Genomic DNA, 567,081 nt, shown 5'->3' on the forward strand with positions numbered 1-567,081 from the left:
ATTATAAACCTATGAATAGGTCACTCTATTTAAAATTTCAAATTTACAGGAGCATATTTCAGGAGTTTCTCATAAAACAGTTGCAGAGCAAAAGAGATACAGGCTCCGACTCTACCAAATATTGAAGGTCTCAGATATGTTCAATGTGACAATGCCTCCCACAGCAAAAAGGGGTTACCTCCCATGCTAAGGATCAGGTGCACAGACACTAAGAGAGGAATTTCAAACTGGAAGGGATGGTATTCTTGTCATGAGTTCCTAAATGCCAGCCCATGCCAACATATCCTCAGTTCAATCACACACAAGATATTTTGCCATGAAATTATTCTTTACATTTGAATTAATATTCTTAAAATCATAATGTGGCTAGGATAAAAAAGAAATTTACAAAGACTCATGGAGCCAAATCAGATGTCCCGGAGCACAGGAATGGATTTCTGCTTCAACCAAGCCCCATTTGTGTGGATTTTTAAAAAATTCAACTTAATTGCCTATTCCAAATTTTTTTCATTTTTAACAATTGACACACACATATAACACTATGAAATTACATTTTGCATTTTTTGGTATAAGAAACAAAGCCTCAGAACTTGAGGGACAGTGGAATGATCTCTTTGGAAGGATTCACCACAAGTAGGCAATAAACTTCAGATGAGAAGGGGAAGGAGCTATTTAAAATATTAAGTCAGTAAGTCACTTCTCCATGAAATGAAAATAAAATTGCAGTTGAAAAAATAAGTAGGTTTCTAATTGGCTATTGCCATTTTTCTTTGAAAAAAATAAACATTTTGTCTTCAATACTAAAAAAAAATAATCAATCAATCAACAAACAATTAAGTATTTGTTAGATATACAATCAGCTCTCAGAAGAATTCCAAAGGGTAAATTCTTCCTATTTGGGGATGTCAAAATGACTTCTATCCTGTGAAATAAAAGTGATAGCATAAGTTAATGGTGGTATTTATTATCTTTTTTACAAAATTTTAAAGTTAGTAAACATTTTATTGTGCCCCTGTTTTGTTTGCTTTAATTACTTTATCCCTTGGATTCCAAGCATTGAAACCACTCCAACAGTTGATAACTCTATGAATCCAACACTAAGAATGACTGGGCAAAAGCAATACAATACGAATTAGGTCACCCAACTGTTCAAGTAATGTTGAACTATTCAAGTAGCTTGGGAGGGAAGAACCAAGAAGGACCTAATAAACTGGTTAATCATCCTAGTGCTAAATCTAGTAACTAGTTTATCACACATAAAACTCATGTATACATTCATTGATTCATTCATTGCCCCATTCAACAAATTTTTATGAGTGATTGCTCCATTCAACAAGTTTTTATGAGTGTTTGCCTATGGGGCTGAGCGCTAGATTTTAAGGAGGACACAATAAACGAGAGAAGTCCCCCCACCACCACCAACCACAAAAAACTATCATATAAAATAGAAACCAGGTTATATGACAAGTCCAGAGAAGATCCTATAAAAAGAATGTAAAGGATGACTTGATTTATCTCTTAATATCATGTAATGATATTATAAACTATTTTAAGCATTATTTGGTATATCTGCCTACAATGGAGAGCATGCATTATGAACTTTCCAGAAAAATATACCCTTTAATTTCTTTAAAATATTTCTGGAGAAATAAATATTTTATCCCATAGAAAAATAGATTCTTATTATCTGCTCTCCCTAGAAACAGAAGTTCTCATTACTTCCAGCAAATCCCTGCTCTCAAAGCTGCTTTGACCAATGAACTCTGTCCTCAAATGTACTCAAGCACACCTCGTCATCCTAGAACTTCTCACTCCCTAGGGTAGTGGAGGGAAATACGACTACAAGAAAGAATTCCTTCCAGTCTGTTTTAGGGTCAGGGTGTCAAAGAACCTTACAAATAATTGTATGAATCCATTATCAATTTAATAATTTAACTCAAAAACTTAAAAATTCACAACATCTGTTGTGAATATAAAATCAATAAAAAATTTTCGGGAAAGCAACTTCAAAATATGCTTCAAGAATCTTAAAAAGTTTTTTTCAGAAGCTATTCTGTAATTTTTTTAACTTTTAAGTTCAGGGGTACATGTGCAGGTTTATTATATAGGTAAACTTGTGTCATGAGGTTTTGTTGTACAGATTATTTCATCACCCACATATTAAGCCTAGTTGTTTTTCCTGATCCTCTCCCTCCTGCCACCCTCCACCCACCAATAAACCCCAGTGTGTGTTGTTCCCCTCTATGAGTCCACGTGTTCTAATAATTTATCTCCCACTTATATGTGAGAACATGCGGTACTTCGTTTTCCGAAGAACCTTAAAAATTAAGACACCCTGTAACCCAATAACTTATTTTGCTTATAGCAAAAAAATACTTTAAGCGATTTATCAGATTTACATATTCACCACATTTTTGTAAACAAGAGCAAATATGTAGACATCCAATACTGAGTATTGGTTAAACAAATTGTAGTGGACTCATAATGTGTAATCACAAAATGTAATTAACTGCATTTTTAAAGGAAAGAAGTGATGTAGGTAAATTTATATGATGGAATGTTAAGTGAACAAAGCGAGATGGAGAATTAATGTGCTGAAGGATTCCAATTTTGTGAAAACAAATGATACTCTATCTTGGAAAGATGAGGACATGGCTGATTTTTTTTATTTGTAACTTCTACAGTTTTAAAATTGTGTACAACAAGCACATAATTTAACTTATTCAATGCTAGAGGAATTCTCTTTTTCTGCGTATTTGCTTATGCAAGCCACGCACTTATATAGCCAATTTCATAAGGAGAGAAAGGTACCTTTTACTTCTCTAAGGTCAAAGCCTGGTCATAGTTTCCAAGAGGCAAGTGGCATCACGTTTCCCCACGATACTCTTTATTTGAAGTGTCAGTTTGATGTAAATCTCTGCCCAGTGCGCCTTCTTAGCCAATATGCTTGCTTTAAAATCCACGTTAGGATAAAATTGCTTCCTATTTTTTGCAAAAATGGCTTCCAAGTATCCAAGTATAGTACAAGTGCTAATAATTTGCACAGTTTTCAAACAACTGACAAATCGGCAAGCACCAAGTTTGCAGCTGCTCCAGCTCCTATTTGCTTTAGAAAAGTATACATTTCATACAGAAAAGACTATCAGGCATAAAACGAACTCTGATTTATATTTACAAGTGTGTGTTATTTGAATTATCTGCTTGATGTTCAAGTTTGCTTGTTATTGACAGATTATGGTTATATCATAATTTATCCTAAAGCCTTGTAAGAATAGTTTCCACCTATCAAAAATTGCGAAGTAGTTACATTCATGAAGTGAAGGATTAGACTATTATCTTTCAAATTAGAAAAACAAAAGATGTCATTGTTATTCTTTGAGTCAAATTGTAGAGTTGCAACTATGTTGGCCCATAGTTAGATGTCCTTGTTCTATGCGTTGTAAAGCACTATCTGGTGTGCAAATGAGGAAGCCAATCTATAAAGAAACTATATGATTTTCCGACAATTTTACATTGTATTAAAGAGAGATCTAGCACTTAAATCCTCCTGTCACTAATTCGGGGTCTTCAACATGCTACATCTATTTTGAGAAGTCTGTAAGGGAAAAGTAAATCAAAAAAGTAATGACATTTTGATAAATGGCAATAATATTAGTACAGACCATTTATTAAGGGCATGAGTATTAAAAATTCTAAAATATATTCACACATAAAAATGCAGAAATAAGCAAATCCTATTGTCACAAATAGCCTTCATTTAAATAAAATTATGAAATACATATTTTTATGTCTGCTTCTTTCAGTCAATATTATGTATGTGAGGTTGATCCATGTTCTTCTCTAAGTGTAACTCTTTTATATCTAGCACTTTATGGTTTTTCATTATATAAATACATCACAGTTTCTTTATCCATTTTGTTGAAAACAATATGCTTCTTAATTACATATAATATTTTGCAGTTGTCACAGGAATTGATCAGTTATATTATTAGGCAATCCTAGAGGTTCATTTATTTGTTTATTTCTGGATATTTTCTCCCAGTTTACCTTGCATAATGTGTTCTCATTTATTTCCTCTCTTTCCATCAACAGTTACTTTCTTTCCTAGATTAAGTTACTTTATACTATTTTTTATTTCATTATATTTTCTATAATTGCTTTGATTCACTGTTTCTTAATTTTATCTTAAATATCACAGATTATCTTTCCTGCAAGCTTAATTCTACTCTTTGTTTCCAAATCTAATTTATTTAGTTCGTTAAGGTCTTCTTTTCAATGCATTATCTTTCTGTCTCTATTTGTTTGATGCATGAAATACTCTCTAATCAAATTGAGAATAAATACCAATCACTCTATTATTTTATTTTATGAAGCAAATATTTTCAAGGGGAGGATTTTCTTTGTGTCTCTAAACATTATTCACTTGATCATTTCAAATGAATGCCAAATACAACAAATGTATTTGTTGTTACATTTTGTATTTTATTGTTATAATAACAGATGATTTTCAAAGAGTTGCCTTAAAATCTATCCAGAGGCACCTTTTCTAATAGAAAAATTGTTTCCCTCCAGGGACAAATAGAGGGTAAATCATTCTCATACCCTAATGCCAATCAAGAATCTTAACAGGATTCGAGACAATGTTATTGGATATTACCAAACACACCTTCATAGAATTCAGTAAATATAGAGAAATCAAATAGGTTCAAAATTATGAGATAAACATATGGGGGAATATATTATAGACTGTATTTCCAAAATTATTCAGTGTAGAAAGCCCTATTGTCTTATTGAGAAAAGACCATATTCTGTTCATTGTTGTTGATGCTGCTCTTGCTGCTACAAATTCTCTTCCCTTTGGATATTTTTGAAGGAATAATTAGCATTGCTTCTTACTCTATCAGGGTCTCAGAAGGACCTTTTCACTAGGCTTTTTTGTAGCTCGTCATATTCTAGATTTCATTTAGTTAGTAATCAATCAACACTCTCAGATTATGGGTAATGGATCTGTGTGCAATGTTTTTACACACTCTGAAGGAGAAGGTTTACTGAGGTTGCCCAGCCTCTGCTATCCCACATGTATTGCATGTGGGAGACTTGCACTGCAAACTAATGTCACCAGGCCATGAAGGGCCACATCTGCAGCAGAAAGTGAATGGTGTTGCATATCATCTATATTATTTTGAAATTTGAGTTGGTGTGGTACTTAAATGGAACCTGAAGTGCCTTCCTTGGATTTTAAGAGCAAGTGAATTTTCACTGAATTTTGCTATCAAATCGGGTGCCATATGGCTCATAGAAACTATTAAACAAGCACATTGTGAGCTTTAAAATGTGGAAACACCATTGAATTAGCAACATCAGCCAAGTAAGACTAGTGTTACAACACAACAAAAGCAACCAGCAAACCAGGTATTTTACACAATAGAACATTATTTCTCGCTGAGGTTAGGGTCAATATTAACATACCTGATTGCAAGACAACCCTTTCACGTGGTCAGTGTTCAATGGCCCCAATGGACTTCATGAAAGGCTGGGAAATTGTCATATAGTGCCTATAGCATTAATGATAGCCATAGATCCACCCAAGCATCTCCCAGGGCCAATACAACACATCACTTAACAGTAAGCTACAAGCTGGTCTGGGAATTTTTAACCCTGGCCTGGGGATTTCCAGAAGATAAGGCCAATTCAGCCAGATTCAACTCTCATAAGTCTTAAAACAAAGGTTATTCGTGCAAGAATAGTCTAACTCTCTTTAGGAAATACTTGGTAACTGACCGAGACTGAATACAGTTATAAGAAAGGGGGAAGAATCCTCCAAACTCTGAGAATGGTGTCAAGATGGAGGTCCTCTCAGCCAGGCCATCACCTGACCCCAGTCTGAGACTGGCCCAGGACTCAGCCTGCTCCCACTATCTGACTCTTAAGAACACTGCCAGAATAAACCACTTGAGCGTCTGGTGATGTCTAAGACTCATATTTGATGTGAATCAGACAGAAGTGGAGAAGTCACCCCTGGCAGGCGGGTTAACTGGAACCACCTGACAGCCCTGAATATGATGGAAATGTAGCACCACTGTCTGCAGGGGAGAGGAAACAAAATGGGAGGAGCACATTGCTGTCTCTGCCATAGTCCACTCTTCTTGTGCCCTAGCATCCATTTCATTTTTTCTCTTAACGGAAAATCACTTGCTCTTATCCAAGGAAGGCACTTCAGGTTCCATCTAAGTACCACACCAGCTCAAATTTCAAAATAATATAGATGATATGAAACATCATTCACTTTCTGCTGCAGATGTGGCTCTTCATGGGCTGGTGACATTAGTTTGCAGTGCAAGTCATGTGGTCATCACATACATGTGCAATATATGTGGGAGAGCAGAGGCTGGGCAACCTCAGTAAACCTTCTCCTTCAGAGTGTGTAAAAACATTGCACACAGGTCCATTCACCCAGAAGCCTTGATGGGCAGCTATCCTCTCCTGGGTTGGGAGTGTTTCGCTGATTAGCTCCTGGTTTTGTTTTGGAGAAGAATCTCCATAGTCCATTACTATCTGTAACTTCACTCCACCTATTCACAGATACTCCCTTTGCATTCATCTTTGAGGGCCAATCTGACTTGAACATTATGTTTTCTGCTTTCTTTGATGGCTTCCCAGTTTTTACAATTGATCTAAAGTTTGCGAAAATGTAAGTGCCTCAAGTTTTTTTTTTTTTAATTATACTTTAAGTTTTAGGGTACATGTGCAAAATGTGCAGGTTAGTTACATATGCATACATGTGCCATGCTGGTGTGCTGCACCCATTAACTCATCATTTAGCATTAGGTATATCTCCTAATGCTATCCCTCCCCCCTCCCCCCACCCCACAACAGTTCCTAGAGTGTGATGTTCCCCTTCCTGTGTCCATGTGTTCTCATTGTTCAATTCCCACCTATGAGTGAGAACATGCAGTGTTTGGTTTTTTTGTCCTTGCGATAGTTTACTGAGAATGATGATTTCCAATTTCATCCATGTCCCTACAAAGGACATGAACTCATCATTTTTTATGGCTGCATAGTATTCCATGGCATATATATGCCATTTTCTTTTTTTTTTTTTTTTTTTTTTTTTTTTTTTATTATACTCTTTAAGTTTTAGGGTACATGTGCACATTGTGCAGGTTAGTTACATATGTATACATGTGCCATGCTGGTGCACTGCACCCACTAATGTGTCATCTAGCATTAGGTATATCTCCCAATGCTATCCCTCCCCCCTCCCCCGACCCCACCACAGTCCCCAGAGTGTGATATTCCCCTTCCTGTGTCCATGTGATCTCATTGTTCAATTCCCACCTATGAGTGAGAATATGCGGTGTTTGGTTTTTTGTTCTTGCGATAGTTTACTGAGAATGATGGTTTCCAATTTCATCCATGTCCCTACAAAGGATATGAACTCATCATTTTTTATGGCTGCATAGTATTCCATGGTGTATATGTGCCACATTTTCTTAATCCAGTCTATCATTGTTGGGCATTTGGGTTGGTTCCAAGTATTTGCTATTGTGAATAGTGCCGCAATAAACATACGTGTGCATGTGTCTTTATAGCAGCATGATTTATACTCATTTGGGTATATACCCAGTAATGGGATGGCTGGGTCAAATGGTATTTCTAGTTCTAGATCCCTGAGGAATCGCCACACTGACTTCCACAATGGTTGAACTAGTTTACAGTCCCACCAACAGTGTAAAAGTGTTCCTATTTCTCCGCATCCTCTCCAGCACCTGTTGTTTCCTGACTTTTTAATGATTGCCATTCTAACTGGTGTGAGATGATATCTCATAGTGGTTTTGATTTGCATTTCTCTGATGGCCAGTGATGATGAGCATTTCTTCATGTGTTTTTTGGCTGCATAAATGTCTTCTTTTGAGAAGTGTCTGTTCATGTCCTTCGCCCACTTTTTGATGGGGTTGTTTGTTTTTTTCTTGTAAATTTGTTTGAGTTCATTGTAGATTCTGGATATTAGCCCTTTGTCAGATGAGTAGGTTGCAAAAATTTTCTCCCATGTTGTAGGTTGCCTGTTCACTCTGATGGTAGTTTCTTTTGCTGTGCAGAAGCTCTTTAGTTTAATTAGATCCCATTTGTCAATTTTGTCTTTTGTTGCCATTGCTTTTGGTGTTTTGGACATGAAGTCCTTGCCCACGCCTATGTCCTGAATGGTAATGCCTAGGTTTTCTTCTAGGGTTTTTATGGTTTTAGGTTTAACGTTTAAATCTTTAATCCATCTTGAATTGATTTTTGTATAAGGTGTAAGGAAGGGATCCAGTTTCAGCTTTCTACATATGGCTAGCCAGTTTTCCCAGCACCATTTATTAAATAGGGAATCCTTTCCCCATTGCTTGTTTTTCTCAGGTTTGTCAAAGATCAGATAGTTGTAGATATGCGGCATTATTTCTGAGGGCTCTGTTCTGTTCCATTGATCTATATCTCTGTTTTGGTACCAGTACCATGCTGTTTTGGTTACTGTAGCCTTGTAGTATAGTTTGAAGTCAGGTAGCGTGATGCCTCCAGCTTTGTTCTTTTGGCTTAGAGTTGACTTAGCAATGCAGGCTCTTTTTTGGTTCCATATGAACTTTAAAGTAGTTTTTTCCAATTCTGTGAAGAAAGTCATTGGTAGCTTGATGGGGATGGCATTGAATCTGTAAATTACCTTGGGCAGTATGGCCATTTTCACGATATTGATTCTTCCTACCCATGAGCATGGAATGTTCTTCCATTTGTTTGTCTCCTCTTTTATTTCCTTGAGCAGTGGTTTGTAGTTCTCCTTGAAGAGGTCCTTCACATCCCTTGTAAGTTGGATTCCTAGGTATTTTATTCTCTTTGAAGCAATTGTGAATGGGAGTTCACCCATGATTTGGCTCTCTGTTTGTCTGTTGTTGGTGTATAAGAATGCTTGTGATTTTTGTACATTGATTTTGTATCCTGAGACTTTGCTGAAGTTGCTTATCAGCTTAAGGAGATTTTGGGCTGAGACGATGGGGTTTTCTAGATAAACAATCATGTCGTCTGCAAACAGGGACAATTTGACTTCCTCTTTTCCTAATTGAATACCCTTTATTTCCTTCTCCTGCCTGATTGCCCTGGCCAGAACTTCCAACACTATGTTGAATAGGAGCGGTGAGAGAGGGCATCCCTGTCTTGTGCCGGTTTTCAAAGGGAATGCTTCCAGTTTTTGCCCATTCAGTATGATATTGGCTGTGGGTTTGTCATAGATAGCTCTTATTATTTTGAAATACGTCCCATCAATACCTAATTTATTGAGAGTTTTTAGCATGAAGGGTTGTTGAATTTTGTCAAAGGCTTTTTCTGCATCTATTGAGATAATCATGTGGTTTTTGTCTTTGGCTCTGTTTATATGCTGGATTACATTTATTGATTTGCGTATATTGAACCAGCCTTGCATCCCAGGGATGAAGCCCACTTGATCATGGTGGATAAGCTTTTTGATGTGCTGCTGGATTCGGTTTGCCAGTATTTTATTGAGGATTTTTGCATCAATGTTCATCAAGGATATTGGTCTAAAATTCTCTTTTTTGGTTGTGTCTCTGCCCGGCTTTGGTATCAGTATGATGCTGGCCTCATAAAATGAGTTAGGGAGGATTCCCTCTTTTTCTATTGATTGGAATAGTTTCAGAAGGAATGGTACCAGTTCCTCCTTGTACCTCTGGTAGAATTCGGCTGTGAATCCATCTGGTCCTGGACTCTTTTTGGTTGGTAAACTATTGATTATTGCCACAATTTCAGAGCCTGTTATTGGTCGATTCAGAGATTCAACTTCTTCCTGGTTTAGTCTTGGGAGAGTGTATGTGTCGAGGAATGTATCCATTTCTTCTAGATTTTCTAGTTTATTTGCATAGAGGTGTTTGTAGTATTCTCTGATGGTAGTTTGTATTTCTGTGGGATCGGTGGTGATATCCCCTTTATCATTTTTTATTGTGTCTATTTGATTCTTCTCTCTTTTTTTCTTTATTAGTCTTGCTAGCGGTCTATCAATTTTGTTGATCCTTTCAAAAAACCAGCTCCTGGATTCATTGATTTTTTGAAGGGTTTTTTGTGTCTCTATTTCCTTCAGTTCTGCTCTGATTTTAGTTATTTCTTGCCTTCTGCTAGCTTTTGAATGTGTTTGCTCTTGCTTTTCTAGTTCTTTTAATTGTGATGTTAGGGTGTCAATTTTGGATCTTTCCTGCTTTCTCTTGTAGGCATTTAGTGCTATAAATTTCCCTCTACACACTGCTTTGAGTGCGTCCCAGAGATTCTGGTATGTGGTGTCTTTGTTCTCGTTGGTTTCAAAGAACATCTTTATTTCTGCCTTCATTTCGTTATGTACCCAGTAGTCATTCAGGAGCAGGTTGTTCAGTTTCCATGTAGTTGAGCGGCTTTGAGTGAGATTCTTAATCCTGAGTTCTAGTTTGATTGCACTGTGGTCTGAGAGATAGTTTGTTATAATTTCTGTTCTTTTACATTTGCTGAGGAGAGCTTTACTTCCAACTATGTGGTCAATTTTGGAATAGGTGTGGTGTGGTGCTGAAAAAAATGTATATTCTGTTGATTTGGGGTGGAGAGTTCTGTAGATGTCTATTAGGTCTGCTTGGTGCAGAGCTGAGTTCAATTCCTGGGTATCCTTGTTGACTTTCTGTCTCGTTGATCTGTCTAATGTTGACAGTGGGGTGTTAAAGTCTCCCATTATTAATGTGTGGGAGTCTAAGTCTCTTTGTAGGTCACTGAGGACTTGCTTTATGAATCTGGGTGCTCCTGTATTGGGTGCATAAATATTTAGGATAGTTAGCTCCTCTTGTTGAATTGATCCCTTTACCATTATGTAATGGCCTTCTTTGTCTCTTTTGATCTTTGTTGGTTTAAAGTCTGTTTTATCCGAGACTAGGATTGCAACCCCTGCCTTTTTTTGTTTTCCATTGGCTTGGTAGATCTTCCTCCATCCTTTTATTTTGAGCCTATGTGTGTCTCTGCACGTGAGATGGGTTTCCTGAATACAGCACACTGATGGGTCTTGACTCTTTATCCAACTTGCCAGTCTGTGTCTTTTAATTGCAGAATTTAGTCCATTTATATTTAAAGTTAATATTGTTATGTGTGAATTTGATCCTGTCATTATGATGTTAGCTGGTGATTTTGCTCATTAGTTGATGCAGTTTCTTCCTAGTCTCGATGGTCTTTACATTTTGGCATGATTTTGCAGCGGCTGGTACCGGTTGTTCCTTTCCATGTTTAGCGCTTCCTTCAGGAGCTCTTTTAGGGCAGGCCTGGTGGTGACAAAATCTCTCAACATTTGCTTGTCTATAAAGTATTTTATTTCTCCTTCACTTATGAAGCTTAGTTTGGCTGGATATGAAATTCTGGGTTGAAAATTCTTTTCTTTAAGAATGTTGAATATTGGCCCCCACTCTCTTCTGGCTTGTAGGGTTTCTGCCGAGAGATCCGCTGTTAGTCTGATGGGCTTTCCTTTGAGGGTAACCCGACCTTTCTCTCTGGCTGCCCTTAACATTTTTTCCTTCATTTCAACTTTGGTGAATCTGACAATTATGTGTCTTGGAGTTGCTCTTCTCGAGGAGTATCTTTGTGGCGTTCTCTGTATTTCCTGAATCTGAACGTTGGCCTGCCTTGCTAGATTGGGGAAGTTCTCCTGGATAATATCCTGCAGAGTGTTTTCCAACTTGGTTCCATTCTCCACATCACTTTCAGGTACACCAATCAGACGTAGATTTGGTCTTTTCACATAGTCCCATATTTCTTGGAGGCTTTGCTCATTTCTTTTTATTCTTTTTTCTCTAAACTTCCCTTCTCGCTTCATTTCATTCATTTCATCTTCCATTGCTGATACCCTTTCTTCCAGTTGATCGCATCGGCTCCTGAGGCTTCTGCATTCTTCACGTAGTTCTCGAGCCTTGGTTTTCAGCTCCATCAGCTCCTTTAAGCACTTCTCTGTATTGGTTATTCTAGTTATACATTCTTCTAAATTTTTTTCAAAGTTTTCAACTTCTTTGCCTTTGGTTTGAATGTCCTCCCGTAGCTCAGAGTAATTTGATCGTCTGAAGCCTTCTTCTCTCAGCTCGTCAAAATCATTCTCCATCCAGCTTTGTTCTGTTGCTGGTGAGGAACTGCGTTCCTTTGGAGGAGGAGAGGCGCTCTGCGTTTTAGAGTTTCCAGTTTTTCTGTTCTGTTTTTTCCCCATCTTTGTGGTTTTATCTACTTTTGGTCTTTGATGATGGTGATGTACAGATGGGTTTTCGGTGTAGATGTCCTTTCTGGTTGTTAGTTTTCCTTCTAACAGACAGGACCCTCAGCTGCAGGTCTGTTGGAATACCCTGCCGTGTGAGGTGTCAGTGTGCCCCTGCTGGGGGGTGCCTCCCAGTTAGGCTGCTCGGGGGTCAGGAGTCAGGGACCCACTTGAGGAGGCAGTCTGCCCGTTCTCAGATCTCCAGCTGCGTGCTGGGAGAACCACTGCTCTCTTCAAAGCTGTCAGACAGGGACACTTAAGTCTGCAGAGGTTACTGCTGTCTTTTTGTTTGTCTGTGCCCTGCCCCCAGAGGTGGAGCCTACAGAGGCAGGCAGGCCTCCTTGAGCTGTGGTGGGCTCCACCCAGTTCGAGCTTCCCGGCTGCTTTGTTTACCTAAGCAAGCCTGGGCAATGGCGGGCGCCCCTCCCCCAGCCTCGTTGCCGCCTTGCAGTTTGATCTCAGACTGCTGTGCTAGCAATCAGCGAGATTCCGTGGGCGTAGGACCCTCCGAGCCAGGTGTGGGATATAGTCTCGTGGTGCGCCGTTTCTTAAGCCGGTCTGAAAAGCGCAATATTCGGGTGGGAGTGACCCGATTTTCCAGGTGCGTCCGTCACCCCTTTCTTTGACTCGGAAAGGGAACTCCCTGACCCCTTGCGCTTCCCAGGTGAGGCAATGCCTCGCCCTGCTTCGGCTCGCGCACGGTGCGCACACACACTGGCCTGCGCCCACTGTCTGGCACTCCCTAGTGAGATGAACCCGGTACCTCAGATGGAAATGCAGAAATCACCGTCTTCTGCGTCGCTCACGCTGGGAGCTGTAGACCGGAGCTGTTCCTATTCGGCCATCTTGGCTCCTCCCCTCCATTTTCTTAATCCAGTCTATCATTGTTGGACATTTGGGTTGGTTCCAAGTCTTTGCTATTGTGAAGAGTGCTGCAATAAACATACGTGTGCATGTGTCTTTATAGCAGCATGATTTTTTCAGACAGAGTCTCACTCTGTCACCCAGGCTGGAGTGCAGTGGCATGATCTCGGCTCACTGCAACCTCCACCTACCAGGTTCAAGTAATTCTACTGCCTCAGCCTCCCAAGTAGCTGGGATTATAGGCACCTGCCACCATGCCCAGCTAATTTTTTGTATTTTTAGTAGAGACAGGTTTTCACCCTGTCAGGCTGGTCTTGAACTCCTGACCTCAAGCGATCCACCCTCCTCGGCCTCCCAAATGCTGGGATTACAGGCAAGAGCCACCGCACACGGCCAAGCTTTTACATTTCTAACAGTTAAAGGAAGACTTGCATAAGCCGGTGAATCAATATTTTCCAAATGACCAAATCATTACGTAACAACAATCATGCGTGGATAAAAGATATATTCAAATGCAAGATAGATCAATGGACTTTAATGCCACCATGTATATAAAGTTCATTGCAACTAACCTTTAAGAACTGTCTCTTCTCCAGTTTTGATCTAGAATCCAAGAAAAAAATGCCTATAATTGTAGCTCCAATTAATATCTACAATGAGAATACTTTTGAAATCCTACTCTACTTTCCAACTACATATCTGTGTGAGGACACATTTACTTTCATATATTTCAACCAAAACCACTAATTGAAACAGATTGGCTATATTAATAGAAACAGGTACATAAATCCAGCTATCTTCTGTTAATTCAGGCAGTAAAGAAATCTGCAAACATATAATGTCACTTTTCTCATATTTTTCTGTTTTGGTAAATATATTCATTTTTCATGAAAAAATAAGTTAACATTGTAGATTTATTATTTTTAAATTAATTAATAAATATTTTCAAATTTACTTGTTTAATTTCTATTACAATTGATTTCAACACTCAGAAAACACATAAACAATAACATTTTGGGGATCATCAATAATTTTTTAAGTGTAGAGACTCTAGACCAAGAGGTAGAGGACAATTGGTGTAGAAATAAGACCAGAAAGAAACAGACATGAGTTTTTGGTAAATACATAATGTCCCCCATTTACATTACAGAATTCCTACTTACAAGTAGAATTCTGTCTTGTAAAAATCACAAGTACACAAAAATCACAAAATCACAAAAATACACACACATCACAAAAACACACGCGAATCATAAAAAGTCATAAAAAATGTAACAAACCTGCACATTCTGCACATGTATCTCAGAACTTAAAATATAATAAAAGAACACAAATACCAGAGAACAAACAGTAACAAGCATCTGTGATATGATAATACATCAACCAAAAGTAGCTGTCCTGAGTTGTTTAATACAGAAAAGACTTGTGGATGGGGAAAAAAGCAGCAGAACATGTGAAGCTATGGCTCTCCTCATTATTTAACCTGTAATGGGAATGGACTGCACCTGTGACCATCCATCCAACAGCTATGGCAGAACAGACAGATTTCCAGATGTTCCTAAATTTAGGTGCTGTGATTTCCACTTTATGCCTTATTTTCAGAGCCTTGATATATTTACTTTGGTCTTTTAAATTGGTTCATAATAGGATATAGTCCATGTACATAGTTACTTATTTTTAAAATATTTTTGAATTGCTATATTCTTTGTTGTCGTTATTTTTGAGACATATACATAGAAATAAGGTCACAAATTTAGTTCAATGTCTGTAATAGAACAGTTGCTTAATAATACTTGTTATTGCTTTCTAATATTAGGTAGAATAGCTAGGCAGAAATTAGTAAGAAAATAGTTGATTTGAACAACATTATAAACAATGTAAACCTAACAGACATCTAGAGAACCCTCCACCCCACAGCGAGTGCAGATTCCTCTCAAGCGCGCATGGAACAGTCTCCAGCATAGACCACACATGAATTCTTACAAGCATCAGTCAATGTAAAAGGGCTGAAGCCATACAAAGTGTATTCTCCAGCCACAGTTGAATAGAAATCAATGACAGAAGAAAGTTTGAGAAATTCATAAAAACGTGCAAATTAAATAACATGCTCTTAAATAACATGGTCTTAATAATTATTCATATTTAATAATTAAAATTAAATAACATGCTGTTAAAAAACATGCTCTTAAATAATCAATGCATCAAAAAGAAATCACAAGGAAAATTAGAAAACATTACCTAAACTTAGCTGGCAATTCTACATAGGTTGCTGGTGATCAATCTGCCACACCTGTGTCTCCATCTGACACCCGGAGTTGGCCAACCAGGCAACTGTGTGTGTGCGTCTTTCCTTTCTCATTTCTTCAGGTGCTTCTCCAAAACCTCAGTTCAATCTTAAGAAGAACTTCTCCAGTTCTTGGGTCTCTTTAGCAGTATAAGCAGAAAATAAATTCGCCTGTCTCAGATTTCACATGTCCACAGTTTACCTATAACTGTGTTGATTACATCCATTTAATATGTTATAGTCATAGCACCTAAAAGAGCAATTTTATTACCATTTAAGCTATTAAAACAATTGATATCAAGTTGTCGAACACAATTATTGGAGAAGCAATTAATGCACAGAGAAAAAACTCATATCTCAGAAATAATTGACATTTTAGGTGAAATTTGTCAAAAATACTTATGGGAAAAAGTAATCATTTCCATTAAATGAAAGTTTAGAATGAGGCAGTAGGAAACTCCATAGCAAAAACGTTAAGTGTCAAAAGATTTAGTATGTGTTTCAGAGTTGTCACTGAATCTCACTCAGATCCATTAAGAATTGTCCCCCTCCTCCTGAAACATAAAGAAATGTGGTAACATTTGTATTCACAGCAGTTACTTAATTCTTGAAAAATATATTACAATTATATGGTTAAGAGTCAAACAGTAAAATAATAGAGTAAGAAATCTGTCCCATCTATCAAATTACCATCCATCTCATCTTCAACCAAGCAACTACTATTATTACTTTCTTGCGTATCCTTCTAGACATATGTTACACACACAAGCAAAAATTACAACTCATTTTTCAGCTTTTTTTTTTTTTTTGAGATAGGATCTTGCTCTGTTGCCCAGGCTAGAGTGCAGTAGTGTGATTATATCTCCTTGCAGCCTCGAACTCCTGGGCTCAAGTGATCCTCCCACCTCAGCCTCCCAAGTAGGTAAGACTACAGGGGGAGTGCCACCACACCTAGCTAATTTTTAGTTATTTTGTAGAGACCAAGGTCTCACTATGTTGTCCAGGCTGGTCTGGAACTCCTGGCCTCAAGCAATTCTCTCACCTCAGCCTCCCAAAGTGCTGAGAATTTAAGAGTGAGCCACCACAGCCAGCCCAGCAAGCTTCTTAATACAAATGGCAGCATGTGATACACAGTATGCTGCATCTTATTAACTTAACCATGTATCCTGAAGATATTTCCATTTTACTGCATAGGGAGCTCCCTTTTTTATAGTTTCATATGAGCGTCAGAAAAAAAGTACAGAATTTATTTTACCATCCCATACAGATGAAAATTTAGGATTTTTTCCACTGTTTTGCTGTCAAAAACAATGTTGCAATGAATAATACTGTACATCCACTATTTTTTAAAAGTGTGAATATGTCCATAACATAAATTCCTAAAAGTAGAATTGATGGGCCAAAAGGCATATATATTGATAATTTTGATGAATGTTGATCGATTACACTCCCTCTCCCATAGGTGTTTAACCAATTTACTTTTCCACCAACAGTATATGTGATCCCCTATTTCCCACAGCCTTACTGATAGAGAATAGTAACAAAATTTAAACTTTTGTCAATTGATAACGAGCTTGAGGGAGCTTGATCACACTATCTGATGTTTTAAGCCACTTATCTTTATGATAATTTCAGGGATGGGGGGCAATAGATTTTTAAAAGTTGTATTGGCTTATAGGATCGATTGATATATAATGAAATCATCCCCTTACTTGTGATCTAAAGTGGAACATTTCTCCAGTAGTTTGAATTTTACTATGCTTAGATTACATTTGTTTGTTGTTTGTTTTTACCAAGCATATGTTTTGTGGTTGTGCTTACTAACTTCTCTGTAATAGAATATTTCATCTTGTTCCTTTGTGTCTTTTGAATTCTGAATTATGATTGGAAAGTCCTTTTCCACTGTAATGTCATAAATAGATTCTAATTTTCATTAATTATATTTAAATCTTTGGCTCATATAGAATTTTTTCAAGCTGTTCAGTGTGAAGTGTACATATTAATTTCTTTCCAGATGGATAGCTTCATTTTCTCAATAATATATATTATATAGTCCATATATTCCCCCACTGATTTGAGATGCCAAATTTAATTTAAGCTAAATTTTCATATGCATGTATGTGTCTTTTTGAATTATCTTACATCAGTGCCATGATATTTTAATTATTAAGTTTCTATAATAGTAAACTTGTTTTCACTTAAATTTTAATCACATGGAGACTTTTAAATTATTTTTCCAAATACTTTTTCAGAATGTGTAGGTAGTAATATGATTATCATTTCAAACATAGTTCCAAAAGTATTTGCATGGAATTGAGCGAAGTACATGCACCACTCTTCTAATTCCTCTTTTCTTGTGGTTATTACGTCCTTACTGTTCATTCTGAGCATTTTTCTTGCAATCATCAGCTAATGGTTTATCTTTTTACTGTTTTTATAACAGACCACATTTAGAATTTACTTCCTAATTCAGAATTATCTGTTCTGTGTCAGTTTCTCCTTTCATCCCTATTAATTCCTCCTTTGCTTTCCTTTAGTTTATTTCATTCTTCTTTGTCTAACCTTTTGAGTCAGATATATGATCACTTACTTTCATGCTTTGTTTTATTGATGTAAGTAAGTCTATAACTAATTTTCTTTTAATGTTCATTAAGCTATATTCTGGAGGTTTTTACTTGTATTTTCATTGTTTTCTTTCCCAGCTGTTCTTCCATTTTTTGTTGGTGTTTGTTTCCTCCTTGAACAAGGAGATAAGTAAGAATATTTAAGGTTTTAGGACAAAAAAGTTCATTTCTTATTTTAAAATTTAATTTCTAGTTATATTACATTTATGTATGGTCAATTTTTGTGAATATAGAGCACTTAAATGTATATATATATTCTTTTCAGAGCACATATTTTAATAAATATTAATCAGATGTAACTTGTTCATTATATCACATTGGCTACGCTATTTTTCAGTCTTTTAATTTGTTTTTGTACTGAGAGAAGTGAATAAAATTATCCTATTTCCAGTGTGTTTCTATTCCACATTTTATTTCCTGGAATATTCATTTTTAAAAACTTCATAATCTGCTCTTTCTTCAAAAGTATTTATGTTCTATATCTACTCATAATTGTATTAGTTAGCATGATTACATATTTTTCTTTTTCTCATTTAATAATGTTAATTGGATTTCATTTTGTCTGACATTACCATTATGAATTTTTTTTGCTTTTTCTTTTCCCACTTTATCTTTGAATATCATTTTTTATTTTATTATTATTATTATTATTATTTTGAGACAGAGTGTCGCTCTGTTGCCCAGGCTGGAGCACAATGATGTGATCTCGGCTCACTGCAACCTCTGCCACCCAGGTTCAGGCGATTCTCCTGCCTCAGCCTCCTGAGTAGCTGGGATTACAGGCACATGCCACCATGCCCAGGTAATTTTTGTACTTTTAGTAGGGACGGGGTTTCACCAGGTTGGCCAGGCAGGTCTCAAACTGACCTCCAGTGATCTGCCCACTTCGGTCTCCCAAAGTGCTGGGACTACAGGCATGAACCACCGCACTTGGCCTTCATATCATTTTAGTTTTAACCATTTGAATCACACGGTATCCTCAGCAGAGGGTTGGGTTTTGTTTTATGAGCAAATATGAAAATATTATTTGTTTTACTTTTGTGAATTAAGCCCATTTATGACAGATATGTTAAGTCTGCATTTTTTATATCTTGTAATGTTATTCTCTGTTTTTTCCTTAAGTCTTTTATTATGTGCCTTGGGTATGTTGTGTGTGCACATGTTTACACATGGCGTGTGTGTGTGCATGTGTGTGTGTATGTTGTGTGTAGTTCTGCTATTTACAAGTTTTATATTTCTTTATAATTATAAGTGATATGTTAGCTTTATTTCTAATGATTTGGACAGTATCTGTGAATTCTAACTATGAGCCATGGTGAAATTGGCTTATGCCCTCTTCTAGCCCTTCTAAACTCTCTTCTCAACCACCCAATTAAATCTTAAGTTTATCTTGCTTGGTGTATTGTTAGTTATGCTAAAATTTCCATTAGAGGATTTGTAAACTTTGTATGTTGTCCTTTGACTGCTGGCTCTTATTGGTGAGGCAACTACTGAGTTTGCTTCCCACCCTCTTCACTACTTTCTGTTTCAGTTTCCTATATCATTATATGACGTTTCCATTCTCCTGTCACCCTAAAATCCATCTTTTGTCATATTAATTTAGTTAAATGTATTCCAAGTTTACAGCCAGTGTTTTTATCACCATTTTTTAGGAATATTTTAGTTGGCTAGAAGCGTGTCTTCTAGAAATTTTGTCAAGAAAAAATATTTCCTGACTTCTTGCATGTTGAAACCCCTTGTTTTGCAACCTTTATTCTAGCAGAACATTTAGCTGAATTTAAAATACTAGACTCACAGTTTATTTTCTCACAAATATTTAATGCAGTTTTACTGTCTTTTCACTATGAATGTGTTGACTGTTGCTATAGAGAAGTGAGAGACTAATTTTTTTCCATTATAAATGACTTGATCTTTTTTGTAAGAGTGCCCAAGTAATTATTTATGCATGAGTTCCATTCTATGCTTCAATATCAACCACTTTAGGAAATGTTTCACCTGGTATAATCTTTCAGAGTGTAAGTTCAAATCATTTTTATTCATTGAATTGTGTCTTTAAGTGTTTTTTTGACGTCACTGTTTCAGTTTTGTTCCTTGGAAATTCAATTTGTGCATATTTTGGTTCTCCTTTTCCTGCGTTTTATGGTTTTTAAAAATTTTTCTCTTTGTTCTTTTTATTTGAAAATGTTTTATTTTGCTTACTCTTCTCATTTCTGTCCTCTCCATCACCTGCTAGGATTTTAGTAAGTTCTATCCTCTCCTTTACTGTTTTATTTCTATGATGACTTAATTTTTTTATTTTACTTCTCTCCTAATTTCCCCCACTTAATGTTGTATTTCCTCCTTTGCCATGTCATCTCTTTCTTGATTTTTAAAATTTTTCTTATTTTGTGGTCTCTCTTTATAAAGTCTATTGTCTACCAAGTTTCTGATTTTGTTTTTTTAATTTAAGCCAAATTTTTTGTCCTAATTTTTATCTCTTCGGGGCAATATTTCCATAGTGAATGTTCTCTATTAGTTATTTTTACTGATCTTTTCTTCATTTTTTTCACACAGTATCCTTCTTCCAATATTATACTGAATCTTTTATATGTCTTGTCATTTAATATGTAGGCTTTCCTCAAACCAAATTCCTATTGGCTGAGGAAAGCCAAAGTAGTTTCTAAAGCTTTCTAGTTTTCACAACACAAATATGCTCTTTTTCTTGCTGCCTTCTCTGCTCCTGCGAACTGAAGTCAATTTACAATGTTTCTGCTGTAAGATGTTTACACTTAAAAGTGTGTGCTTCTCACCTGGAGACAGTGCTTCTGTGTGACAGATCTCATGCCACTGAGGCCTCTGTACTTTCTTCATTCCTTCTCACTTCTTTCTTTTCTCCCCTCATTTTGTTTGTCTCATGTATGTCATTACAGACTAGGAATTATACGTATCTTCACTTTACTGAAAGTTGAGCTTTCTGGGTTCTTTTAAATTTTACTTTTAAATAAATTCCATGAGGAAAAAGAAAATGCAGGCTTTTGCAATCATGATCCCAATAAAAGTCCTGCTTAGTGATTTTAAAATCACCTTTGAAGATTGATATTTTAACCAGAACAAGAGGACACAAAAATTCTCCTCAATGAAATGTTTCTTAGAAAACATATTTCAGCTGTCAACTCGAAACTAAATTAGAAGAGATACTATAAAATGTAAATTTTACTTCAAGACAAAATATACACACAGCCAAACAGGTTTTAGACAAGGTCTAGAAGAGAAAATTTTAGCCATTCATGTAATCCCAATATCGTACCCAAGATGAAACAGAAATGTTTTTCATTATTTACTACATTTAAGCTAGGAATTGGCATCATAGCAAATCACTTGGATGATTGTATCCCACAGATAAAACGTGCTAATACTAGATTTATATTTACTTAAAATGTAACAGTGACTACCAGACTCCTGAAAGAGCTGACAAATCACCTTTCCCATTTCTTCCATCTGTTCACTTCTCAGACTTTTCAGCCTCTTTTGAGATAGTTGGTGATGGAGATGTAGATTCCATCTTCTCAGGTACTCTCGACCACGTGCAATGCTCATGCATCACTACACATACACTCTCCTTCCTCCAGAAAAATTAATATCACACAGATCTCTATCCACCTTCAGTAGAAACCCTTGCCTATTTTCAGAAATGTGTAGAAAATGACTGGATGAAATCTCACTAGAGTTAATATTGGCAAACTGCTCAGTCAGACAATTTTTGTGTTGAGTGGGAGAGGGCAGGGTTATCTTCTCTTACCTCTCTCTCCCTCTTGCTCTTGACAGATGATACATAGTTAGTTAGCTAGCTAGGTAGATATCCACACTATGCCTGTAGAATATTTTGTGATGAAAATATCCATTTGGTGAAATATCTCTGATGTCACATGGACAGTTGACCTTTGTCTTCCATTGTTACTATCTTGTTTCTTATTTTATCTCAATAAATTTTACTTTTCTACTCAAAGTTTCACACTTCAAGTCTTCTCTTCCCGTATTTCCTGCACTACTCTTACATAGTGGAATATTGTGAAAAAAGAATAGACCATATAAAAAAGTCTAACAGTTACTTACCTGTGGTGCTGGCCTGGCTCATGTCCTCTTCTCTGGGCCTAGCTTGTCATCATAGTTGCTCCTACCTGCCCATTAAGGAGTGGAACTCATGGCCTACGAGTCGACAGCATCATCCCTCCAGGCCTGCTGAGCCAGGCTAGAGATGGCTGAAACCAGAGTGGACTGTGGGTGCAAGCCAGAGAACTTTGTTTGTTCCTTCAATAATTTGGAATAGGGACTCAAAAACTACAGCTAGTCCATTAGTCATTTAAACTGAGAGGCTCCACAAATCTGAGTTTGGGGCAACAAGATTTATGAAAAGAATAAAAAGTTAAGAAAAAAGAGAGAGAGAGAACGCAGAAGTGAATAATGAAACCCAGGTGAGAGATCAGGTTTCTGAGAGAAACAGGGCAAGAAGGAACAAGTGCCTCACTATCAGATTTCATGAGTCCAAGCCCACTTTTTGATGCTGGGATCTGTAAGTTTGCCAATTAATTATTCTTTCAAGTTTCCCATTTTTGCTTAAACTAATTTCACTAAACCTGTGTTTTGTAAAGCAACAGTTCTATAATTAAATACACACATTCTTTAAATTAGGGCAACATGAAAATACTTGTCAAAAAAGCAATGATAAAAGCAACAGGAATATTTGAATTAATGAAATTACAACAGAGATTCAAGTTAAAGGTTGGGAAAAAATGTAACATATTCTATTGTTTGCATCATTAACCTATGTGAAATAACTTATTTGTGCAGGTTCATTAGACTTTGAGGAATACTCAGTGGAGCATATTAGGTAGAATAAAATTAGAACAAAATATCGCAACCTCCTACGTTTTCAACACAGCTATGAATATTGGAAGGCTATGTTTTTGTAACTGCTGACACATCGAAAATTGTAATCAGATCCTTGAGACCACACCAGACCAACTAATCCAGATTCACAGACATGTGACTAAGATAATTTCTTCTCGGCCAACTGGGGACCCTCTCTAGGATATAGAAACCAGATGATTAGGAGCTATATTTTATTTAAAATTAAAACAGGAGGCAGCATACATAATGGTAACGGCAAGAATGGCTTTAGTGAACTTAATAGTAGGTCTGTTGATCAGATCTGAGGCATGAAGTAAGGGTTAATCCTCAGTCATTTTATCTAAATAAGGAAGTATAAGGATTGGCTGAGGACCAGAGGATGATATTAAATTCCGGTCATGAAAGGAATAAACTTGGCCTTGTAATGTTTCTGCACCACAGCTCATGCCCGAATGTTTGCAATGAACGTCTATGGTTGTTGAATCAGGGAACCCAAGTTTGTATACGTGCATGCATACATAAAGGCATGCATGTGCACACTTCTTAGACGTCTGCCCTGCATTCTCCTTCAAACACTTAGTGTCACTAAACCCTTCAAGGTTTGCGTGGAGGCTTCAGTCCTTGCCTTCTTTCCCAATTGTGGCCCATATGCAAATTTAGAAAAGTTGAGGTACTACAAGAAGAAATCGGATCATTTAACTTTAAAAAAAATAGGTAATTGGCAAAGAAAAAAAAGTATATATTCAAGATGTACCATATGATAATTTATAATACGTATGCATGTTATGCAGATTAAAACAAATTAAAATATTCATCACTACCCATAGTTACCATTTGTCTGGAAGGGGGTGAAGACACTTAAAATCTGCTTTCTCATCTATTTTAAAGTAAGCAATAAAATATTATAAATTGTAGTCACCACGCTGTACACTAGGTCCACGGAATCTCTTCATCTAACAACTGAAAGTCTGTACCCTCGGACCAACGTCTTTCCTCACTTTACTCTCCATTCAAACAGTGCTGCTCATTTCTTAATCAAATCATTTGTTTCCCTGCTACTGAGCTGTTTAGCTCCTTTTATATTTTGGATATTGACCCCTCATCGGTTGTATGGCTTATAAATATTTTCTCCCAATCTGTAGAATATCTCTTCACTATGTTAATTGTTTTCTTTGCTGCATGGAAGCTATTTTAATTTGATGTAACCCCATTCATCATTTTTTGCATTTGTTGCCTGAGCTTTTGGGATCAGGTCCAAAAAAATCATTGCCCAGACCAACTTCATAGTTTTTCCTGTAATTTTTTTTTGTACTTTTATAGTTTTAGGTCTTACACTTAAGTCTTCTATCCACTTTGAGTTGATTAATGTATATAGTGTGAGATAAGGGTCCGCTTTCATTCTTCTGCATACAGATATCAAGTTTTTCCAATACACTTGATTAAAAAAACTGTCTTTTCTCCCATTGTTTATTCTTGGCACCTCTGTTGAAATCCATTGACTGTAAATGCATAGTTCATTTCTGGGCTTTCTATCTGCACCATTGGTCAATATGTTTATTTTTATGCCAGTAGCATGTGCTGTTCTAATTATGATAGCTTTGTGATATAGCTTGAAGTGAGATTGTGTGATGTCTCCAGCTTTGTTCTTTTTGTTCAAGATTTCCTTGAATATTTGAGAGGTTTGTGAATTTTAGGAATTTTTTTCTATTTCTATTAGATATGATATTGGAATTTCGATAGGGGTTACATTGAATCTGTAGATTGTTTTGGGTCATACAAACATTTAACAGTATTAATTCTTCCAATTATGAACACAAAATATCTTTCAATTAATTTTGGTCTTCCTCAGTTTCTTTCATCAATGTTTTATCGTTATCACTTACAGGATCTTTCACCTCCTTGGTTAAATGTATTCCTAAGTATTTTTATACCTATCAAAGATGAAATTATTTTCTTAATTTCTTTCTTGGATAGTTTGTTGTTAGTGCAAAGGACTGAATAGACATTTCTCCAAAGAAGACATACAAATACCAAAAGAAACATGAAAAAAATGCCCAACACCACTAATCTTCAGGGAAATACAAATTAAAATCACAATGAGATATCATCTTACACCTATCAGAATGGTTACTATCAAAGAGATGAAAGATAACAAGTGTTGATGAGGATGTGGAGAAAAGGAAACTCTTGTACATCGTTGGTGAAAATGTAAGTTAGTATAGCCAATATGGAAAACTGTATGGAGGCTCCTCAAATAACTAAAAATAAATTGCCATACGATCAGCAATCCCACATCTGAGTGTATATATGAAGGATTTAAAATCAGTTATGTCAAAGAGATATCTGTGTTTCCATGTTCATTGCAGAAGTATCAACAATAGCCATGTTATGGAATCAACCTAAGGGATGAATGCATCAAGAAAATGTGGTGTATATATACACAATGGAATTGTATTCAGCCTTAAAAAGAAGAAAATGCTGCCATTTGTGACAACATACATGAACCTGGAGGACATTATGTTAAGTGAAATAAGCCAGGCACAGAAAGACAAATACTGTATGTTCTAACTTATGCATAAAATCGAAAACAATCAAACTCATAGAAGCAGAGTAGAATAGTGGTTACCAGAGGGTGAGACGTGGGAGAAATAGCAAGATTTTGGCCACAGGATACAAAATTTCTGTTAGACAAGGGAAATAAATGATAAGTATTTGAGATGATGGATATGTTAGTTTGATGTAATCATTCCACACTGGGTACATACATCATAACATCACTTTGTACCCCATAAATAAATACAATTATAATTTGTCACTATAAAAATAATATGCAAAAAACAGCTGCAAACATCTGTCTTTAATTGTATACATAAACAAGTTCATTTGACTTGCATGACCTTCTGTGGATGTGAGGGGCTCACACTTGCATTTCAATTATTTTAGCTATATGATGTGAACTAACATGCTTACATTAACACTTTCCTCTATTATTTTGGTGCCTAGATGATTAGCATACTAAACAATGTTTGAATGTGGATTCAATATGAGTCATAAAAATATGTTGTTGTGCAGCAGGAAGCCTACTAGGCTAGAAAGAACTACATAGGTTGAAGGTTTTTCTTTGGTGGGGGGCATCACCCAACTTGTTTGGCCCTTGAAGTCCTGCACTCAGGGTGGGGCTCCCACAGCCTATTCTCGTGTCTAGAGCAATAACCATGGCAGTTCATGTCCCTTGTAATTTGGTACAAGGTGACAAGTAAAGGATTTGTTTTCAATCATTGGACCCACTCTGGAATAGGAGTAATATATATTTACCCTTAAGCTAGTGGCTTCCCAGCTGCTTTTTTAAAGCACCAGACACATTTTTCCCTAAACAAACAAACAAACAAAAAATCTGATTCAAAACCCTCATATGTGGAATAATGAAAAGCAGAGTTGCTCTGGCTGAGAAAGGAATGGCTTATAGCAGGGAGAAGTACTTGTCATTAGACCCAAGAGTTCCAAAGAACATAACTAGGGTCAGGGAACAATGAAAAAGCCTTTCATCCTGGATGGATTTGGGGGTAAAACTCGGGTTTCCCTCTTAGCCTCCATTATTGCCCCAGTCTGAATTCTTGAATTTTCCTCTTTTCAAAGCTTCTGTGTCAACAGTGATTTTGCTCTGTGTTAGTCCATACTGCTTTGAGCCTCACTTACATCAGGGATCTGTTCTTTGGCTTAAATATTCGACATAAATCCTGTTCCGTCTTATCTATAGAATTGTGAAGGAGGTTTTGATTTCTGCTGCTGTGCAACTTAAATATCTTCTACTAATTAAGTACAGTCCCAGGAAGGGTGTTATTTAACAAATGTCATGGTCAGCGATTATCCTCTGCTGCTCCCATAATAGGCATGTTTTGTCCTCATTGTGGTTGAGTCTGTTTCTGACTCAAGTTAGAAGTAAAGGTCTTTCCCCAAAGGGCAGCAGGAGGGGCCTTGTAGGCTGGTTAGTGGAAGGCCCTGAAAATCACTGCCAGCCACCATGGAGGGTCATTGCTTCTCCGTGCTCCTATCCAATGCTTGTTGCCTTCGTGGGGGCCACATGATTTTGCGTGATTTTTTGTAGACTTTAAATAGATAAAATTGGTATAATTTTGAAGGTCCTTTTGGATTTTTTCAACCTTAGCCACACATTGGAATCACCTGGGGAGAATTGTTCAAACAGCTAAAATATCACTGATGTCCGACATAAATTCAATCAGAACATCTGGAGGGGAGCCCAGTCATCCATTGTTTCCAACACGACTCAGGTCACTCCAGTAGGCAGCCGAGCCCTGGGAGCTGCTGCAGTCAAGAGAGCCGAGCACTTTCCACCTGGCAAGCCTTCCGCGGGTTTTCATGATGACTTGTGGGGCCTTTTCTACTGCTTTTTAAAAGCAGCGCTACACTACCTTTCTCTCGAAGCAGCACTATGCTAAATTAAAATTTCAGTGCCCGCTGTCGAATGTCTTTACTTACAGGATGCTGAGGGTGTGCACGGCCCTCCTTTTCTCCTGTATAGCAACAGCAGTGCTCTTCTCCTCACTCCTGGCTCCACGTTAAGCAGGAGAGGAAGCTGGGCAGGCCCAGAGGGCATGGTGTGTTAGCAGGGCTCGTGGTTCTCAACTTGGGCTGCCTGTGATTTCATCAAAGAAAGTCCAGTCGTTCGGCCAAACCTCCTCATCATCACTACCCTTTGACTAGTAATTTTGATGTTTTCATTCCTGCCTAGCTCCCAAGCCTGTTTCTCAACTGTGGTTCAGAATCTAAGAGGCACGGAATTGAGTGATTTCCCCTTCAAATATAAATCCATACAACACGGGTCCCTGGGGGGCGGAGCGCGGTGATGAGGACCCCAGCCTGACACCCTCCATGCTCAGCTCTGTCTGAGGAGCTAAGGAAGGAGCTGGCAGCGCTGCGGCGACGCATCCCCAGAGGAGCAGCAGCCTCTGACAGCAACACCAAGTGCAGGAGCGGAGGGCGGGGGAAGTCACCTGCTGCCAGGGTTCCACCGTGGGGATGATAAGAGGGAACAGCATGCACCACTAAGTGTGGGAGTCAACGATAGGTAGGTTTCCATAAATATTATCACTAAAATCATTCATATGTTTTGTTATTGTTAAGAGCTCTGACTATTGGTGATTTTCATTTTAGAGATTTTCTTACCTGAATTTTCTAAACTTTAGTCAGAAGACATAGTACTTACAAAAGAAGAAGAAAGAAGAAGAAGAGGAAGAAGTAGAGGAAGAAGAGGAAGAAGTAGAGGAGGAAGAAGAAGAAGAAGGAGGAGGAGGACGAGGAGGAGGAGGAGGAGAAGGAGAAGGAGAAGGAGAAGGGAGAAAAGAATTAAAAAGCATTGCTAAAATGATTGTTTTGTGTTTCCTTTTAATACTAGCACAACTTTAGTTTGTGTGACCCATCTCCAACTTTTTGTTTTAGCTTAATATCTTGCAATTAAACCAAATCACCATTTAGATGTTAAAAATGTTCAATATACTTGAAAACCTACTACCAGTCAGTAATATCCAAGGTAATATACTAGGTCTTTAAGTCATTTCAAATGTAGGTAAATTTCCTCTGTTTTACAAATGGACAATTAAATACTGAAAGACTTTTATACTAGTTATAATTCTCAGCTTCATTCTAATTTTTTGTAATTAATTTGTAATTATGTTTTGTACTCAAAACTATGGTCTAATTTATTCATGCTAAATTGGGATGGATTTTTTAAATGTTAAGGGTTTAGTATTACGAATATTTTAACAATAATATAAACTCCACTTAACCAAAGTGCAGTATCATATTAGTGCATCATTCTCTTCTATTGTATATTTTTATTTCAATTTCTTAACCAAAGAGTACAGGTTTTGGAATCTCAGGAACCAGACATAAACCTTAGATTTCTCTAACATAAGAGGGATAAGCAGTAGCTTTGAAACCAGAAACATGGGATTAAATCCAACATGTCGTTTCTTCAGCTGTGTTATTTGTCCTCTCAAAAGCCCGTTTTCCTTGTCTAGAAAATGGCAGCGACATTGCTTTCTTCATGAGATTATTGTGAGGACAAAATGAGGTAATGGTTATAAATCCTCTTGCACTGTGACTGGCACACTAAAAATGCTAAATTACTCTTGGTTCCTTTTCCTTCCCTTTAATCATACATACAAATAACTCAAGTTTATGTAGCTGAACCCCTACAGAATTCAGTCACCATCCATATGTCTCTGTGATCCTTGACTCATGAATAACCCACCAACTGAAATTTCTCAATCCTCCATAATGAGTCCATCTAAATCAAGGATTGTATGTCAAAAATGATAGTACAACAGAAACATGCAATAAAGTTCTTTTTTCCTGGAAAAATGCATTTGACTTTTAGTCCCTAGAGTGAACCCCGCTACAGGTGGAAGTCAGCAGAGTGAATGATTTTCTCACAAGAATTCCCTTGTGTCTTCACTTGGCAAGCACTTTACAGAACACCTGCTGCCCAGATGCTGGGGCTGCAGATGACATGCTATCATCTATTTCCAGAATTAAATCAATATCCAAAATATTCTGTCCCACTGAATGGTTGATGTAAAGGAGTCCACCCAGCTCTAGAATATTCAATGATAGAAGAATACAAAATCCTGGGACTTCTTCCCCCACTGAAGTATTTATCAACTCTGTGCTGCCTTAGGTCTAATGCTTGTGCCTTACAGTCATCCTTAGGAAGGTGTTTATACACCCATGTTTGCACACATGTACAAAGTTCCCAATGCCCACCTGAACCAGTCCCCTAAACAGCTGAATTTCAACTTTCTTTGTTTCTGGTTACGCACATTGAATGTTGGCTGTGAAAGAGCGTGTCCTTCCAGAATATCTAATTTGTAAACCCACCTATTGCAGAAGTAGCATCTACATCTTCCCTTACAGCTGGGCACTGGGCTGTCTGTGAATGGTAACGAGGCAAATGTTTAGTAGAAAAAGCATGGAATTGGCCAGATCTGGGCTCAGTTCCTGCCTTCATCACTTAATCAATGCTTTACATTGGATTCAAAAATTAACTGGTCTGAACTTCAGTTATTTACAAGGGACAGCAAAACCAGCCCCACAGAGTATTCTCACCATTTTCGCTTCCCTTTCACATATAGATCCCGTCTGTTTTTCTGTGACTTCTGCTCGCTGGTCTTTTCCATCCTGGTGACTCTCTCTCCTTACCATTATTTTTCTTCAGATAATCTCTCCTCCTTAGGCCAGCATGACCTAGCATTTCTGTATCACTACAATCTTTTCAATCGGAAGAAACAAAAAAGTAACAACTATCTTAGATCAGAAGGGAGCTTTATCGGCTGAGTGATTGAGCAGTCTGGAGGTCTGCAGGCTTCCTGCCCTGTCTGCTGGAGGCCATAAGAGCTCCAGCTGTTTCCCTGCAATTCCTCCTGCCACCCACATGTGCTGCCTTTGTCCCAAGACAGAGGCTATCAGTAGTAACAGGGCTTCAAGCTTCACATCTGGGGGAAACTATATGTCTCTTCTCATAGCTATTATAAAAACATGTTCAACTTCACTGTGCGTGGATCATCTCAAGACACGAACCCTTCTCCTGACCCATCACTAAGGCTGGGGCCCATATTACCTGATTGGTCTAGGTTAGGTGGCGTCTCTCCTAAATGGCTGGTGGGTCTTCCCACCTAAGAACACGTGACTGGCATACACAGTGACGGGAATGGCATCAATTTGATGAAGGAAAATACAACTTCCTCTATATTCCCTCACCGGTCAAGTCTCCTCTTTCAACATTTCCTGGTTCTATCACTTTTATTCTGATGCTACATCCTTCTCACTCAGTGTCATCCCAGTGGACACCTGGAGAAAGTTCCACGGCAGGTCTGCTGCTAGATGACCAGTGACTGTGCTTCCAGAGAAGGCCACCCATCTGACTGCCCTGTAATGTTTAAAGAATTTGCTTAAGTTGTGGGGGGAAAAAAACCACAAGCCTCTTTATATGCCAGATATGAGTACGAACGACTTCTGACTGGTTCCAAAGTAAACCCATCTACAAAACTAGACTTGCCACTGGTGAGATGACACTGCATTGTAAAAGAGAATACTTAAGGGGAAAAGTCCCATAACAGAGGAAACCTTAATTACACTATGTTTTATTACTCACTTCATTACTTCCTACCAAAAAGGCATTCCAAATGCATAGTATTATGGAATTTACTAATGATTTAATTTAAATGGGTATGTTTTGATATAAAAGGCTCTTTACAGTATGATTATACTTATACAAAATGAATGGCTCACATCTGTAATTCCAGCACTTTGGGAGGCCCAAGGTGGGTGGATTGCTTGAGACCAGAAGTTCAGACTAGCCTGGCTCACATGGTGAAACCCTGTCTACTAAAACTACAAAATTTAGCCAGGCATGGTGGCACACATCTCTAGTTCCAGCTACTTGGGAGGCTGAGGCACAAAAATCGCTTGAGCCTGGGAGGTGGAGGTTGCAATGAGCCAAGGTTGCGCCACCGCACTCCAGCCTGGATGATATATATATAAATAAATAAATAAAATGCCATGTGTGGGTGGTGTAGACAAAGGAACACATAAACAAATTAGAGGTGTTCATCTTTGGAATGGTGGATACATTATTATTAGTGAAGAGGAGAATAAACATGAGCTTTTAGATTATAGCATATCCTGTCAACACATTCCATAGAGAGATTGTCACCTTATAATGAATATTCAGTCTATCAATGTGACTGTTTTATATGAGTAATACCTGTTCTCTTTAGTTGTTTTCTTAAAATAAAATAAAAAATAAAACACCAATACCTAATCCCTCAAATATAGAAGATGGTACCTGTAATATTAGTCCTGACTGTGATTGGTCAATACAGTGTTAGTTATCATCTCACACACTTTTAGAATGTTTTATTTAGCCCTATCAAGCCTGCACTATGTAAATAGTCCCGCAAAAAACTAGCAAACATGCTACATGTACACACAAGATAATGAATTTTAAAACTTCACAAATAAATACAAATACATCTCTATTTGAAAAACTACCATTCTCATCAATGAATAGGGCCCTACCTAACAGAAACACCTACTACAGGATACCCGATAATTGTATTTTCTCCTCAGGAAAAACTGAAGCTAGGAGCATCTTCCTGGCTAAATTCCCAGACATCTGATATTTTAGTTTTATTACAAACCTTGCCCATTTTAATCTGATTCTCTCTTCATGATACATGAGTCTCTTCTTGCAGGGTAAGTTCATCTGAGAGCAGTTCTCTCATTTTAAATTAATCGGCTGCCTTCAATGTTATCCAGATTGAAGTGTTGATTGTGTACTATTTATCTTCTTAATAACAAAAAATTAATCTGCAAAGGAAATATCAAAGGAGATGATCTGCTCTCCACTGTGAGAGATGAAGTGGTCTGATGTTCTCACTGAGAGTCATATTTAACTCCTTATATTTATTTCTGGGTGGTCATAATTTTATTTAAATTTGATTGCTTTCTAGACTTTATGTTTTTGACTTTATTCCCAGAACACCCATCAGATTCACTCCAGGTCTCACTAAGACCAGAACAGCCCACAGTCAGGAGTACTGAAAAGCCCCTCCCAGTCTCCACTTTTAATCCAACCCCCAGCATCCTTTTTAGAGCCACAGATGTGACCTCCACACCAAAAGCAAATGTTGCAAAGAGATGCTCAGAGCTACAAAACACTCCTTCCTTCCCCACTGGTCAGTGCAACCCCTTCTTAACAGCCGCTTATTCTCTCATTTCTCACACCAACCACCTGCCCTCCTCCTTTTCTACAGTGTAATATGGGAAGGCATTCTCATTCACAGATGCCAGATAGAGCAAGGGAGCATAGAGCTACCCACATATGGCTAAGAAATTAGATCAGATGTTCAGGATTCTACTTACCAAGAGGTCATGCCTGCATTTCATTGGAGAACAGCAATCTAGGGTTTCTCCTATGTTAGGATAAGAGACATAAAAAAAAAAACTATAAAATTCTGCTCAAAGGAATAAACAAAGATGACAATGGGGTCATGGTAGAAATGTTAACAGAGCCCTAGCACGAAGCCCTGGTCTACATATCATTCCTTAAAAAAATGATTCAGCCATTCAACTAGTGCCTGCCAAGTACTGACACCATGCCAAGTCCTAGGAGCCCGGCAGTGAACCACAATGTCCCAATCCTGCCCTCAGGTGACTTAGAGAACATGATCCATGAGCCCAGCACTAATTCAGACTGTTAGAGAGGGCTTGTTAGACGCCAGACATTGCTCTGACTGATTTGTTAGTTCTTTTAATTCCCACAGAAATATTTTACGGAAGTTATTATTGCTGTCCTTATGTTACAAATGAAAAAAGATATGCGCAGAAAGTCTAAACAATTTGCTTCACAATGCACGGCCAGGAAGTTCTGGAGGCAGGATCTGTGCACAGGCATGAGTGGCCCCAGAATCCATGTTCTTGACCCTGCTATATCAGGGGTCTTTGCCATCCTCCACATTCCTGTTACAGTGCATCCTCACTAAACAAGACACGATCACGTTAGGGCTGAAAGTCAGGGAAGAAATTATCTTATCCAAAACTGTAGGTTTTGTGGAGACTGAAGCCCAGAGAGGGCTGATCACAGAATAGGCACTATGCGTCATGTCCCTATATTTCACACCACTGTCTGCATTAAAAACCAGCTACAGCAAAGGTGGTGTTTCATGCTGATTGAACCCCACAGCCTCTAGATAGTAGAATGAATATGTCTGAAGAGACTTTCTGTATTTTAGAGTTTCTCTGTTTTTCTTTTTCTTTACCTTCTATGTCTCCTAATGCCTTGTCTATGCTCTTGTAGCCTTGGGTCTTGACAAGCGGCCACGACATAGCAGAAAGTATTTTACCAACAAACAATGTCCAAATCTCCTAAATGCAGGGTAATTTCTTCCCCTGTGTCCATCATGGATAAGTAAGTAGCTGGCTTTCTGGAGAACTCAAGAAGATTAGAATGTGCCCCAAGCCTTAGTTACCTCCTGAGTGCAGCTGGGAGCCTCCAACAGTGTGGAGCAGTGGAAGAGGAAAGTGAAGGTAGCATGTGACCCCAGCTCAGACCAAGCCAGAGGTGCACACACAAGGCTCTACTGCAGCAAATGTTGGCTTTGTCATTTCCTTGGCCTGTATGTCCTCACTTTCACTTTACAACTGTGAGTAAAAGTGTGTGATCTCTAGAAGAGTGGACTATCTCCTAACAAGTGCCTGAAACTATAACTTTCATTGTTAGGAAGATTTAATCTGATGTTGGTTACTTAAGTGTTTTCAGTCGGTGAAAATGTATCACTTTTGATCTGTGCACTTTCCTGTATTCCTGATATACCTTATAATATATATGAGATCTGAAATCACACAAACCTAAGCCTAAATTTTCAAGAATTCATTTCTACCTTTGATTCTGGGCAGATGTGCTTATCTGTTCTGGACTCTATTTATAAATAAGAAAAGTAGCAACCCCCAGAGCTCTCCTAGGAAAATAAGAGATTTTCACACATGCAAAAACACCTGGAACACAGCAGCACTTTTTGATAATTCTCATAAGGAAGGAACCTGAGTCTTCTTTACCTTTTTCCCAAATGCCCACAAAGGAAGATCTTAAAAAATGTTTTATTTGAATTACCAATTACATGATGAATTTGCTTATTTTTCTCAAAGAGATAAATCATTTGGTATAAAAATGACAAGAGAAGTTCACTAAGGACAATACTGAATTTGAGAGCACAGATATTCCTCACGCAACGCAGTGGTAGACAAGAGTCACTAACTTAATAGTCTATTCTCCTATTGATGTTGAGCCACAAAGTCCTGCTGAGTTTGTTAACATAGTCCTTCAAGACCTGGCTCTAAATGGGCCTTCTCAGGCCAGCAGACATGGCATGAGACAATGAGTATTTATGTCTGTAATTACCTGATTTGAATAACTAATTGCCCCCTGTTGCTTGTGTGGCTTGGGCTGTGCCAGTTGTCTAGATATGGGGCTGAGAGCCAACAACAGACTAATGCAAACTCCCTCTCTGCAGTTCATTTGCTGAATGGCTTAAATAAATCACTTAGTGCCTCCACATCTCAATTTCCTACTCTCTATAACCGTGGCAATGGTTTATACTTGTTTACCAATTAGCTGACTTAGTTAATAAATTTAAATTGCCTTGTAGATAGGTAATATCGAGTGCAAGTAAGTATTAATTATTGTGATTTGTGAACACTTCTCAAGTAGTGAGTCTTATATGCAAATGAGGCAATAAGTAGCCTAATTTGGTAAAAAGAGAAATAAATGCTAAGTAGAAGTTGTGTCAGCAACTGCAAATGTTTACATGAAAGCAGAAAGGAAGAATTAGAAGACTCATTGGTGGGAAATTGTCTTTGGGCTGCCAAATTAATCTGTTGCTTATGGAGTCTAAAATGGATTGTGAGAGTGAACAAGTTGGTGAGAGACCTCGGGACAGCTTCCATCCCTGGGGAGAACAAGTAGAAGTCTACACAATTGGACCTGGGCGGCCCCAGGGTTTCTAAGGCCTTCCTTGACAGTAATGAAATACCGTGTTCGGTATTCCCGGATTGAATATGTGTTGTGAATCACATCCTCTGCTGGATGATTGGTGGCAGGAGTGAGACTAAGAGCAAGTGCTGATGAGTTATTTTCAGCCTTTGTGGAATTTGTAATCTAAGAGAAGAGAATCTACACACACAAGCAATTAAGTAGCTATAATAGACACATGGATAAGCAACTAGAGTTAGGAGAAAGCAGGAGGTGATGTCTGAGCTGGGTCCTGGATAATTAAGTTGACATTAGCCAGGGAGAAGTGGGGAAAGGGATGGTGGGGGCAGAGCCCATAGCGTGGCCTTTGGAGCAATGGGCTGGCAGGTCATTCTGGCCACTCTATTGAAGACAGAAAGCACAGGATGAGAGACAGGCAGCCAGGCAGGAGATGATGGCAGGAGAGGTGGGGATGTAGCCTGGGGAAGGCTCTGATACCAACCTGTTAGTGCACTATCTCCTGGAAAACCAGAACCTACACAAATGAGGGAATTGGAAGTCGCTTCTCTTAGTCACTGAAATTTCTCTTTTCAGTGGACCCTAAGAAAAGAAAAGCCATGACAAAGTAAAAAGAATATAAACATGTCAGGTGTATGCTATTAGATGTACAAGTCTAAGGAAGCCAAATACCTTGATTGCCTTACATAGCGAATATTCACTTTTGCAAGTATCTGTAGGGGGATATAATCATTCACTCATTTCTTCACCTGCCCACCTGACAAACAGACCAAAAACCTAGGATCCTTCACTAGTTATTTGTCATTAGGGGACTCCTAGGAAATGAACCCTTTTCTTGTCTGAGGAGCCTCTCATTGTTTGCCCTTGGCAGAGGCAGTTCCCCACCTTTTCCTAAGGAAGCCATCAGAGAGCAGATCATCCCTCCCACATTAAGCAGCCAGGAGATGGGAGGTAACCTGGGCCCAGTCACCATCTCACTCCAGACATAGCCAAGACTATGAACACAGGGGTAGGGGAGTGAGGCAGAGGCCCAGGGCAGGTGGAGATTCTAGGGAGTGGCTGCAGAGCATAAATGGTGTGGTCATGCCAGTGGTGCCATCCCAGCCAGGCACTACCTCAGCTGCCTGACTTCCCGGGTTCTAGTCCTGGCCATTCTCCCAGCCTGGACCACAACACCTCAAGAGGACCCTGAAAACTCCCAATACCTACTGAATACATGTATTTTCTGTTTCAATTTACAACCAAGAACACTGACTACACTACACACCTTTCCATCCTGAACCTGGAGGTGTCTGGGATAGATCTGCCCTGTCGCTCCATTGTGTTCTCTTGATTCCAGCCCTACAATTAATGTCCCGCACTGTCCTGGAGTTTACCCAGTGCCAGACTGGTGGGGTGCTATGAAGCACTCCTAAGTTTCAACAGAACAGAAGGGAAACTGAAAGTTGCCCAATAATTGTTATGATTTTTTTTTTCTATATTTATACCCCATGGCCCAAGTAAGAAAGAGAAAGAAAAATGAACAACCATTTATTTATCTCCTTCTATGTTCAGGGCCTTGTGCATATGTGTGTGTGGGTGTGTGTGTGTGTGTGTGTGTGTGTGTGTATCCCCTTTACATACATTATCTCATCTAATCATTCTCTTTGTAAGAAAAGTATTATTATTTATGTTTACAGAAAAAGAAACTGAGGCTCAGAAAATGTCAGGTGATTTGCAAACAACATAGAATCAAGAATATATGTGCCTAACTTCCAAACCCTACTCTATTTCACCAAGCCACAGTTAAACTAGAGTCAGGGAATTTTAGTAACCTGTGATAAATGCCATTTAACAGCGTATGAAAAAGGCAGGGCAGGATGACAAATGTTGAATTAAGAAGACAAGTGTTTGAATAGACATTTCTCCAAAAGATATACAAATGGCCAATAAGCACCTAAAAAGATATTCATCCTCATTAGACATTGAGATGATGCAAATCAAAGCCTCAATGAGATCGCACCTCATCCCTACTAGAATGACTAAAGTAGATAAACAGAAAAACAAGGGTTAGCAAGGATGTGGACAAACTGGTATTCAATGCTTTGCTAGAAGAAAAATAAAATACTTTTACCGAGTAATGAAAATGTTCTAAAATTAGATTATGGTGATGATTTCACAATTTTGTATCAATAGTATCATACACTTTACACAGGTGAACTTTACAGTGTATAAATTGTATCTAAATAAAGCTGTGCAAAAAAAGGAATGCTATTAATTTAATTGATAATTATACCATCTGACGTATTTCCTACTCAACTCTTTAAAGTTTGTTTTATAACTGACTTTCTTTATAGCTGACCAACCTGAGGTTACAAAGTTAAGTGACTTCCTCAAGGTAACATAGTGAATGAAAAATATTTAATTTTGAGAGGTGACAGCGTGCTGGCAGCCCTCACAGCCCTCGCTCGCTCTAGGTGCCTCCTCTGCCTGGGCTCCCACTTTGATGGCACTTGAGGAGCCCTTCAGCCTGCCGCTGCACTGTGGGAGCCCCTTCCTGGGCTGGCCGCGGCCAGAGCTGGCTCCCTCAGCTTGTGGGTAGGTGTGGAGGGAGAGGTGCTGGCGGGAACCGGGGCTGCGGGTGGGGCTTGCGGGCCAGCATGAGTTCTGGGTGGCTGTGGGCTCCACGGGCCCGCACTTGGAGCGGCCGGCCAGCTCTGCCGGCCCCAGGCAATGAGGGGCTTAGCAACCGGGCCAGTGGCTGCAGAGGGTGTGCTGGGTCCCCCAGCAGTGCTGGCCGACCAGCACTGCGCTAGATGTCTCGCTGGGCCTTAGCTGCCTTCCCGCGGGGCAGGGCTCAGGACCTGCAGCCCACCATGCCTGAGCCTCCCCCACCCTCCGTGGGCTCCTGTGCTGCCCCAGCCTCCCCAATGAGTGCCGCCCCCTGCTCCACGGTGCCCAGTCCCATCGACCACCCACCCAAGGGCTGAGGAGTGCGGGTGCACAGCGCGGGACTGGCAGGCAGCTCCACCTGCAGCCCCAGTGTGGGATCCACTGGGTGAAGCCAGCTGGGCTCCTGAGTCTGGTGGGGACTTGGAGAACCTTTATGTCTAGCTAAGGGATTGTAAATACACCAATGGGCACTATGTATCTAGCTCAAGGTTTGTGAACACACCAATCAGCACCCTGTGTCTAGCTCAGGGTTTGTGAATGCACAAATCCACACTGTATCTAGCTACTCTGGTGGGGACTTGGAGAACCTTTGTGTGGACACTCTGTATCTAGCTACTCTGGTGGGGACTTGGAGAACCTTTGTGTGGACACTCTGTATCTAGCTACTGTAGTGGGGATGTGGAGAACCTTTGTGTCCAGCTCAGGGATTGTAAACGCACCAATCAGTGCCCTGTCAAAACAGACCACTCGGCTCTCTGTAAAATGGACCAATCAGCAGGATGAGGGTGGGGCCAGATAAGAGAATAAAAGCAGGCTGCCCGAGCTAGCAGTGGCAACCCCCTCGGATCCCCTTCCGCACTGTGGAAGCTTTGTTCTTTCGCTCTTTGCAAAAAGTCTTGCCGCTGTCACTCTTTGGGTCCACACTGCCTTTATGAGCTGTAACACTCACCGTGAAGGTCTGCAGCTTCACTCCTGAGCCAGCCAGACCACAAACCCACCAGAAGGAAGAAACTCGGAACACATCCGAACATCAGAAGGAACAAACTCCGGACACGCCACCTTTAAGAACTGTAACACTCACCGCGAGGGTTGGCGGCTTCATTCTTGAAGTCAGTGAGACCAAGAACCCAGCACTTGAGACCAAGAACCCACCAATTCCGGACACAATTTGACCTAAGCTGAAGGCAGCAATCCCAGGTGCATCTGTCCCTCCAGTCACAGATAAGTAAGTTCTATCATGTTTCTCAACAAACAAATATTCAAATGAAGGAACCCGATATGTTTAGAAAATTTTATATTTAGTCCCACAATCAGTTTGTGACGAGCATATTATTATTTCCATCTTGTGGTTGAGAAAAGGCTCAGAGGAGATGTTTTTACATTTTTCTCACACAATTAATGAGCAAATTCCCCAGGTGCACTTTTCTTTGGCTTTTAAATGGGGACTCTTTCCTACTGTATACACCATGCTTCCTTCCGCAGAAATTTAAATCCCTAAAACCTATTCGCTTCTGAGATGTCAAAAAGCTATAAAAAATTCAATTGTTTCTTCATAATTTGTACAGAGAAACAGGTACCAAAAGATTGCAAAAATTGTCAGAAGTACTATGTGTATCAATGATGATGCTCATTCAGTTCTCAATCCAGTATTCATGAAAGTGTTTAAATGATACAGCACTACCTAGAACTTACATTTAATTTGGTTTTGTTTAATTCTTGTGAAAGATATTTAATCTTATCTTTTCTTCAGTAGAAATGCAATAAGACAAATGCACTGATGGTATAAAAGCAAAAAAAAAAAAAAAAAAAAAACAGCATTTAAAAATAAATTCAAAGACCTGTCCATACAAGAACAGGTGTTAAATTAGCCACAAGAAAACTCTCATGTTACTTCCCGAATGTAATACTATAGAATTACAGGGAATGCATCATTAAAAAGGGAAAAGCTTTTTAAACTCCTGTTCTCCAGTCTAAATTAATAGCTTCTATGTTTATTGGTTCCCAGAAGGAAACAAGCTGGGTTTGTTTACTCCTGCATATGAATAATCATGTCCATCATGTCCCATTGGAGGAAAACATACAAAAATGATTAATGTTCCTGGTTATAAGAAGTAAACAGAATGCACAGTCAGAGGTAAGGAGGGAGGGAGGCTTGAAATGGAACACAAGTAATGGAATTTGCTCTAGGAAATTTCGATCTGCTGGTAGGGCCCCCCAGGAGACAATAATCCAAGTGCAAAGTTCAATTCAATACAAGAAAGACATAACCCCTACTCTGTGCCAACCAGCATAGAATAAGAAATATATTCCTGCCTTACGGTGTTTAAGGTCTCACACCAATCCCAATGCAGTACAAAGATTTCTACATTTGGAGAGAAAGGATACAGGAAAGTGGAAAACGGAAGAAGTAATTGTCAAGATAAGATGACCTTTACATGGATCTTACGTAAAAACACTTAACATTCGCAAATCTTATTAAGCACGTTAAACTAGAGCAACCAGTGATTTAAATACACATAATCTTCATAAAAACCCTATGAGATATTATTGCCCATATTTTCCAGATAAGAGCACTGAGGTTGGAGCAGTTATGTGCCCGAAGCTTAGGTCTGTGTCTACCGTGAAGGGCCATTTGACACGCAAAGCCAATCCCCTAAGCCCTGTGGTTATCATCTTCTCTGAAAGGAGTAGGGGGACTCAAGGCTCAGGAAAATCACAGCAGGAATGCAGGCTGGCAGGGAAACAACATGAGCTGATGAGGCATGCTCAGGAGCCACCAGCCTGTGGGAGTCACTGCGGAAAAATCACCAGTGGGGAGAGGGGAAGCAAAGGATCAGAAGAGACAAGACCCTGGAAAGTGCTGCAAAGAATTTCTAACAGTCTAAGGTCACTGCATAGCAAACAATCTCAAATGTCACTGGCACACAAAACTCAGTAATTATGTCTTGTTTGCATATTAGTGGATAAGCCAGGATGACTCTCCTCCATGTGTCCTTCAACCTTCATGCAGGACCAGCTGCTACTGCAGAATGTCCTTCCCATGGCAGTGGCAGAAGGATGAGGGAGCTCTCCCAACTGCACAAGCACAAGGGAAGCCCCTGCTTGTGCCAAGTCAGCTGTTAACCCAACGGCCAAATCAAGTCACAAGGCACAGCCCAGTGTCAAGGGGTGAGTGAGTACACTTTGCTTTTGTGGTAGGAATACCGCAGCAAAGAGGCAGAGGGTATGATACAGTGAGGGGTGAAGAACAGGGGCCAATCATCCAACTTACCACAGCATTAAAAGAATTTAACAACAGGTAGCTTCTGGGGAACCACTGACAGCTTTTACTCAGGGGATCAAAACCGTCAGATTAGTTTTGATGGGAGGATAGATTTAGAAGAAGTAAGCTTTTGGGATGCATAGTTAGGGAATAACTTTTTTCCTTTCCTAAAAAAATTTATGAAATAGAAAGTTTCCATTCTGGCTGAGAAGAATAAATAGAATCCATATACTTGACTCAAGCAGATGACTTCTGTGATTTGGTACTGAAGATTTGTCAAACTCCGGGAAATTTGTGAGTCTATAAATGTTCCTGTAGTTTTTACACATGTGTGTTCAAAGAAAAAGAAACCAAAAAGGCACTAGGATCAGATTTCAAACTTGCTCAAAGTTAATCAATATGATTATATCTTTGTAAATGTTTTTTCACTGTAATCAAATGAACAACTGTTTAAATAACCACCTGCCTAATTTTTATTTAATATACACATTTTCATTCAATAAAAATGTGAAATCCTATTGTTGTTTTTAAACTGACACAAGTATTTTTACAGCTCTGTACCAAGCTTGTCTCACACTGTAGCATGCTTCATTACCAAACTATGTTTGAGTTTGCCTGTTGGAAAATGGGCTGTTATCATTGTATAACGGGACTTTGTAGTTATGTAGATTGGAACATGTATCTCTTCTGAGCTTCCTTTTTTTTATTTTTTATTTTTTTGCTTTTAAGAGAAAAATACTAATACCTACATAATAAGGAAGTTGTGGGTTCTAAAGAAAGAGTATAGTAGGCATCATGCCTTTCAATATGTGGGAACCATGAATATTACTATTGTGTGGCACCACCTTGTTAAAGTGGGCACACAGTTGCGACACATCGAAGGCTTCTCCACATAGGCATGAGCCACTATCAATCCTTTTGAAAACACAACAATCAGGAAGAAAATTGGATTGTTTCTTAAGAATCAGTGACTCAAGGAATAGGTTTTTAAAAAGCTACAGCGTTTTCTCCTTGTTCAGTTTGTATATAGCTCTGCACTGTGAAGACTGAAAGTTATTACTACCTCATGACCTGCAATAAAGAAGCTGGGAGCCCTGATCAGTGCTGTGGAGACATGTTTCTAGCCCAGTCAGATGAATGTTCTTAATTGCCATCCATCTTCACATACCCTGAGACAGGTTAAGAAGCCGCTGACTGTATGATGTGAGATCCCTGGCTTCTTCTTGCAGGGCATTGAGGAAGAAGGAGGGGAGAAAGAAGGGAGAGGCCACACATCTACTTTTCTGCTTCACCCCCTTCTTGTAATAGAGTAGATTAAGCATCTCCATCCAGAACATCATCAGTTTAGGTAAACATAAACTTGGCATTAGATTCGTATTATGCTTAAGAAGAGTCCATGCTAATAAATGCAGCTCACATCTGGCAAAGATTTTGTCACATACATTTTCATGCTGTGTATGCTATAACCTTTTATATTCCTTCCAAAATTAAAGCCTAAAACACCTAATCATCCATTAAGCATAAAGAAGCAGAATCAGTGTATTTGGATGTAATTTGGATGTAATTTCTTAAGCACAAGAGTCTTATATTTCTCCCAAGCTCTTGCATTAAATGTTAAGGCAAATCTTCTAGTTGTATATGCTTTAAAACTATGTGGGAAAAATATGTCAAATTTTTAAACTACATTGGAGAAAAACACAATATGTTGTTCAGATTTGTCCTAAAAAAGTATTATGGATGTGAATATTTGGGCAATATGTTTATCATTTTTTCAAGTGGACAAAAGCCAGGATGATTAGCAAATTTATTGAATGCCAGCATCTCAACCGACCTAAGAAGCAGTGACAAAGATAGCAGAATGAAAACTAACAAGGATAAAATTTCCTCCACTAGTTTGGTAGGTGCGGAGAACTAGTTGTTTTTTTTTTTTTTCTTCCTTGTACCTATTTGAAAAAACTATTTTTAAGTTTCTCACACCTAGACCTACAATAAAGGACACAAGAAAGGGATTAGATACAGGCAACCCTGGGCCAGGACCACTGGAGGCTGCCCATGTGGCACATTGCTAGAGGGCTTTAGGGTAGCAGGCCAAGGGGATCTAACGCATGCATAGTGTGTCCAAGATATGTTCAACAGGAAGTCAAGGAATGTGCCAGGAGCCTGCAGGTAGAGCAGTAAGATAGTCACAAAACTTTAGGAGGCTGAGGCAGGTGGATCACTTGAGGTCAGGAGTTCGAGACCAGCCTGACCAACATAGTGAAACCCCGTCTCTACTAAAAATACAAAAAACTAGCCAGGTGTGGTGGTGGGTGCCTGTAATCCCAGCTACTTGGGAGGCTGAGGCAGGAGAATCACTTGAACCTGGGAGGTGGGGGTTGCAGTGAGCTGAGATTGCACCATTGTACTCCAGCCTGGGCAACAAGAACGAAACTCGTCTCAAAAAACAACAACAAAAAAGATAGCCACAAAAGCCTCAATAAACTGTGGTGCCAAAGCTGGAGACAGGAGGAAACTAATGAGAGGGCATCACAGTGAAGCTGTGGCTCAGGGCAGGTGGCAGGTGCAGGTAGGCCTGTAGGAAGGCATGGCAGGCCCAAGGCCACACTTGCAAACACAGCCTCCATAGTACAGTGCCTGTGTATGTGGGCCTTGCACCAAACCAAGGACAAATTCAAAAGATGCTCTGTTCTCCTGAGTGATTACAAGCAAGCCAATTAGTTTGGGAACCATCATCTAATAGAACCATAAAGTCTTCTAGAAAGACACACATTACAAGTGTACCAACTTCAGTCATGGAGATAACATCTCTTTTGGCCTTATTCTATTGGATAAAAGTCCATGCTCAAGAGGAAAATCTAACCAAAGTATGTGAGCCCCAAGAGGCAGGGATCCTTGCGTACTATCTCAGACTTTGACAGCCACACTGGTCTTTCTTAGAAAGAAGTAGGAAAGGAAATGTTAAAACAGTCAAACAAAAACCAAAATTCTAGCTACGTTCTTCTTAACCATTAACTTGTTTCACAGCTATAACTTGTGCTTCATGATTTATGAGGCTAATTTAATCTCTTGCCTGTTTCAAACTTTATTACAAAACTCTCAGGCATAAGAGAGTTTATAATCTTTCCTTTTTCAGGGATGGTGGGTGACGTAAACAGAAACATCAAGACTTTACCCTGGGCCATCAGGGTATGAAAACAGGAGGCTGAGGCACATGCCTGCAATCTCTGGCCAATGCTACTCTGTCTATTCAGTTCATGCTAAAAAAGATCTCTCTACTATTATGACTTAGACCCAGCAATCCCATTACTGGGTATATACCCAAAGGATTATAAATCATGCTACTATAAAGACACATGCACACATATGTTTATTGTGGCACTATTCACAATAGCAAACACTTGGAACGAACCCATATGTCCCTCAATGATAGACTGGATTAAGAATATGTGGCACATATACACCATGGAATACTATGCAGCCATAAAAAGATGAGTTCATGTCCTTTGCAGGGACATGGATCCAGCTGGAAACCATCATTCTGAGCAAACTGTCACAAGGACAGAAAACCAAACACCACATGTTCTTACTCATAGGTGGGAATTGAACAATGAGATCACTTGGACACAGGGCGGGGAACATCACACACTGGTGCCTGTCAGGAGGTGGGGAGCTGGGGGAGGGATAGCATTAGAAGAAATATGTAAATGATGAGTTGATGGCTGCAGCAAACCAACATGGCACAGGTATACATATGTATCAAATCTGCATGTTGTGCAGATTTATTATAACTTAAAGTATAATAAAATAAACAAATAAATAAAAAAGAATAGCACATACAATTATGTACAGTACATAATACTTGACAATAATAAGCGATTATGTTATAGGTTTATGAAAAAAAAAAGAATAGACTGCCATGGGGGACAGAGGGTTACTCATTACTGGAAGTTTCAAGCAAAGGCAGAACAGCTAGCTGTTTAGGATACTGGAAAAGGATGAAGTGCTTATACTATGTGAATTTTTGATGTCTCATTTCTAATGTAGACAACTGGCAAGCACATTAGCACGGCTGGAACACCTAGTATTTGCTAGACACTATTAGAGATACTTTACCCAGGCGAACGGTGGTGGTGGAGGTTTTAATTAAATAATGACACAATTCAATAGTGCCTCCATTTTACAGGAAAAAGAAAGAAGATTCAGAAAGAAAAAGAAACTTTTCTGAGATTCCATATCTAAAGAATGTCCTGGGATTTAACCAGAGCCGGTCAGGATTTTTATTATATTTCATAGGAGGGTTTGTTTGTTTTGCTTCATTACACAATACTACCTTACAGCCCTCGTACATGAGAAATGATTCCACATGATCAGAATACGAATTTGATTTAGTTTGGCCTTTTTCACGAGTGACTAATCACATCACCCTATGATTCAGAAGGCACAGCAAATGAGGAAACAGTTTCTGTGGAATCATCTCATCCCAGGAGCTGGGCTGGAGGGGAATGAGAAAAAGCAAAAACTATAAAAACAGCTTTGAAGGTGGAAATAAAAAATACACTCCTAAACAGGAATGGTATTTTTTCCTGGCTCCCAAATCTTTTTCAGTCAAGAAAATGGTAACTTGACAGGGGTTGAGATGAGAAATGTGAGAAATAAAGGGAAGCAGGGGTGGGGAGTATGGAAGATTGCCAAAAATCTAGATTCCCCAGAATCAACGAAGTATCTCTACTCAACTCTTCAAATTCCCTGGCTTACCTGAAGACAGAACTTAACTTTCTTAGAAGTATGCTGTTACTATGTTGCTTGGAAAGGCTTTAAAGATTCCCTAAATCTTCCCTATGATGTTTTTGATTTCTGGAGGAATCAAGAATGAAGAGAAAAAATAAAGTAACAAAGGAAAAAAAAAGATCTAAGCTAGACAATAATCTCCTTTTAGCTACTGTCATTAAAAAAATGCCAACCATTAGGAATGAGGAGACTGCAAAGAGGGTGGTCAACAGTTGTGAAGACAGAGGGCACAGAAGGTGAGGCTGGCAGAAGTCAAACTTCAGGAGAGCAGTGGGACAGAACCTCATTTTTGATCTCCAAATTCCAGTCTAGAATTATACATAGTCTTTCAGCCACCTTTTCAGTTGATGTGTGTGACGTGATTTTATGTGTTAGACATTGTTCTAAAGGCTGGTATCAGATTTACAACACTGTTGTCTTCAAGAGACCCAGGACTGAAGAAGAGGGCAGGCTGATTAGCAGACGGACAAACCCAGTGTTCTAAGCAATGCAACAGTGGGGTACTACCTAGGGTGATACAGGAGTAAGGAGAAGGGTCTGAGCTCCTCATGTGGTGGGTCAGGGGTTAAAATAAAGAGTTTGTATTAACCAAGCAATTAATCCCATAATGTTAACCTTCTTAGCCATATTCAGTAAAAACAATTATGTTAATTGGGCCAGAATTACATTTTACATCGAACAAGGGACTAAGTCCCTTAGCTAAGGAAATTGTTTCTGCAGGCATACTGCCTGGGTGGGAATCTCAACTCCAACATTTACTGTCTATGGAACCTTGCACAAACTATTTAAATTCTCTGATCCTCAGTTTTCTCAACAGTGAAAGGGGCATATCAATAGTCTTACCTCATGAAATTTTTATGAAGACAACAAAAGGAACATGTTTATCATGGTACCTGAAATATATCATGCCTTATATGAATGTTGGCAATTATTTTCATTATAAATTAGTGTCTTAGTCTGATTGTGTTTTATAAAGGAATATCTAAGGCTGGGTAATTTATGGAGAAAAGATGTTTCTTTGGCTCACAGTTCTGCAGGCTGTACAAGAAGCATGGTGCCAGCATCTGTGTCAGTGAGGGCCTCAGGCTGCTTCCACTCATGGTAGAAGGTGAAGGGGAGCTGGCATGCTGAGAGATCACATGTCAAGAGAGGAAGCAAGAGAGAGGGAGTGGGGTGAAAGGCCCTATTTAACAACCAGCTCTCACAAGAGCTAACGGACCTGATAGTTGATAACTCATTTTGTGAAGATGGCACCAAGCCATTCATGACAAATCTGTCCCTAAGTCTCCAACACCTACCCTGGAGATCAAATTTCAACATGAGATTTGGAGGGGACAAACATCTGTGCCATAGCTATTAGACACTAAGACTTGAATTTCTTCTCTCCATTGAAGGTTTGTAAGCCTCATAATGTTCTGGATAGAAATCTCCTTCATAGAGTGAATGGATCAAGATGATGGAGGCAGGAGCTCTAGGTTCAGAATATGTTGTCTTTGGAGACGACAGCAGTGCTGGACTTCTTCTGGCTCAATTGCAGAAGATTGATTTTTTTTAAGGACTCATTCCTGGTATAGGTACAAACATTATTTTGGAACTTCTTGGCCTGCTGGGCTACAGATTGAAGAAACTGTACATATTTCTCAGACGAGCCAATAACAGCATTAATATATGTGTGAAAAAACCCAAGTCTTTCATACTATAGTGTCTCTAGAAAAGAAAATAGGCTGAGCAAAAAATGTGTGAATTTTAAGACGTTCAACACCATGAACACTGGATCTGCAGTATCCTTGCATTGCTCATGGTCTAGCAATATTCTTGCATTGCTCATGGTCTAGCAAAACCACTGACACCCATAGCAAGCAATTGCCCATTCTTCCAGCTTCTCACTCTGTTATTTACAATCTTGTTTATAATCTGACCTCACCACCTCAGTCATTATGCTCTATGACACTTTCCTGGTCACTTTCATTGCTTCTGTCCTTAACAGAAGCTTTAGGTGACCCTTCTGTCTACATGTCAGAGTGAACAACCCATCCCATGTCTAGAGGCCTTGGCAAGTGACCTGTCAAGAACAAACCCCTTCTAGACGTGTTCTATTACAGCAAGCAATTCTAAGATTTTCCAAGTGTGTTCATCAGCAAGAATAGCTGCACAATCTATGAGGCCTAGTGCAAAATGAAATTGAAGGTTCTTTTTTCAATACTGCAATAGCTGAGCAGTAAAGCAAGCACGAGCCCTTCCTAGGCCAGGTCCCTGAGCAATTGCCTAGGTTACACACCCATGAACCCAGCCCTGTCAGTTAGGGCCCAACCAGGAAACCAGAAGCCACCTTAAGTACTCGAAATGAAGAGAACTGAATTCAGGGAGTTGGTTACTCAGGTTATGAAAATGCTAAGAAGACTAAGAAACACAGTGAAGCATGCCAGAAATGGGCAATATCAGGAAGCCATCGTTTTCAACCCTTAGACCAGAAGGACACAAGCAGTAGGCTTTTCTGAAGCCCAGCAGCTAGAGTCATCCCACAAAAACCGGAATTCCAATGTGTCTGTCTGCCGGAAGCTGCAAACATAGACAAGATATTGCTATTGCCTATGATACTGCTCTCTCTTCCTTCCTCCTGTCCTCTAGTATCCCCCAATGCCTCCTAACTGACTGACTCAGACAGGAGGCAGTTGACACAGAATCCTTCACACTCAGCCTGTAGGAATCAGCCCTTCTGCAAGACCAAGCAGAGGAGGAGAAAGATGAAGAGTGGTCTGAACGAGGCAAGCTCAGCACAGCCCATATACTTTGCTACCCACTTCTTGCTCTCGCCAATTTGCCTGTACTTAAAATTGTTCTTCTCTGTGTCACAAGCGAACAGTTGCATAAATGAAGACACGTTCACACCTTCCCCAAACAAGACAAGCCCCCTTGCTCATCGTATCCACTTCACACCCAGTGTCCCACGGATCTACAATTCCCCGCTTGAGGTGTGGATATGACTCTATGTGGTCTGATAATCTTTGAACTAAATAGCAGCAACACTCCTCATATGCAGGAGTGCAAAGGAAATGTTTGGCTATTGCATATACAACAGAAATATGTAATTGTCTCAGTCCCCTTTTCTGTAACTAGTAAAGAGGGAGCGATTAATATTTATTACTTCTGTCACCCACACCCATTCCAGGTTACTCTTGCCCTCAATTAGCACTTCCCTGATTTGTGTTCTTCACCTGGTAGGGTCCCTTAATGGTCCTCACTTTACTGAGTCATGAAGTCTTCCATTGATTTTTACCATTGAACCTGGAATTACTGAGAGGCACTCTAGAGAATTCCCTAGTTTCCAGATCTAATCACTACTGTCATTGTGAATAGCAATCCAATTTACCCTATTTAATATAATAACCGGGATTGATCATTCCAAATAGCACAGTAATTTCCTCATGTGCCAAATGATTTACAATCAAGAGGAGACGAAATTAGCCAGGCAGCAGTATCAACTTTCGGCCGAAAGGGGCCAGTGTTGTATCCACAGGGGGAAGCATTCCTCTCTTGGAAACTAGGATCTCTAGACCAGCAGATTTCAGGATTTTAGGCACATAAAGCAAAACCCCTGCAAAAGTTATTTATATCCAGGCCCTAGCTCATTATACGCTCCATCTGATAGAATAGCAATCCATTCTTAAAGGTGGTTCTCTTCCAGTCATAAGCAAGTTATCTGTTGACATAACATGGCTTGATCAGACTACTTGCTCCTAGATGATGGGTACATGTCGAGACCAGCATTCGGGGCATATACATGAAATTTGTACCCATTTATAGTCACTTGGCGCTTCATGGCAAGTGGCAGTCTCTGCCAGGACTCAATGGCAAGCAAGAAGCTGTCTATTAAAAGGGGTATCATCATCAACAAGAAAGCATGGCTTTGTTCTAAACCCCCCAGGGTCTGCCTCATGATTTTTATTTCAGGGACGGCCAGGGCCATCCTTATTTACTAGAGACCTCTCCTTGAGCATCATTAAGTCTACTGGATCTTAGGGCTCAAGTGGAAGGAAGGTTCATATCACAGCCTGGAACTGCTAGAGCTTATTTCAGTCTGGGCCCCACACAAAACTAGCAGGCTTGTGGATTTTTCTATGGCTTGGTTGGAGAAGTACATTTCCAAAGAGCCCAGGACTGGGATCTGATTAGAGTATATATGCCTCCTGAACAATCTCTTTAGAGTTTTAAAGGTTTCCAATTTCTTTTGTCTTAGCCCCCACTCACTACAGATACACTTGCATTAAGGCTTACCAAAAAAAAAAAAAATTTGCTGGACATGGTGGCACATGCCTGTAGTTCCAAATATTCAGGAGGCTGAGGCAAGAGAATTGCTTGAACCTGGGAGGCGGAGGTTGCAGTGAGCCAAGATCGCGCCACAGTACTGAAAAAAAAAAAAAAAAAAAAAAAGAATTTACGCTATTGTCTCTAACCTTAATCCATTACCACTTGAATCACTCTAGCCTCCTCCTCCCCTTGTTGATCTGTAATTCCAGCTCCAACAATGAAAAACCTGGATCCAACCATCTATCACCCATTTACTTAGGTATCTGACTCCAGCATACATGCATAACAATACAGATGCTCCTCAACTTACCATGGTATTACATCCTGATAAACCCATCATAAATTGGAAATATCACGTTAAAAATGCATTTAATACACCTAACTTACCAAACATCATAGCTTACTTTTGCCTACCTTAAACATGCTCAGAACATTTACATTAGCCTATAGTTAAGCAAAATCATCTAACACAAAGCCTATTCTATAATAGTAAAAATAAACATAAGAGACCAAAATTCAAAGCATGCTTTGTACTCAATGTGTACTGCTTTCACACACTATAAAGTCCAAAAATCATTAGCCAAACCATCATAAGTCAGGGTCCATCTGTATGAGAATGATTAACTCATATCCCAGTAGCAAACACCTTAACAACTAGAGTGCAATGCTTATATAAAATTACTTTTGCCTTTAGTCTTACAGACTGCATTCATTTTTGGCTTAGCATCTTATTCATCTATCATCTTCAGTGGGATGTTTTCATGCATTTGTAATCAAGTTAGATGATTTTTTCACATTCTGCATTCCATCCTGGAATCCTCTGATCTCTTCAGTGATTTTCTTTTTTTTTTTTTTTTTTGTAATTTTCATTCATTAAGGTTAACTCATTGTGCCGTAAATTTCTACAGGTTTTCACAAAGTCAATGTCATGTATCCACCATTACAGTAGAATATAGAATAGTTTCACAACCTCAAAAGTCTCCTGGGCTTCACTTACTCAACATCCCCCTCCATCCCTGCTTTCCCCAAACCTCTGAAAATGACTGATCTGTTTACTCTGTATATAATTTTGCACTCCATAATGTCATATAATTGAGATCATTTAGTATGAAGTTTTTCTTTTACTTAGCAATGTGAATTTACAATTCATTTATGTCTTTTTATAACTTAAGAGCTCATTTTTTCTCTCCTTTTATGCCAAATAATATTCTATTGCATGGATGTAAAGAAGTATTTTATCCCTTCACCTATTGAAGGACACCTAGATTGCTTCCAGTTTGGGGTGATTATAAAGTTGTTATAAGCATTCTCAAGCAAGTTTTTATATGAACATGTGTTCAGAATAATTGGGAAGCTACCTAGGTGTGTAACTGCTGAATTGTTATGGTTTAAATGTCCCCTCCAAAATTCATGTTGAAACTTAATTTTCAATGTGGCAACATTGAAAGTTTGGGACTTTAAGAGGTGATTGTATTATGAGGGCTCTGCCCTCACGAATGGATTAATCCATGAATGTGTTAATGAATGAATGATTTATAATGGGATGAAACTGGTGGCTTTATAAGAAGAGGAAGAGAGACCTGACTTACATGTTAATTCACTCAGCCTGTCACCATGGGATTCCCTCCACTACCTTAGTACTCTGCAGAGTCCCCACCAGCAAGAAGGCGCTCACCAGATGCAGCCCCTCAACCTTGGACTTCTCAGCCTCTGTAACTGTAAGAAATAAATTTCTCTTCTTTATAAATTACCCAGTTTCAGGCATTCTCTTATAAGCAACAGAATATAGACTAATATAGTATGTATGGCAAGGCTATGTTTAGCTTTGTAAGAAACTGCCAAACTGTCTTCCAAAGTAACTGTATTCTCTGCATTTTCACCAGAAATGAATGAGTGTTTCTATTGCCCTATATCTTAAATAACATTTGGTATTGCCAGGTTTTTTTTTTAATTGTAGCTATTCAAATAGGTGTGCAACGGTATCAGATTTTTATTTTAAGTTGATTTTTCTAATGACAAATGATGTTGAACATCTTTTCTTATGCCTATCTGCCATTGTATTTTTCTTTGGTGAGGTGTTTGATCAGATCTTTTGCTTATTATTTAATCATGATGCTTGATTTGCTGCTTTGTTTTTCTTGATTTTCATACAGGTTGGATATAAGACATTTGGAAATATTTTCTCCCGAACTGTGGCTTGTATTTTTATTCTATTAATGGTCTTCCACAAAGCTGAATTTTGTAATTGTAATAATATTTAAATAAACAATATTTTCTTAAAGGATTGTACTTTTCACAATATATTTTTAAAATCACAAAAACTCAAGCTCATTTAGATTTTTGTTTTCTATTTTCTTGAAGATAGTTTACGGTTCTGCATTTTGCATTTATGTCTATGACGCATTTTAAGTTAATTTTTTGAAAGATGTGAGGTCTATGCCTAGATTCATTTGTATTTGCATGTGGCTGTTTAGTTGTTCCAACATTATTTGTTTGAAAGACTATCTTTTCTCCATGGTATTGTCTTTGCTCCTTTTTCAAAGATCAGTTGACTATATTTATTTGGGTCTGTTTCTGGGCTCTCTATTCCTATTGTCTATTTGTCTATTCTCTCATCAATATCACACTGTCTTAATTATTGTAGCTTTATGGTAAGTCTTTAAGTCAATGAGTATCAGTCCTCTTTGTTTTTACTCAATATTGTGTTGGCTGTTAGAGACCACTTACATCTACAAACATTAGAATCAGTTTGCGAATGTCTACACAACTGCTTGCTGGGATTTTAATTGGGATTGCATTGCATCTATAGATCAATTTAGGGATGACTGGCATGTTAACATCCAGTTCATAAGCCTGGAATATCTATCCACTTATTTAGATTTTGTTTGATTTCTTTCATCAGGATTTAGATTTTGTTTGATTTCTTTCATCAGGGTTTTGTAATATTCTCCATAAAGATCCTGTACATATTTTGCCAGACGTAGGCCTAAATATTTTATTTTTTGATACTATTGTATTTTCTATTTCAAATTATAATTCTTCATTGCTGATATATAGAAAATTACTTGATTTTTATGTATTAGCACTGAATCCTTAAATCTTGCTATAATCATTTATATTCCAGGAATTTTCTCGTCGATTCTACATAGAAAATCATATAATCTAAGAATAAAGACAGTTCTTTCTTCCTTTCCAATTTCTGTATATTTTCTTTCCTATTCTTGTCTTATTGCACTAGGTAGGACTAGTATGATGTTGAATATGAGCGATGATACTCTTTTAGATTTTTCATACTCTGTATTTCATCACCCTCATTCTGGGAGGCCAAAGTAAAAAAAATGACATCCACAAGGTAATCTAAGAAGCACACTTTTAAAGCTCACCTTTTCAGATCCTGCATTGGCCAATCATCTTTGTATCTTTCCTATGAAATCCTAGATTGAATATAGCTAATGTGATCAACCTGAACTCATCGTACATTATCATGACCAAATGGACTTTGTTTTCTAATTCTCACTTAAGAAAATAAAAGATTTCAATGGTGGTGATTGATATCAAGAAAGACGGGAACAACTTCAGACACTGGGCATGTAAGGGATAGCCAGGGTAACTGGAATTAAAGAGAGCTGATTTGAACAGGATGGATTTAGGGACTAGGAAGTGAGGCACAATATAGAAGGAAAATGAAATAACAGCAAATGCATGATGCATATACTTTAAATTTTGTTTGGGTTGAAGGGCTGTGTAACCCACGTTTGCATCTTTCTTTTCCCCTCCTGAGGAAGGTGTTCTCTAATCTGAGGCAGCAATAAATCTTCTCCCTGCCATCACCCTAACTCTGTGACCTTGAACTTATACTAAGGCTGTCTTTTGAGAATTACTACAGACAAAAATATAAGAAATGAGGATAGCAAGATATACATTCATATAATGAGACTGAACGTGAAGAAAACAATTGACTGAGATGTTATTGAATTCAGAGGGGGAAAGTTTCCTGCAAGAAGTTTGGTCAGCAATGAAAGCATTAGAAATGAAGAACCAGGGAAGCAGACTTTGTAGGACTCATGTATCCTCCCCATAGAAGGAGGTGTCCGGCCATGGAGTTGAGCGCACTCTGCTAATGGAAAAAGATAAACCCCTTCTGTGAACGTGGAGGCATGAAGATAGCCTAGCCAATAAAATCATCTCAGTTCTGAGCTCAAGAAGTAACCTTCTGACTTACAAGGCTTCCCATGCCACTTATTGATCTCAGGGAGTAGAGGCTCCAGCAATGTATGCCACAGGGAAATCCGGTCCTTGGGCATTATTTTATTCCAAATTCCAGATGAATAACTGGTATCTATTGTATAAAATTCTTTCTCTCTGGAGTTTGGTTAACATGATTCTGCATTCCTCAAGCTTGCTTAGTTTTAGGATTCTGACAACGTTGAGTGCCCAGGGGCTAAGGGGCAAGCCCTGGACTCAGTGAGCACTCCAAGTCATATATCATTTCGTTTACAATATGACTGTTTTCAGCTAGCCTTCCTTGTTGAGAACCAACCACAACACTTTCCTTAAAATATCACTAATCCCAATAACAATAATTCTGTTCCAAAAACCTTAATATGACAAAGTAAGAGATAAGAAAAGTTACCCTGGACCAGTTTCTAGTGAAGAATGAGCCTTCTCCTAAAGCAACTACCAGGTTTTCCAGGTACCATCCTTCTCCATCTTTTTGTTTTGTTTTGGTTTTTGTTTTTGTTTTTAAGACAGAGTCTTGCTCTGTCACCCAGGCTGGAGTGCAGTGGTGCGATCTGGGCTCACTGCAACCTCCACCTCCCAGTTCAAGCAATTCTCATGCCTCAGCCTCCCAAGTAGCTGGGATTGTAGATATGTGCCACCAAGCCTGGCTAATTTTTGTATTTTTAGTAGAAATGGGGTTTTGCCATGTTGTGTAGGCAGGTCTTGAACTCCTGGCCTCAAGCAATTCAGTCACCTCGGCCTCCCAAAGTGCTGGGATTACAAGTGTAAGCCACTGCACCCAGACTTCTCCATCTTTTTCATCTTATGCTAAGTAGACCACTCAACACCTCCTGGCCTGAGTCTCAGGGAAGGTCTCATGGTTAGCTACTCATTGCAATAGAAGTGAGTGCTGAGCAGGCTGTTGGATAGTTCAGTCAAAAGAAATCCTCCAGTCTCTTCCTAAAGAAGACAATGCCTACAGAGGCATAAACAGAAAACAGACTGAGTGAGTGACCGGTATGGTAAAAACATTACCTCAACTCAGTGCTAGAGAAGAAAGTGTAGTTTAATTCACACCCATTGCAGGGGCAGCAAACATCAGGACATCTGGTGTTCTCCTGACTTCAGCTAAATGACACCTCCATCTTGCATTTGTTTCTGAATGTGATGTCCATAATCAGATATATGAAGGGCAACTTTAAATAATGGATGCAGGCATGACATCACTTCTTGCGAAAAAATATCACATAAGGATGATTAATGGCTTAAGAGCGTAGGTGAGTGAATTGCAGTCAATCTGGGAAAATAAAAGGAAAGTCAAGAAATAAAATAAAATAAAATACATATTCAGCAATGTTGCCATTCTCCTTCTCAAGAGAGAATTGTGATAAACTTGTGTGTGGTTTGGGTGCTTAAAAAGTCTACTATTGTTGGAAAAGGTATCTTTTCTGATACATAAAAGATGGTGTGGAAGGAGCAGCTACCAAAAGAGAGTCTACAAGGCTCAGCAGTTATTATAACTCAGCATAGACCTTACTTGAGCATGGGGGATTTCAGGGAGGCTGAATGCTGAGGTAATATTGAGCTTCTCTGAACATTTTCTATTTTCCTGTGTATTTTCTTCTAATGACATTGACAAAGCTCAAAATGTTTCTGAATTCCATTTTATTTCTTGACTCATAATGATAATGCAATGTGTTATAGAATTTTGAGTACATATGCAAAATTCAAATCAAATTGTGGATTGGTGGGAGGAGCTCATTCTTAGAGAGTAAAGAAAACCTTGAGAACTGATGGATGCAAGAGAAAACTAAGGCCACATCAATGACCTTTCTTCCCAGGGCATATGGAAATGGGTGGTAAGGACACAATATTCCAAAACCAAATCTGAAGGAGAGCGACAATTCCATCAGATACTAATCAATGAGTCAATATACATTGATTATTATTATGGATTTATATCCATAAATCCCTATTATTTGGTTGTCCTGACACCACATGGTGTCATAAATTTTTCTTCATAAATTATCCAGCCTCAGGTATTCCTTTATAGACACCATATGATGTCAGGACAACCAAATAATAGGGACTTGTGAATATAAAAAACACAGAAAGCTTTATGCAAAATGAAAGAAGAGCTTCCATGTGTTTGATATTTTAGATACCTCATGTAAGTAGGATCACGCAGTATTTGTGACAGACTTATTTCACTGAGGATGTGTCTTCCAGGTCTATCCATGTTGTCACAAATGGAAGGATTTCCTTCTTTTTTAAGGCTGAAAAATATTTCATTAAGGAATACACCACATTTTATTTACCATTTATCTGTTGATGGACAGTTGAGTTGAAGGGTATTCCACTATTGTGAATAATGCTGTTATAAATTAAAGAGTGCAGATATTTCTTTAAGAAAAACAGAATGATAATTGCCAGGAGATGGGGGTTTGGGGAAAATGGGAAGTTGCACAATGGGTATAAAGTCCCAGATAAACAAATGAATAAGGTCTAGTGTCTGCCATACAACTTGGTGCCTATAGTTAACAATGCAGTGTTGCACACTCAAAATTTTAAGAGGGTTTCAACAGTTTGGATGTTTGTCCCTGCACACCTCATGCTAAAATTTGATCCTAATGTTAGAGGTGGGGCCTAATGGAAGTTGTTTGGGTCATGAGAACAGATCCCTCATGAACTGACAAATGCCCTTTTTTCATGGGAGGGGATAAGTGAGTTCTCACTCTTATTAGTTTCCTTGTGAATTGGTTGTTAAAGAGTCTGGCATCTTCTTCCCCTCTCTCTTTTGCTTCTTCTCTTGTCATGTGATCTCTGCACATGGCAGCTCCCCTTCCCTTTCCACCATGAGTGGAAACAACCTGAGGCCCTCACCAGATGCAGATGCTGGCACCGTGCTTCTTGTACAGCTTGCTGTACCATGAGCCAAATAAACCTCTTTTCTTCATAAATTACCCAGCCTCAGGTATTCCTTTATAGCAAGACAAACAGAATAAAACAAGGCTAGATCTCACATTAAGTGTACTTACCACACACAAAAAAAGCAAAGGAACATAAGGAAACTTCTGAAGGTCATGGACGTATTTATTACTTTGGTTGTGGTGATAGTATCACAGGTGTATGCACGTGTGCAAACTCATTAAATTGTATACATTAAATATGTGCAGATTTTTATACATCAATTATACCTTAATAAAGCTGTGAAAAAACGAAATGAGAGACACTAGAAACAATACAAAATACCTTCCATAAATCAGATGAGAAAGATTCCTAGTCATTAAAGACTAAGCTGGATTCACATAGCCTAAAAATCCTAACTCCACAGACCGAGAAAGATGGTCCTATTAGCAAGAAAATGTCCAGAGAGGATCTCTAAAGGAAGGCCACAACCCAAAAGCTCATTTGTGTAAGACCTGACATCAGTCAGCATAGCGAGTTCTTAAATTCATGGCATTAACATTCAGAGGTTTGATTTATCACCAGGAAATCCATAAAATATCATAATAGATCATAATACTCAGAGTGCTTAGGAGAATTAAAAGGAAAAATGTATAGAAAGTACCTGGAGCATATTTGAATTATGTAGGTGAGTGAGTCAAGCAGAAACACAATATTTCCTTTTTAGTGTGTTACCTTACTGTTTTGTTTTGTTTTTGTTTTTAAATTAAATAGTGAATACCCATGTACATTCCTTGTGAATAGGAAAATCAATTTTTCCCCCACTGCCAATGAGTCCATAGTGCCTAATGTACTTCCAGGATTCTTTTTCATTGCTCTAGTGCCTGGGTACAGGTTATCCTGTAGCAAAACCCTCACTGAGGATAACAGAGGGCAGCCAAGAAAAATGGGGTTGTCTCAAGGTAGACAGACTAGGCTCCAAAAAGAGTGAGTAAACATTTGAAGAGAAATGAAGAGGTTGATACAACTCAGCAGGACACAGAGAAGTCCATGCAGTGGCTGCATCCAGGTAACCCAGGAAAGGTAAGTGGGTCTGCACCAGCTTCCATAACAGCAGAAGCCTGGACAAGAATTCCAGGCACAGCATCAACCACAAAGAGCCTGAATGTGAGTCCTCAGATGATAGCAATGGCTACAAGCAGAGCGCAATTGGTGAACAGGCTCTCAGAGGCTCTTGGAAGTGGCTGACTGAGCAGGAGTGGACTCTAAGATCGCAAAAGTTACAGTGAGTGTCTGCATGGAGAAGAACCTGTCTTAAATAAGCAAGCATTTAGGGAGGAGCAACATTGGCTGAGGGCTTCTCAGATATGGCAATAGGAATTGCTGGATGAGATTAGTGGCAAGGTGATATTGTAGAATTAGGATCAGAAAATTTTTTGTGTAAAAATCAAGATAGTAAATATTTTAGGCTTTGTGGGCCACACAGTCTCCATTGCAGCTACTCAACTCTACAACTGTGGTCCAAAGGCAGCCACAGACAATACAGAAACAAATTGGAGTGGCTGTGTTCCAATCAAATTTTATTTAGAAATTCAAGTGGCCAGCTGGATTTGCCTATAATTAGCTGATGTCCATCTCAGAAGAGATCCTTTACATTTTGTAATGAAATTTTATTCTTTTGTCTTGATAATAAAAACAGTAGGTGATCATTGTTGAAAATATAGAAAAAAATAGAAAAGTATAAAAAATATTTTAAATCACCTACATATCACCCCTCAGAGACCCATTGAAACATTTTATGTATATTCCATTCAGCATTCTTGCCAATCTTTTATACAAAATTGAAATTCTAATGTACAAATGATCCTGGCTACTACTTTTTCAATGAAAATGATGTCATGCATATAATCTCTTTAAAATCCCTCCTAAATATTTGGATCACTACATAATATTCTAACATATGGATATATCAACTTTTATTTAATCCATATAAACTGACAAAGAGGTTGTTTACAATATTCTGCTACTATAAATAGTTTGGTGTTAAACATTTAATACACTAATCTTGATGTGTCTTTTCATATCCTCATAATCAATTACGTGATGTTGAGTCTGAGTACAGAACCCAGGCTGTGGCCTTGGAGTGTACAAGGAGAAACGAGAGGAAGTGCTGCTTCTAACATTAATCTATAGGCTGACTTTCCTTAGGATAGAGCAGAGAATAAAACAATTTTCTGCAGTTGAAAATAACTATTATTGCAATAAGTGATAATTCTATTATCATGAACATTTCAATCAAGAAATTGAGATGCAGTCATTGATCAGAAAGTATAACAAGGTTAAACCATTCAATTCTGATAGTTGAATTTTAAATTTGGATATCAAGAAAAATAATTGCAGATAGAATTCAGGAACCAAAAGATATTTTGATGGAAATATTTATAATAATAATTTATATTCATATAATGACTGGTTTTTAAATAACGTTCACATACATTATACCATTTGCCTCAGAAATTAACTATTTCTCCTGATAGGTTTTTTTAAGACAATAGACACATGACCCCAATTAAGCAAATTGGCTCCTGAACTAGGTACAAACGATTCAAAGCAGATCCATTCAATATACTGTACCATCACAAACTGAATTCTAACATTGTCTTTTTAAGAGAGAAGCTGGTGGCTAGGCATCATCCAGTACTTTTTGTTTTCTGCACCTGCTATGCTTACACAAGGCCTGATTGCTTATATTTTCTTTTTGATGACAGGCATTTGGTTCTTCTAAAGCAATTAACAACAGGCTTGAAAAAAAGGCCAAATTAGTGTCTGAATTAAATAAAATCTAGCATTTCTGTAACACTTTACAACTTACAAAGATCCAAACAAATGTTAGAACATGAGATGTTTGTCACTGGATTATATGAACTATTTGTCAATAGATTATAATTCCTATGGTAATGTTTTCATTCATAAAAGTAATTATTTCCTTTAGTTATTCTGTACTGTAGGAATTATAATCCATTATATGCTCACGTTTAAAAAATTATTTTGAAATGTGATTATACTAAATTGTGTAAAGAGATCTTCCTCATTCAAATTCACAGAAGAAAGAAAGATAATTTATATAACTAAACTCAATTGCAATCAATCCAACAATAACTCCCAGGGTTTTTTATTTGTTGATCATTATCACCAATTTTGATAGCCACTGGATAAACAAAAACAAGGGGTTAAAGAAAAATGGTGTCTTCCAAACTGATGCAGCTGGTTTTAATACACAAGTAGTTTAGAACAGAATATAACATTTGCAATAGATTATTAGATTGAGGCAAAAAAATTTTTAAAAACAGCAAAAACTACAATCCATATTGGGAAATGATTTTTTATTAAAGTTCAATGGGTTCCCTACACCTTAAAATAGTTTAAAATAAAATAAAACATTTTATACTACATAGTTTACAGCCTATAGCAATCAAAGCTCTCCATAACATTTTTGAAAATTTCTCAAAGGCCTGACATTGTTAAGGTTATCTCTGGCTCTGAACTCCTGTTTTCACTGACATAATTAATTAATAGTTGATGTCTGGAAATCCTACAAATGTCCTCTCCATCTGTCTTACATGCATAGAGTCTCAGCTTATACATATGAACAGAATGCCACACACAAAAAAACTAGAATAGCTACTAAACCAACTTGACTGAAGACTTCTTAGGAAAGGCAGAGAGGCTCACATCTTAGCAACATGAAGAATTTCTATTTAAACAGTATTGTCCTTAAAATATTTCTGCAAGAAACAGGTGGTGAAAGCTAGGGTGGGAGCAAGGTTGGGAGTCTAAAAGGTGACCTATGTTTACAGGTGGGACATGAACATCACGCCAGCAGGTTAAATGTTGATTCACCAAAAAACAAAGCAACCCTGAAACACAGAATAAGATAACAGGAAACATGTCTGTTTTAAGCTGAAGGCTGCATGGAGAACCTTTTTTAAATGTCCCATCAAACCTAACCAGAGTACATAGACAGAATTCGTGCTACCTGAGTGCCTGAAAACCCTTAGATGAAGAATTTAGCTGGACGTAGTCTTGGGTTGGTGGTGTTAGAGGTAATTGACAGAAGTAAATGTCCTTAAGGTGTATGTATTTCAACCCACAGATAAATTTCCGAACTGTTCTAAAAAAATTCAATCACTCAAAGAAAAAAATTACAAAACATGCCAGAAAACAATGTATTGTGCATAAAAGCAAAGACTTATAATGCAGTTATTAAAAGGAATGGAGATAGAAACTAAATACTTATAACTTGTGTCCCAAAACAAAAGTGGTGTTTTGAAATATAACTAAGGGGCAAGGGAACTGGTAGATTTGGAAAAAATTCATACATTTCATTCTCAAAGTTTAAATTTTTTTTAAATTATTGAAATTGGACATAAATATAGTAAATTAGTAAAAAAAAGAATATAGATCATCAAAAATTATTCAGAACACAGCACAAGAAGAAGAATATTGTATTAGTCTGTTTTCACATTGCTGATAAAGACATACCCGAGACTGGGCAATTTAAAAAAGAAAGAGGTTTAATTGGACTCACAGTTCCACATGGCTGGGAAGGCCTCACAATCATGGCAGAAGGCAAAGAGGAGAAGTTATATCTTACATGGATGGCAGCAGGCAAAAAGAGAGCTTGTGCAGGGCAACTCCCATTTTTAAAACCATCAGATCTCATGAGACCTATTCACTATCATGAGAACAGCACAGAAAAGACCTGCCCCCATAATTCAATCATCTCCCACTGAGTCCCTCCCACAACCTGTGAGAATTATCAGAGCTACAAGATGAGATTTGGGGAGGGACACAAAGCCAAAGCATATCAAATATAAAGTATTAAAACAATATAAAAAAAGAGGTTAATCTATTTGGAGAGTTATTAATAACAGTTCTAGAAAGGTCATAGAAGAATTAGGTGAGGCAATATATGTTATAATAATAATAGAGGATGTTTTAGAGTGGTTGAAAAAAATGGTTCTCAGAATCAGGATCACAGTGAATCCTAAAATCAAAAACAGAAATAAAAATATTTTACTGAAAAAAAGAGAGATTTTTCCACCAACAAATAAGTAACTTCTGAAGATTATATTTTCATTAGGGATTAATGATCCAAACTGAAAAGTCAGAAAAGCAAGAAAATACGATTAAAAATTATGTTAGAAATGAATTAGTAACCTAATTTATTACATAAAGCAATAATATTTCTATCCAGTTTGTGGGGTTTAAAAAAAAAGATAAAACCAAAATATTCAGCAAAAATAGCATAAAAAGTTGAAAAGGAAATAACCCAAGTTAAAGAATTCACAGGTCATATTTTGTTCATGAAGATCATAAGATACTGATTAGTATCAAATAATTTAAAAGTGAAATCCAACAAGACTAATAAAATAATAAATTGTGAAGTCACCTAATAATATAACCTCAAATTATATAAATCAAATGTTAATCTAACAAATCAATAACAGGAAACAATGAACTTCACCAAAATTTCAAAATTCTATTGATAAGGGGATATAATTTTTAAAAAGAATGAGCAGAAAATATTAGCTAAGAGAAAATATTAGCAAACAATATATTTCACAAAGGACTAGTATACAGCCTATATAAATAAATCTTACAGCTCACTAATAAAAGGAAGACTTCCAAGAAAAGACAGGCAAAAGGTTTGAGCAGACATTTCATAAAGGAAGATACATGCATGGCCCATAAACACATGAAACTTTGCTCACCATCATTAGTCATCAAAGACATAATAATTAAAACTAAAATTACTCATCACTGCATACCCACTACAATGGCTGAAATTTAAAAGACTGAAAATACCTAATGCTGGCAATGACATGGAACCCTAGAATTCTCACCTATTGCTGATGCATCTACTCTGGGAAAAGAACTGGCTATTTTTAAAACACCAAACATTCATCCAACAATTCTACCCCCAGATGTGTCTACAAAAGAAAAAGATTATACTAGAATGAAGCAGATTTATTCACATTAGCCCAAAGCTAGAAACATCCATTAATGGAGAAATGAACAAAACAATAGTGGTACATCCACATATACAATGAAATCCTATTCAACAATTAAAATGAAGAAACACACAAAATCTCAAAATAATTATACTGTGTGAAAGAAGCCTTTGAAAAAAGAGTACGTACAGTGTAATTCCATTTATATGAAGTTCGGAAATAGGAAAAACTAACCTATAGTAGAAAAAAAAATCAGAAAAGTTGTTGCCTGGGGTTAGCAGGGATTTACTAGGAAGAGGCATTACAGCCATGGTCATGTTCTGTATATTGACAGAGATTTTTGTTGCCACAGGTTCATACCATTGTTGGAACTTACCAGGCCCAACATTTCCTGATCCCCAGCCCAGCAACTGAAGGTGGCCCAAGTAAGCTCATTCCTCCCAGAGACTGAGTAATAATTCATTTACAGTATCACCAAGGCTAGCAAAACCAGCAAGAAGAATCAGTGGGAAGACCTGTCAACAGTAACTGGCCAGGAGAAGAGCTCTCCTAACCAGGAAATTAAGTAAACACTTTCATTTACAATGGCATTCAAAATTAAAAAAAAAAAAAAACTAGGAATAAATTTAACCAAAGATATAAAATCTTATACAATGAAAACTACAAATCATCGTTGAAAACAATGAGGAAGACCTAAATAAATGGAAAGACATCCTGTGCTCATGAACTGGAAGACTTAACATTGTGAAGAGGATAATACTACCAAAGCAATCTACAAATTCATTGCAATTCCTATCAAGATTTAATTGGCCTTTTTTATTTTTTGGCAGAAATGGAAAAGCTGATTCTTACATTCATATGGAATTGCAAGGGACTCAGAATCGGCAAAACAATCTTAAAAAGATTTTTTTAAAAAGCTGAAAGTCTCACAGTCTCTATGATGGTTAATATTAAGTGTCAACTTAATTGGATTGAAGAATGCAAAGTATTGTTCCTGGGTGTGTCTGTGAGGCTGTTGCCAAAGGAGATTAACATTTGAGTCAGTGGACTGGGAGAGGCAGACCCACCCTCAACCCGGGTGGGCGCTGTCTAATCAACTGCCGGCGCAGCTAGAATAAAGCAGGCAGAAGAAGGTGGAAGGACTTGACTTGCTGAGTCTTCCCCCATTCATCTCTCTCTCGTGTGGGATGCTTCCTACCCTCGAACACTAGACTCCAAGTTTTTCAGCTTTTGGACTCTTGGACTTACACCAATGGTTAGCCAGGGGCTCTATGGCCTTTGGCCATGGACTGAAGGCTACACTGTCGGCTTCCCTACTTATGAGGTTTTGGGACTTGGACTGGCTTCCTTGCTTCTCAGCTTGCAGATGGATTATTGTGGGACTACACCTTGTGATCATGTAAATCAATATTCTTTAATAAACTCCCCTTTCATAGATAGATAGATAGATAGATAGATAGATAGATAGATAGATAGATAGAACCTATTAGCTCTGTCCCACTAGAGAACCCTGACTAATGCACTTTCCAACATTACAGAGCTTAGTAATCAAAACAATATGGTATTAGCATAATGATAGACATAAAGACCAAGAGAATGGAATTGAGTCCAGAAATAAACCCATACATCTATAGCCAAATGATGTTCAATGAAAGTGCCAAGTCCATTCAATGGAGAGAAAGAACAGTCTCTTCAGCAAATGGTGCTAGGACAATCAGACATCTATATGCAAAAGAAGTAAAGTTCAATTCTTACCTCACATAATATTCAAATTTTAACTTAAAATGGATCAATGACATAAATAAAAGAGTTAAAACCATAAAAATCTTTGAAGAAAACATAAGGCTAAATGTTCACGATATGGCCTTAGATAATTAGACAGGATGCCAAGAGCACAAACAACACAGAAAACATTAGATAAACCAGAATTCACCAAAATTAAATTTTTTGTGCATCAAAAGGTATCATTAAGAAAGTGAAAATACAACCTATAGGATAGAAGAAAATATTTGCAAAGCATATATCTAATAAGGGCTTAATGTCCAGAATACATAACAACTCAACAACAAAAATACAAACAGCCCCATCTTAAAATATGCAAAGAATTTGAATAGACACTTCTCCAAAGGAGATACACAAGTGGACGACAAGCATATGAAAGAAAAATCCTTTGTCATTAGGCAAACACAAATTAAAGCAATATTGCAATACTACTTAATACCGCCTGGGAAGCCTATAATTGTTTTAAAAAATGAAAAATAAATGATGATAAGGATTTAAGGAAATTAGACTCGCTACATTGCTGATGGGAATGTAAAATGGTTCAGTCGCTGAACTAAGCAATTTGTTCCTAACAAAGTTAAGCAGTAATTACCATGTGATCCTGCAATTCTGCTCTTATATATCCAAAATAATTAAAAACTGGTATTCAAACAAATACATGTGCACATATTCTCGTAGCAGCACTCCTCACAATAGCCAGAAGGCAGAAACAGTCCAAATATCCATCAATGGAAAAATGACTAAACAGATTGTGGTATATAGATACTATGGAATATTATACTACCATAAAAAGAACAAAGTATTGATACATACTATAATGTGGATGACCCTCAAAAACCTTATGCTAGGCCCGGCGTGGTGGCTCACGCCTGTAATCCCAACACTTTGGGAGGCCGAGGCAGGCAGATCACAGAGTCAGGAGTTCAAGACCAGCCTGGCCAACATGGTGAAACCCCATCTCTACTAAAAATACAAAATGAGCTGACTATGGTGGCACACACCTGTAGTCCCAGCTACTCGGGAGGCTGAGGCAGGAGAATCGCTTATACTCGGGAGGTGGAGGTTGCAGTGAGCCAAGATCGTGCCACTGTACTCCAGCCTGGGTGATGGAGCGAGACTCTGTCTCAAAAAAACAAACAAACAAACCAAAAAAAACCACAAACAAACAACAACAAAACTTTATGCTAAGTGAGGAAAAGCCAGACATAAAAGTTCACAATCATGTGATTCCATTTATATAATATAGAGTAGGTGAACCCTAGAGACAGATGGCAGGTTAGGGGTTCAGAGAAACTGGGGAGAGGAGAGAATGGGGAGCAACTGCTTATGGGGTACAGGCTTTCCTTTGAGGGTGATGAGAAGGTTTTGGAACTACATAGAGATGGTGGTTGTACAACAGTGAATACACTAAATGCCACAGAATTATACACTTTCAAATGGCTAAATTTATGTTATTTGAATTTCAACTCAATAAAAAATACCAAATACACCTACACACGCATGCGCACACACAAAGGGAAAAAAGACTAGTAGCTGCCAAGGGTTGAGATTAGTTGAGGGGTATGACAATAAAGGGGCAGCAGGAGTGCTATCTGTGTGCTCATGGAATTGTTCTGTATCTTGATTGTGGTAGTGGTTACACGCATGGGCTTACACAATAAAATGCCAGAGAACTGTGCGCGTGCATTACACCAAAGTCATCTTCCTGGTTTTGATATTTTACTACAGTTGAGTAAAATGTAACCACTGGGGCCAGGTGTGGTGGCTCACCTCTGTAATCCCAGCACTTTAGGAGGCTGAGGTGCAAGGATTGCTTGAACCCAGGAATTTGAGACCAGCCTAGGCAAAATAGTGAAATTCTGGCTCTACAAAAAAAAAGAAAATTAAAAAACAAATTAGCCAGACATGGTGGCATGCACCTGTAGTCTCAGCTACTTGGTAAGCTGAGATGGGAGGATCACATGAGCCCGATTCTATAATTATTTCAAATTTTTAAAAAGTAAAATGATGGAGACATTGACTACATTAAAATTAATAGCTTCTTTATTGACTACATTAAAATTAAGAGCTTCTGTTCATCAGAATAAAGTTCATGAAGAGTGAAAAGGCAAACTAAAACTTTGGTAAAGATATGAAATAGATATTATCCTCAATAACAATAAGAAAAACAATCTAAAAAAATGGGCAAGCAAATTAAACAAATAATGAAGATGAATCATGAATGACAAATAAATAGATAAACATTTCTCAGCTTCATTAGCAATTAAGTATTAACTAAGCCATGTTAAATTATTTACAACCCCTAGTGTTGAGGGCAGACATGAAGCAAAGGGAACTTCTACCTGCTGCTCAATTCAGGCTAAGTAGAAGCAAGCAGCAAATCACTTAAGTAGTAAACGAGTTCAGCCTGACAACCAGACTTCCTAGCTATGTGCTTGCTGTGTGCAGTGGTTGCAGTGGAGTGATGTCAAGGAGAACATCATATGCTGTAATGAATATGTACAAATCTGGCTGTTCTCAAGCCATGCCCTAAGCACTCCCCATCCCCCCACCCACTCCCACTCCATCTCCATCCACGTGAGACCACAGATTTGACACCATACTAAGTCAAACCATTCACCATATCACCTAACACAATTACCTTCTTCTTGTGGTCCCACCCCCATTCAGTATGTACATCATCCCAGAGCAAGGACTGTGTGGTATTTTTGTCTTTATTCCTAGCATCAATCATAGTGCCTAGAATAAATGCGACATACTAATAAACTTTGGTATTACACTGTTAAAAATGAGAATAACCTTTTATTCCCCACAAGCACTTAAGGTATTTAAGGATGATCTGTGCTTGATGTCTTTCTTTTACCTTTTCTTTGACAGGGAAACAATTAAGAGAGAACCGACATTTTATAGTGCGGCTAAAGTGGCAATTGTGTAGACATTTCTCATCTTAGCTGCAGAAGGAAAACAATTTACAGTTCCTGTTAGTCCATCTAGAAAAATGGTGCTTGTCAGATAACTTTGGTGGACGTAAGATACTCTTACAGGGAAAAAAATTATGGTATCGATTAAGTAACTTAAGTTTTGAAATTGTAAACCCTTTTTTTTTTTTTTCGATACAGAGTATCGCTCTGTCGCCCAGGCTGGAGTGCGGTGGCGTGATCTCTGCTCACTGCCAGCTCCACCTCCCGGGTTCACGCCATTCTCTTGCTTCAGCATCCCGAGTAGCTGGGATTACAGGTACCCACCATTACACCTGGCTAATTTTTTTTTTTTTTTGTATTTTTAGTAGAGACGGGGTTTCACCGTGTTAGCCAGGATGGTCTCGATCTCCTGACCTTGTGATCCGCCCGCCTCGGCCTCCCAAAGTGCTGGGATGACAGGTGTGAGCCACCGCGCCCAGCCTGCATTCACATTGTTCTTAAAGGTTCATGTAATTGAAGTCTCTAAGCTATCTAAATTAATATGCAAAATTTTACTATTATATAATTCATGCTTATGTAACATATTTTGAAATTACAGAAAAATATAAATTTTTAAAAATCAAGCATACTGAGAATACCTGCAAATACAGAAGGTATACAATGTTTTTGAAAACAATTATATATTTTTCATAAATTTATCTACTGCTTTTATTCTGAAAAGTTATTCTCATCATATCATTCACTTACTTTTTCTAATTTATAATTATTTTATTTTAAATATATAACTTTAATTAATATGATTTTATTTCTAAGATTTTATTCTCTCCTGCTTTGCTGATAATAAATTAAGTTTCAGTTCAGAAAATCCAAAAGCCAAATAATAGGATTTCCAAAAAGAGATAACTAAGAGAAAGTCAAGAAAATCATCAGTGAAATAATTCAAGAAACCTTCCAAGAACTGAAAAATATGAAGGATTAATTGAATGATCTTTTTTCTGACTTTCAATTAAGATGTAAGAAGTTGAAAAATGTTATTCCAAATCTTATAACAATAAGAAAAAAAGGATAATCTACAAAATCAAACTTTTTCTTCAATCCATTAGAGAGCTGAGATAGCAGGGCAACCAAAGAGCTGAAACCAAAGGTTAGCGTATGACCACTTGCTAAATGCTGAGCGTAGGCTAGCACGAGAACATAGAATCCCGGAACCTGCAGAAAAAGAGAAACTTTTTACCCACTCACAGGCTCTTCTCTGGAAATTTCACTAGAAACTCACAGAAAATGAGGGGTAGAGCAAGAAACAGAAGAAAGCCTGCCTCATGCTGCAGGCCTGCGGGGAAGAGCAGTAGCTGCTGCACGAAAGACACAGAGTTCCACCTAAAGCCTTGTCCCCACCTTCTCTGCAGAACAAAAGTCTTAAGCTGCTGGGGGAAGGGCAGCAAACTCTGTCATCCTCAGAACATAGATGAAGACCCACTGCAGCTATGAAAAGGGAACAAGAAGAAAAAACCTAGAGTAGAGGCTGAAAAAATCTTGGGCCCAGACTAGTAGAAACCCCCCTAACACAGTGGAAGAAAAATCACAGAGAAACCAGGGACTAAGCATTGCCTAATATGAAGGCTAGGCCAGGATAGAAGAAAGCACCTCTGTCCATGTCCCACCAGGCTAGCAAGCAACAAGTCACAAATAAGAGGATTCCAAAGCCAGGAGAGTGAAGTACAAAACACATAACAAAAACTGGTCCTCTCTAAGATGTAGGCATACATTGAAAGATGAAAGCTGGTGGTAGATCAGGATTATGAAGAAAAATCCCCTGGCAACCTAGCCCCCACCCTAAACTCAAAGTAATATAGAGAAATCAAACAGTCCGGGGTGAACTGAGGGTAATCATAGTAACAATAAACCCCAAACCCAGCTCAATTCCTGACTACATAGACTAAATGCCTCATACTAAAAGCCTAGCAAAACAGAAGGCATGCTCAGTTTGTGCCACAAATACTATTTACTTCCATCTCTTCTGTCCCACATAGGATGCCTAGCTTTCAACCAAAAATTAAGAGACACATAGAGAAGCAAAAAAATAAGATAAATTCCTAAAAAGAGAAAATAAAGGGAAACATATATGACCCAGAAGTAGAAATGATCAAAGAAATAAAGTAACTACTATAATAGGTCAAAAGATTGCATGGAAAGGGTAGACACATGCGTGGACGGATGGGGAATTTTAGAAGACACATGGAAACTACCAAAAAGAATTAACCAGAAATGCCAGAAATAAACCTTAACATTGAAGCAAAAATGAAAAATACATGGATTCAACAGGCACATCTGTAAAATTGACAGGGTAAAGACTCAGTAAAACTGAAGATACTTCAAAAGAAATTATCCAAACTGAAATACAAAGAGAATAAAACAGGGGGAAAAAATAATACAGACTAGAGTATTCAAGAGGTAAGGAACAATATCAAGCTATCATGTATGTGTATATGATTGGAGTCATAAAAGAGAGAGAAAGAGAATGGGGCAAAAGACATATTTAAAGGGATAATAATTGAGAATTGTCAAAAAGCATAAGAGACACAAAATCACATATGACAGAAGCTCAGAAAATATTAAACAAGATAAACACAAATAAGTAAACAAACAAAACACTCCTAAATAAGTGATATACAAACTGGCATAAACTAAAGATAACGAGAATATCTTGACGGCAGACTTATCATCAGAACGTTTAAAGTGAGAGAACATGAAATGATATTATTAAAGTGCTAATTGCAAAAACAATGAACCTAGAATTCTACACCTAGTGAAAATCTTTCTAAAAAAATATGAAAGAGTTTTTCAGACAACCAAAAGCTTAGGAAATCCATTAACAGCTGACTTGCACTCCAAGAAATGGTAAAATAAATTATTCAGAACAAAAGAATAGAATATCATATAGAAACTTGGATCTAAACAAAGAAATAAAGAGTGCAAGAAGTGATATAAATGGTGGTAAATACTCAATCTTTTTTTAAATTTTTAATTGTTCTAAAATGTAATTACTTGTGTAAAACCGCTAGAGTAAAAATGCATTGTGTGTTATAGTATATGTAAATATAGAGTATACAGAAAGATATCAGAAAAACTGGGAGAAAGAAATGGGGAATTCAGTTGGGAGCTCTTTACACTATAGGAAATTATATAATATTTGATGATTGGATATAGTTAATTCAAAATGTATATCCTAAACCCTGGAGAAATAACTAAAAATCATTTTTTAAAAGCACTAAATGATAACCCAGTAGTAGAAGCAAAAGAGCATCATTGAAAATATACTGAATTAAGGCAAAGAGTAAAAGTACAAAATGATAAAGTGAAGAGATGTAACAAATTTTAAAATAATTAGCAAAATAAATCATAATTCAACTATATCAAAACTATATAGAATATAAGTGGTCTAAATATTCCATTTAAAAGACAGAGACCATAAAAGCAGATGAAATAATAAAACCTAAATATATTATATATAAAAAACACTCACTTTTAAATCTAAATATATAAATGAATTAAAAGTTTAAAGATATAAAAAGATTACTATATAAATCAAAAGAAAGCTAAAGCACCTATACAAATTATCAGAGAAAATAGACATTGAAACAAGTAGCATTGCCAGAGATCAGGAGGGTCATTGCATAATTTTCCTCCTAACAGTGGTGCTTCAATGTACATGAACTGAAAAAATAGATAAAGAAATCCACAGTTGCAGTTACAGACTTTAATACTCCTTTCTTAGTAACTAGTAAAACAAATAGACAGAAAATACATGAATATATAGATGACTTGAACAACAGTATCAACCAATTTTATCTACTTGATGAATTAGAAGCACAGAACACTTCCAACAACAGCAAATACATATTTTTTAAGTGCACATGAAATGATCACCAGAATAGAATTTATTCTTGGCCAAAAAACAACCTTTAACAAATACAAAATATTAAAATTATACTAACAATGTTCTTGGACCATAGTAAGAAAAAAGTAGAAATGAACAGAAAAATATATACATAGGAATATCCAAATATTTGAAAAATACTTTTACATAACCCATAGCACAAAGAAGCAGTTACACAAGATAATAGGAAATACCTTAAGTTTAATGAAAACAAAATCACAACGCATTGAAATTTGTGGGATACAAAACCAGTGCTTAAAGAAAAATTGATAGCATCAAATGTTTATATCACAAAAGAAGAAAAGTAAATCAGTTCTCTAACTTTTCACTTTGAAAAACTGGAAAATGAATAACAAATCAAATCCAAAGCAGACAGGAGGAAGAAAAATAAAGATAAGCACAGAAATCAATTACACTGAAATAGAAAAGCAATGGAGAAAAATCAATAAAACAAAAAACTGATTCTTTAATAAACTAAAATTGTAAAACCTCTAATCAGAGTGCCCACCTAAAAAGTAGGGAAGAAAAAAATTATAAACATCAGGAACAGGTAGTGACATCACTACAGACTACACACATTAGACTAATAATAAAACTATAAATGCCACACTCATGAATTCAACTGTTTAAATGAAATTAAATATTTTTAAAGGAACCGACTGCCATACTCTGTCAAGAACAAATAGATAACCTGAATTTCTTTATATCTATTTAAATTAATTAATTAATAATTAACAGACTTCCAGCAAAGGAACTCCAGAAACAAATGCCTTTACTGTCCCATTCTAACACATATTTAAGAACAAAATACAGTCATGTGTTGCTTAATGATGGGGGACACTGTTCTGAAAAATGTGTCAGTAGACAATTTCATCATTTCGTGAACATCATAGAATGCACATATAAATCTAGAAGGTATAGCTTACTACACAGTTAGGCTATAGGATATGGCCTATTGCTTCTAGGTTATAAACCTGTACAGCATTTTACTGTATGGAATACTATAGGCAAGTGTAACACAATGGTAAGTATTTATGTTTCCAAACATACCTAAACATAGAGAAGGAACAGTAAAGATAATGTTTAAAATATAAAATATATAAATATTTAAATATTTAAATATAAAATATAAAAAATATATTAAAAATATATAAAATTTATATATATCATATATATAAATATATACAAAATTTTATATATATTTATATATTATATATGTATATATAATATATATAAAATAACTTATATATATTATATATAAATGTATAGAATTTTATATATATTTTATAAAAATATATATATAATTTATAAAAATTTATATCAAATATAAAAATATATAAATATAAAATATAAAAAATGGTACACCTATATAGGGCACTTACTATGAATGGATTTTACAGGACTGAAGGTTGCTCTGGGTGAGCCAGTGACTGAGTGGTGAATGAATGTGAAGGCCTGGGACATTACAGTTTATTGCTGTAGACCTCACAGACAATGTACACCTAGGCTATTCTGAATGTATAACATATTTTTCTTTCTTCAATAATAAATTAATTTTAGCTTACCTTAACTTTTTTACTTTATAAACTTTTTAACTTTAAACTTTGTGCCTCTTTTATAATAACAGCTCAAAACACATTGCACAGCTATATAAAAATATCTTCTTCTTTCTTTATATCCTTATTCTGCAAGCTTTTTCTATTTTTTAATTTTTTCTAACTTTTTTGTTAACTAAGACACTGTGTTAGGCCATTCTTGCATTGTTATAAAGAAATATCTGAGGCTGGGTAATTTATAAGAAAAGAGGTTTAATTGGCTTATGGTTCTGCAGGCTGTACAGGAAGCATAGTGGCATCTACCTCCAAGGAGGCCTCAGGAAGCTTTTACTCATGGCTGAAGCAGGCACATTACATAAGGAGAATGGGAGCAAGTGTAAGGTGGGAGTAGGCACCATGCACTTGTAAACAGCCAGATCTCAGAAGTCACTCACTATTACCAGGACAGCACCAAGAGGATGGCACTAAACCATTCATAAGAAACCCGCCTCCATGATCCAAGCACCTCCCACCAGGCCCCACCTCCAGCACTGAAGATGACAATTCAACATGACATTTACATGAGATTTAGGCGGGGGCAAATATACAAACTCTATCAGAAACAAACACACTCATTAGTCTAGGCCTACACAGAGTCAGGAGCATCAGTATCACATCTTCCACCTCCACATCTTGTCTCACTGGAAGCCCTTCAGGGGCAATGACAGGCAGGGAGCTGTCATCTATGAAAACAATGCCTACTTCTGGATGCCTCCTGAAGGACCTGATTAGGCTGTTTTTTTATAAGTAGAAGGAGTAAACTGTAAAATAATGATTAAAAGTGTTGTATAGTAAATGCATAAACCAGTTAACATAGTCATTTATTATGATTATCAAGTATTAGGTAATTTACTTAATGGTATTTGGTATACTTTTATACAACTGGCAGTGCAGTAGGTTTGCTTACATCAGTATCACTACAAACACATGAGTAATGCTACATTATGAGGGCTATGATGCCACTAGACGATAGGAATTTGTCAGCTCCATTATAATCTTATGGGGACACCATAGTGTATACGACAGTCCATCATTGACCAGTATGTCCTTATGTGGTGGATGACTATCATACCGAATCTATGCAAACTCATTCAAAGTATGAAAGACAATGGATACTATAAGAAAACCACAGAACAATAGCATTTGTGCACATAGATGCATAAATCCTCAAAAATTCTTACAAATAAAATCCAGCAATATGTAAAAATGCTAATATGTCATGATCAAGTATGTTTGGCTGGCTCGAAATCTGAAAGTCAGTCAATGTAATTCATCTTATTAATAGACTAAAGAAGAGAAAATGGATCATCTCATGGATACAGATAGAACACCCGATTAAATTAAACATATATTCATGATAAAAATGCAAAGCAAATTAAAAATTGAAGAGAACTTCTCCAGTCTGAAAAGGGACTCTAGGCCAGGCGCGGTGGCTCACGCCTGTAATCCCAGCACTTTGGGAGGCTGAGGCAGGCGGATCACGAGGTCAGAAGATCGAGACTATCCTAGCTAACATGGTGAAACCCCGTCTCTACTAAAAATAGAAAAAATTAGCCGGGCATGGTGGCGGACACCTGCAGTCCCAGCTACTTGGGAGGCTGAGGCAGGAGAATGGCATGCACCTGGGAGGTGGAGCTTGCAGTGAGCTGAGATGGTGCCACTGCACTCCAGCCTGGGTGACAGAGCAAGACCCTGTCTCAAAAAAAAAAAAAAAGAAAGAAAGAAAGAAAGAAAGAAAGAAAGAAAGAAAGAAAGAAAGAAAGAAAGAAAGAAAAGAAAAGGGACTCTAAAAAACAAACCGCTACAACAGAATACTTATGGAGGAAAGGCTGCCCAGTTTTGCCCTTAGTTCAGTCAAAAGGCAAGATGTTCATTCTAACAACTTTTGCATTCCAGGTCTTAAAGTAACTTGAAATTAGAGAGGTTCCCCAAATGCCCTCTTCTTCACCACCTCCCTCTTTCATCTACCATCCTCCATCAAGGGCATATAAGCAAAGAAGGACACCAGAAGGACCTGTGGCCTCCAGCGGGTGACAGGAGGATTATGGGACAGAGGAGCAGGTGAATCACCCCATCAGGCTGCAATTTTGCATCTTGGGCCCACTGAGAGGGTTGTGGCTTTGATTCTGTCAACTGGAGTATTACTGTAATGGGTAAAACATGTTGATTACTATAGTGCACTGGATGGAATGTGATTCTTTAAGAGTGTTGAGTCTGGAAATTCGGGAAGGCCTATTACTAGTGTTGTTGGAAGAGAAAGTGGGAAAAGCCACTGCAAGGTGAAAGGCTTTCACGGACAACTCAGTAACGAATAGCTGTCTGATCATGATGCCTGTGGGACCGGGGATAAGTCACCGCAATCTCCTGTGTTAATGTCCTCATCTGTGCAATCGGCATTTAAACCAAGGGAGGCACTGTTGCTTTAATATGCCACATCAATAGGCTGAATAAGAATAATTACAGGAATTTAAAAGTATGAGAAGAAACAGGTGAGCATTTAGCTCCTAATTTAAAATTTAAAAGGGCATCACAAATAGCATGGCATTTTATAATATATAACAGGATATGCTAAGATGTTTCTGCATGCACACATTCTTTTCCAGGAAAATCAATGACCAGGAGCACAGACCTCCCAAAATTGTGTCTTAACGAGGCTTCCAAAGCTTCTACTTATATTTTGGTAAGAACTAAGAAAGCCCAGCATACGGTTTTTAATTAAAACCAAGTGTTTATATGTGGCTGCAAAATAGTGGTTTTCCCCCCTGGTTACACAAATTATAGAGGATAAAAATGGTACAAACATCTCTTGATTTCTGACCTGAATAGCAAAGGTTGTTCCACTCTGCACAAAGCCCCCATAGGAGGAAGTGTTATAGGTGGCAGTAAGAGATGGCAATAAAATGGTCAAGAATTCGCAAAACGGCATTCAGGTAAGCAACAGTCTAGTAGTTCTTGGGTATTTTCTGCTTGGAAAATGTAACTCTACTTTATGTCTCATGCCAACTTTGTTCTATATTGATAAACGTGTCCAGCTCATAAATTGTAGACTTCTATGAGTTTTCAAAGATCAGGGTTTTCCTTGCTTGTGCTATTAAATATAGTATAGATAGCTATTGGTATTGTTTCTGTATATATGGGTGCAGCATTAGGCAGACATCAGACCCCCTCTGTAGAGCTTTACTCCAATTTGGAAAAGCCGGCTGGGCGCAGTGCTTCACATCTGTAATCCTAGCACTTTGGGAGGCTGGGGCAAGTGGATCACTTGAAGTTAGGAGTTCGAGATCATCCTGGACAACATGGTGAAACCCCATCTCTACTAAAAATACAAAAATTAGCTGTGTGTGATGGCACATGCCTGTAATCCCAGCTACTAGGAAGGCTGAGGCAGGAGAATCGCTTGAACCCGAGAGGCAGAGGTCACAGTGGGCTGGGATTGTGCCACTGCACTCCAGTCTGAGCAACAGAGCAAGACTCCATCTCAAAAAGAAAAAAAAATTTAGAAAAGCCTTGCAGGGTTGAAGCTGTCATGGAGAAGGTACAGCTTTGAAAACTCATGGCCCCTGCTCTAGGAGGGAATCCCTACTGGTCACCCGGGACTGCAAAGCAGCAGCTCCTTACACCTTGAAAAAATATGAATGTCCCCAAATTATACTATTTCTATTTTCTTATTCATATTAGCAGTGGCATTTCATTTTATTCCTTTCCTTTTTTTTCCGTAACCTCAAGTAATATAGCCATTGTAAGAGAACAGGAAACAGATAAACAAACGTGAAGAAAGTCACATAAAATTCCATTTACCAGAAAGAACCACTATTCATATATTAGTTTGTAGCCTTCCAGGCTTATACACATATGCATATGTAACAATTCTATACCTTTAATATTCTACTTTTTCTTTTAGAATGCAAGGCCTTCTGTGTAATAAATAAAATAGCATTATTATTTTTAATAGCTGCTGCTTTGAGTATGCCGTAACTTATTTGAACATTTTTAGCTAGAGGCTAGAGAAAGACCTTTATCAATAAAAACAGACTTTTAGGGATATAAGATGGCAAAAGATCCTGGGAGACTGGGAGGGCAAGTACATTATATTTTAATAAATGAATCAATTTACTTAAAACCATTTACAGTGTATCTTCTGCATGTATGACAATTTTCTAAGCTCTGCGAAAAAATAAAGATGGATCAGATGAAGATTCTGATCTCACAGGTTTACTATGCAATGGGGAAAGAGACCAACTCCTCAAATACACAGTTATTTAACAGCTATATAAAATGTGAGAAAGAATTTTATGCATGGAAGAAGATGGTGTAGGAAAAGTGTCATATTTATATTGAGATGGTGCTTTCTCCAACTGGGTGATTTGGAAAAGGTTTTGTGGAAAAGATGGCATTTAACTGAGGGCTTCTAATGGATGACTCTCAGGTCACAATCCGTAGAAAGGGCCAAGAAAAGGAAAGAACAGTCCATGCAGAATACAGCCCAGGACAGACCATGGTAGAGTCTGAGAATTCCCAGGACAAGTGCCAGCTCCAGCCTCATAGAGGCAGGAACGGTTTGGACCCTGAGTCAAAGGACTGAGTCTTGCTTCTCAAAACTCAAGGTGGAAGAAAACATTGCAACTAGATCAGAGCTGGTAGTAAATTAATCAGATGTTCCACACACCAAAATCCCAACTGCTTACAAAAGATTAACTGGAGAAAATAGAGGAAGAGTAGGAATATAAATCCTCTGCAGATTCCTTCCTTGCATGAAAAAATATATGCATTAAATCACATAATCTTCACACCTATCTGTTTGAAGTGGACATGACTGACTCCATTTTGTAAATGCTGAAAACTAAAGCACCAAATTTGTCCCCTAATAACACAGGTAATAAATGATGGAATCGGGTGGAAATTCAGGCAAATTTGTTTTCAAAGACTATCCCCTTCAATCATGTCATTGCCACTCTGAAAGTGATTAAATGCAGGCAGGAACTGTAAATGAACTTTTTAGTGAAATGAAGGCCCTGAATTTGTGCAAGAAAATAAAAGCAAAGGTGAGGGAAAGAGAGGTAAAATAGGAGGGTGGAGATGAGAGCTTGACAGGCATGGAACATTAAATGATGCTGCTTCTCAACTCTACTGTCTGGAAAAGAGGCCTCTTAGGAGACACAGGGTATTAGTACAATATCTTATCTTAGAATGCTTGCCACCCTTCCTACACAATAGAGCTCCCACCCCTGATTGGGAAAGACCTGGGATATCCAGGGGTGAAAGGTGGAGCACTTCCCACTTCACAGCTCATGCCAGGGCTGATCTAAGGGAAGCCAGGCCTGGGGAAAATTATGAGTTCCAAGACCCAACAAATGAATGAGGAAGGGGAGCCAGCCTCTGCAGCAGAACCCCAATTGCTCCAGCAGGGAGATTCCAGGCCACACGTGTGGCTCCTGAATACCGTTGGCCTAACTTCCTCTGGAGCTCTGTGGGGTCTTTTGGTTCTGGGAAAGAAAAGGTACAACTAAAGACCCTGCATCATTGTAGCCCAAAGAGTTCTGCTATGAACTGCTTCCCTCAAGAAGCTGGACATGTAGAGGGAAGAGCCATTTCTGAAGGCTGGAAAAGAGCCACAACAGGAGAGAAGAAGGAGGATGGCTCAATCTCAGAGCCTTGTTAGGTGGATAAATTTTACCCAGTGAATTTGAAATCAACTGTAGTAATGACTTTGCCAGTTCCCATGGCAGTTGGATCTGTGAGACGTGCAAGCATCCCTGAAAATTTTGAAATTATTTTGGTAGAAAATGTTTGGAACATAAGAAGGGACTTCCTGCTAATCAAGACTTTAAAATATAAACTCTATTTTTGCCTATGGAAGTAACTCTGTCTTTAAGAGCATAGGTCTCCTTAATTTTTGTCCTGTGGTTCTCTAACCTATGTAATCTGTAGATTGATTTCTTTTCTTTTGATGGGTTTTTCCAAAGCAAAGAAATATGTCCAGTCACCTGTCACCTAACAATATTGATTAGTAAAACAGAAAATCTTCATGCATCAGTCAAAGATAAGGCTACAGATACTAACTGCACGTATCACCAGATTGTCTCTAACAGTCCCTATTTGTCACTGTGGCAAATTGTTGTAGAAGAGAATTAACCTTCCAATAAATCAATAAATCAAAGGCTGTTTCTGAACTACTACGATGGCCTATCCTTAGCTCTAAGGATTCGAGTGTCTTCCTTGCTAGGTCAGTTTTATATATTCTTCAGTGATGGATGGCTGACACTCAAGATGGCCTTAACAGCTCTTCCAAGTGACAGCAAATGACTGTGGACACTAAAGCCAGTTATTGGCTTGGCTCAAAGCTGCAAAAACGCAAGCAATTAACTGCTGTTACTGTAACAGATGGGCATTCTGTAGGGGGATACTAGGGAGATTATATCCTGGAGGTTTGCAATTGCATATATCATTCCAAGAAACAAGGATTCTAGTGTAACAATTACTAAGACAGAGCAGAGTGACATCTTAGGCTTTGCATCTTTAGGCAAATGTGAGTGTAAACATATGTACGGAGTCAGTATTTAAAAGTTGCTTTGCAGGATATTACAAATAGCTGTTTCTTTAAATATGACTATATGTGGTCATAGGCTGGCTGCTTGAGTCTGAGACATAGTGATTCTACAAATATTTTACATACACGTGCACACACACACACACACAGATGCCCTTCTTATATCAAAATGTAGAATGAAAGGAATACATTAAAATGTGAAGGAGTTTCTCTTAGGTAGTCAGATTATTATTGATTATTTTCTTATACATTTTTATAATTACTCAAATGTCCTTAAATGAGCATATTTTATTTTTATTAAATGTCCTTCATGTAAATTTTAATATCAGTAAGAATAGTGCATTTCTTTTCTCAATGAGATTACAGTTCAATAAGAGAAATTTTAGTTCCATAAATCATTACATTTGCTTATGGCCTTTCCCTAGAACCCAGGAACATAAAGTGATTCCACTAATTCCACTATAAAACAAAACTCTACCAGCAAAGCTCTGGTCACATGTAAGAGCAGAAAGTTAAAATACACATTTTTTACCTTTTGATTCAGGAAAAAAAGGAAAACCCATCATTTTAATGTCTTGTTATAGAAATCCTTAGCATAAAACAGTCAGCATTATGCAATGGAAATAGGGTTATCAGATTTTTCAAGGAAAAGTACAGGATGTCCTGTTAAATTTGAATTTCCAATAAACAACAAACAATATTTTTAGTATAATTATGCCTCATGCAGTATTTTACATATTTTATCTGGCAATCTCAAATGGAGAGAGTCCAAGATAAGAAACCTGGCCACTTACTTATTGTCTCAGACTCCAGCCCTGGCCCTAAGGATCTAGCTGCACTAACCAGGAGGGCTGGCTACTGTCTGTCCTGATATTCTATTTAAAGTCTTGGAGGGTGAGGAAGTATTCCTATGAACTTCATCTCCTAGAGGGTCATGATTAGCTATTTTTTCCAAAACTGGGACCTGAGGACCCTGAGAATTTGGGGGTACAGATTTTGATGTCTTATTTGTTTCATTGATTATAAGTGTCTTAATTTCATTTTTCTAATAATTTTAAAATCATATAATCAAGTTCCACTTCCAGTTAGTATTTTGAAGGATGTAAAAAAAAAAATCACTCTCATCTTAACCAAAAAGCACAGGAAATGTTTTTAAAAATTTTTTGTAAAGTCATCGTGGAGCTTTGGAAGCAAAGAAACCAGCAAGAGCTAAAACTTCTGAAGGCAAGCATGGACCAGGTGAGCAAGGGGCACAGTGCACTTTCTCATCATGACTGAGGGTGGCTGCAGGCATGGGAGAGGCATGGGCTGGCCAGGGAAAGACAGCTGCTAGGGTGAGGCAAAACCATCCAAATTACTGACACCCCTGTGGACAGGCAGGTCAGCTCCGACTCTGGAGAAAACACAGAGGCAAGGATAATCCCTTCCACCCAGTAATTCTGTAACCCAAGGATTTAACAGAGGGTGGAGGAGGGCTGGAGAACAGAAAGAAATCATGAGTTCTCACTGTCCGAGTCTCACAGTCCTGCAGCTTCCAGATCTCAGCCTTAAGGTTTCCCAGTTTCCATAGCTGGACATCTCTGAGTCATCAGATTTGCAACCCAGTGGTCTCTGGGTCTCCCACCTTTGAGGTGTAGCAATCTCCTTCTGTTTGACTCTGGAGTCCTTCATGAGGAAGAGCCTGAGCTCACCCTCAAAGCATTTGAAGTGCCAGGTGAGCTGAGTTTAAGCAAAGATGCAACCAAACCCCAACCCAATTAAACTTCTGTGAAAACTGAAGATAAACAAAGAAAGCAATTTTTGGTGCTTGAATTTCAAGGCCCTGCTATATATATTAAAGCCATAAAACTTTATTTAAGCAGCTCAACTCCAGATCAGCTCAAACTGGTCAGTCCTAACTTATAGATGCCAAACAGAGGAAAGGGTATTTCCTGAAATAAGGAGGATATATATATATTACATCCAGTCAATCAATAGAAACAAGCCAACAGATGGCTCAGATTTTAGAATCAGCAGATAAGTTATTTAAAATAGCAATGAGATTGATTTTTTAAAAAACTATAAAGAAAGGTGGATAAACAGACAAATAATTTAGGAGACATGGAAACTATACAGAATAGCATATTAAAACTAAAACATACAATATCTGAAATAAAATTTTACTGTATGGGATTAGTAGCAGATTGGACGCAGAGAAATGAGGATTAAGTAAATCTGAAGATAAGTCAATAGAAATCATTGAAATTGAACTACTGGCTGAAAAAAAATTTGTTTTTTTAAAAATGAATAAAGCCTCAGTGACATGGGGACAGTGTCGAGCATTCTGAAATACGTGTAGTTGGAGCCCAAGTAGAAGGAAAGATTGCAAAACAAAATGTTGGCCAAAACTTTTAAAAATTGGATCAAAAACAGCAATCTAGACACACTGTAAGCTCAGCAAACTTTAAAAAAGATAAATAAAAATGGGCCAGGCTCAGTGGCTCACACCTGTAATCCCAGCACTTCGGGAGGCCGAGGCCAGTGGATCCCGTCAGGAGTTTCAGACCAGCCTGCCCAACATGGCGAAACCCCATCTCTACTAAAAATATAAAAATTAGCTGGGCATGGTGGTGGATGGCTGTAATCCCAGCTACTTGGGAGGCTGAGGCAGGAGAATCGCTTGAACCCAGGAGGCAGAGGTTGCAGTGAACTGAGATGGTGCCACTGCACTCCAGCCTGGGTGACAAGAGCAAACTCCATGGCAAAAATAAAATAATAAAATAAAATAAAATAAAATAAAAACGAATAGGCCAGGTACAGTTGCTCACGCCTGTAATCCCAGCACTTTGGGAGGCCGACACAGTGGATCACTTGAGGCCAGGAGTTCCAGACCAGCCTGGCCAACATGGCAAAACCCCGTTTCTACTAAAAATACAAAAAATAGCTGGGCATAGTGGTGGGTGCCTGTAATCCCAGCTATTCGGGAGGCAAGATGGTGCCGCTGTACTCCAGCCTAAACTACAGAGTGAGACTCTGTCTCAAAATAAATAAATACATAAGAAATGACTCTTAGGAGCAGCATAGTTAAGTGGTTAACTTAACAATAATGATATAAAGAAAATCTTAAAACAGGCCAAAGACGGAGGCAGAGTAGACACAGGGAACCAATATTTAGGAAACTGCTGAACTTCTCGTTCAAAGCAATGAAAGATAAAAACACTGAAACAACATCTTCAGAGTTCTAAGGAAAATAAAAACCTGTCAACCTAGAATTTAATTTCCAGTGATAGATATTTTCAGCAATGAAAGTAAAATGTTCAGATAAATAAAAGCTGAGAGATTTTGTTTCTAGAGGACTTATAGTATAAGACATGCTAAAGGAAGTTTTTCAAGTTGAAAATGGACTAAAATGGGATTCTAGATGGAGACTTGGTTCTACAGAAAAAAAATGAAGAATACTGGAAAGAGAAAATATGTGAGTAAATAGACATGTTATTTTTCTTTTTTTCCCATTCAAGAAAAATTTAATTGACTGTTCAAAGAAAAAATAATATTAACTATGTGTTGTGGTGCTTATAACATGTCGATGTAAGATATCGCACAGTGCAGTAATAGCCTGAACAATGGGATAGGGTATGTATTAAGTTACATTATTGTGAAGTCCCTACATTATTCACAAAGTGCAATAACATTAATCAAGGTGTAGTGTGATAAGGATAATACTGTAATTCATATGGCAACCATAAAAAAAGTAGAACAAGCACATATAGCTAAAAAGCCAATAGAAGAGATACAGTAAAACACTCTTAAAAAATTAACTCACAAGAACACAAAAAGGGAAGAACAAAGGAACAAATAATATGAGGACAAAGAGAAAACAAGTAGCAAGGTATAGACATAAAACCAATTATACTGATAATTACAGTGGACTAAACACTTTAAATAAAGGCCAGAGATTTTTATTTAAACACAAGGAAGAAGAGGCACAGATGTTTAGGCCACAGGATGGCCTAGTTGGCCTTTCTCACTTTATGCTGTTTACCAGATGAATTTTAAATACAAAGGTATATAAAATACAAAGATATACAGAAAGATTGAAGGAATGGAAAAAGATATGTAATACAAAGAGGAAGCACAAGAAAAATGGTGTGAGTGTGTTAGTAACAAACAAAATAGGGTTTTATAAAAGGAGTATAAGCAGATATAAAAAGAACCGTTTTATAACAACTAGAACTCAAATAATTGAAAGTATTAACAATCCTACATGTGTACAAGTAGTTTCAAAATGCATGAAGCAAAATGGACAGAACTAAAGGTATTAAAAGCAACCCCACAGTCATAGTTTGAGATTTCAATGGCTAGCTTGTATAAGTGATAAAAAATATAAACAAAAAATCAGTAGGAATATAAAAGATGGGAATAATATCATCAACCAACCAGCTCTGATTGCCACTTGCAGAACACCACACCTAACATGTACAGAGTGCACAATCCTTCCCAGGGCTCAGGGAATACAGACCAAGATGAAACATGTGATGGACCCTGAAACCAGTCTTAACACATTTGGAAGGACGAAAATAGTAAATATTATATTCTCTAGCCACATTTAAATTAAATTAAAAATAAATGTCAGTAATTATAAAATTATCTAGAAATTATGTAGAAACTCTCCAAATATTTGGAGATTATGCAGCAGACATTAAATGAGAAATAGGTTGAAGAAAAAACTCCTCCAGAATAATTTAAAAATATTTTCAACTGAGTGTTGGGAAGACAAATATTGACATTTATGGGATGCAGATATGGTGGTCCTTAAATAAAACCAATAGCTTTAAATGGTTACATTTCAATAGAAGAAGAGAGTACAAAACCAGTTACCTAAGCTTCCAATACAAAAATCTACAAAAAAGACAGCAAGATTTACCCCCAAAATATCAATGAAATAAAAAACAAACTACAGAACACATCAACAGAGCCCAACTAAGAGTTTTTAAAAATAATAATGAAATTTTAAGAAAAGTGAGAGAAAATAATTAAAAACAAGGGGATGAAATTAGAAAGATAGCTACAGATTTTTCAGATATTGAAAGGATAACAAAGGTTTATTTTGAATATTATGCCAAAACAACTTGACAACTTAGATAAACTGACTGAATTTCTTTAAAAAGCAATTTACCAAAATATTAGAAATTCTGAATAGTTATATGTCATTTCAAAAATGGAATTTATAATTAAACATCTACTTATAAGGAGACCTCTAGGCTCAGATGCCTTGACTGGTGAATTCTATCAAACATTTAAAGAATAAATAGTATCAGTCATATACAAACTCTTTCAGAAAAGACAGGATAAGAAAATGCTTCCCAATTTCCATTGTGAAGCCAGAATTACCTTAAAAGCAAAAGCTAACTGAAATCTTACAAGAAATTATAGACCAATATTTCTTATGAACATAAACATGAAAATCATTAAATATTAGCAAACTGAATGCAGCATTATGACCAAGTGGGGTTTATCTCAGGAATGCAACATGTGTTCAACATTCAAAAATCAATATAATTTATACATTAAGAAAAAAATTCCTATGATAAGTTTATTAGATACAAAAAAATGCACTGGACAAAATTCAACACTTAGTTATTATAAAAACAATCGCAAAGGAAAAAAGAAAGAAATTTCCTCAACCTAAAAAGGACATCCACAAATAAAACCTACAGCCATTATTATATTTAATCATCCATTTTGAATATTTTCCATGTATGAATGTGAGGCTCCGAGTCCTTTTATTCCACATTGTGTTACAGGTCCCTAAAGAATGAAATGAAGTATTTAAAAATAAAAAGAAATAAAGATTGAAAGAAAGAATTAAACTTGTCTTTATCTGATGCCAATACAGTTTCTTTCTTAAAAAAATACAAAGCATATGCAAAGCAATTACTAGAATTAATAAATGAATTAACCCAGGTGATAGGACATAAGGTCAATATGCTAAAACCAATTTCATTACTATACACTAGCAAGAAACAATTGGAAAATAAAACTTTAAGGTATGTATAATAACATCTAAAAACAGAAAATACTTTGTAATAAATTTTTAAAATTGTGTGTTAGAACTTTGTGTTAAAAAATTCACAGAGAAAATCAAGTTAACATGTAGAGACATGTACTATGTTCATAGATTAGAGATTCAATGTTATTAAGATGTCAGGTCTCTCCCAATGGATCTGTGGACTCAATAACCCCCTGCAAGTATGTCTCTAGAGGCTGACACATTGCTTCAGCTACTCATAAGGAAATTCAAAGCAATATACTTAATAAATTCAAAGCTAATACTTTTTTTTAATCAAAAGGACTGACACTACCTGATTCCGAGGCTTATTATAAAGGTATTTAATTAAGGAACTAATGGCATTGGCATACAAATCTATCTTTAAAGCTGTGGAACAGAACAGGTATCTGACAAATTCACTTGATAGTTAATGGAATTTTGAAAAATATTGAAAAGAAAGTTATCTTTTCTAGGATATTTTTGTCTACTCTGAGGATGAGGACAGTCCTCAACAAATGATAATGGAAAGGGTAGGTATCTGTATGGAAGAAAGAAACCTTGACTTCTAACTCTGGATACATCACAAAATTACCTTGAACTAGATCATAGACCTAAATACAAAATCTAAAACAATACAGCATCCAGAAGAAAACATGGAGAGAATTGTTCTCGACCTCAGAGCAGGCAAAAATATCCTAGAAAAGACAAAAAGAAACGAGGAATAATGAAGAAAACAAAATTTTTAAGTTGGAATTTGTTAAATAAATTATTGCTTTTTAAGAGGCTTTAAAAATGCAGGTGTTTTTAAACTTTGTTTTCACTTCATTGTTAAAAAATGAAAGAACAAGATTTTAAAACTTTTTAAAAACAATGAAGTTCCGGGCACGGTGGCCCAGCACTTGGGGAGGCCGAGGTGGGTGGATCACGAGGTCAGGAGTTTGAGACCAGCCTTGCCAACATGGTGAAACCCCATCTCTACTAAAAATACAAAAATTAGCTAGGCGTGGTGGTGCAGACGTGTAATCCCAGCTACTCGGGAGGCTGAGGCAGGAGAATCACTTGAGCCTGGGAAATGGAGTTGCAATGAGCCGAGATTGTACCACTGTACTTCAGACTGTATGACAGAGCGAGACTCTGTCTCAAACTAAATAAATAAATAATTAAAGAAATAAGCAAAATAAAAATTAAAAACAATGAAAATGGGGGAAAATATTTATAATTTTTATATCTAAGGATGTCTCTCCAAAAAATGCATAAACTCCAGAAACTCAAGAAAAAAGACAAATAATCAATTTGTTTTTATTCAAAAACAGGCAATTATAAATAGACTCCTTACAACATAATATATACAAAAGGCCAAAAGCACATGAAAAAGTGTCTGACATTGGCTAGTTAGAAGGCAAAGGCAAATTAAAAGTAAGCTGAGATGCTACTTCACATGTACTAGGTTGGCTAAAATTCAAAAAGATTAATAACATCAATATTGGCAAGGAAGTAGAACAATGGGAATTCTCAAATACTGCTGGTAGAAGTACAGCACATGGCCAGACATTTTGGAAAGTAATTCAGTAATTTCTTATAGGGTTATATATATATACCATACATACAGCAATTACACTTCTCAGAGAGCATAAACCCACAGGAAGACATATCAGTTTATTCCCAATAACCAAAGCCCAAAAACAACCCAAATGTCATTAACAGGTGAATGGAGAAACAAACTTTTGAAGAGCCATACAATGTGACACTACTTAGCAAGAAAAATGAACAGTTTCCTAATGTACATAATCACATGAATAGATCTCAAAAACATAGTATTGAGTGAAAGACGACACAAAAGAGACTATATGATGCTATGTGATTCCATGTATAGGAAGTCCTTGAGCAAAATGGAAGTGATTTTCTGATATTGGGTGTGTGAAGGGTTGGTTTGGCAGTATCAACCTAAAAAACAAGCAGAGTCAGGCTCTCTAAAAGAAAAGATATTTATCCAGGAATAGGGCATTGCAGTGGGAGTAGACATGTCATACTAAACTATGTGTGTATTCAGGGAGGTAAGGGAAAACTAAGGATTTTAAAGGGAAAATGAGAAGAATTTCATAATTGCTTTTAAATAATTATCTTTGACTACAAAGATCAATAGCAAGGGTGACACCAGCCAGAGGCTGGACAGGCAGTTGCTGGACAGATGTCCTGGAAGATTTTTTGTGTAGGGTTGTGATAGCCTTTGTGCAAAGTTTTGGTTTTTGTAGCCTTTTTTGTTATCAGGCATACAAGCATGAGAAGTCTCTATTCATAGCCTTTCCCAGCTCTATTTGTCAGTGGTTTCTTAACATTAGTGACTCCATTTTGATTCTGACAACTTTCATGGCAGTCAGATAGGATATTGACTGAAATCGACAACAGGAAAGTTACTGAGGGGTAACAATGTATATTTTGATTGGTGTGTTTGTTACAAATGTATATATTTGTCAAAATTCATCCAAGCATATAAAGTCTGTACATTTTATTGTATGTAAACTATTCCTCAATAAAGTTGGTTTAAAATTACATAAGCATCTTTTAGATCTTTAGATGATCACCTTGCTGAGGGCCATCATGTGATTTTGTTTCTCACAGTTCAAATGTTTATTATTATGCTGATACTGCTTTTGGTACAATTTTAATAGTCACAGATTCAATAAGACACAGCAGAGAGTCTTCATAAATAACAGCTACAGTTATGTTAAGTAGAGGCCAGTGACTTTATGGGAAGCCATGCTAATGAAGCATTGAAATAATCTAAATACAGAAAAATGTTGGAGAATCCTGGCCCCGCTAGGCAGGAATCCTCTGACAATGCTGAGCTCAGAACTCAAGAGTAATTAGAAACATTGGCCTCCCAAGCTGAGCAGGCATGGAGCTTCGGGAATACTCTCTGCTCTGTCCTGGTAAGCTAATGTAGCTCGTTTCCATTTCATTGGTTTTGTAGTTTATATTATATCTGTTCTGTAAGTTTATTTTTATAGTTGTCTAAAAGCTATAAGCCTAACAGTTTGTAGTGTTTTATGTTTGCATATATATTTAAGTAAAATTACAATAAAAAGAATTGAAGTCAACATTGGGGGTCTGTGAGAATATTTTCTACTTTAAAGAGATCAATACATTATTCAAGGCTGGAAAATGCTGAGTATTTCCAAATGGTGTTATAATTGGAAAAGATCCAGAAATCTTGATTGGACGCTGGGGCTGCCAGAAAAAAAATGGAGCAGAGCTGGCAATAGTGGCTCTTTGCACAATTCAGAACCAGTTCTGCATCTGAGCGCATAGAGGCAGATTTGCTGGGATGGCATGAAAGGAATTCTTGTGCAGAAAAAGCGGTGGCTTAATTTCTAAGACAGCACTTTTGAGAATACTGAAAATAGGACTAAACACCATTTATAGTCTAATTATTATGGTAGAATTTTGATATCTGCAGATATGTTGTCAGGCCACCATTTGAATTGTGATATAGCCGATTCAATTAATGAACCATTTTATTTGTCAGGGCTTCTGAAATTCCAAGTGACAGAAGACTTCAATTCAAATAAGCTTGGGGGAAAAAAAAAGATGTGAATTGGCTCTGGTGATTACAAAGAGAACCAGTTAGAAACTTCTTTGAGCCTGCAAGGACCTCACACCTCACATCACATTATCGGGAGTTGATTTGTCTTCTTTTCTTGCTTCAGTTTTCTTCTGTGGTGTCTCCCTTTCAGGTAGAACATACCTACAACTTACAGTGACCCTAGCAGGCAAAGCCTTAATTTTTACAAGATTCAAGTCTAGTAGGAAAAATAAAAGGCATATTTTATTTTCATATGGTTCAAGATGGACCCAGCCTTTGCAGTCTCAACGGGATTGATCACAGGAGCATCCTTGAACATCCAGCATGACCAAAGGATGACAATGCTGGCCAGGTGGGGTCCCCTGCTGCAGCCGGCAGCTCCAACTGAGAATCAGGTGTGTTGAGACTGGGGCAGGAGTTGGTTCTCTAGAGGAAAACAGGTCAGTGTGTGTTATCAGAAGAAAGAGAATGGATATCGGGTGGCAAACATTTATATATCTGTTGTCAAATAGATATCAATATCTGTCTTTCAGTGCACAATCTCCAACAAAATAGGTATTAGCATAAAAAAAATCTATGCTGAATTAACAGCAACAATATCTTTGAGGCACATGGCAGAAATATGATTTAAATACAAGTATAGAAGGTGGCTTTGAAACTATTTGAAAAATTTTACTCAAAGGATACTGGTGAACTTCTGGTTTCTGGTCCAGCACATAAGGAGCGAAGAAGTCTTTGCAACACTCTTACAAGTCAAAAGCTGAGTGAACTGAAAAAGCAACAAACAGCTCTTCTTAGATCTGTCAGGGAAGTGAGATCACAGGCCAAACCACTGCCTCTAAATTAGACAGACAAGTGAATAACAATTTACCAGAGCAGTAATCCATGGAGGAGCAATCCCCATGGAACCAGTGCCAGGGTAGAAACATCTGAACTGTAACTGACGAAGTGCCGGGGGTTCATTGTGGACAAGTCTGGAGGTAAAAACTCTGGCTAGACCCAGTCACCAGGCACGGGGGGAAAAGGGCACACTTTTGTGAGTTTTGCCTCCTAGAGATCAAACAGGATCCTGCTTCCAGCAAGGGGAGGGGAAAAGGAACTATTTTGAATACACCAGAGCATTCTCTTCTTAACAGGAAGAAGAAGGCCTGCCTTCAGAAGAAACTAGTTAACCAGAGCCTAGCCTGCCAGGGTTTTCTTGGAGTCTAACTACCTTGAGTGAGGGGAATATCCAACTCTAGCCCACTCCAGCCATCCTGTGCCACCTAAAGGGGGATAAAAAATTGAGAAGTACTTGATGAAGTTTACAGTCCAGAAGCACAGGCTTGCCACATACTGAGACCTACTCACAGGACTATACCTTGTTTCCCCTCCCCACACCTTACCACCACAGCACTAAAGCCCAATTGACACAGTTCCTTTCATGCATTAAATCATGCCCTGCTATCAAGAAAAAATTACAAGGCACACTGAAAGGCAAACAAAACAAAACAAAACAAAACAAAAACAGTTTGAAGAGACAGAACAGACATCAGAACCAGATATGGAAGGGATGTTGGAATTTCAATACCAGAAATTTAAAACAACTATAATTAATATGCAAAGGGGACTAATGGGTAAAGTAAATACCATGCAAGAACAATTGAACAATGTAAGCAGAGAAATAGAAATTCTAAGAAATTTTGGTTAACCAAAAAGAAACACTAGTGAAGAAAACCACTGTTAGAGAAATGCAGAATGCCTTTGATGAGCTTATTATTATTAAATAGTAGACTGGACATAGCTGAAAAAAGAATCCCTGAGTTTGAGGATATCAGAAGAAACTTCCAAAATTAAAAAGCGAAGAGAAAAATGACTGAAAACAATAGAATGGAATTGAGACAATTATCTGAGACAACTACAAAAGAAACAATATATGTGCAATGGAATTCCCGACGGAGAACAAAGAGAAAAAGGAATGGAAGAAATATGTGAAACAATAATGACTGAGAATTTCCTCAAGTTAATGTCAGATATCAAACCACAGATCCAGGAAACTCAGAGAACCCCAAGCAGGGACTGGTTATTTAATTTGCTGGAAGACAGAATATCAATTATTAGAATAATAGACCAAATTGAATAATGTGATGTAAAGAATGAAGTTAAAGGCCAATGACTAAGTACATAATACCAACTCCAGAGGAATAAAATAGAGAAGATCTCTCCATTCTCAAATTCCATGGATTCCTGAGCATCTCTTCACTGGCCAGTGGTGGAAACCAGGTGCTGAATTCCTCAATAGCCCTCCAAAGGATTGTTTTCTTGAATATCACTAGGGAGTATGGAATAATTAGGATGCATAAGGTATGAGAAAAGTGATATAACAAGAATTCTTGGCCCAGAACCACAGAGAAATTTCAGGCTTATTTATGCCTGGTGCTGAAAGGAAGGAGTTTCTTTCAATAGCTGGAGATAAAACTTAGCTAGCATGTTCCTGAGTGAGGGCGTGAAGTGGTGCCTGGAAAAGCCTGGAAAATGGCAGAGAAGTACGGAGGCCTGTGCTCCCTCAGTGTCCTAGGGCTCAGTGTATTTGCAGAACTGTTTTGCATGATTAAGTACAGTCCTAGTGGGTTGGTGTTGAGGAGGTGGGGAGCTTAGGGAGAGGGGTGAGGGAGTGGAGGGGGTTGGTAACCGGAGATGTAGGAAAAAGCACTTTGTGTCATGTCGTTTTGTGATTCTTTGTTAATTCATCCGGTAAACATTTATTGTGCCCCTGCTGCATGCTATAGATGCTACATGCTCTAGATGCTAGAAATACAGAAGTGAGATAGAGTAGGGGTGGTCACTGTCATTGTCCTTGTCCCGTAAGTCCTAGATATCTATATGTTCTCATGTTTAGATCCCATGAAGAAGTCGTTTGGAACAAGGACTTACCTCCTTGTGACAATGAGACCAGGATTCTTCTGAAGCACACACCCACTGTCTCAGCCCAAGTATGAGGCCCAGTGTCAGAGCTTCAAGCAGCGTCAGGGAGAAGTCAGGTTCCTGACCATCTGTTTACAGAGGGAATCCCTTGTACCTCCCATCCTCAGGTTCTGCCATTATCCCATATAGCTAGTGATACTTGGGAAAGAATTGAGGTGCCCCAGAGAATTTCAAAGTCCCCTTGGCACACCAGGGAATATTCTAGAGCTCAACAAGCTTGGGACCAAGGAGATAAGCCATCCTGGGAGACCCACTTTCCTGACTCTCCACCAAAGATGCATGTGCCCCTGTGATATTATGAAATACATATTTGGTCTTCAACTCTGCTTCCTAGCATATATCTGCTAAAATCTTTAGAGTCCCCAGAGTAATGTCTTTTTGTATTTTAATGAGTCTGTCATGATTTAACCTACATGCCTGCCTAACGAAGCCTCCATAAAAACCCAAAAGGATAGCATTTGAAGAGCTTCAGGATAGCTGAATGTGCAGTGGTTCCTATGAGGGTGGGGACCTGGAGAGGGCATGGAAGTTCCATGCCTTTTCCCCCACACCTTGCCCTATGCATCTCTTCATCTGTATCCTTTGTGATATCCTTTATAATAAACTGGTAAACAAAGTCTTTCCCTGAGTTCTGTGAGCCACTCTAGTAAATTAATCAAACCAAAGAAGGGGGCTTATGGGATCCCCAATTTATAGCCAGTCATTCAGAAGCACAGGTAAAACAACCTGGGCCTTGAGATTGGCATCAGAAGTGGGAGCAGTCTTGGGGACTGATTTCCCAACCTGTGGGATCTGAGGCTATCTCCAGATAGACGGAGTCAGAATTGAACTGAAGGACACCCAGCTGGTGTCTACTGCAAAACTGATTGCTTGCTTTATGGTTGGGGGTAATCCCCAAACATTTGGCCACAGAAGTTTTCTGTGTTGATTGTCATGGTGTGAAAGCAAATTAAAAATAGAGTTTGTTTTTTTTTCTCTTAGCCACTGACTCATTATGAGCCCACCTGGAAACACCCTCCCCTTCCTGCACTGCTTTCTGCTGTGCTCAGCCAAGCAAAGCATCCCCTACATAGACCACAGGGTATAAATAATACTCCATCTCTTGTGGTATCACAGCCAGGTCCAGTGTCTGGCTCCTGGGAAGACCATGGGCCAGAGAAGTCAGGAGAAAACACATCCCAACTCAGAAGGGCTCCAGAGTGGATTTCAGGTTCCCTTTATTGACTCCAAAGAAAAATCCTGTCCAAATAGGGCCACATGGCATGCAGCACTAGCCACAGATTTCCTCCTTTGGAACTCTCCAAAGGTAAGAGGAGGAAACAGCTTTAAAAATGCAACCCGAAGCTTCTTACCTCTGCCTTATGGATCTAGATCCTTTCCCACTATTGCACAGTGCTATGCCATCTGCAATTCCAACCATTCTAAACCAACTGCTTATTGTACTTCTTAGAGTAGTAAACTTTGATAGGCCTTTGTTTCACAACAATTGTTTCTGAAACTTCTTTTTAGTCCACATCTATGGGGTCTGTGATACCAGTACAGTGGATGACTTTATAGTCTACGAAAAATGGATCCCTGGAAACCTCTTTTCAAGGAGTAAGATTTTGCCACTGATTTCAGAAGAATATCTGTGAGTCATCCATTTGATTATCTGAACAGATGCTGCTGACTTTTGGCATCGTAGCAGAAGGCATGAGTCCCCAAGGTGTGCTGTAATCAGGCAGCATGTGCGGCAGGTCAGCCCAGGGAACAGTAATTCTCAACCACAGACATGTATCAAAAGGGGAAGCAGTAATGGAGCTGTTGCCCTGCCGACTGGTAGCTCGTTCCAGGGCAGAACTTTAATTAGTGGCTCCCTTAACAGCCAGGCCTGCTCTGTGTATATCCATAAAAAGCCATCTGAGCACCAAAGTGGCCTCTCCCACTCATTAATGGTCACCTTTCTGCCTGAACCACAACGATCCTGCTGACCCTTGATTTCAGGTGGAAGTGGCTTTTATTCCCTCTAACCCTCAAAGATGGTTTCAAAGCATTTCCTTCACTGGCCCAAGCCCAGAATTCAAGTTAAATGGCTTTGCCAAAGGTGTGAACTAAATGAAGGAAAGTTCTTCTCCTTGGGCTCAGGCAATCTGCAGTCAGCGGGAGGAGTGAGTGCATGAGCAGGAGTGGGGAGCCCTTTGTGTTTTCTGCAGACACTGCTGCAGCTGCTGTGCCTGGAACACACAGTCCCCAGGAGGCCCTCCTTCCCCAGGGCAGCCACACTGTCTCCTCACCTGTAAAGGTGAGGTGTGGCAGCAGTCTGCCAGTTCTCTCCACTGCCACCTGTAAAGCTGGCTCACCTTGGCATCCCAAGCAGTTCTCCCCATAGAGCAAATATGCAAGGTTCCCTTGCTGGATCTGCGTTCCATTAAGGCCTTCTTGGTTTCCTGGTCAGGTCTGCAGTCATCCTAACTTCGTTTATGTTTTATTCCACACAGTCTCTTTTCCACTTTCAAACCATAAGCAGCTGGCACCCTCAGTTGCAGCAGATGACCTTGTCTCATCCTTCTGTGAGCACACCTGAGCTCCTTACCTCTCTTCTATTTCATTTGCAAATGGGTGCCCTGAGGTGCCTCTCCTCCCGGGGCATGGTCCCTTGTGTTTTCCTCCCAGGCAAACCTGCTCCTTGACTCTTCTTCCTCAGGGTCTGGTATAATATCCATCAAGGGATCCTTTCTCAGCCATGCATGTGTTAATGTGTTCTCTCATTCGTGGGCAAACATGAGTCCCTGTTAGAGGGGGTCCTGGCCTGAGGACATGAAGATGGAGTGACATCTCAGGACTGCCCCCGAGGCCCCTACAACCCACTCTGGTCCTTGCATGACCTGTTGCTTCTCTGCTGTGATGAATATAAGGCCTAGTGCATGAGGTCGTGCAGTTCTGGCTGGATAGAGAAGCTGGGGAGAGCCAGTTAATCCAGAATAGTAAGTCATAGAGCCACAGCCCACTTGGAGGAGACAGCAGTGGAGCTGTACTGGGACAGGACACTGGGAGTGCAGTCACAGGTGTCACTGTCAACCAGGCACTTGCCTTATTAGCTGGGTAACCTTAGTCAAGTCTCAACCTCTTTCAGGCATGGTTTCCCATGGGCAAAATGAAAAACAGTAATGGTTGCTAAGACTAGTAGTATTGTAAGAAACTGAATGAGATGGTTGTGAACTTGCCCAATATTGTATAAATAATAAGTGAATTTCTCCTAATTCTGGCTTTCCTTCCTTCCCTCCCTCCCTCTTCCATCCTTCTTCTTTCCCTCCTTCCTTCCTTCTTCCCTTTCTTCAATCCTTCTTCTTCTCATCTTTCTTTTCTTCCTTTTCCCTATCTTCTTTGTTCCTTCCCTCTTTCCCTTCCTCCCTTCCTTTCCTTCTTCCCTCTCTTCTTACTTTCTCTCTTCCTTCCTCTTTTCCTCAATTCTTCTCTTCCTCCTGCCCTCTCTTCATTCCTTCCTTCTTTCCCTTTCCTTTCTTCTCTTCCCTCATTCTTTCTTTCCTTCCTTCCTACATTTTTTCCCTCTCTTTCATCCTTCTTCTTTCCCTCCCCCATTCCCTCTCTACCTCTTTCCATCCCTCACTACCTTCTTCTCTTTCTTTACTTCCTTTCTTCCTCCCTCCCTTCCCTCTTTCCTTCCTTCCTCTCTCCCTTCTTCCCTCCCTTGCTCTTCTTCTCTCCCTCCCTCGCATTTCTTCTCTCCCTCCCTCTGAATTGCCTTCCCTTTCTTTCTCCCCTCCCTCCCTCCCTCCTTCTTTCCTTCCCTCCTTCTATTGCTGCTTCCTTCCCTCCTTTTCCCTTTCCCTCCTCAATTGGTCCTATTGGCTCTAAGAATAGAAGGATGAATAAAGCATAGCCATTGCCCTTAAATAAGCAACCATTTCAGAGGTGAGTACAGATAATGCAGAGCTATGAAAAAGTTGACTGTTATAAGGGACATTAAAAAAACAGTTGACATAAAAAAAGTTGACATTAAAAAAAAGTTTAAGGGACATAAAAAAAGTTGACATAAAAAGTTAACTGTTACAAGAGACATAAACCACTCTCTGGGGAGAAAATAAAGGTAAGATTAATTCTGCCAAAAGGGACAGGAAAGGTGACTGGCCTAGAATCCTGCCTGGAACCCACTTGCTCTGCATTGCTCAGGGTTGGCCCTGTGGCCAAGCTCAGACTCTCACACCGGCTACTAAATATGACTGTACCTCAGCAGATGGATTTAACTCTTGCACACAGGAAGAAAATGGAAGCAACAAACTCAGTTAAAACGGGGCATGAAAGCAGAAATGTGCTATATTCCTAGAGTGCTTTGGGCTTCCTATTCATTCAGAGATCCTCTCTCTTCCCTTTTAAAGGTGAGAAAACAAAGAGCCTGTAACACTGAGTGACTTGTTCAAAGTTGCAAAACTGGCCCCTGGTGGAACTTGGATTACACTCATGTCACTTCAGTCCCTGACCAGAGATCTTTCTGCTCCTGCCTTGCACTCTAGCCTGGAAAAAAGGAAAGGATGGAAAAGTAAAGAGGAAGGGAAAAGCAAAAGGGAAGGGGAAGAACAAGGGGAAGTGGAGAGAAAGAGAAGGGAAAGGGAAGGGAAGGAGAGAGGAAGGGAGGGGAGGGGAGGGGAAGGGAGGGGAGGGGAGGGGAAGGGAGGGGAGGGGGAGGGGAGGGAAGTGAAGGGAAGGGAAGGGAAAAAGGGGGGATGGGAAGAGAAGGGAAAGGAAAGCAAGGAAAAGGAAAATAAGTGGAAAGGAAGAAAGGAAAGAGGGAGGGAGGGAATAAAGGAAAGAAGGAAAGAAATGAGGGAGAGAAAGAGGAAAAGGAGAGAGACGGAGGAGGGAGGGAGAAAGGGGAGAAGGAGGGCAAAGGGAAGGAAGGAAGGAAAGAAAGGAACAAAGAAGGAAGGAAAGAAGAAAAGTTAATCGCAACAATTCATTGCACTGGCAATAAATAAATTGTATATTCCTTCAACGCCTGCAAAGTCCCCTATATTTTCTCGAATTACTCAGCTCATCAAGCTGCATGGGTATTGCTCTTCTTCACAAAGGACAGCAATCCCTTGGAAACTGCTTTCCTCCCTCATTCTATCAGGCCTGTAACACTATCTCTGAGAATATCTAACAGAACAAAGCCATTTGGACACTTGGTCACTTAATTCATCCTCAGTTTTGTCAGGCCTCTTCTTGAAAACTTGGCTATCTCATATTCATGGCTCTCTACTGGAAGCAGCTGGCTGGGACAAGAAGTTTCTGATTCAGAGAGACCGGTGATTGAGGTGGGATTAATAAAGGGACATCATTATTTCCTCAGCTGAGCCCCCAATCAATTTTTCAGTTAGAATCCTGGACACATAATGTTACTGTTTCGTTCTTATTAGTCACATGTGTTTGGGGCTACCCCATCGTAACCACATGAGAGTACTGTTGGCAAAACAAAACAAACAGGATGTTTAATGACAAGAACAGAATTAGCTAATAAGTCAAATAACAAAATTTGTAGCCTAACCAATGCTATAAAAGCACTTGATTTTATAGAACCGAGGGCCCATTTTGCACATTACATATGATCACACCTCGAGCCGTGTTTTTATTTTGGTGGTGTTGTGAAAGGTGTGATATTTGGATTAGAGCATCATAAAGACACAGAAGCCATAACTGATTAGAGCATGTGATGAGAGGCAGGTGGGTGGGTAGGCAGCTGCAGCCACAGCAAATGTGGCCTGTCTCTTTTCTGAGGGTAACAAGAAACGAAAGGGCCGAGTGTGGTGGCTCACACCTGTAATCCCAGCACTTTGAGAGGCCGGGTGGATCATTTGAGGCCAGGAGTTCAAGACAAGCCTGGGCAACAAAGCAAGATCCCATCTCTACCAAAAAAAAAAAACAAAAAAAAAACAAAAGAAAAAACCTAAACGAAACAAAACAAAACAAACAAACAAAAAATTAGCCCTGTGTGGTGACCTGTACACCCAGCTCCTCCGGAGTCTGAGGCAGGAGTTTGAGGCTGCAGTGGGCCGTGATCATGCCACTGCACTGAAGCCTGGGTGACAAAGTGAGATCGTGTCTCTAAAACATTAAAAAAAAAAAAAAAAGGAAAAATGAGAGTGAGAACTGAAACAGCAGAAGGGCTCAAATCATCCTGTACATAGAAATCCTCCATCCAGGCCAGGCGCGGTGGCTCACCAGCATTTTGGGAGACCGAGGCAGGAGGATCACGAGGTCCGGAGATCGAGACCATCATGTCCAACATGGTGAAACCCCGTCTCACTAAAAATACAAAAACAAAATTAGCTGGGGGTGATGGCGGACGACTGTAGTCCCAGCTACTCAGGAGGCTGAGGCGGCAGAAAGGCATGAACCCGGGAATCGAGCTTGCAGTAAGTGGAGATCGCGCCACTGCGCTCCAGGCTAGGCCACAGAGCGAGACTCCGTCTGAAAAAAAAAAAAAAGAGAGAGAGAGAGAGAAAGAAATCCTCCATCCAGCCCTGTTGGTTGTGTATGTGTTGGAGGGGGTGGAGGGGCAGCCTTCTCAGGCTTTCAAGGAGGGCTCCCTAGCACCTCAGCTAAGATTTGTTTGTCTATACTATTAAAAGATAGACATAACTGTGTCCCAAACCAGCCTCCCCAGTTCCCACCAGCCAGAGCGCCTGACCTTGCAGGGAAGCTTATCTGTTTACCGTCCGAGCACTTTCAGGGATTCTAAAATGCCGTGAGTGGGAACCACTGCCATGGGCCATTTCCATGAAAATTCAATTTCGGGGATTAATTTGAACAGGTACTATTGACGTTTTCTCGTTTACACAAGATCAAAGAGTAAAAACAACCGGGCCTCTGCTTAACAGTTGAGGATTCTAGCAAAGTTAGGAAACAGGTTTCTATTTGTAGTAGAAGAGAGAGCAGGCAGAAAGAGGAAGATGGGAGCGGGGAGAGATTGGCAGAGATTCAGAAAGTTCGCGCTTGAGATTTTTACGTTTCTTACTCGTAAACGTCTATTTCTCTGGGTTTCTGAATGCAAAGACGAGAAAGTCTCAACAGTCTGCTAAACTAACACGGCCTTCGAATCCCAATCTGAACACAGTAGCTGAAACAAGCTGTCCACAAAGAGGAAAGCCAGAGGGGGCCAATTAGGAAGGAAGAAATTAAAGAAAAGAGAAAAGCCAAGATGAAAGGTCCAGCGCAAAGTGAATGACTCGACTGGAGAATGGCAGCCCTGGCAGGGTCTGCGGCCGGCTGCGGAGGTGGGGACGCGGCCGCGCGGACGAGTGACAGGTTGGTCCGGCGCAGCAAAGGGAGCGGGTGCGGCGGTAGGGCCTCTCCGGGGGCAGCGCGAGGGCCTCCCCCGGGGCAGCGCGGGCCAAGGCGGGGCCTCCAGAGCGGGGGCAGCAGAGGAGGGAGCGGAACGGGAGCCGGGCGGAGGCGGCTGCGGCAGGGGGAGGCGGGAGGCGGGCGCGCTAGCTCCCATGCTGGCCTCGGTGCCACTCGCGCGCCGGCCGCGCTCCGGGCTTCTCTTTTCCCTCCGACGCGCCACGGCTGCCCAGACATTCCGGCTGCCGGGTCTGGAGAGCTCCCCGAACCCCTCCGCGGAGAGGAGCGAGGCGGCGCCAGGGTGGCCCCCGGGGCGCGCTTGGTCTCGGAGAAGCGGGGACGAGGCCGGAGGATGAGCGACTGAGGGCGACGCGGGCACTGACGCGAGTTGGGGCCGCGACTACCGGCAGCTGACAGCGCGATGAGCGACTCCCCAGAGACGCCCTAGCCCGGTGTGCGCGCCAGGCGGAGCGCGCAGGTGGGGCTGGGCTGTTAGTGGTCCGCCCCACGCGGGTCGCCGGCCGGCCCAGGATGGGCGCTGGCAACCCGGGCCCGCGCCCGCCGCTGCTACCCCTGCGCCCGCTGCGAGCCCGGCGTCCGGCCCGCGCCCTGCGCTCATGTATGTAGGTTTGGCGCCGGTCTTCAGGGCTGAGGGTGCATGCTGGGTGTCCCCGCGCGGCCGGACGCGCTCCAGCTGGGTTCAGCCGCTCAGCTGCTCCGGAGGAACCCCCTCCCCCGCCCAAGTTTGTGAATATGGGCGCTTCGCCCAGTGTTGAGGTCGGCAGGGACCGGGCAGGGGGTCAGCAGGGCCGGGCACGTCCGGAGCCCTCAGGGAGGAGGGCTGAGGGGGAGGGGACAGACGCACCGGAGTGCGCAGAGTGGGGGCGTTCGGGGAGTGAGGCGGAGAGAGGCTGGATTGCCGGTGTCCTGCGGCGTCTCGGGCTCTCCCAGCCCCTTTGGGCGGCAGAAACTTTGGAATCCAGAAAGGCTGGCCGGGATCCAGCGAGTAGGAGGGTCTCGCGCCCACTCTGCGCCCTGGGGCCCCAGCCTCCCGCACTGCACACCTTGGTGCTGCCCGGGCGCTTCTGCTCCGCAGCCAGGACACTACAAGACTGAGCGCTGCGGCCGGCGACCTGGCTCCCAAGGCTCGGAGGGGCGGGCCGGCAGAGGAGCTGAAGCCCCGGGAATCCCCGACCCGGCCCTCTGGCAAGGGGCCGAGGGCATCCTTTCATGCAGCGGGGCTTAGAGAGCGGGGAGGGGGCGTCTGCTCCCGAGACGGGAGTCTTTTAAGAAGTTGTTAGAAATGAATCGTGGAGTCCTAGGAGAAGCTTTGTTTAACCTCCCCGCATTTTCCCAGCACAACCCCCTAAAGCAAATGAGGAAGAGTTTCCCTCTTATCTTCCTGTACATTCGTCCGTCTCTAACTCCACTGCTGAATTCTCCATTTAATAACCTTCGGGAAATGTGGCCAGGACCTAGGGAGGGACACCCTGGGTGCCTGAATTACGTGGTTCAAGGCAGAGCTTTGCAGGGGGGCGCGGGCCTGGCTCGCTGCGTTCCCTGGGCTCCGCAAGCCGCCCTTGGCCATCTCCAACACTAATCACGACTACATCAGAAACACGCCGGCCGGTGTCGTTCTTGGATTTCGCTTCCAATGTATCGCTCCACAGTTTGTGATGTCTAAGAACCCCGGCCGTGCACCGACGCTGGGCATGCTGCCCCCGCCCCCGTCGCCCAGCTCGTTAATCTAGAGCTATGCCGGAGCCCGGGTGGGGGCCGCGGCGGGCCGGGGCGCGCGCGGGCCGCGGGGCTCAGTTGTGCTGCTGTTCTCTCCGCAGGGACGGCGGCTCCCGGCTGGCGGCGGCGCGCCCCCGGGCTGTGAATGCGACTCGCCCCTCGGCCGCGCTCCCCGCCCGCCCGCCCGCCGGGACGTGGTAGGGGATGCCCAGCTCCACTGCGATGGCAGTTGGCGCGCTCTCCAGTTCCCTCCTGGTCACCTGCTGCCTGATGGTGGCTCTGTGCAGTCCGAGCATCCCGCTGGAGAAGCTGGCCCAGGCACCAGAGCAGCCGGGCCAGGAGAAGCGTGAGCACGCCTCTCGGGACGGCCCGGGGCGGGTGAACGAGCTCGGGCGCCCGGCGAGGGACGAGGGCGGCAGCGGCCGGGACTGGAAGAGCAAGAGCGGCCGTGGGCTCGCCGGCCGTGAGCCGTGGAGCAAGCTGAAGCAGGCCTGGGTCTCCCAGGGCGGGGGCGCCAAGGCCGGGGATCTGCAGGTCCGGCCCCGCGGGGACACCCCGCAGGCGGAAGCCCTGGCCGCAGCCGCCCAGGACGCGATTGGCCCGGAACTCGCGCCCACGCCCGAGCCACCCGAGGAGTACGTGTACCCGGACTACCGTGGCAAGGGCTGCGTGGACGAGAGCGGCTTCGTGTACGCGATCGGGGAGAAGTTCGCGCCGGGCCCCTCGGCCTGCCCGTGCCTGTGCACCGAGGAGGGGCCGCTGTGCGCGCAGCCCGAGTGCCCGAGGCTGCACCCGCGCTGCATCCACGTCGACACGAGCCAGTGCTGCCCGCAGTGCAAGGAGAGGAAGAACTACTGCGAGTTCCGGGGCAAGACCTATCAGACTTTGGAGGAGTTCGTGGTAAGATGCGAACGCCCGCCGGGCGACTTTGCACCTTCCAGGAAGGGGTGGAACAGCTTTGGTTCTGTGGTCCCCCACTTTGAAGAAGAGGTGCTCTCTGGTTCTGAGAGGTGGAGAGCACTGTGCTCACGTCCCTTTGACATGACCTCTCTTTTTCAGGGCAGAGGTAATCCTTCCCAGAGCACTGTGGCCAATCCATAGGGATTCCTTCGGTGTTCACTTTAAAAGGGCTTCATGAGGATGAAGCCTATGGCACTGAAGGGAAGGATCCCAACAGGTATCGGAGGGACTTTCAACATTAATGTACTGCTCCTAATTTGGGAATGTTGTCGGTGAAATTCTTAACCTGCTTTCAAACACAGGGTAATTTACGGTACCATTTGGGATATATTCTTCAACTAATAGCTAATTAAGGGAGACTATTCATATAAAAAGCCATTTCCCTAGATTATGTGTTTAGGGTATCATGCAAATGTTCTAAAAATTAAAAGAAAAAGAAAATATTTGCTCACTGGGTGCCAAATCATAGTGGATGGTGAAACCAACAAGTGCAGTTAATGGTTAAAAATTGTTTTGTTTCAGATGAGTAGTAGTAATGTTAATAATACCGGCCATCTCTCTAATGCCTACTGTGCGTCAGGATCCCGCTGGTTTTCATGTACGTTAGTTAAATCTCATCCCATGCTAGGAGGTGGATTATTATCCATTGTCTCCATGTTATGGAGAAGAGGAAACAGACACAGAATATTTAAATAATGTGTTGAAGGCAGAACAGCTATTAAGAAACAGATTCATATGTCAAACTAAGCAGTTCTACTCCATAGCTTAGGTTTTTAACCCTTATACTCTACTTGAACCAAAAGCCCAGCTCCACTGGGGCTTTAGTTTGGGTGAAGGTGCTGCACAGCATGCATGCACAGGCTCTAGGTAAAATCTCTGCCAGTGGGCTAGGGGCCTGAGAGAGACCTGCACAGGTGTTCAGTTATTCCAAACACCTCAAGGTAGGTTCAACCTATGGCCTGCCTGGACTTAGCCCATTGACTTACCAGGCCATAGCTGTCCTTTTCCCACCTGCAGAGGGCGTTATGGAACGTGCAGCTACTAAAGCAAAGGTTTAGGGAGGAATTCTGCTGGAATACCCCTCCTGGAATTAGCCTGTGAGATCTGCTAATTCCCAGGATGTGAAGCCCATGTAATTACTGACTTGTGGCAATGAATTATCAAGTGTTATATAAGTACAAAGCCAGGAAGGACAGATCTATATATAGTGTACAAAGTATGGAAAGAGTGCTGGAATTTAGAGTCAGGAAACATGGTTATTCATTCTGGCTTTACCACTAACCAGCTGCAGGACTGGAACAAAAGACATATGCCCTCTGGGTTTCTTTTCTCTTATCTGTAAGATAAGGGGCCAGCTTTCCCTAGGCTCATGTAGCAAAATATAACTCCAGGCATACATTGCTTAAGTACTCACATTTGACTGCAGCCCTTTGGAGAAAGACAACTGGGATGAGCAACTCATATGAACCACGCCCAGGCCATGCAAAATTAACTAAATCAGAAACCCTGCCCTCAAAATGCTTCCTGCCTACGGGAGGGTCTGGTAGATATCTCTCCAGGTGTTTTGGGTGCAGAACAAAAGTTCACAGGCAAATGTGTCCAGGTAAAGGAACCTGTGGGTGCTAGAAGAGCTCAGAGGAGGGGCCTTCCATTTTGGCCTGGAGCAGGGTCATAGAACACTAGAACAATTCTCTTAAGTTTTGAATTGGTAACATCATCGGCTCTTCTAAAGTCAAAGATAAGCAGTTGGTTTTTAATTAATTCCTTTTGTTGTTTGCACTATTTATAGTTTCATAGTAATTTTCTGGAATTGTCCTTAGAAGTAAACTGAGGAATTAGTAGCACTTTGATCTAGTAAGCCCAAATACTTCAGTGTCCACTTACCTACCTGAGATCACAGGTAAAGGAAATAATTCAAACTTCTGTCTTAACAATTCATGCTAAATGCTAGCAGCCATGAAGCTGCTTTTGTCTATGGAGGAGAGGGATCTCTCATTTAATTTCCTCTTTGCTACCTGTTTGGTAGTCCATAGGTAGAATGTGTTTTCAAACTCTGAGGATGGGAGATGATATTGACAAAAGGGAAATTGGAAAGATTACAATCTTAGGAAGAATTAAAATACCAGTAAAGCTATTTTTGGAATATTAAGTGCATCTTCCATCTTCAAATGACGTTTCATTCTAAACTTTCATCATTTATTACCAGATGCTGGGATGCACACATGCTTGAACGTTGCAAAGTTGTTACATATTTTTAATTATATGCTTGTTCTTACAATATGTCAACTACATAAAGATTTTATAGTGTTAGAGCATGTTTGCTCATTTTTGTTAGTATCGGGAACATTTCTAGGCATTCTGCTAATTTATCGTGGCCTTGTGCAAGCCATTTATTGTCTCCATTTTTGTTTCCTTCAATGTACAAAAGAGAAAGCAATGCTTTTTTTGAAGAATGTTGAAAATATGAATGTAGAATGGTATAGGGTTAGTTGTGAGTCCACGGGCTTTGTGGGTTGCAGTAATGGAGATTTGTCATGATGCTGAGTACCAGGGCACAGAAATTGTTAACATGCCTGCTCTGGGTATTCTGGGTTTCAGAGAGAGATTGTAGTCTGTAATGTGCATAGCACAAAGTACATGGAAAATGAAAAAGGAAAGCATTCTGTCTGAAGTGCTTTGCACTTCTCTGAAGAAAATGTGATTCAAATGGAGATTGTGGTACAGTCGGGTCATGCCTGGAACACTGTTTACTTTAGCAAGGAAGGAAGTGAAAGTGAGATTATTTGGGCCTCAGTCCCTGCAAGATGCATAGATCCTTTAACAGTCTGTTCTCTGCTTCCAGAGAGGGAGAGAGAGAGAGAGAGAGAGACAGAGACAGAGAGAGAGGGGAAATTACTAGTTATTGATGGAGGCTTGACCCTCTTTGAGCAGTAGATTAACTCCAGAGCCTGGCTGTGCTTGTGATGTGCAGGGTATTTGGCTCCGGCAGGAGTGCGGTTTCTCCCTGTCTTCATAGGCTTCTCTTTCTTTGGGCATGTTTTGTTGCTGCTTTCTCTACTCAGTTTTCTGCATATTCTAAACTTGTTTTTTCCCTTCTTTCTGTACTCTTTTACCCCATTAAAACTTCCTCTCTTTACAGCCTGTTTGATCTCAGTTAGATACTTGTGAAAGATCTCACTGACTCCACAAAATACCATTAAGCTGCTAATAATAATGAGAGTAATGTGTTCATTCCTCCAGGGATGGTTGTAATTTAATTTGTACATCCAAATAAAAACATAGTTAATAGTAGAATTTTCTCCACTGCCTCTCAAATGATACCAAGTGTCTTTTTTTCTTTAACTTATACCAGCAGGCATCCAACTTTGAATAAGGAAACTTGTCTATTGGCTTATTTTTTTTTTTCAGTAAAGGAATGATATTTTTAACTGTTTTCTGCTTCCTACAGTACATTAGTCTGCTAGGGCTGCCAGAGCAAAGTAACACAGACTGGGTAATTTAAACAGAAATTTGTTGTCTTGGAATAAATCTGGAAATCCAAGATTTTCAGACTTCCACATTTCCAAGTAATCTGGAAGTCCAAGATCAAGGTGTCAGCAGGGCTGGTTTCTTCCGAGGCCTCTCTCCTTGGCTTGCAGATGTCCATCTTCTTCCTGTGTTTTCTCATGGTGTTCCCTCTGCATCTGTCTGTGTCCACATCTCCTCTTCTTATAAGGACACACTCATATTGGATTGGGGCCTGACTTCATTTTAACTTAATTACCTCGTTAAAGACCTGTCTCCAGACAGTCATATTCTTAGCTACTGGCGTGAGGACTTCAAAATTTGAATTGTAGAAGCACACAGGTTAGCCCAAAACATAGTGTCAATGACCAAAATTGACTTCCTAAAACAGACCTAACGAGGTAGTAACAGTGGGGTGTGTGAGGATGCATCAGCACACATGATGGGAAAACAGTGCTTATGACGAAGGCACGGAGTGAGTGGTGATGAAGTGTATGCCAATGAACATTAACTGAGGGGCTCAACTTGACCATTCTGATTCTGTGTCTATTGCATTCTGAGAGCTACTTTAGGAGTTCCTGTATTACTTATGTGAATGGATCCTTGTGTCACAGAAAACTAAAAGGTGACTAAGGGTAGGGAGAGGGGCTGTATTGAGCAGTTGTAAATTTTGCCTCAGTGGCCACATGATTTGTTCAGAAGCAAATCACATTTGAAATGTGTTAATTGAAAAAAAATCATTCTATTTTGCTCAACAAAACAAGTTGTTTTCATCATGGGAATCTTGGTCTCCTGGAGGACTGTGATGGTGGAAAGGGGAGTTTGCAAGCTTATTTCATGTTTTATAAAACCTAATGGAATTTTTGTGACTCTGAAATAGGGCCATACAGGATAACTAAATCTTCACATTTCTTTGCTTTTGGTAGGATTGATATCAGCAAAGTGTGTCAACACTGGTTATCGTAGCCGATCAGGAGCTCTGATTGGCAATTGTATAAGTCTTTGAAGAAAAAGGGAAGATGAATTATTAATAAGTGAAGCTTACTAGACTGTCTTTCAAAGCATAAGAACTGTTGAGAGAGAGATAACAGGAAGGGGTACTTGGAGGTGAAATGATTTGGGACCACTGAGTTAAACCAAATTCTCTCTGACTGCCTCCGTATCTGACTTGCCATTAACCCCACTGCAAAATCTTATTTCTAGGTTTTTATCAATTAAAAAAATTTGAACATGAAATTTGGAATCAAAACCTTCATCTAAATAGATCTCTATATCAATTATGAGAAAGTGCCAGCAAAGAGAAAGCTACGGTTATTCACACTTTTCAGTCTAATGGTATTTATATTCTTTTGGCTGATGTTACTTAACTGAAAACAATGCTATTATTATCCACCTTCACTAAGTAAAATGAGTCAATCTGTGTTCTTTTCTGCAAGTCAGGCTAATGCATGTACTGTTGCTGTCTCTGAGTTTGTTTTGGTTCTGAGTAAGATTTTGTAAATTCTCTACTTCTCATTTTCTACCCTTGTGTCTAAAGCCATTTAAACAGTGACTTTTTTTTTTAAAGAGGGAGTCATATGCCATATCTAGACTCTTTAGATGTGTTCCTAACTCAGGTGGGGGAAACACAGCTTTAAAAACTGCTTATTTGCATGTTCCATACAATATCTGATGTGAAGTATGATAGAATTAACACCATAATCTTTTACAGTGGGCAGAAGGGAATCAATATTTATCTAGTGCCAATATTTTTTATATATTGGCTTTTCTGGAGTAATTTACACAACAGACTGAGTTGGTGGTATTTTCTTTATTTTTAAAGGAGAGAAAACTAAGGTCCGAAAAAGTTAAATAGCTTGATCAAGGTCATAGAGCTAGTAAATGGTGAAGACAGGATTTGAATCCTAGCGTGTTGGACTCTGAAGATCGTGCATAGTGTCTTCGTGACCATATGGTGATGAAGTGGCATTTTGCGTGTGGTGGAGAACATTTCAGGTACCCGGAAAAAGGAAAAGTTATACAAGCCCAGAGTGCCTTGCTTATATGTATGTCCAATAAATGCTTGATCCACTTGGCTAAGCATTTATTTACATGGATTTGTCATATTTGACTTGGCCATCTGATGAACAAAATAATGTCTGTGTCCTTCAAAGGATGAAGTCTTGAGTCGTAATGGGACTAAAAGCACTTAGTCCCAGGATTTCCCTGAGAGCAAGGGGGAATGAGTCCAGGGGGCAGTGAAAAGAAGACTAGATCCCAAGAGGCAGGTAGGACTCCAGGGATTATCAGACCCATGTGGGGCAACAGGTGGCCCAAGAGGAAGATCTGGTTCTAGGAGGTATTCTATTTGGCTCATGGCATATAAAACATTTGTTTACTAGTGCCTGTATTTGACAAGCGGGAGGTTCATATAAATTCCCAGATTGCCTAATTCTTACAAAAATGAAATGATTCCCAGATGGCAGCCATCTGTCAGAGCTGGGCAGGGCTGCCCCTTTGGGAGGGCATTTGTTTTCCAGCTGACCACACCCCCCTTGCAGATGTGTGATTCACCCATGCTCCTGTAAATAAATACATGACTTTGAAAAGCCTCTTGTTCATAGGCAGTGAAAATTCACCTTAGAAAATTAGTGCCCCCTCCAAAATCATACAGGCAGTTGATATCATGAGGAGGTTTAGGAAAGCAGGTCCCATGCTCTCCAGTCCTTTCCTCTTCAGTTTTGGTGGAGAATCAGCTTCTGGGACTTTGAGGACAGGGTACTTATCATCTGAACGGTGGGGTGAATGGGGTTCTGTTTTATCCAGTGCTTCCCTGGACAACTTTCAGAGCCTTGTTTTCTAGTGGTTAAAAAAAAAAAAGATAATGGGGCCTGGTGTGGTGACTCATCCCTGTAATCCCAGCACTTTGGGAGACTGAGGTGGGAAGATGACTTGAGTCCAGGAGTTCAAGCCCAGTCTAGACAACATAGTGAGGCCACATCTCTACAACAAATTGAAAAAAAAAAAAAAGGCCAGGCATGTTGGTGTGCTCACCTGTAGACCCAGCTACTTGAGAGGCAGAGGCAGGAGAATGGCTTGAGCCCAAGAATTTGAGGTTGCAGTGAGTCATGATTGGGCCACTGCATTCCAGCCTGGACAACAGCATAAGACCCCATCTTAAAAAACAGAAAAGAAAAGAAAAAAAAGTGGATAGTATTCTGCATTCCTCTCCCATTATAAGAAGTAAATAAGATGTATGTGAAAGCAATTTGAACCTGTAAAGCTCTGAACAAAGTTCATGTGGATATTTAGACAAGTTCTGCAGAGTGTGCAGCTCAGGGGGAGGTAGCCACGCCCTGGTCCAGATTTTGGTCTCTAGAAGGACTCTTGTAGAACCTCTAATCATTAGGGACTGGCTCCATGGAGCTGCTTTTCCATAAAACATTACCTCCTCAGATGATATCTCTAAATCTGATAAGTCCCAACGGAAACATTATTCTTACATTTATTTGAAAATATTTAGGACACCATGTGTGTGAGGCCCTGGGCTGCATCCTAGAGATGTGACGGGAAGTAAATGGCCCCCTCCAGGAGACAGGCAGCAGTAGTGTGGTGTGTGAGGCACTGTGAGAGCTTGGGTCAGGGGGTCAAGGGGGCACACAGTAGAAGCCACTCTATTATTATTAATAGACTCCACTGTTGTTGATGGCTTGTTTTTAAATGACAGAGGAATCCTGGGCCAGATGTTCTAGGGAAAAGAAAAGAGTGTATCAAATGTAACAACTGTGAGTTTGCATGAAGGATATGGCTTCCCACCCAGGCCTACCTACCCTGTGACCATCCTTCATGGTACTTTTCTGACCACGTAGCTGGAAATCCTTCTTACTGCTTGTCTGTTCCAAGGCTGAGATCCTGCCAGCTGGATCATACTTCTCATTCTATTTCTGTCGGGCACTGGGGTGCGGCCAGGACATAGACTGCCTTTCAAATCTGTGGAAAAGGATGATGTCAGGCCTCTGCCGAGGGCCCTGTGAGTTCTCTCAGAAGCCTTAGGCCTGTGGAAAAGCATAGAGCTTGAAAATTAAAACTCCATGGCCAGGCACAGTGGCTCATGCCTATAATCCCGGCAGTTCGGGAGGCCGAGCTGGGAGGATCACTTGAGCCCAGGAGTTTAAGACCAGCCTGTGCAACATAGTGAGACCCTGTCTCTAAAAAAAATAATAATAATAAAATAAAATAAAGAAAAAAAAGAAAAGAAATTAAAATGCCAGGTGGCTCTGCACATTTCCAAGTATCCAAGAATAGCAAAAGTGATGATGCTTTAAACATGAGACCTCTCCTTCCTTTCCTGGGAATATGGAGGATAGCCTGACAACTCACCTTCAACAAAATGCCTGAAATCCTGAATATCATATAAAACACATATTTTTAAAAGAAAAATGTTATTTGTATAAATTGATGGGGTACTGTGTAATTTTATTACATGGATACACTGCGTAGTGGTGAAGGAAGAGCTTCTAGTGTAGTCATCACCAGAATAATGTACACTGCATCCAAATAATGTACACTGCATCCATTACATAATCTCTCATTATTTACTCCCTCCCCATCCCTGACACCTTTCTGAGTCTCCATTGTCTGTCATTTCACATTCTATATTCATTTTTAAAAGCACAGCTGAAGTGGCAAGAAAATAAGAGAAATTAATTTCTAGAGGTGGAGTTGGAATCCATAGAGCAAAGTCTGCCTTGAAGTTGTGGCTGTCTGGGAGCATCTCTTGATCTTGGGGCCTGGGCCCTTGGCACTCATGGCCAATCATTACCGGGTTGTGGCACGTGAAGAGTTCAGGTCCCCAAGTAGAAAGAATCAGATCAGGATCTATCTTATAAAGCCAGGGCACCCAAGAGCCTGTACTGCAATGGGACAGTGTAGGCAAACATCTTTCAATGGGCCTTGGCTCTGTCCAGAGGAGAAAGAAATGTTTGTGTTTTCCCCAAGTCATTGCCATCTGTAGCAGGCTTACCCTCTTATGGATGTGGAGCCCAATTCATGCTTCCCTGTGTGGTCTGCAAAGTCCAAATGGAATATGTGTTTTTAAATGGATCAACAGGTATCTGATCTAAACAAACACACACGGGGTGAATGCACCCTTCACCCAGGCTGCAAAAAATTCCCACAAGTAGTGTTCCAAGTAATGTGACCTCAAAAGAAAAAGTACTCACAAGAAGAAAGGGCAATGTGAGCAAGAATCAGCTGAGGCAAAAGCAGTTGAATCAGACCCAGATATTGGGATGTAAAATGAGTATATTTGATATATACTTATTTACATATATACATATAAAGAAAATGCTGGAATAAAGTGCATGGGTAAAGAACAGAAATATATCCCCAATCCTAGTCAGCTTTGAATAAGAATCAGATAAAGCTTGTTTAAGTGAATGATACATTTAATGAATGATATCAATCCCATGGAATTAATATTCAATGGGAGGGATTAACAGTTGTAGACTAGATGCAGTTTAAGATATAATTAGCAAACCAGCACACAGATCTGAAGAAGTTAACTAGTATGAAACATAGACATATAGATGGAACACAGGAAAGAGATGTTTCGATACATGGAGGATAGAGTGAAAAGATCTACCACACATCTGCTTAGAATTCTGAGATTGTAGAGAATGGGAGAAATTTAGATAGTTCCAAGAGACGGCAGTTCCAAGACTTTCTAGTTGAAAGTCTGCTTAGAATTCTGCTTAGAATTCTGAGATTGTAGAGTATGGGAGAAATTAAGATAGTTCCAAGAGATGGCAGTTCCAAGACTTTCTAGTTGAAAGACATCTATTTTCTCATTCAGGAAACCCAATGAATCTAAAGAAAGATAAATAAAAATATATTCACATCCAGCCATATTATAGAGACTGCAGAACAACAAAGGCAAAATAAAGATGTTCAGAGCAACCAGAGAAGACATTACATCCAGAATAACAGTGAGTAGGCTTACAGCAGACATCTGATCAACAGAAAACACAGCACAGTAGGAGAATATTTTTAAATAAGAGAGAAACAAGTGTTAATCCGATTGATGTATCCAACAAAATTGTCCTTCAGGAATGAGCCTAAAGAAAGATACTTTATACAATAGAGAGCTGACCACCAAAAAATATTTACTAAAAGAACTTTAAAATAAGAGTCTAAAGGATGAAATTTAGGAAGAAGGAAAATGATCCCAGAAGCAAAGTCACAGAATCAAGAAGGAGTGGATAAAACTTAACTGTTTACTAAGCTGTACACCAGTGGAGCTCAGCTGGGGGCAACATTGTTTGCCTTCCCCCAGAAGACTTTTGCAAGGTATTTGTTACCTGGGTATATAGTGTGATGCTGAGGTTTGGGATAAGAATGATCACATCACTCAGGTACTGAACATAGTATGCAACAGTTAGTTTTTCAACCCTTGCCCACCTCCCTCGCCCCTCTCATAGTCTCCAGTGTCTATTGTTCCCATCTTTGTGTACATAAGTGCCCAATGTTTAGCTTCCACTTATAAATGAAAACATGTGGTATTTGGTTTTCTGTTCCTGCATTAATTCACTTAGGGTAGTGGTACCCAACTGCATCCATGTTGCTGCAAAGGACATCATTCCATTCTTTTTTATGACTATGTAGTATTCCATGGTGTATATGTACCACATTTTATTTATCCAATCCACCGTTGATGGGCACCTAGGTTGATTCCATGTCTTTGCTATTGTGAGTAGTGCTGCAATGAACATAGGAGTGCATGTGTCATTTTGGTAGAAGGATTTATTTTCCTTTGGGTATATACCCAGGAATAGTATTGCTGGGTAATAGGTAGCTCTGATTTAAGTTCTTTGAGAAATCTCCAACTACTTTCTGCAGTGGCTGAACTAATTTACATTCCCTCCAACAGTGTATTAGTGCTCCCTTTTCTCTGCAGCCTCACAAGCATCTGTTATTTTGTGACCTTTTAATAATAGCCATTCTGACTGGTGTGAGATAGTATCTCATTGTGATTATGATTTGTGTTTGTCTGATGATCAGTGATGTTGAGCATGTTATCATATGCTTGTTGGCTGCTTGTTTGTCTAATTTTGAGAAGTGTCTGTTCATGTCTCTTGCCCATTTTTTAATGGAGTTATTTGTTATTTGTTTGCTGATTTGTTTAAATTTCTTATAGATGGTGGACCTTTGTTGGATGCATAGTTTGCAAATATTTTCTCCCATTCTGTAGACTGTCTGTTTACTCTGTGGATAGATTCTTTCACTGTGCAGAAGCTCTTTAGTTTAAATATTCTTAGAAAACAGGTACTGGGAGCCAGCTCAGCCTTAGGCCAAATCATCAAGTAGGTGAACACTTCAGAGGCATCCCCAGCTGGTCAGAACTGCCCACCACCAAGTTCTCAGCCACTCACCAAGTTCTCACTACTCAGCCATGGGCAATTTTTCCTACCCTTCCTGTAATGAAGGTCAGAATGCTTGGAAATCAGATTCCTTTCCTACTGCTCTGTGTACCCTTAGGGCAATAGGCCAATCAGAAATAAATAGTACCTTCAACCATACCAAACAGATTGGCCCTTCTGTATGTATCTTTGCTTTCCTCATATCTAGCTTTAAAAACAATTCTTATTTATATTTTACTTCCAAATTCTGTATGCTTTTAAAAAAGAGAGCTCAATATTTTTGTTTTAGAAAGCTTGAAACAAATGAAATATAATAAAATTAATTTCAAGTAAGTCACTATTCTTATTAATTCCTCTTGATATGCCAGGAGCTAAACCTCCCCACCTGGTGACACTGTGGCATTGTTGACAACTATGCTCTGGGGACATGGAGGGAAACAAGCCCCACCCGTGGGGAGCCTGGGATGTGCAGGGAGCCAGCAGGTGGCCAGATGCTCACCTTTCTTTCTCACGTGGGGCAGAACTGCCCCGAGCGCCTCTACCTCCACTCGCTGTGCTTTTGCTGCGTCACACACACAAATGTCATGAGTGGGTAGGTTGAAAAAGAATATGGCTTTTGACAAGGCTGCTGCTGTGGCCTGGGCAGGAGAAGCAGGAGAGAGACAGGCAGCTGAGGGGTACACTGTGCTCTAATGTCAGCCTCCCAGCTCAGGGTAACCTCCCACTGGTAGCAGAGTTCATGTCTGGGCTCCCAGTCCTCTCCAGGAAGCTAAGAAAATCAGCTTATCTTGCTTCTAGGTAACAGCAAGGGATGACAGATATAATTTAATGGTCAGATCTCAGGGACCATTGCGCCGTATGTCTGGGTGCAAAGAGTCCCTTTCTGTGTGAGTGAGCACTGCTGTGTCTTCTCCACCAGAGCTTAAAACTCCATGGAAAGGGACTTCATCAAACGGAGAAACCACAGTGGGTGTCCTGTTCTAATTTCAGCCTACTTTTGAATAGGCTTAGCTTCAAGAAGAGATTCAGGGCCAGTGATGGGAACCCACAGTGCCTGTCCACTCCTGGCTCGGGCTGTGGTCCAGCACTTCCTGGGTAATTGGCAGCTGATGTGTTGAAGGAGCTTTAACAAGACAAGCAAACCCTGACTTCAGGCAGTGTCCAGACGGGCATCCATTTGGGTCACTCTACAGTTGGGGGTGCGAGCAGGGCTGTTGGAGCCCGGCCAGCTTTGGGCAAAGGCAGACTGATGGGTGCCTTTGGTCATCTTCACTTCCTGCTTGTAGTGGGCATTGTCACTGCCATCTCAAAGAATGCCAAACGGGAGCACTGTAGTTCTGTTTTCCCCTGGCCTGTGTGTGTGTGTGTGTGTGTGTGAGAGAGAGTGTGTGGGTGTGTAAGACAGTGTGTATGAGTGTGTGTGAGTGTGGGTGTGAGACAGTGTGAGTGTATGTGTAAGTGTGAGAGTGTGTGAGTGTGGGCATGTGCGACACCCACACCTACTTATCCACACTCTTATGAGTGGTGGGTGTGTGAGTGAGTGTGTGGGTGTGAGTGTGGATGTGTGGGTATGAGAGTCTGTGAGTGTGGGTGTGTGAGGGTGTGTGTGTGTGAGAGGATGTATGGGTGTGGGGTGTGTGTGGATGTGTGTGTGGATGTGGGTGTGGGGGTGTGAGAGAGGGTGTGTATGAGTGTGGGTGAGTGTGACTGTGTGGGTGCGTGTGAGAGTGGATATGTGGGTATGAGTGTGTGTGAGCATGTGTGTGAGCGTGTGTGTGGGGGGTGTGAGGGTGTGTGTGGAGTGAGTGTGGGTGTGAGAGTGTGTGTGGCCTGCATGTGTGAGAATATGAGTGTGGGTGCATGTGTGTGCATGAGTGTGTGTGAGCATGTGTGTGTGAGGTGTGGGTGCATGCTTGAAAGTGTGTCAGTGTGAGCGTGTGGGTGCATGTGTGAGTGTGGGTGTATGTGTGGGTGCGTGAGTGTGTGAGAGTGTAGGTTTGGGTGTGAGAGAGAGATTGAGAGAGTGTAGTGTGTGTGTGAATGGATGTATGAGAATGTGAGTGTGGCTGTATGTGTGTGTTAGCATGTGTGTGGGTGCATGTGTGAGTGTGGGTGTGTGTGTGTGAGTGTGGGAGAGTGTGTGAAAGAGTGTAGGTGTGGGAGTGGGTGTGTGTGAGCGGGTGTGTGTGAGAGTGTGAGTGTGAGCGGGTGTGTGAGTGTGGGTGTAGGTGTGTGTGGGTGCGTGTGAGTGTATATGTGGCTGTGTGTGTGTGTGAGTGTGAGTGTGTGTATGAAGTAGGCATAGTGGTTTCATTGCATTAACATTTCCCCCCATTGGCCACAGTCCCCACCACTCCTTATTACACACTTAGTTCATGGCCTCATTTTCTTACTTGACTGGTCCCTGAAGAAATTTGAATTTGTCATCCCTGAGAGAACTAATCCCCATGTCACACCTGTCTTTTAAAAGTCTATTCTTAGGAAGACATTATTTTAGTCATTTATATATGAAGTAAAAATTAAGCTCTCTTTTTTCTCCCAAGGATTACTTAGCTGTAATTCTTTAAAACAAAAGGGTTTTGATCTTCCAATGTTTTTAAAGAAGAGAATATCTTTCAAAATTTGTCAGGGAACCTTCTTCTCTCCCCAAACAGGTGGTCAGATGCAGTTGACATTACTTTCTTTCTCTTACGGGCTTAATTTAGGAATCTATAAATGAGCCAATTATCTACAAAATAATTCTACAAAGATTTCAGCGTCACCCATGCTTCCCAGGTGGGAAGTGAGAAGCCGCTCCCTGCACTGGCCCTGGTGCTCCGGGGGGCCCTACGGCCCCTTGGCTCCTTGCAGAGGCGGGGGTGCAGGCCGCCAGCACGTTTGGCTGCATCCTTTCTGACTGTGTATCTGTTAGGCAAGCTGGCAGATTCCAGACTGCCCATCAGGTCTGAACCATCAGCAAAGAAGGAGGTCTTCCTCATTCTCCTCCTAGCTGTTCTGCTGTTTGCAACCAAGTAAATATGAAGTGTAAACCCTGCCACTAGTTTTTCCCCCGCATAATTGACCTAGCAAGTTCCTGTTGATCTGTATTAATGTGAGGGAATTATTCAGGAGAGGATTTAAAAGATGTTAGTAGACAAGGGTCTTGCCTGAAGCTAAAGCCATAAAGAAGGAAAAGTTGTCTGTGGTGCCCGAGAAGAAAGCTGTATTGCCTCAGATTGTCAGGCTGCAGTATTCTTAATCTATTGTGTTGTATGTGGAGTTGTCTTCTTACTGAGACTCAGAAACTGACAGCCTCTGGGGACAGTTCTTAATTAAATCCCTTTGTGTGCAAATCTGTTCTCTGACAGACAGTGGAAAGACAGAACAGAAAAAAAAATTCTTTTCTGAATGGCACAGGCAGCAGCGTCTCTCTGTCCTTAGTTTCTGTTGCTATAATCCTTGTGGTGGAGGCTGGAAGGTAGCTTGTGGATCAACTTCACTTCACATTAGAATTAGCTCTCTTTTTGAGGGAGAAAGTAGAGAGGGGCAGGGAGCTAGGTGGGGAGCCTTTCTGTGCCTTCCTGGATTGATGAAGGGACATCACATGGCAGGGCACCTCCCAGCCCTCAGGGGGTCGGGGACTCAGGCTGCAGGGCCAGAGTCCCCAGGTGGCAAGGGCCCTTCTGCTTGTCAAGTTTGGAGGGAGAATTTGGCCATGTCCTGTGCTAGTTTGATAAGACAGTTTCAGGGAAGAAACCTGAACAAGGACGGGGGAGAGGTTTAGTTCCAGGTGACTGCTGAAAGGAAGACATCATTTTCCAGGTTTCTTATAGGTGGTGAGGAGGGCTGACAGGTGCAGGCAGAGCCATTTGCGCTCCAGGATGCCTGTGGATTCTGAGTACTTATTAATGAACATTTTCTATCACTGGCCCTGTGGTATGACCAGACTTCAGTTCAGGCAGAGACCTGCCTCAAGAAGTCACCAGACCTGTGGGTGTGTTTTCACTCCATAAAAAGCAGAGTTGAAAGGAATCACTTCAGCATTTTCCTCCAGCTCTGAAATCACACAGTTACAGGTTATCAGAAGCTAGTAAGACTACACTGTATAAATGGAAGGGACTTCGTGACTTGCCTCTACGTGCACCCTAAGGGTGTGAGCTGGAAACAGGTTTTCATAAATTGGGCAGCTAGAAAAGGCACTTTCGCCATCTGGTGACAGAACTGTGACAATGATTTGGGGAGGCTGCTTGTCCTGGGCTACGCGGAGAGACTGCTTTGTCATTCATGCCTTTCACTAACTTCTTAATCTGAGGTCATCCAAATAATCATGTAACAGGGTCAAAATGAATACAACAAAAGTGGTATGTGCAGACAGGGAGGTCCTCTTAGTTTAGAACATTGCTTTTCCTTCCATGGCTCCCAATATTTGCTGATGGCTGAAAACAGTTGTTCTTGTTAAAGTTTCTGTCTCTGTTGGGATATCCCAGCCTTTTGGGCAGTCAGGAATCTGATCACTTCTGGGAAGTGACTCAGCTTTTCAGGAGTTATCTCCCAAACCTACGGCCATTTTTCTGAGTGCCCCCTCCACCAGCTCCAGGCTGACTCAAGCCAGGGTGGTGGCATCTGACCCCTTGGCTTTGCCCTCATTCCATCCTCCTCCCTCGGGTCCTTCTTTCCAGACAAGAAGATGCTTCGCCTTCCTTTGTTATACATTCTTTAATTCTTCCCACTCTATGATTGAACCTCCAGACTTTGGCTCTCAGTCTGTAAAAATCAAGCTCAAGAAGTACTGATAATGGCCACTGTCTTCCTGGAAAGCCTGGCCCTCATGATTCTTAAAAGCACAGCAATTATGTAGTTACTTGTTCTACTTACTTGTGTCTGCTCTCTAGAAAACCAAGGCTTAGCCTCTTTGTGTAGGTGCAGTGGTGGAAGGGCCAAAGGGAAACACTGGTGAGAAAGAAATATACAGGCGTTACTTCAAAATACTGTCCTTCTCTCTGCCATGACTACTAGCACATTTGGCCCTCCACATCCACAGATGCCACATATGCAGGGCCACCTGGAAGGGACCTGAGCATCCTTGAATTTTAGTATCCGAGTTGTTTCCCGGAATCAGTCCCCCATGGATACCAGCGGACGACTGTAATTCATCCTTGTGGAGTGTCCATCATGAGCCACTCACCGCTGTAAGCACTTTGCCAACAGCAATTTAACCATCCTCATTTTACAGATAAAAAGACTGAGGCACAAGTTTCAGATAACTTGCTCAGGGTCCCACAGTTAATCAGGGGCAGAATTGGGCTTGATTATCCTCTCCCGCTGTGTGCATTTACGCTGCACTAGACACCTTTGATTCTGCACTCCTGTGACCAGGCAGTGACTGCGAGGATTGGTACCCCAGTGGGTTCAACAGGTAACTTCCTCCTTCCCCTTTTTAACATGAGGACATGGAAGCTCAGGAAGGAAAAAGGACTGGCTGGGGATGGCGCAGTCCAGTTCTAGAGCTGCTTCTCTTCCTGAGAATTGCTGTACTGTTGCCACATACACTGTCTTTCCTCCTGTTTCCTTGGCCACCCTTCCTACCCTTGCTCTGGAAGCCTCCTGTCCTGGCGGCCAGAGGTCTCCCCATCTGCGCTGTGTCCAGCTTTGCATTTTCCCTCGGGCTTGGCTGGAGGAGGCCAGATGTTGGAGTCACTGCACAGCCTCCTCCCTGGGGAAGCCTCATGGGGTTTCAGTGGGAGAAGGGAACGTGGGATTCCTCCTGTGCATCTCATCTTGGTACTGTGATGTCGGGCAGTCAGGGGCTTGCCTGAGGCTACAGGGCACGCTGAGGTATGAGGTCCAGGACCAAGTTTCCCACGTCTCATGGCCTACCTGGGTCTCTAGATCTGGGACAACGCTCGTGCTTATTCCTTTACAGTTAAGATGCCTGGCAGCTGCTCCCAGAGGCCCTGACAGAACTTTAAATTGGCTAATTATCCCACTCTCTGTCTTTGCTTTCTTATGGAAGAGCTGCAGCCCAGTAAAGCATCACTAAAATCCTCCATCAGATGGCTACTGGTTGGAGGTGATCAGTGGGATTTGGAATATTTCCTGGCATTTTTCAGGTACTTCATAAATGACCTTTGATATGGAACAAATTCATATGTGAGATTTTTTAAAATGTGTGTTTAAAATGTATCAAATATGCCTAAATAATATTCAGACTCTGTCCAGGCATCACTGGATGCCACTTTTTTGTCACATTTGTTTCTAACCCTCTTTTTTTTTTTAATGAAATTGAAGTGTACAGATAGAAACAAACCTGCCCTCTCATTCATCCCATCCTGTCCCCTTTCCTTTCTGTTCAGAAGTAGCTGGTGCAGTGAAGTTGCTACATATATTCCTGCACTGATTTTCTTATTTTATTCATGAGCCTGTATCTGTAAGCAACACCTGTGTGTACATGTGTTTTCAAAGACTGACATTGATAGAAGCAACATAATACCATATATATTCTTTTGCAACTTTTTTTTCCTGTTTATGTTTTTGAGATTCATCTGTATTGTCACAGGCATATTTGTTCATTAATTTATAACTGCTGTCTATTATTCCATCTGATTAACACCACAATGTGTTTATCCACTCTCTTAATGGTCAATTGTTTCTAACTTTTTTCTATTGCAAACTCTTAGGGCTTTAGGTCTTTGATAGATAGCATATAAATGGCATGCATTTTTTCACTTCAAAGTTAATAACCAACTGAGAAGGGACACAGAGTCCAAGATCAGCATCCTGGACTGGGAAGTGCAGCTAGATGGACAACACATTGCTGGTAGACCAGGGGCATTTCTGAACCTCAGCAGTCTGAGCAACTCAGAGCCCACCTGTAGGGGTACCTGCAAGGTTTCTGAAAGGAGGGCACAAATGCGCTCATTCTGTGGACTAGCCAACACCAAAGAGCTAATCAGAGGGGCTAAGCAGAGCTGGCTGTAGAGTTTCTTTGAATGCCTCCTCCCAGAGAGACATAACTGAAGACTGGAAGAGAAGCAAGAATTTCTGTCACTCCTGACCCTCCCATTCTAACCTCCTGTATATCCCAAACCAAAGCCCTTTTGCCCATTTGCATGCTAGCAAATGTAAGAACTCTGGTTCCCCTTCTCTTGGCCAAGACCTGATGCTATCAGACATTCTTTTCATGCAGCTCGAATGTGCATGAAATACTATCATTTGGTTTGCATTTTTCTGATTTTTAATGAGATGGAACGTTCTTTTATACATTAATTGACCATTCAGATTTTCTTCTTTTGCCACTTAATAGAGCATTCACAGTTGAGGACATTGAGACGTAGCAATATTAAGTGCTTGCCCAAGCTTACACCAATAAATACGTTGGAATTTGCATCCATGCCTGTTAGCTGCACTGTCTTTGGCCCTTGTAATAGACAGGGTGTATGCTCAGCAGGCAGGTATGTATGGGTGCTGGGCCCAGAAGCTTGAGAAAGAAATATTGCATGTGGTTTGAAGAGGTTATTGTTGGTTATTGTAGATCCAAGTTGGTCTTGTCTTATGGTGCAAGGACCCTGAGCACAGGATATTCATCACCTCATTCCACATTCCCTGGGGTATACAGGCTGTATTCCTAGTACCTTCCCTCTCTACCTGCCCAGTCTGATCCATTGTTGCACTTCTTCGTTGTAGTTCAGTTCGGCCAGTCTAGAATGTGGAGCATCCTTTGGACACCTCTCCATCCTCATCCTCTTGTCTATGTGGTCCTCTTCTCTTTTCTACCTGTCCCAATCCTTCCCACCTGACTTATCATATTCCAAGTTCTCTGTCAGATACTTCCAGCCAGAAGTGACATCACTGCCTTTAAAACTCTCAATATGCACGTAGCTCAGTTAGCGCTCAACATTTTCAGCCATTTTGTTAGTTTCTCTTCCATATATTTATGTCTCATCTCCCTAACCAGACTGAGCATTTGAGGTGAGTGACTCGTGTATTTCTTTATATCTCTCCTTGAGAACACAAGGAGAGATAATGTAGTAAGCCTATGCAATTGATCAAGAGTAGGATGGCTGGGTTGTTGATACAATTTGTGGGGCCTGTTCTTAGTATTGTTGCCCCTGGTCCCATGTGTATGTAATCTCTAATCAGCAAGATGGATGTGTATCTTTCATATGTGAATTTGAAAATTTTTGTCAGTTGTGTAAGTATGAATCATCAATTATTCATTACACATTTTTAGCTGTTTAAAGAAGACATTGACAGAGGGAGTAGAGCAGAGAGTTAGACGTCTGGAATGGGTGGAGTGTGGTGTGCAGCTGTATGTGCCCTAGGTTCTGAACTGGAATCAGGACCTTGAAGGTCGCTTTCTGATCTCAGGCTTTGCATTTATTCACTTTCCACACAGCCTTCACACACCATCGGTCCCTTCTTTAAAGTCATTGCTTTAGTATCTATGCCTTCTATTCCCTTTGTGGATTACATGTGTAATTCAAATAATGATCCCTCTCAATAGAAAGGTTTACCTTTATTCCCCATTCTTAAGGGTTGGGTGCCTAATCCTTGAGCAGCTCTTTGTGAAGTGTTGAGCAATTGTTACTATAGCAAAGTTGTAGATACTATTTCTGTTTTCATAATATGTTGTGTAAGTTTGTTTTAGATCTTGTGTCTTTCCAACCATTTCTTTCTTGACTCAGTCAGTATTTCTTGAGCTTGTTCAACATTTTGCACTGGCCCAGTTACTGTAGCCATCATAGATGTGACTGAGAGATGGCTCTGGCCCTTTAGTTGCACTGAGTCTAGGTCACCACACTGTCTGCACACATAGGGGTTAAGAACCTCAGTGATAGATCATCTGTGTCCAAAAGGCTTGGCAGGCTCCAGGGGGTCCAGAGACTTAAAGAATTTCAAGGAAGGGAGGGATTGGTAGAGGCAGATAGGGGGTAGGGGCCCCTATCTGGGAAGGGGGCAGACGATATTTCAGTGTTTCCTTGGTTTCATGTTAGTCTTATTTTGTATCATTGCAGAATCCAATAATCTGAGAGTTAGAAAATATCAATGCAATATCTGTACTAATGGAAGAAATAGCAAAATGGGAAGAAGAATATACTTTATGCTGAATAGTTGTAGTTGAGAAAGTTCTATGCTGAAGTTTCTTAGCTCATACTTTCTTTCTTCTCTATGTTTAAATTAACTCCATCTATGAAACCATTACAATTACTTGGAAAATTGTTCTGGGGTTTTCATGCCTCCCATTTGTCTGCTCATGAGTGGGCATGTGCATTCAGCCTGGAATTACTCTCTAGCTGCCGAAAGCCAGTGCACTTTGCAGCAGTGGGATTTCCTGGCACCTATTCCAGCAGCTCACAATCACAAGCTCCAGATTAGACATGTCATGGTGGTCCTTATTCAGGTAACAGGATTGTGAACATAGGCATCTCTTGTTTCTCACAGAAAGATGTGTTTGAGCTGGATTTGAGAAAAATATGTTTGCATTCCCAGGTAGGTAGGCATCCCGGTAGATGGTGAGGGTTGCTGCTGTTGCAGACAGGATAGAGTAGGAGGTAGTGTCTGAAAAATACTTCCTACCTTCTATAGTGGAAAGACATTCAAGACATTAAAATCAAGCTGCTTTCTGTAACATTTCAGAGCCTGGTCCTTCTCATGGTTATGAAGATTATAATCACAGTTATGAAATTAAACAAGGCAAAGCTTCTTACAGATGGATGCCTAATTGGACTTAAGTTTACTAACATAAAATATATGTAGTGCAATATAAAGCTCCTTAAATGCTACTCATATAGGAGTGTGAATCCCAACTCTCTACCACTTACCATCATATAGAGCTTTAGTTTATGTATGCCACTTGATTTAAGCAGTATCATTTTATAGGTCTCATTTTTCATTTAAGAAGTGTTTTGTGTGTAAACTCTATTACCCACTCCTACTTAATTATTCAGAAATAGATTCAATATTTATTTTACAGTCCTTGCTGTCTATGTACATATGATATAAACATGTCTATAAGTATTGAGCATTATAAAGGTCTAACTATGAATAATTTTACTTTGCCATCAAGTTAATATCTTTATAAAGCCTCTGCTATGCATGTAGTTATGACTAGCCTCTGCTAGTCATAACTCTGAGTAGTTGTAGTTGAGAAAGTTCTATGCTGATGTTCCTTAGCTCGTACTTTCTTTCTTCTCTATGTTTAAATTAACTCCATCTATGAAACCATTACAATTACTTGGAAAATTGTTCTGGGGTTTTCATGCCTCCCATTTGTCTGCTCATGAGTGGGCAGTGCATTCAGCCTGGAATTACTCTCTAGCCTCTGCTAGTCATAGTGGAAAAAAATATTCACAAACATAATTATTCTTCATTGTTTTGCTTCAGGTTTGAGGGTGTATCTCTCAGATCCTGTTTAACTGCTGTCTTTAAGACAGAGGCACTGTGGTAACTGTGAAAGCAATGTGGATGAGTGAGAATGATTAGTGCATCAGCTTGGAGACCCTGTTTGTGGGGGTCAGGTCAGACGTGCACACCGTTGCTAATTTTCCTTACCAACCCCTGCTGTTATCTGTATTCTCACCTTCCTGAAAAATGGTATAAGTAGTATTCATCTCTCTAGCCTCAGGACTGGAATGAATAAATGAACACATAGAGAATGTCTTCATTCTCACTCCCAATCCCAAGAAACCATGTTCTTTGGATCCAACAAATTTTTCCCTACTCCTGGCACACAATAGGGGCCTTGAGAATGAATTCTTTTCTCAAATGCCCAACTGTTTCTCCAGGCTACACATCTAAATTCTATCCATGCAAAACTTGGAAGATTGTGAAGAATGACATTTCTGCCATAAGGTATTCTATGTAAAATGTAGGTGGTGATTTGCTAATAAGAAGTACTAATGCTTTAAACTTAGGTTGTCCCTAGTTAAGTTTCTTCTGGGAAAATGATAACTTTAGAAGAGGAGAAAAGTTTGTGTCATCTGATCGGAAAAAATGTGCATGGAAGTTCCTGCTGCTGGTTGCAGAGTAAATGATGTGCTCGGCATCTTACCTTTAGTTTCCATGTGGGACAAAGAGCACAGCCTGGCAAAAGGCCCATGGTGCTTGAGTTGGCACGTGGGGAACCATCAGCTTGGTGGGTGCTTACAGTCAGAGCAGCAGCTTGGTATCTGACCAGGTCAAGGGACAGGCAAATCTTTCACCTCACTCCTAGACATTTGGGTCAGCTGCCTGGGCCTGCTGACCACGCCAGTGGGGATCCAGCTATGGGTTGGTGAAATGAGCCTAAAAGAGGGTCACTGTGACCCAGAATGCCAGATTGGCCCTGATGACTGGGGATTAAAGCCTCATGTCAAAGCTAGAACCCACGGCTGGAGCCACGGCTGCAGCTTCCATCTGCTCCTTGGCAGCCTCTCTGTATCTCAGGAGGTGGAAGGCACTAGCACATTGTCCTGGAGGACTCTGAGCAGGAAGCTGCTTTTATGAGTGTACAGTGGCCATCCTGGGGCACCAAACAGAGCCCTGTGTTGGAATGAGGGTCCTTAGGCAGTGTAGGGACTGGAGCCAGTGTAGGGAAGAGCTGGCCTGAATCCAGCTGGGTCTCTGTCAGATGTCCCTGGAGGACTCGTGTGGAGTTCAGTGGTGGCTTTTCCTCCCTGATGTAGTGAGGCTGCATCTTCCTCAGCTGGCTGCTGAGTTCACGTGGGCATTGGGGTTTGTGTTTGTTTTATTTTGCTACTTTAACAACATTCCCTTCCTTACATGAGGGCTGTGCAAGGCCTAGGTTTGAGCTCAAGTGATGTCTTAATGGAGGGAAAGTGCCCATTTTCATCCAGGTTGGTATCAAAGATGGCTCTGCAGAGGAGGCCACGTTTGAGCTGGATCCATGACAGGTAGGAGCTTATCAAATGTGAGCCAGCGAGACAGGACAGCATTGAGGGGGCATAGGCCACTGCTTCACCAAACGAGGAGCATGGCGGAGTGGGCTCAGGGGGTTGGCATGGCTGAAAAGGGCAGGGCATTATTTTCATCTGTTGAGTCTGGGCACACCTGCTTAGTTGGGTGAAGTCTGATCAGTGATCAGGGCCCAACACTGGCAAGTGGCCCAGTGGCCCAGCAGGTGGTCTGAGATGGTGAGGCAAGAAGGTTTTACTGGAAGGTGGGTTCATGGGTTAGGATTGGAACTGCCTCAGGCCTAGGACAGCCCGCCTGCAGGAGATGGGAACATAAACCAAGTGAAGGCAGGGTTCTTTTATGTGACCTGGATCCTGGGTAGGGGTCCCGGAATGTCCCTATCAGATGAGAAACTCTGACTTCAGGGCCGGTGACCAGCTTGAGGGCTTCTGCCCAGGCAGAACTAGCAGGGCACCTGGCTGGCATCTGAGGGACTCACACAGCTTTGCCACTTGCTGTCACCAGCCTCACTTCCTCTGGGAATTGAGGCAGGCCCAAACCTGGGATGGGAGTACATAGGAGCCCAGCATGGGTGCTGGTGAAGGCAGATGTAGGTGGTAGGAGGTGAGGCCTGATTGGCGATCCTAATTCTAAGCATCAACTCTGATTTTTTAGAAGTGAACAAATCTCCAAATACAATCATGCATCACTAAATGACAGGGAAGCATTCTGAGAAATGCATCCTTAGGTGATTTTATCATTGTGTGAACATCATAAAGTGAACTTACACAAATCTAGATGGTGTAGCCTATTTATTACACACCTAGGTTATATGGTATATCCTATTACACACCTAGGTTATATGGTATAGCCTATTGCTCCCAAGCTGCAAACCTGCACAGCACGTTACTGTCCTGAAAACTGTAAGCAGTTATAACACATGGTATTTTTGTATCTAAACATAGAAAAGATATGTAAAAATAAGACATTGTAATCCATGGGACCACGTCGTATATGCAGTTCCTTTTTGACCCAGTTATGGGGCACATGAGTGCGGCTGAATCAGGATTTCTAAATATTTAATGACAATATAACTGACAATCAAATTTTTTACAAAGCTACAAAACCTTTGAGAAAATAGCATGCTGGCCTGTGTGCATGCCTTTAAGCAGTATTCTGTGGCATGGATTCAATGAAATTTCAGCTCCAGTGGCAGTAAGAAGTGTTTTTTTTCCAGGCCAGTGATCTCTGCTCCATTTGCCAAGGTGTGCACCTTCATGCAGAAAGCTGCTGGACGAGGCTGATTCAGCGCCTGCTGCCTAAGGACCTGGAGCCTTTTTGACGTTGCAGTTGGACCTTTATCTCTGGTCCTGCTGTATTCCAGGGCCCTCCCCGGCGATATGACATAGGGTGTGCTCTGGCCTTCTTTTAAATTCCCAAATGGAAATGGTGCTTTTTATTCCCTCCCTGGTGTATGCCTAGGTGAGGAGTAGATGCCACGTTGTGCTGCTTCGTGAGGACAGACCTCACTATCTGACCCGCTTGCTCCTTGCTGACTATCCTGATCTCTATAGGGGGATGGTGCTCCCCTCCCCTGGGGCAGGGTGTTCTGGCTCTCCATCATGTAATCCACACCACCTGGGCTTGAGGGCTTATGCTCTGAGTCCTTCCAGCTGAAGGCTTCTGACATGCAATAAACCATGTCTCTTGCAACTCAAGGTCTTGGCTTTTAAAACTCAGAATTCTGTTCTCATTCTGCTTGCTATGTATATATCCCCCTTGAGACAAAAATGCTACAGACTGAATGAGGGAATTGGTAGGAGACAAGGAAATGAGACCCACAATGATGACAGCAACAATAAAGAGCACCACTGGTTATGGTAGCAAAAAAAAAAAAAAAAAAAAAAACCTAATTGTGCCAACAACAACAAAAGAAACTCATCTCAAAAACAGGCCTTTATATTACTTCAAGATTGATTTTAACTTCTAAGGCTACATTGCCAACCAGGTCAGTGTTTTGTCTCAGGCTACACTAAAGTTTTTCAAAGTTTCCTTTCTTTTTTACATTTTTTTGGCCAAGTACACATACACACACTCCTTAGCCCTCACTCCCAGGCAGGTTGACTGTGGTCTAGTGCCTCAGAAAGAGACATGGTTAAACTCCAGTTGAGCTTTTGCTTCTCGTAATAGCCAGTCCACTCAGTGGAGATTTCAGTTTTTAGTGTTTGCATTGTATAGACAAAGGGAGCATCTGTGAGAGTTACTCATGTTCTTTACCTTACAAGCGGTATTTGTATCATGGACGTGGGGCACACAACTCAACTGGGGTCTCCCTGCCCCTGGCAAAGCAGGAACTCAGCTTGATACGACCCATTTCCATGTCCCCCATTTCCATGGTCTTTCTAGTGAGTATCCCCACTTCCCAGTTTTGCTTCTGATGGCTGGGTCTGCATATGCTCTTCCTGCTTTGTCCTGGGTCAGCCAGATCAAAAATCACTCCATTGGTGGTAACCAGGAGATAAATCACCATGCCCTGTGTGAGTGACCATGGAGGGTCCCGTTAGCCACGTACAGCTTTCTTGGGAATGGCTGGTATGCTTGATTTGGATAGCTCAAGAAGGCAGAGTATGAGCCCATGGCTGGAAAGTAGAGAGAGGCAAATGGAAGCTTGGTTTCTAACAGAGCATCGTGATGCTGGATAGTGGGCAGAATGACCTGGAGGAAATTGGAATCACCATGGACTCGCAGTCAGGAGCCCTCAGTGGAAGAGGACCTTGTGCTCACAGGACAGACATGCCCATGGCATGTTGCCTAACACCTCTGAGTCTCAGTTTCCTGTTAGTACAAAGGGTCAGTAATTTGAGTACGTGTATTTTAGCGCTGCTGTAAAAGTTCAGTGAGGGAATATTCATAGAGCTCCCGGCCCTTGGCCCCGCTTGGATGCCACCCTGTTTCTCCTCCTTCACCCCTTTCCCCTTTCCTATTCCAGTGTCTTCGTAACTGGAAACACTGGGAGTGTTCCATGTGAGTCTGGGTGGTGACTTGACAGGGTTATAGACAAGGGATTCACCTACGTGGTGAGGGGATGGGCAAGAACTCAGCAGCAAGTTTTTATTTGTTTAATTTTTAAAGAGATGAAAAACATTTCTTCAAAAAAAAGTTTAATAAGAAACCCAATATGCAGACCACAAATTAAACAGTGGCTCTGGCTGGACAGGAGAGGGAACATCATAGCCCTGTGGCCCGTCCTGTGCGTTTGCACCTAAGACAACTCACCAAACACCCAGCATGCCTGTGTCCACACTCTGAAAACCACTGGGCTGGATCATTTTTTAAACATTCCTAAAACACTTAGGTGTCTTCGCAGAAAGTTTAGGGAAAGAAAAGTATGACCCTGTAGGGCCAGGCTCACTCCTGTAATCCCAGCACTTTGGGAGGCTGAGGCGGGCAGATCACTTGAGGTCAGGAGTTCAAGACCAGCCTGGCCAACATGGTTAAACCCCATCTCTATAAAAAACACATAAATTAGCCAGGCATAGTGGTGGGTGCCTGTAATCCCAGCTACTCAGGAGGCTGAGGCAGCAGAATCGCTTGAACTCGGGAAACAGAGGTTGCGGTGAGCCGAGATCGCACCACTGCACTCCAGTGTGAGCGACAGAGCGAGACTCCATTTCAAAAAAATATATATGACCCTGTAGGATAAACATGACAGCAGGCTAAAGTGCTGATTGTGGGCTTGTGTTTCAGGTGTCTCCATGCGAGAGGTGTCGCTGTGAAGCCAACGGTGAGGTGCTATGCACAGTGTCAGCGTGTCCCCAGACGGAGTGTGTGGACCCTGTGTACGAGCCTGATCAGTGCTGTCCCATCTGCAAAAATGGTATGTGAGATCCCCGTTGGTGACGGGGTGCACCTCCCACCCTGATGCACAACCCATGTGCTGCTTCATGGTAGACGGGACACATACGGATACGTGAGTTTCATCCTATGTATCAATACACATGCGTACACACGTGTGTAATCTTTCAGCCACAGTGGTTCTGTAGCAAGGCCTTCTCTCTCTTACTGGCATCAGCACCATGTTTTATGGATGTTAAGAAGTTCTTTGGGGAGAAATTCAATTTCCACCTTTGAGGAGAGTCACTTATTTTAATTTAACTTTGTTTGTTCTTGCAAAGCTGTTTCTATCTTTCCAAGACACATTAAACACACTGGTTGGGCTCATTTACTTTTCATTACTAAGTGAATGAAACTTGGAACATAATTGAATATTTTTCATAAGCAAATTAGGCAGGAAGAGAGTCCCTTCCTATTCCCAGTGAGAGCCCCTGGTAGATCAGAAGCCTTGCTTACTTTATGAAAATGAAGTGGCAGGATGTCCTTGATCCTAATTTGTCATGGGAGAGTGTTTCCTCATCCTGACAAACGATGATTACTCTGTACCTGAGGTACTGAGGGCATTACACTATAAGACGGTTTTTGACAAGAGTGCATACCCAGGCTGGCTGGGCCTGAGAATTATGGCCCGGAGGGCAGTTTGACAAGAGGCTGAGCAGAGCTTGGGAAACAGCGGACAGAGGGGACACAGCCGGAGTCTACAAGGATCTGAGTGGCCTCGCTGACAGGAGCGACTGGGCTTTCTGGATGTTGCCCAGGGTATGCTGTGGGGACCCCTGGTTGAGAGCATTCAGAGCTAACTTGTGATGCTGTCGGCCGTTCATGTGGGTTGCTGGACCGAGGCTTGATAGCTGTGTGGCATGGGTTTGGTATGTGGCAGGCATGTGTTGGTGGATGGTGACACAGGGGTGGTCATGGTGCTCAGACAATTCCCAGAGTCTGTCATGACAGTCGAAATTGTGCGGGCCATGAGGTTCCATGGGTACCTTCGACCACGTACCTGTACATATCCAGATTTTACTACAACACATTGTAAAACTCTTGAGGTAAATAATTGGAAGAGGGAATGATGTTGCTGTTGAAGGATAGACCTGAAAGAACAAGATGACTGTGTTAGGAATGTCATAATCATTGTAGCATAGTACATCCAGTCCTCCAAAGGCAAGTGGACAGTGTTAAAACAAAGATGTCACAGAGTGTACTTTATATAGGGTTGGCTGGTCTCTTGTGCATGTTAATTATGAAGAAATCCTGAGGTAGGATTCCATTAGACAAGAACGAGGGGGACTTTGAGCATGGAGTGTGTTTTTTTTTTAAAAAAAAAAATGATGTTGAGACACCAGCTGTGAGATGGAGGGAAATCAATACAGTTTACTCTACTAGTGTTAATTACCACTAATTAACACTAATAAAGGGGGAAGAAGACTCTGGGATTGGGGAAGGAGAGGCAGATGGAGAATCTGGCAGAGTCTCGGTGTGGCTTTCAGCACACCCGCTGAGGAGCCCGAGTGAGCGCCTCTGGTCTGCTGGGAGAGCTGAGGGCTGGCGCTCAGGCCATGTGCCCTGCATGTCGGGGGTACTGGACGACAACAACTCTCACTGCGTCAAGGGGTTTAGTGAATGGCTTAAATATGGGTTGCTTAAATATTTGGCGTCTTAACTACCCAAGATATTCCATGTTTTTCCTGTAAATTTTGATTATAGACTAAGTCTTGGCATTAGATAGCCGGGAATCCTAGCTTGAGTGTTAACAATAGGTGAGAAGACAGGATTTCAACCCCTGGATTTTTTTTTCTTGCTTTTAGAGAAATTTCAAACCTACAGAAAAGTTGAAATAACTGTCCAGTGAACAATTGTATACCTTTAGCTACACCTGTTGCTAACACGTTGCCGTATTTGCTTTGTCTCTTTCTTTGGCCCTCTGTCTTTGGTTCTCTCCTGCCCCATCTCTCTATATACATAACCCAACACCATCAATATATTTACTTATTTTTTCTTTCCCATAAGACACATGGCACAAATTCTATTGAGACTACCACCAACCTGAAACCTACTGAATAGTGTTCAAGATTTTTTTAGAGTTTTTCTTTTGCCCTTAGGATTTATCCTTCTTAGAGCATACAGTCAGAGAACTACATTGAGCAGTTACTTGAATTAATACTTAAAAGTGTGCAGAAATGTTAAATTTACAAAGAAGTAATTTATTTCTGTGTTCAATTTTTTCATTTAAGATATAGTTATATTTTTGAGTAAAAAAATGTACAAAAACTAAACACTTTATAAATATTATATACCCAGAGATTCACAGTTTGTTTTAATATTGCATTGATGGTTTTGGGAGATGGTTGTTGTCCTGATGGTAAACTTCTAAATGTTGACCCTTTAACTCTATATTTTGAGAGGCAGTATGGGATGGAATAAGGCAAGATTTTGTGGTGGCCCATTAGAGATTTTTAGAAGGGAGATGAATATGTTTTTTAAAGCTAGATTTATATTACAGAAAGACTTCTATTATAAGGCTTGATGCAGTTATATCAAAACATCAACAACTTATTTTGGGGAGTATAACTGGAAATAAATTTAAATGTATCTAATCATGCACATACAATTACATTTCTTTTATTCACCAGATAGAGCTTGGCTTTCAGCTGTCTCTAGTTATAGGGTATTCTGACCTTGACAGGGAAAATGGGGTTTGAAATTCTTAGTAAAAGAGAGCTGCTTGAAAAATGAAAACAGTTTCTATGAAAAACAAATGCTCTATAATAACTGACTGAGATTAATGAATAATTTACAGTAGTCCAACCCTGCCTCCCCACATAAACAATGTTCTTGTAAAAAAATTATATGTTTGATATATCACAGATTAGAGGACATCAGAAATGAATGCTTTATATGAAATTAAAAGCTTGGATAGACTTATCTTGGATGAAATATGAAGGTTTTAACTCTTGATCTCCGTAGACCAGCCTTTACTCCTCACTCTGGCATGTCTTGACCTGTAGCATTAAATAGCTCTTTCTCCGACAGAAGGAAAATTACAGTTCAGTTGCTAGCTGCCAAAGTCACTTGCATCAAAGGAGCAGAAGTTGGAAACCAAGAATGCCTTGAATATAAATAAATGATCACAAATCAAATGTACTTTAATATATTCACTTTGTTGACTTGTGCAGATCAATCTCCCAGTGTTTTTCTTTTGATAAAATGGATGTTGCATGGCATTATTTGTTTTTAAATTCCACCCCCCCACAATGATACAAACAGTGAGTGTTATTTGACTTTCAACTATTCAGCTTTTCTCTGGTGATAGGTGCACAGCACCCATTCCGATCAAACCCCTTAGTTTTAGACATGCTTGTCTGCATTAAGTAGGCACTAGGCTCCCATTAGCGATCAGAAGACCTCCATTCTGCAAGTATACATGTCATCTTACTTTATGGATCCAAAGAAGAAAAATGATAAAAGTAGGACATTGGTGTTGAAATATGAGGACTTTGTCAGAATTAGCTGTGCTTCTCAAAGGTGGAATATGGTATCCAAGGGAGGATACGACATATGCCAAAAGCACAAAGCCACTGGATATAAAGGTTGTATATCTCCCTGAAGTATTACTGCCACCTGATGATTATTATTTGCAGCTTTATTTTTACAGGAAAACATTTTTTGGAGGAAAGTGAAAAACATTTATGACACTTTAAAGATAAACACTGAGACGTCAAATTATTAAACATACGTTCATGGGAAAATATGTAAGAAGCACTGACTGAGAATTAGGCAGAGTTTTGTTTGTTTTCCTATGTATTTCATAGAGTAGGATAAGATGGTAGTAAATGTCATGCAGTGGGTTAGACAAAACGGAATGGTGTGTGTGTGTGTGTTTGTGTGTGTGTGTGCGTGTGTGTGTGGTCATATCAAGATCCTCTCACAAAGAAAAGCCTGCTCCTATGTGGTCTCACCATTGAATCCTTCCAAAATTCTTACCAAGGAAATAATACAAATTTTATGAAAATTCTCTGTGATTATTTACAGATTACGTGATTGTGCCCATAAAAAATAAAGGAATTTACAAATATCAAAATGAACAGTTGATTTTAACAAGGATGTTTAGCAAGATCAGTGTTTGAAAATCAGCTGTATTTCTGTATACCAGAAAGAAATAGAAGTGAATTAAAAACTAGAGTTTCAAATAACATCATACAAATCAAATACTTTTGGAAGTAAATCTAACAAAATTGTGAAAAGTCTCCATACTTAAAAAACATGAATCTTTATTGAGAGAAATTAAAGAAGACCTAAGTAAAAGGAGGGATATATCATGTTCATGATTGAAAGACTCAATAACACAAAGATGTGAGTCTGCTTCAAAGTAATCTATTGATTCAGTACAAAATTCTAGCCAAAAATCCAATGGTTTTCTGTAGCAATTATCAAACTGATTCTAAAATCCAAATGGTATACAAAAGCTAAAGACTGGCTTGAGAAATATCCAAGAGGAACAACAAAGCTGGAAAATGTACAAATATTTAGACTCACTCCAAGAGATAGTAATTAGCCCGTTGTGGTTTGGTCCCAAAGAAAGACTGACAAATGGAACAGGACAAAGTCAGAAAAGGCCTGTGCATGTAAGACCACCAGCTGTGTGACTAACCTGACATCACAGGACAGTGGGAAAGGAGTAATCTTTCCAGTGAATTGTGCTAGACCAACTGAATAGCAGTATGGAGATAAAAGAGATCATGATTGCTACCTCACATTTGACAAAAAATCATTTCCAAACAGATTGCTGATTTAAATATGAAGGCTAAAACAATAATGCTTTTAGAGGAAAACATAGAACAGCTTTATCACTTTGAGTATGCAAAGGTTAAAAGAACATTAAAAGCACTAAACATAAGGAAATAATTTACAAATTGAACTTTTTAAAATTCAGAATCTTTGTTCACCAAACACTATTAAACAAGCACAATATAGCCCACATGTTTTGAGAAAATATTTGCAATATGTATAATTAACTAATATCTATTTAAATAATACCAACACATCCAAATAAAGCAGAGAGATACAAAAGAGAGAAAAGTATAAGGAGAGATTCCCAACTTTCTGTGTACATCAATTACCATTTTCCCAATTCCTCTGGTCAGCAAGATGAGTTTTCTTACTGAGTTTTAGGTAGTGGGCTGCCTTCATTATTTCTGTAACATTGCGTTTCCATGACAGGTCCTGTTCTTGGTGCATATATGAGAGAAAAAATAAAAAAATAGAAAAAAAGAACTTCCTGTTCTGCTGGAATTAAATTAGTATTAACCTGACATAGATTGTGATCACTTAAGATGCATTTTGTTATTCCTAGAACAATCACTAAGAAAATTAATAAAGGAATTAAACATGGCACATGAAAGAATTGTATATCTAATTTTAAAAGGCAGTCAAGGAGGAACAGAGGAACAACTGTCAGGATACTGATAGAAGGCAAGTAAAATTATATACATACATGTACTTAACAACAGAGCCCCAAAATACATGAAGTAAAAATTGATAGAATTCAAAGGAGAAATAGAGGCTTAAGTAATTGTAGTTGCAAATTCTGATAAACCATTAAATAATTCCTAGAAAATCTAGACAGAAAATGAACAATAATATAGAAGACTTGAATGGCACTAGTGAACTTGATCTGACATATATGTACAATATACCACCCATCCACTGAAGAATACTCATTTTTGCCAAGTGCAGGTGGACACTGTCTACAGTTGACCCTATGCTAAGACATAAAACAAGTCTCAATAAATTTAAAGGACTTAATCATATAAAGTTTCTTTTTTGAACACAACAGAATTTGAAAGGATTAAATTAGAATCAACAACAGAAGGAAATCTGGGAAATTGGAGATTATTTGGAAATTAAACAGCACATTTTAAATAACCCAAGGGCCAATGAAGAAATCTGAGAGATTTTAGAAAATGCTTTGAACTGATTTAATAATGAAAACAGAATGCACTATAGATTATTGGATGATGCTAAAGCAGTATTTAGAAGGAAATGTATAGATTTAAAGACCTATCTCTGAAAAGTAGAAAGGCCTCAAATCAGCAATGTAACCCTCTACCTTAAGGAACTAATAACTGATCAGCTAATTTTACTAAAAGCATGCAGAAGGAACTCAAAAATAGGAGCATAAATCCATTAGATAGAAACTAGTAAAGCTTAGGAAAAAGTAAATAAAACCAAGTTAGTTTTTGAAAGCTGGTTCTTAACAGTATTGATAAAATTGACAAAACTTTCACTAAACTAACCAAGAAAAAATTAGAGAAGACACAAGTCAGGAATGAAAGAGGGGCATCATTACTAACCCTACAAAAATGAAAATGATTACAAGGCAATACTATGAACAACTCTTTGCCAACAAATTAGAATAGTTGTAAGAAATGGACAGATTCCTAGGAAAACACAAATTACCAAAACTGACTCAGTTCATTTCTGAATTGTCCTAAAACAAATAAAATACAAATTAATAATTAAGAGCTTCCCACAAATAAAAGCTCAAGCCTACATATCTTTACTGGTGAATTCTTTCAAATATTCAAAGAAAGAAATAATACCAATCTTTTACAAACTCACCCAGGAAATAGAAGCAAAGGAAACACTTCCCTGTTTAGTTTCTGCATTTGTTGTGACCACAATGCTGAAGGTAGACAAAAACACCCCACAAAAAAGAAAGGTAGAAACAAATTTATTTCATGAACATAAATGGAAATCTCCTTAACAATGAGTTAATATCAGCAATCTGAATACAGCACCATATAAAGAATTATACACTTTAACCAAATGCAGTTGATTTCAGTCATGCAAGGTTTGGTTTACTGTCTCAAAAATCAATTAACATAATACATTAATAATGTAAATGATAACAAAAACCACATATGATCTCAACAGATGCAAAGAAGGAATTTGAAAAATCCAACACTCATTTATGATTGAAGCTTTCAACAAACTAGGCATAAAAGGGAACTTTCTCAATTTGATAAAGAGTAACTATGAATAATTCACAGCTAAAGCTATTATGAATACTCTCTCAATACTCCTAAAATCTAGGAGAAGGTAAGGATATCCATATTGACCACTTTCATCCATCAATGTAGTGGAGGTCTTATATACAGAGAGAAAGAGAAGGCAGGAGAAAAAGAGGAAGGAAAAGGAAATTAAGAAGTATAACTGCCTTTATTAGAAGATGTTATGCTCCTGTATGTGAAAATACCAAGAATTACACATACACGTGCATACACACACATACACATGCACACACATACACATGCATACACATTCACACACACAACTATGGAGGCTAATAAAGATTAATACCAGATACATATACAAAAATATACATTTTTGTAGTATACAATGGATAATACAAATGAAATTAAGAAAATAATTTCATTTAGAATAGCTTCAAAAAGAATAGATACTTAGAAACACATGTCACAATGCAAAATTTGTATACTAAAAGCTGCAAAATATTGCTGAAAGAAATCAAAGGACATATAAATAAATGGAGAGACATTTCATGAGTAGAAGACTCAATGTTGTCAAGATGTTAGTTCTTCCCAAATTAAAATATAAATTCAGTACAATTCCTACACAAATCCCAGCATACGTTTTTTGTAGAAATTGACAGTCTGATCCTATAATTCATGCAGAATGTAAAGGATAGCCAAAAGAAATTTTTAAAAGAACAAAGTTGGAAAATTTGTACTATCCCACTTTGTAACCTATTAGAAAATCACAATAATCAAGATACCATGGTATTGGTGCAAAGATAGACGATGGAAAAGAATTGACAGTCCCGAAAGAAATCCAGTATGCAAATCTTTACATATTTATTTTCAACCAATGTTGTAAGATACCTCAATCGGGAAAGAATAGTCTTTTCAACAAATGGTGCAGGGACAATTATATATTCACATGCAAAATAAAACTTAGACCCTTACTTTACACCGTATACACATTAACTCAAAATGAACCTTAGACCTAAATGTGAGTGTTTAAACTATGTAACTTTTAGATTAAAAAGATAGGAGAACATCTTTATGACTATAGGTTGTGTAAATATTTCTTAAAATTAATATCAAAATCATAATCCACAAAAGAAAAAACTAATAAATTGTCATCAAAATGAAAAATTTTTGCATCTCAAAACACACAACAAATAAAATGAAAATACAAGCCACAAACTTTGAGAAAACATTTGTAAATCATGTGTCTGATAAAAGACTTGTATCCAGGGTATATAAACAACTCACACAACTTGAAAAGAAGACAACCTATTTAAAAATGGGCAAAGGATTGAAAGACAGTTCAGCAAAAGAGACAAACAAATGACAAATAACCAATTAAGATGATGCTCAACCTCAACCTGGCTGTGTCCACACCCAAATCTCATCTTGAATTGTATTTCCTATAATCTCCACATGTTGTGGGAGGGAAATAGTGGAGGTGATTGAATCCTAGGGGTTGATGCTGTTCTTGTGATAGTGAGTTCCCATGAGAGCTGATGGTTTTATAAGAGGCTTTCTCCCCACTTCACTCTGCACTTTTCCTTGCTGCCATCATGTGAAGAAGGACATGTTTGTTTCCTCTTCTGCCATGATTGTAAGTTTCCTGAGGCCTCCCCAGCCACACAGAACTGTGAGTCAATTAAACCTCTTTCCTTTATAAATAACCCAGTCTTAGGATATTTAGCAGTATGAGAACAGTCTAATGCAATACTACTGTACCCCATTAGAATGTTTGTAATAAAAAGGACAGAAAGTACAGATGTTGGCAAAGATGTGGAGAAAATGGAAAAATATTGTTGGCAGAAATGTCAAGTGGTGCGCCTACTTTGGAAAACAGTTTGGCAGTTGCTTAAAAAGTTAAAGAAAACTTACCGTATATCCCAGTTATTCCTTCCTGAGATTATATCCCAGCAAAATGAGAACATATTTCCACACAAAGATATGTATGCAAATGTTCCTAGCAGATTATTATTATTCCTAGAATTATTATTAATGGCCAAAGAGTGGAAATAATGCAAATGTTCATTAACCAGTGAATGGATACACAAATGTAGTATATCCATGTACTGAATACTGTTTATCAGTAAAAAGGAATGAACTAATGATACTACAACATGGGTGAACCTCAAATACAGAAGCTGTTGCAAAAGATTACATATTTTATGCTTCTATTTCTTTGAAATATTTTGTGAAGGCAAATTTATATAGGAAGAAAATTGATCAGTGGTAGCCAAGAGCTATAATCAGAGTGGAGATTAGTCGCAAATCATCATGAGGGAATTTATTGAGGTGATGGTATGTTTATTAATTGAGTTGTTAGGTGGATACACAATTAATTAAATTCACTAAAATTCATTAAATTGTACACTTACACTGGGTGAGTTTTATGGTATGTAAAATATTCCTGAATAAACCTTCTAAAAATCTTGACCCTCTTAACAAAGATAGGCAAAGTGAAATTTTTGTAATTTCCTTTGACTCACTCCCAAGGCTAATCTTGATACACATCCTTTATCTTTCCCCAGAGACTGACTTTTCTAATCCTGGTCTGATGTCTTTAATAGCTTTATGAAATCTTCCTTCTTAAGCCTACTGAAGCTGAGACCCTTATAAGTATATATTATTTGCCAGTGTTAAAATAGAAACTTTAGACAAATTAAACTTAAGAGTTTATTTGAACAAAGGATTCATGAGTCAGGCAACACTCAGAAGCAGAAGAGGTTCAGAAAGTTCCACCCAGCAGTGTGAGCAGTGAGCTTCTATAGCCTGAACACAGAAGCAAAGTGGAGAAGTCACCTGGTTTGCTACAGCCTGACATCTGCCATATTTGGGTGTGGTGTGATGAGGCATTTCCCTTATTTGGGCATAGTCTGATCAGTTGGCTGCCTGTAATTGCTTGAAGCTCAGCTGTTTGTGATTGGCTGAAGCCCAGATATTGTTATGAAAAGATACTCCTAAATTATATTTTGGTTTGTTAGGTAGAAAGTCAAAATAAGAAGGTTGCCAATAGCCTCCTACTTATTTAATACCTGTTAGAGATAAGAAGTTGTACAGAAAAATAGGCAAAGAAACACAAGTCTATAGCTGGTTATAGATTTTTTGTACTCTCAGTTCCTTGTGCATAACGTGGAAGTCCAACTCCCCACATGTCCCGCTCTCCTGTTACTATTTTCTTGCCATGCAAATACCCTCTTTCTCCTTCAAGCAGTGTTCTTCTCCGTGTCATTCTAGGCTCTTCCTCTTTATGGATTCAGCTTCCCAGAAGATGGGGCTGAAAACTGAAAATGCAGGGAGAATGAAAGCCAGTGCCTGCCTCCTGCTCTCCTGCAGGCACTGCATACTGCTAAAACTGCAGAGCCCGCAACACAACACTCACCTGCTTTTTAGGACCAGTGATTCCCAAAGCCCCGTGTGTAGCAGAACCACTTCGAAGGCCTGGTGAAACACACTTTGGGGACCCATCCCTAGAGTGCCTGATCCAGAGGCTTGGCTGGGGCCTGAGAATTTGCATTTTAACAAACACTGTGTGCTTCTGTTGCTGCTGGTCTTCTGTTGCTGTGTGCTTCTGCTGCTGCTTTGAGAGCCACTGCTTTCGGGCACTCACTTGTTCATATTATTCTTGGATATTTCCTGCCAGTCAAATTTACTGAGAGAACACAGTGCTTATAAGGCTTTAAACATGAAATGAGATAAATTTGAGACTTCAAATGGATTCCAAATGCCTTAATTAATTTATGTTTGGTGTATTCTACGGATTTTAGGGTTTATGGAAATATATTAACGTGCAATAATACTTTAAAATTGGAAAATATCAGGGCAGAGAAAACATGGCTGTTGAATGGCAAATTAAGTCAGAAAGGTTTTATACAAAAATACACTCTCTATCATCATATACAGCTAGTTAGTACAGGTTGGCATAAAATTAGACTGTAGGCTTGCTAGCAGCCAAAGCAAAAAAGAGAACCATAGGAAGCATTAGCTACAATATTTAGCAGAAACACACAATTCTGTTTTTCTTGGTGCTGAAGCCTGGAGGAAATGACTCGCTGGTGAATTGTTTCCCTACAAATAAATACATAAATAAATGTTTAAATATTTAAAAGCTTTATTCAGTTCCTCCTGTTGGCATTTCCCAACATAAGTCAAGAACTCTACTCTGAAGTGCTAATGTACTTATTTTACACGTGTCTTCTGTTTTACTTGCATTTTGATTTTGTGGGAATGTTGATTCAGATGACATCCCATTAATCTGCATAAAGCCCAATGGGTATTAATTATTTATTCTTATTAGAGAAGAACCTCAGTATCCCAGCCTCTGCAATAAGTATTTTCACGCTGTTCTTCATCACTTCCTTTACTAATACTAACTCTGTGTTTGCTGTTGCTATTTCAGGCTTTAGTGTTCAGTATCAGCAGAAAAGAGTTCAGATAGTACTCCGATCTTTTCATTTCTGACAAACTAGATAAGGAGGATGAATAGGTAGCATCTGATCTCTTACATATAGGAATTTAATTTGTTTTTTATCTCTTCCTGAGATCTTTGAATTAGCACCTCTTCTTTGTAAATTTGAGAACAATTTAAAATGGCCCTTTTGCTTGCAAGCACTGGGGCAGAATCTTATTTTTAAGATAAATAAATAAAGTTACAGACAGACTGCCGCAAAGTATTGCTACCAGTTTATTGGGCTGAAGTACTTTTCAGAATTAAGTGTACTTCTAAACTGCTGGTCAGAAGGTGTGTGCTGGTGGTTTTATTTGTATGCTTCCTCAAGACAAACTTCCCATGCCTTTGGGAATGGATTTCAGACAAAGCCAGGGACTCAGATCAAAGACTGGTGTCCACTAGGCATGGCCATTACCAGTTACACTGTGCCTCTTGAACTTGTTGTTGAGGACCAGCCCTGGCGTCACTTCCCCATCTCTGCTTCTCTTTAACTCTCACTGAGTCTGTATAAATGTGTGTCCAGAGGTCCTTGTGGGAACTTTCTCCGGTTGCTTCCTAATGGAGGTTGATTTCACTCGTGGCTATTCTCAGAAGCCACAGTCCTAATCCCATTGTATTCTTATGCCATTGATACTGAGTGTAGGAATTGTATAGACACCATGTTTTGTTGGACCCTTTGTTTTTCAGATTGTTGGAGAAAAGTGTGTTGTATGTATGTGCATGCATTTTTATATATATTGTAGCATATATATGGCACTCTTATAAAACACTGAGGCACTTATTGTTTATTTCACTGCATGTATAAAGATGAGTCAAGCAATGGTGCCTGCCTTTAATGATCTCACAGTCTAGAGGTGAGGTAGCCTTGTAAATAACTTGTGTTTGCTGTTTTACTTCAATTATGATAAAAGTAGTGAGGGAGAGAGGGGGAAGAAGTGAGTAATACTGCAGTAAGCATCACAATGTATATGGCCTTTTTTGCCTTTGAATTCTTACATTAGGAGAAACTCTCAGGAGTGAGATTATTAGGTTGACATCTTAGGATATTTTATGACTCTGATACATATCACCATGTTGTTTTAAAAAAGGTTGTGTAAATGTATAAAGCCTCTGATTTTATTATAACATTGCCAACCTTTTGTTAAACTATAGAAAAATGATGCCTCATTATTTCAATATTAAGCACATAAACCTTACAATATTTTAGATGGTAATTTTTCCACAATGTATTATACTTCTCTACCTTATTGGCAAAATAATTTTGAACATAATTTAAATGGTTCTTAATAACTGAAGACCCTTGATGTGAAAACCAATGATCAGACTGCCCTGTAATACAATGGAGTATTATACAGTAAAACTTTGGTCAAGTAACTTGATTTCTCTGTATCCTTTTGGGTACCTGTAACTTGGAAATATTTAACATAGTGACATCAGTGGCTGCTTTGTGTCAATTAAATACCAGGATGAATTTCAAAGTCCTTCATTAATTCATTCAACAGATAATGACTCATCCTTTGCTGTACGCCACAAAAGAAAAAATGGCTAATAGGAAAACTTCCAAAACCATAGATTATGGGAAGAAAACAGGCAATTTCCATTGAATTTATGAAGGACACAGCATTGAGCAAGGAGAATGCCTGCTGCAGAGTGGGAGTGGGTCATGGAATGGGAGAAGAAGAGAAGGAGTGTGTGGGTTGTGGGCACAGCATATGTCCAGAGGGTGGGAGCGGACCATATTTATGCACTAGATTTGTTACTTAAGCCTGTAGTTGGAGGGAGAGTTGGAAAGTGTGAGGCAGGGATGTAAGAATGGATGCCGACTAGATTAGGAAGGACCTTGATACTTAATTAGGGAAGTTATTAGTAGATTTAATTCTGAGTCAATGACAAGCCAAAGAAGGGATTATAGGATGGAAATGGTGCAAATACATTTGACCTCCTGAAAGTCATTCTGGTTAAGGGTGTCTGAAAAGAGGCTATTGCAGTGATCCAGAGAAGGGCAATAGTTTGGACATGGGCAGTGAACACAGGGAGATGTGGTGCACTAAGGAGATACATCAAAGGTCAAGTCAACTGCACTTCATGGTTGACCATACAAGGTAGGGGGAGATCAAAAGTTTAAGAATGGGGCTCCACTTCTGATTTGGGTAATGACAAAGACCATGGGTTGGTCCCAGAGGCAGGAAGAATGGGAGGAAGAGCACATTGTAGCACCTTCTCTCAAGGGTCTTCAAGGAATAAAGGATGAATGTTTTAAGTGCTTATCTCATTCACTTACCAGATGATTTACTGGCATAAGAAGGGGAAAAACAGGAAAATCTGTGAGTTAACTGGAGAAAAAAACAACTGATGGATGCTTTTTTGTTCAGTGTTCTGAACTGTCAAGTTAGACTGAATTCCTTGAAGAAATAGTACAAAAAGCCTTGGCTTTGGAGCTAGACTGGCACATTCTAGCTTTATCCCTATCACCTTGTCTAATTTGCTTCCCCTCTTCAGTTTCTTCACTTACAAAATTGGGACAATCTTCCATTCATTCCCTGTGGGCTTAATATGAGGATTAAGGAAGTCAAGAGCCCACTGTTGAATCCAGACACTCAAGACTGCTTTCTCCCTGCCATTGGCCCCCTGGGACTCCACCCCAAATTGAGTTTCTTAAAGGTAATATCCACCTCCAAATTTTCTTTCAATCAACCTCTAAGACTTGTTGCCTGAACACTATGGCAGTTTGCCCAGTCTCAGGCAGTGGCCCCAAGCTGCAGAAGAGGTTAAATTTCCGGCTGTATTTCACAGGCAAGGCCCTCTGTTCTTTAGAAGATTATCCATTCATACTCTTTCACCATTATTCATCTGTTAAAAGCTGCTTGGTCATTAATACAGTGCTCTAAAATATCTCCAGCCTGTGTCTTCAGCAAAAGAAAAATCAATTGTCACAATATACAATAAAACTGTTCATCCTCAGGCAGATATCTTTACCACATCCACAGCATGATCAATGGCACCATTACCAGAGGTAACTTGAATTGCATCCAAAACACTTACATGGAACACATTCTGGTAGAAATGATCTGTCAGTGGTAGACAGTGTGAAGACAAATAACCCTGTAGATGACTTGCCCAATCTGTCTCCGTCTCCAGGAGAATAAGCCAATGAATATTCTTAGCAAGGATTTTCAGTGGGTGCTTCCAGGGAATGTAAAATACCCTCTTTGTTGATCAGAAGACACATTCTGCTCTTACACTAACAGCAAAACCCAAACCTTTTATTTGTCTTTCAGGAAGATAAACTTCAGGTATAAAAGAGTCCATTACCCCAGGAGGTATCCATAAACCTCCAATTCTGAAAATTGCATCTCATCTTTTCTAAAACAAATGCCTTCACTTAAGAGCAGTTACAATTTGCCAATCCTGACAGCTGCAAACTGAATTTATCTTTAATCACACATTCACTGAGTGTCTTTTGAAAGCACATCAGCCATCATGGAGTAAAGCATTATCATATAGGGGGAAAAACATTGCCAATTCATTAATTAGGAAAACAGAAATTTTTCAGATAATAAGAATTAAATGCCTCTGAAGAGTGTCTGAATTTTAGCCTATGCTATAACTTGATTCTTATAATACTGGTTACAAATAGCAGTTATTTGAACCTATTTTGTCACCTGATGAGCAGGCTAAGGTAGGTACAAAAGTATACATTAGACTTTACCCCAAAGACAGCCACCAAATGCTGAGCATGTCCACATCTAGGTAATCTTAGGAGGGAATGGCTAAAAATGGATGGCAATTGAAAGAAGGCAGATTGGGAAGTGATACAAAGAAAAATTTTCTAGTCATTAGAATTCCTATTACTTAAGTATTCAGAGGATGGGGAGCCAAATTCACAGAGAAATATTTCCCAAATTGGACTAGATTATTTGAAGAGCCCTTCAACACTAAAAATCTATTATTCTTTGACACTAATGCATAAATGTCTCAGACATCGTTACTCAGTGATCCATTTTGGGTGCACAGAAAGAACAGTTGTTTTTTTCTCCAGTTAACTCACAAATTTTCTTGTTTTTCCCCATCTTATGCCAGTCTGATGTCTTTAAGCACTTATGTCTTATGCCAGTCTGATGTTTTAAGCACTGAAAACATTCATCCTTTATTCCTTGAAGACCCTTGAGAGAAGGTGCTGATCGCCTTTCCCCAAAGTGGAACAGAGCAACATCCAATCTGCATAGAGGCTCTGCAGGACCCCGAGAGAGAGTAGACCCTGAAGCAAGGGAGCTGGATCTGGCTAGACCTGCTGCCGGGGCCATCTGTGTTGCATGCACTTCACTTTCCTCATCTGGGAAAGGAGATTGAAAGTAAAATTGAAGATAAAAATATATATATATGTATATCTTCATATAAATATAAATTCATATATATATGAATTTGCCTTTAAAATAAAATATTATGTAAAGGAAGGCAACAGCCTCCTTTATATATATATTCAATATATATCATATATATTCAATAAAAATATATATATCTTCATATAAATATAAATTCATATATATATGAATTTGCCTTTAAAATAAAATATTATGTAAAGGAAGGCAACAGCCTCAGCAAATAAATTAAATGTGATTAATGTTTACGAAAAGTGTCACACATGTCCCAAAACCCAAACTTCGCTTATCTCCTAATAACTCAATTTTTGAAGCCCTCTCACTAGCCCCTTGGGAAGACAGACACCTTGGCATCCAACAGCTTCCTCGCTGGTCTGCAGTTCCCTCTGCCATGGCTGCATCCAGCCCTTCCTTCTGTATCGAACCTACACAAAACTGCCAATACATCTGTTCACCTGTTTTCGCTCTGTTGCTTACTCCATCCAGAATGCCTTAAACCCCTTCTCGAACAAATGGAACTCTACAGGAGTTCAAGGGTGGAGACAAATACCTGCCTCCTGCTTCACAAGGTCTCAGCTTTGTGTTCACAGAAAGCGTTGTGTGTGCCCCTGCTGTGACGCTCACAGTCTTGGGTGACATGACTCCTAGGCCACCTTTATGAACTTGCTCATTTCACACTGCATTCTCCATGACCAAGTCCTCTGAAACATGAGGGACATGCAGCCAAAACACGGGCCATGCTGTGCAGCCTAAAATGTAAAATACTGCATGCTGTTTCTTTATATTGTAGGGGAAAAATAACATAGGTTTGTAGTGGGGAGACCTGTTACAAAAGGCAAGTTAAGAGAAACCAACAAGTTTATTCACATGTATATTTCATACATACATGGGAGATACCCAGAGAATGAGTAGTTCTCAAAGAGGTGGCTTTGAATTCCAGCTGATAACAAGGAACAGTAAATTTTTAGAGAAGTAAGGAGACAAAAGAAAAGGACTTTGATTCTCTAAGGGGGGCCCGTGGGGGAGGGCAAATAACTGGCAGATAGAGACTAGTTTGTGATGCTTGTTAGTGTGGGCTCCTCTGGTACCATCTCAGGTCCAGGAGGGTCTCTGTTCTCCCTGGTAGAGGGGGACAAGTAGGGTACCTTTAGTCTTTGTAACACCATGTCCTATAAATAGAGGGAGGGCATTGAGCTTTCCTGTATCTGCTTCTTCTTAATTGTCTTCAGCTCAACAATCCTCCCTATTTTGGGAGGTGTATTTTGGTCTCTCACAATATATTTCTAAGATTTTAATCCTTTCTAAATAAAGTGAGATTAGAAACACCAACCTTCCTGTCATTACTTCATTACTTTGAGAGAGATTGACCCTCACAACCTCCCTGAAGCTCTTGAAGAGATTGATGATGATTTCTTACCTCTTGTAAACATTAGGTAGGTGCCATTACTTTTAATACCTCAGGAACGCCCTACCCCACAGCCGCTCTGTAGCTCTGAGCCCATTTGGAGTGCTGGAAACATCTCACAGGCAACTTCTCCACACTCCAGGCACCATGAACGATGATTACCGTGGCAGCCCGCAGTCATTATTGAAAATACACCATCAGAATAATGAAGATGCTAAGACTCTCCCCTCTGGCTCCCATGAGTAATGAAAGCCTGAAGGAAGGGCTCATTCATTAAGATTTTATAAGCAGAGGAGAATAAATGGATATTTGTTTTAAAGAAATTCATTTCTGTCCAATATTCTAATTTTGAGGAACTTTGTAGGGAATACAAATTTATTTTTAAAAAGGATTAAAATGAAGTTCAGTTACTGCAAGTGAGTCTTTGAACTAAGTACTCTTGAAATGTTTCATTAGTAACATTTTGTTCAAAAATTCTAATGGAACTGACAAGAATTTGACTTTTGTTTCATTGTCTAAAGAATGTAAATATGGTCATTGCACATACCAGGAATGCAGAGAGTAAAGTGTACCTCACTTACATTGACTCTTCCCCATCATTTATCCTTGCAATGCCTTGCGATCCCTGATTAAACACAGAAATCTAGCACCTGAAACTTATCAAAAAGATGAACATTGACAGTCATCCCTCATAGGTGCAGCCCAGGTGCAGGCTGAGGAAGGCTGGCAGGCATAGGTGCAGCCCAGGTACAGGCTGAGGAAGGCTGGCGGGACAAGAGTTCTATGCAGTGATGAGCGTGGTCAGGTAAGAGCTGTCCTTCAGCCTGCACCACCTATGGAACTACAGTCTGGAGATGAGCTGCCCAGCCCTCCCCGCCCAGGATGCTGAATGAAGGGCTTGTTTTCATGTTAGCCAATATTATCACAACAAAAGTAACTAACTCATTCTATGAACTTTTCCATTTTGCAACTAATCCTTTCATTAGCAATGAGGAAGGAAGCAGGGAGGGAAAGAGGACATTTAGCCAACTTTTAATATTGATTTTTGCTTTTGCAAGGATATTGATGAGTGTTTAATATGCACAGTTTGCCCAGTCATTGTTGGAGGCTGCAGTAAACTCACTGGCCAGATACAAACAAAATGGAAAACATAAATTTGCTGAAGAAACATCAGCTTCTAGTTCAAAAGTTAATAGTTACAGTAAGAAGAGGATCTCAAGACAATGATGTAACACACTTGGCAGTAGAAGGAATATTTACTTGTCACTCTCTGAACCATGAATGCTCATTGATAGCAGATGAGAATTTTACCCTAGATTAACATGACTCATTTTCAACTGCAATTTTCTAATAGTTGTGCAAAAAGTAAAACAAATCCTGCTACTACATTGACTCCAATAGCACAAGAAAAAAGCAGCAAAACATTAAATAATGTCAGTTTTATATCAGTGTCTTACATGCTTCAAGTAGAAAAACAATTCCGTAATTTTCAAAGTTAGTAATTAAAAACAAATCTATTCTTGGATGAAAAAAAAAAAAGCTTTTGGAAGTTGATTCTGTGAGTTAAAACATCTAATGCTATTGCAAATTGTATTTTAAATTCATTTAAAGAATTCAGTGTTAAAAGTACAATTATTTTTTGACTCATACTTTGGATAAATTTTGGCAGGAGCAGAGTGTCATAAAAACCATGATTTAACTTAAGAAACCAACAGAGTACAAGTCCCCTTGAATTTGATTGTGTTGCAATATTCATAATTGCATCTAAACAAGCTGTGACATTCTAGAAATAAATATAGAAGCTATAATTGTCAAAATTTAAAAATATTCTTATAAACCCATCTTTTTATGAATATAAAAAAATTCTCAGCATGGCAGTAGTGCTTTCTCTTTCATCAGTTGGAATTTCTTTAGAAATGGTTGAACTTTGGAAGACCTACTTTAAAGTCAATCTAAATTCCTAACAAAGTTTTTGACATTAAAAAAATTGAATTCTCTTTATTTTGGCTGCATATTTCTTTCCAACTAGAAATCTTTCATTACAGTATTCAACGAAGTAAAAAAAAAACTCTAGCTTTTGAAGTTTTAGAAAGTTGCCATTGTTAATGCAGTTATGCCCTGTCATATATCAATCACGTAGTGTTTTTAGTTTCTTCTTTTATAAATCATGCTTACTGAGGTAGACCTCACATATAATTAAAAGCCTGCCTTTTAAAGGTGCAGTTTATTTCTCACCTTTCTCCCCAGCCCTGGCCCCAAGCAGCTGGTGCTCGGCTTTGTCTCACTGTGGGTTTTTGTTTTTTGTTTTTTGTTTGAGACGGAGTCTTACTCTGTTGCCCAGGCTGGAGTGCAGGGCCAGGATCTCAGCTCACTGCAACCTCTGCCTCCAGGATTCAAGCGATTTGATTCTCCTGCCTCAGCCTCCTGAGTAGCTGGGATTACGGTCACCCACCACCACACCCAGCTAGTTTTTGTATTTTTAGTAGAGACAGGATTTCACCATGTTGGCCAGGCTGGTCTCGAACTCCTGGCTTCAAGTGATCTGCCTGCCTTGTCCTCCCAAAGTGCTCGGATTATCACTGTGGTTATTTTTAACCTGTGCTTTACAGAATTTCAGTTGAGAATCATGGAGTGTGAGTCTTTGTGTCTGGCTTCTTTCACTTGGTGATGTTTTTGAGGCTCACCTATGTTGTTGCCTGTATCAGTCCCTTCCTTTTTACTGTTGAGCAGTGCTCGCTTGTATAGACACAGCACACTTCATTCATTTACTACTTGGTGGAGATTTGAGATTTTAAGCTTCTGATTAGTATGAATAATGCTCCTGTGAGCTTTCATGGATAAGCCCTTGTGTAGAAATATGTTTATATTTGTCTTGGGTAGCTTCCCGGGAATGGAACTGTGGGAGTGAGTGGATGTGTTTTACTTCGTAAGAAACTGTCAAACAGTTTTCCAAAGTGGCTGTTCTGTTGAGCATTCCCTTCAGGAGTGCATGAGTGCTCCAGTGTGTTTTATAATTACATGATAATAGTTACGAGTATGGGTTCTCTGAATGGTAGGATATCACACAAGGACGCTTGGACAGATGAAAGACAGAACTCTTGGTTACAGCTTTGAATGAGAAGAGGCTGCCACTTGGGCTACACAGTGGGCTGCATCCAGGGACAGGGTAAAAGCAAGCTGGAATTATACAACCACGAAATGTACTCCCCATACGGAAGGAAAAAAGACTAAAGAGACTGACTCTAAGAGAGTCTAGATGTTGGACTCTGCAGAGAAAGGCTTCAAAGTAGCTATTAGGGTATGTTTAAAGATTTAAAGGAAAATATAATCTTCTGTATGGCAAGCGGGGTGGGGTGAGCTTGGTGGAGCTAGCTGGGATCCCTGGACATTGGGCATTTTGAATAATTCCAAATAAGAAGGTCCATTCCTGGGCCGTAAATATCCTGGGGCCCCCGGCAGTTGGGTATGTGTTTATTATAATTCAGCAGCGTTAGTGCCTAGTAAGGGAAGTAGATGTGGTGGTGGCTTAGCAAACTGCCTGCATAAAGGAATTGAAAGTTTTCAGCCATGACATCAAATGTAGGTCAAAACAGCACTTGTGAAATGTGATATTACACTGGTATTGCCTTGGTTGCCTTGGTACTGACAGAGATTAATTTTAGAAGGTCTAAGAGGTCTAGTGCACCTTAATATGCATTTCCATAACCACCAGTGATGAGCATCTTTTCATGTTGTTGATAGCCATTTTTATGTCCTATTTTTTGAAGTGCCTGTTCAAATCTTTGGCTCATTCTTTATTGTTATTCTTTTTATTGTTATTGTTATTCTGTCATATTTCTTGTTATTGACTTGAAAAAGTTAATACAAATCCTTCATCTAGTATATGTGTATATGGCATTTTCCCTCAGTCTGTGGCTTGCCTTTTCATTTTTAATGATATCTTTTAAGAAGAGCAGAATTTTTTAATTTTGATAAAGTTCAGTTTCTCAATTTTTCTTTTATGGCTTACTTTTTGGTCCTGTCTATGAAATATTTGCCTAATCCAAGGTCACAAGTTTCTCTTACATTGTCTTCCAGAAGTTTGTAATTTTAGCTCTCAGATTTATTTTCTGGGTACATGGAGGGAGATAAGAGTTGATGTTTGCTTTTGCCCATGTTGATATCTAGTTGTTTCAGTACCATTTTTTGAAAAGATTACCTTTTTCCTATTGAATTATCTTGACTTCTTTTGGTCAAAAATCAATTCACCATATGTGGGGACCTTTTTCCAAACCATTTATTCTTTTCCATTCATCTATAAGTTAATCCTTATGCCAATGTCAGACTCTTCTCTAGAATTATTGTAAACCTTGAAATTAAGTACTATAAGGTGTCCAACTTTATTTTTTAAAATTCCCTTAACCTTTGCATTTTCAGCATATTTTAAATTTAGCTTGTCAAGTTCTACAAAAACCCTGTTTTGATTTTGGTTGAGTTTGCATTTAATTTACAGATTAATTTTGGAAAAACAGACATCTTAACCAGATTGAGTTTTTCAGTCTACAAACATGGCATATCTCTTCATTTATTTAGATATTTTAAAATTTCTCTCAGTAATATTTATGGTTTTTATTATACAGGTTTTGCATATCTTTTGTTATTCTTAATATTGAATGGAAATGTTTAAATTTAATTTCAATTTCCAGTTGTTTGTTCCTTCAGTATAGAAATATATTTGATTTTTATTAATCTTGTATTTCCTACCTTGCAAAATTCTCCAAACCTGTGAAATTTTCATTTATTATTTACTGAGTTATTTTTCTGTTTCTTTTTCTCTTTCCTACTCTTCCTAAGCCCAAATTATACATATGAAAACTTCTTATTTTATCCCACAGGTCTTTAAGGATTTGTTTATTTTCCCTGTATCTTTTTTTCTTTCTGTTCTTTACATTGGATAATTTATACTGGCTTATCTTCAAGTTGATTAATTCTGTCTTCTGCCCTCTATAATCATCTGTTGAGTTAATTTAATGAGTTTTTCATTTCAGTTATTGTACTTTTCAATTCTAGAAATTCCATAAAATCATTTTTATAGTTTTCATTTCTTCATGTTGATTATCTCTCACTCATTAAGACTCATTAAGATCACATTTTCCTTAAAATCTTTAAACATCCCTTAATAGCTACTTTGAAGTCTTTGTCTACAGAGCACAACATCTAGGCTCTCTTGGAGTCCATTTCTTTAGTTTTTTCTCCTTCAGTATGGGGCATACATTTGGTTGATACATTGCAGCAACTCTGGGTTCTGTTGTTGTTTCTTCTGAGGATTGATGGTTTTCTGCTCCTGCCTGGAATCACAGTGTGGATATAGATCTCCTTTATTATTTGCCTAGTTCTTTTTGCTTACAGCTGCTTCTAAATTGGCCTGGACCTCTTCAGAATTCACTGTGCCTGTGAAGGTTAGTGGTCAAGCAAAGTACTTGTGCAGTTTATGCTGGCATTTTGGGCCCAGCCATTTTCTGTTTCCTTGCTTCCATGTGCTCCTCCTCACTTCCCAGCTGCTCTGCTAATCCCAGCTGTAAGGCTTTGCTTTCTATTACCTGAACTGCAGGTGAGTTGGGAAAGTTGTACAATCAAAACAGCAACAAGAAACTGATGTTTCTTAATGCACTTTTGTCCTTTAATGATAGACTCTTCTCACATTTACACCTACTTTCTGGCCACCTCCTCAGACTCCTCACTGTACATGCTTATTCCTCGGTTGGCCAGAGTTACAGGCAGTTTGTACTGATTTGGAGTCTTACCCTTTCTTTGGCTTTCTTACTTCAGTGATCCCCACCACCCCCATATTTGCAACTGTTCTGCCAAATCTGACTCTGTCCTTGAGGCAGTAAGACTGTGATTTCCTGTGACTCCAGTAGAAAGAAAGGGTTGACAAAAACCCACCACAGGCAAAAAAGCCACAAACTCATGATTCTTACCCTTTGTTGTAATCGTCTGTTTAGAGTAAACTCTGCTAGGTTTTCTGCCTGCTTTTGGTGGCTTTCTACCTTCCAATAATTATTCCTTCTGTCTGGTTTTCATCACTGCTATCTGGGGGACAGTTTTTCAGTGACGCCATCACCATTACCAGAAGTCTTCCATTTTTAGTCTCCAAGAAAATGAAGACACAAGAAATCTTTAACAAGTGAGTTATTTTCACATATAAAATTTTGTATCCAAAAAAGAATAATCTCCTTTAAAACATCTTAGAGCATTTTTTAAAAAAGGATCATGCATTAGGTCCCTCAAAAAAACTAGTGGACTGAAAAAGGTGAGACTCACAGACAGTCATTCAATAATTTTCAGTCAAGAACCTGTTATATACAGGTGTGGTTCTAACTATAGCATTGCAGATGAACAAGCCAGAGTCTTTAGAAGTGCACAAATGTATGTCCTAAAAAATTTCAGTAGAAAAAAATATTGTCTTAATCATTTTTGCTTAAAGAAGAAATCATACTAAAATTATGTGCTGTTTAGAAACAAAGTAAATACTACATGTCAAAACCAGTAATACTTTTAAATATTAATGTCTTGTTGTATACTACAAATCTGGTAGGAAATTTTTGGTGGTTTCATTTAAAAGGTTTTTAATAGATTTCTTATATGTTTAACTGATGTTTCAAATGTTTGAAAATATTATCACAAAAGATAACTAAGTCGTTTAACAGACTCTGGCCCCTGATGGGTGGACTATATAAATATACTTTTTTTTCCTAGCAAGTACCATGTATCATTTATGCCTTATGATAAATTTATGATTATATGAATTCGGTGTATTTTCTTAGGCAAAATTTTTATCTTTAGCATGTTCAGTATTCCAAGTCAGGAAAAAATAGTTTATTCATAATTGTTTTATTAATTGCTTATATACACTTATACATAAGAATACACATTTCATTTTCATAATATTCCCAAGTTTTTACATATGCTTATTACAATTTTGAAGTTTTAAAATTATTTCTTGCTTTGTATGATTTTGTATATTCTGTTAATACAGTTATGTCATATTGCAGTTGTGCTTATGAATAGGACTCATATTTGTATGTTTAGATTTTAAGTACTTTTCTGTATTCTCTAGTTTTTATTGTCAATTCTGACATTTTATACTCATGCTAGTAGAGTGAAGCTTTGCCCATTTTTTAGTATTTATATAATGCATTTTGACTTTAAGTGTTATTGTATAGTGACATACTTTCAAATTTTTTTTAATTCATATTAATTCCAGGAAGTGCCTTCTTTTTTATAGAAAAGTCCAGCCCATTTTGGTATTTTATACCAAATATAAAATGGTCCTATTGGAGAATAGGACCCCATTCTCCAATATGTTCAATATTGTAACTAGCCTTTGTTGTCTCTTTTTATTTTATGTTGTATAAAACAATAACTTTTTATTTTTCTTTGTATTGGATGGGAGGTAATTGCATGTTATTAAATTCATTTTCTAGGATTTATTATGCCATTATTTTCTACCATTCTTACAGTTATACTGTATTAATAATAATCACCATTTAAAAGGTCCACCATGTACAAGAGCAATTCTAAGGCTCCTCTTAATAATGGCCTGTTTATTTCATGTCTCACCTCTTTTTTAGGGGACTTCTCTAAATTGGGCATTGGTATAGCCTTCTCTGGACACCCCATTATATCTTACCATTTAGTATTTTACTGTAAAATGCAATACTTACTGGTCTTTGTTTTTTCAGAATGCATTTTGCTTTCTTATATATTCTGATCAAGTCTTTTATTGAGACACGGTTTACATACAATAAAATGCACAAATCTTGATCATTCAATTAAGTATTGATAGTTACATACTTCCACCAGCCATCATCCCAGAATGTGCCCTCATGCACATTACCATGTAATTCCCATCCCACCCTACCTGCCAGAAATACCTACTTCCAGTTTCTTTCTCTAGATTATTTCCGCTTGTTCAGAGACATCATGTAAGTAGAATCTTACATGAGATGTTTTATATCTGGCTTTTTTCACTCAGCATAATATTTTTGAGTTTCATCCGTGCTGTGCCTATTTGTATTTTGGTTCCTTTTTTGGCTGAGTAGTATTCCGTTGTACAAATAAACCACAATTTGTAAGTGCATTCTTTTGCTTATGGATCTTTGGTTCCTTTTCAGTTTGGAACTATAATGAATAAAGTGCTATGAATATTTTGCACCAGGATTTTTGTGGACATACACTTCTATGGCTTACAAGTAAACACTAAGGTTTTTGCAAGTAAACACTAAGGTCATGGGGTAGGTCAATGTGAAAAGTTACAAGAAATTACTAATTTTCAAAGGGTTTGTACTATTTTACACTCCTACCAGCAATATGTGAGTGTTCTAGTTGCTAAACATCCTCACCAACACTCAGTATTGTCAGTCTTTCTAAAATTGTCCATTCTAGTGGGGTGTGGTGGTATCCTGTGTGTGTTGAGCTGGGTCTGGGCTGTGCTACTGCGTAGTTAGACTTAGTTCTGTATTTACCATGTCTTTTATTTTTTGTATTCTGATACTTTGACATCTGGAGCCTCACTGCTGCTAGACGGACGGCCTCTCCCACGGTTAATCAGTTCTGAGAGGTAGTAAACAACTTGACAGAGAGCAGGCTTTTCAAATATAAGCAACCAATCCAGAGCCCACTCCCTCCACCACCTCCTGGTTGTCCTGTAAGCAGGCTCTTACACTCTGGGCCACTGTACCCTGCCCTAATACTCACCTAGGGCCAGGTCCCAGGGATAGCCCGGGTGCCCCACAGCCCACTGAAATGATTCAGACTAGTCAATGCTAAGCCTGCTTGCTCTGCTCTACCAATTCCTTCCCACGGAACCCACACCAAGGCTCTTGCCCACAGCTCCTCTCTCTCTCTCTGCCTCATGGCTAACCCTGCCGCTTCCCAGTGGTCCCCTGAGGGTGGTGTCCCTCTTCTATTGGGACCTATGAGTAATGAACTATCTTGCAATGAGAGTTGTCTCCTGATCTGTTGGCCTTATTGTACCTCAACTTTCTGTTAATACACTATATTTTAAAACAATTCTTCACTGGCTTAAAATGTTGCAAGGCTGTATCAGGATTTCTCTTTAGCAGTGCTTAGAATCTGAACACCAATGTGACTTGAGGTTTTTTAGAAAATCATATCCCAGTGACCAGCTTTCTGAACTCTTAGAGTCTCTCCCCATTTACAACCTGCCAGAGTTTTGGGTTTCTAGGGAGTTCCTTGTTCTCCAGCTTTGCTCATGAGTCCCAGTTCTTCAGTGGCCTCTCTCTCCTCTGTGTCCCATGGAGTCATCCATAGCACCCCCGGTTAAGATTCTGGCAGCCTGGCAGGGTATCTGGGCATTCATGCCCTTCCCCTAATATCCCCGTTCATTTGTTGAAGCTCATGGGAAAGGGCTGATGTTTGGCTGCAGACTCATTCCATGGCTGGTGCTCTTCTGGAGTCCAACGCATCACGCCAGCCTACACACACCCTTTGAAGTTTGTGATCCCATTGTCTCCTTTCTCCTTAGCCCTGCCTAAACAGCCTTCTTCCTCTCCCTTCACATTGCCAGTGAGGAGGGCAAGCTGTGTTATGCCTTTCTGCATTTAGTCCACCTGGATCTCTTTGCATCTTCAGCTCTCTAATGAGTAAATACATTAAACAAACAACAATTACAACAAGAGTCTGTGGTTTCACAGTTTATCCAGCTCTTTCTGTTAGGATGGGAATGGCCATCTCTGGAGACTCTTTATCTGCTACCTGGAAGCAGAACTTCACGTTGATTGATTTATGTGTCATTAACTATCTTTTGGGTTATTGTAATTTTTTCAGTCGTACTCAGATCTCTATTGCTGCTTAGGAAGATTTTTTACAGTCATGGGACTGTGTTTACAGATTTTCTTTTTCATGTCTTCCAACTACTCTATATTTTTCTTCCTTCAAAAGAAAAGTCAACATAACTGAATGTAGTACTTGTAGTGGAAACTTGCTTTTTTCTTTTGACTGTTCAGCTCTTCCCTGTGGTTCTCTTCCTTTTCAAAGTCTCCAGGAAGAAATCTTAGGCATTATCCTTTTTGTCCTTGGCAAGTTGTAGAATCTTTTATTAATCTTTAAAATTTGAAAAAAAAAATTTAACAAGTAGGAGTCCTGGAACAGAAGTTGTTTCCTTAAGAATTTGCTCTTCACTGGGGGGTGATGAGGGCTCTCTGTTGTCAGAAGTCTCTGGTTTCTCTGGTATCTAGACTTTATCACATGTTGTACTGCTGGGATTTGATTTCAAAATTCGTTAATTCACCTTGTATTATTATTGTTATTCCTGTCCACAGTCTGATGGTAATTTTCCTGGGCTAGTTTTATTTAACGCTACTCTTTCAGGTTTTCTCTTTTTTATTATTATTATACTTTAAGTTCTAGGGTACATGTGCACAATGTGCAAGTTTGTTACATATGTATACTTGTGCCATGTTGGTGTGCTGCACCCATTAACTGGTCATTTACATTAGGTATATCTCCTAATGCTATCCCTCCCCCACCCCCTCACCCCACGACAGGCCTCGGTGTGTGATGCTCCCCTTCCTGTGTCCAAGTGTTCTCATTGTTCAATTCCCACCTATGAGTGAGAACATGTGGTGTTTGGTTTTTTGTCCTTGCGATAGTTTGCTGAGAATGATGATTTCCAGCTTCATCCATGTCCCTACAAAGGACATGAACTCATCCTTTTTTATGGCTGCATAGTATTCCATGGTGTATATGTGCCACATTTTCTTAATCCAGTCTATCATTGATGGACATTTGGGTTGGTTCCAAGTCTTTGCTATTGTGAATAGTGCCGCACTATTTCTTTCTATTCAGTTGTTCATACCTTCTGGAAAGTTTGTTAATTACCCAGCCTCCACCCAGACATGACTGTTTTAGCAAGCCCAATACAGTGCCACGTGCTTGTCTGCATCTAAGGTGGTAATCACTCTTCTTTGGCTTTGGCTGAAGAAGTGACAAAACACCTCCAGAAGCTCCCTGTGGCTCCAAGTTGAGGGCGCCCATCTCCAGCCACTTGCTCTTCTCCTAAGGGCTTATGGTGGTGGCTATCTTCTTTTGTAAATTTCTCATTTTTGAAGTCATTCTCATTATTTTGATGCGGATTTTGTTTTTTGAAATGTTAAACCCTGTGTTTTAGACTGTCAGTAATTTGAATTTTTTATTTTTTCTCAAGCAACTGTAAAAAGGACTATTCCATGCTCTCTGAACACTAGAATTCAGGAATGCTGTAACAAACGTATTTACTAACCTGGAGAACATGTAGGGACTTCAGGGGAGAAATATTATGATACTTGAGTGCTTATTTTGTGGAAAAGGAAGTAGATTTATTCTGCATAGCATGATAGGGCGCACATGGGTAGAATATACAGGTGGCAGATTTTTGCTCAGTGTAAGGAGACACTCCTCATACCGAGGGCTACCCCCAGTGAAACAGACACTAAGGAAGCAACAATTTCCAGGTACTGGAGGTGGGAGGGCAAAGGCTCATTGGCCATGTTTTAGCTACAATGAGAAGAGTTCCTGACTCTGGCAGTGATAAGAAGCATTCAGTTCTGTCAACAAGGTGATCAACCGCAAAATAAAAACATAAACCCAAACTTAGCAAGAAGAGACTTTTATTCAGAAGGATTTTTACAATAATAAAAGACTATTGCAAGTGGAAGAACAGAAGATCTTTAAGCAACTCCAGAACTTAGGCAAAAAGAGTTTCTTTCTTTCACAGACAGGAGTCAACAAGGCTAGAAAGAACCAGGCATGGGGAATTGAGATGAAAAAGTAGCATCATCAGATAGTAGACAGATAATATTTTCCCTGAGGCCAGCCTGTTCTCAGGAGGGGCATCGGCTGCTCAGGCTGAGGGGTCCCTGGAGGAAGGTTAACAAGCATTTTGTTCAGTTGATCAGTGGGGACAAAGCAGTTCAGCTAATTATTTATGAGGCAGAAAAATGGGAATTTGCAAGGTCTTTGTCTTTTTCACAGGGAACAAGGGGGCATCCACACATCTAAGTCATATGAGAGGGGTGAGTCTTTGCTGTAAGCTGTTTTTAGGGATACAAAAGAGTGGGATATTCCTTTACCACATCAAAAGACAAAATTATAAGAAATTTTGTTTAAAGATCTAATTAGCTTTTATTTGCTATTCTAGAATTGAGCATCACCTCATTCTATTTTCTGAGAAACAGAATTTGCTGAGAAATAGAACCTCATTCTATTTTCTGAGAAATAGAGAATTCTATTCTCTATTTTCTGAGAAATAGAATGAGGTTCCTATGAGCTGATCAGAGGAGGTTGGCTTTATAGGCAGAAAGGACTTAAGGAAGCAGAAACAGGGAACAAAAAGTGTATTGGTCATTTGAAAGTTACTTTCCTTACAGGGTTAAAACAGAGGGAACTTCCTTATTGTGCTGAACCAGGTTGACTGAAATCTCCTGTTTTTTAGGAAAACTGACCTATTTCAAACTTCTGTTTGGTTCCATGGCACTTAGCACAAGTCTGTCTATTCTGGTCTGGTCTGGTCTGCTGGGGCCTAGTGCAGGAGGCTGGTCCAAGCCAACAGCCTCTCATCAACTGTGTTTAACAACATTCAGGTAAAATTCTACATTGCCAAGACTTTGTCAAGCTATATTAACTTCTTGGCAATGTGCTCTGTCCAGTTGTCATTTAGCTTTCTTTGGTCATTTGCCAAGTACCTCCAGGCACTTCACTAGGCTCTAAGGTTAAAAGTATGGATCAGAAATCAACCCTGCTCCAAGGAGATCACAGTCTAAAAGTCTTCTCTGGAGAAGTACACTTCCAGAATTGCAGCTATAAGCCCTGTACATCCTGAGTTGGAAATGTGAAAAGTCCAGAAGTCAAAATGACCAGAGTAAGGGCTAAAGATCAAAGGATACTATGAAGGTTAGGCTAATAAGACGTGCTGATGCATTGCATTTGGGCATGAGAGAAAGGAAGGTTTCCAGGTTAACTGCAGGGCGTTTAGTGTCAGCAACTAAATGAATGGGATTGATGTTTATTGACACAGAGAAGAATGTGGGTGTAACAGGAGGTAGTGGAGGGAGATGCAGAGTTCAGTTTTGTCTGTGGTAAGTTGATAAGTCTATTAGAAGTCTGAGTAACTTCTTCAAGTAGAGATTTGGAGTTTGGAATTCAGAGATGGGATCCAGGCCAGAAAGATGAATGTGGAAGTGATAATGAGCCAGCATGTTCTGCCCCTTGCACAATAAGCCAATCACTGAGATAACAAGTTTTGCAGTAGAGAAAAGATTTTATTCACAAAGCAGCCAAACAAGGAAGTGGGAGAACACCTCTCAAATCCACCTCCCTGAAGATGGGGTCTTACAGATATTTATGAGATAAAGGAGCAAGGTGGTCCAACGCATTAGGAAAGGTGATTGGGAGTGAGGAAAAATGAGGTAATCAGTGGTCCATGCAAATGTAGTCAAGCTTCATGGCTCTTTATGGAATACATCTTCACAAAATGGCATCATTAACATCATCTGAGAGTGATATTTTTGTCCCTCTAATGTTAGAAGATCACTCATTGAACATTGCTGCAGGGAATCAACCCTGTCCAGTTGGAGGGTCAGTGGTCTCAGATGGCTTGAACCAGACAAGAGTTGACCCCAAGTTCCTGAAAAACAATGTAAGCAACTTACCATCGTAACTTATAGATTCTATCTATAAGTCAGGCAGTGGGAATTTAGTTATATATTGTTTAGCTCATGACTTTTAGCTATATAGGTTTCAAGATCAACTAGAAAAAAGGAACTAAAAGCAACCAAAGCAGATAAAGTTTTGCAGGATCATCAGCTTAGCTGTTAATTTCAGAGGTGGCTTGTGGATCATCACATCCAGAAGTCATAAAGTTGATTTCATACCATGGGAAGCGTATTGGCTGAGCAAAACCAGCAGTGATAATGATTCTACTGGTTTCTAGGCTGATGGGTAGACTTGGGAGTAAAGGAGCCCTTCTATTTTCCACCACAATACTCTCTGATCTGTGCGCAGGGCTGTTCTGGTTAGCTGAATATCACCGTGTGGGTTATGTGGGCCTTGAGGCAAACTTCAAGGTTGACCTGATGCAGTTCATTGGCATGTTCTCTTGTCCTCTATTCATTATCCCCAGTGGCTAATTCATTTCCAGGGGACTCTGTGGGAATCAAATAGTTCAATTATATGGAAAATGAATCTAGGCAGAGAGCTTTCATCATACATTAAGAAGTCCATGCTGGAAACAAGATACAAAACTATCAAAGTAGGACTCCAATTATGTAAATATATATTCATGCAACAAGTGAATGAGCAAGTGGGGATTATTCCACAGATCTGTTAGTCCTACTGAGTGTCAGTCTGTATTATATGCTGAATTATCAGTAGAAAATAGGGTTTCTGGTCACGTGGCAGATGGAGCTGAGGTTCATGAATCCTTCCTACTGCAAACACGAAATGCCGAGTAAATGCTGAATATATTTGCCTTTAAAATATCTAGCTTAGTTTGGAAAAAATAAAATTCCCCAGGTGCTAGAAATCAAGTAAGAAGCAAATCCCAGAGTAATATCAGACAGGCAATGCCATGTGATTCTGGGGGTTTGGGACTGGCTGGAGGCCCCAAGGATTGGAGTCGTGATCTCACATGGGGACAGGAAATTTGGCTGTAAATGCTTGTGAGTCAGAAGACCTGGAGCCACCCTCTGCATACAGTTGTTAATCTAAACTGTGTGTGGTGGTGGTGGAGGCCAGGATGGGGGAGATATTGTCAACCTAAAGATAGAAGCTGAGGAAAAATTAATATAGAAAGTGTATTTGGGTCAAGGTTGAACACAGCAGCCTAGGACACAATTCCAAGTTGCCTTGGGGAGTGCTCCTTTGTTACAGACAGGTTCTTAAAGGCAAATGGGGACAAAGAGTGCCCTGATACAAAGTTGTTTGCCTAGAATTCTCACTGGTTTATAGCGGTAACATTGGTCAGTGATTGGCTATTCATTGTTGAACTATAGGGTAGAGGACATAGTGTCCAGCATATGGCATTTTATGGCTACTGGACATCAGTTAGTCCAGAGCCCACCTAGCAAGTGGCTTCAAGCAGTAATTATTTAGTTCAAGGAGGAATGAGAGGTGACTGATGTAATTAGTCCTGATAATTAAAGGGGGCTCACATTCCTCAGATGAAGTTTCTTTTCTTTCTCAGTATTTAAGCTAGTGACACATGTGGGCTTGGGTGCAAATTTTCTTAAATGCATGGTGGGGGCTGGGATGACCAGGGTCAGTAATTTTTAAAGAGAATCAGGACTGAACACTTGTTAAAGAGGGCAAGACAGATTGTATTCAGACAGCTGCAGTAAGGGAGACAATCCAGTATAAACTGAGCTCAACTTCAACTAAGACCAAGGTGGCTGAGGTTTTTAAAAGGAGGACGGAGAGGGAACAAAAAGGAAGAACAAAAAAGAAACTTGGAGCCTATGAAGAAATGGAAAATTACAGAAGGGGCTCAGTGGAGAATTACTGAAAAAGTGGTGTGGCAATTTGTGTTGCGTCCACGTGCACTTTAGGGTTTGGCAGCATTGTGTTAAAGCAATGTAATTTATAAGTAAAATGTATGATTGATGGATTGACTGATACTGGAAGGAAATTATAAACTATTGGCATTAGCTATCTCTCTTTGAACCTTTTGCTTCTTCTTTATATATTTTTCGAATTTGTTATAATGACCATTTTTTTAATTGTATGAAACAAAAAGTCATGGTATCACGACTAAATTTCTTATAAAAACAAACAATGATAAATTAAATTGCTTTAGAAGAAAATACAATTTTCTGGTTATTGATTCCTAGGCATTAAATCATAATTTGCAAATGATAATGAATAGAAGCCAGAGAAAGGGAGTTTGCTAGTTAATTTGTTTTCATTCTGAGTTCAGATAGAAGTCTGTGTTGCTGTTCTCAGATTATTCCATATGGCATCACATCATCAAATTTAATTTGGATAGAATATTTTAGGCAGATACATTCAATCAATAATTGTATTCATATTTGTAAAACCAAACTGAATTTTTTTCTACTAACATGAACTAAGAGATAAATGTGTAGGCTGATGGTTTGCATTAATATTTTTACACTTAAATTTTTGGTCTGTGACTTATAGTGAAATGATATTTAAAATCTATACTTAAGTGTGGACTGGGCATGGTGACTCAGGCCTGTAATCCCAGTACTTTGGGAGGCAGAAGTGGGCAGATCACTTGAGGTAGCGAGTTCAAAACCAGTCTGGCCAACATGGTGAAACTCTGTCTCTGAAAAAAAAAAAAAAAAACTATGAAAATTAGTGAGGCATGTGGCAGTTGCCTGTAATCCCAGCTACTCCAGAGGCTGAGGCAGGAGAATTGCTTGAACTCCAGAGGCGGAGGTTTCAATGAGCTGAGATCTCCCCACTGCACTCCAGCCTGGGCAACAGAGCAAGACTCCATCTCAATAAATAAATAAATAAATAAATAAATAAATAAATAAATAAATACAAAAAATCTATACCTAGGTGTGCATGGATTTATAAAAAATCTTTCTTGAGGCCTAGAAAAAATCTTTTAGGTTTTTTGTATGCAAATAATATAGATACATTACAAAAGAAACCAAACCACTGTTTAGTTGTAGATATATGTAGATTGGTTTGGTTTCTTTAGTAAGTTGTATCATATATTCTTCTCAGAGAGCATCCTCACTTGATATGTCACAATTAGATCAGAGTTTGACACCACCTTTTTCCTACCCTTGAACAAAATGTCAAAAATCATGAGAATGTGTGCACAACTAATTACTGAAGTATATAGTCACTAAATGCTTGAAATTTAGTCTTTGAAGTTTAACTTATTTGATTTGTGTGACATTAAAAATTGACTTTACAGATGATCATATGTGGCAACTATTGAAGTGAGTTGAGAACCTTAACCAAAATGACCCAGTTCTTTTCAAACATTTTTATTAAACATATTCCATAGAGATGTGCAGACTTTAAATTAAGAATTGCAACTGTGATATTCAATGAGGGAATATTTAAATAACCAGAGCACTGTGAGACTCAATGAACCATGCAAACATTTTGGATATTGGCTTGAGGAATAGAACTTAATTAAATTTAGACATTCTTAGAGTAATTGCTGAAAATTGTGTCTATCTTTTGCAAAACCTGGTATTAAATGCAAGGAAACCAATAACAAGTCACCTCGATGATGTGCCTACTGTGTCAGGCAATAGTATAAGTGCCCCAGAACATGTGAAGGACTTTTGGGTCCCCCCTTATTAGCTTAAAACAGAAGAGGTATCTTTCACTTTGAGTTTTGCCTTGGAATCCCTGAAGGCCGGGGGAGGTCATGGGGAGAGTTCTGGACATGGACTCAGGACGTCTGATCAGTCATGGCACTTGCTGGATTTACAGTCTCCAGGGAATCACTTGCATTTTTGTGAGGGAAAAATTTTAAAGTTATGAGATTTGAGAGGAAGAAGGAAAAAAGATAAATTGAATGGCAAGGTTATGCCTCCAAATGCTTTCCAAATACTTACTTACCAGAGATGGAATACAAATTTCATTTTGAATTTTCCAGTAGCCGAGGGGGTGGAAATCTAATCGATCGCACAATCCATGATGCTGATAATAAAAATAAAGATGTGTTGCCTAGGAGGAGCATATTTATTTCTTATTTTGAGACCTGAGAGAAATCTTCCCATTAGTCCTTATGATATAATGAAAAATTTTTTCAAATCCTTACAGAAAATACAAACATAAAGTTCAAAAATCTGCCTATAACTTTCTTCCCTGTACATTGATGGGATAGTGTCACATGCAGCTCACTGGAAGCAATTCAAAGGGAAGTCAATGCTATCCAGTCCAGATGTGCAAGTCCCAAATGGACTGGTCTGGCCCAAGTATTGAGTTCACTCTAGCTAGGGGGACAGAGGACTGAAGATCCTGAAGGCTGTCTTCCCTATCCCCCCATCTAATGCCAGCCTGTGTGAATTAGGAGGCAGAGGCAGGGCTTATAACCTCAGTAACGTAAGTACATGCTGGGAGCACACAACCGTAAAAGGCAAAATGCTCTATGGATGTGAGACATTTCTCACTTGAGATTCTTGAACAATATTCTGTTAAACACATAATGAGACTTATCTATTATCTCTTACTTTTTTTCCAGCAGATTGGTGCACTTTTTCATTTCCTTAGGAATAACTAATTGGACTTTTAGGGGAGTACAGATGTTGACAGAGTGGGGTCAGGAGACAGTAGGATTGAAGCAGACTCCGGTCTTTTGGGATCTTGTCAGTGGAGGATGGGAGCCGGGAGGCTGCCGTGCTGAGGATGTGAGTGCTCACAGCTAGAGTTCTCCCAGGGCTAGCACAGGAGGGCCTGTGTCTCTGGGACAGGCTGCAGAGCATCCTACAGCGCTTGAGTAGACGATGCCCTTGGAGTAGAACGTGGCTCCGTACAAGCAGTGTTTTGAGGGAAGGATTAACCAACATCTCCATAAGGTTACAAGGGACATAGTAATAGCTACAATTTATTTTTTAGGACCTAAAAGTTTCCAGGATTTTCCAGGAGCTTTTTAACTTATATTAAATCATTTAAGCCTTACAGTAACACTATGAAATCAATATAATGTACATTTTACAAATCAGAAAACAAGGCTGAGAGGTGATATATAAGTTGCCCAAAGTCACACAACTGTTAAGATGTGCTAGGAACTGAATTGTGTCCTCCTAAAATTTGTATATTGAAGCTTTAATCCCCAGTGTGACAGAATTTAGAAATAGGGCCTGTGAGGGAGGTGATAAAGTGTAAATGATTTCCCGATGGTAGGGCCCTTCTCTGATAGGAGTGGGGCCTTTATGTAAGAAGATAAAGAGACCCCAGAGCCCTCCCTGTCTTTTTTGTGATGTGAGGACACAGTGAGAAGGCAGCTGTCTGTAAGCCAGGACAAGAGCCCGCACCAGACAAGAACCCACCTGTATCTGCATCTGGAAATTTCCAGCCCCCAGAACTGTGAGAAATACATTTCTGTTATTTAAGCTACCCAGTCTGTGATATTTTATTATGGCAGCACCAATATAAGAATGAAAGGCAGAATTTAAATTTGGCCTGTGTGTCCCCTGAGGTCTAATTGATACCATGGTACTTCTGCAGCAATGGGGATAACTTACAATATGTGATGTCATTTAATTTATATGCTCGTTTAAAACATGCTCTAATGCCATCAAATTTGAGGACAACCAAAGCTTCACTTGTTAAGAAATGTCTTTTATCCCTCCAAAATTTCTTGTTTGAACTGAATGATGTTTCACATTCTCATGATTAAAGCAGAGAGAAACCAATATAATAATTGTTGAGAAACCTAGGGGAGGTTTCACCTGGACAAGATCTGGCTGGAGGATTACCACCTTCAAACAAGAGCCAAAAAAAAAAAAGAGGTTTTCTTTGTCTGTTGCCAGAGATCTCTCATGTGGTACCCATGGTTAGAAGGCTGAGGACTATGTATGTTGGATCCATGCAAGTGGGAATTTGTAATATTTGAAAATGGCCAGAGAGGAAAGAGCTGCGTGCAGAAATAAAGCCACTTCACAAACGGGGCCTTTGACATGAACTCAAGTTAGGAGTGAGAACCACATGTTTCAAATCGTGACGTCCCATGTCTCTAGAGCCTAAAGTTAGAAGCATTCAAAGAAGATCTGGTGGTTCCAAGCTAAGTTTTTGTTGTAGCTGTTTTCCCAAATGAATGATTTCTAGGATCAGATCATGTTTTCCTAAAGTCAAAGCTGTGGCGAGGGCCCAGGCAGTAAGGTCTGTTTCCAGGAAATGGGTGCTGGGACGTGTCTATCTCGCCTCATGGACAACCCTGGCCCACGGGCTGACCAGGCTTCCGGAGCAGGAGCGCCTTTACTTGGCTCTCACTTTGCACCTCACTTTCCACCCGAGGAGAGCCTGTCTGAGAAGAGTGACTGTTCTTCCGTCAGTGGTAGAGAAAACCTAGGAAGCTATTTTCGAGAGAGTTGTAGATGAACAAATATGTTTCTTTGGATGCTAAATGTAAACTATGAAAATGACTATGGTGTTCTAGAGCTGTGGGGAATGTCTGGTGGTATGGTGGAGGGGCACGGAGTATAGGAAATTCTAGCAGTCATGCAGCAGATCATCAGCAGTGCTGAGGTTTTAATTGCATGTACTGTCTGCCTCGCAGGGGCCCATCACATCTGATTAGTGACTGATTCCAGATCCATCATTTGTTTATCAGGATGTGCCAGCTGCTGCTTGGTAGCCCCCAGCATGGTGGAAAGCCGTTTTATAAACCTCAAGTGCTGTGTAATAATGTTTAGCGGTGGGAGGGGGTGACTATGGATCACTGAGCACAAATCAGTCAGTTAGGTTCTCAAATAAATAAGTCTTTGTTAACTCCTCTGATTCTATTTTGTGAGCATAAGGAGTATTGGTTTGATTATTTTTTCTTCCCATATTACTAAGAAAATTGCTTCAGTGCAGCTTCAAAAGCTGTTTGCATAAAAAGCCGATTATTCACTCTTTTATTGTTCATTTTTGTGGATCCGGCATTCAAGAAAACTCTCCAAAATCTCTAGTTAGTTTCCCCGTATTTCAGGTTCGCAGTGAGTCAAGCCACTCATAGTTTGTCCCTCTCCATCCTTTCTCTGACCCCCGAGTCAGAGCTGTTGCCCTGTCTCAAGTTTTCTGCCTCTTGGTGAAAGCTGGTCAACACTATAGTGGGTTAACATGAGTGACTTGATGGGATGCAAAGAACAGACTCAGATGGTGTCAGGAGAAGAGCTAGAAGGAATACCTTTTTCAAGATTGGATGCCACTGCAAGGACAGAAAATTGAAATATTTGGTCTTATTTGGATTCCAGAGGAATGTGGACTGGAATTTTTTTCTGTCTGAATTATGAGACATAATGCATACAAGCGAAGCTGTCTGTTCTGGCCCAGGAGGGATTCCAGAGCAAGTGGCCTTTGTGCTCCAGACTCAAGTAACCAAAGCAAGAAAGAGGCCTGACTATTCCCTGTTTGCAGAGATGAATTCCACTTAGGCTTGTGGCCATGTTTTGAGAGCTAGTATTTGCTGAAACAGCCTAAGATGTTTACACATTACTTTTTTTTTTTTTTTTAAAGTAAGAGAATCAGGAAAAAGCAGTAAACAGAACAGTCAGCTCAAAGTACTGTAGGCAAGCAAAAAGAAACAATTTCATAGTGGAGGAATTAAATGAATTGGTGGAATTTAAGGTAGGGATTCAGTGTTTTAAGTATGGATATAAAATTTTCACTTAAACAGTACTGAGCAAGTCTTTCTTTTGGAAGTTTCATGACTCAGAGCTTAACTGTTATAGTGCATATAACAAATCGCCAGATATAGCAGATTTCCTAAAATGCTTTGGACGTGGAGCTTTTTCCCTCAGACCTTCCGGGAGGACAGAGGTTCTGTGGGACACACTCAGGGAGGCCCTGCAGTAGAAATGTACTTAGCATGGTTTGCATTTCTTCTAATCATTCATCCTACTTGATGCCCTTGTCCACACATTTCTTATAATGTGTAATAATTTTTGCAGACATTTTTCATGGAGTACCATTTTTGTGGGAAATCATGACCAAAGCAATTGTTTATATTATGCTTGATAGAAAATAACTCCTAGGAGGAGAATGTTGTAAATTCAACTCTTTTTTTTTTTAAGATGGAGTTTTGCTCTTATTGCCCAGACTGCAGTGCAATGGCGTGATCTCAGCTCACTGCATCCTCCACCTCCTGGGTTCAAGCGATTCTCCTGTCTCAGCCTCCTGAGTAGCTGGGATTACAGGTGCTCGCCACCACGCCCAGCTAACTTTTTGTATTTTTAGTAGAAACGAGGTTTCACCATGTTGCCCAGGCTGGTCTTGAACTCCTGACCTCAGGTGATCCACCCTCCTCAACCTCCCAAAATGCTGGGATTAGATGTGTGAGCCACCGCGCCTGGCCAATTCAACTCTTTTAAGTGATGTCATTAGTGTTATATAAATACTTGATAAATACATGTTAAATCTTAGTGGATATGCATGAACTAGTAAATGGCTATTGCAGTGCCATAGCTCATGAGAGATGTTATCATTCAGGAAATAAAAAGAAACCTAAAACTATATTATCTGTATACTTTAACTTACTTAAAAGTTACTAAAACGTCATGACATTTTAATTTTATTTTATTTTTAATTGGATGCCTTTAGGTATGATAGTTTACTGAAGTCAGTATAGGGGAGAACCTAAAACCTTAGAGATAATACAGGAGAGTAAATGAGATTAAGAAACTTGTGTTGAGAGTTTCACCATCCAGTGTAACTCAGTGACACAACAGTGAATCCACACCCTTACCTGTAGGATGCTTCCAGAAATCACCCTATAATCATGTGTCAGTGAACTTAGGAATGTTCTTATCAGGAATTGTCTGTATACTTGCAGAATAATTGTCTTTAAAGTTATTGGGAATAAATATGGGAGATAATGCAATAATTTGTGCAAGTCCAATATTAGTGATTTCCCTGGAGATGCTGAAATAGAGGGAAATTTCATAGTATGAATTTGGCCATGTAGCTTTAATACATGTCATCTAGAAGGTGGCCAGATTCTGTAGAAAAGAAGTGTGTTTACTCATGCTTTCACTGCATAGTAAAAGATATCTCATAATATTATTCATCTCCCGTTTCTGTTTTTTTTCCAACTTTTATTTTTAGATTCAGAAGAATACATGTGCAGGTTTGATACCTGGGTGTACTGTGTGATGCTGAGGTTTGGGGTACAAGTGATCTCATAGTGAGCTCATGAACTCTGAGCATAGTACCCAACAGTTTGTTTTTCCCCTTCCCTTTCCCCGAGTCGCTGCATTGCCCTCCTGCTCCAGCAGTCCCCAGTGTCTACTGGTACCATCTTTATGTCTCTAAGTACCCAATGTTTAGCTCCCACTTACAAGTGAGAACATGCAGTTTTCTGTGAACTTCTTGCTTACTGTAACCAATAAGAAGTGGAAAATATGGGAATTCCAATATTCTGCCATACTCATAAAAATCCAAATTCAAATTCTGGTTTAAACTTCATTTTCTCATGGGTGAGCCCCTTTCCTGATGGCTCCAGGAACATAAAGCTCTCAGAAACATCAGATGTGAAAAATCTCCCAAGCGAAGAGGAGACACAGCTCAGTGAGGCCCATGGACGTATTAAGCAAATGTTTTCAGAGATTGTTTATATGTGCCAATTTCTTATTCAAGAAATGAAAGGGTCTACCATTAATGAGTTTGGACAGCAGAGGTCCAGCTTACAAGCACTAATTCACGATAATTTGACTATTTTACTCAAGTAAAAAACAAACACCAAACAAAAAACTAATCATTCAATGAATGATTTTAGTTTTGTATGTACAGAAAGGTTTCCAGTTTGTAATGTCCACAACGTAGGTAAAGATGTCAAAAATGTCCCAGAGGGCTAGAGTCCTGCATGTTGGTTGGGGAGCAGCAACAGCTGAGGTCTATTAGAGACAAGGTCATAGAAGCACTGGGATGAGAAGCGAAGATTTGAAATGTTGCCCCCAGCGCTACAGGGCATTGTGCAAGGACTTAACCTGGGCACTGATGTGATGACAGTTCATCTTAGAAAACGCAATCTGTCAGTTGTGCAGAGGATGAATGGAAAAAAGAAGACCAATGGTAATAATCCCTGATAGATGGAGAGATAGCAGAGCTTTAAAAGATGAAGAAAAGGTGACAGTTAGGACTCATTCTATTACAGGGGCCTATGTGTAAGGGAAGGGAAAAAGTCAATGAAGATTTCTGGGTTTGGCCATGGAATTGGCTGGGTGATGATTCATGAAGGTTGGCAGCACAGGAGGAGACTGAGGGCAGGTTTTGCTGCAGGAGAGGATGGCAACAGGTGGATGAATGTGTGATGTTTCACCTAAGGTGTGTTTGGACCGCAACGTGGAAAGGTCTGCTCAGACGGGAATCGCACACTCAGAGTGGACGTCATGCATGCTAGTAGAGAATATCTCTACATCAATCCTTATGATGACTGGCTGAGTCCCTGAAGGGCGTCGATTCTATCCTCTCAACCTTTAAAGCAATTTAAAACACTGCAGTATTTACATTTGGAAATGTCATTAAGTTACTAAACTTTCCATTTTCACAGTTCTAGGTAAGCCAAGCCAGGTCTGTCAGAACGATCGGCTTTGCCCTGGCAGAGTTAGATAACTATAGATATGAAAGCTTCTAAAATATTGTCCTATAAATACTTCCCTGGGCAATATTTATACTATGTTACTCAATTAATTGTATATCCATTGCTGAATATAAATTTCTGCTTATTAATGGGCCATAAAATTGTAGCAAACAGAAGCCCTAGAAAGGTAATGCAGCATGGAAGATTGTGAGAGCCCTGGTCTTTGATTCAGACTCTGGTTTAGGGTCAATGGATCTGACACGTAGCAGCCACATTACCTTGGGCAAGTCACTTTTTTATTTTTATTTTTATTTTTTTTGAGACGGAGTTTGGCTCTTCTTGCCCAGGCTGGAGTGCAATGGCACGATCTCAGTTCACTGCAACCTCTGCCTCCTGGGTTCAAGCGATTCTCCTGTCTCAGCTTCCTGAGTAGCTGAGATTACAGGTGCCCGCCACTACGTCCAACTAAATTTTTGTATTTTTAGTTTCACCATGTTGGCCAGGCTAGTCTTGAACTCCTGACCCCAGGTGATCTGCCCACCTTGGCCTCCCAAAGTGCTGGAATTACAGGCAGCAGCCACCGCACCCGGCCGGCAATTCACTTTCGTCCTCATTTTTGGGCTTCACTTTTCCTTTTTCAAAAGGAAGTTATTTCCGAATGTTCTCACTTATAAATGGGAGCTGAACGATGAGAACACATGAACACATGGGCGGGAACAACACACACGGGGCCTGTCAGTGGGGGTGGGGGAAGGGAGAGCATCAGGAAGAAGAGCTAATGGAGCCTGGGTTTAATACCTAGGTGATGGGTTGATTGGAGCAGCAAACCACCATGGCACACGTTTACCTATGTAACAAACCTGCATACACTGCACATGTACCCTGGAACTTAAAAGTCGAAGGAAAAAAAAAAGGTGATAGATGATTTAAATATACAATCTCTAGGACTCTATCCATCTGTTAAGCATCTATGGTTTCTATAGAAACTTAGATTTTCACACACAATCTATAATTTCAACAACAATGCTTGTGATTATTACTATCAATATATTAGTGAGATAGCAAACCCTTGACATTTACTAGTTCAACTGTAAAAAACACTGAAATGTAGAATGGTGAAGGAATATATCTGAGAGAGAGAGGCAGGCAAGTTGTCTGTGTGAAATTGGTCAGATGCTAACACAATACAGAATATTTGTGGCCAAGAGGACTTCCTACCCAAAGTCAGTCTTCAAATACAGAAATTCCTAACTTTAAAATACCAACCTTCGGTGATACTTCAGAAGCAAATTATAATTCCTAATAAAAGACCTTGACATTGTAACAAAATTAAACCCAAGAGCACTTCCCAGTACAAAACAGACATCAGAATGACAGGGTAAGTTTCCCCTGTCTCTATGGCCACAGATATAGAACCTTGTGATGTGGGAGTGGCAAACAAACAGCAATGCAGGAAGGAAGAGCGAGTGAGTTAGTGTGAGTGCGTGTGCACACCCACACGTTTCTCATCTTACATATTCATCACTGGAGAGTTTTCACTAATGAGTCTTTGACACCTGCCCCTGTGGATATTTTGTTCTAAATGCTTCCTTGGTACAGTCATGATAAAAGACGGCTCCAGTCCATGGAAGTTATCCATGTTGTCCTGCTTTCCAAAAAGTATTTCAGGCAGCTTCAAAAATAAACATTGCTTTTTTTGGATGATATCACATTGCTTCTTTAGAGATAACTATCCCAAGGATCTAAGCAAGTCAATAGAGCCAACCAGACTTACTAAGATATGAATCCACCCCATTTCCAATACCTTTCCATCACTCCATTTGGTGCAAAGAGTCGCCCCCAAGACTGTTGCTCCAACCTGCATGTCGCCACTTCCTCTGTGGTAAATATGGAAAGAAATTTGATGGACTAAAACAATAACAACAACAAACATAGGTCTTTACCTGCACTTCTGTGATCTGGTCTCTTAACAGCTGTCCACTGTTGCTGCTCCCAGAACTACATGCAGGGCTCCAGCCCTGTGGGACATTTTTGACATCTGCAGAACAACATAAAGTTCTCCCTCACTTCCACGTCTTTGCATATGCCTTTTTCTGTGCTTGGAGTGTCATTTCCAAGCTTCCAAATTTGGCCATGGCCTGACAGTGATGAGCTCAAGGCTTATCACTGTAGAAAGCCTTGTGGGCTAAGACAGATGGCTCTCTCCTTTTCTCCTTATTACACTGTTATTATTATTGCCATACTTATTTCCTGCATGAAACTGTGAGTACCACAGAGACGTTTTCATCACAGTATCCACTGTGCCTAAAGAGCAAAGAGCAGATAATGCTTAACTCCCTGAGCTCCACATTGGTTGAATTAACTCATAATTTCCTGATATAGGAATGCATACATTTTCCCTCCTTTATACATATGTAAATTTCCCCAGCCTCATTTGACAGCCAGAGAAGTAGGTTCCTAATCACTCTGACACCTTGGCAGTTTAGCCTAAATGAGGTAAAATATTATGATACAAATATCTGATTGTTTTTCTTTGAAGGAATAATTAGCAGTTTGACAGATTGCATATGTGAATTATTCAGTGTGAGGCTGTAAATTTCCTACCTGCAGAATTTAACTCTAACTTGCAGTGAGCAGAAGGTCTGTGTCAAATTGGGATGTCTTTGAAAATGTTGGCTTGTTATTTGCAAAGTTTTTAAAAGAATAGCAAGCTGTAGAGAGGGACTTGTGACACGAATAGGTGTATTTTAAAAGGGTCACTGCCAGGATATAAGAATCCCCTGTGGGATGTAATATTAAGACACAAAAATGTGTGAACCTATTATAATATAATATAATATAATATATATAATATAATATAATTAGGTTGTAAATTCCACATCTGACTAGTATCATTTGCGACTATTGACAAGTTACTTATCCTCTTTAATCCTCTATTTCTGAATACTGAAATTGGCATAATAGTGTTATCTGTGCTGTAGAATTGTTGCTGAGAGGGTCAAATAGTGAATGTGTGTGTGTGGCTTGAGCACAGAGCCTTGCAGGGATCCCTGACCATTATTAGTTTAGTGCTATTACTTGTGACCCTCCCAAGGGCAAGGGTTTGAAAATGTGGGTTTTATTATTGGGTATGGTAAGGTCAACAGATCATGAGATGATCATCATTGTTCAAAGAGAGTTGGTTATACTCAGATATCCCAAGAGAAGAGGGTGTTCTATTGAGGAACACACAGGGGCACGCTGGCCTGGGTCAGGAGGCAGAAGAAGCTGAAGTAAAATATGAGCAAAAGCCCTCATGGTGGCTTCCACGGGAAGAAGGGGTGAGGCGGGCTTAGGATTGGCTACTTGGAGTGATTTCAGCAGACTGTGAGCACAGGAACTGCCCCTGTGTCTGGAACCTGGCCCTGATGATCAGAAGAGGTGGACAGTGGCTCTCAGTGTGAAAGCCCGCAGAGGAGGTCATGGGGATGTGAGCTCTGATTGGGTAATCAACAAGAAAAGTGCACTCACAGGTGAGTGGTTTACTATCTCCTGGAATGGGTTAGCACTGGGAGGGGCAGTCCCTCCAACGTCAGCAAGGCTCAATGTCAAAGCATTAGAATGCAGAAAATGAGATAGGGCTAGCACAGCATGTTGCTTCCACAGCAACATGGGTGGGAAGTCGGAAGCTTCTACAGGTCTCAGTCGCTAATTAGATCTGTCTCTGGGAGAAATGTAACAGGAGTCAGCTTTGTGAGTGGGATGCCCTGTCTAACCAGTGGGGGCTGGGGAGGCTGCAAGATAGGGGCCCAACTTTGAGTGACGTATGAGTTTTGCACTTATGCTGCAAGTGTCTTTGGGAGCAGTCTGTGGTGCAGCACTAGCTGTCCAGAGAGTGTCACCCTCCCACCTCCACTCAGAGCCTCCCACGGCAGGGTCTTTCCAGGATCTTCTCTCTCCTGTGGGGTAGCTCCAAATGTCCTGCTCCCCACTGACAAGAGGAAGCAGGCGACGCCCTGCAGTGTGTGAGAGCCGGGCATGGCCCCGGACCAGCTGTGCATCCCAGGACACATGGGATCCTCTGTTTCCAGCCCACCTGCCCAGGGTCGGCTGTGGGCCATAGGAACTGTTGCTCAGTGAGCCCAGAAATGGTGTGTCTCCTGTAGCTGTGGTCTGCTCTCTCGTTTCCTGGTTTATCACCCAGCTCCTCTCTAGCTGCTCTCAGGAGCCATCTTTTCCCTTTCTCCACTTGTAAAATCATGTCAAAAATATGTGCATCTATAAATCATTGACTGTCGTTTCTCACCTCCTCAGACCTTATATGTTCAAAGGCAAACACATTTTTGTGTTTTGTATGAATCATTTCTCTCACAGGTTAATAATATAAGTGGATATTTTGGTAACTGTTCTTTGGCCCTTAAATTATTTTTTATGCCACAATTCAAATACACTTTTATAGTATAGTCAATAAAATGATTACATTGTGTCTAATTCAGTAGACCAGAAAGGAATCTAGACAGAACACACCTCTAATAATATTTTCAGAATTTCCTAGTCTCTGTATCTCTTATATGATAGCACAAAAAGTTATCTAAACTGTGGAAAATGTGTGTTGATTATATCTGCTCAATACAGTAGCCAATTGTCTCTATTTCTCTTTAGGTCCTGCTTGCTTCATGTATGACAAATGTGTTGGTGCGCTTCCCTCGCATTTCTTGTCCTACTGTACTGTATTTCTTATTTCTCAGAGTTTGACTTACATATCCCAGCAGTTCATACCCTACAGTCCCAGGGAAACCCCACTGGATCCCGTGAAGCCTCGGCTGTGGGGGGAAACCAATACAGTCACCATCTCTTTATCACAAAATGCTTTTGTCTTTTATGAATGAATTTCCCCGAGGAGAGAGAGAGAAAGTGCTAGTTTTATTAAATCTGCTCAAAAGTAATTCCTTTGATGAACTGGCTGGGGGCAGCACTGGAAATTAGATGGCTAAGAAGGGAGTTTAGATTTGCTGTGTGTCCTGCCACTGCTCCTGAGGGCTCCAAAAGCAATCAGCTCTGCTGGGAGCAGACTGTCAGGAAGGGTCCTCGCGGGTCTCTGGATGGGGTTTGGATCTCCCTTCTGAAGTGCATCTTTCTGCAGCTAACTGGCATATGCACCCCTACTCCATGCCACATTTCAGCCCTTCTACACACACACACGCTGCCTCTTTTTGTTTCACAAATGTAAATGTTCTAACCAAGACTCAGTGTGAGAACATGCACCATTAGATAGAGTCTAACGCTGGGTGCTTGTTTCACCATTTGGTAGTGCCCTATTTATTTCAGGGAGATTGTGGATGTCAGCAGAAGCCTGAAGAATGGGCAACCAGCCTGTCACTTATTCTGCTCTCTGAGAGTCTGACTTAATAAAAGTGGCTCCTGCTCTAACCAAGTCTTGGGGTAGAATCACTTCTCAGATTCTAACCTGCGAGGCCAGTGAAGCCTCATATAGTGGGACTGAGAGGACCCTGGAGAGACTGAGCACAGTACCATAGCACAGGTACAAAAAAATTCAGTGCAATAGTACAGCATGGTGCACAGGAAGACTAAGCACAGTACCACAGCAGGGTGTGGAGGAAGACTGAGCACAGTGCCACTGCACAGTGCACAGGAAGACTGAGCACAGTATCCTAGCACAGGTGCAGGAAGACTAAGCACAGTACCACAACATGTTGCTGTAGAAAAACCAAGCCTAGCACATAGCATGGTGCTGCAGGAAAACAGAGCACAGTGCTGTAACGCAGTATTCAGGAAGACTGAGCATAGTACCACAACACAGTGGTCAGATAGGGTCTGTCATCAATGAAGGTTTGACTGTAGTAACCTGTCCACTTCATGCCACACACCAGGGACCTAGAATTACATCATCACCTAGGAATTTGCCCTTTATTTTAAGTCACATTGTTTAACACACCTGCCATCTGCCAGTTCCATTGGTGAGTCCAAGATGAACAAAACTGGCCAGTGCCATGACATAGCTTCACATCCAGTGTAAGAGGCCTCCTGTCTTCCTGTGGCATCCTTATAAGCCAAGTATTCCTGGAACTATGGAAGGAGTGGTAGCTTAGGCACAAGGAGATGGACAGGGGCTCTGCAGGAGGTCCTGAAAGAGGAGAGGAGCATTAGCTCACAGGTGCATGCATGAACTCACAAGATGTCCACACACAGCAGCCTCATCAGTTTTTAGTAGGCCAGACCATGTCTAATTTCATATTACCTAAAGGATCAACTGTTTGTGATTAGGAGATGTAATGCCATCTTCTGGAAAAAAGCCAGTGTCAGACAACTTGTGTTCATGTATTGGTCTCCAATATCTCACCTGTGTGACTTTCCCCAAATTACTTCACCCTGCATAACTCTCAGTTACATCATGGGTACAGTGAGCTCCGTGTATTTACTCAGCAAGCATGTACTGCCATTACATTTGGTCAGGCACTGTGCTGGCCATAGTGGACACCGCACCTCAGGATGACTCCCTGTGGAGAAGGCTGTGTGAAGTGATTGTGGCACCAGGCTCCATTAGCTCCCTGGGGCTGCCACAGCAAATCCCACAACCTGAGAACCTGAGTGGCTTTAAGGAATGTCAGTTTACTCGTCCGCAATTCTGCAGGCCAGAAGTCTAAAGTAGATCAAGGTCCCACAGAGTCAGTTTCTTCTGGAGGTTCCGACGGCTGCTCCCTTACATGCCTCTCTCCTGGCTCCTAGTGGCTGCCCGCCACCCTGGGCTTCCTGGGTTTTAGAGGCTTCACTGCAGGCTCTGCCTCCGTCTTGATGTGGTCTTCTTCTCTGTGCCCGTGTCTTCTCCTTTTCTTATAATGACACTTGTCATTGGATTTAGGGCCACTTGGGTAATCCAGGATGATCTCATCTCCAGACCCTTCTTAATTACATTTGCAAAAACCCTTTTCCAAATAAGGCCTCATTCATGGGTTCTCAGTGGACAGACATTCTGGGAGCCACCATTCAACTCACTCTGGTGCTAAACACCAGAGCCTGGCTCATAGCAGACGGGCACTTAAGGATGTCTGCCCACAGGAAAGGGGACACTTGCTTAGCGCAATGTTATATTGAAAGTGCTCCAGCAGATCTGACAGTGCCACATCACAGTGTGTGAGTGAACAGAGTCCAGGCTCTGGGACCAACTCTGAAATAAAAAGTCTGCTACAGGCCAGGCGTGGTGGCTCATGCCTATAATCCCAGCACTTCGGGAGGCCGAGGCGGGTGGATCATGAGGTCAGGAGATCGAGACCACCCTGGCCAACATGGTGAAACCCTGTCTCTACTAAAAATACAAAACTTAGCTGGGCGTGCTGGCACACGCCTATAATCCCAGCTACTTGGGAGGCTGAGTAAGGAGAATCGCTTGAACCCAGGAGGCAGAGTTTGCAGAGCCGAGCTTGCGCCATTGCACTCCAGCCTGGGAGACAGAGCAAGACTCTGTCTAAAAAAAAAAAAAAGTCCACTACAAAATGGCCAGACCCCACAGAGCATTCACACCCACAACACTGGATCTCTAAAGTTCAGTGGGCTCTTTCCCACTCCCGTTCTAAGGACTGCTAGGCAGTGAAGATGGCATCCTCATCCCCTGTAGATCACTGCTGTCAGCCTAGGGTCCGGATTTAATCCGGATTAAACCAATAACTGTATTGAGCAGTCAGGATGCTGGGAGCCCGACAGAGGCCAGCAGGCACCAGTACCACCTGTGTCTGCTTTCTGGAGAGTCGGTCATCAGGCCAGAGCTGGTCTCTCTGCCCTGTGGCCACTGCCTTATCTCAGACCCTTACTAACATGGCCTGCATCAAAAGTCCAGCCTCAAAAGCTCTTCCTTTTCCAGGTGAGTGACCCTGGAGCATCAGGGGGTCATGGTGGCTCTGTGGCTGTGCTCTTCAAGGACCAAGGACATGCATGCAGATGACATTGCAGGCTCTGGTTCAAAGAAGAGGCCTGGCAGGCATGAGCTGGTGGTTGTCCTGGCCTGTTCACTCATCTCCTTAACAAGGTGACCGGTGCTGTTTTGCACTTGCTAGAAATCTGATTTGTGCATGGCCTAGCCCTTTAGGGAGATAATTTCTTTCCATCTTTAAACTAACCTTTATACTTCTTAAAATTGGGGGGGCAGAAGGGCCGAAGATCATACCTGGGGATAATGCTATTTAGTGGTTTTTCCTGTTTCTGTGGCTTTTTGAGAAGTGATGTTTGTGAGGAGTGAGGGGTGGGTGCAAGGTGATGTCTCACCTCCCCTCTTCAGAAAGAGCCCTACCACCTTGGTGTGACGGATGGGGGACGGGCCTTGCTCCTACAGATCAAAATCTGCGGGATTTAAGTGATCGTCTTAATCAACTTCTTCCAAACCCTGGTTCCTCCCTCTGCTCTCAAACTCCCAGATGTGAGGAACATTTGGCCATGACTTGGACTCCGTCTCCATCTAGTGACTGGCTCCTTGAACTACAGTTGCAGATGGAAACTGGCTTCTGTAAAGCCAGGGCACTCTGTGGACTTGGGTAACTACAAGAATGAGTGTGGAGAAGTTAGGCCTCCAAACAAATCCAGTCCTTTATCACCACAGTTCTACTCCAGTCCAGAGCCCTTTCCTCTTCCTCACCCCACACATTAAAAACAACAGCTGCACCAAGGACAGAAGCGGAGGCCACAGGAAGGCAGCATGCCCAGCTCTTGCTGCAGGCTGAAGGCAGGCTCCCAGGCTATGGGGCAGGGCTGCGGGCTCTGAACAGGAGCAGTCACTGGGGTGGACTTGGTTTTGTTCTGGATCCCAGTTTGAAGGTGAGGCCTCTCGTGGTCAGGCTCTTGCTGCCGTGTGGAGTGGGCATGTTCTGCATGGCAGACCCTATCAGGTATGACTGTAGTCTCCCTTAGGAACCTGTGGCCGGCCCCCAGCACTTGCCCATGGGGGCACACCCCTGTCCCTCCCCAGGCCCAGGAAGTCATGCCTGAAGTCTGGACTGGTCTTTGGCCTCAGGAGATGCTGGCAGCCAGCCTATCTGTTCTGTGCCAGGAGCTCTGCTGGGCATCGGGGCATATTAGGGACCCAAACCCCATCTCTGCCCTCCAGTGTCTTACAGTTCAAAAGACAGAGTGGAATAAGATAGGTCCTAAGTTTTTGGTTTTTTTTTTCTTTATCACGGTAGACTATAAACCCTATAATGAGATTAAATGAAAGAATTTACATAAAGTATGTTTACGAACATACTTTACGTAACATAAAGTATGTTTATGAACGTTTGTTTTTCTTCTTGTCATTTATTATTGCATCCTTTTTCTTTAGGAGCATTAAAAACATTTAATTTTTTATTTTTTTATTATACTTTAAGTTCTAGGGTACATGTGCACAACGTGCAGGTTTGTTACATATGTATACGTGTGCCATGTTGGTGTGCTGCACCCATTAACTGGTCATTTACATTAGGTATATCTCCTAATGCTATCCCTCCCCCCTCCCCCCACCCCACAACAGGCCCCGGTGTGTGATGTTCCCCTTCCTGTGTCCAAATGTTTTCATTGTTCAATTCCCACCTATGAGTGAGAACATGCGGTGTTTGGTTTTCTGTCCCTGCGATAGTTTGCTGAGAATGATGGTTTCCAGCTTCATCCATGTCCCTGCAAAGGACATGAACTCATCCTTTTTTATGGCTGCATAGTATTCCATGGTGTATATGTGCCACATTTTCTTAATCCAGTCTATCATTGATGGACATTTGGGTTGGTTCCAAGTCTTTGCTATTGTGAATAGTGCCGCAATAAGCATACATGTGCACGTGTCTTTATAGCAGCATGATTTATAATCCTTTGGATATATACCCAGTAATGGGATGGCTGGGTCAAATGGTATTTCTAGTTTGAGATCCTTGAGGAATTGCCACACTCTTCCACAATGGTTGAACTAGTTTACAGTCCCACCAACAATGTAAACGTGTTCCTATTTCCCCACATCCTCTCCAGCACCTGTTGTTTCCTGACTTTTTAATGATCGCTATTCTAACTGGTGTGAGATGGTATCTCATTGTGGTTTTGATTTGCATTTCTCTGATGGCCAGTGATGATGAGCATTTTTTCATGTGTCTGTTGGCTGCATAAATGTCTTCTTTTGAGAAGTGTCTGTTCATATCCTTTGCCCACTTTTTGATGGGGTTGTTAGTTTTTGTCTTGTAAATTTGTTTGAGTTCTTTGCAGATTCTGGATATTAGCCCTTTGTCAGATAAGTAGATTGCAAAATTTTTCTCCCATTCTGTAGGTTGCCTGTTCACTCTGATGGTAGTTTCTTTTGCTGTGCAGAAGCTCTTTAGTTTAATTAGATCCCATTTGTCAATTTTAGCTTTTGTTGCTGTTGCTTTTGGTGTTTTAGACATGAAGTCCTCAACATGAGCCACACATTTTACTAAATGCTCTAGATAAATTGGTGCACTTGTCACAACACCTGGAAGGGATGGCTGTTATCAACCATATTTTTAGATTAGAACTATGAAGCTCAAAAAGGTTAAGTAACTTGCCCAATGCCATGCACCCTGGTCCAGGGTAGAGGGGCTGACAAATATGGCTTTTGTCATAAGAGTAGTGCCAAGCTTCCTGAAAATGCAAACTGAAGCATTAGCCTGCCTCTTTGAGAGGGATGAGGAGTTCTCGGCTTCTATATTTGAAAATCGAAAAATAAATATTTTCCTTGGTACAGCTGTGAAGATAGAAATAAATGAGATTGTGTATGTGAAAGGCCTGCTCACATTAGTCTTAATAGTTAATGCAATTATCATATTTCTTAGTTCCCAAAAGGCAAATCTTTCTTTTTCTCATGTCTCTGAAAATGGGATATGTTTTACAATAAATGGTTGAGGAAAACACTGGGTCATAGTTTATGGACGGTGTAGTCTCTTTCTTAGTGAAGTTTCATGATCTTCCTTATGATCACTGACAGCTTTGATTCAGTTCAGTACCAGGTTGCCTGGCATTAGGTGGTATATTTACATGACAGGGACCTTGTCAGCATCTCTGGGTGGGAGTTTAACATCCAGAGAGCAGGCTTTCAGGACTCTCAGCAGGGAGGAGGAAGGTTTGGGTATTTCCCAGGTGAAAGAGGACAGATGTTGTGGAGAGAGGTAAGGAAGGCTCAGCGAGGACAGGTTCCAGGGACAGAGAGGAGGAAGAGACCTGCCAAGCATTAGGTAGGTAGCGTCCCTTTAAGTCAGGACAGGTTTCTTGATCTGTGCTGCAGGAGAATGTGGCAGTTCTCCAAAATAATTTCTGGGGGCCTTGTGGTGGCAGATGGTGAATAGTGTGAATCAGGCAAAAACGAGTCCCCTGAGGGGCCAGTTCAGTGCTTGGCCTCCAGGGTCCCTGCCTCCCCAGAAGCCAGCCCAGCCCTCCCAGCTGCCCTCACCAGCCAGGGGCCGGTGGCTGACGGTGCACGTTAATTCCCAGAGCACCTGGCTCCCCTGCTGATTCCCAGGGATTTGGTGAGAGGGACAGAGTGAAGTGGGGAAGAGAAGGAAGAAAACTGATGTTTCTTTCAGATCCACTGAGAGACACTAAGCCCCACAGTTTGCTGCTGTGAGAAAGGGTTTCCTTCAGTTATTTCTGCAACCTGATTGAGAAATGCTTAACCCTGCTTAGTTCAGGTATATAAGGCTGCCTTTCAGGGCTGATGTTCCCTTCTGTCCCCGGAAACACCACCCTACTGGGAGGCAATGCATAAGACCATACACGTAAAGACAGGTGATAAGGTTAGGATGTGTGTCCAAACTGGGAATCTCATGTTGAAATGTGATCCCTAATGTTGGAGATGGGGCCTAGTGGGAGGTGTTTGAGTCATGAGGGTGGATTCTGCATGAATGGCTTGGTGCTCTCCCCTTGGTAATGAGTGGGTTCTCAATCTATTATCTCAAGTGAAATCTGGTTGTTTAGAGAGTCTGGCACCTCCCTTTTCTCTCTTGCTCCCTCTTTCAACGTGATATACTGGCTCCCTCTTCTCCTTCTGCCATGATTATGAGTTCCTGAGGTTCACCAGAAAAAGATGTTGGCCCCATGCTTCTTGTACAGGCTGCAGATCATGAGCCAAATATACTTCTTTTCTTTAAAAATTACCCTTTATAACAACACAAAATGGACGAATACAGCAGGATTTCCTTTTCCCCCACCAGCTTTATTGAAGTATAATTGGTATATAAAAAACTTCACACAATTAGTGTTTACAATTTGGTGAGTTTGGACATAAGTATACCCTCATGTTACCATCACCACAGTCCAGGTAATTAATATATCCATCACCTCCAAAAGTTCTCTGATGTCCTTTTGGTTTTGTTTTGTTCTGTTTGTTTTGTGCTGTTATGGTAAGAACACGTAACATGATTGGGAGGCCGAGGTGGGCGGATCACGAGGTCAGGAGATCGAGACCATCCTGGCTAACACGGTGAAACCCCATCTCTACTAAAAATACAAAAAATTAGCTGGGCGTGGTGGCGGGCGCCTGTAGTCCCAGCTACTCGGGAGGCTGAGGCAGGAGAATGGTGTGAACCTGGGGAGGTGGAGCTTTCAGTGAGCTGAGATCGGGCCACTGCACTCCAACCTGGGTGACAGAGCCAGATACTGTCTCAAAAAAAAAAAAAAAAAAAAAAAAAAAAAAAAGACGTAACATGATATCTACCTTCTTAACAAATTTTTAGGTGCACAATATCATATTGTTAACTATGGGCATGATATCGTGCAGCAGATCTCTAGAACTTATCTTGCATAACTGAAACTTTATACCCATTCAACAACTTTCTACTTACCCCTACCCCCAACCCCTGGCAACCACCATTCTGGTTCAGCTCTGGTTCTACGAGTTTAGCTCCTCTAGCGACTTTATATAAATGGAATCATGCAGTATTTCTTCTTCTGTGACTGGCTTTTTCCACTAAGCATAATGTCCTCAAGGTTCCTCTGTGTTGTCACAAATGGCAGGATTTCCTTCTTTTTTAAGCCTGAATATTCCAATGTAGGCATATAGCACATTTTCTTCATTCATCCATCTGTCCAGGGGCACTTGAGTTGTTTCCATATCTTAGGTATTGTGAATAGTGCTGCAATTAACATGGGAGTGTAGATATCTTCAAAGAAGACATACAGATGGCCGACAGGTAGAAGAAAAAGTGCTCAACATTGCTAATCATCAGGGAAATGCAAATTAAAACCTCCGTGAGACATTACCTCACAACTGTCAAAATGGCTATTAACAAAAATCAAAAGAGAACAAGTATTGGTGAGGATATGGGGAAATTAGAACCCTTGTGACTCTTGGTGGGAATGCAAAATGGTGTAGTCCTTGTCAAAAACAGTATGGAGATTTCTCAACAAGTTAAAAACAGAGCCATCATACAATTCTACAGTCTCACTTCTGGGTATAAATCCATAAAAAGTGAATCAGAGCTTCAATTTCTTTACCTTCTTTGCCTATGATTTTCAATCCTGGGTCTGAAAGTGGTGGTGAGGGCATCTGAGCTAAGTTTGGTGTTTCCACAGGTCTACTGATGCTGATACATCAGAGATGAGACCACACAGGCTTTCCCAGAACATCAGATTTCTTTTTCTTAGGCTTATAGAGTTCCCCTGTAACCTCGTGTCAATGAAAGCTATACATGGTATTTCTAGTTCTAGATCCCTGAGGAATCACCACACTGACTTCCACAATGGTTGAACTAGTTTACAGTCCCACCAACAGTGTAAAAGTGTTCCTATTTCTCCACATCCTCTCCAGCACCTGTTGCTTCCTGGCTTTTTAATGATTGCCATTCTAACTGGTTTACTGGGTATATACCCAAAGGATTATAAAACATGCTGCTATAATGACACATGCACACGTATGTTTATTGTGGCACTATTCACAATAGCAAAGACTTGGAACCAACCCAAATGTCCAACAATGATAGACTGGATTAAGAAAATGTGGCACATATACACCATGGAATACTATGCAGCCATAAAAAAGGATGAGTTCATGTCCTTTGTAGGGACATGGATGAAGCTGAAAACGATCATTCTCAGCAAACTATCGCAAGGACAAAAAACCAAACACCGCATGTTCTCACTCATAGGTGGGAATTGAACAATGACAACACACGGACACAGGAAGGGGAACATCACACACTGGGGCCTGTTGTGGGGTGGGGGAGGGGGGAGGGATAGCATTAGGAGATATACCTAATGTTAAATGACGAGTTAATGGGTGCAGCACACCAACACGGCACATGTATATATATGTAACAAACCTGCGTTGTGCACATGTACCCTAAAACTTAAAGTATAATAATAATAAAAAAAAGAAAGCTATACATAAGAAAGAGAACACAATGCAAGATTATGCATTTACCTTCAGTTTTGTTACTTATGTAGATAGTATTAAAAATGTTACTTATTTTTTATGTTTATAAAATTCATACAGATGGAATCCCATTGTGTAAATTATTTAAAAACTTACCTTGTTTCCTTAGTATTCTCTTCCAGAGATTCATCCACATTGACAAAGGTTGAAGGTATATTTATTTCATGGCCCCACAGAGTTTATCAGAATATGTCAGGATATATTCACCCATTGTGCTTGCTAGACATTACTGTTGCTATCTGATGGTTTTTAGCGACTGCAGGTGCTACTAGTGACACATTTTGTTTTACATTGTGGCCCATATGGGCACATACTTATTTAGGAAGCATACCTTAGAGGAGAATTTCACTGATGGGGCATGTGTGTCTTCAACGTTACTCAGCAATACCAAAATTATAATACCTTTAGGAGTTTTTAAAGTCTTCTTTAAGGGTTTTATATATTGCAGATATCTTGAGTTACCATTTGGGGGGTTCTTCTTTTCAGTTCTTTTGTGGTATCTTTTGAAGGAATTAAAGTCTTTAAGTTATCTTTTATGTTTTTTTATTTTAAGTCTGGTTTTTAAAATCTTATCCTCCTTAGGTAACAAGGCTGTTCTCATATATATCCTCCTTAAAGTTTTAAATTCTTTAAATTTTGCTTATTGCATTTAAACTTTAATGGAGATGATACTGATTTTTGTGTGTGTTGTGAGGTGGGAAATCTGATTTTTTTTCTTGTTGTTCTTCACGTGGATAACCACTTGTCTCAGCCCCAACAATGGGACCCTCAGTACATCCTCTGTCATGTGGCTACTTTTACATATGTGTGCATTGACGTCTGGGCTTTCCATTCTGTTACACAGGTGTATTTGCCTATTGCATGCGAATACTGTGCTCTCTAAAGTGCTATAGATTTATACTATGTGTTGCCAATCGGTGGGCAAGTCAGTTTTCCTCAGAATGATCTTGATTATTTTCTCCATCTATTTCTCCCTACAGATGTACTTGATGTGTCTTACAGTGCGCGTGCGTGCACACACACACACACACACACACACACACACACACTCACTCTGCTGAGGTTTTAATCACAATTGCATTGATGTTTAGATCAACACAGGGAAAACTAAGAACTTTACCTAAAGGAGTTTTTCTATCTAGATATAAATAAATAAACATTATTTATATATAAATGTGTTTACTTATGTATAAATATATACTTATATTTATATACATATATGTCCATTTAATTAGGTACTCTTTAAGGGCTTCTTTAAAGTTTCATAATTTTATCCATAGTTGTATGCCACTTTTGTTATTTTTTTAAGCTTTTTTAATTGTGGCAAAAAAATGACAAAAAATTGCCATTTTAATCTTTTTAAGTGTTCAATCCAGTGGCATTGTACATTCACAAGGTTGTGCAATCATCACCACTATTTCCAAAATTTTTCATCATTCCAAACTGAAACCCTCCGCCTGTTAAGTGGTATCTCCTCATTCCTGTCTACGTCAGGCTCATGGTAAATTTGAATCTAATTTATGTCTCTAAAAATTTACCTGTTCTAGCTATTTCACATGAGTAGACTCATTCAATATTTGTCCTTTTGTGTCTGGCTTATTTCACTTACCATAATGTTTTCAAGGTTCATCCAACTTGTAGCATGGATTAGTGCTTCATTCCTTTCTGTGGCTGAGTAATACTCTATTGTATGTATATGCCGTGATTTGTTGCTCCATTCATCTCTTGATAGACACTTGGGTTGCTCCTATCTGTGTGGCCACTGTGAATAATGCTGCAGTGAACATTGGCATACAAGTATCTGTTTCAGCCCTTGCTTTCAATTCCTTTGGCTATTGTAATACCTAGGAGTGGAATTGCTAGGGCATATGGTAACTGTTAAGGACTGAATTATTTCCCCCAAAATTTATATGTTGGAGCCCTAACTTTCAATGTTTCTATATTTGTAGATAGAGTCATTAAAGATGTAATTAAGTTAAATGAGATCATAAGGGTGAGGCCTTAATCTAATAGGGTTGGTCTCCCTATAAGAAGAAGAGACACCAAGGATGTGTGCACAGAGAAAAGGCCATGTGAGGCCACAGAAGGAAGGTGGCCATCTGCGAGCCAAGGGGAGAGGCCTCAGCAGAAACCAAACCTCCCAATACCTTGACCTTGGACTTTCTGCCTTTAGAACCATGAGAAAATACATTTCTATTATTTAAGCAAACCAGTCTGTGGTATTTTAAATGGTAGCTCTAGGGAACTAAGAAAGTAACTCTGTTTTAATGTTTTTAAGACTCACCGCCCTTTATCATGGTGTCTGCACAGTTTTACATTCCCACCAGCAATGGACAAGGGTTTCAATTTACAAGCATTACAATTTCTCCACATCCTCACCAACAGTTGTTATTTTTCTTTTATTCTTCGTTATTGCTATAACCATCTTAGTACATGTAAAATGGAATCCTATTGTGGTTTGTATTTGCATTTTCCTAATGATTAATGACATTGGGCATTTTTTCATGTGCTTATTGGCCATTATTTTTGGAGAAATGACTGTTCAACTCATTTTATTGAGTTGCTTGCCTTTTTGTTGTTGAGGTTTAAGACTTTTTTATATTTTGAATATTAAGCCCTTATCAAATATATGATTTGCAAATATTTTCTCCCATTCTGTTTGCTGTCTTTTCACTGTCTTGATAAAATATCCCATTATGCAGGTGAGTTTTTAATTTTAATGAAATCCAGTTCATCTATTTTTTTCTTCTGTTGTTCATGTTTTGGTGTCATTTCTAAGAATCTGCTGCCAAATTCTGGGTAAGAAAGATTTAAACCTTTATTTTCTTTTAAGAGTTTTATGATTTTTAGATATTGCCTTTAGGCCACAGGCCAATTTTGAGTTAATTTTTGTATATGGTATGAGGTAGGGGACCAACTTCATTCTTTTGCACATGGCTTTCTAGTTGTCCCAGCACCATTTCTTGCAAAGGCTAATCTTTTCTTCACTGAATAGACTTGGCACTCTTGTCAAAAATCAGTTGGATGCAGAAGTCTGGGTTTACTTTTGGACTCTGAATTTTATTCTATTGTTTATATGTCTGTCCTTATGCCAGTACCACACTGTTTTGATTACTGTAACTTGGTGGTAAATTGGGAATTGTGTGTATTTTGACTTTTTTAAAGATTATTATGGTTATCCAGGGACCTGTGCAATTCCATATGAATTTTAGGATAGGCTTTTCCATTTCCATAAAAAATGGTTGTTGGAATTTTGAAAGGGATTGTATTGACTCTGTAGATTTCTTTGGGAAGTACTGCCATCCTGACAATATTAAGTCTTCCAAGCCATGAACATCAGATATCTTTTCATTTATTTGTGTTTTCTTTAATTTCTTTAAGCAATGTTTTATAGTTTTTAATGCACAAGTCTTTTACCTCAAATTTATTCCTAGATATTTTATTATTTTAGATGCTATTGAAATAGAATTGCTCTCTTAAATTTCTTTTCAAATTATTCATTGCCACTATATAGAAAAACAGCCTTTTTTTGTGTGTCAATCTTGTAACCAGCAAGTTTTCTGAGTTCAATTATTAGCCCTAGTATCTTCTCATGAATTATTTGAGGTTTTCTATAGACAGGATCATACTAACCGTGAATAGAGATAGTTTTATTTCTTCCTTTCCAATTTGGATGCTTTTATTTTCTTTGCCTAGTTGTTCTGGCTAGAACTTCCAATAAATGTTGAATAGCAGTGGTGAAATTGGAAATCCTTGTCTTGTTCCTATTTTAGGGGGAAAGCTTTCATTATTTCACCATTGAGTAAAATGTTAGCTGTAGGTTTTTCATAAAAGACTTTATGATGAGGAAGTTCCCTTCTCTTCCTACTTTGATGTGTTTTTTTTTTCATTATAATAGATCATTGGATTTTGTTAAATGCTTTATCTGCATCAATTGAGATGACCATGAGTTTTTTTTTTTCATTCTTCATTCTGTTAATGTGTTGTATTATGTCCATTAATTTTTGTAGGTTGAATCACCCTTACATTCAAGGAATAAATCCCATTTGGTCATGATGTATAATCCTTTTAATATGCTGTTGTATTCACTTTGCTACTGTTTCACTGAGGATGTTTTTTATCTGTCTCATTAGAGATATTTACCTATACTTTTCTTGTGATGTCTCAATCTGGCTTTGGTATCAAGGTAATGCTGGCCTCTTACAGTGAGGTAGGATGTATTCCTCCCTCTTCTATTATATGGAAGAGTTTGAGAAGGATTTGTGCTAATTGTTTGTTATATGTCTGAAATAATTCACCAGTGAAACCATCTGGTCCTGAACTTTTATTTGTTGGGAGGTTTTGGATTACTGATTCAATATCTTCACTTGTTATAGGTGTTTTGTTATTTTTCTTCTTTGTGAGTCAGCTTAGGTAGTTTGTGTGTTTCTAGGAATTTGTCCATTTCACGTAGTTTATCTAATTTGTTGGAGTACATTTGTTCATAGCAATCCTTTACAATCCTTTCTATTTCTGTGAGCTCCCACTTTCATTCCTGATTTTAGTAATTTGTATCTTCTCTCTTTTTATCTTCGCCACTCCAGCTAAAGATTTGTCAGTTTTGTTGATCTTTACAAAGCACCAAATTTGGCTTTGTTGATTCTCTCTCCCTTTTTTTCTTTTCTTTTCTTTTTTGAGACAAGATCTCACTCTGTCACACAGGCTGGAGTGCATGGCATGATCTCAGCTCACTGCAACCTCCACCTCCTGGGCTCAAGCGATCCTCCTGCCTCAGCCTCCCAAGTAGCTGGGACTACAGGTGTGCACCACCATGCCCAGATAAATTTTGTATTTTGTGTAGAGAAGGGGTCTTGCCATGTTGCCTAGTCTAGTCTTTAACTCCTGAGTCAAGCCATCCGCCCACCTCAGCCTCCGAAAGTGCTGGGATTAGAGACGTGAGCCACTGCACCTGGTCTGCTTTTCTATTCTCTATTTTGTTTATCCTGTGCTAATCTGTATTATTTCCTTCCTCCTGCTAACCTTGGGTTTAGTGTGCTCTCTTTTTACTCATTCTTTTAGGTGTAAAGTTAGATTATCGATTTGAGATCCTTTTCTGTTTTATAATATAAGCATTTATAGCCATAAATTTCCCTTTTAGCATAGTTTTTTCTGTAAGTTTTCGTATGTTGTTTTAAAATATTTTTTCTTTATTTTGTTTTAAAATATTTTCCCTTTAGTTTTGCAAAAATCATATATTGTTTATTATAGTGTGGTAAAATTGGAAATCAGACTGCCCTTCTTCCAGAGGTCTCCTGTTTTTGTTGTTGTTGTTGTTGTTGCGGGCTGTGATTGTTTGTCTGTTTTGTGACTTTTCTTAACTATTTTTCAGACTGTACTCCTTGCCATTGGTGTCACTGAAGTCTGTTCCTTAGATATTGTTCAGTTAGCTTTTTCCAAAGGTTTCCTTGAATATCAAGGGAAAGAGAGGAAGACAGAGAAAGAAGACAAAGAAGGAGGGAGGAGAAGATAGGAGAACCTCTTGTAGTCTCTGCAGAATTGTTCTGTGCTTGGACCTTCCTTCACCCCTTAACTGGATTTCCCAGGAGCCTCAGAATCCACCTGGGATGAAAGCTTAAGGTCTTCTCAGTTTTTTTCTGATCATGCATCTTACCTTGGGCAAGTGCATGGTGTTCTAGATTCCTCCAAATACATGGGTGCTTTAGAATGCCCGAATATCCCAAGGAAGCTCTTTCTGGGCTCTTTCTCCCTCACTCTAGTAGGCCTCTGCATGTCTCAACAGTTGTCTTTTGGCCTGGGTAGTTGGCTGCAGGTTGTTGTCAGCCTTACGGTGTTTTCGAGCATCATCTACTGCTCTTCCATCCCGAATGGCTTCTGAGTTAGGCAAAACAGAGGCCTGCATCTTCTGTTGGTCTTTCAAGTAGCTCCAGACAGTTTCAAACAGACATGCACAATAATTTATGAATGCTGTCTGCTCCCTTCTGAACCCGGGACCAAGTTCCCAGCATGGGAATGGAGACTGCTGCTGAGCAGGGGAGGGTGAAGCAAGGACAATCAAGACTGCCTCAAAGCTTTCCTGCCATTTTTAAGTTGCCTTGTTCGTGATTCAGTGCTTGCTTTGTTGCTGTAAACCTTTGACTGTTTTCCACGTTTCTAATGAAGCTGGTTCTGACAGTTCCTGTTTGTTTTTCAGTGCTCCTGTGGGAAGAATGGGAGGGGTAGAGCTGCCTACTCTCAATTTTTTCTGATATCCCTCTATATTTATTCTTAAAGATCTTATTTTTTGTAAAGAATTGTAAATGGAATACTTTTCTGTCATGTTTTCTTGCTGAAATTTGCCATGTAAAGATGTAATTGATTTTGTATATTGCTTTTATAAGAATATGCCAGTTCAGGAAGAGGAGGAAGAGAATGTGCAGTTCAGTTGTTTGTGTGGTCCGTGGGGTAGGAGAGAAAGGCAAAAGCTTCTTGAGGAACAGTGATGAAAGAGTTGATCTCTGAAATCTGAGTACCTTGGATCAAGTAATAGATTCTCTCCTATCCATTTTGATATCTTTGATAATTTACTGAAGTGTGTAACCCTCAGTTTTCCCAGCTGAAAAATGGGAGTAACATGAGCACTGAATCAATTAGCTTTGGCTGTATAACCAACCGCAAAACGTAGTGGCTTCAAGTAACAATTGTTTTATTTAGTTCTTGCTTTTGTAAGTGGCTGATATGTCTGGGCTGGTGTGGTCTCTGGCAATGTGGTTCCTCACCTTCCCATAAGCTAACTCATAATCCTCCACATAGTGGGCTTAGGACTCCAAAAAGCATCAAGAGAGGGCAAACTCCAATATGCAAGTATTTTTGAGACTCTGTTTGTATATCACTTGCTGTAGTCCCATTGTCCAAAGCAAGTCACATGTCAAGTGAAAGTCACACCTAAGGGTGTGCCTTCAGAAGGGCAGACCCAAACACAGAGGTCTATTATGGTAACAAGCCAGCCTCCTGATCCACCCACCTCCAACTTGCAAGATATATCAACCTTATCCCAGCACCCAGAATGCTCATTCCATGCAACCTCAGTCTCAAAGTCCGGATGTCTCTCTACTTTGGGCAACATTTCATGGTTCAGTGGAACAATGTCCTTAAGATTCTTACAAGCCCATTTGTCCAGTTGAGAAAGTCTACTCGGCACCATCTTAAATTGCTTAGGTTTTAATAAAAGACTTTTACAGCCATACCTTGCTTTTATCATTTTTTCTTTTTTTAAATTTTCTTCCTTCCTTTGAGAATCTTTTGCCAGTGGAGAGATTAGAAATGTGAAACGGTTTCATTCTTCCATCCAGCAAGTCCTGGCTCCTTCATATCGCCTCTAAATTCTGCTTCTAAGCCAAACAATTCCTTCTTTGGATTGTTTCTCACTTGCTTATCTTATCAGACCCAGCTGGGAGAACCAATAGACCCTTCGCCAGATGTGTTCACTGGGTATGCTTTTTTCAAGATCCTCTAGCTGTCAGCTGTGCCAGGTGTCTTGCTATGGCCTAACACTGGTTGCCACTTTTCCTGTCCTGACTGGCGTTCTTCCCTCATTGCTTTTCTAACCCCTGCCTTACACTCTGTCCTGAAACTAATGCTGCAGGCTCACTTAGGGCTCTCCTGTGGTGGTCTCAGGCTTGCGAGTGCAGTAGTGAGCCAAACCCTGCAGGCAAGCCCTTTGCAAGCCTCTGCTTGCATTACATTTGCTAAGGGTTCGTTAGTCAAAGCAGGTCACACGGGCAAGCCCTGAATCTTTCGAGTTCGGGCTTGCCCATGTGACTCAGAAAAGACGGAAAACAGCCTCCTTCTTGATGGGATGAAATGCAACATCCTGTCACAAAAGATGGTCAGTTTTGACATCTATCACAGGTGCCTCATTTGCAGGATTGTGGTGCATTACTAGAAAGAGGCAGTAACATACAAGCATCTGCTTCAGAGGATGATGGTCCACAGCTGGGTAGGCTGGAATTCTACACAAAGCGCAGCTTCCCTTTATGGCATTTAGGTTCCTGTATTTGCTGAATTGGATCTACATTTGCTTCCTTTCAACTCAGACAACCCGAGGCATGCCTGAGGCGGGAACATGCCTGAAATGGCTCCATTGGAGCAGCAGCACAGCAAAGCCACCTTCTTCTGAGGACACACAGACCCAGAAGCCCACCTGTGTCCTCTTCTCGATAGAAGCAAAATCATAAGTGAAACTTTAAACTACAGCCGGGATAATTCAGGACTGATCTCATTATCTTTGTAACCATCTCGTTAGAGAGACAGATGGCTCAAGAAATGTAAATAGCCAAATGTCTCCCTGGGGGTCCTGCAGCTATGTGGGGAGCCTCTCGAGAGAACAACACACACAGACTAGCCTGCAAGGAAGGCCTTTCCCTTTCAGTCAACTTCATCTAAAGAGATCGAAACTTTGTCCATATCCCTTAACAATGCCATAGGAATATGATATTGACCAAACTATCACTAAAAATATACTTAAAGATTTTTTCATTCCTGAAGATTGCCAGAAAAGAAGAAGCATGAGAAACTCAGAAAGGCCGTCCTTACATTTACATATTCAGTGTCAGCAGCTGCTCCCTAGCACAGAGAGGACAGATCTGGAGGACGAAGTAAGGGAAGGAGTACAGGTCAACTGAGAGGCGGAGGTGGGCCTCCCAAGCGAAGGAAAATGTTAAGAAAGGGTGCACCATACCAAACACAGTATGTCTCATGTGCTGACATAGTCTTCTTGTTCTGTTAAAAATAAAAGACTGAACAGGTAACTAAAGGCTACACAGAGGACACAGGTGCTGTGTGGTGCTGGAGGCACAGGAGACATCTGAGGCATTCACCCTCCTGAACTCTAGCACCTGCGAGGCCCTGGCTGAAGAGAGAGGAGAATTCTGGACCCAAGGCTCACCTGTCAGTCAGCCACGATCCCATTACATGGCTACAAAAGTACAAACAGCAGAAGACCTGCTGGTATCTCTCAGGGCTGCCTACAGCAGCCTTTTATTTAAGGAAAGTTACATTATTTTCTATTTTTTATTTTATTATTTTATTTTATTTTTTGAGGTGGAGTCTTGCCCTGTTGCCCATGCTGGAGTGCAATGGTGCAATCTCGGCTCACTGCAATCTCCGCCTCCCAAGTTCAAGCAATTCTCCTGTCTCAGCCTACCAAGTAGCTGGGATTACAGGTGCATACCACTATACCTGACTAATTTTTGTATTTTTAGTAGAGATGGGGTTTCACCATATTGACCAGGCTGGTCTCAAACTCCCGACCTCAAATGATCCACCCACCTCGGCCTCCCAAAGTGCTGGGATTACAGGCATAAGCCACTGTGCCTGTCCAAGGAAAATTACATTATAAGTGAGGAAAACCCAAGTGAATGATTCATTCACCCTACAGTGACTGTATTTTGGTGTTTTTGTGTAACATTAATAGATGCTGTTTCCTAAGAACTTGGAATAATTTAGGTTTCATTAATAGGAAATATACGCTGTTTCTTTTAAAGCCGAGACTTGTTTTAAACCTCTTTAGCCAAGTCAATTTTGTAGATATTTCAAAGTATTGATGGTTCATTTCCTTGATCATAAATCAGTGATGATACATTTGTTTAGTATTTGTGAGATGAAGCACATCTAATTCAGAGCCACCATGTCTACCTGGGGAGTATATGTACTGTATTTTATAAAAATACCTAAATCACATAGAATTAGAAAAAGTACCTCAAAATGTTCCCATATGTGGATTTTCATCATATGGTTCTACATGTATGTTTAACTTTTCTAAGCATTAATTTGCAACATTTAAATGTAATGATCTCATGTAGGGAGTTTTTTGTTTTGTTTTTAGATGAAGTCTTGCTCTGTCACCTAGGCTGAAGTGCAATGGCACGATCTTGGCTCACTGCAACCTCTGCCTCCTGGGTTCAAGTGATTCTCCTGCCTCAGCCTCCCAAGTAGATGGGATTACAGGCGTGTGCCACCATGCCTGGCTAATTTTTTTGTATTTTTGTAGAGACAAGGTTTCACCATGTTGGCCAGGCTGGTCTTGAACTCCTAACCTCAAGTGATCCACCTGCCTCGGCCTCCCAAAGTGCTGGGATTACGGGCATGAGCCACTGCACCTGGCCTGGGAGATCTTTAAAAATAGTTATATGGAAAGAAGTTTTCTTGTGTCAAATATATGTACAATTTTCCAGAGTACGGTTTCTGAAGGGATAAGCTATGAATTAAGAAAATATTAGTTGTTTATCTTTCTGAGTTGTAGGGAATTTTTGAAACCCGTACAAGTGAGGAAACATTTACACTTCCTTTTTTTTTTCCATAAATATTCATGGAACACTAGTTATGTGCTTAAACACTACAGTAAGGTTGAGGGCACAAATATGAATAAAACATGGTATCCTACAGCTTGGGAGAAGAGGCAGACATTGACTATAATTCCATGAGATAATTGTTATAAATTAAGCCTTTGCAAAATACACAGTGAATGAATGGAGGAAATAATTCCTCCACCCAGGAATCTGGGGGAGAATATTAGAGGAAGTAATACTGAACAAGGTCTGAAAGGGTGGGTTCATCTGGCCAGGAGGAGAAGGGGAGGAAGGACTATTTCAAACAAAGCAACGATTTTAACAAATCAAAGCCTACACTAGGGTAGCAAATCGGATATAGGGAAAAAATTATCTTGTATATTACAAAAGTAGGTGCTATGGTTGCTGTATCATGATATTTCTAAGCTTTATATGTTTTATATTTTTATACTGATCCTTTTGCAAAGATTGAAATCCTTATTTTAACCTTTTGGCTAAGGAATTAAAAAATAGTCCTAAAAAAGGATCTGTTTGTCACCAGAATAGTTAAAATTAAGAAACCTGCCAATAGCAAGGAATGGCAAGGATGTAAAGCCACTGGACTGCTTGTAAGTTGATGTGACAAACTTAAATCTATGTCTACACTATGACCAGCAAACATCCAAGAGAATTGGATGTGCACGGCCACAAACTACATTTATAAAATGTACATATATGTTTTTTCATAGTAATCCAAAACGGGAAGCTTACTAGGTACCCATTCAGAAAAGAATGGATTAACAAACTGTGGCCTATTCATACAGCAGATGTCAAAAGGAATGACTACTTGATATATAGAAGATGTGGTTGTCTCAAAATATTATGCTGAATAAAAGAAACTTGGAACAAAATAGTGCATACTATATGATTCTGTTTAGTTGAAATTCAAGAACAGGAAAACCGATCTATGGTGGTAGAAGACAGAAGTGTAGTACTGATTGGGAAGGGACACAAGGAAACCTGGAGTGAAAACATTTTCGCTGGGTGCGGTGGCTCATACCTGTAATCCCAGCACTTTGGGAGACCGAGGTGGGCGGATCACGAGGTCAGGAGATCAAGACCATCCTGGCTAAGACAGTGAAACTCCGTCTCTACTAAAAATACAAAAAATTAGCTGGGCATGGTGGCGGGCGCCTGTAGTCCCAGCTACTCGGGAGGCTGAGGCAGGAGAATGGCGTGAACCCAGGAGGTGGAGCTTGCAGTGAGCGAAGATTGCGCCACTGCACTCCACCCTGGGTGACGCAGTGAGACTCCGTCTCAAAAAAATAAAAAAATAAAAATTGTCTATATTATGATTGGGGTGGTAGATGCATTAGTGTATAGATAAGTAAATTTTACCAACCTGTAAGATTTCTATCTTTTTCTGAATATAAAACTAAACATTTTAAGAGGTGAGTAAGTGGGAGTGGTGACTGGCACTTACACAGCTGAATACAGGGCATGTCTTACGAGTAGGATTTTCACACCTGCACAGGGAAGCTGAGGCTATAGCTCACATGTGCATCAGGAAGGCCGAAAAGGGCTCCCCTTCTGAAAGAAGAGTTGGGAAACCATGACGTTATCATGAGTAGACAACAAAGTTTCTCCTCACTAATCCACACTGCTGAAAATGCAACCTGCATGATAATGCATGATTGGAAAAGAGTCATCCACAAAAAAGGAATATAGACTGTGTACCTCATTTATACTGATGCTTGTGGGAGAATCCCAGTTCAAGAAACCATCAACAAAACATATTAATAACAGGTGAACTCCATAGAACCTAGGCAAAATGACTACGGAACTGCTCCAGGAAATATGATAAACTCTCTTAGAAGAAGACCCCTTTGCACAATGAGTTGATAATCAAAATGGTAAAACATGCTAAAAAATGCAAAACCATGAAAAGTATTCCACAGAACCAATAAATTGGAGAATTCAACCCTAAGAATGGAGAGCTAATGGAGCCATCCAAGAAGGACTTCAAAGTAGTATTTCATAAATACAAAAGGTGATAAAGGAATAAGATATCAATTTATAGCAAAATTCAAGTGGTAAAAATAAAAACGAATAATAATATCTATTGTTGGTATCTTAATGAGGCTTCTTACAGCCTTCCATGTAAAAAATTGGGCATTTTTGCCTAAAACTGAAATTTCATGGACCTTTTGATCCAAGTCGGATTCCCTGAAGCACTGTGCAATTAAAACCCCTGCGCATTAAGGTATATCCCATGGTTTTCTTTATTATAACATTGCTTTTAATAAGAAAATATGAAATTATGGTGAAAACTCATCAGTAATGAAATGGCAGAATAAAATATACTGTATACATTCATGAGCTAATACACAGTGACTAAATCAGTGACTTTGTTACAGATGAGTTGGCTTGGTGGGGTTTCCATTATGTGTCTTTAAGCAGAAAAACGAATGACAGAAAAATTGATTAGTATCTCATTTTTCCTACAAGAAGCATTGAGAAAAACAAAAACCTCTATGGTTTTTATTCATTGTGATATGAGAATGGAATGTCATGGAAAGAAACATACTAGGATGATACTGTTGTTCTGTGCAAATGTTGGGCAGGGGATTTAGATCAGGTAAGGAAAAAAATCAAAACAAATAAATGGTTTGTTTTAAAAATATTGTCCTTGGAAAACAGCATGCATTTTGTAATTACATTTAAGGGAAATTATACACCCAATCAAAGACATACATACATGTACATGTATGCATATACATACATATGTGCATATATAATGTTTTTTGTATGTATATGTGTGTATATAAACACACACACACACACACACACACACACACACACACACACACACACACACCGAGAAAGAGAGGGAGGGAGGGAGGGTAGGAAGAATAAGGGGAGACAAGAAAGAATGATGAAGTAATATATAGAAAAAAATTAATAAACTAAACAAAACTAAGTAGATGAATAATATATATTTAAAGAACAGTATACTATGAAACAGAAACCTGTAGTTAACATATGGAAAGCAATTAAAAATATCCCAGTGAAAAATATTTGATCATTGAAACTAAAAATCCAGTTGATTGGTCACATTTAAGGAGAGAATTAGTGACATCGCTGGGGGTGGAGGTGGAGAGACAGAGGGGCTACTGTTGAAGAGACAGTGACTGAGGATTTTTGAGAAAAAAGTTAAAACATGAAAGGTCTTGGATTTAATGTGTCCACCAAGTGTCAAGTTAGATGTGCCGGGAACAATGACAGAAATGGTGTCAAGAAAATTGGGTTTACACAGAAAAAATTAGATTAGATCACTACCTCATAGTATATGCAAAAATAAATCCTAGGTGGTTTAAAACTCTAAGTGTAGGGAAAAAAAGTAAGATTCAATATCTGTGAGTAAGAATCTATGGCTTACGGGGAATGAAAATTTTAAGATACACAAAAAAATACAAAACAGGAAAAAACTACCATATATTTCCACAATAAGATACAATAAAAGCCATGAAGATCAGAATTTGGGGCTGGGCGCAGTGGCTCACACCTGTAATCCCAGCTCTTTGGGAGGTCAAGGTGGGCGGATCACCTGAGGTCAGGAGTTCCAGACCAGCCTGGCCAACATAGTGAAACCCCGTCTCTACAAAAAATACAAAAAAAAAAAAAAATTAGTCCGGTGTGGTGGCACACACCTGTAATCCCAGCAACTTGGGATGTTGAAACAGGAGAATCGCTTGAAACCAGGAGGCAGAGGTTGCAGTGACCCGAGATCATGCCATTGCACTCCAGCCTGGGAGACAGAGCAAGACTTTGTCTCAAAAAAAAAAAAAAAAAAAAAAGAAAGAAAAAAATAAGAATTTGGTATCCAAATAAATAATTCTCTAAATAATTAATAAAAAAATCTGAGAAATGAGAAGGAACAGAACCAGAAGTACTGATGACAAGAATGATATGAAGAAAAAATGTTCAACCTTAGTAGTTTTCAGGGAACTGCAAAACAATACAAACGAAAGCAAATTCTTACCCAGTAATTTGAAGAGAAAAAAGAAATTTGAGAGTAACAATTTGTCTTGGTCTGTTCGGGCTGCTATAACAAAATACATGAACTGGATGAAATGTAGACAACAGACATTTATTTTTTACAGTTTTGGTGGCTGGAAGTCCAATATCAAGAGGCCTGCAGATTCAGTGCCTGGTGAGGGCCTGCTTCCTGGTTCATGGATGGCCCCTTCTCCCTATGTCCACCTTGTAATGGAGGGAGAGCAGGAGCTCTCTTGGGCCTCTTTCATAATGGCACTAATCCCACCATGAGTGCTCCACCCTCATGAACTAATCACCTGCCCAAGTCACCACCTCCTGATACCATCACCTAGGGGGTTAACATTTCAACATATGAAATCTGGGGGGCACAAACATTCAGACCATTGCACAGCGGTTGGCTAGAGTGTAAAGAAATGATGGTGCACACAGCTGGTGTGAGCATGAGTTGGAAGGACTTCTTTGGAAAAAAGTTTGCCAGTATATTTTAGAATTGTAAATGTGCATAGCCAGGCATTATGCAGTAATCATGAATTTTTGCTTGTGGGTTGATAAAGAGATGCTCTCATGCATTTTATACAGGGAAACTTCAACATGTATATTTGTTAAATCATTGTTATTAATGACCAAAAATACAAAATAGAAACAGGCTGAATGTGGCCATCAAGAGAAAAATGGATTAATTAATTATGGAATATTCATATAATGTACTACTACACAGCATTTATATTTATGCCAACATGGAGAAATGTCAAAACATATAATTAAGTAAAAAAAAAAAACAACAAAAAAAAGATGAAACAGTATTAGTATGATACATTTATTTATTGCAAATTCAAAGAAAACCAATGCATTATATTGTTTGGAGTGTGTGTGTGTGTGTTTAGCATATGCACACACTATAGCATACATGGCATATTTTGCTAGTGGCTTTCCCTGAGGAAGGAGTAAGGACGGGACTGGAGTTGGTGGGCAAAGGATGCCCTTGCTCTATGTGTTGTAGCCAAGGTTTTGAAAAAGTGAAACTATATACATGCACACACCCACACACACACACACACAGTCATGTGCCTCATAACCACATTTCGGTCAACTATAGACTGCACATAGGATGGTGGTCCCATAGAATTACAATACTGCATTTTTACTCTACCTTTTCTATGGTTAGATATGTTTAGATACACAAATCTTTACCATTGTGTAACAGCTGCCTACAGTATTCAGTACAGGAACATGCCGTGCAGGTTTGTAGCCTAGGAGCAATAGGCTATATCGTACAGCCTAGGTGTGTAGAAGGCTGTACTATCTAGGTCTGTGCAAGTGCACCCTCTGATGTTCACATAACAACAAGATCACAAAACATCACATTTCTCACAATGTATCCTCGTTGTTACATGACGCATGACTATATATGTGTGTGTGTGTGTGTGTGTGTATGTATATATATACATGGAGAGAAAGAGAGAAATATAGCTGTTAGGTTTAGGTGACAGGATTGGGGGTATTTATGTTCTTCCTTTTTCTTTTCTGGAATTTATAAAATTGCTGTAACCTTTACTTATAAAATTATTATAGAAAGACTCCACTAGCAGGCCTTGAGTTGGGGCACCTTTGCTATAGGACTGTGAGGTGATGAGAGACCAGGAGCCTCACGTCTCACTTGTCTATCCTTTTCCTACTTCAGTAAAGATTCCTGCCCCTCTTCCCTAATTCAGAATTCAGAGAGTATGGCCAGAACCTGCCTGTTGGTTCTTCCTATTTGTATGAGAGAGTGAGATTCTTGGAATTGTAATTACCCACATAAGTCAGTTTTAAATTGTGCAGAGGTGTCTTTGAAATAGTTTCATCGTTTCCAATGGATAAAAGAAATTTTGCAGAAAGAACTGGAAACAGTTTATGAACTTGTTTCTGTGAAAAAAAAAAGAGCTTCCAACATAAATAATAGTAAAAATTGGCCGGGCACGGTGGCTCATGCCTGTAATCCCAGCACTTTGGGAGGCCGAGGCAGGCAGATCACAAGGTCAGGAGTTCGAGACTAGCCTGGCCAATATGGTGAAACCTCGTCTCTAATAAAAATACAAAAATTAGCTGGGCATGGTGGCATGCGCCTTTAGTCCCAGCTACTCAGGAGGCTGAGGCAGGAGAATCGCCTGAACCCAGGAGATGGAGGTTGCAGTGAGCCAAGATCACACCACTGCTCTCCAGCCTGGGTAACAGAGTGAGATTCTGACTCAAAAAAAAAAAAAAAAAAAAAAAAAAAACAGGAATAAATGTCATGTTACATATATTTTTTAAAAATAGGAAAAAAAAAAGTATTTGAAGGTCAGTTCACTCACAATGTGGAGTCTCTGTGCTGAGCTGGGGAAGCTGGAGGAGAGCCAGTGTCCTTGGTGTGTGGCTGGAGTCCTTTTGCATGATTGATAAGTGAAAGGTGGTCAGGGGTGCAGCTGCTGTGCTTTGCTAGGTGGAAACCCACCGCCTTCCAGTATCAGCTCTGTGGCCTTGGCTGGTCACTTTGCCCCACTGACTCTCACTTTCCTCCTCTTTGCAATGAGGGTAATAACAGTGTCTGATGGAGTGGCATGAGAATTACTTTGTTTAACAGGCTGTATATTTAGCCCTTAAAACAATGCCATAGTAGTGCAACCAAAAAGTAACCATTTATTGTTAGTATTGGTATTATTATTCCTTTTTGCTACTGGCTGCAGGCTCCATGAGCAAGAGAATCCTGCTTGGTTTCTCACCACTTTGTCCCTGGCATCGACTATGATATCTAATAAATAGTGGTGTTTAATACATAGTGGCTGGAAGAATGAGTCGAAGAAATTGGTGTTGCATTGTGCTGGCACACTTATTCTGTACTGTGAATATGGACCCAGGCAATATTCTCAAAAATCACTTGACCTGTGTATCAAGTATCAAAATTGTTCAGAGTTTGTGGTTTGAAGTTTGTACTTCTGGAAGCTAATCCTAAAGAAAGGATCCAAAATACAGACCAGGAATTATATGGAAGGCTGTCTTGGCTGTATAAGAACTTGGTAACCTTTAAGAGACACAGGTTGGGTAAATCACGTCCAGATAGTAAGATACCGAAATGTTTTGTCCAAGATAATTTGAAAATATAGGTAAATTTTCATTATAGGGAGAAGTTGTAGTTAGTTTGGTGAAAAATGCTTTTCATTTAAAAGACCCAATTTTTATTTTTCTGCCTTCCACTTTGTGGTTGACAAGACTGGCCAAGTCAATATCTATGAGCCTTCGTTTCCACATCTATAGTGTGGGAAAACAGCACCTGTCTCCTAGAGTTTTGAAAATAATTAACTGTATGTAAAAGCTCTTTTAAGACCACAAACTCATCTATAATTATAATTCTCAAGTTGTATTCAGGGATATGCTGCTGACATGATTCATATTTAATTTAGTACTTCAATTAAATACCTACTTGGAGAAACTCTGTGAGCATTAACGAAGAGCAGCTCCAGGAAAGAGATCAAGGGAAGAATTGCCTTGTTGTTTTTTAGAAGACTTGACATTTTACCCTATTTTAAGATCCCCCTTCCTCCTCCTTTTTCCTGACAGCCTGTATCTGTATTCAATCATTACCTGTCAACACAGTTTTATTTGGTATGAATAAATATGGCATAATTAGCTTGAAAATGATTCTCTTAATTACAGTCGTGGAGTTGCTTTATTTGCTCAGCCTTCATATCTAAAGAATATGACACAACGCACCGAGATGACTTAAAACAAAGTCTAAATTTATCAGTGGGATCCTTTTGATGCACTCCTGTCAGTGTCTTTGCCCAATTTCTTTTGACAGGTCTTCAAGATTCAAATATATTCAGCCACATTTATTCCTTAGGACAGTCTTGGGGTGCAGGGCACTCTACTTGACCGTCAGTCTCCTCCAGATTACAGCTGATGCCCAAAGAGACTGCAAGGAAAGATGCTGTAGTGGTGTGAGAATCAAGTGAGAAAATACATTGGAAGACACGTATCTCTTTCCTGACACATAGTCTCAGTGCTCAAAAATATTTATTTGGGGCCGGGCGTAATGGCTCATGCCTGTAATCCCAGCACTTTGGGAGGCCGAAGCAGGTCGATCACCTGAGGTCAGGAGTTCAAGACCAGCCTGGCCAACATGGGGGAGCCCCGTGTCTACTAAAAATACAAAAATTAGCTGGGCGTGGTGGCAGACGCCTGTAATCCCAGCTACTTGGGAGGCTGAGACAAGAGAATCACTTGAACCTGGGAGGCAGAGGTTGCAGTGAGCTGAGATCACACCATTGCATTCCAGCCTGGGCAACAAGTAAGAAACTCTGTCTCAAAAAAAAAAAAAAAAAAAATATATATATATATATATATATATATATATATATATAGTTATTTGGTCACTTGCTTACCTATTTCATCCTTTGTCTTCCTTTTTTTTATGATTGTTTCCATGACTGAAGTCCAGACTCATGGATGGACCAAATTTGGTCTGTAAATGCTGTGATTTATCTGATGATGATTTACCTGTTGTGGTACCCCGAGAGTCATGAACTGGGTGTCAGGAGCCCTCCCATCTAGTCCTAACTTTTACACTCTGGAGAGCCACTCACTTTTCAGGTGTCAGCTGCTTTTATCTAAGCCATATTATTATTGTTGTCATTATTATTATTTGAAATAAGGAGTAGTCTCCAAGGCTACTGCTACCATTTCCCCACCACACTGTTAAGCAACTGCCACTTTGTCATCATCTTCCTGACCTTGCATCTGGGCAAAATGTTTTGGGTCTAGTTGAAAAACATAGGTTCTGTCATTTTGGGGTTTAGTGCCATATCATTTGGGTTAAATAATCTTCTCCTTTCTTGATATCTTTGGATGACTGATGGTCTTTTATTCAGCTTTCCTCATCTGTGAGCTCAGAAGTTTTCTGGCTTTTTTCAGTGACCGCTCCAGCTGTTGCAGTCTGTCCCCTTGACGTAAATGTTAATGTTAATTGGTGCTTCTACCCACAGCCTGGGCCACACTCAGGCTTCAGATCACCTTACCTCCAAACACTCCCTCTCACACTCCTTCTCTTTCACATATATTCGTTCCTTGTATTTTAAACACAGCACACTGCAATATGTTAATATTGTGGTTTTCTGCAGACAGCAGTCACTGAGATCTGCTCACATATTTATGATTGTGTGGCTCTGCCTCTCCAAGCTCCTTCTGGGAAACTTTTCTTTCTGCCTGAAGATTACCCTGTAGTATTTCCTTTAGTAAAGACCTGAGAGTGGTGAATTTTCTCAGTACTTGTTTATTTGAAACTGTCTGTATTTTCCTTTAATTCTTAAATAATGTATTTGCTCAATACCTACCTCTGCTTTGACTATTTTCTTTCAAAACTCTGAAGGTATTTTTTCACTGTCTCCTGACTCCCAGCTCTCAACGCTCGGTCTACTTTTTGCTCCTTTGTTTTTGTTCCAGCAGTTTTATTATATAATGACATTCCAAGTTGTATATTATTATTAGTTTTTATTTTTCCTCCTGGTTTCTCTTATCTGTGGTTCAATGTCTTTGATAAGTTCTCTGCCATAATCTTTTAAAAAATTGCTCATGCACGATTTTCTCCTGTACTGCTGATATTTTAATTTCACATGGGTTAGACCAGGTGTGGGCAACCATGCCTGCTTTTGTGAATAAAGACATGTTGGAACACAGCTACAGTTGTTTATGTACCAGGCGTGGCTTTTTCCTGCTGCAACAGAAGAGCTCAGTTTGCTCCAAAAACTGGATAGTCTAATATGTCTGGAATATTTACTGTTTGTCCCTTTACAGAAAAGTTTGCCAAGCCCTGGGTTAGGTCTTCCCACGATATTCTTTATGTCACTGTGTATTCTCCATATTCTTAAATTTTTGTCTCTTTGTGCTCCACTCCACTGGATGTTTTCTTAATATCCGGCAGTTCATTCCCTCAATCCTCAAAGGTCTCTGCTTTTTCTTATTTATCTCCACTGCCTTCTTAATGTCAACGACTATATTTCTGGTTTTAGAACTTCCACTTGATTCTCTATAGTTTTCAGTTCTCTGCCTAAATTCCTAATTTTGTCTTTTATCTTATTGAATATAGTGAGCAAATCTAATTGAAATTCTGTCAGATAATTTCAATCTCTAGAGCAATTATGCTTTAGTCTGCTGTTTTTATTCTTGTCTGATCTCATGTGTTTATTAATTTTTATTATTTGCTGGATATTCTTTTAGCAAATGTTTGTAGGAATGATTTGAGACTAAAGATGCCATTATCTTATCCGGAGAGGGTTTATATGTGCAGGTACCAGACAGCATGCCATGTAATACAACCTGGAACCACCAAGCATGGCATATAATAGAATGCAGAATCACCAAATCAAGTTGAGCGTTAGTCCATGGTAGGGCCTGTCCACTTCTGTTTCACTCCTAGTTCCAGAACGCAGCACTTCTGGGTCCTGACCCAAAGCTCGTGGCATTCACAGGCAACTCTGTCCCAACCCCAACTGGAAGGCCTTGTACTGCAGTTTTTGTGATATTTAATCTCTCCATCCTAGTACATAGTAATTCTTTCTCTTTGGTTCTTGTTTTATTTCTTTCCATGGTTATTTTTTTAAATAGGCCCTTTGCTATCTTGGCTAATTTTATTCTTATAATTTTAGGTGTGATCACAATTGTCAGTGGATATTTTTCTCATTTCCCTTTTTATGTACTTATTTTAAAACCTCAGAAAGTTATTTGGTTTTCTGGGTATGCAGTCTTACCAGCAGCATCACAGATGAGATTCATCACAGGTTTTCCAGTGTTTATTGAAGCAATTTCATTCTTCTCTCTGTTTTATTGTTTTACAGGCTTCAAGTTTCAAGAAAATAGTAATGACCAGAGGGAGCATCATTTTCTCCCAACTAAAATTTTAATTGAAATAATTTTAGTACATCATGATTTGGAATAATAACTCCCGTTAGATTTTGACAAAGTGTTTTTGTTTCATTTAAAAACTTTTTCTGCTTTTGCAATATTTTACTAAGAGTATCTGCTAAATTTTATCAGTGTCTTTTTTACTTCTTCATATGATAATGGTTTTTCTCTTATATGTGTGGCTATAAAACATGTTGACACATTTCCATATATAGAACCACACTTGCATTTCTTAATATATCATTTTGTATTTTTAACGCATGATGCTGAATTCTATGTATTTTCCTTTAAAATTTTTATCTGAATTTATAGATAACTTTGGGTTTCTTTCATGTTACCATGTTTGTTAGGCATTTGTAGCATTTTGTTTTCTTTTGTTTTGTTTTTGACCTGGAGTTTTCCTTGTGGGAAGATTTTTTATTATGGATTCAAATTCAGCTTCTTTATTAGATATCGGGCTATTCAGATTTTTATATTTTTCATCAATTTTTATAAATTGTGATTTTTTATCATTTCTATTTTTTATTTTTATTTATTTATTTATTTTTTAATTATACTTTAAGTTCTAGGGTACATGTGAGAACACTTGGACACAGGGTGGGGAACATCACACACCGGGGCCTGTTGTGGGATGGGGGAAGGGGGAAGGGATAGCATTAGGAGATACACCTAATGTAAATGACGAGTTAACGGATGCAGCACACCAACATGGCACATGTATACATAGGCATTTGTGGCATTGGTATTGAAGTTTACATGGCTTCATTATGCCACGGGAAGCTCTTCATTTTTGCCTATGACATGGAATACTGTAAATACTACTAGGATTAAAGGTTCTCTTACAGAAAAGATTGGGCACGTTCAGGGTGGCATGATGTAATCATCAGTTTATCTGGCTTTGGTGTGCTTTTTTAAAGAGTAAGCTTTCAATCCATCCTTTGTACAATAAGTGATTTATTCAAATGTTTCATCCTTTCTTGGGTCCCTTGGTCCATTCTCTGTTGGCCAATATCTTGCCCTATCTTGTCCTCCATTCCTGGCCTCAGTTCTCTCAGCCTGAGAGGCCAGGTTTGCGTTTGACTTGTATTCAGTTGTCCTGAGCCTTCGGGGCTACTAGGCTCAGGAGGTGAAGCTGACTGAGCTTGAGCCGAGAGGAGGAGAGTCCTGTTCAGGTTGCCTCAGTCCCAGCTTTCCAGTTCTTTTGTTCCATTTGTTTCATCAACCAGCTAAATCTTTAGAGTGCTGCTGGCCTATAAGAGACTCCACCCATCTAACAATACAGCTTGTGGAACTTGAGAAATTCAAAAAAACAGCACTGAAATTATATTTGTGGTCATAGGGGAGTCTGGAATGAATGATTTAATAGAAAGTTTAAAAAATAGAGAGAGAGCACTAATTGTGCCTAACCCTACCTCACCTCTACCCATGCACAAAACGTCCTGTCTCTTTTGACTGTGGCCTTACTTATTTGGGTTGAAACTAATCAGGAGGAAGCTCAAGATATGTGTTATTAGCCCCACAAAATGTGTGCTGTATCGTTTCTTTGAAATAGTCTTGTTCCCATCTATCTGTGCCTTGCTTGTCTCAAACCACTACAATATTATTTCAGAATATATTAGTTTTCCCTAAAAGTCTTTGGTTTGGTTAGATTTCTAGTAGAATAACTCTAAATAGGCTTTTGATAGGCAATTCATCTCTTTAATTCATCTCTTTTAAAATATAGATTGAAATCACTTTGTATATAATAATAATTAAAATAATTCATAACTTATGTTTGTACTACTAAACAGATATTTTTCTGAAGTTGAATTCATAGATTTTTTAATAAAAGAGACAAATATTAGGTATACTCAATTTCCAATTAATTAAAATTTTCCTTTCCTTTTTTTAAATTTGTCTTGAAAATAAATTACATTTTCGTATTATTTTATAAGCCTAAGAAAAAATGAAAACAGCTTTTAGAGAAGCACCCAAGCGCCATCTGCCAGCTTAACAGTTGCTCATAAATTTTTGTTTTAAAAATTATTTAAAACAAAAAATGATGTATAAACATAGATTTATATGTGCCATAATACTTGAGAAAAAAACTGGTGATATAATCAATATTTGTTCTCTTCTTTTATTAATTTAAAAGAGAACAAAACTAGTGGAAGTAACACTTTTTTGTTTACATGGAAGTTGTCCAGAGTTTTCAATTAGGAGGAGGAAGAGAGATTCTTGGCTATTTCTCTTTGTTCTGCTAAGCCTTCCTCACTTTATAATGTTAGCACATGGCAATAAAAAGCAAATTAGAAAAAGAAAAACATATCAGTATTTCACGTCAATAAACCATCCACTGTCTTTATTTTGTCTTCTCTTTTAGTCTTTTTCCATATACATCCTATATGGAATTTAGATTTTCACTGTAAAGAGAAAGAGAGGAAGGAAGAGAGACTGAGACAGATAAGGAGAGACAGAGAAAAAGAGAGACAGAGGGACACACAGAGAGAGAGACAGAGAGAGACACACAGGGAGTAACAAAGAGAGATAAGGAGAGAGACAGAGATAGTGAGTACAGAAAGGAGGCAGGGAGAGAGACAGGGAGAGAGGTAAACACTACGTCTCATCCCTGGTGAGCTTTTGGCTTCTGCACCTCTGGGTGTCAATTGAAGAGATCAATGTGTAACCTTCCTAAGGCCACACAAGAAGCACAGACAAAATTGTATTTAAAAGAATCTGATTCCCAACTTTTTTTTCTAAAAGGAAATTCAAGTCATTTATAAGTTTCAACTACATCTTCTATTTTTTGTGTTTTTGGGTTTTTTTTGTTTTTGTTGTTGTTGTTGTTGTTGTTTTGATCTGAATTTTCCTCTATCTTAAACTCTTCTGGAGAATAAATCCACAGAAAGCCTCAAAGCTCCCTGTCAATCGCCTCCGTGTTGTCTCCATTTCATCTCTGCCCTGGCCCCGCCTGCTTGCTACCTGGATTAACATTCCCTCTTCCTCCCTGAGCTTGTCTGGGTCCTTTGAGACAGAGAAGCCAAGACCAGATGAAATGGGCCAGAGATTTCCCAAAAGAAACAACTTTGAGGGGAAATGAGGAGGAAGGCGCAGGGAGCTGTCAGACCTTTATGCAGGTTTGAGCTTGAGGAGAAGCAGGCAATGAAGTCGACTGACCCGAACCTGCCAAGCGGAACCTAACCCAGGGAGGCGTCTTTCCAGAGCAGGGGCCAGAATAGGCGAATCCAGGGCACTGCCATGGAGAACAAACCAGGCCGAGTTAGCAAGCTGCAATATTGACTCAAGAAATAAGCTTAAATATAAAAATGGCTTCGTCTGAAATAAATGTACTAAAAAAATAGGAAAAACAATTTGGAAAAAAGGTGAATTATGTTCTCAAAATAAACATTAAAAATAATGATATATCCATGGCATTAGATTTAAACTAACTCAGGGAGATTAGGAAAGCTCAAGAAAAAATTAAAATCATATTGGCCAATGTTCAAAAATCACAGTGTAAAACATTAGCTGCACACATAGGATTGATGAGGACATTAGCTCAGGCATGTTCTTCCAAAGTTGTGGAAATGATAAAACAATGTAAAAATAAAATGGGAAAAATTGACAGAAAAAGAGGAAATTTCACCTTCCGATAGCTGCACTTCCTCAAACAGACATCAGAACAGATCAAAGACAATGAACACAAATTTTGGCTTTAAAGTTTCTAATTGAACACAAATTTGAAATGATCCACCAAGTATCAGTTAAAATCAATGAACAGAGCCTAATTCATAGACATACCCTAGTGAATGTTTGAATTTCTAGAATAAAGAAAACAAGTATTCAACAAAGATGTAAAAGTCATGCTGGCTTCGGATTGTCTTCTGCTAAGAACAGAAAGCAGTGGAGAGCAATCCCCCTTAGGTGTGATGGTGGAGAAAGCATTTCTTCCTGCAGAGGGTTAGCACGACTGTGGGTGTGGGGCCAGCCAAGGTAGGAGGCAACTCCCAGGACCTTGGGGCATCACACACTTCAAGAACCCTGAGCACAGAACCAGCTGCAAACCTGTCAGGCTGGTAGAGGAAGGGGTTCCTGCAGTGGCCCCTGAAGCCACAGTACTGGGGCCAGTCCCATGGAGTGTGGGAGGGAAGAAGGGTCCAGGCTGCTGGCTGAGGAGCCATTGCCCATGTCTGGGCTGGAGGAAGGATGAAGATAGCAAATGGGTGCCAGTGCTATGGAAACACAGGGGTTCCCCCTAGGTCCTCCTGGCCATAGCATGGAGAGCCAATCACTGAGTTGAGTATTGCCAGGGAAGAAGGCTTTAACCGGGTGCTACAGCCGAGGAGAACAGGAGATAAAGTCTCAAATCTGTCTCCTTGACTAAAATTGGGGGATTCACATAGCTGGGAAGGTGGAGAACAGCAATTCGGGGTGGGGTAAGAAAGTCATCCTGATGGATGAGGGGTGTGGCATCTCATTCTCTGGATCCTGGGATCCACTGAAGTTCAGGAAGGAACTCAGTTCTAAGACAAATATAAATTTCAAGTTTTAAGACAGTGGGTCAATTTCTATGTCTATTTAAAAACCAGTAAATATGATTTATATAGGACAGTTGAGCTGGTTTCCTCAGGAGAGCAGGACCTGCTGCCTGACTGTGTCAACACCTGTGAGATTTACAGCCCAAACTCAAGTCAAGTTTTAATTCATTGTCTTAAATATTTTCACTCATAAACGGGGAAAAAAATAAATAAACCTAGGATTCCAAAGGAGAGAAAAACAAAAGTCCAAAAATGATATAGACGTCAATAGTTAATCAAAACAAATAGAAAAATAATACATGAGAAAATAGAAAAATTATAGAGGAAATTCAGAAACCTAAAAACTAATTCCTTGACCAATGAAATAATAGTTTCTAACAAGTCAAATAAAAAGATGAAAAGTATCAAATTTTTGAAATTAGGAAATAGGATATAAGTGTTGTATGGCTAAATTTAAAATTATAGAATTCCTTGTACTATTGCAACTTTTTAAATATTTGGTAAAATATCAAAATCTCAATTATATGGATTATAATCTGGGTTCACTAAAAGTATCTCTAAAGGAGAAACAGAAAAATAGAATCCTTCAAAAAGCACATAAGAAATTGAAATAATTGTTAAATAATTTAGTTCCAGAGAAGTTTTAATGTAACTTCCACAAGGCTTTTGAAAAGCGAGTAATATGTCTCTAGTTAAAATTGGCACATAAAATGAGAGGTAATTTCTCAACAAATTTCATAACGTTAGGATAATTCTAAACCACAACCTAATTTTTAAAAAATATCTCTGAAAGTAAAACTATATAAATATATACAATTATGTTCATAAAAATTAAGAATAAAAATTTACAAGAAAATATGGGAAAATTGCACTTATTGATACAGATGTAAGATAGCAGATTAACTTCATCAAATTACATTCTGAAAAGGTAAAACTCGTTATATAATTAGGATTTTTTCTAATAACGTTTTTCAGTTACAAGAATTATCTATTTCAATTCAGTCTCCTAAACAGGGACAAAAGAGTGAAGCACAAGATATGTTTTTAAGAAAATACCTCCTCTCATTTTATTCTGAAAGTTCTACCTAGTCCATTAATACAGAGGTGTTAACATAGTGATCAGGAATAGATACAAGAGTCTACGAGGGTGTAAGAAATTGGGGCTAATTTTAGATGCGGTTAAAGTATTGATTTATGAGTGCAGGTGCTTGCGGCCTGGACCACTAGCACCGGGGACGCAGCCCTGGAGCTGAGAAGCAGCAGCTGGCCGCTGCAGCATTCAGGGTACACCTGGTAGGGCTACAGGCCCTTGGCATGGCAGAGGAGGAGAGGAATCAAGACCTCCGTGATTCTGGGGCTGTGCAGAGGAGTCTCCCCTCCCTGCAAGGGGAAGTTTGGAGAAAATCAGTTACATTTTTGACGTGATGCATTTTGAAATCGCTGTTGGACATCGGAGTGGAGAGGTCAGGAAAGCAGTGTGTGCAAGAGCCTGGAGATAGGGGAGAGGTCCAGACTGGAGGCGTCACCAGGTGCTGGGCAGTGTCTGAAGCCCCTGGGCTGGGCAAGTACAGATAAGGAAGCATCCCACACTGAATTTGGGGCACCACAGTGTGGGGTGAGGGAAGTGAGGGGACCTTGGTAAGCTGTGCTTCTACTGTACTGAAATTATCAGTGTGGCTTTGAATCACTTTTAGTAAAAGTCCTTGAATATGCAGACAATAGAGTACATTCCTATTTGGAAGCGCAAAATTCACCACATTAGCCTGACCTCTACAATATTAAGCTTCCTGTAGCTTCTAAATCATCATCTAATATGCTTTATGCTAATATAGGTAATTAAAAATGATATGATTACTTTTTAATTTTGATTTCAAATGGATTTTTCTTTAACTATTTCATTGGTATGCTCTTTTCCATTTTAAGATTTAAAATGTTATTTCTTCTTTTGATTTTAATTTCACTTGTTCTTATCAAATGTCCCTATTCAGTTCTTTTAGAATATGGTATCACATTATTATGTAGTGTAGTATTTTTTTTACTTTTACTTTAGGTTCAGGGGTACATGGGCAGGTTTGTTATATAGGTAAACTAGTGTCAGAGGGGTTTGTTGTACAGATTATTTTGTCACCTATTATGTAGTTTTTTAAAAGAAGTGATGCATTGTTTAAAATTAATCTTTCGATTCAGCCTTTCTGAATTTTTATTTGTATTTATGTTCTTTGACACACAACACTTTGGTGCTCCTCTGCTTTTAATCAAAAATATTTAGCCTTTATTGCATAGAAAAATGTGTATGTTTCAATTGTTGGACCTCGTAAGACTTCTTCTACCCTAATTTCTACTTTATGGGTCCTTTTTAGTTATTTTTTTTTCTTTTTCTTTTGACTTGTCTTGTTTGCCTTTACCTTCATTTTTACTTTTACCTATATTCAAGGCAAATTTTAAGTACTTTTTTGCAGAAGATTTATTTTAAACCATCGCAATTCCTCTGTGATGTCTTTGCACATGAACATTAAACTACTTGAATTATAAAATCCTTTATCGACAAGGGTTTGTATATTTTAACTTCAGGGATGCTTTATCCTGATCGATGATGATTTGGATTTCCCCCCCAATCTCAATACTACTGAACAGATGCTAGATTTGTGGTCTAGCTCTGACACACACTTATTTATTAGTGGCTCTGTGTGTGATTCTTAGCAATTTCTCAGCAGCAATTTTGACTTCAGGATATTCTGCATCATTTGAAAGATTTGCAATTGATTTGTTTTATGTTTGCCTCCTTGGATGATGACACCATTTGCTAGTCATCAAGAATGACAGACAAAGATATTGACATCACTTTGGACTGATTTTAAATGTGGTTATATAATTGATTTATTAGTGTATGTGCTTGGATTACAATGTTTTTGTTTTCATAATAAAACTTGTAATTGTGGGGTATTAGATAACACCATGCTGTATTCTTAAATGGTCTTTCAGAGTATCATTTCATTTGTGTCTGTATGATAATCAGATGTCAATGGCAGATGTCAATGGTTTCCATTTGTACAGGATTCAACACAACTTATGGCAGTAAAATAAGCCCTTCTAAAATTTCGGTGAATTATCAGAGAGGTTCATCCCGGGGCCCAGCTCAAATGCAAGTGTCTCCATTTGTTGAATTAGGAAGTCTATACAACACCACACCAACCCATGGCACTTCCACTGTCTGGAATGCACTTTCTAGATATGGAACTTCTCTCCCATCCCCCAGAAATATCTATTCACAAATGTTCTAGCCTACTGCACTTAACCACCAGACTAGCTGCTGGTTTCTTCCTTGCGTTGTATTTATTCACAGTTCTCCAATCTATGTTTATTCATTCGCTTATTTACATTTGTGTATCTGTAGCCTGTTTCACAATGCATTGCCCTTCACAACCACTTGGTATCATGTATTTGTCCTTGTTGCTAGAGGCAGGCTCATACTGGCTTTGATAATTGATCATGTACATCTCTGTCCAACTCAGAGACTCTTCTCAGCCTCTTCAGTGAGGTCACATTAGTAGCTCAAAATTGGCCTTGGTGGAAGTAGTCAATGGCAATTATTTTTTTCTGGACCTTTTAAAAAATTTTCTGACAGCCAGTTAAATACTAATCAAGACACCACTAAGTTTCCTTTTTCCTTATCTTCTTAGGTTTAATCCTGCTCCTAATTCTACTTTTCCTTATTTGTTCACAGTAACTTGGTATTTGTCGATTTTGTTAACTCTGTAGCTATTATTTAGATGATCACTGATTTTCCTAAATTTAGTTCTTGTTCAGATTATCAATTTAGGTATGGTATAGAGCTACAAAACTGATTTCACTACATTTTATTCTATTAGTAATATTGATTTTTTTCTAATTCATAACATTCCATTCATCCTTTGTACCATGTCACTATGAAGGGGTTAAGACCAGTTCAGAAGGACTGGCTTCAGTATCTGAGATCATAGCAGGCCTCCCTGAAGCCTCAGGCAGCCTGCATCCCAGCACACTCCCTGGCCCAAGGGTGTTTATGAAGTGCACCTTTTGCCAGGCGCGGTGGCTCACCGCTGTAATCCCAGCACTTTGGGAGGCCTAGGTGGGTGGATCACCTGCGGTCAGGAGTTCTAGATTAGCCTGGCCAACATGGTAAAACCCCGTTTCTACTAAAAATACAAAAATTAGCCAGGCGTGGTGGCAGGCGCCTGTAATCTCAGCTACTTTGGGGGCCGAGGCAGGAGAATCGCTTGAACTCGGGAGGCGGAGGTTGCAGTGAGCTGAGATCGCACCATCACAGTCTAGCCTGGGGGACAAGAGCGAGACTTCATCTCAAAAAAAACAAAAACAAAAACAAAAAAAAACAAAAGAAGTGTACCTCAGCAGACATATGGAGGATGGAGCTGGGGATGACCCATTGGGCTGACGCAAGTAGGGGCCACCTGGACCACACTGACAGGCTGTAGGCTGAGTGCTGCTTTCTGAATTGGAGTTGCAAGTGAGACCAGATATACAGGGAATGCTCATCTTTTGTTTCTTCTGGGTACATTACAAATGATTATTCCCTCATTTCTGAGTCACATCACATTCACTTCATAGTCACATCACAAACAAGCTGATGTTTGTGACTTTTAAAATATATTAATGGAATTTGGAGAAGGGGCATTTCCTGGTGTTGCCATTTTTCTGTTTTTCAAGATGCTACTTAGGCTTCTATTGTGAAGGTTAAACTTGACGGCATGTCATAGTAACCAGTGAATTGAGGTCTAACTATAAAAATAAGACAGTATAATTTAAACATATCATGGCAACATTAGTGCTTTCCCACATACTTGAAATTGTTATGCCTCAAATGTGGGGAAGTAGAGGGAAGAAATGCATGAGAGGCAGAAGATGATGACAAAATCAGGGCAGCTAAGACATTGAAATGGGTCCAGTGAAAGAAGGAGTCCCGGGAGCTAGACACCAAGGCTGGTCAAAGGCGAGGATGAAAAGAGGAGCGGCTACAGGGTGATGACCTAGTCAGAATTCTGGGGACACACAATGGCCATCCATGCAGACCCTTTTTGCTCCTTAAGTTTGCCCTAGGAGCTCCTCAAGGCTTTCACGTTGCTTTTGCCAGTGACCACTGAAATTGTACTGGAAGAAAAAAGAACTTATTGGAAATAAACAACAAACCTGATTAACATATTTTGAATATATTCTATTTGAATTCAAATAGTCCAAGTTGGTCTTTAACGATAACAAATAGGTGCCCCAGTATGCCGTCATTCACGCTTGCAATTCTGAAATAGGGAGACCATCTGGCATGTTAGATCCCACTGAAAAAGTTTGAGAGACAAATATATGTTTTGCAAAAGAGTCAAATAACTAATCTCAATTTTAATCTTGTGATTAGAATTGGGATCTAATTCTAGGTTTCAGTTTTCCCATCTGAGTGTTGAAGTATCAGAACAAAGAACACCAAGGCCTAATATTTTGTAGTTTGAGCATTTCAAAGCCTCAATTTCCCACCTCACATTTAACACCCATACATCTCCTTTAGGAACAGAGGGAATATTAACACAGATGAAGCAGAGCTCTGTGGTCTTAACAATGAACAACTGCATAAGTAGCAAAAAGACAAGGTGATGTACTATCCTAATAATTTTCCCAGGTCAAGCGTATTTGATAAAAACTTTGAAATTCTATTATATAAATTATATTCTGACATAAATGGATCAGGGACACATGCAAAATTGTATTTAATTTCTAATGGTAGGACCATCAGGAAGACAAAAGAACTTGTTCAAAAACAGGGATTTACAACAGTCAGTATGGAAAGGAATGCATATATAAGATTGCTAAATTACATAATATGCTGTTTGACTTTTTACAGACCAATAAATCCATAACATCTCTAGGTTAGCATCCCTACTGAACTATAGAATCATAACACCTTATCAATTTCTGCAGGCTAACTTCTCATTTTATAGGGATACTTAGGATCTGCTCCTTTCTTATTTGGGAATTGTTAGTCAAATATACTGTGACAGTGAAATCATCCCAAAGCTACTTTTAGCCATGATGGAACAGGGTGCATGAGAGTAACTCCCACTACTGAGAACAAATCTAAGGGATAGAATGCACACACATTAAAACACAAAGCAAAACAAAAAAAAAAAAAACTGATTTGAAAGCATGAGAGAACAAAGGACTTGAAGGTCTAGCTCTCACAGGAAAGGAAGGCTCACTGAGATAAACCCCAGGTTCACCTCCTTACTTTAAGATTCTTTTAAGATTTGTATTTAAGGATTTGTATCAGGCAATAGGAAACTCACAAGCCAGGAGACGGGTAAACAGGCATAAAAAAAAGGTCCTTTAGAAGACAACAAATGAGATAAAAGGAACAAAAAAAGATGGGCTAAATAGGAAAGAACTACTAAGGCCATAGATTTAAGCCAAATATATTCATTACTATATTGAATAAAAATCAATTAAATATATTTTTAAGACAAAGATTTTCAAACACAGTTTCTTAAACTCCATATTCTGCTTTCAAGGGACACTTTAACTGCAGGATGGCAAAAATGTTGAATGTAAAAAGATACAAATATGGACCCTATAAATTATAACCAAAAAAATGCAGTTAGCAGAACAGACAAAGTAGATTTTAAGGCAAGAAGCATCTCTTGAGACAAGCGATAAAAGCCTCAATTTAGCCAGATGACATTACTCTGCTAATTATATATGTAACTAATAGCATAGCTTTAAAGTAAAGCAAAATTGGAAAGAACTAAAAAGAGAGATGACAATTCCATAATTATAATTGGAAGTTTTATTTGTCATCACACATCAGACAAAGGACTTTTGCAGAGTACATGAAAATTCTGACAAATAAATAAGGACTTGACAACCAGTAGAAAATAATGACAAGATACTTCAAAAGACACATATTAGCAGAGAATATCCAAACAATCAGTCATCAAGGAAATGCAAGTTAAAGCCACCATTCGATACTATTGCACATCCGCCAGGGTCGATAAAATATAACAATAAAAAAAAACAGCAATAATACCAACATCAAGCTCTGGATCAACTGGAGTTCTTATATACTGATTCTGATGTAATCACTTTGGGAAAACATTTATTGCTTTCTGCTACAGCTGAAAGTACACATGCCCTGTGACCCAACTCTTCCATTCCTGTGATAGTTGCACAGCAAGGACACTTCTAAAAATGCTTATGGAAGAATGTTTTACTTCATAATAGGTCCTTTTAATAGCTACCACTATAGTACTCTAACTTTCTGCTATTGATAGATACTTTAAAGTAAATATCTATCAAGAGTAGAAAGTAAATGTCTATCAAGAGTAGTAAATAAATTTTGATATATTCATAAAATGAAAAGATACAAATACGGACCCTATAAATTATAACCAAAAGAATGCAGTTGGCAGAACAGACAAAGTAGATTTTTTTTTTTTTTTTTTTTTTTTTTTTTTTGAGACGGAGTCTCGCTCTGTGGCCCAGGCGGGAGTGCAGTGGCGCAATCTCGGCTCACTGCAAGCTCCGCCTCCCGGGTTCACGCCATTCTCCTGCCTCAGCCTCCCGAGTAGCTGGGACTACAGGCGCCCACCATCACGCCCGGCTAATTTTTTTTGTATTTTTAGTAGAGACGGGGTTTCACCGTGTTAGCCAGGATGGTCTCGATCTCCTGACCTCGTGATCTGCCCGCCTCGGCCTCCCAAAGTGCTGGGATTACAAGCGTGAGCCACCGCGCCCGGCCAGACAAAGTAGATTTTAAGGCAAGAAACATGCAACAATGAGAATGAAATAAGTAAAGCTACTTCGACAATGTGAATAAATCTTATGAACATAATATTGAGGAAAAGAAGTCCTGCTATACAGGGGTATATACATTATGATTATCTAAGGAGTGCAGAGATAGGCAAACCTATTTTATTCTGTTAGAAATCAGCAAAGGCACATGAGGGGGCTTCCCAGGCCCTGGTCATGTTCTGTTTCTTGATTTGTGTTGCAGTTTCATGCTGTGTTGGCATTTTTGTGTGTGCTCTCTCAGCTGGGTGGGAAGGCCTATGTAATAATACTTGCCCAGTGAGTTAGCTTGTGCAAGCCCCAGGGATCTGCCTCTCAGTTCTGCATATTGTGTGCAAAGGAGACAGTGACATTTTTTTACTTACATTTTATTCGTTCATTTTTCAAACACTGCTCCGTGGAATGAATATAAATGTTCATCAGATCCTAATAACTGTGAGAAAAGACTTCTATGGTCAAGTGAATTTAGAAAATGCTGCCCACTCTGCCCCTTTCGCTGAGGTTCTCAGTATATGTTAGCATAATTAAGGTTCTGAAAAGATCTTCAATGAAGAATCCTCACTTAAGTTGTTTAATGAAGCCTGTCCCCAATTTATTTGACAGCGGGGACACTTTTTTAAACAGGTTACCTTTTGCTATATTGGAATATGAACTTTGGGAAATATTTTTCCTTTTTTATTCCTTTGAGGAGGACATATTATTTCTGTTTCCTGAGAATGTTGAGCATGAGAATACTTTAGCCTTTAAAAATGGAGATATATTTTATATCTTGAATTTTGGTGGAGACTGGGTGGCATATGATAAATCAACTTGAAAGGATTGGAACAGGGTAATCAAGGAGTTATGCACTAGGTTCCACGAATCTAGAATACGGCATGTTCCCAGAGGGCTGGAAGGAAGAGTATAAACTACAAGAAGGGCTCCTATTCCTGCATAGCACTCCCTGGGAGTCACTGAGAAAGACAGGATATTAATTTGGCAGGATAGTTTTCAAGCTGGCAGGCGTTTTCTTTTGATGAAGATTATTTCTTCCATAGAGACAAAATTTGATTTTTTTCGTGCTTGTTTTAGTCCCTCTTTAAAAACTTTTGCTCATTTGAACTCTTAGTTAAAAATGATTTTGTACTAGGTCCTTACTAGGAAAACACACATGTCCACATGAACAAATAAATGTGCACAAACACATCAACATATTTTTAGTTTACTCTTAGTGAAATGAAAATGTATCTTAGGAAACCAGTTTTTTTTTTTTTTATCCTTTTGAGACCAGTACCCTGTGAAACTAAAATATGTCAGGTATATAAAAGGGAAATCGAAATACAATAGATGTTGATTCCTCTGTATAAATAACAGTTGGGAAATTTTACATTTGGCAGTCAGAGCTGGTGCTAAGGAACATAATTTACAATAAGTTACAGAAAAAGCAGCTGTTTCAAAAGAGGTTTGGGATGTAAAGTTTGGAATACTTGGGAATTATCTGTTGTTTAATTTCAGAAAATGGAAAAAAATTACCAATAGTCTAGTGCCTAAAATAAAATGCGTTGCCACAAGCAGATGCTGGACCCTGCTGGGCTCTCACTGCTTGGAGTTCTGCTCCATGGGGGCTGTGTCATTCTGGTGTGACGAACCATTCCTCAACACCTAGTCCTGGATGGAAGGGGAGGAGATATGACATAGACACCTATGTGTGTCGTTTCTAGGCTTTTTCTGGAAGGGGAGGAGATATGACATAGACACCTATGTGTGTCGTTTCTAGGCTTTTTCTTTTCTTTCTTTCTTTTGACAGGTTCTCACTCTGTCATCCAGGCTGGTGTGCAGTAGCACAATCACAGCTCACCTCAGCCTCGACCACCCAGGCTCAGGTGACCCTCCCACCTCAGCCTCCTGAATAGCTGGGATTATAGATAGCACCGCCATGCCCGGCTAATTTTTGTATTTTTTGTAGAGACGGGGTTTTGAACACCTGGGCTCAAGCAGTCCACCTGCCTCGGCCTCCCAAAGTGTTATGATTACAGGCATGAGCCACTGCACCTGATCCTTGTTCATCAACACAGTCTTCCTATGGCTTACCATCCCTTGTTATAAAAATCCAAAACATAGTGGCAATTTATCCACCAACTCAGCTGTGATACTTTTATTTCAGTATGCCAATTCATTATTTAATTTGAAGACTTAACTCAACTGTACATATACTGAGCTCTAGCTCTGTGCTGCATGCAGCACTAGACCCTAGGGTGAGGCTGCAGTGCTGTGTTGGCTCCTGTCCTGAGGGACTTCCAATCAGGGAAAAGCGTGGGTGGGGGCCTAGGGCTGTCACTGAGAAGGCTGTTTTGCTGGAGACACAGGAGCAGCCAGGAGGGGAGGCTCAACTAAAAATAGCCCAAGAGGTTCTAGCCAGATTTGGAATTTGTAAGCTACAGCCTTATCATCTGTTCAGCGCTAAGTGCAAGCACCTATCCTGGGCTAGAGTGTGCTGGCAACTAGGGCAGCAGTAGGCGCCGAACACAGCCTCTGCATTGCAGGAGACATGTTGTGAAAGACTTTTTTTAAGGGATGGAAGATGGCTCTTCCCCAGTCAAGAGTGAGTTTTTGTTAAATGTGCTAGGCCATTCTGATACTATATGTCTAAGTCCATTCATGCTACTATAACAAAATACCACAGGCTGGGTAATTTATAAACATCAGAAATGTATTTTCTCACAGTTCTAGTGGCTGGGAAGTCCAACATAAAGGCACTTGCAGATTTGGTGTTTGGAGAGGGCCTGTTCAATTGATGGTGTCTTGCCATGGTAGCGTCCTCACACAGTGGGCAGGGGAGGGATGGAAAGGATGAACAGTTCCCTCACATTTGTTTCCTAAGATCACCAAATCCCACTCATGAGGGCTCTGCCCTCATGACTTAATCACCTCCTGAAGGCTTCACCTCTTAATACTATCACATTGTTGATTAAGTTTCAATGTACGAATTCCAGGGGGACACCAATATTCAGATCACAGCATTGTGCATCAGCACCAGTGAGCAGGGTGGACATACTCATGGAGTCCAGATGGTATAAACAACAAAAAAACCCTTCACAATGTGAACCCTCTGCTCTGACATCAAATGATCACAGAAAAAATCAGTTAAGCCAGGTTTATCAGCTGTCCATGAGGCAAGAAAAGCATTATATCCTATAGCAATTTCAAAATTAATCATTTTTAACCAGAGCATCCTTTAACTGAAACCATGCAAAATCAACACAATGTAACATATCAGTAATTAATTATCAGCCATAGGACTTGGACTAATAGTCTCTCTGAGTCTCATTTTTCATATTTATATAATTTTTCTGCCTGCATATTTCTTGTAATATATAGCATATAAATATAAAAATTAAGTAGCATATAAATATGAAAATTAAGTATAATCAATGTTAATTAATTAAGATTAACCCATTCTCCCACTTAATAATGAAGTTAAATGTATGGGAGGTTACTTGCATTGAGTAATTATAATAGTAGAATCCATTTGTATATATGTATAAATTTTATACATTCTCTTAAGTAATTCATATTTTCATTCACCAGGTAGTCATGAGTGATATATTTTCCCAAGATTCTTAGTAGTTATTGTGCTTCAAGTCTATAAAATTAAAGTAAACGTTTAATGAAAAAGAAAGTACAGGTCCGGTGTGGTGGCTCACACCTGTAATACCAGCACTTTGGGAGGCCAAAGTGGGTGGATCACTTGAGGTTAGGAGTTTGAGACTAGCCTGGTCAATGTGGTAAAACCCTGTCTCTGCTAAAAATACAAAAATTAGTCAGGTTTGGTGGTGCATGCCTGTAGTCCCAGCTACTCAGGAGGCTGAGGCACAAGAATCGCTTGAACCCAGAAGGTGGAGGTTGCAGTGAGCTGAGATTGCACCACTGCACTCTACCCTGAGTGAAAGAGCAAGACTCTACTTCAAAAAAAGGAAAGTATAACACATCACAACTTGTGAGAGACAGATAAAGCAGTGCTAAAAGGAAAACATATGGAATGAAATGCTCACATTAGAAAAGAGAAAAAAATTCCTAAATCAATAATTAAGTTCCTACTTGAAGAAACTTGAAAAAGCAAAGCAAAATAAACCAAAAGCAATGGAAAGAAAAAATAGTAAAGATGAGAACAAAAATCAGTAAAATTGAAAACAAAAAATCATGTAAGAAAATCAATGAAACCAAAAACTGGTTGGTTCTTTGAAAAGATCAACAATTAAACACATAGCAAGACAAAGGAAGAAAAGAAAGAAGACATGAATTACTAAAATAAGTCATAAAATAGGAGGTATGATTACAGGTCCAACAGACATTAAAAAGAAAATGAAGGAATATTATCAGCGACTCTATGCACATAAATTTAACAAGTAAGAAGATGTAGACAAAGTCCTCAAAAAATGCAAACTACCTCAATTCATTCAATATGAAATAATTCGCTTGAGAACTATTAAGAAAATTGGATTGATAATTTTTTTTTTTTTTTTTTTTTTTTTGAGACGGAGTCTCGCTCTGTCGCCCAGGCCGGACTGCAGACTGCAGTGGCGCAATCTCGGCTCACTGCAAGCTCCGCTTCCCGGGTTCACGCCATTCTCCTGCCTCAGCCTCCCGAGTAGCTGGGACTACAGGCGCCCGCCACCTCGCCCGGCTAATTTTTTGTATTTTTAGTAGAGACGGGGTTTCACCTTGTTAGCCAGGATGGTCTCGATCTCCTGACCTCATGATCCACCCGCCTCGGCCTCCCAAAGTGCTGGGATTACAGGCGTGAGCCACCGCGCCCGGCCGGATTGATAATTTTTTAAAAACTCAAACTCAATAGTAATACCAAACATTGAAAGAAGAATTAATTAGTATCCTTAAATCTCATCCAATAATTTCCCAACTCATTCCATGAAGTTATTATTATCCTGATACCAAAACCAAAGACAGTGAAAAAAATACAGGTCAATATTTTGCATGAATACTGCCACAAAATTTCTTTTAAAATATTGATAAAAAGAATACATCAATACAGAAGAAGAATTGCATGCCAAGAACAAGGGGAGTTTATTCCAGATATGCCAAAGTTGGCTTAGTACTCAAACACTGATCAATAGAGTTTCCAGTCTGGCATGTAGAAGCTTGGAAGTTGCAACTCTATCCTAAAAACAGGTAAAACTCTGAACAAACTAAAAAATCAACAACTCTTCTTGGATCCCTCAGAGGTCACAGGACAAACTGTTACTCTCCAAATTGAAGAGACCTGTAGGCAAATACAGAAAATCACAACTTACCTGAGCAGAAAGCTCCATGGGAACCAGTATTGGGTTAGGAAAATGTAAACTGTAATTGAGGAAAACCTAACCGGTAACTGATGAATTGCTGGAAGTTTGCTGGACAAGCTTGAAAGTAAAAAACTCCACAGGGATTCAGTCATAGGGTCACAGTTCCCACACTTTGAGTTTTACTGCCAGGAGCTCAACAAGGTTCTCACAGTGAATATTAGAGAAAAATTCGCTCACACTTCTTGCAGGGGGAGGGGAAAAATAGCCATTTGAAACACTCCAGAGCATTGTGTTCTTCTCAGTTCTCAGGAGAAACTGTTTAACAAGAACTTAACCTGCTAGGGTTTTATCAGAGCCTAACTGATCTGGGTGAAGAGAAATACTCAACTTTAGCCCACTATAGCCTTCCTGTACAACCATTATGTATGCTTTACATATATGTGTGTGTGTGTGTGTATGTATGTGTGTGTGTATATATATGTGTATGCTTTATATGTGTGTGTGTATATATGTGTGTGTATATATGTATGCTTTATATATGTATATACACACACACAAACACACAGATATAAGCATAAATACATTGTTGCTGTTATTATGAACTGTTATCTTTTAAATCAAGGTAAGAAAACATCGAAGTTTTTTTTTTTAAAAAAACCTTCACTTATTCTTTCTATGATGTTACTTCTTTCTTTATTTAGATATGGGTTTCTTACCCATACAATTTTCTTTCTCGCTAAAGAACTTTGAACATTTCTTGTAAGGGTGGTCTACTAACCACAAATCCCTCAATATTTGTTTGTCTGACAAAGTTTTTATTACTCCTTCACTTTTGAAAGTTAATTCTGCAGGCTACAAAATTCTAGAGTGGTGATTTTTTCTTACAACACATTACATATGTATATACACACACACATATCATAAGCATACACACACACATACCCATATATGTAAAATATATGTAAAATATACATAACCTACATAAGCTTATGTATAACAGAAATGAATGACAGCAGTAGGACAATGGATAAAAAGAAGAATTAGGTTTATTTTGTTATTATAAGATACTCTCATTACCCACAAAGTGGTTTAGTGTTATTTGAAAGCTGACTTATGTTAGCTGTATACTGCAAAGTCTAGGGCAACCCCTATAAAAAGTAAAAAAGGAAATATACCATGTATGCTAAGAAAGAAGAAAAATAGAATCATAAAGTGCTAAATTAAAGCCACAAAAAGCATAAAAAAGTTGAAGACAAAAACAGGAACAAAGAGCAAGTGCAACAAATAGAAAATAGTGAGAAATATGGCAGATATTAATTCAACTATATTAACAGTCACTTTGAACATAAATGGGCTATATACACCAAGAAACAGATTTTCAAAGGGGATCAAAAACAACACACCACTATTTGTTGTCTGCAAGAAATCAGACACATAGACTATCCCCCCTTATCCACAAAGGATATGTTCTACAACCCCCAGTGGATGCCTGAAACCTTAGATAGTATTGAACCCTATACATACTATGTTTTTCCCTTATAATAATGGGTGAGTAGCATACACACCAAGAATATGCTAGACAAGGGGATGATTTATGTACCAGGAAAGATGGCATGGGATGGCATGAATGTTCATCATGCTATTTAGAGCAGTGCAAAAAAATTAAAGTTTAGGAGTTTTTTATTTCTGGAATTTTCCATTTAATGTTTTTGGATTGCAGTTGACCATGGGTAACTGAAACCATGGAAAGCAAAACTGTGGATAAAAAGGGACTACTATATAGCTTCAAAGTAAATGGATGGATAAAGTTACACCATGTTAAGACTAATCAAAATAAAGGATAAGTAGCTATATTAATTTCTGACAGAGCAGACTTTAGAACAAGGAAAGTTATCAGCCAGAGGGAGGTATTATATAATGATAAATGAGTCAATTATTCAAGAAGACACACAGGTCTTCAATATGCATTTGCCTGAAAACAGTATCAAAACACATGAGGCAAAATCTGATAGAACTGCAAGAAGAAACAGGTGAATCCACTTTTATACTTGCATATTTCCACACCCCTCTACCAGAAATGTATAGATTCGGGAAGCTGAAAAATCAGTAAGGACATAGTTGACCTGAAGAGTACCATGAGTCAAGTGGATATAATTGACATCTATTGACTACTTCATCAACAATAGCATAATACACATTATTCTCAAGATGATATGGAACCCTTACTAAGATAGACCACATTCTGGGTCATAAAATACCTTAATAAATTTTGAAAAATGGAAATCATACAATAGCTGCTCTCAGACTACAAGGGAATTAAATTAGATATCAGTAATAGAAAGATACCTGGAAAGTCCCCAAATACTTGAATGTTAAACAATAAACTTATAAATAACACATGGAGCCTAGAAGTCTCAAGAGAAGTTTAAAAATATTTTAAACTAAATAAAAATTTAGTTTATTTTAAACTAAATAAAAATATATGTGTGGGATATAGTGAAAGCAGGACTTTAGGGACATTTGTAGCATTGAATGCATAAATTAGAAAAGAAGAAATCTAAAACCAATAATCTAAGCTTCCACCTTTAGAAACTAGAAAAAGAAGAGCAAATTAATTTCAAAGTAGGCCAAAGAAAATAAATGGAGCAGTAATCTATTAATTTAAAACAGGAAAACAATAGAGAAAGCTGATTAAAACAAAAGCTTGTTTATTGAAAAGATTAATAAAAGTTCTAAGTATCTCACCAAGCTAAGAACAAAAAAGAGGATGCAAATTGCTATAAGAAACAAAAGAGAGGACATCATTACAGATCCCATGGACATTAAAGGGATAATAAAAAAATACTACAAACAATCCTATTCCTGCAAGTTTAATAATCAAGATGAAATGAACCAATTCCTTGAAAGACACAATCTGACAAAGCTCACACAAAATGAAATAGATACTCCAAATAGGTCTATATATATAAAAGAGATATAATCAATAATTAACATCCTTCCAAAACAGGAAGCACCGTGGACCCAGATAGGATCACTGGTGAATTATACCAAACATTTAAGGAAGAACTGATATCAATATTTTACAATTTCTTTCAGCGTTACCCTATTACCAAACCAGACATAGACACTACAAGAAAGGAAAACTAAAGACTAATATTTCTTAAGAATATAGATGCAAAAATCCTCAACAAACTATTAGCAAATTGAACCCAACCATGTGTAAGAATAATTATACATCACAACTACATGGGATTTATCCCAGGTATGCCTTAATTCATCACATCAGCAGGCTAAAGAAGAAAAATCACGATGATATCAGTAGATACAGAAAAAAGACCTGACAAAATCTAACACCCTTTTATGATAAGGTAAACTAGGAACAGAGGAGAACTTCATCAACTTGATAAAGACTATTTACAAAAAACCTACAACATCGTACTTACTGTTGAGAAACTTGAAGCTTTCCCACCAGGATTAGGAACAAAATAAGGCTGTCTCCTTTCTTCATTTCCTTTCAACATCATAGTGGAAGTCCCAACTACTGCAATAAGACAAGAAAAAGAAATAAAATGTATACTGATAGGGAAAGAAGAAATAAAACTGTCTTTGTTTGCAGATGACATGATGGTCTGTGTAGAAAATTCAAAACAATCAAGAAAAAAAACTTCAGGAACTAATAAGCAAGATTGCAGTGTACAAGGTTAATAGACAAAATTCAATCACTTTCCTATATACTAGCAAATGACAACTGTAATTTAAAATTAAATACATAATACATTTATATTACTATCACCAAAAAGAAATACTTAGGTATAAAATTAGCAAAATATACATAAGATCTATATGAGGAAAAATATAAAATTATGATAGAAAAAATCATAGAATATATAAATAGAGAGATGTTTCAAGTTCATGGATAGAAAGACTCAACATTATCAAGATCTATTGTTGAGCAATAGATTCAACACAATCCCAAACAAAATCCCAGGAAGCAATTTTATAGTTATCAAAACGGATCCTGTTTTATCTGGAGGGGCAAAAGACCTAGAATAGCCAACACGATATTGAAAGAGAAAAACGTAGCTGAACTTAATATAAAGCAATGGTAATCAAGACAGTGTGGTATTGGCAAAAGAATAGACACATTGATCAATGGAACAGAATAGAGAGCCCAGAAATAGACTCAGATAAATATGAACACTGTTTGCTAACACTGTTAGCTAACACTGTTTGCTAACAGAGTAAACATAGTACAATGGAACAATGATAGTTTTTTCAACGAATGGTACTGGAACAACTGAGCATCCACATGTGAAAAAATAAATCAAGAGACAGACTTTACACCCTTCATAAAAATTAACTTAAAATAGATTATATACCTACATGTAAATCATAGAACCATAAAAGTCGTAGAAGATCACATAGGAGAAAGTCTAGATAGCTTTGGGTTTGGTGATGAATTTTTAGATACAACATCAGTAACATGAATAATAAAGAAAGAATTGATGGGCTGGCCTCCATTAAAATTAAAAATTTTTGCTCTCTGAAAGATGTTCTCAAAAGAATGAAAGGCAAACCACAGACTGGAAGAAAACATTTGCAAAAGACATAAAAAAAACTGTTGTCCTAAATATACAAACAATTTTGGAATAGAATAAAGAGGGAAGAATCATTCCACCCCATTTAAAATCTATTGTATTGTGAAGAGGACAGACACATAGATCAGTGGAACAGCAGAACACAGAAACAGACCCACAACAGTACAGCAAATTTATTTTTGACAAAGGTGCAAAGGTAACTCAATGAAAGGGTAGTTTTTTGTTTGTTTGTTTGCTTGTTTTTTTAACAAATGACACTGTAACAATTGGATATCCGTAGCCAAAAAAAAAAAAAAAGAATCTCAAACCCAAACCTCACACCCTATGAAAAATTTATCTCAGAATGGATCATAGATTTAAATGTAAACCATAAAAGTATAACATTCTTATGAAATAACAAGAAAAAAACTTTAGGACGTAGGGCTTCTTGATGAGTTGTTAGGACATCAAAAGCAGGATCCATAAGATAGAAAATTGATGCATTTGATCGCATTGAAATATAAAATTTTTTTGAAATATAAATTTTTTCTTTTATCAAAGACCCCTTTAAGATGATAGAAAGCTACAAGCTCAGATAAAATATTTGTAAACCACATGTCTGATAAAGGAACAGTACGTGGAACATATAAATAACACAACATTAAACAATAAAAACACCAAACAATTCAGTTAGAAAATAGGCAAAATACATGAAGAGTCCTTTCACAGATGAAGATATAAAATGGCAAATAAACACATGAAAAGATGAACATCACCCGCCACTAGGGAAATACAAATTAAAACTTGAGATATCACTATACATCAATATAATGGCTAAAACAAAAACTTGTGACAAGATCAAATGCTGGTAAAGATGTGAGTAAACTGGATTCGTGGTTGGACTGTAAATTTTATAGACATTCTGGAAAACAGTTTGTCAGTTTCTTATAAAACTAAATACTCAGCTACCACACAATCCAGCAATTGTGGTAGTTGTATTTCTCCTGTGCTTTCATTTAGGAGAAAGACTATGTTCACAGAAAATATTCAGCTTTATTTATAATAGCTCAAAACTGGAAAAAAACAAAATGCCACTCAGTTGTTAAATTATTAAACTGTGGTACAGCCATACCATGGAATACAACTTACCTGTTAAAAGGAATGAACTATTGATACTCACCACAACTTGGATAGATCTCAAAGGCTTTATGCTGAGTTTTAAAAGCCAATCCCAAAGCCCACTTTTGATACTATATGATTCCACTTACGTAGTATTCTTTTAATAATAAAACAATAGATATGGAGAATATTATCAGCCCTGAGGGGTTAAAGATGGTGGGGCCAGAGAAGGTGCAGTGTGACTATATAGGGTGGCAGAGGGAGGTCTTGATTGGGTGGTGATTACACAAAGTTGTATATGCAATCAAATAACATAGACGTATATGCACATATTATTGAAGTGGCTACGTTGTCTGGGGTATATACCCAGGGTTTGTGGTCTTGCTCCAGGAAAATTTAGGACAGGGACACACACAAAGAGTTTGGGAGCGGAGGTTTAATAGGCAGAAGAAAGAGAAAGAACAGCTCTCTCTCTAGTGAGAGAGAAGGGACTTCCAAGAGGAAAGACTGGCTGGTGGCAGATGCGCTGGATTTTATATTCCGCCTTGAGGAGGCAATGTCTGGTTTACATAGGGCTCACAGATTGGTTGGATCAGATGTGACATTTACATAGCATGGGGGAAGGCTGGTCACCCCACCCTAATCTTATTTTGTAAATGAACTCTCCCCTTGGTGGTTGCCATCTTATCTGCTCCTTACTATACACATGGCTGGCAGAGAAGGGAAGATGGAGCCACCATCTTGAACATGTCTAGTCAGTAGTTCCTGCTGGCATTGACTCTTGTAAGCTCCCAGCTTGTCTATGTCTGCAGCTCAACTTTACAGGCTGCTCTTTGTTAGAAAATGATTTGAGGCTGCTTTTCATTAAAAGAAAAGCTTTACCGAGGACTCCCATACCCTCACTATCTGCCTAAGTGATTTCTTCTTCACTCCTGTATTATTCTATAATCATGTAAGCTGTAACTTTGGGAAAAAAACTGAGTGAAGGCTGCATAGGACCTCCTACTCCCTTTGCAACTTCCAGGTTTGATTTCAAAATAAAACAAATTTTTAAAAAGTAGTATGTTTTTAAAAAGAAAATAAATGCACATGCATGTAGATACACATGTTTAGAGGGACTTGGTTGAAACAATCTCACAACTTGATTGATTTATTAGGAATGCTGCTTATAGGAGGAAGGCTTTAAAAAATTTCAGTAATTAAAATCTGTTGTAAAAATCCAAATTTACATTTTAGTTAAATTTTTATAACTTACCACTTTTACATGGTTTTTATTCAAAAAGAACTTACCTATTACAAGAGCAGTAACTTTACATCATAACTAAATATTTGAAGCAGGAAAAAATAGCAACATAGCATATATTAATTTTTTTTTTTTTTTTTGAGATGGAGTATCACTCTGTCGCCCAGGTTGGAGTGCAGTGGCGCGATCTCGGCTCACTGCAACCTCCTCTCCCCAGGATCAAGCAATTCTCCTGCCTCAGCCTCCCAAGTAGCTTGGATTATAGGCACCTGCCACTGCACCTGGCTAATTTTTGTATTTTTAGTAGAGATGGGGTTTCACCATCTTGGCCAGGCTGGTCTTGAACTCCTGACCTCATAATCTACCCACCTCAGCCTCCCAAAGTGCTGGGATTAGAGGTGTGAGCCATCGTGCCAGGCCATCATGTATTAATTCTAATTGTTATCTGAATAATCCCCTCCTTAAGCTAAAAATCACTTAAGATGAAGAAAGCTTACTTTAGGAATTTTTAAGGGTCCACATTTATACAGCTTATTTGAAACATAAATTGACCTTCCATCACCTCAACTGTACTGTGTTAAGACAGAAGCAGCATATTCAACATGGGCAGTTCTATGATGTATTAGGAAAAGGGGTAAAAGACAGTACTTATCATGAGAGTACATGATAGCTATGGAAAGTGACCATTCATCACTCAGCCATCTCCACCACAGCAGCCACTGCTACAGCAGTGCCACTGCTTTTACTCACGCTGTGAAAGAACCAGTACAATAGTTCCTCAGAGTCATCAGGGACTAAATAAACAAAAAGGAAGCAAATTTTGGTAAATATTCGTTTTTCACATTCTAAGCAAGTTTACATTCCCTCTTGGAATTAATTTCATTGGTAATATATTTTAATGTGAGGTAAACCTTGATTTCTATCATTTAAAAAAGAGTTTTATTTATTTGTGTGCATTGTACTTTGTGTGTTTGTAAACTACAATACAATAGAAAACTCTACAATGAGAAAATTACTGTCTAATGGAGATGTCAGAGGTGTTTGAACCAGAGCCACTCCATCTTGAATAGGGGCTGGGTAAAATGAGGCTGAGACCTACTGGGCTGCATTCCCAGATGGTTAAGGCATTCTAAGTCACGAGATAGGATGTTGGCGCAAGAAAGAGGTCGGCTCAAGAAACAGGTCATAAAGCCCTTGCTGATAAAACAGGCTGCAGTAAAGAAGCCGGCTAAAACCCACCAAAACCAAGATGGCCATGAGAGTGACCTCTAGTCATCCTCACTGCTACACTCCCACCAGCACCATGACAGTTTACAAATGCCATGGCAACATCAGGAAGTTACCTTATATGGTCTAAAAAGGGGAGGAACCCTCAGTTCTGTGAATTGCCCACCCTTTCCCAGAAAACTCATAAATAATTGACTCCCTGTTTAGCATATAATCAAGAAATAACCATAAAAATGGGCAGCCAGTGGCCCTCAGGGCTGCTTTGTCTACGGAGTAGCCATTCTTTATTCCTTCACTTTCTTAATAAACTTGCTTTCACTTTACTCTATGGACTCACCCCAAATTCTTTCTTGCATGAAATCCAAGAACCCTCACTTGGGGTGTGGATCAGGACCCCTTTCTAGTAACAGAGTAACTAGTTAAAATAATAATAAGGACAAAAAATTCAAAAAAGAACAAAGAGCTAAAGAATATAGTAAATATTAACTGTCAAAAATTTTCTCTTTTTTTTTGAGACAGAGTCTTGCTCTGTCGCCCAGGCTGGAGTGCAGTGGCGGCGACCTCAGCTCACTGCAAGCTCTGCCTCCTGGGTTCACGCCATTTTCCTGCCTCAGCCTCCCAAGTAGCTGGGACTACAGGCACCCGCCACCACACCCAGCTAATTTTTTTGTATTTTTACTATAGATGGGGTTTCACTGTGTTAGCCAGGATGGTCTTGATCTCCTGACCTCGTGATCCACCCACCTTGGCCTCACAAAGTGCTGGGATTACAGGCGTGAGCCACCGCACCCAGCCAACTGTCAAAAATTTAATAAATCATACTATCATAAAATTCTTACCAAGAATTATTATTTTCTTTTAATCACAGCAGTGGGGGACAAACATCTGAAGTACAGATGCTGAGTTGCCTTCACCCCAACTTTCTTATGTGAAACAGCTTGTAAATTGTTGCTTTCTGCCTCTAGGATTGTGTGTTTTAAATCATTTTAACACTTGATGTTTTCGTTGGTTTTTGTTTTTCCTCATGAATACAGGCTTTACTAATCAATTCCAGCAATTTTTATATCTCTTTCTTGCCTGAAGCAGATGATAAAAAAAAATGTGCTAAGCATTTATATGTTTCCTAAATGCAGGGGGACCAGTTTCAAGTGACCCATCAATAGAGTCCATGTTGAATAAACAATGGTGAAGGCACACAGTGGAGCCATAAAGAACAAGTACTGGGTCTGTGTATGGATGTGGAGTGATAAGCTGGGACATGTTTTTAGGTGAAAAAAAGCAAAGTACACAGCATTAAGAAGTATGTTACCTTTTGTGAAAGAAAAATGAGGAAATAATTTGCTTATTCTTAAAAAAAGTTACACTCGAAGGATAAATTAGAAATCACTGAAAATGATTGACATAATGGCTGGAGGTGGGAGGTAACAGAATAGGAATGAAGTGGAGAGGATAAATGGGAACAGATGGACCTGACTCTATATGCCAGTGATAATACAACCACACAGAGAAGAGATAAGTGACTTTTGAGCAAAATATGCTGGCTCTAAGAAGTGCAAAATATATATTAATTACTAGGAATGACATTTGCATTGTAATTTTTAAATTACATAACAGTAGGATAAAAATAGGAGAGTATATTAAGGATTTTAATAAACAAGAGTCTGTCAACAAAAAGAGTCAAACTCTGTAAAATATTTAAAGAGATTTATTCTGAGCCAAATATGAGTAACCATGGTCCATGACACAGTCCCAGGAGAGTCTGAGAATGTGTGCCCAAGGTGATTGGGACACAGCTTGGCTTTATACATTTTAGGGTAACATAAGACATCAATCAATACATGTAATGTATATATTGGTTTGGTCCTGAAAGGTGGGACAACTAAAAACTGAGGGTGGAGTTGGGGGCCACTTCCTGGTCATAGGTGTATTCAAAGATGTTCTGATTGACAATTGCTTGAAAGAGCTATCATATAAAGACCTGGAATCAATAGAAAGGAATGTCTGGGTTAAGATAAGGGGTTGTGGAGACCATAGTTTTGTCATGCAGATGAAGCCTCCAGTAGCACGCTTCAGAGCTCTTATCAGACCTATAAAGGTGCCAGACTCTTCATTAATTCTCTCCTGGATGGGGGAAAAGACCTGGAAAGGGAAGGGGATTGTCTACGGAATGCAGATTTTCCCCACAAAAGACAGCCTTGCAGGGCCATTTCAAAATATGTCAAAGAAATATATTTTGGGACAAAATACATCTATTTCTTTCAGGGACCACTGTCTGTCATGTGATGCCAATACTAGAGTCAGGCTGGAATTTGGTTTCTTATTGCTACAAAAAGTCTGTTTTGTCAGTTTTAAGATCTCTATTTTAATGGTAAAGCTGGTCAGCTGTGCCTGAATTCCAAAAGGAGGAGGTTATAATGAGGCATGTCCAACGCCTACATTTCATCATGACCTGAGACAGGTTTTCAGGTTAACTTTGGAATGCCCTTGTCCACAAGGAGGGGTCCATTCAATTGGTGAGGGACTTAGAAGTTTATTTTTGGTTTACAGGTCTTAGTGTAAAATGAGACATATAATTAAAATCTAAATACAACAGGATAAGCAAAATAAGTAAATATGTTAAAATGTTTCATTGTATGAGAAAAGCCACACATAACACAAATCTAAGAGGAAAATTTTTGAATTATAATTAATATTATGAATTTATAATTTTTAAAAATGTATGTGTATGTGTGTTTTTATGTGTTCCTATCTGTGCCCACCAAGAAGGCCTAGAAGGGCCACCCCAGTCAGTATACTACACGTGATAGCCAGGTCTTTGTTCTAAATATATTCTCCACCAAAAGGAAGAGAGAAGGTTAATTACAGATATGGGCAAGATCAGCTGAAGATATCTTCTTAGTTTAGAAATGAAAGAAGCTTTTAGTGATTAAAGGAGTGTGTCAAAAAGACATGAGAGCTAGCTTGAAGTCCAGATCTCCCATTAGCCAAATTTTGGATAATTTGAACATCAAAAAGAATAAAGACTTCAATGTGTTGCAAAAGAATGAAAAATAAAGATTTTATATTCTACAGTAAAATGCAAAATGAAGAGTTAACCTTAGAATGATAAAAACTCATTACAAGTGACTGTTGCCCTGACATAGAAAGATTAATTCAGGTAAAGACTTTTGCTAGCATTTGTAGAACAACAGGATAGGTGAAATATAATTATCCAGTTTAGCCCTCATGAGGCCCTGTGAGGTCTTATTATTCCCATTAAGGCACACAATAATTAATTTAATCAGTCCAAGATCACATAACTATTAAGTACCAGATTTTTAATCCAGATTTCTCTGGAGATGAGACCTGTCAGTATCTGTATCTAAGGATACAGGTCTTCTGGGCAGTTATGGTGTGGCTTCTCTGTGCAAAGCACGATGACAGATATTAGGGTGAAATAAAAGCAGACTGTATTTTCAAATTTACCTCTGCAAAAAAAGATGATACAGAAAAGAAGGCATGCCAAAGACAGCTCGAGCCAAAATATGAGTAATTAGGGAAATTTTAAACATAGGCACCATCCGAATGGTCACTGTGGCACTGTTGGCCTTATGGACTAAGGAAAATGCACTGCAGAGCAAGGGAGGCAGCAAACTGTGGAGGCCAGTTGTGTGGGGTGTGGTGGAGTGCAGAGAGGACTAGAATATCCTTTTGGGGCCACTGGGTGGGGAGGGGTCTTGAATTTAAAGTCTTACAATTCACCAAAGCTAATGGATATGTGACACTGGGCTCAGACATCATAAATCTGGTGTTTTCAGGTAATGCAGATACTGGCCCCCTGGAAACACAAGACTGGAGCTCAAGCGAGAAAGTACAATTGGAACTAAAATTTGGGAGTCATTGCCAGATGAATGATTGTTGGGTTCTCTGAAAGAGAAAGAGTTCAAGGGCAGAACCTTAGGGCAGTGTCTGAACAGGGGACAAGAAGAAAAGAAAGTCCAGGGCTGGGTGCGGCAACTCATTCCTGTAATCCCAGCACTTTGGGAGGTCAAGGCGGGAGGATCTCTTGAGCCCAGGAGTTTGAGACCAGCCTGGGCAACATAGAAAGACCTCATATCTCCAAAGATTTTTTTTTTTAAGTTACTCAGGTGTGGTGGTGTGCTCCTCTGATCAGAGCTACTCAGGAGGCTAAGGTGGGAGGGTCCCTTGAGCCCAGGAGATTGAAGCAGCTACAGTGAGCCATGATCATGCCACTGCACTCCAGCCTGGGTGACAGAGCAATACCCTGTCTCAAACACAAAACAAACAAAAAAGAAAACAGAGTTCAGGGAGGGAGAAGGGGGCACATGCAAGCAGGCAGCCATGTGCAGAGCTGGGCATCCAGAAGCGGGGGCCCTCCACCTCCTGGGCGAACTCGAAAACCACCACCACAGAACATAAGCTATTGTACTTAGAATTATTCAAAGGCCAGTTGTTATTCTGGAGTTTGCTGGATTAATTTATTTTTTAAAATTTTGCAGATGGACCTTTTTCATCTCTTTGATGACTTCACACGCTATAATTAAACACATTTTGGTTGTGAGCACATTATCAAAGATATTAGAAGCAAAGAAGGGAGGAGAATGAGAATTTTGCAAACTGTTGAAGATAAAAGTTGAGGGCCTTTATTTAGGATGCAGTAATTACCAGTGTTTGAATTTTGGAGGGAGGTATAGAGGTAGAGCAGTTGCTCATAGCTGAATGAGATCTACAGGTATGAACCATAACACAAAGCCATTAATCTTTTAAAAAAAAATGTGTTTTAACTAACGTTGGAACTCTTTCTGATACTCATCTCTCCATGTCCTTGATCTTAACATAAAGTGCAGATGTGACACATTTGTTGGCTGATATATTATAGCTGATATAGAATTGATTGAGAATTACAGAGATCCTCAATTCTCATGGAAAACTGTGAAAGATAGACTCCTGCAACACACTAAGATGGTGCTTCTCAAAGTGTATCCCCAAACAAGCAGCATCCACATCACCTGAGAACTTATCAAAGCAAATTCTCAGGCCCCAACCCAAACCTAGTGAATCACAAACTCTGCAAACAGTGTTTTCAACAGCCCTCCAGGCCATTGTAATGTATGGGAAAGTTTGAAAAGCTGCCCTCGGAGGCCTGGAAGGTATACTGAATTTATGTCACTTCAAGCAGTTTGCTTGTTTTAAGATATCTCTGCTGAAAGTGTCCTGAAGAGGACTGGTTCTTTGAAGGTCTTAGTTATGCTTTTTCTGTGAGTATTTAGAATTAATTAAACGAAATGGCTGCAGATTTTAGCCCCAAAATGGAAAAGTTAATGAAAGTCACAGTGTTGTCTCTTATAAAAATTTTAAATGGGCTGGGAGCGGTGGCTTACACCTGTAATCCCAGCACTTTGGGAGGCCAAGGCGGGCAGATCACGAGGTCAAGAGATCGAGACCATCCTGGCCAACATGGTGAAACCCAATCTCTACTAAAAATACAAAAATTAGCTGGGTGTGGTGGCACGCCCCTATAGTCCCAGCTACTCTGGAGGCTGCGGCAGGAGAATCGCTTGAACCCCGGAGGCAGAGGTTGCAGTGAGCCGAGATCGTGCCACTGCACTCCAGCCTGGTGACAGAGCAAGACTCTGTCTCAAAAAAAAAAAAAAAAAAAAAAATTAAATGGCATTGGTTTCATTTCAGAACAAAAGTAGAGTATTTCATTATTACTGAAATTATAACTTTGCCACTGTCCTTCATAAAAGAAACTGAATAAAATATGTACCATTGGCCGGGTGCAGTGGCTCATGCCTGTAATCTGAGCACTTTGGGAAGCCAAGGTGGGTGGATCACTTGAAGTCAGGAGTTCAAGACCAGCCTGGCCAACATTGTTAAACCCCATTTCTACAAAAATTACAAAAACTAGCTGGGTATAGTGGCATGCCCCTGTAATCCTAGCTACTTGAAAGGCTGAGGCAGGAGAATTGCCTGAATCCGGGAGGCAGAAGTTGCAGTGAGCCGAGATCGTGCCACTGCACTCCAGCCTGGGTGATAGAGCAAGACTCTGTCTCAAAAACAAACAAACAAACAAATACACGCACACACACACACACACACACACATATATATACTGTAATGCTTAATACCTAATTATATATATTATATATTTATGCACACATATAGTATAAAACATTTTTCTGCATTTCAGGTCCAAACTGCTTTGCAGAAACCGCGGTGATCCCTGCTGGCAGAGAAGTGAAGACTGACGAGTGCACCATATGCCACTGTACTTATGAGGAAGGCACATGGAGAATCGAGCGGCAGGCCATGTGCACGAGACATGAATGCAGGCAAATGTAGACGCTTCCCAGAACACAAACTCTGACTTTTTCTAGAACATTTTACTGATGTGAACATTCTAGATGACTCTGGGAACTATCAGTCAAAGAAGACTTTTGATGAGGAATAATGGAAAATTGTTGGTACTTTTCCTTTTCTTGATAACAGTTACTACAACAGAAGGAAATGGATATATTTCAAAACATCAACAAGAACTTTGGGCATAAAATCCTTCTCTAAATAAATGTGCTATTTTCACAGTAAGTACACAAAAGTACACTATTATATATCAAATGTATTTCTATAATCCCTCCATTAGAGAGCTTATATAAGTGTTTTCTATAGATGCAGATTAAAAATGCTGTGTTGTCAACCGTCCTCACCGTGTACCTGCATATCTTTTTCAGTTCTGATTCCATCACCCAGGAATGTTCCCCCTGCACATTTTCACAGGGCAGAGTCACGCATGAATGGATCATAAGATATTAGGACCAATTTCCACTGAAACCCTGTTTAAATTCTATTTAATTACAGACATATCTCTAATGTTGATGTCTACTTCACATAAATATATTTCCTTTTTATAATAATATATGGCTTTTATCTGCTTCATTCTCAGTCACTTGTGAAATGCAGGTGTAAAGATCACTAACTCACACTTTCTCAGTTCTTTCCCCTAAGCTCCTGTATTGTACACCATAGGTAAGCACATACATATATTTCATTCTTATTTACATTATTTTCTCTTCTAAGGATAACTTTAATTCATTCCCTAAACTGAGGAATAAAGTAGGCTGGAAAATTTGCATTACTGTTCCATCAAGCTGAAGCAGACAACAAAATAGGGGAGGAGTCCTTCGATTCTCCTAGGATAGTTAAGGAAAATCAAACTCCTAAACAAGTTTATATACCTGAAATCTAAATGTGCTACAGATAACTCAGCTGTCAGTTCAGTGGAATCATATTTGTCATCAGACTTGAGTCATCTATCCTCCATAAACTACACAGTAAAATCTTGACTGATAACCTTGAATTAGCCACCCTTCACAAGCAGAGTGAGGAAGCAGTTATTTTGTTAAAACAAAGCTGAAGACCAAGTGCACTCCACAACTTTCCTATAGTTATAATTCCAAACCAACTTCTTTTCTCTTCATTTGAACAGAGAACATAAAAAGCCACTGCAAAGTCCTGCTAATCTAATTAATGCATAATAGAAAATAGTTCTACCTTTATCAATCATATCAGCATGCGGTGTGTTGATGAAAGAGGTAATTGGAGTCTTAATAGGTGTAGGATAAAAAAAGCAAAACTATAATCACTATTAATGTCTTTAAAGGATTAAAATATATATAATCATTATTTGAAGCCTCTAAAGGTATTTTTCATATTTTTGTTTATTCTGAAATTTTGCATTAAGAACCTATTAAGTACAAAGCATTGACAACAAGGGAATAAGGCTTGATTTCTTGCCTTCTTGGACTTTCGGTCTCTGGCATAAGAAGTATATGAAATCATAATGTATTGTATTAGGAGCCAAACTAGAGACCAGCAAATGGAGATTAGAAAGCCTTCCTAATGAGAAGATGGAGAACATGAAAAAATCATTATATAAAAAATAATTCAATCATTAAAGACTGAATAACATTCAAGAAAAATGGATACATCTATCATAATTGAAAAATTAAACTATTGTGAACCTTAGTAAGTATAAAGATGCCACTGACTGAGTCATCAAAACACTACATATAGTCATTTAATTTTTGTCTTGTTCATAAAGAACACCTTGAGCCAAAGGAACTACCAGTACATAGATTTCATGAAAATACTCAGGGGAATTATTAGCTAATTGTTCTCAGGTGTAATCAGCTTTCCAAAATTTAACCTTTGTATTAAAGACTGGTAGACATTGGCCATCCCTCCTTTATTCAAGGATGGATTGTTTGAGACACAGTTATTTAAAGTTGTCGTTTTGCTAATAAATGGCCCTAGCCCCCATGGGTAGGTGGGCCATTAGTAACCTCTTCTCTCTCCATCAGGCATGATGCAGTTAGAGACTCAGTCCATGCAGCTCAAAGTCTTCCTGTTTCCCTTAATAATAATTCCTACCAGAATGGATGATGAGCTCTGAAATAATTGCAATGGTGTTTTCAATGCTGTGAGAATTTCAGAAAACCTAGTATTTTGTTGCATATAGAGAGAATGAACCCAGTATCATCTTGGGAAGTTAACTGACTCACTTGCTCTAAACTTAGTTTGACCTGCAGGGTCACCAGCACACACTCCTAAGAGCTAAAGCTCAATGGCTGTTATTACACCAAAGTAACTCCCCTCCCCATCTCTGATTTCAACCCCCTCATTCCTCTCTCCTCATAGAAATAATGCATAAACCAAACACATGGAAGAACTTGGATTTTTGACACTGTATATACTCATTAATAATAATGGCATTATTTGCATTTTTGTCCAAGATCAACTTCTTCTTGCAGTTAGACTTTCACAAATACATAGCTATCTCAGATTGACATTCTATTTTCCTCCCCTCTGTTGTCAGAGAACTCTTTGCTGAGATTGTCAACAACAAACTGTTCTATTCAATAAATAACCTGAATAACTGCCCAATAAAAAAGGAAAGTATAAGTTACTCAATTTCAAAATAATATGGTTTGGAGATAGCACAGAAAAGGGGGCCTCAGAATTCAAGTATAGAAGTTCTGGAAAAGCCATAATCACTAAAATTCAAATAGGCCTGCTCTATAAGTACCTAATAATTGTTAAATGATTTGTTCAAGTTAATAAACTAAATCGTGCTTACAAATGTATTAATGAATTTATTTCAAATTTTCAACCCATATTTAGATCTGAAAGTATAAAGCTACTTATGTAAGCAATAGAATGGTTCTGGAAATTATCTGATGTCTTAGAGGTTTTCAAGTTAAATTCATTCTTTCAGTGATAGGATATTTACTTGTTGGGTGGATTAACAATACTTTTTATTGACATTTCCCAGAAGTCTTGAGAAAAGTCATTTCAAAAACTTGTATTTCATCCCTGCATGCAAGAAGTATTAGATGCACTCCAGTCCAGGCAAGTCCTGCTATAATGTTGCAGCTAGTGCAGATGGAGAGGCACAGTGTCCTTGACATCAAGGGGTCTGTAAGCCTTGAAACTAATTTAGGTTTGATTATAATACTTTTAATCTTTTGATACTTAGAATTTCATCACCTGCTTTGTGCAGTAAAACATGCTAAGAAGAATTATCATGCAGTTTTAAGTTCATAACATCAATAATATGTTTAATAAACTTTCTTCCCTCGTTCTCCAACATAAATGTTGCATTTATATAAGGTTAAAAGTCCTAAAAAATCATAAAATTCAGATGTTTAATTTTTGTTTTTAAGCAGTGAAATGGGTTTTTAAATGTATACATTATCTGAAACTTACAAAATATACACTGTTTCAAACAAGCATTGTTGGAAACTAAATCCATTATTTTAAATGTGGACTATTTAAACATGTAGAAAACAAAATTATAGACATAAACTATGATTTTAAAAATATTAACAATTTGCTAAATTTGCTTCAATGGGCAAGAGATCAATCCTACTTTTCATTGTTATTTTTAATATCATATTTTTCCCCAACATAATGTTATTATGAAGAGTATCAGATGTACAAATAAGCATCATTGGTAAAAACATACATGCTTCTTTGGCCAACATAATTTGTAACTGTCTTACTGAACCTACTTACCTACTATATTTTTTTTCCTCACTAGTAGCATCTGATGGTTGATACAGTCAGTAACTATTCTGAAGAATCAGATTAAGAGAGAACAATTTACTTATTCAGGAATAAGTGCATTTTTACAGTACATATTTTTCACATTTCAGCTGCAACTTCCAAAGATCAGGTTCTCATTGCTCCGTAGCACAGATTAAACAGCCTACTTATGTCATATCCTCACTTCACACCAACTTCTTCAGTCTATTATTTTAGTTTTCTAAATGTAGATCTAGTTTTCAACTGAATTCTTTGAGGATCGCAATCACACACAAAATAACATCCAAACTCCTCAACATGGAAGACTGGTGTCTTCACAATTAGATCATGGACAACACCATGACCCAGGCCCCTGTGGCTGGTGAGACTTCTGGGCCCTGGGTACCACAGACTATACTCTAAACATGGTCTTTACTATCTCAGATCCTGCCCTGAGTGTCCTTTGCAGCATGTTGAGTATTAGCCATTTTCAATGTCCAGTTCAAGTGCCATTGCTGGTAAGGCTTCTGTAGTTCTTATTGGAAGAATTGTCACTCTATGTCCCAGTAATAGTACTAATTTGGTTTCTTATTTTAACATATCATTTAGGAATCATACCATAGTTTGCATAATGGTTAATTTTATGCCTGCTTCTTCTATTATTTACAAATCCCTTTAGTTTGGGCTGTGAAATATTCAATTCCCAAAACATCACCCAATATCTATATGTTAAAGGCTTGTTGAATTGTATTCCATCTATTAGTTCAGAGTTATTTGCTATTCTTGTTTAAGGACAATGTATGTATTAAAGAGCAACTAAAAACTCCCATTACTGTTTGCCAACCCAGTTGTCTTTTGATTTCTCTGTCAACTTACAAGTATCAAATATCTAAGTCACAGAACCCAGAGACACATCAAATACCCCAAATACCCCATGGTAGTTTTCGGATGAACTCTGACAGCTATTGGCCATTTCTGGTGCAAGTCAGAAAAAAATTGCTTTTAGTGTGAAATTTTTGATGCTGAAGAAAGTTGATTGTATTGAAGAGACACTGGCCCTTTATGATAAAGGAAGTCAAGTTTACAGTTTTGATATTTGTTTACTTTCTTATTTCTAATTTTTGGAAAACAATTTTCTTAGACTTTCATTTGTGATATTGATCATTTCTGTGTGTTTTAATCTTTCTACATAACATAATTAAACACCTCAGTAGGTATCTAGTGAACTGATACAATAATGAGCTGAGTCATTTGTACAGAAATATAGTAGCTTCCATAATCTGAATGATAACCATTTAAAAGTGATGGTTGTTGAAATTTTACTGTAGTGTCAAATTTCACTTTAAATTTTGCAAAGCACCTGCTATTCTAGCCTTAACACAAAGATTTGGCTAATTTTTAAATGAACAAATCCCATTGAATATTAAGTGACACTGACAATCACCCTGAAAAGTATTCAGCCAAAGTTTCAATAGAATTAGGAAACTTAAATGAAAATGTGCTCTCAGTGCTTGGCCCATGAGCAGTTTATGATTTAAGACGTGCATACTGTTTAACTCTTTCCTTTAAAGTTCAGAAAAGTACATAAAACCTCTGGCTGACCTATTATATAGGCACAGAATTATCAAAAGCAATCAAAGTATGTACCTAAAGTCAATTTAGTATATTATGAATACAGCCTGATGACTAAACACAATTGCAAATATTGCGACTTTAGTTTTTAATTCAATTTTCAGCAAGTAGAAATATTTCTCAATTTTATTTGGTATCTAATTATATTAAGACCAACATATACATTAAAGTGTATTTAGATGATTAATATTTAATGATCATTATTTTATTTAATGATTAATATTTTCTATTATTTGAATTTCTGTAATTTATGTTTTAGAAAGAACTGTTTCCAAACACATTTTATGGAAAGATTTCATTTTTCCATTCCCTTTACTTTTATATTTACATTGTCAAATAAATACAATTCTATTTTCATTTCTATTAGTTTTCAGGGTTTATTCTTTTCCTAAGCATATAATTCTTATAATGGAAAAAAGTGAAAAGTATCCAGTAAGTAATATACACCTATGAAACTATTAATGTTCTTTATACTACCAAGTAGTTTCATAGTTTTAAAAAGCCATTCTTAAGCAGTCGGTGAATGTATATCATCGGCCAAAAGTTATGCTAGGTTTCCTTCACTTATTATCACATTTAACCTCACAGTTCTCCCAAATTGTGGGTAATGCTATCCCCTTTGTTGCAGAAAAGTAAATATAGGCTCAGGGAAATTTAAAAACTGCCTTAAGATTCAGTCTAGTGAATGAGAGGCTGAGTTAAGAATCCAAATCTGCTTTATATCAGAGCCCGTGATTTGAAGTCTTATCATTTGTGTTTAGGTCAGGGACCTCTAGAAAATAGACAGAAATTTCCAAAATGGTCTTTTACCCCACTCCCCATAAATAAGATAATGAATAGCAACACTGATCCCTAATTCTAGAATATCAATCTTGATACTTGTCAAAGTAAATAGTAGCTCGTCACAAAAATGTTGTAGCCTCCCTAGTCTAAATGCTTATGCTATATTTTGTTTCCTAAATCTAGAGATCTCTTTTTAAAAATAGTATTGAAGCATCAGGTTGTTCAGGTATGATTCTCATATTGAAATTTACAAAATATAACCAAATATTGTGACCCAGTTTTTCTGGAGCCAAGAGAAGTAAACTGCCATTTATTAGGTGATGATTATAGGGCAAACACTACAATTTCAAATTTCATATTCTTTTATCTGATTTATTCATTTTATCAACTCTGCTATATTGATGAAGAAGTCAACATATGGTGGGTAACTTATCCAAATTTCAGTGATGGGCTGGGCGTGGTGGCTCACGCCTATAATCCCAGCACTTTGGGAGGCTGAGGCAGGTGGATCAGGAGTTTGAGGCCAACCTGACCAACATGTGAAACCCCATCTCTACTAAAAATACAAAAAAATTACCTGGGCATGGTGGCACATGCCTGTAATCTACTCGGGAGGCTGAGGCAGGAGAATCCCTTAAACCGAGGGGGTGGAGGTTGCTTGAGCCGAGATCGCGTCACTGCACTCCAGCCTGGGTAACAGAGCAAGACTCTGTTTAAAAAAAAAAAAAAAATCAGTGATGGAACTGAGGCCAAATCTGTCTGGTTCCAAAGCTATCCTACATGGGGCACAGTCAGGACTGGAATGGATAGCTCTACCTGCTTCCAAATATTCTTCCCTGGGGAGCAGCTGTGAGTCTTACTGAATCGATTTATTCATTGCATTCTATGTGTCAACTGCAATTTAGACCTGGGTGATAGAGTCATATATGGTCTTTGGACCCATGAAGCTCTGAGTCAAGGATACCAGCAGATATCCTTAAACTAATAAAAAAAGCGATGGCATCACATGCCATTTTGAACTTTTGCATTAAAGTCATAAACTTACATCAGTATTATGATTTATACTTTTAAGCAAAATTTTGCCATTTTCTGATACATAGTAGCTAGCTAGTGATAAAATTATGAAGTTACCATTGTATGTTCCAATGACATAAAAAACTAAGTGCCTGCTTGGGCTAGTTATACTCTGCAGTATACCCTGGTTTATTGTGAGGATTAAATAAAAAATCCTCACAAACCCCAATTTAATTTAATATAGATTAATTATAAAAATAATCTACCCATGTTACATAATGTTAAATCTGTAGTTTCAAGGTGTATGCTATTTCTTAAAACAAAAACAAAGATTGTCCCCACTCCAAACAATAACAGCAATGGTGAAGGTTGTGGGTGGACAGAGGTAGTCCCACTCATCCCCAGGGGGCTCAGCTGCCACCGGCCAGGTCTATCTATTGCTCCCACCTGCTCTGACTGTTTTCTCTCAAGAAAAAGATTTTCATTTTAAGATAGGCATCAGTGCAATAAAGGAGCTTGATACAAAAATCATTATGTTCTATATATGTTTTTGTAGGTTTTAGATTAATTATGGCCAACTGATACCTTAAAATATTTGTTACAAATAACACTGAAGTGAGATTCAAAATTGTGCCTTCTATTGAAGCCAAGAAAGTAAATGTCTTTAAAATAAACATAATGGTGTTTTTTTTTGGTACAATAAACAGCATACCTACATTTCAGAGGACAAATCATGTTATTATAATAACCAGGAGAGAAAATAAAAGGAGACATTAATTTGGATATGGAAGCAAAATGGAACAGAGCAATATAGAGCAAAACAGAGGTTTGTCTGAAACATTTAAAATATTAAGAAGTATGACTAAAAAACTCAAACATTTTAATACACGATGAATCCTTTTCTTAAGGAAAAAATGAAAATAATAAAAGTGGTATTTGGATGAGATAATTTTCCTTTAAATTTATTCCTCAGAATGATGTAAATTTTCCAGCTGGAAGGTCATCTTTCTATACATGCATGCATCTATACAAATGGTTAAACAGTTACTCTCTCAATTTGCTGTGATAGGAAAGGTGGATATAAATATAAGCAAGGGTCTGATTAAAACAAAACAAAACAAACAAAAGACAAGAGAAGCACTGCATTGTTGGCAAGAAATTCCTTTTAAGTCAGACTTAAGTCCACGGAAAGCTGGACCTAAGCAGTGAAGGATGTAAGGGAACAGAGAGAGACTCTGCTTGGCCGAGTTTGCTATTCTCATTTGTCTATGTCAATACGGCTACATAAAGTTCACAACTATTTGCACATAGCTATAAATATAGCATGAATAAAACACATATGTATTTAATTGTGTTATTTACTATTTATAATTTGAATTGTTTAAAATAATTTTAAATACTTATTCCATAAACTCAGTATTTGAAAACTTAAAAAAAAAGTCATTTTAAATAACATCATTTACCAAGTCTGTGTGATGCTTTACAAGGTACCTGATGAATGTAAAATTATAGCTTTTTGTCTTCATTTCTAATAGACTGTTATAGGGGAAATGTACTAAAATGTTGTACTTATTACATTTATGAATTTCTGACAGTTTCTATAGACTGAGAATAATGATATGCTTTTATAAATTATTTGGTGAAAGTTTTCCAGTAAGTGTTCATGTCCTGTACAAATTTATTAAACAACATCAATTTTACCTAACAACTGTAACCACTAATAAATCATCAGTCACCACCTTTCCTGCATATCTGACAGATGGAGAACACTGTGCTTAGTGTTGAAGATACCAAAGGGAATTCAAGTGAGGGGAAAAGAGGAGAGCAAACTGATCAAAAGGGAATGCCCATGATGCTTTCAGGAAACCAGGGTGAGAACATGCTGGCTGGAGGATGGGTCTGGTTTCCAGCAGAGATGATAGGAGTTAAAAGGCATAGGTGAGTTGTTCCCATCCCTGGCCTGAGCCTTACTCCATAGCTATAGAGACATAGTCTCTAGAAACAAAGGCCAGAGCATCCTTTTAACATTTATATCATAAGTATTCTCAATAAACGTTTGCAATTTATTTGCTTTAATGTAACTTGGCAGTAAAGACTTTGGCCTTTGGAGGTCTGATTCTAATCCCAGTTCTACCACTTACTGGTTATTTATCAGGTACACGTTACCTACCTCTCTGTAACTCAGATTGCTCATCAGTAACATGGGGAGAGTGGTATCAACCACTAAGAGGATTAAATGAGTGAATATTTGTAAAACACGTAGCCTAGAATAGATATTTATAAAGCACAAGATCTATGTAAAGTGTTTATAACATAATACATTGGAATATGAGACTTGAACATTTTGAAGATTCTAATAAATGAATAATTTAATTTAGTGCTCATTTGAAAAATATTTTATCCTCATGTTTACATTTAACACATATAATTTATATCTTAGTTTTTATCCCATTTATATATATATTTACCAGAAAAATGTTTTGTAATACCTTAATTTTATGTGGAGTTGAATTTAAATAATTAGGCCGAATTTGTATGTATTGTTGGATGGGTATGTGTATTGACCTGATTTATAAAATAAAGTATTTATTAAACTGAGTTTTGCACTTCCAGGTAGAGTCACATTTAAGATAATCCTTTGAAATATTTTAGCTTTTGAAAGTAGATTAAGCAAGATAAATAAAATGTATATACGTCATTAAAAATACTTAAAATGCTTTAAATATTTTGAGTTATTTAAAATATAATCCTTGAGGCTCACTCAAATATGTAACTTTTATTTCTCTTATTTAATGAAAGATGGACACTGCTGTACCCTGAAGTAGCATCTATAATATAATATCCCACGGAATTGACTGTGATAATACATTTCTGCTTTGTCATTTCTAAAAGTAAATGTAATGATTATGAAACCTCATATCGAGAAATATGGACTAACAGTAAGTAAATATCTTAGATTCAGATTTCTTTTTTTAATGGAAACACTCTAGAGGCTCCTCTGCGCTGGCTTGGAGAAAGGCTTTTTAAAAAATAAATTAAAACCAAAAAGTATTTTTTCTTAAGGCTACGAACTTCCCATTCCGGAACTGGAAGATTAGGCAATTTAGAACAATCCTTCTGCCAAGGGCAACTGGAAAATCTGGGCAGAATAGACAGTTCTTCCTGAAGCCAGTGGAGAACTAAATACTTAGGAAAACCTACCAGACCAACGGCTGGAAAAGCCCAAATTAGAGTTTAGTCTGGCATTCTGAGCATTTTTCCCTGAGTACATTTCCTATTGGAATAGCATGCTGAGAAGTTGAATAGCACTTTTTGACATTTCATGGAAAAAATGGAGCAAAATTTAGAGTCTGGGTATACAAAGGCGGGTAACCTCCCTATATGTGTTTGTAGCTCCACTGGGCTGCATTCAAGGTGCAGAGCTGATCTGAGGCTACACAAATACAATGGAGCAGAAACAACAATAGGTTCAGAATCACAGTCTCCTAATGATGGAATAATCAGACCCAGATATAAAATAAATCTATATTCAAAGACTATAGGACAAAATTGGAAATTTCAGCAGAGGATTAGAAACCTAAACTGACCTAGCAAAATTGAAAAGAACCAAAAAAAGATTTTTTGAACTGCAAAATGTAATAACTGAAATTAAAGACTTAGTTGACTGGATTTAACAGATTAGAAACAACTTAAGAGAAAAGAGTGAATCTGAAGACAGATCAAATGCAAAGAAGTACAGATAGAAAATGCAGAAGAGGTAAAGAATGTAGCAGATACTAAGTTGAAGTTCCAAAAGGCAAAAAAGGATAGGATGGAACAGAAAAACAATGGTTAGGAAGAAAATGGCTGATGGCCTTCTAAAGTTGATGACAGACGATAAAACAAAGAATTCCCAAGTAGCAGCACTACAGTGAAAGGAAGAAAAAATGAGAATCATAAAGGCAGCCAGAGGAAACAGATTCCATGTAAAAAAGAATTATGACAATTGTGAATGTTTGATGCATGTTTAATATTCTTATCTTTGGATAAGAAAAGGAATTCTGAAGGCAGTTAAACATCTTTAATATGCTGAATGAAAAGAACTGCCAATTTAGAATTCCATACATATAATTAATGCCCTATATAGTATACAGCTGTGACTTATTAAGACCTAATACTTATTGGTGCTTTTATCATTTTTATAGACAATGTATTAACTATTCCCTCACCGTGTCTACTGTTTTGCTCTATCTTAATTCTGTGTGTTTTAAATATGAAAACTTCTTCTTCTTCTTCTAATAGTCATTATTCATTTAGCCACATCCCCACATTTGCCATTTTCTTGTTTTTTTATTGCTTCCTTCACCTTTCATTGTAAATCCTTTTCCCTCTGCCTGAAGAATACTCTTTAATATTTCTTTCGGTGAATTTCTACTGGTGATAATTTTTTCAGCTTTCATTTCATTAAAATATCTTTATTTAAACTGCATTTTTAAAGAATAGGGTTATAGGCCGGGCATGTTGGCTCATGCCTATAATCCCAGCACTTTGGGAGGCCAAGGCAGGTGGATCACCTGAGGTCAGGAGTTCAAGACCAGCCTGGCCAACATGGCGAAGCCCCGTCTCTACAAAAATACAAAAATTAGCTGGGCATGATGGCAGGTGCCTGTAATCCCAGCTACTTGGGAGGCTGGGGCAGAAGAATCACTTAAACCGGGGAGGCGGAGGTTGCAGTGAGCCAAGATCGTGCCATTGCACTCCAGCCTAGGTGACAGAGCGAGACTCTGTCTCAAATAATAATAATAAATAATAATAATAATAATAATAACAACGTTATAAAATGGTAAAAGCACAAATAAGTACTAGATCTTGATAAGGCAAGGAGGCATACCATAATTTATAGGGTAATTTTTTATATGTAGCAGTGAATGAACAGGAGACAAAATGTTCATAAAATACATAAATACCTGAACAACAGAATTAACCAAGCTGACCTAGGAAACAGGTGCATAATTCTTCATGAAAAAATTACAAAATACAAGCATGTGGAAAATTTATAAACATTGACTTTACTCTGAGCTATAAAGTTTCATTATAAAGCATTGACATCACATGAATTATAAATCCTGATAATTCAATTAAACTATAACTCAACAAGAAAAACTATCAATAAATAAAATGTCTCCATATGTTGCAAATTAAGAAACAAAATTCCAAGATGGGTGAGGTGGTACACACCTGTGGTCCCAGCTACTCAGGAGGCCAAGGTCAAAGGAGAAGTCATAATAGAATGGAAAAGGGGCTGTCACTAGAGACTCTGCAGTGTTAAGAAGATAATAAAATTATATTATGGGAGACTTCTGGTTCTGTCAAGATAGACTAGCCCCATTTCTCCTGGGTTCTCCCTCTTACTAGTAAAAACCCTTGACATAATACAACAAACAACCATTAAAAAACTCTGAAAGTTGGAAAGAAGGTGGTGGCTGCCCAAGGACTTCAGGATTTGAGGAACGACACCCCAGTCTGTTCCACGGCTTCCTTATTGCCTCCCATAAATCCCAGACCCACCAACAGGCACCGACCATAAACACTCCAAGAAAACCCAATGCACAGGAAAAGGATGATCTAACAGCAAAAAACTTTTCTAGCTATGTGCACCCTCCTCCAGGTAAACAACTACCTACCTCTGATTTGAATGGGCCCAGCAGGAGCTGGCCTCTTCATCCACTCTCCAGGCATGAAAGCAGGCAGCACTCCTGACCCCTGTTTGGTAGTATCTGGTCCATTTCTCCACCTCCTGTGCTGAGAAGTGGTCTAAGTACTGGTCATATGTTCTTTTGTGCAGGATTACATGAGTGGGCATCAGCCTTCCTATTAGCCTCTGGGTGGTGGTGAGATATAGTATGTACAGATATAGTATGCACACACACACAGTGAGTACGTATACATCCCTGTAAAGATGAACCAGTGGACAGGGGCCAGATGGCACTAATTTGCTACTGAGTGGATGATTGGTGTCCCTGGGGAACAGTGCTACATCAGGACCCAGTGTTGGCCTCTGTTCCAGATAGGTTAGACATTGAGAGGTGGTAGTAGCTAGACAAGCCTGGGAAAGCAGGTGTCCATGCTATTGGGTGCATATGTCACTCCATCGCTCTATCCTGGCTGCTCCCTCCATATGTCTATGTGGGATTCTGATGGAGCTGATGATGAAAGATGGCCAATGCCAATCACCTGGAAAAAATTACCTACTTGGTTGTTCAGAGCCTCTTTTAAGGTACATGTTTTCTGCTGAGTGTTAACTATGTGACTGAAAAGTCTTCACACTTTGCACTCATGTCCATACATCCATCCACAGGCCTCTGCCTCAGACCTCCTTGTCTCCAGTCTTTTGGTCTTTCCTTCCAGGCCCCTGGCTGCAGCCACATCATCGGCCGCTGTCAAAGAATTACACATATTCTCCCCTCTCCACTGTCTTTCAGATCTCCCTCTAAAATAGGGCAGTCACTATCAAATTTTGGCTTCACCCACTGACAGAACCCATAAATCAACCTTGGGGTTTTTCCTCATGTTGAGCTTGGGGAAGGGAAATGGTATGATTGTTGTGGGTAATTTGGAAGTTTGGTCTGTCAGCGAATGTAGCTTACTTGGGCCCTCAGGACCTGCTTGGACTCAGTCCTGAATGGACTGCTGTTGGGTCAGTGGACTCTGCATAATGGGCAGTTCTGTGTAGTCACTTGGTGCCCCATAGTGAAGCATTCCATCTGCCTGTAGTTGTTGCATTACTATCTCTACCTTTCCTCCCATCAATCCTGGCCAATAGAGAAAACCCACCAATTAGGTGTTTAGCGATGCTGGTGCTGCTTAGAGAACAAGTGTGTCCCTGATAGTGCCATGAATGGTGTGTCCTTGAGTCCTCTTGTGGAACATAATGCTCTGTTGGGTTATTTTAACTTCATATAATTTATCAGCTCCAGCATTCCCAATTCCATCAGCTTCTCTATTCCTTCTTCTACTACCTGCAGCTTAGGCATTTCTCATTTACTGTGTTGCCCATCACTTTTTCTAGCAGTAAGTTTGCCCAAAGTCTTCAATCTTGTTAAAGCCCTCAGTTTCTCATTCCTTTTCAAAGCATCTGCTTCACTTAACAGTTGTCAGCCAATTTTGCTGTCCTTGGTGGCACCCTTGTCTCCTTCTTAGGCCTAAGCCATAACACCTGCATGCACAAGCCATTCAGAAGGGTACCCTCTTTGCCCACGGGGTGGGCAGTGAATGAATCGCAGAGACCCATCCCACTGCCTGTATTCTCAGACCACTTCTGGCTCCTGGCATCACTTGGGTTACTTTGGATCCTCTGAGAAACTGTCACAAAAATAGGATTAGACATGTAAGAGATGTATTATAGTTTAAAATGTCTGTAAGAGAAAAAGGGAAGGAAGAGAGGAGGGGCTGGGAGATCCTCTGGATAATAATGCAGGAGAGCAGGAAGGAGGGAAGGCCTTAGACTCCACTTAGCTTTGAGAAGCAACTGGCTGCAGAGGAGCGGCCCTCCAGCCATAGCGGCCGCAGGAAATTCTCACATAGCCGGGAAAGACTGGCAGCAGGCCTCTGCTGTGCTCAGTCTAGAAGCACAGACGCAGTGCAAACACAGTGGAATCAGAGTGCAGCAATGGAGCCACTGGTCAGTGACTCCTTACAGCAGAAGGTCAGAGAGCCACATTTTCATAGCTGCCATACCTTCATTCTGTGCTATTACCAACCCCGCCTATATTGAGTGTTGTAGTCTTCAATTAACTTTTACCACAGGACAAGAGAGTACTCAGATATGTCACAGAGGATCTCCCCAACTCTGTTGTGTAATGGCAACCCAATTTCCCCTTCATGGTTAGGATCAATCACTCCAGCCAGTACAGTAACTTATTTTGTGCCAGCTGGTTCAACAACATGAGGTGGCAGTCCTGGGTTTCAGTTTATTAGAAGCATTCCTCCCTTGGGAAGTATGACTTCCAAATTAGCAGAGTCCAAAATTACAGAGACAGGAAGCAAATGTTTGCTAGTGGATATCCAGGGTAGTAGTGAGAATCTATTTCCATCAACACCCCTCCAACCCACACACAATTCTGAGACCCATGAATCTTAATCATGGAAGCAACAGCACCATATATTAGAGTCATATTGGAAGGGAGAGTTCTAGGGGCTTCCACTATGACCTCCTTACAATATTCACAAAAACACCATTGACCATAGAACCAAAGAGGGTGATTTGGCAAATTGCTATTAGTTGCTGATTCAGAGCAAAAAAATCACACCCAGGAGGAAATTACACTAGCTCAACTAAGTGATGTCACCCAGCTGGCACCATAAGCGTACTCAGCAGCCCATTCCACCATTCTATTACCCCAGATGCTACAAGGTAATGGAGAACGTGGTACGACCAATGAATTACATGAGTATGAGCCCACTGCCACATGTCATTAAATATGAGTTCCCTGGTCAGTAGCACTGCTGTGAAGAAAATGACAGCAATAAATTTATTTAGTAAGTCTACAGATGGTGGTTTTGGCAGAAATACTGTAGTCAGGGAAAGCAAATTTGTGACAGATTTCGATATGAACACAGCATTGCCCCTCTCATGATGAACTTGATCCAATGTAATCAACCTGGTACCAGGTGGCTGGCTCTCTCCCTGGTCAGCGTTGCCATATTGGGGACTCCTTGGTAGACTCTGCTGTTAGAAAATTGGGCACTCAGAAGAGCTGTAGCTAGATTATGCCTTGGTAACCATGCAGACCTTCCATCTTTGTTTTCATGGCCACTTTGTTCATGACCCTATTGGCAAGGAAGGAAGAGGCTGACCAATGCCCACAGGAGTCATGTTGTCCACTGGGTTACTAAGGTTATTTGCTGAGTTTCTCATTAGTGTGCATTCCTATGTGCTGTGTGCTTGTTTGGAGATATCTAGTTACATACACTTTTCTCACAACACTGTCACCAAATTTCCAATCTTATTCCTTCTATGCCTCTGATCAGTGGGCCAAATTGTTGACTTATTGCTTAAAAATCTGTGCAGTCCATACTTCTAGTCATCTCTCATTCTTAACAAGGTTGACAGACTGGTGTACTTCTCAGAGCCTTATCTATTGATATTTCTCTTCCCCACTCTCCTTCAGGACCACCCCTGTGGGTAGGGCTGTCTACTTGTGGCTGCTGCCAACATACTATGTACAGCACTCTATAACTGATGCTCAGATTTTATAAAGAACTTCCCATGAGGTCACAGGTGCAGGCTGAAGTGGAGTGGCAGGAACGGAAACCATGAAGGTCTGAGACACTTGTTTGTGCAACTTACCACTCCCTCGGGACCTGCTTGAGCCCAATCTTGTACACACCAGTACACCATTCCCAGTGGATGGAAGAGTGCTGCTATGCATACCCAACTCCATGGCTCAGTGGGTTAGATAACGCCTACCTCATGATGTAGCTCAGATTACATAGTAACTTGTTGGCCCAAACTGGAACCGGCACAAATCCAAAAGCTGTTTCTCAAAAGGAGAATAGTTATCTACAAAGAATAGCATGGCTTTCTCTAACATCCCAAAGGTTCACACACTGTGTCCAAGAGTCCACACAACACCTTTATCTGCTATGACACTCTGAGCATACTTGTACCACTGGGTCACATTTTCCAAGCAGAGAGCACCTTTCACAGTGGCCTGGAATGATTGCAGAGCCAGTTTCCACTCCAAGCCTCATCCAAAATTGGCAGTTTTCCCAGTGACTTAAGAAATGAGCATGCCCAATGGAAATAAATGTTGACTCCCAAATCAAGAGGGTCCTCCTCACTCTAGACATTGAGCCTCTTTCTTGATTAAAGAAGTCAGATAAATGTGTCCATAGTCATGGAAGGATATGAACATGCCCTGGATCACAGGAAGATGAACTGGATGCAGAAAGAAGGAGAGATGCACCTCCGCATCTTTTGTCACCATGCTTGATCAGGATGATACAACACAACACAACCCAGCAAAAGAGAACTGTCCTGCCCCTGAAAAATCCAAATCTGGCCGATGACAGCCTGTGAGTGTCTTAGGCCTCTGACTTCTCAAAGAAAGTGAAATGAAATATAGTGCAGCTTCCAGAAAGGGGAATGCAAGGAATAAGGAAGACAACCACACAGGATAGAACCAGGGACCAACCAACAAACTAAAACCAAGTTGATAGCAGGAAGGTCTCACTGTATCATGTCCACCTGGATAAGTACTGAGATGAGTTTTGCTTTCCTCCATTTTCTGCAAGGGAGTTTTAAATTAGTTACTCTATTCTTTCTCATGCATTTTATGAGGTGGGGGCAGATAAACTGTCTAGACCATATGAGCCCTAGACCTGATGTAAACTTCTATATATCATCCGTGACTCAACATGCATTAACTGAGATGCAGTAACTGGATGACAGTTTGAAGTTGTATTACATGCAGAGGAGAATGGGGACATTAAATGTACATGTTACTAATGTGAAGGGTGTGTATCAACGCACACAAGTTAAAGAGATGATTTGTATAAGAAAAAGACACTGGCCTGTTCAACACTCATTCAAAGTCCTTGTCCCCTTTTAAATTATTTTTTCTATTAATCAGAATTTAAAAATGAAGGTATCACTTTCTAGTCTCCCTTATAGTATCAGGTAACCCTGTGACACTATTCTGTTCAATATAATGTAAAAGTCCTGTAGAGGGTTTTTCATTTTTATGTTTCTTTCTGAATGGAAGGCCAATTAAGAGCCTGGAGGCATAAGAGCACCTGCAACCATGAGGACAAAAGCTGCACTAAGGACTGGGGGCAAGAGTACAAGTAGTCCGAGGCCAGGAGGATGCTGCAGAGCCACTGCACCAGCTAAGGGGAACCACTGAATCAGGGCCCTCAGGATCTTGCCACAAAACCAAATTGTAACTGACACACGTCTTCACCATTACCAGCTGTGTAAACCCGGGAAGGTATTTAATTATTGTGACTCATTTTCCTCATGTACTAGTTAGAGTAACAGTAACTCACAAACTCCGGCAAATTAAATATAAAAATCTATGTGATGGGTTTCAAACAAAACCTTTCACATAATAAACACTCAATAAATAACTACCATCAGCAACAGCAACATTATTACATGAGGAAAGTTAAACCTCACTAATACAAAAAAAATGAAAATTAATAGAGGAAGAAACTATTTCTATATATCACATTAAATGAATGACTTAAAAACGATACTGGAGAACATGCAATAAAATATGTATTCTGATATATCATTGGTGGCACTAGAAATTGGTATAATCCTTAGAAAATACACTTGGCAAGTGGTCCAGAAGATTAGAAATACCTAAACCTAGCACTTCTACTTCTGAGTATTTAGCATGAAAAAAAACTTTAAAATACCACAAAATCTAAAGTAAAAAGATGTCAACTGTAATGCAACATATAATAGTGAAAACTTGGAAGCAATAAAAATGTCCAACAATTAGAATGGCTTAACCATATGATTTGGTTTGGCTCTACGTCCCACTTAAATCTCACCTTGAATTGTAATATTCCCCACATGTTGTGGGAGGGCCCAAGTGGGAGGTAATTGAATAGTGGGGGCAAGTTTTTCCTGTGCTGTTCTCATGATAATGAATAAGTCTCACAAGATCTGATGGTTTTATAAAGGGAGAGCTCTGCTGCGCATGCTCTCTTGCCTGCCACCATGTAAGATGTGACTTTGCTCCTCATTTGCCTTCTGTCATGATTGTGAGGGCTTCCCCGCCATGTGGAACTGTGAGTCAATCAAGCCTCTTTCCTTTATAAATTACCCAGTCTTGGGTATGTCTTTATTAGCAGCATGAGAACAGACTAATACAGTACATTGGTACTGGGAGTGGGGCACTGCTGAAAAGATACCTGAAAACGTGGAAGCTTTGGAACTAGGTAACGGGCAGAGGTTGGGACAGTTTGGAGGGCTCAGAAGAAGACAAGAAAATGTGGGAAAGTTTGGAACTTTCTAGAGATGTATTGAATAGTTTTGCCCAAAATTCTGATAGCAATATGGACAATGAAGTCCAGGTTGAGGTGGTCTCAAATGGAAATGAGGAGCTTGTTGGAAACTGGAGTAAAAGTCACTCTTGCTATGCAAAGAGACTGGTGGCATTTTGCCCTGCCCTAGAGATCTGTGGAACTTTGAACTTGAGAGAGATGATTTACGGTACCCAGTGGAAGAACCTTCTAAGCAGAAAAGTGTTCAAGAAGAAGCAGATCATAAAAGTTTGGAAAATTTGCAGCCTGACGATGGGATAGAAAAGAAAAACCCATTTTCTGGGGAGAAATTCAAGCCAGCTGCAGAAATTTGCATAAGTACTGAGGAGCCAAATGTTAATCACCAAGACAATAGGATAATGTCTCCAGGGCATGTCAGACACCTTCACAGCAGCCCCTCCCATCACAGGCCTGGAGGCCTAGGAGGAAAAAATGGTTTTGTGGGCAAGGCCTAGGGCCCCCCTGCTCTCTGCAGCCTAGGGCCATGGTGCCCTGCACGTTCCAGCTGCTTCAGCTCCAGCTGTGGCTAAACAGGGCCAATGTACACCTCAGGTCACTGCTTCAGAGGGAAGAAGCCCCAAGCCTTGTAAATTTACATGTGGTATTGGGCCTGTGGGTACACAGAGGTCAAGAACTGAGGTTTGGGAACCTCCGCCTAGATTTCAGAGGATGTACGGAAATGCCTGGATGTCCAGGCAGAGGTGTGCTGCAGGGGTGGAGTTCTCATGGAGAACCTCTGCTAAGGCAGTGTGGAAGGGAAATGTGAGGTGGGAGCCCCCACATGGAGTCCTCACTGGGGTACTGCCTATTGGAGCTGTGAGAAGAGGGCCACCATCCTCCCAACCCCAGAATGGTAGAACCACCAACAGATTGCACCATGCACCTGGAAAAGCCACAGAACACCAGCCTGTGAAAGCAGCCAGAAGGGAAGCTGTACCCTGCAAAGCCACAGGGGTGGAGCTTCCCAAGGCTGTGGGAACCCACCTCTTGCATCAGCATGACCTGGATGTGAGACATGGAGTCAAAGGAGATCATTTCAGAGCTTTAAGATTTGGCTGCCCTGCTGGATTTTGGACTTGCATGGGGCCTGCAGCCCCTTCGTTTTGGCCAATTTCTCCCATTAGGAATGGGCGTATTTACCCAAAGCTTGTACCCACAGTATCTAGGAAGTAACTAACTTGCTTTTGATTTTACAGGCTCATAGGCAGAAGGGACTTGCCTTGTCTCAGATTGAGTTAATGCTGAAATGAATTAAGACTTGGGGGACTGTTGGGAAGGTATGATTGGTTTTGAAATGTGAGGACATGAGATTTGGGAGGGGTCACAGGTGAAACTATATGGTTTAGCTGTGTCCCCACCCAAATCTCACCTTGAATTGTAATAATCCCCACATATCAAGGGTGGGGCCAGGTGGGGATAATTGAATCATGGAAGCAGTTTCCCCCATACTGTTCTCCTGGTAGTAAGCCTCACAAGATCTGATGGTTTTATAAATGGGAGTTCCCCTGCTCATGTTCTCTTGCCTGCCACCATGCAAGACGTGACTTTACTCCTCATTTGCCTTCTGCCATGACTGTGAGGCTTCCTCAGCCATGTGGAACTGTGAGTCAAACCTCTCCTTTATAAATTACCCAGTCTTGGGCATGTCTTTATTAGCAGTGTGAGAACAGACTAATAGACCATATTATAGTTTTTTTGCTGAAATGTATGAAATATTATAGTGATAAAATTATGTTAATGAAGTGAATAAAATAGTATGGAAATATATATATCATAATATTAAGGAAAATACTCACTACATATGGTACCTATAGCATGAATAAAAAAGTCACACTAAAGTAGGAAATTTACCAAAATGTTAACACTGCTGACATCTAGGTTATGAAACTATAAGTGATATTTTCCCCTGACTTCTAATCCTCTACTTTACAAATTTCCTGTAATTAATACTGTATCAATTAGAATATTTTTAGCTGCAAGTAACAGAAAACCTAACTTGCTTAAACAAAAGAAACTTTCTTATTTGACAGAACTAAGAAATAGGAACAATTTTACACTGTTGGTGGGACTGTAAACTAGTTCAACCATTGTGGAAGTCAGTGTGGAGATTCCTCAGGGATCTAGAACTAGAAATACCATTTGACCCAGCTATCCAATTACTGGGTATATACCCAAAGGATTATAAATCATGCTGCTATAAAGACACATGCAAACGTATGTTTATTGCGGCACTATTTACCATAGCAAAGACTTGGAACCAACCCAAATGTCCAACAATGATAGACTGGATTAAGAAAATGTGGCACATATACACCATGGAATACTATGCAGCCATAAAAAAGGATGAGCTCATGTCCTTTGTAGGGACATGGATGAAGCTGGAAACCATCATTCTCAGCAAACTATCGCAAGGACAAAAAACCAAACACTGTATGTTCTCACTCATAGGTGGGAATTGAACAATGAGAACACATGGACACAGGAAGGGGAACATCACACACCAGGGCCTGTTGTGGGCTGGGGGGAGGGGGGAGGGATAGCATTAGGAGATATACCTAATATTAAATGACGAGTTAATGGGTGCCGCACACCAACATGGCACATGTATACATATGTAACAAACCTACACGTTGTGCACATGTACCCTAAAACTTAAAGTATAATTAAAAAAAAAAAAAAGAACTAAGAAGTCTAGTACAGGCTTGGGTTCAGGCACAATAAAGACAGTAATTCAACACCATCATCAATGCCCCAGTTCTTTTCATATCTTCACTGTGTGTCCTCATTGTGGGCTTCATCCTCAAGCTGGTTCACCTAATGGTCACAACAAGGCAGTGGCCAGAAAAGCTATGTGCTGACTGGCTAAAAAGAATCATTCTCTGGAGTAAACAAACTTGGTGCTTTTTTAGGAAGAAGGGGAGAAGTGAATTGATATTGGAGAGATAAGCAATGTCTTCTCTACTTTGCTACTATTTTAATTTTTCAAAGTATATTTATTGCTTCCAAGCTTGTGAATGTAATTCATTTCACTGCAGAAAATTTGGAAAACAGAGGGTATAAAAAAAAAAAAACTCACACATGATCCCATTACATGAAACAACCATTGTTAACATTTTGGTGCATTTGGTTTAAAAATGTATACAATATGGATAACAATTGTACACATGTGTATATAATCTTAATTAATTTGTAAATGTGATTTTAATGGCACAATAATATTCAATCAAATGGAAACAGCATAACTTATTCAACCAATTATATTGTCACTCATTTATATTATTTTCCTTTTCATTATTATATATAATACAGAAATTAATACCATTGGATGTAATATTTCACTTTATTTCTGATTTACTTCTGTAGTAAAATTTCCATTGAGATTACTGGACCAAACATGTTAAGGCTCTTTTACCATATTGCCAAATAAACACATCTTACATATTTATAATAAGAAAAACTTAAATTAATGAAATAAAAACTGGGAATTATATTTGCCCTGGTAACTTCACAGGCTGGTATAATTATCAGATGATATAATTGCTAAAAAATGTTTTGTGAAAATTTAAGCATTATATAAAAGGTATTATTTGGATGCAAATAAATACAAAACACTTGAAACTGCTTTATGACAATAATCTCTCAGGGATTCATGTATGATTTTTATTGCACACACTGTCATCACTTTAAACAACTTCCAACATTTCACATCCTACCTGTTAATAGAAGCAACTTTTGTCTTAATTACTCAAGTATTTATACTCATAGAACTTTAATGATCTATTCATTAATTTAAAAAATTATTAAGGATATAACTGTGTGCTACGAAGAAGGCCATGAAGCTAGGAGTATCCTAGTATAATTGAATGTTGAAGACAAACATAATCAACTAAAATAAATGTGATAAGTGATATAACGAAGAACATTTTACTATGAGACCCAAGAAAAAGAAATAATTAATGTTTTCCTTCCTTCTCCTATTTTGTCCTTTACTTCAATTTATTTATTTATTATTAATATTATTATTTTTTGAGACGGAGTTTCACTCTTGTTGCCAACCTGGAGTGCAGTGGCGTGATCTCAGCTCACTGCACACTCCGCTTTCTGGTTTCAAGCGATTCTCCTGCCTCAGCCTCCTGAGTAGCTGGGACTACAGTCACACACCACCACGCCCGGCTAATTTTTGTATTTTTAGTAGAGTTGGGGTTTCACCATGTTGGCCAGACTGGTCTCGAACTCCTGACCTTGTGATCCGCCAGCCTCTGCCTCCCAAAGAGCTGGGATTACAGGCGTGAGCCACCGCGCTCGGCCCTTTGCATCAATTTCTACAGCTTGTTTTCTTTGCCTGGACTTTACAAGTCTTACCTTGTTCTGCCTTCAGATATTTGTGTGGTCTCATTCTGGTGTGCCAGTAGCTAAAAATCCATGATTTGCTCTCATCCCACTCCTGTTGTTCATCTCCTCTTATCTGGGGTCACATATCTCTTCGTGATTGCATTCTGATCCCCAGTACTTAGCATGTGCGTAACAACTCTGCCTCTGCTTTCCCAGGCTGTTGATGGGGTGCTGTTCATGCCTCAGAAAAATGCATTGTAAGTTAAATTATTAAAGATTTTAAATATAGGAAAAAAGTAAGCAAACATAAGGAACAAAAAGGAAAGAACATGTATTCTAATCCATTATTTATTATACAATTAAGAAATTTGGAAACTTTAGATTACACTGCTTTTAGAGATGGAGATGTAGTAAGTCTTTTACTCTTTACAAAATACATGTGTTAGCAATTTTGGGAAGAATAGTAACTCACCCGAACAGTGTAATGTGAATATGTCACTTACTAGAGGAAAGAAGGCACTTGAAAAACATCTCTAAACCGTATAAAAACAATTACATCATAATGATGAAAACCCAAGGAATTTTTTTAGAAAACATTACCAGGGCTAATAACAAAGTAGAGCCACATGTCATTTATCTTCCCTTTGTGTCTGTGTGAGAATTCTAGAGTTATATTTGTACATAGCATGGAAAAATGAGAGGCTAGTTTATCAACTAGTTCATTTTTAAAAGTCTAACACATCCTAGGTATAGGTGAACTGTCCTCCTGCCAATGTATTGCACATTTGTGCCCAGATCCAGCATAGGGTATGTTTGCCATTTACAAACGTTTATGTCTTAAGAGAGGAAATATGAAGAGCAAAACAGTGCATGCTGGAGAGAGAAAGCTGATACAAATATAAATGAAACAATAATTGGAAAAATTGAGAAACTACTCATTTTCTAAATTACTCATGTATTTTCCTAGAATTTAAGTCTTTTAATTTTTGATAAATCCCAATGTGAGACAAGATAAGTATTAGTGATGGTATGAGTAATTAATATCTGTTATATAATATTCATTTTCATAGTGGAAGAAATAAAATAAAGGTTGTGATGATTGTTGATTATTTTTTCTAGAGGGGTTGTCAGGGAAAGAAATTGCTTTTTTTCATTCTCTCTTTCCACTAAGAAAGTTCAACTATTAATTTAGGCACATACAATAATTACTCCATTCTAAAATGCCAAAAAGGTAATTTAAGAGACTTAAAACTGAAAAGTTTAAGATAGTCACACTGAACTATATTAAAAAATCCACAGGGTGGTTGGAACTAGGCCTTATATTAAAGAGGCTAAAAATTGCAATAAGACCACAGGCTTTAAATATGGCTTTAAACTGTGAAAGGTGAAACTAGAATGAATAAAATCCTATAAATTTAAATCAAAAGAAAGAAACAAACTGAAATTAAAGTTATTATACAAGAATATGGTGGCCTGGATCTAGTGAACATATAGTAAAGATAAAACAGAATATTTCTGAAAAATCCTGGAAAATCTTTTGGGCTAACCTGAAAACAGTATATTTGAAACTATTTTTAAAATGCAGTGATACTAGAAATATTTTAGAATCATATGTAGGTTTGGCATTAATGGATAAAGACTAGAGGATTTTCATCCTCATAAAACATTTGGACATACAGTATTTGATTAAAATGATGACACATTTTTTTGTAAAATATGATTAATTTTGGCATAATAATTTATTATGTTAATATTTCAAATATATACTTTGCATTTAATAAACCACTGAATAACTGAAGATAATGGCTTATAAGCACGTTTTTGCTCCATACACCAGGCTGCTATTGCATTGAAGGCAATGAATTCCATCACGGGGGTTATATGATCCAGGGCTGCAGATCACTGTGAAAAAAGAGTAAGTTAATAAGTAGTATTTTCCTAATACACATAATATAAAATTTCCAATCTCAATTCTTTTAAGTGTATAGTTCAGTAGTATTAAGCATATTCACACTGTTGTGCAACAAATCTGCAGAACTTTTTCATCTTGCAAAACTGCAACTCTATACCCATTTCCCTGTTTCCCCAGCTGTTGGCAACCACCATTCTACCTTTGGTTTCCATGAGTTTCACTAATCTACATACCTCGTGTAAGTGGAATCATACACTGAAAGTTTTAATTATTTACTCTGAGATTCCTGTAAGGAGCGTGAAACCTGGATCCCTTGCATGCATGCACAGTTGACAATAGGGTTGGTACTCCTATGAGAATCTAATGCCATTGATGACCTGACAGGAAGCAGAGCTCAGGCCATAATGCTCACTTGCCCGCCACTCACCTTCTATTTTGCAGTCTGGTTCCTAACAGGACATAGACCAGTACTGTTCCCTGGCCTGGGGGTTGGGGACCCCTGCTTTAAGTTATATAGCAGAAGCCACAAGAGGTCAACACTACAGGAAGAACCAAATGTGCTTCACACATGGCCATAACTGTGTATTTTAGGTGGAAAGAGACTGCATTTTTTTCTAATAATCTCCTGATTTCAAGTCCTATTTCTACCACTTGCTAAATGTGCAATTTTGAAAATATTAATCTAATTTAATTCAGTTTGATCATCCCTAATATGAGGATAATGAAATCATGAATTTGATTAAATGATGACATCTACTACTGCCTGACAGAATAGAAAGAAACCAAGGTCAGATACCATCTCTGTCACAGATTATCTTTGGTAACTTAGGTAAAACAGTCAACTCTCTTAGTTCCACTATCCTTATTTTGTAAAACAGGTGCAATACAATAATAACCAATTTCATAACATTAATGTATTAAAAAATCACACAGTGTATCATAGGCACTCAATAAATGCTTAACTTTATGCACTCAGGAACACTGCCTCTACCAACCTGTTCTATTGTGGATAAGGGGATGGCTATCAGGTGGTGCCATCAAGCCTCATAATTGGGCTGGGGTCTTTGATTATTCTGTTCCTCTTTTTCCTGTTGCAAATGTGGTTGCCCAAGGATCTCAGAATATGTTAATAGCACATCTATGGAATGTTTATTATGGGCCATCAAAGAAAATTCTTTTTCTAGCATCATGATTCAATGATACAAGTTAATATTTGGATCTAGTTCACACTATATTTTAAATTTTATATCATTTACTTTTAAAATGTATTTTTCCAAATTGGGAAATATTTTACCATTTTTTAGAGGAAATATTTGCCATTCTATGTTCCAAAGAGTTCCTCAGTTTTAATAGATGTTTTATTTGGGAGAATAATGTTTCAGATGGAAAAAAGTTTAATTAAACAAAGTAGATTTATTTCCTCCAGTGATAACAACAGTATTTGAATTGGTAATGTACACAGTAAGCTTCCAATGATGTTTCTCAAAAGTGTGTTGATTATGGCACATTTTCTCTCAAAGCACACCTTAATATTTATTGAAGAACAAATATGGAAATGTTGAGCAAAGATACTAAAAGTGTTAAATCATTACACATGCAGAAGAGAAATCTGCATGCAGTCTTTACACATATGCTTTATATTGATTATCAAAAATAGAAATGACACCAGCATAAAATCATCTAAATACAAGCTTAAATAAATATGACTTTCTAGTTACTATTCTTAGAATTAATAAACCGTCACAGTATGACATGTGTAACATCATATAGTTCCTATGTGTAGCACTCCTTCCTAGTATACATACTAAAATATTTTTTCTCTGTTAAGTAGAACTGGGGAAAAATGTTAAAATGTTATTTAAATTTAAAGTACAAAATTAGCCAACTCTTTAAACAAAGAGACAAAGAAGGATTTGTGACTAATCAGTATTGACATAAAAAACATGATAAAGTACAAAAAAAAGTTATGAACTTTGGATAGGAAATAATTTCTTAAAAAGGAAAATGCACTAACCATAATGTAAAACATTTAATATTAAAATTAAGAAATTAATTTTAAAAATCATAAAAGTAACGATTGTGTAAAATAAAACTGTGGAAAGACTCTCCAAGCAAGATGGACTCCCTGAGGCTAACAGAGATGCTTCAAATTTGAAAAGAGAAGTAGGCATTCATAGTGAGGTGAGAGGCTGGTGAGTGGTCACATACTTTGTGTTTCTCTGAAGAAAATACAGCCTTTGACAACAAACTTTCTGCCTGTACAACTCCAAGCTGGAGTATCTCCTATAACCAAAAACTGAACATTCCATAACTGACCATCTGAAAATCTTCAATGAAAAGGGATTTGTGGTCTCAAACTTGTAGGCAACCCAATCACTCTGTTGCCTCAACCAATCAGAGCTTGGCTACATCAACCAACAGGAACCGAACAAGTTTGAATCCCTCCTTTTCATAAACAGACATGATTGGGAACATGGGTAGGAACTTTATGAAAGCCAAACCCTCTCTTTGTTCTCTGCAGTGCACCTTCAGTTATACCAAAGGCTGTGTCTCCCAATTCTATCCATTGCTTCTCAGAAAATATAAGCTTTCCTTTTGGCCTTTGCAGATCTCATGGTCTTTTGTTAACGACAGTCAAGGAATAAAATTCGGAAAAAAATTGTAGCTATATAATCAACAGAAGAATATTATTCAGAATATATAATTAACTCATATAAATCAATTAGAAAAACAAATAAAAACTAATTTAAAAGTAGGCACCAAGGAGAAAATACAAATGGTGAACTAATGGCTTTTTTTGTTGAGCCAACAAAAGAGTACTCAAATTAGATCTAGGAAATCCAGATAGACATCAGAATGTAATACATTGAGAGTGAGATGCAAGAACTTCCAGTGAACTAGGAAGCTCCAGGCCCTCATTCCCCCATGAAAACATTAAATAAGTAACTAGAGACTGGCTAAAATAACTTTACAAGAGCTATGGAAACCAGCCATAGGTCTACAGCAATTAAGTTCTGAATCCAAAAAAAAAAAAGCTGTGTTTGAAATGATTAAAAAAAAAAAATTGTGGCATTTTTACTCACCACTGTCCCACCTCCTTCCCCATGCAGCTCTGGAAGATTCCATCCTACACAACTGAGAGAACAGAGCAGACTAAATTTATGACCTTCTGACCTGTATGAGAGTCCCATGCCTGTGGGATTGGTTTGTGATGGGTGCAGTTCCTGAAAACCACAAGGAGACAACAAAGGGGAACATAGGTGGGGCAAGAGATTTCCTGAAAAATATAACATAACATGTAAAGCCCAGAGAAGCAGCAGGAGTGAGCCTCTTAGAGAAGAAGATATCTAAAAGCAGCCATGTATACAGAGGATTCAGAAAAAAAGCACATGCTCAGGACCAAGCATAAGAAAAGATGTTCCACATCACTAAGCGTAAGAGAAAAACAAATCAAAGCTACAATGAGATATCAGCTCACAACCATTAGCACAGACACTATTTAAAAAACAGAAAATATTTATTGGTCATGATGTGGAGAAATTGAAATCATACTTGGTGGAAATGTAAAATGGTGAAGCTACTATGAAAAACAATACAGAGCTTCCTCAAAAAATTAAAAATAGAATTACCATGTGATCAGTTAATCCTGCTTTTGGGTATATATCCAAAAGTATTGAAAGCAGGATCTCTAGGAAGTATTGCATATCCATGCACCCATGTCCATTGTCACATTATTCACAATGGCCAAAAGGTGGAAACAACTCAGATTTTCACTGAGAGATGGGAAAAGTGTTAGATCTGATAAATTCAGCAAAGTAGTAGGATACAAAATTGATACACAAAAATCAGTTATGTTTGTGTACATTAACAATAAACAATCCAAAAGGGAAATTAGGAAAATAGTTCCATTTAAAATACAATCAAATAATATTTAGGCATAAACTCAACCAAGGTGGTGGAATAATGTATACTATAAATTACCAAAAATTGTTGAAAAAAATTCAAGAAGACACAAATAAATAGAAAGACATATCATGTTCATGGGTTGGAACACAATATTAAAGTGTTAACACCACACAAAGCTATTGATTCAATGCAATCTCTATCAAAATCCCAATAACATTTTTTTTTGTGAAAAACAAAAATCTTTCTCAAGAGACTCCAAATAGCCAAAATATTGAAAAAGAAAAACAAAGTTGAAAGTCTCACATTTCCTGATTTTAAAACTTACTACAAAGCTGCAATAATCAAAACAGTGTGGTGCTGCCAAAAAGACAGACATACAGACTAATGGAACAGAATAGAAAGCCCAGTAATAAATCCTTGCATACAGGGACAAATGATTTTCACAAAGGATGCCAAGATCATTCAATGGGGAAAGAACAATTTTTTTCACCCAATGGTATTGGGAAAACTGGATATACACAGACAACTAAATGAAGTTGGATTCTTAGACCATATACAAAAATTAACTCAAAATGAATCAAGGACTTAAGAGCTAAAACTGTAGAACATTTAGAAGATGACACTGGGGAAAAGCTTCAGGATACTGCATTTTACAATGATTTCTCTTTTTTTGCATATTTTTGTATAATACACAACCTTTTAAACGTTACTGCTAATATCTGAATTTTTGTGTTTCTGCTTCAGTCCCTCTGAGTCATTGGTCTTCTTTTTGTTCCCGCTTGTATTTTTCACATTGTGTGTTTCATAGTAGTGCACACAAATTTTTTTGGATTGTTGCTGCTGTACTGCTCACTTCCATTCCTTAGATGTAAGCATCCTGCAAGTTTTACTTGAATATTCCTCTTCCCTCTGTGTTCTGCTTATTTCCTTTTTTGGTAAATGCTGTGTAGCATCTGCATCTTCTTCAGATATTTTTCTCTGCTCTTCATGTTTTTCAAATATCTTTTCACTTAGTACCTTGGATATTCTGACTCCTGAAAACTTTTTAGCTTTAGCTTTGTCTAAAAACTTCTGATATTTAGCAATATTCTCATCTAGAGCTTTAATAATGGCTTTGGTGTGATTTTTCCATATGTTCTTCCTCAGATTCCTAGTAAGACTCTTCATCATCTCTTGCTTCTGCTCCCCTTCTTCAATAGAAAAGCTCTCAAGCTCTTTCTCCAGATATGACATATCCACAGGAGCGAGGTCATCCCCAGAAGACTGAGGCACCACACTGAGTTTGCCAAAGTTTTGCTGAACCCATGCACAAGAATTGGTTGCATCTCTGAGTTAGCATCCAGTGACTATTCTCTTCTTTTTCTTTTTCAATCACAGATTCTGTCACTTCACCTACAGTTTTGGTATTCATTCTGTCACTTCCTCTTCTGGATTGTTCTGGGTTGCTTCTGTGGCAACTTCCACGGATTAGGAGGGTGAAAGCTGGGGGGCCACAGGTGACTCTCCATTAAGCAGCTTGACAAAGAAAGGAATCCAGCCCTCTCAGCCAGTCATTGAGGACTATCCACCCACAGTCAGTAAGTCAGTAAGTTACTCCACCCTTTAGTAACTTCCCAGTCCAGAAAGTTAGCTTCTCAATAAAGTCCTCAGCATTCTCCCAAGAATTAATCTTTTATGTCTTGCTGATATATTCTGGCTTTACTTGTTCAAGTACAACATCAATGCAGTCTTCAGGGGTCTTAATTTTTCCTACTTAACTCCTTTTAGCACAATGTCTGTCTTCAAGTCCTCAGAAGAGTATACCAAACCTGAACAGTCAATGAAGCATAACCAACATATCAAGGTAATGTATTTCCAGATATTTCATCTACAATGGGGACCACATTGCAAACTTTCTTGGAACACTATGTTTATATCACAGACCTCTTGCCAACATTTAGATAGCCAATGAACCCAACACTCATCTGTTTCTTGTCAGTGTACAACTTTCCAAACTGCCACAGAAGCTGAATAAATGCTCCTTTGCGAAAGGGGTCAGTAAGACTTGCATGGAAAGCAAGTGTTGGCTAATCCAAGGAGAGGACAGCAACCCATCATTTTGTTGCCCAGGTTGCAACAAGGTCACATTTGTTATGTACAAACATAACGTGTTCCCAGGGTTTATTCTTTTTCAAGTATGGCTCAAGGCTCAATGTGACGGGAACGGGTACCCATTGGATCTCTAGCCAGCAACCAGAACTACAACATCTGGTGAATCTATAACCCTGGAGAGCTCATCCTATATTCCTTTGGACTGTCCCTTTTTACATGTCTCTTCTTGTGCTTCATTTATCCCACCAGTGTCTTCAGTTACTGACTCATGATCTTTTCTAGAAACTGGTCTAGCTCTCAGTGGACATTTCAGCATTTTCTAGAAAAGACTGCATATCACTTGCAAATAAATTTGGTTGCTTCCTTTGTGACATAGGGCCAAATGTAGTTTTAAAACTTTCAGTATCAGGAACGTGCACCTTTGAGTTGAGGCTGGATTCAATCTTAGAGAAGAGACATTGGTAACTTGCTTTGTTTCATGACAACTGTGTATGAATCCTTCATAACTGTATCCACTTCCTCTTGAAGTTTTTGTAATCATGACTGCTTAATCACATGTGCATTTTCAAACTATTTGATATTTGGCTGCACTTTTGCCACTGTGCCAGAAGCCACCTTTGATTGATATTCCAGGGGCTTAATGATCTTACCACAGCTGTTCTTGTATTTCTTTTGCCTGTACATATTCAGGCCTGAGACTGTGGCCTGGTCCCTCATGTTTTGACCTCCTGCTTCCTGCTCTCAGTCTGGGTTTGTGCTGGCATCGAAGAGGTTGATGATGCACTGTCCTTTTGTACTTGGGCTTTACCATCTTGGCGATGAGATGGGAACTGAAGTGCTAAGTCCAGCTTATGTTGGGTAAATGAATTCAGAACTTCCCAGGCCTGGCTGAAGTGACCTGTTTTATTACAGCTTCAATCTCAGTAGTTGTTATTGGTCTCCTCAGTTGTTAGATTTTTTCATAGTTCAATCTTGGTAGGCTGTATCTGTCTGGGAATGTCTTCTAGGTTTTCCAATTTATTGGCATATAGTTGCTCCTAGAAGCCTCTAATGATCCTTTGAATTTCCATGGCAGCAGACGCAATGTCTACTGTTTTATCTGATTTTATTTTCATTTATTTTATCTTCTTTTTTTCTTAGTCTGGCTAAAGGTTTGTTGATTTTGTTTATCTTTTTTAAAAATAACTTTTCATTTCATTGATTTTTGTATTTTTTTTATTTCATTTATTTCTGCTCTGATCTTTATTCCTTCTACTAATTTGGGGTTTGGTTTGCCCTTGTTTTTCTAGTTCTTTAAGATGTATCAATAGGTTGCTAATTTGAAGTTTTTCTGCTTTTGTTGATGTAGGTGCCTATTGCAATAAACTTCCCTGTACTGCTTTTGCTGTATCCCACAGGTTTAGGTACATCAGGTTTCCATTTTCATTTGTTTCAAGACATTTTAAAATTTCCTTCTTAATTTCTTCATTGAGCCACTGGTCATTCAGGAGCATATTGTTTAATTTCCAGGTGTTCATATAGTTTCAAAATTCCTCTTGTTATTCATTTCTAGTTTTATTCCATTGTGGTCAGAGAAGATACTTGATATAATTTCAATTTTTTGACTTTTTAAAGATTTGATTTGTGGCCTAACATATGGCCTATCTTTGAGGATTATCCATGAGCTGAGGAGAAGAATGTGTATTCTGCAACTGTGGGATGAAATGTTCTGTGAATATGGCTATTAGGTTCATTTGTTGTATAGTAGAGATTAAGCCTGATATTTCTTTGTTGATTTTCTGTCTGGATAATTTGTCCAATGCTGCACTGAAAGTAGGGTGTTAAAGTCTCCAGCTATTATTGTATAGGGGTCTCTCTCTTTAGCTCTAATAATATGTGCTTTATATATCTGGATGCTCCTGTGTTAGATTCATATATATTAAGAATTATTATATCCTCTTGCTGAATTGATTTCTTTATTCAATGACCTTGTCTGTTTTTATGCTTTTTGTCTTGAAATCTATTTTTTTTTTCCTGATATAAGTATAGCTACTCCTGCTCTTTTCTGGTTTTGCATGGAACTTTTTTTAACTCTTTATTTTCAGCCTATGTGTGTGTCCGTCTGGGTGTAGTGTGTTTCATGTAGGCAACAGATTGTTGGGTCTTGTGTTTTTATCCATTCAGCTCTCTTTGTCTCTTTACTGGAGAGTTTAGTGCATTTATATTCCATGTTATTACTCATAAGGAATTACTTTTGCCATTTTGTCACTTGTTTTCTGGTTGTTTTGTGGTCTTTTCCTTCTTTCTTTTCTTCCTGTATTCCTTTTAGTGAAGGTGATTTTCTCTGGTGGTATATGTACATATCCGTTGTGTTTTTTGATTTGTGGTTACCATAGCCTTGCAAATAATATCACGTAACCTGTTATTTTAAACTGACAACAACTTAATGCTGATTGCATAAACAAACAAGCAAAGAGAAAACTAGTAAAAAACTCTACAGTTTAACTTCATCCCCCCCTTTTTAGCTTTTTGTTGTTTCTATTTATATCTTAGTATACAGTGTTGTGAAAAGTTGTTGTAGTTATTATTTTTATAGGTTCATCTTTCAGTCTTTCTACTCGAGATATGAGTGTTTATACACCACTATTGCAGTATTATAATATTCTGTGTTTTTTTGTGTATTTACTTCAGATGATTTCTTATTGTTCATTAACATCCCTTTCCTTCAGATTGAAGAACTCTCCTTAGCATTTCTTATAGGCAAGGTCTGGTGGTGATGAAATCCCTCAGCTTTTGTTTTTCTGGGGAAGTCTTTATTTCTTCTCCATGTTTGAAGAATATTTTTGCCAGATATACTATTCTAGGATACAAATTTTTTCTTTTTTTTCCTTCAGCAATTTAAATATGTCATACCACTCTCTCCTGGCCTATAAGGTTTCCACTGAGAAGTCTGCTCACAAATGTACTGGAGCTCCATTGTATGTTGTTTCTTTTCTTTTGCTGCTTTTAGGATCCATTCTTTATCCTTGACCTTTGGGAGGTTGACTATTAAATGTCTTGAGGTAGTCTCACCTGGGTTAAAGTTGCTTGGTGTTCTATACCTTTCTTGTCCTTGAATACTGATACCTTTTTCTAGGTTTGGAAACTTCTCTGTTACCATCCCTTTGAATAACCTTTGTACCCCAACCTCTCACTCTCCCTTCTCCTTAAGGCCAATAACTCTTAGATTTGCCCTTTAGAGGCTATTTTCTAGATCTTCTAGACATGCTTCATCTTTTTGTCTTTTGTCTTTTCTGACTGTGTATTTCCAAATAGCCTACCTTGAAGCTCACTAATTCTTTATTTTGCCTGATAAATTCTGCTGTTAAGAGTCTCTGATGCATTCTTCAATATATCAATTGCATTTTTCAGCTCCAGAACTTCTGCTTGATGCTTTTTAATTATTTCAATTTCTTTGTTAAATTTATCTGACAGGATTCTGAATTCCTTCTCTGTGTTATCTTGAATTCTGTTAAGCTTCCTCAAAATAGCTATTATGAATTCTCCATCTGAAAGGTTACACATCTGTTTCCCAAGATTGATCACCGGTGCCCTATTTAGTTCATTTGATGAGGTCATGTTTTCCTGGATGATCTTGATGCTTGTGGATGTTTGTTGATGTCTTGGCATTGAAGAGTCAGGTATTTATTGTGGTCTTCGCAGTCTGGGCTTTTATGTACCCATCCTCCCTGGGAAGGCCTTCTAGGTATTCAAAGAGACTTCAGTGTTGTGATTGAAGTCTTTGGTCACTGCAGCTATATCTGCATTAGGGGGCTCTCCAAGCCTAGTAACACTGTGGCTCCTGCAGACTTGCAGATGCACTGCCTTGGAGGTTTTGGGTAAGATTCAGAAGAATTCCCTGGATTACCAGGCAGAGACTCTTGTTCTCTTCTCTTATTTTCCTGCAAACAAACAGAGTCTCTCTGTGTGTGCTGAGCTGACTGGAACAAGAGGAGGGGTGAATCAGGCACCCTGTGGCAACCACCACCTGTGACTGCACTGGGTCAGACCTGAAGCCAGCATAGCATTGGGTTTCACCCAAGGCTCATAGTCACCACTGCCTAACTACCGCTTATGTTCACTGAAGACCCAAGGGCTCTACAATAAGCAGGTAGTGAGTCCAGCCAGGCTCATATCCTTCACTTCCTGTTGGTAAGTTTCTTCCAGCCCTAACTGTGTTCAGAGATGCCATCTGGGAACCAAGGACTGGAATCTACCTGGTCCTCTATTCTACAGCAGCAGAACTGGCACCAAAGCTTCAAGACAAAGTCTTTCCCACTCTTCACTCCCCTATTCTCAAGCATAGTAGTCTCTCTCTATGACCATCATTGCCCCAGGCCTGCAGCAAGTATTGCCTGGCTACCACCAATGTTCACTCGAGGCCCAAAGGCCCTTCAGTCAGCTTGTGGTGAATGCTGCCAGTTCTGAGTCTCTCCTTTCAAGGCAGTGGGCTACCCCCTAGCTCAGAGAAGGTCCAGAAATCCTATCCAGGAGCGATGGCCTGGAACTGAAGACTCCAGGAGCCCACTTGTTGCTCTACTCCACAAAGCTGGTATCCAAGCTAATGCTTGATTCTTATGAAGGTGCTTTTTTGTGTGGACAGTTGTTCAATTTGGTGTTCCAGCAGGAGGGATAATCACTGGAGGGTTCTATTTGGCCATCTTACTCTGCCTTCTCCCTGTTTTGATTTCTTTTACGTGATACCAAAAGCACAAGAAATAAAGATTGGGTTCTATAAAAATAAAACCTTTTGTGTATCAAAGGACATTATCAAATATAGTGAAAAGGCAACCCACAATATAGGAGAAAATATTTGCAAATCACATGTCTGATAAGTGGTTAACATTTTTTTTTTGAATTTTAAACTCCTATAATTCAACAAACAACCCAATTAAAAAATGGGAAGAAGACTTGCATAGGTGTTTCTCCAAAGAAGATACACAAATGGTCAATAAGTATATAAACAGATGCTCAACACTACTAACCATTAGGGAAATGCAACTCAAAACCATAATGAGATACCACTTCAAACACAATGAGACGACAAGTATCAAGAAAATGGAAAATAACTAGTGTTGGTGAGGACATGGAGAAATTGTGAGCCTTGTGCATTGCTGATGGGAATGTAAAATGGTATAGTGGCTATGGAAAATCAGTATGGTGGCTCTTCAAGAAATTAAAATAGAATTGCCATATGAATCAGCAATCCCATTTCTGGGTATATGCTCAAAAGAATTGAAAGAAGTGTCTCAAAGAGACATTTGTATGCATTATGGACTTAACGTTTGTGTCCCTCCAAATTGATATATTAAAGCCCTAATCTCCAATGAGGCAATGTTGGAGATAAGGCCCCTAAGGAGATAAATTTAAATGAGGTAATAAAGGCAGGGCCCTTATCTGATAAGATTAATCTCCTTATAAGAAAACAGACCAGAAACACTGCTACCTCTTTCTCCATGAATATGCACCAAGGAAAAGCCATGTAAGGACAATACCAGAAGGTGGCTGTCTGAAATCAAGAAGAGAGCCCTCTCCAGAAACTGATCTTGGACTTCTAGCATCCAGAATTGTAAGAAAATAAATTTCTGTTGTTTAAGCCACCCATTCTATGAAATTTTATTATGGCAGCCTAATATAGTATATATCTAAAATAACTGAAAGCAGGATCTTGCAGGTATTTGCTTACCTGTGTTTAATGCAGCATTATTCACAATAGCCAACAGCTGGATGTAGCCCAATGCCCATCAGTGAATAAATGAAAAACAAAATGTGTGTATAGGTACAATAGAATGTTATTCAGCCTTAAAAAGGAAATTCTGACACATGCTATAACATGGATGAATCTTAAAAATATTGTGCTAAGTGAAATAAGCCAGTCATAAAAAGACAAATACTATATGATTCCACTTATATGAGGTATCTAGAGTAGTCACATTTATAGAGAAAAAATGTAGAATGGTGGTTTTCAGGTGTTGGAGGGAGAAGGGAATGGGGAGTTATTATTTAATGGGTATACAATTTCAGTCTAGAAGTTGAAAAAAATTCTAGAGATGGATGGTGATGATGATTTCACAACAGTGGGACTGAAGTTAATGCCACTGTGTATTTAAATTATACATTTAAATACACTTAAAATGTTAAATTTTATGTTATGTACATTTTACCATAATAAAAAGTGATATATACACATTCATATATTTAAATTAGCTAATATCTACAATTTGATTATGCCAAGAATTCACATAGATATGGAATAACAGAGTTTCTTCCACCCTACTGTTGGAAATGTATTAATAAAACCAACTGTGAAAAATAGTCTGATATATTTTAATTAACTGCATATCTTGTGACCCAATATTAGATAAAGACCTTTAAGAATCTTGAACAGAATATATAAACAAAAATATTCATTATGGCACTGTGTGTCATAGCAAAAAACTGAGAACAATCAATTTCAACCAACAATAAAACAGATGTGCACCCTGATATATTCACATAATGGAAAATTATACAAAAATTTAGAAGTTTTAATAGTGTTATAATCACAAAAGTAGAAACAAATTTCACACATGTGGTCTACAATAATATGAATAGGTTAAAATAACTATAACTGGGTATATTTATAATTAGATAAATTCTCAGTCTTGACTGGATAGATTCTCAGTCTTGATATTTAAAAATCCAGCTGTATGCTGTTAACACAAAAATATAAGTTTAAGACAAATTAATATATACATATGCAAAGCAATCACAAAATCTCAACCATGACAATTTTATTTTATGCGACTGGACAAACCGTTTTAAAATTGGCAGCTTTTAACAAAAATAAAAACAATGATCTCTATACTTAAGACATTTTTGTAAGTTTTAGTAATAATTATAGATCAGTAAAATAAAAATCATAATTCTTTAAAAGACGTGTATATATGTATTTTATATGTGTTAATATATGTGTATGTCTATTTATATGTACACATATAAATACACAAATTAATATGGTATATACCCCTACTTCATAGACCTGAGGGTAAAGAAACAAAATTATGAAATTATTGAAATAAAATATTAGAGATTTTTTCATGCCTATGAGACAGGTAAAACTTTCCTAAGAAGAAACAAATATAATTGCAAGGGGTCCAAAATACTCAAAACATATTTAAAAAAATGAACAAAGCTTCCAGTTGCGATGCCAAATTTCAAAACTTACTACAAAGCTACAATAATCAAAACAGTGTGGTACTAACATAAGGAAATGCCTACCACCAATGAAACAGAATAGTGCACATAAATAACTCATACATCTAAGACAACTGATTTTTCAACAAGGATACCAAAACAATGAAATGTGGAAAGAACAGTTTCTTCAGCAAATTATTCTGTAACAACTAGATAGCCACATGTCAAATAATACAGTTGAACTCCTACAACACACAATTTATAAAAATTAGTTCAAAATGCATTGATGACCACTTTGAAAAAGATATAGGGGTAAGTCTTCATGATTTTAGATTTTGCAATGGTTTCTTAGATATGACACCAAAAGCATAAGCAATAAAAAATAAATATAAACTGGACTTCATTTTAAAACTGGGATGAAATGGACAATATTATGGATGTGAAAAGAAAAGCAGAGAACAGGTAAAAATATTTGCAAAGCATATATTTGCTGAGAATCTAATATATAGACTATCTAAAGAGCCCTTACTACTCAAAAACAAACAAAATCCCAAGTAGAAACACTGGCAGAGGATTTACGTAGACATTTCTCCAAAAAAGATACACAAATGGCCACCAAGCAAACAGGAAAAAATGCTCAACATCATTACATCATTCAGGAAATACAAATAAAAACTGAATGAGACACTATTTCACATATACTAGAATGGTTAAACTTTTTTTTTTTTTTTTTAAAAAGGAAAATAGCAAGTGTTGGCCAGGATGTGAAGAAACAGGTACTCTCATACATCACTAATGGGATTGTAAAATGGTATATGTCTTGTGAAAAATGGTTTGGCTTATACTCAAAAAGTTAAACACAGAATAAGTGGAAAATAAAGTGGAATGACCCTGTAATTCCACTCTTGGTATGTACCCAAAAGAACTCTAAATGGGCACTTAAGTATATACTTTTCATGAATGTTCACAGCAACAGTATTCACAATAGCCAAAATATGGAAATAACCAAATGTCCATGGATAAACAAATTGTATATATATATAAAATGGGATATTATTCAGCCATAAGAAAGAATGTAGCACTGATACATGCTACATCATAGATGAATCTCAAAAACATTATGCTAAGTGAAAAAAGCCAGATACAAAATAATACATATTGTTTTATTTTATATGAAATATCCAGAATAAATAAATCCATAAAGATAGAAAGCATAGTGATAGTTGCCAGGGGGTAATGGTAGACATGAATGAGGCGTAACTTTTTAATAAGTACGGGGTTTCCTTTTTGAAGTGATAAAATGTTTTGGAATTTGGTAGAGGTGTTTGCAAAACATTGTGATTGTACTAAATGCTATTAAATTGTTCACATTAAAATGGTGAATTTTAATTAATGTGAATTTCAACTCAATTAAAAAAATAAAGAGAGCTTCGTTTGATCTGTGGACCAATATAAATTGGTGTGACACATGTTTATTTGATAATCAAAAGGAGAGGTCAGTCAATCATGCATAAAACAATAAATGGTTAAAAGCAGTGGATTTAATGAATGACATAAATGAGCAGGTCAAAGATACCTGACAAACATTCCACACAATATATACAAAGAACTCCACTTTTAGGCACTACAGAGTCAAACTGCTATTTATTTCCTGTATAGCTTTGAGAACTTCTCTATGAGTTTAAAATAAAGGTAAATGAGTTTTAATAAATAGAAACTCTCATAGCTATACAGGAAACAAATGTAAAAGCCCATCACATTACAGGCAGGGTGGAGGGATCTATATAACTAGAAGCTCTCTTCTCATCAGAAACAATAAATGCTGGAAGAGAATGGAGCAATGGTTTACTAGACATAAAAGTGAATTTTACAACTAAGAAACTATCTTTCGAAACTAAGGGTAAAAATACAATTTGTAATAAAAATTAGAGAGACATATTATCCAGGTAACAAAATATGTTCTCCCAACTCCTGTAACATGCAATCTGTAGAATCAATCTGCACGTGTACCCCTGAATAAAAGTTAAAAAAAGAAAAACTAAAGGAAGTTCCTTAGCCTGAAGAGATCTATTACCAGATGGAATAATAGGAAATCCATGTATCAACTTGCCTGAAACAATGAAAAATAATAATAATAATTCAATATACATGGAAAAAATGGCTTTCAAAACATTAGTTATCAAACCACAAGGAACTGTAACTCTTTGGAAATAAGAAACAAAAGATGTGAGCCCTACAATTGTGAGCCTACAATTAGTAAACTAACTTCCATAGCTTACTGTCTTGAGTGAGTTTTCAAATTATGTTACAGGGAACTAAGGTGGAGCCCAGCAAAGTCCCTCAATTAAGGAGACCAACCTAAGAGTCAGAGAAGACCAACACTGCTGGAGTTAAGACTATGTCCCAGAGAGGAGATAGCAACATACACAGAGAACCCCGGAGATTAGTAGAATATTTCTCCAAAATATTTTACACAACAGCAATCAGCAGGTATGTGTGAGGAAGCTATGTTAGTCTGGGAAGAGGAACATCTATTTTGATAGCAATAGAGGGAATAGTGCCTGGCAGTCACTCAGGATAATGAACAGTGTCTGTTCCCAACAGCCAGTATGAGAAACTCAAAATTCAAAAGGCACTGGGTAAAGCACTTGGGAAGGTAGTAGGAAACAATTACCTCTGGACTGAATATTGAACAAGAACCACCTATCAAATTACAAAGCAAGACATAAAATAATCAAACAGCTTCCAAGAAATGCATTAATTGCTTGTGAAAACAAAGACTCAGAAGAAACAAATTTTTAGGAACATCAAAATATCCAGCACCAAATAAGGCAAAATTCACAATGTTGGAATCTAAACAAAGATTACTGTGCAGTAATAAGAGGCAGGAAAACATAACCCATATTCAGGGAAATAAACAATCAAAACCAAACTGGAACTAAGGAGGTAAAATACACTGAAAGCTACAAAATATTGCTGAAAGAAACTAAAGATGACCTAAATAGACATTCTGTATTCATGAGAATAAGTACTTAATATTGTTAAGATGTTAATATTACTCAAAGGGATCTAGAGATTCAATACAATCCCTGTCAACATTCCAACAGCTTTTATTGAAGAAATGGAAATGCCAACCCTCAAATTCATATGGAATTCAAAGGGCACTAAATAGTCGAAAAAAATCGAAAAAGGAAAACAAAGTCGGAAGATACATAACTTCCAATTTCAAAAATTACTACAAAGCAATAGTAATCAAAATAGTGTGGTACAGGCATAACGACAGACTATATAGCCCAATGGAACAGAAATAAGCGCATATATCCATGACCAGCTCATTATTTATAAGGGTGCCAAGTCCATTAATTATGGAAATACTAGTCTCTTCCACAAATGGTAAAGAGACAAGTGGATTTCCAACTGCAAAAGAATGAAGTTGAACCCCTACTTCATATCAAATACATTAATTAACTCAAAATGGATTTATGACCTAAATATATCAGAGCAAAAACTATTAAATCCCTGGAAAAAAACATAAGGTTAAATCTTCACGCTTTCATACAGCAACAAATGCTTAGATCTGACACCAAAAACAAGGGTAACAAAAGAAAGCGCACGTAACTTTGACTTCATCAAAATTAAGATTTTGTCCATCAAAGTATATTATCAAGAACTTTGCAAATTGGCAAAGCAGAAATGTTTACAGGGTCTAAATAACTGGTACAATATATAAACACTAAACATAAGAAAGCTGGAATGGTTTTATATTAATATCTAACAAAATAGGCTTCAATGTAAGAAATATTATCAGGAATATAAAAATGTACTACATAATGATAGAGGAGGAAGTGATCAGGAAAAAATAGCAATTCTAAATGTCTATTTAACTAGTTACTGAGTTTCAAATATGTGGCAAAACTAAAAGGAGAAATAGACAAATTCACAATAATAGCTAGGAATTTCAAACATTCCGTTCTCAAAAACTGATATAACAAGTTGAAAATAAAAAAACAGGGATATAGAAGATTAACTTACTAAAACCAAAAATATCAGAATAAACTTTTTATTCATGGGAGCATATAACATTTATCAAGATGTGCCAGATTTCTGGCCAGAAAACAATCTTCATAACAACTGAAAGGACTGAATTGATATAGAATATGTTTTCTGAACATAAGATATTTAATTGCAGATTAACAAAAATTATATTGGAGTTGACCAGATATATGAAAGTTAAACAACATACTAATGAATAAGACCTGGGCCAAATAAAATTATAAAATTAGATAATATTTTGGACTTATCAAAAACTTAAAAATCAACAAAAATAAAATTAGTGGGCTATAGATAAAGCAATGTTAGGAAAAAATGTAAAGCTTTTAAATACTTACATAAGAAAAAAGAGAAAGTTATGAAATCAATGTTCTATACTACTCTCATAAGAAACTAAAGAAAGGGCCAGACGCAGTGGCTCACACCAGTAATCCCAACCCTTTGAGAGGCCAAAGTGGGCGGATCACAAGGTCAGCCACTCAAGACCAGCCTGGCTAACACGATGAAACCCCATCTCTACTAAAAAAACAAAAATTAGCTGGGTGTGCTGGTGTGTGCCTTTAATCCCAGCTGCTCTGGAGGCAGAGGCAGGAGAATCACCTGAACCTAGGAGGCAGAGATTGCGGTGAGCTGAGATCACGCCACTGCACTCCAGCCTGGGCAAGAGAGCGAGACTCTGTCTCAAAAAAAAAACTAAAGAAAGAAGAGCACATTAATTTTCAGATAAGAAAGGAAAGACTTCAGAAACCATTAAAGGTATTAGCTAAAATTAATGAAATAGAAATCAGATAAGAGAAAATTAATAAACAAAATGCTGGCTCTTTGAAAGGACTACTACAATTGATAAACTTCCAATTAAAGTTTGGTAAAACTTAAAAACAAAAAACATATGTAGATGAATAATATCAGGAATTAATGAGAAAACATCACTACAGATCCTATGACATTAGAAGGAAAATAAGAGAACACTATGATCAATTTGTGGAATAAGTTTGACATCTAAATAAAATAGACAAACTCTTGAGGATATACATTATCAAAACAGGCTCAGAAAATCTGAAAAGCCCTATATCAATTAACCACTGAATTATAATTAAAATCCTTTGCACTTGGACTTATCATTTTGTTGTTATGGTCTAAGCCACTAATATCCAGCCATCCTATTGATTACAATTATATATTCAAAATAATTACATTGTAAAATAACTACCTGAGTACTCTAAAAAGCAAAGAGATTAAAGTGAATTTAGAAGGACAGTTGAAAGAAACAACTCACACAGGGAAGAGTATCCATTCTGTTTGTCTGTTTTTAAATTTTCTCTCTCTCACATTTATTTCCATTATTATCTAGAAAAATCTTAAATATCTAAAAATATTTTGAATTTAATAATAATGAATATATAACACTGAAATTAATGGTATAAATCTAAAGCAGTGTTTGAAAAAATTATCATTTTACATGTAGCTTTTATTAGGAAAAAATGGAAATTTCTAAATATCAATGCCCTCATTGAAAATTTCAAGAAATCTATTTTTTGAAAAGTCTCCTAAAATATGTAAATGTAGCAAAGTAGTAGTAAGCAAGGGCAACGAACAAAAACTATTATGTTTCTAAGTACTAGCAATAAATGATTACAAACCAAAATTTAAGCCACAATAACACTTATAATAACTCCCTCCAAAATGAAATAACTACATGAATCTAACAACCATGTATAAGATCTATATGATGCTAACTACAAACTACCAATGAAAGAAATAAAAGACCTAAAAAAAAATAGATGGGCATGCTATGTTCATGGATCTAAAGATTTAATATAGTAAAATTATGAAAATTCCACAAATCCTATATTGAGCTATAAGTTTAATACAATTGCTATCAATATCCTAGAATAATTTTTTTTGTAAATACAGATAAACTAAACTTCATATGGAAAAGCAAAGAAACAAGAATAGCTAAAATTAGCTTTGTGAGAGAAGAAAAAAGTAGGAGAAATCACACCACCAATTTTAAGACTTACTAACCATAGTAATGAAGACAGTGTTTGCTATGGTTTGAATGTTTGTCCCTTCCAAACTCATGTTGAAATTTAATTGCCATTATAACAGTATTTAGTAAGATCCTTAAGAGGTGATTAGACCATGAGGGCTTGGCCCTCATGAACTGATTAATGTCATTATCATGGGGTTGGATTCTGAGTTTGGCCCCTTTGTCTCTGTTTCTCTCTCTGTCTCACGCCCTCTCTTTGCACTTCCATCATAAGGTTACACAATGAGAAGGCCCTCACCAGATGTCAATACCTTGATCCTGGACTTTCCATGCTCCAGAACTGTGAGAAATACATTTCTGTTCTTTATAAATTACAAAGTCTCAGATATTCTATTATAGCAGCACAGAGTGGACTAAGATAGAAAATTGATTTTGAGAAGTGGGACTGTTGCTAAAACAGTCCTCTCATCACAGGCCCAGAGTGTCACTCCTCGCATCACAGGCCCAGAGTGCCAAGGTCTGGGAGAAGGAAATATGTGAAAAGAGAGGCCTAGTGGGCCCTCAGGACATCGAGGCTTGCTTCCCAGGGAAGTCTCAGGTCTCTGTTCCCTGCATTCTGGCACAGGGCTCCTCAGTCACCCAGGTGTTGCTGAAGGAGGCCCCAGACAGGACTTGAGTCACTGATTGTAAGAATACAAGCAACAAATCTTGGTGGTGTCCAAGTGGTGTTAAGTCTTCAGGCAGGCAGAATGCAAGGGCTGTGGAGGCATGGCTTCCTCCACCTTTATTTCAAAGAAACTTGTTGTGAACAACCTAGGGGCCCAGGCAGAGACTTACCATAGGGGCAGAGCCACGGCAGAGAGCCTCTACTGTGGTAATGCCCTGCAGAATTGTGTGGTCAGAGTTTTCAGAGAGTCTCCACTACAGTAATACATAGTAGAGCCACGAGAGCAAGGCCATGGGAGATAAGCAATACCAGCCTGGGAGAGCAGCAGGCATCTGACTCCAACCTACAAGAGCTGTTGTTTGAGCTATGACCAACAAAGCCATAGAAGTGTGGCTTCTCGAGCCCTTGAGGGCACAACCCCCACCCCAGTGTGCCCAGAAGGCAGGACAAGGGGTCAAGGAAAATTATTCTGGAGGCTTAATATTTAATGTTGTTTACCTTGTTGGGTTTTGGACTTCCTTAGGGTCATTTATCCCTTTCTTCTTGCCTATTTCTCCCTTTTGGAAATATATCCTCTGCCTGTTCCACCATAATATTTTGAAGTAGATAATTTGTTTGATTTCACAGGGTCACAGCTGGAGGGAAATTTGCCTCAGGATGTATTGTGTCTTGAGTCTCGCCCACATACATCTGATTTAGATGAGAGACTCTAGACTTTGAACATTTCAGTTGATGCTGAAACAAGTTAAGACTTTTGGGGCTACTGGATAAAAATGACTGTATGTTATATGTGAGAAAAACATGAATTTTTGGGATCAAGGTCAAAATGGTATGATTTGTATATATCTTCAAAAAGTATATGTTGGAAACTTAATCCCCAATCCAACAGTGTTAGGAGGTGGGGCCTAATGGGACTTGTCTAGGTCATGATGGCTTGACCTTCATGAATGGATTAATGCCAATTATAGAATGGCTTGAGGCTGAAAGGTCAGTCTCTTGCTCCATCTCACTCTTTCTTTGGCCATCATGAGATGACACAGGAAGGAGGCCCTCATCAGACGCCAGACCCTTGATCTTAGACTTCCCAGCTTCCAGAACTGTAAGCCAATAAATTTCTTTTCATGACAAATTATGGAGTCTGTGGTATTCTGTTTTATCTATGATAGCAGCACAAAACAGACTAAGACAGTGCTTTATTAGTGCAGGGATACACACATAGATCAATGGAACAAGCTGGTAACCCAGTGAATTCCATTAAATATCGGAGGACAAAATAATATCAATCCTATAGAAGCACTTTCAGAACAGTAGGAGAAAACAATGTCCAACTCATTTTATAATGCCAGCATAACCGTAATCCAAAATCACAACAAAGACATTATTTAAAAATACAGAAAAATACTCTTGAAAAAGGTATAAATATTAACAAATCAAATAATAAATAAAAGGACCATGACCACATAGGTTTTTATCCCAGAAATGCAAGTGTTGGTTCAGAATTAAAGAGTCAATCAAAGCAAATTACTGTACTAATACAATAAGTGTTCTCAGATGTTCTTTGTCGGTTTTCAAACCGGCAAAGAACATCTAAGATAACCCTACAGCTAATACCATACTTAAAAGTGAAAGAGTTATTGCTTTTCCTCTAATATTGGGAAAAGGGCAAGAATGCCTTCTTTTGACATTTTTATTTAACACTGTACTAGAGGACCTAGTCATTGCAATAAAGCAAGCCAAAAAAAAAAAAGGCACAAACATCAGAAATAAAGAATTAAATCTGTTGCAGAACATATATTTATATTAAAAAGGATCTACAAAATAATTATTATATCTAAGCAGTGAATTAAGCATAAGCACAGGATCCAGGTTAATATTTTAAAAATCCATAATATTCTTACATACTAATGGGAAAATTAAATCAAATAACATGCTAACTGGAAAATTAAATCAAATAACCATTAAAATAACTCAATTTAAAAGAGAGAAAATAAAACATAACATTCTTATGAATAAATCTAAGAGATTTGCTAGAAATCTGAAATGAAAACTACAAAACATCCCAAAAACAAATTTAAAAAGAATTTACACACTTGGAGAATCAACATGTTCACTATTTAGAAGACTAAATATATTTGAGATAACAATTAATTTTGTCTTTAGAGTCAATGAAATCAATTCAAATTACAGTTGAACTCTTTGTAGAAATTGATATGTTAATTCTAAAATGCATACAATAATTCAAAAAACAGGGAAAAAAGCAATCTTTAAAATAAAAACAAAGCTGGAGGATTATCCTATGTGATTTCAATAGTTACTATAAAGCTACAGTAATCAAGATACTTCAGTATTGTTCAAATAACAGACATAGATGAATGGAGCATAATTAAATGTACAAAATTGCAGTCAGCTGAATTTTTGCCAGAGGCAACATGGCATTTTAATAGAGGAAGAAAAGTATCTTCAATAAATGGTACTGGATCATTAAGATATGATATCTTTATGGTAAAAAATGATCATCAACCTTTTTCTCACACCAAACAGAAAAATCAACTCAAAATGGATCATGGACCTAAATGCGGAATCCAAAATGCTATTAAAAAACACAGAGGCCGGGCGCGGTGACTCAGGCCTGTAATCCCAGCACTTTAGGAGGCTGAGGTGGGTGGGTCACCTGAGGTCAGGAGTTCGACACTAGCCTGGTCAACATGGTGAAAGCTCGTCTCTACTAAAAATACAAAAAAATAGCTGGGCGTGGTTGTGCATGCCTGTAATCTCAGCTACTCGAGAGGCTGAGGCAAGAGAATTGCTTGAACCTGGGAGAAAGAGGTTGCAATGAGCTCATGCCACTGCACTCCAGCCTGGGCAGCAGAGCGAGACTCTGTCTCAAAAAACAAACAAACAAAAAAAAAACAGTAGAAAATCTTTGTGAATTTAGAGTAAGATAAGGTGTATTAGAACACAAACACTTACATAAACTATAGAATAGAATAAATAAAATATATTTATGCAACTTTTTAATTTAAAAACAAAAATGCAGGCCACAATCTGAGAGAAAATACAGCACATATATCAGCAAAGGACTTTTGTCCATACTATTGTAAGGACTCTTACAAGTCAATAATTATAAGATAAACAAACCACTTAAAAATGGGAAAGATAGTCGAACAAAGTATAAAACACGTACCAATAGCCATTTGGAACTTGAAAAGATGCTCAAGATATCTTTTAATCAGGAAAATGAAAACTAAAACCACATGAGATACCACAATACACACATACTGGAATGGCTAAGATGTAAAAGACTGACAACACCATGCTTTGGAAAGGGTTTGGAGCAACTGTCACCTCACATATTGCTGTATAACACAAGTTATACTGCATAACACAAGTTATAAGTGTGTTACACAGTTAACACAAGTGGCTGTATAACACAAAATTATACAGCCACTTTATAAAGCCAATTGTTGGCTCCTAAATATGGATACAATTGGCTTACAAAAGCCAACAATTTGGCTTTTCTTAAAAATAAATAAAGTTAAACATACACTAACCATATGACCCAGCAATCACAGTCATAGGTATTTTTCCAGGAGAAATGAAAATATATATCCACACAAAGACTTGTACAGGAATATTTATAGAAGCTTTATTTGTAATGGCCTAAAACTGGAAATAACCCAAATGTCCATCATCAGGTGAAAGAATGGATAAACAAAATGTGCTATACCCATACAATGGAGTACTATTCAGCAATAAACAGGGACAAACAATTAATACATTCAACAAAATGGATGAATCTCAAAATCATTATGCTAATAAAATTCAGACAAGGAATATATATACTACATGTCTATTTGTATAAAATTACAAAAACATATGCAAATCTATAATGACACAAAGCATATCAAAGCCTAGGAGTAGGTGTTGAGAGGTCAGCTAGATTAAAAGAGGGCATAAGCAAAATACAGGGCAGGGGACTTTTCTTGACCATTGTGATGCCTGCATGGGTATATACATGTCAAGTCACTAAACTGTAAAATTTCAACATGTATAGTTAATTGTATGTCATTGCTGAGCCAAAATAAAACAAGTTGTAGAAGTTACTTAAGGCAAAATATCATTTATTTTGTGGTTATCATGCAAAACAATACTATTTGTCATTATTCGTGATCCCAATAAGTGTTAATAGCATAAAATTTTTAATTAGGATAAAAAATCTATGATAATGGATATAACTGAGGAGAGAGAGAAGACAATGAAATTGTTGAGGACTTCATAGGAGGTGTCACCTGTGTCTTGTTAAAATTGCTGTAAATCTTAGAAAGAATGTAAAGCATGTAACAGAATATGACATTTTCTTTCAATGGATGATACATGTACACTTGCCCCCGATATCATTTCTGTTATTTTATGTGTTTGAAACATAATATTTATAAAGATTTCATTTCCAAAGAGCCATAATAAATCAAACACACACAAACTTTCCCATGAAAACCAAAACCAAAATAAACATCCGTTGACAGCTTCAATGAAGAATTAAATATTTGAAACAAGAATTTAAATTTTACATAAACCATTTAAGAAAAGGCAAGAAGAGGAAAGAACTGCAACTCATTTCTGAAACAGCAGTGCCCTAATACTAAAATTTTACAAAAATTTACAAGAGAAGGGAACTACAGACCAAAGTCCCTCATGAATATAGACACAAAAATCCTTAACAAAATGTTATTATAGCATATAAAAATTAAAAATATATTTTTAAATGATCACGTGTATTTTATATTAGGGGAGTTTATGTAAGGTTGCTTTAACATATGTCAATCAATCAATGCATCATAAAAACATAATAAAAGATACAAACCATGTGATCATCTCAATTCGGGTGTAAAAGACATTAGGAAAAATTCAACCTGATTTACGATTAAAAATCAAAATAAATAGGAAACAATTTCCTTTGTCAACCTGATTAATGGCATTTATGAAAAGCCCACAACTAGTGTCATACTTAATTGTGAAAGTCTGAGGGCTCTGATAGTGGGAACAAGATTAGCATGCCCACTCTTAACACTTCTGTTTAAAGTTTTCTAAATACAATAGTCTCATGAGTCAATAAAAAGAAATAATGAGCAAATAGATCTTAAGAAAAAAGTAAAATTGTCTTTATTCTTGTGGAATATGATTAGGTATATAAAGAAAAATCCTAAAAATCAAAAATAAACTATTAGAACTATCACTGAGTTTAGCAAGGCCACAAGATACAAAGTCAACATTTCTAGAAGAAAACAGAAAAAGGTCTTCATGAATTGGATCTAAGCAAAGATTTCTTGGACAGACACAATATCCTTGGAACATTAAGAAAAAATTTGAGAAACTTGGTTTTGTCAAGATTAAAATTTCTGATACTTGAAAGATAACATTGAGAAAATGAAGACAGAGCACATAGAGAGACCTGTTTCCAAAATATATAAAAAATCTTATAAGGAAATACTAAAAAAAAACCTGATAAAAAGATACAGGAAAGGATTTGAACAAACAGTTCAGAGAAGAATATATATGAATGTGCAAAGAGCAAATGAAAAGATATATCATTAGTTATTAAGTGCAAATTAATAATACTATACTCTTATTAGGATGGTTTTTTTTAATTTTATTATTATTATACTTTAAGTTTTAGGATGGTTAAAATTTTAAGAGATGGACAACAGAAAGCACTCTGAGAATGTGAAAAAGCTAGAAATCTCATACATTGCTGGTGGGTGTGTAAAATCACAAAATTTCTGTGCAAAAGTTGGGGGTTTCTTACAATTTTAACTTATATTTACCATATCACTCCACGATTTAACTCTTATGTATTTACTCAAGAGAAATGGAAACCATATAACCATATAAAAACTTAACACATAAATGTTCATACAACTTTATTCACACTAGACAAAAACTGGAAACAACTCAAATGCTGAGCAAGAGTTGGACAGATAAATAGTGGTATATTTAATAAGTGATGGTAGAGATTGTGAAGTGGCATAAGGGAACCATTTAGGGTGATGGAAATTTCTGCATCTTCATAGTGATGTTAACTGATGTTAGTTAAATGTTAGTTTTGATACTTGTCATAACTCACTGAGCTATAAAGTTAAAATTGAAATGTTTAAAATTAAAATTACATATGTAAAATAAACACATTACATTTAAATAAAGAGGATTAGAAATACTGTCTCACAAAGAAAGCTCTAGGCCCATTTGATTTCATTGGTGAATTCAATGAAACATTTAAGGACAAAAATTGTTATTATGGGCTTATTTTTTCAGAATACAGAAGAGGAAGGAATACTGCCCAACTTGTTTTTGAAAGGCCAGCATAATAAAAATGAAAAAGGAATTATAATAAAATATGTAATATAAATAATACAAATGCTTAGAATGTTAGCAAATTAGATACAGCAATATATGATGATAAAGTGGAGTTTGATAAAAGAACATAAGGTTCAATGCATATTTTAACAAATTAAATATAACTACTTTATTTCAATAATAGAGAAAAGCATTTAACAAAATCCAACTCTCTTATCCACAATAAAATATCTCAGTAAACTAAGAATAAGTAGGAATTTCTTAATCTGATAAAGGGTATCTTAAAAAATTTATATAGCTAACATCTGCTTCAAGGTAAAACATTGAATGATTTCTTTCTAAAATTGAGGAAAATATAAGCATAGCTATTCTCACAATTTATATTAAATATTTACTTAAGGCTCTAGGCTCTGTGATAGAAATAATGAGGAAATAGACAACATAAAGTTTAAATGGAATAAGTAATACTGTATTTAATGACCATATGATTATTTATGTATCAAATCCTGAGGTATCTACAAATTTTCCCCTAGAAATAGGTTTAATAGGTCACAAGAAACAAAGCCCACATACAAAATACATTTTACATTTTTATATCAGCAGCCAACAATTGAAATAAAAAATTCAATTTAAAATAGGGTAAAAAATGTGTTAGACATCATCATTGAAAACTGTAAAATACTGATGAGAGAAACTTAAGAAGCCCTAAAGAAAGACAGGTATATCACACTTACAGACATGAAGCACATTCTTTCCAAATAATCCTCACTTATTGAAAATGGATATTGACAAGCTAACTTTAACATCTATATGGAAATGCAAAGGACTTTTTGCCAAATGGCATGTTCCAAAGATGGCAAATACTATATGCTCATTCTACACATTCTTACAATGTGACTTAATTCAGCAGTGGGGTCTGAGTTACCTTCTCTTGAACATAAGTGGATCTTCATGGGTATGGCAGAACTGACACTAGGTGACTTCTGAGGCTAGGTCATAAAAACATCATGGATTTCTATTGTTTCCTTAGGACATGAACTTTGGATCTTGTCTGCCATACTATAAGATGAAAATAACCAATGTTCACACAGGGCTGAGAATAGTCCATGCTCCCATCAGTCAGTCTTGAAAACACCAAGAATGACAGGCTGACAGTCAGAAGAAACTGAAAAGTCTTGCCCCAGTAAGTGGAATATAATTAATGTAAACAGATCATTGGCCCAGCTAATAAATCTTAAGAGCAAGACCAGAAATGATTAAACTGCTTCCAAACAACTTACCAATGTGTGCAAAAACAAAGGAAAGAGTTGTGAAGAAAACTACACCAAGGTGCACCATACTAATATTCCTCAAAAGCAATGATAAAGATAAAACCTTAAAAGAATCATCAGGTAAAAAAGAAAAACAAGGATAAAGGTGAAAGCAGATATCTCATTGGAAACAATCAAAGTGAAAAGACAGAGGAGGGGCAACCATTTCAATATAATATATAAAGAATAAAAAAACTATCAACTCTTAATTCTATATCCACCAAACAAAATAATTCAACAATTAAGGTAAAAGAAGACATTTAGATATATTAAAAAATGAAATACTCTTCAATAGCAGAGCTACACCAAAAGAAATATTAAATAAAGTCCTTCAGGCCATAGAAAAATTACTGCAAATGGAAATGGGTATACACCAAAAAATGAAGTCTACTGGAAATGGTAGTTACATGAGTAAATACATGAGAGTTTTTTTGGTGTTATTTCTATCCACCTAAAAGATAACTGACTGTTTAATAAGCATAATAATAGTGTAGTGCAGGATTTGTGACATTAGGTAAAACTAAAACGGATGTCTACAATAGCACAAAGGTCAGGAGTGGAGAAATAAAGCATACTATTTTAAGATGTTTACATTATATGTAAAGAGGTACAATATTACTTGAAGGTGGACTAAGATAAATTAATAATATATACTATAAACCTAAAGCAACTACCAAAATAAAAACACAAATTCTACCTAATAGGTCAAGTCAGATAAATGGAGTCATAAACAACTGAGACATACCATGATAACAATAATGAAAAGAAAGCTGCAGTGACAATATTAAGATTAGACAAAGTACATTTCAGAGGAAAACCTATTACAAAAAATAAAGGACATTTCAAAATGATAAAGGAGTGGATTTAACCAGGAGCATATAACAATCTTAACCATTTATATACTTAATAACAGAACTTAAAAATACTTGAAACAGACACTGATAAAACCTCAAAGAGAAACAGACACTTCCATAATTTTAGTCAGAAACATAAATACCCCTCTTTAAATAATTGGCAAAATAAGTAGACATAAAATCAGTAAAGGACATAAAAGATTTAAGTAAAATTAACAATAAAACTGACCTAATCTATATTTGCTGAACTCTCCTCCCATTCTCTATCTCTGTCTCTCACTCTCTCTCAGTATCAATATATGTGTCTCCATATATAGACATGACATATGAGGGAAAAATATATATTCTTTTGAAGTACAAATGGAACATTTACCAAAATATATATACCATACACCAGGCCATAAAACATTTTTCAATAAATTAAAAGTGTTTAGGCATGCAAAGTACATACTCTAATAGCTAAATTAAATTAGGTTTCCATAAAACAGAAATCTCGGGAAATCCCCCAAAAATCTGGAAATTAAATGCCACTCTTCTAAACAACCAAATGCTCAAAGAAAAAATTAAGTGAAATTATTAAGCATTTTGAGTTGAATGAAAATGAAAATACAACATGTTGAATGTTGTGAGGTCCAACGAAAGCAATGCTAGACAGAATTTTTTACCCAAAAGACACAAACAATCAAAACTTTTCTAAGAAATAAACAACTTTTGCTGCAGAGATTAGTTTTGTGATTCACAGATCTAGTCAAACATCCAAGAAGCCCACAATAGAAATGGGGTTATGTGGGAAAGTTCTTTGTAGGATCCCCCATCTAATGGTGTAAATTCCCATGGCATACACAGGAGACCCACAAGATTTTTCAGAATGCTTTATCAATGTCTACTTAGACAAACGGGGACAGAGGAAGGATAAAATGAAAGAGGACTGATAGATTTCCAAAATTCTACAAGCAGAAAATGGACTAAAAGAGCTACTTGGCCTCAAGCTTGTGCTCTTCTTCAAGAAAAAGAAAAACATGACTCTGATGGAAGAGCAATGAGCCCAGGGCTGATCCAGCCATAGTAATACTTCCAGAGGTAGGGAAGAATGGAGCTCTCATGAGCCCAGAGGGCAGAGCTTCTCCAGGTCCAGTGGGCAGAGAATAAAGCCACAGATGATTATTCTCAAGCCTTAAAATCTAATGATTTCTGTGTTTCAAAGTTCCTTGGGATAACTGACCCCTTTCTTTCTTCTAATTTCTTCCTTTTGGAATAAGAATATCAATCTTATGCATATCCCAATCTTTTAATTTGGAAGCAGGTACCTTGTTTTCTAGGATCATATATCCATAGATGGAGAAGAACTTTGCACCAAAATGCATCGTACCTAGAGTCTCATCCATACAAGACTGACATGACCTAGATAATGATAATTTGGGACTTTCTCGGGTGATAATATTTAGGTAAGCTTTTAGAGTTAATGCTGCAATGGGATGAGATTTATTTTATTTTATTTTATTTTATATTTTATTTATTGAGATGAAGTTTCGCTCTTGTTGCCTAGGCTGAAGGGCAATGGTGTGATCTTGGCTCACTGCAACCTCCGCCTCCCGGGTTCAAGCAGTTCTCCTGCCTCTACCTCCTGACTAGCTGGGATTACAGGCATGTGCCACCACGCATGGCTAATTTTGTATTTTTAGTAGAGATGGGGTTTCTCCATGTTGGTCAGGCTGGTCTTGAACTCCTGACCTCAGGTGATCTGCCCGCCTTGGCCTCCCAAAGGCATGAGCCACGGTGCCTGGCTGGGATGAGATTTTTGAATATCTGGCACAGTGTGAGTATATTTTGCAAGTGGATGGGCAGGAATTTTTGAGAGCCACAACCACAAGGCAGGTTGTGCTGGGTTGAATTGTCTCCCTGAAAAATGTATGTTCAAATACTAACTCCTGGTACTTGTGTAACCAAAACAGTATACTATAATATACTTAAATATAAGTATGAAAAGATAAAATATTTAATAGAGTATTTTTTCTAATGACAGCAGATTAATTTAGAACTAATTTTTTAAAAAAACATATTGGGAAAATCACCAAATGTTCAGAATTATAACACATTTCTATATAATTCTTAAGTAAAAGAACTAAAAAAAGAAATCAGGAAATACTCCAAATTCAGTAATGTGTGTGATCTCTAGACTAAAAGCCATTATATTTAAAATATTTTTCCTGAAATTTAAACAGATATAAATAAAAGGACAGATATATTAGGTTCATGGATTCTAAGAAACAATATTATAACAATGCAAATTTTCCAAAATTAATCTATATATTAAACTCCACTCAAATCAAAGCACTGACATGTATTTTGTAAAAATTATGAGATGATTCCAAAATTTATCTAAAAATATAGCAACCTAGGAGAGCAAAAATTAAACTGAAGAAAAACAATAAAATTGGTAGATTTACATCAAAAGATATCAAGACATATGGAGCTGATTAACTAAATGTTAATTAACATATAATCTTAAACTAGATCTCTCATAAATTACTGACGTAAGTACAATCATGCAAGCACATGAAAAATTGTGTAGCAATATCTACTAAAGCTAGTATAATATGCCAGGCCTATAACTTAGCCATTCCATTTATAGATATATATTCAAGGAAAATATTTCTTCTGAAAACATGAACAATAAGATGACTTGCAATTACACTCATAATATCACAGCTATTAGTAATTAATAGTAATTATTAATAATTACTGTTAATAATAGCACAAATAAATTCCAATCAACAACAGAATGGGTAAACTGACTCTAGTTAATAGCATACTACATATCAGGAGAAAATATTTATCGTCATATAAAACTATAAGAATGTATCTCATAGACATAGGATGAATAAAAGAGCTAGTCACAAAAGATGACATAATAATGTTATTCCATTTAAATGAAGTTCAAGAATAGGCAAATTAATTTATGGTGATTGATGTCACATTAATAATTACTTCTGGGCCAGGATGGGCTGTAAAGAGACCTGATGGAAAAATTACTGTAATAGTGAAAATTTTCCTTCTATTAATGTAAACTTGTGATTAGTGATCTATATTTATATATTTAGTATTTATACATATTTTTATACATACATATATAATACAATAAATAGAATATGATATATAGAAAATATACTATATAATATTTTTATAGCCAATATATATCTAAATGTTCTTGTAGTTGCCCACATAAGATCTATGTATCTTAAGTAGTAAGTTATAACATAACAAGTTTTCAATTATATACCTGAATGTAATGATCCATTAAATTTAAATTTAAGATGGAATTGACAATTAAGAGAAAATATAACAAAACTGACACAAAATATACAATCTTAATGATATCATAACCAATATAAAGAGAAGATTATTTCTTCAAATTAATCTTCCAAAAAAGAAAACCTATCTCAGATAACTTCAATAGTATGGTCAAAAAAAAAAAAACACATAAGAATGAAATTATTCCAATTCATGCAGAAGAGAAAAAAGAAAGATAAACCACACGTCAATTTAAGGTGGCTGGCATAAAGTTGTGTCAAAACCTGATTAGAAAAGTATGAGAAAAGAAGGTTTCAGCCAATCTCTCATAAACACAGAAAAAGGACTTTCTACAAAAATGTTAGCAAACAGCACTGTATAAAAATGAAAATATATGAGAATCTAGTTGGGTTTATTTCAGAGATGCAAATTTGGTTTAAGAGTAAAAAAGTTTATGTTAATAAATGTATATATATATATATAGAGAGAGAGAGAGAGAGAGAGAGAGAAAGAGAAAGAGAGAGAGAGACAGAGACAGAGACAATGACAGTTTCTCTCTGTCACCCAGGCTGGAATGCAGCGGCACAATCTCAGCTTACTGAAACTTCTGCCACCCGGGTTCAAGTGATTCTCATGTCTCGGCTTCCCTAGTAGCTGGGATTACAGGCATGCACCACCACTCCCAGCTAATTTTTTGTATCTTTAGTAGAGACGGTGTTTAGCCATGTTGGCCAGACTGATCTCGAACTCCCGACCTCAAGTGATCCACCCACCTCAGCCTCCCAAAGTTCTGGGATAACAGGTGTTAGCTACATGTCTGGCCTATGTTAATAAACTAAGAAAGAAAAATCAAATAATGATCTCAATAGATGTACAGAAAAACAAACTCAGTCTCAGCAGTTCTTAAAATACTCAAACAGAGAATCAAAATATATGAAGGGAACACTGACAGAATTACTGGGAGATAGAGAGTTCTACAGTAACAGTTGGAGATTTCAGTACCCCAATTTCAATAATGAATGAACATTCAGAAAAAAGATCAATAGGAAAATAAAGGACTTAAAAAACACTATAAACCAATCAGACCTAAGAGTATTATACAGAACCCTCCACACAACAGCTGAATATACTTTTTTTTTTTTTTTTTTTTTTTTTTTTTTTTTTTTTTTTTTTTTTTTGTCAAGGGCACATGAAACAATCTTCAGGATAGATCATGTGCTTAATCACAAAAAAGTTTAAATAAATTTAAAATACTGAAATCATACAAAGTGTATTTTCCAGTCAGAGCAGAATAAAGCTAGAAATCAATCATTTAAAGAACACTGAAAATCACAATATGTGGACATTAAACAATACAATCAAACATTCAAAGGGTCAGTATAGAAAACATAAAAGCAGCCAGGTGCAGTGGCTCACACCTGTAATTCCAGCATTTTGGGAAGCCTAGGTGGGTAGATGACTTAAGCCTAGGAGTTTGAGACTGGCCTGGGCAATATAGTGAGATCCAGTCTCTACAAAATAATAAATAAATAAATAAATAAATAAATAAATAAATAAATAAGCCAGGCATGGTGGTGCATGCCTGTAGTTCCAGCTACTCAGGGGGCTGAGGTGAGAGGATCACTTGAGCCCAGGGGGTTGAGGATTCAGTGAGCCACGATTGTGTCACTGTAGTCCAGCCTCACTGACAAGGCAAGACCCCATATCAATAAAAAAATTTGAAAACCCACAAAAGAAACAGATAATACCTTGAGACAAGTGAAAATGCAAACACAACATACAAAGACTTATGCCATCCAGCAAAAGCAGTGGTAAGAGGGATATTTAGAGCTGGAAACACATATATGAAACATGAGAAAAGACTGCTAATCAGTAAACCGATTTACACCTTAAGGAACCAGGAAAAGGAGAGGAAACTGAACACAGAATCACCATAATGAGGGAAATAAATTAGGAAATAGAAAAATAATTTAAAAGAAACAAAGGTTGGTTCTTTGAGAAGATCAAAAAAGGGAACAAACTTTAGCTAAATTGACTAAAAATGAAAGAGAGGACCCAAATTACTAAAAATCATAATTTAAAAGTGAGGATATTACTATTGATTTTATACAAACAGAAAGAAAGATAACAAAATACTATGAACAACTGTATGCCAACAAATTGGATAACTTAGATGATACTAAAAACTTTATAGAAATATATACTCTATAAAAAATGACTCAAAAGAAACAGAAAATGTGAACAGATTTATAACTAGTACAGCAATTGAATCAGTAATCAAAAACTTTCTTATAAAGAAGAGCCCAGCAAGATGGTTTCACTAGTAATTTCAAACAAACATTTAAAGAAGTAACACAAATCCTTTACAAACAATCTGAATGTTTGCAGAGGAAGGAACTTCCTAACTCATTCTATGAGGCCAATATGATCATGACACCCAAGCCAGGAAAAGACATTACAAGAAAACTACAGACCAATATCCCTTATTATTACTGATCCAAAATTCAATAAAATATTAGAAAACAAAATTCAATAACATACTAAAGGACTATATACAATGACCAAGAAGGTGTTATTTTCAGAATGTATGAATGGTTTAACATGAAAAAAAATCAATGTAATACACTACGTTAGCAGAATGAAAAGGAAAAAAACTACAAGCTCATGTCAATTGATGCAGAAAAACCACTTGTCCAATGTCAACCCCTTTTTTCTGATAAAAATATTCAACAAAGTATGAATAGAATAATACTCTCTCATCATGGTAAAGACTTTATATGAAAAATTCACAGCTAACATCACATTCAATTATGAAATGATGAAAGCATTTCCCCTAAGATTAATAACAGGGCAAGGGTGTCTACTATCCTCACTTATATTTAACATAATATTGAAAGTTCTAGCCAGAGAAATTGGGCAAGAAAAATAAATAAAAGACATCCATCTGGAAAGGAAGCAAAATTATCTGTTCACAGATGACATTATCTTTTTTGTATAAATCCTCAAGATTCTAAAAAAAGCAAAATCTTTTATATCTAATACATATTCAGTAAAGGTGCAACATACAAAATCAACTTGCAACAACAGCTGCATTTCTGTACATTAGCAATGAATAATCCAATGGAATTTAAGAAAACTCCATTTACAGTAACATTAAAAAGAATACAAGGCTTAGGAATAAATGTATGCAAGGAGGCAAAAGGCTTGTACACTGAAATCTATAACATACTGCTGAAACAAATTAACTCATAAATAACTGGAAAGGCATTCTGTGGTCATGGATTGGTAGACTTAATATTATTAAGATGGCAATACTACCCAAAGCAATCTACAGATTCAGTATTGTCCCTATCAAAATGTCAAGCATATTTTTGCAAAAAATAGGAAACCTCATCCTAAAATTCACATGGAATCTCAACGTACCACAAATAGAACAATCTTAGAAAAGAAAAAAGTTGAAGAATCCACATTTCCTGATGTCTAAACGTATTACAAAGCTACAGTAATAAAAACAGTGTGATAATGGCATAAAGGCAGACATACAGACCAATGGAACAGAATAGAGGGCCCAGAAAAAAAAAACCACTTGTATAAATTGTCAACTGATTTTGACAAGGAAGCTGAGACTATTCCATGGGTAAAAGATTGTCTTTTCAACAAATGGTGCTGTCAAAACTGGATATCCACATGCAAATGAATGAAGTTGGACCCTTAACTTACACAGCAAACAAGTAATTTAAACTAAGTAACACACCTAAGCTAAAACTTTAAAACTCTTAGAAAGCCTAATGACACTGGGGGAAAGTCTGATGACACTGAATTTGGCAACTACTCCTTGGATATGGTAACAAAACCATAGACAACAAAAGAAAAAATCTGGACTTAACTCCAATTGGACAAATTCAGTGTCATCAGACTTTCCCCCAGAAAAGTCTGATGACACTGAATTTGGCAATTACTGCTTGGATATGGTAACAAAACCATAGGCAACAAAAGAAAAAAAAATGGACTTAACAAAAATTTATAGCTTTGTGCACTTAGGACATTATCAAGACAGTAAAAATACAACTCACAGAATGGGGAGAAATATTTGAAAAATCACACATCTGATAAGCTATTAATGTCTAGAATATATAAAGAACTCCTAAAACTCAATAACAAAAAAGGCAACCTAATTTAAAATTGGACAAAAGACTTAAATAGACATTTCTCCAAAGAAGATATACAAATGGCCAATAAACACATGAAAAGATGCTCAATATCAATTAGTCATTAGAGAAATGCAAATCAAGTCCACAATGAGGAACACTTCACATTCACTAAGACGGCTAGTGTAAAAAACAAACAAGTAAGTGTTGGTTTGGAAATGGAGAAACTGGAAGGCTTGTATATTGCTGGTGGTAATATAAAATGGTGCAGCTGTTGTGGAAAAGTTTGACCTCTCATAGAATGACCATATGATTCAGTAATTCCACTCCTAGGTATATATGCAAATATTTGAAAGTTGGGATTCATATAATTGTATACTAATGCTAATAAAAGCATCCTTCATGATTGCCAACAGATAGAAACAACCCAAATACCCATTAATAAATGAACAGGTATATGTAGTAGATATTATTCTACCTTAAGGAATTTAGTTCTCATACAGGCTACCACATGAATGAACCTTAAAAATATTTTAACTAAAATAAGCCAGACACAAAAAGACAGATACTGTATGATTACACTTGTATAAGGTACCAAAAGTAGACAAATTCATAGAGACCGAAAATAGAATGAAGAATACTGGGAGATGAAGGGAAGGGCTAATGGAGTTATTGTTTAATTAATACAATTTTTGATAGTCATACAAAAAAGATCCTAAATGGATAGTGGTGATGATTGCACAATATTGTGAATGTACTTACCACTACTGAATTTTACACTTAAAAATGGTTAAAACTGTATATTTTATGCCATGCATAATTTACCAATAAAAAAAAAGTAGAGCTTCTGGGAGACATGGTTAATGAGAAAGTTTGGGCAGGATAATTAAAAGGCAGGCCTGGAACATGTTATGATGCCATAAAGTGAGAAACTGCTCAAAAAATAATGAGGGTATATTGCATGAGTACAAATTTTACTTTACAGAAACTATAATGGTGAAATTTTGGATAACGAACAACATAATAATGATGGCAATGAAAAATAACTAAAGGAATACAATATTCATAAATCCATAATGGCAAAAAAACCAATAAGTTGGAAGAGAATATAACTCTCCCTTAGAGTAGAATTATAATCAATAAATATAGAATAATGAATACAGAAACTGCCATTAGGCAAACAACACAGAAACAATTGTCACATGCAGGAATTATCACTGGATGCTAAAGTTAGTTCATCATCTGATGTTGAACTTTGTCCATACATTTGGCAAATGTCTGATGAATACGCACGTTTCTGTAGTCTCAAACTACTTTCTAACAAGACTTTAAGACAAAGGAATAAAATAGCACCAGATCTGATGGGGGTCAGGGAGCAGTTCTCAGGTCCCTAGAGAAATGCCCCATTGAGGAGTGGAAGAACTGCTGCCATGCCAAAGACCCAGCACGGGGAAATGGAGTGACTGGCTCCACAGCCTAGTGAGCAGTTGTGGGACCCACTTTGCTTTTATCCTCTAGACCCAGTGGCATTCCCTCCCATGCCCTGACATTGGCAGCAAGTGGGGACAATAAGTTAAGTCACAAGCAGTTTGCTTTCAGTCTGCGAAACTCAGACAAATAGCTTCCTGCTACAGTTCTGTGAAAGTGGCAGGGGTCAGGGGTGTCATACTCATCTGTCAGTTCTGGCTATGGGAGCTCCTACCCTCCTCAAGGCCAGAGTGCCAATCCCCAGTCTGAGATTCTCAAAAACAGTGACTGTCACTCGTGCTAACTGGCATGTTCCCAAGCAACTCACTAGGATCTAGGAAAAGGAATGGCCTCCTCTTTTGGTGCCCAGGTCCGGGAGCAAGTTTGGTACACTTCCCAGTGCTGTTCCTTCTCATAGTTTCCTGACTGCTCCCCAAGTCAGATTCAGGGTTTTGGAGGGTCAAGGAGCTCTTCTGTGGCCTGGATTGCCTGGCTACCCAGTGGGAATGGGTATCACAGAGACACTCACTCTCCCTCTCATGTACTGGGCTTTCACACAATTTTCCACTGGACCTCATCATGTGGGCTACTGCCCATCTTCTTTTCCCAGAAAACAAAGTTTTCTTTCACTTCTACATTGAACTCCCGTGTTCTTCCTTGGATAAAAATTCTCATTGTGAATCTCTATACACTATATTGCTATTTCCAAGTGGGTGAGGTGTGCTGGCAAAGCCTCTATTCTGCTATCATTTTTTGGCTTCCAGGATGTCCTGGCATCCTGCATACTAATCTAATTCCTTCAGTTAACAGGTCACAAATGCTTCATAAGAGTCACCTGGGGTCTCCAGTATCTCAGGAGAAGAGGCAGTAGAGATGGGACTCTGAGCCATGCATACTGAATTTAAATTGATCGTTTCAGTGAAATATTTTTTGTTCCAATTGTACTTTTTTGTCCCCTTTCCAACTTGGCTTCTTTTGGATAAATAAAGTGGAGTTTTGGGGTAACATTTTTTCTATCTACTAATTGTTATATACATATTATTTTACTATCTTTTAGTGGCTGTCCTAAAGAATACATCATGCATCTTAATCTACTATTACAATCTAATACAAATCATTACTTATACCAGTTCTAGACAATGGTTGAAACTGAAAACATTTTATTTACTCCCTCTTGCTTCTGGTGTTACCATGATCATATATATTTAGTTCTACATATTTTAAGCACATAAAGCATTATATATTTTTGCGTAGTCAATATTTATTTACATTTATCTCTATGTTTTTCTTTTCCATTGCCCCTTATGCCATCCTGCATGAACATGTTTCTGCCTGGGATCATTTTAAACTAACTGAAAAATTCCCTTTAGTCCTTTTTTGAGTGTAGATTTGCCTACAGCAATTCTCTCATATGTTATGTCTAATGGTGTTTTGATTTTCCATCATGTATGATGATATTTCCATCAGGTATAGCATTATAAGTTGACAACTGTTTGATTTCAGCACGTAAACATGTCATCCTATTGCCTTTTGGTATCTGTCATGCATTTCCACACACCCCCTTCTATCCATGATAGAAAGGAAGGGAGCTATGCTGCCTCTTGAATCCTTATGCCCTGACATTTTACCAATGTCTTTAATAGAATGAGTAATTTTAAAATTTTATTAGACTTTTCTAGTTTTTCCAGAAAGAGCTTTTGTCTGCTATAAGCTACTTCATCATGGCCGGGAGAAGCACTAATTTTTGTTTTTTAGATTTTGACCCACGAAGTCTTCATGATATTGTTAATTCTTCAACATATCTAAGACAGTTTCACTCAAGTAAGTTTTCCAAATTACATGGACTGCTTTTACTGAAAATAAACGTATCGGCCGGCGCAGTGGCTCACACTTGTAATCCCAGCACTCTGGGAGGCGGAGGCGGGCGGATCACGAGGTCAGGAGATTGAGACCATCCTGGCTAACACGGTGAAACCCCGTCCCTACTAAAAACACAAAAAATTACCCGGGCACGGTGGTGGGCGCCTGTAGTCCCAGCTGCTCGGGCGCCTGAGGCAGGAGAAGGGCGTGAACCCAGGAGACGGAGCTTGCAGTGAGCCGAGATCCCGCCACTGCACTCCAGCCTGGGCGACAGAGCAAGACTCCGTCTCTAAATAAATAAATAAATAAATAAATAAATAAATAGAAATGTATCTATTTAAGGAAAATCTGGGCATTCCACACTGCTAATCCATAGAATGACCTATCCATTGGCCATGATTTTTCAATTATTTAGTTTCTTCAGAAATATAATGATTCAAAATAAGAACAATGTCTTTGTGGGTCGAAAAGGCGGATGAGTTTTATTTCGTACTGATAATAGAACTATTTAAATACATGTAGTGAAAACGACGCAAAGGAAACTTTTTTTTGTCTCTGATCCTCTGATGTAAAATCAAAACAAGGGTTCAGGGATGCAAGTCTTTAGGATAAATTTATTGACTCTGAAATGCTTTATTTAAAAACATTTTTACCTACTAAACAATTTGCTTTTCCTGCATAAAGTACAAATGTACACTTTATTAATAAAACCATCTCAAGATGATTAAATATGCTAACCTGCAACCTAATCATTTCTGATCACAGACACAGATACCGTGTCATAAAGAAAGAACTCCCTGCTGGAATTTCCATGTGATTATCAAAAGGCTTGAATCAGCAATAGCTATTCTTTTTTTAAAAAAGAGAAAGCAATAGGAAAAAAAGTTGTCTAATTTATTATTGAGCTACACATTTAATCCATAATAATCAGTGGCAAACAGTCTGCTACCTCAGCAGAAGCACGGGCATCCTATCGAGGTAGTGCCTTATCAAAACTAATATTCTGACATTCTATGTGTTGCCTTATCAACATTAATACTCAGATATCTCAAACTCAGTGTATGTAAGAATCACCTAGGAAGCTTATAAATGTAGATGTCTGATTCCTAAACGTTGGATATGTTTTGAGAAAATCTTCAGGAAATTCTGATACACCTATGAGTTTTAAAACCACTGCCATAGTTTAAAGAGAAAAAAATAGGAAGGGATCTGGGGTATTATGTCAAAGAATGCTACTTGATCTACAAGTTTGTTTGTTTTTGGTTTTTTGTTTTTTTTTTTTTGAAAAACTAGCAGAAATAACATGGGAGAAAGTTGAATATATAAGCTATACAAAAATATAATAGAAATTGAAAAGTAAAGCATTTCAGAATCTGTGTTTTCACAAACTTCTTTTAAAAACAACGTAATATTAGGCTAGTCTTTGGTTGTAGTATATTATATAATTTATAAAATTATAAGACACTGATAATTCACACATTTAATAAGTCTCTCTTTAAAGTGCCAAAACTGATTAACAAAATGTTGTACATTATAAGGAATGGTAAATGTCAAATCACAGAGAAGCTTTTCAGTATAAATTAATTTAAAAGTACTAAATAAGTTAGGAAAAAGAAAAATAATATAGGTGGAAATGTTAAGTCTTCACTAATTTATAAGGAAACAAGCTTTCTCTTCCAGAAGGAAAAGAACAAATCTGGTGCTTATTTCACCTACTACGGAGAAAGTAAACAAACTTCCCTTATGTCATAAAATGCTTTGTCTCAATCTTGTTTGTTGAATATAAACATGGTATATCATTTTATTCTGGACAGAAGTTGTTTCATGAGATACCTCATATATTTTGTGAGCTCATCATCATTTTATCTAGTAGTCAGTTTCATACTTGAATGGATTTTAAATTCATTTACTATGTTAATTTTGTCTTTTAACTAGTGTTATCCTAATTTAAAATACAGGGTAATTTGTTAAATCATTTTCTATTCAGAGAATTATTTAAGTATCTTTTTGAGTAGTTATATGCTTTTCTAAAACGTTAGGGTGATAACCTCCTGTAAAATAAACAAAAATTATTATTATCCTATGGGGTCCTGAATGTTACATTAAGGGAACTGAATCTTGCTTAATAGCTTACAGGAATGATAACACAAAGATAATTATAAATTAAAATGTTTATTAACCATAAGATGGCACAAAATGAAATTTAGCAACTCACTAATTAATAAGTCTATTGAGCAATGATGATGAGCCCATAAAATCCAAAAAATAAATTTTATTTTATTTAAGCAAAATTCCCCCCCATAAACTTGATGCTCATTCATGCTATTGCTTGGATGGTACTTGCTATCCTGGTATCCTGCAAAGTAACTTCCTCAAGACTCAAACACAAGTCTCACCGAGAAAGCCGTATCACAATTACATTGAACCCTTGTGATCTATCCTATTGCAAACTCAATTTTCTTTATATAATCTTCTTGTATTTTTCCCTTAACAGTCTCTTGTTCCCTAATTGTTTCATGGATGCATCTCCTAAGTATATAAACTCCGTGGGCAGAGATCAAATATTCAGGAGCACAAAACAGTATTTTAGAGACAGAAAATATTTTTGAGATTCATGTTAAATTATCTCATATACTTCTTATGACAAGAATAAAAACAATTACCTTGATCAAATAGTGTAGTACATAATAAGTTGAGTGTAATCATTACATGGTGAAATTAGAAAACATTACAATTGTGTTGTTACCCAAAGTTTTTAAATACAAAAAAAATTTTTAATGATAAAATTATGTGTAATTCTGACATTCAAAACTACTACTTCACTTGAAAGAGCTATGTTTGACAATTTCAAAATACTTATAATTGAGGAGATGCAAATATTTTAACAATTTTAGTTTAAGTCTTCTTTGAATAATGATATAAATACATGTAATAGCTTAACTACTATGTTCCAGTTTATTTTTTGGGTATTTCTATGTTTTTCTTTATCCTTATCTGTGTTCTGGAGTTATACATATATATATATATATATATATAAAATATATATAATATAATATAATATATTATATATTACATATTATGTATATTACATATCTGTGTTCTGGATATATATCATATATTAGATAATATATAAATATATATTAATATATTTATATTATATATTATATATTAATATAATTTTATATTATATATTATATATATTATAATATAATTTTATATTATATTATAATATATATAATATAATTTTATATTATATTATAATATATATAATATAATTTTATATTATATATAATTATAATATAATTTTATATTATAATTATATATTATATTTATATTATAATTATATATTATATTATAATTTAATTAATAAAATTAAATTGTATTATGTTATATGTTATATAATATAAAATTATATAATATAAATATATAATATAAATATATAATACATATAATATAAATATATAATATATATAATATAAATATATAATATATATAATATAAATATATAATATATAACATATATTATATAATACATAATATAAAAATTAATTTTTCAGTCTTAAAAGAGTTTAAAAAATTTATACTAATATCACTAAATTTATACCTGTCTTAGTCTGTTTCATATTGCCATAAGAGGATATTTAAGCCTGGATAGTTTATAAAGGAAAAACGTTTATTTGTCTCACGATTCTGATGGCTGAAAAGTTTGAGACTGGGCATTCGGTGAGGGCCTCGGGCTGCTTCCACCCATGGCAGAAGGTGAAAGGCAGCCTGAGTGTGCAGAACTCAAATGGTGAGAGAGGAAGCCAGAGAGGGGGGCAGGTGCCAGCCTCTTTTGTATAGCCAGCTCTCACAGGAACTAACAGAATTAGAACTCGGTCACCCCGAGGGAGAATATTAATCTATTCATGAGAGATCTGCTCCCACGACCCGAACCTCTCCCACTACGCCTTACATCCCAACATTGCCACACTTGGAACTAAATTTAAACATGAGATTTTGTGGGAACAAACAAACCATAGCCAAATCATAGCAATATCATTCTCATTAAGTCATTTCTAATTGTTCTTTTCTCCTTTCTTTCTGCAATTTAAGTTAGATTAAAAGCCTTTTCATAAAATAGACTACTGACTATTCCTTTTACTTTGTTTTCTTTGATTTGGCTAGAGTTATCTTTATAACTTTTTGTGTTTTGTTATTTAAATATATGAACTTTCACAAAAATATAGTACAAAGTTATATTAGGAAATAGAATACAAATTAAACAAAGAAATAACTGCCAACTGTTAACTTTGTAACTATTTTTAAAATTGTGATTATATATATTTTATATATATAAAATCACTGGTTTTAAATATCAGTGATTATTTCTATCATATAATGTATGTTATATATAATGTAATATATATTTATATACAAATTGTAAATATTTATATATGTTATATATAATATAGATCAGATATAATATATATTATATAATATATATTATATATAATTATATATTATATAATATATATTATAATTATATATATTATATAATATATATTATATATAATTATATATATTATATATAATTATATATATTATATATAAAATATATATAATATATAATATAAAATATATATAATATATATTATGTACATATAATAATATATATAATTATATATAATATATATTATATATAATATAAATTATATATGGTATATTATATAATATATATTATAATTTTATATAATTATATAAATTATATATTATATAATTATATAAATTATATATTATATAATTATATAAATTATATAATTATATTATATTATATTATATTATATATTATATAATATCTTGATATAAAATATATATTATATATTATATATAATAATATATATAATTATATATAATATATTATATATAATATAAATTATATATGGTATATTATATATTATATATTATAATTTTACATAATTATATGAATTATATAGATTATATAATTATATGAATTATATAGATTATATAATTATATGAATTATATAGATTATATAATTATATGAATTATATAGATTATATAATTATATGAATTATATAGATTATATAATTATATGAATTATATAGATTATATAATTATATGAATTATATAGATTATATAATTATATGAATTATATAGATTATATAATTATATGAATTATATAGATTATATAATTATATGAATTATATAGATTATATAATTATATGAATTATATAGATTATATAATTATATGAATTATATAATTATATAATTATATGAATTATATAATTATATAATTATAAATATTTATATATTAATATAAATATTTATATAAAATATATAATATATAATATATATTATATATATATAATTTATTATTATATATATTTATTATATATATATATAATGTAATATATAATATATAATATAATTATATTATATATTTATATTATATATTATATATAATTTATAATTATACATAATATATATAATATATAATTATATAATATATAATTATATAATATATAATACATAATATATAATTATATATAATATATAATACATAATATATATAATCACTGATTTTAAAAAGTTACAAAGTTAACAGTTGGAAGTCATTTGTTTAATTTGTATTCTATTTCCTAATATTCCTGTGTACTATATTTTTGTGAAACTTCATATTTTTAAACAATAATGAAACACAAAAAAATTATAAAGATAACTGTAGCCAAGTCAAAGAAAACAAAGCAAAAGGAAGACCCTCACTGAATGCTCAATCTCAAACTTCTCAGCCATCAGAATCGTGAGACAAATAAACTTTTTTCCTTTATAAACTATCAAGGCTCAAGTATTCTCTTATGGCAATATGAAACAGACTAAGACAGGTATAAATTTAGTGATATTAGTATAAATTGTTAAAACTCTTTTAAGACTGAAAATTAATTGGCCCATTAATCTCTCAATAATAGAAATGCAAAGACTTTGAATTCATGTGCTCAATCTAAGTCAACAGCCTCTACAGAACTCTCTTCTATAGTAAAGATGAAAAAGAAAGAATGAATGTCAGAGAGCAGCTCAGATCCTGTAGTGCTAGGACCAAAAGTTAGAAAAAACAATTGGTAATAAAACAATTCATATACTTATTTCACAAGGAAGGAAAAAGTCACAAAGATATCTACTGTAGACTATACAAACCTAAACTCATCAATAGTAGATTCTAAAAGATATATTAATTGGCTTTTTTTAAAGTCAGGAACTCTAAGTGACTCATAACTATTATTTGTGTTTCCTCCCAGATAACTGCCTAATGATCCTAAACTCCCTTGCTGTAATATTAATACCAAGGCCAAAATTAAGCCAGACTGTTTTTCTTTCACATCTTTAGATTCACTTTTCAAATACACTACTTTAAATAAACTATGAAAAAATACCTAAATGATAGTAAAAATAAGTGATATGCATTCACTTAGGCTTAATGAAAACACATAAATTTTCAACAATATAAAACATGAAATCATAATTCATTACATACCACAGCACTCAGGACATTTTGGATGTTGCTGGACATTCATTCCATATCCTGGAAAGCAGCGATTAATCCAAACCATTTGGAGAGTACCTTCAATATAGTATATTTGAGGTAATTGTTCTGCACGTCTGCCAAGAATTTCTACTTGTTGATTAAAAAATCTCTCTATGAGATTTTTAGCCTAAAACATAAATACAATTTGATAAACTGTTAGCCATAAAAAATGTAATTTTAGAACAAATAAGGATGCATGTGGATTTAGAATTTAAAGAAAACAAAGTCTCAAGGTCATTATTTTTTCTTGCACTCACAGACTATAAATAAAACACACAAAACTGAAAAGATGTCATCTATAAACATCAAATATTTCTAAATGCACTTCCAATTACAATGCAAAGAAATCATTTGAAGATTTCTTTTTGGTCCCTTTGTATTTTGAATAATACAGGAATAAGTATATGAGCAAAATCAAGAAAGCTCTTTGAAATTGATTAAGAAATGTAATGTACTTTAAAATAATATATTATAAGCATCTGTAAGAAGCTTATCCTGAGGCACAACATCAACTCTTTTCACAAAGAAAAATTTAATTTAAAAACAAAAAAATATATAACTTCTAGCTCTGTTTCAAAAATTAAATCTAAAAAAATAAAGCATCATTCTGATCTATAATTATCTTTATGTTTGTAATAATTATACTGGCTTGCCTCCTAAAATTAACAAGAGCCTTAGACTTCTCTGACTGCTAAGATCTATGCATTCAAGTATGAGGTACGCATAAATTCAAACTGCTACAAGCTAGTTAGTTCTACTCATTCTGCCACACTAACTAGCACCTCCAATCTAGTCAGGAGCAGGGATAAATGGACCACACAGGCTGATCTATAACTACTAATGGTGCACCTCATGTCTACTGAGTTCTTCCAATATCTTGTAAATTACACCTCTTCCATTACAATTTCTATAATGTCCAGGTTCTCCCATGCAAAAACACCCACAAAGGGTGATAAAATAATAACTCTGTCTCACACATAAAGTAACTTAAAATATTGCATAAAATTATTTTCAGGTTATCTATATAAGGCAGTGGTTCATAACCTTTTTGGCACTAGGGAATGGTTTTATGGAAGACAGTTTTTTCACAGACCAGGGTGGTAGGATGTTTTTGGGATGAAACTGTTCTACTTTAGATAATCAGGCATTAAGATTCTCATAAGGAGCGTGCCACCTAGATCCCTTCCATGTGGAGTTCACAATAGGGTTTGTGATCCAATGAGAATCTAATGCTGTCACTGATCTGACAGGAAGCGGGGCTCAGGCAGTAACGTTCGCTTGCTGCTACTCTCCTTCTGCTGTGTGGCCTGTTTCCTATCAGGCCATGGACTGGTACTGGTCCGAGGCCTGGGGATTGGGGACCCCTAGTATAAGGTATATATGAAACATAAATAAATTTTCTATTTAGATTTGGGTTCCATCCCCATGATATCTCATTTTATATATATGCAAATACAGCAGGTCCTCAAATAATGTCCTTTCCTTCAATGTCATTTTGTTATAATGTTGAAGAGAAAAAAAATGCTTCCTAGCTAGGCCACTGTGCATGTGGAGTCTGCATGTTCTCCTCATGTCTGCATGAGTTTTCTCCAGGTACTCTGGTTTCCTCCCACATCTCAAAGATGCACGTTACATTAATTGGCATGGCTAAATTGTCCCCCTGGGAGTAAGTGTGGATGTGTGTGAGTGCACCCTGTGATGGAATGGTACCCTGTCCAGCGTTGGTTCCCACCTTGAGCGCTGAGCTACCTGAATAGGCTCCAGCCACCTGTGACACTGAACTGGAACAAGTAAATAATTATTATACTTTGTTTTTATTACTCTTTCTTAAATATATGTATTTCTCACATTTATTTCAATGTTTAATATTAAAAATGTTTTGGGTCTTTATTTCAAAATGTGGTGATATTTTTGCAACCAGAAATATGCCAGAGGAACTTAACTCTTGTTTATATCATTTAGCCTGTGGTAAAATTTATTTTGTGATATGTCATTTTGCTTAAAGTTGCAGTTTCCAGAAGCCTATTGATGAAATTAAGTGAAGATTTACTGTATTTCAAAATCTGAAAATATCTGAAATCTAAAATACTTCTGGTTCCAACCATTTCAGATAAAGGATACTCAAAATATGTGTTATGAAATTAATTGCATTTAAATTTGAGACTATAATTAAAAGTGTCAGGAGACACATTCCTAATCACTCAGATTACATCACACAGAGCCTAATTAGGCTTCCTAATACCCCATGCAAAAAAAAAAAAAAAAAAACCTAAATGAAGTTAGACCTGAGAAAACCTAGTGATAGATGCAGGAGGCAGATAAGGGAGGATCCCTGGAGAATCCCCAACCCGCCCCACAAGTGTTTACATCAGATGCTTTTGTGCAGATGTGGGAACCTGCCAAGGGTCTTGTCTGCACATGCTGGCAACAGACTGGGGGCCTGCCTGCACACTGGGAAAATGGGGTGCAGCCACTGGGGATTCATGCCTTAAGCAGTGAGAAGAGACCTGGCCCCTTCAGCTGGTGTGTGTGGTGACCTGGTATGCAATCTGTGAGTTGGGAGCCTGCTGGCAGAACCCCTTTTTTTTCACTGAGAGCGTTCTTTAATAAATTCTGCTCTCCTCAAACTTTCAATGTGTCCATGCACCTAATTTTTCCTGGTTGTGTGATAAGGACCTAGATTTTAGCTGAACTAAGGAGCAAAATATCTTGCATCATTTTGGTGGCCCATGTGGGGACATGAAGAAAGGTGAGTAAAATGCAGATCAAAGCATCTTTTCCCCTCTTGTATCTGAGCCTTTTTGTCCTTGGACTTCTGAGAGTAGAAGAAACTGTATCCCCCACCCTCCGTTGCTCCTGGGGGTCAGGAATGTCAACCTTGGTCTAACCCAGCCTTTTCTACAGCATTTTCCTTCTTTTTTTCAGGAGTGTAATGGCACCACCCCACCACAATGGCCGCAGGCACCCATGGGACTGAAAGGCAAGCAGCAGCACCCCATTCCCCCTTCCCTCCCAGCTGGGGCTGGGGCCCATGCCCAAAGGGTCCTGCGTGGCAGGCTGGCCAGCATTCCCTGCCACGTGTGTATCCACAGTGTCTTCCCCTCCCTTGGCCAAGAAGTCCAGCTCTGTTCCAGCCCCAGGGAAGAAACAGCAATTAAGTTTCCCTCCTTGTTGGAAGAACCATTCGCATAAGAATAAGAGGTTCTTCCCTCAGTTAACACAGCCCTGAACTTTAAGCTGTTTTTCTTTTTTTTTTCTCCACCAGGTCAAGAGTTAACTTTTATGCAAAAGGCTTTTTTCCTTTTAGAAGACATTTTACTAGGCCAGGACCCCAACTATCACTGTTTATATTCTCCATAAAGTTTTATTTATGAAAAAGGATTTGTGAGGCTGGTCTTAAGTTATAGCCAATCTGGAGTGGTTCACATGTCTTTACGGTTCTGTCAAAAAGAGGGGTATCTTAGGATGGGATATGGGCCCAGGACTCCATAGGCCCTCTATTAAAGACAGTCTGGTAAACTGGTCAGTGGCAAACTTCGCTGCAGGCCTTCATCTTGTTTTATGTCCTTGGAAGCATGACCTGTAAGCAGGTGGCAGTGCTTTTAGCCTCCAACATTTTACAGCGGCGGCCTGGGTTCAATCTTGGCTTAGGGAGTGAGTCCTTTCTGGTTTGATATCTGTGTGACCTTTGACATTTGTTGATTCTCTTCCCCTCCACGAACCACCTTGAATTTTCCTCTCTGAGCACCTGGGAGATTACCTTTGATAAAGTTTCAAAGCTACAAATATTGGTTGTTTGGCATGGATAAAGTCAGGTAATAAGGGATTTAAAAGGATTTTTTTAAAGAGCACTCAGCTTAATTCAAAGTGGATATCCAAGTTATAAGTATATTTAAAAGGCCTTTATGTTTTTCTCTTCCTAAACTTTATTTTCCTGGAAAAAGATTTTTTTCTCAGTCGACTAAACTATTTTTCTCCATTTTGCCTTGCCTATCTTAATGGGTGCATGAGAGGCCCCAAGATGATTTCTCATGGCCTGGGAATCCTTGGGAAAAACAGAAAAGGTGCCACAAATTCCATTTTGGGAGAGACCTCTGTTTTCCTAAAGGAGTCCTAGGAATTAGAGGTGGCTAGATCCCTCTCAAAATCTGTTTTTAATCTTCCAGCTATACCTGTTTATTAGGCCCTGGAAACTGCATGCTTTCCTAGCCTTGCTTTAAGCCTTTTTAGCCTTAGAGAGTTCCATCCAGAGGCCAATAATCCAATTAGGAGACTGGCAAACAGTCTAAATAGTTACTGGATCTTCTTCTGCCTTTCTGTGTAGTTATATATGTGTTGTGTGTGTGTGTGTGTGTGTGTGTGTGTGTGTGTGTGTGTGTGCAATGTCTATAAAAAAGAGCTCTAATTAACTGATTTGAAGGATAAGCACTTGGATCAAATATTTTTTAAAAGGAAAATAAAAGCTGTGGGACCTTTTAGTTCACGTGACATTAATTTTTGAAAAATAAAAACAGCCTTAAAGACTATTGGTAAAATGCAGATGTTGTCAAAATGTAAATTTTTACCTAGGGTTAAAGGACTGTTTTGAATTAGATAAGATAAAGCTAAAAGTTCAAACAAGTTGTGGAAGAATTGTAAAAATTAATCTTGCGAAAGAAATTTCATGTGTGAATACATTAAATTCAACAGAGTATTATATGGTTTTTCTGTAAATTAAGCATTAAAAGCATAACAAAATACTCTTAATGCACTAATCTGCTCTTTAGCTAAATCTGTAAAAGGTTATACAAGGTTTTTGCTTTTAAAAAAATTCTAAGTCATCATTTTAGAAAAATAAATAATATGGAAATTTGGAATTCTTTCATATCATCAAGTGTTTTAAGCCTCTAACATACTTAACAAGCCTCCTCAAATCAAACCTCAGTTTCAAAAATTGTCTTTCCTGACACCTAGCTTTTAGATGCTACAGAGGGCCCCTGGAGCATCTAGAAGAGTGGTAAACAAGATTATTTGACATGTTTAGGTACATGGGATTGCCAAAATGATGCTTAATCTTCTTTAGGTTATATTTTATGTAATAATGTTAATTTGTGTTCCAAAATTGTATGGGATTTCTAAAATTCTGAGTATATGCTATCAATCACAATTAAGGTTGTTATGCTAAGTTATTATAAACCACAGAGATAACCAAATTTCTTTGTTAGTCATGTTTCTAACTGTAACTACCATGGACATTCTATTATTCACAGATAATTGTTGTCTTATTTTAATCCTCTTCAAAGGATGGTCTATAATCAGCCACAAAACTCTGACAGGCAGTCTCAAATGCAGGTTTCTGAAAACTCTGGAGATTGTGACATTGGAATAAAGGAAAAACATACAGGACTCAGGAAGAGTTGAAATGTTCACAAATATCAAGCAAAACAAGAGTTAACTGAATGGACTGAATTAATAGAAAACTGAAGTAATGTTTTCAGTAATGACTTTTGATTGGAACATTGCTGATCTTTGTTTTGTTTTTCAGAGTCAAGGAAGCTTATTTTGAGCTATTTATGACCTTTAATAATTGAGTAAGTTATACTCCTATGAACAAAATTTGGAGCATATTTGTCTCTCTCTCTCTGTGCATGGCTTCTTCAGAATTTGGAAACTAGTTCTGAGTATTCTTAATTTATGCCGTTATAGTTGTTTGCATCAGTACAATAAGGATCCATTTTCTTTTGCAACAGGAATGCAATTGGAGAAATTGGTTGTTTTACCAAGGCTTTGACTGGAAGGGTATGCTTCCCTTTAAGGAATCAAGCTCGACTTGCAGATAAAGGTCCCATGGGAGAAACTGGCCTCATACCTTGTGTACACAGTCCCTGTACGGGGTTCCTAACCTGTGGAAAGTAAAGAATGTCAGTTTCTAACAGGCCCGGGAACCCCATGCTCTAGGGACCTCAAGAAGAGAGGAGTTTGCCCAACTCACAGGTTTGAGGGTACAAACCCATGGCTGGGCTTGGCTTTAGAAAGTCCTATCTGAGATTCCTTGTGGAACAGAGTTCCATCAAAGTGAATCCAAAAGGTCTATGTAAAAATAATTATTCTTGCTGCACTTTATGCAAATAATCAGGCCAAGTATAAGACTAAAGTCTATTTTGCAAACAAGTTAGTCCTATCATGATTTGTTTTTAACAAAAATGAGGACTAGAGAGAGAGAAATTCTGTTTCAAAACTTATCATACATTTGTCATCAAAATCTACATTCATTAGTTGCTTTTAAGTTTTTGCCTACATTTTAGAGTAACCCTGCTTATTCCTGTGAACCAACCAGTAATCTCTGACTGCAGACCAGAAGGAAAAAAGGGGTATGGGTAATGTAAAAATCTGGATCAATATTCTAGTTCTGAGCAATTATCCTGAAAATTCTGCCAGGTGATAGGAATAAATAGGGTGCCCATTACTCAGAGTTTTCCTTTTTAGGAAAGCAAGATCAAGGGAGCCAAACAAAGTCAAGACCCATCACCCAATCTTAGCAAGCATAACTATAGCTGCCAGTTTTCTTGGCATGTCACAGGATATCCTTTTCTCTCCCTTGTTGGAAGAGGACTCAATTTTACAGCTTCACCTTAGCATTCAGTTTATGATAAAGAGTCCCCCCAAAACACATTTTTGTCCCAAATTCAATTCCAAGCTTCAGGTCAAAGCCCTAGGAAAGAAAACTGGATCTAAGGGATCCAGAGGCAGACAATAATGGAAGTTAAAAGGCACAGAACAGGTAAGCATGACTAATTCCTGCTGATTAAGCCAAACCTCCTGTTTCATGGATAAATGTCATTCTAGTATCCATGGCATAAATGAGGTCTAGAAAACTCAAAGGCTACTGACAGCAGAGGGGATAGGGCGTATGTGGGTAAGAGCAGATATTCCCACCCCCTTGGGCACCCCATTAATATGGGTGAAAGCCGCTTTGACACCCATGGAAAGCACCCTGTCGTAGTCACCAGACTCAGGGATACAAGGACGGATGAAAGAAAGAGGGATGCCTCACTTTCTCGTCCTCATATACCCTGGATATTCACTAGGAAGAGAAGGGAAACTGGGATGAGTCGCTCCCCTCTTTCTAGATGAGTAGCCATTCATCTTCAGTCTGTACCCCTTTGGAATGCACCCTGCAACCCTGGGACTCCTTTGAAAAAAACGTCCCCTGAAAAGAAAAGCTTTATAGAGGGATTAAGTATATATGGGGGGGGACTATGTTTTACAATAATTGGTTGATGGTTCAGGAAACAAAAAAAAAACTGTTACTGTTTCAACAATGAGCAATCTGTAAAATAAACACATTTTTGCATGAAAATGAACAGCTTATTTTAATTACTACAATCTGTCCTACTGGCCATGCCAAGCTCATTGTGAATAAATATGACTGGAACAGCTTTAATATATGTTCTAGATTGGTCTAACACACCTAACAAGAAGTCTAACAAGATTAGTTAACAAGATTAGTTAACTAATTAGTCTAACAAGAAGGCAGCAACTAGCATTATGGGTGTTTTAGGATAGGCAACAGATATCATACAGGATTATAGTCCAACTAGGGCTCAAATATCCACTAGGGGAGAACTAGTATTTACAAGGTGTTACAGATATTATACTTATAAAATAGAGTTCTTTGAATATCTCTGATTAACACCCATATTTGGGAATCTCTGGGATAAATGACTGTAATAATCAAAAGGGGTTGGAAAAATAATTTTAAAAAGGAGATGGAAACACAAAGGTGTCTTGAATGAACTGGAGAGAAATGTGAATTTTTGTAGGAAAGGGATTATTTTGATGCTCAGAATGCAAATAAGAGATGGGGTGTACAGACTTTATAACATAAAGTCTCTACAGATAACTATAAAAAGTGATTAACCAGAAACTCAAAATTGTCCCTCTCTTGTTAGGAACATCAGAACAGCAATAATGTGATCTCATATTACTGAATTAGGCGGAGATATATGAGATTGAGCTAAATTTGAGAGCAAAAGCAAAGGAATGAGGAAGAAAGTAAGGGTTATATAATCTGAATTCTATGAAAGCTGGAATTCACTCCTAAGAAACATAATTAATCCTAAAACTTCAGATCAGAAAATTTTCACTTTGCAATGTCGGGACAACTTCAATCCTGAAGCAAAAAGCAAAACAATCCATTCTTCCTTTGTTTTTTCTCCAGAAACTGAAACTTGCACTAGAAAATCAGGCTCTTCAAAAGAAAGATTAAAGACAAATTATAATTTATATTTTGAAATTATTAGAGAGGTAAACTGGCATATTAAGTTTTTTTTAAGTAGTATATTTCTCACTGAAAAAAGCAGATGAGACAGAGAGTGGGCAGGTAGAAATGAAATTTAAAAATAGGAAAAATATGTCTATTTTTAGCCTTGTGGTGTCCTAGATACCCTGAGAAAACCTCCCGTCAAAAATCACCTAACTGAAACACAGATTTTGTGTAGACACATTTCTACAGTAAGAGAGGGTGGGAGAAAGGGAAGAAAGAGAGGGAAAGAGGGAAAAAGAAAAGTAAGAATGTAGGAAGGAAGGGAGAGAAAGAAGGAAAAGGAGATGAGAGCTAAAACTGAGGAGAAAACTACAAACCTAACGATAGCTATGTCCCTAATTCACAGTGGACAAAGAAAATAAATTTGATTACAAAGGGGAGAAAACAAGGATTCTTAGAGGGTGGTAGAGGCAGGGAGGGTAGAGAGGTTGGAGGAGGAAAACTCCAGTATGACTTCTTAGACCAAAGTGGCTATCTACTTACTGATAAAGGTCTAAAAAGCATGGCTTTATCAACCAGAATTATGAAGTAAATGATGAAATGAAGAAACATCGAAGCCACACCAGCCAAATTAGATCATCAAGCAATTCAGATAACTGAATATCAGTTACATAACATACAAAATGATTTTAAAAGTATATTTAAAATATATAAGCTTAAAATGGAATGAAAACACAAGGGAATCTGTATCATGAAAAGAGAGGAAACACATTTGAAAAATAAACTATTTGAAAACACATAATGAATGGAGTGAAATTAAAAATTAAATGGACAGCTTTAGCAGCAGATTAGACCTAAATGTAGCCACAATAATGAAACACAATGAATATCTGAAGATAATATTCAACATGAAAAACATAAACAGCTAGAAAAAAATATTACAATAGTATAAGAGAGATGGAGAAATCAATGAGAAAATCCAAATTATAGTGAATAGAAATTTCATTATTTTAGATAACTTCATTGAGATATGATATAATTTACATAAAATGCATTTATTGCAAGTGTACCGCTGAACAGAAAAGCAAATGTAGAAAACGGAATTTTCAAAACAATTCTGGCTGAAAATGTTTCTTAACTGCTGACAGCCAATGAATCCTCAGATCTGGGAGGCACAATAAATTCTGGAAGAAAAATGACAAGAGAAGGAAGGACTAAAATATACGAAGAAAAGCAAATAAATAAATAAAATTGTGGGTAAATCTAAACAGACACTGATATTCTGAAACAATAACAAGTAGAAAAATAAAAGGAATAGAACTAAAATACTAGAAACTAAAACAGTGAAAGATAAAAGCAAGTCAGGAGAGTTAAAGGTTCTTAAGGCCTTGTATATTTCAGGAGTGTAAAATAAACTAATTTTCAGGACTGCTGCCTGGTACATATGTTAAAACTTGAAGCAAAACCACTAAAATAAATATTTAAAGTGTACAACATCAAACAGAAAAATAAGGTAAAAAAAGTTTAATCAATTAAAAGAGGAAAATCTGAAGAACAGAAAACCAGGATAAATTATACATAAGAGAATGCTGAAAATCAATCCATATAGAATAATAATTGTGACATGTAAATAATAAAGAAACTACCAAGGTAGAGCTATGAAAAGGAATCATTTTTTAAAAGACACAATCTAAAGAAGGCAAAATAAAAGGAAAAGGGCTACAAAGAACAGATAGGAAAAATAGAAAGAAATGACAAGATGTTGGATTTAAATCCAAATATATTGATAACTAAATTAAACACAATTGATTGAAACATTCCAATTAAAATGAACCGATTGGCAACTGGATTGAAAAGCAGTCACCAACTATAGTCTATGAACAATAAATGTTTTTCTCTATATTAAAAACAATAAATTGTAAAATAAAATTTAAAAATATGTGTAACAACATTAAATAAGAAATACTTAGAACAAAAATCTTCCCATTCACTGATGAATGGGGCCTAATGTAATCAACCTGTCACCAGGTAGCTGGCTGATCACCATGAAGAATGGTGCCATGTAAAAGGGTTCAGTGTGGGTTTCTGTTGTTGGCAGACTGGGCACTTAATGGTGGCCACAGTCATACAAGGCTTAGTGAATGGGAATCCATATTGCTGAACCCATGCATAATCTCATGCCCGCCACCATGGCCATGTTGTTCATGAGCACATTGGGACATGACTGGTAGCTGAGGAGAAAGGCTGATAGTATCCACAAAAGGGGTCATCCCATCCCCTGCCTTATTAAAATTCTCCTTTGCTGTAGTCACCCATGAACATTCACATGAGACACACATATCTTCACTTTCTGCCCATTCAGAGAGGTCTTTCCACATTCCTCTTCTCCAAATATCTTTGTCACCAAATTTCCAATCATCATCTTCCCTAGTCACTGAATATCCAGCCAAACCACTGGCGACAGCCCAGAATTAATATATAATTTCACATCTGGCCATTATTCGTTCCAATTGCACAGTTTTGATGCATTGCCCAAAGTTTTCCCCACTGAGATTTCCCTTCACAACTGTCCTTCAGGGATGTCCCAGGCAGGAGGCTGTAGTCCAATAGCTGCCCACTTTTGGGTGGTCCTGCATATTGTTGAGAACCATCTGTAAACCAGGCCTGAGCTCTTCTTCTGTCAACTGATCATAGAGAACTCGCCATGAAGCCATAGGTTCAGCCTGGGAGAGAGAAGCAGTGCAGCAGGAATGGGGAACATGGGCATTTGAGCCACTTCTGCACTAATTTACTTGTGCTTCAAGGTCTGCTCAGGCCCAGTCAAGTGAATACCACCTCCATCTGATAACAGTATTGCTGTGCATGATCAACTTTATGGCTTAGTGGGTTAAATAACACCCAGTTCATGATGGGTAGCTCAGGTCACATGGTAACCTGGTGGACCATGGTCAAGCATTCAATATTTCCTAAGGCCCTGTAGAAGCAGCTGTCTCTCCGAAGGAGAGTAATTACTGGCAGATGTCAGGGCCTTCCTCCGAAATTCTAAAGGCCTGTGATATGATTCACATATTAGGGCCTGTCAAGGGCTCCAAGCAGCATCCTTATCAGCCACTGATACTTCAACCACCATCGGATTTGCTGGATCTTATGGCCTACATGGCACATAAGCTTGTACAACAGCCTAGACCTGTCGTAGATCCATTTCTCTTGTTCTGGGCCCATCAAACCTAGCAGCTATCAGGTGACTATGTAAATGTGCCAGAGTAACACACCCAAATGAGGAATATGTTGCCTCTAAAATATAAATAAGCCTCCTAGGCATTGTACCCCTTTTTTGATTGAAGGAGGACCCAGATGCAACAACATACCCTTCACCCTATAAGTGTTATCTCAAGAGGCCTCATACCATTGAACCCCTAGAAATTTCACTGAGGCAGAAGGTCCCCAAATTTTAATCAGATTTATTTCTCACTCTCTGACACATAAAATATCTTATCAATAAGTCTAAAGTAATTGCTACTTCTCACTCAATATCTCCACTTAGCATAATGTCATCATAATGGACCAGCGTGATATCTTGTGAAAGGAAAAGGTGATCAAGATCTCTGACAACCAAATTATGACATAGAGCTGGGGAGTTGATATTCTTCTGAGGCAGGACACTGAGGGTGTATTGCTGGTTTTCTCAGCTGAAAACAAACTGCTTCTGGTGGGCCTTATGGACAGGGATGGAAAAAAGGTATCTGTCAGATCAACAGCTACAGATCAGGCACCAGGAGATGTTGTAATCTGCCCAAGCAATAAAACCACGTTTGGTATAACAGCTGCAACTGGAATCACCACTTGGTTAACCTTAAAATAATCCACAGTCATTCTCCAAGATTTATCCATTTTCTGCACAGGCCAAATAGGAGAGATAAATGCGGATCACCACATCTGCATCTTTTAAGTCCTTGATGATGGCAGTAAACTCTGCAATCCTCCCAAGAATTCAGCATTGCTTTAATTTACTATTTTCCTGTGATATATATACATAATGAATACTATTTGGCCATAAAAAGAATGAAATCCTGTGATTTTCAACAACATCAATAAAACTGGAGACCATTATGTTACGTGAAACAAGCCAGTCACAGAAGACAAATATCATATGTTCTCATTCGTATGTGGGAACGAAAAAGTTGTTCTCAAGGAGGTAGAAAGTAGAATGACAGTTACCAGAAGGTGGGAAGAGGGTTTGGGGGCGGGCAGTGAAGAGAGTTTCATTAATGGATACAAACATAAAGTTAGACAGAAGGAACAAATTCTAACGTTCCATGGCAAAGTAGGGTGACTATAGTTAACAACAATGCATTTTATATTTCAAAAAGGACTTCAAGTATTCCCACACATTAAATTAATAAATGCTCGAGGTGATAGATATTGTAAATGTCCTGACTTGATCATTATGCATTCTATACATTTAACAATATATTACATGTATCCCGTCAATATGTACAAATATTATGCATTAAAGACTTTCTATTTTCCTAGATAATAGCAGCTCTAATGGCTTTCACTTGGCTTTTCTCACCATAATAGCCCTCACTCCACGGGTCACAAAACTTTGCAGGGGTTCTCCCGGCTGCTAAATATGTCTGTTCCAATTATGCAACTGGAACTGGGGAAGTAACCACAGGGTGGGTTTGGGGACCCATGGAACTACCATGAGATGGACCTGAACTAAAACTCTACTGACTACCCGACCTCCACACATCCTTACTCTGACTGGAGGGCCACAGGGACATTTTGAGTCTTGGAATCAATGTCAGTTCAGAGTCAAGTCCATAAGTCCCTGGAAGATCTGATTATTTCCTTTTCCCCAAGACACAGTTACCCTAGTAAAAGGCCATTAAGTCCCATTAGGGAAGGCTGGGAGAAAGATTAACAGTGTAAATTTTTGGTTGTTTACTAGGGTCTTTTCACAAGGGGATCCAGTCACCAATTCAAGGTGGTCTGAGTCTGTAAACTGGTTCAAGCCTAGGAACTGATTGAGGTGACTTGATCTTCTGCTTTTATTTTATGAGTTAGACTTTGTTCATTTGACCTGGAACTTTTCTACCTAAACAAATCAAGTAGCAATTTAGTAGGTGTCTCATCTATTTCACTTCTAGGAACACCATCATTAACTAGACAATGCCATACGTCTGCATATGTCAGACTATGCTGATGGCTGCCTTGACTCTGCTGTCCCTTAGGCTTACTATGCCCACCTTGCCTTTGGTGGTTGAGTTTCTCACTTAGTCTCTGCTAAATTACTATTAACTCTGAATCCAATTACTTCCGTTGCATTTAGGCTTCCAGTTGATTGACTGTGTTTCCCACTGTAAAGTCTGGCCTACAGAGAAGAGCAATTAACTATTGAGTTCTTCAAGGATGCTGGGCTCTGCTCCCACATTTATTTTTCATAGCATTGGTGAAAGATATGTCTTCTGAGCCCTACCAATGTGAGTGAGTAGGTCTTAAATCACAAATTGACTTCAGCATTCCAATCTCCCTAAACCTTTGAATTCCTTTGTCTACATTAACCAAGAGAGATCAGGCATTTCTAATTCACTTACAGTGAGCCAGCCATATTTTGACCCATGTTTCAGCGAATCAATCAAACTGTTAGGCCCCTTCTAACTCCATGAGCTACAATATTAACTGCAGAATGTCTGCTTAGTGAGCCCATATCAGTAAATATGGCCTGATCCACCTTTAACATCTAATACCCCATAGCTCTAACATTCATTCACACACATTTTCCTTAGATTTCTACTTGCATAAATTAGAAAACTTAAGTAGTTATTTTGAAGTATGGCCACCTCCCTCATTGGTCACACTTTGTGCCTCACCTTTAAGGGTCTTCTAGGACTTGAATCCAATTACAGGTCTAGAAGTAAAGGGAGGTATTAGTGTTGTTTCCTGACGAAAATCAGCATTTTCTTGCATGGCAACTGCTTCGGGGGAAGCCATTACCATGTCCTCAGGCAATGTAGGATTAATCACCTCAGAGGGAAGTGGAAAGGCAGATACCACCATTGGAAGGGAGGCCCCACTGTAGGTGGAACACCACTGTCATTAGGGCTGAACAAGCCACTTTTCACTGTGGTTAGAGAAGCCACTTGTGCTGGCAAAGAAGACTCATCAGAATTTAGGGGCTCAATATTTTCAATTTCATCAGTGGCTTGCAAAATGTCCCCATCCCACCTTAAAGGATCCCATTCTTTCTCAATTAAATGTCTTTATTTATTTATTTATTTATTCATTTATTTTTGAGACAGAGTCTCACTCTCCCATCCAGGCTGGAGTACAGTGGTGTGATCTCAGCTCACTGCAACCTCTGCCTCCTGGGTTCAAGCAATTCTCCTGCCTCAGCCTCCCAAGCAGCTGGGACTACAGGCGCACGCCACCACGCCCAGCTAATTTTTGTATTTTTAGTAGAGACAAGGTTTCACCATATTGGCCAGGCTGGTCTCAAACTCCTGACTTCGTGATCCACCCACCTCGGTCTCCCAAAGTGCTAGGATTACAGGCGTGAACCACCACGCCCAGCCTAAATGCCCTTATTTTAACAGTAGATACCTTGTGAAGCTGAGAGTTCAATTTGCTTTGTAATTTGGCCAGTCACAGGATGGGATCCTGCAATTGATATTCGGCCCTGCAGCTATAGGAGATAAGACTCTCCGCTTCAGGGCACACCTGGAACGTCTGAAGCCATTTATGTGATACTTGAGCCGGGAATTCAAATATCTGAGCTAACCCTTTCCTTTTACTATTTTGTCCAGTGACATTAGGAAAAAATAAGAAATATCATTGAATTCCATAAATTTTCAAAAATGTTCAGAAGTATTATACAGAGTCACCAGGCTCCTTGCTTCTTATAAGTGATTAACTACAAGTATCCACAGTACATAATTTTCACATCTCAATAAATACTTCCTGCTACAGACTCTCAGTGCTCTCTTTAATATGAGAATCAGAGTAATTAGTATCTTTAAATCTGGTAAGACTAGAGAGCCAATTCCAGAAACTCCAGAACCAGATGAGATTCAGAGTGATTAGTATCTTTAAATCTAGTAAGACTAGAGAGCCAATTCCAGAAACTCCAGAACTATTTCAGAAAACTTACTCTTAAAATTCTGTTCCTCTAGAACCGCTCTTGTTACCAAAAACAGTATTAGTTGGGGTTCTTCAGAGAAATAGAATAGTGTACATGAGTGCACACCACACACAAATGCACACACACAAACACACACACACAGGTTGAGCATCTCTAATTTGAAAATTTGAAACCTGAAATGGTTCAAAATCCAAAATTTTTTGAGTCCTGGCAAGAAGCTCATCATAGCATTTTTGAACTTTGTATTTTTGAGTTAGGAATGCTGAACTGGTAATTTTAACACAAATATTCCCAAACCTGAAAAAATCCAAAACCCAAAACACTTCTGGTCCCAAGCATTTTGGGTAAGGGATACTCAACCTGCCGCATATACATACATACACAGACACACATTTATATAATAACTCTCCAATTCCTATAATAAGTCTCCATATATATATATATATGCATGTGTGTGTGTCTGTATATATATTTTTATATATGTGTGTGTATATATATATACTATATATATCATATGTATATAATGTGGTGGTGTTATAATTTTTGCTTCAAAAGCTGGTGAGGAGAAAGATAGTCTATTATCCTGTGATTTTTATGTGTCAAGCTGACTGCGCCAAAGAATGCCCAGTTGTAGTCAGTATAATATTATTTGATATGTATAATACAAGGAGTAGATCTCCAAGATTTACTATGGGAATTTGTTCATGCAATTATGAAGGACAAGAAGTCCCACACTTTACCATCTGCAAGCTGGAGAACCAGAAAAGCCAGTGGTGTAAATTCCAGTCCAAGTCCAAAGGTCTGAGAACCAAAAGATGATGGTCTAAGTCCCAATCCAAGTCCTAAGGCCTAAGAATCAGGAGCACTAATGTTTGAGGGAAGGAGAAGATGGATGTTCCAGCTCAAACAGAAACAAATCCTCCCTTCTTCTATTTTGTTCTATTCAAGTTCTCAGTGGAGTGGATGGTGCCCACCCACATTAGTGAGGGTAATCTTTACTCAGTCGAACAATTCAAATGGTAATCACTTCCAGAAACACCCTTCTACACACACCAGAAATAATGGTGTACCAGCTACAACTGGGCACCCTTTAGCCCAGTCAAGTTGACACATAAAAACCACAGGATAATAATCGATCTTTCTTCTCGCCAAATTTTGAAGCAAAAATTATAACCCCACCTGATGTGCTTGATGTACACAGAGGAAATTAGTTGTTTTTTTTAATAGGGAGGGTAGATAGAAGTAAATAGATGTAAGGCTTCTACACTTTATTTTTAAAGTGGTAAAATATCTATACCAGTAGACTGTGATAAGGTATGTATAGATATTATAATTTATAAAGTAAGTACTATGAAAACTGTACAAATAAAAGTAGTCAAAAATGAGGATATAAAAAATACATATTTGAATTTTAATATTCTAATTTTAAGCCTTAGTAATTAATTGCAAAGCTGTCAATAAATAAGAATCAAATATGTTTTGTGATGATTTCTCATTCCCAAGGAAATAGACGTTGATCATTTTTCTTAAATTATTAGACATGTATGTCCCTTTCCCAGGGTCAATTAAATACTCTGAAAGAAAAGAAAATTTAATACTTGATGAATAAAGCACTTGTTTAAAGAATTTTTTGATGACCGCACCAACTTGATTTATATTCCTATTAAGTAGAGATCTGCAATTAAAAGTATCAAATAATATAAGAGAAGGTCCATAACTTCTATTTTAAGGAAAAGCAATGAAAAGCATCTGATGACCTCCAATGCAGGTCTCCCTACCTTGCTACCTGTTCTCCAGTAACTTTGGACTGAAAGCAAAACTTCTTTATACCCATCTCACTACAAAGCATACTGCATTAACCCAGCAAATCTCAGCTTCATTCACCATCTGGAAGCAGTACAGGTAGTATTTGAATGATGCTCAGCATTATAGTATTTTGTATGGAATAAAAGAAAAATAAAAAACCTATAAATTGTTCTTTATATTTTGATGACCCAAGCTGCAATGAGCTGATTCATGCCCCCACCACCACATTCATATGTTGAAGCCCTAACACCCAGTACCTCAGAATGTAATGGTATTTGGAGATATGCAAAAGATATAGGCCTTTAAAGATAGGACCTTTTAAGAGGTAATTAGGGTAAAATGAGGCCATTAAAGTAGGCCCTAATTCAATGACTGGTGTTCTCATAAGAAGAGTTAAGGACACAGACACACATACAAAGAGGAAAGACCATGTGAAGACATGGCCATCTGCATGCCAAATAGACAGGCCCTTGGCAGAAACCAACCCTGCCAACACCCTGATCGTGCTCTTCTAGCATCTAGGACTGTGAGACTATAAATTTATACTGTTTAAGCCTGCTGGTCTATGTTATAGCCTACAGCAGCCCTAGCAAACTAATAAACTAATCTTTCATCTTATTGTGCAGAAATGAAGAACATGAAACTTCTGGGAAGTTCTACAAAATTTTACCATGATAAAATCAGAGACTTCAAAGAACCTCACCTTATGAGTTGTACGGTATTTGCTATGACAGGAACCTAAAATTTTCTCCTGGAGGCTTTTTAATGCTTGGAGACAAAAACTTTAAACAATATAGGGAAGAAATAATTGAACATCTTTTCCTTCTTCTTTGCACTCCCATCAGTTTTTCATTTGTGATACATATAGGTGGGGGAAAAAAACTTAAGAAAACCTGTTCCTCTTTTTTGTATCTGGTAATGCGAGGAACATAAAATTACTGAGAACTTCTGCCTCTGGCCAAGAATGAGTAACAGGGACAGCCACTTGATAAAAACAAAAAACAGACAAAATACATGAAACAATAGTTTACAAGACACACACTGGGCATCTTGCAATGAAGGAGAATAATCCATTCCTAAAGAGCACAAAACAGATGAGGTGAGGTGTCTGAATACTTTACCTTACTACCTTGAAAAAGTTTTAGCTGTGGTAATGATGGGAAACCCGGGAGGACCCCTGACTTGCAAAGATGGAAATTAGAATCTGGGAATGCCAACATGACTATTGTTAGTAGTAAAATGTAAAAGAGAAGAGAGAGCTGCATAGAGTGAGCCCTCAGAACTGTGAGGGTTATCCTCAAGTATTAATATTTATTTTGTATGCATGTATTTTTTTTACATAGGTCTTGCTCTGTCACTCAGGCTGCAATGCAGTGGCGCAACCGAGGCAGCCTCCTAAATAGCTGGGACTACAAGCACACACACTACCACACCTGGCTAATTTTTAATTTTTTGTAGAGACAGTGTATTAGTCTGTTCTCACACTGCTAATAATGACATGCCTGAGACTGGGTAATTTATAAAGGAAAGTGGTTTAACTGACTCACAGTTCCACATGGCTAGGGGGGCCTCACAATCATGGTGGAAGGCAAATGAGGAGCCAAATTACGTCTTACATGGCAGCAGGCAAGAGAGCTTGTGCAGGGGAACTCTCACTTATAAAACCATCAAATCTCATGAGGCTTATTCACTACCATGAGAACAGTATGGGAAATACCGCCCCCATGATCCAATTATCTCCACCTGGCCCTGCCCTTGACATGTGGAGATTATTACAATTCAAGGTGAGATGGGGGTGGGAACACAGCCAAATCATATCAGACAGGGTATCATTATGTTTCCCAGGCTAGTCTTGAACTCCTGGGCTCTAGCGACTCATCTGCCTCAACCTCCCCAAGGTGCTTAGATTACAGTTATTAGCCACCACACCCAGCTCATTCTCATGTATTTAGCTGAGTATTCATCAGCATATGTACAGAATCTTCCCAAGACCTAAAAAGAACTACCCAGAAGGGTAAAGTATCTGAAGATCACACCAGGTCAGAAATGCTACTTCTTAATACCACCAGAATAGAAAAGCTGAACATTCACAGGACTTCTAAAGCATAAAGGTCTTATCTTAGAAGTAAGGAATAATTAGATCTAGCCTAAACACACTGCTCAGATCCTACTTTAGAAGTCATAAAAGCAATACTTGAATGAATCAAGCTGTTTTCCAGATAACTTGTATTCCAGAACAAAGCTCAGGAACATTTATAAGAATATCAAAATTCCCAGCACCCAACAAGGTAAAAATCACAGTATTTGGGATAAAACATTTATTGATAAAATGATTGTTATGTTACCAAAAAATCTAAAACTAAGGGTAGAAGTTACTGTATGTTTTCGTCCATGCAAAAATGCAATGTGTTATTCCAAAGCTAAAACAGAAATTATTCTACAGACACAATTTGCTAATAATTCCCTACTTGTTTTGGAGGAAAAACCCTAAAAGACATACTAGTACTGAAAATGGTATGGGAAATACACAAATATACTGTTAACATAGTATTATCATGAGTTGATTCTTCTGGATTCTAATTTGATTTGAAAATGAAATAAAAATTCCACGTGAAGTAACATCAACAAGACAGCAGACTAGGAAGTTTCATGTCCTTTTTCCCCCATGGAAACCCTGAATAAACAATAATATATGGATTAAAATGGCTTTGTAAGAACTCTAGAAACTAGCTAAGAAGCTGCAGAACCTAACTTTAATGCTTGGCCAAGAAAAAGCTGCAATTAGAAGAGGAGAAAATGTCATTATATTTTGCTCACTCTAGCTCAGACTATCCCACCTCACCTCCAGTGGCACAGCACAGTGCAGTTGAAGTGAGGATGCCCAATTCTTCATTCCTCCCTAGAGAGAGAAGAAAAGGTGTGGAATGTGCTTACAGCATTCTAGCTGGTCTGGGGAACTACTTGAGAGACTAATTTCTGTCTCACTTAACTTGGAGAGCTGATGGAAAGAGTGGCATAGTTTGGATACCAGATTGGAGGCCACTGACAGCAAAGGCAGGTGATGTGGTGTGCTGGAACTGCAGAACAAGTTTGAAGGGACCCAGAACTCATATAATGGAGTAATTGGGGAAGTACTTCTCCTGCACTAAGCCAGTCCACAGAGACAAGGAAAAGTGGCTATTTGTTAAACACTCAAATTTCAACAAATGTTTACAAAGTATATAAAGAAACAGGAAAAAAAATTGCACATTCCACAGATAAAAATAAATCTTCAGAAACCAACCCTAAAAAACACACATCTCTTACTGAACTGACAAATAATTTTTACAAATTTCCCTAAATATGCTTAATTACATAAAAGAGAACATGGATAGATGAACAAAATCAGGAAAGCAGTTTATGAACAAAATTAGAATAATAATAATAACATGAGCATGTCTGCATTGAGGGATGCCTAGATGGCCGGTGAAGCACTTTTCTGGGTGTGTCTGTGAGGGTGTTGCCAGCAGAGACTGACATGTGAGTCAGGGGACCTGGAGAGGAAGACCCATCCTCAAAGTGGGTTGCACTTTGTTCAGCTGCCACCACAGCTAGAACAAAGCAGGTGGAAGAAAGTGGGATAAGTTTGCTTGCTGAGTCCTCTAGCTCTCTTTTTTTTTTCTTCCCATGCCAGATGCTTGCCTCCTTTCCTCCTGCCCTGGGATGTCAAACTCCAGGTTTTTTAGCCTTTGGACTCAGGGACTGGGACCTGCAACAGCAGTCTTCCAGGAACTCTCAGGCCTTTGGCCTCAGACTGAGGGCTACATTGTAGGCCTCCCTGGTTTTGAGTCTTTCATTCTAGGACTGAGCCACTACTGGCTTCTGTCTTTCCCCAGCTTGCAAAGAGCCTTCCACTGGATTTTGCCTTATAATTCTGTGAGCCAATCTTCCCTAATAAACTCCCTATTATAGATACATATATCCTATTGGATCTGTCCCTCTGGAAAACCCTAATACAATCTACAAATAGACAGAAATAATAAAACCAAACAGAAATTCTGGAGGTTACAAGCATAATAACTGAAGTGAAAAATTAATTGCTATAGAGATTCAACAGCAGAATCAATGAGGCAGAAGAAACAATTGGTCAACTTGAAAACAGGTCATTTGAAATTAGCATCTGTGGAGGAAAAAGATTAAAATATGAAGAAATATGAATAGAACCTAAGCGATATGTGAGATACCATATCAAGTTGATCAGCATAAGCATTATGGGAATCCAAGGTGGAGAGAGGGAAAAGGGCAGAGAGTTTATTTAAATAAAAATGGCTGAAAATTTTCCAAATTTATACAGACAGAAATGGCCACAAAAATACATAAAGCTCAGTGAATGCTAAGTAGTAATAATTTAAAGATACGATATAAGCAGAAGTTATCATTAAACTGTCAAAGAAAACAACTGAATCATTTTAAAAAAAAAAAAGGCAAGAGAAACTCTGTAAGATCATTGACTGATTTCTTAGTGAAACCATGGAGGCCAGAAGATAGTAGGATGATATATTTCAAGTGCTAAAAAAATTTTAAATGCTGTCAACTGTAAATTACATATAACAAAACTGTCCTTCAAAGAATGAAAGAGAAATTAGAGTATTTTCAGATAAACAACAACTGAGGAAGTTAATTACCACCAGCAGAGTGTGTCTACTTGGAATGAAAGGTCTCTAGAGAATAAATCAAAGTCTTATAAAAATATAAAGTAATTCTGTAAACAAAAATATATAGAAAAATATAAAACCCTGCATTGTTGTAATTTTGGTTTGTAAGTCAATTTTTAACTCTTAAAAGATTTAAAAACCAAAAGCATAAATTTATATTAATGGACACACAGAATATGAAATTGTAATTTGTGACATCAAAATATGGGAAGGTGCAGAGCTATAAAGGAGTATAGATTTTGCACATGACTGACATTAAGTTGTTATCAGTTTAAAATGGATTGTTATAACTTTAAGATGTTCTATCTAATGCCCCAGGCAATCACAAATACTATATCTATACAATATACACAAAAGGAAATGAGAAGGGAAACAAAGCATGGCACTATGGGAGATCAACTACACAAAAAGGAAGAGAGTAAGGGAGGAAAAGAGGGCAAAAAAGCTCTAAGACGTACAAAAAACCCCAAAATGTCAATAGTAAGTTCTTCCCTAATAGTAATTACATTAAATATAAATGAGTTAAACTTCATAACTATATATGTGTGTGTGTGTGTGTGTGTGTGTGTGTGTGTGTGTGTGTGTGTTTTGCCTACATTAATATCAGGTTCTAACGATATGCTTTCTATAAGAAATTCACTTTAGATTTAAAAATACATACAGGTTGAAGTGAGAGGATGGAAAAAGATATTCCTTGGAAAATAGTATTCAAAAAAGAGCATACTAATATCAGAAAAAAACAGACAAGTCAAAAAATGGTTACAGGAGACATAGCATTATATAATGATGAAAGGGCCAATTCAACAACAAGCTATAATAATCATAAATATATATACACCAAACGTGAGAACGCCTAAAGATATGGAGCAAATATGGACAGAATTGAAGAGAGAAATACACAACAAAAATACCCCACTTTTAGTAATGGACAGAACAACCATAAAGATTAGTATGTAAATAGAGAACCTGAACAATACCATAGATCAACAGGACCTAAAAGATGCACAGAACACTCCACCCAATATGACAAAATACTTTTTCCTAAAGTGCACATGGAACATTCTCCAGGGTAGACCATACGTAAAGCCACAAAACAAATATTTATAATGTAAAAGGTTGAAATAATACAAAGAATCTTTTCCAATCAATTTTCCGTTTCTAATTTAATATGATTAAATTAAATACTGGAAAATCCACATCTATTGATTAAACAAGATATCCCTAAACACAAAAGGGTCAGAGAAGAAAGCACAAGGGAAATTTATGGGATTCAGTTAAAGCAGTGTTTAGAAGGAAACTTATAGCTATAAATGCTTACACAAGGAATAAACATTTCAAATCAACCTACCTTTACAACCTAGAGAATTAGAAAAAGAACAATTTACACCTATATATAGCAACAGGAAAATAATTTAAAAGATTACAGCAGAGATAAACAAAATAGAGGATAGAAAAATTCAGAAAACTAACCAAAACAAGAATTGCTTCTTTGAAAAGATCAACAAAACTGATAAACGTTTAGCTAGATTACCTAAGAAAAAGGGAGAAGAAAACTAAAATCAGAACTGAAAGTGAAGAAGTACAACCCATTTTACAGAAAGTAAAAAAATAAGAGAATATTATAAACAATTGCACTATGGTCTGAATGTGTCCCCCAAAAATTCATATGTTGAAACTTAAATGCCAAGGTAGGGCCTTTGGGAGGTGATCAAGTCATGAGAGCAGGATCCTCATGAATGGGATTAGTGCCCTAATAAAGGAGGCTGAAGGGAGCTGTTGTTCCTTCTACTATGTGAGAACCAACCAAGAGAAGGCACTATCTCTATGAAACAGACAGTGAGCCCTCACAAGATACCAAATCTGCTGAAACCTTGAGCTTGGCATTTCTAGCCTCCAGAACTGTGAGAAATAAATTTCTATTATTTATAAATTACCCTTTCTAAGGTATTTTTATAGCATTCCAAATGGACTGAAAGAAAAAGTATGTCAACAAATTGGATAACCTAGATAAAATGGACAAAGTCCTAGAAACATACAACCTACAAAGCCTGCATCATGAAGAAACAGAAAGCCTGAGTAGACCTGTAACTAGTAAGGAAATTGAATCAGTAACAAAAAACTTTCCAACAAAGAAAAGCCCAGAACCAGATGGCTTTATCGGTAACAATGTCACTGATCATTTAGAGAAGAATTAAAATCAATCTTCCTAAAGTCTCAAAAACTGTAGAAGACAGAAGCCTCTAGACTCATTCTATGAGGCCAATACTGCCCTAATCCAAGGCAAGACAAAGACTACATGAAAAGAAAACCATGAATGAATATCCCTGAGGAATACTGAGATAGAAAACTCTCAACAAAGCAGAATCCAACAGCACATTAAAAGAATGATTGTACACCATGACCAAGAATGATTATTGCTGAAATGTTAAGATGTTTCAACATACAAAAATCAATCAGTGTAATACATCACAAGAGAATGAAGGAAAAAATATATATTTTTCAACCGATGTAGAAAAGGTATTTTTTAAAAATTAATGCACTTTCATAATAAAACACTAAAAAAACTTCAGAATAAAAGAAAACTACTTTAACATAATAAAGGCCATATAACAAAAGTCCACCACTAACATCATACTCAATATTGAAAGACTGAAAGCTTTCCCACTAAGATTACAAATAAGACGAAGATGCCTGATTTTGCCTCTTATTTTCAAAACAGCACCAGTACTCCTAGGAACAGCAATTAGGCAAGAAAATGAAATAAAATAAATCCAAACTATATAGGAAAAAATAAAATTATCTCTGTTTACAGATGACATGATCTTACATACAGAAAACTTGTAAGATTCCACACCAAAAAACATAACAACACTGCAATAAATGATTTCTGCAAACTTGCAGGACAGTAAATCAACATGCAAATATCAGTTGTTTTCCTATACATTAAAAACAAACTATACCAAAAGGAAATTAAGAAAACAATTCCACTTACAATAGCATCAAAAAAGAATAAAACACTTAGTTAAAAAATTTAACCAAGGATATGAAAAACTTGTATGCTGAAAATTAGAAAATGTTGCTGAAAAATACTTAAAATGATACAAATAAAGGAAAAGACATCACATTTTCATGCATTAACACATTTAAGATGTTAATACAACCCAAAGCTATTTATAGATTTAATACAATCCCTATCAAAATGCCAATGCCATTTTTTTTGCAGAAATAGAAAAACCCATCCTCAAATTCATATGAAATCTCATGAGACCCTTACTTGCCCAACAATCTTGAAAACGAACAGAAAAACTGAAAGGCTCACACCCTGATTTCAAAACTTACTACAAAGTTACAGTAATCAAAACAGTATGGTACTGGCATAAAGACAGACAAACAGACCAATGGAACAGAATACAGAAACCAGAAATAAGTCCTCGTATACATGGTCAAAATGATTTCTAAAAAGCATCTACAAACAATATGGTGAAAAGATGAATGCCTTCCCCATCGCTGGAGAACAAGGAAAAGATGTCCACCCTCACCACTTTTATTAAGCACAGTACTGGATGTTTTAGCCACTGCAATAAGCAAAAGAGTAAATAAAGACACATACTGGGCCAGGCACAGTGCTCATTTTGCAATAAGCAAAAGAGTAAATGAAGACACATACTGGGCCAGGTACTAGTGGCTCATGCCTGTAATCTCAGTACTTTGGGAGGCCAAGCTGTGTGGATCACCTGAGGTCAGGAGTTCAAGACCAGCCTGGCCATCATGGTGAAACCAAGTCATTACTAAAAATACAAAAAAGATCAGCCAGGTGCGGTGGCACGTGTCTGTAATCCCAGCTGCTTGGGAGGCTGAGGCAGGATTATCACTTGAACCTGCTAGGTGGAGGTTGCAGTGAGCCAAGATTGTAACACTGCACTCCAGCCTGGGTGACAGAAAGACTCTGTCTCAAAAAAAAAAAAAAAAGCACATACTGATTGGGTATGTTTTGTAAATTCTTAAAACTTAATTCTTCCCTGATATTTCAACGTCCTCTCAAACAGACTGTGAGCACCCCACCCAGATGGCCAGGTCCAGCAGTGAACCTGCCACAAGTTCACCTTCTTGCTGACCCTGATTAAGGCATTTGCCCAATGGTTCTCTATTCTGTCTCTCATTCTGCACCCCACTTACCCCAGCAGGCTCCCCACTTGCTTGGTTGCACTTACTCTCTGAAAGCTCCTACCACAAGGCCTCCTGCTTGCCATGCCATGCCCCTATCTCTAGGGCTGGTGGGTATTAAAAATCCTTTAATTTCGTATATCTCTCTGAATATAATTTCTGTGGTCATGTTAGAACCATCCCTAAACATCTCACGAGTGAGACTTACTCCCTATTTATAAAACACAGAGGAAACAATGAAACTATCTCAGTTTACAGCTGACGTAATTGTGATAGAAAATCCCAAAGAATGCAAAACAAAACAAAACAAAATGAAAAAAGTCTAGAATAATTTAATATATCAAGTTTACAAGAAACTATATCAACACATAAAAATAAATTGCATTTGAACACACTAATAATGAACATTTGAAAACCAAAATTAAAACATAACGTTCTTCAAAATAACTCCAAAGAAGAGGAAATAATTACATACAAACTTATTAAAACACATAAAAGATCTGTATACTGAAAATTACAAAATACTGATAGAGGAAATAGCAGGCCTAAGAAGATGTAGAGACATATCATGTTCATGGACTGGAAGAATCAATATAGTAAAAATGTAAGTTTTCCCCAGAATTATATATAGGTTTAACACAATCCCTATCAAAATCCCAAAATGATTTTTGTACACATCTACAAGCTTATTCAAAATGTATATAGAAAGGTATGACCCTAAAGTAGCTAAAACAATCTTAACAAGAATACAGTGGGATGAATAACGCTACCATTAGTAAGTCTTACTAGATAGCTACAGTAGTCAAGACCATGTGATATTAGAAGACACAGAACAATGAAACAGAATAAAGAACCCAAAAATAGTCCCACACAAATATGTTCAACTGTATTTTAATGAAGATACAAAAGCTACTTAATGGAGAAAAGATGGCATTTGAACAAATGATTTTGGAACAATTGGACATCCATAGGCAAAAAAAAAAAGTAAAATAATCTTTAGCTTAAATCTCATGCCTTATAGAAAATTACTAAAACGTTATCACATCTTTGACGGGAAATGTAAGACATAAAATCCAATGTACACAAATCAGTTGCACTGCTGTACGCCACCAACGACCAAACTGAGAATCAAATCACGGACTCAACTCCTTTTATAACAACTGCAAAAATAGTGAAATGCTTAGGAATATACCTAATAAAGGAAGTAAAAGATCTCTACAGGAAAAACTATAAAACACTGCTGAAAGAAATCATAGATGACACTAACAACTGGAAACACATCCACGCTCATGGATGAGTAGAATCAATATTGTCAAAATGACCATCTTACCAAGGACAACCTATAAATTCAATGCAATTCCCATCAAAATACCATCATCATTCTTCAGAGAACTAGAAAAAATAATCCTAAAATTTATATGGAACCAATATAAAGGCCCCACATAGCCAAAGCAAGACCAAGCAAAAAAAAAAAAAAAAAAAACAAATCTGGAGTCATCACATTACCCGACTTCAAACTATACTATGAACTACAGTTGCCAAAACAGCATAGTACTGTATAAAAACAGGCATGCAGACCAATGGAACAGAATACAGAACCCAGAAATAAAGCCAAATACTTACAGTCAACTGATCATCAACAAGGTAAACCAAAACATAAAGTGAGGAAAGGACACCCTATTCAACAAATGGTGCTGGGATAATTGGCAACCCACATGTAGGAGAATGAAACTGGATCCTCATCTCTCACCTTATACAAAAATCAACTCAATATGGATCAAAAACTTACATCTAAGACCTGAAACGATAAAAATTCTACAAGATAACACTGGAAAACTCTTCTAGACACTGGCTTAGGCAAAGAGTTCATGACGATGAATGCAAAAGCAAATGCAACAAAAACAAAGATAAACAGATGGGACTTAATTAAACTAAAAAGCTTCTGCACAACAAAGGAAATAATCAGTAAAGTGAACAGACAACCATGTTGCCCACAAAGTCTAAAATATTTACTATGTGGTCCTTCACAAGGAAAATTTGCCAACCCATGACAGAGATGATCTGAACAACACCACCATCCACTTTTAGTTAATTATAAAACATTACACCCAACATCTACAGAGTATTTTAATATGTACATAATATATTCCGCAAGGCTAAATAGCATGTTGAATAAATTCAGAAGGACTTAAAATATACACAGTGTGTCTTTAACCAAAACAGAATTAAACTAGAAATTGATAATAAGATATTAGGAAAATTCCCAAAATCTGGAAATTAAGCAACCCACTACTAAATAACTCAAGAATCAAAAAGAAAGAAGGGGCCAGGTGTGGTGGCTCATGACTGTAATCCCAGCACTTTGGAAAGCCAAGGCGGGCGGATCACAAGGTCAGCAGTTTGAGACCAGCCTGACCAACGTGGTAAAACCCCGTCTCTACTAAAAATACAAAAATTGGCCGGGCATGGTGGTGAATCAGAAGGCTGATGCAGGACAATTGCTTGAACCTGGGAGGCAGAAGTTGCAGTGAGCCAAGACTGCACCACTGCACTCCAGCCTAGGCGACAGAGTGAGACCCCGTCTCAAAAAAGAAAAAAAAAAAAAGAAGGAAATTAGAAAAAAAACTGAAAATGAGAGAGAACACATACCACTCAACATATCAGAAAAGAGAGATAATCACTACAAATCTTACAAATATCAGAAAGATAATATTAGAAGCAATTTCATGCCAGAAAAATTTGACAATTTTGATCCAATATATGAGATTTTTGAGACACGCAACTCACTAAAAGTGAACAAAATGAACAGGAAAATCCAAATATCCCTACATGTACTTCAGATATAATTACTTATTGAAAACCTACCCACAAAGAATACTACAGGACCCAGTGCTTCAACTAGTGCATTCTATCAAACATCTTAAGGAAAGTAAACTAATAACTAAAAACATTTTCAGAAAATATAAGAGAAGGAAACAGTTACAAGTCATTTTGCAAGGCCACTATAGTCCAAATATCAAAACCTGACCAAGACATTACAAAAAATAACATGATATATAACTTATATATATAGATCCTTAATAAAACATTAACAAATATAATGCAGATATAAGTTGTTTTCAACAAGATCAGAAAAAATATTTGAAAAATGTAACACCCATTTGTAATGTAATCTCCCAGTAAATTGGGAATAGAAGAGAACTTCCTCATTCTGATAAAAGGTATCTATGAAAACCTAGAGTTTGCATCATACTAGATGGTACTTCCCCCTTTAGGATCAGGAGAAAGAAAAGGACACCCATTCTTGCCACATCTATTCAATGTTGTACTGTAGATTACAGGTATTCAGAGAAAACAGAATACATAAATAAAATGTACAAAAATAAAAATAATGAAGTAACACTGTCTCTATTTGCAGATGACATGATAGATTACATAGAAAATCCTCAGTAATCTGTAAAAAAACTCTATAATTAACAAGTTAATTTAGCAAGGTGGCATGATACAAGGATAATATGAAAATATCTGCTGAAAATTGAAACAACTAGCAGGTGAATTTTTTAATATTCCATTTAAAATAGCATCCAAATCCCCCACAAAAAACTTAGGAATAAATTTAACCCAAATGAATATAAGACCTTTACACTAAAAAATGCAAAAAGAAGATAATTTTTTTCAAATTGATATATTTAATTCTGCAGAGATAAAATTATTACATAGAAGACTGTTCCAACCCAAGCCCTATTATTTTATAATATAGTTATTTAAATTATTTTACAGTATAGTTGTTATAATGTCACTTGATGTATGAAGTTGAAAAAGAGAAATATAAAAACCTGCATAATGTAACAGTGATTGAAGAAAGGCATCACATTTCTCTGACTGTAAAGAATAGAGTAATTTCCATGGGAGAGCTCATGAAGGAGACCACCATGTAATGAAGTTCTTTTGGCATGTACAGAAGTTCAACATTACACAAATATAAATATATTGCAAATAAAATTTCTGTCTAAAGCCATCAGTAGCAAATGTCTTCTTATATTTATTATTATACTATTTCCAATTCTAGGTAATAATAGTCTATTTTGAAAAACATAAGACAATGGCATTTCTCCTTTCAAAGACTAATTTTTATTAATAATATTGTAAAGAGATGAAAAAATAATGGATTACGAATTTTCCAATATAAACTTTACCCAATTAAAATCTTTTTTTAATATTAGGGAATATTAGTCATCTTTCTTAAGAGTGATATGTCAGAGATGACCCCGATATGAAAGACTCAATAGATTACTTTCTGGGTTGTAATCAAGCTCCACTTGGTCTGATTTTCAACTGAAAACTTGAGTCAAGTAATTACACAATTATTTGAATATAATGACACTATGATAGCTTGACTTGCAAACATACTTAAAATAAATGGATGAATGAGTAAATACCATCTGCTATATATGGCAGTGGCATTGTTTTTCTTCTTCAACTTCTAGAAAAATATTAATCAATTATATATTATCCTATCATCCTTTATCTATTTCTGTTACAGTAACTACTACATTGCATACATAAGGTAACCTGTCTATATGTTGATTCTCCTACTTTCCCATGAACTTCTCTGAAGGAGGAGACAATATATTATTCATCTCCAAATAATCATATATATTAATTTTTTAAAACCTAGAGAGAGAAATGTAGCATTTTCATGTACTGGAAGATTGAATACTATTAAAATGGCACTTCTCACCAAATTGATCATTTCAAGGAAACTCCAATCCTAACCCAAGCAGTCCTTTTTGAGAAAATTGACATACAGGCTGATTCTAAATTTTCTTGGAAAGGAAAGGAACCTAGAACATCCAGAACAACCTTGACAAAAAATCGAAGTTAAAAACACTACTGACAAAAGATAATGAAGAAAGTATGGCACTAGCATAAGGACTGACAAAACAGAGAAGAGTGGAACGAAAATGGTACACTTAAGAAATATATTTATTTATCATTTTTTATTTATTCTTTCTTTTTCTTTTTTTTTTTTTTTTGAGACGAAGTTTCACTCTTGTTGCCCAGACTGGAGTGCAGTGGTGTGATCTTGGCTCACTGCAACCTTCACCTCCCGGGTTCAAGTGATTCTCCTGCCTCAGCCTCCTGAGTAGCTGGGATTACAGGCACCTACCACCACGCCCGGCTATTTTTTTTATTTTTAGTAGAGATGGGGTTTCTCCATGTTGGGCAGGCTGGTCTCGAACTCCTGACCTCAAGTAATCCACTCGCCTCAGCCTCCCAAAGTGCTGATATTACAGGCTTGAGCCACCACTCCCAGCCTAATACAACATATTTAAAACAAATCTTCAAAAGCTAGATACAACATCACTGGGACAAGTATGCCAAAGTAAATTTGGCCTTACTGTAGTCTGGAGACAATTTCAGTTACTTAAATCTTCCTAAAATCAAAAGATTGTATTTAATAATATATAAGATGCTAACACAAGATGAAAAGGTACTAAAGTTGAAAGGCAAATGAGACCAACAATGAGACAAATACATCAAATAATTTTTCAGATTTTTAAATGAAGGTGCTTTTGTGAAAATACCATTGCCTGCAAATTCTGAATTCTTTTTACATATGCCAATATACTGTTCTTATACTATCATCAAGACAGAAAAGTCCCAGCTGTTCTTTATTTTGCTGTAGCAAACCAAATAAGAAACTTCTGTGCTGAAGAAGAAAGAAAGATAAACATATTGCATTAAAAAAAAAAGTTTCCATGGGACAGGAAAAGTCAGACAGCAGATATTTGGGGGAGGAAAAGGAACAAATTAACTTAATGAAACTACAGACCTCTTGTACTCAAAGCTTCATTGTTTGGAAGCTTTAAAAATTATTTTGTGTTTCTATATAAAGCATAGTGATAAAATTGCCTTTCAGTAGAAAAGATTGAAATTTCATCCCTTCATTTCACCATATATAAAAATCAACTCACGATGGATTAAAGATTTAAACTATTAAAAACCCTAGCAGAAAGCTTAGGACATACCACTCTGAACATAGGCCTTGGCAAAGATTTCATGATGAAGTCTCCAAATGCAATTGCAACAAAACCAAAAATAGACAAATGGGACCTAATTAAACTAAAGAGCTTCTGCACAGCAAAAGAAACTATCAACACAGTAAACAGAAAACCTACAGAATGGGAGAAAATTTTTGCAAACTATGTATCCAACAAAGGTCTAATATCCAGAATCTATGAAGTACTTAACAAGCAAAATACAAACAACCCCATTAACAAAAGGGCAAAGGACATGAACAGACACTTCTCAAAAGAAGACATATAGGGAGCCAGCAAGCATATGAAAAAGCATATGAAAAAATGCTCCACATCACTAATCATGAGAGAAAAACAAATCAAAACCGCAATGAGATAGCATCTCATACCAGTAAGAATGGCTATTATTAAAAAGTCAGAAAATAACTGATGTTGGTAAGGTTATAGAGAAAAGAGAACACTTCTATACTGCTGGTGGGAATGTAAATTAGTTTAGCCACTGTGGGAAGCAGTTCGGAAATTTCACAAAGAAATTAAAACAGAACTACAATTTGACCCAACAATCCCATTACTGGGCACATACCCAAAGGAATATAAATCATTCTGCTATAAAGACACATGGATGTATATGTTCACTGCCACTATTTACAATAGCAAAGACATGGAATCAACCTAGATGCCCACCAATGGTAGACAGGATAAAGAAAATGTGGTACCTATACACCATGGAATACTATGCAGCCATAAAAAAGAACTAAATTATGTCCTTTGCAGCAACATGAATGCAGCTGGAGGCCATTATCCTCAACAAATTAATGCAGAAACAGAAAGCCAAATACCACATGTTGTCACTTATAAGTGGGAGCTAAACATTGAGCACACATGGACACAGAGAGGAACAACAGACACCAGAGCTTACTTGAGGGTGGAAGGTGAGGGTTGAAAAACAACCTATCAGGTACTATGCTCACTATCTGGGTGGCAAAATTATTTGTACACCAAACCCCAACGATGTGGAATTTACCCATGTAACAAACCTGCACATGTACCCCCTGAATGTAAAAGAAAAAAGAATAAATAAAAATGACATAAGAAAGCTCAAACAATTATCACCTTGAGCCCACCATCAGGGAAAATAATAAAATGGGTCAGATTCCTTCCCCTACTCCTAATCCCTATGCTTTAACACACATTCCAACCCCATTTCCAAATAAATTATCCTAGCTCAGGGTCTGTGACTGTTTAAGACTGGTAGAGGGTAAAAGATGTTTTAGGTAATAACTGACTAATGTTTATCACAGTACTCACATATTAAAAACTGAGAGAAGAAAATTAAGATTAAGTGCTCTCTTCATGGTGCCTCAAATCCTAAATCTTATTTCAAGAGTTAAAAAGAAGAAAACCTATCCCAAGGAAGAGAGGTAATGCTTAAGAAAATTTTTTAAATGAAGATATGAGATAATATGTGAATTAATGACTTAGACCAGCAGTTCCCAGCCTTTTTGGCAGCAGGGACTGGTTTCATGAAAGACAATTTTTCCACAGACTGGGAGGGTGGGGGATGGTTCGAGGGTGACTCAAGGGCATTACATTTATTGTGCACTTTATTTATATTATTATTACATTGTAATAAATCATGAAATAATTATACAACTCACCATAATGTAAAATCAGTGAAAGCTCTGAGCTTGTCTTCCTGCAACTAGAAGGTCCCATCTGGGGTTGACAGGAGACAGTGACAGATCATCAGGCATTAGATTCTCATAAGGAATACACAATCTAGATCCCTCACATGCACAGTTCACAATAGCATTTGCACTCCCATAAGAATCTAATGCTGCGCTTGATCTGATCTGACAGGAGAAGGCAGATCTCAGGTGGTAATACAAGCGATGGGGATGGGGGACTATAAACACAGTGAAGCTTCACTCTAGCCTGCCACTCACCTCCTGCTGTATGGCCTGGTTCCTAACAGGCCATGGATTGGTACCAGTCTGTGGCCAAGGAGTTGGGGATGCCTGACTTAAACTATATTTCAGGAGGCTTACTGAGTACAAATTAAGAAAGAATCCCCTTGTCAATTTCACTAGGCAAAAATAATGGATATTGATCTCTGTATACAATACTTATACCTTTAGTAGAAACACTTTACAACCATTATAATGTAAATAATTATATATGTCAAACATTTAAAAATATTACTGTTTACAATGTGTTTATGGTCAGTAAATTATAATTAGGCATAGGAAGATATTGTCATAAATTCATTGAACATGAACAATATGTTAAGTATAATGTAAAAAACAACTAATTTAAATTCCTTCTAGAAGATATAGCATCATTTTCACCCTAAGCATAGGTACAGGATGCCGGGTATGGAGCAAAGCAATATGAAAATAGATTAAAAGATGGTTCAAATTTGCTTGTTATTTATGATGGACAATGGTAACATGGACAATATTCTATCTGAATAATAACTATAAATTAATTAGCAATAGCAAATAAGGCAAAACAAATAGAAAAACCATTCTTCTTCATATAACCAATTACAAAAGGCTAAATTTGAAAGTATTTTATAAAGATACATTCTATTAATGTCTTATCTTTTATTAGTGGGTAAAGTTTTATTTTTATTGTTGAAATCCTTAACTGTGGGGATTCAACGTATTTTATAAATAGCTAGGATGCTTACTTACACATGGGGCATGTTCATTTAACTTTTTTTTTCCTTTTACCAGCCTCACATAACATACCTTAAAAAGTCTTTTGTAAGGTTCACAGTTATGGTCTGTACATCGCTTGGGTCCTTTTTCAGTGTCTAGAGATGAAACTGAGAAAATATATTATATTTTATCATGGGTATAATGTATTCTGTCACAATATTTAAATTGGATTTTGAAAAATGAAAGGATATTCTAACATTTCTCTTCCATTAAAATATTAAGCAATTTTCCTAGTGCTAAATGACTCTTCAGCAAAAAACCTAAGTCAACAATTTGCTTTCTATAAATCAAGACAACCTTATTTCTTCAGTGAACTTAAGAATTAATCAACTTTCCTGATAATGTTTGGCTGTTGATTTTGTAAAATCTGAGCAACAGATTTGTTTCAATTTTAATAACATACATATGTATATGTATGTATACATTTATGTGCATTCATTCAATACTGTATTTAACTCTATATAATATACTGTGTGTCATTTAACTCAATTCTTAATCTCTAGCTGCAAAATGATAGAGGTAGGACAAACTCTGATCACAATACTGGAAAGGGAAATGAGGTTGGATTTTAGTAGGGGCCATGGTAACTAAAATGATGAATATTTACATTCAGACATACATTCATTTATTTAATAAATAATTGCCAGGAGCCTACTGTGTGCCAGGAATTACTCTAGGTGCTTGGGATACATAAGTGAACAAAATCAACAAAATCCCATTGAATTTAGCAATGTAGAAATGAGTACTGTCTCTGCAAGATCATCTGAGAAATGTTCCTATTGTACTACAAGACTTAAAAAATACATGGAAAGAAATCTGATTTCTAGCCTGAGTTCTATAGGAGGTCTACTAATAAACACAGGTATAATGTAAAATAACATTTGAGGCCTCTACTCCAATTTGTAAAACAAGGGGCTGAATAATGTGATTTTTGTCACCCTTTCCAGTTATGAGGATATATTTAAAAACAAATACTTTACCCCAGCAATGAAAATCTCTATAATTTATCTACCAATCTTGACAATTTTGTTTTTCCCATAACTCTACTTGGATGCTATCCATTCGCTATTCTACTCCAAATATTGCTCTATGATGCCTGTGTACATGACTTTAAGTTGTTCATTTTCCATAAAATTCTTCCAAAACACCAATAATTTTTCATGGGCCTCCTTAAGTGTTCATCTCCTTAATAACATCTTCACTTCCTTAGAACCCATAAAACACTTGGTAACTCTTCTACAGTATTTACATAAGTTGTACTATTATTATATGAATATTTTCTTTTTACTATAATATAATCTTGAAGAGGGATCCTTACTCTCCTTTACCAACATTTACCTAGTATGTCATGTAAAATATGTCTGATGGACAACTGTTGATATGAAGATCATAAAATTGATCATAAAAGTATGAATATATGCAGAGTATATTCCCAGAATAATGGGAAATCTTTATTTTGTTGTTTAAACATATTTCTTTCATACCTTCCCAAACCCATACATGGTGTGAAACTTCACTCTTGCCATCTGAGTTGATATTATGAGGTACTATACAATATTATAGACAAGACAACAAAATCCAACCTAGTGATTTTATAAAATTAGATCAGTTAATTTCAGACAGAGGTCCAACTAGGGTCACAGACTTGGGGGAGAAAAGGTTTTATTTATATTCTATTTTTACCTTAAGTCCTTTTAAAAAATGAGATTATCTAAATCTAGGCCCAAGAAAAGTTAAATCTCTAAATTTTATCGCTTGAACCTGGAAGGTGGAGGTTGCAGTAAGCTGAGATCACGCCACTGCACTCCAGCCTCGGCAACAGAGTGAGACTCTGTCTCAAAAAAAAAAAAAAGAAAGAAAAGAAATATACGTAGAGTTATGAAAAGCACTAGCAAACTGTAGCCAGGTCTTTTAAGTATTAATAACCTAAGGTACAGCTTTTGAATGGACTGTCCACAAAGTAATTCAGAAGGTGGCAGACCTGAGTCTACCAATGCATCATAAAATGATTATGAGATTGAATCATCACGATAATGTAAAATTTTCTTACTTTTGAATCTTTATACAAGTTTAAGGCAATTTTTAACATTCATTAAGATCTACTATTCATGAAACTAATGCAAAACTGTCAGAAACCACAAAATAGAATCAAAAGAAATATAAGGTCTTTTCTTATCTATCTTTTCAGAATCAGTATACACAAAAGATTGCTAAAGTAACAAATATCTAGGAGACTGTTTCAGCCCAAGTCCAGTATTAATGGTGTCAACAGGCAACAGACATTATATCCATCCCCACCATATCAGGCAAACCACATGACACTCATGTTTTCTGCATCAGCTATCTCCTCCTAAGCTTCTCGCACATCCCCTCTTTATTTAGGCTAGTTGACTAACCTCATCCTGTATACAATCACCTAGCTTTTTGTAAGATAAGTTTTCTACAAGATTAAAAAATAAAGAAGATAGGAATGATGCCAGCAAAAATAGTAAAGAAGAAAACTGCTGGCCACCTTTTTCCATAGAAACATGGAAAAAAATGAAGAAAAATGGTCAGAATCAACTTTTGTCAGAACTCCAGAAAATGATCAAATGTTTACAACAACCAAGTGAATGCTAAATCAACAAAAGATAACTTCAACACAGAATATAAGAAAATCTCTGTCAAGTCAGTAGCTAACCACAAAGGTCAAAGAGAATTCAAAGGTTAAATATGTGTATGTAACAAAAGTTCAGGTAAATGGAAGACAGACCTCAGAGGACATGACAAAAGATGCAGAAAATTATGAAACAAACAACTACAACTCATACAAGCAAGAAACATACACACTGAAGAGGCAGAAGGATCTGATTTCAAAAGTATCCATTACAATATTTTAAAATGCAAAGTTTTCAAAAAAAATAGTAGTTATATAAAGAAACAAGAATGTATGGCCCATTCACAGAGAACAAAATATAATAGAAACTGTCCCTGAGGAAACACAGACATTGGACTTGCTGTATAAAAACTCTAAATCAGCTATCTTAAATATGCTCAAAGAACTAAAGAAAACCATGAACAAAGAACTAAATAGGGAAAATGATGCCTTCACAAATAGAGATTATCAATAAAGCAAAATAAGTTACAGGACAAAATCTAATAAAAATTATGGAGCAGAAAATTGTTAACAACTGAAATGAGGAATTCACTAAACATTTTCAACAACAGATTTGAGCAAGCAAAAGAAAGAATTAGTGAACTTGAAGACAGTTCACTGAAATTATCCAGTCAGAGAAGAAAAAAAAAATTTTAAGTGAAGAGAACCTAAGACATCTGTGTAACAACATCAAGTGTACCACCATATACATGATGGGAGACACAGAAGGAGAGAAAAATGAGAAAGTGGCAAAAAGAGTATTTGAAGAAATAATGGCCAAAATTTCCCAAATTTGATAAAACACATACAAGATAAATAGAATCCACATAGGGTAAATACAAGGAATCCCACACTGAGACAAATTATAATGAAATTTTCAAAAATCAAAGACAGAAGCTTCTAGGTTGCTGAACATGCAGAGATACTGGGTGGTGGTGTGCCCAAAGTGGGCATGTAAGCTCCAGGCCCCTTCCCACATGCCTTGCCCTGTGCATCTTTTCCATCTGGCAGTACATCTGTATCTTCTGTAATATCATTTATAATAAATGGGCAACCATTTTTTAAAAAATCAAAGACAGAGAGTCTTAAAAGCAGCAAGAAAGAAGTAATTTGTCACATACTAGGTGTCCACAATAAGACGAACATCAGATTTTTCATGAAAAACCACAGAGGATAGAAGGCAGTGGGATGATATATTTAAAGAACTGAAATAAAAACACTTCAACCAAGAATCCTGTATCTGGCAAAACAAGCTGTCAAAAATGAAGGAGAATCTACGATCTTCCAAAAATCAACAGCTGATGAAGAATAGATAGTAACTTGTTACTACAAACAAAAAAAGAATACTGGCAAAAGTAACTACACAGGAGTACATCTAGGTAAATATAAAACGTAAATATAGATAAATATAACAGTCAGTATTCTTTTTTCACTCATCTTTTTTATATGATAATAATGACAAATGAATAAAACAATAATTACAATCTATGTTAGTGGATACACAATATATAGTAATGTAATTAGGGACAATAGCATAGAGAAGGAGTGACCTTCACAGGAGCAGAGTTTTGGAATACTATTATAACTAAGCTGGAATCAATTCAAACTAGTTTCTTACAAGTTTGAAATTCTAATTATAGTTCTCAGGTTAGCCACCAAGAAAACAACTAAAATATATTAATAAAATGAAATGAGAAGGAAATTTAAACGGTATTCTATAAATAATGAAACACAAAAGAAGGTAGTAACAGGGACAATCAAACAAAAAAGATATGAGACATCTTCTGGTTTCTATTTGACATCTACGGAACTTGTCAGTTGTCAGGCCTGTATCAACAACAAAAAAATCCGCAACTTTTCTTAGACCCATCAGAAAATTGAGGTCACTGGGAAAACTGCAGCTTCCAAAAATGTAGAGGCAGATAGGTGTATACAGAGAATCACAACTTACCAGGAGCAGAAGCCTGCTACTGGAGCCATTACCAGGATAATTTAAATTATAATTGAGGGACTGCTAAGAAGTTCAGAGTGGACAAGCTCCACAGTTAAAACTGCAATGAGGAGTATTCTTGGGCAGTAGGGGAGGGCTTCCAAACTTCCCTGAGCTTTATGTCTAGGAAACCCCACAAGTTCTCAGGGTTAAGACTGGAGGAAAATCTTGTGCTTCTAGCAAATGGAAGGAGAAAAGTAACCACTTAGAAGTAAACCAAACCAAAGTACAACAGGAGCATCTGAAGTACAGCTAGTATTTTGGAAACCCCGCCTCAAGAGAAATACCTTAACAAAGTTTCATTTTTACCAGAGTCTCAATGACCTGGCGGAAGGGAAATACCAAATTCAAACCCCCTCTAGCCCTCTCAGTGTAAATTGAGAAAGAGAAGCACTTGTGAAGGTCTCAGGCGAAGGACTCAGGCTCTCTGAAAAAACTGAGAGCAAATCACAGACTTACAGGATGCTTACCCCCCATACATGCATACATTACCACTATATTTACAGTGTTCCGTATAATGCCATGGTGTTATTATGGAAAGCATTTCAAGTCTTATTCAAGAAAAAGTCTCCATATCACTCAAAGACCATAGGAAAGACAATAACAAGACGATAAAAAAAAATGTAGCCTCTAGTACTACGATAAACAGTAAACAAAGCCCAAATCCCAGACAGATAAACAGAAATATCACACACTAAAAGAACTATTTAACTAATTTTTTACTACCTAGTGCATAATGTTCAGCTTTCCACACACATACACACACACAAAAATGGAAAACATACTAAAAGTCAATTAAACACAGTTTCAAGAAACAGAGCAACCATCAAAACCAAACTCAGATACGGCAGAGATTTGGGAATTATGGTACAGAAATGTAAAATAACTATGAATAACATGCTAAGAGTTCTAATGGAAAAAATGGGACAAGATGCAAGAACAGAATGGATAATGCAGTGAGAGAAATGGAAACTCTAAGAATCACAAGGAAATGCTAGGTATCAAAATCACTTTAACCAAAATGAAGAATGCCTTTGATGAGCCCATCAGTGGGGCTGGGGGAAAGAATTAAATAGATTGAAGCTTGAAAATACATCAGTAGAAATTTCTCAAAAGAAGAATTAAAAAAACAAGAAAAGAATATCCAAGAACTGTGGAATAATAGCATAAGTTGTATAATATACAAAATGGTAATGCCAGAAGGAGAAGAAAAAAAGGAAAAAGTGCTTAACATCACCAATAATCAGGGAAATGCAAATGAAAACCACAATGGGATATCATCTCATGCCTGCAGGATGGCTGTTGTCAAAAAGATGATAGATAATGTAGTGGTGACGGTGTGGAGAAACTGGAACCCTTGTACGCTGTTAGTAGGAATGTATGTTGGTACAACAATTGTAGAAAACAGTATAGAGGTTACTAAAGAAATTAAAAATAGAACTACCATTTGACCAAGCAATCCCTCTTCTGGGTACATATCCAAAAGAAATGAAACCACAACCTCATACATTTATCTATGCTCCCATGTTCACTGCAGCATTATTCATAACAGCCAAGATATGGAAATAACCTAAGTGTTCAATCATGGATGACTGGATAGATATAAATAAATATATAAATAATGCATTATACACACACACACACAGAGGAATATTATTCAGCCTTAAAAAAGGAGATTCTGCCATTTGCCACAATACAGATGAACCTGAAGACATATGTTAAGTGAAATACTATAGGCTCAGAAAGAAAAATACAGAATGATCTCACTTTAAGAAAAAAAACATTGAATACATAAAAGCAGGAAGTAGAATGGTGGTTACCCAGGGGCAGGGCAGGGGTGGGAGTAATAAGGAGATGTGAATCAAAGTGTACAAAGTTGTAGTTAAGAAGGATGAATAAATCTAGAGATCTGATGTTCTGATGTACCACACGAGGACTCTAGTTAATAATACGGTATTATATGCTAAAAACTTGCAAGAAGAGTCATTTTACCATGAGTCATGCTCTTACCATGGGGTGGAGGGGAAAAGAAAGATAATGATGTGAGATAATAGATATGTTAGTTTGCTTGACTTGCAATAGTTATTTTAATATATACATATATGTGTATAAACATGTTGTATAACTTAAATTTATAGTTAAAAATTGTTTTAAAAAGTCAATTGCTTTCCTATGTACTTGTAATAAACAACTGTAATTTGAAAACAATGAAATGCCATTACACTAACAAAAATGAAATATATAACAAAATATGTGCAATATCTGTATGAGGAAAACTGTAAAACTCTGATTAAAAAAATCAAAGATCTAAGTAAATAAAAAGATATTCCATGTTCATAGATAGGAAGATCCACTATTGTTACAATGTCAGTTCTTGCCAATTTGATATATACTTTAAACTCAGTGACACTCAAAATATCAGTAAAATATTTTGTGTTTATCTACAAACTGATTCTAAAATTTATGTGAAAAGGCAAAAGACCTAGAAGAGCCAACACATTATTAAAGGCAAGAAATACAGAGGACCAACATTACCCAACTTCAGGACTTACTATAAAACTACAGAATTCAAGATAGTATAGTACTGATGAAAGAACAGACAAAGAGACCAATGTAAGTGAACAGAAATCCCAGAAATATACCCATGTTAATATATTCAACTGATCATTCACAAAGGAAAAAAACGGCAATTCAAGGGAGAAAATATAGTCATTTAAAAAATGATGCTTGACCAACTGGATATCCACATGCAAATAAATCTAGACTTATACCTTTCACCAAAATTAACTTCATAATATAATCACAGACATCTTTGTAAAATACACAAAACTGGAAAGCTGGAAACAAAGAAAATTAAAGTGACCTTGGGTTTGTTAATGACTTTTTACATACAAATTTGCATGTAAAAATGTGTGTGTCTATACTTTGCTCAATTTTTCTGTAAAAATTGTAAAAACTGCTCTAAAAATAGTCAATGTAAAAAAAACCCACACAACATAGAAAATGTGCAGCAAAAAGGCAAAAGTAAGTCCTCCCTTATCAGTAATAATTTCAAATATAAGTGGTTTAATTTAAAGGCACCAATTAAAAGGCAGAAGTGGACATAATGGATAAAAATGCAGGATCTAACTATTGTCTGCAAGAGATTCACCTTAGGTGCAAAAACAGAAAAATAGGTTAAAAGTAAAGGGATGAAAAAAGATATTTTGTGCAAATAGTCATCAAATCTAGACAAAATGGACAAATTGCTGGAAACACACTACTCTACCAAAACTAACTCAAGAAGAAACAAAAATATAAACAGATCTCTACACAAACATCAGAGAAAATAAACTTTAAGTCAAAAATTGTTACAAGATGCAAAGAAATGCATTATATTTTGATAAAAGGGCCAATCTATTAAAGAAGATATAACATTTATAACTATATAGGCCTCTAACAACAGAGTCCCAAATTATATGAAGAAAAAACTGACAGAACTGAAGGGAAAAGCAGATAATAATAGTGGAAGACATCAATACTGCACCTTCAATATTGAATATAAAAGGCAGAAGATCAATAAGCAGATAGAGCACTTGAACAACACTAGATCTATACAATATACACAGGACCCTCCACCCAACAACAGGAGAATACACATACTTCACAAGTACACATGAAACATTCCTCCAGGAAGACCATATGTGTAACCACAAAAGAGTCTCAGTAAGTATAAGAAGATGAAAATGATATAAAGCAGCTTCCATAATCTGAGAAACAAAAATAGATGCCCCTTTATCAACTAAGATGGACCCCAAGGTTAAGAAAACAAAAATTAGCTATGAGCTAAAGGTTCAGGGCTCAGCTGGCATGTCAATTCCCTAAATTTCTATGGCTACAAAAAACAAACAAACAAACAAAAAAACCACACACACACACCTTGCTAAACTCTTTAACAACAAGAGCTATTAGACAAATTGCCAGACTCCCTTCCTAACTCTGATTTACAACCCAGACCACTAAAATTCTGACTGGATAGAGAATCTGCCTTACAAATACTCCTTCCTGAAAGGCAACTGCAGACCTTAAGCCAGTTTCAGCAAGCTAATAGAGACTGCACACAAATTCTTTGTGTTTTATAGTCAACCTTTCAATAGACAGAGCCAAATTCTACCTCATTTTAATGCTAAAACCCCACCCCAAAGTGAACACGGAACGTTAAGTTACATACATGTCTACCCATTGAACATGTGCTCAACCCCCCCTCATAAATATGTATAGCTTTACCCAAAACAAGCTGAATATGTAAGACCCTATTGTTAATATGGACCCTTCCCTTTGGAAGAGAGAGTGCCTTCAGTCCACACCAGAGACCATATCTTCCCAAATTGCAAGTTGATGTCACCAATAAATCTCTTCTTTCTACTATTTAGCCATCCTGGTGGTCATTTGGACTAGACTTCTATGACCACAAAAGAAAGAAATCAGAAAGTCTTAACAGAAGGACATCTAGAATGTATACAAATATGTGGAAATTGAACAACATACTCCTAAACAACAAACAGGTCAAAAAAATTATAAGGGAAATTAGAAAATACTTGTAGATGAATGAAAATGAAAATACAACCTACCAAAAAGTATGGGTTGCAGTTAAAGCAGTATTCAGAAGGAAATGTATGGGTGTAAACACCTATACTTAACAAGAAGAAAGATTTCAAATCAATTACTTAACGTCACACCTTAAGAAACTAGAAAAAGAAGAATGAATTAAAACCAGAGGTAGCAAAAAGAAGGAAATAATAAAGAGTAGAAAAGATATAAAATACAGAATAGAAAAAGCAATAAAGAAAACAAAACTGGTTTTTGGAAAAAATGCAATAAAATTGACAAACATTCACATAGAGAAATCAAAGTAGAGACATTACTACCTACCTTTCAGAAATAAAAAGGATAACAAGAGAACAATATAAACCATTGTAGGCCAATAAATTAAGTAACCTAAATGAAATAAATCGCTAGAAACACACAAACTACCAAAACTGACTCAAGAATAAACAGAAAATATGAATAGGTCTATAACTAAGTAAGGAGTTTGAATCACTAATCAAAAACCTGCCAACAAAGAAAAAACCAGAACCCAAAGGCCTCAGTGATTAATTCTATCAGTTAAAGAAGAATTAAATAAAATTCATCTCACTTTCTTCCAAAAGAATAGAAGAGGAGGTAACACTTCCAAACTCATATCATGAAGCTAGCATTACCCTGACACCAATGCCAGAAAATTATATGATTACAGGCCAATATCCATTATGAATGCAAAATTCTTAATTAAAAAATAGCAAACCAATTCCAGCAGTATGGTAAAGAATACACCATGACCAAGTGGGGTATAATCCAGGAATGCAAAGATTGTTGAACATATAACAATCAAAATAGAGTACAATGCATTAATAGAAGGCAGGGTGAAAATTAAAAAAAAAACACATGATAATCTCATTTCATATAAAAGTAGTACTTAACAAAATACAAAGTCCTTTCATTATAAACCCACAGCAAGTATCATACTCAACAGTGAAAGACTGAAAGCTTTCCTCCTAAGATCAAGAACAAGACTAAGATGCCAATTGTGCCACTTCTACTAAACATTGTGCTGGAAGCCCAAGCAAGAGCAATTTTGCAAGAAAAAGGTGTAAAATGTATCCAGGGTGGAAAGTGTGAAGTAAAACTATTGCTATCCACAGACAACATGATCTTCTATATAAAAACTACTAAAGATTTCACACACACAAAAAAAACACTATTAGAGCTAATAAAGGAATTCAACCAAAGGTGCACAATCCATTTTAAAAAAAAAAAAACCCAGTGTATTTCTATACACTAGCAATGACCAATGTATAAAGGGAATTAAGAAAATTCTACTTATAATAGCATCAGAAATAATAAAATACTTAGAAATACATTTGTCAAGAGTTACAGGACTATAGTTATACACTGAAAACTGTAAAATGCTGCTGAAAGAAATTACACAAGTTCTAAATAAATGCAAAGCTATCCTGTGTTCACAGATTAAAAGACTTAATATTGTTAAGGTGGCAATAATATCCAAAGCTATGTCCAGATCCAATGAAATCCCTATCAAAACCCCAATGGTAATTTTTGTCAGAAACGGAAGAGATGCTAAAAATCATATGGAATTACAATCTCAAATTACCAAAACAATGTTGAAAAGGAAGAACAAAATTGGAGGCACTCTCACTTCTCAATTTCAAAAGTGCCACAAATCAAACAGTAATCAAAATGGTGTACTGACAGAAGAACAGAAATACAGAACAATGAAATAGAATTGAGAGTTCAGAGATAAGCCCATATATTTACGGTTAACTGACTTTCAACAAGGATGCCAAGACCATTCAGTGTGGAAAAGAATGGTCTCTTCAACAAATGTTCTTGGACAACCAGACAGCCACATGCAAAATATGAAGTATAAGGTTGAACCCATACCTCATACTATATATACAATTAGCTCAAAATGAATCTTAGACGTAAGTGTAATAGCTAAAACTACAGAAGGAGTAAATCTTGATGACCTCAGATTTGGCAACATATTCTTAGAAATGCCACTGAAAGTACAAGAAACACAAGGAAAAAATAGGTAAATTGGACATCATCAAAATTAAAATCAACTGGGCATCAGAGGATATTATTAAGAAAGTGAGGAAACAACCTATAAAATGGAAGAAATATTTGCATATCGCATATTAACAAGAATACAGTATTTGGAATATATAAAGAACTCTTACAACAACACCAAAAAGACACACAACCAAATTTTAAATTGAGCAAAGGACTTGAATAAACATTTCTCCAAAGAAGATACACAGATAACCAATGAGCACAGGAAAAGATGCTCAACAACATTTGCCTTTGGAGAAATGCAAATCAAGCCCATAATGCTTTATTTCTATTGGAAATAATCTCTTTAATGAGTCTAGTATACTTTCAGCTTTTGTTTTTTGTTGTTGTTGTTGTTGCTGTTGTTGTTGTTGTTGTTGTTGTTCTTTTAACAGATTCTCACTCTGTCAGCCAGGCTGAAGTGCAGTGGCACGATCTCGGCTCACTGAAACCTCAGCTTCCCGGGTTCAAGTGATTCTCCTGCCTCAGCCTCCCAAGTAGCTGGGATTATAGGCCCATGCCACCAGGCCCGGCTAATTTTTGTATTTTTAGTAGAGGCAGGTTTCGCCATGTTGGCCAGGCTGGTCCCAAACTCCTGACCTCAAGTCATCCACCTGCCTCAGCCTCACAAAGTGCTGAACCTGAAGAGAGCCAAACTTTCAGGTTTTCTAAGGACTGATCTACCTATTAAACAGACCCAGGGGCTGGGGAAAAACTCTCAATGTATTTCTGGTGAAGAGGAGAGAGAGGGAAGGACAGGGAAGGGAAGGGGAATAGCAAGGGGAGGGGAGGGCAGAGGAGAAGGAAAGAGAGGAGAAGAGAAGGGACCCCAGGTGAAAAGTAAGGAAGATAAAAGACAGAAAATGAGGCTGAACTTGTTTTTTTCCCTTAAAGCTTCATGCCTCTCAATTGTGCTTCTAAAACTTCAATCCTAGATGGCCAAAAAAGAAAGAGAAGGGAAAGTCAGGGAAATGATTAAATACAATCAAACTCTGATAGCAGAGAAATAATAATTTAAAAAAAAACCCTAAAAAAGGAGAAAGGAAACTAGCAAGCAATAACATTTGAGATGAAAGGGGAAGGGTGCCCTACTGTCACTCGGACCCCTTAAAAACACATGCGTGGGTATTCCTAAGTGGTCATTCATAAACCATTATAAATATAAAGATAAATATAAAGATATAAATATAAAGTCCAATTCTTTGTTTTCCAGAAAACACTGGGCCTCTACTCCACATTATTAAGAAAAGCATACTAAGCTGGACGGTTCCTCTGGTCTATGATATTAACCCGTCTTATAATTAGATGATTTTACAAATTAAATCATTATATCTAAATATCATGACATTCCTTATACTAAATTCCACTCTACAGTAAATTATCATAGCAGTGTAAGTTATTGAGAGAACAAACTTTTCATTAGTACACGAATCAGCAGAATTCTATTTGAGGGGTTAACAGCACTAAGTCAAAGTAGAGAACAAAATATATTTGGATGTATGGTGTTTATGTTTATATCATAAAAATGCTGTGAGTAATTAACAACTTTTTTAACTATTAGTTATGTGTTCTCCATTTGCTTTTCTAACAAATTGTATAGACTTACCTGAAAATGCAAAGAACAATTCATTTTGCAAACCAGCTCTTTGCATTTTAACGCGATGGCATTCAGACTTAAGTAAGGAAATTTCACATGAAAGGTCAAGAAGCAGTTTGCTTAAAATCTGAAGAAGTTTCTTCTCAAAAGAAATATTATAAATGCTATTGCAGGGAGCTGCATGATATCGAGCTGTGAACTGATAATAATAATGAGGCTCACGATAAGCTGTAAAAAATTAACAAGAGAAAGACACAAAAATGGTTATTTAAATAATTCAAACATATTGCAACTATTTAAGAAATATCATTATTTGGTATGAATTCTTGGTACATGTTTTTAGATATAATTATATTTATTTTTAGTTCTCCAACACTTATCTTGCAGTTACTAAGTACCAAATACTATGATAGACACTTTACAAATAGTGACTCATTTGAATCTCTCAACATCATTAAGATTTTCTATCCATCATAAAGAAATTGAGGGCGGCAGGGATTATGTCACATGTCCAATGCCTATGCTATCAAAACTAAGATTCTAACTTACCGAGCCTGGTCCCAGAGCCTCTTTTATTTACCTCAACACTATGCTGCTCAAACTCAGGTACAACACTTCTCTAAGTTTAAATATTTATCTTGGAAGAAATTAAAGTCATATAATTATGAACAATATTCAAAAATATATGTTTCTAATAAATACACAATTAGTTTTATTGAGTTGAGTACAACATCTGGAACTGAGAACACACACACACACACATATATATATATATTTTGCCCATCCCAAATTCTCACTGAAATGACACAAGAAAAATAAAAATGAAAAGAAATTCACTACAATACCAAAAGTCAGAAAAGTTCATCTTCCAAAACAGGGCGCTCTGTTGCTACTTCTGTCAAACAAGGGAGACTTCCCTGCCTGTTCCTGGATTACGCTCAGGAAAAGCTTCCTGCACACACTGAAGTGCACCCAGCCATTGTTTACTTTCTTACCTACACATTTAAGCTAAAATTAAGTACACATACTTAGCTACTGTCCATCTTTGTATTTGGAGTAGAGACCAGACAGCTTCTAATTGCTGAGGAAACCTCTATAGGTTTCATTTCTGAACAGGAATTCTAACATGCTTTTTGTACTGATTCATCCATCAGCGTAGGTACACATTTATCATGTATATATTACATATATCATGATTTATAATATCAAAGATATGTAATATATACAAATATCACATAGAATAACTGAACCTGAGGGGTCAGAGCTGGAACTATAGTTGAGTCACAGTATGACTGGGGACAGGGAAAGAAAACTTTTTCTCTCCAGAAATCTGACTCATATCAAGGTATTACCTGAAATAGAATTAAGTCTGAATTTAAGTCAAAATATCCCCCAAATTCTCTGAAACACTGTATCAAAAGTATACTCTTCTGAGTGTCCAGCAGAAGTACACACAAACCAGCAACAATTCAGGATCAGCTTATGTGCCTAAAAGAGTTAACGTTGCAGGTGGGAGGCTGCTTGCAGGATTAGCCCTTGGCTGGTAAACACCTCCCTACACAGTCAGGAATCTTTTTCTTCATGATAAAACTGTCTTCTTAACCGATGCACTGAACATCTTTTTGCCTTCTGGGAGTCTGAGATTGTTGTAGTTGGTAGGCAAAAGTGCCTACAGAACTGGTCCCTAATAAACATTCTGGATGTGTTACTGTTTATTCTGTTGCTTTTGTTTTTTCTTCAAAATCTCTCGCAAATCCTAAAGTATCTTCAAGATGATTCATGGAATAGACTTTAAATACACTTAAGTACAGATTTCTGACATCACTGAGATAATACAATTAGACTGGGTAAGAATTTGAGTAACTCCAATTTTAAAAACTGGACTCATAAAATTGCTAATCTAACATGAAGCAGAAAAAGAATTATGTGGGACTGAACTGATGTAGGACTAAAATTATTTTTATCACTTTTTGTTGAAAACATTGCTGATTACTTTTTTTTTTCCAGAGTCAAGAAAGCTTTTTTTTTAGCTACTTATAGTTTGCAGGAGTTGGGTAAAGCATATTTTTGAAAGCAAAATCAAAACATTTGCCTTTCTCTCTGATTTCTTCTGAATTGAGAAACTAACCATAAATATTTTTAATTTATGGCAATATAGTTATTTGCATAACATTAATAAGAATCTGTTTCCTTTCATAATAAGACACAGTTGAAAACACATATTACAAAGGCTTTGATTGCGATGTCACATTTTCAGGTATGACCAGGCTGCTTTAAGGAACTAAAGGTTAACTAGGATCCAATTAATCCCTTGGAAAAACTGCCCAAGTACCCTGTCTACATGGTTCTTTACAGGGTTACTAGCCTTGTGGTAAGTAAAAAAATATCAGTTTCTGAGAGGCATAGCATACTCTAAATATTTTGGGGACTTCAAGAAAAGAATTCACTCAAGTACTACAGGTAAAATCTGAGGGTGAGTCCATAGCTTGACTTCCTAAACTGGAGAGGATTTTAAAAGTCTTTTCCTTATGACAAGTTCCAGCAAAGCCAACTTTAAAAGAGTCTATAATAACGTCAATAATTATTCTTTCTACAGTTTATTTATTTATTTATTTATTTATTTATTTAGAGATGGAGTTTAGCTCTGTTGCCCAGGCTGGAGTGCAGCAGCACAATCTCTGCTCACTGCAGCCTCTGCCTCCCAAGTTCAAGTGATTCTCCCGCCTCAGCCTCCCAAGTAGCTGGGATTACAGGTGTGCACCACCATACCCGGCTAATTTTTGTATTTTTAGTAGAGATGGGGTTTCACTATGTTGGCTAGTCTGGTCTCGAACTCCTGACCTCAGGTGATCCACTTGCCTCGGCCTCCCAAAGTGCTGGGATTACAGGTGTAAGCCACTGTGCCCGGCCTTGCTACAGTTTATATAACTAATCAAGCCAACTATAATGAGGCTAAAACTTCCTTAACAACAAAACTGGACTCACTGTGATCTTTGGTAGAAATAGGTGACCAGAGAGAGAAAAATTATGTTTCAAGAAAAATTTAAAAACTATAGTGTGCCTGTTATTAGATTCTAGCTTTGTCCATTTGTTTTTGAGGGTTTTTTTTTTTTAATTATCTAGGCTGAGTCTTGAATTTTTAGTTTCTTCCAATATCTGACTATGACTCTGCAGACTAAAATTTCCAATATTTCTCCCACTCACTCATCTGACTTGAAATCCCTAGACATCAAAACTGCTTTTCCTAAAGCCCCCTGCAAGTTAATGCTAGACAACCTGATACAAACTTTGGAGAAATCACTACAACAACTTATGTATGTACAGAAAGTTCAGTGGAACACCTGATTCAAACTACAATCTGGGAAAATCTATCAAATTGCCACTCCCTGCCCATCCCAACTGAAATGTTTTGAGTCAAAATCTAAAATATTCTCAGCTGACTGCCCTCCAAACTCAAAGACTAGTTTGCAGACTGCTCCAGATGTTAACTTTTGTTTTTCTGTGTTTTCCATAAAAATGATTCCAACTAAATACCAGTGTGCCTATACCATATAGAAACCAAATTTGAAAAAAAAAACTCACCTCTAACACCATCTCCTGAAATCAGGCTCACCTGTTCAACTAAGCTTATTATTCTCAGGACTAAGAGATTCATTCAATAAGATATGGAATCCAAATTTGTTCCTTTCTACTTGTTTCAATCTGTTTCTCACCCTTTGCCAGGTTAGAACCTCTAATCCAAATCTCCCCAAAGCTACCAACTTGGAATTTAATATGTAAAACTTTCTAAAACTAAAGCTGTAAAAGGGGGACTGAAGAAAAACAAAATATTTCTTCCCCAAATATTGAGGATTGTAAGGTTAAAGACGCTGAAAATGGAGGGGACCATTCTGCCTTAGCCTCTATTTGCCCGATGGCAGGACACCAATCCTTCCTTACTGGAGACAACACTTGCTAATCTGTCCAGAGAAAGCACCAGCAGGCACCAAAGGAATCTGGGAACAGATTTTACTATCATCCCACATTTTCTAATCTTTTAGAAGACTGGAACTGCTCTCTCCTATGTTTTGTCACTAAATTGGATTTGTGGCTCTTTGTTAAAATATTATGTAAGCAAGGCCCCTAAGCCACCAATCGGAGATACTTTTGATTTGAGGCCTCTCCAGCATGATAGGTACAGCACACGCATAAACTTCTGCCACTTTCTCCCTTGTTAACCTGGCTTTTGTTTTCAGCAGTGTCTCAACTAAGAAGTTATTCAATTGCCAGCACAGTTCAAGGCCACTGCCTTGCTTTCTACTAAATAGGTGACAGTAATTCACCCACCATAAGTGCAAATATCAACACAGTAGAAATAGCAAATAATGTCTTAGTATAATAATAAATTAGTTTTCACTTTACTGATCCCTTGAAAGTGTCTCAGGGACTCCCAGAGTTTCACAGACCATAATTTGAGAACCACTGATCTATAGTCAAAGTACTGTTAGAAATTGACAAGTGCACAAAAACAGGAAAACAGGCAAAATATATAAACTGAAAATCTTATATGGGAAAATAAACATACATAAATAGATGCTCAAAGATAACAGTATTAAGAAAAATGCAAATTATAAGTGATACAGTTTTTTACACCCACTATATAGATTAAAAGAGCAATAAAACCTATTTTGTTGGTGGTAAGGATACAAAGAAGTATATGTACATTATTAAAATTTAAGAAAATGTAAAAATGTAAACCCTCAAAATGTTAAAGAGAGGAATAAATTAAGAACAGGAAATTATAAAACAAAAACAGGTGGATATGACCAAAAACAAGTGGGGATTATAAAAATGCAAGATCTAATATATTGGAGAATGAAAATATCGTCATTGAAATAAAAAGAAAAATCACCAAAGTTAAAAAATAAATAACTTAAGTGAAATAGATAAGCCAAATGGCAGACATAACACACCTGAAGAAACATTTGGTAAATTGCATGAGAGTGCCTAAAATACACCACATTTAAAGATTCTGGTATATGAAAGACAAGCTAAAGGTTTTGAATGATAAGTTAAGAAATCCTAATAAATATGTTTCTTTGTTTGTTTTGAGACAGAGTCTTGCCCTGTTGCCCAGGATGGAGTGCAGTGGCGTGATCTCGGCTCATTGCAACCTCCACCTCCCGGGTTCAAGCAATTCTCCTGCCTAAGCCTCCCGAGTAGCTGGGACTACAGGCGCCTGCCACTGAGCTGGCTACTTTTTTCTTTTTAGTAGAGACAGGGTTTCATCATATTGGCCAGGCTGGACTTGAACTCCTGACCTTGTGATCCACTCTCCTTCGCCTCCCAAAGTGCTGGGATTACAGGCATAAGCCACCACGCCTGGCCAATAAATATGTTTAATTAGCATTCCAGAAATAAAAAATTGTCAGAAGGAGGCTTTGAAAGAAGTCAACAAAACACAAAACTTCAACATTGTAATATGTAAACCACATTCTCTGACACACATATCAAAATAAAAATCAACAACAAAAATCCCTCAAACATTTTTAAACAAATAAAATAGTACTAAATAACAAATGACTATAAAAGAAATCATAGTAAATATGACTAAATATTTAGAAATGATGATAAACATATCAGTAATTGTGGGATGCAATTATAGTAATAAAAAGTAAATTTATAGTCTTAACTAGGTTTACCCAAAAAATAGAAAGAAAATAAGTGAGCTAACTGTACAACTCAAGAGTCTACATAAAGAACAAGGTTAACACAAGAAAGGAAGTTAGGGAAAGAGAACAAGAAAAATCAAAGAAGGAATCCCTGAGAAATACAAAAAATAATTATAATTTAGGTAGAAGGACAGTAAAATCCATGATACATAAAGAAAACATCAAAAAATGTACTAATTAACAGAAAAAATTGTAAAATTTAATATATAAAGAAAAAACAAATAACTACACAAAACACTATAAATATCTTCATGTCAATGAATTTGGAGAGTTGGATTAAAACTATTTCTAGGAGAAATTAAATTTTTACTCATAATATGAATACTATAATGTGTGCAAGAAGAAATAAACTGAATAAAGTAATCACTACTACTAAAAAATAACTGTGGGAGACAGACTTCTGACTAGACAGCTGGAGGAGCTCTGCAAACTCCAACAAAGCTGCTATAAATTCTTTTTTAAAAACAACCATTAAACAGTCTTTGGAAATTGTCCTAAGGGCATAGAAAAAATAAAGAAACATTTATTCAAAGAAGTCTATCGCATGTCAGTAAGAACAGTGTAATAGTCCGTTCTCACACTGCTATAAAGAACTACTTAAGACTGGGTAATTTATTAAGAAAAGAGGTTTAGCTAACTCACAGTTCTGCAGGCTGTACAGAAGCATGGCTGGAAAGCCTCAGGAAACTCACAATCATGATTGAAGGTGAAGGGGAAGCAAGCAGGTCTTACCATGATGGAGCAGGAGAGACAGAGTGTGAAGAAAGAAGTGCTACACACTTTCAGACAACCAGATCTCATGAGAACTCACTATCACAAGCACAAGGAGGAAATCCGCCCCCATGATCTAATCACCTCCCAACAGGTCCTTCCCCCAAAATTGGGGAGTACAATTAAACATGAGATTTAGGTGGGAAGACAGCCAAACCATATCAAACAGTATTTGAACAAAGCATATGAATCAAGACCTGCTCCCTTCCTCCCTCCCCTCAGCTCAAGGAGAGAGACACTCCATTCCAGATTTCTACAGCCTAACACAGGGTTCTTTCCCCACCCAGCTTTCAGTTAATAGACTATCTCCCAGGAAAGGAAGGATGTCAGCATTTCTCATCCTAGCCCCAGCTCCGTGTTGCTGAAGTTATTAAGTTGCAGGTGAATCTGGCTGAGAGGTGATGGCTACCTTCTTCCACCTAGTCCTACCTCCTGAGACAGAGGCTCTAAATCAGGTAGAGGAACACTGAGAATACTGAGTCCTCCATCACCCTTACCCCAATTCATGGTGTAAGGGTTCCACATCAGGACTATAAGCTGATGATACCTACGACTCCTGCTACCCCTACATCAAATGCTCAGCTCCTAAAGCAGGGTGTCACTCAGAAAGCAGCACACCACTGTCCCCAGCCTCAGCTTCAGTGCTATCGCTCAGAGAATTTATCCAGGGAAGAGAACCAGGCTGCAGAACAGAAAGCTCTGAATCTCAAAGGAACTGGTTTCACTTGCGTGTAAGTGTAGACAAGCTCAACTGAGAACAGATTCATAGATTCACTGGCGTTATAAGCTAAACTACAAGTTGGCCAGACAGCAACACAGAGTCACCTAGGAGAAGCAATACTGGGATCAGAACATATCTCAAACACTGATCTAAAGAACTAATAGTTCAAGAAACCCAAATTTAACTGGATCAGTAGAGCAATTTATTTCCTAGGGCACTGTTGAAAGCAATAGATCAATCATCTGAGTGAGTATGTTTAGGAAAAGAGACAGTCAGAGATAGCCCTGCCAAAACTGCTGTGGGTACACCCAAGCTGCATCTTCCAAGGACATACATCAGAGGCTTCACCTAGCAACTTCACCCCAGAGTTGCTACAATATACAGTCATGTGCTGCATAATTATGTTTTGGTCAACAACAAACGGCATATACAATGTTGGTCCCATAGATGATAATACCTTATTTTTAGTCTACCTTTATTATATTTAGATATGTTTAGATACACAAATACCACAGTATTACAACTACATACAGTATTCAATACAGTATCATGCTCTGTAGGTTTGTAGCCTAGGAGGAAAAGGCCATACCACGTAGCCTACGTGTGCAGTAAGCTATACCATCTAGGTTTGTATAAGTAAACTCTATGACGTTCACAAAATAAAATTGTCTAATGACACATTTCTCAGAATATATCCCCATCATTAAGAAACACATAACTAGATTATCTAAAATGTGAAGTTTCTGACAAAAATTTGTAAAACACGTAAGGAAACGGGACATATACTGGAAAAAGGGAAGCAACAGCTGTGACAGTGACCAGATGTGGGATTTAAAAAATAAACACTTCAAATAATTCATTATAAATATGTTAAAAGAATTAAAGGAAACCAAAATTGAAGAAGATATGGTTATAAAATCACATCAAATAGAGAATATAAAGACTGATATTATAAAAAAGAATAAAATGGAAATGCAAGAGCTGAAAAGTAAAAATACTAAGAGGGTTCAAGAGTAGATTTAAACTGGCAGGAGAAATAATTAGCAATATTTGCCACATACCTAGCTTATAATAAATTCTAAAAGAAGTGATTCAGAATTTAAAAATGTGATGCCAGCCAGTAATCTGAATCTACATGCAAAAAAAACAAAGTGCACCAATTAAGGTAGTTATGTAATCAAAAAGACAGTACAACTATGCATTTCTTCTACTCTTTTCCCTTTTACTGATTTAAAAGCAATTTCACAGAAGAATTTATATATAACATATAAATTGGGCCTATAACACATAAATATATATTTGCCAGTAATAACACAAAAGAGGTGGGTGAGAGAAGCTGTATTGGTCTAAAACAAAATTCAGATGGTAACTTGAATCCAGGGAACAAATGAAGAGAACCACAAATGATAAATAAGAAGGCTGTATATGACAAAACCTATAAATATATACTTCCTCTCCTTTCTACTCTCAGCTTATTTGAAAGATACAAAATTACGTAAAATAATAACAAGGTATTGTTTAGTTTGTAACATTTAAAGATGTAATATGTGTAATATTGATACCATAAAATACAGACAAACAGAAGTACATAAGAGTAACATTTCTATAGCTTGCTGGAATTAAATTAGTATAAATCTAAAACTGATTCTGATAGGTTAATATGTATGTAGCAAGCTCTAGAGAAATTAATAAAGAACTGGAAATAAACAGCAAAAAGTAATTAAAGAAATGAAAATACTACATTAGAAAATATTCATTTAATTCAACAGAATTAATGCAGAATAGAAGAACACACATGAAGAATATGGAAACAAAAAGTAAAATAGCAAAGTATATCCAAGTATATCAATAATAACATTAAATGTTAATGGATTAAACAAGCCAATCAAAAAGCAGATGGTCAGACTAGATTTAAAAAGTTATATCCAACTACACTATATATTGTCTACATGAGATGCACTTTAAATTCAAAGGTACAAATAGGTTGAAAGTAATAGAATGTTAAAAGATATACCATGCATACTGCAATCACAAGAATGCAATAGTGGTGACACAATTAACAAACAAAACAGACTGTAAGTGGCTGGCGAGATGGCTGAATAGGAATAGCTCCGGTCTGCAGTTCCCAGCGAGATCAACGCAGAAGGCAGGTGATTTCTGCATTTCCAACTGAGGTACCTGGTTCATCTCATTGGGACTGGTTAGGCAGTGAATGCAGCCTACAGTGGGCGAGCTGAAGCAGGGTGGGTGTCGCCTCACCCGGGAAGCACAAGGGGTCAGAGAACTCCCTCCCCAAGCCAAGGGAAGACATGAGGGACTGTGCCATGAGGAATGCAGCCCAGACACTACCCTTTTCCGACAGTCTTCGCAACCTGCAGACCAGGAGATTCCCTCAGGTACCTACACCACCAGGGCCCTGAGTTTCAAGCCCAAAACTTGGCGGCCATTTGGGCAGACACCGAGTGAGCTGCAGGAGTTTATTTTTCACACCCCATTGGTGCCTGGAACACCAGCGAGACAGAACCATTCACTCCCCTGGAAAGGGGGCTGAAACCAGGGAGCCAAGTAGTCTAGCTCAGCAGATCCCACCCCTACAGAGCCCAGCAAGCTAAGATCCACTGGCTTGAAATTCTCGCTGCCAGCACAGCTGTCTGAGGTCGACCTGGGATGCTCAAGCTTGGTGGGGGGAGGGGCATCTGCCATTACTGAGGCTTTAGTAGGCAGTTTTCCCCTCACAGTGTAAATAAAGCTGCCTGGAAGTTTGAACTGGGTGGAGCCCACCTCAGCTCTGCAAAGCCGCTATAGCCAGAGTGCCTATCTAGATTCCTCTTCTCTGGGAAGGGTATCTCTGAAAGAAAGGCAGCAGCCCCAGGCAGGGAATTATAGATAAAATTCCCATCTCCCTGGGACAGAGCACCTGGGGGAAGGGGCAGCTGCGGGTGCAGCTTCAGCAGGCTTAACCGCTCCTGCCTGCCAGCTCTAAAGACAGCAGTGGATCTCCCAGCACAGAGCTCAAGCTCTGCTAAGGAACAGACCACCTCCTCAAGTGGGTCCCTGACCCCCATGCCTCCTGACTGAAAGACACTTCCCAGCAGGCGTCGACAGACACCTCATACAGGAGAGCTCCGGCTGGCATCTGGCAGGTGCCCTCTGTGATGAAGCTTCCAGAGGAAGGAACAGGCAGCAATCTTTGCTGTACTGCAGCCTCCACTGGTGATACCTAGGCAAAGAAGGTCTCGAGTGGACCTCCTGCAAACTCCAGCAGACCTGCAGCAGAAGGGCCTGTTAGAAGGAAAACTAACAAACAGAAAGGAGTAGCATCGACATCAACAAAAAGGATGTTCACACAAAAACCCCATCCAAAGGTCACCAACATCTCCAAAGGTCACCAACATCAAAGACCAAAGGTAGATAAATTGATGAAGTTGAGGAAAACCAGTGCAAAAAGGCTGAAAATTCCAAAAACCAGAACACTTCTTCTCCTTCAAAGGATTACAACTCCTCACCAGCAAGGGAACAAAACTGGACAGAGAATGAGTTTGATAAACTGACAGAAGTAAGCTTCAGAAGGTGGGTAATAACAAACACCTCTGAACTAAGGAGCATGTTGTAATCAGATGCAAGGAAGCTAAGAACCTTGAAAAAGGGTTAGACGAATTGCTAACTAGAATAACCAGTTTAGAAAAAAACATAAATGACCTGATGGAGCTAAAAACCACAGCATGAGAACTTCAAGAAGCATACACAAGTATCAATAGCCAAATCAATCAAGCAAAGAAAGGATATCAGAGATTGAAGATCAACTTAATGAAATAAAGCATGAAGACAAGATTAGAGAAAAAAGAATGAAAAGGAACAAACAAAGCCTCCAAGAAATATGGGACTATGTGAAAAGACCAAACCTACATTTGATTGGTGTATCTAAAAGTGACGAGGAGAATGGAATCAAGTTGGAAAACACTCTACAGGGATATTATCCAGGAGAACTTCCCCAACCTAGCAAGACAGGCCAACATTCAAATTCAGGAAATACAAAGAGCACCACAAAGATACTCCTCAAGAAGAGCAACCCCAAGACACATAATTGTCAGACTCACCGAAGGTTGAAACGAAGGAAAAAATGTTAAGGGCAGCCAGATCAGGTTACCCACAAAGGCGAGCCCATCAGACTAACAGAAGATCTCTCTGCAGAAACCCTACAAGCCAGAAGAGAGTGGGGGCCAATATTCAACACTCTTAAAGAAAAGATTATTCAACCCAAAATTTCATATCCAGGCAAACTAAGCTTCATAAGTGAAGGAGAAATAAAATCCATTACAGACAAGCAAATGCTGAGAGATTGTGTCACCACCAGGCCTGCCTTACAAGAGCTCCTGAAGGAAGCACTAAATATGGAAAGGAAAAACTGTTACCAGCCACTGCAAAAACATACCAAATTGTAAAGAACATCAACACTATGAAGAAACTGCATCAACTAACAGGCAAAATAACCAGCTAGCATCATAATGACAGGATAAAATCCACACATAACAATATTAACCTTAAATGTAAACAGGCTAAATGCCCCAATTAAAAGACACAGAATGGCAAATTGGAGATTCAAGACCCATCTGTTGGGAACAAACCCCCAAATCTGGTCATAAACTGGCCCCAAAACTGGCCATAAACAAAATCTCTGCAGCACTTGACATGCTCGTGATGGCCATGACACCCACGCTGGAAGATTGTGGGTTTACCAGAATGAGGGCAAGGAACACCTGGCCCACCCAGGGCAGAAAACCGCTTAAAGGCCTTCCTAAACCACAAACAATAGCATGAGTGATCTGTGCCTTAAGGACTTGCTCCTTCTTCAGATAACTAGCCAGAGCCCATCCCTTGTTTCGTCCCATCCCTTTGTTTCCCGTTAAGTAATACTTTTAATCTATAATCTATAGAAACAATGCTTATCACTGGCTTGCTGTCAATAAATACGTGGGTAAAACTCTGTTCAGGGCTCTCAGATCTGAAGGCTGTCAGCCCCCTGATTTCCCACTCCACACTCTATATTTCTATGTGTGTGTCTTTAATTCCTCTAGCACCACTGGGTTAGGGTCTCCATGACCTAAATGGTCTCGACACCCATTGGTGTGCTGTATTCAGGAGATCCATCTCACATGCAAAGACACACATAGGCTCAAAATAAAGGGATGGGGGAATGTTTGCCAAGCAAATGGAAAGCAAAAAATAGCAGGGGTTACAATCCTAGTCTATGATAAAACAGACTTTCAACCAAAAAATATCAAAAAAGACAAAGAAGGGCATTACATAATAGTAAGGGGATCAATGCAACAAGAAGAGCTAACTATCCTAAATATATAGGCACCCAATACAGGAGCACTCAGATTCATAAAGCAAGTTCTTAGAGACCTAGAGACTCCCACACAATAATAGTAGGAGACTTTAAGACCTCACTGTCAATATTAGACAGATCAATGAGACAGAAAATTAGCAAGGATATTCAGGACTTGAACTCAGTTCTGGACCAAATGAACCTAACAGACATCTACAGAACTCTCCACCCCACATCAACAGAATATACATCCTTCTCAGCACATCAGACTTATTCTAAAATTGACCATATAATTGGAAGTAAAATGTTCCTCAGCAAATGCAAAAGAATAGAAATTGTAACAAATAGTCTCTCAGACCACAGTGCAATAAAATTAGAACTCAGGATTAAGAAACTCACTCAAAACTGCACAACTATGTGGAAACTGGACAATCTGCTCCTGAATGACTACTGGGTAAATGACAAAATTAAGGCAGAAATAAATAAGTTCTTTGGAACCAATGAGAACAAAGACACAACGTACCAGAATCTCTGGGACACAGCTAAAGCAGTGTTTAGAGGGAAATTTATAGCACTAAATGTCCACAGGAGAAAGCAGGAAAGATTTAAAATTGACACCCCAACATCACAATTAAAAGAACTAGAGAAGCAAGAGCAAACAAATTCAAAAGCCAGCAGAAGACAAGAAATAAAACTAAGATCAGAGCAGAACTAAAGGAGATACAAACATGAAAAACTCTCCAAAAAATCAATGAATCCAGGAGCTGGTTTTTTGAAAAGATTAACAAAATAGATAGACTGCTAGCCAGACTAATAAAGAAGAAAAGAGAGAAGAATCAAACGGACACAATAAAAAAATAATAAAGGGGATATCAACATTGATCCCACAGAAATACAAACTACCATCAGAAAATACTATAAACACCTCTAGGCAAATAAACTACAAAATCTAGAAGAAATGGATAAATTCCTGGACACATACACTCTCCCAAGACTAAACCAGGAAGAAATAAAATCCCTGAATAGAACAATAACAAGTTCTGAAATTGAGGCAGTAATAGTCTACCAACCAAAAAAAGCCCAGGACCAGACAGATTCACAGCTGAATTCTACCAGAGGTACAAAGAGGAGCTGGTACCATTCCTTCTGAAACTATTCCAAACAATAGAAAAATAGGGACTCCTCCCTAACTCATTTTATGAGGCTGGCATACTCCTGATATCAAAATCTGGCAGAGACAAAAAAAGAACATTTCAGGCCAATATCCCTGATGAACATCGATGTGAAAATCCTCAATAAAATACTGTCCAGCAGCACATCAAAAAGCTTATCCACCACGATCAAGTCAGCTTCAACTCTGGGATGCAAGGCTGGTTCAACATACTCAAATCAATAAACGTAATCCATCACATAAACAGAATCAATGACAAAAACCACATGATTATCTCAATATATGCAGAAAAGGTCTTTGATAAAATACAACACCCCTTTATGCTAAAAACTCTCAATAAACTACGTATTGATGGAACGTATCTCAAAATAATAAGAGCTATTTATGACAAACCCACAGCCAATATCATAATAAATGGGCAAAAGCTGGAAGCATTCCCTTTGAAAACTGGCACAAGACAAGGATGCCCTCTCTCACCACTCCTATTCAATATAGTATTGGAAGTTCTGGCCAGGGCAATCAGGCAAGAGAAAAACATAAAGGGTATTCAAATAGGAAGAGAGGAAGTCAAATTGTCTCTGTTTGCAGATGACATGATTTTATATTTCGAAAACCCCATCATCTCAGACCCAAATCTCCTTAAGCTGATAAGCAACTTCAGCAAAGTCTCAAGATACAAAATCAATGTGCAAAAATCACAAGCATTCCTATACACCAATAATAGACAAACAGCCAAATCATGAGTAAAATCCCATTCACAATTGCTACAAAGAGAATAAAATACCTGGGAATACAACTTACACGGGATGTGAAGGACCTCTTCAAGGAGAACTACAAACCACTGCTCAAGGAAATAAGAGAGGACACAAACAAATGGAAAAACATTCCATGTTCATGGATAGGAAGAATCAATATATTGACAATGGCCATACTGCAGAAAGTCATTTATAGATTCAATGCTATCCCCATCAAGCTACCATTGACTTTCTTCACAGAACTAGAAAAAGCTACTTTAAATTTCATATGGAACCAAAAAGGAGCCCATATAGCCAAGACAATCCTAAGCAAAAAGAACAAAGCTGGAGGCATCATGCTACCTGACTTCAAACTATACTACAAGGCTACAGTAACCAAAACAGCATGGTACTGGTACCAAAACAGATATGTAGACCAATGGAACAGAACAGAGGCCTCAGAAATAATGCTACACATCTACAACCATCTGATCTTTGACAAAACTGACAAAAACAAGCAATGAGAAAAAGATTCCTTATTTAATAAATGGTGTTGGGAAAACTGGCTAGCCATATGCAGAAAACTGAAACTGGACCTCTTCCTTACACCTTGTATAAAAATTAACTCAAGATGGATTAAAGACTTAAAGGTAAGACCTAAAACCATAAAAATCCTAGAAGAAAATCTAGGCAATGCCATTCAGGACATAGGCATGGCCAAAGACTTCGTGACTAAAACACCAACAGCAATGGCAACAAAAGCCAAAATTGACAAATGGGATTTAATTTAACTAAAGAGCTTCTGCACAGCAAAATAAACTATCATCAGAGTGAACAGGCAACCTACAGAATGGGGGAAAATTTTTGCAATCTATCCATCTGACAAAGGGCTAATATCCAGAATCTACAAGGAACTTAAACAAATTTACAAGAAAAAAAAAATGGCCATCAAAAAGTGGGCAAAGGACATGAACAGACACTTCTCAAAAGAAGACATTTATGTGGACAACAAACATATGAAAAAAAGCTCATCATCTCTGGTCATTACAGAAATGCAAATCAAAACCACCGTAAGATACCATCTCACACCAGTTAGAATGGCAATCCTTAAAAAGTCAGGAAACAACAGATGCTGGAGAGGATATGGAGAAATAGGAACACTTTTACACTGTTGGTGGGAGTGTAAATTAGTTCAACCATTGTGGAAGACAGTGTGGTGATTCCTCAAGGATCTAGAACCAGAAATACCATTTGACCCAGCAATCCCATTACTGGGTATATGCCCAAAGGATTATAAATCATTCTACTATAAAGACACATGTATATGTATGTTTACTGCAGCATTATTCACAATAGCAAAGACTTAGAACCAACCCAAATGACCATCAATGATAGGCTAGATAAAGAAAATGTGGCATACGCACACCATGGAATAGTATGCAGCCATAAAAAAGGATGAGCTCATGTCCTTTGCAGGGACATGGAGGAAGCTGGAAAACACCATTTTCAGCAAATTAACACAGGAACAGAAAACCAAACACTGCATGTTCTCACTCATAAAGGGGAGCTGAACAATGAGAACACATGGACACAGGGAGTGGAACATCACACACCAGGGCCTGTTGGGTGGTGGGGGAGCTAGGGGAGGGATAGCATTAGGAGAAATACCTAATGTAGATGACAGATTGATGGGTGCAGCAAACCACCACGGTATGTGTATACCTATGTAACAAACCTACATGTTCTACACATGTATCCCAGAATTTAAACTATAATTAAAAAAAAAGAAATGGTGGGAGATGTCTTCACAATATATCATGCTTCCAGATCCTTTCTGATAAAATTATACACTAATGCTAATGATATATTAAAGGACAATACCAAAAAGTCAAGGGTCAGGTCAAAAAGGAGATGGATATTTTTACAGACCAGACACAGAGTACATATACAATGTGGGGAAAATGCCATAGGGTTGCTGGTCTATGGACACAGTAGCAGGGAAGTCGCAGCAGGAACTTGGCCTCTGTGGAGAATAGCCTTACATGATTTTTATGTGAGATAGGAGACTAAAACTAGACTCACAGAATAAAACTAGGGACTGAGTATAGCACTCTGCTCATAGAAGCTAAAAAACCCAAATGGCAAAAAAAAAAAAAAAAACCCAAATGGCTACAACCGCTGCTTGAAGCTATGGCTCATAACAAGCAGGGTGCCTCATGAGAAAATGATCGAAGTTCCTGCTTTCCAGCCAGGAACTAAACCAAGTCCCCCACAGCTTTCCTGAATGTATGGCAATATCTCCATATCACAATAGGTCATTAGAAGATCTGATTTGGAACAGAGGCCCAGTGGGTGGAGTGCGCGAGGAAGCACTGGATGCAGAACCACTGCACAATGAGAAATATGTTTCCGTTGGATTTAACAACAAGGGGACTATTGATAACCTTAACCTCAGTAGTTTCATGCAATTGCAGATGCAAGTACCAGAATAGTATGGGAGGGTAACTGAGGGTGAAAGGAAGAGTTAGGCATACTGAGTGTAGATATCTTTCTCAAGAAAAATAGAATACGCTTCTCCTACAGAGTCAGGTACAAGGAACACTGAAAAAACAAAAAACAGACTTTAAAACAACAACGAAAAGTTACTAAAGAAAAAAGGGACTTTTATTATGATAAAAAGGTCAGTATATCAGGAAGAAAGAACAATTATAAACATACAGATATTAAAGAGGAATTAGATAATTCAATATTAATTGGAGACATCAATATCCCACTTACAATGATGAATAAAAAAACTAGGAAGAAGATCAACAAAGAAATAGAAGACCTGAACAACACTATAAACCAAATAGATCTGAGAGTCATCTACAGTAAACTGGCTAACAGCAGCAGAATATGCATTCTTCTCAAATACACATGGAACATTCTCAAGGATAAAGCATATACTAAGCCATAAACCTTTGAAATAATCCAAATTATTTTCTCTGATAAAGTAAAATTAAAAATCAGCAACAAAAGAAATTTGAAAAACTCAGAAATGAAAATTAACAGACTCCTAAATAATCAATAGATCAAAGAAAAAATCAAAAGATAAGTTAGAAATAATCTTGATATAAATGAAAATGAAGACAAAACATGCCAAAACCTATGGCATGCAGGTAAGACAGCACGTAGAGGGAAATAATATGCCATAGGCATGGCATATTATAAAAGAAAGCTCTCACGTAGCCTAATCTTTTATCTTCGGACAATGAAAAAGAAAGAGAAAATAGAAAAACTAAATATAAAACACGCAGAATGAATAAAATAATAAAGACTTCAGCAGAGATAAGTGATATAATAAATAAAAAATAGTGAAAATCAATGAAACCAAGACCAGTTTTTTAAGAAATCAACAGAATTGATCAAATTTTAGCTAGATTTACAAAAACAAGAGATAGAAGACTCAAATTACTAGAATCAGAAAAAAGGGGAGAGACTACTGACCTTAAAGAAATAAAAGAATTACAAAGGAATACTACAAACAACTCTATGCCAACAAATTAGACACATTTAGATAAAATAAATTCTTAGGAAGACACAAACTACTGAAACTGACTCAAGTAGAAACAGACAATCTGATTAGACCTGTAATAAAAAGGTTGAATTAGTAATCAAAAAACTACCTATGAAAAACAACACAAGCCCAAAGGTCTTCACTGATGAATTCTACCAAACAGTTAAGATATATTAGCAACAATTCTTCACAAACACTTTCAAAATTGGAACAGAAGGGAATACACCCCAGCGCATTCTATGAAGCCAGTAATACCCTGATACCTAAACCAAAGACATCACAAGAAAACTATATACCAGTATCTCTTATGAACACAAATGCAAAAATTCCCAATAAAATACTGGCAAATCAAATCTAGCAAAATATTGAAAAAAATCATACACCATGACCAAGTGGGATTTAAACCGAGAATGCAAGTTTGGGTTAATATTTAAAAAATCAATTCATGTAACAAACCATAGTAATGAAGTACGAAATAAAAAACACATTTATATTAACTTATGTAAGAAAAAACATTTGACAAAATCCAACATCCTTTCACAATAAAAACAATCCTCAAATATAAACGTAGAATAAGGGAATTTCTTCCATCTGATAATGGGCACCTACAAGAAACCCACAGCTAACATTATATATACTCAATGGTGAAAGACTAGATTATTTCCCCCTAATATTATGAGAAAGGTAATGATGCCCACTCTCAACATACTTTTTCAACATATATCTAAAGTCCTAGGCTCCTCAATAAAAAAAAACAAAAATAAATAACAAATACACAGATTCTGTCTCTGTGTCAACATGCCATAAATGTCTCACGAAGAATCTACCAAAATCTAAAAATCTAGTATTGTTACATGACTTTGACAAGGTGGCAGGATACAAAATCAACACAAAATTACACATATTAGCAATAAACATGTGTAATTAAAAGTTTAAAATATAATATTTATAATTATTCTAAAAAATCAAAATAACACACTTAGTATACACTTAACAAAACATGTATATGCAAATGAAAGAAATCAAAGACCTAATTAAATGGATAGACATACCATGCTCATAAACTAGAAGACACAGTATAGGAAGGATGCAATTCTTCCCCAAATTAATCTATAAATTGAATGTAATTCCCATCAAAATCACATTAGGATATTTTGTTGATGCACATAAGAATATTCAAAAATTTATATGGAAAGGGACAGACATTTAAATAACAAAGACTATTCTTGAAAACTATCTTGAAAAGAACTTTCTCCTTGGTGCTGAGGTTTTCTATATACTTACAGTAATCAACAGTGTAGCACTGGTAGAGGAGGTATAAAACTATAAATCAATGGAAGAAATTACAGAACCTAGGAAAAAAGCACCCACACAAATATCTTCAACTGATTTTTGACAAAGATGCAAAAACAACTCAATGGAGGAAGAATAACCTTTTCAGGAAATAATATTGAAGCAACTGAACATCCATATGTAAAAAATAAAAGCAATAAAAATCAACCTTAAACCAAGCCTCAGCACACTTTACACAAAAATTAACTGAAAATGCATGCCATAGTTAAATATAAAAAGGAAACCTGTGCTGGGAGAACTGGCTAGCCATATGCAGAAAATTGAACCTGGACCCTTTCCTTATACCTTATTAAAAACTTAACTCAAGATGGATTGAAGCCACTGCACTCCAGCCTGGACGACAGAGCGAGACTCCGTCTCAAAAAAAAAAAAAAAAAAAAAAAAAACCTAAAATTATAAAAACCCTAGAAGAAAACCTAGGCAATACCATTCAGGACATAGGCACAGGCAAAGATTTCATGACAAAAATGCAAAAAGCAATTGCAACAAAAGCAAAAATTGACAAATGGGATCTAATTAAACTAAAGAGCTTCTGCACAGTAAAAGAAACTATCATCACAGTGAACAGGCAATATACAAAGTGAGAGAATATTTTTGCACTCTATTCATCTGACAAAGGTGTAATATTCCAGAATCTACAAGGAACTTAAACAAATTTACAAGAAAAAAAACAACCCCATTAAAAAGTGGGCAAAGGACATGAACACACACTTCTCAAAAGAAGATATTCATGGGGCAAACAAACATGAAAAAAAGCTCAACATCACTGATCATTAGAGAAATGCAAATCAAAACCACCATAAGATACCATCTCACACCAGTCAGAATGGCAATTATTAAAAGGTCAAGAAATAACAGATGCTGTCGAGGTTGAGGAGAAACAGGAACACTTTTACACTGTTGCTGGGAGTGTAAATTAGTTCAACCATTGTGGAAGATGGTGTGGCAATTCCTCAAAGATCTACAACCAGAAATGCCATTTCACCCAGCAATCCCATTACTGAGTATATACCGAAAGAAATATAAATCATTCTGTTACGAGGATACATGCACTGATACGTTCATTGAAGCACTATTCATTGAAGCAAATAATGATTCCATGTCATTGAAGGAAAGACATGGAATCAACCCAAACGCCCATCAGTGATAGACTGGATAAAGAAAATGTGATACACATACACCATGAAATACTATGCAGCCATAAAAAGGAACAAGATCATGTCCTTTACAGGGACATGGATGGAGCTGGAAGCCATTATCTTCAGCAAACTAATGCAGGAACAGAAAACCAAACACCACATATTCTCACTTATAAGTGGGAGCTGAACAATGAGAACACATCAACACAGGGAGGGGAACAACACACACTGGGGCCTGTCGGTGGTGTGAGGAGGAAGAACATTAGGAAAAATAGCTAATACATGCTGAACTTAATATCCAAGTGATGGGCTGATAGGGATAGCAAACCACCATGGCACATGTTTATGTAACGAGCCTGCACATCCTGCATGTTACCCAATAACTTAAAATGAAAATAATTTTTTTTTAAAAAAAGGAAACCTACAAAACTTTTCAGAAAAAAAACAGACTATCTTTGGGATCTAGAACAAGGCAAATAATTTTTCATCTTAATACAAAAAGCATGATTCACAAAAGCAAATCTGATAAACCAAATTTTAAAACAGGCTCTGCAAACATCCTGTCAAGAGGATGAAAAGACAAAATACAGACTGGTAGAAAATACTTGCAAATAATATATATCCAACAAAGAAAGAGTATCTATCTATCTGTATATGTGTATTAAATATCAAAAAACCCAATGTTAATATATCAGACAATCCAATGAAAAAATGGTCAAAAGATATGAACAGAAATTTTACCTAAGAGGATGTACAGATGGCAAATAAACTCATAAAATATATTTAATACATCATTAGAAATTATAGAAATGCAAATTAAAACCACAATGAAATATTACTTCACACCTATCAGAATGGCTAAAACAAAAGATAATTATAACACCAATTGCTGGTGGAGACATGGAGTAACTGGACTATCCTTATATTGCTGGTGGGAATACAAAATGGTACAGCCATTCTGAAAAACAGTTTGGCAGTTTTTTATAAAACTAAATATTCAACTATCATATGATCAACCAACTGCATTTTAGGTATTTACCCCACAGAAATAAATACTTATGTCTATAGAAAAACAATCCACAAACGTCCATAGAAGCTTTACATGCAACAGCCAAAAACGCAAAGCAACCTAGATATCTTTCAATGCATAAGTCATTAAACAAACTGTGGTATATGCATACTATGCCATGCAACTCAGCAATAAGAAAGAGTGTGTGATAGATGCACAAAGCTTATAAAGGAATTTGGAAAAATGAAAAAAAGTCAATCCCCTAAGATTATGTACTATAGCACTGTATTTGTATAATACTTTTGAAACGACAATACAGAATGAGAGAAGATTGGTGGTTGCCAGTAATTCTGGATGGAGGTAGGAGGGAAAATGGGTTCAATTATAAAAGGTCAACACAAGGTATCCTTGTCTTGATGGGACTGCTCTGTATCTTGTCTATGGTTGTAGATACCTGAGCCTACCCATGGGATAAAAATGGCAGAATTACATACACACACACAAAAGTACACATAAACCTGGAAAAATATGAATAAGATCATATTTTACATATTGTAACAAAATCAATATCTTAGCTTACAAGATATTACAATTTGGGGAGGCTGGGTAATGAATACATGTGATCTGTCTGTACTATTTCTTGCAACCATATGTTAATCTACATTTATCTCAAAACAAAAAGTTTAACCTGAAAAAACAGACCTAAGGTTTAACTTGCCTTTTCAGGACCATTCTCAGTCTACTTTTCTAAACTACTGGACCTTAAATTATTGAAAACTTAGTAATTGCTGAACATATAATAACCTTTCCTTGTATGTAACTGAAAATGGTTTAAGAGCCAACAATTCGAGTATGACAATGAAGCAGAACAGTTCTAATGCTCAACCACTTCTGTTCTTGTGTATCACTTACAGCCTTAATTTTCTGTGTGAAAATGGTTACATTATTTCCTTAGCTTTGTTTGTTGGAGACGAAGAAGGAATGCTTGTTAAGTACGTCAAAACATAATCTTATCTTTTGAATTTTTGTTAATATATTATAGAAGACAGATTATTCATTTGCCTAGAAAGCTTGTATAACACATTTGGAAATTTCTGCTCTGTAACATCTTTAGAGCTGACAGTCTGTTTTTTACTTCATGCTGAAGTATCATCTGGTGGTTTTGTGAACTGGTCAGAAATTCACAGGTTTTAAGTGTCTTAAGAAAATTTATATTGAACATTGCTCTTTGTCTAACAAATAAAAGATGTTAATTTATTCCTGTTTTTAAAAAATAGGCCTAGAAAATATAGGAAACAATTTTTCTTTTCTTTTCTTCTTTTTTGCTGTCTAAGGCAGAGTCTCACTCTGTCACCTAGGCTGGAATACAGTGGCATGATCCGGCTCACTGCAGCTTCCGCCTCCCAGGTTCAAGTGATTCTCTGGCCTCAGCCTCCTGAGTAGCTGGGATTACAGGCATGCACCACCACGCCTGGCTAATTTTTTTGTATTTTTAGTAGAGACGGGGTTTTTCCATGTTGCCCAGGCTGGCGTCGAACTCCTGGCCATAAGTGATCCACCCACCTCGGCCTCCCAAAGTTCTGGGCAATTTTTATTTTCTAGATAGGAAACAATCTCTTAGAAAACAAAACAAAACAAAACAAAAGCAAAACAACTCAGAGAATTAAAATTGATAGCTCTCATTACAAAAAAAAAATTGAAACTTCTGTTAGTATAAACATCTTAAGTGAGAGAAGGTAGAAATTACTTAAAGCATGCATAAGAAAAGACTAGTATCCAGAATAGCAAAATATCTAAAAATTAGTAAGAAAAAGACAAACTATGCGAAAGGAAGATGACAGTGGAATTGAAAAGGCAATCTACTGAATAATAAAAATATGAAAAGATGTTCTAACTCACTAATAATTAAGCAGTGTATATTAAAGCAATGAGTCACCATTTTATACCTAGTGTCTTGCCATATTCAAAACCGATAACAATTCTTGATTTTATTTTTCTAATTTTCTAAAATTTTTAAAGGTTTTATATATATAGAAAATTATAAGTTGATTTTACTTCTTACAATCCAGGTAATGGTGAATATCTTGCTCAACACAGTAAAAAACATGAGTCAAAAAGAAAATACCACTTGTAGTTTATATAAAATTTTTAAGTTTGCAATTATCCTTTACTTAGAATATGAGATTAATAAGCTAAGAACAAAATACAGAATGCAATGCATTTGACATAAAATTAATATCTACATAGCTATATATCTCTCAGTAGCTATTCAGACACACAAACATACACACACACAGAGCTCACACAAATAACAAGATTTGAATAACCCACCAAAGTCCAAAAAATGCATATTAAAACTACAAAATACCATTAATTTATTATATTGGCAACACTTCAAAATACAGCATTAAAGGGGTTTTAGAAACTGAGGTTCTCATCTATTATAGCAAGGTTGCAAACTGCTATACAAAAGAATCAATCAAAATAGCACTATGAATTCCCTGCAGATTTTCCTTTACAGAATTCATCTTTCTGAAAGACTAACAACTTATCTTACAAAATACAGCAATGTTAGTATGGTGGGGGGTATGGTGTATCTGTGTGTATACACAGATCAGTGATGGATGGATGGACAGATATTTAAATGTTTCATACAGTACCATCTGAGGAAGGGAAAATGTGAAACAAACTAAATAATAATTAACTGAAGAACACTCAAATAAAATCTGAAACACCATGTAGCTATTACAAAGATTAAAGGAGCTATGTATAATAAAATAGAATCAATTGCATTTGTTTTAAGCATAAAAAGAGTAGGTCTCCAAAGTCAGTTTATTAATCTGGTCTTCATCCTGCTGGCATTCATATAACAGTGGTGTACATAGTAGGATATCATAAAGCATAAGAATACTAACTCTAGGACCAGAATTCCTAAATTGAAATCTGAGTTCTTCCCTCCCCTACTTAATAGCTATGGTCTTGAGAAAGTCACTTAACCACTCTGTTTCCTTACATTTACGAGACCAAAAATAGCAGTGCCTACATCACAGTTTGTTTTGAAATACATTTAATATAAATAAATCAGAACAATGCTTACACTAAGCAAGCATTATATAAATATGGATTTTGCTGTTGTTGTAATAATTACATGTAAAAACAAGCACTGCCTGGTACCTCATAAGTGCTCAGTAAATATTAGCTATCATTATCATTATTATAAACCAGCACTCATTTTAGGCACTTTTACATTTGTTAGCATATGTGAATATGTACTTATGAGTGATTCTGAAGTACATTTATTATAAGTTAGGTACCTGAAGTAACAAGATGGAGATAACTACTATGTAACAAAAATGAAACATGACTGATTAAAAGGTTTAAACAAATTATTTGCCTAACAAAGTTAATTATCTTACCAAAACATTATGTTTCTCTTTGGCTACATGGGAAAGTATTTTTTGATTAACCAAAATATCATCAAGAAACCACTAATAATTCTGCCAGTTGTTTGGCACCCTTGCTGTCAAAGTAATGGTGTGTAAGTTATCTTATTGACACTGTAACAAATTACCACAAACCTAATGTTCTAAACAACACAAATTTATTACCTTATGGCTCTGGAGATCAGAAATCCAAAATGAGTCTTACTAAGCAAAAATCAAGCTGTATTCATTCTGAAAGCTTTAGGGGGAATCCAATTCTTTGTCATTTCTAGCTGTAGTGGCTGCCTTCATTATTTGGCATGTGGCTTCTTCTTTGATTTTCAAAGAAAATCACTGCAAGTTCTCCTTTTGTCAGCGCATTTCCTTTTTCTGCCTTTGACCCTCTTGCCTTCCTCTTAGAAGGAACCCTGTGATTACACTGGACCCACCTAGATAATTCAGGATAATCTCCTCATCTCAAGAGCCTTAATTTAATCCATCTGCTAAATCCCTTTTGCCATGTAGGGCAACACACTTACATGTTCTGGATATGACTAGATATGGACATGTTTAGGAGCCATTATTCTGTCTGCCACACATGGGTCCCACCAGTGAGATGGAACCTACTAGCAACTTGAGTTCAGGCTGTTCTCCTGGCTACTCCATATTGACAGAGCAGGAGCAGTGTCATCTCGGACAAACACCGCCACTTTAAGTTCCAGCTCCCTTTCTAGCCTCATGCATTTCGAGGAAATCACCTCTCTTCTAATTACAAGCAGCCAGAAAGAGCAGACAGTAAAACACAGATAAGACAGCTGGGGCACAGAGGGAGATGGGGTAAAGTCTCTCAGGTAACTGCCAAACTTCACCTTTACACAATGGGCCCCAGTAAAACAGTAGGCCTTGGCTAGGTGTGGTGGCTCATGCCTGTAATCCCAGCACTTTGGGAGGCCAAGGTGGGCAGATCATGAGGTCAGGAAATCGAGACCATCCTGGCTAACACGGTGAAACCCCATCTCTACCAAAAATACAAAAAATTAGCCAGGCGTGGTGGCACGTGCCTGTAGTCCCAGCTAGTCGGGAAGCTGAGGCAGGAGAATTGCTTGAACCCAGGAGGTGGAGGTTGCAGTGAGCTGAGATCGCACCACTGCACACTCCAGCCTAGGTGACAGAGTGAGACTCCATCTCAAAAAAAAAAAAAAAAAAGTGAGCCTTAATAAGCACATCCCTTTCCTTTCAGTTGCACTAAGATAGAGAAGCTAAAAGCAGACTTGGGGGATATGCCTGCAGCTGCAAAAAGATGTATGAGAACAGACACACAACTCTCCCTCCCAGATAAGCACAACAAAGAGACACAGAAGCAGTCCAAGCCTCTGATAAATTCTCCCACCCTGAATCCTCAAAAACTCTTAGTCTGTAAGAGTGTGTGCCTCTGACCTAACTCGGCCAGAAGGCGTCTCTCAGGTTTCTTTTCTCTAAAATAAATCTGTCTTGACTGGCAAGCCACCTTTTCATGTTTCTTTCCTCTTTCTGTAATTCTTACACATATCAACTGAGCTCTGCCAATTGTAAGCCTCAAAAGGTCAATCCACCAGAAAAGGAATTTATAGTGGTGTTTCACGCTCCTGTTTTGGGGGATGGCAGTGTACCAGAAATCATCATACTCAAATTTAAAATACTTAGAATTTAATATAGTACAAGCCATAATATCATCATAATAATTTGAAAACATTTATACATCCCTGGCCCTAAAATTTATCTGTGTGTACATGTCAACATTCCCCTGAAGAAAAAAAGACTACGATCTGTTAACCATTCTGTGCCCTCACCACTAACCCTTTACAAAGTACTTACATAGGGAGGCAGTAATTCTTTTTTAATTAAATGAGACTAAAAATAACAAAGTCCCTTTAAGACAAGCCTACTTAAACATATTTAAATGTTTAAAATCATTAAGAAAGGTTAAAACACAACTAACTTTACTTCTTACCATATATAGCATATTTTAGTTGAAGACGTTTAACAATTTCTTCCACAGTAGGTTTATATTCGAGGAAACATGTATAAATTCCACTCATACTCTCCTCAAAATTTTGGAATACAAGGCTTCCTGTGGATGTTATTTGTGCAGTGCGGTTTTCTACTAAAGGAATAAGATACAGTTACGAGTTGCTTAAATTACATGAGACAAGTACCAAAACATTTTCTCAGCAAGGTAAAACCATCATAATTTACCAACACAGTCAATGAAAGGAGTGGGGGGCATAGCTAGGACATTACATCTGGTATCTGCTAACAGTGGATGCCAGGATAACCTTCTTACTGCCAGATGTTCACTAATCAGAGTTCATCAATTGCATTGCTGCCTAAGTAGAAAGAGACTAACAAGGATACATACAGAATATGCTCCTAATCTGCTCCTTGCATTGAACTGGGCACTATCAGAAATGCAGTATACATATATACAAATACATACACATACATATATACATATACTTTAACGTAATTATATTTATATTTAATGATAAATTATGCCCTCAGTAAGCTTACAAACTGCATATGAAACAGATAAATAATATACCCAGAATAAAGGCTATCAGAATATAATCACTAACAAGAGATTTCTTATCACTACACATGATGAAAAGCAAAATTTGGCTTATAAATTTGAGGTTTGCAGAAGAAAAAAAAATATTGGATATGAGATCACCTGACTTGCCCAACATCACATAATCACACAGTTGCAGTGCTGGGGGTTAGAATGGGATGTAAGCTCCCTTTTCATTTCAACATACTTCATTATTTAAGTGTCAAGCAGGGAGAAAGCTATGTTGTGAAATGGAAAGTAAATCTGCCTTTAGAGGCATTGACACTTGGGGTTTGAGACCTACCTTTCCCTCTCACAAACTGTAACCATGAGTAACCAATTAATCTTTCTGAGATCCAGTTCCCTCATTTGTACAATGAAAAATCATAATATATGATAGCCTATCTCACAGGATTTCTCTGTATAACAAATACAATGAATGCTAAAGTACTTGGAAAAGCTATAAATCTGTTATTCTGAAAGTTCATAACCACAGTTTTTAATTAGAAAAATTCTTAGGTATTAAAATTTGCTTAGTCTGATATTCCATTCATTAGAACTGAAAGTACTACATCAGGAAATAACTGTCTACCTTTTTCTATTTTAGGTAAATGATTTATTGCTTATAAATTTTAAGTTGATATATTTTTCCAAGACAAATGATGAGTGTTCATAGGGATGAAATTTTCATTATTTATTTGTTCAGTAAATATTTACTGAGTGTCTAGTACATGCAAGCCCTGCTTCAGGTATTGAAAGAGAAATGAACAGATGAATATACCCACCCTCAAATAATTTACATAGAGCATTATGCCTTGAGAACTTCCATTTCTATATCCTGGATGAAGCTGAAAAATGTGATATGAATTTAGAATACATGTCTATTGTAATGCCTATTTCTTCATGATTATGTTTTAATGAAATATTACATATTTATCCTAACATGCCAAGTCTTTTATAAACGAAGTTAACAGTTTGCAAGAGTTCACTATGTATTTCAGCAGAAACACCTCGTAGAGATGTAATAAAGGGTTCTCATGAAGTTTAAAGAAATTATAGAATATTACATCATCAATGAGATTACATATTCCTTGGCAATCATTTGAAATGAATGTTTCCCACACTAGAGAAAGCAATTAATAAGTGTATCAAAATATATACCTAAATGCCTACTACAACACAAAACATTATGACAGCCAGAAAATGTAGTAGTATACAATCTGTAATAAAATGCCCCCTGACTGCCTTCTTATTTAAAAAATGTTTAAGTAGATCTAAAAAGACAAGGGGGCTCAGAGCCAAGATAGCCAGCCAGCAAGAGCATCTCCCACCAAGAGATAAGACCATCAAGAAGACTAGCACACTCTGAGCAGATCTTCAGAAGGAAGGCATTGAGAGTAGTCGGAGGGAGGACACAGATCCTGGACTGAAGGAGCAAGAAGCTAGGGAACCGTCACAGGGTACACAAGCATCAGGACTTATTCCTTGCCCTGAGTGGCTTCTGGGGAAGGGATAAGTGAAGTAGACATGGAGCGGCCCACTCTCACTATGGAACTCTGGAATCCTAGCTACAGGAGAACCCATGGACATTTGGGCTGGCAAGGGAGAGATTCTTGGAGTGTTGGCGGGGACAAGACTCCACTGCATGGAACCCAGAGCATTTGCCATGGGACCTGCTGCAGTGGAGCATGGCCAGGGACACCATCCCCCAAGGCTTGTCAAAATCAGAGCTGAACTGAACAAAATGGTGACACAAAAAAACATACAAAAGATCAACAAAACTAAAGGCTGGTTTTCTGAAAGAACACATAAGGCTGGTAGACTGCTAGCTGGACTAATAGAGCAAAAAAAAGAGAGGATCCAAATAAACACCATCAGAAATGACAAAGGGGACATTACCACTGACCCTAGAGACATATAAAAAACCATCAGAGACTATTACAAATATGTCCATGCCCATTAACTAGAAAACCTAGAGAAATGGATACATTCCGAGAAACATACACCCTCTCCCATGATTGAACCAGGAAGAAATTGAAACCCTGAACAGACCAGAGTAAGTTCTGACACTGAAACCATAATCAAAAACCTACCAACAACAAAAAGCCCTGGACTAGACAGATTCACAGCCAAATTCTACCTGACATATAAAGAAGGGCTGGTACCAATCCTAGCTAAACTATCCCAAAAAATTGAGGAGGATCGACTCTTTCCTAGCTCATTCTATGAGGCCAGTATCATTCTGATATGAAAATCTGGTGGACACAAAATGAAAAAAGAAATTTTAGGACAATAACCCTGATGAACATAGATGTAAAAATCCTCAACAAAATACTAGCATAGCAAATCCAGAAGCACATCAAAAAGCTAATTCATCACAATCAAGTAGGGTTTATCCCTGGGATGCAAGGTTGGTTCAACATACGCAAATCAATAAATTTGATTCATCACAGAAACAAAACTAAAAACAGAAATCACACGATCATCTCAACAGATGCAGAAAAGCCATTCAATGAAATTCAACCTCCCTTTATGTTAAAAACCCTCAATAAACTGGGCATCAAAGGAACATACCTCAACATAATAATAGCCATGTGTGACAAACCCACAGCCAACATCATACTAAACAGGCAAAAGCTAGAGGCATTTCCCCTTGAGAACCAGAACAAGACAAGAATGCGCACCCTCACCGCTCCTATTAACATAGTTCTGGAAGTTCAAACCAGGGCATCAGGCAAGAGAAAGAAATAAAAGTCATCCAAACAGGAAAAGAGGACTTCAAATTATCTGCCTTCACAGACTATTTGATTCTATACCTAGAAAACCCCATCATGGCCTGGTGTGGTGGCTCACATCCATAATCCCAGCATGTTGGGAGGTCGAGGCAGGCAGATCATTTGAGGCCATGAGTTCAAGGCTAGCCTAGCCAACATAGTGAAACCTCATCTCTACTAAAAATACAAAAATTAGCCAGGCATAGTGGTGCATGCCTGTAATCCCAGCTAATAAAGGGTTGATTTTAATGATTTTAATGATTTCTCCTGGCTATTCCATATTGACAGAGCAGGAGCACCATCATCTTGAACAAACACTGCCACTTTAAGTTCCAGCTCTCTTTCTAGCCTGATGCATTTCAATGAAATCACTTCTCTTCTAATTACAAGCGGCCAGAAAGAGCTGACAGTAACACACAGATAAGACAGGAAGCTGAGGCATGAGAATCGCTCGAACCTGAGAGGCAGAGGTTGCAGTGAGCAGAGATCACACCACTGCACTCCAGCCTGGGCGACAGAGTGAGATTCCATCTCAAAAAAGCGAAGCAAACTAACAAACAAAAAAACACTGTTTCTGTTCAAAGGCTTCTAGATCTGATAAACAACTTCAGCAAACTTCCAAGATACAAAATCAATGTATAAAAATCAGTGGCATTTCTATTCACCAATAATATCCAAACTGAGAGCCAAATCAAGAACACAATCCCATTCACAATGGCCACAAAAAGAATAAAATACCTAGGAATACAGTTAACAAGGGAGGTGAACGATCTCTACTATGAGAATTACAAAGTACTGCTTAAAGAAATCACAGATGACACAAACAAATGGAAAAACATTCCATGCTCATGGGTAGAAAGAATCAATATTGTTAAAATAACCATACTACCCAAAACAACTTACAGATTCAATGCTTTTCCTATCAAATTACCAGTGAAATTTTTCATAGATTAGAAAAAACCTACTGTAAAACTCATATGGAACCAAACAAGAGCTGGAACAGCCAAAGTAATCCTAAGTAAAAAGAGCAAAGCCAGAGGTAACACACTACCTGACTTCAAACTACACTACAGGGCTATAGTAACTAAAAGAGCATAGCACTGGTATAAAAACAGACACATAGACTAATGGAACAGAATAGAGACCCCACAAATAAAGCCACACACCTACAATCATCTGATCTTCAACAAAAATGACAAAAACAAGCAATGGAGAAATAAGTCCCTATTCAATAAACGGTTCTGGAATAACTGCCTAGCCACGTGCACAAGATTGAAACTGGCGCCCTTCCTTCTACCATATATAAAAAATCAATGCAAGATGACTTAAAGACTCCTGGAGAAAGGGCAAAGCAAGATGGCTGAATAGAAGGCTCTACTGATCATTCTTCCTGCAAGGACACCAAGTTAACAACTATCCATTAAAAAAATACCTTCTCTTAATAACAAAAATCAGATGAGCACTCATAGTGCCTGGTTTTAACTTCATATTGTAGCTGGATTGATAAGGAATCAGAGAGACTGATGGGGTTCAGGAGGATATTTATTATTTAGGTGCACCAGCCCAGTCGGATTAATATCCAAAGTCCCAAACAAAGAGTCGTTACCTTTTAACATTTTGTGGGGTGGGGGGAGATCAATGCAGGGGGAAGCATACTACAGAAGAGAGAAACAAAGACAGTTATTCAATTAATTGAGACATGCATTACATCATTTTTTACTTTTCAAGAAATAACATGTTTTACGACTGAGTTTATCTGTCTGGTGACCTTGCAGCTGCACAGCTAGAGACACAGGGTCTTCACAATGCCTGGGAAGGGAGGAGAGATAAGGCTCACTAGCCACAGAAAAACAGGCAGTTAATTTTTGAAGGACTCCAGTTCTTTCTTTTTCTCAGGGGGAATTGGGTTTTCTTATATACAACTGAGTTTCTGCTTATACATTTTTTAATTTAATTCCTGTTCCATTCCCCCATTTGGTGCTTTTTATCACAAAGATGTTCATAGAAAGCACCACTATTTGCCATCTCTTTGCGGAGCTGAGCTTTTTCTTCTACTGGCAGCAGCTGATATTTGGTTAATGCCATCAACTGCACAGTAGTTTGTCAGAATATACAAACTCTATAGTTGACTGAATACTCCTAATAAACAGAGGTAAAAGGCAAGGGAGGATGAGGCAGATGCCAAGAATAAGCAAGAACCTACCAGTGAGGGTTTTGAATCCTTTAAAGCTTGAGAACCATTTTTTTTTTTAAACAAAGAATCCGGGGACCACCTGGACTAAGTCTGAACTGGAACATAGGCCAACTTTCACATTCTAGCTGTGATTTCCATGATAGCTCGGCCATTATCATCAATTTCTAGGCAACAGTTGGTTAAATTAAATTTTTCACATACTCTTCCTTCTTAGGCTAAGAGGTAATCTAAAGCTAATCTATTTTGATATACAGCATTTTTTATTTGTGTTGCTTGTATTGCCAATAAATCTAGTGCCCTTGATGTTTCATTGGTTATAATTTCAAGGACTGCCTGCAACCTTATGATGCAGTTGAACACATAGATTGGGGTGTGGTACCCCCATGACCCATCTTGCACCCACATAGCTGGCCTATAATATTTAATGATTTTTTCAGGAGGCCATTCATTATCTTTCCAGTCTCTTATGTATCGGGGGACCTGCCCCGATAATTACGTATGTTCTTTTCTATTTTTCCTAAGTGTCAGCCAGCTTGAGAAATAAAGGAACAGAGTACAAAAGAGAGAAATTTTAAAGCTGGGCATCCGGGGGAGACATCACACGTTGGTAGGATCCGTGATGCCCCACAAGCCACAAAAACCAGCAAGTTTTTATTAGGGATTTTCAAAAGGGGAGGGAGTGTGTGAATAGGTGTGGGTGACAGACATCAAGTACTTAACACAGTAATAGAATATCACAAGGCAAGTGGAGGCAGGGGGAGATCACAGGACCACAGGACCGAGGTGAAATCAAAATTGCTAATGAAGTTTCAGGCACCATTGTCATTGATAACATCTTATCAGGAAGCAGGGTTTTGAGATCAACCGGTCTGACCAAAATTTCTTAGGCAGGAATTTCCTCTTCCTAATAAGCCTGGGAGCACTATGGGAGACTGGAGTTTATTTCATCTCTGTAGCCTCGACCATAAGAGACAGCTACGCCCAGGGGGCCAGTTCAGAGACCTACCCGCAGGCACACATTCTCTTTCTCAGGGATGTTCCATGCTGAGAAAAAGAATTAGAATTCAGTGATATTTCTCCCATTTGCTTTTGAAAGAAGAGAAATATGGCTCTGTTCCGCCCAGCTCGCCAGCGGTCAGAGTTTAAGGTTATCTCTCTTATTCCCTGAACAATTGCTGTTATCCTGTTCTTTTTTCAAGGTGCCCACATTTCATATTGCTCAAACACACATGCTGTACAATTTGTGCAGTTAATGCAATTATTACAGGGTCCTGAGGTGACATACATCCTCCTCGGCTGACAGGATTAAGAGATTAAAGTAAAGACAGGCATAGGAAATCACAAGGGTATTGATTGGGAAAGTGATAAGTATCCATGAAATCTTTACAATTTTATGTTTAGAGATTGCAGTAAAGACAGGAATAAGAAATTATAAAAGTATTAATTTGGGGAACTAATAAATGTCCATAAAATCTTCACAATCCACGTTCTTCTGCCATGGCTTCAGCCGGTCCCTCCGTTTGTAGTCCCTGACTTCCCACAACACTTATGTCCACATTTCTTTGATATTTGTGTCTATTTTTGTGAGTATGCTCCTATTTTTTAATTTTTATCATAAACTGGATATCTTAAGAGTTCCTCTTGCTTTAGAGGAATTAGAAAGAGGAAGGCTTGATTGTTTTTAACACACATGCCCTCATCCATTTAGCCAGCAGTTGCCAATATGCCCATGTTCAACAGATCTAATACAGGCCAGAGGGTGCCTTCCAAGCATTTGGAGCCTCTAGTTGATCTCAAGAGTGGCTTAGAGTAGAGAATCAAGAGAAAGGGTTTGGATCTGGTAAGTAGGAGTCATTCTGGGCGTTTCTCCGTAGAGTTTTGTTATTAGTCTTATTATAATATTGTTGCCTTGGGCAGGTTGTTTTTCCTACTGCTTCTGTGAAAGCCTTTTCTTATCAGGCGATACAGTACTTTTCAATTATGGAGGTTTTTAACAACTAAACACTGGCTGAGGCTGTTGGTTCACTGACTGGGTTAGGTGAAGTGAAGTGATCTTGTGGCATTAATTTTTTTGCCTCCCATGGCCACTGGTCTCCCATTTTTGTTTCTCCACATACATAGTATGAGGAAATTCTTAAGCTGCCAGCTATGTTTTCAGCTAGTTGAGCAAATATCGTTTTGGTTGATGGGAGAAGCTCAGGCACTGACTGATTAAAATGCTTTTAGAATGACTTATGGACCTGGAATTGCAGGGTTGGATGCATTTGAGTCCTTCTAGTCTTTTTGACAATTAGTAGTGGAACTCCAAGGCCTGTTCCTTTTAACTTGTAACAGTGCTGTCTGTCCTGTAGACCAAAAAGGTAGCTCTGGCTTTAAGACAGTAAAATTTAAAGAACTGCATGTCCTTGTCTTACAATTTCATTTGGTTGACATACTACTTAGTAGAGCAGTCTTTCCTGAATATAAGTGTTGGAGCTGTGTTAGCGTATTCCACTGAATGTTACAGTCTGGGCATCCAATTTGTGGTTTTCTGTACAGATGTTTAGGGCTGCTGCTGCTTAAGCCTCTCTTGTGTTAAACCATTGCAGACTGCTTCTGATTGTTTTAGGATTATGAACATATGCAGCATGGCAGGCATCAAAGTACAAGGAAATAGGCCTTTTATAGGAGAGAGGGTCTTCTTTGGTTTGAGCTATAAGCTCTCTTTCTTTTTTTTTTTTCTCTGATTTAATATGTGTTTTAAACCAGAATTTATAGGTTAAGAGCTTAGGGTCATAACATACATATAGCTGATTATTTCCTGGGTCACAGACTGAATAGGTGGTCTGGTTGTATGTGCAGGTTCCTAACCTGGTTCCTGTATATTTATAGTAGGTATGGTAGAGTTGTAACTATGGTATTCCTTACCCAGGTAGTGTCTACACAGTGTGGGCATTTTTCTAGAGATTTCTTCCCTTTTAGTATAGGCAGAAATGGTAAAAACATTAGCGTAGGTAATAGAACTATGCTTACACTACACATAGGCATGGCAAACATTCCTCTGGGCATAGACATTTGCAGCATTTGCAGTAATAACATAACAACAGAACAATCAGTACTGATAGAATTATAACTAGGCTTATACATTGTATTCACATTTACTTATCCAGAGATGGTCCTCTTAGCTTCAGCTGTGCATAGACTAGTCAGCTTTCGGGATGTGATTAGAGCAGAGCTTGCAGGATCCTCAAGCTTCAGCCATGCATAGACTGACCAGCCTCCAGTGTGGTCAGAGCAGGGCAGTTGTCCTTACCAGTGGCTGGGTTTCACTGTAGGACTATTCGGGTCGGGCGATCTGGGTCTTGTTGGCTAATCCACTGGTCGTCGTCGGGAGTCACTACTGCCGCTGATTTTAGCCAGCTATGGTGAATCCAAGGTGTGACACCTGCAACTTTAACAGCAGTGGGAGTAGACATGATCACAATATGGGGCCTATCTTATATGGGTCCTAGAGTGGTTAGACCCTATTTTTTAACCTAAACAAAGTCCTCAGGTTTGAAAGGGTGTACTGGGTCTGTTAGACTTACACGCATTTTTTTTCATACCTAACCATGCATCTTTTGCATGGCCATACTTAAAGCCTGCATTTGCCTTTACGTTTGCCTTTCCCTTTTTTTTAGCCTTTAGTGTTCTTGCTTTTTGGTGCCCCTTGCAGCACATCACAACCACCTCTTTGGGGGCCCATACAGCATTTAAGAGCTGTAGAATTTCTTCCTTGTACTTTATTTTTTTACTTCCAGCAGTTAAAATCTTTTTTTTTCCTTCGTAAATAGCCTCATGAACATGCAAAGCAGCAGAAGCATATTTGGAATCTGTGTAAATATTTGTCCTTTGGTCTTTTGCTAGCCAAAGAGTTCTTGTCAGAGATATTAGCTCTGCTTTCTAAGCAGAAGTTTCTATAGGCAAAGACTGCACTACTGAGTCCAAAGTCACCACTGTATACCTAGCTCAGCAGACTCCCTTTAATATGAAACTGCTTCTATCAGTAAAATATTCAATGTCTGGGTCCTTGAGGAGCTGATCTGTCAAATCTCTTCGGCTTGAGAACATTTCATCTACCATGTCCACCCAGCAATGAAAAGGGCCTCCTGTCACTGACTCGATGAGGAGCAACATAGCCGGGTTTAGAGTATTCACAGTCTCTAAAGTCAGTTTATTAGCTTCCTGCACCAGTAGGGCAGTGGCAGCTAGTGTTTTAAAATAAGGAAGCCATCCAAGTGCCACAGAATCTAATTGCCTGGATAAGTATGTCACTGGGTGATGCCATGACTTTATGACTTGAGTTAGAGTTAGAACTGGTGTGGTCAGAGCAGGGCAGTTGTCCTTCTAAGGACTTCTAATTTAGTAGTTGTCCTTCTAAGTTCTAACTTAGAGTTAGAACCTCTATGGCCTCCCTTTCACTTGTGGACATACAAGAAGAAAAGCTTAGTTAGTTAGATCTGGTAGTCCTAAAGCTGGAGCCTGAGTCAAGGCTTCTTTGATTTTTTTTTAAAGCCTTCTCCTGGTTGGCCTCTTAGAGGAGAGACTCCTTTTTTTCTCCTCTTTGTGGCTTTGTATAATGGCTTAGCCATGAACAAGACATTTGGCATCTAAATGTGGCAGAACCTTGCTGCCCTTAGGGACTCTCTTATTGGACGCCAGGTGGTTGGAGTAGGAAGTGCACAAACAGCCTGCTTTTGTTCACTCCAAGGCATCGTTCTTCTTGGCTTATATGAAAGCCCAACTACTGGACACTTTTAAAGCACATCTGAGCTTTCTCCTGACACTTTATAGCCTGTCTTTCACAGCAGGTGCAGGGGGTCTTGGGTTTTTCTGGGTGCAGTAGCCCTTGGCCAGTGTTTTTTTTTTTTTTCATACTATGGCCCTGACATTTATCCTTCTAGTGTGCTTTTCTTTTACATCAAGCACATTAATCTTTCTCTAGCCTCAGCCGGCTTTCAAACTCCTGTCCAGACTAGCTTTTTCCACGACTGCGTTCACACCTGCGTTCATGCCTCCTTGCAAAGCCAGCTTCTCTTTCCGTAAGGGTTGCTGCTAGTAAATTAGCCTTTTTAAAGCCTCCGATCAGCCTTCTGATCTCGGTTAATTTACATCTTGGTAGCCACTTTAATAAGCTGAGTAGCATTCACACCTATGGAGCTTCTAACTTCTGCAATTTATGCCTGGTATCTCCTTGGTCCTGCCTTACAAACACCATATTCACAATGTGCTGATTTTCAGCAGCCTCAGAGTTAAACGGAGTATACAACCGAAATGCCTCACAGTCTTTTATAAAATTGGCTGGTGCTTTTATCTGCACCCTGGAGCACCTCTGAGATTTTTATATTGGTTGCCTTTCTTTTACCATCCTTTAGCCTTTGCAGAACTGCTTCTCAGCACCTTTGTAGGTGCTAAAGCTCGACTGCATCATCTGGCTCTTAGCAGGGGTCCTCTTGTCCTCTTAAGAGGCATAAGCATAACTTGGGCACGGCCAGATCTGAGACGGCCTGCCTGACTTTTTGAGCCTTTCACTTTAATTTCCCTGAGCCCTGATTTCTCCTTCTCATGTGAGATTGACAGCCTGTATTCCTTTTAACTTAACTCCTTAGAGGCAGTTAGCCTGGTAAATGGGTAGATTGGAATGTAGGGAGGAGGGGTCTCTATTCCCTACTGTGGTTCTTGCAAAACTGGTTTTTCTGCCTTTCCAGAGACTTTTTTTTTGTCTCAGCTTCTGGGGCAGCTGATTTTTACTTTCACTATTGGCTTGGCGGTGCTACAAGCCTCTGTGACTTTCCCTTTAACTCTGTAGCTGCCAGCACAGCTAGTTTCTCTTGGCGTGAGCTGCAAGCATTTTACAATAAACTGCTAGGCAGGGCTGCATTCATTTAGTCATGAGTCAATACAAAGACTAGGTCTGAATGCCTTGGATGTCCTCCAACCCTAGTCACCACCTTAAAACACACGACCAATTTCTCTATAGTGCCTTCGGCCAGCCATCTAACACAAAGAGGGCTACTCTAATTCACAGTATGTCCTCAACTTTTGAACATCCAGTTTTATCCCATAATCACCACTAAATCTTTTTTTTTAAATTCTTTATCATGCACTCCAAAAGGGTTGGTTTTGATGCTTTCCCTCCTATTTCCTCCCTTGCAACGCACTTTCACTCTCACTTTCACTCTCAGATCCACCAGACGGGGTCCTATTACAGGAGTTTCAGACACTGCTCAGCCAGGAACGTGCCTTCCCCTGTCATAGCCTGCTGCGGCTACGAAGCTGGTCCTATCAGCCTTATGCAACGTCCTCAGTCTGATTTCCCCAACACTCGCCTTGGAGCACACAGACCATGCTAGGGATCTATGCCTCCCCACGTCACTCCCTGCATTGGCCTCTCCCAAGACCATCTCTTTCATGCCATTTCACACATCTCCCTTGCCCCAGGACTCCTAATTGGACAAAACAAGCCTCTCTCATGTCCCAGGTGAGCCTAGTTAGGCTCCCACATTCACACACATACACACAACACTCCTACCCCAGGACTCCTCATCAGACTAAACGAGTGTCTCTCATCCTGGGTAGGTTCACACACACCCACCCACTCCCAGTTCCTGTCTCCAGATCCAGTGAACCACTTTCACTTTGTTAGTGGGGACACAAGGTTCATCCAAATTGGCAGGCCACTTCTGCCGCCCCCAGCCACTCTGGGTTGGATTAGTGGTTGGTACCCTGGAGGTGATCAAACTCCCCTTCATCCCTATGGGAAGGGCTTTCCTGTCTTGGGCCCTTACTCCTTACTTCAGTTCCTGAAGTGCTGGTATTGTCCTACAGCCCCGTACCTGGTTCTGCTGCACTGCCAGGCAGGGTGCCGGGACGCAGGAGAGCCAGTTTTCATCCGGGTGAAGCTCTCCCGTGGTGCGCCTTGGATGCTGGGTCTCACCCAGCCCTGGGGCTCTAGTCCCACAGGCAAAGGAGACAGTAAATCTGTCATCTTCAACCCCGGACAAGCCCCCAGAAATGTAGTGGAATTGATAAGGAATCAGAGAGACTGATGGGGTTCAGGAGGATATTTATTATTTAGGTGCACCAGCCCAGTTGGATTAACATCCAAAGGACTGAGCCCTGAACAAAGAGTCAAGTTACCTTTTAAGCATTTTGTGGGGTGGGGGAGATCTGTGCAGGGGGAAGCATATTACAGAAGTGATAAACAAAGACAGCTATTCAATTAATTGAGACATGTATTATATTGTTTTTTACTTTTCAAGGAAAAACATGTTTTACGACTTGAGTTTATCTGTCTAGTGACCTTGAAGCTGCACAGCTAGAAAAACAGGGTCTTCACAATGCCTGGGAAAGGGGGAGAGATAAGGCTCACTAGCCACAGAAAAACAGGCAGTTAATTCTAAAGGACTCCAGCTCTTTCTTTTTCTCAGGGGGAACTGGGTTTTCTTACACACAACTAAGTTTCTGATTACAAATTTTTTAATTTCTTTTAATTCCTGTTCCAATATCACTAAAGTAGGCACTGAAAAGACTTTTTAAAAATCCAAAATCACCAATGCCACCCCTACCCCACCACCAACCCCATGCCCCACAGTGGTGGCCTGGTGCAAATAGTGTCTCTGGATACTGGGGGAGGGAGAACACAGCAATTGTGAGGTATTGAGCTCAGAGCTGTCCTGTTAGAGCAGAAAGGAAAAGCAGACCAAATTCAGCTGATACCTGCCCATGGAGTGAGCATTTAAACCAGCCCAAACCAGAAGAGAATCATCGATCCCAGCAATATGAACTTGAGTGCCTGCAAACCTTGCCACCAAGGTCTACAGCACTCTGTTTACTCTCCAAGTAAACTTGAAAGGCAATCTAGGCCATAGGGCTACAAAACATAGGTGAGTCCTAGTGCTGAACTAGGCCCAAAGACAGTGAACTGAGGGGGCACACACCTGGTGAACTGAGACACCAGCTGGGGAAGCCAAGGGAGGGCTGGCATCACCCCTCCTCTAACCATAGGCTCCACAGTTTGCAGCTCCAAAAGGCACCCCTTCTTTCCACCTGAGGAGAGGAAAGGAAAGAGTGGGGAGGACGCTGTCTTGCATCTAAGATACCAGCCCAAGCACAGTAGGATAGAGCACTGGTCAGAGTTGTGATGTCCCCATTCCAGGCCCTAGTTCCAAGAGGGCATTTCTAGACATACCCTGGGCCAGAAGGGAACCTGCTGCCTTAAAAAAAAAGACCCAGTCCTGGCAGCATTCATCATCTGCTAACTGAAGAGCCCTTGGGCCCTGAATAACCAGCAGCGATACCCAGGTACAACATCAAGGGCCTTGGGTGGGCCTCTGAGACTTGCTCACTTCAGGTGAGACTCAGCACATGACCAGCTGTGGTGGCTATGGGGAAAAACTCCTTCTGCTTGAGAAATGCAGAAGGAAAACTAAAGGGCACTTTGTCTTATACCTTAACTACCAGCATGGACACAGACGGGGAGAGCAACAAGTGGACTCTCAGGATCTCCAGTGAACAGGGCTTGATGTTTGGATGGCATTTCTGAACTTGCCCTGGGGCCAGACAACAGTCCACTGCCCTGAAGGGTAAGTCCCAGGCCAGGAAGCATGGGCCTTAAGGGAACATTGGTGGTAGTTGGCAATAATCCCACTGGCCTGGGGGTGGTGGTGGCTATCAGGTGAGGCTCCTCTCCCTTTGGAAAGAGTAGCAGGGTAGAATGGGAAGGAGTGTGTCTTTTGCTTTGAGTGCCAGCTCAGCTGCAATATAATAGAACACCAGGCAGACTTCTAAGGTTTTTTACTCTAGTCCCTGAATCCCAGACAGCACTTCTGAACCCACCAAGGGATTGGGGGACCTTGCAGCACTGAAGGGAAGGACAAAGGCCTGGCTGGCTTTACTTCCTGCTGATTGGAGAGCCCCAGGGCCTTGAGCAAACACAGGCTGGAGCCATGGAGTGGTTACAGCAGGCCTGGCTTCAGGTCTGACCCAGTGTAGTCACAGTAGTGGTAGCCACAGGGATGCTATTGTCACTCAACCTCCAACTTTAGGTGACTCAAAACAGAGACAGAGACTCTGTATGTTTTGGGAGAAAGTAAGGGAAGAAAACAAGAATCCCTGCCTGGTAATCCAGAAAATTTTCCTGGATCTGGTACAAGACCATCAAGGTAATACCTCTGTGAATCTGCAAGAACCAAAGCATTACTGAGCTTGAGGTGTCTCCTAAAACAGACACAATTTACATCATAACATCCAAGTCCTTTCAAATATCTGAAAAGCCTTTCCAAGAAGAATGGAGCCTCCTAAAACAGATACAACTTAGATCACAACACCCAAGGGCTTTCAAATATCGGAAAAGCCTTTCCAAGAAGAATGGCTACAAATAAGCGCAGACAGTGAAGACTACAATGAATACTTAGCTCTTCAATGGCCAGACACCAAAGAACATCTACTAGTATCAACACTATTCAGGAAAACATGACCTCAACAAATAAACTAAATACCAGGGACCAATCCTGGAAAAACAGAGATATGTGACCTTTTAGAAAGGCAATTTAAAATAGCTATGTTGAAGAAACTCAAAGAAATTCAAGATAGTACAGAGAAGCAATTCATAATTAGATATATTTAACAAAGAAATTGAAATAAAAAGAATCAAGCAGAAATCCTGGAGCTGAAAATGCAATGGCATGCTGAAGAATGCATCAGAGTCCTTTAACAGCAGAATGAATCAAGCAGAAGAAAGAATTAGTGAGCTTGAAAACACACTACTTAAAAATACATGAAGGAGACAAAAGAAAAAGGAGTAAAAAACAGTGAAGCATTCCAGAAGATCTAGAAAATAGCCTCAAAACAGCAAATCTAACAGTTAATTGGCCTTAATGAGGAGACAGAGGAAAAGATAAGGGTAGAAAGTTTATTCAAAAGGATAATAACAGAGAATTTCCCAAACCTAGACAAAGTCATAATATCCAAGTACAAGAAGGTTACAGAACACCAAGCAGATTTAACCCAATGTAGACTACTTCAAGGCATTTAATAATCAAACTCCCTAAGGTAAAGGTTAAAGAATGGATCCAAAAAGCAGAAAGAAAAAACAAATAACATACAATGGAGTTCCAATACATCTGGCAGCAGACTTTTCAGTGGAAACCTTACAGGCCAGGAGAGAGTGGCATGACATATTTAAAGTGCTGAAGGAAAAATAAAATTTATCCTAGAATAGTATATCTGGCAAAAATATCCTTCAAACATGAAGGAGAAATAGACTTTCCCAGACACACAAAAGCTGAGGGATTTCACCAATACCTCAACTTTCATACAAGAAATGCTAAAGGGAGTACTTCAGTTAGAAAGAAAAGAAAATTAATGAGTAATAAATAATCACCTGAAGGTACAAAACTCGCAGGTAATAGTACACAGAAAAACACAGAATATTACAACACTGTAACTGTGATGTGTAAACTAGTCTTTGATGAACGAATCAAAAATAGTAACTACAGCAACGTTTCAAGACATAGTCAATACAATAAGATATAAATAGAAAAAACAGAAGTTAAAAAGCAGGGGGATTAAATTAAGGCATAGAGTTTTTATTAGTTTTCTTTTTGTTTGTTTATGCAAACAATGTTAAGTTTTTATCAGGTAAAAATATTGGATTATAAGATAGCAATTGCAAGCCTCATGGTAACCTAAAACCGAAAAGCATACAATGGATACACAAAAAATAAAAAGCAAGAAGCTAAATCATATCATCAGAGAAAATCGCCTTCACTACTGGAAGACAGAAAGGAGAGAAAGAAGGAAGAGAAAACCAGAAAACAAATAATAAAATGGCAGGAGGAAGTCCTTACTTATAAATAATAACATTAAGTGTAAATTGACTAAATTCTCTAATAAAAAATAGACAGAGTAGATGAAAAAACAAGACCCTCTGATCTACTGCCTATAAGAAACACACTTCACCTATAAAGATACACATAGGCTGAAAATAAAGGGATATAAAAAGATACTTCATGCCAATGGAGAGCAAAAAAGAGTGGCAATTGCTATACTTACATCAGACAAAATAGGTTGCAAGACAAAAACTATCAGAGAAAAAAAATGGTCACTATATAATAATAAAGGGGTCAATTCAGCAAGAGAATATGACAATTATAAATACGTATACACCCAACATGGGAGCACTCAGATATATAAAGAAAATATTATTAGAGCTAAAGAGAGAGAGAGGCCTCAATACAATAATAGTGGGAGACTTCAACACCCCACTTTCAGCATTAGACAGATCCTCCAGACAGAAAGATCAACAAGGAAACATCAGACTTAATCTATACTACAGACCAAATGCATCTAGTAGACATTTATAGACCATTTCATCTAAGAGCTGCAGAATACACATTATTTTCCTCAGTACAGAGATCATTCTCAAGGATAGACCATATATTAGGTCACAAAACAAGCCTTAAAACACTTTTTAAAAACTGAAATAATATTAAGCATCTTCTCTGACCACAATGGAATAAAACTAGAAATAAATAATAAGAGAAATTTTAGAAACTACACAAATACATAGAAATTAAACAATATGCTCCTGAATGACCAGTGGGTTGTTAAAGAAATTAAGGATGAAATTGAAAATTTTCATGAAATAAATGTTAATGGAAACACAACATACCAAAACCTATGGGATACAGCAAAATCAGTACTAAGAGAGAAATTTATAGCTATTTAAGTGCCTACATTGAAAAAAGGGGAAAAACTTCAAATAATCTAACATTGCATCTTGCAGAACTAGAAAAGCAAGAGCAAACCAAACCCAAAATTAGTAGAAGAAATAATAAAGATCAGAGGAGAAATAAATGAATTTGAAATGATAAAAAATACAAAAGATCAATAAAACAAAAAGTTGGTTTTTTGAAGAGTTAAACAAAATTGACAAACCTTTAGCCAGACTAAGAAAGAGAGAAGATCCAAATAAAGTCAGAAATGAAAAAGGAGACATTATGACTGATACTGCAGAAATTCAAAGGATCATTAGTGATTACTATGAGCAACTATATGCCAATACATTGGAAAATCCAGAAGAAATGGACAAATTCCTAGATACATACAACCTACCAAGATTGAATCAGGAAGACATTCAAAAGCTGAACAGACCAATAACAAGTAACAAGATAGAAGCCTTAATAAAAACTCTCCAAGTAAAGAAAAGCCCAGGACTCAATGGCTTTGCTGCTGAATTAAACGAAACATTTGAAGAAGAAATAATACCAATCCTACTCAAACAATTCTGAAAAATAGAAGAAGAGGGAATATTTCCAAACTTATTTTACAAGGCCAGTATTACCATTATACCAAAACCAGACAAAAACACATCATAAAAAGAAAACTACAAGTCAATATCTCTGATGAATATTGATGCAAAAATCCTCAACAAAATACTAGCAAACTGAATTCAACAAAAGGTTAGAAAGATCATTTATCATTACCAAGTGGGACTTATTCCTGTGATGCGAGGATGGTTCCAATATACCAAATCAATCAGCGTGATATATCATGTTAACAGAATGAAGGATAAAAACATGAACGATCATGTTTTGATTAAACTTCAAAATTGATGCTGAAAAAGCATTTGATAAAATTCAACATCCCTTCATGATAAGAACCCAAAAAAAACTGAGTATAGAAGGAACACACCTCAAAATAATAAAAGACTTATACAACAGACCACAGCCAGTATCATACTGAATGGAGAAAAACTGAAAGCCTTTCCTCTAAGATCTGGAACACAACAAGGATACCCACTCACCGCTGTTACTCAACATAGTGCTGGAAGTCCTGGCTAGAGCAATCAGACAAGATAGATACAAAGGCATCCAAATTGGAAAGAAAGAAGTTAAATTATCCTTGTTTGCTGGTGATATGATCTTATATTTGGAAAAACCTAAAGACTTCAAGAAAAAACTATTATAACCAATAAGCAAGTAAAATTTCAGGATCAACATACAAAAATCAGTAGCATTTCTATATACCAACAGTGAAAAATGTAAAAAGAAATAAAAAAGTAATCCCATTTACAACAGCCACACATAAAATTAAACATCTAGGAATTAACCAAAAAAGTGAAAGATCTCTATAATGAAAACTATAAAACACCTGATGAAGGAAACTGAAGAGGACATCCAAAGATGAAAAAAAAAATTCTGTGTCATGAATTGAAAGAATCAATATTATTAGAATGTCCAAACTATACAAAGCAATCTGGAGATTCAATGCAATCCCTATCAAAATGCCAACAACATTCTTCACAGAAATAGAAAAAACAACCCTAAAAATTATATGGAACCACAGAAGACCCAGGAATAGCCAAAGCTATCCTGAGCAAAAAGAGCAAAACTGGAGGAATCACATTATCTGACTTCAAATTATACTATAGAGCTATACTAACCAAAACAACATGGTACTAGCATAAAAACAGACACATAGACCAATGAAATAGAATGGAGAACCCAGAAACAAATCCACACATCTACGGTGAATTCATTTTTGACAACAGTGCCAAGGACATACTCTGGAGAAGAGACAGTCTCTTCAATAAGTGGTTCTGGGAAAACTGGATATCCATATGCAGAAGAATGAAACCAGATCCCTATCTCTTGCCATATACAAAGATCAAATCAAAATAGATTAAAGAGTTAAATCTAATACCTCAAACTCTGAAACTATTATAAACATTGGGGAAAATCTCCAGGACACTGGTCTGGGAAAAGACTTCTTGAGCAATAACCCACAAGCACAGGCAACCAAAGAAAATACAGACAAATGGGATTGCATCAAGTTAAAAAGGTTTTGCATAGCAAAGGATACAATCAATGAAGTGAAGAGACAATCCACAAAATGGGAGAAAATATATGCAAACTACCCCCTTTGACAAGGATTAATATCCAGAATATACAAGCAGTTCAAACAACTATAGGAAAAAAAACTAATAATCTGACAAAGAAAATTGGCAAAAGATGTGAATAGACATTTCTCAAGAAGACATTCAAATGGCAAACAGGCCTATGAAATGGTGCTCAACATCACTAATCGTCAAAGAAATGCAAATCAAAACTACAAGAGGTATCATCTCACCAGTTAAAATGGCTTATATCCAAAACACAGGAAATAACAAGTGCTGGTGAGGATGTGGACAAAGGGGAACCCTTGTACACTGTTGATGGGAATGTAAACTAGTACAACCATTATGGTGAACAGTTTGGAGGCTTCTCAAAAAACTAAAAACAGAGCTAACATATGATCCAGCAATCTCCCTTCTTGGTACATACCCACAAGAAAGGAAATCAATATATTGAAGAGGTATCTGCATTCCTGTGTGTTGCAGCACTGCTTACAATAGCTAAGATTTAGAAGCAAACTACATGTCCATCAGCAGATGAATGGATAAAGAAAATGTGGTACATATACACAATGGAGTACTGTTCAGCCATAAAAAGGAATGAGATCCAGACATTTGCAACAACATGGCTGGAACTGGAGATCATTATGTTAAGCGAAATAAGCAGTCATAAGAAGACAAACATTGCATGTTCTCACTTGTCTGTAGGATCTAAAAATCAAATCAATTGAACTCATGGACATAGACAGTAGAAGGATGGTTACCAGAGGCTGGGAAGTGTAGTGGGGAGTTTTAGGGGGAAGTGGGGATGATTAATGGGTACCAAAAAATAGAAAAAATGAATAAGACCTACTATTTGATAGCACAACAGGATGACTATAGTCAATAATAACTTAATTGCATATATTAAAATAACTTAAAGAATGTAATTGGAATATTTATAACCTAAGGAATAAATGCTTTAGGGGATGGATACCCCATTCTCCATGATGTGCTTATTTCACATTAACTGCCTGTATCAAAACATCTTATCCACCCCATACATATATACACCTACTATGTACCTAAAATTAAAAAAAAATAATATTCTTAAGAAAAATTTTTAAAAGACTTAAGTGTAAGACCTAAAACAATAAAAATACTAAAAGAAAATCTAGGAAACACCACTCTGAACATAGGCACTGGCAAAGCTTTCATGAACAAGACTCCAAAAGCAATTGCAAGACAAACAAAAACAGACAAGTGGAAACTAATTAAACTAAGGAGCTCTGCATAGTAAAAGAAACTATCAACAAAGTAAACAAACAACCTACAGAATGGGAGAAAATGTTTGCAAACTATGCCTCCCATGAAGTCTAATAACCAGAATCTATAAGGAACTTAACAAAACAAACAAAAATCAAGCAACTCCACTAAAAAATGGGCAAAAGACATGAATAGACACTTCTCAAAAGAAGTGAAACATGTGGACAACAAGCATACGAAAAGATACTCAACATAACTAGTAAGAGAGAACAAAAAAAAAGAGAGAGAAGACACAACCAACATCAGGAGTGAATGAGGACACATCCCTATAGATTCTGAAAACCAGAAATCTGTTATCTATAAAGAGATAACACAAAATATTACAAACTACTTTATGCATATAAATACAACACATTTAAAAATCCAATGTTGGACAAATTCCTTGAAAGATACAATCTACCAAAATTCATAAAATGGTGTGTTCCTACCTCATTGAGATTATATCTATGAACTCTGATAAAAGACTTCAGACATAATGACTTTAGGAAAGTACCTTATTCTCTTAATGCTTTTGTTTTCCCATTTATAAAATGGAGAAAGTGGCTGTAATTACTGCAAAAGGTCATTGTTAAAATTAATATGTGTAAATTGTTAGAATAATATCTGACACATAGTAATCTTATGTATTTATTATTTTTATAAAATTCACTGTGCTAAGTAAAATAAGGCAGAAACTGAAATATGTGGAATCTAAAAAAGTCACACTAATACTCATACAAAAGTCACATTCACACTCCACCCTACCACAAATATAGGGTAGAATGGTGGTTACCAGGGACTGGGGGGTTGGAGACATGTGGTTCTTGGTCCAAGAGTATAAAATTTCAGTTATAAGATGAATAAGTTCAGGAGACCTAATGTATAGAATGGTAAATACAGTTAACAATAATGTATTGTATACTTGAAATTTTATGAGAGTAAATCTCAAATGTTCTCACCACACACACACAAAATGGCAACTATGTAAGGTAAATGATATGTTAATAGCTTGATGTAGGAAAGCTGAACACATGTGTGAGTACTTATACATGTTTGTGTGAATATTTAGAAAAGCAGGAAAAGTCCCCACACCAAAAAGAGTTAATTCATCAGAACAGTATTAGGGTCAGAGTGGGAGGTACAGAACTTGTTGCAATAAATGCAATTACCTTTGTAAATAAACAATACTAAATTTTCAAGAAACAGAGAAAAAGAGAGACACCAAATATAAGACTTGCTCCCTATGTTTCATAACACATCTAAACAACTTGAGTATTTTCTCCAAAGGAATGTACAAGTAATCACATAATTACATGATTTATTTGGCTCAAATCAAGGGAAACTATCTTTGAGATATCCATAAAATGATAAGTACAGTGCAGTTTAAACTACAGTCCAAAAAGCTTCTCTGTTCTTCAAACTTTAAGACATTAGACCTCTTCCAGTCCTTTCTGAAATAAAAAGTATAGTGTTCTTAATAAGTTTTACAACTGGTAGAGAGTGACCTATGATAAAATACTGTATTGAAAACCATAATATAATCATAAAGTTAAAATACCAGAATTCCCTGAGAACAGTTTTTATAAAGATAAAAACCAATGTAGTAACAGGATTATATCTTTACCTGGAAATAACTACATTTATCAATACCTACTTTTCTATTATAAGAGTGAGTAAAATAAATATTGCTCCTACTTAAAGGATAAATTGAATTTCATACTATATTTTGCAATATAAACTGCAAGACCTGGCGTTGCACCTCGGAGAAGAAAAAATTTCAAATTTCAATTTCCAAATCAAACGAGCAAAAAATGACAATAAAAAATTCAATGCTTAAATGTTTCTATATTTCAACTTGCAGAGTTTCAATATAAAATGTAAAACATATTTAAAACACATGTTTCTATTACATTATGTGCTACTATTAGAGAGTGATAAAAATAAAATTTGATTGTATTTCCACTACTGGGTGCTTTTACGCCTGGATCACTTCTCTGATTATATAAGCTGCAAAACTTATTAGAATTTCTGTTGTTGAGCCCTGCTGATCCCATGAACAAATTGCACAATCGTTCCTACTTTGCTAGTGTAGTGAGGCAGAGGTTATGTCTGATCTTTCTATCCCCCATAAAACCTAGCACAGCGGCTTCCACCAAGTAGTCATTCACTAAATGAATGATGAATAATTTGTCCTAAGAAAAACACAGACTGACCCAAAGAGGAGATTAATTCTTTAAAATTACCTATTTTTGTATCAACATAAATACCACAGAAACATACAGCTGAGATCTCTTAGCTATATAAATATGAATTAAAACATATTAAAAATTAGTATTTCCTATGTTTCTTTAGCAAGTCTTTGTATAAATATATTGCTCTCCTTCATCCAAGAAAATAAAATAAGCCTGTAAGTTTCTATCCACAGGCACGATCTCAAAATAGCAATAAGATTTTTAAAAAGAAAGGAAAGAAAACATGGTAAATAGAGCAATAAAGGAAAACTTTCTCTGAGGGTATGCAAAAATGACTGAACAGATCTTCAAAATGAAAATTCATTAATCTATATTTTTTGCAAGGCAAGAAACAAAGCCAGCTAAGTTAACTGTAGTTTTTTAAAACTACAGTGTTAAAAATCAGCTTTTATCCAATCAAAAAATTAGAATAAAAGTAAAAAGTAAAATCTGTATTTCAGGATTAAAAAACAAGAAGTTGACTAGAGGAAATACTGATCAAATCAGTCATACAAACAGTATTTTTTAAGTGAGAAAAAGTAACTTTGGGGGATTATAGATGCTTTGAGAACCCCCCAAACAGTTCATTCTTAGAGTATGTCCCTGTATCAAAATAAAATATGTAAAAATGGGAACACTATCTACATTGTTAGCTCTAACTCCAAAAGGAAATCACAAGAAAAAGAATTGAGGAAATAACATAAATATGTATGAGATACAAACATTCTTTTTGTGTTGCACACAATTCAGATACATTTATTTAATTACAATAATTGAAACAAAATCCTACCTGAAACAACTTTTCCTTTAGGCCCATACCATTGGAATGATGGGTCTATCAGTTCAGCATTTCGCAGTTGTTGCGTTACACATAACACGTGTGGACTCTTTTGATGGAGCATGACATACGCTTTCACTGAAAATACAATATTTAAAATGTTCCAATAGTATTTTATCTTCTTTTCTTTCTCTATAATGTACACTTTTGTAGTTTGGGTTACATGCAATAATAAGAGTACTTTGAATTATTGCTCCTATTACTTGATAAAAACTAAATTTCATTGCATTCTATGCAATTAACATTAAAAATATATTATGTATTTGTATGTATATATGTGTATGCATGTATGTGTGTGTACATGTATCCCCAACCTTAGCATAATGTGTTAGTACTTTTCATTCAGAGCTCATATACACTAACCTGTTTTATTCTCAGAATATTATTTCAATAACAAAGTATTAAGATAATACTATATCTACACTTTATCTGTTTTGTAAAGACACCAAACATGATTAGAGCTTAAAAATTGTTTAGATTAGCAGAATAATGCATTATTCACAATGATGTAGCATGATGTACTGAATAAAAATGATAAAGTGATTAAAAAGTTAGCAAATTTATGCTTTTATTGATTTTAAATATTAAAGCATTTTGTTCCATTTGCTTTGAAATTTAAATCCTGATAAGTAAGCAAAAATAGTATCCTTTAGGAGATACAAAAGGAACCCGGTAAAGATTCCATTATTTTAAGTTTACTCATAAGTAAACTTTTAGGAAAGGTTGCAACAACCCTTTAGACTCTGCATGCCAACTCTTCACTGATACACTGTATACAAAGATTTCTGTGATCGAGTAAAATAAAGAGAATCAAAATTCTCTTTGACTTTTAAGAGACTTCCTCTAAAGTTTTACCATAAAGCATGATGTTTATTGAATGTACTTTTAGGTACATACCCTTCCACAGGTTAAGAAAGATCCCCTCTGTTCTTGGTTATTTGTTTTTATCATAAACATAAATCAGCACTGAATTTTAAGAAATGTTTGTTCTATATTGATTGAGGTGATTTTTTTCTTTTTGAGTACTTTAATGAAATGCTTGCATTAATAGATTGCCTAACTTCTTTAATAAATGCTTACCCCATAAATTTTCACTCCTCAGCATGATTTACTGGCCCTACTCTCCATGATCTTTTGCATATATCTCACTATACCTCTTTTCACACCCTCTGCCCTAACCACGCCACAGCAGCACACAGCATCATTCTTTTGTGATTTTATTGATATAAATTCCTCCTCATCTTTGGAGACTCAGCATAAGTATATCCTTTGTGCTTTGGCTTGACAGTACCTCATACCATGACTGTACCCTTCCTCTCGCCCCCACTAACCCCTGTACCTATTTCACAGCAAATATAAATGAATCCAGAAGAGTTTCCCAATGCAAGATCAACATACAAAAACAAATAATATTCCTCTACATCAACAATAATGCATTAAACCATTTTATAGGAAGGAAGATAATATTTAGAGTACAATAAACAAAAGTCACTCTATAATCAAGTAAGACCTCTGTGGGAAACATCTTCAGGCTCTAACAAAAGACATAAAATTAGACCAAAATGCCATAATCATGACTGCATACACATAACTTTAAAGATGTCAATTTATTCCCAAATTTATTTATCAACACATAAGCAAAATCCCAGAAGAAATTATTTAAGAAGCTCTTCAATACTGATTCTAAAATCCATTTGGAAGATTAAAGCTTCATAAATATCTGAAAGAATTCTATAACAGAAAAGCAAAGAGGAGGGACTAGCAATAAGAGTTACTGAGATATATTAACATTTACACTAAATAAAAAAAGAGAGGCCTGGTGTAGGAACAAATAATGGGTCTAGGGAAAAAATCAAATTGGCATAAATAACTGATATATATGTGGTAGACAAGGTACCTAAAATCACTGGAGAAAATATAGATTATCAATAAATTATAGTTAAAAGTTATCTCAAAATACATGCAAATGTAAACTTAGATTTATACCTCTTACCGTATATAAAAATAAATTCCAGGTACACTGAATAACTGAAGGCAAGTAATTATTTAAAGAAAATAATACCTTTATGTCTGAACCAGTTATAGAAAATTATCTCAATGCAAAAAGCACAAATATAAAAATACTGAACTCAACTTCTTAAATGGTAACACTTTCTGTTTGATCCTGTATAACATAGGCAAAGTTAACAAATTTGACTGTAGGGAGAGGATATTTGCAACAAAGTTAATAATGCATTTATAACTGGAATATAAACAATATGAAAAAGAACTCCTTTGAAAACAACAAAGAAAAGAATGGGTAGAGGCAACTTAATCTTCAGCTTACCAAAAATGGAAAAAGTTGGGTAAAATTTTGTGCTGATAAGGATGTGGGAAAATGGGACCCCCTCAAGCACCACTGAAGGAAGTGTGAACTGGTGCAGCCTTTTTGAAGAGCAAAGTTAGTGAGAATGAGAATGCTCAGGTCCTATGATGCTAAAACCTCTTCTCCTGGATAATACAGTCCCAGAAAACTTCTGAACATGTACCAAAAAAAAAAAAAATACAAAATGGTATTTATTACATACACCAAAAAAACAGAATAAACTAAAAGTTCAACAAAATGTAAATAAAGGCTCAGTGAATTAATTAATACATGAATTAATGAAAATGGAAAACTAACTGAACTGAAAAGAATATGTAAAAGGCGAACGAGTTAAAAAGAGGGTCACAAATCTGAAAAGTGGCCAACACAGACAGATGCCAAGACCTTACATGACAGAAGAAATGGTGGGCACAAAAAATCATGCAGTCAGTATATTATGGGCCAAAACCAATGAAATATCATATAATAATCTACTCAGTGATATAAGAACTACCTAGTCAATTGGAATGGTAATCTATTTTAAGAATAAATTTAATATTATACAATAAAAGAAAATGAAAGGGAAATTAGTTACCCAGATAACGTTTTATAATTCAGCTTTAAAAGTTGTCATTGGGGAGATCAATACAAATGGCAGAATAAGGAACTCCAAAAATTACCTCCTTCATAAAAGTCATGAGGAAAAGTGTAGAAATTATCAGAAAAAACATTTCCAGAACTCAAACTCAAAATTAATCAAATACAGCAATCCAGAAAACATTTATTCTAGAAAAACAACTGGATCTGATTTATGGGTTGATTGTGTCCTCCCTCTCTTATTAATATGTTGAAGTCCTAATCTCCAGTACTTCAGGATATAAACTTATTTAGAAATAGTCTTTACTGAGGAAGTCAGGTTAAAATGAAGTCATCAGGCTGAGTACAAATCCAATATGACTGATCTCCTTATAAAAAGGGGAAATTTGGAAACACAGACAAATACAGAGGGAAGAGGATACAGAGTGATAGGGAAAAGATGGCAATCTAAAAGCCAAAGACAAATATCTGGAACAGATTCTTTCTTCAAAGTCTTCAGAAGAAACCAACTCTGCCAATACTTTGATTTTTGATTTCTAGCCTCTATAACTGTAAGACAGTAATTTCTGTTGTTTAAGCCACCCTGTCTGTGGTTCTTTTGTTCCAGCATCCCTAAGGAACTAATTAAAATCAGTAGGAACAGTGAGCTTGTAGTATTTTAACGTGCCTGATTCCCATGCCTCCTTCTCCAGCTCTGCAATAAGGAGCCATGACAACCAACAGTTTACAATCACAGTGAGAACCAGCAGCCTGGCAGCCAATGAAGGGGGCAGGCATGGTAAGAATGCCTTCAAAGCCTCCCTCCCAGAGTACTATCAGTATGCGAACTGTCAGTCAACATCCTGGAAGACCTCGTATTAAAGGCTGCCCGTACTTGACCTGATTTGGACTTTGCCTACTGCACAAAGCCTTTTCCCCAAAAGAATTCGTTAAAAACAATTAGAGGCCCTCATTTAACTTTGTGACTGCCTGATACACTGAGCAACAATTGGGGAAAACAATAGGTTAACCAAAAACCTTAAGAGGAAAAGCTGGGGAATGTCATATCCACAGGAACTTTGACTTGTTCTGAACATTCCTGAAAAAGTTAGCAGGACACATGCATGCAAAAGACTGTGTACATGCCCAGAACAATCTGTATTCTCAGTAAAGATGAAGAGGCCTTAAGTTCTCTCTTTTGGCTGAAATTGAGGTTCTGCACGGCATAAAGTGAATGATAAGGTAGAGTTGCCAACTATCTGAAAGGTACGTCACAACGTGCACAAAGACACCCTCAGCAAAGACTAGGAGACTAACTAGTTCAAGATGTTTAATGAAAACTCTGTCCAATCATTAGCCTAACTAAGCTAATTAAGCAGAGATTTCAGTGGTTATGGGATAAAGAATACATAACTTACACAGTTAGTTCAGAAACTCACTGAACAAATACACGATATCAGCAAACAGCAACAACATCACACTCTGGGAAGTAGAAAGAATCTTATTTCCAGTGTTGCTATGTTATACTATTATAAATGTCAAGTTTTCAACTAAAAATATGAGACATGCAGAAACCCAAGAAAATATGGCCATATGCATAAAAAGGTAGCCCACTGAAACAGACTCCAAGGAAGGCCAAATATTGGAGAAAGATCATTAGGTTGAACTTACTGGATAAATATTTTAAGTTAGATATTTTATATATGATCAAAGAAAACCATGTCTAAATGTAATAAAGAATGTGTGATATTCCAAGTAGAAGATATCAATAAAGATACAAAAATTATTTTTAATAAACTGCAGATTAAACAGTACAATAACTGAAATGGGAAATTAACTAGAAGGAATCAATAGCAAACTGAGAAGGCAGAAGAATCTGCAAACTTGAAGATAGGTCAACATGGGATTACCCAGTCTGAGAAAAAGAAAAAAAGAATAAAGATCAATAACTCAGAGACCTGTGAAAAACCATTAAGCATATCAATGTATGCATAATCAGAGTCCTGAAGGAGGGGAGAGAGAGAAAAAGAATTTTTTTAATAATCGCAAAAAATCCCAAATTTGATTGAAAACATGAATCCACGTATCCAAGAATTCAATTAACTCCAATTATGATAAACTTAAAGGAAATCCATAGCCAGACACATCATAATCAAACTGACAAAATCCATAAACAAGGAGATAATCTTGACAGTAGCAAGAGAGAAGCAACTTATCCCACACAAGTAACCTTTGATTAATAGTTTCTCATAAAAAGTCATAATGAAATAGAAAGTCTGAATAGGCCTTAAATGAGTGATTAAACTGGTAATCAAAAAACCTCCCAAAAGGAAAAGTCCAGCACCAAATGAATTCACTGGTGAATTTTACCAAACAATTAACAGAATTAACAACAATCCTTCACAAACTCTTCCAAAAGATAGAAGAGGAGGTCATTACATACCAACTTGTTCTATGAAGCCAAAATCAAAGGCATCACAAGAAATTTACAGACCAATTTTCCTTATGAACATAGCCATAAAAATCCTAAAAACACTAGCAACCAAATCTAGCAACATAAGAAAGGATTATACATCATAATCAACTGGAATTTATCCCAGGAATGCAAAGCAAGTTCAAAATACAAAAATCAATGTGATGCATCATATTAACAAGATAAAGAACAAAAAACACATTATCGTCGCCATACATGGAGAAAAAGCATTTAGCAAAATTCAACCCCTTTCACAATAAAAGAACTCAACAAACTAGGAATTGAGGGGAACTCCCTAAACCTGATAAAGGGCATCTACAAAAAACTCACAGATAACATCATACTTAAGGGTGAAAACTTATATCGGTTTTACACAACATCAGTATGAAAATATCAATTGTGTTTCTTTATGCTAGCAATGAACAATCCAAAAACTAACTAAATAAAACCATTCATTTACAATAGCATTGAAAGTAATAAAATATTTAGGAGTAAATTTAACAGAAGAAATGTAACACTTGCATACTGAAAACTATAAAATATAATTGAGGGAAATTAAAGATCTAAATAAATTGAAATAATGGAAAGACCCCCCAAGTTCATAGATTGAAAGACTTAATATTGTTAAGGCGACAATACTCCTAAAATTGATCTACAGATTCAATGAAATCCCTGTTAAAATCTCAATAGACTTTTTTGCAGAAATTGACAAGCTGATTCTAGAATTAATATGGAATTGCAAGGGACCCAGGGAAGACAAAGCAATCTTGAAAAGAACAAATTTGAAGGACTCACACTTAATGATTTCAAAACTTATTATAAGCAACAATAATCAAGATAGCAAAGTATCAGCATAAGAACAGACATATAAATCAATGGTATAGAATTTAAAGTCCAAAAATAAACCCATACATCTGGGGCCAACTGCTTTTCAATACGAGTGCCAAGCCAATTGCAAAGAAAAAGAATAATCGCTTCAACAAATGGTGATAAAACAACTCGATAGCCATGTGCTAAAGAATGAGCATGACCTCTACCTTGCACCATATGCAAAAATTAATTCAAAATAGATCAGAGGCCTAAATGTCAGAGTTAAAACTACAACATTCTTATAAAGAAACATAGGAATAACACTTTGTGACCAGTGATTAGGCAATAATTTCTTAGATATGATACCTGAAGCACCAGCACCAAATAAAAAATAGAAATTAGACTTCTTTATCAAAGTTTAAAACATATGCTTCAAAGAACACATTAAGAAAGTGAAAACACAATCCACTGAATGGGAAAAATATTTGCAAATCATGTATCCAATATATAGAATATATAAAGAACTCTATAATTCAACAACAAAAAGAAAACCACCAAATTTAAAAACGGGCAAAGGACTTGAATAGGCATTTCTACAAATGACATATCCATACAGCCACAAAGCACATGAAGAGTTACAACATCATTAGTCATTAGGGAAATGCAAATCAAAACCACAATGATACCAGTTTACACATACTAGGATAGCTATAAAAAAAGAAGATGGATAATAACAATGTTTAGGATATTGGAAAATCTGAACCCTCATACATTGCTGGTGTGAAAGTAAAATAGCTTAGGCTCTTTAAAAAATAGTTTGGCAGCTCCTCAAAATATTAAACATAGAGTTACTCATAGGTAGAGAAGTGAGTATTATCCCACCCTAAAAAGGAATGAAGTATTGATGCACTCTATAACATGGCTGAACCTCAAAAACGTCATACTAAGTGAAAGACAGACACAAAAGGGCACATAGTGTATGACTCCATTTATATGAAATTTCCAGAACAGGCAAACCTATAGAGACAGAAAGTAGATAAGTAGTTTTCAGGGCTGAAGAATGATTGCATAATGGATTAGGTCTTTCTTTTTGGGGTGATGAAAATGTTGTAAAATTACATAGGGGCAATGGTTGCCTAATCTTGTCAATATACTAAAAACAATTGAATTGTGCACTTTAAAGGAAGAATTTTATGGCATGTGAATTTGCCACAACTTAAAAACCACCAAAACAAGTTGTAGTTGCCATACTTCATGTGACTACTGCAAATCTTTGAATCCAAAATATGTATGATTTGTATTACCATATTTGCACTATATACATTTAATATTATAGCTAATTATTATATAATAAAAATCCACACAGGCAACTTTAGATAACTTTTAGAAATAATTATTCTTTGTATACTTATGTAGTTATAGCATATAGTATTAGAACTGGATGAGTCTAACCATATGCAAACAACTTTAATCCACTTCTGTAGAAAGAAAAGGGCCTTAGGAGACTAGGATAAATGAAGAGCATTAGCCTTTTGGAGAAGACTGATAAATTTAAACAAATGCTAATAACTTTTAAAAATTAGTGAAAATATATTTATGAATACCTGGAAAACTTGTTGATCCCACTATTTTCACTGAATCTTTGGTCAAGCGAAAAGCTCTTGGTAATCGAACCAAGTGTCCAACTATCAAAAAAAAAGATCAACAATTTGTCTCATTAGATATTCTAAAATATTCAAATATACTATTACAGTATCTTTGGTATTGGTTGAAGGGGAGAGCCATAATTCAATCTCCTCTGACAGTTGATATCACTGTTCCAACTCTATTCCCCCTCAGATGATCTGATAAATTTAATCTACGTACTGCTTCTCCATATTATATCTCACCTCTGATTTTTTCTAAAGCCATTTAGAATAATCTCTTCATTATTAGAAGTTCAAATCTCCCACCATTCAAGACCCAAATCACAAGTCCCTTCTCCTTCAAACCTCGTTTGTCCTTAGCACTTCTTATCTGCCACAGTACATCACCAGCACCTTTTTAATAACACTCATTCTACATTGTACTATAGTTCTTTGTTTTTAATTTCCTTAAGTTTTGGAGGAACAGGTGGTATTCGGTTACATAAATTCTTTAGTAAGGATTTTTGAGATTTTGGTATACCCATCACATAATAAACACTAAACCCAATTTGTAGTCTTTTATCCCTCACCCCCATCCCACCGTTTCTCCCACCCCCGAGTCCCCAAAGACCATTGTATCATTCTCATGCCTTTGCATCCTCATAGCTTAGCTCCCACTTATAAATGAGAACATATAATGTTTGGTTTTGCATTCCTGAGTTACTTCACTTAGAATAATAGTCTCCAATCCCATCCAGGTTGCTGCAAGTGCCATTAATCCATTCCTTTTTATAGTTGAGTAGTATTCCATATATATATTTATGTTTGTGTGTGTGTGTGTGTATATGAGTGTATATATATGTGTATATATGTGTATATATATGTGTGTATATATGTGTGCATATATATGCATATATATGTGTATATATTTGTGTATATATATGCGTATATATGCGTATATATGTGTATATATGTGTATATATATACACACACACATGCACACACACACACACATATATATATACACATATACCATACACCACAGTTTCTTTATCCACTCATTGACTGATGGGCATTTGGGCTGGTTCCATGTTTTTGCAACTGTGAATTGTGCTGCTATCAACGTGTGTGTGCAAGTACCTTTTTCATATAATGACTTATTTTCCTCCGGGTAGACACCAGTAGTTGGACTGCTGGATCCAGTGGTAGTTCTACTTTCAGTTCTTTAGGGAATCTCCACAATTTTCCATAGTGGTTGTACTAGTTTACATTCCCACCAGCAGTGTAGAAGTGTTCCCTTTTCACTGCATCCACACCAACATCTATTTTTTTTTTTATTTTTTGATTATGGCCATTCTTGCGAGAGTAAGGTGATATCACATTGTGGTTTTGATTTGCATTTCTCTGATAACTAGTGATGTTGAGCATTTTTTCATATGTTTGTTGGCCATTTGTATATCTTCTTTTGAGAACTGCCTATTCATGTCCTTAGCCCACTTTTTGATGGGACTGTTGGGGTTTTTTTTCATGCTAATTTGTTTGAGTTCCTTGTAGATTCTAGATATAGATTCCAGATATTAGTCCTTTGCCAGATGTATATATTGTGAAGGTTTTCTCCCATTCTGTGGGTTGTCTGTTTACTCTGCTGACTGTTCCGTTTGCTGTGCAAAAGCTCTTTAGTTTAATTAAGTCCGACATATTTGTCCTTGTTTTTGTTGCATTTGCTTTTGGGTTCTTGGACATGAAATCTTTGCCTAAATGGTGCTGGGATAATTGGAAAGCCACATGCAGAAGAATGAAACTGGATCCTCATCTCTCACCTTACATAAAAATCAACTCAAGATGAATTAAGGACTTAAATCTAGGACCTGAAACTATAAAAATTCTAGAAGATAATATCAGAAAAACCCTTGTAGACATCGGCTTATACTATAGTTCTTGATACACACATACCATTTTCCTTATTAGATTATAAGCTCCATTGATAGTGGGATCAATGTTTATGTTAACTTATCAAGAATCAGTATCAAACACTATACCTTGCACATTGTAAATATTAAATAATAATTGTGAAACATATTCTGATAGTCTTCATTGTTAAATGAGCAAATGTGATGGGCATAATAGTGTGAGGGGCAGTATAAAAATGCAATAAAGCATTATACCCAAATAGCCTTTAGCAGACAGGAATAGCAAAGTGCAAAGAAAAGGATGTGGTATCAAAGCCAGAGGACTTGAGTTTAAATCCTAATTCTGCCACTTACTGGTTTTAGGAAAATCACTTTAAACTCTAGGAGCTTCAGTTTTCTTATATGTAAAATGGGACTAATAATAATTCCATCCTTACAGTTACTGTAGAAAATGAGAATACTGTATAAATTGTAAAATGCTATATAAGAGGCCTTCACTATTCATCACTTACAAGATACTAACTGCTTATTCTATTTCTTATATCTCATAGGTCTAATCTTATTATTTCATCAAAAGATCACCAGGTAAAAATTTAAAATAAAAACCCTTTCACACCTAATACACGACCACGACCCATATCCAAGAAGCATCTTTCTCCTACATGGCAATTGATGGCTATCGGCTATTCATATACTTATAGAAGAATAATCTTTGGATTCCTGATGCCTGGACTTTGATTTTTAAATCTCTATTCACTCCATTTGTTTCCTTTCTCCTCCCCTATCCCCTACCTACCTCCACAAACCTTTTACATTTATATTCTTGGAGGACTTCTTTTTTTCATTATTCCTTATTTGAACAACTTTTTTCATTTGAAGCAAATCTCTGTGATTTTATCAATTTTGGGTCTAGAATTTTGAGTCTAGAATGCAGCCAAAACCTTTCTAGTTAAATAACAGTTCAATTAAACTTTCACATCCTTCGTCAGTGTTTGTTCATCAGTATCTTACATGTATTTTTAAAACAGTATAGAAAAGTACTTCAATTCTTTAGAGGTCAAAACTTTAAAATCGCATTATTTCCTGTATTTCACAGCTAAAACCAATAGATGGCGCTCCACCATCACGGATAATTTGAAAGCAGCAGGTTGCCTATTTGAAAGACACTGATCTCATCATTACAGAGTTCACACACTGAAATGCAAACCTGGCAGATGACCCATGGACTGAATTGGGGAGTTTATCAACAAAGCAATTTAATTGTAAAACTTCAACTGTGGGTGACGTAGTGATCCATCTATACCTTAATTTCCTGTCATTCACTCCTCTATGCAAATGCAGAGTGACTTTGTACGACTTCCATAAAAAATAAGCCTTTCTTGTCACGTATTAGTGAGCAAGGTGTCTCTATATAAAACGGATGCACGTGACACAAGAAAAGGCAATTCGAAGAGTGGGGGAAGCTGCGGTTGTCCCTGCGGAGCCGGCAGGGCGGCGCGGACCCTCACCTGATGAGGGCACCCGCACCAGGAAGGCGGAGATAAAGAGGAGGATGGCGGCCCGAGAGAGCAGGGAGCCGGCGGCCCGGGTCCGCCGCCTGCCCCGCCGCGCTGGGCCAAGGGCGAAGGCCTCCATCCACACGCCGCCGTCGCCTGCCCACCGTCCGCGCGGAAGGTCGTTAGGCAACGCGCGCCCACCTGCAGCCGGAAGTTGGCGGGCGGAGGACCGGAACAACGGACCTGATGGACGTGCTCCCACTTCCGCCGGGGTGGTAGACTAGGGGTCAGCCTGTGTCTCCACATAGCTGGTGGGGCCTACACGCGCCAACTGTGCTGTGCAGCCCCCGGGCCTTCAGGACAACACAGCCACGCAGGGCATCCTCAAGAACATCAGTGATTTGTCCAAGATCCTAGAGCTGAGAGAGAATCGTTGGGCCCCAAATCCCGTGCTTTTACCTTTGCATAGCGTTTATGATCGAAAAGCCCTTTTTATGAGCCAGGTGGTAGATGTGGGGCCCAGTTTCGAACAACAGATAGTGAGAATGCATGAGTTAAGACGTGTAAAGCCCTCAGTGGACTGCTTTGATCTAGTAATGTCAGCAGATAGTATTTTATGGATGTGTGGAACTTAATTGGGAGATAAATGCAATACACACTTAGTGGGAATTAAAGGTAAGTAAGGCCTTTAGCCTCAGAAAGAAGCTTGATGGAAGGACAGAGGAAATAACCATAGATGAAATTTACTTTCTAAAATAGACCGGAAGATCATCTTATAGTGTCACCTAAATTCAGCAAAACATACAAAACCATCTATCCTGTGTGGGAGACCAGAATATACCTTCTCAAATATGAAGGATTGCTGCCCTGAAGACAAGAACCAGCAGATGCAGGAGAGCTGTCCACCTGCCCTCTTTTTACCCAGAAGCAAGACATAGATTAGAAAGAGAAAAGGTATCCTGCCCCACTCCTTTACCAGGGAGAACAAAGGTTAACCACTGAAGACAGCGTCAGACCCTCATTAGCCTTGAAATGATATCAGAGGAATTAATATTAGCTTTTTTTAAACCATCTTTTGTCTGCTATTTGTTTGCTTAGCCCAAGTTACTGCCTGTAGAGACTCAGAGTCCTTTTCCTTTGTCACATCTCTAAAAATTTCCTAGTCTTTGTTGAAGATGCTATACAAGCTGGAATTCAAAGACGCTTCTTTGAGAACTACTCATTCTCTGGGTGTTCCTCATATATAAATGAAATATATTAATAAACATCTGTTTTTCTCTTGTTAATCTGTCTCTTGTAAAGGATCCATTCTAAGTACAAAGTTATGGGGGTTATTATTTTCCCATACACAGCCTAAGAGGCCATTTATAGCTAGAACTTGTTTTAGAGAAATTGAAAGAGACTCATGCCTCTACTTTTCTGCTGCTGGAAGGATTTACTTAATGGGAGCAGAGCTGTGATAGAAATAAATCTTAAGCAGTTGGTTTAAATACATTGAAGAATGAAGTTTGAGCAACTAAATGTAGAATGCCTAATTACAAGTGAGTTATCACTTTTGATATGAAGAAATGAGTGATCATGGGTGGACTAAAAACTGTCACTTGATATGCTATGATCTGGATGAAGGATTTAAAACTGACAGCCTAACCACCTAATTTAATCTCACTTGTTTAATAGTATATCTCAAAATTGTAAAGACTTTCAATGGGGCATAGGCATTCTGATTGTACCAAACATATCACCCTTGACAGTTGGCCTGATTAACGATTATGTGCCTGACTCTTCAAAGCTAGAATCTTGCCTGTTTTAACATTTTTGCTGCAGTAAGGATGATGTGAACTTTTACCCCAAATTCTAATATTTGCATTTCCTCTTATAGTAGTTCATGCAAGATGAAATTATCCAGGTGAAAGAGCTTTTAAGTGAACCAATACATTAGTGATTTAAATGATATTTTGTGTGTAGACAGTTAACTGATACCCATTGTGGTTTCCTAAAATGAACTTAAAACTCTTACTGTTCTTACTCTGGACACCATGGCAAATTTAAGGGAAGTAAAGATAATTTAGGGCATGTAAAGATGTACCTGTACTTTCATTATAATTTTCTGTTTTTCTTAAAAATTAGATATACTAGGGCTGGGCACAGTGGCTCACACCTGTAATCCCAGCACTTTGGGAGGCCGAGGCGGGCAGATCACAAGGTCAGGAGATCGAGACCATCCTGGCTAACACAGTGAAACCCCATCTCTACTAAAAATACAAAAAATTAGCCGGGCATGGTGGCGGGCGCCTGCAGTCCCAGCTGCTTGGGAGGCTGAGGCAGGAGAATGGCGTGAACCTGGGAGGCGGAGCTTGCAGTGAGCCAAGATCACACCACTGCACTCCAGCCTAGGCGACAGAGTGAGACTCCACCAAAAAAAAAAAATTAGATGTACCAATTTAACTTTAGTAATGTTTATATTTTGTAGTGCATTTAGATTTACATTTAATTAGATAGCAAGTGTTATATATATAAATACTTAATTGTAGTCACATATATACTTTTGAGAAATGTATTGTCACTGAATTAACTGCTTTATTTACACTCCTTAAATATATTTTATACCCATAAAATACCAACTTATGGAAAAATTTTAAAATAAGTAAATGAACACAGCTTTCCTGAGCACTGGGGAGAAAAGTATCATGGAAATATTAGTACCAAGGCTATTTTTGTTTTTCTTAAGAATTGTGATGTACATAATAAATGGTTCAATGTGTTAAGAATTCTAGCCGTTGCCAGGCAACAAGGGCTCTGCTTTATTCTCCTTATGTCATGTTCCTTCATTGCCCTATTCTTCCTTTGGTGGAGGAAAATATTTGCCTTAAAAAGAAAAACAAAATTATCTGCCAACATTTAGAAAGCTGTGTCAATTTTATACTAGTTTAACACAGATCTTTAGTTATTGGCAATAGAGTTTATATAGTTAAATATAAAGGAATTATCAGAAATACTTTATAGTTATCAAAAATTCTAAAGAAAAAGGCCATGGATGTAGAAATTCAGGACACACCTGGAAAGATAAGTATCTCTAAAAGGTCCATCCTTTCAGGAACTGTTGAGAATATAGATTACCCACACTATTGTGATCTCTTAAGAAAAATGAACATGCCTTTTGTGAAAGGTCTTGAGAACAGACATAACTATGGCAGGTTTGAAAAGAAATGCAACCCTGCTTTTCTTAAATTTCACCCTTATCCCCCTTCAGTTTTGCCAGACTATCATTTACATGATCCTTATCCCCCACCATATGGGCCACATTATCCATTATTTCCACTTCGGGATGATGTGACCTTAGGTGATTCCTGTTCAGGGTTTATGAGTCCTGGTGGTGATGCTGATTTAAATCCTGGCATTGGCAGAACCATACCAACCCTAGTGGATTTTAGTGATGTGAAACCTCAACATCGAGTTCCCAGACCAGACACAGGATTTCAAACAACAATAAAAAGGCAAAAAATTCTATCAGAAGAACTGCAACAGAACAGGAGATGGAATTCCAGGGAAGTACCAGACATTTCTATCAGAGCAAGACTTGGAGGTAAATGAAGTGACATGAACTTTCTATTTTTTAAATGCTCAAGGGAAGAGAGTATGGACATAAGATTCAATATTTAGGCAGTTAAATTAACAAAATTACAATGATCTGAAAAAGGTTTTATTTTTAAATTACAGATTATAAGAAACAAAGGAATGATAAACCTTATAAACTTATTTGTAAAAGAAAATTTATTCTTTAAGAAAAGAACATTCATTAGTGATTAACACAAAGTATATAACATTATTTATTCTAGATATATGGATAAGCTTGTTTTACCACAGGGGAATTTATGTATCACTTTGATAATTGTATAGAAATCCTCCTTATCTGTCTCTCTCCTTTGAAAGAATGAATTCACTGATATTATGAAAGAGTTAGTTTTAAGGATTGAAATAAAATGGGAAAAATTTAAGTACTTGAACGTACATTTTTTGGCTCCAATAAGAACAGAAGCTGAAATGAAGCAAACTCTGCATAAATAGCTCCACAGCCATGGAGGCAGGTTTGATGACCTCTTACTGACATCTGCACCATGTGGTTTCTCTGTAAGAACTCCTGTAAATGGAGTTCCTCTAAATGATGAGAAACACCTCCAAAGGAAAGCCACAGGTACTATTTTCTGTATAAAAGCTGTCTGGCAGGCAGGAATGTAAAAAGATCAACATTTTTAGCATCGGAAAAGGAAAGGGCCAAATGCTATAGGAAGAATACTTTTAAACATTATTCTAAGAAATTATAGGTTGAAGAAATGGCTTAGCAAAGCTAACATAGGGCTAAAATGGTGTTAACAGACTTTGTACCACCAAGTCAGAACCAAGTATAGAGCTCATCTGTCCCATGTATTTCACTGCCTGAATCAGTGAAACAGAGGAGTTTAGAGAACAGGCTTTAGACTCAGACTGTCTGGCCTTGAGCTCTGGCAAAAACTCAGTTGCTGTACGACCCAGGGCTAGTTACTATTCTCTTTATGCCTGTGTATCCTTACTTGTAAAACTCACCTAAGAGTAAAACTTCATAAGATAATAAGTAAGGGTCATTTTATGTTAAAAAAAAAAAAAAACTCACCTAAGAGTGAAACTTCGTAAGATAATAAGTAAGGGCCATTTTATGTAAAAATACCTAAAATAAAGAATAAATGTCAGATTGTAAGAAGTCCAAAATTTTCAGTTTCTTCATACATAAATTAGGAATAATCTTACTTCTTTTATACATTTGTAAGAATCAAATGAATTAACACTTGTAAAGTGCTTAGCAGAATCCCTGAAACCTGATAAAACATTTCATTAATAGTAGCTCTTATTATTAACTATTAAGAGTTTCAAAAAGTAATACCTGCAATTTGGGGACAGAGTTCAATATAATTTGTCCTAGGCTTTCAATGACTTTGTACATCCTGGAAACAATTAATTGTAAATGATAAGTACTTTCAGGATGTAACAAACCTAAATACACGTTATTTCTAATACATTCTCATAAAGACGGTCATTTCAGAATTAATTACATACACACTGGTATGCTCTTCAGTGGACTTTCACAAATATCAAAGAAAAATCATAAAATATTATATTGCTGATTTCTACTTGCCCCATTCCAAACCTGTGTAGACCTTTTACTGAGTTTAGTACTTCCTTTCTTGATCCAGTTGTCTCTCTTTATCATCTACCAATTAACAATTCTAAACTTATTCTAATTACATTCAGATCCTTTATAGTACTCTGCCTCTCATTGCAGTAGATGATCCAGTCTTTGTTATCACAGAAGAGATAGACCTCATCTATTGTCACTTCCTTGATTGTCCTCCACTTTGGCCTCCTGATATCAATATTGATACCACTTTGTATGTCTTTCTATCTTTTTTTAAACCATTGTATTAAGTCACTTTGCATGACAAAATACTAAAGGCTGGGTGGCTGAAACAACAGATAATTGTTTCTCATAGTTCTAGAGGCTGGGAAGCCAAGAATCATGGAATTGGTATATTTGATTGCTGGTAAAGACCTTCTTTCTAGTTTATAGAAGGCATCTTTTTCCTTGCATCCTCAGAGAGAGAGAGAGAGAGCTCTAGTCTCCCTTCCTCTACTTAACACTAATGCCATCATGGAGGTCTTACCTTATTTGCCTCATCTAAAGCTAATTACCTCCCGAAGTCTTCACCTCCAAATAACATCACATTGGGAGTTAGGCTTCAACACACGAATCTGGGGGGATACAGACATTCACCACAACCATCTTTATAGTTAATTAACATTAAGTAGTATATTCATACTGTGCAAATATCACCACCATCCATCTCTGGGATTCACTTCATCTTGCAAAACTGAAACTCTTTACCCATTAAACAACCCCCTATTTCCCTCCCTGCCAGGGGTTATGAACTCCTGGCAACAACCGTTATATCTTCTGTTATCTATGATTTTGACTACTTTAGGTTCCTCACTTAAGCGAAATCACATATTATTTGTCTTTTGTGATTGGCTTATTTCACTTACCGTAATGTCCTTCAGGTTCACTCCTGTTGTAGTATATGTCCAAAACTTCTGTGTGTATTAGGTCTATTTGGTCTATGTGTTATTCAAGTCCTCTATGTCCTTATCGATCTCCTGTCTGGATGTCCTATTCATCATTAAAAGTGCGGTACTAAAATATCCTACTATTATTGTATTGTTGTCTATCTCTTCCTGCATTTATGATTCTCTTGACCTTGGTGAGCATTTTCGTGACGGTTTTCTGTGGGGTATGTTATTTAACTCTATTTTATTAGGATTGGTTTCTGAAAATGTATCTTATTCCTTTGTTTGGAGGATCTTTGCCTGATTCTTCATTTTCCTTGACTCTCTGTGTAGGTGTTTCCACATTAGGCAAAGCAGGCACTTCTTTCATTCTTCATGACCTGGTCTTGTAAAGAAGAAGACCTTCACCCTTCAGCCTGGCCAGAGATTTGGGAACCTCTGCCAACTGTTTTCCTTCCCAAGTGAATCTGAGAGATGGGATTTTTGTTCACTTGCTCTGTGCTGAGGAGAGGGTGAGCTATGGTGTCTACTAGCCCAAACTCCCATTTCCATTATCCCATAGGCAACTAGACTGTGCCAGATTCATCAGAGTTTCATGACTGATAAGACAGATGCTGTTTTTGGAGCAGCCCCAGAGAAGCTGGGGTCCTGGATCAACTCTTGGATCTATGGCGACTATCTCTAGATCTAGATCTGTGGCATCTACAAGCCCAGGCTACCTTCTCCATCTTCCCCCAGGGGGTTAAACTATGTTGGATTCATCAGAGTTCCAGAACTGGTGAGATAAATCATAGTTCTTTAGGCAACTACCGAGAAGTTGGGGTGCTGGACACGAATGAATCAACTTTTTCTAGGGGGCTGAGAGAGAAGATTATTTAAAATCTGCTTACTCTGTGCTGAGCATATGGGAGAGTCTGTGCTATCCACCAGTCCAGAATGCAATCTCTGTTCACTCTTGGATCATTAGATTGTACCAGACCCCTCAGGGCTCCCAGACTGGCAAGACAGAAGCCAGTCCTCTGGGGAGCTCCCTTGGAAAAGTTGGGGTGCTAAACATGGGAACCAACTGAGGGGAGAACAACCTGAATGAATCTGGGAGCTAGGAAATCTCTTCCTGATTGTCTGGTACTGCACCAGGGGCAGGGAATCTGCAAGAGGGTGACTAACTCAAATCTCCATATCAGCTTCAGTGCGTCTGTTTTGCATTCTGTCAAGGTGCAGGAGCCTTTCACTCAGTTTCTGTATTTCTCACAAAGGTAACTTGTTCATGAATTGTTGCTGAATCAGTTTATTAATTGGGGAGAGGAAGTTCAGAGTTTCCTACTCTGCCATCTTGCTAAGGTCATTCCCCATAAATTTTGTTGTTTAAATTTTCATTTTTCAGTCAGGCACGGTGGCTCACGCCTGTAATCCCAGCACTTTGGGAAGCCAAGGCAGGTGGATCATGAGGTCAGGAGATCGAGACCATTCAGGCTAATATAGTGAAACCCCGTCTCTACTAAAAATACAAAAAATTAGCCAGGCGTGGTGGTGAGCACCAGTAGTCCCAGCTACTCGGGAGGCTGAGGCAGGAGAATGGCGTGAACCTGGTAGGCAGAGCTTGCAGTGAGCCGAGATCGTGCCACTGCACTCCAGCCTTGGCGACAGAGTGAGATGCCGTCCAAAAATAAATAAATAAATAAATAAATAAATAAATATGAAAATAAAATAAAATCGTTTTTCTCAAGATAATTTCCCATTTCCTTTATGATTTCTTATCTGATCCTTTGTTTTGTGGCATCATGTTTAATTTCTATATATCTGTTTATTTTCCAGTGTCCCTTCTTTTGTTGATTTTTAGTTTCTTTTCATTTTTACTGGAAAAGACACTGTATGATTTTAACCTTTTTAAATTTATGAAGAAGTGATGAATGGTAGCTGGTCCAAAAGTGATCCTCAGCAATTCACCCTGTTCCTGTGTGTGCCTGCCACTCTTACTGATAAACTCTGTTTACTTCCCATGTTGACATTGGGCCTGGACATTTGACTGGCTTGGGCCAATTATATGTTAGTAAGCATCATGCAAATGGAGACTTGATAAGCACTTGCACGTTGGGATTAGTCCTCTTCAGAGTCTTATCTGGGATCTCAGTCACTATCCTGTGAAAGACCAACCTATGCCCACAGAAACAAATACAAGACACTTGCCAGTGTGCCCACCTAAGCCCCCAGCTAATGGTCAACACCAACTTGCCAGCCATGTAAGTGAGGCCTTTTTTGAACCTTTGCAGCTATTGAAACTGACACCATGTGAAAGAACCACCCCCAACTATCTTCTGAATCCTGGGAGAGAATAAATGGTTGACTTAAGCCATTAGGTTTTAGAATTGTTTGTTTTTCAAATAGTAGATACTGAAACGGAGTGGAGGAAAGGATAACCTCAAACTTAGTCTTAAATTTGATGACTCTGCGGTGTAATTCATCGTCCAGAGTCCTTTCTTCTAATCTGGCTTAATATTAGAATTCAAGTTTTATTGTTTTCCTAATTTCCTACTTTTTCAAAGCAGTTGTTTGAATGGCTCCAAATAAGATAGATACCACAAAATGCCATCCTGTTGCTTGTGGCACAATAGACTTCTAGAGAGTTTCCTTGGTCCAGCTTGTCACAGACAGAATCATCCTCATGGTTCTTAAAACTGAAATGACCATGGGATTCAGCATTCCTTTCCTCCCTTTGCTTTGGCCTCTCACCTCTGTGTCTGTATTAGTTTTCTCTTGCTGCTTTAATAAATTGACACAAACTTTCCAGCTTAAAGTGAAACCCGTTAATCACAGCTTTGTGGATCAGAAGTCTGGGGAACGTCATCTCGGTCTTCTGTTTAGAATCTATGATAATAATAATGCCAAAATTTGCCGGGCGCAGCCGTGGCTCACGCCTGTAATCCCAGCAGTTTGGGAGGCCGAGGCAGGCGGATTATCTGAGGTCGGGACTTCAAGACCAGCCTAGCCAACATGGTGAAACCCCGTCTCTACTAAAAGTACAAAAATGACCTGGTTGTGCTGGCGCGTGCCCGTAATCCCAGCTACTCAGGAAGCTGAGGTGGCAGAATTGTTTGAACCCAGGAGGCGGAGGTTGCAGTGAACAGAGATCATGCCACTGCACTCCAGCCTGGGCAACAGGGTGAGACTGTGTCTCAAATAAATAAATAAAGCCAAAATCAAGGTGTTATCTTGATTCTTATCTAGAGGGTCTGGGGAAAAATCAACTTCCAAGCGCATTCAGATTGTTGCAGAATCCAGTTTCTTCCATCTAAACTGTTTATTTCCTCATGCACTGTCAGCCAGGGACTCTGTCTGCTCCTAGAGGCTACCCATATCCTACTCATATGATCACCTCAAGCTTCAAAGTCAACAATAGTGCACTGAGGTCCGCTGACACTCTGTTCTCTAACTGGCCCTTCTAAAGCCACAGACTATCCAGCATACACTTGTTCTCTATTCCTCCTTTGAAAATCCCCATTTCAGATTCTGTCCTGAGTTTCTCAGTCAAATATTGACTGAATTATCATCAATCATCATCATTATCATCATCATGAAAATAGTATTACTACATTAGTACTAAAAATACTAATGATATTACAACCACTAATTGTTAACTAATAAAAATGTTGAGCACTTAAACTACATGCCATAGTTTGCTTATTTCTTTGTGTTCATTAATTATAGTTTTTATAACTCTGACAATAGTCATTAAAGGTTAGGAAAATGAAGCTCAGATGGGTCGAATAACTCATGAAGGTCACTCTGGAACCCCAGCAATAAGTATATACATTACTTATATATATATAAAATGTATATACTTGTAAGTATATATTATATGTAATATATAATGTATATACTTGTAAGTATATAAGATCATATATTTTATATATATATATAATATATATAATATTAGATAGGTGGCATCTGTGATAGAGCTGCACCAGGGTGGCATCCACAGATGACCATGGAGCTCCTATCCTTCCCTAAGCACCTCTCACAATGCATCTCTCTCATGCTTCAACATCTCTATGCTGTCCATCCTGATCTCAAATTTTAACTTTTAATTTTACATTTTGCCAAGTTGGATTAATTCGTGGAACAAAGCTATGAAGTAGGGGACCAAATCTGAAGCCCCCATGGGATAGGAGAATCGATCTCTATGGAAACTACCAGAGGCACCCCAATTATCTTCACCTATGCTAGTCACCTGCCCAAACCAAAGTAATCTATCTCTCTTATTAAAACCCTTCAACGGCAATCCATCTGCAGGTTGAGTCTGAGGTTTTCATGCCCTGACCTTGGACTATTTCTTTTGCTTATCTTCTACCATTTCCTATCTACCATTTTACAATCTGCTATACCTAACATTTTTTAAGAGGCTATACCTAACATTAAGAGGCTCTCACAGAGCAGGACTACCATTGCACATACTGTTTCCATTCCTGGAACAACTACCCTTCCTCTACTTCTCCTTTTTCATCCAAGTTCTACTTTAATTGTCAAGATTATAACAAGTGTTATCTTTGGGGAGATGTCCCTAAGCCCTGACAACCTGGTTAGACTAGGTATTCTTAGGTATCCTTCCTATGCACCCCCACAGCACTCTGAGCTCAGCTATTGCTGTATTGCCACACCATATTGAGATTATCTACTTATATGTTTGTACTTTCCATTTGCTTATGGACACCTCAAAACCAGGGGCCCTGTTTTTCATCTTTATATAAAAGCTTCCAATTACAGTGTACTAAATATTTTTGAAGGCTGCTTTTTATAATTTGCTAGTTTTTTAGGACTTCTAATCTATCATTATATGAATTATCTGCATAATAACCAGACCCCTCTTGTGTCATCACCATCCCCAACATGTCTGTGTGCACATACATAGATGTATAGTACCAAATAGGTATCTTCTAATAATAAGTAAGAAATAACAAGTGATTCTGCACTATTGTAATTCGGCTCACATAGAAATTCCAGAGCTATTCTGTTCTCACAGCTAAAAGATCCAGAAAAGTTATTAAATAATCCATTAAAAAATGAATTACGATCACACAGTCTAGCTTCTAATAGTAAATATTTCTGTTGAAAAAGAACTTTTATTGTGTTTTTAACCAAAATCCCATTCGCTTTTTTTGTGTTTTCAGGTTGGACAAGCCCTCTGAAAGTTACTCCCTTACAACCTCATCATGAAGGACGCTCATTAAGTCACATATTTACATTTGATGAGGAGGCAACATGTACAGTAAGATTTTCTTCTGGGTGGTGTTATATATAATTAGTTTATTTCATTGTATTATATATATATAATTAGTTTATTTTATTGTTTAGTTATTTGATATTGTATGCCTTAGATGAACAGCTACTATGTATATAGTTCTTCTTATGTTCCAGGTACTGTGCAGACCCTTGCAATCAATGTCTATTATGCATTACCTTGCACCATTCCCACAATACCATGGGGGAGGAGTGAGTAGTAGATGCAGCTGGTGCCCATCACAGACTTCCTTCACTGGCAAGTGTGTCTATTCCCAGTAGCAATGAGTGATGACCACTGAAAGGCTAACAGCCACCAGACTGGAGGACTGCACCTTCTCATGCTGTCTCTTTCAGATTTTGGCCAGTGACTGACTGACTTCTTAGAGCAACGGATTAATGCTACTCTCCAGCTGCATTCTCACTAGCTTCTTTTCCTTCTCCTATTCTTCTGTCTTCCCTCCCCTTGGCCTGAGAGCATTCCCACAATATATCACTGGAACAACAATCCTCTCTGAATCCCTGCTCCTTAACAAGTAGTGTTGTTATTGTCATATTATTTGAGAAAACAGAAGCCCAATGTTGTTAAGTAACTGACTTTTGATAAGACAGATAATAAATATAAAACCAAAATTTAAACCTAAATATTTTTCAGAATTTGAGGATTATGTTCTTAATCATCTTCCTGTGTAGATTTTATAGTCTCTAAATCCTTGACATTTAAATTGAGATACTTAAAGAATCCTAAGACATACACAGATATAAAAACATTTTTAAAAAACAGCTTTATTGAGATATATGTCATGCATGATAAAATTCAACCCCTTAAAGAGTGCAATTCAATGTTCTTCGAATATTCACAGAGTTGTGCAACCATCACCACAATCTAATTTTAGATTTTTATTACCTCAAGAAAACCCATATTCATTAGCAGTAAAGGTATGAATACATTGTAAAGAATCAATTTTCATTTCTGTAACTCCTATATATATTTCTTCTAAAGTTGATCTGCCTGAGAATTTACCTGTATAGTGCCATGTTGATTTCTTTTTTTCTCACCTTTTCCTTCACAATAACTCTTTCTAGTTTACTACAAAGGGAAATGGGGCATACCTCTCACATATTAACAGCTGTACTATGGTACCTGGCCATGAAACAAAGGGCATGAAACAGAAAGGTCATTTAAAGTATATGTCCTCAATGCCTCCTTTACTCAAGATGTCACACACATGGTAGGACTTTATGTTTTTCTTTGTCCTGTGCATTTTTCTTTTATAAGAAAATTATGGTATTAGAAATAGTGGCAATTTTGCCTGTTCTAGGCTATTCTGAATTTAGACAAAATGCATAATGTGATTGCAAGGGTAATGAAAATTTTTATTTATTAATTTTATTTATTCTATCTTGAAATCCTTAACAAGAGATCCATTGGTCCTGCAGGTAAATCCTGTGAGAGCAAATCAAAGTGAACCTTATAAGAAACTGAAGACCTTGTTGCCTTTTTAAAAAACCTATGCTACAAATTTATGGCAAGATTCCATGCTTTAACTATTTTAAAACTAGAATTCTGAAGTAGGAACTTGTCATGGAAAGGCTTATTAGCATATTTATTTAAATCTAAAATAAGTTTAGACTTTTTATAGCAGTGAATAAATCTAGATATTATTTCCAGTAGTGGAAGCTAAGTAATATGGACCAATATTTCCAATGGCAAAACAACTGGATTAATGTTCCTTTTTTCTAATAAGGTAGAGAGAAATTACTGGGCCAACAAGAGGATAGACTCTCTAAAATTTAAGCCTAGCACTTAGGGCCACTGTGACACTGAAAGAATTTGCAATTTTTGAAGAGGCAACCAAAAGTTTGATTTGAACTTTTGGTGGTCTCATAGAAGTAAAAGATCAGAAGTTGGAGTTGATCCATACAAGCCACCTATGACTGTGGGCTGAATACCTGGAGGCCTGAACCCTCCAAGTAAGGATAGGTCAATAGTAAAAAGCACTTGAACAGACTGCAGCCTAGCTTAATCCAAGTAAATAAGAAAACTTCAAGTCCTGAACTAGGATGAAGGTGATCCTAGACTGCTCTCATTTCCAGAAATCAGGCAGAAGTAAATAACATTTTTCTTTGAAGGAAGATATTATCTTATTAAACCTCAAAGTATTTTCATTAAACACTTTTAAAGTGTAATGTTCATCACATAATTAACATATCCAAATACATAAGGAGAAAGTACACTATGAGTGAGAATCAGCAGAAATGAAAGAAAACAGAAACAGATACACACTGAGTCCATATGTTGCAAATATGCGTAAAATGTTGAAGGAGAAAAAAATGAGCTCACAATTTTTGTAAAAAAATTATAAATTACCAAATGGAAATTAGAAGACTGGGGAAGGGGCCAGGCATGGTGTCTCACACCTGTAATCTTAGCACTTTGGGAGGCCAAGGCAGGATCACTTGAGGCCAGGAGTTTGAGACCAGTCTGGCCAACATAGCAAAACCCCATCTGTACTAAAAATACAAATATTAGGCCAGGCACGGTGGCTCACACCTGTAATCCCAGCACTTTGGGAGTCCAAGGTGGGCGGATCACCTGAGGTCAGGAGTTTGAGACCAGTCTGGCCAACATGGCAAAACCCCATCTCTATTAAAAATACAAAAATTATCCAGGTGGGGTGGCACATGTCTGGGAGGTCAAGGCAGGTGGATCACCTGAGGTCAGGAGTTTGAAACCAGTCTGGCCAACATGGCAAAACCCCATTTCTATTAAAAATACAAAAGTTATCCAGGTGTGGTGGCACGTGTCTGTAGTCCCAGCTACTTGGGAGGCTAAGGCAGGAGAATTGCTTGAACCCAGGAGGCGGAGGTTGCAGTGAGCCGAGATAGCACCACTGCACTCCACGCTCCAATCTGGATGACAGAATGAGACTCTGTCTCAAAAAAAAAAAAAAAAAAAAAAAGAAAAGAAAAGAAAAAGAAAAAAAAAAAAGAAAATTGGGGGTAAAAGCAATTCCAGAACTGAAAAATACAATAAACAAAGAACTTTATAGATGGGTTCAGTAATAGATTAGATACAGTTAGAGAGGTAATTGGAGAATTGGAGAACTGGTAGATAAATCAGAAGAAACTATGGTGAAGCACAAATATACAAAAATATGAAAAATACAGAAGTGAAAGTCACAAAACTAGGAAATATAGGCAGAAAAAATAACACATGCTTATTTGGAATCCCAAAAGCGTAAGAGAGAAGAAATAGAACACAAGCTAAGATACGATTTTTATATCCACTGCGTGTTTATTTCTGATATCTCCCTGAGGCATCCCCTTACATTCTCTGCTGCACATTGAGGATGAGTTATGGTTCCAAACAAACAAGCCAAAGGTGACAGCAACAGAAGCATTCTGGCAGTCTCAGCCCCAGCACCAAGAGTAGTGGCAGAAAAAGTCTCAAGTTAAAGGAGGCAAAGCAGGAAGAACATAAGAATGGAAAAAGGAAAAATCTGAAAGTTCATTTTTCAACATAGTTTATGGTAATTGCATTATTTGGAATCTGGACGTCAGTGCCATATTTTGTCAGGTCTTGTTAAATATGAAGCAATTCTGGAAATTGAGGCATTTAATGATGCTGATGGTGCTAAAGTTTTATTAGGACATAAAGGAAGTTCTACTTCAATGTGATTACTTTTATTAGAAGAAACTAAGGAACATTTAGAGTTAGAAGTAGAGATTCCCACTGAATCAGATTACAAGAATAGTAAAGATATCAAAGAGCAAATTTAGTCCCTTCTCTATGAAATAGTAGACACACAACATGTAGAAGACAGCAATAGAGAGAAGATGCACCAGCAAGAAAATAGCCACTAGAAAGTGAAGACAGACAGCAAGGAAATTAGGTAGATGATAAATTTGAGTATCTGGAAATGAAAACATTTTATAAATAAACTGAAGATACATAACATACACAAGTGAGTTTGTAGGAATATAATCAGAAAGTGGAAGAGATGCTATATTAGAGAAAAATCTAGATTCCCCTGAAAGATTATGCCATACTATCATGATATAGCACACCAAGATAATAGTCAACAAGCATGTCAACTATAGAAAATATGACATAAATTTCAGATACTGCTAGAGAAGAATTAAACACAGGTTTAGAAAAAGTAGTTGTCTCTTTGATAAAGGGCAATAAAAACTGGTGTATTTCAGACTATGATGACTCCAGCTGATGGGAGTTATTATCAACAGTGATACTTACATTGATTGTACCTACCCTGATATTTTTGTCAGAAATTACTATATTAGTTTCAAACATACTACTTAAGAAATAAATTTTTATCTATTTGAAACATGTACATAATTAATTAGAAAAAAGTTAATGACATTTCAATAGAAGTTTGAAATGACCATAATGTAGTTATTTCAGTTATCAAAGTACAGGGGATTGGGTTGTAAAATGCCTCTTAGGACACAAGCAAAATATATGAATTGATGTATAGTACAAAACACGTCTTAGCACCTTAGACAGGTCATATCATAGCTGCTGTTATTAGACACCTGTTTAAATTTTAGGAAACTTACATAAATTACTAGCACTTAATTTCAGGCTTGTTTTGCCTCTGGCTAATTAAGCACTTTCATACCAGTTGCTTTAGTATTGCACTATGTTTTTGAAATAAAAGTGAATAAAGCCTCCCCATTAAGATTGATTTATGATATATAAAATGTTCTCATGGCCTACTTGTTTACAAAGAATAAACCATTTTCACTGGAATTTACCTATTTATGGCTCAGAAATAGTTTTATGTTGAAAATATTTATATTTTAGAAAAGGAGATAAACACAACTTCATTCATGAAATAAATATTAGCCTAAAGAATAATAAGAAATGTTTTCCTTTAAGTGTCAGAGGCAGCATTTGATCAAGTTAACACAGTTTAATTTATTTATTTATTTATTTATTTATTTATTTAAGACAGAGTCTTGCTCTGTCACCCCAGCGGAGTGCAGCGGCATGATCTTAGCTCACTGCAACCTCTACCTCCTGGGTTCAAGCAATTCTCATGCTTCATCCTCCCGAGTAGCTGGGATTACAGGCATGTGCCACCACGCCTGGCTATGTTTTGTATTTTTAGCAGAGACAGGTTTCACCATGTTGGCCTGGTTGTTCTCGAACTCCTGACCTCAAGTGATCCACCCGCCTCGGCCTCCCAAAGTGCTGGGTTTACAGGTGTGAGCCACCATGCCAGGCCAACACTATTTTAAAATAAGGTAATTGTTTTGGTTACTAGGGTCAAAATCAAAGAGATTATATATTTTTATTATATCTACCTCAAATTGCAATCTAATAATTTCTGCATATGTAGAATAACCCAAAATAATAAGCTGGTAAAATAAGCTGTAATTTTTCTGATGCAATATTACTGATAGATACAGCACTGATATTGTTGATACAACATTGACATTAATTTGAATAATGTTCATTTATATTCTCAAATTTAGAACACTATTACTTTCATAAAACAATACTTTTATAAGAAGCTTAGGAGTAAAAGAACTGATAAATAAATAAAGTAAGTTTTACTGGATTTTTTGGTACACAATCATTCATAAAATTCTGGGAATTGAGGATCAATTCTGCTGTAGTCAATTTGAATATTTTGTAATTCCATATCTGAATAAATAAAGCTTGTATTTAATTATGTGGTAAAATGAAAATAGTTAATAAATTTTTTAAATGTAAAATTTCTTCATTTAATATTATTTGAAAGCAACAAAATACAGAAGAATTTAAAAAGTAAAGACCTAATCAACCAGAGAAAAACTGCATAAAACCAAAATCAATGATAATATCTTAAAAGCGGCCAGAGGTGGGGGAAAAAAACACAGATTACCTTCAAAGGCTTGACAGATCTTTTCTACATAGCAATGATAGATTACAACAGGAGTTCTTATATATATTTATTTATTACATATTTAACATATAATATATTCATATTTAATATGTTGTATATAGTTTATATATTATATATTGTATATGTGATATATATTTTTATATATTATATTATGTGCTATACATTATATTTATATATTTGATACATTATATTTATATATTTGATATATATTATATGCTTATATTTATATATAATATTTACTACATTTACATTTGACATAGTATATACTAATATTTATGTATAATATATACTACATATTATATAAATATATTATATAATGTGTGTACATCACATATATCATATAATACATTATATATACATATTATTATATAATATATTGCATATATTATATTAAATATTATATATAAATATGTTATGTTATATGATATAGATTATAATGTATAATTATAACTAATATGATATCTAACATATATAATATAATATATAATCATATTATATATTATATATTATAATATATAATTAGATATTATACTATATTACTATATATTATTACATAATATATGATTATATATAAAAAGCATAAGCTAATATATAATATGTAAAATATAAATATATATTTATAATATGTAAACCATCAGCTAATATATATAATAAATATATATGTAATATCTTTATTATATATAAAATGTATATTATATATTTATTATATATGATGTTATATTATCATATATATGATAAAATGTTCTATTATATTATATGTGTATATGTTATATATATATATTATATTATGTTATATATGTATTGAAATGGTGTCATTGTCTGGGGTAATACCCGAGATTTGTTGTCCCTTGGCCATGGAAAACTAAGACACATCAGACTGTGGATAAGAGTGGTTGTTTAACAGGCAAAAGAAAGAAAAGAGCTCTCTGCACAGAGAGGCTTCCTGGAGAAAATGGGTTCCTGCTTCTGCAGTGAAATGCAGGTTTTGTAGATGAGACTGAGGAGGTGGTGTCTAATTTACATAGGGCACACAAGATTGACTGAACCAGATGTTCCATTTGCATAGCACATGAGAATCTGGCCAATGCCACCCTAATCTTATTATGTAGATGGGTTCTCTACCTGGCTGGCACCATGTTGCTTACTTTTTACTGTACACGTGGTGACAAAGAAAAGGGAAGATGGAGCCTCCATGTTGAATATACCTGGCTTCCTGGTAGCCCTTCCCTATTGGCACAGCTGTCAGCATTCACACATGCAAACTTCGAGCATACTTATCTATGTTTACAGCTAGATTTTTCAGGCTGATCTTTGTTAGAAAAGAAATGATTTGGGTGCTGCTTTTTGTTAAAAGGGAAACCCTGTCAAGGATTCTGTTGCACTTACTATCTACTTAAATAATTTGTTTCTAGCTCCTGTATCAACATGACAGTGTATTTTGCTACACTGACAGAGAGACCACCATTAAATTAAAAATATTGCAAACCACACAAAATCCACAAAATGAATAGAAGAAAATAAAATAAATCTATTCAAAATTCAACCAACCGTAATAAAACAAAATACAAGAATCAAAACAATCTAGTGAAGACAATTACTCCCACGTCAACTATTTAGCAGTAAATGAAACATTGTACTACACCACTACAAATTGAATTACATATTTTCAAATAAGCCTTTGAGATTATAAAGGTCTGCCTTCATACAGAAATCCAAAAATTAAATACAAATCAGTGACAAAAAATAATACAAAATTATCTTGGAATAATAATTAAATGGTGCAAAGGAAAAACAGAGAAAACCAAAATTTAACAAAGGACGTTGAATAAAAAATGAAAAAATATTCAAGAGAATGAACATGAGATAAAGAATATTTAAAAGTGTTAAAGAGAAGATGGTTGAAGTGGAAGATAAACAAAGAAGAAACAATATACATATAATTGGAGGTCCTGAAGAGCAAAAACCAAGCAGTGGAACAGAATGTGTTAAACCATGGTTTCTGGACCTTGGCATGGTCAGAATTTTGGGCTTCATAAATCTTTGCTGAAGGAGACTATCCTGTGCAATGTAGGATGATTAGCAACACCCCTGACCTCACCCACTAGATGCCAGTAGCACCCTTCCCAGGTGAAAAGCTACAAAATGAACAGCAAAGTAAATCAAAAGAAAGCACGAAAAGAAAAATAAAAAAATGATAAGCAAAGTAATGAATAAATTAGAGAAGATGAAGTAACGGGCACTCAAGCTACTTTTCTGCTTTAGCCAAATAGAAAACTGGACAAATTATAAAAAATAATCATTTCCAGACACTGGCCAAAGGCACTGAAGGACTGGGATCTCTAAAGAAGGGAAACTAACGATGTGAGCCCTGCAATTACACCAGCTTGCTTCCTGGGGGCAGTTTTTAAGCCACAGCCCAGGAAAGTGAAACCCAAACATAGCTTTACATTCTTGTTGGATTGAGGAGAGAGATTAGAGTTCTGGGAAGCCAAGGAATGTAGAATTTGCAGGGTAAGATAGCAGAGAAGAGGGAGTTATCCGGATGTGGAGGAGCAGTGGGGCTTTGGAGATATGCAAAAGAGATCGCTCAGGTCTTTGGGTACTGATCTATGTAAACATAAAAGGAACTACTAAAGCTAAGGAAAAACCCACTGTAAAGAAGTGGGCATAAGCTTTCCCTGAAACTCAAACAGGACAGGGAACGTTTTATGTCCCCACAAACTAGAATAAAAAACTTTATAGTACATAGGTACATCAGGTCAGATCTTCAAAGGGATATTACCTTTGTAGTCAGGCTTAACTAGTCCAACTTTAAAGATTCCTCTGGACTTTCTCAAATTTTAAAAGCATCCGACTGATTCCAATTACTTTATTTGCTGGAAAAAAAATCCAAAACTTAAGAATAAAACAACTTCCAGCAACCAACCAACAACTTAAAGTCCAAAATAAGTTCTCAGTTTAAAAAATAAAATGAAACTACTTTTCATGCAAAGAAGCAGAAAAATATCACCCAGGGGAAAAATCTGTCAATAATAACAGATCTATGAGTGACAGACATAGAAGACCAAGCAGCTATTGTATTCAAACAGCTATTACAAATCTGTTTCATATGTTCAGATCATAGAGACAGCCACAACCATGATGAGAACAAGGGATGATATGAAGATACAAACGGACTTCTAGACATGAAAAATACATCTGAAGTAAAAGATAAGTTGGTAGTTTTAAGAACAGAGCAGATCTTGCATGATGAAAGATCAGTGAAAATAAAGACATAGCAACATAAACTATTCAAAACGAAAAGAGAGAAAATAAAGCTTCAAAATAAAGCATCAGTTACTGCGGAACGGTATCTAGTAAGAAGTCTAACATACATGCATTGGGGTCTCAGAATAAAAGTGAGCTGAGAAAAAAGATTGGTGACACAATGACACAAATTGTTCCTAACTGATCAAAATTATAAATCTGAAGACACAAGATGTTCAACAAATTTCAATCTGTATAAATTTTTTTTAAAATTATGCCCAAAACACATCAATGACATTGCTGAAAAACAGTGATAAAGATAAAATCTTAAAAACAGCTAGAGAAAAGATATTTACAAAGAAACACATGTAAGAATGACTTCTGGCTTTTTGTCAGTTTCTGCAAGCCAGAAGAAAATAAATGCACATATTTTAAGTAACAAAAACAAATAACAATAAACTAAGAAGATATTAACTAACAATAAAAATATTTAAAATTAGAGGCAAAATAGAAACATTTTTTGTAAAAACAAAGCTGAAAGAATGCACTGCCAGTAGACCTGAAGGAATTTCTTTAGACAGAAGAAAATAATGTATATGAAAATTCAAGTTCACACAATGAAATAAATTGAGGTGAACAGAAATGGTAAACATATGGGTAAATATAAAATACTATTTTTCATCTTGGAGTTCTTTACAGTATCACTGTTTAAAGCAACAATAATAGTAATGTGTTTCAGGTTTATAGCATATAAAAAAGTAAATTGTGTGACAGTAGTATAAGGGACAGCAAAGAAAATGAGCATATGCTGTTTAAATTTTTTTACACTATTTTTGAAATGATATATTATTATCCTGTAAACCCTGGAGTTAAAGATGTATATTGTAAAATATGTATACTATAAATCCTAGAGAGACAGCAACAACAGAAAAGAAAAAAATTTTTAAAGCATATGTAGTAAGTTAATAGGAGATAAAATGAAATTTTAAAATTAAAAAAATTCTTAACTAACTCAAAAGAAAGTAACACAAAAGAAAAATAGAGAAGATAAAACAAATAGAAAACAAAAACAGATTTAAACTAAATTATGTCCACTGTTAAATAGAATTTAATATAATGAACTTAAAAGTCACAAATTGTTAGTTGGATAAAAAATTAAGACCCAGCCGGGTGAGGTGGCTCACGCCTGTAATTCCAGCACTTTGGGACGCTGAGGAGAGTGGACCACCTGAGGTCAGGAGTTCAAGACCAACCTGACTAACATGGTAAAACCCTGTCTCTATTAAAAATACAAAAATTAGCCGGATGTAGTGGCGGGCGCCTGTAATCCCAGCTACTTGGGAGGCTGAGGCAGTAGAGACACTTGAACCTGGGAGGCAGAGGTTGCAGTGAGCCGAGATCACACCATTGTGCTACAGCCTGGGCAACAGAGTGAGATTCTGTCTCCAAAAAAAAAAAAAAAAATTAGTACCCTACTTATACGCTGACCACAAGAAAACCATGTGAAATATAAATAGAAGTTTAAGGTAAGATGTGAAAATATATATCATTCAAAAACTAGTCAAATTAATGCAGAATTAGCTGTAATAACATCAGACAAAGTGAATTTCAGAACAAGAAATTTTACTAAGGACTCAGATATTTTACAATAGGAAAGGGATCAATCCATAAAATGTACATAAAATGTATTTAAAATGTATATCACCTAATAACAGAACTCAAAATACATGAAGCACAAACTTATAGGACTGAAAGGCAGATTTACCGTTAGTAGATATCTCAAAACTCTGTCCTCAGTAGTTTATAGGAAAGGTAGACAGAAAAAAAGGGGGATATGGAACATATGAAAACTATTATGAACTAACTTGACCTAATTGATATAAATACCAATGGCACACAGAACATTCACTGAGATAAATTATATTCTGGAATATCAAACACATCAAATGAAATCAAAAAATTGAAATTATAGAAAGATGTTCTCGGATTGCAACAAAATTAAACTAGAACTCAATAATAAAAGATGCCTGGTAAAAAATAAAAACATATGTGCACATTTAGAATATAGTGATATACAAATGGTTAATACATCATTATAAAGTTAGGTTTATTCAGGTATGTAAGTTTTGCTTAACTTTAGAAAATTGATAAATGTGATTCATTGTGTTAACTGATTAAAATACAAGTCATCTACTCATCTCAAGATATGAAAAAAAATTGACAAAAAGGATTGACATTATCCTTAAATTAATAATGGATGTCTGTGAAAAGGTAAATCAAACTTAATATTAAATAGTGAAATGTTGAAAGCATCCCCTGTGTAAGCAATCTCAAGCAAGTATGTCCTCTTTCACGTTCTCTTTTCTCCTCCTCCTTTCACCTAAGCACTGAAGTTCTTAGCCAGCCCAGTTAAGCAAACATAAAAATGGTATACAAATTGGAGGTGACTAAACAACCCTAATATTCTTGTCAATATGATTATGTATGTAAACATCCAAATAAATATGCAATTAAATTACTTTTCATTTTATTTTACCTTATTTTATTTTTAAGACAGAGTCCTGCTTTGTCACCCAGGCTGGAGTGTAGTGGCGTGATCACAGCTCACTGCAGCCTCAACCTCCCAAGCTCAAGCCATCATCCTGCCTCAGCCCCCCAGGTATCTGGGACTACAGGCATGCACCACCATGCCCAGCTAATTTTTGTATTTTTGTGGAGACAGGGTCTCCCCATGTTGCCCAAGCTGGTCTGGAACTCCTGAGCTTAGGCAGTCTGCCACTGACTCCAGCCTATACAGTTAAACTACTATGATAAAAAGAAACTGAATAAGGTTTTTAGAAATGAACATTATTGGAAATGCATTTATTGTATTCTAAATATCAGCAAGAAACAGAAAGTTTTAAAACATTTAACCATTGTATCAAAAACTATTCACTGTTGAGTAATAAATTTATGAAACTGTATTCAAGAATCCTATGGCAAAACTAGTAAATGTATTGAGAGAAAATCTAAAACCTAAATAGACAGGGCAATATGCTATTATCTGGAATGGAAACTTAAAATGTTTAAAAAGTTTAGAGCTTCCTAAGTTGATTTATAGTTTCAGTGCCATCTAAATCAATATTCTAACTATATTTTTGTGGGATTTTGAAAAGTTCTTTAAAAAAATGGATACATAAAAACAAAGAATCAGAAATAACTAAGACTATTCTTAAGTAGAGGGGAAAAATTCAATATCCTTTTATAGCAACTTGCTGGCCTCATAAGGGTCACAATGTTTTAATGGAAAAACTTCTGTTTTCAAGAAAAAAATGTTCACTCGCTAGGATGTAACCTGAGTGTTGAAGCAATTCTCCTCTTGCCTGAGAGAATAAAAACTACTCAAAGCTTTTCCTGACCTACAATTAAAAGAAACAATAAGAGGCGTTCTCAAGCTTGCAGGATAATACAGATTCTGGGTCCCACATTTTCCCTAATGGCCTCACCATTGGGTTAGCTTACTAGAAACTCAGTATCAGAGCCTTTACCTTGAGAAGACAGCCATGAGGAGGCTTTTCTGCAAATGAAAATAGCCTTACAACAGCCTTCAGTTTTATGACTTCCAAATTATGCTAAACCTTTCACGCTGTTCATTCATGAAAATAACATTCAGGCATTAGGAGTACTTACCCAAAAACATGAAGGAAAATAGAGGCCAATCACATATTATAGCCTGTGATTGGACTCAGTAGCTAAGCCATATTTTAATTGTTTAAAAGCGGTAGCAGCAGCAGCCAAATTGGTAGTTTCATCTGAGCCGCTTTTAAGACACGACCTTTATTTGCAAGTCTTGCACACTGCAAAAAAAAATATATTAAATTCCAGACAAACTCTGTATTTGTCAGCAAATAGATTAACACCTTCTGGAATTCTTCTCTTGTCTCCTAATTTCTATCTGAAATGTTGCAACTTACTTAACCCTGCTACTCTACTACCCCTGCCTCATGCAGGTGAAGACCACAATTGTGAGTGTAGTGTTAGAAATAGTGGCTCCTCATGTTCATATGTGAGATAATCCCTTTGATAATCCTGAGTTGATACTTTTTGTTTTTTGGTCTTATTATAAAACTCAGAAGGAAAATACCAGGCAGGGTATGATCTTATCACCTGAAATGAGTTAATACAGAAGAGAACTCTCACCTAATATAAGTCAGTTTCTCCTGAGCTTGTACATATAGCTAAAGACATGTCAGTAAATATTTATACAGATAGTTACATGCTTTTGGAGTAGTCCGTGATTTTGGCGTGTTATAGAAACAAAGAGGGGGACCCCCCATTAAAAACAGTCTCCAAGCAAATGCACTCCTTTCTGCTAGCCTCTTATCATCACGAACTGCCATTATTAAGATTGAAGATCATAGCTGTAAAACTAAACCTGAGTATCAAAGGAATTCCCTGGCAGATTTCTATGCTAAATCAACTAGTGCTGAAACTGTTAGGATACACAATTTGAATAAACTCTGTAAGATTGATCCAAGTCAACTCCCCTATGTTGACCTATTTAACAAACTGTGAAATGTGCCTGATTTGGAAAAACAAAATTGGTATCCGAATGCCTGTAAATTCAGTGTTAAACCTGAACTCAAAGAGCTCTCAGATGGGTGCCTAATACTTCCTTCTGGTACTTCCTGAGTCCTTGAAGCTTCCACTGTTAAAAGTTTTGCACTCCACAAAGCTCTTCACTCTACAACTCATCATGTAACAGACAGCATGATCCAAATTATGAACAAATACTGGTGGGGTAACTGTTATCAAATTGATAAAATGGTTCATAACCAATGTTTGGTTTGTCAAACTCATAATCCTGTGAAAACAATAAAAACTTCAGGTGGTGTATTTTCACTACCGGACTTTATTCAATTGTCATTTTCAGTGGGATATCTGTATATTTACATGTTATCTGGCTGGATAGAAGCTTTCCCATCTGAGAAAGCTGATCTTATGATGGTAGCTAAGAAGTTATTTAAAAAGTATTTCCTTTATGGAGCATCCCTGGAGAAATCTCCAGCAACAGAGGAACCTATTTCACTGGACAATTTAGAAACAGTCGAATAAGCTTATGCACCCAATGGCATCACCATTGTCCCTATTACCCTTAGTCTTCTGGAAAGGTCAAAAGACAAATGGCATTTTACAGCTGAAATTGGCAAAGTTAACTGAATCAATTTGATTGCGCTGGCTTTAATGGTAATCATTACTGAGGTAATATTACCTCGGCTTTAATGGTAATCAAATCCACCCCCAGTGGAAAACATCGATTGACTCCTTATGGAATAGTTCCTGGAAGGCATATGCCCTTAATAATAGAACCTCGTGTATCTTCCATTATCCTAAACTCTGATATGACTAAATACTGCAGGCTTTAATGCATTATGTCATAGTGTATTTTCACCAGGTGAAGGAGATCTTCCATGACCCACAGACTGAGAACAACCAGACCTTTCAAAACCCAGAACCTGGAGATTGGATCTTCTGAAAATGACATCAGAGACCTCATTGAACCCATGGTCCTCTCCCTATTGGAAGAGACCATACCAAGTTCTACTTGCCACCCACGCTGCAGTAAAATATCAAAGGCTTAAACCTTGGGTTCACATGTTAAAGCTCAAAAGGGCCCCTCCAAGCTCCTGGAAATGTATACCTGTTTGAGAATTGAAGGTAAACCTGACCAGGAAAACTTTTCCCCAGAAGCAGATGCCATCCTAGACATTAACAGCTATCCTAACGCCATAGATCAAGACTTTTCTGACATCATGAAAACTGAAAACCTTATCCTTTTTCCTCTTTTTCCTATTTCTGCCATCCTAATCGTTCCCTTTCTTTACAGGAAAAGCCATGGACTGTAATTTGTGGATGGCTTTAGCAAAGGCTTATGCTCCAGTAAGAAACCAAAACAATTGTTAAATTTGTAGCTAATGCCCCCAAATCAGGAAACGATTCCACTAATGCCACTGCCTGTCTGTGTTACCAGTGACAGTCATGCTAAAACCTCAAAGGAGGAGTAGAAATTGATATTCTAGACATGACTGCTACTTGCTTTCCTATGCTTATTGAAAACAATACTCTGACCTTTCCAGTTAATAACAGAATGGCTACTAAATATAAAAAACCTATCAAAGTGATGCCTACAAAAGGTATGTTGTGCTTCCGAGCATTGAATACTCAAGATTTGGGGATCACTTATGAGGGTACAAGTAATTGCTTGTATGATGTCGCTGGACTAAATCCAGTAAGGTCTCGTTCCACTGAATACTGTTATGCATCCTTCCAGCATGCTATAAAGGGACCACACACAGAAAATAAATTACTCGCTGAACCTGGCTCACGCGCTATGTAGGCCTATGGGTGAAAAAGTGTAACTGGCCTCTGCTCACATGCCACCAGGTGGCCCTCTTTTCCAGCTCCTGGGGGCCTGCAGACACATTGGGTCTGAGGAGAATTTGTTTACTGTGTTCTGCTTGCTGGTTCATATCTTGCTAATGGGCCTGGCTCACTCCTGTCTTCCAAATAGCTTTCTCTGAAAGTTTCCATAATACCTTCCATAATCAAAGGCCAAAGTGATCAATAACCAAAATTCATACTAACCTTAAAGTGGAATGAAGATAAGTTAATTTCCACTGAGAAAAGTTTCTAACGAGGTTCCTGGATGCTCACTCTTGTTGGTAGATGGTGCCAGTTGTATGGAACTTGAAGGTAATCCATAAATTGGGAAAAAATCTTGAAATTTGTAGCCAATTATATTTTCCAGGGTTTAAATGGGAAGAAGCCACTCTCCTGAAGGGGGATAAAAAAAGGTCATGTTCAGCAAAAACACTTAATGGAACACTGTACGGTGTTAGATCTCTTCTTGGCTTATGTTGGGGTCTTGCCCATGGTGCTAAACAGAACTGAATGCTGCACTTACCTTCACGCTGGTTTTACTACTACAGAAAGCTTAATTTAAAAGGTAGCCAACACTGCAATTCCTGTAAACACTGCCACCGAATGCACCAGGGACATTTCTCAGGGGAAAGAAACACATGACGTGATTATGGGAGTAGCTAACAGCTGGTTTGCAGGCGTCCTAAATGGTGGATGGCAAGGCTGGCTAGTCTAAGATTTTTCTCATCTCTGTGTTTCATTTAATCATGTACAGATTACTATGATTGATATTACCAGGCTAACTACAAAAATAGATATCTCTTTAAATCAGACCATTTTACAGCACACTATGGTTCTTAATTGCCACTCCACCCCAAACACAGACTATGACCACTAAGACTTAAATACTGATGAATTGTCTTTATTGCCTGAATTTTGAATTGTTTGTTCTGATGAGTTTGGTTCGCAGAGATTCCTGTTGCATAGTGTACTTCACTTTCTTTATATTATCCTCCCAATAGCCATTATAGTGGCCTCCCTCCTGTGTTATATCCCTTAAGAATTATAAATGCTCATACGTAGCCATCCTTTGTACATCAAAAGATCTCATTACAGTTAGAGTAAAAAAACACGAGGAAAGCATAATCATCCAACTAATTTCATATAATGAATTGTGAATTTATATAGAGATCAAACAAGTCCATTATGAAGGTGACAGAAAGGAGTATCAGTGCCAAGGTTTTGGTCAATCTCTTAAAATTGAGTGGCTGAGCAAAAGAGAATAATTGTTAAATTAAATTACATTTGGCCTGAAACTAACCTACGTATGTAATAAACTGTAATCTAAATTATAGGTGAACCAACTGCAACCTAACAACTTGTGAGTAAATTCTTAGAACATGCAGCTGTGTTGCAGCCAATCATAGCAGCCAAGCTTTCAGCCAATCACAGGCTGCAAACCAGCAAAAGATGTTAAACTAAGGCAAACACAGAACTGTAACCATGTAGACTATTTTTGTATGTCACTTCTGTTTTCTGGCTATAAATATTCCCTGCCCACATTTTGTAGTGGAACTCTCTGAACTGCTTTTGTGTTGAGTGCTACCTTTTTCACGAATCTTTTTTTTCTGCCCAGTTAAACACTGTTCAATTTAATTAAAGGTTCTTTTTTTTTTCTTTTCTTTTTTTGAGATGGCGTCTCACTGTGTCACCCAGGCTGGAGTGCAATGGCATGATCTCAGCTCACTGCAACCTCCGCCTCCCAGGTTCAAGCAATTCTCCTGCCTCAGCCTCCTGAGTAGCTAGGATTACAGGCACTTGCCATCATGCCCAGCTAATTTTTGTTTTTTTTCTTGTAGAGATGGAGTTTCACCATGTTGACCAGGCTGGCCTTGAACTCCTGACCTCAGATGATCCTCCGGCCTCGACCTCCCAAAGTGCTGGGATTACAGGCATGAGCCACCACACCTGGCTTTTCTTTTTAATAGTAACATTCACAGGTTCCAGGGATTTGAACATGGATATATTTGGAGGTTAAATATGAATATATTAAAATGATTTAAAAAATTCAAGTAAAGGAAATGAGGGAAATTTATTGCCAACAAGTGTACATTAAAAGAAATCCTGCCTAATAAAATATTACTTTTTTCCTTTTAAGGTTCATATGATTGTTTTAAATAAAAGTATAACATTGTCCTCTGAATGTATGTATGACAACTGTAGAGTAAGAGATGAAAGCATGTGATAAACTAATATAAGAGCCCTCAGAAATAACGCCGCATATCTACAACTATCTGATCTTTGACAAACCTGAGAAAAACAAGCAATGGGGAAAGGATTCCCTATTTAATAAATGGTGCTGGGAAAACTGGCTAGCCATATGTAGAAAGCTGAAACTGGATCCCTTCCTTACACCTTATACAAAAATCAATTCAAGATGGATTAAAGACTTAAACGTTAGACCTAAAACCATAAAAACCCTAGAAGAAAACCTAGGCATTACCATTCAGGACATAGGCATGGGCAAGGACTTCATGTCTAAAACACTAAAAGCAATGGCAACAAAAGCCAAAATTGACAAATGGGATCTAATTAAACTAAAGAGCTTCTGCACAGCAAAAGAAACTACCATCAGAGTGAACAGGCAACCTACAAAATGGGAGAAAATTTTTGCAACCTACTCATCTGACAAAGGGCTAATATCCAGAATCTACAATGAACTCAAACAAATTTACAAGAAAAAAACAAACAGCCCCATCAAAAAGTGGGCAAAGGACATGAACAGACACTTCTCAAAAGAAGACATTTATGCAGCCAAAAAACACATGAAAAAATGCTCATCATCACTGGCCATCAGACAAATGCAAATCAAAACCACAATGAGATACCATTTCACACTAGTTAGAATGGCAATCATTAAAAAGTCAGGAAACAACAGGTGCTGGAGAGGATGTGGAGAAATAGGAACACTTTTACACTGTTGGTGGGACTGTAAACTAGTTCAACCATTGTGGAAGTCAGTGTGGCCATTCCTCAGGGATCTAGAACCAGAAATACCATTTGACCCAGCCATCCCATTACTGGGTATATACCTAAAGGGCTATAAATCATGCTGCTATAAAGACACATGCACACGTATGTTTATTGCGGCACTATTCACAATAGCAAAGACTTGGAACCAACCCAAATGTCCAACAATGATAGACTGGATTAAGAAAATGTGGCACATATACACCATGGAATACTATGCAGCCATAAAAAATGATGAGTTCATGTCCTTTGTAGGGACATGGATGAAATTGGAAATCATCATTCTCAGTAAACTATCGCAAGAACAAAAAACCAAACACCGCATATTCTCACTCATAGGTGGGAATTGAACAATGAGAACACATGGACACAGGAAGGGGTACATCACACTCTGGGGACTGTTGTGGGGTGGGGGAAGGGGGGAGGGATAGCATTAGGAGATATACCTAATGCTAGATGACGAGTTAGTGGTTGCAGCGCACCAGCATGTCACATGTATACATATGTAACTAACATGCACATTGTGCACATGTACCCTAAAACTTAAAGTATAATAATAAATAAATAAATAAATAAATAAATAAATAAAAAGCTTGAAATGTTTGTACACGTTATGTGAAGTGGTATGTTAACTCTAAGTGAACTGTGGAGAGTTAAGCATGCACATTGTTTCTTCTAGAGGAGTCACTAAAACGCAATGTAAAGAAGTATAGTTAAAGAGTCAATTGATGGCTTAAGTTGGAATTCTAAAAAAGCAAAAAGACAAATTTAAATAATTCCCAAAAAGACAGAAAAAAAAGGAACAGAGAAATAGAAACGTAGGGTTTTCCAGAAGCCAGTAATAAAATGTTACACTTAATCCAAATATATCATAATTACATTAATTACATTAATGGTAATATACTAAACATTCCAATTATAAGGCAGACATTGTCAGAATAGATAATAAAGCAAGACACAGCTATATGCTATTTACAAGAGGCATACTTCAGTTATATAAAGATACAAATCCATTGAAAGTAAGTCAATGAAAAATACATACAATGTAAATAAAATATAAATAGGCTGTAGTGGCTATTTTGAGATCAGATTAAATAGATTTCATGACAAAGGGTGTTACAAGACATAGAGAGAGTCATGTCTTAGTTACAAAACAGTTAATTTGTCAAGAAAACCTAACAATCATAAATGTATATGCATCTAGTAACAAAGGTTCAAAATACTTGAGGCAAAAATGAACAGACACAAAAAGGAGAGATACACAATTCCACTGATCACCTTAGGGGGTTTTAACATCTTTGTCTACTTGATAAAGCAACTAGACAAAACAACTAATAAATACATAGATCTAAACAATACATCAATCACCTTCAGGTAGTTGATATTTATGGAACACTACACCAAACACACACTAAATATTCTTTTCAAATGCACATGATATGTTTACTACTATAGATGATATGTGGGGACATAAAACAAGTCTTAATACATTTAAAAGTATTGAATTCATCCCACATATGTTCTCTAGCCAACACAGAGTCAAATTAAAAATCAATGACCATAAGACATCTAGGAAAATATCAAATATTTTAAAATTAAACACACTTCTAAATAACCTACAGGTCAAAGAAGAAGTCACAAGATAAATTAGAAAATATTTAAACTTAGTGCAAAATAAAACATATCAAATTTTGTATAATGCAGTTAAAACTCTGCTAAGAAGAAAAATTAGCCTTATTTGCTTACCTTAGAAGACAAGAAAGATCTAAAATTAATGATAATGTTTCAATATTAAGAAACTAGAGGCTGGGTGTGGTGGCTCACGCCTGTAATCCCAGGACTTTGGGAGGCCAAGTTGGGTGGATCACTTGAGGTCAGGAGCTCAAGATCAGCTTGGTCAACATGGTGAAACCCTGTCTCTACTAAAAACACAAAAATTAGCCCTGCATGGTGGCGGGTGCCTGTAATCCCAGCTACTTGGGAGGCTGAGGCACAAAAATCACTTGAACCCAGGAGGCGGAGATTGCAGTGAGCCGAGATCATGCCACTGCACTCCAGCCTAGGCGACAGAGTGAGATTAAGTATATATATATATATATATATACACACACACACACACACACACACACATATACACACATATATATACACATATATACACATATATATACACATATATACACATATATATACACATATATATACACATATATACACATATATATACACATATATACACATATATATACACACATATATATACACATATATACACATATATATACACATATATATACCCATATATACATATATACACATATATATACATATATATACACACATATATATACACATATATATACACATATACACACATATATATATACATATATATATAAAGAAACTAGAAAAATGATTAAATTAAACCAAAAATAAGAAGGAAGAAAATTTAAAAATGGTAAGAATGGAAATTGTGAAATGGAGGATAGATACACAAGAGAAAAAATTTGAAAAGTCAAAAGTTATTTCCTACCTAAGTGTCCATAGACAGATGAATGGATAAAGAAAATATGGTGTGTGTGTGTGTGTGTGTGTGTGTGTGTGTGTATAAATATATATTAGAATATTATTCAGCCATAAAAAGAAAAAGAACTTCCATTTACCACAACATGGATGAACCTGAAGGACATTGTAAGTGAAATAAACCAGGCACAGAAACAGAAATATTGCATGATTTTACTTATATGTGGAATCTTAAAAAGTCAAGCTTATAGAAGCAAAGAGTAGAATGGTGGTTTCCAGGAGCTGAGGGGTGGAGAAAATGAAAGATGTTGGTCAAAGGATATAAACTTTCAGTTTTAAGATGAATTAGTTCTGGAGATATATTATGGGGACTGTAGTTAATAATACTGTATTTTTTACTTGAAATGTGACAAGAGAAAGATTTTTGGCATCCTCACCACATATGCACATACACACACACAAATGATAACAATGGGTGATGACAGATGTGTTAATTCACTTGACTGTGGTAATCATTACACAATGTATACATGTATCGAATCATCATGTTGAACACCTTGAATATATACATTTCTTTTTCAATTAAATGTTTTTAAAAGCCCAAAGGTTTAGCTTTGAAAGAATTAATGAAAGTGATAGACCTATTGTTAGACTGATCGAGAAAAAGAGAATACACATCATCAATATAAAAAATTACAGATCCTAAAAAAAGATAAAGGAATATTACAAACTTCTGTGTGCCAATTAATTTGGCACTTAGATGAAATGAATAAAATCTTTAAAAATCAAAGTTAACAAAATTAATACTAAGTAAAATAGAATATGATAAATGCATATATATCTGTTTTTTTTTTAATCAGAAGACTTACCACAGTGAAAACTTCAGGCCTAGATAGTTTTACTGATAAATGTTATCAAACATTCTAGGAAACAACCACCAATCTTATATAGGTTATTTCAGAAATAAAAGAGGGAGTACTTCTCAAACAATTTTAGGAGTCTAACTTTACCTCATATAACAAAATCAGACAAAGATTTTACAAAAAATAGAGGAAATCTTAGATTAATATTTCTCACATACACAAACACAAACATCTTTACAAAGCAAATAAAAAACAATAATTTATAGAAAAGATATATCCTAATCAAGTAAAGTTTATCTCAGGAATGCAAATATTCACTTACCATTAAAATTAATCAATGTAATTTAACATACTAATGGAGTAAAAGAGAAAATTAATCATTTTGCTAGATATAGCTTTGAAGAATTTTTAAAAATATATAATGAACACGTATATTGAACACAGAGTAGAAAAAGGTGAAAAAGGAAATCACAAGCAGAAAAGTTAATTCTTCATAGGAATAGAAAAAATACTAAATTTATATGAAAATGCAAAAGACCTGGAATAGCCAAAGCAATGCTGTGCAAAACAAGAAAGCTAGAGACATCACACTTCCTGACTTCAAAATATTCCACAAAACTATAGTAATCAAACCAGCATGGTACTAGCATAAAAACAGACACAGAGACCAATGGAACAGATTAGGGAGCCCACATATAAATCCACACAATTACAACCAACTCATCTTCAACAAAGGCTCCAGGAATACACAATGGGAAAAGGACAGTCTTTTCCATAAATGGTGCTGGGGAAACTGTATAGCCACCAGCACAAGAATGAAACTAGACCCCTACCTCTCACCATACACAAAAATCAAGTCAAAATGGGTTAAAGATTTAAGTCTAAGATCTGAAGCTCTGAAACTATTAGAAAAAAGTCATGAGGAAATGATCTAGGACATTGGTCTGGTCAAATATATTTTGTGTAAGACCTCAAAAGCACAGTCAACAAAAGTAAAAATAGAAAAAATGGGACTACATCAAGCTAAAAAGCTCTGTACAGAAAAAAAAAGTGAAGAGACTACTCACAGAATGGGGAAAATATTTGCAAACTACCCATCTGACAAAGGATTAATAACCAGAATGTATATAAAGACCTCAAACAACTCTATAGCTATGTATATATATGTATGTCTTATTTTTATGTGTTATTCTGAAAAACGTCTATTCATATCTTTTTCTATATATATATATATATACTGATTAAAAATGGGCAAAAGATATGAGTAGACATTTTTCAGAATAAGACATAAAAATAGTCAACAGGTATATGAAAAAATGCTCAATATCACCAATCAGAGAAATGCACATCAAAACCACAGTGAGATATCATCTCACACCAGTTAAAATGTCTTTTATCAAAAAGTCAGGGAATAACAAATGCTGGTGAGGATATGGAGGAAGGAAAACTTTCATTCACTGTTGGTAGAAATGTAAATTAGTACAGTCACTATGGAAAACAGTATGGAGGTTCCTCAAAAACCTAAAACTAGAAATACTATATGATTCAGTGATTCCACTACTGAGTATATATCCAAAAGAAAGGAAAACAATATATCGAAAAGATATCTGCATTCCCATGTTTATTGCAGCCCTATTCGCATTAGGCAAAATGTGGAATCAACATAAGTGTCCATCAGTGGATGAATGGGTAGAGAAAATGTGGTATATATACACAATGGAATATTATTAAGCCATAAAAGAGAATAAAATTCTGTCATTTGTACCAACGTGGATGGAACTGGAGGTCATTATGTTAAATAAAATAAGCCAACTACATAAGACAAATATTGCTTGTTCACACTGATATACGAAAGCTAAAATGGTGGATCTCATGAAGATAGAGAGTAGATTGGTGGTTACCAGAGGCCAAGAAAGGGAGTGTGGAGGGAGGATAAGGAGAGGCTGATTAATGGGTACAAATATACAGTTAGATTCAATAATTAAGACCATGTTTGATATATCAGTGGGGTGACTATAGTTAACAATAATCTGTTGCACATTTCAAAATAAATAGAGGAGAAAAATTCATATGTTTCTAGCACAAAGAAAAGATAGATATTTAAGGTGATGGATATTCCAATTACTCTGATTTGATTTTTACAGATTATATGAATGTATCAAATTATCACATTTACCCCCAAAATTTGTATATCTATTATGTATCAATACAAATACATTTTAAAACTATGAAAGCCGATAGTGGTAGAATAGAAGGTACATGCGGAAGTTAGAGATAAAGCAATGCAAAAATTAAGAGACATGAACCACAGAATGAAAAGTCCAGTATTTGTCTGATAGTAATTCTAAAAGAAGAGAATAATTATAATTCATGGACAGTAAATAGATAAAGATAGAGAACTATTTGATGAAAGTTATGAATTGTTAAATCGAAGAAGTATAACAAGTCCTGAGCCAGATAAACAAAAATATAGCCTCTCCTAAACAAATTACATTGAATCTGTAAAAAATCTCAAGACAATGATAATGTCCTAAATATAAGCAGAGGGGAGGAAAACAGAATACCTGCAAACAATTAAACTCAGTGTATTTTAAAAGCAACAATACATCCTCGAAGTCAATGAGGTAAATTTGTTACTAAAAAAATCATCACTAGAATTGAACTAGAACTCTGAACCCAAGTTAGAACACTTTTCAAAACTGAGGGTGAATTAAAACATAGAACTAGAAAAAGTTTACATTTGTGAAAGAATTAACAAAAATTGAACTTCAGCAGAAAGAAAATGGAACCAAGTACCTAGGGGAGAAAAAACAAGTACAATAAAAAAGCAAAAGGAGGCAACAAATTGGTAAAATATCATTGAAAATTGAAATAAATAGTAACCATTAAAGATAATAATGATTATAACAATAATTAGTTAATTAATTTTGATAAAATAACTGGAAGATAAAGTATCTCATAACTAATCTCTTTATGTTATTAGAAGAAAAGACAATACGTTCTAAAATTTTTTTAATTACATTGTGCTAAAACTAAGTATTTGCTGATGTTTCCAATTCAAGAGCTTTCTCTTAAGTTCTCACTTTCCATTAACTTTAATATACATTTTGTGAATTTAATGATTATGACAATAAAACAATGCAAATTCCTTAAACAGGAGAGGAAAAGTAGGGAAGCATTAAATCTGGTCAATCCAAGAGGTGCGTGAAAGAAGAAATATGAAGAAAAAGGAATCCAAAAGAAAACATGATGACTAGAAAACAATAACAATTTCCATTTATATTTGGTCTCTTTTAACTTATTTTTCATGCCTTCTAGGATGAAGGTGAACCACTTGTTCAAACAAACAAGAAATGTAATGCAAAGGACTCATTTTACAAGTCCTCTACACAAAAGTAAGCAGTTTTCCCAGTGGAATTTTGATTTTGGAATATATTTCTTTTTCCTTTATGACACATCCTCTTTATGTCTATAATATCCTGGATCTTATGAGTGACACAGAGGACATCAAACGCAGACATTTACTGATATTGATTGCTAAAATAAACATTGAAGGAAGAGTCTTAAGGCACACCTATGCTTGATGGAAGAATAAAACCATAACAGAAAGTAAATGGTCAAAGAGGGAGTGGGGGGATAAGAGTACAGCATCCTAGAAAGCCAAGACAGAGAAAGTTTAAATGGGAGAATTCATTGACTCAGTCAACAAATATATTGGGTACCTATTACGAATCTATGTTTTAGACTATGAGCTACATCAGTGAGTAGGCAAAGATCTCTGCTCTCAAATCTCTCATTATAAAGGTGTATTGATCTCTTTTCACTCTGCTAATAAAGACATACCAGAGACTAGGCAATTTATAAAGGAAAGAGGTTTAATTGACACAGTTCCACATGGCTGGGGAGGCCTCACAATCATGGCAGAAGGCAAGGAGGAGCAAAGTTACGTCTTATATGGTGGCAATCAAGAGAGCCTGTGCAGGGCAGCTCCCATTTATAAAACCATCAGATCTCGTGAGACTTATTCACTACCACGAGAACGGTATGGGGGAAACTGCCCCCATGATTCAATTATCTCCACCTGGCCCCACCCTACACAGGTAAGGATTATTACAATTCAAGGTCAGATTTGGGTGGGGACACAGCCAAACCATATCAAAAGGGAAACAGACAATAATAAACAAACACACTTAGAAAGTAAATAGATCATATCTTAAAAAGTGACAGATAAGTCTATTAAGAAAAGGTAGAACAGGACAAGATCAGGAGTCCCACATGTACAGGGTAGCAGGCTTCAGTAATAAGTAGGAGGTGTGGGGAGGCCTCCCCAGGTGCTGAGGGGTGTGCAGAAATTTGGAGGAGTTGAGAGAGCAGCCATGCAGAGATTTGGAGTGACTCTATACCCTGAAGAGGGAATATAGAGCAAAAGCCCAGGTCAGAAGTATGCTTAAGATGTTAAGGAAGAACAAAAGGCCAGGGTGCCTGGAGTAGGGTAACAGTAGGGTAAGAGGAGGGAGTAGCAAAAGGAGAGGTCAGAGAAGTGCTAGGAACCAGATCTTGTGGGACACTTTAAGCAATTGTAATTTTACCAGGACTGTCATTCTGAGTGACATGAGGCTTTAGCAGAGAAGTGGAAAGATCAGACTTATACAAGAAGGTAATAATCATGGTGGCTGCTGTGATCAAAGTAGATTTTTACAGGGGAGAGAAGATGGAACACCAGTTAGGAGGTTATTGTTGTCATTTAGGACAGAGATAATGGTAGCTTGGGGGAGAGTGCTGGCAGAAAAATTTGTAAGCAACGGTTGAGTTCTGGATGTATGTCGAATGTAGAGCCAACACAATTTTCTGATTGTGATGAATCTGGAGAAAAGACGACTCAAAAATGATTCTAAGGCTTTGGCCTATGCAGCTGGATGTACTGAGGTTGCCATTTCATAACAAGGTGAAGGCAGTGGAGAAGTCAGTTTTACATACATTGAATATAAAGATGTTCATTAGACATCCAAGTGGATATGTCAAGCAGGCAGTGTGAAATATGGATTTGAAGTTTGAGGCAGAGGCCTGGGCCAGAGAAATCAACCGGGGTGTCATGGCTTGTAGAAAGGTATGTAAAGCCATGGAACTGAATGAGAACACTAAAGGTGAAGTATAGTCATACAGGCAAAGGGCACTGAGTCCTGGCATCTCGTTAAAAAAGAGAAAAAAAGAGGAGAAGCCAGCAATCGAGACTGAAACGGAGCAACCAGTAAGGTAGGAGGAAGATGAAGAGTCTAGGTCCTGGAAGGCAGATTGAGGATGTGTTCAGGGAAGAGTAGTGATTGCCTATTCACATCATGCAAATAGGTCAAGTGGGATGAGGCCCAAGAATGGATAATGGGGCTGACTAGTGGATTTAGAATTCAGCAGAGTGATAGAGTGAATGCCAAAACACATGGCATGACACAGAGAAATGGATGAAGAGGGAAAGAGAGGCAACAAAGAGAATAAAGAAATGACAACACGTGTGGACCTCAAAGCACTCCATATCTGCCCACTCTTTTTTCTTCACATATTTTGAACACTTCAGACAGGCTTCACATTTCAACTTCATTTTTTTTCATTCAAATTAAAAGTATACCCATGACCAAACATAGTGTCATGAAACACATGTATGAACGCCTACTATCCCAGGGGTGTTATGAAAACACTTAAAAACATGATATGAAGTTGGATCTCAAAGTATTAGAACAACATGAGGAAAAAGTCTTGTTCATCAGCCATCTTAGAATCCAACTCTAAGGCTTAAAACATACCTGCTTGCTGAACATGGGATCCTTGTTGAACTTGCTGAACTTGCTGAACTTGGCATCCTCCATTCTTTTTCACCTCAATTTTCTCATCTTAAAAATGAAGGATGATAACCAAATGGCTCATAAATTCCTCTCTGACTTTTGGGTTTATTTCCCATTGTATTCTTATCTTGATTTTAATTTTAAAAATTCCAGTGATCATCTCAGAAACAGTTAATATTTTATTAAGGTTGTGATACTTCACTCAGAATGGAAAAGTTTTATTATATGACAAAGTATCAAATCATAGTATTAAGTAGTTTCTCTTTAAACATATAAAGTATCCTTAGGGAAAAGTTTATTACCTTCATGGAAAATTCCATAAAATATTTATGAAATTTATCAGAGGCTCAAACAGTGAGGTATCTTTTAAGCTTTCATTGAACTCACAGATTAATTTCTTACATACAATACTAGTCAGATATGGTAGAAAACATTTAAGACTTTGCCATGATTTAAAATATCTTATTATATTTAGTGCTTCTATGACACTAATTTTAAGATAAGTAAGTTCTAAATGTATTCACACACAACAAGAACACTATGGACTCATCACTGATCTACTTAACTTTTCCAATATTATGTTTTTAAATTTTCACAGCATTCCTATGTGGTAGAGATAATTTTTGTAATGGTCCTTTTTCATTCTTGTATCGTAAACACCTAGCACAAGTCTTGAAATATAGTTATCTCTGAACAAATATATGTGGAGGAAGTGAGAATCACTGGTAATTCTTTTAAAAATGACTTTGACTCACAGTGGGATTTTTTTGGAAAGATATGCCTTGTCCATAGAATGGAAAGATCAAGTTTCACACTAAGTGTGAATAGGGCAGGAGAAGGTCTGGGGATCCATCTATCTTGTCAGAATATAGTCTTTAGAATGAGGGTTGTATGGTTTTCACTCAGGATCCAACTGGAATTGATTTCACTGTGTCTGTCATATATGCCTGTGAAAGAACAACTTTCAAAACTCCAAAGATCCCCATATTTGTGTGTGTGTGTTTGTGTGTGTGTGTGTGTGTGTTTAAAATAATTGCATGTCATAGGACGGCTGAAGCCCTTCAACCATGCCAAAAAACTTGTACAATTTGGCTGCATTAGTGTGGAATAGTGGGACTGTTGCTGAATCTTAGGAGGCAGATTATTTTTGCAGGGGAGAGTCCTGACTTTGACCAATAGCTGACCTTAAGCAAAGGAAATCAGTTTTCTAAGCCATAGTTGATTTGTAAATTAATGGTATCCTCTGAAGGTCAAATGAGCATTTTTTTGGAAACTGTAAGATGTATGTAAGTTTTCTACTTCTGTGTGACAGACTGCAGGAATTTAGCAGCTTCTGTTATCTAGCAGTCCTGTAGGTCAGAAGTCTAGGTATGTCCCAACTGGGTTTACTGTTTAGGGTTCCCTAAAGCTGGAATCAAGGTGTCAGATGAGACTTGGTTCTCATCTTCCGGGATCATTCAGGTTGTTGACAGAATTCCATTTATTGTGGCTATAGGACTGACATTTGTTTCTTCAAGGGCAGACAAAGAGCATGTGTTGTTGTTTTGTGTCTCTTTTTTAGAGCTTGCTTGCTTAGGTTGGGCCTATTCAGGAAAATCCCACCTTCTGATTAACTCAAATTCAACCAATTAGGGACCTTTACTACATGTGCCAATCTCTTGGGGCATATAAAATCACATAACACAGGAGTACTACCTCATCATAATCACTTGCTCTGCCTACTGTCCAGGGGAGGTGATTATATATGGTATACACACCAAGGGGCAGGGATCCTCAGGGTCATCTTCGGATTCTCTTATCATAGTATCATATTGTTATAAACTTTACCAATTGAATATGCTTTTCATAAGATGTTCCTATTTAATAACTTCATAGAGCTTATGAAGATGTTCCTTGGGATAAGATGCTACCACCAAAACTTGTTCCAGAAGAAACAACATTGGAAAAAACCGCTGACCCCATCTCACAGTGTTTTACTCTGAAAAGATATAAAGGGGTGCCAGCAATAACTCAGGTCAGCAGACTTCTCTGAACAATAATGTATTTCTCATTGTTATTGAAATGAGTTCTAAAACTTTAAGTCAAAATAATACTTATTTTATTGTTAACAATACCTAAGGAAGTAAATTTATGTAAGATAAGTAAATATATATACACACACACACACACACACGTATGGAGTTGAAATTTCCGTAATCGTGCAAGTTATTGATGACTGCAAATACTTTGATGTTTTCAATATTCAAAACTTTTATTGATTATGTAAAGACTACCTCTTTCTCAAAAGTTATTTGCAATGACTGTGTTTATTTTTGGAATTGCAAGAGAATGAGTAAATAATGAAGAAGACAGAAATAATTTTACCAGATAACCTATGCTGAAGATGGTTCTTCACACAGGATCTAGATCTTAGCTCTGTACTTTTCATGGCAAAAAGAGAAGATCCATAGATTGCTATCTGATGTTGTCACTTATTATGTGATAAAACAAAGCATACCAACTTTTCAGTAGTGACACTCATTCTTTTTATTTCCGAGTGTCAAGAAGAATTTATCACAGGAATTATCATATCTATGCCATAGCCAGATAACTTTTCGTAATGTGTGAATCTGTTTGTATTACTCCACTGATTAAACCCATCCTTTTTTATTTAAAAATAAAATCCACACTCCTTGACGTGACACAGACCCAATTCTCCATTATTTGCCCATGGTTCCCTCCTTAGCTTCATCCCTGCCCCGTTCTCGTCTTCTTACTGTTCCTCTTTATTGCCCAAACATCACCCCACAGTGTACTCTGTCCTTTCTCTGCTGAGCTTCTCTCAAGTCCTCAAGTCTCCCATGCTCGTTTCCAGGTTGTGTGCTTTGCAAAGAGTCTTCCACTGCCTTCATCACTCTCCCTATTTATGCTAGGTGAATCTCAAGAATTCTTCAGGTCTTATTGTAACCCTCACTTTTGACCTCCCAACACTGGATTAGATGTCTCAGCTCTGTGCTTGCGAAGTACCTTCTACTTCCATTGATTCCTTTATCTTTTTGTGCCACTTCTCACGCGTAGGAGTCTGGTTAAGCCCTTGGGCTTTTCCCATAATGAAGTTTTTGAGTACACAAAATCCATAGGATTAAAAAGTAAATCAATTATATTGAAATACAGCTCTTAATATAGATCCCAAGAGGTCCCCTGATGGTAGGTTAAGATGCCTATATTTTCTTGTAAAATTTATTCAGCTTTTACAGAGAAAAATGATAATAAAAGAGGAAAAACATGTCTTTAATATAAAGACTCAAACCTGAGATTTTTCACATAGAAAAAGTGAATTAAAATAAAAATATATATGATTTCATCTAGCTAATTTTAAAGGATCTCTAAACTACTTTAAAATATTTTTATACCTGTGAAAGTTGGTCCTTTCATTACACATTCCTTGCCGTTAAATTCTACTAGCATCCAAAGTCCTTCTTGGGCCAGATGATATTCAAAGCTTAGGATCTAGGCTCGTTTGGAAGTGGGAAACTGGCCTGGGTTTGCAGAGGGTAGACTACAGTGGATCCAAGTCAGAACAGTAGCTAAGGATGAAAACTAAAATCAGACTTTCCACATGGGTTTCGGTATGAAACAGGTGGATAATGAGACAGATTCCAGCTATGAGAAAACAAATGGAAATTGGAAGTCTGAGATCAGATCAAAGACCATGAGTGGCTCCAGACCGAATCCATGAAGTGCTAGCAAAGCTTGGAGAGTGCGTTTCCTAGGGAGCCTGGGGCATAGCTATGACGTAGAAAGGACTGTCAAGGGGACAGGAGTTTATCCACCAGAAATTATAACGTGCTCATTAACTGTCATTGATTTTGACGATTATTTTTAGATGGTTGGTGAGCTCTGGGACAGATTTCAAACAAGATCTTTCTTGGCACCAGTCAAACCAATTAATTTGTAAGTTTTATCTCCTAAAGTTCTCACACTAGGTTTCTCACTATCATGTTTTGTAATTAAGAAGCTGATGCTGTAGCCCTTGGCTTAGAGGTGTGGGTGAGGGATATGTTCTCTGATGGAGAGCATCCCAGGGACTCCCTGACTCACATCCTTAGGGCTGGGAAATCCCAGGACAGTTGCTCAGTGTGCCTGCTTCCTTTACTTTCTCTTTACCCTAACCCTAACATGGTGAAACCCTGCCTGTAATCCCAGCTACTTGGGAGGCTGAGGCAGGAGAACCGCTTGGATCCAGGAGGCAGAGATGCAGTGAGCTGAGATCACGCCACTGCACTCCAGCCTGGGTGATGAGCGAGACTCATCTCAAATAAACAAATAAATAAATACAATAATATAAAATAGGGAGGGCTTTATAAACAGTTTGATATAAACAATTACAATATTGCTAAAATCCATGGACTTTATATAAAATAGATTATACATTATTTTCAATCAATTTTTGTATTATATAGTTACTTTGTGTTCTATTAATGTTAGAAACTATGGTTTCATTACTACTACTTCCTCACATGTAATTTTCACATTTAGTCTAAAAAACTAGGTGTTTCTGCCTTTGAAAACATCACAATATTGTCTGTTCATTTTTGCTCGTAACACAACCCACAACACAGGTTATCATCTTTGTTTTTATTTTGTATTCATTTTTGAATATTTTATGTACACAAAAATGTATAAGAATATGACATAGTCTGTGTGTATGCTCCCCAACTTTAGAAATAAAATATTACTTACACAATGGAAAATTTCTGTATTTTTTTTTCTAAGCATATCTATCTTCCTCGTGGAGCATGACTAGTATTCCGGATTTGACATTTCACATTTTCATGCATTCTTATAATTTTTTAAAACACATGTGTTATTGTTAACCTATATATGGAATTGTGTTCTTTGTCTATAAACCCAGTATTAGTGGTATCATACATATATTTATGCAACTTTATATTTTTGTTCATATGAAAAATTACATATGAGGAAGTAATACTAATAAAGTCATAGTTTCTAACATTAATAGAACACAAAGTAACTATATAATACAAAAATTGATAGAAAATAATTTACATTATTTAATTTCACATTATTTAATTTACACAAAATTTATATTTCTGTTTGTAAGATTCATACCTGTTGACATCTGTGTTTCTAGGAGTTTGTTTTCACTGTTGTAGAGTCTTCCTTTAAATGGATGTGCCAAAAATTATTCATCCATTCTCATAATTATTTTCTGATTTTTATTACAGTTGGTACAGTGCCCACATACCTTCACATACCTAAGTGTAAAAATATTTCTGAGTTTTATATACTCATATTTATGTCTAGAATTGTTGGGTCATGTGATGTGTACTTCTCTGCTTTTTAAATATTGCTATGTTCTTCTCCAAATGAGTTTCAACAATGGAATCTCCCATTATAAGTGCTTGGGCTCCCATTACTGCACATCACAGCCAGTGTTTAGAATTTTCAGATAAAAAAAAATCCAGTCTTATCAATAACAAATTGTGCTCCATTATAATTTTAGTTTACATCTACCTGATTACTAACGATCAGTTTTTGCAAGTTTATGACCTGTTTGAATTTTCACATCTGTAACTTGCCTGCTTATATATTTTGTCCCTTTTGCTGTTGGGTTTTTACTTACTGATTGTCACAACTTTTCTGTTCAATATTCTGGGTAAAAATCCTTTCTTGGTAATATGAATCAAAGTATCCCCTTCTAGTCTGTGACTTTTTTATTTTAAGACTTTTCTATTTTTGCTTATCTGAAGTTTTGAATTTTACTGTAACTAAATTCATCAATATTTTTCTTCAGGTTTTGTTGTTTTTGTGAAGATTTTAATGAGTGTTTCTCTGCCTTGAAATAATAAAGATATCCTCCTTTTATAACTTTTTTCTAAAATTTTCAAAATTTTGCTTTTCACATTTATTATTTTTAAAGCATTTGATTATTACTTATGATAAGAGCTGGGGATCCATTTTCCCAACATAAATAGGCAATTATGCTAGCTCAGTTTAATGACAGGATCTTACTAAATAGTTTAATGAGTGATTTGTAGGCCTGTTGGCTAAAGCCTGTGAGTGCTGAGTCACAATGAGCATTTGCAAAAATGAAGTTGAATAGGAAATATAAAAGTGAATCACATGGAATTTTAAAATGTAACTATGTATTTTTCAATAACTACCATGGGCAATTATGAAGAATAGCATGAGACAGACAGACATCACATACGAAAAACACATGCCACTCCAGAAAAAATTATTCATTCCATCTTTTGCTCTCTGGAATTTCATCTGATTTTCTGGTTTTTAGAAGATCAATTTGATCATCGCCTCAGTGGAATGGTTAACCTTATATATTTAACTTTATATTTACCTAATCCAAATTAAATTTAAAGCAAAATGTAGGAGATATTAGTCCACAGCAAAATTAATGAGAGTTTTTGCTAAATTTTAATGATCGAAAATCAATATCAAGGATACCATTTTTAAAATCTTTAACAATTGCACCACTTCAATAAAAGCAGTATAAAGTGACCTTTAAATGGGATTTTTTTTTTTTTGGTAATTGGTAGAAAAAGGAATGAAATGGAAATACACAACGCTGTACTCAAGTCTGACTACTGGATCTAGAAATGCAAATAGTGACAGTACGGAGAAGAATATTGAGTCTTGTCAGAAAACTACCATTTTATTGAACCATATCTAAAAATGATGTGCAAGATTTTTGATAAAATTTATTTAAAGTATGGTTTTGCCAAATGTGTAAAATACCCCACTATAGACTCCAACGTGTAAATTGAATGGTAATCGTTTAAATAAAAGATTGAAATATTTAAAAATTTAACATTATTGACCAGGTGTGGGGGCTCACACCTGTAATCCCAGCATTTTGGGAGGCCGAGGCAGGCAGATCACGAGGTCAGGAGATTGAGACCATCCTGGCCAACGTGGTGAAACCCCGTCTCTACTAAAACTGCAAAAATTAGCTGGGTGTGGTGGCACGTGCCTGTAATCACTGCTACTCGAGAGGCTGAGGCAGGAGAATCACTTGAACCCGGGAGACGGAGGTTACAGTGAGCCAAGATTGCACCACTGTACTCCAGCCTAGGTGACTAGAGCGAGGCACCATCTCAAAAAAAAAAAAAAGAAAAAAAAAGATTCTTGTTCATATAGCAAGCTGAAGTTGATGATAATTCCATTTGAATACATTTTTTAAAATGTAATTTTTTTCTACTAATTCTTAACATGTGAATGTTAGTTCTAAAACTTTATTGGTATATTGGTATTTTTAATTTACATATCATGTGGTAAAATGGCAAATAGCTCAGGGAGATGATAATTTTTTTATTCCAGTTTACATAGATCCACTTAATTTGTTGATTATAAGTCAGCTGGCAAATGAAAAGCTATGTGGGTTAGTCAGCACTGCCACATCTCAGAATTCTTCAGCATACTATTCACAGTGGAAGCCTCCTGTACGTAAATGTTCCTTCCAAGAGCTCACACAAAGACCTATATGTGAACGTTTATAACAGCTTTATTCATGATCTCCAAAACCCAGAAACAACCAAGATGCCCTTCAGCAGGTAAATAGATAAAGATACTAGAGTATGCCCATACAATGGAATACTACTCAGCAATGAAAAAGAACAAACACAACACACAACAATATAAATGAATCTGAAATACATTTTGAAAGCAGCCAGACCCAAAAATTTATTATATGATTCCATTTATTTGACATTCTGGAGAAAGCAAACTACATCCTTAAATAGTCTCTGTTTAAAATCACAAACCTTTAAAGGACAATTCCTATGAGATATCTGTGAAGGCTTTTGTCTTAATTAGAGAAATACTGTAATAATTTGATGTTTATTAACTTAATATAAATAACCCAGTTGCCTCTCTTCTCTTTTTTGAAGTGTGAGTTCAAGTTCTAGAAGTAAATATATTCCTCTCTATACGTAAGTAATGTTTCTCAGTCTTGTAAAAAAATTTTAGATTTATATTTTGGTTGTAGTTGCTTTCAGCTCACGCATGTTGTATTCACTTTTTAAGACAACTTATATATTGTAACACATTTCTAATGTTTGTGTGGCACACAGTGCCTGTTTAATGTCAGAAGTCCCATCTAAGGTTTGATTTTGATGAAAGAAAGAAAGAAAAGAAAGAAACAAAGAAGGAAGGAAGGAAAGAAAGAGAGAAAGAGTGGTATTTTTCTGTTTTTCCAAATACATTACCTTTTGAAATAAAATACCTTGGATGCTACCACTATTGAGTGTTATGAATCACAAAAACTGTTATAATTGCAGAAGGGATGAGATGCTCATTAACAGCATGGAAATATCACCTCTTAATTTCTACATTTAATGCCGGCTTTCCATGGATGGCAAAAAAAAGTACATTATCTGCCAGTTGGGGTCTTCTCCTGGTTTTTAGATGGAAGAAGAACCTTGAAACAAAACAAAGTAGATCCAAGAATATGGAGGAGGGATCTGGACCTTTAGTCCTGGCCCACCCCTCTCATTACTCGGCCTCTTCAGTTCTGCAGTTGACTAGTGTTTCTACCAGTGGCCCCAGAAGTCCTTGAAACTCTCTGATTGGCATTAACTCAGCCTCTCAACTTTCTCTCAGGCCCAGGGGCACGTGGCTTGTTGCCCAAGCTCCTCTGCACCTGTGAGGGTTTCCATTCACCAGGAGCCTTATAATCTCTGGCACACACCAGCCTCTTCCTTGCCCAGCCTCCAGCCGGTCTCCAAAGGAGTTGTGCTGGGGCTGCAGGAACAGCCCGCTTCTTTGTTCAGAAACACAAAACAGCCCTTACTGTCACTCTGGCTCAAACTTAAGATCAAGGAGCATGCCACCGCTCATTCTGAAGAAGAGAAAATTATCTTTATATTTTTTAAGGAAAATTGTTCTATCATTATGCTTTACATTTTGCATTTTGAGCCTTTGATCTACTTTGGCAAATAAATTTCCTTTGGAAGTTAGAATACTGTTCAATGGTTTCTTCTATGTTTCTTATACAGAAATATATGCCTTCTTTCCTTTCCATTCTAACAGTGGTCATGTGCAGTCTACAAATGCTGATGATGTTGACAACCCCTTGGGAGACATCGCATCGCTAGCCAAGCAGCGGTACTCTAAGCCTCTTTATACAAACACAAGTCGGTGAGTTCCATTCATGATTATTTCACTTGTTTTATTACTAAGGATGAAACATGATGATGGACTTTACCATAAATGAAGGAATTTAAACGTGGCTTTTATTGAACATTGCTGAAGAAGAAAGATACCTGCTTCCTAAAAGAAATGTGGTTTGTCACAAAGGAGATTTTGGGGATTGACTCACTTGGGGCCCTTGAGCAAGTCACTTTATCTCTGTGACTTCAGTTTCTTCATCTGAAACTTGTGAGAAAAAAAATGCCACCAAGCAAGGTGATCGTGGGGGGATCAATAATGTTTGTAAAGTATCTGAGACGCGGCAGATCACTAACAGAGAGGAATCACTTTTTTTTTTTTTTTTTTTTGAGACGGAGTCTCGCTCAGTCGCCCAGGCTGGAGTGCGGTGGTGCAATCTCGGCTCACTGCAGACACCGCCTCCTGGATTCACGCCATTCTCCTGCCTCATCCTCCCAGTAGCTGGGACTACAGGCGCCTGCCATCACGCCCTGCTAATTTTTTCTATTTTTAGTAGAGAGGGGGTTTCACTGTGTTAGCCAGGATGGTCTCGATCTCCTGACCCTGTGATCCGCCCGCCTCGGCTTCCCAAAGTGCTGGGATTACAGGAGTGAACCACCGCGCCCAGCCGAGAGGAATCACTTTTACACATAGGAACTTGAAGGCTGTCGTGCTGTGCTTCGTCCTGAGGAAGGAGTCAGTGGGCTGGATTCTTCCATACATTCTGCAAGGAAATCATTGCTACTACACATAATAATTCTAAAAATCTAAAGGAAGGATATAGGAAGAAAGCTAATTTAAAATATTCAGGCACAACAATTTAGGATTGTTTCTTCTTTGATACGTATATCTAAATTTTGAAATGTTGTATGAAATATTCTTTCTAAAGAATCAAAACATATTATTTGGGGTCATTTCTTCAAAGAGAGTGAAGAGCAGTATGGCAACATTTTAAAGATTTGGTGTAAAAATGAACCACTTAACTTCAATAAATTTGGGCATATAGCATTCCTGCCTCATCTTGCTGTTAATTTCTGTTTTTAAGCAAATGATATTTTGAGCGAATCATATAAAAGAATTGAAGATATTAACTGTACTTACCTGATTTGGGCACTAGAGGGCCTCCAAGGTTGCAAAGTTTCTTCTTTTGATTCGCTTTCAATTTTTAACGGAATCTTAACCTGTTAACACAAAGAAATGTTTTTCATTTTTATTTATAAAATATTTATAGACACAGAAAGATATAGTGTCACATATAACATATCAAATAACGTAAGTAAACTCCTGTGTATCCCCCACCTAGTAACATACAGAATCTTACTCAAATCTTTTCAGCCATGTGTGTGGCCCCAATCTCATTGCCCATGCCTTCTGCTTCCCCAGCTCAGAAGCTATACTCATTAGACTTTATGCCTTTCTTTTGCTTACTTTTCTTTCTAGTTTTGATACATACATATGAATCTCTAAACAAATTATTATGTAGTTTCCACAATACTGCTTGAGCTACAAAGCAAAGTACAGGAGAATATAAACAATATGATGTCATTTGCATAGGAGCACATGCGCCTACTTTGTGCCAAGTAAGGTACAGAGAGCCATCCTATTGAAAGCAAATATGTCTCTTCTTGAATTTTTTTCATCTTAAAGTTTCTTGAAGAGAAATGGCTTTATGATAGTATCTTTAGGGTCCTTTTTAATGATTGGTGGCACTTAATCATGGCTGGGAAACACTGCTATACCCCTGCCTTTTCAGTGAAAGCCATTTTTTTTTTTTTTTTTTTTTTGAGACAAGAGTCTCACTCTGTCACCCAGGCTGAAGTGCAGTGGCGTGATCTCGGCTCACTGCAACCTCTGCCTCCCGGGTTCAAGTGATTCTCCTGCATCAGCCTCCTGAGTAGCAGGAATTACAGGTGCACACCACCATGCCTGGCTAATTTTTTGTATTTTTAGTAGAGATGGGGGTTTCGCCATGTTGGCCAGGCTGGTCTGAAACTCCTGACCTCAAGTGATCCGCCTGCCTCGGCCTCCCAAAGTGCTGGGATTAAGGTGTCAGCCACCACACCCGGCCCAAAAACCGTATTTCAGGCAAGGGTCAAGGCCATTTACTCTCTAGTTCAAGTGGCTTCAGCATTGGAATCACCAATTTTTCTACAGGGCAAAAGTTTTAAAAATTTCCTTCATTAGTTGATTTTGTTTTATGGTTACTAAGTCATCTGACATGCTCTGTGTTTTTTATATTGGTAGTGATTGTGCTAATAGCTTAAAAATAGTAGTTTTTATTTTTATTGTAGAACTGAATCTGATCATTAAAGAAAAAGTATAGAAATATTAATAACAATGACAATATAACCAAACTCTTATTCATAACCATTATTAACATTTTGGCATATTTCCATCTGTCATACACACTTCTAATCTTGCTTTTGTATATTTACATAGCTATGATCACACTACACAGAACATTTTTACCACTATAACATTACCACATAATTATGGGTACATGTTTTTATGAGCTTATCATAGCTTCTATTTGTGTAGATGTACTGTAACTGCCTCATTCACTTAGGTTACATATGTAAATTGTTTCCATATTCTTTATATGACTCTTTCTTGATTTGAAATTATTTACTTAAGTGACATTCCTTCAAAAGGATTCTGGGGTCAGAATATGTAAACATTCTTAAAAAGTTCTTAAACTTATGGCTATCATTTTCTTGAAGTGTTATGTGAATTTACAGAGGTTTGGTGAGCCAATGGTTATGCTCAGTATTTATGCTCACCTTTAATAGTAACATTGAAGCTCCACAAATAACTTTTTTCCAAAAGTGTTCATTATGAAAATAATTCAGATATTTTTGAAGTGTAGAAAGTAAAATATCTCTTTCATTTTCAATCCCAATATTAAAAGTTTGATTTCTTTTTAGACTCTTCCCCTCATGCATTTATGAATGTGTGCAACATATATGTACAAGTGTATTGTGTGTGCATGGATAGGTGGAGTGTATGTGTGTATGTAAGATTGAAATATGCACTAGATATTTTTGCATATTAAAATCTTTTTAATGGCTAGATGTATCCCACCAAATCTATAACAAGTTTATATTGCCCAAGCCCTGAATACTTTTCTTGTTGTAAACAATATAGCAAAAACAGCCTCTACATATATGTTTGTACACTTATCCATGCATTCTTTTGGAACAAATCACTAAAAATGAAATTGTTGCCTGAGTTTTCTTATTAAAATTATTTTTGAATTTGGTAGGCATGCCCAGTTACTAAATGGCATTTAGAGTTCAGGAACTCAAAATGTTAACGCAGTTTCTACTGCAGTTCCTAACTTATTATAACTTGAGACTAGTTTAGGAAATAGAAAGAATCCAAAATAGTCATTGGGTTCAACAAAAATTATTGAAGCTCAGTATAGCTAAACAATTATCTTTGTTTCTTCAACAAACATGAACTGTTGACCGGATCTGGGTAGTGTTCAGGAATTTTTTTAAAATGATGCAAATTCATCCGCACTTATAATCTGTGTCAAGCAGAAAGTTAAGGTAAGACTGAGATGAGAATCCTGCTTTTTCAGGCCTGGCACGGTGGCTCACACCTGTAGTCCTAGCACTTTGGGAAGCCGAGGCGGGTGGATCACCTGAGGTGAGGAGTTGGAGATCAGGCTGGCCAACATGGTGAAACCCCATCTCTACTAAAAAACACAAAAATTTGCCAGGCTTGGTGGTGAGCGCCTGTAATCCCAGCTACTAGGGAGGCTGAGGCAGGAGAATCGCTTGAGCCTGGGAGGTGAAGGTTGCAGTGAGCCAAGATCGCGCCACTGCACTCCAGCCTGGGTGACAGAGGCCCTGTCTCAAAAATGAAAAAAAAAAAGAATCCTGTTTTTCAAATCTGTTGTTTTTATCCTCTTCAGTATAAGATCCATATTCTTTGCAAGGGCTCGGTGAACAAGTTTGAAGATAAGCTCAGTCCCTTTTAGTAACCATTTTACAGTCCCATATAATTTCAGTGCTTTGCAGTCATGAGTCATCAGTACAAGGAACATAAAAATTGAATCATCTGTAATGGCAGATCTCTGTCCTTTCCCAAGGATATGGAAAGAGTGTTGGGGTACTTTTTCTTTTGTAACAGACTCTATTGTAGATTATATATACATATATATATATGTATATATATATATGTGCGTGTGTGTGTGTGTGTGTGTATATGTGTGTGTATATATATATATATATATATATATATATATATATATATATACATCTTACATATATGGGAGAGAGCCCTGAGATCTAACATATATGCATCTCACACTTGTATTTCCAAAGAATAAACAGGCTCAGCAAAGGTGAGGTGCAGGCCCAGCTAACAGAGCAGCACAGCCCATGCCTTCTGAACCCAAACCCAGCACTTGCAGTCACCATTTGCTTGTTTTTCCAAACTAGGCAGCTGCCTATGAGGTACCATCCTCCACTAAGTTATAATCTTTTATCTAAGGACGTTACAAGGTTTCATATTTACTGTGCTTTTTGACCTCAATGATTGCTCTGAGGAAGCATTTGCAAATAAAGAGGAATTGTCCAACATGGACCCCCAGGCAGCCCCTGGCACATGTCTCCCATGGAAAAGGGGGCTTCCCTGTCAGTCGCTGGACTGTGTTGCAGCTTAACAAAATTTTACCACAACCCAGGTTAAAGAATAACTCTATGAATAGTAGTTCCTTAGATCAGCCCAATACTTCTGCCTTTTCAGACTACTTTCACACACTCCCTCATTTGTTTTTCAAATAGTGTGATGAGGCCAGAAATGAAGGTGCAAGTTCTATCCCCATTTTGCAGATGAGGAGGCTGAGGCCAGAGGAAATGGCATAAAGAGCCAAGATCACTCATTTCATGAGTGGTAAAAAGTCCAGAGAACTGGCCTCTTAATCCCCAGGGCAAGCTCTTGCCTTAACTCACATTAAACGTGGCTTCTGCCTTTGGCAAATAATGGGTTCTTGGAGCTTTGAGTTATACTGTTTCTACATTCCCTCCTAAATGGAAGAATTGAAGATCCCAAGAACACAGGAGGAAAGAATATACCCACCAGATGAAGAGAATAATCAATAAACCTGCAATTCCTAAAAAATATCTTGTGGCCACGACATCTTATGATATTCAGAAAAATGCAATCCAGTGATCAAAGTCATTGCAAAATGATTCCAGTTTTATTTGCATTTGTCATTGAACAATAAAATCAGACAAACCCCAACTCACAATGGACTCCTGTCTTTTCCCCTCCAGCCACATCTGCCTCACAGTTCTCTGCAGTCCTTCCCTTCTCTCAGCCCTCTGGGCTGACCCTCCTTAAAGTCCAAGCCTGGAATTTACTACTCTTCCTCCGTCTCCCACTTTCTGCTCCCCTTGCCCACCCTAACTTCCATCCATGACCTGCTGCTCCTCTCACATGGGTCTGCACCTGCTGCATGCTGGGCACTGTGCCAGGCCTTTACTTGCATCACATCGCCCCCAGCACCCTCCAAGGGAGTGCAGCTACCCTGACTGATGGCCAATTATAGGTGAGGATGCCTGAGAAAACTTCAGTTGAGGTCTAAGTTCACACAGCTGGTCAGGGCAGCCCTGGAATTAAATGTGTCTGTCTCACACCCCCCTCCCTTATGTCGCATCCATGGTCTTTGTTCACTTGGGATCTTTAAACATTTAAATGTGCATTTTTTAAATTAAAAGTATTAGTGTGAAAGCTGTTGGGAGCTAAGTCAGCTTGATGTCTGCCTAGAACTGTAGCTGATATAGAATGGCTCTAAATAAAAGACTATCACATTGATTTGAACCTGCACTTACACCCCACCCTGTATAATTGCAGCCCACTGTGAGCTAATGAGGCTCTCCTGGCTGGGCTGGGAGTAATGCCAATGGTCCTTCCTATTCAGTTCAGTTGCACTGAGGTCCAGTTCTACCACTTGCCAGCTTGGTTGGTGCTGGCCATGATACTTAGACTTTCTCTGTGTCAGTTTCTCCATCTATAAAATGGACATGATCATAGGACCTATGACACAAGATTGTTGTGAGAATTAAACAGTCAATTTACATCAAGCATTTAAAAGGGTGCCTGGAATATAGAACATACTCAATGACTATTAGTCATGTTTACAGTGTAGAGTGAGAATTTCTATGCATGCCTAAATTTTATGCACATATACAATACATATATTCTACGTATAACATGGTTTTCTCCACATTTTTCCTCTCATATTTAACTTATATACCATCTGTGCTCCCTTCTTCTGAGTTACTAAACTTCTTGATTTTCTTAAATTACTTAATTTCTATTTTATCATGTTTGGTTGAGAACCAATTCATTGTAGACTTGGGCAATAATATATTCAAATTTATCAATTAGTGAACAAAATCCTGGCTTATTTGGAACTAGGGAGTACAAAATAAGGTATTTAAAGGACTAGAAGCTGTGGAGCAAAGGCAAAAATGAAGACTTCTTATTTTTAAGTGGGTCTCTGCGTCTCTCTACTTTCCTCAAATGGGGAGTGGAATTCTTTGAACATGCGACTAACCTGGAAATCCATTTCCCGGCTTGTATGTTTCAGTATCTTTAATAGCTTTGTTCCCTCCAGCTGAAAAATAATATCTCCTATCAGCAGCAGTCTAAAGTGTTCCCCAGAGAGTATTCTCCTCTTAATATAAGGTCGCTGTGTTGCACTTAAGATGGCAAAATTCCCCTTGTTATGGCCATATGTGCCAGGGTTAAATGGAGTAGATTTAGAAGCAGTGTGGGTGAGGACTTTCGTTTTCAAATATTTGGCAATTTATTATGCAACTGAATTCATTCCCAAGACTGAGCAGCTAATCAGTCTAATCTTCCATGAAATGTTATTATTAAATATGATGTAATCTAATAGCATTAAGACAATGTAACATATGATACCATTTAGCATCAATAACATGCATGCCACAGAGGCACAGAGGCTGTGCAATGTTTTTTATCAAGCCTTTCATGTGATTGACAGATGGCCTGCGTCCATCCCTCTGACTTCTTAACTGCTCTGATGGCAGGATATGACTTTAGAGGCATTTTAATTCTGCAGGTGTTTTCAAAGGCAGTGGAAAAAACCTTTCACACAGATGGAGGGGATTTCCTTTGTAACATGCATGGAAGCTTTAATGAATGGTTGGGGGAGAGACACACGCATGAATAACTTTGCCTCATTCTGGGTTACCTCTCTAACTTACAGCTGCACTTTTCCAACAAAATTCCAAAAAATCCTGCAGGGCACTGCCTAGAATTCAGCAGCTTCAGTTCACTCACCTAGGTCCCTCCAGCAAGCTTGACAATGTGGCTGTAAAACAGAGGCTCCTGAACTTAGCAGCACAGGAGAATCATCTGGAGAGCTGTCAAAAGTCCCAGTGCTCAGGCTACACCACTTACTAGTTACATTAAAATATGGGGCTGGGCCGGGCACGGTGGCTCACGTCTGTAATCCCAGCACTTTGGGAGGCCGAGGCGGGTGGATCACAAGGTCAGGAGTTCAAGACCAGCCTGACCAACAGGGTGAAACCCCGACTCTACTAAAAATACAAAAGTTAGCTGGGCATGGTGGTGCACACCTGTAATAGCAGCTACTCAGGAGGCTGAGGCAGGAGAACCACTTGAACCCAGGAGGTGGAAGTTGCAGTGAGCCGAGATTGTGCCACTGTACTCCAGCCTGGGCAATACAGCGAGATTCCATCTAAAAAAAAAAAAAATGTGGGAGTGGGAGCCAGGCATTGGTACCTTTCAAGATGCCTCTGAGATGTCAGTGTGCAGCACCATTGGGAACCTCTGTCTTAGCATCTTTTCAGCTGTCTGTACTGGATAAACTTTGCAATCCCCATGTGCATGGCCCTTATTTTGTAAATGTTTTATTTCTTTAAATTACTGTATTTCAACTGAAATTAGTTTAGCATCTATTAAGTGCTAACAATTTGCTAGCTGTTTTCATATTCATTGAAGTCTCCTCTAATCCCCAGAGTGCCCCTAAGAGGTTAGTGTTGTCCTCTTCATGCTGCAGTTGACCGAGCTGAAGCCCAGAGAGCTTTCTTCACTGGAGTAAAACCTCACAGTTGGTTAAGGGGCAGAGTCAGGCTTGCCACAGAAGCCTGCTTCTCGATGCAGTGGGCTGCCCCCACTCTTTAGCTGCCTTATTTTCCTAGTCTCACAAAATCTGTTATTTTGTACTGTTTATTCTGCTGTTGCCATAGATGTAATTTCCCTTCACTTTGTTAGTCTCTGGGTGTCCTTGATTATATCACCTGCAAGCCAATAAGTCATCACCAACAGAGTCATAAATTACACAGCTGGAAGAGAATTAGGAGATTTATTAGTGCAATTCCCTGCCTGATATGTATTTTCCCCCTAACATTCTGATACTTGCACATAATCAATGTGGGAAGGACACCAAGAAATTGCAGTGTGAATCCTTCTCGTTTCCACTTCTCCCTCACCCAAGTCCTTCCGGTTGGTATCACTACCCGGGGTCAGGCTGAGGCTAGAAGGCTCCAAAAGACTATGTCCAGTCCAGATCCCAGAGATGACATGGGGAACCGGGGACTGAATCTTCCTCCCAACCCTTAAGCACACACCCCTTTCACTAACCTCTCTTCTGCCTGCCTTGTCACCTGATACTTTCAGGAGCAACTCCTATAAGCTCCAAATTTTGAAAATTACTCCTAAGATAAGTGGTTCCTGGAGAAGGCTTTGTGTGGCTTACTGGTCGTGTGGGAAGGTCATGGATATAACCAAGGCAGCCATTGAAGAACCATTCCTCCACCACCCACAGAGGTTTGCTTGTTGCTACTGTGTTGCATTTTGTCTGGGCACCAATTTTGAATAGGGAACCATGCCACAAGGATGTCCTGCTCTCAGAGAAAGGTCCAAGGATGGCAAGTGAAAGCCACTGAGATGAATGAAATTTGCAATCTGCCCACTGGCCCTTTCCTCCCTGGGGGCAAGTTCATGATGGTGGCCTTTCTTATTCCTCCCTGAGGCCAGCACAGTAAGCTGAGGCCATGGCGTTGATACGACTCTGCAAAGATGGTAGGCTATTACACAGAGCCTCATGATCTGTAAATGTTGTGTTCTTGGACTTTGAAATACAATTTAAATCTTATTTTCCTCAACTCCTTGCAGCACACAGGATGGAGCTTCATGCTGGGCCTGTCCCATAAGCCTTACCCACCTCCTAGGAAATAATCTGTGTAAACCAACTTGTGTGCTATCATGGCAAGAATATTCATTATTCTTCACATTCCTTCCTCTGAACTACCTACTTAAGCCTTTCTCTTGAATGCTCGTTTGCCTTTTCTGGAGAGAGAGAGCTTTTATACACACTGAAGAACGGCTTCTTCACTCTTGTGTTTTCCTTTTATCTCCCACTGTCCCTGGTGGAGAAAAGAACAGGGAAGCAGAAGAGTCAGTGGAATTCAAACTAAACTGTTTAAATTCAAATTCTAAACAGACTGTTGTAGAATTAATGCTGGTGTACGTTTGTTTCCAATGGGCAATTTTAGGAAATCATCTGAAATTTACAATGCAGTACATTAATGGTGATAAGAAAGATATCTGATAAAAGTAACAATGCTATAAATGTAAGAGTGTATATTCATTAATATTAGAGTCTGCATTACAGAAATATGTGTGGGATACAGGTCTGCCACTCTGTCAAGACCTGGTATCTTCCTTCATTATGAAACAGAGCTCAGCAGTGAGTCATGTTTGTAAAAGACATGGAAATTTAAAATAGCAGAAAAACATGAACTTGAAATAAATTTTATCGACCCCAGCATAGGGCTGTTATCTAAGTACCTGTGCATCAGCACGCCCCAGGCCTGCACTGTTTCCTTTTTGGACAGCCCAAGTTCCACACCTCATACAGGAAAAAAAAAATTAGACTGCATATTTCTTTATATTTTTCATATTTGGGTGCTAGTTACCATGACAATTTCACAAATCATCATTTTAATTTCCTCTTTTCCTCCTCTCTTAACTCTTCACTTTAGTGCTGCAAATATTCCAGGATATACCGGCAAGGTTCATTTCACAGCCACCCACCCAGCAAATTCTAATATTCCATCAACAACCCCATCACCAGATTCAGAACTGCACCGGTAAGTATGAATCCTATTACTCAATTTGCTCAGATACATTAGGAGGGGAAATCCTAATTGTGGTTATTCCATTAAAGAACAATTAAATAGTAAAAGCAAATTTACATTGTTTTTAAAAATGTGGCATCAAGTCCGAAACAGAAAAAAAGATAATTTTCCATTTTCCTACTGAGGGGAACTTTATTAAGCCTTGTATGTGTTTCCTTTTTGAATCTTACCCAAAATTACACTGAAAACCAGGTTTAGATTAATGTTATTACGAATGTGGCCAAAAGGGGCATATGAAGGTATTTCAGGCGCATTAGAGGAATGGCATCTTTACTTCTTAGACTCACAGCTGTGCACACACATCACCCTTCTGCATGATCATCAGAAGACACATGGAACATACATCAGATACATAGTTACTTCTTGTGAACAGCCACCTTACTTTTATAAAAGAAAAAATTCTGTTGAAAGTCACATATATTTTTAAACCCACATTTTGCAAATTGAAAGCAGGAGATGTGGCCAGGCATGGTGGCTCATGCCTGTAATCCCAGCACTTTGGGAGGCTGAGGTGGGCAGATCACTTGAGGTCAGGAGTTCGAGACTAGCCTGACTAACATTGTGAAACCTTGTCTCTACTAAAAATACAAAAATTAGCCAGTGTGGTGGTGGGCACCTGTAATCCCAGCTATTTGGGAGGCTGAGGCAGGAGAATCACTTGAACCTGGGAGGTGGCGGTTGCTGTGAAATGAGAGTGCCACTGCACTTCAGACTGGGCAACAGAGTGAGACTCCATCTAAAAAAAAAATCCCAGAAAACAGGAAATGTTAGATGCAAGGTTACTGAAGATTCCTTTATTTGAAGCTACTAGTGAGAAGGAGCACATGGTTACTCATTTATTATAACTCAAATTTGAAAGCACCTGATGGAATTCCTGGCATTGCAAACGGTTTTGAAAATGCAAACACAGTCTGAACGATGTCTAGTTGTTGGCCCAGTGCAGATGAATATGCTAGCACAGTAGGAAGGCAGACTAGAGGGACGGCAGTTCGCCCCCAAAAGGAGAGCTTGTTCTAGATCACATTCTTTTGGTAGAGGATTCATTCGTTTATCACACATTTTATTTATTTATTTATTTATTTATTTATTTATTTATTTATTTAAGACAGAGTACTCTGTCACTCAGGCTGGAGTGCAGTGGTGCGATCTCAGCTCACTGCAACCTCTTTCTCCTGGGTTCAAGAGATTCTCATGTCTCAGCCTCCTGAGTAGCTGGAATTACAGCCGTGCACTATCACGCCCAGCTAATTTTTGTATTTTTGGTAGAGACAGGGTTTCCCCATGTTGGCCAGGCTGGTCTCAAACTCCTGACCTCAAGTGATGCTCCCGCCTTGGCCTCCCAAACTGCTGGGATTACAGGCATGAGCCACCGTGCCTGGCCTTATCAAACATTTATTGAGCATCAATTCTGGGCCAGGCACTGTTCAAGACACTGAAGATACAGGGATGAACAGACAAGGTCCCAGCTTTTAGGAGCTTATTTTCTGGTACGAAAGATAGACAGTAAAGAAGCACACAAGTAACTGAAGAAATGAAATAATAATCTTAGCTAGTGAAATGAAAAAGAAAGACTGATGTAGGAGAGAGTTCCTCAGAAGGGGCTTATTGAGCTTTGTGGTCAGGGAGAGCTTTCTGAAAAGGTGACTGTCAGGCCATGGGTACCAAGCCAGAGCTCCTGCTCTGATCAGCTTCTTAAAACTTTCAGAAAGGCAATGGCTATAAATGGGAACAGCTGCCATGCATGGGCCTCTTGGGCTGTGGTTTCTGGTCCACCCAGCTGCTAATCCTTTTATTCACTCACCCATTTGCTGGTGGATTCACATGATCTTTTACTAAGTCAATGCATGTTTACTGTGCTCCAATAAATCACAAGAACTGCTTGCAAGGAGCTCACCATCTCTCAATGAGAAATAAACAATTGCAGCAGAGGATGACAAAAAATGTCTTAACACTAATAATCACTTCTGTTGGCTGAGTGCTTTGTGGGTACTAACTCATGTCACGGTCCCAGGAACCCTGTGAGGAAGGGAATGTTACTATCACCATTTTACAGATAAGGAAACTGAGGCACACACAAGCTGCCTGGGGCTCTGGGAGGGGGCACTAGAGAAGACTTCACAGAGGAGTGGCTCAGGCAGTGACTTGAAGGAGTGGGGCTTGGTCCCACGTAATTGAGGGCAGCAAGCATTCCTCATGGCACAGTAAAGGCACCCTAGGGGGTGGCTCTCAGGCCCCGACTAGCCTGTTGTAGGCCACTGCATACAGACAATTCTAAGCATCCCACAAGCCCTGTGTGCCTGGCCTTTTCTAAGGTGCCTGCCAATAGGAGGCTTTATCAACACGTCTCACTTTCTGGATTGGTAATTTTCTAGCATCTCTCCAGGCCATTTGATGAGAAACATTTTAAAAGGAGGTCAATGGCTTTCTAGGCTGATAACTTGCATTTGTTTTTTTCTCAAGACACATTTTTTTCCCAGTCTCAATATTTGCATGTATTTAAAAAATAAATTCTGTTGTGTATATCATCCTAACAACATGATATTATGATGACATATGGGTATATAGTAAAATGGTTACTATAGTGAACACATTAATATCCGTCATCGCCATAGTTACCCATTTTCCCCTTCCCCCTGTGGTCAGAGCAGCTATAATCTACTCAGTTAGCAAAAATCCTGAATACGATGCACTATGACGCCCTGTAGTCCTCATGATGGATCTTATGTCTCAGGCTTGTTTCTCCTGCGTGTCTGCTACTTAGCATCCTTTGACCTACATCTCCCGTTGCCTCACCCCCCACCGAATCCCTCATAACCACTGTTCTATTCACTATCTCTGTGTATTTCACCTTTTATTTCTTTGTTAGATTCCACATGTAAGTGAGATAGTGCAACATGTTTCTTTCTGTGTCTATTAGCAAAATGACTTCCAGGTCCATCTGTGTTGTGCAAATGGCAGGATCTCCTACTTTTTAAGGCTGAATAATATTCCATTTTCTTTATCCATTCATCTATCAACAGACATCGAGGTTGTGTCCATATCTTGGCTATTGTGAATATGATGCAATGAACACAGGAATGCAGATATCTTTATGAGGTGGTAATTTCATTTCCTTTGAGTGTATCTCCAGAGAAGGAATACGTTATTTTTATGTTTAATTTCTTTAGGAAACTCCATACTGTTTTCCATAATGGCTTCACCAACCTACATTCCCATCAACAGTCTATCATTTCTCTACATGCTCATCAACACTTATTATCTCTTGTCTTTTTAATGGCAGCCATTCTAATTGGTGTGAGGTGATATCTCACTGTGGTTTGTATTTCCCCGATGAGCAATGTTAAGCATTCTTTCATACACCAGATCACCATTTTTGTTGTCTTTGGGGACATGCCTGTTCAGGTCCTTTGCCCATTTTTTAAATTGGGTTATATGTTTTCTTGCTATTGAGTTGTATGAGTTCTTTATAAATTTTGGATATTAACCCCTTATCAAATATATGGTTCCCAAATATTTTCCCCCAGTCTGTAGGCTGCCTTTTCATCTTGCTGATTGTTTCCCTCGCTGCACAGAAGTATTTTAGTTTGACATAGTCATATTTACTTATTTTTGTTTTTGTAACCTAAGTTTTGGGTGTGATACACAAGAAACCATTGCCAAGGCCAATGTCAAGACACATTTTGAAATGTTATAAATCCATTTCCAAAGGCAAAGCTGGTAGACATTTAGACAAGTAATATATATTTACTTCATGTGAGGGACATAAAACAATGTCAAAATTAAATACATCCTTGTACTGATCATTTAGACTCACTGTCCAAAGAGAGTGGGATGAAACCTTGTGGCTGGTTCATGATTTAGGAGGGATCCGATGCAGAGATTCTTTGTCAGTGCAGCTATAAACAATGCTAATCCCTTTTCTTTTTTGTGCACAATCCATCTTCTCACCCCCAAATCTCAGACCCCACCCTGATTTCTGATTGCTCTAACATATCTACACAACACATAATCAAGCCATCCAATGTGTGATAAAACGTTCCTATTATCTTTCAGATAAATCCTATTTCTAAATGAAAAACTGTCCCCTACTGTTACTCCCAGAGAATATAACTTGTATCTTTCAGCCAGACTTTCACATCCAGATTCAGGCCCATAGCTGACTCTTGGGGGTCCTCGCAATCCCTCTCAATACACACATACTACACACATGGCTGTCATCCATGGCCCTCACTATACACACATACTGCACATACAGCTCTCATCCATGGCCTGAGTGGGACCCATCGCCCTCTGAGGTAGCTTCTCTGGGATTCTTATTCTCAGGGTGCAGATAACTCTCTAGAAAAAGTGACACTAACCAAAGTGTCACCCACAACTAAGTGATGGCTCGTGCTGGGCCCAGATGTCAAGGCCTGCACCTCTGCCTTCTCCCCTAACAGCAGCTCCTGGCAAGCGGTGGTGTTCTGGCATGAAAAAGCATGGTGCGGAGGGGCAGGAGGGAATTTAAACGTGTAAAAACTCACTGTGCTTTCATAAGGACTGTGCCCTCTAGCAGGAAGGCCTGGCCCTTATGATCAGAAAATTGGGCCTTCCAGGCTCTTCACATCAAAAAGTATCACTCTGATTGTATCTAGCACTATAATTTATTTTTCTAAAATTTTCCAGTGAAAGTATGAGCCTTGATCTCTCTCTGATGAGTGTCATGAGAACATAGTGAGCTAACTTCCTCCTGACTGTTTCTGCTTGATCTGATGCATTTTTTCCTGTTATTTCTAAGAAGTCATCTTCACACGGGCATCCCCTGGGAACTCCTGAATATTAGCCGCTACTGTACTCTCACTGCTTCTCTGCAATAGGTTCCTCACTTATTAAGAGCTAATGCCATTCCTGTGGTGGCTGTCTTCAAACCTCCCTGTGCCACACGAGCTTCCAGTCACTTCCCCACGCCCCTCTCAGCTGGTCTTGCCTCCTGCTTGCTGGGGCACCCAAGGTGACCCCTTCATTTTCCCTGCTAGTGTCCCCTCCTCCTCTCCATATCCCAGGCTCTATTTCCATCACTGCTGTCTCCCTTTTCCCCCAGGAAGACACACTCTTACTTTTCTAAAATATTGATCATTATTTCTGAGCTCTGAGTCCTGTGGTCCCATCAGTCCTGCTTCCTCCCTTCTGCCCCGCAGTGCTGGCCTCTCCCAGCTGGCCAGTTGTTTATGAAGAACCCCAGCGGAGTCTCCCTGTGGCTTCCCTGTGAGCTGCCACCCTGTTCTCCCCTCTCGTTCCTTTCACTTCTAAACTTCTTGAAAAAGCAAACAGCTAATCTCCCGTGCCTCCTGCCTTCACTTCCTTCCTGCCCACTCTCTCCTGAACCTGAACCTCCTGGCTCTGGATTCTGACACCAGCAGTCAAGTGACATGCTCCTGCCTGCCAGGCTGTACACTGGAAGGGGGACAAGAGAGAGGCCATTGGATCCGCTTGATGCAGAGGCAAGGAACAGTGCATTTGGCTGGATCTCTGTAATCGAGAAAACTGCACTGGTGGTTTGGAGGTTTTAAGTTGTTTGAGCCTCAAATGTTGATGCCAAGGGGTCCATGGCCATATACTCCCACACCATATTTGGAGCAAAGTGCACAGGGACCCCACAGTGCCTCAGGATGAACATTGGGATGGAATGCAAACTGAGAGGAAGGGACAGTTCAAAGAGATTTGAAGTGAGTAGATGGGATGTGTTAGAGGTGGAGAAGAAGGGATGTGACCTGTCTCCAAAGTCGTGAGCAAGGGGAATACAGGCGCAAGTGTTTTTCTAGCTCCCATTTCCACCGCAGTCCAGTGTTTCTTGCCCACACCCTCCCACCAGAATGTAACCTTCACAGAAACTTGCCTTCCCACCTCTGCAGCCATTTCTCACAACATATAATATACATATGTGTATCTGTGTGTATTTATATAAAGCAAAATAAAATATTAGTTCAAGGTGATCATAGCATAAAACAAAGCCATTTTAGATGTGGTCACTATATAGAGGGTTAATTTTAATTATTTTTAATTTTTTAATTTCCCATACCAGCATTGTAACTCGCTGCTAATACAAGCACTGCATTGTGTGTGTAATTCAGATAGCAACAAATTCACAGCAAAATTATTTCAGGCCACGGGCTTGTGGGGTTGCTCATAATAGCTGGCCCAACTCCTGTGACACTAGGATAGCCATCTCCAGGCAGAATAGGGAGTTTGGGAATGCCAGTAACCCAAGGGGATAAAACTTCACTTGCAAAGCATTCCACATTTTCAAAGCTTTTTTAAAAAAAATTATTTTAATTATCACACCAAACTTGATAGGGCAAATTTATTCCTACTGGGTATACAAGCAAAGTAAAATGAAGCCCAGTCATGAGCCTCCTGTGGGAACAGTCAACTTAAATACACTGGCAGAGCCAGTAAAACCCTGTACACCCGGCCTTGTTCACCCTCCCCCAGCAGCCTCTGGGGTAGGCCCAGGCCCCTCCCGCCCATGTCTTTTCCTGGCCTCTGGCCTATGGCCCATGGGTGAGGCCCAGGACCCCCACCCATGTCTTCTCCCAGCCCCTAGGTGAGGCCCAGGACCCTTCCACCCATGTCTTCTCCTAGCCTCTGGGTGAAGCCTGGATCCCTCCCACCCCCCATGTCTTTTCCTAGCCTCTGGGTGACCCAGCCATGTCTTCTTCTGGCCTCTGGGTGAGGCCTGGGTCCCTGCCACCCATGTCTTCTCCCAACCTCTGGATGTGGCCCAGGTCCCCCAACCCATGTCTTCTCCAGGTCTCTGGGTGACCCACCCATGTCTTCTCTTTGCCTCTGGGTGAGGCCCGGGCCCCTCCCACCGATGTCTTCTTCTGGCCTCTGAGTGACCCAGCCATGTCTTCTGCTGGCCTCTGGGTGAGGCCCAGGCCCACCCCACCCATGTCTCCTCTTGGCCGCTGGGTGAGGCCCGGGTTCCCCCTATCCATGTCACCCATGTCTTCTCCAGGCCTCTGGGTGACCCAGGTATGTCTTCTACTACCCTCTGGGTGAGGTCTGCCTGTCCCATGTCTTGTCCTGGCTTCCCTGGGCCTTATCTGTCCGCCCCTCACTCCTCCTTGGAGGAGACTCCTCTTGATTCCCCCGGCCACCCCACCCAGAGAGCTCTCCCCAGCGTGCCCTGGGCCCTCCCCAGGCACGGTGCGGTGGGGTTCCTTGGGCGGCTTTCTGCAGATCACCCCCATCCCTAGCACCCACCATAATTCTCTGCGCAGCACAGAGGTGCAATCCCTGCAGCTGAGTGCTCCCCAGCACGAGTCATCCTCGCTCCCTGCCTGCAGTGCGCGCTCCCCTCCCCTTCCCGCACAGGGGTATCATTAGTTGGATGAGGTTGTGTATTTGTACATGTCTTTTATGTCTCATTTTCCTCCTTTTTTTCCCATCCTGCCCCAGCGTCTTCCAGAAAGAAATGGCAGTTGACCTCTTCCGTCACCAGGCTCCCCTGTCTCGACTGGTCACAACTGTGAGACCCTACAACCCTTTCAACAAGAAGGACAAAGAAACCATAGACTACTAGAGGAGGCGGCCCTGCGCGGGCTGTCCAGGCCTCCGCCTGGGGAAGGCTTGTGCGGCGGTGGGAAATAAAGGCTGCTTCTCCGCGCTGCGCAGTGTGGTGGGTTCGGTGCTGTTCTCCGCTGGCCTGCGCGTCCCTGCCCAGCCCGCCTCTCTCCCCCGGCAGGCGGCGCTCAGCTGGACACTGGGCGCCCGCCAGCCGCGGCGCAGACTCCCAAGCCGCCGGCAGCAGGGTAGCAGGGCCTGTGTTGCAGAAGATTCCTCTTTAGGGTTGGAATATTGGGTCTACCTAGAGGTTTCACATGGCACCACTTCAGTGCAGGGATTCTAGAGCAGAGAGCAGACCATAGATTTTAGAATCTCAAAGGCAGTCTAGTCAAAAATCCGTATGCTGTCAGTGGGAACCCTGAGCTACTGAGAAAGTGCGTTCTTCTTTTCTAGCAGGGGACATCACACAAGGGGACAACATCTACCCTCTCTTGGCCTGCTCCAGTGTTTCCTTCAGAGAGAAGTGTTCCCCAGTCCCCATGAGGGTCCTGAAGTCTAAGTCAGGACCACTTTGGGTTAGAGTGTGGCCTGACCCGGCCTTGACCAAAGAGAGCACCAGCTCGCAGAATCTCTCAGGGGTGCATGTGGGCTGAGGGGGAGCCCTCTGGCCTTCGGAATATACACATAAAGTACATTTATATAGTATTTGCATGCACATATACACATACACAGAGCCTATTGGAGTTTACAAAGTGCTTTTGTAAACCTTAGCTCATTTGATCCTGCAACCTTGTAATAAATTCTTATAGCAGGCATTTTACAAATATCTTGCAATTTATGAATTAAATAGACTAAGGCCAGGAGAAGTGAAGTATTTAAGGTCACGCAACTAATAATTAGTAGAGTTATAACTAGAATCCAGGTTTTCTAAATTTAGATATTATACCTCTCCTACCCTTCCATTTTTTCAGCAAATTGGATAACCTTCAATGAATTATAAAAACAAAACAAATAGAAACTGAAAAAAAAAACCCTCCCTGTGTTTCTAGACTTTTCTGAAGTGTCTCAGGGTTTTTATCTGACTTCTAAGAAATTAAGATCAAGATAGTTATACCTCAGAACTCCAAGTAAATGTGTAAATTCTTTTGGGGGTAGTTTGTTCTTGATTTTCCCACAGAAAGGGGGAAGTCAGCTATCTTTGTGATGGAATCATGTATTGCCTCAATGGACAACAACACATGCTTCGATGGTGAGTGTTTTACCAGGATGAAAGAGGAAGGGCAACAGCCATCCATCCTGAGGGCGGACGTGCCTGCGTGCAAAAGGAATGGTTCCCCCTGAACCCAATCTTGTAGTTTCATTATTTTTAGAAAGAGTAAATTGGAAAAAAAATAGACCCAAATAAAAATCTTCAACTCTGGAATGTTCTCAGCAAAACACAAATGGGGCAGTATTAGCCTCCTTCAGGAAGCAGGTTAACGTAGGTACCTGAGATTACATTTTGCAGTAAACATCCCTGGCAGGCCACTTTGCCAGGGGGTGGTGGTGCTCAAAATCTGAGGCACCTCTTCATCATTCTGGGCCTGGATAGGGCTTCAGTAATACTGGATCTTAGCATTTTCCAGGCTAAGATAATTTTTCCATTCTCTACAGTGCAGATACCTAGACACCTGTAAGAGCACTTGAACACCCCAATGCTGCTTCTAGAAGGATGTTGGCTTTGTCTGCGGCATCCCTGGGCCTCATTCAGAAAAAGAGAGATGGTGACTCTTCATTTGCTTGTTCAGACTTATCACTTGTGAAGATAAAAATGCAAATCCTGTTCACCACAGACCTAGAATCCCAAGGTCAGTCACAACAAGGAAGAACATAGAATTACCAGTGTTCCTGACCCTGACCTGTGGGGTGGGTGTAAGTTGTAGTATTTGGGCTTCTGTGGTCAACATTACAACTAAAAGTCACAAAAGCCATGGAAAATAGTCTCAGGGATACACATCTGCTCTTCAGATTCTGAATTCTGGTCTTGCATGATTTCTTTCACCAGGAGCCAGCAGAGCTGTGCTTCCTCGGACTAACAACTTGCCCCTCACTCCCTACCCTCCGGGCACCGTCTCCTCTATAAAGTCACCCTCTCAGCTTTTCTTTATCCCCAGAGATGACACAAATACAGAGAACTGTGGCATTTTTATAGCATTTAGGTGAAAGATGTTATAAATTATACAGTTCACCTGAGAGAAAAAATACATGCTAAACCAGGCAGTGCCTCACACCTGTAATCCCAGCATTTGGGGAGGCCAAAGCGGGAGGATTGCTTCAGCCCAGAGTTCAAGATCAGACTGGGCAACACAGTGAGACCTCTTCTCTACAAAAAAAAAAAAAATCAAAAAATGAAGGAGGATCACTTGAGCTCTGGAGGTTGAGGCTGCAATGAGCCATGATTGCACCATTGCACTCTTGCCTGGGTGACAGAGTGAGACCCTGCCTCAAAAAAAAAATAAATAAATAAATAGAAAGAAAGAAAGAAAATGAAAGAAGAAAATCCATGTGAATAATCTTATTCTAGCAAATAAGGATGTTAGAATGCAGCATATTAAAATATTACAAAAGTACAATACTATGAAAAAATATGGCACTCAACACAGAGCAGAATGGAAACTAGAATTGAACAGAGGAAAGTATTTTGAACTCCTGAGTGCAGGATAGGTTTTTTTCAATAGATGGTATTGGGACAACTATTTGAAACAAAAAAGAAATGTAGATCCACTAAATGAATTGTTCCTGGAATACAGACTTAAATAGATAAGTTACAGATTACTCGGAAATTCAAGAGAATTGGTTTATAAGGTGGAGGGTGTGAAAAAAATTTCCGAAAAGGACACTGAAGGAGATAAAAAGCTACTTTCAGTATAAAAAATACAACCAAAATTTTAAGATAAAACTGCCAGGAAAATATGTCAAAGGATTCATATTCTCATTGTAAAAACAGCCTATGATTTAAAAATGATTATACTAATAAAAACAAGTCAAAGGATGTTAATAAAAAATAAGAAATATGAATGGCCAATACAATTTTTATACCTCAGTAGTATTAGAGAAATGACAGTAGTATTTCACTTTTCACCCACAAACTGGTGCTTATGAGCAGAAATAGATGTCTGTATACCACCGGTAGTTTACATGGGTAATACCTTCCTAGGGGATATTTGGCAAAATGTTTTAAGAGCTTTCGCAAGTGGCTTACATTTCAACTTGGTCATTTCGTTTTTAGGATTTTGTCAAAGCAAATAATCACACAGTAAGCAAATATATATGCATAAAGAATTAAAGGTGCAGCATTTTATTTAACTGAGAGAAAATGAAAACAACTTACTGTCCTGTAGGGTAAACACAACTGATAGCAATAACTTAAGCATACTCTTAGAATGACCCTTATGGCAGATGCACCTGATGTGTGTTCTGAGCTAGGGCATCTGGGAGTGGCTAACACAGAGATTGGTTTCTTATCTATGATAAACATCTGAGCCCCTGTCCCATCCTGTGGAACATGGCCGAACAAGAGATTGAGGCCCTGAGTTTTGGGTTCATGAAGGTTGGAAGGTGGAGTTCACTAGGAGGAGGATGTTAAGTGAAAATGCTATATAAACTGCATGCTGTTTGCAAGCAGTTGCAGTTTTCCTGGCCAGCCTGCTGCCACTGGGTTATGTGGTTATGTTGTCCAGGCTACCACCACCATTTCTGTAATTAAGGCAGTCCTATTATCCAGCCTGCCTGCATTGGACTCTCTCCCCTGTATAGTATGCTCCTAATAAAATCCCATGCTTCATTTGCTGTCTCTGGATCTCTTCTTCGGCCTCTTGAACCTAGTGTCTTCCCTATTGAGATGCAAAGTTCGATACAACATGCCCATCGAAAGAAAATGTGATAGGCCGGGCGCGGTGGCTCACACCTGTAATCCCAGCACTTTGGGAGGCCAAGGTGGGCAGATCACCTGAGGTCAGGAGTTTGAGGCCAGCCTGGCCAACATGGTGAAACTCCATCTCTGCCAAAAATACAAAAGTTAGCCAGGAATGGTGGTGGGCACCTGTAATCCCAGCTACTCAGGAGGCTGAGGCAGGAGAATCACATGAATCCAGGAGGCGGAGGTTGCAGTGAGCCAAGATTGGGCCACTGTACTCCAGCCTGGGCAACGAGAGTGAAACTCCATTTCAAGAAAAAAAAAAGAGAGAGAAAATGTGATAAATTGTTGTACATTAATGTACTGAAATATATGCATTAAAAAGATAATAGAGCTTCGTATTGATTATCATGAAAAGATATATATGCAATATTGTTAAATGCAAAAGCAGGTATTACAACAGCGTGTATTTAATTATTTAAATTTTAAATATATGTATACATAGAAGACTGTAGAGAAAAGGTAAATAGTTACTAGTTCTGAGATTACAGGTGATTACCCTTTTATACTGTTACTACAGTAGGCATGTGTTCTTAAAAACTGGAAAACTTAAGAAGTTATAAAAAAGTCAATGCCCTTTCTCTTCAAAGGTCCTTACATAAGAAACTATCCAAAACATTCCTTTTAATAATTTAGAACCAGAAAAATGATTGTCCCTCCTGAAAAAAACCTGGTTTTAGAGTATGAGAATCATATAAGTCACCCACCTCAATCTCTTATAAAATCTGCTGGTTTATAACATATACAGGAGTGAAATTACATAAGGTAAAGTGCTTCCACTTCCCCCTGCCTGCCGGGGAGCTCAAAGCTGAAGTGAATAAACATATTAACTGATAGCTTAAACACTTGAGCCAGGGTTCCACATTTGAAACTGACATTTGAATAAGCCACTAATGGAGTCATCCTGACCCAGGTTCAAGTTTGACAACCACTGATGACTCTGAGGGCTGTGTGCCTGCTTCCTCCTGCATTAGCTACATTTTAATAAAATTTGTATCTTCTCTATTTCCTCAAGGATCTAAGGTATCTCCTAATACTGAAAGGACTTAAAGTGGACACAGAAAAATCTAAAACCTACGTGGCTTCACGTTTAATTTGTTTCCCATGAGTGTTTCATGCACAAAATGGAGCGTTGGTTTTAGGAAAAAAAAATTAGTCCATGTCCTGATAATTGTCCAAATTGCCCTTGTGGTCAGAGAAGGCAATTATCCAATAGTAGGAATAACTTACCAACCCAGAATTATTTTCTAATAAGTGAAAATATTCCAAATTTAATCTATTTGCTCCCTTTAGCACAGTACAGACTCTGGGCTGGGTGACATGGTTTTCAGTGTTTTTTTGTTTTGTTTTGTTTTGTTTTGTTTTTTGTTTCTTTTACTTTGTGTTGTAATACACCCTTATGCATCCTATCCAAATGATATTCAGAAACAATACTGTGGTTTTATTTGACGCCATTGTATTTTTTTCATTATGGTTGGTTTAAATATAATACTCACAATTACTGTTGTCAAAGCAATTCCCATTTCACCCTCTATAAATGTAGATTCCTCATGGAGTGGTGAAATTGACATTGAAGAGCTGTTTCAGCCCTGTTCATCTTACCTGCTAATTACAGGTGCACAGGAAGAGCGCTGGTTTCCTCTGTGCCGGCCCAGACTTGGCTGGTTACCCAGACTGGGTTTCCAGGGCAAATCCCATTGGTTCTAGTTTGTAAACTGTAAATGGAAACAGATTTACTTCCTTACATGCACACTTTGGAAATAAAGCCCTAAAAAGTGTTCAGTGTTAATCTACGTTTCCAGTGCTGGTACATTGTTTTTATTGTGTCTTCCGTGGGCAGAGCCACAAGATAAAAGATAAAGTGAGACAGCAATGGGCCGGTGAGGACAGGCAGGAAGAGGTGTCTGGGCAGAGGAGGGGTGGGGAAGAGGCGCTGAGGGTGTGGTGCCCTGAGGTTGTAGGGTGCACATTGTGGAAGGTTGGGGTATCTGCACTGGAAGGCCAGTGTCACAGGATTGAGGCTGTCTGCTCTGGAGGGACCCATGGGCAGGGCCCAGACACAGCCCTGGGATGGCAACCCCACAGTGCTAAGCACAGTTCCAATGCAGGATTGCTGAGCTCAGGGCAGGGCTGTGGGCTGAGTGGGAACCGTGCTGGGCAAAGCAGAAATCAAGGAGAACTGATGTCTGATAGCTGAGGGTAGGGGGTGGTATCAGAACACTGACTGTTGTCTACTTGCTGGAAAGAATGACTTCCAATCACAAATTAGTATATTGAGTAAATATTCCCCAACATTTAACGGCTTAGTACTATGCTTTCATACTCAGTTATCTAAGAAGACATACAACCAAAGTCTTCCCTGAGAAGTTTACTAAAAAGTCAGTGTTTCAAGGTAGATGCCCTATGGGTCCTTTCCTGGGATGATTCTAAGATCATGTGAGCAATTGTAGACTCCTAGTCCATAATCTAAAGCTTGCCTAAATAGACTACAAGGATAACAGTCATGTCAAATGCTGCTGGGAGCACCTGGACTGGTTTCTAAGGAAAGTCTTGGCCTTCTGGTTGCTTCCTTGGCATGCATCATGGTGGAGTGGCCTCTGTTAAGGCACAGGCCTTGGTAAGAAGCTCAGTGTTCAAAGTGTGAGGTCCAGCTTATGCTGAACCGAGCTCAACAATGTGGATAGCGGTGGGAGAAACCACTGCAACTCTACCTTCCTCAGCCATTGGGACCCCTCCCAGGAAGCAGCCTCATGGCTGCAAAATCAAATCCAGGTTTGTTGTTGTTGTTGTTGTTGTTTTTGAGACAGAGTCTCACTCTGTCGCCCAGGCTGGAGTGCAGTGGCATGACCTCAGGTTACTGCAACCTCCGCCTCCTGGGTTCAAGCAATTCTGCCTCAGCCTCCTGAGTAGTTGGAATTACAGGCGCGTACCACCATACCAGGCTAATTTTTTTTGTATTTTTAGTAAAGACGGGGTTTCACCTTATTGGACAGGCTGGCCTCGAACTCCTGACCTCGTGATCTGCCTGCCTCGGCCTCCCAAAGTGCTGGGATTACAGGTGTGAGCCACCGTGCCCAGCCTAAATCCAGGTTTTATTGGCAAGTTTGGCCCTGCCACACTTGGGCCAACGTTTATGGAAACAGAGGAGCATTCAGCAGGAAACCAGAAGATGCTGTGTGCTCGCTGCTGATCTATGTTGAGGCAGCCACCCTCCATGCTGAGCAGACAGCTTCTCTTATCTTTCATTTTGTCATCCGGATACTAAATGTGTAATCCTTTTAATATGCAAGCAGATTATGTAAGATATAATATGGAATTTAAAGGGGTGTAAAGTGCTACAGCATATCAAAAGATGTATCTGAATCCACGTCTACAAAAATTGGAATATGGATATATTCATATATTCACGTTATATATCAATATATTCATATTCCAATATTTTGTATATCTATCCGTCTTTGAATATCTTGGAATATGGATAGATATAGACATATCATTTTATCTGAACTTAGAAGTCCCCTTGACTTCATTTTTTCTTTGGGAAAAAACTTATCTTTCCTAATTTGCTCATTAAACTCGGGTCAGAAATATTCATTTTAGGTTATTGGTTTTCTCGGTCTTGCTATTTAAAAGAGTATTTCTCAACTGCCATCTGGAAAAGGTCACAGAAATATTAATATACTTCTAAAACTAGAAGACCAAAAGCCTCAGCTTTCAATATAAGTTAAAGTGTGGTGATGCAAATTGCAGAAAATCAGTGGCCTGTATCTCTTCAAGAATTATTTAATAATGAATTTACCAGTAGCAAAATAAAAGGACCTCTCCTGAGTAAGCTTTAAACACAACTGAAATACACACAGGGGAGGAAGAGCCACTGGGCTTTCTGCGACTCCGAGGATGACAAGGGAAAGGCCATGTGGTGTTCAGACACCTGGGAGGGCCAGGCAGGGCCCTGAAATGACAGGAACCTCAGCCAAGGAGCTGAGGAAGCAGGTAGGGAAGGAGGGAGAGCCAGAAAAGGGGATGCACAGCAGAGACTGGGCCAAGGCATGCTCCCCTTACAGCAGCTACCAGGCCCAGCAGGCCAGCACCTTCCTCTCATGTTCGCGAGGAGCTGTCTTGAGTAAATGCCCCACAGGAGCACACGTGGATTCCTTTGATCTACACACGGGGGACTTCACAACCTCCCAAGGATGAGTGGTCGCTGCTCTTTTGGGGCTACTGTGAGCATTTGTGCAGTGAAGTCAGTTCTTGGCTCTGAAAACCAGTGGAACCAAGCAAAGATTCTCCCCAGATGGAGTACAGGCTCTGTGAAGGCTCATGGGCTGCCCGTGGGTGCATGGCCCAGCCTTTCACTCAGCTTGACAGCCAGATCCTCATGCTGGATGCCAGGCTATGCCTGGGGAGGGCTCCTGGAGCTCAGGCGTGAACTCCATGGTGCTGCAGAGGTGAGAGCATGGGATATTTCTCCAAACCACTGGGACCTTTACAAAACCTTTACCCTCTTCTGCTTAAAAGGTTAGCTTAGCTAAGGCAGGGCAGTGACGTTGTTTTGGTTGTGGTTTGATTCTAGTTCCTTTCAATTCTTCATCGTTTGTCCTTCAAGGTTCCTGGAGTCTGGGGCTCCTGAGAGCAAGCCCCAGCCCTCTTCACAGTGACAACACCCCTTCCTTTCTGGCACACCCTGCAGAGAGGCCACCCTTTTCCCCAGAGGCACCCCTTGTGAGTGAATTGCTCCTGTTCACTTCCTGCCTGAGGGGCAGCATTGAAGGGGGCAGGGAGAGGCAGGGGGAGGGATGTTTAGCAGGGGTGAGGAGAGGAGCAGCCGTTCTGGGCACGCGGAAATTCCAACTGTGCTGAGACTGACGCTCACGTACCCCCGCCTCTGGCTGTGGGACAAGAGTATTTGCCTTCTTGGTAGAAATTTTCCCTAATACTTAGTTTTTATTTCCCTAAGTTTCTAACTTTCTACAACTTCAAAGTTCACATGGAAATACCATTAAAGCCATAACCTATTCCCTTGGACAGTGGCTGTGTGCTGCACTAGGCCCTACCCGGGAAGCCACGCACCTGGCCTATGTCAGAGTTGCTGCTCCGGGAGAGGTTAGGACACAGGATCCAGCACTCACACTGATTTGTGGCATGGAATTTATGTCCTCAAAGCCTCCCATTTCTCACTGGGAAGATGTAGGTTGTTGTGGATGTTGAAGAAGAGAATATGCAGAAGTACCTGGCACGTTAGACGCAATCAATACATATTACCAATCGTGAATATTAAAAATCATTATCCTCTGAAACACGCCTTGGCACCACTTCTTGGCCTGCAGGTACAGTCCATGAAACAAGTAGCCCTTCCCCACCCTGCCTAGCCCCAGGAGCCATCACGATGTACCATGTCCTCTTTTTTTTATTATTATTTTTTGAGACGGAGTCTCTCTCTGTCACCCAGGCTGGAGTGCAATGGCGCGATCTCAGTTCACTGCAATGTCTGCCTCCCTGGTTCAAGTGATTCTCCTGCCTCAGCCTCCTGAGTAGCTGGGATTACAGGCACACACCACCACGCCCGGCTAAGTTTTGTATTTTTAGTAGAGATGGGGTTTCACCATGTTGGTCAGGCTGGTCTCGAACTCCTGACCTCATGATCCCCCCTCCTCAGCCTCCCAAAATGCTGGGATAATGGACATGAGCCACTGTGCCCAGCTAACCATGTCCTCTTACTCCAGCCAGCCTGGGCCTCTGGCAATGCTGAGGAGCCAGGGATACTGGGACTCACATGGGCACCAGCACTGGAGGCTGAGAGCCAGCCTAGAATCCAGAGCTCTCAGATAAACCCCCACATTTATGGTACTTCCGATATTGCCTTACTTAGGTTTTGTCTGTAATATGTTATAGCAGTGATCTCATTGTCATGAAAGGACCCTTTTATGTATTATTTTCCCTGTTCCTTCAAGTCTGGTTTTACTCCTCTTGTTGAAAGTCATGTTTTATTCCTCTTGGTGTGAATGAGGGTAATGTATGTAGCCAGGTACTATTAGGTATTTGCAAATATCTGCAACAAGGATGGATGGATAGATCGATGGATGGATGGATGGTTAGTCACCTAGAACTCCAAGCAGTCCCCTTAGCAGAAGATATTTAAACCTAAAATTCACAAGGTGGAAAGTCAGAAATTTCCAATACTTTTTCTTCTGTGTTTGTACTCCCAATTACTACCTTTTTGTTCCCTGTGTTTTCTCCTTCAGATCATTTTCTTTCACCTATTGCTCTGGTCAGTATCCCTCCTCTTGTCTGCTGCTTCCCTCTGCTCCCCAACCTCATTGCTTACAATGTGGGTCTGCTGGTAATATTTCATCTAGTTATTCCAACTACACTACAAGGTAGGTATTATTTCTTACATGTTACAGATGAGGAAACTAGAATTCAGACAGCATGTCCAAGGTTACACACTAGCTCATGGTGGGTTGAGGCATCTGGCAGAGATCTGCCTCCAACCAGTGTCAGACCACTGATATTCTGATTGCAAATGACTATGAACTATATTTACTCAAGTACCGCTCATTCTAAATATTACTAAAAGAGAGAAACTATTTCTGTGAAAATACTGCTAATTCCAGTTTTTGGGCCCCATGTCAGATGGAAGTGCAAATGTTTTTCAAAAGAACATCTTATTCTCTGTGCACATTCCCCTTCAGAATAAATGAACAGTTCTGGGGCTGCTTATCTGGAAATTCAATACATCAACCTGGAATATAAGGAGCCACCATCTTTCTTTCTTTTTTCAAAAACAAGCTCTCATGTGTGTCTTGTAAAGTCCAAGGCATACAGACTCCCCAGGATGTGCCTCCTAAAGTGCGAGGCATATGAACCCCAGGATGTGTCTCCAAAAGTCTAAGACACACAGGAGAGCTTGATTTAAAAAAAGAAAAATAAATAAATAAATAAATAGGGAGGGAGAGAGAGGAGAGACAGAGAAAGAAAAGAAAGACTGGGAGGCCGAGGCAGGTGGATCACCTGAGGTCAGGAGTTCCAGGCCAGCTTGGACAACATGGTGAAACCCCATCTCTACTAAAAATACAAAAATTAGCTAAGCATGGTGGCACATGCCTGTAATCCCAGCTACTTGGGAGGCTGAGGCAGGAGAATCACTTAAACCTGGGAGGTGGAGGTTGCAGTGAGCCGAGATCGCACCACTGCACTCCAGCCTGGGTGCCAGAGCAAGACTCTGTCACACAAAAAAAAAAAAGAGAGAAGGAAGAAAGGGAAAGGAGAGAAGGAGGGAGGGAAGGAGGAAGGGAGGGATGGAAGGAGGGAGGGAGGGAGGGAAAGAGGGAGGAAGGAAGGTTACTTCCCCAGGGGCATGTGATGTTTTCTTGTTGCAGAGATAAATCCCATAGGCGAGGCAAGGTCCAAGGAGAAGAAGGTATTACCTAAGAAACTCCGAGAGAAGAATGGAGGCTCCTGCTTCACGGAAGAACAGGCCACTTCCTGGGGTCAGTGACTTCAGCAAAGCCCTGAAGAATATCAAGAGTTCTATGAGGGGGAGGAGTAAGGAGAACATTCCTGGCTCCACTTGAGAGACTCGAACTGATGACTCCCTCCATCATGTGGGAAGATCTCAAACATTTTGATTTTAGGAATTCTTAACACCCTTTAAACTTATTAAGGTTCCCAAGGACTTTTGATCATATGGGTTACATTATTGATATTTACTGTATTATAAATTAAAATTGAGAAATTTCAGAATCTGGATCAATTCATTTTGAAACCATAATAATAATAACATAATTTTATGTTAACACAAATAATTACTTTTTAAATAAAATAACTATATTTCCCAAAACAAAAAAAATTAAGAAGAGTGTCATTGCATATTTTTGCAAATCTTTTTAATGTCTGACTTAACAGAAGAGAGCCAGATTCTCATGCCTGCTTCTGCATTCCAAATCTGTGGCAACAGGTGTTTTGGGTTGAAGAATATGAAGAAAGTTAAGCTTCACACAGATAACTAGTAAGGAGAGGAGTATTTTAATATTTTTTTGGATATTACAGATACTATTCCTTGATTCTATACCAAAAATTGACAAGAGGTAGTTTTTGCAAAATTATTTGCCGTGTGCTATTGGAAACTGTGTTCTGTTGAAAATTGATTGGCCCATTGCTTTGTGGTGGTTTTGTGATGCACCATCTTGGCCAGGTTGAACTCCATTCCCCAGAAGTTCCATTCTAGCATGTTTTTGGTAAGAGTGGGCTATAAGGGAGATTTTCTCAGGAAGGGAGTTAGAAGGTGGGAGAGAAGCAATGGCCATTTTGTATCTTGCACACATTTTCCCCAGCTGTTTGTCAAATGCTGGGAACAGAGGCCCCCCTTCAGGAGTCTCCTCAGTTTCTCTGCCTCCTGGGCCAGGTGTGCGTTGCTCCCTGAGGAAGGACCCCAGTTTTCACCACACGCCCTTGTCAATAAGATCAGTGGCAACAAGAGCAGACACAAGCTTCCGTCTGTCCAGCTCAGCACTGTGGTTCCAGGCTGCTGGTGATCTTCCTGCCTGACAGCCTGCCAGTGGGCTTCCGGCTCCAGCCTCAGAATCAGGGCAGCCTGGTAATAGGCTGCTTAGCCAGCCCACTCTGTACTAAGATCATTTTAAAAATTACCTATGTGTGTGTATACACATATACATACATACACATACACATATAACATAGGTACCTTACTGGTTCTGCTTCTCTAGTCAAACACTTCAACCAAATACACACTTCCAATGGACTTTTTTCCTATCTGTGATTTGACCTCACAGATATCTGAAAGGTACAGGGTATCCCAAGTTTTCTCAAATAATTCTTTGAGAACTGCAGGTACAGGGAAAATAGGAGGCAGGCTAGGGCCAGATCTTAAAGGATCCTTGAATGCCAATATGCGAACTTTGGACTCTTCCCTGTAAATAACAATCAAGTAAAGATTTATAAAGATTTCTGAGTGTTTTAAGATGAGTTTGAATCAACTACAGGAAGTTTTGAATAGGAGAGAAACGAAACACAGGAAAATAACATTCACGTGCAACTTGCCCTACTAAGGTGTGTTCAGTTGCTTCTATCTGCTGGTGATCCACAAATAAATCTTGATACCCCAACCAGGGATCCAGACCTGTAGTCAGGAACCCTGCATATAGATATTAAAAAATATGTCTACTAATTTTTTAAATCTTCTTTTCTCCATTCCTAACTCTCATTTTCCTCTAATTTAGACCCTCAATGTTTTATGCCTGATATTTTGTAATAGCCTTTCAGTGGGGTCTCTCTCTCTCTCTCTCTCCTTCTCCTCCTTTTTCTCCTCCTCTTCTCCTCCTCTCCTCCTCCTCCTCCTTCTTCCTCTTCTTCTTCTTCTTTTTCTTCTTCTTTTCTCTCTCACTCTCTCTCTCTCTCTCTCCCCCTCCCTTTCTCCCTCTTTCTCTTATTCTGGGGAACATGGATTCTCATTCAAATCCATCTTCCTCAGTATTGGTATATAATGGGTCTAAAATATGAATTTGTTTATTTAATTCTGTGCTTAAAAAAATACTTTAATGGCTCCCATTTCCTTTACAACAAATCTCTAGCCCATTCAGGACACAGCGGTCTCTCAGAACATGGTCACATGGTCCCCATCTCCTCTCTTTCCAGGCTACCTTCTGCCGGCCACCATCCCATCCCATCCCACCCCTTTGCTGCCATGGCAGCTGCCAGGAATTGTGTCACACCTCTTTATAGGTTCTCTCGCCTTTGCCTAGAATGTCTGCCTTTCCCCACCAACTTTCTCACCCTAAACTTAAAGACCCCATGGTAATATCCTATGCTTTGTGAAGTCCTCCTAACCCACTGGGGGTATTAATGACTCCTTCCTTATCATTTTCATTGCACCTTAGGCACATATCTATCTATTAATGGATTTTTTTCATATTTTACCTGTTGGTCCTGAACAGCTGGAAACTATGTCCTCTAGGGGTAGAAAAAATGCCTGGCATATATTCAGAAACTCAACTGAAGTTGGAAGAAGGAAATTGAAGTTCACATGTATGAGACAAAGAAAGTTGTATCTATTTACACCTCTACGATCTTGTCTCATATGATTCTTAAAATGCTGAGGATGAATTGAAAAAATTCCAAACTCACTGACTTAAATCTTTCACTACTTTAGGAAACATTTACTAAATGCGTCTTATGTCTCAGGAAAACATGCACTACATTCTAGCTACAAATGGAAGTGAGTCGTTGGCACACAGCATGGCTAAAAAGAATTCTACACGATGGTCACTTGTGCAGACACCTGGAGAAGATTTTGTATGGAATGAGCACTGTTGTGTGCTGATTTGTGGGAGAAGCTTGCGTGTTGATAGGGATGCTTGCCAGGAGACAGTCACAGTGGGGGTGTTGTGAAACCCCTCAGGCAGTGGGCTGCAGCTGAGGCATAGTGGAGAATAAAATAAAGGAAGTTTCCTTTCTGAATCTAACAGAGCTGGCCAGGTAGGAGGAAGCTGTTCAGTATACAAAGCCTTTGCCCTCTGATGCTGTCCACGGATGGCAAAATCCCATGTTATTCCAGCTCTATCCTTCGAGAATTTCCACTGTCACTGAGGGCCCCTTACTCGCATCCGTGTCTTTGTTCAGGAAGGAGAATGCACCGTGGAGCCTTCTCAAATTTTTTCAATATGAAGCTGGTTTTTCGCTATTTTAATTCAAAAAAAGTGTTTTCATCTGTTTATTAACTAAAAGCCTACTCCCTTGATTTTACATAAAATAAGGGTGAGGTCTCCTCTTAACATCCTAGATGGCTCCCGAGTTCATTTTGGAGCATAGTTTGTACTTTCCTGCTATTAACTTTCCTATAGAATAATTAAATACTTTGTATGGACTGCCACCATGTCAAAACATTGTTTAGCCAATTAAATAATTAAAACTTAGTCTGTAATTACTTAGGCAAAAGCACCTGATATGATAGCATGCATTTTATAACAGTCTGAGAAATCACTAAATCCTGTCAACTGGCCTGTAAGGAATTACAGGAGTAGAAATTATGTAGCAAAGATGGCCCAGGACAGCAAGTTCTGCCTTCGGCCAGCTCCAGCAAGTCACATGGTATCTCTGGGCCTCAGGTGACCCCTCTGTGAATTGAAGTTTTCGCTTTCTAAATTATCTTTCATCCCCATCTTTAGGATATTGTGACTAACAAGAATATCCCTGACTAAATTTGCCAACCCTGAAGCACCTATAAGGATTGTGTAGATTACTTCAGGTGCTTGTTGAAATTACAGGTGTCTTGGTCTTTTTAGATTGCTACAACAAAATTCTCTTGGCCAAGTGTAGTGGCTCTTGCCTTTAATCCCAGCACTTTGGGAGACAGAGGCAGGCAGATGGCTTGAGCCCAGGAGTTTGAGACCAGCCTGGGCAACAATAACAAAACCCCATCTCTACAAACAAAACGAAACAAAAATTAGCTGGACATGGTGGCGCATGCCTGTGGTTCCAGCTACTTGGGAGGCTGAGGTTGAAGGATCGCTTGAGCCTAGGAGGCCAAGGTTGCAGTGAGCCATAATCGCACGACTGTACTCCAGCCTAGGTGACAGAGCAAGACCCTGTCTCAAAAACAAAAACAAACAAAAAAAGAACAACAAAAATACCTTAAGCTGAGTGGTTCATAAACACAAAAATTTGTTTCTCAAAGTTCTGGAGGCTGGGAAGTCCAATGTCAAGGTGTCCATAGATTTAGCCATCCAGTTTTGCCTTCCCAGGGCAGAAGGGGTGAGAAAGTTCTCTCTGGGGTCTGTTTTATAAGGGCACTGATCCCACTGACAAGGGCTTGGCCCTCATGACCTTATCACTCCCAAAGACCTCATCTCTTTTTTATGTCCTCACCTTGAGTGTTAGGATTTCAATATATGAATTTGGGAGGGATATAAGCCTCCAATTTATGGCAATAGATAAATGTCATGATGACTTTGATGTATATGTCATCTTTCTGGTTATTCATTTCAGAGCCACAGAGGAGGAACTCACATGCAAAGCCCTGAGTGCAAAGCTGGACCATGAAGTTTCACTCACCTTGAACTTTAATTCACACATTCTTAGGATGTAGGTCACAACCTTAAGGATCGTAGATGCCTAAGCCCCATCCAATAACATCACTGAGAGGTTAGGGATTTGGGTGGCTTGGAGAACACAAGGGCATTCAGCCAGCTTTAGCCTGTGCTATACCCAAGTTATTCTCAAGAATCAATGGCCCAGACCTGGAGGCCAGGGAGGCCAAGGCAGTCCAGCCAGAGTCTGCTTATCTGGTAGATTTCACTGTACCCAGTGACTCCAGGTCTACCTTCCCATGGTGCAGGGACCAGATCTCTCATCTCTGGTGCTTCCTTCACCATTTTGCTCAGGAACACAGGGCTTTCATGCAAATGGGCCTCCTAGAAACTTGCTCACAGATAACACAGGGTTTATTAAAGGTAATAAACAAACACTTCACCTGTTCTAATGTGTTTCTTCTTTCCAGCTCTTGACTCTCAGCACTCTTCCTGTCTATGGTCCCACTCCTGCACCTTAGGCTGTCCATTTGCATTAATTCTCTTTAGTTTCAGAGACTTTCATGTGAATTTATTGGGCCTGGTCACTCATTTCACACCTCCTGGGAGACAGTATCTCCCTCATGTCCCGATCCCACAATGGTGATGGGAGTGTTTAACACAGAAAAACAGTGGTTTCCCCAGATTTCCCATTGCAACGACAATGTTTCAAAAAGCTTTCTCCCACCATTGTCACTAGCTCCTCTCTCCTGACTTTGCAGTACTGTCAATTAAGGAGTAAGATTCTGCCCTAAATGCAAACATTCAAGCATAGCACACTCTGGTGCAAACCCAAGGCATGCATTTCTCTTCGCTTCTATAGAAATTTGTACTCAAAGTTTACAAATATTTGTTGAGTTGGGTGTCATTTGATACAAATATGGTATGATAAGATTTCTTTTGTCCCTCATAGTGTCATCTTTACTCTTCCTTGCTCTTTCAAGGGAAAGTAAGTTTCATAAATTTTTTTAAAAAGACCAAAATTTGTTAGCATAAAACTTGTACTATTATATAAGAGTATTAGGGCCTTTAACTTTTATCATATGCTAAAATTACTTCAACATGGATCAAAAACCTAAATGGAAGACCTAAAACCAGAAAACTCTTTTTTTTTTTTTCGTCTGAGACAGAATCTCACTCTGTCACTCAGTCTGGAGTGCAGTGGCGCGATCTCGGTTCACTGCAACCTCCAACTCCCAGGTTCAAATGATTCTCCTGCCTCAGCCTCCTGAGTAGCTGGGATTACAGGCGTGCGCCACCACACCTGGCTAATTTTTGTGTTTTTAGTAGAGATGGCATTTCACCATGTTGGCCAGGCTGGTCTAGAACTCCTGACCTTAAGTGATCTGCCCGCCTTGGCCTCCCAAAGTGCTGGGATTGCAGGCATGAGCCACCACATCCAGCCCAGAAAACTCTTACAAGAAAACACAGGAGAAAAGCTTCATAATGTTGGATTTTTCAATGACTTCTTGGATATGACACCAAAAAATAGGTAAAAAAATAAAATAATTAAGTTGGATAACATCAATATTAAAAACTTCCATGCATCAGGGAATACTATCAACAGAGTGAAAAGGCAACTATCAGAATGGAGAAAATACTTGCAAATTATATATCTGATAAGAGACTATTATCCAAAATATATAAATTACCTTTTAACTCAGCAATAACAAATAACTCAATTAAAAACTGGGCTTGAATAAATATTTTTCTAAAAAAGATACACAAATGATCAACAAGCATATGAAAACTGATCAACTAATCATTAGGAAAATACAAATGAAAACTAAAATGTGATGTCACTACACACCTATTAGGATGGCTACTATTAAAAACAACAGCCAGGCACCATGGCTCACGCCTGTAATCCCAGCACTTTGGGAGTCCAAGGCGGGCAGATCACCTGAGGTCAGGAGTTCGAGACCAGCCTGGCCAACATGGCAAAACCTCATCTTTACTAAAAATACAAAAATTAGCTGGGCATGGTGGTGCGTGCCTGCAATCCCAGCTATTCAGGAGACTGAGGCAGGAGAATCGCTTGAACCTGGGAAGCAGAGGTTGCAGTGGGCCAAGATCATGCCACTGCACTCCAGCCTGGGCAACAAGAGTGAAACTGTCTCAAAAAATAAATAAAAATAACAAATACTGGTGAGGATATGGAGAAACTGGAACCCTTGTGCACTGATGGTGGGAATGTAAGATGGTTCAGTGATTATGGAAAACAATATGCTGGTTCCTCAAAAAACTAAATATATAATCCAATAATTCCACTTCTGGGTATATATCCAAAAGAATTGAAAGCAGGGTCTTAAAGAAATACTTGTACACCCACATTCATAGCAGTGTTATTCGCAATAGCCAAAAGGCAGAAGCAAGCCAAGTGTCTACTGATGAATGGATGGATGGATGGACAGATGGATGGATGGATGCATGCATGAACAACATGTGGTCTATACATACAATGGAATATCATTCAGCCTTAAAATGAAGGAAATTCTGACACATGCTACAACATGGATGAAACTTGTAGGCATGGTGCTAAATGAAATAAGGCAGTCACAAAAGGACAAATAGAGGATGATTCCCCTTATATGAGGTATCTAGAGAAGTCATATTCATAGACAGAAAAAAGAACGGTGGTTTCCTAGGGCTGGTGGTTGGAGAGAGGAATGCGGAATTAGTGTTTAATGAGTTTCACTTTAGGAGAATGAAAAAGTTCTGGGGATGGATGGTGGTGATGGTTGCACAACAGGTATTTAACACTATTTAAATATACCCTTAAAAGTGATTAGGATGATAGATTTTATGTCATGAGTATTTTACCATAGTTGTAAACAAAACTTATGTTATGAGAAATGACCAATATTGACAACAGGGAGGAATAAGGGAAGAGACCAGAAAGGAATCAGCAGACCATCAGAGTTCCAGGGTTTAGAGGGAAAGGCGGCTTGCTCAATCAAATAGGTAATTACTTATTTGCACCATCGTTTGGACACATTTTATATTCATCGTCACTTAGGAGTAAGATTATTTTCTATTGGCTACCAGTTATATCAGGAAAGGTTTCCAGACCATTGATGAGAATGAAAAATATGTCCTGCGCTTTCAAATAACTAACTCCCTGGAGCAACAAACACATATCCAATTAGCTGACAGTGCTTTTATGGAAATATAAACAAAATTTAATGAAAGCAGTTTATTTTCCCCGAGCACATTAGAAAAGCCATCTCGGAGTACTTTGCGTTAAGAATGCTCAGGGTCTTTCTGATAAAGAAAGGGAGCAAGCGTGCCAACCACATGCCCAATGTGAGCAATGACACAGACCCAGTTGGGCCCGGTGCTCTGCTGAGAGAGCAGGCAGGGAGAGAAGGAACTCATGCTGAACCTGCGACAAGCCCATGAAGAGCTCTGAACACCATCATGAGGACTGAGATGATAGGTTGTCTCTAATAACCATCTGAGCTGGCCTCTGCCTGGTGCTGCTACTTTCAATGGTGCTGCTACTTCTCCCAAAGAAGCCTGCCTTTGCTCCTGGGATTGCCTTAGGAAATGCCATGCATGCCCAAGGCAAAATTGTCATTGGAAAACTACCTCACATATACTTCACGCTGAGGCATGAGTTAAGCTGAAGGCTTTTATGTCAGCAAGCTAGTAGTCTGAGTGTGCACAGTTCACCTAAAGCTAGTTTGCTTTCATTAGTACCAGAGATGCAAGAAAGCCATACACCAGATTATCTATAGCATTCAAATGGAGGTAAACCAAGGCTTACAAATAAAAATTCATTGCCCCTAGTTTTCACTCATGACTAGAAAAATTCCAATTGTGCCTTCATAGTTTTTATTCAATAATCATTTTAAAGCATCTACTATCTGCTGGCATTTGTACTGGGTGCTGAGAATACAATGGGAAACAAAACACATTCCTGGCACTCATAGGGCTCACAGAGAATGGGCAAGATGGAAACACACAGCTGATGGTGAAGCCGGGTGAAGGCTGCCATCCTGCAGTCCAGTTAGTATGTATGTGCCGGCACCTCAACAAGCCCGGAGCTCTCTTATGCTCCAGTAAACCTGACAGGTCATGCTGTCATTAACGATCCCATTTTCCAGATCAGGAAAACTGAGACCTAGAGGGGAAGACCACTGCAGAGCAGGGATTGACCAGCCATCTCAGTCACTTGCAAGGAGGAGAGAGTCCTTGGAAAGGAATAGCCCCCCAAAAAAAGGCATGACCAGGACTAGCAGAAAGCACTTCTGGGACAGCAGGGAAGGGACTCGGGACATGGCCAGATGGTAGCTGCTCCTGGGCCTTGAATGCCAACTCGGGCATTTTTCTTTATTAATTTATGCCCTGAGCTCAGGCAGCTTTCCTCATGATTCCATGGGGGTTTTGTTTTTTCTTTGCCTTAGAGTTAATTAAACCGATGCGCTGGCCCTGATAGCCATGCAATTATATTCCCTAAGTGCTTTCACACACGGCTGGGTTTAACAACAGCAGATGAACAGTTTGGTTATCCATGGTGCAGTCGGTGAGAGTCCAGCACAGAATTGAAAGATATCTCTGGTCGAATTAGCTTCTGAGGAATCTAGACCAGAGAACTCAGAGGCGGGTGGCAGCGTGACCCCAAAGGCACTTGGCTGTGCAACTGGCTTTGCCAGAACCCTGGGGAATTCCACCTGGAACCCTCCAAGACCCCAAAGGCAAAGAAAAAGCACACATAGACCCCTGTGCATTACCATTTTTTCAAACGTTCCAGGAAATAAATCCTGTCACCTTTACCAAGTTCCTTATCCATCCAGACACTTCCGTTAAAAATGCGTTTTTGTGTTTAATAAATTGCTTCTACTTGGCGGAAAATCATTTCTCACTGTTATCTCTGTGATCGGTTACTTCTGCCCTTCTTTAATGGACTTCACCTGATTATACGGCTAGTCATTAAAAGCTTAGTCCCCAGTACAATGGTATCTTCTGTAGAGTGATCCATGAGAGCTTTATAGAGGCTTACCAGCCACAGCCTTAATTTTACTCATTCGTCTTAATTTTTTGTAATCATTTTTTGTAAAGAGGGTATAATGTCAGGCTTGCTTCCCTGCCTCTGACAGATCCAATCTAGCAGATAATTACCATAAGGAAATTGATGCTTTAGTGTGCAGGAGAGAATTTAATTTACTCAGACATCCTACAGTACAATGCATTCCAGAAGATATGAGGATTTAAGTTTTTAAGAAATTAAATTTTACTATTTAACATGATTACTTATGTTGAACATCATTAACTAGCTTTTTTAACTGTTTGAAATAATTACAAGCACACTTGCTGTGTCTAAAATCCAGAGCCTGCATTAAATATGGGTTAAGGATCCATGAAATGAAAAGAAAACCTGCACTCTTTTTTTTTCTCTCCAGTCTTCCAAAAATTGCTCTTTGAAACCTATGGAGAAGTACTAAGAAAATGCTCTCTTTGAAAGATATAGATTCTTTTCTGCATGATGTTCTAATGCATACTTTAATATAAGTATTACATTCATTGGTCCAGCCTGTTTTTGTTTTGTTTTGTTTTTTGTTTTATTTTGCTTTGTTTTATTTCAATTTGTCTGGCTTTGGACAATGTTATTGGTATAAAGGGTTAGAATAAGCAGGAACGCATTTTGGAGTGGAGGGGTGGTGGTCATTCTGTTGCACTTTGCAAAAAGACATGGGTGTGCATGAAGAAATAAGCCACTTCCAGTATTTCCTGTCTTTTTCTTCTTTTAAACCTGGAGGGGGGAGAAAAAGACAAATGCCAAGTGCATTCCAATTGCATGCTCAGGACCACCAGAAAGTTGAGAAACTAAGACAGGATGTAAAATTGGCTCCATTTCTTAGAAGAAAGGCCAAATCTCAAGTCTCCTTGGCCTTAGCATGAAGCAGCATGTCCCAGGAGGCCCTGAGAGCCAGACATGGGTGTTGAATTTCTTTTCATTGCGTTCTAAACCTTTGTTAACTGGATTCCCAAGAGTTCCTCAATCCTTTCCTAAACGTGAAGTGAAACACTCAACAGGAAATTTCTGGACAAAGCCAGCCCAGAAGTTCCCTTTATCCAGCACTTCTCCCTGGTCACATTTCCTCTCAGGAGAAGCCATCACTGTCCTGCACCCGCTGCAGACCCTGTGACCGTTTGGGTAAGAGCCGGGGGATTGCCCAAGGGTCCCACTTTAAAATTCCCCTGTCCCCTCAGGGAGGAAGCTGCTGAGTCTGCGGTGGTCCTGGTTTGAAGGGGCTCCTGGAATACCACGCAGCAGGGTCTCTCCTGCGCTTCACCCTCAGAGTGTCTGTGAGGATGGCCATTTGGGTTTCTGATGCATTGGATCCTGGCAAAATTATGACATTTGATCAAGGACCATTGACGTGCCTGAGTCAGAGGACCATTCCATACACTGGGAACACAAATGCCAAGGATTTTTAAAACTGTAATTATTAAGGCATGGCACATTCTGTCCTTACTGAACAATCACCTCTCCCTGGTAACTGCTTAATTATTTGAAACCTTAAATATAATTTGCTTTGGGAATATACTTGGAGTTGTATTTATTTTTAAGTGGTGAGGGGGTAAAAAAGGAAGTGAAATACAGGATAAAATTGTAACCAGGTAGCCTGTGTCTGGAACAGGTGATAAGCATTGAACAGAGGTTTTGTGCCAGATGCTGTTTACTGATGTTATCTATTTGTCTCTTACAACTAATAATAATAGCTAATAGTTTCAGAGACCTTGCTGTGTTCTAGGCATGATTCTAAGCATCTCACATATATAACTCACTTGACACACACACACACACACACACAGACACAGTACTATTACACATCATTTTAAATTTAGAGAAACCAAACTATGGAGAGATTGAATAATATGTCCAGGGTCTCACAGCTAGCAGGTGGTTGAGCTGGGAGTTGAACCCAAGACAGTTGATACCAACGTCCTTGTTCTTATTTACTAGTCCATGCTGAAGTGAGAGCTAGGTCCTCCTCCAGGCCCAAATTCATCTCCACTGTACCAAAGCCAATGTTGGCAATTGGTATTGCTTCATTTAGTTACTATTATAATCACGATTCTAGGATTTATTCAGTCATTCCAACAGTAGGCCAGTTGTTCATTCACAAACATTTGCTGCCACCGGCCACTTACAGAGGCTATGCTAGGCACTGAGGGTGCTAGCGCCATTAGGAATGCCAGATAAAAATAATTGTCAAGGGCTGGGTGCGGTGGCTCACGCCTGTAATCCCAGCACTTTAGGAGGCCGAGGCGGGCGGATCACCTGAGGTCGGGAGTTCAAGACCAGCCTGACCAACATGGAGAAACCCCGTCTCTACTAAAAATACAAAAAAAAATTATCCGGGCATGGTGATGCATGCCTGTAATCCCAGCTGCTCGGGAGGCTGAGGCAGGAGAATCACTTGAACCTGGGAGGTGGAGGTTGTGGTCAGCCGAGATTGCGCCATTGCACTCCAGTCTGGGTGACTGAGCCAGACTCTGTCTCAAAAAAAAAAAAAATCATTGTTAAAGAAAATAGTCACTTATTCATTTCCGCCAAGAGATGCATATATCCCTTGAATCTGCATTAAAACATTCAGCTTCTCAAATCACTTTATTTTTCACTGTGAACACAACAGCATTGCAAAGTCCCACAAGTCCTGGTTGTTCCTGTCCTGGCCCTCCATGCTGCACGCCTCCCCAACCCTGACCACATAAGCACAGGCTGCAGCTTCCTCTTTCCACCCTGCCAGCCTCTTCCCATGTGGGCTCCTTACTTCTGCTCCCAAGGAAATGCGTATCACTCAGGCTATCCATGTTAACCGTCTCATTGCTGGATTCAGTTCTGAGTCTCATCTGCTACTGTCAAGTTCCCTAATTGTCTAAAAAGCTCATTTCTATGTTCTAAGTCTGCATAGTATTCAGAGAGGGCAGTCTGCAGTTTCTAATCTGCAAGGACAACTGCTTCTCATCCCCCAAGCTGGTGGGAGGCACAACCTTGGATGCACACTTCAGCTCTGCTTGTGATCCCCTTGAATGAAGGAGCTGAGCCTATAGGGGGAAAGCATTCGTTCACATGGCAGCAACTCAACACCAAGGACTCGCATTTATGCTCAGAAAAATGCCACGAGGTAGTGCAAAAGCTGTCTTGTGATTTAATAGGTACAGCAGAAGAAACAGTGGGCTGGAGAAAGAACGTCACATATGGCCCATGCTGACCTCCCTCTCCCCACACGGTGCTTACTGAAATGTCCCACAGTGAAATGTGAAGTGAGTTTACTGAATATTTATTTGCAACTGAAGTGTCCTTGGGTATAGTAAATGGAAATTTTCTCTAGCTTTAGAATTGCTAATAAAAGCATTTTAGGATTCAGGAGCTAAGGCAGTTTCAGGAAGCTGCCAGCAGGTGATAATCAGGTGCCATCCCTACAGCTGATGTGACATTTTTCTCTCACCAGATTAATTTATTGATAACTACATCTAAGAGCATAAGTTCCATGAGGTAGTGAGTCCTGTGTGTCATCTCCATTGCTCTGGCCCCAGTGCCAGGCACAGGCCCAGGCACATTGTGAGTGCTGGAAAAACAGGATTTGAATGAATGAGTGAATGAATAAATGACTATGGAAAATTTGAGGGTTTTCCTGTACATCAGTTTTTGTTTTGTTTTGTTTTGTTTTGTTTTGTTTTTGTTTTTGAGATGGAGTCTGGCTCTGTCTCCCAGATGGAGTGCAATGGCATGATCTCGGCTCACTGCAACCTCCACTTCCCAGGTTCAGGTGATCCTCATGCCTCAGCCTCTCGAGTAGCTGTTATTACAGGTGCCCGCCACCACGCTTAGCTAATTTTTATATTTTTAGTAGAGACAGAGTTTCACCATGTTGTCCAGGCTGGTCTTGAACTCCTGACCTCAGGTGATCCACCCGCCTTGGCCTCCCAAAGTGCTGGGATTACAGGTGTGAGCCACAGCACCTAGCCCTGTACATCAGTTTTTAACTGTGGTTGCTCATAATATGGAACTTAGTAAGAAATTCAGACTTACTGAGTCAGACTGTAAGGAGGTGAAGTCTGGAACTGATATTTTGCTGAAATTTCTGAAGAAATCGAGTTCACAGAGATAAGTAATTTTGCCCCAAAGCACACAGCTAGTAACCATCAGGGTCTAGTCTAAAGTCCCAGGTGTGTCACCTCCTAGACGTATGCTTCCTCCACTAGACGTTCAACCAACATGCTTGGACTCCATCTGTTCCCACGCCTCAACCCTCAGACTCTGACAGTTACTGTGTACCGAACGATCAGTGGGCTGACACCACCCCACTCTGCCCAGGGAGAACTACCGCTGTGGATGAACTTCCTTTTAAATAGTGGGGAGTTAAAATTGGTTTGTATTTTACAATCATAGATAATGTGTTATAAATCTTAATATTTTTCACCCATGAAAAAATACTGTTTTGCTTTAAAAATACAAAGCTCACCTCAAACTTTTCTAGAGTGGAAGGCTAGATTGCATTTTTAGAGGACCCTTGGCCTTGCTTCATGCAGTCCTCCAGGAAATAGATTTAACGTCTGTCCCTCCGTGCCTCCACTTAATGCTTCCTGTAGATATGGCCATATGTCTGTTCTAATAGCAGATATTGCAAGTGTTCGGCCACATTTAGAGTCAAAGAGAGACAAGACAAAATGGGACTTTGCACCCAAATCCCACTATTAGCATAACTAGAAAGTTGATCCTGGAGGCCTTTGGGGTTTCTGGGCCTTGCCCCTGGTGCAGCCGGGATGCCAGCTCTTCATATGTGTGAGCTGTGCTGACTGTGTCCCTCAGACACAGTCCTTATTTTGCTCGCATTAGTCAGTTTCTGCTGCTTATAATGCAAAGCGTGTTAAATATCCAACCCTCTGACCACACGCACACAGGTCCACTTATTCACCAAGTCCTGATCATTCTACCCATTGAGTAAGTGAACCTTCTTTCCATTTTTGCTGCCATTGCCTTCAGGTCCTCTTTGTGCTCCACCTGGGCCACGGCAGTAGATGTGGAGTTGGTCCCACACCCAGGTATCTTCTTTACAGTCCACCCTGTTCCCTGCAGCAGGCACAGGCACCATGAGCTTCCTAACCTGGGTCCCCAACTTCCTCAAGGGCTCCCCAGCCTTTGCATAGCCCGCAGGGCCCTCCCTGACATGCCCAGCCTCAGCTCTGCCACTTCCCTTCTCTAGCACCCACTGCCCCTGCCTGCACCAGGAACCTTGCTTTGAGTAACACCACAAGCAGTTCCCACAACATGAGATGACCTTGGCCTCCTCCCAGCTTTGTACTCTTTCTTCAGCTAGAATTTTTAGGTCTTCTGGTCCACCTGCATGTTCTTACTCAAGTCGTAAGATTATAATTAGATGCTACCTCCTCCGTGTGGCCTTCTCTTCCTTTGCCAGTCAGTGGTGGAATGTTCTCTCCTTTGTCATCCACTGTGAGGCCTTTTGAACCTTGTGCTCTGCGGGTCGACTAGTGAGATGGACACCCTAACTCTGTCACCACCAAGTAATCTAGAATGTAGAGGAAGTTGTTTGATCTCTCTAGACCTCAGTTTCCCCACGTGTAAAATGGAGTAAGAATATTCCTAACTTCTTCGGGTTCACTGTGAGGACTGAACCCTAAGCACATACTTAGCACAATATAAGCACATACTGTGCAATTAAAATAAATAGTTATAGTAATTACCATGTACTACTGTATTGTTTATACCTGAAATTCTGCACTAAACTGCAGGCAACTCCTTGATAAAAGAGGCTGGATCTGTCCACATACAACTACCCAGAGTGCACAGCCCTAGCACACACGTCCTGTCAGTAAATGTAGGTTAAATGACAGTGAAGCAAAACTTGGCTGGCTGATAGTAGGAGGCATTCAATGCACTCACCACCTTGATGAGCTCAAGTGGGATGGCCCTAAGAGGTAGGGTGTTATGTACCCACTCACTGTGGTCTCTGCCACCACTAGAGAACTTCGAGGAACACTATCTGGGAAAGATAAAGCCTAACATTTTGGCTGTCAGTGATACTGTAGAACTGCAGCCTGCAAGTGTGAATGCAGAGGTGGAGTGCATTGTGTTTTTGATGACTATAGCGAAGAATCCGGGAGAGTCAGTTCGGGGAAATGGTCACAGCGGTGGGCTCTGGGCTCCTTGGGTGCTGGGTGCCTGAGGCAAGGGGAACTGGAAAGGGCAGTGGTTGCATGACAGAGAAAGCCAGGCCGATTCACTTTCCTTTTCTGGAAATTTGAGGAGCTGCATGAACTTTGACCAGAGGCAGATGTGACCCACTGTCCTTGAAGATCCCTCCATGTGGTTGGTAGCATGGTTGTTAAGAGCCTGAGTCATAATGTCAAATGGCATTTCAGCTCAGCCACTTAATGGGCACTTCATGTGTGAATTCGGGACTTTTTCTTTAACATCTTTGAAACTTGGTGTCCTCATATGTAAAGTGGCATAATAATACCTATTCTGTGTTATTGCTATATAACAAAGATTTTGTAGAGTGCCTGCTATATACAAGAAATGCAATAGCTAATGACCATCACAATTAATATGCATTCTTTTTTTCTTTCTTTCTTTCTTTTTTTCTCACTGCAACCTCTACCTCCCAGGCTCAAGCAGTTCTCCTGCCCCAGCCTCCCAAGTAGCTGGGATTACAGGTGCCTGCCACCACGCCCAGCTAATTTTTTGTATTTTTAGTAAAGATGCGGTTTCACTATGTTGGCCAGGCTGGTCTCAAATTCCTGACCTCCTGATCCACCCATCTCAGCCTCCCAAAGGGCTGGGATTACAGATGTGAGCCAGTGTGCCCAGCCACAATTAATATGCATTCTAAGACACTTTCTGTATCTAACATATAGTCTAGATCCAGTGGGAATCTCTGAGAGGCTTGGGAGAAGAAAATAAAGATAATAACTTTCAGAGGGCAGCAGCAAAAATCACAGTCTACTACCCACTGAGCTGTTTGTTGAGTACTCATTGCTTTCCAGGCACGATGCTAGGCAGGCACTTCATGTGTTAGCTCATTTATTTCCTCAACATCCGGAGGTCATGTGTCAAAGTATTTGGGCAGGCCCCTTTTCCTTGCACAAATGCTCGTGATTGGAGATACCAGATCATACATCCAGTCATACCGGACAAGCTTTTTTATTAGAGCCTCTCTGTACATTGATCAGCAATAACGGGGTTAATGATGCTCTTATTCAAAGAGTCGCAATTATGTTTCAACATTAACACCCATTAAGATGAATGACAATGCATTATAAGTAGTGTTTCAATTTGAAATTGAAATTGTATCAATTAGCCTTTAAACTAGCCTAAATAAATTCCGTTTGGTAGCTCAAAAATTATTCAAATGCCATGGTTCTGAATAAGAGGTTTTAAAAAAGTTTTTAATTCTATTCTAAAGATTCATACTAATAATCATATCTGCTTCCATAATCTCTTGTTGTAAGAGAGAGGAATAACAGGGTATATCAGCTGCTAAATCATCACATCTGATTGTGAGTGTGTACCAATTCTGAGAATGATTATTTCTCAAAGAGGGAAACAAACAGAGGAACAAGGCCCTTCAGATTGCTGGGAAAGAAGATGATTTTTAAATCCCCGGGAGGATTAGGGTATAGCTGTTGAACGGGTGCATAATGACCAAACACTAACCAGCCTCCTTGGCTACCATCTTTAGTGGGTCCTCTACCCCCAGTTATCAGGTAATGGGGCCACAGCCTGAAAACCAGGTGGTATTTCCACCAGCTAATCGGCGGCATTCTCATTCTCAGTTCCTACTTGGCCCGTCCTGCCCCACCTCACTTTCCCTACTGTTTATGCACACATCTAACTCCTTTTCGAGTGTAAGCACCATCAAAGGCAACAAACTGATCTCACTCATCTCTCTAACACCCTCCGTCTCCCAGTATCTGGTGAGCTGTACTAACAACATATTCCTATTAAAATAAATACTTGATTCTTTTAGATAATGCACTAGCTCATTAAATTTTTCAAGTAGACAGACGTTCAGTGCAATAAACTGAATGTTTGCATCCCCCACCAAAATTCATGGGTTGAAACCCTAATCCCAATGTGATGATATGTGGTGATGGGGCCTCTGGGAGGTGATCAAGTCATGAGGGTGGAGCCCTCATGAATGGGATTAGTGCCCTTATTTAAAAAAAAAAAAAAACACGAGACAGAGATAGAGAGCTTGCTTTCTCTCTGCTCTGCTTTCTGCCATGTGAAGATGCAACCAGAAGTTGCCAGTCTGCAACCTTGAATAGGGTCCTCATCAGGGTTTTCTATTGCTTTAGAACCAGAGATCTCTGTCCCAACATAGTGATTCCAGTTATATGACTTGAATAAATAACTTCCCATCAAAAATGAGGGTTAATTTCCTTCAAATGTCTTCCATTCCCCTCTCTCTCCAAAGGTAAGCTGCAATTGGCTCTTGCTCTAATGCTGGACTGACTGGCTGTCGGCTGCATGCCTCAGTGTAAGATGCTAAGCCTCTGGAAATCTCAGGTTTATTCATAAAGCAGGGATAATGATTCTCATGTTGTCAGGGCTGCTGTGGATCTAAATGCAATATCTGACACAGGTGTGTAGCATGTAGCTGGCACTCAGGTAAGAGACCAATGCTTGATACATGAAATATGATGATATTTAAAATCATCCATGGAATCTGAAACATCTTTACAGCTCTATTTGTTTTGTGAGGGGAATATAGTGTTGCTTGGTTAAAGTGCAAAATGAAAACAAAGAAAAGTTATGAATGCCTCCTCATGAGGAAAACCAACCATTGCTACCTTCTCTTCCCACTCCCTACTCCTCCATTTTAAAGTACACTACTAACTAAATAGACCGTGTGTGGAGGAATTTGGGTAGACTTTATTTGCAAAGTATTCTTACTAATGTCTTGGAACATACATGCATAAGCATCCACACTTTATCATCACATAAAACCGCCTAAGTTCAGGAGAATGGCGTGAACCTGGGAGGCAGAGCTTGCAGTGAGCTGAGATTTCGCCACTGCACTCCAGCAAGACTCCAGCAGAGCAAGACTCTGGTTCAAAACAAACAAACAAACAAACAAACAACAACAACAAAACGGCCCAAGTTGTAGAAATTGGCAGATAAGAGCTCTGGACTTGTCCTCCCTTGCTTAAAAGTTGTGCAATATTTGGGGACCTCAGTTTTCTGCTTGGTAACATGGGGTTCATAGTGATGACTTACAGATTTCCATGAGGGTGGAATGAATTGGTGTACATGAAGGCATTTTCAAAACTGTAAAGTTCTATGCAAATGTGATAAAGTGTTACTGGTCTGACCCGGAAAAGACTCTTGGGGATTTCCCAAGCAATGCTCCTTGCCCTTGATCCATTTATAGCCAGGAGGAAGTTATCATCTTGGGAAAAAAATTGTTAATGAAGGAGTTCAGGAAATGCCACTCCCAAGTCTGCTGCTTTGGTATATTGATTATTGAGCTGAAGGCACTTGCAAAACAGCGTGAACACCCCTTATCAGTCCAAAGATAGAGTCCCCAAAGGACCTCAGTTTTCATCAATCCCCTCCCAGGGAGTTTCATTATCCAGGGAAGATGGACTCTCATCACAGGGGAGGAAGCTAAAGTGACATCACACCCAGACAGACCTTGCCACCAACCATCATCTATTCTCTTAAGGGCCAGTTCACCTTTCTCCAAAAAATCATTACTCTCACCTATGTTGCCTACAACCCTCTCCTTTCCCCCCATGAAGAAGATATATAAGCTTCTAAATCTCACTGGGTATATTAGTCTCTTTTCACACTGCTGACAAAGACATACCCAAGACTGGGTAATTTATAAAGAAAAAGAGGTTTAATGGACTCACAGTTCCACACAGTGGGGAGGCCTCACAATCATGGCAGAAGGTGGAAGGCATGTCTTACATGGTGGCCAACAAGAGAGAAGAATTAAAACTAAGTGAAAGGGGTTTCCCCTTATAAAACCAACAGACCTCGTGAGACTTATTCACTACCATGAGAACAGTGTGGGGGAAACCGCCCTCAATTATCCTGACTATCCCGGTGGGAGATTCAATTACATCCCACTGGGCCCCTCCCACAACACCTGGGAATTATGGGAGCTACAATTCAAGATGAGATTTGGGTGGGGACACAGCCAAATACCATATCACTGGATTTTGGAGTATTCACTTTTCTTTCCTGTGATGCCCCTGTGCACATAATAAATTTGTCTACTTTTTCTCCTGTTAATCTGCCTGTTGTCAGTTTATTTTAAAGACTCAGTTGCTGAACCCTCAGAGGGTGGTGGGCATGTCTCCCCTTCTCTACGCTAACAGTGTGTGAGCCCTCTTGATGGATAATGGATAGGCTCTGACTCCTCCTCATCTACCACCTGCTGCATCCTGGCTCCCACAGCTCCGACCACCTTTGGCTCCAGCCACTGCTGGCAGCCAGCTTCCCACATGCCTTACTAACAGCACCTGCCTCTGGGCATGGATGGTCACTCTTTTTCTGCCTCAGTCCTCTTTAAATGCAGACAGCACTTGACTGAGCCAACTTGGAAGTGCAAGGGAGTTAGAGCCTCAGGAGGTGCCCAATGAGCAGCAGCAGGGTACTGGAGCCAGTGGGCATGTCTGAGGTACATTCCACTGCTGCATGGAGGACACCAGCCCAACAGAGCCCAGTGACTTTTCTCCCTCCCTGTTTTGTTCTTTTCCATTCCCTTTTCCTAATCCCTGGCATCACTTCCCACTCACCAGCCTGGCCTCTGCTTGCTGCCAGGAATCCAGGCTGGCTCTCTGAAATAGTTGGCTGTCTCCAAAGATGATTTGGCACTTCCTATCCGTGGCACTCTTGGTTCCCATGAGCTTGACAGTGCCAGGGTGCACTGGAGATCTCAAATGATTCACTAACTCAGAATCAGGGGAGACCAGCATTTGGCCAAAGAGTCTCCATCCTTGTCCCCGCATTTAGAGGCAGTGGTGAAGTAGAAAGAGTGGAGCTCAGGAGTTGGAAATCATAGGCTCAAATACCAGCTCCACCATCAGTAACACAGAGGAGTCACTTGGCAAATGGTGCCTAAGATTATGGGGATTAACATTATTAACTAACTTGTCATCACTCAACAAATGGCAGCTATGATGATGATGATTAATGTTATTAATTTGTTACTTTATGCATCCTGAGTTTGCTTTCTCCACGTGCTGATGGAGCTACTTTCTCTTGATGCACTCCTTTTCCCTTATATTTTAAAACAGTAAAAAAAAAAAAATCAGATTCATTTTAGCATTCTTTCCGATTTTGTCTTTTCTCCTATGTTCCCCGGAGCCTTAATTGACCCTTTATTATTCTCTTGCTCCCGTCATTTTCCATTTCCAATACAGTTCCAGGCGGGTAGCTCTAAAACTGCTGTTTGAACTTGTCTCACCATAAATACAATTTGACAAACTATTTCCAAGCAGTCAGTAATGTGAGAAGGAGGCGATCCTGGCTTCTCGTCTCATTGATTCTCGCACGTCTTTTCAACGTGAGCGGCCGAGCTGAGTGAATGGCGATAGTATTTTGTTTAGATTTCAGACAATAAAAACTGTGATCATCAACCTTGGGACCCATTTTCAGACTTGACCCTTCCCTTTGCCGATAGACAAAAAGGTCACAGCCATTTCAAGAAGGATGGGGCGGGCACAGGACAAAGAACCCTGGAACCCATGCCGAATTTGTACAGCTTCCTGCAGGACCACAGAGCTAAGGAGACTCAAAGAGCAGAAATTTGACAATCACATGCAATGCGGGAGGGCACACCATCCAGGGAAAGAGATGCCCGCGTAGAGCAGGCACGTTACTTAACACTTGCTTAACATTTTCAGGATACACAGATAATTCCTTCACAAATATAGAAAACTTATGAATACTGCCTTTCCGTCAGTCTTTCTGTAGCTCGTGAGTGATAATGGTCCATTAGCTGTGTTTGAAGAAGCAAAGCTATTTTTATATACTGGAGTAGAAAACGGTTTTTTAAATATCTGTATGTGACCTGTTTTATCAGCTTGGAGTACAGATGAAAGCATGCTTTTTTTCCTTGTTAATTGATTGAGCCCCCAGCATCTCTTATTAGCAAGGCCTGCATTTACCTGCTTAGGCTCACCTGGTCCAAGGGGTCAGTCTCGTTTCCAGGCTGCAGCAGAGAAGAAGGGAATGGGATACCTGGTGGGTCCACCGTACCTTCCACTCACTTGCTGCTGGGTGGTTCTGTCAGCCTAAAGAACCCACTTGGCAGTAATTCTGGGCTGGTCCAGGCACCAACACGTGCCACGTTGGTGCTTGTACCTGGACCCTATGATCAGGATGTGCTCTTGGCTCACACACCATGTGCGCTCTCCACTCCCAAAGTGGCTCACCTTCAGCTCTCATCATGGGGCAGCCAGCTAAGCAGCTGACCTTTGTGTGCCAGGTGGCAGCTGGGTCCCTGACCTCCTGCTGAATCAGCTCCTTTGAAACAGCAAAGCTAAGTTAAAACCCCAGCTAGAGGGATGTGAGGGTCTCAGCCTTCCCACCCACATGGCTTGGGCTCCTTTCCTAAGTTGCTCTAGTGCTCCTCATCCCTAATGGAAGAGGCTGTGTTTAGAGGCAAATGAAAAGTCTCACTCTATCCTTCTGCATTGTAAGATGTTTTGCTTAAATGACACCTTATTTAACAAAGAAGATCCTTTCCAAGGTGACTATCTGCCTCTGCCATACAAAGCTGTGGTGAATATAAATAAAACAAACAACAAAAAAACAGATATTGTTGAAATGCTAGTACTGCATTATAATAGCCCCTTCTTGTCCGCTGAGGATACCTGAAGACCCCCAGTGGATGCCTGAAACCACAGATTGTACCAAACCCTATCTATACTATTCTTCCCAAACAAAAATACCTATCATAAAGTTCAATTTATAAATTAGGCACAGTAAGAGATTAGTAACAATAACAGATACTAAAATAGAACAATTATAACAACATGCCAGCATCACCACTCTTGAGCTTTGAGGCTGTCATTAGGTAAAATAAGGGTGACCTGACACAGGCACTGTGATGATGTGACAGTTGATCTGATCACCGAGACAACTTCTAAGTGACTCATGGTGGGTAGCTGAGACAGTGCGGATACACTGGACACAGGGATGATTCTTGTCCCGGGTGGGATGGAGTGGGATGGCAAGAGATTTCATTCCACTACTTAGAATGTCACACAATTTAAAACATATGAATTGTTTATTTCTGGAGTTGTCTATTTAATATTTTCAGACTGCAGTTGACCATAGGTAACTAAATTGAAGAAAGCAAAACTACATATAACAGTGAGAGACTACGATATATGTCAGAGAAAAATAAACTCTGCTAAGAAGCATATTGGCTTCCCCAGCCCCTTCCACGTCCAGTCACTTCTAGCTCCACAACTCATACTTGTCCTGTGATATTCGGGATGTTGTTCTAGTTAGATTCTCAGGAATTATAATCTGGGTTGAAGCCGTGGCTCCTTACCTGTTCTTCACTCACTGATTCTCTAACCGTCCTTCACACACTGCCAGGTCTGTCTTCCTAAAGTACAGTCCCAGCCCTTACTCTACCACTCAGAATGGTAACTTTCCCATTGGCAATTGGCAAATTAACCTAGCAATTCATTCAATTCTCTCTATATTTTGACCTGAAGCAAGAAATTTTGATATGAACATTACGTGATAGCCAATGGGCATAATATGTTTTAATGTAGTCTTGGGGGGTGGGGAGAACCCTAAATAGTATTATTTTCATTTACTGAATGAAAGTCACCCATAAAATCAGGTTGAAAGTTGGGGTACTAGACAGGACTGGGATATGGCTCAGTGTTGGAGTGGAGGTCAGACAATAAGGTAAGATGCTGAGATGGGAAAGAGGTTAGGGGGAGAGCCATAAAATGGGAATGAATGACCAAATATTCCCTTTGTCAAAGCTGCCATATCAATATGGCGATTGGAATGACTATACCTCTCAGAGGGTAACCCCCAATCTCAGAAACTAGGATACCACTGGAGTATCCTGAGCCTCAGTCCTGGAGCCAAATTGCTTTGTTTGCCTTTAGAGAGTTAGTATTTTTTCATGCTACTGCATCCTCCAGGAAAGACCTCCCTATTTTCCCTATAGCCATCAAAATCCTTTCCATCCTTCCAATGCCTACTCAGATTCTAGATCCCAGGAAAAGTTTGCACATTGATTTTTTTTAACCGGATTTCATATAATCCTGCCCTAAATATCAGTGTTTTAAAAGGTATTTAACTCAAAAAAACAAATTTTGGGGCACTTTACAGCAAAGACTGCATCTTATTTGTCTCTTTTATTTAGCCTTCTCAGGGTATCAGAAAAGGAACTTGCCTGCAGTAGCTATTAAAAAGTCGTGGCAGGGTTGGTGATCATTTCTTGTGCATGAATATTTCCAAAGCTTTGGCAGTAGGGATTGGAGCAGCGAGGCATTGCACACCAAATCAGTCACCCAACAGCACAGATCAAAAAGGCAGACAAATGTTGGCGAGCGTGTACAGAAGGTGGAAGCCTCATACACTGCTAGTGGTGCAGCCACTCTGGGAAAAAGTCTGCCATCAGTCCCTTAAATGATTGAGCATAAAGTTACCATGTGACCCCGCAATTTCACTTTGAGGTATAGAGGCAAGAGAAATGAAAACTTATGTTCTGCAAAACCTGGTACATGAATATTTACAGCAGTAGTATTCATAATGGCAAAAAGATGGAAACAACCCAAATGTCCATCAGCTGGTGAACGGATAAACAAAATGTAGTGGGTCCATGCAATGGAATATTATTTGACAATGAAAGGAATGGAGTACTGACACATGCTACCACATGAGTGAACCTCAGAAACATCACGCCAAGTGAGAGAAGCCAGTCACAAGCCACAGAGTATATGATTCTACTTATATAAAATGTGCAGAACATGTAGCTCCATAGAGACACAAGGTAATTTATTGATTACCTGGGGAGGAGACCAGCTTGCGGTAAGATATAGGGAATGATTACTAGTCTCTACAAATAATGAATGAAAGTATTCTAAACTTACATTATAGTGATTATTACAGAGCTCTGTGAATATATTTTAAAACACTGAATTGTACAATTTAAGTGAGTAAAACTTCATGGCATAAAATTATATTTCAATAACACTACAACACATTGAAGTATGTGGGGAGGGGAAGAATAATGCCTGTGGGTGGCCTGAGCCACTGCATGAATCTGTTTACTGAGACTGCAAGATCAGTTCACTGGAGTTGAGAGCCACAAGCTCCGCTTTGCCCCTGAAGAGGTGGAGAAGCCTATGAGAAGCCTGCGTAGGATGCCAGGTGTGCAGGTGGAGGTGTGGGTCTGGATTTTCAGGGAGGGGCCAGGATGAGAGAGACAGAATGGGGGTCATCAGGACAAGCCTGGCCTGGAGGAGGTTCCGGGAAGAGTGGTAAAGGAGAGAGAGGGCCAGAGCAGAGCCCAGCGGGGGCTGCGGCATTTCAGCACCATAAGTAAGAAACTAGGAAGGAAACAGGCAGAAGGAAATCCACCAGGTAAGAGTCCACAGAAGCCTGGAGAAAAAGCAGTTTCCAAAAGAAAATGGTGCCAAATGCCGATAAGTGGTTGGAATCAGACAAGAAGAATGGAACATGACCTTGGCAGCCATCATGGCCTGGGATCCTCACGGCCCTGACGAGGGCCATCTCCTGAGGGAAGAGGCTCACTGGCAGGGCTGAGACAGAGTACATGTCTGGCACTGCTGGGCAGCCAGGAGCCAGGCCGGCATGGAGATTTGCTGTGACCTCAGGAGAAAAATGGGCCAAGAGTGGGTGGAGAGGTGGGAGCAAGGGACGGATTTATTTTGTCTTTTAAGATGTGAGATCCTGAAACATGTTTGTATGCTTACATTCATGACCCAACAGGGTACACTGGTCAGGGTTCTCCAGAGAACAGAACCAATAGGCTGTCTGTATACAGAGTGATTTACTTTAAGGAATTGGCTCATGAGAAAGTGGGAGCCAGCTGTTTTGAAATCTTCAGGGCAGGCCAGCAGGCTGGAGACTCAGGGAAGAGCTGATGTTAATAGCTCAAGTCCAAAGGCAGTCTGGAGGCAGGGATCCCTCTTTCCCAGGGGCTGTCTCTTCTGTTAAGACCTTCAACGAGAGAATGAGGTCCACCTACATTACAGAGGACAATCTGATTTCCTCAAAATCTACAGAGGTAAATGTTAATCTCATCCAAAAAATAACTTCAAGGCAATATCTAGACTGTTATTTGAGTAGAACCTGGCCGCTGTAGTGTAGCCAAGTTGACACACAAAATTAACCATCACTTTGAAGAAGGATGTGGACACACGATTCTCTCTGAAGAAGACCTGAGCAATTCGTTTAGGTGGAGATGTCAGTTTGCTGAGACCATATTGTTAATACTCAAATATGGGGAAAATTCCCACCCCTGACTGTCCCTGGTTTTCAGGGACAGTCTAAACTGGCTGCCCATTTGCTCAGGGAGTCCTGGCTTTTCCAGTCCGCACTGATTCTCACAGTATGTGATCCTAAGCTAGGTTCTTCACTAGCATTACAGAAGAATAAACCTTGGGCTTAGGATGTCATGACACTTGGTCTGTAATAGATTTTCTCTGGAAATTCACCACGATGAGGAGAATGTAAACATGACTGGTCTCCAGCAGCCCAGCCTCTGAGCAAGCACTAAGTGGGCCCCATCCTGCCAGCAGCTGCTCCCAGAAGAGCTTCGCTTCTCTCAGATCCACCCTGACAGGAGCCATCACTCTCCTCACCCCTCCAGGTTTCTAGAAGTCTTCAGTCTGCTTTCAATGAGATCACCATCAAAACTCATCCCTTTAGCCCTGAAAGCCCAGCTATGCTCACACCTGTCACTTCTAACAGACTCTCCTCAGGCTGGCTTACATAAGAGGATGGCAATATAGAGAGGAAAACTAAAAGCACGCCTCAGCTACCCCTGCTCCCGACCAGGCTTGACATTACCACCTCCAGGGTCACCTCGTCCTAGCCCCCGATGCAGCTGCCATATTGCCAGAGCCACCTCTTTCTCCTCAGGACCCATGGCCCAGTCCCACCTTACCCACCATTCAGAGCCACAGGAGAGGGGAACAGATGGCCTCTTAAGGCTATCACCGTTACCTGGACAGGAAGGCTTGCTGCTGCAAGGAGGAGAGAGTTCTCTCACCATTGCCAACTGCAGATTTTCTTAGTCTGAAGCAATGACATGACTAAAACTCATCACATTGTTTTGTCTCCAAGAACAGAGGAGTAAGAATCTACTCCCAAGACTGATTTAGACCTCCAGAAACTGATTCCCACTAAAAAATAGCTCATTTGTTCCTTGCCCAGTGAGATGAAGAGGCCCGGGGGTTGCCCTCCCAGCCTGGGAACTGGGAGATAGGAAGATCACATCCTGCGGAGGAGGATCAGGAGGCTCACGGGGGCTGGGCCTCAGGGATGAGTCATGCCGCCAGGCCAGGGAACAGGTGGGTGACAGGCTGAGGGCCGCACTCTGACTCAGCGGCCTGCCCGCTGCAGGCACCTGACGCCCGGTGCTCTGTGGGGTAGGAGTATGAAAATGACCTTCAAAGTGATCATCATGACTCATGCAAGGGGTTGCCACCAGCCTTGGTACTTAGTTTTCCAGAGAAAGGTGATGTTTTGATTCTAATTTATTTTTTTTTAACTCAAACTACTGCTGGATATGTAAATTGAGTTTGCAAACCTTACATGTAATTTCCAAACTGCTGAGAGCGTATTTGAATCATAGATTAAGAAAACAAGATGCCAAGTTTTTTCTTGTATCTTTATGAAAAAGAATAGCACATGAGTAAAAGATTTTTCACCTTTTAATTTTTCAAGGGAATAGAATCAGATTAATCTTTCATGAGACACTCAGCTCTTACTTATTAACATTGATTTTAAGGAAGGGAAAATGAACTAGAATTTTATCTTTTCATATTCCACCTTTAAGGTGTACTCTTGAGCAAATGTGAATAAAATTTTGCCACCAGTAAAACTAAGCCTGTAGGATGTAGTTTTCCAGGATAAAAAGATTATTCCATTTTCTAGATTATGTTAATTACCAGGCATCCTTTCAAAATGAATGTTAGGTGAAAAGACAATGCAAGGACTTGCTTCTGATTCTTGTTATTCAACTATCTGCTCTATGAGGGCAAGAAGACAGGCTAACTTATTCATTAAATGGGGTAAACACCCTCAAATATTTATTTAATAAATGAATTAATAATGGTTGATTTTCAACTGCCATACATAATGATATACACTTCATTTTTTGTTCTTTGTTTTATAAAGAAATTTAAAATTTCACTTCTTGCAGATGGCAAGGATCTTTCATCTGGCACCCTATACAAGTGCAGCATTACATTTGGGTCAGTCCTAACAGGAACCTGCACTTTAACCAGGTGGGCCTGCTCCTCACGTCTGGACTGCCCACCTCTTCTCTGTTCCCTGATGTTTGCCTACCCTGTTTCCCCAGTCCTGAACCTCCGCCATCCAAATATTAGTTACTTTTCCTTTTTTTTTTTTTGAGACAGAGTCTTGCTCTGTTGCCCAAGCTGGAGTGCAGTGGTGTGATCTCAGCTCACTGCAGCCTCCACCTCCCAGGTTCCAGCGATTCTCCTGCCTCAGCCTCCCAGGTAGCTGGGATTACAGGCACGCACCACCACGCCTGGCTAATTTTTGTATCTTTAATAGAGACAGGGTTTCACCACATCGGTCAGGCTGGTCTCCAACTCCTGACCTCAGGTGATCCACTAGCCTCGGCCTCCCAAAGTGCTGGGATTACAGGTGTGAGCAACCGCGTCCGACCACAAATATTAGTTTCTAAATCTTACTCATTTTCTAATGCAAGTTCACATTTTCCTTTCTCCTTTGATTTGAATAGAACTTGCCATTGTTTTGCATCCACCCCTGTCACTGTTTGGCCCATCTTTCACATCATCCTCTCGCAAACTCCCAGGTGTGTCCTCAGCTTGCCACACATTTCACATCCATGACTTCTTGGGGGTGAAATAAGACATGCATATAGTTGGCAGGGAAACAGTGATGCACAAGAGAAAGGTCCAGGGCACATGCTGTGAGAACTGAAAAGAGGGAAGGAGAATGGCTTCTCTGGGGGTCCTTTGGATAGGGCAGGAATCATGAATGATCAGTAGGACCTGGCCAAGTGAAGACAATGGCATGAGCAGGAGCACTGCAGTCAGAGGGAACAGCATGAGGACAGGTAGGGAGTGCAGGAAGCGCAGGCCTGTCCTGGAGCAGCAAGGAGCAGGTGGGCTGCAGATGGCATTGAGTAAGGAAAGGAGGGACTCTCAGAAGCCACTGGGCATGGATGGGGGCCTGAGTGTGGACTTCATGACACATGTATGCTTTCTGTTTAATGGAGAAATTTAATATTGAACATGTTACAGTAAGAACTCAAATCTCCTTAAATAAAGGAATTATTCTGATACTTCTGAACAGAGAGGGGTAAAGAGAAAAGCGTAATTTAGGGAATGACATGTGTTTGGATTTGTGTGCTGACTTTCCTGTTTATTAGCTGGGTAGTGTTGGATAAATTAGCCCATTTTCTCTGAGCCTTAAGGTCTTGCACAGTGAGACGAGAATCTTACCAACCATGTCATAGGGCAATGTGTGAGTGGACTGAGAAGAAGGCACCTGCATGAACCCACAGAATGCCTAGCAAAACGTCTCCCCTCTCCTGGAATGGCCCAAGTGGCCCAGGTTATGTTGCCCGATACTGAATTGCACTGGGAAAAGACACATGGTTTAGCTCAGATAAGCCAGTGGGGAGGCCAGATGTCATCTCTGAGATTTTATAACTGAGTGGAACTTTTTATGTAGGAAAACAAGGTAAAAATTTCCCAAGGGGTTTCTACGAGATTTCCAGCACTTCCTAAATTAGCCCTGACCAGTAAAACCACGAGAGAAGACTTCCTGGCAGGGCTTGGCACTTCCATTTCCAGAACCAACCGAAAGCAGGAAGCATTGAGACAAGTAATAATTCAACTCTTCAGTTGGCTTCCAAAATTATCCACATTTGAGTCCCTTGGCATTTGTACCAAAGGTCAGGAGTTATTCTGATTTTATCTGTTCCAGGTCTTCAACTTGTTTTTGAGTGAACCAAATGCTTCTCACTGATGGAGGTATTTTATGTCTTCCTCCTCACCCCAGTGTATGCTGAACAAGCCTCCCAGTGATGAGCAATTCCATACAATTAGCAGAAATCCCTTAGCTTGAGGTTGTCCACCATTAACCTGGAAATAAAAACTTTAAAATTCTGCTCCTTGGATTTAGATCACCTTGGTACAATTCTCAGCTCTGCCATTTATTAGCTGTGTGACCGTGGGGAAACTTTTAACATTTGCTATGTCTTGGTTTCCTATTCTATAAAATGAAGAAGCTCCATACCCATTAGGATGGCTACTCATTCAAAAAAGTTAAAAGAAAAAACACACAAAAAAAAAGCATTGGCAAGGATGTGGAGAAATCATCATCCTGGTTGGGAATATAAAATTGTACAGCTGCTATGGAAAACTGTATAGCTGTTCCTCAAAAAAATTAAACATAGAATTACCATATGACCCAGCAAGTCTGCTTCTCGGTATCTGCCCAGAAGAATGGATCTGAAAGAGATATTTGTATGTCCATGTTTATAGCAGCATTATTCACAATAACATCCACCAAAAGGTGGATGTTTCCATCTATAAATGAATGGATAAACAAACTGTGGTAAATGCACAATACGGAATATTACTCAACCTTAAACAAGAAGGAATTTCTGACACATGCTATGACATGAATGTACCCTAAGGACATTATACCAACTGAAATAAGCCAGTCATTAATGAATAAGTGCTGTTTGATTGCTCTTATATAAGGTCTCTAGAGTAGTCTAATTTATAGAGAAAGTAGAATGGTGGTTACCAGGAGATAGGGGGAGATGGAAATGAGGACTAAATGTTTAATGAATTCAAAGTTTCTGTTTAGGAAGATGAAAAAGTTCTGGAAATCATAGAGAAAGTAGAATGGTGGTTACCGGGAGATAGCGGGAGGTGGGAATGAGGATTAAATGTTTAATAAATACAGAGTTTCCATTTAGGAAGATAAAAATGTTCTGGAAATGGCTGGTGGTGATGGTTGCATGACAGTGTCAATGTACTCAATGCCACAGAACTATATGCTTAAAAATTGTCTGAAATGGTACGTTTTATGCTATGTGTAGTTTACTACAATTAAACTTTTTTTAATGAAGAAGCACTTTATTTTCAAAAACAGTGTTGGAACATTACAATTTTTCTATACCAGAAATTCCATCATAATGCAATCGTGGATTCTAGGCAAAGCACATAACCATACTAGGCCATCACAGGACATGTCACCTCATTGGTGTGGCGCATTCTTAGAAGGCCTGGCCTTGGCTTTAGGGTAGCAAAGCTTCTCTGGCAGGTATTCAGCTGCAGCGATACAGTGCCTGCGTGGGCATTCCTGCCCCTGGACACGTGGACACATGGAGTTTTCTGGCTTCTTTGTGAATGATACTCAGGCCATGAGCCCCAGTCCCTCCACTAAGAATAAATCCATAACCTTATTTTGAGCACATAATCTGATAGATCATGATGCCAGTGATAAGTTTGCCTCACCATTTCCCTCTTCTATTTTCTTTTACTATGGTATTCTTCCCCCCTTTCTTTTTTCACTTTTCTAAGCTTTATTTGAATGTTTCTGTCTGCTGCAATGGTTTGTCCAAAGATCAACAAGAATAGACAGGGTGTGAGTCCCCAGTCACAACAGTTTTTGACTCCTGTGTTGACTCAATGAAGTCAATAGAAGTTCAAGCCCATCCTTTTTCTCTGACATCCTGGAAGCTCCTGTGTCTTCTCTTGATCCCTTTTGATGGCCTTTGCCCTGTGACCAGAAGAATGCAGAGCATGCTGCAGTTTGGGACCTCAGCTCTGCTGTCAGCACTATGACAAGCTCTTGTTATCTGGTCTCTGTGGTTTTTGATGGGCCAGTGAAATGGGGAGAGGGTGGCCTTTAGGGCCACATAGATGTGAGTGCAAATTCCAGTCCTGCCACTTAACGGTTTTGCATCTACTCTGTGAGGCTCAGTTTTCTTATCTGTAAAATGGAAAATTAATAAGAACCTTGCAGGGTTGTTGTGAGCATTGAACAAGATGATGCAATTAGAGTATGTCATGTAAAAGAGGCAATGAACTGTTCCAAAGCCTAGTGGCTCAGAAGAGCAAGGAGTTGCTGTCTCTCAGGACTGTGCGGATTGTTCCCTGAAGAGTGTGGCCTCAGCTCATCTGTGCAGCTTCTTTGAGCTGTGGGGTCAGCAGAGCTGGTGGTCACATGTCTGGCAGTTGGTGGCTGCCTCAGTTCTTCTCCATGTGACTCTCTTCCTCCAGAAAACCAGATAGGTATTCCTTCCTAGTGGTCTCAGGGCAGTTTCAAGAGGTCAAAAGCAAAATCTGCAAGAGCCCTCAAGGCGTAGCTTCTGGAATTTGCACAACTCTGTCTCCATCCATTTCATTATCCATTGATGTCAGTGCAAGTCACAGGCTGCTCCTGAGTCCAGACTCCAGGGATCAGGAAATGGACCCCACTTCTTGATGGGAGAGCCCCAAAGCCACATTGCATTCTTCTGCTCTTGTATGCTCACCTCTGACACTATCTACTGTCATACACCATCTTCAAGAGTAAAAATAGAAGAGATAGAGATTACTGACTGACACTTAGCATTCCTAAATTTTGAATCTGACCCTGGGTCAGCAACCTACCCCTGCAAGCTTCCCATGGGAAGCTAAGCCTCAAGAGAAAATCCCTGGGTGTCACTGTTGGCCTCAAAGCCACGTAGAATCACTTCAGTGACACCACTTGCCTGAACTGAAGGGAGCAGGAGTAAAACTACTTTACTTCTTTGTTTTCCTCAGCCTAGCCCTGTTATTATCCTTACTCCTTTGATGGTAGCAGGAAAAATGTTCAGCAAGGAGAAGCAAATACAAAACACAGGAACCAGAGCAAAAGCACAGAACAGTGTTCACCCTAATGCCTGTTTATTTTGTATCTCTCTGTCTAATGCTCACCAGAACTACATGGCCCAATCAATATCCCTGGACTAGACCAATACAAAAGCACTCCTCTTCCTTGAGGATAATGAGGGGAAGAAAAACTAAGGGAGGTAGGAGCTTCCCCCTGCTAGAAGTCACCTCCCAAGGCTGAGGCCAAGCATTTTTCCATTTACTCATTCAATAACAATTTATTAAGCAACTATTAATCTTTTACCCCAGGCACTGCTCTAGTACAGAGATCCTGTGTGTCAGTGAGGAGCCTGCACTTTTCTCGTACGATTCTCTCTCTGAGCTCAGCATGGCTGGCCATGCATTGTAGGCTGCTGTCCAAGAGGCTTGCCCAGGCCAGAGACCACCCCAGTGCTAACTGTGCCTTCTCCCCCAGGCTCCATCCCGCACACTGCCTCTTTCAGATCTCTTTCTCTCTCCCTTTGTAGCTCTGTTCCTTCTGGAAGGTGGGGAGGCTCTCTTCTCCCCTCTGTCTACCCAGTAAATTTCCATTTACCCATCAGTTCTCCATAAAAGATTACCTTCCGCAGTGAAGCCTGGCTGGCTCCTGGGCCGAGTAAAGCTCCTCTGTTCTATGGTCTTGTATGATAGGTTCCTCGCCTTCATAATATTCTCAGTTGTAACCATACAGTCATTTATGTGATACTTTGGTTAATCTCCATCTCCCTCCACGAGGCTCTATGCTTTCTGCAAACAAGCACCATGGTCATTTTCTCTCAGCGCCCTATTTCCAGTACCCAGCATAGTCCCTGCAGCAAGCTGTTTATGATCATCGTTTGCATAAGTGAATGGATGGATGAATGAGCAAATCTCCCTGTGTGGTCTGCAGAGGTATCCCCTGAGCCTGTTGCTGGGAATGTAGGGCCCTAAGACAAAACCTTACCTCAAATGAAGACGTCTTCCTAAAAGGCTCAGATCCATCTTTCTCTCATTTCTTTCAGGTCCTCAACCAAGAGCCCCAGGGACCTCATTTCAAGGGTCCCTCCTTCTGTTTCTCACAGGAAGACTAGGAAATACTCGTGCTAACAGATTCCATTGGCTGCCTTAACTGTCCCAAAATCCCAGAATCAGCCCCAATCCTTGCCTTGTTATAATTCAGGTACAGAGAAAACATAAAGACGTTCACAGTTGTAGAGTGATAAAAGCAAATGCTCTTCCATTGGGCCCACAAGTTTTGAGCACCCACTGTGTGCCAGCACCAGCACTCACAATGAAGCAATTCTATGCTGGGATTTTTTGACATCTTAAAATGCCACTTGGTAGTGGTTTGCTAAGAGGGACAAGAGGGAGGATCATGAGTTGAAAGCTGCTGTGGAAGACAGTATAGTTTTCTGGTAAAGACGCATCCAAACTCAGAAGAAGCACAGACAATCTACGACTTCCTGTTGGCTGCTCTTCCAGACAGTCTGACTAGCCTGCCGACATAGCCCTGGTTTTTGAGGGGAACTTAAGCCCTGCATTTAAGGGCCTAGATCATCGCTGCAAGTATCAAAGAACAAAGAGCATAGTCATTAATTTCTAGAATGATGGCTGTAATGAGGAGATGCCGACCTGAAGTCCCAGGAAGGAGGAATTAGCAGCCCACATTTTGTCTTTCCATTGACTGTTGTAGGGTTACAAGGAGAGATAAAGCAATGAGAGTGGCACTGGTTGGCTGTGCTTGCCTTTTAAATATATATATATATTTAACAAGCCTTCATTTTGTCCTAAGAGAAATCAAATGCTGCATTTAGGGGCCTGCAGCAGAGCACAGAATGGGTCGCTGGCCCACTCCTAGCCTGAGCTGCTCCTGACCTTGGAGTTGAAGCTTACCTCGCTGCGGGAGGTCTGATAAGGCGATCTCTGCTCTCCTCGGAGATGCATAAGTGCAGACAGCCAGAGAGTGCCGTGGGTTTCCACCAAGGCCAGGCTATTCGTCATGGGCTCTCCTTGTGGACTGTGCAGGTCTGGGTGGGGGTGGGATTTTAGGAGGGAAATAATGGTGAGGAAATCCTCTCCCTCTCACACTAAAAGTATTTTTTCTTCCCCTGTGAGTTGGGAAAAAAATGGGAATTTTACCAAAATAAATAAATAATAATGATTGCAGAATTACTGTGCTGGAGCTTTTAAGAGCCCAATCTGCAAATGGGGTAAACGGCCACCAGATGGCAGTACTGACCAGGTCCTTGAATCAACCAATGCGGAGCCCACAGACAGAATCCCGCATCACGCTCTCAGGGAGGAAACTGAGGCCAGATCCCATGAAATCATTCGCCAGATGTTAAAAAAAAAAAAATCAGCTGATTCTATTCAGCGTGGCTCTGCTTTCTACAGGGGTCAAGTCTATCACATTGCTATCTTAAAGGACTTCACAGTTGTAGTGATGGAAGCAAATTCTCTTCTTCCATCAGCCCACATGTTTTGAGCACCCACTGTGTGCTGGCACCCAGCCAGGCACAAGGATTTGCAGGGAATGAAATCAGCTCCTGCCCTCCTGGAGCTCGCGGAGCACTTGTTTGTCTGTCTGTCTGTCTTTCTTTCTTTCTTTCTTTCTTTCTTTCTTTCTCTCTCTCCCTTCCTTCCTTCTTTCTCATTCTTCCTTTCTTTCTTTCTTTTCTTTCTTTCTTTCTTTCTTTCTTTCTTTCTTTCTTTCTTTCTTTCTTTCTTTCTTTTTCTTTCTTTCTGTCTTTCACTTCAACTTTTATTTTAGATTCAGGGGGTACCCGTGCAGGTTTGTTGCGTGCATATATTGCTTGATGCTGAGGTTTGGGGTACAATTGATCCCATCAGCTGGGTAGTGAGCATTGTGCCCAATAGGTAGTTTTTCAGTCTTTCCCCCTCCCTCCCTCCCTCCCTCTCTAGTAGTCCCCCATGTCTGTTACTGCCATCTTTATGTTCATGTGTGCCCAATGTTTAGCTCCCTCTTACAAGTGAAAACATGCGGTATTTGGTTTTCTGCTCCTGTGTTAATTCACTTAGGATAATGGCCTCCTGCTGTATCCATGTTGCTGCAAAGGACATGATATCATTTTTACAGCTGTGTAGTATTCCACGGTGTATAGGTATCATGTTTTCCTTACCTAGTCCACTGTTGATGGGCTCCAGGTTTGTTTTGCTATTGTGAATAAGCACTTGTTTATTACGATGTACCTAGGCAGTGCCAGCACCAAAGTCTTACCCAGTTGACGGGAGTTCAAAAGGAGACAGCATCGGCTGTGGATGGGGGAGGGCAAGCCAGGAAGAGGGGCAGGTAAGTTCAAAGAGAAGGTGACATTTTAGTATGTTTTGAAGCCCTGTGTGACTCACACTTGCCTGCCAGGGAGGAAGATGAGGTTATTCCAGGCAGAGGAGCAGCCTGGCCAACAAGACCCTGCATAGCTGGCCACGGAAGTCGGCTGAGGTTGCAGTGTGTAGAGTGTGTGCAAAGTGGGGGGTGGGGGTGAAGCTAAAAAGGAACACGGGGCAGCTTGTGAAGGGTGCTGGACCCGTGATGAGTCGCTTCCCTAAACACGGAGCGACTCATCACATTGCACAGGCGTTGACTGGGCTCGGGGAGAATGGGGGATCGAGAGAAGGAAGCACCAGGCATCCCTCCTGGGACTGATGAGCTGGGCCAGATAAATCTGGGATGGAATTGACCTTAGGCTACCCACCCCCAGCCCCCACCAGGCCGATGGGGTCCTTGGGGAGTCCCACAGCACCCTCTATCGCCGCACCTCTCCCCTCACAGCAGTATCACCGGTGAGCTCCTCTGTCCCCTGGATTAGGAGAGGAACCCCCCGGAACGCAACGCTGCTGGAAATGGGCTCCTGCTTTTGTTTCTCTGTCCCATCAGGATCTGCCTAAGCTCCCTCGTGGAGTGGGTACCCTATAAGCCACTGTGTGGTGTGGACGCACGAGGGGCATGAAGCAGGGGCAGTGAGTGAGTGTCCCTGAGTTTTCTAAGACAAAGCAGCAGCGGCAGATGATGGGACCTCCATGGGGAAGGCCGCGATGCCGAGGAAGGAGGGAGAGGTGAGCTCTCTGGCACCAGGACCCAAGGCCTTCTAGTCCACGTTAGGCCGCAGCCCCCACTGCACGTTAGCCTGCCCCTGGGCAGAAACACCCTGGGGTGCACAGTGTATGGGGAGCTCATGCTCCTGGGAGGGTGGCAGGGGAAGAGGAAGGCGCTGGAGCAGGCAGAGATGGAAGCAAGGAGATGTAACGAGCAAAGTTTTCCATCAAGGAGCTTAAAAAGGAGGGGTTAGGAAAAGCGGGTATGAGGTTGTTCACCTCAAACTCATTCATTCTGGGCTGACCCTGTGGCCACTCCACGGCTGGCATCGCTGCAGCACTGGGGCTGAAACTGGGGAGGCTCCAACCAACTCCCCTCAGGGAACGTTGCTTCCAATGAGAGAAAGTTGACCAGAAATAGCAGCAAAGACAAAATCTGAATGTGGATATTTTCTTTCCCACTGGTGCTGGCAAGAGACTTACTCCAGCTGAGTGGCATGGGCCAGCGGGTGTGGCCAGGGAAGGCCTCTTTGAGGAAGTGACATTTGAGCAAGACGTGGGGGAAAGGAGTGGCCCTTCCAGGCCGAGGGAAGGGCAGGGAGGAGATGGAGAGGCGGCCTTGGGTGGGGTGTGGGAAACTCAGTTGGGAAGGACGTCGGTTCTGACTCCCAGAATTAGGGTAGGCCGGGAGGTTTGTGAGTGGGACCTGTCGCGCTGGGGGATGCTGTGAAGCTGACGCGCTCTGTGGAAGAGAGATGCAGGGCACGAAGGGGGAGCAGGGACCGGGGTGGAGGGCCACAGTCAGTCCAGGACAAGAGGCTGGCCACCAGAAGGTGGGTGAGGGAGGCCATGAGGGTTTAAAGTATTGTCCCTCAGAACTAACTGCTGGGTTAGGCATGCTGGGGTCAGGGAGGGAGGATAAAAAATGGGTTCTGGGGTGAAACACCACGGGAAGGCCCAATGTGTGAAATCCCAGCACTGCACAGGAGGCTGGAGGGACAACATCATCAAGACTTTTCTGGCAAAAGATGGACTTCAGCTGAGGGCACACACACACTTTGGTACAGAATAGTACCTCTCAACTAACCGAGACCCTGTCTCCAAAAAAAAAAAAAAAAAAAAGGTGCCTCCTCCTTCTTGGTTCATGCAGTCAGCCCCCACAGCCCAGGCTGTCCTAATTTGCCCTCCCTCCCACCACAGGCTGTCCTTTCCGTGGCACTGGGGCTCTTGGTCTGAGTCATCTGATACAAGAAGCCCTTTGCTTTTCCATGTTGTCGTCTGCCATTCTTCACCTTGTCCCTATTGTGCCCTTCCTTCCTTCCTTCCTTTCTTTTTCTTTCTTTCTTTTTCTTTCTTTCTTTCTTTTTCTTTCTTTCCTTCTTTCTTTCTCTTCCTTTCTTTTCTTTCATTCTCTTTCTTTCTTTCTCTCCTTCCTTCCTTCCTTTCTTTTCTTTCTTTCTTTCTTCCTGTCTTTCTTTCTTTCTTTCTCTCTCTCTCTCTCTCTCTCTCTCTCTTTTTCTTTCTTTCTTTCGTAGAGGCAGGGTTTCACCATGTTGGTCAGGCTGGTCTCAAACTCATGACCTCAGGTGATCCACCCGCTTCTGCCTCCCAAAGTGCTGGGATTACAGGTATGAGTCGCCGTACCCAGCAAGCTTTTCTTTCTTTGTGCACTTAGCACTAATTAAAGTCAGGCCATCGCCATCTTTATTAACTGAGAAGGGCACCCCTGTGTCCTGAGTCCTGTCCAACAACAGTGGATAGAACAAGTCCACAGCCGAAACAGGTAGACCATCTTTTTTGATCGAAATAGTTTTCTTTTCTCTCTTCAAGGAGAAAAACACAGCATGAAAGAAAGCATTTCTGTATTCTGTTCAGAGATTCCAGGCTTCAGCCACAGCTGTGCAGCCATCACTGAGATGCCCTCTGCAATAAGGAACTTTCATGACCTGACTTATTCCACATTTCTCTCAAGAAAGTGTCCTCTAAAAGTATTGGTATCTATTTTTCAGGAACAAAATATTTTCAAACATTTTAACAGAATCTTAGAAAGGCTTCAAGACAAAAACGTAAGGTGGCTTCAAATACGTAACGCCAGGTCTTTATTTTGGTCATGACACCTCGTTTGAAAAAAAGTAATTTATAGGTATATATTATCCCTAATTTGATCATTATAACATAATAAATAATAGAATAAGAGGCAGGTATTATACAGATGAGGAATCTTGTCTAAGAACACAGGGCATACACGTGGTAGATGTGGGTCTAGAGCTGGGGTTGTTTCCAGTCTGATATAGTCAACAGTCAGTGTGGAATCCCAGAACCTGCGTGGGAGACCCAGAGGGGAGTGTTCATAATCGTAAATGCCTGCCTGCTAGAAAGACCTTTGGGGTTTTTCCTCAGAGAACAAAATATTTATTACACAGGGTTGACTGCTATAATTTAGCATATTTTTCATTGAATTGGCAGGTCATGTAGGCAAGGTGGCCTTATGACTCACACAGAAGAAGTGCATACATCTTGTAAGTGTGTAAGACTTAGTTGTCACTTTCATGTGCTCTTTGCCCAGGGTCACTACCACACACCATGTGCTCCAGCATGGTGGCAGGGGTTCACAGCTCCACACATCCTGCCTGTGGACCCCTCGGTGCCTGGCAGTCACTTCCATTGACTCCTGGCTCCCTCTCCCTACTGAGTCTGTTGGTTAGACATTTTCCTTCTGTGCTTCTCTAAGCAGAGCTCACACCTTTCCACTTTGTCTTCTACACACACTGACTGTAGGCTGAGCCTTTTGAAAGACGGGAGGCAGGAGGGACTGAGGACACACACAGCCCAACCCCATCCTTTCTGATGGAGATAGAAGACCTGGAAAGTGATGTGAGTCGCTGCCAGGGCTCATTCATGCCATTCTCTTATTAATGACTCTCTGCAAAAATAATTACCAGAGTCACACTTTGTATTGAAGTACAAATAAAATGATTCCCTAGAGGATGGAAACGATTGGTCTGGAGACCTTGTCTCATAGGATGTGTCTCCATACACCACCCTGCATTACAAGGGCTGTGCCAGAGACAGCATCCACAGCTCACACTTAAAGGGCTGTCACAGTTCCCATAAGTGACCCTAATTCATTTTCACAGTAGTCTTTTGAAATAAATGCTATCAGGATCACAATTTTCCAGAAATAGAAACTAACACTCAGAGAAGTGAATTATCTGCCCAAGTCACACAGAACATGATGGACCTGGCAGTTGGGCCTCTGTGTCTCCAGAGCATGTATTCCTAACAATGGTCCATTCTGCTGATCAAAGTGAAACATTCTCTGCCCACTAGGAGTTGTGCTTGACCACTCAGTGACTTGTCAGAATTAGACAGAATTTGAAGGAGGTGGGAGGATGGTTGCCTTTCATTGAATTCTCCCATGAGTGAGTGGTTTCATGACCTGAGAGTTGAGTCAAATGGGAATGTGTGCAAACCGGCTGAGGAACTACGCAAATCTCTCCTTATCTGTGCGGGCATCACCTTTGCAATAACTGTGTCCCCAGCATGAGCCAGAGAGGACACTCGAAGGCTTGACCAAGCAGCTTTGTGCAACAGCCTGCTGTATCCAGAAATCTCTTACCCAAGATCACCTTCAACCTCTCTCTTCTTGAACACTGGAAGACAGCGTGGCCAAGACGGGATGTGTGGTCTCTGCTCACCAGGGTGAGAGAAGCATATGAGCTAGAGACAGAACTTCTAACACTTTCTCTGCCACTCTCTAGGTGTGGACAATTCACTTTAGCCCTCTTTAAAATGCCAGAATAAATACCTGACTGTCCTTCATAAGCTGGTATCAAATAAGCTGAAGTTACTCAACAAAGGCAAAATGGTAGAATTTTATTTGTAATAATATTGTTGGGTTTGTTTATCTCCTTCCTTAGTCACAACTACAAAATCTTGTGCTTGGTTCTGAAGACTTTTTCAACACATCAAAGCATGTCTGGTATGGAGAGGTGAGATCTGTACACAATCATAAGAACAGTTTTGATGCATGTGGCAGCTTCTGAGATAGAAGGGACAAATGCCAAGGGATCCACAAGTGGCCAGAGAAGCTGTCTGCAGGCCAGGTTGTGTGTGCCATTCCCTTTCCTGCCCTCCAGTTGGCAGGAGGTCTTCACTCCAGGACAGACTCAGCTGAATTCAGCCAAATTTAAGGGCAGACCTGCAGTCAGCAAAGTTGGTTCCATATGTTTACCTGCCAGACAGCCCCTTCCACAGACAGAACTTGGTGCAACCAGGAGTCACCTGCAGTGCAGCAGGAAAGAGGGATGGCCTCAGGAGGCAGGCACTGGCACACTGGCGTCAGGAGGAGGTGTCTGCATGCTGGCCTTGGGAGGAGGTGCCCACACACTGGCATCAGGAGGAGGTGTCCACACAGTGGCATCAGGAGGAGGCATCCACACGCTGGCATCGGGAGGCAGGTATCCACACACTGGCATCGGGAGGTGTCCACACATTGGCATCAGGAGGAGGTGTCCATACGCTGGTATTGGGAGGCAGGTGTCAGCACTCTGGCATCAGGAGGAGGTACCCTCACACTGGCATCGGGAGGAGGTACCTACATGCTTGAATAGGGAGGAGGTGCTCACACGCTGGCATCGGGAGGCAGGTGTCCACACGCTGGTATCGGGAGGCAGGTGTCAGCATGCTGGCATTGGGAAGAGGCACCCTCACACTGGCATCGGGAGGAGGTGTCCATATGTTGGCATCAGGAGGAGGTGTCCACACGCTGGTATCGGGAAGCAGGTGTCCCCACGCTGGTATCGGGAAGCAGGTGTCCCCACGCTGGCATTGGGAGACAGGTGTCAGCACGTGTGCTCTGGGCTCTGCTGACTGCGAATGCTTCTAGCACCCCCAGTGGGGGAAGGGTCACTTCCCAGGCTTAGGGAAGCTGAGACCCGGGCCAGTGAGGCAACTTGCTGTCACCAAGGTAGAATCCTATGGCCCCTGCAGAACCTGCCTGCCCTATACCCTCCCAGTCCCCTTTTCTTTCCCTTTTTCTTCTCTCCTCCTACCCAGGCCTGCCCGTGTGCCATCCTGCCACAGGTCCTGTGTGGATAACAATACCCTGTAGGCTGAAGCTCATGTTAGAGGTGGCAGAGCACTTTCATCTTAGTCCTGCTTACAGTACACCAGGGGATGTTGGCAGACAATCCGAAGACCACCGAGGGGTGCACTCAGGAGCTGACACTCACTTCCCAGAACCTGTTGGGAAGAGGACTGCCAACCCTGAGCACATGGTCAGCCCTGTGAGGGCCACTATTTCTATTGTACAGGGCTCTTGTGAGATGTGCTGAGATGAAAAGATGAAAGAGAAATGGCCCCGGTCTGTGAGGTTACCATATATTCAGTGAAGAGCAACAGATGCATAAAGAGATGGTGCCAATAAAATGAGGAAGTATATGACAGAGTACCCAGCAGGGGACAGAGTGGGGCTGGCCCTGAGCAGCCCATGAGACAAGGCTGGAGCTGAGGCTTAAGGCAGAGCCCAGCCGGGAGGGTGGGTAGGGCAGATGGGAGCCCTGCATACTGCAGAGGGGAGCGGATGGCCTGACCCAAGGCACAGGAACAAGAACTAAGAGCAAGCAACAGGAAGATGCTGGAGAAAGAGTGGGAGGCAGGCCAGGGCAGGGGATGGGGCAGCTGCTACAGAAAGAGTGGGAGGCAGGCCAGGACAGGGGATGGGCCAGGAGATGGGGCAGGCGGGCAGGTGGGCACGTGGGGCACACATCCTTCCAATACTTCTGCTCTCACACTGTGTGTTTTCTCTATCCACAGAGAACATATGTGGCATAGGTAGGAAGGAGAGCGAGAGGGACCCTGTCCGTGGTCATGGGACAGACATAAGCCACAGTACTTGGCCTGGGCAGAGGCTCCAGCCAGGTTGAGGCAGCAGTGTGATGTGGGTTGGGGGAAGGGCAGGGCAGGAGCAGGGTGTACATGGCAGGGGGACCTCGGGCATCAGCCTGGGCAGTGGGGAGCAGTGGGGACGTGTGCTGGGCACCCTGCTCCCCTTGGTTCCAGGCCAGCACTTATCTCTCAATCAAGCGTGCATGAGGCCAGGATACATATCTTTTGGGGCCTCCAGAGAGTTGGAAACCACATCCGTACCTTGGCTTCTACACGAGAGGAACTGCCCAGGGTTGGAGAGCGCCTGGTCTTCACCAGCTGGCTCCGTTTCCTCCCAACAAGGTCTGCTCCAGGCAGTGGGACGGGTTTTCACCTCTCTGGCTGGAGAGTACAGGCCCTTCTGCTATTCTGGGTCTTTCCACATGTGCACATTTTTGTGCCTCCTCACTCCCCACTCCTCTTCATTTCAGTCTCAACAAATTTAGCACAACCCACCACCACACACCACGGCAATTGCACCTTCCCTGTCCTCTTTGTCTACACTGTGTCCCTCACACAAACCAGGCCTTGGTGCTGACCCCAGGGCAGTGGGAGGGGCTGAGCTCCTCTCCTGGCCACTCAGGGACATGCTGCACCTTGTGTCCTCTACCGTGCTCTCTTCCCTCCTCCTACAACCCATCCATGGATCTCCTCACAAAAGCTGACTTCCGTTTCCCAGAAAGGACCTGAAAGAGTGTAGGTTTGAAGCACAACCTGGGATCCCAGCCGTCTTGGGCAAAATCTCAGCAGATCACCTCCTCCTATGTGCCTCAGTTTTCCCATCTGTAAAGCAGAGGGTAGCACCAGGTTTAGTACATAAAATGATGAAATTATCACATTGCCTGGCCCATCGCTGCCACTAAATAAAGACAAGCTACTTTAATTAACTCATCAGCATGAAGGGAAGAAGCTGTTGGTCTCCTGGCCTCTGCAGGAAACTGAGGCCAGGCCAAGTATTCATTGTCAAATCCAGTGAGGCCTGATAAGCCCCTGGGAAGGGAGATTGCATCGGGCTGGACAAGGAAGATGAGGAAGTTGGACATGAAGCACAGACTGGTAGGTGCTCAGCTACTGAAATTGAGTTGAAAAGAGAAAGTTCTTGTTTCTGGAAGGAGCATTTTCTTAAGGGGCTGAGGCACTTGACTGTTTTTTCAGGGAGCCTCAGGCACTGCCTCTCTCTGGAAGGAAGCTCTCTCTGGTCAACCAGCTGCCCCCAGGTGCCTGGGTAGGAGCAGCTGCTGCTACACTCTGTGGAGTCCCCATACCCTTCTTAGCACAAAGGGGAGCCTCAGAGATGGGGTGATGTGGCTGAGAACTCTGACAGAACTGCTCCCATACCAGACCTGGAGGCACCAGGGATTTATCCAGACCTCATTCATCCACCTCCTTGGTGAGAAGCTGGGGACACGAGTGCCCCCAGAGCAGTGTGGTGGTGCTTTCCAGAGAGCACAGGGACTCTGCTCACAGCAAGCCCTGGACACGTGAATCCCATTGACTGTGGCATGATGCTTTCCAGGAGAGATTCATCTTTCAGCAAAGATTGAGGTGGAGACAAGTGCGGCGTGTGCCTGAGTTCTGCTGCGCTCTTCTGAGCTGGTCTCTCTCCCCGATATCTTTTTCCCTTGAGGCCTGTCCTTTTCTGAATATTAGCAGTCATTAAACTCGCCTTATCTTTGCCAGTTTTTCCATCTGTCCCTCTGAGATAATCTATAAATGACCTAGCACAGAGTCGGGCATTGACAAGAATTCAATCAGTGCCGGTTCTATGAGCTCCTTGGTCCCTGCAGACCTTGCAGTCCTCAGACACTGTTGCTTACAGTTTTGGACCCTGGCACTTCCTGGGGCCTAAGTAACAACAGTTGTAATAAAGAGATGCAGAGACGCACCATTTAATCTCTAAAACTTCAGCCAAGTTCTGTGTGACCAAAACTAGGTAATTCACCCCATCAGAATTAGAACTGCAATAGATCTATGTCCTCTCACCACTCAGAGTCATGGCATCAAACAGGATCAAGGACCCATAACATCCCCGCCTAGGTCCCCATGCTGGAGCTGCTGAGGGAAAGGCCCAGGGAGCCCTCAGAGAGGACGCCTGTCACTGGAGGTGGGCTCACCACACCCCCAAGCTTGCTCTGCACTGGCTGGCATGCTCCCTGCAGTCCCAGGATTGGAGCATGTCTGCAGAGGGCTGGAGAGGAAAGGCACCAGGTCGCACAGGGCTTTAGAGCTCTGCTTCAAACTTAGACTTGAGCCTGTTGGCCCCGGGGAACCTTGGCAGGGTTAAAACAGGAAAGGAAAAAGTTACCTTTGTAAAGTTCAGTAGAGCCAATGGCAGAGCCTGGATTAGAGAATACGGAATTGGGAGGCCAGGAGACCAGTTGGGGACAGTTCAGAAATTCCCGTGAAAAGGCAGCACTGCACAGTGGGCCAGAAAGGAGAGTTGGGAAATTGGCTTTCAATACACAGAAGAGATGGGCTGCCTCCCAGACTCCCCATTCACATGCCTTGTTATTCCCCATGGCTGCTATCAGGGACCATGAACTTCAACACTCATGTTCCAGGGGGAGCTTGGGTTATTTTGAAGCAAGAATGCAGGTTGTAAAAGAAGACCTTTCACCTCCCTGATACGCACATCCCCAACACTGGCCCACTGGAGACTCACACTGGACAGAGGGAGCATCATGGCCATTAATGCAGGGAAGGCTTCTTCCTCGAATCTCGCCTGAGGGGTGCACTTGACCCTGGAGTGAGGACGGAGCCTGCAAAGGCAGGGCTGCGTGAGCATGCGGCTAAGTCCCCCATTCCCTCCTCTAGGACCCTGTGCCTGTCATTGGAGTGGAGAGGACAGAAACATAGGGTTGGTAAGTACTTGGATTGGGTGAGGCTGCCTTGGGTGTAGGGGAAGGACACAGATCCCTAGATGTAGTGACACCTATTGACATGTCTGCAAAGCCCATTTACAACTCTGTGCAGGTTCCTGGAGTCTCAGGAACAGCCTCTCATTGTCCAATTTTCGACCAGGTGTGCCTGCCAGCCCCCACCTGCAATCGCAGGTGAGCATCAGAGACCAGCACCTTCAAACTCGGCATCCCTGTGGAGTTGAGATGGAAAGAGTCCTGGGTGGGTGGATTTATGGAATATTCTACTATAAGCAGTGAGGAACAAAGAACACTGGTCTGTAGAGGAAGAGTCAGACACCAACAGAAATGTGTGTGTGTGAGACAGAGGTAGTGCAAAAAAGCTGAAAGCTTCCTGTGGGTTCAGAGAGAGACCTGTGCCTTCCCATAATAAACATTGCTGTTTTACATAAGATCCCTGGAGGTGACTCTGATTGGCCCCAGAGTGCCTTAACTAGTGCATCTGGGCAGCTCAGGAGGTTGCCCTACCCTGATCCAGAGCAGGGTGCTCTGTACCCCTCAAGGTGCCATAGGGAGAGTGTGGCAGCCAAGCACCCAGAAACCCTGGGTCCTTAGCCTGGCTCAGCCAGTTGATGTCCCCAGTGATGCTGGACGAGCCATTTCCTCTGGGGCCCAAACGTTCCCTTTTCTGACATGAGGGCTGGATCTGGTGATACCTCAGCCCAACCCAGCACTGTGGTCTCCATGGCTGCCTGTCCTGAGGAGTCCGGGCCGGAGCTCCATGCCCTTGGGTTTTGTTGCTGACTGGGGGCTTCGCACCATCCATTTCTTTTATCATGCTTTGAGGATACCTTTGATTTTCTTGTGTGTATATTAGGTTAGAGTACAGCCATTTCCAAGCACAGGCAGCATGGTGGGCCATGGGTGCAAGATTCCAGAAGTCATCAGTCCCACAGACCCGACTGTGAAGGCCTCCCCAACCCCTAGGGGAACTGGGCACCTTGGTGGCCTCACATTACAACTGTCATGAGAGCAGAGGGTGGGTCGGGTAGGGCTGGGCTGTGGGGGTCTGTATGGCACTCCTTCTGGGACGGGGGTTGGGAGTCTTTGTCCCAGCTTGGCTCCTAACTTGTGGACTGTGTCTTGCTAGGCCAAGGAGCAGCCTGGACCTGTGATATGAGGAGGTGGTCTCTGGGTACTTGCTGGCATTATAATTCTATAATAACGATCACTGAGGATCAAGACCTTCTGTGAATAGAGTCATATATGGAAGGAGCCTGCATTACAACTGTCTACCTAATATACTGGGTGAATCATTCGGTGTGCCAAATCTCTTTTACAGACTTTACCTATGGCCTCTCCTGACATGCTGAGGCTGTGTACACCGACTGTTTAAAGCTCAAGTCCATTAAGACTTAAATGAAATGACTTCTCTCTGATTTCCACAAGACCTTAGAACCAGCAGCATTTCAGAGGGCGGGGGAATTCACAAGTCAGCTTTCATCCCTTGAGGTTGTTTCCAATGTTAGAGGATATTGTGGGGATATTTTACTACCAGTTTATTGGTATTAGTCTCCAATAACAATAACCACAACTGGGCAAATCTCTTTTTTCATTTCACTGATTAATATTAGAGACAAAGTTTAAATGCCCGAGAGAAGAACCATCTGTGAAAATGAATTGGGAGGGCTGTGATGCAAACTCCCTTATCGAGGTTGCACTGTGTGCTTGGCATCGATTTCATTATCTCCCATTTCCTACTTATAATGTAATGGTCAGCCTTTTCCTGTTACCCAAGGGTAGCAATTTCCACTTTAGAGAACATATTTCTTACATATCCTTTGGTAATCATGGACAACTTAATGATTTCCCCTTGCTCTCTACACAAGAGCCTCCTGCTGTCTTTCAAGTAAAAAGCCAGGCTCTCCTTTGCAGGCAGGAAGCCTGTGGCCAAAGCCCTGCTCAGCAATCTGGGATTGCACATCTCACATGGCAACGGAAACTGAAGTGGTCTTTAAATGCCAAAGAGGAACCACTTCTCAGGTTGAAATCAGGCTACCAGGCCTTTGGGAAAATGCAGGCCAGTAACCAATTTCTGAGGGACAGATCACCACAAGAGAGAAACGTGCTCCCCAAACAAATATAAACCTCATTTTATTTAGAAGTAAGGCTTCTTCATCCTCTCCAGCTAGCAGCCGTGCTGAGGTGGGGGAAAGGTACTGACTTACCTGCTCTCCCTGGCTGATGACATAAAGGTGAGCACCTGCCAGGTGCAGTGGCTAGCGCCTGTAATCCCAGCACTTTGAGAGGCCGAGGCAGGTGGATCACCTGAGGTCAGGAGTTCGAGAGCAGCCTGACCAACATGGAGAAACCCCATCTCTACTAAAAATACCAAATTAGCAGGGCGTGGTGGTGCATGCCTGTAATTCCAGCTATTCAGGAGGTTGAGACAGGATAATCGCTTGAACCCAGGAGGTAGAGGTTGAGGTGAGCTGAGATCGTGCCATTGCACTCCAGCCTGGGCAACAAGAGCGAAACTTCGTCTCAAAAAAAAAAAAAATGAGCACCTTTCCACAGTGCCAGTAGAAGATGAGAGTCTAAGCCAGATATGCCCATAACTCCAAAGCTCAGGAAGATCCCAGGGGTTGGGAGCTGCAGTCCAGAGGAAGGGTGACTCCTGGTGGAAACAGGGGCTGCAACCACACCACAGGGCTACTTGGCCCCAGAGCAGACTGCATGCCTTAGAAAAGGCCCTGGGAACAGCTGTATCTTGTCCTTCCAGGATCCTCCAGATAGAGAAGCCAGACGTTGGGTGGAGGAGGGACTCAGATGGGGCTTGAAGGGAAGGGCCTTGTGAGGGCTGTAGGTGGCACACACTGGCAGAGGCACTGAACATACGTGACCTCCATCCTCACAAGAACCTGGCAACCAAGTGGCAACCCCATGCTCAGAAACAAAACTGAGGCTCAGAGAAGTTGAAGAATTTGTCTAAGGTCATGAAGCTGATAATGGAGGAAAATGGGATTCCAACTCAGGAGAGTTAAGCTCCAAGCCCTTGATTTTACCACTTGGGCCTTGTTACTCAAGGTCCAGGAACAAGTGGCACCTGTGCCACCTGGAAACTTGGTAGAAATCAGATCCTCGTGCCCCACTTCAGATGTACAGAATCAGAATGTGCATTTTCTCAAGAGTCCCAGGTTTAAGCATGTGTTCTGCCTTCCTGGGGAGGGTCCTTGAGCACTTTGGGGTCACAATTCAGCACCAAGTGGTGGTACATTCCCAGGTCAGGAAGAGGCTGTGTGTCTCTGGAGTAGAAACCCTAAGAGGCATAATAAGCAATAGTGCTTAGGAATAAGTGCTCAATTGTGATAATCAAACAGATAAGGAAAATAATGAGAAGGTGAGATTTCATGAAAGACAAAAAGACTAGTAGATGTTACACCTCTGGTTGTTTCTGAGTTTGTGAGCTCTTCGTCCATCTCTCCATCCACTCATTCATCAGAATGACTAAGGATCTAAAATGTTGGAAGGACACAGGCTGTCTCATTTTGCCTGTTTGGCCCACAGAGAGAAGTTAAAAGAGTTTGTTCTTACACCTAAGATGAGCTTCTAAGTTCAGTTACCAGAATTTTCAAGCAATGCAGAAAGTGGCATTCTGTGGTGGTCTTTAGAAAAGCAGTATCTCCTAAATCAAAGCAAGAGAGAATAAGACCACACATAAATCAAATGAAGAAAGAGTAGTGCCATCAATGATAGAGACAGACCTGAGGAGAGGGTGGTGGTAGAAAGAATCTGAATTAGAAAAGGGAGGAGAAGAAAGCCATGAGTGATGCTTGTCAAATTTGGGACTGGGCCCACACTGGCATTAAAGAGACCTGAATAGTACCTAGAAGTGTTCTGGGAGTTTTCACCATCCTGTGCTCCAATCATATCCTAATAGTTACTGATTTGGAAGTGGTACCCTGGGTCACATATGTCAATATCAATAGAAAGAAATGATTCTTATGGTAAATTCACAAAAGGATTATTTTTGGATTATAATTTGGCATCATGTGAGTTTGACTACCATGGGCTTGTTTCTGAGAATGTGATCACTTCAAGATGCCCTTACAAAATTGATCCTCTCTATTCTGAAAAATTGTAAGCCCTTGACCTGGCTTACTCACCTAACTACCGAGTGGCCCAATCAGCAGGTCTCCTTTCCTGGCATGGCACTGTAACCTCCTCACCCTGGATCTCTCCCACTACTTTCTTACAATTCAGTTAAGGGATCACCCATACCCACATGCTCACTGCCTCTCCCACAGTTAGTTCCTGAATCTGTTTTGACTGAGGTTGCAATTACTTAAACTTTTGCAACCATCCCCTTCTCTCTATTCAACAGGCAGAACCTAATATCATCACTCTTATTACGTGGCTAACCAGGGAGCTCCTGTTCTGTGCCTCAATTACCAACTCTCCCTGTCCTGTGCATGCCCTAGTCTATGGAAAGGACTTTAAGTGCCCTTTTCTGTCTCCATTTAGTCCTCCAAATGCCTTGCTTTCAATATTGAAGTCCAGCTTCTGAACACCCTACCAGGTGGCAAGGCTCCAAGAACCATTTTTTTAAGTGGTTCCATACTGCTTGGCATCATTTAGCCAATATGCTCAGGGTCTACACTCCATCTACCACTGGGATCCCATCACCACCTGCCTACCCCACTTCCACTCCCACAGCTGACAACTTTCCCTGAACAAGATTGAGATTGTTGTGCTCTTGGACACTTGTGCCCAGCCTCCCCTGCCCTGACAGCATCCTTGCCCTGTGGGTTCCTCCAGCCTCCATTTTCTTACCCCAGTGGGGAGACTAAGCACCACCTATGACTATCTCTTTACTTCATTACGTGGCTGGAGATGGAGTTTCTTCTGTAAATGGCATCTGACCTATCTCAAGATAGAGGAGCCCAAAGGAGTGATCCGAGTGAGTGAAGTGAATTAGTGACAACTTCATGCAAAAAAGTTTGAGACACGTCATGGAGATGAATTAGGGAAGAGGTAGAGGAGGACCTCCAAATAGAGGAAATGAGGTAACACTTGCAGGGACTGGGCAACCACCAGCTCAACAAGGGAGGGGACAGAGGTCAGCCTGTGGCAAGGAGCTCCCAGCCCCTCCCTCTCTGGGAAGAAGCAGTGGAAGCACCTTTCCTCCAGTTCTGCTCTGGACTCCCAGCAACAAACCGTCATGATCTGGGAACTTTGCACAGCCAAGGATGAAATGTCAGCCCTCAAACCTATGTCAGAGCTGCTGTGAAAATTGGAAATAAGAAACTTATGATAGGAAATTCATTTGCATGTACTATTTTACTTTTAACCCAGAATGATAGCTTTAGGCTTAAGCCATCCTATATCATCTGTATGAATTATTTCTTAATTTTCACTGAATGTTCAAAAGTAGAGTCATGTTTAATCATATAAGCACAGAGATGCATATACACACATATTCATACCTGCATGGGGCAGGGGAGTGTGTGTGTGTGTGTGTGTGCATAAACACAAGTTGCTGGGAGGAGATGAAATGAATAATGCCATACACTCACAACTTAAAAAAAATTGGGAGTAGTAGTATTTTGTTTCTCAGTTATTAATTCCAGTTAATGTAGTGATTAGAAAAGGAATCCACAAACATTTACTGGAATCTAAGTTCAGCCAAGCATAATGAGACTGGCTCATGTTATTTTTAATAGGCTTTTCATAGCTCATCCCTTAAATATAGAGAAACAAAGAGGTAAGAGAAATCAAGTCTATTCAAAGGCACATTCCATCCATGATACCAAGATTACAGCAGTTCTCTCATGGCTATAAAGCTTTGTTCCTGTCTCTTTAGCCAATTCAATAAGTAAGCTCACAAATGGGATAAAATAGATTAAGGAAGCCCTAAATGTAAGTGTCAAAGATAAACAGAAAACATAGTATACTCTTTCTTGCTCTTTTTGCACTGTTGTGTGACTTGAAACATTTTCCCTAGTTAGTTAGGAGACTTGGAATACTTCCAATCTGCCCCTACTCCTTGCCGCTTATAAATTCTTAACTTCCTATTGATACCAAAGATATCACAAGAAAACAAATCAATATATCATATTAATATAGATATAAAAACCTTCAACAAAATACTAGCAAGCCAAATCCAGTAACATATAACACAAACTGTATACCATGTGTATGCATACCAAGTGGAACTTATTCCAGGAATTCAAGGTTGGTTTAATATCTGAAAATTAATTAATGTAAAATAACATATCAACAGAATAAATGATAAAACCATATGATCCTCTAAATTAATGCAGAAAAGACATTTGACAAAAATCTAACCCCCTTCATGATAAAAACACTCAAAAAGCTATGAAAAAAATGGAAATTTCCTGAGCCTAATAAAAGACATCTATGAAACATCCACAGCTAATTTAATAGAAAATGACTTATTGTTTTCCCCTAAGATCAGGAATAAGACAAAGATATTCATTCTCACTGCTTCTATTCCACATTGTACTGGAAGTTCCAGCCAGAGAAATTAGTCAGGCAAAGGAAATAAAAGGCTTTTCGACTGGAAAAGAAGAAGTAGAACTATATTTATTTCCAGATGACATGATCTTATATATAGAATATGCTACAGAGCACACTAAAAAAATAGAATTAATAAATGTGTTCAGCAAGGTTGTAGGATATGACACCAATATGCAAAAATCAGTTGCAAATCTATACATGAGCAATAAACAATTTGAACGTTGTTTTAAAAATTTCATTTACAATACCATTCAAAAGAATAAAATACATAGAAATAAAGTTAACAAAGAAGAACCAATATTTCCATGCTGAAAAATCACAAAACCTTAATTTAAAAAAAGAGACATCAATAAATAGGAAGACATACTATGTTCATGGATTGAGAGATTTAATACCATTAAAATGAAAATACTCCCCAAGATGATCTATAGACTCAATCCCTATCAAAATTTCATCAATCTTTTTTGTAGAAAATGAACAGTCAATCCTGAAACCCACATGAAATTACAAGGGACCTTGAATAGCCAACCAACCTGAAGAGAAAGAACAGAGTTGAAATGCTCACACTTTTCATTTTCTTTTTTTGTTGTTGTTCTTTTTTTTCTTTTTTTTTTTTTAGACAGAGTTTCACTCTTGTTGCCCAGGCTGGAGTGCAATGGTGCAATCTCAGCTCACTGCAACCTCTGCCTCCCAGGTTCAAGCTATTCTCCTGCCTCAGCTTCCCAAGTAGCTGGGATTACAGGTGCCTGCCACCACACCCAGCTAATTTTTTGTATTTTTTAGTAGAGATGGGGTTTCACTATGATGGCCAGGCTGGTCTCGAACTCTTGACCTCAGGTAATCCACCCACCTCAGCCTCCCCAAGTGCTGGGATTACAGGCCTGAGCCACCGTGCCCAGCCCAAATTTTCATTTTCAAAGCTGTGATACCGGCATGCGATACTGGCATAAGGATAGTCAAATAAATCAATGAACTAGAACTGAGATCCCAGAAATAAAACCATTCATAGTCAATTGGTTGTACAATGCAGTGCCAACATTATTCATTTGGTAAAGAAGAGTCTCTTCAATAAATGGTGCTGGGACAACTGGATATTCATACATAAAAGAATAAAATTGGACACTTACCTCATAAAATATACAAATATTAACTCAAAATGGATCAACAACCTAAATGTAAGAATTAAAACAATAAAACTCTTAGAAGAAAACATGTGAGTGGCTCTTCAGGGCCTTGGATTTGGCAAAGGTTTCTTAGACATGACACCAAAAGCACAGGTGACATAAATAAATCGATACATTGGAGTTAGTCAAAATAAAAAACTTTGTCCATCAAAAGACATAATCAAGAGAGTGAGAAAACAACTCAGAGAATGGAAGAAGATATTTCCAAATCATACACCTGACATGGGTCTAACACCCAGAATATATAAAAAGCTTTTAAAACTCAATAAAGAAAAGCAAACCAATTTTTAAATGTGCAAAGGACTTGAATGGACATTCTTCCAAAGACAATATACAAATGGCCAACGAGCACATGAAAAGATGCTCAACATGATTAGTCATTAAGTAAATTCAAATCAAAACAACGAGATATCACTTCATACCCACTAGAATAATCAAAATTTTAAAAATGGAAAATAACATGCGTGGGTGAGGATATGGAGAAAATGGAACCCTTACATGCTGTTGGCAGGAATGTCAAATGGTATAGCTGCTGTGGAAAATAATTGACTGTTCATCAACAATTTAAACATAGAATTACCATATGACCTAGCAATTCCACTCCTAAGTGTATACCCATAAGAATTCAAAATAGATGTGTAAGCAAAAACATATACACAAATGTTCATAGTGGCAACAACCCAAATGTCTATCAACAGGTAAATAGATAAAATGCGGTGTATTCAGTCAATGGAATATTATTCAACTATAAAATAAATGATGCATGATTACAACATGCTACAAAACCATTATGCTAAGTGAATGAACCAAGACACAAAAGGTCACATATTTTATTATTCCATTTATATTAAATATCCAGAATAGACAAATTCATAGAGACGAAAAGCAGATTTGTGGCTGCTAGGAGTTGGGGATGAGATTAATGGGATACAGATTTTCACTTGGGATCATACAAATTCTGAAACTAGATGATGGCAATGGTTGCAAAATATTTTGAATAAAATAATGTCACTGACTTTTAAAAAATGATTTAAATGGTACTTTTGTTTGTTTGTTTGTTTGTTTGTTTGTTTGTTTTTGAGATGGAGTCTCGCTCTGTAGCCCGGGCTGGAGTGCAATGGCATGATCTCGGCTCGCTCTGCCTTCTGGGTTCAAGTGATTCTCCTGCCTCAGCCTCCCTAGTAGCTGGAATTACAGGTGCCCACCTCCACGCCCGGCTAATTTTTGTATTTTTAGTAGAGACAGGGTTTTGCCATGTTGGCCAGGCTGGTCTCGAACTTCTGACCTCAGGTGATCCACCCACCTCAGCCTCCCAAAGTGCTAGGATTATAGGCGTGAGCCACTGCCTTTTATGTTATGTGTATGTTACCATAATTTTTAAGTATGATTTTTAAAATTGTAAAATTTTTTAAAAGCATAAAGTGAATCATACTTTAATCTTCTTAATATGAAGATGCTCACACATGCCTGAAAATTGCATTTTATAACAAACATTTTTGAACTCAAAGTAGTGTTATTGCTGTTTTACAGAAGAAAAAAGACACCATTACAGTGTCTTATTCAGGACCTAAGTCTGCACCTGACACTTAGTAGAAACTTAAAAGATGAACGAATGAAGGAAAAAACAAACTGAGATTCAGAAAGCTTAATTTGCTTTCCCACTCTTATGTAGCTGGTAGGTAGTTGGGCCAACATGTAAGCCAGTCCCTCAATTTCTGCCTGTCTCATTCATTCCACTATATCATGCTATCTGCCATAAATACATTCCCTGCATGATTTTGTCTGTACTTCAAGGAACTGTTAATAATTTAGAAAAACAAGTAATGCACATTCATCATTCTTCATTAGTTTAAGCACCACAAAACAAAGCAAAACAAAATCTAGAAAAAAGGTCAGGGTTTCCCCGAAGCTAAAAGGCAAGATTTTCCTAAATGTTGTTTTGATAAATTAACAAGCAGAGAATTTCCTCAACACTTAAGCATGAGCATGATCCTACACCACCTATTGTCAGGGTCCTGTGACATCCTGGGGCTCAGCAGTAATGCTCCAGGGCATGAAATGGCCTCTCATGTCTTTCCGTAATCCCATACAAAACAGCAGAAATCGCTAGAATAAGGGGCTTAGATGCTTGTCACTTTGGCTCATGCATCAAGGCATCTCACGTTAGCTAGGGACTACTTCCACAGGGACCCAAACATCTCCTTAAAAGTAAAAAGATGTTATTTGTCAAAAGATTTGTTTACTTGATACAAAATATGAATATATTTATGGCTACTTGGATTTAAAATCATGTTTAAGCTGGATATTGAATCACAAGTGTGCCCATTTACATATAAATATTTGGCATTAAATATTTAGATAAGTGAAGAAATAATTCAGGATCCAACACCAAGGAGACAATAGAATATTGTGACAGAGCTCAGGATCTGAAGTCCAACAGCCTGGATGAGAATCCCAGCACCAGTGCCTCCTAACCACACACTCTTGAGCAAGACCCTTCACTTCCACGTGCTTCATTCATTTTCTTTATCTGTCAAGTGAGTTCATGACAATACATATCTCAGAGTGTTACTATGAGAATTAAAATACAGAGCACGTGTAAAGCATTTAGCATAGTGCCTGCAAATAGTAATCTCTCAAAAAACGTAAGCTGATGCACTCCTTTACAAACAAAGAGTATCTCTCTAAAACTCAGATTTCTAGGCACAGTCTCATCAGTGTCAAAGCAATCAAAAAAACAAACAAAAAAGAGGTAGCATTCCAAGGTCCAAGGCTCTCAAAAGAAAGTGTGCTCAGAGGTTTGGATAATGCTCAAACACGTAGCTTGGGTTTGAATTCTCAAAGAAAGTGCTTAAGATGAAAAGGACATATAATCAAGGTCAAAAATATGAGCAGATGCTTGATGATTAGAATGACACTTGTGGAACTAATACAGCGAAGATGGCTCCTCAGGCTGTGTTCCGAGCCAGAAAGGTGCAGACTGGAGTGGCCCAGTGCTGGTGATGGAAAGTGTGGGGAATCCCTGATAAAAGCAAAATGAAGCCCAGGATGAGTGGGGAGGTAAGAGTTTCAGGCTGTGCTGATTCATCTCAAGCCCAGTAAAATTACATCCCAGGCAACAGAGAAAATTTACTAAGCTGACTTTTAATTGCTGTCAATATGGTGCAGAGGCTTTAGATGCAGAGGGGCCCTGAGATCAAATTTCTGTTCTGCCGTCCTCTGTTTCACTTCAGAAAGAATCAAATTTGGGCTGATTTTCTTATCTCTTATCTTCTTAGCTCTGTACATCCCATCTGATTCATTTATATGATGAGAATGGTAGTATTAGGTTGAAAAGTTTACAATAGCCAATACTGAATTATTTTTACCTCCATAATTAGCAATTTAATATGGTTTAACCTAATGGCTAATTTGCATACATGGTAAGGAGAGTAATGTTAGATAACATATAGGTTTACTCCAGTTAGCTTGAAATATATCTGTTCTCTCATTCACCTATATTGGAAGATTTGACAGAAAATTAGAATTAGGAAAATACCAGAAAATGGCCTGATTTTATACAAAGAGGATATTCATAGTTTAAAAATTAGAGTACTCTAAATAAACTCTAAACTCAAATTCCTTAATAATAATGATAATGTCAGGAATGTCATAATGCCCATAGCACTTTTTCTATCATTGTCTTATTTTGATTCTTATAACAATCTTAGGAGCTATACAGCTAATACTGGTCCCCTTGCCACACTTCCAGAAAGCAAGGGACTTACTGGTCCAAGGACAATACATAAATGGCAGACACAAAGCTCCTAGCAAAGTCTGTGATTCCACAATCAGCGCTCTTTCCACTGTACCATACTGTCTTCTATATTTACAAGCAAAAATTCCCAGAACTAGGTCTTCAGATCTAAGCAAAGCGAGCACTTGGCTGCTAGGTTCCATGTCCCCGGTGTCCTTGGTAGAGGGAGCTCTGAGTTACTCGGAAACTGAGGGAGGGGCAGCGATTCTCATTATTTGCTTAAGTGGGTGGTAAGTACCAAATATTTTCTGTTTGGAACTAAGGTTTCCAACTCCTGGGGATTCTTACAAAACAGCTAAGTTATCTGAGCTGCTGTGAATACAGAGGAACTCCTTGCGTCATTATCTAGTGGAGGGAATCAGGATTTGGGTTTCAAGTTGGCAGTTCTTAGAATCAGTTTCCTATTTTCAGCTAAACGTCACCTTCCTCATTTTGTCCTTTCTGTCATAGATTGTAATACTTCCTGACATGCTCCTTTTTAAAATGGGAAGAAAATCCATGTATTTAAAAATTCCACTTATTTAACTACATAAGCACTGAACACTATTGTGCAAAGATAATTGTGGTTTAACTGCCACAGTTAGTATCAAAATCAACATATATTTCCTGTCTTGCTGTTTTTCTGCATTAATCTCATTACAGTTCAAATCCAGGAGAATATCTATCCTGAAGCATAGCACATGTGCCCGTGTTCTCCTACTGAATGTGACTGTCATGTAGGCAGCTGGTGTTCTGGAGGAACTTTCCAAACACCTCCAACTTCTGTGGAGAGCTCGGCGTTCTCCATCCCGCTCCCCCTTTAGTGAATGAGAAGCATGTCAGCCTGCACAAGAGCCAATACAACAATTCTTTTTGGCAGTAGCTAATTGTTAATGACTTCTTCAATGTATTCATTTCAAAGACAAAAGTAATAATAGATTACACACAAAAGTCTCCTTAAAAATCCCATCTTGTCCACACCCAATCTCATCTCTAGCAAAAACCCAGAATTTTATTTTAATTTGTGTTTGTAGTTATAGGAAACTTCATCTTTATCTTGTTAGATTATTTTAAAATTTTAACTAAATTTGTCTTTTTAAATGAGAAAAGCAAAACAAACCCCTTCCAGTTAGAAGTGTTCCTCTTTTCTCTCAATCTTCAGCAGTATTTTAAGGCTTAAAGGAAGCAAGTCTCGTCCTAAAATGTAAATATAGACCTCCCATTGGCTCCAGACATGGCTTTGCTTTGTGGCTGAATTTTGCAAACGATCCAAAGCAGAGTGGTCATTCTGCATTACTGAAGTGCTCAAAATGCTCTGCCAAACATTCAATTGTTCACATTCATCATCAAGACAGGGCTGATCATGAAGGAAGGATACTCCATTTTCTTCATTCCAGGATGCCATTGATTGTAAAACTATCATAGATGTAATAATATTTGTAAACATTCATGTTGGGGAAATACTACAGACTAATTTCTCACGTGTTAACCTTTCTGATATTGGAAGGCATTGCATGATCAAAACATACATATTAATCACATACAGATCATGCTCTGCATTCCAATATTTGGTGTGTAAACATATAAGAAAACATGCACCTAGCTTTGGGAAAACTCAGTGTTTGTGTTTACTTTTTCCTCACTTGTTTATTTAGTGATCCCCCATCTTCATCTTCAGTCTATGTTATTGATTAATTGGAAACATTAAATTCTTTCCTTCTGGTGAAATTTTCAAAGGTAAGTTAGAATTCTAAAACATGGACTAGGCATCCCTGAACTGGAACTTGGTGATGGGGGTGATGGGAAAGAGGAAGGGTGCAGGAATGATCAAACTATTTAAGGAAATTTTGTTAGGAACACCAATTTCATCCAGGGTGGAAAAATTACAATATGTAGTCTGAGAGGAGTTGGTATTGATTTTGTTTGGTTTTGGCTTTATGAGGCTTAAGAATCAAAAATCATCTCTAGAGATTTTATTTTTTACATAAGAGAGGCTTAATGAAGATATTCTTGGAAAAATTTAATCATCCAGAGATCAGCTGGGTGCAAAAATGGTAATATGTATAGAAAACTGAGAGGTCAATATTTAGACCCTAGCCTATAAAGGACCCAGGATGGAAAGAAACAAATTACCTTGCTTTGGAGAACTATCCAGAGGCAAGGGAAAGAAAGATCATTGGTTAATTTAGGCAAGGCTCTATTCTTGCCAGGGCTTGTTATTTCTTGCCAGGGCTAGTCTGTTAATTTTATAATGTGTTTCCCTGTCTCCAAACCATTTTTAATGCATCTTTTTAGGGAAACCCCATTACGAGTGGATGATTGGGTATTTTGAAGACCAGGCTGCTCATCAGAGCTCAAACACAGCTCTCCTCCATTAAATAAATAAGATATCTAATAGGATGACATGTGCCTCTGACCATGACATGTCACGGAAGAGAAGAATTCAGGAATCAAATTTACCTAGAAGCTAGTCATGGCATAAAATAACTAAACCTGCAATTATAGTAACCCACCACCAGCTGGCAGTAGTGTTAAATCATGTTCTGACAGTGGTTTTTACAAATCGAGTTCCCATTTAATGTGGAATTCATGCATGAAGCGAACAATAGAGATTGCAATTCAGCAATTCAAATCTCTATAGCTTTAAAAAATTCCCCAAAATATTTTTCTAGATAATAAATAATAATCCATGCTCTTTATAAGCATTTGAAAAAAAAATCTTAAAATCACCTGTAATACTACCTCCCAGAATTGTCATGTGTTCTTTTACTGTCTTTTTTCCTTATATAAGTACTTTTCTTAATTGGGATATACATGTGTGTGCATACATACAAGACAACACAAATACATATATACATACACATATATAGTCTTCATTTTATCCACACACTTAACATAGTACTTAGCACATAGCAAGTTAATATAAACATTGGTTAAAAAATTAATACTTGAATACATTCTAGATTTAAAAAAAAACAGAGTTTTAAAAAGGGAAAAATCTGCTCAAGAGTTACAAAATAGGCAACAAACTTTTTTTGCCCCTTTTGACGTCAGACCTGGGCTATTTTTCTATAGATCGTTACCTTCATTTTGTCTTTTAAGAAGAAGTGAACTCAAAAAAAAAAAATGTAGTTATGGGTTTGGGAGGGTAGTCATAGATGTTTGAACCTAAGAATTGAGTACCACATTTTCCCTACATGAAAAACAACTGCTCACTTTATTAAATGGCAAAGCAACAATTGCAACACTGCAGTAATAACAGATAGACTAGAGAATGTGGCATAGAGCGTGAGTCCTAAACTGGGCTTTCTCTTCCCTCCTGCATAAACTCAGGAAGACTGCATAGTTGAGAAACTTCTTAGTGGTTGGAGTTCCAGCCCTAAGGCCCAAGCTTCCACAGGCCAGACTGTGTTTCCCAGTATAGGAGGAGGTAGAAGATCAAGGCTGAGACTTCCAGCTTCTCCTTATAGCAAATCAGATTCTGGGGAACAGATATCTGATTTCTGTCTTCCATCGTACTCCCTCTGCCTGGTGAGGGGCACTGCCCTAATCTGGCTTGTCCATTTACTTAAGCATTTCTCTTCTGTCCAGTAGCAAAGGTCTGAAGTGTTCTTGTTTTGTTTTCATATATTTACTATAATAGTTTTCATTTTTTCTTATGTTGGCCCTGTCAATCAGATCTTCTAAAAATATTTTTCCAGCTATTTATTTGTTAATATTTAAGAAAGTTCCTCATGTCTGTCCAATTTGCTAAAATCTCTTATTGGTTTGAATAGTTTTTGCACCTAATGTTATCCTATTTTCTTTTTTTGTAATTATTATTATACTTTAAGTTCTAGGGTACACGTGCACAATGTGCAGGTTTGTTACATATGTATACATGTGCCATGATGGTGTGCTGCACCCATTAACTCATCATTTAATTAGGTATATCTCCTAATGCTATCCCTTCCCCATCCCCCACCCCACGACAGACCTCAGTGTGTGATGTTCCCCTTCCCGTGTCCAAGTGTTCTCACTGTTCAATTCCCACCTATGAGTGAGAACATGCAGTGTTTGGTTTTCTGTCCTTGCGATAGTTTGCCGAGAATGATGGTTTCCAGCTTCATCCATGTCCCTACAAAGGACAGGAACTCATCCTTTTTTACGGCTGAATAGTATTCCATGGTGTATATGTGCCACATTTTCTTAATCTAGTCTATCATTGATGGACATTTGGGTTGGTTCCAAGTCTTTGCTAGTGTGAATACTGCCACAATAAACATACGTGTGCATGTGTCTTTATAGCAGCATGATTGATAATCCTTTGGGTATATACCCAGTAATGGGATGGCTGGGTCAAATGGTATTTCTAGTTCTAGATCCTTGAGGAATTGCCACACTGTCTTCCACAATGGTTGAACTAGTTTACAGTCCCACCAACAGTGTAATAGTGTTCCTATTTCTCCACATCCTCTCCAGCACCTGTTGTTTCCTGACTTTTTAATGATTGCCATTCTAACTGGTGTGAGATGGTATCTTATTGTGGTTTTGATTTGCATTTCTCTGATGGCCAGTGATGATGAGCATTTTTTCATGTGTCTTTTGGCTGCATGAATATCTTCTTTTGAGAAGTGTCTGTTCATATCCTTCACCCATTTTTTGATGGGGTTGTTTGATTTTTTTCTTGTAAATTTGTTTAAGTTCTTTGTAGATTTCTGGATATTAGTCCTTTGTCAGATGGGTAGATTGCAAAAATTTTCTCCCATTTTGTAGGTTGCCTGTTCACTCTGATGGTAGTTTCTTTTGCTGTGCAGAAGCTCTTTAGTTTAATTAGATCCCATTTGTCAATTTTGTCTTTTGTTGCCATTGCTTTTGGTGTTTTAGACATGAAGTCCTTGCCCATGCTTATGTCCTGAATGGTATTGCCTAGGTTTTCTTCCAGGGTTTTTATGGTTTTAGGTCTAACATTTAAGTCTTTAATCCATCTTGAATTAATTTTTGTATAAGGTGTAAGGAAGGGATCCAGTTTCAGCTTTCTACATATGGCTAGCCAGTTTTCCCAGCACCATTTATTAAATAGGGAATCCTTTCCCCATTGCTTGTTTTTCTCAGGTTTGTCAAAGATCAGATGTTTGTAGATGTGTGGTATTATTTCTGAAGGCTCTGTTCTGTTCCATTGGTCTGTGTCTCTGTTTTGGTACCAGTACCATGCCGTTTTGGTTACTGTAGCCTTGTAGTATAGTTTGAAGTCAGGTAGCATGATGCCTCCAGCTTTGTTCTTTTTGCTTAGGATTGTCTTGGCTATGCAGGCTCTTTTTTGGTTCCATATGAACTTTAAAGTAGTTTTTTCCAATTCTGTGAAGAAAGTCATTGGTAGCTTGATGGGGATGGCATTGAATCTATAAATTACCTTGGGCAGTATGGCCACTTTCAAGATATTGATTCTTCCTATCCATGAGCATGGAATGTTCTTCAATTTGTTTGTGTCCTCTTTTATTTCGTTGAGCAGTTTGTAGTTTCCTTGAAGAGGTCCTTCACATCCCTTGTAAGTTGGATTCCTAGGTATTTTATTCCCTTTGAAGCAATTGTGAATGGGAGTTCACTCATGATCTGGCTCCCTGTTTGTCTGTTATTGGTGTATAGGAATGCTTGTGATTTTTGCACATTGGTTTTGTATCCTGAGACTTTGCTGAAGTTGCTTATCAGCTTAAGGAGATTTTGGGCTGAGACAATGGGGTTTTCTAAATATACAATCATGTCATCTGCAAACAGGGACAATTTGACTTAATCTTTTCCTAATTGAATACCCTTTATTTCTTTCTCCTGCCTGGCTGCCCTGGCCAGAACTTCCAACACTATGTTGAATAGGAGTGGTGAGAGAGGGCATCCCTGTCGTGTGCCAGTTTTCAAAGGGAATGCTTCCAGTTTTTGCCCATTCAGTATGATATTGGCTGTGGGTTTGTCATAAATAGCTCTTATTATTTTGAGACACGTCCCATCAATACCTAATTTATTGAGAGTTTTTAGCATGAAAGTTGTTGAATTTTGTCAAAGGCCTTTTCTGCATCTATTGAGATAATCATGTGGTTTTGTTTTTGGCTCTGTTTATATGATGGATTACATTTATTGATTTGCATATGTTGAACCAGCCTTGCATCCCAGGGATGAAGCCCATTTGATTATGGTGGATAAGCTTTTTGATGTGCTGCTGGATTTGGTTTGCCAGTATTTTACTGAGGATTTTCACATCAATGTTCATCAGGGATATTGGTCTAAAATTCTCTTTTTTTGTTGTGTCTCTGCCAGGCTTTGGTATCAGGATGATGCTGGCCTCACAAAATGAGTTAGGGAGGATTCCCTCTTTTTCTATTGATTGGAATAGTTTCAGAAAGAATGGTACCAGCTCCTCCTTGTACCTCTGGTAGAATTCGGCTGTGAATCTGGTCCTGGGCCTATTTTCTATACATATGCCATATCATCCACAAATAATACAAATTTTGTCTACTTCCTAATATTTGGATTCCTTATTTCTGATTGCTCTCTTGCTTCATTAGCCACAAGTTCTGGGATAATGTCAAATAATGGGTACATTTGTCTTTTTACTTTGTTAATTAGGCATTTCTAATTGATCACTTTTCACTATGATATTGACTGCTGCATTTATAAATCTATATATTTATAGTTATATAAATACATGTTTATATATGAAGAACCTAAAGGAGAAAACTGCACATTATCCTTTGCATTATGCATAAATAAATATTATATTTACATATTATATAGCATATATATTACATCATATTATGTGTAATGATAATTATACATAATTAAATTATATGATTAAATATATATAAAGCACATTATACTTTATATGTACATACTTTTTCATGTTAAAAACCCTTCCATTCTTTTTTTTATGTTTATAGTGATTTTTTGTAGTTATTTTATTGTTTTTTATTTTAAGTTCTGGAGTACATGTGCAGGATGTGCAGGTTTTTTATGTAGGTAAACCTGTGCCATGGTGGTTTGTTGCACCTATCAACCCATCACCTAGGTATTAAGCCCAGCATTTTCTCTAATGCTCACCTCACCCCCAGACTCCCCTGACAGGCCCCAGTAAGTGTTGTTCCCCTCCCTGTGTCCATGTGTTCTCATTGTTCAGCTCCCACTTATAAGTGAGAACACGCAGTGTTTGGTTTTCTGTTCCTGCATTAGTTGGCTGAAGATAAGGACTTCCAGATTCATCCATGTCTCTGCAATGGACATGATCTTGTTCCTTTTTGTGGCTGCATAGTATTCCATGGTGTATATGTACCACATTTTCTTTATCCAGTTATCATTGATGGGCATTTGGGTAGATTCCACGTCTTTGCTGTTGTAAATAGTGCTGCAATGAACATACGTGTGCATGTATATTTATAATAGAATGATTTATATTCCTTTGGGCATATACCCAGTAATAGGATTGCTGGGTCAAATGGTATTTCCGGTGCTAAATATCTGAGGAATTGCCACACTGTCTTCCACAGCGGTTGAACTAATTTACATTCCCACCAACAGTGTTAAAGCATTCCTATTTCTCCACAACCTTTCCAGCATGTTTTGTTTTTTGTTGTTGTTGTTGTTGTTTGTTTGTTTTCTGAGACGGAGTCTAGCTCTGTTGCCAGGCTGAAGTGCAGTGGTGCGATCTCGGCTCACTAAAACCTCTGCCTCCAGGGTTCCAGCGATTCTCCTGCTTGAGCTTCCCAAGTAGCTGGGATTACGGGTGCCTGCCACCACGCCCAGCTAATTTTTTGTATTTTTAGTAGATATGGAGTTTTGCCATGTTGGTCAGGCTGGTCTCGAACTCCTGACTTCAGGTGATCCGCCCACCTCAGCCTCCCAAAGTGTTGAGATTACAGGTGTGAGCCATCGCCTCCAGCCATCTGTTGTTTCTTGACTTTAAAAAATTGCCATTCTGACTGGCATTAGATGGTATCTCATTGTGTTTTTCATTTGTATTTCTCCAATGATCAGTAAAATCCTTCCATTCTTAATGTACTAAGTTTTAAAAAATAAAATATTAAATGTATATTTACATATAATTTTTTTCACCATATATTTCAGCATCATTTTTTAAATTTATATTTGACCTATCGATATATTACACGATCTTAGAGGATTCCTGGATATTAAGCCATTTTTACATTTCCATGGGGGACCCATCCAGTTGATGTTTATTGTATTAAGCAACTTAAATAGTAGCTGGCTGAACTGATTAAGGTTTTGTACTTATATTTGAAAACTATATTGTTTTACACACGGTTCTTTGTGCTTTTTCATATTTTGTTCTCCTAGTTGTCCTGGTTTTATGATATGACCACAGTTTCCAGCTTCTTCTTTGCTTTGAAATTGATTATGTGGTATTAGAATGAAAAATTACTTCGAAATTTTTTAAAAATGATCTATAATGTATTTTACATTTATAGTCAGATTTTTGGTGGAAATTTTTGGATAAAATTTCTTACTTCTTCCTTGATTATTGACTTATTTGTGATTTCCACTACTTGTTCAGTCAAATTTATTGACACACTATCTTAGAATGTTATCCTCACTACTATATTTCTAAGCATATTAGGAAATGTATGTGTATGATTGCTTTGTAATTTCTAATTTTCTCTGTATTCATTTTATATGTGGTTTCTCATTTATACTTTGTGTTTTTTCTATTCTTTCCTTAATTTAATCTGTCTAAAATGTCAATTTTTTATTTTTAATAAAATCTGTTATTGAATTTATCAATATACTGCTTTCTATTGCTTTTATTTTAAAAGTGTTTTTGCTTTTATACTTTATTTGAACTTTCTCATTTTAACAAACTGGATAACTTAACAAACTATCCCCCAAAACTGATATGATTAAGCAGTAAAAAAATAAGCAGAGTTATCAATGTCTCTAACAATACAGTTAATATTCTCCAGCTACTATTATGTAGAATTTTACCCCAAAGAAACAGAAAATACACATTCTTTAAAGCACATGTAGGACATTCTAAAAATAGACCATACATTAAACCATAAATGAAGTCTCAATAAATTCTGAAGGTAAAGATGTAGATGTTGACTAGTGATCCTCTAGCAAGCTCTGCCATGATTGTGACTATGGCTACCCAAAATCCAGGCACACACTTCTTCCCTACACACACTTTCACCCTCTGCCTAAGTGAAGCAATCCGAAGACCTGTCCAGTTACTACATCGAGCTCCCAGTCAGAATCTTTGAGAAATGTGCATTTTTCTCCTTTAGGTTCTTCATGTCTGCAAGACTAAAAATATGAGGACTGTAGGTTCCAGTTTGTCCAAGAAAGTCTCTGTTAGTGACTGTGTCCCTGCCTCCTGTTTGGTAAATTGGTTTAGGTTTTTCATGTTTTAGTGAAGTACTGCCATTATTAGGAAGTACATCAAAATAAGCCAAGAAGGGATGAGTAGATGAGCATTGATCCTCTCTGAGTGTGTAACTCAGTCAATAGAGAAAGTTCAACTTTAAGTGTGAGTGAAAACCAGTAATGATCTATCCTTTTTGTCCTGAGCTTCAGATGTGTGTATGTGTGTGTACAGCTCTATATAATTCTATCACATGTGTAACTTCATGTAACCACCTCCATAATCAGAATACAGAGCTGTGTCACCACAAAAATTTCTTGAGCTACCCCTTTATATTCACACCCACCCTCCCTCATCTTTTACCTCTGACAATCACTAATCTGCTCTTCTTCACTGTGGTACCTCTCTGTAATTGTCTTCTTTTGTGAATATCATATATTTGTGAACTGCTTTTTTATTTTGCAATAAATCATTTTGACAGAAATTTTTTTTTAAAAAAGGTAAATACTTAATGAAAAATTAAGTAATTTCCAAACCTCAATAAACCCAACAATGACTGTATATTGCACAAAATATATGTTAACATTTGCCAACTACCATGTGAGCTGCAGTGTTACAAGAGACCATCAGAAAAGCTAAAGGCAAAAGTCTGGTGAAGCACCAGCATCAACTTCAAAAATTAGAAATTATTCTAAGGTAAAAAAGGATTTACACATCACTCAGTGAAACGCAACCGTTCATTTGGATCAAATGACTGATTCATTTGAAACTTATTTCACTCATTTTCAACTACAAGATTTTTTGTGTGCATATTAAAAGTAAAGTACTAGTTTTACAATGTGTTGGCTCTATTAATAGGAGAATGTTGCAAATAATAACATTCTTGCAAATGTTATACCAAGCTCATTATATATTTCAAATAGAGAAACATTTAGATTCAAATATAATTCATTTTTCAATCAGTTTGTGGAATCAAAGTAAAATTTCTTGAAATTCCTTCAATCAAAAATTAAATATCTATGATCATTGTGAATTTTACTGTTAAATCCTATTTAAATATTCGACATTAAAGAGAAAACTGTTTTTGAAATAATATTGTTAATAGAAATTTTGATGAAGTGAAATGCTAAAAAAAGATTATTTTTAAATTATGAAGTTTATGAAGCAGAAATATTTTTTGACCTTGTTTTGGAGCATAAGTAATTAATAAATACAGTTCTAACAAGTTATTATATTTTACTATCCAAAAGAGAAACAATGGTTGTGAAATATATATATATATTTCACACACACATATATATACATTTCAATGAATGAATGTATACATATGAATGAATGAATGTGTATATATACACACACAGATGTATATATTTAATATATTTATTGCTATTGTAGCTGAACTACAAATTTTTTATGATAAATCTAATTTTAAATACAAAAGGATAAAAAACTTTCACTACACAGTTTTTTCTCTTTGTTGCCCACTATTATTCAGATTTTGGAAATGTTTGAATGATGGTGTAAATCAACCTATGTGTTCTACAATAGTGTCAACCAGTCTGTAAACAAGTTCTCTAAACATGGGGTATATTCTATTTGAAATAAGCTGAAAATCTGTAATCAACATATTCAACAAATGCTAAACAAGTGCTAAAGATCTTATGTTTATAGATCTTAACAAATAAAATCATTGAAAACAAAGTTGAAATCATCTAAAGTCCTGTCCAGTTACTGCATCCAGATCAAAGTGGCAAGCAAGGAAAGAGCTGAACAAATTAAATGATGAGTGTTCAAACAATAGATTGGATTTAATTTTTAATATTTATAATCATGTTTTGAATTATCTAGATATGTAAAAAAATATGTTTGTAGAGCTTTTTTTATTTTGGATAAATGTATATTCTATACCAGAATAGAACGAAAGTGAGAATTATTATAACTTGGTGCCATTTCAAAGCATTCAAAAGAATCATAAATAGAGATGATTTATTCCATTTTTTTTGTCTTGTAAAGATTTGTCAAATAAGAAAGGTTATGCCAGATAATAAAAATCTTTGGGATAATGTTTTCATAAAATATTAGAATAATCTCCATTTAGTGGAATTTTCTTTGAGCAAGCATGTATTTCAGCACCTAAGGAAATATTTTTTTCAATTAAAAGTAAGTTTTATAGAGAAAAGTCAAAGGTGTCGACAGTTTCAAATGTAGTAACCACAAAATGCATATTTGAAGAGATGTTATACAATTTTATTTTTAAGAGACCAGTAAGTCTATATTTTTAAATGTTCTGTAAAAAAGCAAATTGTTAGAGTCTATGAGGAACATTTTAGAAAGTTTGGAAACAAACTAAACAAATTATCAATAACACTGACATTAGTAAAATTTTAAAGACACCTTTTGTCCTATACAGTCTCATAATTTGATATGATTAACTTATACATTTGACTTTGAATCAGACCTACCAAACTTTGAGGAAATAGTGGTTCCAGGCTTGAATAAAAAAGGTCCCATATATTTTGTAAAGTTAGTGTATTCTTGGTTTCCAAACAAAATATAAAGTCCATGCAAATAAAAAAGCAAAAATTTATAGATCCATGTTACTTATGAATATAGAAGCAAAAATGTTAAATAAAATATAACGAACTAAATATAATAGTGTGTTTAAAATATTGTCACACAAGAATGCCCACTTTCACCACTTCTATTCAATATAATACTAGAAGTCCTAGCCAGAGCAATCAGTCAACAGAAAGCAACAAAAGGCATCCAAATTGGGAAAGATCAATGTACACAAATCAGTAGCACTGCTGTAACCAACAGCAACCAAGCTAAGAATCAAATCAAGAACTCAATCCCTTTTACAATAGCTGCAAAAAATAAATAAATTAATTAATTTAATTAAATTAAATACTTTGGAGTATACTTAACCAAGCAGGTGAAGGGTCTCTACAAAGAGAACTACAAAACCCTGCTTAAAGAAATCGCAGATGACACAAACAAGTGAAAACACAGCCCATGCTCATGGATAGAGAGAATCAATATTGTGGAAATGACCACACTGCCCAAAGCAATCTACAGATTCAATGCAACGCCCATCAAAATACCATCATCATTCTTTGCAAAACTAGAAAAAAATTACTAAAATTCATATGGAACCAAAAAAGAACTCACATAGTCAAAGCAATACTAAGCAAAAAGAACAAATCTGGAGGCATCACATTACTGGATTTCAAATTATATTACGAGGCTACCATTACCAAAAC

General features: G+C 38.5%; 3 protein-coding genes, 1 long non-coding RNA gene and 1 pseudogene across 20 annotated transcripts, besides 18 other annotated features; 3 read left to right on the plus strand and 2 right to left on the minus strand.

Moving 5' to 3' along the window:
* Positions 93,846 to 94,095: an enhancer, noted in NCBI's record as "active region_25989". NCBI's record gives its function as "activates an Ori minimal core promoter by ATAC-STARR-seq in GM12878 lymphoblastoid cells {active_cell/tissue: GM12878}" and the evidence as "EXISTENCE:reporter gene assay evidence [ECO:0000049][PMID:35858748]".
* VWC2 (von Willebrand factor C domain containing 2) lies at positions 100,477 to 249,044 on the plus strand. 5 transcript variants are annotated; one of them, XR_001744720.2, is made up of 5 exons: positions 102,172 to 102,970; positions 129,550 to 129,679; positions 238,873 to 239,263; positions 247,951 to 248,129; positions 248,991 to 249,044. XR_001744720.2 is itself a non-coding variant. In NM_198570.5 (4 exons), exons 2-4 carry the CDS (start codon positions 102,275 to 102,277, stop codon positions 239,022 to 239,024), a joined length of 978 nt encoding a protein of 325 aa, NP_940972.2. In that variant the 5' UTR covers positions 100,477 to 100,952; positions 102,172 to 102,274; the 3' UTR covers positions 239,025 to 248,789. The 5 variants fall into 5 exon arrangements, 1 of the variants encoding a protein (NP_940972.2); XR_001744721.2 differs by lacking the exon at positions 248,991 to 249,044 and adding an exon at positions 246,899 to 247,017 and having other exon boundaries at positions 247,951 to 248,789; NM_198570.5 differs by lacking the exon at positions 248,991 to 249,044 and adding an exon at positions 100,477 to 100,952 and having other exon boundaries at positions 238,873 to 248,789.
* Positions 117,945 to 118,929: an enhancer, noted in NCBI's record as "H3K27ac hESC enhancer chr7:49830702-49831686 (GRCh37/hg19 assembly coordinates)". NCBI's record gives its function as "activates a minimal SCP1, AML or CMV promoter by ChIP-STARR-seq in primed H9 embryonic stem cells {active_cell/tissue: H9 hESC(primed)}" and the evidence as "EXISTENCE:reporter gene assay evidence [ECO:0000049][PMID:30033119]".
* Positions 167,493 to 420,085, minus strand: ZPBP (zona pellucida binding protein). Of its 11 annotated transcripts, XR_001744543.2 has the most exons (10): positions 419,907 to 420,085; positions 416,468 to 416,548; positions 408,613 to 408,738; positions 384,828 to 384,980; positions 357,931 to 358,149; positions 345,079 to 345,155; positions 310,181 to 310,358; positions 227,957 to 228,054; positions 177,165 to 177,353; positions 167,493 to 173,267 (listed from the first exon to the last, which is right to left on the minus strand). XR_001744543.2 is itself a non-coding variant. In XM_011515097.2 (9 exons), exons 1-9 carry the CDS (start codon positions 420,031 to 420,033, stop codon positions 177,315 to 177,317), a joined length of 1,098 nt encoding a protein of 365 aa, XP_011513399.1. In that variant the 5' UTR covers positions 420,034 to 420,085; the 3' UTR covers positions 177,161 to 177,314. The 11 variants fall into 11 exon arrangements, 10 of the variants coding, with proteins under 10 accessions (XP_011513399.1, XP_011513398.1, XP_011513397.1 ...); XM_011515097.2 differs by lacking the exon at positions 167,493 to 173,267 and having other exon boundaries at positions 177,161 to 177,353; XM_011515096.3 differs by lacking the exons at positions 167,493 to 173,267; positions 177,165 to 177,353 and adding an exon at positions 224,406 to 224,491 and having other exon boundaries at positions 384,828 to 384,977.
* Positions 177,772 to 178,066: a silencer, noted in NCBI's record as "tiled region #9573; K562 Repressive non-DNase unmatched - State 13:Ctcf". NCBI's record gives its function as "represses a minimal TATA promoter and a strong SV40 promoter by Sharpr-MPRA in K562 cells {active_cell/tissue: K562}" and the evidence as "EXISTENCE:reporter gene assay evidence [ECO:0000049][PMID:27701403]".
* Positions 234,384 to 234,885: an enhancer, noted in NCBI's record as "NANOG hESC enhancer chr7:49947141-49947642 (GRCh37/hg19 assembly coordinates)". NCBI's record gives its function as "activates a minimal SCP1, AML or CMV promoter by ChIP-STARR-seq in naive H9 embryonic stem cells {active_cell/tissue: H9 hESC(naive)}" and the evidence as "EXISTENCE:reporter gene assay evidence [ECO:0000049][PMID:30033119]".
* GNL2P1 (G protein nucleolar 2 pseudogene 1) lies at positions 269,049 to 271,367 on the minus strand (annotated as a pseudogene).
* Positions 388,489 to 388,689: a silencer, noted in NCBI's record as "peak6516 fragment used in MPRA reporter construct". NCBI's record gives its function as "represses an SCP1 promoter by STARR-seq MPRAs in K562 erythroleukemia cells {active_cell/tissue: K562}" and the evidence as "EXISTENCE:reporter gene assay evidence [ECO:0000049][PMID:32103011]".
* Positions 396,119 to 396,208: an enhancer, noted in NCBI's record as "active region_25990". NCBI's record gives its function as "activates an Ori minimal core promoter by ATAC-STARR-seq in GM12878 lymphoblastoid cells {active_cell/tissue: GM12878}" and the evidence as "EXISTENCE:reporter gene assay evidence [ECO:0000049][PMID:35858748]".
* Positions 398,603 to 399,103: an enhancer, noted in NCBI's record as "H3K27ac hESC enhancer chr7:50111360-50111860 (GRCh37/hg19 assembly coordinates)". NCBI's record gives its function as "activates a minimal SCP1, AML or CMV promoter by ChIP-STARR-seq in naive H9 embryonic stem cells {active_cell/tissue: H9 hESC(naive)}" and the evidence as "EXISTENCE:reporter gene assay evidence [ECO:0000049][PMID:30033119]".
* Positions 419,889 to 419,938: a silencer, noted in NCBI's record as "silent region_18175". NCBI's record gives its function as "represses an Ori minimal core promoter by ATAC-STARR-seq in GM12878 lymphoblastoid cells {active_cell/tissue: GM12878}" and the evidence as "EXISTENCE:reporter gene assay evidence [ECO:0000049][PMID:35858748]".
* Positions 420,019 to 420,178: a silencer, noted in NCBI's record as "silent region_18176". NCBI's record gives its function as "represses an Ori minimal core promoter by ATAC-STARR-seq in GM12878 lymphoblastoid cells {active_cell/tissue: GM12878}" and the evidence as "EXISTENCE:reporter gene assay evidence [ECO:0000049][PMID:35858748]".
* LOC124901630 (uncharacterized) lies at positions 420,118 to 421,180 on the plus strand. Its single transcript, XR_007060321.1, has 2 exons — positions 420,118 to 420,569; positions 420,654 to 421,180. It is a non-coding gene; the product is annotated as an uncharacterized LOC124901630 (long non-coding RNA).
* A 1,541-nt stretch (positions 421,181 to 422,721) lies between these two features.
* Positions 422,722 to 486,095, plus strand: SPMIP7 (sperm microtubule inner protein 7). Of its 3 annotated transcripts, NM_001161834.3 has the most exons (9): positions 422,722 to 423,477; positions 431,153 to 431,250; positions 456,556 to 456,632; positions 460,947 to 461,085; positions 462,937 to 463,004; positions 466,979 to 467,020; positions 468,120 to 468,227; positions 478,289 to 478,396; positions 485,885 to 486,095. In NM_001161834.3, the coding sequence occupies exons 1-9, from the start codon at positions 422,925 to 422,927 to the stop codon at positions 486,006 to 486,008; spliced, it is 1,317 nt and encodes a 438-aa protein (NP_001155306.3). In that variant the 5' UTR covers positions 422,722 to 422,924; the 3' UTR covers positions 486,009 to 486,095. The 3 variants fall into 3 exon arrangements, with proteins under 3 accessions (NP_001155306.3, XP_011513354.1, XP_011513355.1); XM_011515052.2 differs by lacking the exon at positions 466,979 to 467,020; XM_011515053.3 differs by lacking the exons at positions 466,979 to 467,020; positions 468,120 to 468,227; positions 478,289 to 478,396; positions 485,885 to 486,095 and adding an exon at positions 466,410 to 466,700.
* Positions 472,626 to 472,675: a silencer, noted in NCBI's record as "silent region_18177". NCBI's record gives its function as "represses an Ori minimal core promoter by ATAC-STARR-seq in GM12878 lymphoblastoid cells {active_cell/tissue: GM12878}" and the evidence as "EXISTENCE:reporter gene assay evidence [ECO:0000049][PMID:35858748]".
* Positions 532,442 to 532,621: an enhancer, noted in NCBI's record as "active region_25991". NCBI's record gives its function as "activates an Ori minimal core promoter by ATAC-STARR-seq in GM12878 lymphoblastoid cells {active_cell/tissue: GM12878}" and the evidence as "EXISTENCE:reporter gene assay evidence [ECO:0000049][PMID:35858748]".
* Positions 533,402 to 534,331: an enhancer, noted in NCBI's record as "H3K4me1 hESC enhancer chr7:50246159-50247088 (GRCh37/hg19 assembly coordinates)". NCBI's record gives its function as "activates a minimal SCP1, AML or CMV promoter by ChIP-STARR-seq in naive and primed H9 embryonic stem cells {active_cell/tissue: H9 hESC(naive and primed)}" and the evidence as "EXISTENCE:reporter gene assay evidence [ECO:0000049][PMID:30033119]".
* Positions 533,638 to 533,687: a silencer, noted in NCBI's record as "silent region_18178". NCBI's record gives its function as "represses an Ori minimal core promoter by ATAC-STARR-seq in GM12878 lymphoblastoid cells {active_cell/tissue: GM12878}" and the evidence as "EXISTENCE:reporter gene assay evidence [ECO:0000049][PMID:35858748]".
* Positions 537,486 to 537,535: an enhancer, noted in NCBI's record as "active region_25992". NCBI's record gives its function as "activates an Ori minimal core promoter by ATAC-STARR-seq in GM12878 lymphoblastoid cells {active_cell/tissue: GM12878}" and the evidence as "EXISTENCE:reporter gene assay evidence [ECO:0000049][PMID:35858748]".
* Positions 537,566 to 537,715: an enhancer, noted in NCBI's record as "active region_25993". NCBI's record gives its function as "activates an Ori minimal core promoter by ATAC-STARR-seq in GM12878 lymphoblastoid cells {active_cell/tissue: GM12878}" and the evidence as "EXISTENCE:reporter gene assay evidence [ECO:0000049][PMID:35858748]".
* Positions 538,425 to 538,925: an enhancer, noted in NCBI's record as "H3K4me1 hESC enhancer chr7:50251182-50251682 (GRCh37/hg19 assembly coordinates)". NCBI's record gives its function as "activates a minimal SCP1, AML or CMV promoter by ChIP-STARR-seq in naive H9 embryonic stem cells {active_cell/tissue: H9 hESC(naive)}" and the evidence as "EXISTENCE:reporter gene assay evidence [ECO:0000049][PMID:30033119]".
* Positions 538,926 to 539,426: an enhancer, noted in NCBI's record as "H3K4me1 hESC enhancer chr7:50251683-50252183 (GRCh37/hg19 assembly coordinates)". NCBI's record gives its function as "activates a minimal SCP1, AML or CMV promoter by ChIP-STARR-seq in naive H9 embryonic stem cells {active_cell/tissue: H9 hESC(naive)}" and the evidence as "EXISTENCE:reporter gene assay evidence [ECO:0000049][PMID:30033119]".
* Positions 540,365 to 540,414: a silencer, noted in NCBI's record as "silent region_18179". NCBI's record gives its function as "represses an Ori minimal core promoter by ATAC-STARR-seq in GM12878 lymphoblastoid cells {active_cell/tissue: GM12878}" and the evidence as "EXISTENCE:reporter gene assay evidence [ECO:0000049][PMID:35858748]".

Source organism: Homo sapiens, chromosome 7 (assembly GCF_000001405.40).
Source record: "Homo sapiens chromosome 7, GRCh38.p14 Primary Assembly".
Taxonomy (NCBI): domain Eukaryota; kingdom Metazoa; phylum Chordata; class Mammalia; order Primates; family Hominidae; genus Homo; species Homo sapiens.

Excerpts from the sequence above, each read along its gene's own strand:
- ZPBP (XM_011515095.3), bottom strand. The coding sequence starts at position 420,033 with ATGGAGGCCTTCGCCCTTGGCCCAGCGCGGCGGGGCAGGCGGCGGACC. Across the intron at positions 408,739-416,467 it reads GGGATCAACAAGTTTTCCAG|TGAAAGCGTATGTCATGCTC; the intron begins GTATTCATAAAT and ends TTGTATTTTCAG. Across the intron at positions 310,359-345,078 it reads CTTACAAAAGACTTTTTAAG|GCTAAAAATCTCATAGAGAG; the intron begins GTATGTTATGTG and ends TTTATGTTTTAG.
- VWC2 (NM_198570.5), top strand. The coding sequence starts at position 102,275 with ATGCCCAGCTCCACTGCGATGGCAGTTGGCGCGCTCTCCAGTTCCCTC. Across the intron at positions 102,971-129,549 it reads AGACTTTGGAGGAGTTCGTG|GTGTCTCCATGCGAGAGGTG; the intron begins GTAAGATGCGAA and ends CTTGTGTTTCAG. Across the intron at positions 129,680-238,872 it reads CTGTCCCATCTGCAAAAATG|GTCCAAACTGCTTTGCAGAA; the intron begins GTATGTGAGATC and ends TCTGCATTTCAG.
- SPMIP7 (NM_001161834.3), top strand. The coding sequence starts at position 422,925 with ATGGATGTAGAAATTCAGGACACACCTGGAAAGATAAGTATCTCTAAA. Across the intron at positions 467,021-468,119 it reads AAATATATTCCTCTCTATAC|TGGTCATGTGCAGTCTACAA; the intron begins GTAAGTAATGTT and ends CCATTCTAACAG. Across the intron at positions 468,228-478,288 it reads CTTTATACAAACACAAGTCG|TGCTGCAAATATTCCAGGAT; the intron begins GTGAGTTCCATT and ends TCTTCACTTTAG.